The sequence below is a fragment of the Pelodiscus sinensis genome, chromosome 9 (assembly GCF_049634645.1).
Source record: "Pelodiscus sinensis isolate JC-2024 chromosome 9, ASM4963464v1, whole genome shotgun sequence".
NCBI classification, from domain to species: domain Eukaryota; kingdom Metazoa; phylum Chordata; order Testudines; family Trionychidae; genus Pelodiscus; species Pelodiscus sinensis.
Window position 1 is genome coordinate 18365038 of NC_134719.1, and position 514992 is coordinate 18880029.

The 514992-nt window shown below is 43.6% G+C and overlaps 1 protein-coding gene and 1 long non-coding RNA gene across 9 annotated transcripts; one reads left to right on the plus strand and one right to left on the minus strand.

Moving 5' to 3' along the window:
• Positions 1–29352: 29352 nt before the first annotated feature.
• On the plus strand, positions 29353–444892 carry PDE4B (phosphodiesterase 4B). Of its 5 annotated transcripts, XM_075936176.1 has the most exons (17): positions 29353–29648; positions 82651–82760; positions 86721–86956; positions 341050–341244; positions 344915–344951; positions 345113–345183; positions 354075–354124; positions 407626–407738; positions 430553–430646; positions 434741–434919; positions 435554–435652; positions 435792–435956; positions 436469–436568; positions 438079–438233; positions 438344–438466; positions 439482–439664; positions 442831–444892. In XM_075936176.1, the coding sequence occupies exons 2-17, from the start codon at positions 82719–82721 to the stop codon at positions 443194–443196; spliced, it is 2208 nt and encodes a 735-aa protein (XP_075792291.1). In that variant the 5' UTR covers positions 29353–29648; positions 82651–82718; the 3' UTR covers positions 443197–444892. The 5 variants fall into 5 exon arrangements, with proteins under 5 accessions (XP_075792291.1, XP_075792292.1, XP_075792293.1 ...); XM_075936177.1 differs by lacking the exons at positions 29353–29648; positions 82651–82760; positions 86721–86956 and adding an exon at positions 138017–138708; XM_075936178.1 differs by lacking the exons at positions 29353–29648; positions 82651–82760; positions 86721–86956 and adding an exon at positions 293695–294249.
• On the minus strand, positions 330614–375056 carry LOC142830560 (uncharacterized). 4 transcript variants are annotated; one of them, XR_012905910.1, is made up of 6 exons: positions 374811–375056; positions 365370–365600; positions 364457–364549; positions 337313–337457; positions 335880–336021; positions 330614–330745 (listed from the first exon to the last, which is right to left on the minus strand). It is a non-coding gene; the product is annotated as an uncharacterized LOC142830560 (long non-coding RNA). The 4 variants fall into 4 exon arrangements; XR_012905908.1 differs by lacking the exon at positions 374811–375056 and having other exon boundaries at positions 365370–366560; XR_012905907.1 differs by lacking the exons at positions 364457–364549; positions 365370–365600; positions 374811–375056 and adding an exon at positions 351545–352595.
• Positions 444893–514992: the final 70100 nt, after the last annotated feature.

The following is a 514992-nucleotide window of genomic DNA, read 5'->3' on the forward strand; positions in this document are numbered from 1 at the left end:
GCGCAGCCAAACCTGCTGCCGGGGAAGAGGGAGGGCGCCAGCCACTTGCTCACCATGAGAGCCTGCCCCACCCGGCTGGCCCCGCACAGCCCAACCTGCTGCCTGCCTCCATGGGAGTAATTGTGGGAAGTGCCATTGTTACCGTGGGCGAGGCAGTCGCCCAGCAGCAGGCAGGACTTTCCCATGGAGGAGGGCGGTGCTCCTCCATCCGTAGCTCCGGGTGGTGCATGTGGGCAGGGGCGGATATAGGGCAGGGCGAGCGGGGCGGCCACCCAGGGCCCCACGCTTCAAGAAGCCCCGCACATGCGCCGTGGCAAAGGGGGGCCCCGCGAAATTATGCTGCCCTGGGCCCCGCAAAATGGTCATCTGCCCCTGCGTGTGGGGGGTGAGTTTGTTTTCTTCACCTCTCCTCCCTACCCTCCACGCGCCCTCCAAGCTGGAAGCCAGAGCTGGTGCTGCAGCCTTGTGGCTGCGTACTGACTGCAAGGCTCCAGCAGCAGCACAGGCTCCCTCTGCATGAGGCAGGTGGGTGACTAAGCTCAAGCTGCCAGCCACCTGGGAGGCAGCGTGTATGACCACACTTAGAACCACTGATGTAGGTGCACGTTTCTACATAGCAAAGGTAGGCCAGGTCACATGATGAACTGCAACATCTTAGACACTCTGTTGTAAATACTAAGAGTGTTACCTTTAGCTCAAACAACAACCTTGAATCCTAGCACTCCTAAGTGTGAGCAATGTTTGAACATGAACATCACAGCTCAGACCCCCGCTGCTTAGTTATTACATCAACACACCACTGTTGTGGAAAACTCTGAGTGGGTGCAGCAAAGTACCGTTCTGACCTTTTAGAGGACATAAAGCATCTTGAGAGCATGTTCTGAGAACAACTTCAAAATCACCCATTCCCTTTGGTGAAAAAGCTGGACCAATTCTTGAGCACCCAGTCTCGTGCTGTATTAGTCATCCGTTTGTCATCCCTCATACGCAGCACAATGGAAAAAAGACTGAAATCTACAGCAGCCCAGCCTCCTCAGCATCAACTGCTGCTGTGTTCTCCCAGATCAGGGTATGTCCACACTACAGAGTTTTGTCAATAAAACATCTGTTTTTCTGACAAAACTTGAGTTACGTCCACAGTGCAATTGCGTTCTTTTGAAAGTAAATTGAAAGAACAGAGGGGTTTTCCCAAAAGCGGTACTCCTCTTCCTACGAGGTATAAGACTTTTTCCAGAAGAGCTTTTTCAGAAAAAGGCGTGTTTGGATGGGGAGGAGAGTTTTCTTTCAAAAGTAGAGGCCTCAAGGAAATAACACAGGTGCCCTGGTGGACACTCCATCCATACTAATCACAACTCTATAGTTCCTGTTTCCTGCCAGCTCTTAATACTGCAGGCACCCTGGACAAGCCTTGTGGCAAGAAGCTGGCCTGAGAGCAGCACCCCTGACTACGTGGCTCTCCCTGCCACAGGCCTTGCTACCTATGGCAGAGCCACAAGCCCCCTGCATCCTCCCTGGCCCTCGCAGGGAGCAGCCCCACGGGTCCCAGGACCAGAGGCGGATATAGGGCAGGGCGAACGGGGCAGCCGCCCCGGGCCCCGCGCTTCAGAAAGCCCCGTGCATGCGCCGTGGCGCCACCGCGCATGTGCATGGCGTCACTGCGCATGCGCCGTGGCAAAGGGGGGGACCCGTGGAATTATGCTGCCCGGGGCCCCGCAAAACAGTCATCTGCCCCTGTCCAGGACCCACCCAGGGAGACCAAGAGGCGGGAACCCTCCTGATCCAGAACAGAGATCCTGTCCCTCTTCAAGCTGTGGGGCAAGGAGGAAGCATTGCAGCATCTCCACTCCAAGCACCGCAACGCCGAGATCTTCAAGCGCATGGCCAAGTCCCTGGTGGAGTGCGGACACCACCCTGGACCTTGGAACAGGTCAGAGTAAGGTGAAAGAGCTCCGTCAGGGATATGGGAGGGTCAGAGAGCACAGCTCGCGCTCAGGGGTAGGCCCTCGCACCTGCCCCTATTATCAGGAGCTGCACCAACTCCTGGGGGGGGGGAGGAACATCTTCCCCGCCCGTCGTTGTGGACTCCGGCCTCGAGACCCTCGTCATCGCCCGGCTGGAGGTTACAGCAGAGGAGGATCAGGGCCAGCAGGAGGAGGAGGAAGAGACGGACACAGTCACTCTGTTTCTGGAGCCAGTGCCTGTCAGCCAGGACGTCTCCCAGGCCTCGTCTGACACCAGGGAGGGAACTTCAGGCGAGTGGTCTCAGTTGGTCACACACGCAGGGCGGAGCAGGTGGGCGCATGGGGCGGGGTGCGAGCATCGCTCGTGCTGCTTGGACTGGATATTGTGCTGCAGTCCATGCACGTGGCACACGGACTCAGCAGGCAGTCCCTGAACACGGGTGGGATCCTGCTGCCAGGCTCAGGAGAGGCCACTCACACGTCTGGCCCCGGGCGGGGGGCCTTCCCCCAGCACCTGCCATGGCTGGAAGCAGGCTAGCCACGAGGCCACAGGCACTATCTCAGACACCCTGTGGAGTGCCACACACAGCATGCCTGCATGTGTGAGGCACCACCTGCTGCCGTGGGCAGCGGTGCGAGCCGCAGGTGTGTGTGTGGGCCCGAGGGAGGCCAGGCTGCTCCCAGCTCTTCTGCTGCCCATGGGATCCTACTGTGGCTGGACGATTCCCTTGCCTGCCTGTCCGTGGGATGGGGGGAAGTGGGCATCATGGTTCCCTGGGCACCTCAGGGCCCCTGGGAGGCAGGGCCTGCTGTGCAGGCCACACATGGCCTTGCTCCCAGGACATCCCCCTCCTCTGACCTGAGGACTGTTGGTTGCTGCTCACAGAGGAAGGCCTGGCCTCAGGGACAGTGTCTGCATGGATGACTGACCGCCTCCTCCTCTTTGTGTTCTCCACAGCTGGACCAGTCAGGACTGAGGGGCAAGCCACGCCACCCGTGCCAGCTGCCACAGCCTGGGGGACCCGAAAGCGTGTGAGGGTCCAGGAAGACCTCATGTGCCAGCATGTCAGCATCCTGCGCAACATATAATAGACCCTGGCACAAAAGATCCGCAAGGACGCTGAGTGGTGGAACCGTGCATGGGACCAGATCATGCAGCGGTGTGATAGTGTGTGCGCCATCATGAGAGAAATGATGCCACGCCCACCTGCGGTCGCTCCTCCTGCCTGCCACCTTCCTGCCCACCTGTTATGCCTATTCCCCTTCCCTTTGCCCGCCATGCAATACCTCTGCTACTTCCCCAAGCAATGCCCATACTCCCTTCCCATGTGATGCCTATCCCCCCTCCTCCTGTCTCCCTTGCCATCCCTGACCCTGCTCCAGCCCCCCCATCTGCCTACCCCCTTGCGGTCCCTGGACCCATCCAACCCCAACTTCAACGAGGTCCCCGCACTCAAGGTAGCACATCCAGCTGCACTCCATGCCACTCTGAGCCTCCCTCCCCCACCAGGTTATGAGACCCACCTTTTCTTGTTGGGGAGGCCCTGGGGAGACTTACTGGGGTTCTTGAGAGACACTCTCCCTCAGGGCCTCCAGGATGCACACCCCGGCCTGATGGGCCTGGCGGAGGGCGGCTGTCTACGGCTGCTCAAAGGCTTGCCCTTCGTGGCTGGCATCTACCCCCCACCCCAGGAAGAAGGCCTCTCCCTTCCTCTCCACAATGTTGTGGAGGACAGAACATGCTGCAACCACCTCGGGGATATTGTGCTCCCCCTCATCCAGGTGGATCAGCAGGCACCTGAACTATGCCTTGAGGTGGCTGAAGGTGCACTCGACCTGGATCCTGGCCCAGTTCAGGTGGGCTTTAAATTGGTCCCTGAAGGGGTCCAGGTGTCCATTATAAGGTTCATAAGCCATGGCTTCAGGGGGTAAGCCATGTCCCCCACGATGCACAATGGCATCCACACGCCCCCAACTGCTAGTTCCCAGTGGGGTGGGAATGTGCCTGTCTCCAACGTCCCATACCGGCTAGAGTTGCAAAACATGCGGGCATTGTGTGCCCTGCCCAACACCCGACAAAAATATCCGTGAACTGTCCCCAGTGGTCCACCAGGGCCTGCAGCACCATGGAGAAGTAGCCTTTCCAATTAATATACTGGGCCTCTCGATGGTCCGGTGTGCAGATCGGTATATGGGTCCCATCTATGGCTCCAGTGCATTTTGGGAACCCCAGGGCAGCAAATCTGGCCACGATGGGGTCCGAGTCTCCCAGGTGGATGACCCTCCGCAGCAGGATGGAGTTGATGGCCCTCACAACCTGCAGACAGAGACAAACAAACACACAAAACAGAGAATGAGAGAGGGAGTGCCTGAGCACTTGGGAGGAGGCTGCCCGCTACTCCTCCCCTCCTGTCCCCCAAACACCCCAGGAGCCACCCCCCATGAGGCTGCCCCCTCCCCCAGCAATAGAGCTGTGTGAGGGCGGGACAGCACAACCCTCTGGGGATGGGGCTTCCCCCCACTCCACCCCCCCATAGCTGGGAAGGGGTAGGGTGGAGGAAACTTTGCATGCTCCTCCCGTCTCCAGGCCAATCAGGCACTTCAAAGTGCTACATGCTCCTGGCAGGGCAGAGAAAGTTTCATGCGCTTCCCCCACCTCCAGGCCCTAATTGGCCTGGGGGCAGGGGAAGTGGCAGGGCCTCCGTGGGCCGGATCAACCTGCTTGATGGGCCAGATCTGGCCTGCGGAGGCCTGTTTGCCCACCCCTGCTCTTATCTTTATCCAGAGAATTTCACCTGATCTGACGCTCTCTTCCTTCTGGATCCCAGAACAAAAATATTTTATATATTCCCGATATATAATGCTACACCTCCTTTTTTATCCTGCCTCTCCTTCCTAAAGAGGATTAATAAGCCAATCATGAGACTTACCCCATCAAGTCTCTGTGATGACAACTGAGTTATAATTCAGCTTATATACCCATACGTCCAGCTTTTTGTGTTTATTCACCACACTCCTTGCACATGTGCATAGACATTTAAGTTGTTGAGCAGATTCCTCCATTCATTTACCTCATTGCCCCTATTACCTTATCGTCAACATCTAGCCCTGTGTCACCTGCTCCTTTTGAATCTAGTTTAAAGTCTGCCTCAGTAGGTTGGCAATTCAATTCCCTTCTTGGTCAGGTGAACCCCACCTCTTGCTAGCAGATCTTCTTAGAACAGCATCCCACTGTGGTAAAGGAACCAGAAGCCCTCTTTTCTGACAAGGCTCTTTTTCTTCTTTCCAGATACAAGTACTGTACAGTATTTTCCCAGAATCAAAGTACCAGTTGGCCAGCAGGTGGCATGACGGAGTAGAACAGAAATAAAGAATGCTTCCATGTTAAACTTGCATACATTTTAGCTGATCTATCTGTCACTTAGAGAATCACACACCTCATTTATTTCATTTCCAGGATTTTAATGTTCTTAAGAATCAGACAAAAGGCACAAGCTTAAGATATGTTTGCTAGGTAATCACATCTCCTTCCCTGAGAAATGGACTCTGAATTTCTGTGGTAAATTATAGTAAGATCTATTTTACTTGATTAAACCCCACAGCCTGCTTAGTGATTAAATCAATGTTCCATGTACATCTGATATAAACAGGGCAGGTTTTAGGTCTGGGCAAGCAGAGTGGCCATCCTGGATGCCAAAGTCCAGAGACAGCCTGTGATGAAGCAGAAAAACTGCCATCTAGCACAGCAGGGGTTAAAGAAAGCCTTTGGTCCCAGCTAGCCCCACCCCTTTATACCTGTAGCCAATGCTGGGCTGCAGAGGGGATAAAAGAAGGGAGCCTGGCTCACTTCAGGGCTGATAGGTAGAGAAGCAAGAGCTACCTGTCTCCCTGCCTGAAGAGATGGAGTGCTGGCCTACCAGCAAGCACTGGTTTCCTAGCCAAGAGAGTCTCTGGAGGAACCCCCAGCATGGGAGGTAACTGACTGAACAAACCCGAGATACCTTGGGGCTTGTCCTCACCAGCTTGTAGCTGCCCTGCTTGTAGGAAGCCTGGGACTGCAGCAAGGTGCTGACAAGACACCGTAGGGAGTGGAGTGGGAAGCAATCTGCCTGGTAGGTTGGCCTAGAGGGGCCCAACTGAATGGATTGGTAGGAAGTAGACTCTACTGCCCTGTACTAACTCCTTACTAGGAGGATTACTCAGGGCAACTGTCAGAGAGGCCCAAGGAAGGAACTGCCCTGGGGCTTGGTGATTTAAAAGTGCCACTTGGCCAGAAGGATGCTGAGTACCTGTCAATCTAACCACTAGACTTCTTGATCACCCAAGCCCTATTACATTGTTGTGCTGCTCTGTTCTGCTGGGCCGCATGTTGTTGTTCCACCCATTGGCTGTGCATTCATTGGTGGCTTGACAGCTGTAGAATCTGGCAAAAATGTGTTCTGCCCTGGCTCAGAATATGGTCAGGGCTTTGCCTGTATCTTTTAAGAAAAGTACTGCTCTTTACAGGACTCACTGACGGTTTATGACCAACAGAGAAGCTACAAGACCCTTGCTTTCTGCATAAGCGCTTTAAAGAAAAAGCAGTTTAGCAAGAAAGATGACTAGACAGAAAGGGGAGAACAGGGCCAAGTGAGTGGAATTGGCTAACTTTAGAATTGTTAATAATGGGCATTATTAATATTTATTATTTGTAATGCTGCAGTGGTTAGAATTCCCAGGTATGGGCCAGGACCCCACGGTGCTAGGTGCTGTACAAACATGGAACAAAAAAGATGTTTGTGTGCTAAGTACATTATTTCCCGTTAGTTACAATTGCTTTAAAATGTTTTTTTCCCCCTGAACATTAAAAAAACACTCTTGATACTTTCCCTGTTTGTAGTAATAGGTGTCTGTGTAAATCTTAGGTCTAGGGCTGGAAGACCTAAAACTGGGTTTCGCTGTTTTGTTCCTGCACCCCAATCCCAGGACTCGTATGCATAAGGAGCACTTTGGAGCATGCTAAGGGCCTGATCTGAAAGACAATGGAAGGACTTCCAGGGACTTCAGTAGGCTCTAGCACAGGCTCTACATGCTTATTTTAAAAAATATAGAGCACAAGAATGTACTTGTCAAATATTAAAAATATAGTTAAGAAAGTGGAACATTAGGTACTGATGCTTCAGTTGAAATTGCTCCCATTACCGGAAACACTATTTATACTGAGGACACTATTACAATAAGATATGGGAAAGAGAAACCCTCCTTAAATGGGAATTTCAGAAAGTATCCTTTGAGGCTGAAAGGGAATCATAATTTTCCATTCCTCTTTCTTCTGGAGATGATAATGGAATTTCATTCCGTCTGTTTATATCAGTTGATCCATTTTCTGGAAGCTATAATTTTCAAAAATTCTGTTGCAGCATTGTTTCTCACACTAGAACTGCACATTAGTTTGGACACATTGCCAGGATGTCCAGAAGAATATGCAAAAATTATTTCCTTTCAAAGTGAGTAAAAGTGGAAATATGCAACATCCTGGATAGTGGGAAACTGCCTGGTTTGGCAGGTGTCATTCTATTAAGTTACTTTTTTTAATGATAATTCATTGTCTGTGAGAGACTCCAATTGATTGCAACCTATCAAGCTTCTCCTGCCAGAGCTGTCATCAGGAAAGCAGGGGAAAAGACTGAGAAACTCATTTGGATATCTGAAATTCAGTTCTGACAGTTCATGGAATAATTTTGTCCCCCTGCTGGAATGGGGTGAATAGAAAAAACAAGCAAGTAAGAGAAGAGACAAAGGCTTTTGTGGGTGACATTAGTGATGGCAAAAGATACAAAATGGCCAACTTTGGAGAATGGGGTCTCCTGGTTATCCATAGAACAGGTATTACTTAAACGCTAGCAAGTGCAAATGTGTCTGTCTTTTTTTCAGTGTGCTCATAGTTGTGTGTCTTTCCCCTCAACTCTTAATGATGATAATGCATACTATGGGCCCCTGCTTGATACTGAAGGTGCCATTTGTGAATGCAAATGAACAGTTTGTTCCCTTTTGGGTCCTATTTTTAATCTCTATTAGAATCTTTACCTGTGCACATTGAACAAATTTGAGCTTGAGTCAGTCATGGAACTTCTGATACTTCCAAGCTGCTTTCCGTGGAGAAACTCATTTAAATAATGCTACACCTTTGAAACTGCACTTTGTGTGAAGAATGGATGTGACCAGAGAACAAGTTCGGAGCTACTGTCACCGTTGCCAAATCAAATACGGTAAGCAAGCAGTGAGAGAGTTATATAGAAATGGGCAGGAAACATGGTGCAGTTTGGAAGTCCTATTTGAAGAAAGCATTTCAGATACTCTAAGCATTCCAAGATTGACATAGATATGGGCCAGAATACTAGCGATGAAGTGGGCCTCTGTCTGTATGATATGTCAGTAGAGTGTTCTAGATACATGATGTTGTTCTTTACAGAATAACTTCAATTACTTTCATGAAAATGCCTACGAAGAGGTCTAGTTTATAGGTGACAGTGACTTTCTAATGATCTGAGTATAGATTGTCCCCTCATGTGGAATGAATAGAATCGAGCTAGGTTGGCTCTCACCTGGGGATGTGGATTAGTGAGTAGGTTTCTCCTTCTCCTCCTTTATTGTGCCCATTCCCAGTTACCCAGTGAAAGTTCTTCTAGCTGGAGTGCCTGTGAGGAGAGAACTTTGTGGACTAAAGCTGAGATCTAGAGAAGAGAAGCCAGTCCCCATGGCATCTGCCCCTCCCTACACAATGGATAACATGACTAAGTAAATCTCTCTTTGGCACCAATCTACCTCTGGGTGGGGAAGGTCTGCCAGAACTCTGCCAGATGAGCTTGTTGCATTCCCCATGAAACAATAAGATTTCTCAGACGGGTCTTTGCATTTCCCTAGACAAATGACTTTATACAATCACAAGCCAGGGAAGGGGGGAGCAAGTGTTGGTTTGGGGGTGGGGTTTGCTTGCTTTCCTATTTTTCACATTGTTCAAAGGTTTGAAAAAGGTTATGATATAGTTACAAACTGCCTTTTGTTTGCATGTCACAGTAATGTTGGGCTGCTTTTGACCTTTTTCTTATTGTCTGGACAAAAAAATATGTTGAATTAGAGGCTATGCTGACTCTGGTAAGTGCTCTTAAAGCCACCTCGAGCTATCTTTCACAAGCAGCTGCTCTGACCGGGTTATAACTGCATTAGCCTTTATAGAGATCTAAATTTAGTACAACTAAAGAGAGATTTGAATGTAGATGTTTGAGACACTGCACATGGTGCTAGTCCTGAAGAGCATAATGATGAAAGTGATCAGAAATCCCAAACAGGATCCCTCTCCATGGTGGGTGGGATGCCTCAAGTGCTACAGAAACTGAAAGCATAATTTTTAATTTAGTAGTGCAAAATGTAATGCTTTCTCTGCAGTAAAGATGTGTGCCTGATTCTGTTTCATTGTTGTCAGTCATAAAATAGCTGGATATACAGACTGTTCTATCTGCTCTTCACTGCGCTAGTACTTAGTATAAGGAACAACACTAGTGTCTATGAGAGGAGAATGTGCAACAAAACAATCTATGTTGACAAAACAAATAATTTGGTTTGGGCCTCAGACCCAAAATTCAGATTGTAATTTGAATCTGATCTTCACAGGGTGTTTGCAGAGTCTATTGTGCTCATCTTCATAAATAATTTCTGTCTGAACACTTTTTGTAAACGCCTGTTTTTCTTCCTGAGTTACTTCTGTGAGCCACAACAAAGACAAGTGGCTACCTCCACAGCTAATATGGATACTGCCCCAAGCCTGTCCACTTCATGAGCCAATGCCTGGCAATATGACACTTCCTGAGAAGAAAGATGACCAGATTTCAGTATGGTTGGCTTGGGTGTGCAAGTTCCCATCTGACAATTTTACCATAATGCAATATTCTACAGTCAGTTTACCTATCCATCACACTCATTGTCTGTTACAAGGCAGCTGTCTGGACCACTGTAGGAAGAACAATTATATTCCCTCTTTCTGATGGGATCTATTATGATTCAGGCCAAGAACTGGCAGGGGTTTTTTGTTCTTTTCAAAATCTGTTTTACATTTTGTTGGCCAGTTATAGTGAGAGACAGACTTTTTTGCCAAATTAAGATGCTTTTTCACACCTCCACTAGGTTGAGTTTTAATAGGATACTTTCAGGGTATGTTTTATAGTGTTCTTTTTTTAAATGGTTGATTGTGCCAAATTCATCTTTGGTGTAACTTCACTGAATAAATTAATTAGACCCCCTGTCTGCTGTAATCCCTTAGAAGCTTAATAGTGAACTCCCTGTCCAAACAAATTTAAACCATAAGAATGCAAATTAAAGGCCTGATCCTGCCAACACTTATACATATGAGTAATTTTATTCACATAAGTATTTTACAGGCTTCAGGAGACCACTCATGAATAAAAGTGATCTACCAGATTGGGCCATTTAATATCTTAAAAAGATTAGCAGGTATTGTCTCACTAAAGTTAATGCACCAAAGCAATAAGTAAATATACCTCCCTTATGTACGTTACTAGTAACAGGCATCATCATTAAAAGAGAAAAAACAATTAAAACCCTGTTTTATTGTTCACCATGAGCTGATTGTTTATCACATGATGTAGGAAATGGAAATAGCACATACTGCAAGAGAATGTTCTTCCAATCATCTTTTTCTAGTGAAATTTAAAATACACAATGGGTTTAGAGTGCGGGCGATGGGCAATGCAGGTGGCCTTTGTTCTGCAGATGGTCAGACTAGGTGAGCTGGAGATCTCTTCTGGCCTTAAATTCTAGTCAACGAACTGACCTTCTATTAATATAAAACTTAATCCTACAGTATAACCCGAACACGCTTCCTAAATCCTCCCAAACAAGAATATATTCATAAAGGTATCACACCGCTTTCAGCTCACGCAGTGGCTATGCATTATGGACTTGGGGTTCTCTTTTGTTTGATCAATCTCCGCCACATAATGCTATGAAGTTTGTGCATTTTTACTCTCTTATTATGTGAGTGAAACCAGGTTGAAGTTGAGAGACATAACTGACATCCTTCATTTAGAACAAATGTTAAAAAATTAATCTCTTTTATGGAATTGGCGAGGTGAAACAAAAGGCGCCACCACTCAAAACAAGGCAGGTTTGAGTAGAGACATAATCATGTGGCCTAACAGGTTTCTTTGGAGACTAATATAGCAAATACAAGTGGCTGAGAATTTGACTGGTAAATCTAGGTGCCTTTGTGTGAGAAGCAGCAGAAATATAGAAGAACATTGAGGCCTCAGTTACAGCTAGAGAAATCCTGGTAGCATGATGCTGAACAAAGAAGCTAGCGGGGAGAGCTTTTGGGTTGAATACTGTGAGCAAACAAACTCTCTTCTGCTGTTGATTTGACCTGTGTCCAGCGAAATAACACTGTCATTTTTTGTAAATACGGTTATATCATCTCAGAAATACCTGACTCCAACAATTTCTCCTCCAAATGGAAACAACTTGCTAGACTTAGAAAATTGACTAATCTCAGGTCAAAAAAGGAGAACAATATTATCACTTAACACCTGGAGTATGTAATATTAACCAGGACTGTGGAATTCCCAGTGAAGGATCATGATACACAATATATAGCCTCAAAAGAACTCAATGTATTATTATTAAGGGCAAAAAAATAGCCTATTAGGACCAAATTCTGCCCTAAATGACATCTGTGCAAGCCCAGAGTCTTAAGGGGAGAATGTAAATGATGGATTTAGCATTTAATGTTGCTTCAAAATAAAGCTATTTGTCTGTTTAATATTAACAATAACAATCAATATACAACTATTCAATTAAATTAAGTGGCATTTGCTAGATAACTGATCTATATTAAAATAAAATATGGATAAAGATGCCTTGAATGTCAGGGCATTGTTCGTGCATGTACTTATTAATGAAGTCAGTTCATATAAATTAAGATTCATTTGATGTATTTTGATCCATTAGTAAAATATGGTAGCCATGGTTCTCTTATGAGAGATGTATTAGACATATTGTTAACACTTTTTCCCCCCACAAAACTCACCAACATCTAGCAAATAAACCAGCTTTTCCACCCATAGGTTTATAAACTAGGCTACAAGCTCACATACAGAAAACCTGCTCTTGGTTTTAGGCGACTAGCCAGCAGAGTGCTTCACCCCCTCCAAAAAAGGATTAGCATAATTCACCAGCATCTTTCTCAAACAGTATGTCAGCTGTGACCCTGCTTACCCGATTTACTATTTGTCCCTCTCAGGGATTTTTATATTCATATTAAGCATGGATGAGGCAGCTTTCTCAACCTGACAGTCTTGTCAGCTTAAGACACAAGGTAGCTGAGGGGCAGGCACCGAGCATGTCAGCAAGAATGCTCAGGAGGAAAAGTTATGCACACTTACTACACAATCTAAACAAATAATAAGGCTGGGGAAGAATTACCAAATAATCTGTCTAAATGACAAAAATCTGGTCCTTTGTAAGTAAGTTGCCTATGAGAAACAGATCTGAACCCTTGTTCCATTCTTCTCTGGCCTATATGTAGCCTCTATTTTGGGAGGAATGGTCAGGTGACCTGATGACAGAATAGAGACTATGGGGCAAAACTTGGGGGTACGTCTACACTACGGAGAAGATGGACCCTCCGGAGGTCAATCTTCTAGCGTTTGATTTAGCGGGTCTAGTGTAGACTGAGGACAGCCTCCCGCCAGCATTCTGTACTCCTCGTTCTGTGAGGAGTAAGGGAAGCCGGTGGGTGTATGTACTCCTGTTGGCCTCCCGCAGTGCAGATGCTGTGGCAGCTTGGCTTGCGGTAACTAGAATCCAGCTACGCATTTTGCGAAGCTGGATGGCGCACCTTAAGCCGACCTGCTTGGTCTAGTGTAGACCAGGCCCCACTGACTTCAGAGTATCATAGAATCATAGGACTGGAAGGGACCTCGAGAGGTCATCGAGTCCAGCCCCCCGCCCTCAAGGCAGGACCAAGCTCCGTCTACACCATCCCTGACAGATGTCTATCTAACCTGTTCTTAAATATCTCCAGAGAGGGAGATTCCACCACCTCCCTTGGCAATTTATTCCAATATTTGACCACCCTGACAGTTAGGAATTTTTTCCTAATGTCCAATCTAAACCTCCCTTGCTGCACTTTAAGCCCATTACTCCTTGTCCTGTCCTCAGAAACCAAGAGGAACAAATTTTCTCCTTCCTCCTTGTGACACCCTTTTAGATATTTGAAAACCGCTATCATGTCCCCCCTTAATCTTCTTTTTTCCAAACTAAACAAGCCCAGTTCATGAAGCCTGGCTTCATAGGTCATGTTCTCTAGACCTTTAATCATTCTTGTCGCTCTTCTCTGTACCCTTTCCAATTTCTCCACATCTTTCTTGAAATGTGGCGCCTAGAACTGGACACATTACTCCAGCTGAGGCCTAACTAGTGCAGAGTAGAGCGGCAGAATGACTTCACGAGTTTTGCTTACAACACACCTGTTGATACAACCTAGAATCATATTTGCTTTTTTTGCAACAGCATCACACTGTTGACTCATATTCAACTTGTGGTCCACTATGACCCCTAGATCCCTTTCCGCCATGCTTCTTCCTAGACAGTCGCTTCCCATCTTGTATGTATGGAACTGATTGTTCCTTCCTAAGTGGAGCACTTTGCATTTCTCTTTATTAAACTTCATCCTGTTTACCTCTGACCATTTCTCTAACTTGCTAAGGTCATTTTGAATTATGTCCCTATCCTCCAAAGAAGTTGCAACCCCACCCAGTTTGGTATCATCCGCAAACTTAATAAGCGTACTCTCTATCCCAATATCTACATCATTGATGAAGATATTGAACAGTACGGGTCCCAAAACAGACCCTTGCGGAACTCCACTTGTTATCCCTTTCCAGCAGGATTTAGCACCGTTTACAACAACTCTCTGACTACGGTTATCCAGCCAATTATGCACCCACCTTATCGTGGCCCTATCTAAGTTATATTTGCCTAGTTTATCAATAAGAATATCATGCGAGACCGTATCAAATGCCTTACTAAAGTCTAGGTATATGACATCCACCGCTTCTCCCTTATCCACAAGGCTCGTTATCCTATCAAAGAAAGCTATCAGATTAGTTTGGCATGACTTGTTCTTCACAAACCCATGCTGGCTATTCCCTATCACTTTATTACCTTCCAAGTGTTTGCATAGGATTTCCTTAATTACCTGCTCCATTATCTTCCCTGAGACAGACGTTAAACTGACCGGTCTGTAGTTTCCTGGGTTGTTCTTATTCCCCTTTTTATAGATAGGCACAATATTTACCCTTTTCCAGTCTTCTGGAATCTCCCCTGTCTGCCATGATTTTTCAAAGATCATAGCTAAAGGCTCAGATACCTCCTCTATCAGCTCCTTGAGTATCCTGGGATGCATTTCATCAGGACCTGGTGACTTGCTGACATCTAACTTTCCTAAGTGATTTTTAACTTGTTTTTTGTGTATCCTATCTTCTAAACTTACCCTCTCTCTGCTTGTATTCACTACGTTAGGCACACCTCCAGACTTCTCAGTGAAGACCGAAACAAAGAAGTCATTGAGCATCTCCGCCATTTCCAAGTTTCCTGTTACTGCTTCTCCCTCCTCACTAAGCAGTGGGCCTACTCTGTCCTTGGTCTTCCTCTTGCTTCTAATGTATTTATAAAAGGTCTTCTTGTTTCCCTTTATGACTGTAGCTAGTTTGATCTCATTTTGTGCCTTTGCCTTTCTAATCTTGCCCCTGCATTCCCGTGTTGCTTGCCTATATTCATCCTTTGTTATTTGTCCTAGTTTCCATTTTTTATATGACTCCTTTTTTATTTTGAGATCATGCAAGATCTCCTTGTTAAGCCAAGCTGGTCTTTTGCCATATTTTCTATCTTTCCTACACAGTGGAATTGTTTGCTTTTGGGCCCTTAACACTGTCCCTTTGAAATACTTCCAACTCTCCTCAGTTGTTTTTCCCTTCAGTCTTGCTACCCATGGGACCTTACCTACAAGTTCTCTGAGCTTATCAAAATCTGCCTTCCTGAAGTATGAAGGATCAACACCTGTTACAAGTTCAATATTCTATTCTTGCTGCTGGCCTACAGGCTCCTGTAGAAAGAAAAGATGGGTGATGAAGTAAGATATCATTTAAATCCTTAATAAAAAAATCTTGCAACAAAAACAAATAAGTGTTGACGCCTCTGAAAGAAGTGAACTTTTCTACTAATTACACTAATGAAAAGCACTCAAGTATTCCAAAACAGTGCATAAAACTAGGCAAAAATTGGTGCAACGCTCCTCTTGATGCCTGTTTGTACTTTGAACTGAGCTTTGAAGCTTCCCTAGTATGGAGAAAGCTGCGCATATATGCTGAAAAGTGTCTATTTATTTAATCACCCAGTTACGCTAAAAAATATCAAACGGTGCATAGAAAAGTAGTGCAAAAAATTCCATAGAAAAAACAATCCCCCCCCCCCCCAAGTAAAAACCCAAAACACTGGTACATTCAGATGCTGCTGCTTTGTTATTAATAATTATTTGTTTTATCATAGTGCCTGAGAGCCCTAGTCACAGACTAGGACTGTGAGAGGGGCAGCATAAGAGAGGCTACAAAGCGGCTTGTCTGACAATTTAACAAGTGATGGTGGCAATGGAATTAGGGCTCACCAGAGGCAGGAGCTGACCTTTTGACCCTGAATGAAGGATGATAGGCAGGATGGGGATAGACCACGAAAGGCTGCAATGATATGACAAGTAACTTACGTTTGATACAACAGAGAGGAAGCCAATGGAAGGATACAAAGAGATGAATGACGTGGTCAAACAATGGGATAGGACAGTGGCTCTCAATCAGCAGTACATATACCCTGAGGGCACATAGAAGTCAGCTGGGGGTACATCAACTCAGCTAGATATTTGCTTAGCTTTACAACAGGCTACATAACAATAGCAAAGTCAGGCCAAAGTAAAGTTTCATATAAATAATAACTTGTTTATACTGCTCTATATACTAGACACTGAAATGTAAATACCATATTGATAATTCCAAATGATTTATTTTATAATTATATGGTGAAAATGAGAAAGTAAGCCATTTCTTTCAGCAATAATGTGCTGTGACGCTTCAATGTTTTTGTGTCTGATTTTGTAAGCAAGTAGCTTTAAGTGACATGAAACTTAGGGTACAGAAGACACATTAGACTCCTAAAAGGTGTACAAGGTGTTCAGAGCCTGAATGAACTTTTCAGCCATGTGGATGGATAGGACAGGCTGTATTTAAGAGATGTCCTGCAGAATCAGCCAAGTTATGTCTAAAGATCAAGGGAAAGGTAAGAGTCTAAGATGACCCTCAAGCTACGAACCCAAGTAATAGGCAGGACTGTGGTACTGTGCATGTGAATGCTTTTTTTTCTTTCACACCACTTCTCCACTCCCTTTCAAGATCACATATAATCTCTGTGGCAAATACATTCATTTGTATTCTTCCTTTATTTGAGTTTCTATATAAATAGACCCACATTCTAGGTATCTATGCCACGAGCTCAAAATACGATCAGATAACCTGCCACCATAAATTTCAGTCACCAGCAAAACTCCGGTGGTGTCGTTCTTGCCCCATGACAGTCAGTACCAAAACTTCCTTTGATTTCAACAGGGACAGCATTTCATAACAGATGTTCTTTGTTGGTTTTTGTCCATGTTGCCAGGTTTCCCAGTTTAAGAGAATTTCATTGTAAGTTTTTGAGTTCTTGCAGCCCCCAAACTCTGAGGCTACATCTACACTGCAGGCTTCTTGCACAAGAACTGTTTTGCACAAGAGTTCTTGTGCAAAAGGTCTTCCACAAGAGCGTGTACACACTGCCATGTGCTTTTGCACAAGAGCATCCATGGCACTATGGATGCTCTCTTGCTCAAGAAAGCTCTGATGGCCATTTTAGCCATAGGGCTTTCTTGCACAAGAAATTCATGTTGTCTGTCCACGCTGCCTTCTTGTGGAAGAGCTTTTGTGCAAGAGGGATTATTCCTCGTGGGAAGAGGAATAACTCTTCCGGAAGAAGCCCTGTTTTCTGATGCTGTACTGTACTTGCGCAAGAACGCGTGTGGAGTGTAGATGCTCTGCAAGTTATTTGCGCAACAACAGTCGTTCTTGAGGGGGAAAAGCCTGCAGTGTAGACATAGCCTCATGAGTTTCTGAAACCATGCAGACCAAAACTAATGAATTCTGCATTGTTCTATACAGCAAGTGTAACCATATCAAACTACATTTCCTTTTTTAAAAATTAACATGTATTCATTTGTATTAAAATCCAAGACCTTCATATGGTGTTGACATTTTGGTGCAGCATGCAGCAGAGGCAAAAATATTATTCCTTGTTTGATGCTTGTTCCTGCTTGATCACAAACATCCTTATCTTCCTCTGACTCCTCAAGTTCTCTCTGGGGGGAAAAATAAATCTCAAAAGCTTTGCATAAATTAGAGGTGCCAGTCGCTGAAATCAAAAACTCAGTTTATTCACTGCACTAAACTGAGCTCCCAACAAAAGGAAAATGCTTGTGTACATTCAGCTCTTGTAAGGTGGGCAGGGTGTGTGTGTATATGTGCCTAGGGAAAGACCACTGCTTCTTTCCAAAGTGTGACCTATGTTGTTGTTTCTCCTTGAAGTATAGTGCTGAAAATATGATCTGTTTGCTTTCCATCCACTTACCCTACAAAAATGTGTAAGATGTTAGCAGTCTTGATTTTTCTAACTACTCCCACATATTTTATGTCATAGCTTTCCTCTCCCAGTCATCTCTAGATGTTCTCTCCATATCACATATCTCTTTGCTAACTTACCTCCATCTGTCTTTTATCGCTCCCATCTGCCTACACCTACGTTCATTGGTCTGGAAATTTTACCCAGTACCTATAAGCCAGAAGACTAAACCTATGAGGCCCAAATAGAGGTGAATGGTGGGGGAGGGAGGCTCTTTTCATAGGGAATGTCCAGATGAGAAAAGTTAACTCCACTCCTCCAAGACAGCAACAGGGAAAGGGACAAAATTCCTACCAGGGGCTTTCCCTACGTGCTGCCATATTTCACATCAGTTTCAGCTAGTAGGTGATTGATAAGTTTGAATTCATCTGCCTGACTGTCTCTGACCACTGGAATGGAGAAGGAACTGCTTTCTTTCTCCTCTCCTCTCCTCAGCCAGAGTCTCTTGGATGCTTTGGGAGTGATTGGGCTGTTGGACCATTTCCATCAAGCCAATTGATGGAAATTTGGGCTCTCAACTAAACTTTTCACACTAAAAAAATCTTCTCACAGAATTTTGATGTTTTTTGTCATTGAAAAACTGAACACGGAATCACTGAAATAGTTCAGCCAAAAGTGGTCATCAGAACACTGAAATATTTTAATTTGGAAATGCTGTCATGGTGCCATATAGGAGTTGTAGTTTGGTTGCCTCATGACCCTCTTCTCTCTGGACTGGGTTAATTGGCTGAACTGCATCTCCCAGTGGTGAACCATGGCTGTGACTCCCATGATGGATCATCTTCGCTATCCAAGAAGGAAGATAGCAAAGATGTCTTATCAGGAAGCCTGGCTGATAGAGGAGAATGGGAGCTTGAGCCATATGAACTACAACTCCCAAGAGGCACTGCAGTATCACTTCCAAATTAAAATATGTTGTTGTTTGGCCAAAATGTTTGTTTTCAAATTTCTGCCAAAAAATAAAATTTTCCACAACAGCATTTCACCTCCTCATTTTTGACTGAATTTAGAAAGTGGGGAATCTCCCATACATTACACATACACACACACACATACCCAGCCTCATAGCTGCTGCAAGACATATGTGCATGCTCTTTGGAGTATGTGGTTTCTCAGACACCAGAAGTAGTTTGTTGCTGTAGACTCACTCAGAAGAACTACACCAATGAGCATTTTTTAAATTGCAGTATATTTTTTTAAACTGTCACTTTTTACTAAAAATGTGAGTACATTTTATCACAAACAAAAATTAAATGGCACTAGTTCAAATAAATGACCTCACTTGGTGGTGGAACTGTCTTGAATGTTGTTGTTGTTATATTTATTTGCATATTCACTTATATGCATGATTTGGAAATCCACAGCAGGTCTCTTAATTCATTAGCGAAAATGAAAAGATTCTGAATTACTGCTTCTGATTGAACTTTTTGAGACAACGGGAGGCATATTCTGTACATTACTGAAATGGCTGTTGTAGTATGTTTTTCTGAAATTGATGCTTTGTAATAATACAGAGAATTAGATGAGTCTGGCAAGGATAGGTAGAAGATACCCCCATTCCCTTGTCCCTCTCACTTTTTTGCACAGCCCAATTTGTATCCTATCACAGCCCCCCAAATCAAAGACAGCAGTTGTACTACTTCCCGGACTAAAGTTGGACAGTAAATGTCATGCCCCTCTTATGGGGCTAAAGAGAACATTTGCTATATACCCCATTAACTGCACTGTTCTTATATATGTGGACTTCATCAACCTATTTCAGCTGCACTGTGATGGGTTGATATAGATGAGAGCCCACAGTCATACATGCACTCCATTGGCCTCTTTCCACTTCTTACTTTTTTCACCCCCTCTCCTTTCCGTCCTTCCCCATTTATACCATGTGGCTTTGATGCCTTTCATTAATCTCACCTTTATTAGCCAAAGTTCCAGTGGAGTGCCTGGAGGGGAAAGGAAGGGAGACCCTTTGTTTGCCATGAGCTTTTTCTCCATCTTGAATTGAAGGCGATCTTGTAGGAGACAGGATAGTCTCTGCATCTGTCTGTCTCTCCTCTTAACTGGTGGTCTGGGTTCTCCTCCTTCCTCTCTCCCCGGTGAAGGGAATTTTGTGAGCAGACAGAGTACAAGGCAGAAGAGCCCAAGGACATATCTTTTCCCATGAAGTTCAGCTCCTCCTCCACCTACTTGGAGGAAAGTTGGGAGCCCAAGAAACTCCACAGTCAGGAATCAGCATCTCCACTCATACCACTACCTCCAATTTTCCAATGCAATGCCAGCTCATTTCATTAGCCAGTAAAGAGAGGGAGAGGTGAGTTGTCCAAACTCAAAGAGAGAGGCTCTTCTGCTTTTTTACTAGAGAAGTGGGGGCTTCGCTTTTACTCATTTCCCTCTTGTTTTTCAAAACTACTAATAATAACCTCATTAAAAAAACAATTTTTAATTACTTTTCTGTTCTAACAGAAGACACATATAATCATCTCAGTGTTTTGACAGAGTGCTTTAATGTAGTCAGTTGTTCTGTTCCATTCTGCACAAGTTCTTACACCATGCTCATCACCAAAGTGTATCAGTTCCTTCCAGTCGTGCATTAAACAGCATGACTAATACTTGTCACGAGTGTGTTCTCTCATCATCTCCCCAGAGGAAGGAATGTATGCAGTAGAGTATCTTGGTTTGGTAGTGGGTTCTTACTATGCATGTTGCTCTATATTTATGGTTGCGAAAGCAAGATAAAAGCAATATTTCCTGTACTTGAAGTAGAAGGTGGCAAGGTTTGTGATAGCCCTTGGGGAGGAGGAGTTCATTGCATATTTTCAGATAATGCAGGGCACAGTATTTTCTCTGGGGCCTAACTTTAACCTTATTGTAGGGAATTCTATTGAGTCAGAGAAGCACAGTTGATCACAGTCTTCATCCTGGAACTTTAGGGAATCTTTTTTCCTGGGGCCAGACCCTAGAACACTTTGAAGAAAGGGACCAAGACCACAAACTCCATTTGATGGTATAAAAAAAGCCAATGTAAAGAGTAGAGGACATGTCTGATGCATTCACAGTAGCTATTGATGTGGAAGCAATGTATTGGTGCAGTGTTTAATTCTACAGTAGTTAGTTTCCCAAAGACTGAAGGGTTCGTGCCCAGGTATATCATATTGCCATAGTCCAGGCATGTCCAAAGTCCGGCCCGCGGGCCAATTGCGGCCCGTGGTCGGATTTAATACGGCCCCCGCTTCTCCCGGCTCCCCGGTGCTCTTTTTAACTGCCGCCGCAGTCCTAGACCCTGCCCTGTAGGGCACGTCCGCAGCCCCGCTCCCCCGCTTGGCTGCGAGTTCGCCCTGCCCCTGGGCCGCCGTGAGGCCAGCGTGCCCTGCGCTCTCCGACCCCGCGGGCCCTCCGCTTTGGGGCTGAGAGTGCGGGGACAGCCCCCGCTTCCTCCCCCTCTCCTGGCTCCCCGGTGCTCCTCCGAACTGGCGCGCGCAGCGCGCCGCTTCCAGCCAGGCTGCAGTCCTAAAGCCTGCCATGTAGGGCACGTCTACAGCCCCGCTCGGCTGCGGGTTCGCCCTGCCCCCGTGCCGCCGTGAGGCCAGCGTGCCCTGCGCTCTCCTGTGCTGCAGTCCAGATCTCAGTTTCACCCTTCACATTAGTGTAGGCAAGTTTTTTTTTTCAATTGAGATGAATACATTGTAAAATCTCAGTTAATGTCAGTTGGTCTAAATCAGTTATAAATATATTTGGACACAACATGTATAGTTGGTGTTATGTTCCTGTTCATATTTTTTTAACTTAAAAGTTGATAATATGTAATGTACTTTACAATGTTCCTGACATATATTTCAGCTTCCTGAATTTTTTTTTCATCTGGCCTTCAGATATGAAAGGCAGAGTGATTTAACACCTGTTTAGATTTGTCATCCATGTGACGAAATGAAAAGTATGCCGTTTGCAATAAACTTTGCATAAAATAGTTAATTTGCATTTAATTTTAATGGTTCAAAGAATGTCAGGCAAAATGGTCGGCCCTCACGCATGTTCACTTCTTCAAATCTGGCCCTCTTTGAAAAAAGTTTGGACACCCCTGCCATAGTCCATCTGAGAGTAGAAAACGGTGTGAATAACTGAGACTAGGTCATTCTCCACTAGGATGAAATGGAGATTCCTAGCAACTGGAGATGGTAGAAACAGTTACTCATAGATGGTGTGTGGGAGCTTAGCATTGGTCAGGACTCCAGGAGCATGCCTAAACTATGGACTGAATTGATTGATCACGGTGTATTTCATCAATGAAAGGAGACTGAACCATGCCTAAGAACTTGTCAAATGCTGTCCTCTACCCACCAACATCCCCTCTGTTTTCCTCAGGTCCAGCCTCAACCAGTTGTTCTTCATTCATGAGCCAATCTCATCCAAACACTGGGCTCTCTTGGTGGTAGTGGCATGTGGTGACAGATAGGTAGAATTGTGTGTCTTTGTTGCTGGCACTTGAGTCTATGTTGTCTGATCAGTTCATCAAGTGTCTGCATGTACAAGCTGGAAAGTACCAGAGAGAGAACTGATCTTTAGGAGACTTTACAAGTGAGGGGAGTCTAGTGATGGAAGTGCTCTTTCCCATAACTACTCATAGCGTGCATCTCTCCACGAATGATTCAAACTATGTTAGTACATTACGCTGGACTCCTGCAATTTCTGCAGATGAGAGAGCAGTATTTCATGGTTAACACTGTCAAATGCTTCAGAGAGGTACAGGAGGATGAAAATGGATGTTTACCTTCTATCCACTGACAAAAGGAAATCATCCAATAATGCAGCTTTGGTTCCAGGTTTTGGCCTGAATCCAAACTGTGCTAGGTCTGGAATGTTAGCTTCAATTAGATGAGCTTGTAGCGATCCTTTTACTAGTTTCTCTATATGTTAGGTGTAATGTATACTACATTAATAACATGCAAAGCATGTGACAAGTTATGCTCACAGAGTTGTTATGCTTTTCCTAAAGTTCTGTTCATTTATGCCAAAAAATATAAATATTACAGTATTTTGCATCAGTAAAATCTGCATCTTGCACTGGTGAATATGAAATCTGTCAGACCAGAAGCATTCATTCTTTGTCCTGGTGCAGGTTGGGGGCTATCTCATGGCCCAACTGGTGTAGAATGCGGAATCCAACCCAAAAGAAAAGAAAGGTATATCACGGTACAAGAAAAACAAGGTGGTAAACTGATGGGTGAATTTTAGTCTTGGGTGTTTCAGCATGTAAACAGTCATTTTGTGAAAGGCTAATTTGAATGCATACTTTGGAACTTCTATGTAAGAAGATCTGAATGCTGTGAGAACTGCTTCTCAGAAGGATTGATAAAGTATTTCCATTTCTTTCTGTATTGTACTGCTTTATCTTAGACTAAAACGTTTGGTTGTATTAGTTGGTGGGTGCCTCAAACATTCTTAATAACAAACCAAAGTGTAGTCAAGCAATTGACTATCGTTTAGCTTGTTCAGGAAGGGAAGGTTTGACATAGGCAGTAACCTGATGTAACCAAAATGGGTTTTCTTCAGTGTTGGTTTGACTCTTGCATGTTGGAAGGAGGAAGATAAAATTTGTTCCCTGAATGTTGTGTTGACTATTTTGGTGAGAGGTGTCACCACCTGCTCATGACTTGTGTGTCCAGCGCTTTGTTTACAAACCAGTGGTGTGTTTGGCTGGGGGAAGAGATCTATATGCCACCCCATCCGTACTTGAAGAAAGATGTTCTTGTGTGTGTTTTTGTTTTCATTTTCATCTGGACCAGGCTAAAGATTTCCCTCCATCCTTCCCACTTAGGTTAGGCTGCAGGAAGCTGGCATTAGAATGCTTTATTAGTACTAATAACGTCTTAACTTAAAGGAATAGTGACCCAATGTCTCAGAGGTAGGATGGCAGTATCATTACAGCTCCTGCTAGTAGGGAGTACTAATAGAGAAATCAGGACCATGGAGAATAGAATGTTGATGGGGATTTGTGGATTTGTCATTGCCTTATATACACACTAAGAGGAAGGTTTCTTTCCCATCTGAATCTCTGAAGGGGAGAGTATTTGTTACAACCCTATTGTGCAGTCTGGGGCATCCTGCAATTCTAGGCTTCAGCAGCAACAAGAAGATGGAGACGTTTAAGGTGTGTTTTGCTCCTGTCCTCACAACCTCTGGCCCAGACTAAAGATGGAATAGACTAATCAGAGACTGGAAATGAGGGGCTGCAGGCCACCAGACCCATATCCTGAAGCAACATATGGTAAAGATATAAGACCAGACTAGGGGGGTGAAAAGGGCATTAGGGAAGGAAAAGTTCCTGGTTCATTTCCTTCAGGTACAAACCATGTGAAATGTAGCAGTTTTGGATGGGTTTTTCAAAGAGAAGCAGTGAGTCCTTAGAACCTGAAACAATGAGACTGACAGATCACTGTGAGCATCATCCTGGTCACTGATGGTGCCACAGTATGAAGAAAACTGCAGGTTCAGTTATGAGCAATCAAACCTTTTATGTTGGGGGATTATGAGCATGTGGGTGGCAATCACTGTGATAACAAAGTAATTGGGGGGAGAGAGAAATGGGAGGAACATGATGTAAGCCTCAGGAAGTGAGCTTAGGTTGAAAAATGAAGGCTGTGGGGGATAGCATCTCTTGCTAATAGGTCTGTATTGCACCATAGTGTTTTATAATGAAAGAATAAATACACACTTGATTAAGGATAAGAATGTGGTATGTGTTAGTGACCATGAGGCCACATGAACTGACCAGGCAGGGAAGTACATTGGCTAGTGACAGAGGTTCCCTGTGACAGAAACCAAAATAAGACTTGCTGAACTCCCTGTGAACTGATCGCGGAGTTTTCTACAGCTATAATTCAGTGCATTTTAGTGTGTGGTCACACTAATGTGGTCATTAGCTGACAGACATCAAACCTTGTCTCGCAGATCAACCCCTTGATAAAAAGAGGAGTCAGGAGCTGCTTGCTACCTTTGCTTGCTATGGAACACAACTCAGTTACAGGTCTCTCACCTAAAAAATGATTGGGACATGGATGTGATGGGTTGAGTCTCCTCTTGCTTACACTAGTCTAAAAGGGTATGTCTACACTACAGCGCTAATTCGAACCACACTGGGCACATCACAGCACTCGGCCATCAGACCGGCTGCACTTGCCGCAGGCTGCCATCTGGGGAGAGGGGGCAATTGGGGGCTGCAGGAGAGCTTCTACCCCCAGAAGCCCGCAGAGCCAGACCAGTCCTCCCCATCGGGGGCTCGTACCCCATTCCTCCCTCACCTCCTTCCACTTACCCTTCCCTAGACCCCTTCCTGATGTACGAAATAAAGAAAACGTGTGGTCAAAAATAGAATCTCTCTTTATTGAACAAAACTCGGGGAGACTGGGAAAAGGAGGTGGGAGAGGGGAAGAGAGAGGGTGGGAGAGGAGAGGGCAACTAAAATGATCAGAGGTTTGGAACAGGTCCCATATGAAGAGAGGCTAAAGAGACTAGGACTTTTCAGTTTAGAAAAGAGGAGACTGGGGGGGGGATAGGATAGAGGTCTATAAAAGCATGAGTGGGGTGGAGAGGGTGCATAAAGAAAAGTTCTTCATTAGTTCCCATAATAGAAGGACTAGAGGACACCAAAGGAAAGGAATGGGTAGCAGGCTTCAAACTAGTAACAGAAAGTTGTTCTTCACAAAGCAAATAGTCAACCTGTGGAACTCCTTGCTGCAGGAGGCTGTGAAGGCTAGAACCAGAACAGAGTTTAAAGAGAAGTGATACACAGTGATGGAGGTTGGGTCCATGGAGTGGTATTAGCCAGGGGATAGGAGTGGTGTCCCTGCCCAAAGTTTGTGGAAGGCTGGAGAGGGATGGCATGAGACAAATGGCTTGGTCACTGTCTTCGGTCCATCCCCTCCAGGGCCCCTAGGGTTTGCTGCTGTCGGCAGACAGGCTACTGGGCTAGATGGACCTTTGGTCTGATCCAGTACGGCCATTGTAAGCTCAGGGCTCATGGTCGGGGGTCTCAGTGGACCACCTTGATTTTCATGCACACCTGTTCCTGGGTGGCCAGGCTGGCAGCTCTCCTGCCCTAGACGGCCGCTTTCCTGTGGTCCACGATGTCCGCACTAGACCAGGCGGGTGCCTGCCTCTTGCGGTCCTGGGCAAGCTCCTGGGAGCCGCCAGCCTGGTCCCGGGAAGAGGGGGAGGGCTGGGGGGCATCGGGTGGGTGGCTCAAGCCGTGCCAGGTGCAGGGTCTGCTAGCTGGGTGCTGGCAGGCTTGCACCTGGCACGGGCACCGTAGCCAGCCCGTGCCCCTTTAAGTGGTCCGGGGCCGGGAGGGGGGCATATGAGTTTCCCTGGTGTTGGCTAGAGTGGCCACCAGGGAAACCTGGGGAGGGCTAGCCTCCCACTAGTTCGAATTAAGGGGCTACACACCCCTTAATTCGAACTAGTAAGTTCGAACTAGACTTAGACCTCGTAGAATGAGGTTTACCTAGTTCGAACTAAGCGCTCCGCTAGTTCGAATTAAGTTCGAACTAGCGGAGTGCTAGTGTAGCACCTATCAAAGTTAATTTGAACTAACGTCCGTTAGTTTGAATTAACTTTGTAATGTAGACATACCCAAATTGGTGTAATTTCAATTAACTTCTGATTTACACCAGGGTATGTAAGAGAAAACTCAAGTTTGATACATGTGCAAATATTTTAAAGTGTCAAACACCTGAGAGAAAGAAGAGTTATTTAGATTGGCACAAAAGGATGTAATGAGGATCTATGGATGAAAATAAGAAAGGTAAAAATCAGGCTAAAAACATTGTCAGATATCAGGATTATTCTCCCAAGAGAAGTGTCTTGCTTGGACTTTTAAATAACATTATATAGAAATAGAAAATGTACTGTAAGAATCAGACCTTCACTGTCAGAAAACTGAATAACAACTTTTAGGGTAACAGTATAAAATGCTTTTAAGATGTTTTAAATGACATTATAGAATAATACTTTCCCATAGGTTGTCATTCTTCCTGACACCTGCATGAAAGATGTGCTAACAAAGATGATTATGTGTCTGAAATTATCATCTGAATCATAACTTAACAAAACGATGCCCTGTTATCTCATATGTGGAAACCGGTTTGACTTTTTCAAAAGGATCACGGGGATAAATGCAACTTTAATTGATCAGTGGCAAGCAGTGTATTTTTCTTCTCGTAAAAAGCACTTTAAAAAGTATTTTATGTAAATCTAGTTAACAATTATTACTTTTGAATTTTATAAACATGTAATTTACTTCCCAAATGTACTTTTTTCCCCTCTCTAGGGAAACATCACTTAGGAACCTTTTTATCAGTATTGTTCTTGCATGTAGATCTTTATATAGCACCACCTCATCAGGACATGGCTTAACTACAGTGTAAATCTGGAGAATGGGGCTTTATGAGATGGCGTTTAAGAAAGAATTAAAACTACCAGCCTCGTGTTTCCTTTCAGTGTACAAACATGGCATTATTGCTAATCAGAAGTGTAAAAAATAATCAATCCAACTCCCCCCCCACAAAAAAATCAATCAATCATCAATTGTGAGATTTAAGAACATTTTGAGTTCTTTTTATTTGCCTTCTAGTTTTTGACCCTTTCATAGAGAGCCTAGGTCATGTTTTCAAGCTTTTCTCCTCAATGATGAAGATTAAGAATATACTTTTCTTTTAAAATGAGAGCTCAGATTCTCATATAATTACATTACTCCAAGTGCTGGGATCTTCAGAAAAATATCAAACATATCAAGAGCTGGTAATATTATTTGGATGTGTCAGAAGATTCTACTATTGCCAGAAAGACGACATGAAATGAATCCTTAATTTCTCTGTGGATGGAATTAGGTGTGGTCAAGTAGCAAGGTGAGGGGATAAAAGCCAAACTTTTTGTCCAGGATTGGATGCGAGAAGGAAGACATCTATTAAATCATTTCAGAATAGCTGGGTTATCCCACAGCAGTTCAGCAACACTCCACCCACACAACTTCTTTGATTTGTATTCTATGCTGCCATGTACAACAGAAGTGCTGTTGCCAACTCCAAATGCTTTAAAAAAACACAGTCGACTCCACGACAATGAGCTTTTAAAAATAATTTTTGGGCCCTTTTTAGTTGCCATTTCTATTTTAACCACTTGGAGGTACACTGAAATCTGATTTTTATTATTTTCTTTGCAACTATAAGGCCTAAAAACTTTCTCTTAAAAATGAATGCCGAGATTTCACCGTAATGACTTGACCTCACTTTAAGAAAAACTCCAACTACTGTAGCTTTTTGAGGAACTCACAAGAATTGTGCAACACTTTATACTGCTGCTGTGCTTCACTGCAGAAGTGGCTACATTTCAAGGTGGAGGAAGCAAACCCTGTGTGTACTTTGTAGAGCTACTGGAACTCTTTGGGAAGCGGCAAGAGGAAAGTTACCACTTACAGAGGCTGACTTATTTTAATAGTCCCCCTCTTGGCCCAGTCCCAGCCTGGTGAAGTGGGGTTGGCAGATGAACATGACTCTTGGCACTGAAGGGCCAGAGGCTGAGGGGGAAGCATTGCAGTGATTGGGGTCAGGCTGTGAGCATAAGAACCATTATACTGGGTCATGCCAAAGGTCCATCTAGCCTAGTATCCTGTCTTCTGACAGTGGCCTGTGCCAGAGAAGGCATGAACATTAAAGGTAATCATTGAGCGAGTCATCCAGTTGCCCATTCCCAGCCCTGCTAAACAGAGGCTAAGGACACTATTCCTGCTCATCTTGCCTGATAGCCATTGATGGACCCATCCTCCATGAATGTATCTAGTTCTTTTTTGAACCCTGTCAAAGTCCTGGTCTTCCCAACATCTTCTGGCAAGGAGTTCCACAGGTTGACTGTGTGTTTTGCTTGTTGTAAACCTTACACCTATTAATTTCATTGAGGTGACCTTCCTAGTTCTTGTACCTCCACCCATGCCCAGGGGACTCCCTCCCCTGGGAGGTCACAACCTGGGCTGGGGGCTTTAAAGCAGCCAGGTGAAGGCCTCCAGAGACTCCTAGGCTATGTCTAGACTGCAGGCTTCTTTCGAAAGAGGCTCTTTCGAAAGATCGCGTCTAGACTGCAGGCGGATCTTTCGAAAGAGCAATCCGCTTTTTCGAAAGAGCACCCAGCGAGTCTGGATGCTCTCTTTCGAAGACGCCCTATTTACATTGAAGAACGCCTTCTTTCGAAAGAGGAACTTTCGAAAGAAGGCGTTCTTCCTCGTAAATTGAGGTTTACCGCCATCGAAAGAAAAGCCGCGTTCTTTCAAATTAATTTCGAAAGAACGCGGCTTGAGTCTGGACGCAGGGGAAGTTTTTTCGGGAAAAGGCTACTTTTCCCGGGAAAAGGCTACTTTTCCCGAAAACAACCCTGAGTCTGGACACAGCCTCTAGGGTGCAGGAGCGCCAATCCCAGCAAGTAGGGCGCCCCCTGCCAAGCCTGGGGATCCTGCCGCTTTCCAGCGCCCTCGCAGCAGGGCAGCGCCTTTTCCCTCCCCCCTGCCAGAGAAGGGGGGCTCCGAGGTGTGGCGGGAGGGCCCGGGGCGCTGGCTGCGCGCGGCAGGGTGGCGCGGCCTGGGCTGCCCGCGCTGCCAGGTGGCGGCCCAGAGCCTCCCTGCGCGCGGAGCCGCCGCTCCATGCAAATGCTCCATTGTCATCGCCGGGGCGCCAGCGGCTGGGCAGAGCTCCGCGCAGCGCCGGCGGCAGCGGCAGCAGCGAGGCGAGGGGCGGCTGCCTCGGCTCAGCCCCGGCGGGGGCCCGGAACGCGCCGTCCCTGCCGCCCCCCCCCCGCGAAGCACGAAAGAGCCCGGAGGAGGACGGGCACGCCGGGGTGCTGGCACAGGTAAGCGCTTCCCGCAGCCACCCACCGTGCCCCGCTGCCTCCCCCCCGCCTCGGGCAGCCGCGCCGCGGAGCGCCCTGCCCGGGGCGGGGGCGTTGGGCCACCCCGGGCAAAGCGGGGCTCAGGCGGGGAGAGGGGGGCAAAGCACGAGGCGCCGTGGCCCCACAGCAGGGAGCTCTAGAGCAGCACGAATGGCTTCAAAGGCAGGTGGTGACTGATTGGCATTGGGGAGGGAGCGGAGTCTAGCGCCCGCGGGGACACGCCGTGCTGCCTGGCTGAGAACCTCCATCCCGGCATGGTCCTGCCCAGGCTGACGGTGTGAACGCAGGCAGTCCGTGAGCCAACACACCAACCACAGGCACATGCAGGAACTTTCAGAAAGGAAAGGTGTCTCTGGCACTCTTCCTCCAGTTGAGATGCTAACGTTAGCCTCCCCCTTGCAATCGGTCTCAGAGCCAAAGTAGCCTCTGATTGCTTCATAAGCCCTCCTCCCCCAAGAAACGCTTTTCAATCCTTGCAGTTAAAATAAAAGAAATTAAAAAAAAAAAAAAGCTTTGAAGAACTCGTGGTAAGTGGAGATGCAGAGGTCGCGTAATTGAGGGAGTTATTTTTGAAGGTAAGATTAAGATCATGTAAAGGGTAGTGTTGCTTTTAGACTATACTTTAGAAAGAGGTGAAGTGGTTGAGAATTATGCTGCATGTTTGAGTTAGGTGGTAAAATTAAAAAAAAAACCCACTTACGTTTTCTGGATTCTGTGCTGTCGTATAGATCTTCAGCACATTCCTTGCCCTTTGGTTGACTTCCCAAGAAATCTTGGTTGTGATGATTTTCCCGTTTCTTTCATTGGGTTTCCATAACTTCTGTAATGTTGAACTGTGTAGCATTTAAGAATTATTTTGACAATATATATGATTACACTAGTAGTTTTTTCAGTGTAACTTGTTTTCCAGTTCTGTCTGGAATTAATTCATTTTAATTGTAATTATGATGGAAAAATATGCATTTTCAGTTTGTGGTGTTACTGCAATTGTTTTTGTTTATTTACTCAATTTATCATTCTTTCTAATTTGTTGTTAGTGTGGCTGTAGGAAAATAGGAATTGTTGTGCTAGAGCAGGCCATTGGCCCCTTTAGTCTAGTGTTCTGTTTCCTGCGGTAGACTATGCTTAATGTTTGAAAATAAGCTGAAGCCTACTCGCTCTGCGTCTTGTCAATAATGCAATCTGGAGCTGCAGTTCCCATAACTTCTTGATCAAGCTAAATTTGTTTATATAATTTTTTGTAATGCATTTTTTCATGTATTTTACTGCTCTTCATTAATGTGTGATTTGTGTCCATTTGTTTTACTGAAGCTAACTTTTCAGTTCAGTGCGAACTGGGAGATGTGAGTTGTGGAGGGATTTTGAGATTTAACGCTGCTGTGTTATATAGAAGATACTTTGGGGTGTATTTGTGTTCATAAGAGATGTAGTTAGTTTTATGTGCAACAGGTACTGTCAGGGCCATGAAGCATTAGTTACCATGATAGCAGAGATGGTTGCCTTCTTCTTGTGAAGGCTGAGGCATGATAAATCAACCTAGAAAGGCAATGAGACACTGCAATTAATTGCATCTACTGAAGGGAGAAGTGGCTTTGTGTGGTGTTCACCATCTGCTGCAATGTAAAATATTCCAAGAGGTCACCCACATTGAAGAGAAATCCCTTTGTTATATTCATGTTTTATCTTAACTAAAGATATAGAGCTGTCATATATTTTTGTTTAATTTCCCCAAATTGGAAGAAAAGCAGCAAAACAGAATTAAAGTGTGCATTTTAGAGAATGTTGTCACTTTACAGCTGTCATTCAGTCAAGGTTAGTGTACAGGGATTTGCATATCAAATTAAAATTACACTTTTATGGCATGCTTTATATTCATAATGCAATTATACATGTACTGTGCTGATTTAAGACATTCTGATTTCCTTTTTTCTCCATTCTCCTTTCCAAATGTGGTAGCTAGATTGTAAGTAAGTGACTATTTCATAATAAATCATCTTTTTAAACTCCATTGGATAGGGACCAAACCTTCCCTTTGGTTTCCTTTTTTTTTTTTCTAATTTCCCTTTTGTTTTCTTCTACAGACGAAGTTTTCTGCATCAAAGAAGTCACTCATCACTATTACTCGTCTTTCTCTTTTGTCGTCTTATCTATTTAAGGCTTTCTAATGTGCCTATTATAGGAATATCCAAGCACATCTATTTCTTGTATTTCCATTTATTTCTTTATATTCTGGGGAGCCATTCTAACATAATATCTTTTGTTTCTATCTTGCTTAGACTCAGGCCTGAATTTAATTAGTGAATCCGTTCTTCCTAGTCACTTTTGCCTAGAACACACTGGGAAAGTTTGAATCCACTCCAGGTATAGAAATTGTAGCTCAGACTTTTGTCTTCAATGAGCGTAACTAGCAGATTAAGTTCACCTTGAATTTTGGTGAAATTTGTGACTTAGGCCCAGCTCTGTCTTTCTGCACCTGATTAGCAGACCACAATCATCAATCTTTGACTTAAACATAAGAATGTCCATACTGGGTCAAACCAACCCAATATCTTGTCTTCCAACAGTGGCCAATGCCAGATGCCCCCAAGGGAGTGAACAGAACAGGTAAACCTCAAGTGACCTCTCTGTCATCCATTTCCAGCCTCTGACAAACAATGGTTAGGGACATCATTCCTTCCCATACTGAATAATAGCCATTGATGGACCTAACCTCCATGAATTTATCTAGTTCTCTTTTGAACCCCGATACAGTCCTGATCTTCACAACATCCTCTGGCAAGGAGTTCCACAGATTGACTGTGCTCTGCATGAAGAAAAGCTTCCTTTGGTTTGTGTTAAACCTGCTATCTATTAATTTCATTTGTGACCCCTAGTTCTTATGGGAACAAATAAATAACTTTTCCTTACTCACTTTTTCCACAACAGTCATAATAATATCGACCTCTATCATATCCCCCCCTTAGTCTCTTCTTTTCTAAGCTGAAAAGTCCAAGTCTTTTTAATCTCTCGACATATGGCACCTGTTTCAAATCCCTGATAATTGTTGTTGCCCTTTTCTGAACCTTTTCCAATACCAATATAACTTTTTTGAGAAAAGGCCACCATACCTGTACACAGTATTAAAGATGTGGATGCACCATGGATCTATATCGAGGCAATAAGATGTTCTCTGTCTTATTTTCTATCCTTTTAAAAATAATTCCTATTGTTTTGTTTGCTTTTTTGATTGCCGCTGCACATTTAGTGGAAGTTTTCAGAGAATTATCCACAGGGACTCCAAGATCTCCTTCTTGAGTAGTTATAAATTAGTCCTTATCATTTTATATGTATTGTTGGGGTTATTTTTTCCATGTGCATTACTTTACATTTATCAACATTACATTTCATTTGCCATTTTGTTGCCCAATCACTTAGTTTGGTGAGATCTTTTTGAAGCTCTTCACAATCTGCTTTGGTCTTAACTATCTTGAGTAGTTTAGTATCATCTGCAAATTTTGCCATCTCACAGTTTACTCCTTTCCAGATCATTTATAAATAGGTTGAATAGGACTAGTCCCAGAATGTACTCTTGGGGGACATACCTCTCTTCATTCTGAAAACTAACCATTTATTCCTACCCTTTGTTTCCTGTCTTTTAACCCATTATCAATCCATGAGAGAGCCTTCTCTCTTATCCCATGACAACTTTACTTAAGAGCCTTTGGTGAGGGACATCTGGAAATCTAAGTACACTATATCCTCCTTGTCCATATGCTTGTCAACCTCCGTCAAGAAATCTAGTAGATTAGTAAGGCATTACTAATTCACAGAAACTATGTTGACTTCCCCCCAACATATTATGTTAATCTATGTGTCTGACAATTTTATTCTTTACTATAGTTTCATCTAACTTGCCTAGTACTAACATTAGAGTTACTGGCCTATAATTGCCAGGATCACCTCTAAAGCCCCCCCCCCCCTTTTTTTTTGTGTGTGTGTGCAATTCCCCTTTCTGAAATTAAATGCCACAGTGTTTTCCCCTCCACAGGGATGTTAAATTTTTTTTACGTTGTGGCCACTATTTCCAAGTGGTCCAGTTATATTAACCTCTTGAACCAGATCCTGCGCTCTACTTAAAACTAAATCAAGAATTGCTTCTCCCCTTCTGGTTTCCAGAACCAAATGCTCCAAGAAGCAGTTATTTAAGGTATCAAGAAATTTTATCTTTGCATCTCATTCTGAGGTGATGTGTACCCAGTCAATATAGCGATAGTTGAAATCCCCCACTCCTATCAAGTTTTTTATTTTGATAGCCTCTCTAATCTCCCTTAGCATTTCATAGTCACTATCATTATCCTGGTCAAGTGGTTGATAATATATCCCTACTGCTATATTCTTATTATTGGAGCATGGAATTACTATCCATAGAGATTCTATTGAACGTTTTGGTTAACTTAAGCTTTTTACTTCATTTGATTCTACATTTTCTTTCATGTATAGTGCCACTCCCCCCACCAGCATAACCTGTTCTGTCCTTCCAATATATTTTGTACTTTGGTATGACTGTGTCCCATTGATTGTCCTTATTCCACCAAGTTTTTGTGATGCCTATTATATCAATATCCTACTTTTATACGAGACATTCTAGTTCATCCATTTTATTATTTAGAGTTCTAATGTTTGTGTATAAGCATTTTAAAAATGTGTCACTATTTATCTGCCATTTCCTGATGTAAGACTCTTTTTCATTTGATTTGTTTTTCATCTGATCTTACCCATATTTTATCATCTTCTATCCTTTCCTCTTTACTTGAACATAGAGAATCTGTATTAATAGACCCTCCCCTAAGAGATGTCTCTGTCTGATCCATGTGCTGTCCATAAGCTTTCCTCTGGCCCTTAACATTAAAAATGTCATAAAGCAGGTTTTAAACTAAGTGACAGCACTCTGGTTCCATTTTGGTTTAGGTGGCCCCATCCTTCCTGTATAGTTCTCCCTTTCCCAAAAGTTTCCCGAGTTCCTAATACATCTAAATCCCTCCTCCCTACACCATCACCTCATCTGTGCATTGAGACTCTGAAGTTCTGCCTGCCTACCTAGCCCTGCCCTGCGCATGGAACTGGAAGCATTTCAGTGAACGCTACCATAGAGGTCTCAGATTTAAATCTCTCTTTCCTAGCAGGTGAAATTTGACCTCCAGACCCTTTCTCCTACCCTTCCCTATGTCTTTGGTACCTACACGTACCACAGCCACTGGCTTCTCCCCAGCACTACACATAAATCTATCTAGATGTCTTGAGAGTTCTGCAACTTTCACACCAGACAGGCAAGTCACTATATGGTTTTCCCGATCATCATAAACACTGCTGTCAAGGCGCCATTTCGGGAGGCTAGGGAAGGCAGCAGCTGTGTGCTCTGGGACCTGGTTTGCTTTTCATCCCATTCCCCGGACTCTCCCTTCACCCGCCGAGTATGAGAGGCAAGCATGGAATGCAAGTACTTTCCCTTCACTCCCTTAGCATCTGGGGAGCAGGATGAAAAGCAAGCCACATCCCAGAGCGCACGGCTACTACCCCACCCCTAGCCTGCCAAAATGACATCCTTGACAGCTGTCTCTCTCTCTTTCTTGTCTATGACTTCTTATTTTTGTCTACACAGTAAAAACTCTCATCCAATCATTATATTTTCCTGAACTGATTACTGAAACCGTCTTGCTGGACTCTAACACCAGCATTCATGATTCCTTTCCTCTCTAATTTTCCTTAATCAACACACAACTCAGCTACTAAGATCATCTTCCTAAAGTTGATCTGATCACATCCAGGCCAACTTTGAAGCTTTCTGTTGCTTCCCTTTCCCCATGACCTCCAGTGCCTACAGAACTCTTCCCTTCCTTGCTTGTCTTATGGTTTCTTTTCATGTTGCTCCTCATCCCGGCCATATCTTTAATAATGCCAGTTTGTTCCCCAGTTTATTTTATTCTCTCTCAACCATCTTTAGCCATTTTTTTTCAGGCTGCCATCCATTAGACATGGAACACCCTTTCTTACACATTCAGCATTCAAATCCCTAAGCTACAGTCCTACTTCTTTAGTAGAAAACCTGTAATAAATTAGTCAAGTACTTGCTAAGTACTCTTAGAAATATGTAACACTTCAAGGTAAATGTTTGCAGGTTTAGTGTGTAAATTAGCAAAGAGATACTTAAGGGATAAGTGTGACAATGAAATTACATTGCATTTTGTTAAATCTACACAACATTTATTTACATAAATTATGAAACCTAAATTATTAAGTACCTTATATTACAAAACTTGTTGTTGTTCATACTGTTGCCTCTTTGTGTATGCTTTGGTTTAGACAAATATAATTTTAGTGAATTTCATAGTCAGTTTCTCCTTCAGGTTCTTGGAATTACAGTGTTTGAGGGTGAATAAATTATACACGTATAATGAATTATAATTTAATTTAATGTTATGAAAATATTTCTATTGATCTAGATTGATTTTTTTTACAAAAGAATAACCTTTTGATCAAATTTTAAATTGTTAGCAGCCCTTTAGTTCTGCTCCCTATGAACAGATGCAAAAATAGGATCCGATTCTCTGCTCTGTTACAGTCATTATATGGCAGTAAAACTCCCCTTTCATATACTTAAAACCTGTGAGTAAATGAAGTCTGTTTCTCAAATTATGCAATAATATAAAATATTTTGGTTACTGCTTTAGACTGAAGAATAAACAAGCAGGCACCTGTGGTAAAAGTGTACGTAATGAATGGTATGGAAAGGGAGATCAGAAACTTCTTATTCCTCTTATATCCTAATACAAGAACAAATGAACATTCAGTGATGTTGAATGGTGGCAAATTTAAAACTGATAAAAGGAAATAACTTTGCATTCAACATGTAATGAAGACTGTTATGACTATACCAGCAACTACTGGAGTCTATGGATCTGGTTATACCCTTTTGTTCTAAGACTCATGTTAGACTTTGGAATAGGGAAATAAAGATCTGTTCCTTTCCACTGCTTCTGTATGTCACATGTTTTATTTTTAGTAAAATGAGTCTCTTACAATGATAGAGCATTTGTCACCTGAATCCCTTAGTTTGCAAGAGAACTGGAGGAGGTGACAGAAGTGCTTTCAGTTTGCTAGAAGTAAGTGGTATGATATATATAGTAGCCCATTGTCTGTGAGTCTGTAACGCTGACGTACACGGCCAAATGGCCGCTTGCCGCCACTTGCTCCCCCGCCGGGGCCCAGCTGAGCACCGCTTGGCTAGGCCCAGAGGGAGCGCCGCTCAGCTGGGCCTGGGGCAGCAAGCGGCCGGTGCTCAGCTAGGCCCAGTGGGAGCGTGGCTCAGCTGGGCCCAGCTAGGCGGCGCCACGTGCCACGGAGGGAGGGGAAGGGGGCGGAGCTGGCCAGAAGGGGGGCGGGAAGCAGAGCTGGGGGGAGATCGGGGGCTGTGGGGCTGGAGGGGAGGAAGGGGGGGAGGGAAGCAGCGCTGGCTGGGGGGAGGAGGAGGAGGAGGGTGTCCGGGGGGTCCGTGGGGCTGGCCGGCAGGAAGAGGGGGTGGGAAGCAGAGCTGGGGAGTGATCGGGAGCCGTGAGGCTGGATGGGAGGAGGGGGGCAGGAAGCAGACCTGGGAGGGGGGGTTCAGCCACTGGCCACAGCTGGACCCCAAATGGCTGCTTGCTCCCCAGCTGCAGCCCAGCTGAGTGGTGCTGACACTGCGCCGCTCAGCTGAGCCCTGGTGGGACAGGAAGGGGGGCAGGGCGGTGATATACACAGCCGGGAGGCAGGGCCGTGTATGTCCCCGCAGCACTCAGCCGAGCCACCATGGAGGGAGGGAAAGGGGGCGGGGCAGTGATGTACACGGCCAGGGGGCAGGGCTGTGTATGTCACAGTCTCCCTTCCCCTCCTGCTGTGCCCCTCAGCTGGGCCGCCAGGGGAGCCAGAAGCGCAAGGGGTTGTTTGGGCTCCCCTGGGGTGGGAGGGGAACGGAGGGCGGTGACATACATGGCCCAGCCCCCTGGCCGTGTACGTCACTGCCCCGCCCCCCCCCCCCTCCCTAGCGGCAGCCTGGCTCAGCAGGCAGCACTCAACCAAGCGCCACAGTGGGAGGGAAGGGGAAGGGGAGCGGGGAGAGATGGAGGGGAGAGAAAGGCAGTAGGAGGAGGAGAAGAGAAAGGGAGAGTGAGAGGCAGGAGGGGAAGAAGAGAAAGAAAGAGATGGAGTGAGAGGCAGGAGTTGGAGGAGAGCTGAGAGAGAGCGGGGGAGGCAGTAGGAGGAGAGAGAGAGAGAGCGAGAGACAGACAGAGCGAGTGAGCTCAGGAGAGAAGACCTGAAAATCCCGTCTTATGACGGGCTAATTGGCTAGTTAAAGATAAATGGGAGAAGGCTAAATCCTCTCTCTACTGCATTTGGTGGGTTGCAAGGCATTGAATGATTTACAGTGCATTACAGTGGAAGAATGGGGACTGCAAATTGTTTGATGAAGCCATTCAAGAAATACTGGGATTCAAGGAAGAATGTTGCTTGGGAGAGACAGACTTTCTTTAGAAATAACGATTGTGCCAACGTAAAGGACCTTAGTTTAAACAGGAATAAATACCAGATGAACCTGAATGCAAATAGCTATGTAAAACTCCTATTCAGTGACTTTGGGAGTGAATAAGGTAGAGGCAATTGTACAAAAGGAAAATCCTGCAATCAGTGAGGCCTTATATAAATATATTGGCATGTTCAAATAGCTAAGCAAATTGATTCCTGATTTGTCACATTAAGTGGTCCCTCCCAGAATTCTTCTTGAAGAATATAGAATAGCCCAGACGTGGGCAATAATTTTTTGCTGGGGGACACTTCAAAAATTTCTGAAGTGGCCCTGGGCCACACCAGAAGGGGTGGGGCCTCAAGTGAAAGGGGTAGGTTCGGGATACTTGTGGGTTCCCCACCCCCAGACCATAATTGGAGGCCAGTTATGGTCTGGGGGTGGGGGAGTGCCTTTGCCCTCCTGCCACCCCCTTCTCCCTAGGTGCCCATGCCCCTGACTGGGAGGAGACTTCCCTCTCTCCCCTCCCCCCAGGCCAGTCAGGATCTAGAGGCAGGGGAGCGTGTGAAGTTTCCTCCGCTCTGTCCCCACCCTGCACAGTGCTTAAAAGCGCCATGTGCTCCTGGCAGGGTGGGAAGAGGCTTCATGTGCTCCCCAGGCCAATTAAGGCCTGGGAGCGTGTGAAGTCTTCTCCTGCCCTGCCAGGAGCGCATGGCACTTCTAAGTGCCGCGTGCTCCTCACAGGGCAGTGCCAGGGCGGAGGAAACTTTGCATGCTTCTCCACCCCCAGACCCTGATTGGCCTGGGGGCTGGGAAGTGGTAGGGCCTCCGTGAGCCAGATCCACCAGTTTGGCAGGCCAAATCCAGCCTGTGAAGGCCCTTTTGCCCACCCCTGGAATAGCCTGAGATGAGGCATGAGAAAAGTTTCTTGAATTTTTAAATCAAGAAACAAAATCATGGATGCACCAGCACATATATATTTTACGATGTAACAGTGACCCAAAAATCTAATTTGCATAAGCTTAAATGCACTGAAGGCTTTTGTTCTATTAGATAGTCAGCCAATGAAATATACTTCAAAAGCACTGATTAACCACAATCCACTAGAAAAAAATTCTGGCATTTGATTTTGGTTGAGTAGTTTCCTAAAGATGTTTCTAGTCAGAAATTGGATGAGAAAGAAATAGACCATATACCACTGGAATAAATATTAAAGAAAAGATTCTGATTATTGCTGAAGAACTGTAAGTACTTGTTAAATATGAAAGATAGGTTTTGTTAAGGAGCTTTTTGCAATAGGCATGCTCTCAAGAGTACCTATAAATAATGAAAGCAGGAGCTCCAGGAATAGAGGAATCTGAAGGAAATAACATTCAAGTGTTACCCATTGCTGAAACTAAATATTAGAAGCCCAAATGAGAAACAGAACGATTAAGAGCTCAAGAGAATAATCTTACATCGGTGTTGAAAAGAAAAAGCAAAAATGTGGGATTATGTACAAAGAAATTCATCTTATAATGACACATAGCTTGATTAGGAATACTAAGAATAATCCACAGTGCTCGTGTGTGTACTAAGTAATGTAAGAACAGAGCCCTATTTTGGCTGGGAACACGGCAGCCACTGGGGGAGGGGAAAGGCAATCAAGTGTGAAATCTTCAGTCAGTACAGAAATTAGACTGCAAAAAGACCACTGGAATACCATGACATTCATGGTTCATCTTTTTTGTCCAGTGTTTCCTGTTTTCATTTCCATTCTCATAAAAAAATTTTGCTAATATCAGGGAGTGCTTGTCTCCTTTGGAGGCCTAATGAAAAGAGCTTCAGGCTTATTTCATTGTCTTCACCCTTGGAATCCAGAAAGCTTCAGTTTTGAGCTCCTTGGGATTTTAGAGAAATGACTGAAAGCTGGGGAAAGGGTTAGAGCAAAAAACCAATTGCCTGTAGTATCATCCTACCTTGATAACTTTCATTAAGATCTATTAAGATCTCTTGCCAGGGATGTATATTACCCTGGAGTTGGAAACAGACAACAGGTAATCCTATAGAAAGCTATCCTCTGTAGGGACTTCTTTGCATTACAGTTCTCATCCTTTCCTTTTCCAGTTTTCTGGGGTCTGAAAAGGTAGGAAGACCTCTTCCTCTTTGAAGTCTTTAAACCTTTAACCATCTGGGGTGAAACTCTATAAAAGTGAATATAGCTGAGGTGATTTTGTTTTCCTATTCCCTTTGTCCTCCTCTAGTCCAGTTTTTAGGCTATTTTATTTATCTCCAATCTTAAATCAGAAGAAGCCTCTGAAATGAGAGTTCCTTCTTCCTGTTCCCTCCCAATTAATTCTAAGTACATGATAAGGAAAGGCAAGTAGGACCCAACCCCAGCTACAAATCATTAATGGAGGAGAAACATTTGAAAGAAACTGGATCACTGAACGTCTGATATTTTCCCAAAGTTATTTGAAGCTCCAGTAATCTTTTTTTCTTATTCATTGTTTTCAGTTTGCTGTTGGTGTAAGCAGAATGTTTGATGTCCCTGAAATCAGTCTGTAGAATCAATTCTTAAATTGCATATGTTACTGGCCTACTAAGATTTTTCCATCACTGTGACTGAAAGCAGTCAGTATGTTGGTTATATATTTAATTAATTAATTGGTTTATTGATGAAATATTAATATTTTAATTCATATATTTAAATAATTCCTTTGGGTCCAGGGGCAATTTTTTAAGATAGTGTGTAGATCACAACCAAATAAATGAGATATAGAAATCGAACATTCCTATAAACCTTTTTCTCACAAACAGGAAAATGAGACCTCCAATGAAATTTAAAGGAAATAACATTTAAATACTATTTAAAATATTTGTTTACACATTGCATAGTTTTCCACTGGAACTTATGGACACATACACAGGATAAACCATTTTATTTTATTTCGGTGACTATAAATCATCTTATTTTAGGCCATATGCAAACCACTACCTGACTGGGGGTAGGAAGACACTTCCTTTATGGACAAGTTCCCTAATAGTCCATTATGGGATTTCTTGTATCTTCTGAAGAAGCAATTTATACTAATTTACTGTCTGGTATTTTTCACTGCAGTTCCAGAGTTCAATTATGTGCAGCAAAAATTAGGAAGTCTTGGCTTGTTTAATTATCCATACTGTATATTTTAATTTAGACTAATGAACAGATTTGGGCAGAAAATAAAATCTTACTTGCTTATAAATACAGCTTGTGAAGTCTTTTTTTAAAATGTTTGCAATGAAAGGCACTGTATAACTATTGTTCCCTTTTGGTCGAGTGGTTGTTTATATTCAGACTTAGGCTCACAAGCCACAAGTGGCTTTTTAATGTGTCGCCTGCAGATCTTGGTAGCATGTGATATTAAAATACTGTGTGATTTAATTAACCATTTTCAGTTATTAACCAACCAGTGTGCTTTTACTACTTTTTTTTTTTTTTTTTTTTTTTTTTAAACCACTGTAGCTGATAAAAGTAGTAACACTTGGTCAGTCGTTTTGCTGTGAGAATAAATGGAATAATGAATGTATATTACTGTGTCTCTTGTGCGTAATGTTCATCGCTAATTTGGCGGCTCTGCTGAGATTTGCCTATATCCAGAGTACTGTAGGTCCTGCCTGTTAGCAGGAAACATTAATGATAGAATCAGATATTTCTTGGGTGTAGTCCTGCTTCTTTACCAAGAATGTACACAGTGTCCTGTTAGCCTGAATACAAGTAGGAATAGAAAACAGGAGATGCTTTCCATGTTCAAAATTCCATGCTTCATACTTGCTAGTACTCTGACCAAAAGAAGCTCTCTTGCTTGCTCCCATGGTTTGCTCTTGCTGAGTCCTGCTTTCAGGTTTCTCTCTTGGCTTTTGTACTTCTCTCTCACAGTCCCTGGGTGTGCCATCTGCCCCTCAGGGAAAACCCTTCTGCCTAAGGATGTTAAATTGCAGTTATTCGGCTAATTGTGTACTCGATACAATTGGATCAACTATATGATTAGTAGATAAGGACTGCTCTGCAGAACTGCAGTGGGGGCAGCTCCAGGAGCCGGCTTGGGCCAGGACTGAGCAGTCCTGGCTCATGCTGGCTCCGGGAGCCACCTGTGCTATGGCGCTGCATTTTAAATGTACTAAGAGCCACCTTTAAAATGCACAAGAGCAGTGTTCCAGACCAGCACAAGCCGGGACTGCTCAGTCCTGGCTTTGTGCTGAGTCCAGCAGCCCCTGTTCATGGTAGACAGTTCTGTTTTACATCCTCCCCCTGCTGTGTCCAGGCTAGGTGGCATCATGGAGATGGTGCTGGGGGGAACTCGCTTTTAAGCCAGCTCTCCCCAGCACTGGCTCCTGTTTCTTTCCCCCCTTTGCTGCCTCTTATGCTTACCAGGTAGTCGACTACTTGCTAACACCCCTACTTCTGCCCACATAAACCTATTTTTTTTATCAGCCTTACACATGGCTTAGTCCCTTTGGGTACGTCTACACTACAGCGCTAGTTCGAACTAACTTAGTTCGAATTAGTTAATTCGAACTAAGCTAGTTCGAACTAACGCATCTAGAACTAAAAACTAGTTCGAATTAGCGTTTTGCTAATTCGAACTAGCAAGTCCACATTGAGTGGACTCTGAACAGGGCTTAAGGATGGCCGGAAGCAGTGCCGGCAGGGCATCAGAGGAGGACTTAGAGCGTGGAGATGCTTTCTCAGGCTAGCCGAGGGCTGCGCTTAAAGGGTCCCGACCCCCACCCCGGACAGACAGTTCTCAGGGGTGCCCCGCTTACAAACCAGTCCTGGCTTGGAGTGCCCGAAGTACCCACACTGGGCATATCACACCACTCGGCCATCAGACCGGCTGCACATGCCGCATGCTGCCATCTGGGGAGAGGGGACAATCGGGGGGCTGCAGGAGAGCTTCCACCCCCAGAAGCCCGCAGAGCCAGCCCAGTCCTCCCCATCGGGGGCTCGTGCCCCATTCCTCCCTCACCTCCTTCCACTTACCCTTCCCTAGCCCCCCTTCTTATTGATGTACAAAATAAAGGACACATGTGTTCAAAAATAGAAACTCTGTTTATTTAACAAAACTCGGGGAAACTGGGAAAAGGAGGTGGGAGAGGGGAAGAGAGAGGCTGGGAGAGGGGAGGGGGAAAACTGGGAGGAGGGAGCTGAAAGGGGGAAGCAAGGGAAAGGAGGGGGTGGGGAAACTGAAGGATCAGGGGTGGGGGTCTCGCCGGGCCGACCGCCTCCCAGTACAGCGAGGGAGGGGGCCTCGGCGTCCCCGGGGGGATGGGGTGGAGGGTGCGGAGGTTGAGGTGGGGGGTGTGGACATTGAGGAAGAGGTTGTGGGGGTTGAGGAGGGAGAGGTGGGAGGGGGAGCAGGAGTGGGAGGAGGGACAGCATTTGGGGGGACAGCTGGTGCAGGATCAGCATGGGGCACCATGCTCTGCAGCAGGAGCTGCAGGTTGGTGCTCAGCCCTCGGAGCTCAGACAGCAGCTCGTGGCGGACCTGCAGGTCTTCCTGCATCCACGACCGTAGTGTGCGGTGCACGGCTTGCAGGGCCCCAAGGTGCTGGTCCCAGTATTCCTGCTCCGTGCTGGCAGTCCGGAGCAGGCTGCGGGTGCGGGAGCATGTCCCGGGCGGGGTGGTGCGCCCGGCACGAGCAGCTGGTGCAGCTGTAGAGAAAGAAGAGAAGTGGTCAGTTCTCCCTGGGGACGCAGAGGATGATGCCCAGCCCCCTCCCCAACTCCGCAACGTGAGGGTGACCATGTCCTGCACCGTCACAGCCGCTGTGCTTGTACAGAGGCCATGGTCAGGATGTCTGGCTCTCCCCGGGACTGGAAGCTGCCCCAAGACCGCACCCATGTCCCTGTGCCATGTATAGTGTGGCCGGGGCGGTGGGGGGAAAGGGGAGATGTCCCCTGCCTCCGTGTAGAGGGGACATGTGAAGGGAAATCATCCTGCTGGGTCCTGCCCCGGGGTCGGGAGCATGTCACGTCTCTTTGCACAAGCATGTGCCTATTGGGCAATGGCCCCTGGGTGTCACGCAGCTGGAGCCACCTGCCCAAGGGTGGCATGGCACGTGCTCGCACGTGCACAGGTGTCTGCGTGATCCGTGGAAGGCATGGCCCACGCGCGCAGTCCCTGGTCTCCCTGCCACCTCCCCCCCCGAACTACTTAATTCAAACTACTTACCTGGTACAGTCTCCCTGGACGACGCTGCTGGCGGTGACCCTTCTGGTGTGCCCAGGTCAGGGCCCTCTGGTCCCGGCTCGATGTCCCCCGGGCTGGCACGGACCGCCCTGCCCCCCAAGACTTGGTGGAGGGCAGTGAAGTAGGGGCAGGTGGCAGCCCCTGCAGTGGCGCCGCCTCTTGTGGCCCTGGTGTACGCCTGGCGCAGCTTTTTAATTTTAATGCGCACCTGCTCCTGGGTGCGCCTGTGTCCCCTGGTGGCCATGGCGGCTGCTATGCGCCCATAGACGACCGCGTTCCTCCTCTTAGTGCGGAGATCATGGACGTTGGGGGCCTGCCCCCAAACCTCAATGAGGTCCATGACCTCCGCACTAGTCCAGGAGGCCGCGCGCCGTCTACGGCCCCTGGCTGGCCCCTGGGTGCTGGGGGACTGGGCAGGGGACGTGTCACTCGCACTGGCTGCCTGGCTCATGGTGGGGCCACTGGTTCGGGGCAGAGACTCCTGGCAGGGCTGGCTGACTCCAGTGCCGTCTGGCCAGAGTCTGCCCCTTTAAGGGCCCGGGGCTGGGGGAGAGGAGAAGAGTTTTCCTGGTTGTGCCCAGAGAGGCCACCAGGGGGAACCTGGGAAGGGCTAGCCTCCCACTAGTTCGAACTAAAGGGCTACACAGCCCTTAGTTCGAACTAGCTAGTTCGAACTAGGCTTTAGTCCTCGTAAAATGAGGTTTACCTAGTTCGAACTAAGCGCTCCACTAGTTCGATTCAAATTCGAACTAGCGGAGCGCTAGTGTAGCACCTATTAAAGTTAGTTCGAACTAACGTCCGTTAGTTCGAACTAACTTTGTAGTGTAGACATACCCTAGGATATCTTTTATTTCTTCAGCTGTCTTCTGACATAAAGGAGTTAACTTCTTTATTTAGATGAAAGTCTTGCCCACTGATGGCCAAGACTAAAAAATCCACTGGAGCTCTATCCATCATCCTGATGTACTCCAAAATGATGACTCACTGTCTGACCCAGCCCAGATAAAATTTAACAAATTACAAATTGAATTGTACAGTCTTAACTATTTTTGTAGCATCTGTCTGTCAGGATATTTTTCATCATTAGCTAAATCTTATTTTCGTCCATCCAAATCAACTTGGAGCTTTTCTCTCCTTACCCGATTTCCTTTCAGCCAACTGGGAGAGACTGTTTTCAACAGGCCCCTGACAAGCATCTGTTTTTGTGAAGTTGCTGGCTGACAGAGCCTGTGCCCATTTTTGTTCTGATAATGAATTTGTTACCGTCACAACTCAGTCAGTTTGCACAGGCATAGCCTTTGCTTATGGGGGAAGCAATATTAGAGTCCTGTCCACTGTTACTTCCTGATGTCCTAATGGATAACTCTGGGTTTATTCATAGATCTGAACTATATTCTATATTGTTTAATTTGTCAGCACTCTATAAGGCTCCTACTCTTCTTTCTCATAAGATTGTAGAACCAGACCAGATCCATTATTTTAAGAGATACCCTTTTCTTATATACAAACTTATATGATAGCCTCTGGTAATATGAAAAGGCTTTATCTTCAGTTTTTCTCAAGCAAAGGCGTGAGATTTTTCAGTTTTGGATTGTAGGGCTTCCGCATGGTCCAAATCTCCTTGTTCTCTTCTGGAACTCCATACAAGAGATTTTGTGGCGTTCTTAGGCCTTATCTAAATGGGAGGAGTGATGAGTCACTGTTTGTACTTTGACAACTGTTTTATCAATTACTTGAACTCCTGGAGTCCCACTTGAACCTTCCTACCATTGCATTAGTTTTTGCGTCATCGGAGTTCTGTGTATTCCTAGAACCTCACAAACCTACTGAAATATTTTGGATTCAAAATTTCTCTCTCATTCTGTTTGTAACGCACGTAAGACCCAAAATCTGAGAGAGAACACATTTGCTGGGATGTCTGCTACTGTACTATCACTGCCTCTTGGTTCTACTGGCTATTTTGTGAAGTAGTCCTTTGCTAGCAACTTATTGATTGCCAAACGTTGTCTCTAGCAAAGGTCCAAACACAAGAACAGAAAAGCACTCCTATTGTTGCACTCATGAGGTACCGCATACAATAGTCCTGTGGCACCTTAGAGCAGTATTTCTCAAAGTGGTCCGCAGACCCGCTGCTAACTGGTCACTCCCATTTGTTTGCTTATTTACCGGCTCTGCAGCCACAGAGGTTGCAGCTCCCATTGGCTGCAGTTAGCCGTTTGCAGCTCCCATTGGCTGTGGTTCACAGGTTAGGCTGCTGCTTCCAGCGGCTCCCCTTGGCTGCAAATGGCGAACTGCAGGCAATGGGACCCAATGGTCATTTAGTAGCTTTCTCAGAGATGGTCCGCAGACCACTCTGAGAAACAGTACCTTAGAGACTAACACAAATATACAGAGCTTTCTAGGCAAAACTCACTTTGGCTACATCTAGATTACATTCCTCCTTTGACAGAGGAATGTAAATGAAGGACTTGGAAATCGCAAATGAAGAGCTGATTTACAAATATCATGCTTCATTTGCACAATCGCGTCTGAGCGCTTTTTCAGAAGAGAGATTTTCGAACCCCCTCCTCCCCGCAGTCTGGACTCTTTTTTGAAAGAACCTTTATTGTTGAAAAAATTAGGTTTACAGACTTCTTTTGGAAAAAAAAAATTCTCGAAAGAACCCCATCTAGACTGGGTGGTGGTGGTATTTTTGTTTTTGTTTGTTTGTTATCTCTTCTGAAAAAGTGCTCGGATGCGATTATGCAAATGAAGTGCAAAATTTGTAAATCAGTGCTTCATTTGCAATTTCGAAGTCCTTCATTTACATTCCTCTGTCAAAAGAGGAATGTAGTCTAGACGTAGTCTTAGTCAGATGATGAGCTGGAGTAGAAATAACACCAGAAACCAAGTTATTTATAGCAGTAAAAAAAGTACTCGTCAATTGTAGGACCGGTACTAATGAGGCTAATTAAGTGGGCTGGAAGTGTCCCATTCTTGGTTTTTGATGTACAAGTGCAGTGTTAAAGGCTTGAGAAACTGGCTTTATAATGCATCATCCAGTTAATGTCTTTGTTCAAGCAGAGGGATACAATGTCAGCGTTGCAGATGAATACTAATTCCACATTCTCTTTCTGTAAGTGGCTGGTGACATTCTTTTTGTAGAAGAATGGCAACTTTTAAATCCATGATTGAGTGCCCAGGCAAGTTAAAATGTTCCCCTAAAGCAGTGGTCTCCAACCTTTTTACACCCAAGATCACTTTTTAAATCTCAAAACAGGTGAAGATCTACCACCCCACCCCTTCCTTGAAGCCCCGCCCTCTCTATTCTCCTCCTGTCCATCACTTTCTATCCCCAGCCCTTACTTACACACTCTGATAAACCGTTTATTTTTAAATGATGCGATATATAAAATTAAAATTGTTTATAGTTATGAAATAAATGGTCTGTTTGTTATTCATGCTAAAATGAAGCATTTATAATTATACATTTTGTGGGGACAGAGTTTTGCAGCTGGGGGCAGGGGAGTGGGGACAGAATTCTGTAGCTGGGGACGGGAGTGGGGACAGCATTCTGTGGCTGGGGGGTGGGGTGTGGGGAGTGGGGTGCCAGTGGAGGCAGAGAGTCTCCTGCATCTGCCTCCTCCCAGGATTCCCCCCCCCAAGGGAAACCAGCATGTGCCGGCCCCCCCCCCCCCCGCAGCGCAGGGAAGCCCTGCATGCGCCTGTGCAGTGCAGGGAGCTGATGCTCCCTCCCGCAGTACTCCCAGCAGAGCAGCTAGCGCACTTCCGGAATTGCTGGAAGTGGCGCTAAGCTGCGGGACTTCTGTCCATCCCTGGGAAGCTGACACTGCCTCCATTTTCACTTGAGGTAGGTAGTGGGGCTTCTCGTGGGTGGGAGGGAACGGGGGGCGGGGTGGACAGGATGCCTCGTGATCAACTGGTCAAGGCCTCGTGATCAACCAGTCGATCGCGATCAACCTGTTGGTGATCACGGCCCTAAGGTTTTACCTGTCTTGAGGACATCCCTTCTTTGCTATACGAACATTGTATTTCCTTTTCCAATTTCCTACATGCTGCCTCACATAAATTCGTGTGTGTGTATGTGTTTCAATCCCCAAATGCCCCACAGTTTTAAAATAATAACCTCAGAATTTCCTTTTTCAGTGTACCTGGGATAGCCATCTGATATCTGTGCTTGTCACCCACTGGTTTGTTCCATCTCCTACAAAATATTTTACCTTTTAAATTCCAGTCATTAACATTGTGACCTGAAAGTTTTACTTTGATATTCTGAGGGAATATTACACTCCATGGTGGCTGTTTTCTGCCAATTTATTTTCCAATTGCACACCATTCTGATATTGGGATAATCTCTCTGCAGTCCATTCTTTCAACTCCACCTCCACTGGCTCAGTGGATGAATTAGGAGAATGTGTATTTTGGCAAATTATGAGAAGAGGAGATGGCACCTTCTTCCGAAGAATGCTCATTCCTTGTTCTCCTGCTTAGGGAAGTGATTGCAGGTAGAATCCCAACAAAGTCCACCTGGACAAGTCAGAAGCATTACCATGCCTGTGATAGTGCAGTTTTTCCAACCCATAAGAGCCTTTGAAGACATGCATAGACTGTTCTGACCACAAACGCTTTGCTGTACCATGGTTTCTGTAGATTGGAGTTCCTTTAGGGTGGTGCAGTAATCACTCTGAGGAGAGTTTATAAGCTTCCACCTCCTCAAGTTCTTGTGTCAGTATGCTCCCAATCTGTAAGTGCAAGTATGTGTCCACTATGGAAGGGGCTTTGAAGCACACGCAGATGGTATGTCTAGACTGCATCCCTCTGTCTGCAGAGGGAAGCAGATTAGGCAGGTCGACATTGCAAATGAGGCAGGGATTTAAATATCTTGCGCCTAATTTGCATAACAATGGCCGACGCTTTTTGCCGACTCAGCACTTTTTCGGCAAAAAGCAGCAGTCTAAAGGGGGATCTGTTGAGAAAGAAAGCCTTTTTCAACAGATCCCTTATGGAAGGAGGCATAAGAGTTCTGTCGAAAAAGGCAATGTCGACCTGCCTAATCTGCATCTTTCTGCCGACAGAGGGATGCAGTCTAGATATACCCCAAGTGTGATAAGTAGGGATCTCAACATGTACTTGACTACACGATTAACCAATATGCATGGGTTATCGGTTAATCCTGTTGACTATATGCACTCTCCTCTCCCTCCTCCCCTGAGGCAGCAAGGGGGGTTGGTAGGAGCTGAGCTCTGCAGAGCCACCTGTCCCCGTCTCCCCCACTCAGGCTGCTGCCTCTGTCCGAGGCAGCACTGTGGTGGGAGTGGGCAGGAGAGGCTGCCGCAAAGCAGCCTCTGTCTATGGTAGCTCGAGCTCACTGTGGATAGAGGCTGGTCCGCAGCAGCAGTCCAGATCTGTGGCAGGTCTGAGCTCCCCACAGACAGAGGCTACTCTGCATCCCACAGAGCATCCTTTTTCTGCAGCGAGCCTGGGCTTGCCACGGACAGAAGCTGGGGTGCAGCAGCAGCCTCAGTCTGTAGGGAGCTCAAACCCCCCCACGGACAGAGGCTGCTGCCTTCCTGTGCTGCTGCTTCTGTATTGGATGCAGCAGCTCAGGGCAGTAGGCAGTTGGGCTGTGCGGGGAGCTGATTTTTAAACTGGCTCCCCTTGTGGATTGGCTCCTGCCAGACACCCTGCGCTGCTGCCTCTATATCAGAAGCAGCAACGCGGGATGGCAGGGGACTCCCTGGGAATGGGGCCTGCCGGCCCTGCCCCCAGGGACTATCGAATAGTCTTGTAACCTCTAAGATTTCATGTGATTACATGACTATTCAATTACAAGATATCTAACATCCCTAGTGATCAGAATCCTTTTCAGTTGTGCAAATGCAAAATCACATTCTGCTGCCTGAAGTGATTTCCCTTTTTGACCCAGCCCATGCAGTGGTTTTGCAATATTTGTAAACCCATAAATAATCCTTTCATAATAGGAGCAGAGTCTGCAAAACTTTTCATGCCTGTGGAATTGGTCACTTCTACATAGTCTCTGGTTTCTTTTTGTTAGTGGAAATTTTCCCTTTGCTGATTTATAAAGGACCTGTTTTTATATTATCTTACAATTCTTTGCATTTATTCTCTGATTGGCAGGCTTCAGTTAATCACAGATTATTTGCATATGTATCAATTCCTGCTCAAAGGTTTTAGCCCACACAAGGATATAACCTATATATAACAAGCAGACGGAGAGTGGTAATACCTTCTTCTTTTTAGACCCAGAATTACGTATGAGGTAGCAGTGTGGCGGGGGAGGGAGCAGGCAGCTCTTGGGGAGCTGGCTTTTAAGTTGGCTCCCCACACGTACCGGGAACCAGAGTGTAACCATTAACCAAGTACAACTCTGATTCCAACCTGAAACCAGACATAGCACCTTTTCAGTCCTGGTGCCCAAGACCAGTGAACCGAAGTCAGACCCAGCTCGGCTGTGGGCTTTTTTAGTCTCATGTAATCATAACTACTGAGTCACAGCATAGAATATCACCCCTATTGTATATCCATTTACATGTATATATGTTTTGTGTCCTTTTGGTGACCATTTCCTGTTTTAGTCCTTAGCTTTGCAACACATGACACACTCTCTCTAAGAATTTTCTCTTTAAGGCACACCTCCCAATTTTACTCTGCCCCAGGGCGTAAGCTATTGGTGAAAGCTAACGAGACTGTGGAGACCAGCCACATTTTTCTCCACAGCAGCATGAATGGTATTTTGGGAGCAACCAAATAATCCCCAAATTAATGCTGCTGAGAAATGTGGTCTTTTTGCAAGACATTGTTTAGAATATTCCTGTGTGCTTGTAACCATATTTTGAAAATTAGTGGAAGTTTTTTAAGATTGTGTTGGTCAAACTTGTAGGAGCCCATGAAGAGTAGGGATGTTAAATACTGGTTAACTGAATAGTCGAGTAACCTCGAGCTCTTATTGGTTAGTTGAGTATTCTATAATCCCTGGGCACGGAGCCGGCAGCCAGTGTACTCTGGCTTCGCTTCTCAGGAACCCCCTGCCACTCCACCTTGCTGCCTCAGTATCAGAGGCAGTAGTGCAGGGTGCCAGGTGGGAGCTGGTCCGCCAGGGGAGCCAGTTTAAAAACTTCTCTTGTGGACTGGTTTCCTGTCTTCCTGTGCTGCTGCTGCCTCTCAGAAGAGGCAGCAGCATGGAGTGACAGCAGCCCCTATCTAGGGTGGGTCCGAGCTCCTGGACCTGGTGTGAGCTGGAACTGAGCTGGCCTGCCTGGCTCCTAATACACTTTAAATGCAGAGCCACAACAGGGGTAGGTCTGTTTCATGCCAAGACTGAGATGGACTGCTGGCCAGCCTGCTAAAAAATTTACCTGCAAGTGGGTGGGAGGGCAGAATGGGGGTAGTCTAGCATTAACCGATAAGCATTTACTAATCGGTTAATCGACTCTACTATTATATCCCTTATGGACTGTACTTCCTGCTGGAGCTTGCTTTTCATGATGTGGGCCAACAGCTCCAAGCTATCCCTTTTTAAAGCAAACTGCAGCGGGACAGACTTTTGAAAACAGTTGTCAAAATTTCATTGCGTTTTTTTTTATTATTATTTTTAGTAATAAGTTAGGGTATGTCTACACTACCCCGCTTCATTTGCAATTGCGGTATGCCTACATTACCCTTCTATTTCGAAACCCTTAGGTACTTAAAGATGTTTAATACCTCTGTTCCAAACAATTGAAACAAACAGCTTCTGCATTTGAGACTCCAAAGGCCAAAAAGCTCACTTGAGTGCCGGGAAATAGCTGTATGAGGATGGGATAAAGGAAGGAATCCTCCTCTTTCCTTCAAGGCCACACAATAGGAGGAGATATAGACGGGCAGAATTGTTCTGGTGGGCTCTTCAAAGGAGGAACGACTGGAGCATTCTTATTGGAAAAGACATTCCAGCCGTGTTAGCAGGCTCATCCAGAGAAACCTAGAGCCCTGGTGCATCATATTTGCTGCCCCCCTCTTTGTTATGATTTAGAAAAGTTTACCCCATTATATACTGAACTCTTGAAGAATAGGGATGTGTGTGTTAACTAAATGCCTGGGGATGGGTAACGTTTTTATGTTGACGGGAGATGTGAATGCATTTGTGGAAAAGAGTGTCTAGATTGGCATGGACACTTTTGCGCAAAAGTACTTTTTGTGGAAGAGCATCCGTGCCAATCTAGATGCGGTTTTGCACAAGAAAGACCCGATCGCCATTTTCGCAATACATTTGTGCAAGAGGGCTTTTTCCCGAATGGGAGCATCACAGTATTTGTGGAAGAACACTGACAATCTTACATCAGATCGTCAGTGTTCTTGCACAAATTCAAGCGGCCAGTATAGACAGCTGGCAAGTTTTTCCGCAAAAGCAGGCGCTTTTGCAGAAAAACTTGCCAGTCTAGACGCAGCCTCCAAGTGTGGCCAATGTAGAGCTAGCTGACGGGTCTTTGGCAAGATGTGCACACATCCCATATAGCCAGCCCTTGGGGTCTACACTGTTTGTAGTCCACATCCCTAGAATTGGCCTAAAGTATCTCATGAATGTTTTTGGAAGTAAAGGATTATGGGATTTGGATTGTAGGCTAATTATATGGGTTGCCTATCCAAACACGAGGGAGGTTGGTGCTGGGATGCAGAGCCTGTCTGAGAGTGGGCTTCCTGCATATTGGCTCTAGCCTGCCCTCTCTCACCCTCCATGTTACTGCCTCTCTGTCAGAGGCAGCAGCACGGGGATGAGTGGGCAGCCATGAGCACTGGCTCCTGCTCCCCCCTTTACAGCTTCAGATACAGAAGCAGCAAGGGAAGAGGGAAGTGCGTATAGTCAACAAGATTAACCAATAAGCCCAGGCTTATCAATTAATTGTGTAGTCAGCTACATGTTGACATCCTGAGTATTCATGTGCATTGAGGAGCTCTATCTCTATTTAAAATTTGTCTTCTAAATGCCTTGTTGTCCAGATTGCAGCTGAAAAGAAGGTGTATGCTTCATTGATTCAATTATAAACATCTTTGTTAGGATTTAGAAATGTTCACTGCTTATACTCTAAGCTCTGAAGGAATAGGAATGTGTGTGTTCTTATCTCAGTGCATGGGGATTTACGTGGGTAACGTTTTAGTTCCATGTCGGTGGGAGTTGAGTGCAGATGTTTTTGAAAAGAGATGAAAATGTATCCCATAGTCTCTCCTCAAGAACATGATGTGAATTGACTAAACCAAAGGTAATTAATCATACCAGGGATAAATCCATTAAGTTGTTATAGCAACTGAGATGCTTGCATTTAAAATGCACAGGCTGCAAGCTTCAGTCAGCTGTGCTGTGTGGAAAGGTACAAGTGAGCCTGAAGTAGGGGAGAGAATCTGAAAGCAGTGGAAAGAGGGGAGCAGTGACAACACTGCAAGCCATCAGTTTGCCACCCCATCACCTCCATATATGCTCAGGGAAGTTCTTCTTTATGAATATACCATGGTGAAATCTCTCTCCATGTTTAGGAAAGGATTGTCAGGCTGGTGTGGGTCACACCCATGCACCAGCAGTTCTTTGTACTGTTTGCTATATAATGAGTGGTTTTCCAAGTGGAAATCTGCAAAGAAATTAATGCTAATCATTGCAGCATGTATTCCCAGTCTGTCTTCTACCACTTTGGAGAGGGTGGGTAGAGTGTAGTCAAAACAAACAGCAGGGCAGCAGTTTCCAGAAAGAGTGTTGACATTCTGAAAGATGCCCCAGGATGTGCTGTGATCATGGAGCTATGGATTCTTGCACTCTAGAACAAGAGGACCATATCCCTGGGATTCCCCTCCAGGCGGGAAGGAGCTGTTGAGATTTCTGTAGCTTTCAAACCACAGAATATTCAGACTCTTCTTTTTCTCATCTTGTGTTTGCTTTCAGAGCCACGTGGTGGTTTGAGCTTTGTTTCCAGTTAAGGGGGGGGGGGGGAAGAGATGCCTGACTTTCCTCAATCATGTTTCTTTTTCAAAAGGGGCATGCATTAGGAAGGCTGGGGTTGGTTTTTATTTTTATTTTTTTAAAATTAATTGCACAGTGTATTTTTCAGTAAAACAAGGCTAGAACTAGCATTGATCACACAGAGTCCCTTTTGCCTATTGTATTTGTTGGATGTTGTTTAGCTTTGCCATCTGGTAATTTGTAATTCTGGGTGCAGAATTTAGTCATTACCCTTTTGAATGAGTGGTTTTATGTGGTAATTTTTTGTGATATAGCTCCCACATTTGGAACAACTAAGTTCCAATGAATCAGTACCACGGCAACCTTGAAGTAACAATTTACTGCCCTCTTAGAATATTTAGATGATGGCTAACTGTTACATGTTGCTTCGCTGAAAGTATGAATTTTGAAAAGGTTTGTAACTTAATTTTATGTAAGAATTTGCTGATTTTGTTTATTAAATTCTTACACAAGTGTAAGTCTAGTGGTGCTAAAATAGTGCATATAATAGACCATCATAGTGTAAACTCTTTGCAGTGCACTTTTAAACTCTGGCTTAATTATCAGCATCCTAATCTTGTGCCATTTATAGTGAAGATTGCCAGGACGGTGAAGTTTTCTCCTAATATAAACAAGTATTCATTGTGAACAAAATTGAGACTATCCAAATACTTCAATTTTGTTACCCAAATTTCACGTTTCTGCCACTAGCAATTAAAGTCTAAGATGATGACACATTACTCCAGCTAGCAAACAGAAACGCTCATTTACCATCAACGAAAATAAGTCCACATACACTAATCTGCACAGAAATTGAGGATGAGTATACAACTGTGTTAAAGGCCACAAGGAAATGTTTTAATATCTGTTACACATGCAAAATGGATTTGTTTCACTAATGTAGTGGTGGCGATACCCAACTTATTTCTGCATTAAATTTAAGATTGAAGTTACTGATATCTTCCTTTGAATGTCCAGAGAATAATTCTTTGTTGTAAAACCCAACTAGTTGTACCACTAAAACACAGTGCTGTTCCGCTATTCACCAAGGTAATAATGAAAGGCACGTTTTCCAAAACAGTTGTTTCTTGTGGAGTGTGATTATTTGTAGTTTCTGTAAAATAGTAAAATAACATTTTTAGAATACATGTATGATACAGTTCTCTTTTTTTAATTATTTTTTTTGGCCTAACCTTTATCTTTTGATTCATTTGACCTCTTTCTTGGATATGCTTACATGTGTTTATTAGTGATTAGTTACAAGAAGAATAAATGCAGTTGAATGTGGTAGTGTATTTTAACATGCCGTGGAATGATCAGATTCTTGTTACATTAATATTGCTAAATATTTTTTTTCTAAGACACATTCTTTCAAATATTTTTTTTTCCCTCTGCGGATGCTTGGGTCAGGCTTCCCTAGTGGTGATAAGTGCTTCAGTGTTTTTTGGGTGGGTGTGAAATTTGAAAACAATTTTTCAGAAAGTGCCAAGTATCTAACTGAGCATTGGATCCTTTGAAAGTGTCTCAAATTATGAAGCCTATAATTGAAGAACTGAACATTGCTATATTATGGAAAATGTAGACCTGATTTATGTGGTGATTTATAGTTTAAAGTTACACAAGTCAATGGCAGAAAGAGGTCTGCAGACATTCATTCCTGTTATTTTAACCACAAAACTATCCTTCCTAACAACAGTCAGTGGGGTATATTCTTCCTCTGCTGTGGGATTGAGGCTTTTTGGTCCTCTAATAAAATGTTCTTGGGCAATTCTCAGTTATTATACACCTCTTTCTGACTAAATTCTTCCTCCTACTTGATTTGGCTCATAATTTTTTCAACTTAATGAAAATGGCCCTTTAAAGCAATATATATATAATATATAAATGTTTGCACATTATAAATATGATTAAATCATGATCACTTGTACCTAAGTTACCATTAATTATTATTTAGTTTTATGGTGAATTGTACTTTATCTGTCAAAGTGAAGTATTAAAGGGTATGTCTACACTATATTCCTCTTTGGAGAGGAATGCAAATGCAGCTGAGCGAAATTGCAAATGTAGCACGGATTTGAATTTCCCATGCTTCATTTGCATAATCGCATCCGGGTGCTATTTTGAAATACCCTATTTTGAAAAAAGAAACGCTGTCTAGATGCGGTTATTTCAAAGGGTAATTTCAAAAAAAGTGTTTTCTTTCAAAATAACCACGTCTAAACAGCGTTTCTTTTTTCAAAATAGGGTATTTTGAAAGAAAACCCTTTTTTTGAAATTACCCTTTGAAATAACCGCATCTAGACAGCGTTTCTTTTTTTGAAGTAAGGTATTTCGAAATAGCGCCCGGATGCGATTATGCAAATGAAGCATGGGAAAGATGTGAGTGGTGTTTCACAACACCAAAACCCTCCATCTTGCACCAGTTACTTAGTAAGAAGTTCACTTCCTACCTGTCTGACCTTTGAGAATTTCTTTGAGATGGTCACATGGACATTTTTCTTCAGCACAGTGCTGAATTCCTTGAAAACATTGAGTATCTGTGGGTTATCCTGTGGCATAGTATCATTAATGCCAACATGAACCATCATCACTACACTGATTGTCTCTTACAAAATGTTCTTTGATTCCACTGAATACTGACTCCCCACAAGGTTAGTCCAAGGTTTAAATAGGCACATTGGGTAGTTCTTGCATTACAGCAGGTAATTTCCCAATCAGGTACTCTCACCTTTTCATCGCTGTAGGTGATGAGCCATATCCGCTCTGATTTAATTAGCACTAATACCATACTGCCTTCTCTGCATCCTTTCATCTGATGAAGTGAATTGTAGCTCACAAAAACTTACGTTCTAATATCCTAACAAATTAGTTAGTCTTGAAAGTGCCACTGGGCTTCTCCTTGTTTTTGCAGAAACAGACTAACATGGCTACCTGAAGGATAGCCTGTTTTCTTTGGATGGCTAGAGAACTTTTTCTAGATAAGTTTGATTTTCTTACAAGTAAGAATGAGCAGCCATGCACAAGTGTATCCCATTCATCTCTTCATTCCTTTGGCTGGATCTTGAGAGGTAGCTTCTACAATTTGCCTGGTATCTCTTGGATAGTTCTAGTTGTGTGAAATTCCACTCTTGTGCTCATCTTTGTCTTTCTCTAGCTGTATAGAATGCTACCTTGACTTCTTGCTGTTGGTCATTACGAACTGGCAGGCCTTCTCCCTGAGTGTTCTCTCTTGCTCTCTGACTCCTTTATGACCACCTTGCTTCCTTGAACTGATGTTTCCTGAACCTGGCTGTTCAGAAATGCCTCAGCCCCTCTGATTCTCAGTACCAGCTCTACTTGCCCCTCCAGCCCAAGAATGTTCTCTAGTACAGCCACCAATTTGCACTACATGCACAAGAAGTTCCCTTTCGTGTAAGGCATATTTGATTCCATTAGTTTCAATGAGGATTGTGTGATTAAGACCTCTGGTTGCTTTAAATTATTCTGAAAGTTAGTGGCTTTGAGGATTTTTCCATTCTACAAAGGGGTATCTGAGTGTATGTGCAGTAAGGAGAATGTTTCCATGGCAATTACTTCATTGTGTCTTGAACAATTACACTGTAATAGTCCCACACACAGATGACATAAAACTTGATGGTTTTTGGAGAAGCTTGAGTGTACCTTCTCTCCCCTTTCTAGGTCCCTATCAGTACACTTTTGGTGCAATGGACAGTGTTTCTATAATATGGTGTGTGCCTGGGCCTAATCTTGTTTCTGTTGAAAACAATGGGAGCATCCTCATCCTCCTACTATGTGTAAAGGGTTACTTTTTCTACTGCAAGCCTATGTGGAGAGCAGACCATGCAAAATTCTGTAATTCCTTTATTTTTTCCCCTCCTTTTTAAATCTGGCATTTCAGTTGCCCAGAAGACAATTCTACTTCCCTGGTCAGGCAAAAACACACTTTCCTGTTTCTGAACAGCTGTGCATCAGAGAAATAAATGGAGAAGCCTTACAGAAATATTGTGCCACCTTTGTAGTTCATAGAATTTTGAAGGCTGGTGTCTCTTGGGATAAAAAGATCACTTTATTTCTGTCTCATGCTGTTATTTTGACTTCTCTGTATTGGAACAAGCAGTGCCATATTTCCCCCTAAGGTAAGATTAGTATGAAGGATTACCATGGTGATAATTGCCTGAAAACAGAGTTTCTGTACAAAAGATACAGCTAATACAACTTCAGAAATTGAGGCCAATATTAATCTCTATAAAAATTTAATTTAAAATAATACATTTGCTTCAGCATGAAAAAGTTAAAGATATTGCTTTTTTGTACCATCTTTGAATTTTAATAAAAAGCAATATTACTTTATTTCTCTCTCACCTCAGAAATGCCCAAGATCTTATTTGTATTAATAATATTGGTATCTAATTATAGCTGGAGCAGGTAGCAATGCAGATAGTAAAGACTGCCTGACAAATCCCTTTATCAGGTCCTATTTTCAGTTGCTTTTATAACTTTGCCATACTTTGACCACTAACACTGACATTTCCATGCCAGGTGTGTCTTCCCAAAGATGGATTTAAAAATCAGCAAAATTGGTTCAGCTATTTCTAAGAATGAGGTTAAGGGAAAAATACCTTGTTTTGCTGATGTTCAAAGAAAAATATTATTAAATTAAAAGGTTTTATCTCCATGCTTCAGAGCAAGCAATTGAAAGTCAGCAGGGGGTTGCCTTGCTGTCAAAGATGTAGTTTTGCCATCCCTATAAAACTCTGTCCAAATGTGGCCATGTTATGAGGGCTTGGCACTGCTGTAAAAGTAGCATGGTGGGAAACCCCCATTCTCTTTCTTTCTTCATGGCAGGTGCTGTTTGTACCCATCATTTCTCCTTCCCCACTATTCCCTGCTTCTCTACCATGGCAGTGTCTCTTTATGTCCTCTCCATTCCCATACCCAAAGCTCTAAGTGCCTCTCATAGCCACCTTCCCCCATACCAGGAGGGCTTAGCCAATTTAAATAGTCTTTGCATACAGATGAGATCATAGAATCATAGAATCATAGAATAATAGGACTGGAAGGGACCTCGAGAGGTCATCGAGTCCAGCCCCCCGCCCTCAAGGCAGGATCAAGCTCCGTCTACACCATCCCTGACAGATGTCTATCTAACCTGTTCTTAAATATCTCCAGAGAGGGAGATTCCACCACCTCCCTTGGCAATTTATTCCAATATTTGACCACCCTGACAGTTAGGAATTTTTTCCTAATGTCCAATCTAAACCTCCCCTGCTGCACTTTAAGCCCATTACTCCTTGTCCTGTCCTCAGAAACCAAGAGGAACAAATTTTCGCCTTCCTCCTTGTGACACCCTTTTAGATATTTGAAAACCGCTATCATGTCCCCCCTTAATCTTCTTTTTTCCAAACTAAAATAGATAGGAAGTCCAAGTGGACAAAATTTACAATTTGTCAGTTTTATCAGTGTCCCTTTCAGGAATAAATGGGCTACTTCATAGTGAACTGGTGTTTAGTTTGGGATAGTTAAGATAACTCAGGTTTGTGATTTCAGCATTCTACATCTACACAACTTTAATCCTCCAAAACCCATGCTAATGATTGTATAGTTTAAATCTTCCTGAAGGAAAAGGGAAATTTCTGAAAGGCAGAATCTTCTAATGAATCACTTATTCTGCCAGTGGGAGTATTATGTGAAATGCTCTGAGTCACAAGTTTTGAAATGGAGTTGAAGCCTCCTGACAACCATCATCTCAGACAGCTTGTATCTCCTTCATTTCAAAAGGAGGACAGTTATATTTTTGAAACTTCAGAATGTGACTGCTTCTTCAAACAAACAAAACCAACTGATAGACTATGAAGACCGGTATGTTTTAAGAAGTTCTCTTTTTCTGTCTTTATGTATTCATCATACACCCGTGTCCTTTTCTCTTGGATACGCACACTGATGTTGTTTCAGGGTAGCTGGTTCCCTACTTTTTTATTCCTTGCTCTGTGTCTGTTAGACAAGCCACTTAATGTTTCTCTGCTTCAATATTCCCACTACACAATTGAGCTAATTTGTCAAGTGTGGTGAGTAGTGGGTGAAAAGTGTTCATAGATGTATGATACTATTCTGTGATCTAATAGAGACAGATCACATGTAAGCTCAGAGTCCAAAGTGAAATGGCCCAGGTAACAATTTGGACACTCCTGAACTGCAGTCACCTTTTGAATGAAAAAAACTTGTGTATATTTCCCAGTTTATACTGCGTAGTCTTTGAATGCATGATCGTGTAATGTGATAATACAGATGTAGGCATAATCCTTAATAGCAGCTACTTCTGTGCATTCATCTGTGACCCTGAACAACAATACCCTGAGTGTTTTATTGATAATAAGTGATGTCAGGCAGGGTGATTTGTAGGAAAATGATCTTGGTTGAGCATAGATACATGTATACAGCTTCTGTTCCATAGCTCATGCTTTGTCTGAGGTCATGGTGTACTTCATAGGACTCATTTTACAACTATCATAGAAATGTAGGACTAGAAGGGATCTCAAGAGTCATCAAATCCAGCCCTCTGCACTATGGCTATGTCCATACTAGAGAGCTTACAGCAGCACAGCTGTACCAGTGCACCTGCACAGTCATAAGATCTTTTGTGTAGCCCCTCTGTGAGGATAGGAGACAGCTCTCGTCAGTATAATCAATCCACCCACAATGAGTGGTGTTGGCAGGACGTAATGATGTGCACACTAGCGCTTATGCAGGTGTAACTTATGGTACTTGGGTGGATGGAATATTCACTCTCCTGAGTGACAGAAGATTTGTGGACATAAGTGGAAATGCAGATGAAGCTGAGACAGGACCAAGTAAACATTGACCATCACCAATAGCTATTTGTCCAACTTGAATTTAAAAAACTCTAGTCCTCCATTTGGAAGCTGGTTCCAGAACTTAACTACTCTCCTATTTAGAACATTTTTCCTAATATCAACCCTAAATCTTCCTTGCTGCTGATTAGGCCCATTGTTTCTTGTCCTGCCTTAAGTGGTCATGGAAGACAATTGATCCATGCTCTCTTTAGAACACTGCCATACCTCAATAGTCCTCAAATATGTAAGGAGTGTCCTTCCCTGAATTTTTCCCCAGTTTCTTGAACAGAGGATAAGAGTTGGTCCTAAAGACAATTGATAGTGCTCTACAAGTCTGAAAGCAGGAATGGTCAGCCATAGACCCCTTGTTCCTGGTGAAAAGAGGCAACTGGTGAGTGATGGGATGACGTGCAGGACTTGTTTGTCTTGAAAAGATCCTTGTCAGTTTATTTAATTAGGCAATGGAACTACTTCTATACCAGGAAGTAAAAGCTATTTATCAGATGACTTCTCCATGGTGTACACAGTTTTTGTAAGTGTAGCGCCCCCTCTCCACCTGGTTACCTTCTTTAATGCCAATCTCCTTACAGGTTTTGATGGACAGGTCTGGGTTCCTCTGGATCCCGCCACCCACTCAATTTTATTTTTTCTGATGGATTTATTTGGTGGTGCCTCTACCCCCCTCACTCCTTCCTGGCAAGGTCACCAGGGCAGCTTGGGAGGAAAATTCTAGCCCAGGGTAATCCCCATGTATTTGCCAGATAGTTGGAGACTCCCAGAAAATAGCACAAACACATACACTATAATAAACACAATTGTATTAAACAGGAAACAAATAGAACAGAGTAAAACACTATTTTTAGGGTCACAGGTGCCCAGCAATTGTAAGATCAGTGTCCCGTTGGTACGCGTACTTTGTTGGGACCCTTGATGACTTTTGACCACAAAATTCTTCTCTGCAGTGGTTTAGCAGTGGGGCTGACTAGGTCCAGTACAGCCCAAAGGACTCACACATGGGAGAAGGCAGTAAATCCCTCCACAGGTTTAATATGCAGCAGGTAATAAAATCCCCAAACAAATTCCCTGACTTACTAACTAAAAATTGGTGCACTCACACACTCCATGAATGAGCCTCAGGTTGAGAGATGACTCAGTCACTGCAGAGGGGCTGCTCTCTTCTGGCAGGGATCCTCCTTAGGCAGGAATCAGCCTGCTTTGGTCCCAGGATTTCCCCTCACTACAATGGGGTGCAAGGCTCAAGGTGCAGGCCACACAACTGCACTAAAATTCAAACTATAATCTCCTACCCCAGCATTCAGACACACACATAGCAGGCAGCAGCCCCGAACCAGCAGATAGAGCAGAGCTGATCATGCGGGTGACTGGTCTCACCCAGGGAGCAGGCGAGCCAACTCAGCCTGGCTGGGGAAGCCTCCCAGCAAACTCCACAACCAGGAATGAACAGTGGAGACATAAAACCCAGCTGAGGGATCCTGACTTCAGGTCCCTAGAGACCAGTTCTCAGGGGGAACCCTGCATGCAGGCCTTGGCTTACTAGCTACCACACAGTCAGTCCTCCCCTTGCCCTGGCTGGCTCCAGACTCCCCTCCACAATGGCCTCTCCTCCCCCCTCCTGAACTCCCTGGGAGGAGCCTCTCACTCCCTATGGGTTGCTGGGCAGACTCTGACCCTGGTAGGGAGGGGGAGCCAAGGCAAACTCAGAGTACCTCTCTGAGTCCAGGTGTTATGCCTCCTGGGATGAGGTTTACCTGGGTGGTTGACAAATACCTTTGATGTCGACACCCGTGCGTCCAGACTATCGCGCTGAGCCGACAAACAGCTGATGAGCTGTTTGTCGGCTCAGCGGGGCAGCCATGTAAATTTAAATGAAGCGGCGATTATTTAAATCGCCGCTTCATTTTACTATGTCTGGTAGCCTAATCTACATGCCTCTGGCGACAGAGGCATGTAGTCTAGACGTACCCTAAGGCTACGTCTAGATTACATGCCCCTGCCGACAGCCTCATCTACATGCCTCTAACAGGCATAGGAAAATGAAGCGGCGATTTAAATCGCCGCTTCATTTAAATTTACATGGCTGCCGTACTGAGCCGATCAGCTGTTTGTCGGCCCAGCGCGGTAGTCTGGACGCGCGGGTGTCGACATCCTGGGTGGTCGACAAATGCCTTTGATGTCGACACCCGCGTGTCCAGACTACTGTGCTGAGCTGACAAACAGCTGATCGGCTCAGCGCGGCAGCCATGTAAATTTAAATGAAGCGGCGATTATTTAAATCGCCGCTTCATTTTCCTATGCCTGTTAGCCTCATCTACATGCCTCTGTCGGCAGAGGCATGTAATCTAGACAACAGGCATAGGAAAATGAAGCGGCGATTTAAATCGCCGCTTCATTTAAATTTACATGGCTGCCGCACTGAGCCGATCAGCTGTTTGTCGGCCCAGCGCGGTAGTCTGGACATGCGGGTGTCGACATCAAAGGCATTTGTCGGTCGACACCCGCGTGTCCAGACTACCGTGCTGAGCCGACAAACAGCTGATCGGCTCAGCGCGGCAGCCATGTAAATTTAAATGAAGCGGCGATTATTTAAATCACCGCTTCATTTTCCTATGTCTGGTAGCCTCATCTACATGCCTCGGTTGCCAGAGGCATGTAGTCTAGACGTAGCCTAAGTAATCTCCTTGGGGGTTACATAAGGGTTGGCCATATACCCATAGAAATATAGGACTTGAAGGGACCTTAAGAGTCCAAACCAGAAGGGTCTGAGCATGAGCAAAGGCCACTCTCATATGGTATACCACTCTGCTGCTTCAATTAAAACTAAATTCAATTTTTCCATACATAAATTAATGCCTTTCCTTGCCTTCGTGTGCTTACTGATTTATTAGATACTAGCTGGAGTTACTCTGTGTTGCTTGGTCCTGCTCCCCACCGGCCGATTCGCTGCTCCCCTCCTCCCCACCAGCCCTGCTTCCTGCCAGCCAGTTCTCCTCCTCCCAATCTCCCCCAGCCAGCCCTGCTCCCACCGGCCACCCCCCTGATATCCTCCCGGCCACCACCGCTGCCCCTGACCCTGCCCACCCACCCTGGCTGCGACCAGCCTTGCTTCCCGGCCCCCCCTTCCTCCCGGCCAGCCCCACTTCCCTCCTGGCTAGTTCCTCTCCCCCCCCCCATCAACTGTGGCCATTTTTTTTTTTTTAGACTACCTGGTAATCGTAGCCGCGGGGGGGCAGGGTAGATGCCTGAGCCATTGTGCGTGTGGGGGTAGGGCGAGCGCAGCATGGTGGGTTATTTTTTATTTTTACAGGTTGAAATCAGGCCCAGTTGGGTCCAAAAGTACCTTAAAACCTTCTCCTGGGGGAAAGATTATCCCATGGAAAGTTTGGTTGCGGTAGGTCTTATAGTGTCCAAGTTATTAGAGCGCAAACATACAAACATTCTCCTTTATGTGTTAGATAGCCAAGAATCAGGGGCGGCCCATGACTATAGGCCCACTCGGCCGTCACGGGGTGCCCGATGATGATGTCACCCCATTGGCGGCCTTGCAGGTGGGGGTGCTGATCGCGCATTCCGCCTGGGGTGCCAGCTGCTGCAGCCCACCTTGGGCCACTCCTGCCAATAGTATCAAGGAAATGTCCTGGTGGTATAGCTTTCTCGAGCAAAACTTCATTCAGGCAAAACTCCCAATAGAAGAGAATGTAGGATTGGGTCAGAAACATTCGTACATCCTGCCTTAGACTGAAAGGTTAGCAATGCTAACTTTTCTAGCAGTGATGTTTTTGAGTGGTGCCCAAATTCTGAATGTTGTTTTACGGGAACGTCTTCAGTACTAGTCACTTATCAGTGCTCTTTCTAACTGCTTTGCATTTGCTCCATTAGCTTCTCATTCTGCAGCCCTGGTGCAGTAAAAATCCCATAGACTTCAGTGGGCATTTTTCAGGTTTAGATTCTCCAGGGATGTGCTCCACAAGTAGTTTACTTCAGACACAAATTCCTGTGAATCTCCTCCAATTCTCATGTCATATTTTTATTGTTTGTTTTTCCTAGTGTTCTTTGTAAGGAAAGGAATATACCTTGTTCAAAGGAAGAAAAGTTGAAAGATTAAAGAACTCGGTTGTTATTGAACATTTTAGAAGTGTAGTTATTTTAGGGGATGCTCTTTTTGGGTGTGGTGCCCTTCTACACAGGAATAGTACCTTGCTCTACAATTAATCCTATTGTTTTAAAAAAATACTACCTGAGAACAATGGGACTAAAGAGTGCAAATACAACACTTCCAAAGATTTTAACAATGTCACTTTTTTGTTAAAATAGTTTGAGCAAGATGCTCTGAGTGAAAAATTAATTCATTGGCTTGAGCCAAGAACTGAATGGGCTGGCAGGGAGTAAACTTGGCCAATGTATTTTAATCCTTTCTGATCTGGCACATTTCAGTTACTCGAGTCAATGGTGGTGTCCATAGAGACTAACCAGGCTTGCTGAATTTTCAATTACTTTTTTTTGTGGGGCTTACACACAGAGACGTCTAACAAACAAAGGCAGGATGTAAAATCAGTGTATTTCCCATCCCACTGTTTTGATGGGAAATTTTTAAATAAGCATGTTTTTTCCCTTTTAGACACATAATTGATAACAATGCTTTGCTCACTGTATGCTTTTTGGATCCACATTGGAGAGTGGGAGGCTTGTGCTAGTTAGTTGCACACAGAGGATGAAAGGTAGACATTACCTGTTTTAATAGTACGCTTCTCTATCACAAATAATTCTCTTGGAAATCATACACACAATAGTATGTAAGCCTATTAAAGAGCATCCTTTGTGTGTATCAGAACTGATTTTTTTTAAAGGCATGATTTGCTTTTGCATAATAGTATGCGATCTGTTCTACAAATATGATATTTAAAAATCATTAACATATTGAAGAAAATGGAAAGGGTTTTTTTTGTGTGAGTTTCCTTCACTGAAGTTACCTTGAATCTGTGCCTGAATGTCTTGTAGGTAAAACATAGTAATATATTCTTAGTGGTAATAATGAAAAAAATTGCTTGTGTTTCATTGTAGCTCTGCAGAGAAGATTAAGCCCACTGACAGAAAGCAATGTAATATTATGTTCAAATTAGTATTGATTTTTCCCATCATAATTGAAACAAATGAAGACCAATGACAGTATAATTGCACCCTCTGCTAGAGATCAAAGAGTTACGGGAATTCTTGGAAGAGACTAACTTTGTTATTCTCAGTTTTAATAATTAGGTTGCCAGAGAAAAGATGAGTCTCTGCAATCCTGTTAACTTTTGTGAGATCACAATAAGAAACCTCCTTTGTTAAGGCAGTGTGTTAACAAAGTATAATTTAAGTAGTAATAATGTAAGCTGAGATTTTCCCCCATAAGTTCTCAATTTGGCTCTGCACTGTGCCCTTTGACAGCTTTTTATGCACTGCTGTTTATTTAAAATTACATTTTGAAAGGAAGCATTGGGTCGATCTACCAGTAGATGAAAACTGCATACAACTTTATTCCTTTGCACCAATGCCTGACTGCTTGAAACATCTCTGGTGTAAAGATGCGTAAGCTGCCAATTATAATGTAAAAGCTTCAAAACAAGCTTGAAAAAAGGACACATCGAAACAGTCAGTTCTCGTTTGACCATTGTGAAGTATTAATACTCCTTATTACAGTAATATTAAAAAAATCAAGGCAACGAATGCCCAGAGCATCCTGCATTTTCTGTTTCTTCAGACTATTTGTACTGATGTTTTCAGTCATCAGTTTTGTTTAGTAAAAGTCCAAATGGAACAACTTTTTGGTGAACAAGATATGGATTTTGATAGAGCTGACTTTAACGCAGATAACAAAAGTAACTAGATTGCCATTTTCCTTTTTTGGCCAGTCAGTTTTTTCTGCCTTTCAAATATCCATAATATTAATCCCTATTTTAAATTAGGAAATCATTGCCCATAAATTTTCAAAGATTTGTGTGCATTATAGCTGGTCAAACTCCTACAGAAGTCACTGAGAGCTATACAAATAAAATACCATAGAATATCCCAGGATTCAGTCCAGAAAAACCTAGCAGTAAGATTTTATGCTCTTCCTTGGCCCAGCAATTGCTTTCTGTTTGGGTCAATGAGGAAAGGTGTTGTGTGTCTGAATGTATGCAGTATATGAGTATGCTGAATGTATGCAGTCTTATTTTTAACAATGTTGGAATGTTTGGCCAATTAATGAAATGGAGTTTTTTTTTCCAGTGGTTTGTAATCTGTGCAAAAATTTGTGTGTACACCTATTACAGCATTATTTTTCTGTGTACATAGGTTGTTAGCGTTATAGTATTTACAAAATGCATTGTCAGTTTAGAGCATAGCTATATTACATATACTGAAACTATGCAGTGAGTGATCCGTGACTTCCACCTCCTAAGCAATGTTTGTTTTAAAGGACTAAATATTTTCACCTTATTGATTTACTTTTAAAGTTTCTGCATTTTATCTTAAATAATTTATAAATAGCATAGCAATTGACATATCCACATTTAATCTTTGACCAATGTAAATATGAGGCCATATTTGCCTTGAATGGCCAATATATAATTCCCATTTTCTTCATTAGGGTTCACATCTTTGGGTCTGAGGGTAGAAATGAGTCCATAACTTCTATTTTTTAGACTGAAAATTACCCCCATACTGGTATATAGTTCACCATTTGAGGCCTGTTGATCATTAACAGAATTGCACAGCTTGAATGTGATCCCATCTGACAAATGATGTAATTACATCTATGTGATCAGATAATCTCCTTCATCCCAATCCTTTCCTTGGTAAAGCATCTCCATTAATTCACTCTTCAGGTTTCTGTTTTTATCTCTGATCATCTGCTCTTGTTCTTTGAGCCAGTAGGCATGAGCATTTTGTGCTATGATCAATATTGGTTCTTAACCACATGGCATGGTTCTTGGTTACTACTGTTAGGAGTTAGGAAAGATCAGGTGCTGCAGATTCTGCTGTGCTTTTCTAAATAGTTATTTCCTTCTTTCTGTTAAAGTTTCGGCAGGAAGTGATTTAGGATATGAAAGCAGCTGGATTAACAGCCCTGATCACCAAAATCCTTTGTTAATCCGCAGAACTAGTATAGCATAAGTAGCAAAAGGGTAATCTTCTCTACCCTGCTTCACTGGGGTGTTTCAAGTGCAGAGTCTCCCCGACATGGGTCACTAACGGGCTTTGGGCACTTAGTATGTGCTGAGGCTTGCAGTTAATATAAGCAGTCAGTAGAGGTGTGATTTGTAGTCCGTGTCCTGGCTTCCTGCTCAGTCCATTTTCCTTGTAAAGCATTGTCTTCACAGGATAGCAGATCAGGCTGCCTAACTCAGTTTTTTTTTTAAGGACATCTGCAAAATCTGGTACACTTGAGAGGACTGACTCACTTAAACTAAAGAGGGGCATGAGTCGCAAGTTCAGGGTACAGCTCCAAACTTCCCCAAAGTTTGGGAATAGCACCATCTGTTTCATGGTTCCAACTGATCTGATCTGTAAAATATGCTGTCGCAGTTCAGGGCTAACTACACCTCTCACTAGAGTTGCCAACTGTCTTATCACACAAACCCAATCAACCTTGCCCTGTCCCTTCTCTGAGGCCCCACCCTCCTTCATTCCACTTCTCCTCCATTTGCTCTCCACACCCTCCCTTTCACCAGAATGGGGCAAGCGGTTGGGATGTGGGCTGGGCCTGTGTGTATGTGGGGGTGGAGGGCAAGAGGAGATGTGGGGTGCTGGATCCAGGAGGTATCCAGGGGTGGGGCAGGAGTTGGTATGCGGGAGGGGATGAGGGTCTGGGCTCTGTCCTGGGGTATTTGCGTTGGTTGACTCTTGATCAGTAGTCCAGAAGGGCTAAGCTAGGCTTCCTGCCTGCCCTGGCTCTATGCTACTCCTGAAGGTGGCTGGCATGTCCCCGTGCCTCTTAGGAGTGGGGAGCCAAGTGAGTACACATGCTGCCCCTACTCACATATGCTGCCCCCACTGCTCCCATTGGACATGGTTCCCGGCCAATGGGAGCTACAGAATCTGGACTCTACGTGAGGGAAGCATAGGGAGGTACCGGCTCTTCTGAGAGCAGCCAGGGAAGACATGGAACCAGACTTAGCTCTGCTGTGCCACTGGACTGCTAACAGGCTAAAATGTAGGGTTCCCAAACCTTCCAGCATTGTCCTGGAGTTTCATGGAATTAAAGATGAATCCTTAATTAAAGATAATGTCATGAGATGAAACTTCTACGAATTAGTCCAGCCAAAGTTGCTAACTCTACTAAAATCTCCTGGATTTCCAGAAGTAGCTTCTCGGAGATAGTCACTCACCTGTGATCTCTCACCCATCTGTGATCTCCCTCTGAGTGCATTCTCTCCAAGATTTAGGATTCAATCCTTCATCTCTTTGGGAATGGAATCCCTCCATTCTCGGACTTCAAGTCCCTCTGTATACAAGTTAGGATCGCTCAGCAGACCTGACTGAACCTTGATACCTGCAGCTCTTCTCTTGAGGAGCACAGCAGTGAATTGTGGTCCAAACGGCTTTCTTAACAGGACAAAAGGATTAGAACATGAAAAGAAACGCACACGCACACACCCCTCTCTGTGTGAGAAATCTAACCGCGTGCATTTATACCAGTTAGCAGTTTAGAAAATCTTTGAGACAGGGGCAGATATAGGGCAGGGCGAGTGGGGCGGCCCTGTGCCCCGCACTTCAAGAAGCCCCGTGCATGCGCCGTGGCAAAGGGGGGCCCCACGAAATTGTGCTGCCCTGGGCCCCGCAAAATGGTCATCTGCCCCTGCTTTGAGATAATACGGTTGTCTTTAGTTTAGCCTGCTAGAACCTGTTAATGTGGGCAGCATTGTCCACCAGTATATATTCCTTTCTTCAGAAAATAGGGAGCTAAATAATTCACTAACCAACAGGACAGCATTCAAGTTTAATTAGCAAACTAGTTCAGGTCATAATTTTTTTTGTTTCCTGTTGAATTTCATCCGAATAAAAATTAATATAAGGTGTGATTAAGTTGTCAGAGATTAAGTAAAGCCTTTATAAGGTCCAGGTGTTCTGATAATTAGCGTAAAAGCACTGGAACATGATTCAGATTTGTACCCAGATTTTAATGTATTCATCTAAAATAAAATCCAATCAAACTTAAGCACAAAGTGTGTGTGTGTGTGTGTGTGTGTGTGTGTGTGTGTATTATATATATTATATATACACACACACACACACACACAGAGTATACTTCGTGTTTAAAAGTTGGTAAAAAATTAGCAAGGAAATCTGGTTTAGATTTAACTGTACTTTTAGAGGATCACTAAAGTAATCTGCTGGTGGAGTAGGACTCCACAGTATGTTTTTTAGCTTCATCCACTCTAATTTTAAAGGCTTATAGGAATCAGAGTTGCCGAAGGAAACCCTATCTTGGGCCTACAGATCTTGTAAAGAATCTTCCCTCTCCCCCGGTATTTATCCTAATGGTTCCTTTAAAAAAAAAAAAAGTCCTGCTTTTACTTCTTATGCTCCATTTATCACAATAGATAGTTCTTATTTTTTCATGTTGATCAGTATACATTTTCAGACTCTTAATGTGTCTACAATGTAGTTATCTTTTAGCAAATCCAGTTATACCCATTGCTATTTTAATATTTCCTAATAATTCAGTTCTTCTCTGCCTTTAATATTTGTTGTTTTCTGTAGTCTCATCAGCTGCTCTAAATCTAGAACTTTATGATAATGATCTTCCCAGAACTGAACATACAGGTGTAGTTGTACAGGATTCATACATACGGTTTGTCTTCGCTACCGCGCTAAATCGGTGTAGCTGCATTGATGCCCTGGTACTACAGTATGTATCTGCTGAAGATGCACTATCATCAAGTTAGTTACTCCACTTCAATGAGAGGTGGGAGCTATGTCATCAGGAGAGAATCTCCCACTTCTGTAGCATGGGACCGGCTCTGTTTTTGGGACCAGCTCTATTTTTGGGACCGGCTCTGTTCAATATGTTCATCAATGATGTAGATATTGGCATAGAAAGTACACTTATTAAGTTTGCAGATGATACCAAGCTGGGAGGGGTTGCAACTAATCCAGACAAAATGATCTGGACAAATTGGAGAAATGGTCTGAGGTAAACAGGATGAAGTTTAATAAAGACAAATGCAAAGTGCTCCACTTAGGAAGGAACAGTTAGTTTCATATACAGGCAGTCCCCGGGTTACGTACAAGATGAGACTGTAGGTTTGTTCTTAAGTTGAATTTGTACATAAGTCGGAACTGGCGTCCAGATTCAGCCGCTGATCAGTTTCAACAGCAGCTGAATCTGGATGCCTGGGACAGAGCAGCTGGGGCGCTGCCGGGTAGGTCCCCGGGGACCAACCGGCAGCGCCCCAGCTGCTCTGCCCCAGGCGTCTGGGAGAAAAGCCTGGTCTGCTGGGGGGCGGGGCGCACTAGCTGCATGCCCCTTTCCCTCCCCCCCCCCCCCCCAGCAGACCAGGGAGACGCGGAGCAAAGCCGCGGAGGACCCGGGCAGTGGGACCGTGGCGCCTCTTGACCCCCCCAGCAGACCAGAGAGATGCGGAGCAGCTTTTCTCGCCCTGGAGGATGCGGGTGGCGGGACCGCAGCGTGTCTGGGCGGTCCCGCCGCCCGCGTCCTCCGGGGCGAGAAAAGCCCCGTTCGTAAGTACGGATCCGACATAAGTCGGATCCGCGTAACCCGGGGACTGCCTGTATACAGAATGGGAAGAGACTGTCTAGGAAGGAGTATGGCAGAAGGGGATCTAGGGATTATAGTGGACCACAAGCTGAATATGAGTCAAAAGTGTGATGCTGTTACAAAAAAAGCAAACCTGATTCTGTGATGCATTTACAGGTGTGTTGTGAGCAAGACACAAGAAGTCATTCTTCTGCTGTAGTCTGCACTGGTTAGGCCTCAGTTGGAGCATTGTGTTCAGTTCTGGACATCGCATTTCAAGAAAGATGTGGAGAAATTGGAGAGGCTCCAGAGAAGAGCAACAAGAATGATTAAAGGTCTAGAGAACATGACCTATGAAGGAAGGCTGAAAGAATTAGGTTTGTTTAGTTTAGAAAATAGAAGACTGAGGGGGGACATGATAGCAGTTTTCAGGTATCTAATAGGGTGTTATAAGGAGGAAGAAGAAAACTTGTACATCTTGGCCTCTGAGGATCGAACAAGAAGCAATGGGCTTAAACTGAAGCAAGGGAGGTTTAGGTTGGACATTAGGGAAAAGTTCCTAACTATCAGGGTAGTCAAAAGCTGGAATAAATTGCCCAGGGAGGTTGTGGAAACCCCATCTCTGGAGATAATTTAAGAGTAGGTTAGATAAATGTCTATCAGGGATGGTCTAGACCGTATTTGGTCCTGCCATGAAGGTAGGGGACTGGACTCGATGACCTCTCGAGGTCCCTTCCGGTCTTAGAATTCTATGATTCTATGGTGTAGAAACCACTTTATGTTGCTGTAAGTTATGTCTCTCTGGGGAGTTTTTTTCACCTCTCTCAGTAATGTAAATTAAAATGATAGTGTAGTCCGTCTTTGAGAGAGACTCATTGCCTTTGTGGGTCTTGATACAGGCAACCATAATGGGATTTATCATCTTTGCTCCTATATTACACTCCAAAGTCACTTTTAATTTTTTATCAGATGTCACTTTAGTTCTCTCTGAGTATAACTATAAGTTTATCTCCCAATAATTGAATATCTTGGTTTCTGATTATTTTTTTCTTGTTATGTTTGCTTGAATTTTCCCAGTTCAAATGTTAGTTATTTCTGCCCTTAATTCCCCAGTTTATCCTTCTGGTGGAATCGGGACAACTCAGATTTATAGACCAGCCATCTTAACTTTAGTACCCAGAAGGATAATGGAGCAAATCATCAACAATCTATTTGCAAACACCTAGAAGATAATGTGATAAGTAACGACGAGCAAGGATTTTTCCAGAACAAACCATGTCAAACCAGACTAATAGATTTCTTTACCAGGATTACAAGCCTTTGGGATAGGGGAAGACAGTAGATGTGATCTTGACTTCAGTAATGCTTTGGATACCATCTTGCATAATATTTTCATAAACAAACTAGGAAAGGGTATGTCTACACTACAGTGCTAATTCGAACTAACGCATCTAGAACTAATAACTAGATCGAATTAGCGTTTTGCTAATTCGAACTAGCGCGTCCACATTAAGTGGACCCTGAACCGGGGTTAAGGATGGCCGGAAGGAGTGCCGGCAGGGCATCAGAGGAGGACTTAGAGCGTGGAGATGCTGTCTCAGGCTAGCTGAGGACTGTGCTTAAAAGGTCCTGACCCCCACCCCGGACAGACAGTTCTCAGGGGTGCCCCACTTGCAAAGCAGTCCTGGCTTGGATTGCCCGGAGTACCCACACTGGGCACATCACAACACTAGGCCATCAGACCGGCTGCACTTGCCGCAGGCTACCATCTGGGGGGAGAGGGCAATTGGGGGGCTGCAGGAGCGCTTCCACCCCCAGAAGCCCGCAGAGCCAGCCCAGTCCTCCCCATCGGGGGCGCGTACCCCATTCCTCCCTCACCTCCTTCCACTTACCCTTCCCTAGCCCCTCTTCTTGACGTACAAAATAAAGGACAATTGTGTTCAAAAATGGAATCTGTCTTTATTGAACAAAACTGGGGGAGACTGGGAAAAGGAGGTGGGAGAGGGGAAGAGAGAGGCTGGGAGAGGGGAGGGCAACTAAAATGATCAGGGGTTGGGAACAGGTCCCATATGAAGAGAGGCTAAAGAGACTGGGACTTTTCAGCTTAGAAAAGAGGAGACGGAAGGGGGACAGGATAGAGGTCTCTAAAAGCAGGAGTTGGGTGGAGAGGGTGCATACAGAAAAGTTCTTCATTAGTTCCCATAAAGAAGGACTAGAGGACACCAAAGGAAAGGAATGGGTAGCAGGCTTCAAACTAGTAACAGAAAGTTGTTCTTCACAAAGCAAAGAGTCAATCTGTGGAACTCCTTGCTGCAGGAGGCTGTGAAGGCTAGAACTAGAACAGAGTTTAAAGGGAAGTGAGATACAGTGATGGAGGTTGGGTCCATGGAGTGGTATTAGCCAGGGGGTAGGAGTGGTGTCCCTGCCCAAGGCTTGTGGAAGGCTGGAGAGGGATGGCACGAGACAAATGGCTTGGTCACTGTCTTCGGTCCATCCCCTCCAGGGTCCCTAGGGTTGGCTGCTGTCTACAGACAGGCTACTGGGCTAGATGGACCTTTGGTCTGACCCAGGACGGCCATTGTAAGCTCAGGGCTCAGGGTCGGGGGTCTCAGTGGACCACCTTGATTTTCATGCACACCTGCTCCTGGGTGGCCAGGCTGGCAGCTCTCCTGCCCTAGCCGGCCACTTTCCTGTGCCTAGTGCGGAGGTCGTGGACAAGGTCCACGATGTCCACACTAGCCCAGGCGGGTGCCCACCTCTTGCGGTCCCGGGCAAGCTCCCGGGAGCCGCCAGCCTGGTCCCGGGAAGAGGGGGAGAGCTGGGGGGCATCGGGTGGGTGGCTCGATCCATGCCAGGTGCAGGGTCTGCTGGCTGGGTGCTGGCAGGCTTGCACCTGGCACGGGCACCGTAGCCAACCCATGCCCCTTTAAGGGCTCCGGGGCCAGGAGGGGGGCAGACGAGTTTCCCTGGTGTTGGCCAGAGTGGCCACCAGGGAAACCTGGGGAGGGCTAGCCTCCCACTAGTTCGAATTAAGGGGCTACACACCCCTTAATTCGAACTGGCTAGTTCGAACTAGGCTTAATCCTCGTGGAATGAGGATTACCTAGTTCGAACTAAGCGCTCCGTTAGTTCGAATTAAATTCGAACTAACAGAGCGCTAGTGTAGCGCCTATGAAAGTTAGTTCGAACTAACTTTGTAGTGTAGACATACCCAAAGATAGCCTAGATCAGGGATCTCAAATTCCCAGACCGCGGGTCATCCCAGGCCAAAGCAATTCTGAAGTCTGGCCTAGAAGTTCCTGTGGGCCAAGGTGTGGGGGTATCTATTCCCATTCTCCAAGCTCCATCCTCTTCCTCCTTTGGTACCGTCGCCCCAAGGATGCAGCTTTGGGTATAACGGGGGAGTGGAGGTGGTGGCTCATGTTTCCTCAGAGATCTTGAGCCTACATGGAGGTCCTACAAGGTGGGTACATAACTAGTTGGAAAGTTGTTTCCAGATTGGTTCTCAATCCAGTTGGAAGACAATATTGAGTGGAGTCATGTAGGTGTCGGTCCTGGGTCTGCTTCTGTTCCATATCTTCATTAATGATTTAGATAATGGCACAGAGATCATGCTTATGAAGTTTGTGGACAATTCCATGTTGAGATAGTTCCTTCCTAAGTGGAATACTTTGTATTTACCCTTATTGAATTTCATCCTATTTACTTCACACCATTTCTCCAGTTTGTCCAGATCATTTTGAATTTTAATCTTGTCCTTCAAAGCATTTGCCAACTATCAGTTGCACACATATAACATGGGAAATGACTGCCTAGAAAGGAGTACTATTGAAAAGGGTTTGGGGGTTATAGTGGATCACAAGCTAAATGTGAGTCAATGGTATAACACAGTTGCAAAAGAAGAAAACATTATTCTAAGATTTATCAGGAAGAATTTTGTAAGCAAGACACGAGAAGTAATTCCTCCACTCTACTCTGCTCCGATCAGCCCTCACCTGAAGTACTATGTCTAGTTCTGGGTGCTACATTTCAGGAAAGATGCAGAGAAATTGCAGAAAGTCCAGAGAAGAACATTAAAAAATGACCTCTGAGAGAGAGATGGGTTTGTTTACTTTGGAAAAGATAAGATTTGGGGGTGGGTGGAAATAGATGTAAGTTTTCGAGCACACAAAAATTGCTATAATGAGTAGAAAAATTGTTCCTTTTAACCTCTAAGGTTAGGAAAGTAAGTAATGGGCTTAAATTGCACCAAGGGAAGTTTAGGTTGAACGTTAGGAAAAACTTCCTAACTGTCAGGGTACTTAAGTACTGTGGCAATTGTTGCCGGCACACAGTGCCCGAGGGGGGGCAACAGCTGGGTTCATTGCCCGGTGTGCGCGCTCCAATAAACACAACGGTGTGGAGAAGCAAAAAACGTTTATTTGAATGTTCAAATAGGTGCGAGGAGACCAGACATCTCAAATCAAGCACACCAACGTAAGCAGTTTTCCCTCCTTATATACCCAGGTTGTTTACTTGAAGGAAGATAGTGAACTGTAGCAAGTTTCCCACACTGGGACTTGTTCCTCCTCCTCCCCCTCTACAGAAACACATCTGAATTCTTCTTCTATACTACTGCTGATAGTAACTAGGCAACTTCAAGGTCTTGCTGTTCCCAGCTGTTAATGAGCTAGAGAAAAGTTATGTCTGGGGGGGGGGGAGGGCTTTTAGGGTGCTTGGGCCTAGAGCGGGGAGGCTTCATCGATCCTTGTGATCTTCCACTCCCCCGAGTTACCTAGGATCATGTCCAGTGACCCCAACACAATTATTGAGGGAGCTTGTGGAATCTCTCGTTAGAGCTTTTAAGATGACGTTAGGCAAGCACTTGTGAGGAATGATCTCATTTTTCAGTCTTGTCTTGTCTAGATGATCAGCTGTGCTACCTTCCAGGCCTGTGCTTCTATGATACAGAACCTCTCCACAGCCTTTGTCTTATTGCTTTGTATTTAGTGAGGTCTGGAACTTTCAATCTTCATTTAAAAAAAAAAAAACCTTTTATATATAAGTATTGTTTTAAAAATATATACAATTGACACAGCAAGATGGATTGCAACTCAAATTCTGAAAATTGAATTAGCCACTAGTTTAATAATTGTGCAAAGAACGAGATGGCTAAGGTCCTTCAGAAATAACTACACATGAGAGAATAAAAATCCTCACAAAATATTATTTTAAAAAAGTCAGCATTTGTGTTTAGAACATAAGAACATAAAAACAGCTATACTGTGTCAGACCAAAGGTCAGTCTAGCCCAGTAACCTGTCTGGCAACAGTGGCCAATACTAGATGCCCCAGAGGAAGGGATCACAACAGATAATCCTCACTTGACCCCTCCCGTGTCACCCATCTCCAGAGAAACAGAGGCTAGGAATACCATTCCTACCCATCTGGCTAATAGCCATTGATGGACCTAAACTCCATGAAGCTATCTAGCTCATTTTTGAGCCCTGTTAAAGTTCTAGCCTTCACTGCATCCTCTGGCAAGGAGTTCCACAGGTTGACTGTGCGCTGAGTGAAGAAAAGCTTCCTTTTGTTTGTTTTAAACCTGTTGCCTGTTAATTTCATTTGGTGACCCCCTGTTGCAGGGCCGAATGATGGATGAAGCCCTGCAGAGTGGTAAGAGGCAATTTATTTGGTTACAGCATCCAGACCGCTCGTTCCCCTCCGCCTCACGACCATCCAAGTGAGCCCTAAGTTATGGTTATAGCATCTTTTATCTCTACCCTTCTCTTGGTACCCGCCCTATCCCTTTCTTTCCGAACCATCCTTTTGTTTCCTAGTATAGTGAGGATTATCCCTTCCTGGACCCGACCTCTTTGTTTATTAATATGGAGAAGCTACTTTTGCCCAGACCCTACCTATTGATTCCTTACATGGTGCATTTTGAAGCCGTATTTTACTGGCAGCAGATTGGGTAACTGAATGGCCTAACTTACAATAAGGCCCCAAATTAGAGTACTTTGTGGCTTAATTTACGAGAGGACGCTACTCCTGAGGCAATCCTTGTATTGCCCTTTTTCCTGTTACACAGGGGGCCCCCCCATGCAGCTGAGGTTCGTCTTGCTTTCAAGCTGGGTTTCTGCGGAGAATTATGAAGGCAGGCTCTTATGCCTGGATCCTGCCTTCAGCTCCCTTTAGACCAGATCCAGCGCTGAGACCCCCTTTATTCCTGTAACCACAACCTGTAGTTCTTATATTGTGGGAATAGGTAAATAACTCTTCCTTAGTCACTTTTTCTGTACCAGTCATGATTTTATAGACCTCTATCATATCCTCCCTTAGGGTACGTCTAGACTACATGCCTCTGGCGACAGAGGCATGTAGATTAGGGTACCGGACATAGTAAAATGAAGCAGTGATTTAAATAATCGCCGCTTCATTTAAATTTCCATGGCTGCCGCGCTGAGCCGACAAACAGCTGGGATGAGGCATACCTGGGTGGTCGACAAATACCTTTGATGTCGGCAGGGGAGTGTCCAGACTATCGCGCAGAGCCGACAAACAGCTGATCAGCTGTTTGTTGGCTCAGCGCGGCAGCCATGTAAATTTAAATGAAGCGGCGATTATTTAAATCGCCGCTTCATTTTACTATGTCCGGTACCCTAATCTACATGCCTCTGTCGCCAGAGGCATGTAGTCTAGACGTACCCTAAGTCTCCTCTTTTCTAAGCTGAAAAGTCCAAGTCTTTTAAGATATTACCTGCTTACATTTCAGCTGCAGAGATTTTTTTTCATGATGTTGCAGTGATGGCTGTCTGATTCTCCACTTGTATAAAGGGTTTGCCTATTTAAATAAAGGTTGTGTGTTTTGGTTTAAGTATTTCAGTGGGCTGGGAGAAAGGGTTAGCTCTTCTCTCTTTTTTCCTCTCTCTTTTGCTTTTGTGATTTGATTATTTGTTAGCAAGCGTGTTAATCATCATATTGTTTTATGAAGAAATTCAAATAAAAATGTGACCTGTTTGGCTTTACTTAGGAGTGATTCCATCAATTGCACAGTTTGTTAGAGGTTCTTTTTCACCCACACCTTCCTTTCATTATCAACTGTTTCATTTCTCCTTTTGCTGACATTTCAATCACTTCTCATTTTATCAGCACGGCATTATATCACTAGCCCTGCAGATGAGACAGGAGAGAGTCTTCTTTTTTGACTATAATGCCTGCTGCTAGCTGGAAATGAATGTGTGATTGAGAGCTTTATATGACGTATCTTGCCTTTGTCACCCTGAGGTGTTAGCTACACGGTGTGGCTTTTAGCTATGGGGCACAATGTGCTTTAAAATGGGATGTGGTAATCACTTATACTGGCCTTTCTTTTAAATCACAATGTGCTGTGATATGTGGGCTTTACTGCAATTTAATTTCCATGGTAAAGACAGAGAGAGGTCGTGAGCAGATGGTTCAGCAATTGATTTACTTTCTCTTAGTGATGTACAGGACAGTTGGATAAGGTGTATGAATAGCTTGAGCTTTTTTATGAATGTAACACGGCTTGTAATAGAATTCAGGGTTCTCTGTAGTGCAAAAATTTATTTTTTATATCACTTTCAATCCAAATATGTGGGAAATAGAATCTATAGGTAGAGAGACTAATATTTTTCTGCAGAATAGAAGCCCTGATCTCTTACTCTCCAGAATCATGGGGGGCCAAAAAGGAACCTAGATGGATAATCCATGGAGATGTCACTCCCTTGCTGCTGCCTCCTCCCCTTCCCCTGCCTCATCCCCTTCCCCCATGAAGACTTTCATTCAGGCTGAGAAGCCTGTAGCTCATTTCACTAAAATACCCATTAAATCTATTTGTAGATGCAATTAACTTGGACAGAAATGTTCAGTGTTCCACTTGGCACTACTTGAAGATGCATGTATCAGAATAAAATTGTCCTTCCTTATTGTATTCTTCTATATAAAAATCATTGGAGAAAATTCCCTAACTGTGTACTTAGACAGATTTTGTGTAGCCCTAGGCAAGGTCATAGGTATCCGGGTTTAGGTTGTGATGCCACTACATAAATTGCAAGGATGGGCATAAAGAATGGATACAGGGCCAAAGCCAGAGAATGCTGGTAAGAAAGAATGCAAGTGTAGTGCAGGTGGAGGGTGTGTTGATTTAGTGGTTTTGTAGACTGTTACCAGAACAATTTGTATGGGGCGTAAGTGGAAATTAAAGCCATGTTCGCAGCAGAACTCCCATATGACAGTAACAGAAAGACTATCTGCCCTCCATGGAGATGAATTACCCTTGTGTTGCAAACAGCTTGTTTTGGCATAAGAGGATGTAATTTATACCCTCATCAATGCATTTGACTCACTATTTGTAGTGGCATCACAGGATGTTTTTAGGTTGTTAATGGGATATGAGCCTTTCATCTCCAGGCTGTTCTCTTAAACGCTGCCCATCTCATTGCCCCTCATGTGTGCTGCAATCAGCAGAATGCTCCAATTTGTGCCATTGGGTCAGTGGTCCTTCTGCAGCTCTAACCCTTACCTCAGCCTCATTTGCTTTGCTCAACATGTATCTTTTGGTCTTCTGCCACAGGATGGGTCTCGCTCTCTGTCTGTACAATACCTCTGCCCTCAGCTCTGAGTGTCTTTTTAAACAGTTTGTTTTGCTCTTCCCCTGTGCTGCTGCAGCAAAGAATATTCAACTATGTGTGATAGTGCTGGTGCTCTTATGGATGAGGATGTCTGGCACGGATCTGAGGACTTTGAAAGCTTTGGCTGATGATGAAAGCGTGTGTGTGTGTGAGAGAGATTTATGAGCCCTTATGGGAATTAAAGCAACTGGAAGCGTGAAGTGCTTGTGTAACAGCTGGGACTGGTATCAGACCCAGCTACATTGCTGGCACCACATGTTAATGTTCTTTGCAGGGTGATCTGCTGTAAGGAGAAAAAGGATATCTGCGTTTCTCATACCATGAGTAGCAGCTGCATGAACATTCAGTCAGTGTAGCATGATAGAATATCTCTCTAGATCTCTATGATGAAACACTTCTTGTTTGCTAACCTGAAACAATTTCCCTTAAACAACTTGGATTTTTTCCTATGTATTATTTCTGTAAATAGTGTGGTGGAGGTGGTGGAATCTGAATGGCATTTAATCTGAGCACAGTTGTTACACTGTCGGAATTTTTGTATCTGCCTTTGAATTGTGAAGTAATAGTACTTTGCATTTTGAAATAGCCTGGGGAGGCTGTCCCAACTGAGCATGTTAGAAATGCCTACCGTCTTTTAGCGAATGTACCCCGCACCCAAATGTACCCCGTACCCGAGTATACCCCATGGGGAGAAGCTGCAGGGTTTGAAAGAATGAATATAACCCGCGTGTTATATTAGCTAAAATACGGTAATTCTCAGTGGTTTAATCCTAATTTATGTGTTTGTGATTTTTGTGGACCCTGGCCCACAGTTATGGCTTCATTTCACATGTCTGAACTCCCCACAACTTCAGTATAAGATGAGAGTCTAAGGATCAGTAAATTAAAGGTGAGAAAAATGGGTAGTAGTTAAAAGCTTTCATCATCTTGAGGGATGTTAGCTCTCTAGAGGAATTTAACCAATAGCAGTCTCCACCATAAAAAAACACAACCACAACTTGAACTGCTTGGTCCCTTTTCTGGTTGTCTCAGCAGTGACCTCAGTTAGTGATTGTCCTTCAGCTCTCCTCTCCCCCCAGAGTTAGCCTTTCCAAGCCAGGGTAGAGACATATTGACAGTGTGCGGAAGCTTCCTCCATAGCTGTACTGTTCTGTGAAAAACACCAAGGACTTTCTTTTTCAGAGCTATCCTGAGCACTCAGTTCCTGATAAGAAAGAGTAGGGATTTTAATATCTGGTACTAGTGTTCCCTGGAAGCTGTGCACATGTTTGTCCACTCAGGAAAAATTCAAATGCTGCCCAGTAGAATAGTAGAGGGCCTGCAGTTAGGTTTTGTGTTTTTACTGGTGGTGCATGTTTGCACATGTCTGGGTGCACATAAAAATGTATTCCATACATGGATGGAAGAGATTAGAGAGAACGTTGCTGGTCACTCTGGCCAAATTCCTAGGTGAGTAAAGTATTAAGTCCTGTCTTCTTCTGCAATTTCATAAGGTTAGTTATTTTTCATTTTTTTTCTGAATACTTTTACCTTAGAGGGGGTTGCAGTATTGAAGTGATGCATGCATATATAATATTGAATAGAGACTTTATATTTGTGAGAGTTGCTATATGAATTAAAATATGAATACAGAGCTGTCTTCTTACTGTTTTATTTTTTTAATTGGGGCCAGTTTACTCAAACCTGAGTAAACTTCTGAGTAATGACTTGTTAAACTAAATATGAACTGCAAGGTCAATTTGGTCCTATTACTAAAATAGTTACAAAACTTATGTTCCCAAACTGCGAGAACACTGATTTTTTTTAAAATGATCTCATTGCTAATTAAATTATTATTTTACAAATGGAGTCTTATGCTTTTATGTAATTTTGCACTTAGCATCCTTATGCTTGGACTTCTGAAGAGCATTTTGTGAAAACACTGTTAGCTGTAAGCCTGCTAACTGTTACCAATCAGCAATCTAGCTTATTAACTCAAGAATACAAAGGCTTCCCACTTTTTCTTGTAGGTTGACTGGGGAAAAATTGGATTGAACAAGAGTGGTTGGCACAAACAAGTGCATTTTTCATCTCTATAATGAAGAAAAGCAGAAGTGTCATGACGGTTACAGCAGACGATGTAAGTTGTTGTCGGTTTAAGTCAAGGTTTATTCATTCGTGTGTGTGTGTGTGTGTGTGTGTGTGTGTGTGTGTGTGTGTGTGTTTGTGTTTTCAGAACAGAGCACACAGCCTTATCCTCGTTTCACATAGACTGGCTTTACACTGGAGCGACTTGTATTTCTTGGAATTACTCATACATTATAGTAGTGGAAGTGAGAAGAGAGTACGGTCAATTGATTTAAAAAAACACATGTATTTGTAGCATTTTTACAGCACTCACTACTGGGGTTTCGTAATATTCCATGTGCTGGTGTTTCTGTCCCCTCTACTCCCTTTGCCACAATAATCCTTTATTAATTAAATTACAGTTCCTAGTCTCACAAGAAATGCATCAGTTTGTAATTATGGCAATGAGAATCACAGCAGTAATTGCCTCGTTTGTTACAGCTTGGGATCTTTACGCATTAGGTGATTTTTCATTTTTATAGAAAGGTACAATGAAAGTATGAAACCTAGCACTTCATGTAGCTTGCTGCAATTTTTATATAATGTTACATGCTTGGTATCACTCCACTCTAATACCAGCAGCCGAGCCTGACTGCTTCTCTCTCCCCACCAGTGGAGCTGACAAACTCGCTGGGCCTCTGAGCAAGGTAGGGGGACGGTGGCTTATGAGTCGAAGGGGCTCGGCTGGAGTTAGCTTTGCATGGACGGCCCTCAAAGCCGCCTGGAGTACACCAAGTGGGGCTTCAGTAGCAATTTAAGTGGTTTTGAGGCTCCGGCTGGCACTGCTGTTACAGTAGTGGTGGTGGCTGGGAGCCCCAGGCCCTTCTGATTTACTGTGCCCCATGGCAGCTGCCCTGTTTCTGTCCTGTTGGCCTGCTCTCCCCACCATTAGCATTGTCCTCAATATAGCCAATTCCCCAATAAGTATAAATCTAAGAGGGCAATTTTAATGTATTTATTTTCTCTCTCTCTCTCTCTCTCTCTCTCTCTCTCTCTCTCTCATGCGCATGTATCTACATGTATTATGCATATATAGAGAGAATGTGTAAACGCATTAAAATGACCCGGACTTAAAATGGTATCTGTTGGGGAACTAGCTGCCATTAGGACAGCGCAAAAGAGATACAGAACTGCTCACCTGTAGGTCACCTGTTTGAATCTAAGGCTAAATGTTTCTGTCTGATGGAAATTTGGTAATCCCCTCCAGGGGCGAACTGGACCGGTGAGATACTGGGAATTTCCCGGTGGGCTGTCATATCTACCCATGATGGGCCTCCATTGCCCCGCGCTCCGAGTGGCTCTGCATCCATGCTTTATGCAGCGCACGGAGCCTGACCCGACTCTTGTGCTGCGTGCCGGACGTGATGCAGGGAAAGGGAGCGAGTTTTGAGGGGCATGCAAGGGTGACGTCATGGGGAGGGCTGTTCCCAGGCCTGTTTTGATTGCCAGTCCGCTCCTGATCCCTTCCATAAGATGAGTTTGATGGGGTTCGGTTCCTGCTCTCACATCATGAATTCTCCACCATGTTTTACAGCTCGGTACTACTTAGCAACTCATTAAGGAGGCCAAGAACTGGTCCTGGTGATTGAACTGCCTCTGCCAGCCACAGAAGACTCTCTCTTCCACTTTACACAGAGTGCAGTGGTTGACAAGTGTCTAGAGCTTGCCATTCAGTGGCTCTGTCACCTTCCGTCACCAGTACTGTCAAGCCAATGCCTTTTATCATAGAACTTCACCTGTGTTTCCCTCTCTGTGGTTCACACCAGGAGTTCCAATCAGGCCTCCAGTGATAACTTGCCTCTGGGCAGGTACCCTTGTCTCATTCTCCTCTGATCAGGAGTTGTAAGACCAGTTTTAAGAGAGATCAATTATCTGTCTTGCTTTCTCTCCGAGGACTAGGAACAGTGCATTGCCAGAAGTTACATGTTATCTCACACAGCACTTTCTTAGGAAGCACACTTATTCTTAATGTAAAAGCATTACTGAAAAAAACCTTATTAAAACAATAAACAGATGTAAACCCCCAGTAAACATACCTAGAGTCACCCATCAATCTTATGGGGCCACAGTAGACCAAATCTTTCCGACGCTTCTGCAAGAGTTGTGGGTTCCTCCTGTCCATTTTCCTGATCATCAAGAGGGACTTTGTTCCTGATGGTATTTGAATCAGATGCTGTACTATGCCCTCCTGCCCCACCTGGAGCAGCTCACATCCCATTTCAAAAGCATGTTCAAACACACAACACACCCCAGGTCATCTCCTCAAAGTGAGGAAATAGTATAGGCTGGGCCATCCAGTCGGTAGGTATATGGGGTCTGGCATCACTTACCAGATTATGTTCTGTTGGGGCCGTTTTTCCATAGCTAGCTGAAGTTGATCCTTTTCCAGGTCTGTATTCTCTTGCTTGGAGCTGCAAGCATCTGGGCTTACGGATGCAATCTTTCCCTCTTCAGCCACAAGTTCCCTTGCTGTAATGATCAATCTGTCCATGATCCAAGTGGCAGTGGTGCTTTTGATCTGGATGGAGTATGGTTGCTGCATATGCAATTGCCCACTAACATCCTTCTGAGAGCAAGAATTGAACAGTCAAGAAAGGCATATTAAGAGTACTCTGATTAGTATAAGCCAGACTACAGTTAGAAAGAGCATCGATCATGCACACTGCTTCATAGAATCTTAAGCTGATCATGCAGAAAATTAGATATTGAATGCTGTAAGTCAAAGAGGTGGCTGGAGATTTTAAGATAGTATCTCCTACCATTCACAAGACCCTATCAAAATGTCTTTGATAAAGGAATTCTTTCATTATACAACTCACACTTTGCTAAAAGCGTGAACTGTTTAATGAAAGAATTTCTTTACCAAAGACATTTTGATAGTATGTGATTGCCTTTCACTTTAGATGCAAAGAGTACACACAACTACCACAGAATTTGCTATAGAGCATGTATTTGCCATCTGAGCTGGTCATGGAAAATCTTAATGGAATCCACTGGCATGGTGAAAAGGTAGTGTCTTGCAACCCAAGTATGGTCAATTTCTGCATAGAGGGGAATAGCATCATGTGATTTTTTTTCCTTGAAGTTTCTAAGAATTAGAGATGGATGGTAATCAGTGTTACAGCTCTAAATATTATTAAATTTTTGAAAGGTTCAAAATTTGAACCTAGATTTCATGTTTTGCATGTGATTCAATTTATTATTTACAGTTCTGAATCAAAACCTCAGGTCAGAATGCCCTAGAACTTTCAAGGTGTTCCAGATTTGAGGCAGGTCTGATTTCTAACCCAGAAATACTTCTGGCTTAGCTATGAAAGGATGGAAACTAGCTTCTAGGACTTAGTGATACTTGGGAGTCAAACCAGTAGAAGTTTGAAAGCAAGACCATTGCTGATTAGAAATTTTCTCTTGAGAGTTGCCCACATCATTTTAAGGTTTCTCAGCTGGGAATCTGTCCCAAATAGTAGATCATGGGTGATTCCGGTCATAGCACAAACTTTGAGGTCTTTATCTTCCGTATTTGATATAAATAATGCAAAGCGTGGTGAGCTATGATGATTCTCAGAGAAGGGAGCTAACTGGCAATTCATGAATTTATGGTGTATAGAAAACGGTGGTATTTTGGATGAACATTGAATGGACCTTTTTATAGGAAAATTTAAATTTTGAAAGTTTGCCATGTGATGTGGCCTGTTCAGCTTTGGAACATTCCTGCTTAAGTTCAACTTACAGAATTGAAGAATTAATTCTAGTTTGTAGGTATTCTGTCAATTTCATATGTGAATTGCAAATGTTCACAAAAGGTTGTAATATGATAGTAGTTAAATTTTTCTGTAAGTGAAGAATAAACATCAATTTTGTGATTAGTTCTATTCTCCAAAATACCAAATATTTATGAAATTAAATTAATTTCTAGTATTCTTTCCTTGTGAAAAAATGTATTTGCATAATTTTGATGAATTTTCTCTTTCAGATTGCTAAAGATTACTTAGAATGTGGCCTGAGCAAGTCATACAGTACTTCTAGTAATACCCTCGGCATAGATCTCTGGAGAGGAAGAAGGTGTTGCTCATGTAATTTGCAGTTACCACCATTGTCTCAGAGACAAAGTGAGAGAGCTAAGACACCTGACGGAGACATCATCTCTAGACCAACAACTTTGCCTTTGCTGACACCACCAAGTATTGCCATCACCACTTACCAGGACTGGTAAATTGTTTCAGATTTTTAAAATACTGTTGTATGTGTTTGGCTTTTTTAAAACAAGCCCTCAAGTTTTTTGGGGGAGGGTGGGGAGGGAAGGAAGGGGATATAAAGGTTAAAATTCTAAAATCAGCATTTATCAACCAGTACCACATTATGATATCTGAGATATATTGCAGTTGTTTCCTATCTCTCTACTACAAGTGTTGTGAATTTTGATTTTGTGGTGGTAACTTAATATTCGGCTGATGAAATTACTAACTTTTATTACACTGTGTGGGTTGAACAACTGTAAAAAAAATTCTTTGGTTTAAATATAGCAGAGTAGTAAAAATGCTTATAAATACGTAACTGCAGGATTGCCTGTATGGGTATGTCTACACTACCCCGCTAGTTCGAACTAGCGGGGTAATGTATGCATACCGCACTTGCTAATGAAGCCCGGGATTTGAATTTCCCGGGCTTCATTAGCATAAGCGGGGAGCCGCCATTTTTAAATCCCCGCTGCTTCGAACCCCGTGTAGCGCGGCTACACGGGGCTCGAACTAGGTAGTTCGGACTAGGGTCCTATTCCGAACTACCGGTACTCGTGAAACGAGGTGTACCGGTAGTTCGGAATAGGCACCCTAGTCCGAACTACCTAGTTCGAGCCCCGTGTAGCCGCGCTACACGGGGTTCGAAGCAGCGGGGATTTAAAAATGGCGGCTCCCCGCTTATGCTAATGAAGCCCGGGAAATTCAAATCCCGGGCTTCATTAGCAAGTGCGGTATGCATACATTACCCCGCTAGTTCGAACTAGCGGGGTAGTGTAGACATACCCTATGTTAGAAATGACCGTCAGAAGTTATTTTATGTAAGCAGTAGGATCTTTCTGGTTTTGAGGTTTAAGAGACTTTGAAATCCAACATTAAGGGACTTGTTTTATGGAAAATAAAATTAGTCACCTCTAGTCAAGAGCTCTTATCTTTACAGCCTTCTGTTCATTAAAGTTTCCTTTCTGTTTCTTCCCCTGTGCTCACTGAGGTGTGATTTATAATCTAGTCTTGTGATGAGAAATTGAGGGGGGTGTTAGTATCATTCTGGAAACTAGGTATGCCAATTATAACTTAATGTTTTGTTACTTGTTTAACTGACAAAATCTTTGTTGGGAGTAAGGAATATTAAAACAGTTAACATCTGTGGGGTCCTACCACCTGGTCTGCCGGCTCCTCCACAGCTGCTCTGACCTGACGCTACTGGATACCGGCAGAATTTAATAGCAAGGGCTTGGTAACCAGGGAGCATACAAGTAAGCTGCATGCTTACTGATTAACTGTTTAACATTGTAGTGGGAGGCAGATATCAAATAGGTGTGTCTCTTAGCTAGAACCCAGCTTGATATTGAAAGGATGTGCTCTAATTCCTTGGTAAAGAAGAGGAACAATGTATGTGAACATCCCAGGACACCTGACAAAGCTTCACCTGGAGAATTGCGGCTTCCCATCTCATAGCTGCTCCCTAATGGTATTCATGAAAGAAAGACTGACCACTGGAAGTGTCCATAAAGAGCTGTCTAACCACACTAGTGATATGTGGGGAGTCTGAATTGGTCATGAAATCTATGTGTATGAATTAGTTTTGGCTCCAAAGAGCCAGCTGAGCTTCTTACATTCAGATTTATTTATCTCTGCCTTCTGTTTTTTTACTGTTTTTTGTTTTTTATATGGCTCATTTACCCACTGAGTTCCAGTCTAGTGGGTTACTGGACCGTGCGGTATTCACATCTATTTTAAAAATTAGTAACACTAATTTAAAACATAGATGGGTTAGAAATGTTGATGTCTGATAACTGTTGGCCTACTCTGGAATATATTGAGAGTCAAGAATTAGAGTTTAAACTTTCACATGCAGCTGCAAGGGATGTTCCTCTGCTGTACCTTGCAAATTAATGATCAATAAGTCATCTACCCATTGTTGCAACTCCACTTCCATTATAAAGCTCTCTTTTCATATGCTTGTACTTTCTCAAATTTTGGTCAATCTTTCTGTACTTGGTTTCAGCCAAAGGATGAAAGTTGGTTATTTTCCTGCCATCATGACATATTTTGTTTTCAAATGCAAAGTCTCTGGGTCTTGTGGAAGATCCTCAAACGCAACATTGAATATGTAAATATCTTTTAGGCTTTGATAAATCTTATGCTGGTAAACCAAAGATTTACTCTGGAGAAATGTAAAAGAATAAATCCCATTCTTTACAAATGTATTTGAAAGGCATTAAAACCACAGGCATAATTTTTCATGATTAATGTGCTCTGCTGTAGCACCTCATCTCTCCTTTATCCTACTTCTTTTCATCTGTACAACTTCTTATGACTCTAGGAAAGAAAATGTGTTTTCATTTCACTGCATTATGCAATTTATGTTGTCTAGTACTTGAAGCCTTTTCAATGTAGGGTCAGAGTAAGATGCATAAAACATACTGGATCAAACTCAGGCTCTGCCATTTGTTGATTGAACTTATAGAAGTCAATGGGGAGTACCTTGTTATGTCAGGACTGAATTTTGCCCGTTTAGTTCAAATAACAGTGGGCCCAAAAAGATTATTGCTACTATGACAGCCACAGTGATAAGTACCTGAAGCTAAATAATGGTGCCTGTCTGTCACATTCTTCTCAAATAAGCATTGTTGTCTTAACTGAGCTCACTCACATTAGCGTATGCCTTTGAATATAATCAATTTTAACACTCTCTATTTCTTATTAAAATTCAGAGCAACACGTCGTTTTCTGGAGTAGTGTAATGCAGCCTTTTGATATCGAAACTTAAAGAAAGTATGAACCAGCAAGGAACAACCTTTGTACCACCATCATCTGTGACTACTAATTAGGTTTAATAATTTGTCACCCAGCATAATGTGCTAAATTCTATATACATATAAAAAGAACAATCCCTACCCTCAAGAGCTTGTAATACACAAAAAACCAGAAAGAAAAATGAAGAATGGTGGAATAGGTACAATATATAAGCAAAATGGTCAAGCTCTTGGTTGGTCATGATTAAGGCTACAATTTTGGCATGGAAATTTTTAGTAGATTTCACAGGAGAGGTGCAGGGATGAAATTATAGGTTGTGGTCAGGTAGCAAATAAAATAGCTTTTGCTACATCAGCATACACATGTGTATAGCATGGGTTTTGAAAAGTGAGTTTGAGGGGCAGGAGTTGGAAAATTAACCCACCCGTGTTCCTGCTCTGGGCATTACAACATGAGGTCTTGGTGTTACTCAAATTCAGCCTATTCCTCTCTCTGCCTCTATCTGCAGAGGGGTAGATGGGCCAAACTCAAGAGGTACTGCAATATAGCACACAAGATTGAAGCTGTGATAGACATGCAGCCATGTTAGTCTGGTCTAACTGAAACAAAAGACAGAACTATGTAGCACTTTAAAGACTAACAAGATGGTTTATTAGGTGATGAGCTTTCATGGGCCAGACTCACTTCCTCAGATCAATTTGTGGAAGAAAATTGGCACGACCATATATACCAAAGTGATAAATCAAAAAAAGAACGCATGGGGGTGAGGGGGGGAAGGTTATAGTGTCTGTGAGGTAATGACATAGGGGTGATAATAGGGGAAGTTTCTGTGAGGTAATGACATTAGAGGAGATAATTGGGGAAGCTATCTTTGTAATGGGTGAGATCATTAGAGTTTTTGTTTAGATCCATACATAAAGTGTTAAATTTAACAACCTACACCCCACCGTCAATCTCATCTTGGACCATTCTACACGAGAGATCCATTTCCTGGACACCACAGTACAAATCACCAGTGGTAAATTAGACACCACTCTCTACAGAAAACCCACTGACTCCTCCAGTTACCTACATGCCTCCAGCTCCCATCCAGGACACACTATGCTAACCATCGTCTATAGCCAAGCCCTTAGATACAATCGCATTTGCTCTAATCCCTCTGACAGAGACCAGAAACTTCAGGATCTCTACCAAGCATTTTTAAACCTCAATTACCCACCTGGAGAAATAAAAAAACAAATCAAAAGAGCAAGACGAATACCCAGAAACCATCTACTTCAAGACAGACCCAGGAAAACCAGCAATAGAACACCACTTGTCATCACCTATAGCCCCCAACTTAAACCCATCCAACACATTATCAATAAACTACAACCTGTACTGGAACAGGATACTACCCTCCGAGAGGCTCTGGAAGACAGACCCATAGTCTCCTATAAACAACCACCTAACCACCTCAGGATGATTCTTTCTTACAACTACAGGACATACCACACTAATACCAACCCTGGAACTTTCCCTGGCAACAAACCCTGGTGCCAGCTTTGTCCACATATTTACTCTGCTGACACCATTATTGGACCTAACCATGCCTATTACAAGATCAAGAACACACATTCCTGTTCATCCAGAAATATAATTTATGCCATCATGTGCCTATAGTGTCCGTCTGCTATGTACATTGGACAAACTTCTCAGATACTTCGCCAAAGAATCAATGCACACAAAACAGACATAAGACTCTCTCACAGAGAGAAAGCTGTTGCTTGCCATTTCAGCCAGACTGACCATTCCCTCAATGACCTTAAAACATGCATATTGCTTCAAAGAGACTTTAACTCCAGACTTCTACGAGAAGCTTCAGAATTGTCATTCATGGTTACATTTGACACTTTATGTATGGGTCTAAACAAAGACTCTAATTATCTCACCCATTACAAAGACAGCTTCTCCAATTATCTCCCTTAATGTCATTACCTCACAGAAACTTCCCCTATTATCACCCCTATGTCACTACCTCATAGAAACTTATCTTCCCCCCTCACCTCCATTGTGTTCTAAAATTTGATTTGTCAGTTTTACATGCGTTCACTTTTTTTGATTGTATCACTTTGGTATATATGGTTGTGCCGATTTTCTTCCACATATTGATCTGAGGAAGTGGGTCTGGCCCATGAAAGCTCATCACCTAATAAACCATCTTGTTAGTATTTAAAGTGCTACATAGTTCTGTCTTTTGTTTAAGATTGAAGCTGTTAGTAGAGGAGAAATCTACCCTGCCTTTTATCCTAGAGATGGAATTGACCTCTGGATCATAATTTTTTTAAGAGTTCAGGTGTGTTTCAGATAAAGGATTTTGAGTGTCAGCTGCAGAGTTCACATGTGGATCTGAACTTTCTCAAAGTGTGGATCTGGGTTTAAAGTTCAGAGTTGTTCAGAACTGGTGTTTCAATTTGGATTCATCTCTAATCATCCTGTTTAGAGCACTCCATGAGCATGCTCAGTGCTGTACCCAACATCTTTCCTCAAAGCTGAGTTGCCATTCTGAACATGGTGTCACTCTCCAACCTGAAGAGTGGTGATTCAGGAGCAACACCGAATGGAAGTGGGTGTTATGAAGAATTTTTGCACAATAACTGCAAAAATTGGTTGAGTAACAACTTGGTAAAATTACTAGAAATTAGCTTTGATTTCAGATGGATTGAACCTGTTGAATGTGAAGGTGTTGACTTCCCCTTTCTGAGTATTCTTTAGATTGTCCCATATGATACATTTATAAACAGCTTTTAACTTGAAAGAGAAAATGGGGGATTATTCATATGTGGTGTTTTTAAGAATGAATTAACCTTGGGCTCAGAATGTTGTTTATAGATGGTTTAAACCAAAGACAAATAAAAAGAATTCTCATTAGTTTGTGATCGCTTTTCTTTACAACACAAGGGGGCATTGCTGCACCTTTCTTCCAATACAGTGAAATTGATGTATACACTTGATGTGTGTGGTATCAGAATATCTGCTTTTCTTCTAGAATGATAAGCCTATAGAAAAAGTTAGTAATTAGCATTGACATGCCAATTCTTTTAAAAAATCTCTTCTAACGGGTGACTGGAAAATTGCTAGCTTCTTATTTCCAACTTGTATTTTAAATACCCATGTAGAGACCCAAAAGAAATGTTGGTGCTGCTGCGTTGTATTAATAGTCATGATTCAAAACCCTAATTCAGAACACCTGGTGTTTCAGGGGAACCTTTCTTCCCCTCTCACCTTTTTAGAGTTGGGCCTACCTTTATTTATCACAATGGGTTTTATATGCACTTTTCTCGCATTTTCTGATAGGGTTCTATTAGTTGCTCTACAGCCTTGATTGCCTCACGTAGAGTTATACTGTAGAATCAAACTTAGTCCCTGTGTAAAACGTCTCAGGCTTCCATTATGTGCCCTAGCCTTAAAACCTACGTCTAGACAGAGGGGCTATTTTGGGATACTGGAAGTATCCCAAAATAGCAATTCTGTGTTTTTAAATGCATCCGGGTGCGCTGTTCCGGCATCCCTGTAACCCTCATTCCACAGGAGTTAAGGGATTTGAAATAAATAGCATAGCTTATTTCGAGATAAGGGTGATATGTAGATGCACCCTAAGAAAGCTTTAGTGAAAATTCTCAACCCAGAGGCAGAAATTCAAAATTCTGCCCTTCCTCTGTGCAAGTGTTTTCATCATGTCTGGAGATCTTGATAAGTTCTTGAGAGTCTAAGTTCTTTGAGGGTCTCAGTCCTGGATGGTAGGAAAGAAACAAGCTTTCTCTTTGAGCAGATTCTCAATCTTAAATTCTCAGTCTGGGTCACTGACTGGAAAAAGATAACTCAGTCTCTGGGAGACTGGATGTGTCTCTGCAGGAGTGTGTTATCACTCCTCAACTCCACACATTCTATTTGTCAGGGACCGCTAATCCATTTACATCCCAGGAAATATTGTGATCATGAACCTGTAGACTTCAGAAATTGTTTGCTTAGATTATTCCGTGAATTTAGCTTGAGCACTCAGGCATCTTTTGTGTCTTCACAGTCCTCAAAAGAATAAAGTAGGCATTTGTTGTGACTTACTCAATATGATTAGAGTTATCTTTACGCAGTAGTTAGTTGTTTGATGCTGTGGCAAAAGAGTTTAGGAAATGCAGTACTCAAAATGAAACTCTGCTTAGAAGCCCTGCATAGACATGTAAACATACAGGACTTTGTTCAGGATGTTGTTCAAAAGACTTCATAAGGGTTTGCTGGAGATAGCAGTTAAAGGCAATGGATGAATAGAGTACATGGTCTTTTGTCTGTCTGTATGAGGCCTAGTAGGAGAGTTGCTGGCTTCAAGGACACTGAGTATAATAAAGCCTATTTGAGGCTATGGTGTAAGTAGACGACAAAGAGGGCAAATGCTGAACTAACCAGTGGTTAGTTTTGAGAACCCTGAATTTTATGGGCTCCAGGACTAGTACTTTAAGAGTTTTTTCCAGATATAAGAATCGCCATACTGATCTACAGTCCATCTAGCCCAATAACCTGTCCACTGATAGTGGCCAATGCAAGATGCTTCAGAAGGAATGAACAGACTGGTGATAGTTGAATGATCCTTCCTCTATCATCTAGGGTTTCCAGATGGTTTCAACAAAAATACCGGACACACTTGACGTTACATCACAATCTACATTACAGCTTATTTAGAAAATACAGGACATTTACATTTTCTCATTTATATTTTCTCAATTTGTATCCCGAACAGAAAGCTCAAATAGTGGACCGTCCGGTTCAAAACCGGACTCCTGGCTTCTGGCAGTCAGAAGGTAAGGACACTCAGAACAAGGGGTTGTATGTTGCATCCCTGTCCATCTTGGCTAATAGCCATTGATGGATTTGTCCTCCATGAGCTTATCTAGTTATTTTTTTGAACCCTGTAATAGTTTTGGCCTTCACAATGTCTCCTGGATACAAGTTGCATAGTTTGACTGTGCATTGTGTGAAGAAGTACTTCCATCTATTTGTTTCAAATTTGCTGCCTATTAATTCCTGGTTCTTGTAATGTGATGGAATAAATAACACTTACTCACTTTCTCCTTTTCAACAAGGGACAAGAACAGATAACTACAGTGAAATATGTCCTAACTTGGGCTCTTCCTTTTGTGTTGCTTCTAAAACCTTGCCTATCTACACATGCAAAAATGTGGTTTTTGTGGTGCTTTGAACATGGGCTTATTGGCTCACTTGGGTTATTGGCTAAAGCCCAAATGAGGTTTTTATTCAGATTGGTAGCCTGCCTGCTTTGCAGTCAGGATGCTGGCTAAATTACTTGTATGCTGATAATCCTCCTGTGCCTTCCTACAATTTCCCCTGTGAGCTCAGAGGGACAGACAAGTCTCCTTTTTTTCACTACGGGTATATCTACACTGCATTCCTCTTTCAAGAGAGGAATGCAAATGCAGCTGAGCGAAATTGCAAATGAAGCACGGATTTGAATTTCCTGCACTTCATTTGCATAATCGCGTCCGGGCGCTTTTTCGAAATACTCTATTTTGAAAGAAAAAACGCAGTCTTAGACAGCTTATTTTGAAAAAAACCTTTCTTAAAAGGTTCCTAAAACCCTTAAAAGGGTTATTTCGAAAGAAGGGTTTTTTCGAAATAACCCCTGTCTAGACTGCGTTTTTTTCTTTCAAAATAGGGTATTTTGAAAAAAAACATTCTTTTGAAATAACCCTTTTAAGGGTTTTAGGAACCTTTTAAGAAGGGTTTTTTCCCGAAATAACCCATCTAGATTACGTTTTTTCTTTCGAAAAAGCGCCCGGACGTGATTATGCAAATGAAGTGCGGGAAATTCAAATCCGCGGTTCATTTGCAATTTCGCTCAGCTGCATTTACATTCCTCTCTTGAAAGAGGAATGCAGTGTAGACATAGCCTCGGAAAGAATCATACAGCCATCAGCATAACACAGACATAGATATGCCCCCAGAAGTCTTAATGCAGCACCAATGAAACCAGAGTGAGATGGGTAAAGCTTTACAGTGTGACTGTTTACACCAGAGCACCTATCACCCAAGTTAACCCTACAGTGAAGATAAGTGTTCAGCACACTGAAGGTATAATGCCAACAGACCCCGGTTATCTGCAGGTGGAAATGAACCTGGAACTTCTGGGGCTCAGTGTCTGAGCCAGCTGGCTCATAGCAAAGGCTGTAAAGAAGACTCTTCTCTCTGTAAGTGTTCTCAATGGCACTATATGAGAGAGTACAGCACATGATGGTTCCCTCTAGGTGTATGTTGGCACGGGTGTGCACCATGAATTTGAGGCCCGTCCATCTTCTCAGCAGGACCACGCAGTGGCTGCTCTGGGGAGGAGCTGTATGTGGGGCAGCTGCCCTGCCTTGTGAGCTGCTGAGCAGCCTCTACATGGCCCTGTCCCTAGTTTCGCAGCTACAGCCCTGCGTGCTCTATCCCAGGCTGTAGCCTGGCCCCGATGGGTTGTACAGCTAGAACCAGTTAAATAGACAGGCTCGCTGGCCCTTTAAAGCAGGGCTCACTGGCCCACTGGCTAGAGTCAATACACAAAGTCACAGTAAGGGGCTACATCCCTGGTTGGGGGACCCGGACCCACTCTACTCCACCGGGTCCTGGCCCAGGGCCCTATGAATGGCAGGAGGGCTCACCACTTGCTCGGTGGGGAATCCATCCGAAACGCGCCAAGGATTCCGGGGCAGGAGAGGCAGCTCCTGTCTGCTATCTAGGTCACTTCCTACCTGCTCCAGTGGTGCTCACCGGTCCCACTTCTTCCCTGGGGGCTGCTCTCCCTCGTCAACGGCTGGGAAGACGTCCCAATGGGCTCTTGGGTCTCTGCCGTCTTCCCTCCGATCAGCTGGCTGATGCGGATCTGGAGCCCCCCTCTGAGGTCCTTCCTTTCCGGCAGTCAGCCCAGACTGAGCCTCCCTCCAGGTTTTTATACCTGGGCTGCAGTCTGAGCACGAGCAGCAGAGTTGTGGGGGCAGGGCTTCTTCGGCTAGGTGGGCCTGATTAGGCTCAGCCTTCACAATGTGGGGCTGATACACCCTGTCACAGGCCAGGTGGCCCTGAATAGGCTCAGCCTTCATAGTGTGGGGCTGATACACCCCGTCACAGACCTGTTCAGAAACTGGTATTTCTGGATTTTCTATAGTCAGTATCTGTACTTGTAAAAACAACAGGAGAATTATGGGACAGCTCCGTATTAAGTGGTGGGCTTATGACATGAAAGTTCAGTCAGTCTTAGTAAAGATGTTTTCACTTCATTTGCTTCTTATTCATTGTAACTAGTCATATTTTTTGTAATGACTGTTAAGTTATGACAGTTATCTTCCTGGTGATCTCATAGGCATGATAGTTCATATTTGGTGCTAGCGCACGTACTTCATTGCTCTGATTATCTGCCATGTTATCTGTCTGCTTAAAAACACATTTATAAAGTGTCAGTCACTAGAGTATCTAGGCAACAGTTACACAGTCAGAAACTCTCACAAAATACCAGAAAGGACTTCTTCATTTTCTACATCTAGAGCAGCCTCTAATTTTAGTGGAGGTGTGACAGGATGAGGCAACAACTGTTCCTTAGTGACCCTAGTGTTAACTTTAGGTTTGTCCTCCTCTTCCACAGATGCTCAGATTAGCTGCTGGGAAGGCTGCATCCCACATCAGGGTCAAAAGACTGCATTGAAGAAAAGGTCTTTGGGTTGGTTGTCTGGTTGTCTGCTTTCTGTTTTGTTCTGTTTTTTCCCCTCCCTATTTTAATTTGATTAGAGGTCTCTATAATTTATCACTAGGGAAAAACCCTGTCTGACTCTATCTGTATTTTGTTTCTGCAGAGCCATTTCCATCAGTGTACTCATTTTAAGATTTGGTGTTTTTATTTGTTTGGTTTTTTTAAGTTACAGACTAAGATGGTTGCCTCTCTGAGACTTTTAGTTTACATATGGTACTTTTTTTCTTTCTGTTGTGTGTGTCTGGTGGGGGGGAGGGCTGGTTCTGCGAGAAGTGCTGAGTCTCATTTTTGCTTTGTCATTGCTCTCATTTGGTCTCATTCTGGTCTTCTTTTGCAAAGTATTTCATAGTTCAGGGTTCTGTGCTGAGTATCACACTGTTCACCAGAATAGTAAAAAGAGAACGAGATGACCAATATCACTGTCTAATTCACTGACTTTTAAATTGAAAGTGTTTTTAGGCAGTTTGCATTATAATGCATTCGTTAGTGTGCCAAGAAGAAATTAGTAGAAGTATTTGGATGTCACATCTATGAAATATAATTTTGTTCACTAGCTGGTAGTGGGTAGTTATCTGTGTGTGCTAATTTAAAGAAGAATAACAGATGGGCTGAAATGATTTGCAAGAACTTAAGTCTAGCAAGGGGTTCTGAAGACATCCAAAACCCATGAAAATAAATCAGTGAACAGAAGCAAATGAGTCTCCATGTGCTTTAAAACCTCAGCACAGTTCCAGCATTTCATGACTGAAATGATAGTTGATCTAAGCAACTGCAGTATCTGACAACCCCAACAGGATGCCAAAATACCAAGTAAAATTGAGCAAGGATTTGCTTTGCTACATGTGGTTAAGCTTTAGCAGGGATTGTAAAGTTCCAATGCATTTGCTAGGACACTATGCAGCACTGACGTCCTTATATGGTCTCACATGTTGACAGAGATTACAATAGCTTTAGTACTTTTACTTACTTATTGTTGGTTAGCTGAATTGTTTTTAAAATCTGCCTCTGTCATGACTGAAATGATACAATTGTTAATCTGCAATATCGAAATTGTGACATGGGATAACTCATGGTGGAAGACTATCTGTAGCTTTAATATCAATATATCTTTGTCAACACTAGTTTATAAAAAGAAAAGTTTGAAATATCAAAAATAGAATAAATTTTTATGGGAGGAAAGAATAAAAGATATTATTTTATAATTTAAAAAGCTTTTATGCTATATTCTTTCTTGGGTTACCCCAAATTTTGATTCTAGTATGTATACAAAGCCCAGAATAACTTCACAAAGTTGTTTTGTCATTACTTGTCCTATTATCACTAAATTATTGCACCAGGAATTATAATTAATTTATAGTCTCCAATATCATGTTTAACACTGATTAAAATATAAAGCTATCTAAAATCACATAGAATATGTATTTTATTAACATCCATGGGATTAAACAGACAGTATATGAGATGGCTGAAACGCAATGAAGTCAAGAAAAACTAAGCTATTTGCAAACAAAATAATATGCGTATGTAAACTCCAAGGTAATATACATATGAAAATGCACACATTATGGAAAGAAAGGAGTACTTAGGGATTAGATCTTCAAACTCCATTCTAAATTTAAAAGCCTTTTAGGTAATAAATGTATAAATTTTGTCCATATTTTCATAGGAGTTGTTAAATTATCTTCAGATGCCCTGGTCTATTTTTCATAACTGAAGCTTTGCTGTAATAAATCAAGGCAAGATGAAAGAGCAAGGAGGGAAATAATCTTTCCATCTTCAGTCAAAGCTGCCAAAATAGTTCTTTTATCCTGTAGTTTGAGACTATCTGCCTAGTTAGATTTAACATAGGGCCTCATTTTGATTTTACCTCAATTTTACAATGGTATAATTCAGTTTACTTTAGTAAAGTTATACCAGGGTAAATGAGCAGAGAAGCAGGCCCATATACATGGAGTCATGTTAGTTTTATCTAGCTGAATACTCATTTTGGACCAATAATATGTACATCAGGCTTATCCCAAACCACATACCTATGACATGAATGGCCCAATCCTGTGATGTTCTTAGATCCTTCATGGAAGCTGAAGAAAAAACACTTCGGTGGAAGTCAATGGCTTTCAGAAGTTCACAAGTTTGAATTCCTGCTTGAGCCAGTGATTCTTTCCATTACTAATCCATCAAAGAAAGCTGCAAATTTCTTATCAGGATTTAAAACTCTTTTCAATTTTCTTTTTGTATGTAGCAATGATGGGCATCCTAGGCTAGTGAGTGGGCCACATGAGTGGCCCTCCTCCATCTCTGTGGGCTGCAAGATTGTTGTAACCAAGACAGTCTCCTGGGAAAGAGTACTTTTGCTAATTGCACTTGCTGATCTAGAATTTGCAGGATGTACTGACTGAAGCATAGCAGCACTTGGAATGCACAGGGAGAGCACCGCTCTTGCCGTTAATGTTGTGTGCAGTCAGCATGCACTTCACTTCATGTGACCTTGTGTCACTTTAGAAATGCTAGTAGGAAAAAAACTATGTGGATGGTAACCAGAGGAATCATGGGCAACCGTAAACAAAATGTCTTGTGGGACAAACATAGAACCCTGATGGGCCACAGATTGCTCACAGGGTTGCCAGGTGTATTCATATGAATACAGTTGCCAGACTGTATTCTCCCAGTCAGTCCAGTTTTTGTGCCCTCTGTCCAGAATTTTTTTTAGAAAATGCCGGACATGTGCCATGTCCAGTATTTTCTGTTTTTCTGGCTGGGTGCTGGACAGAAGCCTGGCTGGGGCGGGGGAAGTGGCTGGGAGGCGGGGCTGCGATCAGTGCTGGGAACCTCTGATTGTGTGCAGAAGCCGGGCGGGGGAAGAGGCGGGGCGCAATCGGCGCTGGGAGCCCTCAGTGGATTGCGTCTGAGGAGGAGTGATGCCTTGGGGAGGAGGAGAAGCCCTGTCCCTGCTCCTGAGCGCTGTTCAAGCGCGTTGTGGTGCCGAAGTTCTGGAGAGAAGCCCGCAGGTACTTTGTAGTTGCGTTTAGGCGCCTTCCATTGGCTCTCAGCCAAAACTTACTGGGGTGGAATTTCTGCTTCTTCCCACTGGGACACCCAAAGACCTGGCTATGGGGGAGTCACCTTCCTACCCATGTTTCCTCCCCCCCTCCTCGCCCTGCCATTGTGTTGCTGCCTCTCTCTGCTTTGGGTAGCAGATCTCCAGATGATGACAGCAGACAGCAATTTATGTGCCTCAGTAAAATAAGCTAATAGGGGGTTGGCCAGCAAAGACCAGTAAGACCACACATTCAGAAGATTACCACAGCCAGTTCTAGACACTTCCATACCAGCAAGAAGCTGATAAATTAGAATTCATTTTTGGGTGAATGAGGAAAGCTAAAATGACAAAGAGGATGGAAGTATTGTTTTGTGCCGAGAGATTAAAAGGTCTAATTATGCATAGCCAGTTTGGAGAACAAAGCAGAAGCATGTGTGTCAATCACTATAGTGTTAAATAGTTGCAGTTGTAAACACCAAGGAAGGAGAATTGTTTATGAAGTATAGGAATAATGGGATCAAATAAAGATCTGATAAACGTATGCTGACTTTTTGGGGACAGTGTTTCTAACGGTTCTGTTTAAACTTGAATAATCTCCTGAAGAAGTGGTGGGTGTCCCTCTGTTTAGATTATTAGACCTGAACTGTATAAGAACTGGAGAATATATTACAGAGAGTAATCTTATAATGACTGGGGAAATAGGCTAGCTGATATAATGAGTGCTCTGATATAATGGTGATAAATGCCGCTCTATAAGAACAAAAAAGATTATTTTGAATGTCTGATTTTTATCTATATATTTATAGCATTTCAATTATTTAAATGTAAATACCTATAGATTTTATGTAAGCATCTATTTTTTTCTTGTAATTATGATATCATTAGCTGCTGTAGAGCTTTAATTTGTCTGTATATAAGATGACTGTAACACAAATTTAATCATTTTGATTAAACGCAGATCTTCTTGTGCTTCAAAAGCCTGTGCTGCAGTTCTTTGGGGGCATGCACTCATCTTAAAAAAGGAGGTCAAGTATACTCTTTATAACATCTAATGCACTCTATAGGGAAAATGGTTTTTAATTACAATGCACTGTTTCTGGACAATATAAATGATAGTTTAGCTTTGAAAAGAGAATTACTATGATTACCACAAGTCTCCTTGACAACAAGCTAGATGTAGAGAATATTGAATTGTTTTAGAGCTGGATACAGATTTAAATGGTTTCATCCATGCAGTGATTTCTTTGTGCTTTGTTCTTTTGGGGAAATCATTTTGAAATACTATCCAACACATTTAGGGACTGCTCTTTTATATTGAGCATTGAAGTTAATAGGAGTTACAATAGGTCAGATCCCCTCAGGATCAGGCCCTTTGGTTTTTCTTTTGTTAGAGCCTCCAGTAAAGATTACTAGATGTTTTTATTCCTTCCTACTAAATGGTAGATTTATCCAATGAACTATGAAAACTAAATTTTAAGGCTCTTTGCATCTATTTATTAAAAGGAACGTTTCAGGTGTTCCCGTAGGCTTATTTTCTGTTTCCAGTTAGCTTCCCATGGTGAACAGCAAGAGCAGATATGCTGTAGGAAGGCTGAAGTTGTGATAGTTATAACACGGTCCCTATATTGTCTGCTCTTCTACAAACCTTTCTGTGGGAGACAGGAACGGAGTTTTTGAGGTAGAGAACTATTTTAATTCAATATCTCCGGACATGAAATGAGCAACTAGTCATGATCAGAGGGGCTGTCTAGCTTGACAAGAGGGGGGGGAGGGAGTCTTCATTTTCTGTCATTTTCCAAGAGCTACATTTTTAACACTTCAAAAAGGTGTGAAGAGGTGGGTGGAGGAAATATGTATTATCAGCTAATTTGGAGATTTTTTTTCTTTGTTCCACTTTTTCTACCCTCTTGAAGGAAAAGTTGTCAAGTTTCCTAAAATGTTGTGCACAAAAGAATTCTAGGATGTGTTTAATTTAAATGAGAATGAATTCTACCCATTTCTCTCACCATTAAATGATTTTACTAACAAATTCTTCCTGTCTTCACTTGGGCAAAACTGCTATGAACTGCAGTGGAATTTGAATAAAGGTGAGATAAGGGATCAGTGGTAGAGGCATAATTAAAACTGAAGACCTCTTGACTCTCAATAGAGATGTGACCAAATAACGGTTAACTGATTACCTAGTAAGCATCACCCTTATCTAGTTATGTTTACTGGTAACTGGTGTCTGAGAGCAGCCTCCCGCCCACAGTGCATTATGGATGGAAGGCTGCTCCAGCTCAGCTGGTCCCAAGTGGGCTGGGGCCAGCAGCCAACAGGGCTGGCAGCCCTGCAGGGATGGCAGTGCCAAGTGCTAGGAGCTGCTCCAGCCCAGCCAGTCCCAAGTCCTATAGGAAGACTGCTGTGATCCAAGACCCCCTTAATGCCAACTGGCAGGGGAACTATAGGAAGTCTTGATCCTAAGATGCACATGTTTTGGTAGCCTTTAAGGTGTGCCGCTAGACTGTTAGTAGTTTAAGTTTACGTCCTGATTCATTTTTTAGGCACTGAATGAAGAAATCATTTACAGGTTTGATTCCTATTGCGAAGGTATGAATAAAGAGATTGGCCGGATGGCCCACTATATTCCACATCTTAATGACATAAAAAAACCAAACAATGGGTATTGAGAGAAGGTATAAATTGTTCTTATCAGCTTCATGTTGCATGGACACTCTAACTGACTCTTTCTTCCCCCCTTTTTTTTCTTCTCTTCCCTCTCCTCTCCCCTCCATTTATTTAGAAACTAGACCTTTAATAACTCCATTCATCTGAAGAAGTGGGTTGTACCCACGAAAGCTCATGATACCATCTACATGTTTTGTTAGTCTTTAAAGTGCTACCAGACTATTTGTTTTTTTTTTTAAAGTTTATCCTTTACAGACTAACTTGGCTACCCCCTGAAGCTTCTATTCTTTCTGTCTTTCTTGCTACCACTGTCAGCATGCTAACTCAACCCTTCCTATCAAGACAATCATCTTCAAGATGATTATACCTTTTGGTTCTAACTTTTGACCTAGAACAGTGGTCTCCAACCTTTTTAAGCATTAGATCACTTTTTAAATTTAAATGCAATACAGAATCTACCTTAAACTCAAACACTCTTGCCCTGCCTCCTTCCTGCTCTTTCTCCAAGGCCCTAACCCTGCTCACTTCATCCTCCTTCCTTCCCTCATCCTCACTCATTTTTATCAGACTAGGGGCAGAGGGCTGGGATGCGAGGGGTGCAGACTCTGATCTTGGGCTAAAAGATTTGGAGTGTGGGAGGGATTCTGAACTGACCCTGGGGCAAGGAGTTAAGGTGCAGGAGGCAGTTCAGGGTTCAGGTTCTGGGAGGGAGTTTGGGTGGAGGGGGGCTAGGGCAGAGGGTTGAGGTGTAGGAGGGGTTCAGGACTGGGGCCAGGGTTTGGAATGCAGGCTTCAGCTGGGCACCACTTACCACAGGTGGCTTCTGGGTGGTGGTGCAGGGGGCTAAGGTAGGCTCACCCCTACTCTGGCCCTGCACCACTCCCAAAAGCAGCCAGCAAACTCTTTCCATCCCTACATCCCTCTCCCCCCCGCCGCTCTGTGGAGATGGGGGTAGGGGCACCCTTACATCCGCAACCCTCTTCCTCTTCTTTCTGCGCCCTGCGCAGCAAGCAAAAGGCTCCCGGGGCTGTGGGGCAGCTCCAAGGCAGAGGGCAGGAGCAACACAGCAGTGCTTAGAGGGGCTGATGAAGTGCCAGCACTTGACAGCATCCTGGCCAAAGCTGTCAGGATCACCTGTCAAAGGCTCCAAGCTCTACCAATAGATCCTGATCTATTGGTTGGTGACCACTGATCTAGAAGAATATACTTGGTGTGACTAGCTGGACCAGGGCAGCACATATTCCTTAATTGGTTTTCCAGTGTTTTGAATCACCAATTTTCTTTGGGGGTCTGGCTGAGGGTACAAAAAGACACATAGGTGTAGAGCAGGGGTGTCAAATTCCATTTACCTTAAGACCAGTGCCAGTCCTCAAATCCTCCTTGTAGGTCAGTGGTCATCCCCCTCTCTGCCAGGGATCTGGGGAAACACATCCCTGTGGCCAGGGGGAGAGGTGTACAGAGCTGTCCCATCCACAGGTATAAGCTTTGAAATTATTAACCCATTTTGTGAAACTGACTAGATATCAGTAGTGCCAACTCGCCTGATTTGATGATCACAAGCCTCCTGGTAATTGCGGCTCTCCCCCCCCCCCCCCCCCCCCGGAAAGTCCCAGCCCTGTTGTTAGAATTAAGCCAAATCTGGGAACTTCACTACCTGATGCCTCAGGCACCGCATCAACTGTAATAATTCTGGCTTAGTAGATTATGCTTGTTTGTTGGTGCGTGACATTAGAAGAGAATCCCAGCTTTTTTTTTTTTTTAAAGGAAGACTTCAGGGTTTCATGATTTGTGGAGAAAATGTGCCCTGAGTTCAGCCAAAGACCTCAGACATCAGAAGCAAAATTAAAAGATCCCCATGTGTATTTTTCCTATGATTTCAAGAAGCCATTCTCTTTTTGGGGGGGCTGGTGGTCTGATTCCTGAGTTTTGAAGACTTTGGGTTGGCAATACAGTATATACAATTAGTGTTTTCCCCTGTGCCCAAGAGCCTGCACAGACCACGATCCTACAAAAGACCTGAAACTGAGTCCTCACCCTGACATACCCATGTTCTCAAGCTGGAATGCCTCCTCTCTCACTAACATCTGCATCTTTGTGCTGGGATTCTCTATCCCTGTCCAGAGTAACCAAAAGCTAAACCCACCAATTCCACACTGCCATATTGGCTGCAGAAGTGCATCAGTGCAGGCAGCTTCCTGGCCAATGGTGTTCACATCACAGTGGAGACAGCCAGCTTAGCTTCCTGGATTGAGCAGCTCTGTGGCTGGAACTGTGTGGATGATAGGGGTCTGGGTGCTCCTGGGAGTCATGGGGTGGTGAGTCACGCATGCTGCTCACCCCACATCCCCCACCCTCAGGCCGGCAGTTGCGCGGGCCTGATTAAATAACTTTTTCAAAAAACTTCATGGGCTGGAATGGGGAAGTGCTTGGCCCACAGAGGGTGAGAGTGTAAATTCATTCACATGTACATTATATGCTGCTCTGTGCCTGCAATCACACAGCTAGCCTGCTACACCAGTGAGGCGGTATCCCAGCCTTTCTCTGGTTAGGCTGTTAGAAAATTAATCTGCTGTTGCCCAGCACCAATTTTTGGACAGTTGTCCCCTGGCCGGTTTACTTAGGCGTGTCCTGGCCCTAGGCACAAATAACCCTTTAAATTCCTGACATCTTTCCTCCAAGGCCAGCATGGAGCAGTAGCTCCCGACCTCTTGGGTTTTCTCCCTTTTCTTCCTGGTGAGCCCCCTTCTGTCCTTCATCTGAATCTCCGGGTTAGGGGTTTGAACTTTTTATCAGAATCAGACTTGCTATTAACTGCCCTGTTAGACTCAGATCTTGGACTTTTGATCTCTTATCCTCATTCTTGGATAGAGGGACACCCTTCAAACAATTTTTTTGAGCCAATGAGTTCATATGAAACATGTAGGTTAGTGACTCCCAGACCTTTTCCCCACATCTGGTTGTCTTTGTGTTTTTGTTCCCCACCCCAAATCTGTTTGTGCAAGCCTAGGCATCAGTTCCAATTTAAAGATCAGATCTTTTTCACTGTCTTTGTCTGCCCTGTGTATCGGGCTGTATGTCTCTTTGGCTTTTTGACCTAGTAAGGGACTGAGAAAACAGAGAGCCTCTTTGCAAGGGGGAATCTGATTCAAACCACAACCCTTCTCAAAGTCAAGGGGATAGGCATCAATATTCTCTCCCACCTTAAACGGGGGCAAAAATCAAGCATCTGTCTACCCAGTGGAATTAGTGTTCAGTTTACTGGGTCATTAGGCCTCTTGTTCCTCAGTTTCTCAACCTCATGTTTGTCTTCATCTGTTGCGGTCAGCAAGCTTCCCTCAAACTGAAGTTTCAACTTTTCCAGCTGCAAAGTTTTTACCACTAAAACTCTTAACTCTAGTGATCCAGGCTGATTGCTGCTCCGGCTACTGACACTCTCCGGCTATGCTCTGCATCTGCCACTGGGAACTTCGCCTCTTCAGACTCCTCCAGACCTGCTGGGTCTTACTGGCCTCTGTCTCCACAATTTGGGGAACCCTAGCTTGGTGATTTGGTGGGCCCTCTCAAGCCCTTACTCTGTGCTCTGGGATATCATTCCTCCTCTGGCTGCCAGCAAACAGCACCTCAACCAGCTCTGACTTTTTCAGCTTTTTTGGCTGCAGAAGTGCATCAGTGCAGGCAGCTTCCTGGTCAATGGTGTTCACATCACAGTGGAAGCATATATTTTGGATATATGCTACGTACTCCACAAATCTCCTTCAATCTCTTTTTAGGAAGCTATATATATAAAAAGAGATCTCGCTCAAGCTATAGATAGAGCTAGCTATAGAGAGGGGAAGGGATAGCTGAGTAGTTTGAGCATTGGCCTGCTAAACCCAGAGTTGTGAGTTCAATCCTTGTTGGCAGCCATTTGGGGCAAAAATTTGTCAGGGATGGTACTTGGTCCTTCTGTAAAGGTAGAAGACTGGACTCAATGACCAAGGTCCCTTCCAGTTCTAGGAGATAGGCAATCTTTATTTATTTAAAACACATTTTCTTTACCTCTCCTTTCCTTCGCTCTTCCCAGAAAGGATATAAGCCATTCCCCTCTTGCTTTGCTTTTGGTAATACTTGTTTTTACTGCTGACACTTCCTGCAAACCACGCTGTCATGGTTCTAGGACAAGACGGGCTTTAGACTTTGGGTGTGTCTAGACTACTGAGTTTTGTCGACAAAAGTGGACTTTTGTCGACAAAACTATACCTGCGTCTACACTACCGCTGAGTTCTGTCGACATAACGTCCACAGAACTCAGCAGTTTTGTCGACGCTGGTAAATCTCATTTTACGAGGCATAACACCTTCTGCCGATAGAGTTCTGTCGACAGAAGGTGTTATTGCCTGTAGGGTTGCGTCTAGACTACAGGGTTTTGTTGACAAAGCAGCTTGCTTTGCCGACAGAAGAACTGAATGTGTCTAGACGCTCTGTCGACAGAAGTTTTGTCGACAGTATCTGTCGACAAAACTTCCGTCGACAAAACCCTGTAGTCTGGACGTACCCTTATTTAGTCCTTCTTGAGTACACCTATCAGGAGACAGTTAACATATCTGTGCAGTTGCAGACTAAGCCCTGGTCTATAACAAAGAGTTATTACAAATAACTCCCTTTATTTTGAAATAACAAGTGGAGCATCCACACTACAAAGCCTGTTATTTTGAAATAACGGGTTGGTTATTCTGAAATAATAACTCCTGCTTTACACAAGGAATAACACTAATTCCAAAATGATTATTTTGAAATAGCTGTAGTGTGGATGTTCTGCAGCTGCTATTTCGAAATAACTACTCCCCAGAATAATTCAAACTACTCCCCAGTGCTTCCTGGGGCTGTAAGTCGAGGTAGCACATCTACATTGAGAGAACCTTCCTTGAACTAATTTTGAGGCAACTCCGTAGTAGACACGCTATTTTTGGAGTTATTATTTTGAAATAAGTTCTCTTGAAATAAATTCCTAGGCTATGTCTACACTGACCCCTCTTGTGCAAAAAATATGCAAATGAGGCAAAGCGTGGAATATCACTGCACCTCATTTGCATAATTAATGAGGCTCCATTTTTGTGCAAGAGGCTTTTGTGCAAAAAGGAGCAGTTTATATGGCTTTTTTGTGCAAAATCCTCGTCTTGCACAAGAGCCATTCTTCCTCCTTTTTTCTGGAAGAACGGCTCTTGCGCAAAAGCCTCTTGAGCAAAAACGGAACCTCATTAACTATGCAAATGAGGCACGGCAATATTCCACGCTTCGCCTTATATGAATTATTTTGTGCAAGAGGGGAGAGTGTAGTAACAGCCCTAGAGTAGACATTCCCTAAGTGAGGTCCATCACTTGTGGGGTGCATTTTAGAGGAACTAAAAGGTTAAGAGCAGCTTGCTCTATGACTATAACATCCTGAAAAATTTCATAGGACAAACAAAAGGCAAAACTTTGACTGTTGGGCTTTTCCTCTGCTGCATTTCTATGGCATACTGCAGGGGTTCCCAAACTTTTTGACATGGGGACCAGTAAATCAATTCACGAGCTTTTGGAGGACTGGTAACATTCATTTGCATATTCATTAAGCAAATGAATATTCAAATAAGTTGTTTCTGGTCCTCCCAAAGTCCCCAGTGCCAGTGTTAGCAAAGCTTTTGATACAGTCACCCACAATATTCTTGCCAGCAAGTTAAGGGAATATGGATTGGATAAATGGACTGGAAGATGGTTAGAAAGCTGGCTAGATCAGGGTTTCCCAAACTTTTTACTTTAGTTGGAACCCGGTTTTTTTTCAGTACTGTTTCTTACAGCCCAAAAATATAAACGCATATTTAAAAAAAAGAATGAAAAATGAATACATTTTCAGTGTTTCACCCGGCTGCATCCTCCGCCTAGCTGGGCCAGGGCTTGGGGGACCCGGTGCCGCATGGACACTCCAAGAGTCGGGAGCAGGCGTAGATTGGGGGTAGGGTATCTGGCTAGGAGGGAGGGTGCAAGGAGGGGTAGGGTTGCCAGGTGTCCAGTTTTGTACCAGACAGTCCGGTATTTGAGGGTTTTGTCTGGGAAACAAATTGAGAAATTACCAGACATATAAAATGTCTGGTATTTTCTAATTAGGTAAGTTTTATTATAATTAAGAGTATCAGTCCTTAGCTGCGAACTGCCTGGCTGGTAGATGTGCTCACGCTGCGTGAGTCTACCTGCCAGGCAGTTCGTAACTACTCGAGGGAGGGTATGTGGGAGAGGGGGGACACAAAATGGAATCCCCGGGGCCGGACTCACTCGTGTGCCAGGGTCTGCATGTGCCTGGGTCAGTCCCGCTCCCCCCTCCCCCTTCTCCTGATCTCCTCAGTCCAGCCCTGCTGCCCCCGTCCAGCCCTGCTTCCGGCAGCCGGTTCCCCCGCTCCCCACCAATCTCCCCCAGTCAGCCCCGCTCCCCCGACGACCCCCCCCCAACCAACCCCGCTGCCCCCATCCAGCCTTGCTTCCGGCAGCTGTTTCTCCCATCCTCTTCCTCCTGATCTTCCCCATCCAGCCCTGGTTCCGTTGCCTGCTCTCCCCGATCTCTGCGGGACAGCCCCGCTGGCCCCAACCCTGCTTCCGCTGCCCGCCCGCCCGCCCACCCAGATCTCCGCAGGGCAGCCCCACTACCTCCAATACTGCTTCCGCCAGCTGCCCACCTCCCCCCATCTCTGTAGGACAGCCCTGCTGCCCCCAACCCTGCTTCCCGGGGGCTGGTTTCCCCCCCCCAACACACACACCTCCTCCCAGCCCGCTCTGCTCCCCTCCTGGCAGCCACGCTGAGGCCCAGTATTTTTTTCCCGGGCCGCGGCCCATAGTCTGGGAAACACTGGCATACTGCAAAGAAAGACAATATTTCAGCTTCTCATAAAAAGACCATTGATCATGAAAATTGTTAGACATCCTAAGTGAAGGGTTGACTTCCAGCACACCCTATAAATAGTAATTCTTTATCTACAGAGAAACTTCTAAGAGTTTACTTTATACTAGTGGTGAGTTGTTACTGAAGTAATTTAACTAAAAATATACCGAAGTGTTTTGATTTGTCTATATTTAGCCTTCATCTGTTGCAACCTCAATTTTTTAAGTTTTTAGATCTATCACTTGGATGGAATATTTTTTTGTTTTATGATGGCTATAAGCCTTTATAGAATAATTATGCTTTTAGAATGGTTGTATAGATTTTTGACTTACAATTATTCTAACAGTCTATTGGTTGCATTAACTATCATTTGTGGTTTGGGATTCTTATATTGCTGTTTTGAAATACAGTACATTTTACACTCACTCCTGGAATTTTATATGGTGGTCTTGGATTGTTTTTGTTTGAGTGCTTATAATTTACATCTGCTCATTTGTTCAATAGTAGTGAGATTTTTTTTCTTTTGTGTGTGTATGTTGCAAGCCGAGCCTATTACATTTATTGAAAATGATCCTGAAGTTTGGTATTGTAAGATTTGCCTGAAAACACGGAAGGTTGAACACCAAGGTGGCTGCAGGCACACACAGGAAAGAAGTTTTAATGATTCAATTAAAGCTGTATATCTCTAGCAAAATGGAAATAGGACAGCTTGGACTGTATCTAGGCCTGGAAGAGATGCGTCAGAACTTATTAGCAAACAGAAAATGAACTCCCTGACAAATCCTAATGTTCATATTTCATCCTCACAACATTCTAAAATAGAGAATATAGAAAATGTAGGTAGGCTGAATCCCACAAGGATATGCAACAACTAAAGTCTTTTACTAGTGATAACAGATATAATCAGGGCAGGCCCACTGACAGGGGGAGGTAAGGGGGCAGTTGCCCCGGGCTGGGACAATTCAAAGGGGCATGGGATTCCCAGCCATCTCTGTTCTAGCTGCAGCAGTAGTGGCAGGGGCTGGAGCCCCGGACCCTTTAAATCACCAATAGAGTGCCATGCTCAGTGTGCAGCTCTGACAGCTGGAGGGGGGTGTGCCGTGCTTTCTGCGGTGCTGAGGGCTGACGGCAGTTGTCCTGTCCCTTTCCCCGAGGACCTGCCTGTTCCGGGAACATGGAGTTGTCTTCCCCCTCCCCACTTGCCTAGGGGCTCATGGAGGCTGCCAGCTCTCCTGAATCTGAGCATTTTTATGGTTATATAATCACAAGAGGATTTTATTTTTTACATCGATCTCGAATCAAAGCAGCCTTCTAGTAGCTAAGCTGGGCTGACCATAGAGTATATTGTTATTCAGTATTTTATATATACAAGCACCAACCAACACATGTACAAAATGTTAACAGAACATTATTAAAGATGCAAATCAAGCACTCAAGTTAGGAAACAAAAGAATTGAAGTTGCTCGTGCAACATTTGGTCCCCTGGTGCAGATGCATATAATTCCATCTTTTGTTACGTGATCACTTATCTTTCCCACAGGCCCCCAGTCTCATTTTGTGCGCAGCTTGGAATTACTGTGGGGATAAGTCAGGGTTGTGTAAGGATGTAGACCAACTTCATTTGTTGTATAAGTTAGAAGGTGTTAGGAAGTGAAAGGAAGGTCAATGCTGTTGAATGCTGTCCTGGAGAAATTCTCAAAATGTTGTCCGGGAGATTCTATCCCAGCCTCTACCACCGAATTCCTATGCACAATAACCCCTCATCTCAAAGACGTATTGGGAAAATAAATTCATTAACCTTTGTGATAGGTTCATCACTAGCATGTTATAGCATATGAGGAAATTAATAACTCTGTTTTCAGAACAGGTGTTAATTGTGGACTATAAATAAGGCACAAGGCCACACACTGAACATTGAGGAGAAAACAGTATTATTATTATTTATATTATCATGGCACTAGAAGCCACAGCCACGAACCAAGGCTCCCATTACACTAGTTGCAACAAGCATCACCAAGATTTTTCCCTACCGAGAGAATTGAGACACTAACTACAAAACAAGAGATAACAGATGGATACTGATTGATGGGAAGAGACCAAGGTACCAGTGAGACTATGGTCAGCATGACAGGCAGTGGTCCCAAAATGCCAACACCCTAACCATTGTCAAATTTTTTGTAACTTCATGGTGAGATTTGAAGAAGGATAATGAATTATTTTTCTACATGTTGATGAGGAACATCTCCCATGTGTGAGGGGAAGCCTGAGAGGAGGAACAAAGGTGATTGATTGAAAATTTAACAAGTGGGCAATGGAGGCTGGCAACATGGGCTGTTCAGAATTGATAGGTAGGATGGGGATAGGTTATGAAGAGTCTGGCAGGTTAAGGCAGGGATGAAGACAGAGGGATGATATGGTCAAAGCAAGGGGCCAGGAAGATGACCTTTGCAGCTGTGTTGTGAATGTGATGAGTGGGCACGATAGCATTTGCCAAGGCCAATAAAAAGGATGCTGGAGTAATGAAGAGACAAAATGATGAGAACACAGCGGAGAGTTTTGAAAATATTTAATAGCTGCTTATTAAGTGAGCACAACCTATTCGGTGCATTAAATGAGGCGGGGATCCTCTGGGGAAAAAGAGGGTTCCATAATACACACACACACATCGGGGGTTGCATAAGCAGCCTTAATTCTGACATTCCCTGGATCAAACTGTGTCCTCCCCCACACTACCTGAGTCCCAAAAGGGAGGAGCGGGGAGTTATTGAGAACACATGACAGATAGAGAAAGAAGTGCAAAACCTCACCCTGATACACACCAGTTGAGAGCAGTCATTATTACAGGGACCTTGAGTCTTCACCTGGGCCAGAGAGAACAAGAACCATTCTATGGGGGAGCTGCATCTACAGTCTGGTCATACACAGGGCACTACAGCTGATCCCCAGCTCTGCTTGCGCTGCTCCTTTGAAGTGCCATTTTGGCGCTTTAAAGGGGCAGTGCAGTAGGAGCCTGGGATCAGCCAATCCTCAGCTTCACGTTTCTTTTTGAAGCAGCACTTCAAAGGGGCAGCATTAACGCCTGCGATTAACGAGTTAAAAATTTAATGTGTTAATCCTGTCCTGAGTGAATCGCAGGCATTAACACAGGTCAATTGACAGCCCTAATTCCAAAGCTTTGCAACAAAAAAGTCACCAGAATTTTTTAAAATTGAAAAACATTTTTCCCAGCCCTATTCCCAGAAATGGATGAACCATTTTCAGTGAAATTTACAAACACACACAGACAACAACCCAGCCTAAGGCAGATACATAGTATGGAGCGTTTCAGCCCAAATGTTTATAATTTAGTAAAGTTTAAGTAACTGAAAATAGGGCCATATAATGGGAAGTGTCAAGCAGCCTTATAATAGACTGACCAGCCCAACTTCAGTTTTGTATTAGATTATGAATTGTGGCCTAGCTTGTGCTGCTGTGCAAAGGGGGAAGTGGTTGTCAAGTACTCCTGTGGTGACATGTTTAGTAGAGAAAGAAGAGATAGGAAAACAATCGGAGCAGGTTCTATCACGTGTGTAGGCGGGAAGTGATAGAAAATGGTTAGAGTTTTGGTTCCACCCATTTAGCATGGTAGTCACTATTCTGGGACTAACCATATGCTCAGTCACGTGCAGGGTACTTTCTGCCTTGGAGAAAAGGGAAGCCTAAAAAGCGGATTCTGATACAAGTGCATTATCTGCCATCTACTGTTCTCCAGGGACAGCATATTAATGTTTAAACACTTATTAAGAATCAAAACAAAGCCATGATTTACCCCATATTGATAGATAAACAGTGTATAGAAGTAGTTGCCAACCTTTTTAAATACTAGATCACTTTCTGAATTTAAGTGCAATCCAGAATCTACCTCAAATCCAAATATCCTTGCCCGACCTCCTTTGTGCCTGTTCTTCAAGGTGTCTTCCTCCCTTTCATGAGGCAGGGGCAGAGGGTTGGGGCGCAGGCTCTGGTCTTGAGTTAAGGGATTGAGAGTGTGCAAGGGGCTCTGAGCTGTACTGGGGCAGGGAGTTGGAGTATAGGAGGGGGTTCAGGGTGCTGGCTCTATAAGGGAGTTTGGGTCTGGGGGGGGCTCAGGGCTAGGGCAGGGGCTTGGGATGTAGGAGGGGGTTTATGACTGGGGGAGGGGTTCAGGATGCAGGCTCCTGCTGGACACTGCTTATCACAGGTGGCTGCTGGGTGATGGTGCAGTGGGGCTAAGGCAGGCTCACCTTTTCCCTGGACCTGCACCACTCTCAAAAGCAGCCAGCAAACTCCCTCCATGCCAAGCCCTGTTGTGCCCCCTCTCCTTTCTGTGGAGACAGAATACAGGGTAGGAGAGGGGGCCCCCTGACATCAGTGCCCCGTCCTCTCCCTTCCCTGCCCTGCCTAGCAAGCCGGGGAGAGGGGGAGAGACAGCTCCATGGCAAAGGGCAGAAGATGCACAGTAGTAGGGGGAAGGGCAGCTGAAGCACTGTGTTTGATAGCCTTTTGGCCAAACCAGTCAGGATCACCTGTAGGGGCTCCAAAATCTGCCAGTAGATCCCAATTTTGAATTGCAAAGAGAATAATATAGTGAATTATACATGTGATTATATAGACATGGAGAACTTAAAAATTAGCCCAAACTGTGCATATTTGGTAAGAAGACATTTCTATAAAAATCCAATAAAAATATTACTATACATTAAAAATACATTGTTTATATTCAAATAACCATTTACCTACAGTGTTTGCTCCTAAAATCTTCTGAAGGATGAGAACCTCAGGCTACTCAGGTTACCTTTACTTTTATGCTGATTTTTTCCCCCACTCTTTGTTTGTCAAGGAGGATATTGCACAAGCACGAAAATACTGAGAGGCTACTCTTCTGCAGTGCCATACTGGAGTTTTCTAAGACCCAAGAGATGTGTCTCTGTCTCTGCCTCTTCTAACAAGATTTCAGAATATTTTGAAATTCATCATTGACTTATGTCAAGGCTGTTCCCCTCTCTGGCACTTTGAGTGCAGAAGGTGATGGCCTGCAAGAGACTTTAAAATACTCTGCCACTAAAGGTATCTGTTTAAAAACTCCCCAAGGTCACAGATTCCCTGACTGTGGATGGTACACTGCCATACCCAAATGCAAAAACTCCTTTGAGATCCCAGGAAGATGCATTTGGGAATTCTTCCTGTGGGGTACCCTTAAGCTCTTTAACCCTCCCTCTGGAGAGAGCTTGGGGAAAAATATCTTTGAATTTCTTAATAACTGATCTTTAGGCACATTCACTTACAACTTACGGCCTTCTAGAACACAGGAATCAGATCACGGTCTTAAAAAGATTATTTTTAACAACAAAGCAAGGAACGCTTACTTTACTTGGTTGGTAGGTGTTATAGAGCCACTGAAAAAAGAAAGATTAAAGCCAATTATGGCCTCTGGCTTGCCTGGCCCTGGCGGCTCTCACCCTCCCCCCAGCATTGGGAGCCTGTGCAGGCACTCCAGCTCCCCACTGTCCCACTGCAGGGCTGGACCATGCAAAATCTACTAGGCTGCACCTTCCCCCTAGGCCCGTGGTCACCAACCAGTAGATCGCGATCTACCAGTAGATCTCAGGGGCTCTAAGAGTAGCTCTTGAGCCCTCTCTGAACTGCGCACCTGCGCAGTACATTTACATTAGATTTCCTCATGTAATATAGGCGGGGCTTCAAGGAAGGGGCAGGGCAGTAGATCTTCACCTGTTCTGAGACTTAAAAAGTGATCTTGGGTGTAAAAAGGTTGGAGACCACTGCGGGCCTAGGCTCTGGTATGGAAGGGGAATGTGAGGAGTGTCTGTCTCCTTTTCAGTCAGGGGCCACATCAGTGAGGGTGGTTTTTGCTTCTCACTTGTGTGCAGCTCGCAACTGATTTTTCTGTGGGTCAACAGCCCCTAACCTAAAAATGGTTCCCCACCTCTGGATTAAAGGCACAGAGAATTTCTTCCCTGGGATTCAGTTTAAAAGTTACCATGTAAGAGGGAAAGTACATAGCCTCAGCACAGAAAAGTCCAACAAACACACAAATAAAGAAAATAACCTGATTGTGCCTGACTAAACATTCCCTGTTCTACTTGCATACCTGGAGTTTCAAGATTTAGTCCTTCCCCAGGCATGGGTGTCACTGAATATTCCATGCCTCTTTTGCTGGCGCTACTCACGTCTGTCCAGCTCTGCTCTGGTCACACATAGGCTGTAGCAGGAAAGTCCTGTTTCCAATTAAAACACCCAGTGTTTTCATTGGCTCTCCTGGCTTCCTGCCAACACTTCCTGCTTCTCTGGTATTCGTGGAGACTGTCTAGGAACTGTCTAGGAGACTGTCTGTGGGTTTAACCCTTACAGGCAATGTAGTTAACTGAAACCCTCGGATGTTCATAAAAGGGTAGTACCCCTTCCATTCATCTTAAATAAGAATTTTCTCTGTGCAAGTGATGCCCCATGGACTAATATCCATTCTAGTTGTAATTTATAATTACAAACACTAAGGATTGTAGAAGAATGTAGAATGATTTAAATAAGCGAAAGCTTGAATCAGTTGAATGTGATTATCCTCACTGATAAAAGGATTTTTTTAACCCTGTTTATACTTACTATTAGGTTTATACCATGCTATTTTCTTTCTATTTATAAAAAATTACAAATATTGAAATATATTTAAAATTCACATTTAAGCATTTAGTATTGCTATAATTATTATCAGAAGATTATCTATATGTACCACACTGCCTGTAGCCAGTGTGACTGGGTAGTAGTGGTTGCAATAACTGAAGCTTTTACCTGTAGTGTGCTGGTTCAAAACAATCTCTAATCCATAGTGACCAAATGTTCTATTGTATGGCTGCTTAGAGACAGCCAGAATTAGTGATGAATCAGTGGTCTCAGTTCATTTGAGCCTCTATTAGAGAAGTTACCATTGTAACTGGCGCTAATTATACACCTGGTTGAACATCTGTGCACAGATACACAAAACATTGGATAGGCCCATCCTGGGTTGCATGTGAGAGACAGAAAATCAGTCTTTTTAGGCAATAGCTTTCTGGGGTTTTGTTGGTCCGATCTCTCTGAAGTGTCTTCCCAAAATTCCATAGGAAACAGGTACTATTGCAAAACTCTCCTATATGTTGCATTGGACTCACCAGTCTCAGAAGTGATCACAGGTATTTTTATATGAGAAGAGTAAATTTGCGGATTGATCTCTATTAGAGAGCCCACAGAGGGCCAAGTGGTCTAGGAGGTAGCTGTTGCTTCTCAGTGGGAAGGCCTTTCAGTCATGTTCCTTACCCAGCATGAGTTTAGCTTCACTTTGGGATTGCAGAATCCTTGGTCTCTGTCAGAGGGAGAATGAGGTTGGAATGTGCCTTATGCCCATTTTGCAGCAGGGACAGTTTGTAGGGGAGCCTGGGCCCTTCCATTCCACTAGCTAGGCCCTCCCTGGATCACTTCCTACCATCCATCTCTTTCTATGGCTTCAGGGCCAATATAAGATAACAAAGAAAAAGTAAAGCTCCAGCTGGGCTCGGCACGCACTCCTGTTTCTCACAGAGAAATGTCTTGAGAGCCCTTGTCTAGAAGCTCCCAGGATAGGTCTGTCTTCCTGCTCCCTGACTGAGCTGTATTGCTCCCTTCTAATTTTCTTTTCTAATTGGCGCATGCTCTGCAGTTTGGGAGGGGAGGGACTGCCTGGGTCCAATATTGTCCTTTAACCCCTTTGGGCCATGTATGAAGTTTGTATGCCCCATCAGAATATGATTAATAAAATATACAGCTGTAGTTACGTCAATTGCGTAGTTTATTTCAAAATAGCTTATTTCGAAATTGGGAGTGTCTACACAGCACTGATTTCGAAATAGAGCACTCTTCCTCTGACTTCCCTTACTCATACAATGAGGGTTATAGGAGTTGGAGTAAGAAGTCCTCCAGCTTGACAGTATTTTGACATTATTTCAAAATAATTGCCTGTTGTGTAGATGCAGATTAAGTTATTTTGAAATAATGCTAATTATTTTGAAATAATGTTCCTGTGTAGAGGTACCGTAAGTGGCCCACATCACACCCTGACAAATGGGTTTACGCACATAACAGAGCAGGCTGTTTTAAAAGTCTTAAATATTCTAAACCAAATAGAATCAAACTTGCTGAGGCAATTCCCAGCATGAACAGAGTGAATACTTCATGCCTTATATACCAGTTTTTAAAAACCCACACACTTTTATTTCTGTATAAAGTAGTTACCTAAAGAAAACATCCTTTTAAAAAATGACAACTTAACACCTTTATAACACCATAACAATTAATTCTCTTTTGCAATTTGGGTACTAAACCCCTCAGAACAGAAAAATGTGGTTACCTGCCTATGGGACCTGTCCCCATGATATCAAAGTATATTGCATAATTTGTAACAGCTAATGGACCGTGATTACCATTATTTTTCTGTGACTTCACCTGTATTCTGAATGCTTTTACAGGAAAGAACTCCTACAACCAGTGCTCTTTTCAAGTAATCTAAACTTCAGACTTGCCACATTAAAGTGGTAACTTTTCTGAATACGTAGAGTGGCATCCATTCAGGTGAATGCTGTTGATGCATCTTTTGTTGAGGTGAAGTCATTTATCTGTGGTTAGTATGGATCAAGTCTTTTGTGTCCTTTTAGGAGTATGGGGCATTTCTTAAGAGACAAAACATGCAGAATACAAAATGCTGTTACATAAATAATACTTGCATCTTTAAAGGGAAGAAATAAAAAATATATACAAATTGAAACCAGGAAAACTGAATATCCAGTAAACTTTCGATAATCCGTCACCTTTAGGACCCAGGGCGTGCTGGATTATCAGATATGCCGGACTATCGGAAGGGGGGATTATGAGGGCCTAGGGTGGTGTGTGTGGGGGGGATGCCACCCCAGACCCCTCACAGCCCTCCCTTCCGATAGTCCGGCTCTGCCCCAGGCTTCCCGATTCAGGCACTGCTGGTCAGTTTCAGCAGCAGCTGAATCAGGACGCCTGCGGCAAAGCAGCTGGGGTGCTGCCGGGTTGGTCTGATAGTGCTGCTCCTTGGCGCTGCAAGACCAACCCGGCAGCACCCCAGTTGCTCTTGGGGACGCCTGGGGCAGAGCAGCTGGGGTGCTGCCGGGTTGGTCCCGCAGCGCCAAGGGGCGGCGCTACCCTACCAACCTGGCAGCACCCCAGCTGCTCTGCCCCGGGCTTCCCGGAATCAGCCGCTGATCAGTTTCAGCAGCGGCTGACTTGGGGACACCTGGGGCAGAGCAGCTGGGGTGCTGCCGGGTTGGTCCAGTAGTGCCGAGGGGTGGTGCTACGGGACCTAGCAGCAGCACTTCAGCTGCTCTGCCCCCAGCTGCCCCTGGCTTCCCCGATTCAGTCACTGGTCAGTTTCAGCAATGGCTGAATCGGGGAAGCCGGTGGCAGAGCAGCTCCAATGGTCCGGCTGCCCGGAGCACTTCCGGGTTCCTGATGGTGCCGGACCATTAGATTCCAGACCAATGGAGTTTTAGTGTACTGTGCATTAAATACCAAGAGTTCAGAACTACCACAGCAAAGAAGCTGAATAAATCCTGTTCAACTTGCAATAAACAATTACATTTGAATAACTTTACCAGATTAAGATAAATGCAAGGAAAGTCTTTTCCAATAGTATCTTACTTCTTTCTATTTTTTTCATTTGACCCCCAAATCTTTTTTTTTTTTTTATTTTGCAAACCAATTAGTTGCTATGTGTGTTGCTGTTTTTTCTATGACAATTTATATTACTCCACAGTGGTCCCTTTTGATAGCTTTTGCAAAAGCAGCTGTATTTGTCCAGTCATCAAATCTATTTCAGGGGCCCCTATTTCTGTAGGAGTAGAGAATATAGGCTGTATAATTTTAAACCATTACATTTAAAATCAAATTTTTATCTTTCATCTTGTGCTAGTGGAAATTGCAGAAAGTTGTAAACAGTATGAGGCATTCTAATACATTTTCTATCTGTACAGCTTGGGGAATCTGCCTTGCTAATGCTAAAGCACACTGCAGTGCACACATGCATTTAGTAACGAGTTTTACTGCAGCTTCTTTAACTACCACTGTCTAGGACATTTTCAGTAAAATGTAAGCAAAGCCCTCAGAGTTGTTGCATAATTTTTAATGGAACTGTTAGAGGCCACCTTCCAGAAGCTCTAGGCGGTGAAGCAGCAGATGTTGCAAACAAGCAGGAGGAGAGTATGAGAGAGAGAAAAAATCTAACAGAATGAAAAAAGAAAACTGAAACAGTCCGTTCAAAAATCATTTCTATTTCCTAGTCCAAAAAAATTGTTTCATGATTTGGACATTTCTCAGAGTTCCATAAAAGAGCACAGGATTGAGAGCTCTTTTTTTTTGTCTGCTGAGTCAGAGCTCTTCCTGGCTTACACCTGGCTGCTACCCTTGCAATTACAATTGAATTATTTTTATATACTAGGGTTATGCACGATTTAGGACTTTATTTACTAGGCTGCAGTCTTCCTTTTCCTTTACCACACTGTCGTAACGAATAGTTGAGCACCTATATCTTGAGTCCTATTGTTTGGGCCTAATATTAATGAAACATGCTTTTAAAGAAAAAATGGTTGTTAGAGTGAGGAAGATGGGAACAAATTAGTGTGTAAAAACGGGGAAGATTGGCGTAGGATGAACAAAAATAAAAACACCTGAATATTTTTTATTTTGGTTTTGAAAATAGGAGCTTATTTTACCAGATTTGCTGGTTTTTCAGACAGACCTAGAGGTGATGTCAAGAGTAGAAGTGAAAGGATTAACATAATTGAATTCAAATGGAAGACTGTGTACCTACTAAATATTTTGCCAACAGTAATCATCAGTGGAATGCATTCAGTATGCTGCTTGGGCCTTCTAGAAAGGGGATATTATTTTTAAATTTCTACAGGGAATTCATTATGTTGCTTAAATGACATTCATTTGTTGGTGTATATATATTTCATAGGAGCACTACAAAACGAGCATTGCTGGTATTTAAAGTACAATTCTCCCCTGAAAAGTGACTGTATATTTCAATGTGAAGCTTAAAATGTATTATGTCTTAGTGGTTTCTGCATCAGATGTCCACAGTGTACAAATTACAAAATTGTGGTCTTTCTTGCTGCCAGGTCGTGAGAGTCAAAGTAGATTTTTCCTTGTCCAAGTCACTATTTATTAATAAAGGTTCTGTGTATGGTGATCTCCTCTCTGTGAAATCTGTGCAATCCTGCTGCCATCCGTTTGAACATGTAAACAATTGGAACCAAGTGAACACTTTTGTTGATGTTGCATTAGAGGGACTAGAATCAAGTTTTCTCTCCCTCATAACCATAACCTTTCAAGAGCCAACGGGGTAAAAAGCAGTTGGGACTTACATTTAGAGCAAGCATATGTTACTCTGTACACAGATGGGGAGTTTATTTGTTGAGCAAAAATATGTCTTTTCAACAGCTCTTTTAGAACAGTATTTTAATATTCACTAATTACCTAAAATAAGATTTTAAAATTCTCAAGTTATTAAAGGGTATTGGAAAGGTTAATCATTTTTACCTTTCAAATAAATGTCAAAATCTGATATTTAAATGGACTGCTTTATTGTAAGATTAAGTTTTGTGTTTGTCTTTGTCTTTTTCTTTTTTAAAACACTAGTACCAGCAATCTGCAATTCCTTTGAAATAACCCTCTAGTGAATTTGTTGACAGGTTAGCATTATCTTTTGGGAGTATGTCGTGTGAAGAAAATATAGTTTTCCAACATCTGTTACATGAACAGTTTTTTCTTTTCTTTTTTTTTTTTTTCTGAGAGGTTGACTCATCCTTGCTAATGTCTCTGGGTGGAACAATGACCTGTGACAGAGTGAGGAGCTTCCTAATTATTTTGATCTAAATAATGTGTTTTCACAAAGTGTACTTTTTGGAAGAAATACCCAATTACTCTGACACTGGCAGAAAGCATTGTGAAGAGAGTCAACCTTTCCTCTCCCACTATGGCATGCAGAACTTTCCACTTTTTTGTGCACTGAATGGTATTTTATTTTATCCTGATTTGGGGACTGTAAATTGTATAAATAGTGGAAAAAAATGTTGCTGGAAATATAACCCATTCTTGCTTGCAGTTGTGGATAATCTTAATGTGTGGAGATTTAGTTTAGAAAAAGCTTGATCAATTTTTGAAAAAGTCACATGTACCTGAAATCTTTTTTTATTCCCCATGTTCTTCTGCATCAGCGGTTCTCAAACTGTGGGTCAGGAATCCAAAATAGGTTGTGACCCTATTTTAATGAGGTCACCAGGGCTGACTTTAGCTTTGCTAGGGCTCAATCTCTAGTACCCAGAGCCTAACCCAAAAGGCTTCTTTTCCGGGTGGCAGAGCTCAACTTACTGGTCCCCTGCCTGTGGCTGGATCCCTTGGTTAGACTCAGGGCTTCAGGGATCAGGCATTGTCTTTGCCCTCACCTCTCCAAGGTAGGTGGATCAGCCAAGCTCCGTCTATGGTCCCAAATCCTGGGATAGTGTAGTAATTTTTATTGTCAAAAGGTAGTCACAGTGCAATAAAGTTTAAGAACCTCTGTTTAAGATAATCCATCTCTGCTTCCAGTTTAACTAGATTTTTCTCCCCCAAATACCATAGAAACTCAGTTCTTGAGGTACTAATGTTGTTTTTGATATTCTGACATTCTCATCACCTCCTCTGCTATTGATCCTGTCACATGCATAGCAGCTTTCAAGCTCAAAGGATTAAACCAAATCTGGTAGGGAAGATTGGAATTGTAGATGAAACAGTCACCAAGTATTATACAAATGTATGGAAATAGAATGGTTCAAGAATATTACAGAAGGATGCATGCTTCCCAGAAATCTAGACTGGAATAGGGAGGAGCCTGTTCACCATCTTTTCTTTTTTTGTTTTTGTGTAGAATTCAAGCACAGATGGAAGTAAATACCATACAACAGGCAATTTAAAAGGAATTAAAAACATTATGCAGCAATGTAATTGTGGCTGACACTAAACTGGGAGAGGTAGATTTGCTGGGAGGGGATAGGGAGTGATTTAGAAAAATGGGAGGATTGGGCTAAAAGAAATCTAATGAGGTACAACAAGTTCAAAGTCGTACAGTTGGAAAGGAAAAATCCCTTGCACTGCTACAGGCTGGGGACTGACAGGCTAAGCGACAGTTCTGTGGTAAAGGACCTGCAGGTTACAGTAGACAAGGAGATGGATATGACTCAACAGTGTGTCCTTATTGCCAAGAAGACTAATGGCATATTGGGCTGCATTAGGAGGAGCATGGCCAGCAGCTTGAGGGAAGTGATTATTCCCCACTATTCGGTGCTGATGAAGCCACATCTGAAGTATTGTGTTCAGTTTTGGGCCCCCACTATAGAAAGGATGTAGACAAATTGGAGAGAGTACAGCAGAGGACAACAAAAATAATTAGGTCTCTGGGGCACATGACTTATGAGGTGAGATTGAGGGAACTGGCCTTATTCAGTCCACAGAAGAGAAGAGTGAGGATGGATTTGATAGCAGTCTTCAACTAGCTGAAGAGGGAGGTTCCAAAGAGGATAGAGAGAGACTGTTCTCAGTGGTGACAGATGACAGGAGGAGGAGCAAGGGTTTCAAGTTGCAGGGGGGAGAGGTCTAAATTGGATATTTTGAAAAGCTATTTCATTAGGAGGGTGGTGAAGCACTGGAATGGGTTACCTAGGAAGATGGTGGAATTTCCATCCTTAAAAGTTATTAAGTCTCGTCTTGACAAAGCCCTGGGGGTATGTCTACACTACAAAGTTAATTCGAACTAACGGGCGTTAGTTCGAATTAACTTTGATAGGTGCTACACTAGCGCTCCGCTAGTTCGAACTTAATTCGAACTAGCGGAGCGCTTAGTTCGAACTAGGAAAACCTCATTTTACGAGGATTAAGCCTAGTTCGAACTAGATAGTTCAAATTAAGGGGTGTGTAGCCCCTTAATTCAAACTAGTGGGAGGCTAGCCCTCCCCAGGTTTCCCTGGTGGCCACTCTGGCCAACACCAGGGAAACTCGTCTGCCCCCCTCCCGGCCCCAGACCCCTTAAATGGGCACGGGCTGGCTACGGTGCCCATGCCAGGTGCAAGCCTGCCAGCACCCAGCCAGCAGACCCTGCACCTGGCACGGATCGAGCCACCCACCCGATGCCCCCCAGCTCTCCCCCTCTTCCCGGGACCAGGCTGGCGGCTCCCGGGAGCTTGTCCGGGACCGCAACAAGCGGGCACCCGCCTGGGCTAGTGCTGACATCGTGGACCTTGTCCACGATCTCCGCACTAGGCACAGGAAAGTGGCCGTCTAGGGCAGGAGAGCTGCCAGCCTGGCCACCCAGGAGCAGGTGTGCAAGAGAATCAAGGGGGTCCACTGAGGCCTCCGAACCTGAGCCCTGAGCTTACAATGGCCGTCCTGGGTCAGACCAAAGGTCCATCTAGCCTAGTAGCCTGTCTGCCGACAGCGGCCAACCCTAGGGACCCTGGAGGGGATGGACCGAAAACAGTGACCAAGCCATTTGTCTCGTGCCATCCCTCTCCAGCCTTCCACAAACCTTGGCCAGGGACACCACTCCTACCCCCTGGCTAATAGTACTCCATGGACCCAACCTCCATCACTTTATCTCACTTCCCTTTAAATTCTGTTCTAGTTCTAGCCTTCACAGCCTCCTGCAGCAAGGAGTTCCACAGTTCTTCTGCTTTGTGAAGAAGAACTTTCTGTTACTAGTTTGAAGCCTGCTACCCATTCCTTTCCTTTCGTGTCCTCTAGTCCTTCTTTATGGGAACTAATGAAGAACTTTTCTGTATGCACCCTCTCCACCCAACTCCTGCTTTTAGAGACCTCTATCCTGTCCCCCCTCCATCTCCTCTTTTCTAAGCTGAAAAGTCCCAGTCTCTTTAGCCTCTCTTCATATGGGACCTGTTCCCAACCCCCCTGATCATTTTAGTTGCCCTCCCCTCTCCCACCCTCTCTCTTCCCCTCTCCCACCCTCTCTCTTCCCCTCTCCCACCTCCTTTTCCCAGTCTCCCCCAGTTTTGTTCAATAAAGACAGATTCCATTTTGGAAGACACGTTATCTTTATTTTGTACATCAAGAAGAGGGGCTAGGGAAGGGTAAGTGGAAGGAGGTGAGGGAGGAATGGGGCACGAGCCCCTGATGGGGAGGACTGGGCTGGCTCTGTGGGCTTCTGGGGGTGGAAGCTCTCCTGCAGCCCCCCAATTGCCTCCTCTCCCCAGATGGCAGCCTGAGGCAAGTGCAGCCGGGATGATGGCCGAGTGGTGTGATGTGCCCAGTGTGGGTAGTCCGGGCACTCCAAGCCAGGACTGCTTTGCAAGCAGGGCACCCCTGAGAACTGTCTGTCCAGGGTGGGGGTCGGGATCCTTTAAGCACAGCCCTCGGCTAGCCTGAGACAGCATCTCCAAGCTCTAAGTCCTCCTCTGATGCCCTGCCGGCACTGCTTCCGGCCATCCTTAACCCCGGTTCAGGGTCCACTTAATGTGGACATGCTAGTTCGAATTAGCAAAACGCTAATTCGAACTAGTTTTTTAGTCTGGATCCGTTAATTCGAACTAAGCTAATTCGAACTAACTAATTCGAACTAAGTTAGTTCGAATTAACGTTGTAGTGTCGACATACCCTGGGTGAGATGATTTAGTTGTAGTAGGTCCTGCTTTGAGCAGAGGGTTGGAATAGATTACAGGGTTCTCCAATTTTTTGGGCTCCGGAGCCCTTTACATGCATAAAACTTTATGCAGAGCCCCAGCAGTCCACTGATTGTATGTGTTGTACCTATCGATGTTTCCAGTTTGTCCACCTCGCGGAGACCCTGGAGATGTCTCGCGGAGCCCTGGAGCTCTGCGGAGCACAGTTTGAGAAACACTGGACTAGATGACTTCTTGAGATTCCCACCCTAATCTTCTATACATGTCTTCTCTCCTGACCACTGGGTTTGAATGCAATCCGTCATTTCCAGTTGATGCATTAGCAAGTCAGTATGTAATAGATGGCTCTTTCATACAGACTTTGTTTACAATTATTGGTTTGCCAAAGATTGTAAAATATCACCCTTTCCACCCACTGTTCTTCCTAAAACTGTTTTAATCTGGAGCAATGGAAATAAAATATCCTTCTAGTGTTTTTCCTTCTAATATATTATTTACTAATTTGCTAACAAAATCATAATTCCTACTAAAGTATTCATGTTACTAAACCTAGATAAATTTTAGTAGTTATGAGAAATAATGAGTTCTTATGATTATCTGTTAATATTATTGATTTTTATCAGATTTGCACCTTCAGACTTCCATTGGCTTGCGTCTCTGATTCAATGGGTATGATGTTGATCATTTTCTTAGTTTCTGCCTGTCTCACTTGAACTAATTCTGGGGCTCTTTAGCATGATTTCTTAGTTTTGTATGTAGATATCAGCAAGTTTGCTAATAGTTGCTCTTAAAGGTTTTATTCCAGGCTGTTGGTTGTATTTATATATTAACCAATTTCTGTGTTAATGAACGTTTTCAACCAGGGTTGATTTTTCTTTGTTCAATTGTCTGATTATCTCTTGTTGTAGTCTCAAAAGGCATTAACTTAGCATCTTGTACATGTTTATTTTCTTCAGCTCTAGGATTTCTTACTTTCTTTTATGTTTTAAAAGGAATTGTCCCCACCAAAAGCTCAAAGTAAAGAAAAATCTCCCTTTCTGTAAACTGAATTACACCTTGTCTGTTTCTTCGAGTTCATTCTTCATTCCTTTCCTGTTAATGTGTATGTGATTGAATTGTGCTTGCTTTGTAGCCCCCTCTTCACTTTTATCATCATACAAGGATGCAGAAGTTCTTCCAGCTGCCTCTTCCATAGGTCAATTAGCTATCAGTGTTTCACATCCTAAGTATTTTACTCCAAAAATATAAAAGTTACTTTGTTTTGAAGAGCATTACAGGACATTTTTATGTGCTATGACTCTGAGCAGTCTGTTGAATCTCCTTCACAGCCAATATAGATGAGTCTTATTAGTGCCAAATCAGGACTATTAAAGGCTTTGGAGAGTTTCTTAGTACACAGAACTAGAGAGACAGCCACGTTCAGGAGAAAACACAGACTGTTAGTTTTTTATTTAAATTAACATAGGAAATCTCAGGTTCTAGGTAAGTTTGGCCAATATGCTCTGTGTATGTCTGTACTGTGTTTGAAATAGGTTTCAAATGTTAATGGTTTGCAGTTCGTGAATTCTTTTTGTGTACAGGCAGTCCCTGAGGGTATGTCTACACTACCCCGCTAGTTCGAACTAGCAGGGTAATGTAGGCATACCGCACTTGCAAATGAAGCCTGGGATTTGAATTTCCCGGGCTTCATTTGCATAAGTGGGGAGCCACCATCTTTAAAACCCCGCTGGTTCGAACCCCGTGCAGCGAGGCTACACGGGGCACGAACTAGGTAGTTCGAACTAGGCTTCCTAGTTCGAACTACCGTTACTCCTCATTTGCACCCCCCCCCCCCAGCAGACCAGGCTTTTGTTGTGGACCCTGGGGTAGAGCAGCTGGGGTGCTGCTGGGTTGGTCCTGCAGGGACCTACCTGGCAGCCCAGCTGTTCTGTCCCAGGCTCGAGATTCAGCCGCTGTTGAAACTGATCAGTGGCTGATTCCAGGAAGCTGGGGGCAGAGCAATTCTGCCTCCAGCTTCCTGTAGTCAGCCCCTGGTCAGTTTCAGCAGCAGCGGCTGAATCTGGAGCCAGTTCCGACTTACATACAAATTCAACTTAAGAACAAACCGATAGTCCCTATCTTGTACGTAACCCGGGGACTGCCTGTATAGTATTGTAATACATATGTGGTGTTTTTTCTTTGAGAGATGGTCCCTCTTGTAGTCCAACAGTAAGTTGACAGTGTTTGTGGGCTCCCTGGCAAGGTAAAGGGTGTGGCAGCTCTGTGTTCCTGGAAGGGGCGAGGTTTAGGGCGGAAGAGGTGGGGCCAAGGGAAGCTGGGTGCCCCTTTGGACCTCCCCTCCATAGGTGGGCTTGTATTCCTCTAAGTGTTTACATATGTATGCCATACATCAGGAGCCAGAGAATTTGAAAGTAGTACCGTCTGTTGCTACATTCATGTGCCCTTGCTTCACCTCATGTTTTTGTTTGAGGTAATAAAGGGTAATAAAGCAGTCCATCTGCTTTCCAGTTACTTCTTACCATTGCATAGTCAGAGCTGCTAATGTCCTCTTGTCTCTGGCACATTTAAAAAAAAAATTACAGTTTCATATAATTAGTTTTCTTTTTTGTTTTACTGTTTTTGTGTAATTTCATTTTTAGTAACAGTTTTGGTAGGATTGGGACTTTTAGGGAATCTGTTTTCCAGTCCCCCACCTCCAGCACCCACACACAGGTACTGAGTTATGCCAAAGGTGCCAGAATTCAGGATCTGCTCCTCCTCCTGCACATAGTTTGTTCTTAGTCAGCGATGAGGACCAACGTTAACTCTGCTGCTTGGGAGAAGCCCACACTTCATCCAGGTGCAGTATCTGCCAGTCCTTTCCAACGTATGCCTGAGAGGGCCACACCTTCTCCACCTCAAGAAGCAGCTCGTGGAAGCTGCCATAAGGCCTCAGTCCAATTTAGGTCAAGGAGACCCCCCATATATTGGCTCGAGTGAGCTAGCAGTGCACCTCTGGCTGTGGAGATTGAGTCTATCTCTGGTGGTTCTGCCACTATGGATCTCATAATAGAGTCTAGTTGGGAGGCAAGGAAACATGCACATAAATATGCAGTTAAGGTTTCCTCCAACGAAAGAAGGATGATGTGCCTTCTATGAGTTCCAGCCACAGACAGACAGGGCATTCCAATTGCAACAAGAAATCTCACACACCAGTGGATCCCCTGGCATCAAGCACTGAGACCCATTTGCCAGGAATGTCTTCCTCTCTTAAGACAAAGGATCTGTTGGTTCTGGGACAATTGTTTGTTCTGGCATCAGCTCTAGCTATGGAACAAATATCATAACATTGGGGCGTTTGGAGAAATGACTGTAGCCACATGAGAGAGTTCATCCTAGAGGAACCAAGTTCTCTATGCTCTCTTCTGCAAACTGCACCTAGGGAGGTCCAGTCACCTATCTAGGACTTGGTGAAATCAGGTCACGTGTCGACTCATATTCCTGTGGTTTACGTGTTTCTGCCCGCTCTGAAGGTACCACTATTGGAACTGAAATCTGAGTTCTCGTTGGAGGAGTCCAAGGGAGCACAAAGATCCGTTCCTTACTGCCAGCACAAGTACCCTAAAGGATTGTGTCACGGGGCCGACTCACCAGCATGGCACCTTCAGCTGGTTGGCCTGGGGAATTAGCTTGTTGTTTTGTTGGGCACCTTCCTCCAGCTGGTATTTCCCCGTGTTCATCTTTAACCCTGGTGTCCTCTTCAGGACACTGCTCTCCGGCAGTGCCCACTCCAGTCTCTCTGTGCCCCCTTCCGGGGTGGGGGGAATGTTGTTTACTCCACTGCACACTCCACGGTTCTCCCTTCTCCCAGGGGCCCCCAGTTCTTCTCCCTGGGAACACCCACTTCCCCTGCACCCACCTTGCCTCAGTGACCCACTGCCAGTCTTCATCTAGTCCCTACCTTGGGGCAGACTGCAGTCTGTAATGGCCACTCATCACTGGCAAAGGGGTGTGGACCTGCTGCCCCTGCCTGCCATGCATGCTTCCTGCAGCCCCAGTAGCTTCAGGCCTTGCAGCCTGGGGGCTTACTTGGCCAGAGCCTCCCCAGCCCTGTCTTCTTTTCCCCCGCACTGCTCTACCTCCAGGAAGCCTCCCGCTTCCCTGGCAGTCAGGTCCCTACTGCTCTCCTGCCAGAGCAGCAGTCCGTTCTCTCCTCCCTCCAGGAGTCCTTCTTAATATAGCCCCCAGCTGGGCCCTCATTAGCAGAGGGCTTTACTCTCAGCCCCTAAAGGGCCAATGCAGGGCAAATGCCCTGTACAGACTGCCATCAGTTTGGCAATATGCTCCTTTTTAGCAGCAGGGAAGTCATTGATTGTCCTTTCCCTGCGACCTTCCACCTTTCTGCTGGATCCATCTTGCTGGCCCCAGTATCCACCCTGGGAACCCACTCATTCAGTGAGGAAGGCTTCATAACTATCATCTCTTAGGGCACTCTCAAGCAGGTGCTCTGAACTGGTTATGGAAGACAAACTGCTGAATCCAGCTATGACAGTATCACTAGAACAAGAGCATTTCCTGTCATCCTCTCCAGATGCTGCAGTAACTTTAGCTTCTCCATTGTTTCCAGATGACTTTTGGAAATTCCAACTCCCACCAAAGGTGGTGGATGAACTTCATATTCCACTGGAGGAAGTAAAAAAAACAAGTTAATGGATATCCTCTACTGATCAATGATGCCTTTCACCAACCAGCCCAAACAATTTGGAATACCCTGGCCTTTTCTGCAGAAAAGGACCTGAGGATTACAGTGGATGAGGAACTGGATATGAGTCAACGGTATCCTCTTGTAGTCAAGAAGGCTAACAGCAGATGAGGTACATTAGTAGGAACATTGCCAGAAGATGTAGTGAAGTGATTGTTCTCCTTTATTCAGCACTGGTGAGGCCACATCTGGAGTATTGTATCCAATTTTGGGCCCCCCATTACAGAAAGGATGTGGCCACATTGTAGAGGGATCAGTGGAGGGCAACAAAAATGATTAGGAGGCTGGGGCACATGACTTACGAGGAGAGGCTGGAGGATTTGGGTTTATTTAGTCTACAGAGGAGAAGAATGAGGGGAGATTAGATAGCAGCCTTCAACTTCCTGATGGGGGTTCCAAAGAGGATGGAGAGAGGCTGTTCTTAGTGATGACAGAACGAGGAGCAATGGTCTCAAGTTAAAGTGGGGGAGGTCTAGGTTGGAAATTAGGAAAAACTATTTCATTACGAGGGTGGTGAAGCACTGGAATGGGTTACTTAGGGAGGTGGTGGAATCTCCACCCCTAGAGGTTTTTAAGTCCTGGCTTGACAAAGCTCTGGCAGGGATGATTTAGTTGAGATTGGTTCTGCTTTTAGCAGGGGTTGGATGCAATGACCTCCTGAGGTCTCCTCCAACCCTATGATTCTATGACTTACCTTAAAAACTGCCGTACCAAATTGAATATTTTGGCTACGTCTACACTGGCCCCTTTTCCGAAAGGGGCATGCTAATTTTCAACTTCAGAATAGGGAAATCCGCGGGGGATTTAAATATCCCCCGCGGGATTTAAATAAAGATGTCCGCCGCTTTTTTCCGGCTTGGGGAAAAGCCAGAAAAAAGCGTCTAGACTGGCCCGATCCTCCAGAATAAAGCCTTATTCCTACTTCGAAGTAGGAATAAGAGATCCTCCGGAATAGGGCTTTATTCCGGAGGATCGGGCCAGTCTAGACGCTTTTTTCCGGCTTTTCCCCAAGCCGGAAAAAAGCGGAGGACATCTTTATTTAAATCCCGCGGGGGATATTTAAATCCCCCGCGGATTTCCCTATTCTGAAGTTGAAAATTAGCATGCCCCTTTCGGAAAAGGGGCCAGTGTAGACGTAGCCATTAAGTATATCTTGGAGGAAGAGAAGTTGGACGCTAGAATGGTGCTACATTTGACCATGGATGCTGTGGATACCACATCACACGCTTTGGCCACAGGCATTATCATTCAGTCAGAACAGTGGTTTGATTCATCTGGTTTCCCCAGAGAGGTGCAGAATACAACTGACTTTGTGTGAGTCGATCTGTTTAATCAGAAGATTAACAATTTCCAACTTCAATTTCTGGGTATCTATATACCTGCACCCAAGCAGAAATTGTTCCACCTACACAGAGATTCAGGACTACTCAGTTTTCCACCAGAGGCCATATGAAGCCTCTTGTAAGCGTCAGAAGACTGACCCAACAGTCTGCCCACCCCTGGGTCTGCCTTCACAATATTCATCATCTCACAATTTCTGAGAAATTTGAATGTATTGTTCTATCAGCTGTGGCAAGGTCCTTGCTCAGGCACCTTACCCTGGAACTCCTTCTTCGGTCACAGATCAACCAGAGACACTTTCTGGTGCAATCACCCATGCCTTTTATTGTCCGTGCCAATTTCCCACCATCTCTATTTACAGAGCGTTGCTTTGATTCCTGCAGCCTCTCCATCTGGATGGGGAGTACACTCAGCCACATTCTGGCTCCTCCCCCTCCACTTTCCCTCTGGCTTATCTTGACCTCTGGCTAATGAGGCCCATGGCTGTTTCCCATTAGCCCTTCAGGCATGGACCTACTCAGCTGGCCTTGCCCTTTTCAGCCAGGTTGTAGTGTCAGAGCTCTGGCTTAGCTAGCAGTCTGTCACGCAGCGTAAATGAAACTGGCCTTCAAACCACTGTCTTCACGCTCCTCCTTTCCATGATAGTCACCTTCCCAGTGGTTATTTTGGTGGGAAGGCTAAGTGAACATGGAGCCATGATGATGGTCCTCCTTTCACCACGTTCCATAAGGACATATTTGTCCTGTGCCTGCACCTCAAATTTCTAAGAAAAGGTTGTATCTTGGTGCCAGCCTATACGCTTATTTGGTTTCTTTCCAAGGATTCGCAACTCATTAAAGGAGCAGTGCTTTCACTCCCTTGATATCTTCAGGACTTTGGTCTCATCCTCTGCATGTAGAACATCAATCACTCTGTTTGTTGCTGTAGTTGAGGGGATTAAGTGGCAGGTGATCTCCACACAAAGGGTTTCCAAGTGAATTTTGGGGTACTTTGTGCTCTATCAGTTGTCAGGACTGCCTCCACTGCTTGGGGTGAGAGCCCATTACACAGGAGACTAGGCACCATTTACGGCCTCTGTCCATGATGTGCCATTTGCAGACACCTGAAGGGTGGCTGCATGGTGTTGAAAAGTGCATTCACTGAATGTTGTACCTTAGTGCAGGACTATGTGATGGATACCTCATTTGACACAACTGTCCTCAGTTCAAATGTCCTTTCCAGTGTGCTGTCTGTGAATCGCCCTCAATGGAACACAGAAGGGACTATTACTCTTAGAAGAGGAGGAGGTGATTTACCTGCAACTGGATCTTTTTCATGATGTATGGTCCCTATCTCTGATCCACTTCCCACCCTCCTTCCCCTCTGCTGTTGATCTGTTTGATTTGCGGTGAAGAAGAAGCTGGAGATGCAATCAGACTGTCCCACCTTTTATCACTTTGGACAAAACCAGGTGTCAGGACAAGAGTGCATATACAGGATAGCAGATGCTACAACTTTCAAATTGTCCAGCTCTGAAGGCATGGCAGTTGGTCTGAAGTCTCAGCGGAATACAGAGACACACACATCTTGAAGGACCTCCAGTTACAGATACGTAGCTTCCTCATATTTATCTATTCTGTGCTCATGGCTTTCTGTCTTGCAGCGTGTTTGGAGATGTTGTGTAAACCCCCCTTTCTTCCCCTCTGCTTTCAAAATATTCTTCTTAAAGGATTTTGCATTTGTTTGGAAATATTAATTCTTCAAACTGCCATATACATTCTCTGCATTGAATTGGTTTAGTGTTACTATCTCCATAGGTTGTTTTGCCTCCTGATGTGTTGGAATAGGGGTGGAAGATCTCTGGCACGCCGGCCACATGTAGTTCATCAGGGTTAGCTGCTGGCGGGCCACCAGAGCTGCTTACTTGAGCTGTTCCTGACCAATGGGAGATGCAGGAAGTGAATTTTGTTTTGAACTCCAGACTAAGCATTTACATGAATTTTAACAGTTTGGAATGATTTGCAAGTATTCTTTTGTGTTTTATTATCTATCAATATAGGCAAAGTGAAGAGTAATATAAGAGCTGATGTCACACATTATGTTTTCAAATGATTAAATGTTTCTCTTTGTTCTATTGGGGGGTTAGAGTTGAGATACACAGTATCTCATTATTCTCTCTTTTTAGAAAGGGAGCAGACAGATCTTTTCTACCTTTGTGCAAGTAGAAAGGGAAATAGCATAGCAGCAATTGAGGTAAGCTCTATACAGTATTACTACTTTCTGGACCTTTTCTGCTATGTGGAAGATGACAGCAGCTTTTAGGCCTGAAGGAGATCTGTACTGAAGAGACAGAGATTTAGTGATTTTTTTTTTTTTTTTAGTTTCCTCCTCCTTTTCTGAGCATGTAACTCTTCATGCTATTCATCTTCCCCCAACTTAAAAGGCCATGCGAATATCAGAAGAAAAGGTTTGTCTGTATGCATCCAGGGCATCTGACAGACTTTGCTGATCCCGGGACAAAGGGGGGCCTTTCCAGGCCTGTGGAAGGGGCAGGGCCTGAGGTAAAGGGATGGGGGCTGGAGACTTGTCTCCTCCAGCCAGCCTTCCCAGTCATCCCTTGAGTGTCCCCAGGTACATGATGCCTGATGGAGATTTAAAGGGTTCGGGGCTCTGGCTGCTGCTGTTGCCAATGTAACTGCTGTAGTAGCAGCTAGATGCTCTGGGCCCTTTTAAATTGTTGAGCCTCAGGGCAGCTGCCTCCTTTGCTCCTGCCCCTCGTCACCAGGCCTATATGCATTACATCAGCGTTAGCCAAGTGATGTTACTGATAATAGTGCCAGGAAATGGAAATGAAGATAAACAGGAAGCAGTGAGTTAGTGGATTGAGCATGACTGAAGGTTGGGGGAGACCTGGGTTCTTCTCTGAACTTGGTCATTGACTTGCTAAGTGACTTGCAGAGGTCTCATAACTTCTGTTTCAATTTCCCAATTGAAAAATGAAGCTAAACTGCTTTGAGATTTATGGATGAAAAGAGATATGTAAATCCCTGAGATTTGGGTGGCGTGTTATGTAATTGATATGTTAGCAGCAGCATTTAACTCTTGTTGAGATGTCAGAATATTTCCTCCTAGCTCCGGCATGATTGGGCATGGTTTTAGCTTTCATTCTTCACTTTTCACACTGTATTGGGTTGGAGTGGCCACCCACTGACCCTGAAGGGGAGGCGCCCCTCCCTGAGCCTTGGTGGGCTATGCCTGGCCCTAATGAGCCACCTGGCTGGAAGCCAAGGGGTGGGGCCAGAGAGGTAAAAAGCCTGCCAGCCAGGCCAGTGAGGCCCCGGCCACTGAAGAGGCCAGAGGACTCCCCTACACCTTGAGGAAGGGAGCTAAGGCATGGTGAGGTGGAGAGCTGGCGTGGGCCCTGCTGCACAGCGGCCTGGAGGCACAGCAGAGGCCAGAGGGCTCCCCTGCATGCCATGGAGTGGAGCAAACACCTGGGGAGGTGGTGAGCTGGCGTGGACCCCTGGGGCCTCTGCTGCACAGCGGCCCAGAGGAACAACAGACTCTCCCGGACTCACCAAACACCCTGCAAGCCGCTGAGGAGTGGCCAATGGACCTGGATCCCTGTGACTCTGCGGGAGTCCTACGCGACTGCCAGGTAGGCGCTGAGGGGGAGGAGGGAAGAGGCCCAGGGGACAGCATGGATGTAGACGTGCCCAGATCAGCGTATTTTGGGCTGGAGCCCCCGCTGATCCAGCAGCAGTAAACTGCTGCCTCTAGGGCCCTGGGCCAGGGCACAGTGGAGTGGGCGGGCCTGTGCCCCCGTCTTGCACCCACCGCTTGGGTGGTAGCCTCCCCCTCTCCACCATTGCCGGCGAGCTGCCTGCAACCCTCCTGAGTAAGGAGACCTCAATTGTATAGATTATGTTACAAACTGCTTTCCTGCGGCCCCACCCTGAACCCGGGCTGGGCCTTGATAAACTGTTGAGCCTTATAAACTATTTGTTTGCTGGCCCGCCCTGACCAAGGGCTGGGCTTGTAAATTGTTACATGCTGCCCCGCCCTGACTGAAGGCTGGGATCTCAACTGTTTACCTGCCCTGAACTAGGCCTGGGTCTTCCTAACCATAGACTTGGCGGCCCACCATGAACTAAAGACGGGCCTCTGACTATCATTTGCTGGCCTGCCCAAACCCAGGCCACCTTCGTTGTTGTTTTACTTTTGTCACCCTGCCCTGAGGTAAGAGCGGGGGACCCCGGACGGGTCATTTGATACGTTAATTCCCTGCAGAGACTGCTCCCGGCATAGTGGGTTGGAGTGGCCACCCACTGACCCCGAAAGGGAGGCGCCCCTCCCATAGCTGACCAGCTTACACACACAATCTAAGAAATAATTTACTTCTATTTAAAGGGCCATCTGCTCCGAATTAAATATGGAGGATGTTCTTACCTATTCCTCAGCCAGTAGCATCACATTCCAGCCACTAACAACTCTAATGTACAAGAAGACAAGATAATCTACCCTCTAAACTCCTTGCCTGGATTCTATTGCCTTTTATATGTAAAATTTGGTCCCATATGCATCTAATGACAAAACAAAGCAATGCAGTATGAATACACACAACATGCTCAGAAATCATTCTACTGTCCCATCCATTTTTTGCCTACCACCGTTTCCAGAGTAATAATTGATTACAAGAAATAATTTTTCCACCCCACATGGCACTGATAAAGACTCATCTGAGTACTGTGTCCAGCTGTGGGCACCGCACTTTGGGAAAGATGTGGACGAGTGGGAGAGAGTTCTGAGGAGAGCAACAAAAAGGAAAGATTGACAAAATTGTGTTTGTATAGTTTAGAGAAGAGGGGGTGAGAGGGACAGAACAATTTCCAAGCATTTAAAATGTTATAAAAGGAAGAATAAATAGAGAGAAGGTGGATAACTCCTATGGGGAGCAGGTCAAGAAGCAAGGGGTTTAAATTGCAGCAATGGAGATTTAGGTTAGACATTAGAAAAAACTTGCTAATGGCAAAGGTAATTAAGCATTTGAACAAATTGCCTAGGGAGGCTGAGGAATTTCCATCACTGTAGGTTTTTAAGACAAGGTTAGACAAACTTGTCAGGGATGGACAAAATAATACTTAGTCCTGCCTCAGAGTGGAGGACTAAATGACCTATCAAGGTACATTACAGTCTTACATTTCTGTGATTCTATTCTATAATTAAATTTCACAATACTGGGCTCATCTTTAAAATATTCCATAAATAACATTCTTCCTTTCAAATAAAAACAATGAGGAGTCTTGTTGCACCTTAAGGGCAAACAGATTTATTTGGGCATAAGCTTTGAAGCATCTGACAAAGTGTTTTTTTTACCCATGAAAGCTTATGCCCAAATAAATCTGTTAGTCTTTACGGTGCAACAGGACTCCTGCTTGTTTTTGAAGATACAGATTAACACGTCTGAGACTTTGAAATAAAAGTTCACATTTCAATTAATTTCCTCCTGCTCCAGTGGAATTGGCAGATTTCTCAATCGTCAGTGTTCGCCGTCATCCTTTCTGCTCTTGTTCTCCTTTAAGATCGGTGGGCTCACACTGCCATAAGGGTTTGTGTTTTTCTTTTGCTCAACCTTTGTAGACCTTCCATAAGAGCAATGAGAACTGTTCCATAGTATGCTACTCCAATTATAGGATGCATGTTCTTGAAGATATTACCAACGTTTCAGGTAATAATTAGTAGCTTCTGATTTTTTTTTTTCTGCTCAACTGCCACTTTGAATTTTTTCCCTTTCCCTCCTGCAAATCATGTGTTTATGCCAGCATTGGTTTGGTTCAGAAAAGTCAACATCAGAGACCCTTCGGATGTACACAGAGGTTGCTTGAGAGCAGAGAGATTAGCACCGTATACTATAACTGTGTTAAAACCCTCTTTAAAATTTCATGAAAATATGACACATACACAGCATAAGGAAGGACTGAATAGAGTCCAGTTGTCAAAACAATATTGAGCCAATAAGCATGGCATGGGTGGAGCTACTGCAGTGTGGATTACACAAACAATTCTGAATGAAGATCTTTCTATGTTGGGCCTGAATGAACCAGGTTACATCGTTTTGTAATTTGTTTATAAACAGCTTTATTTTCTTACTATATGCAGACAAATCCAGTATCTTTTTTCTTGATGAAGTATTTTATTAAAAGGATTGATTGGGAGGGAGTTCTCATGAATTTTTCATGAGCTGGTATGTTCAGCTGAATGAATTCAGTGAATGTCAGTGTGTAGCTTGCAGACAAGCCACATCCACAAGGAGGCTACTGACACAGAAAGCACTTTGGCGCATTTTCAGAGGGAAAGCTGGGCTGATAAAGGTCTATCTGACAGCACTGACTTATCATTCTTCGATTTAGGCTGCTGTTGTTTTAGGCAGCTTTTCCATTCGGGACTCAGCCTTGGGAATGACTGGGCTAAGCTTTGCCAAATCTATCTGCATTGGAATCTGAAGCAATGTCTCTGTGATGTTTTTTTGTTATGTTTTCTGAATGGTGAAAGCTAACACCACATTCAAGCTATGACAGCAAAAGATTCTTCCAGGGAACTTGCTGCTCCAGAATCAGATGTTTATATAAAGACTTTCAAAGAACAAATGCATTTAGAACTTGAGCTTCCCAAACTGCCAGGGAACAGACCCACATCTCCAAAAATTTCACCTCGCAGTTCTCCAAGGAACTCTCCGTGCTTTTTCAGAAAGTTGCTGGTGAATAAAAGCATCCGTCAACGTCGTCGCTTCACAGTGGCACATACATGGTAAGATCTACTTGATACCTATTTGTCTTTACAAAGCAGTGTATGTGTGGCTATGTTTTTAACACTGAAAAATAAGCTGAGATCCATTCATTATAATTACTGGAAGTGTGAAAAGAACAGAACAGAGGGCAGCTGAAATACGTACAATGCAGTGCCTGTTCAATTGTCATTCAGCTTCTGTTCATGAGAATATATTCAGCCTATAATGCATGCATCTGTAGTTAATCGTTATTGAATAAAGAAGGCACCCAGGAACTTTCATAAAGATATTGTAAGCGAAGCATGTGAATGTCTTTCAGAAGAATCTTTGAAATGCTTTTTCTGCATCAGCTCTGGTTGCAGGTAACAGGAGAACATAGACAGGGGCTGTTTTTGCTACAATACTGTCAGGCTTAAATGCTGGTAAAGGCTGTACCTCTGCTGTGAGTAGCTTTTGACTATTTTTGTTTGGTAAAAATGTTGTGCCATCTTTCAGCCTCATTTTTAAAAGAAACTTATAGCTTAGATTCTGATGTTTTAAATTGACCGTTTTGGAGCAGTCAGCATTTTGCATTCTGTTACAATTAATTCTGAGCTGTAGCTTATTACCACTTGGTAAAAATATATAGGGAATTTCTGGGTTAAGTGCGCTAAGTCAAATAATGAAGAATTAACAAAATAAAGAGTAGTTCATATTTCGAGTGGATCATATTTTCTCTTTGATTCATTGTGTATTGTTGATGGTTACAAAACTTTTTTTATATATAAACATACTGTAGTCAACCATCAGAGCCAGATCTCCAAACTTTTCATAACATTTACACGTAGCCACATTCATTAACTTCCTTTTCAGTAAACTGAATCAGAAAAGGAAAGAAAGAGCGAGGGGACCCCATTTATATCTTTAAGGACCAGACATTTTAATATACCTAAAATAATTTACCCTTCATATTTTCCTCCTGTCATAATGGAGAACGTTGTTCTTAAAATGGTACATTTGAGTTGTATTGGGAAAAGGACAAAGCTAGAATTAAGCAAGAACTTTCTGAAATGAAGCACTAAACCCTCCTTGGCCTTTGATATTTGTTTACAGCAAGTTAGCAGCTGTAACAGTTGTTCTGACTCTAGATCTGTAAGAAATTTTTAAGGAAAAACACTGACACCACTGGAGCATAGTACATATAGGAATACCAGAACTCCAATGTATTATGTAATTTGTTATGCACTTGTAACATACAGTACAAATTCATAGTTCTGGAATGGTGCATCTCTTTTAATAAAAAAAAAGTCATCCAACTGGTTTAATAACTTTAGTATGTCCTTGAGCTTCATTGAGCACTTAAGTTGGTTACTAGCCTGTATGTCCAGGTCTGTATACATGAATTTCCTTGAATGTCTGTTATATCTTCTCATCACTGGAACAATGGGGTGTTAATTTCTCAATACAAGTTGATACAAGGGGTGGGTGGGGCAGAGGACATATACTGTGAAGGGTGGTACTGCTGTGGGGGATCGGGTAGGTAATCAGATGAAACTCATGACTAGACATATGCAAGGTCTGATTAAAACTGGCATATTTAACCATAGTACACTTTTAAAATATGGACAGATGGAAATTGAATCTTCATTTTTATGTTCTGGGTTTTTTTTATTCCAGATTTTTTTTCAACACTTGTTGAAATGGTGGTGACAATGTACATTTGTTTAACTTTTTCTCATCTACTAAGGGTAATATTGGAAATACTGTGGGATGGATGGGTTCTTTATTTCATAAACAGATTTTAAAATTACACACCCATAAAATACACTGTACGCTCCCTTGCAAATAGTACGTACTCTCAGTTGTATTGAGCAGATTACAAAAGGAGATGAAACAACTGAAATTAAAGTGAACTTTTAGATAACTATTGAATTTTTAGATAACTTTTACTGAAATTATATTGGAGTTTCTATGCAACTGTATTAGATATATCTGCTAAATAGGATACTGCCAGTTTGGATATCTTGTTTGCTTTCTCTGCTTAGCACGAGTCTACTCTCTCTTCCCCTCCCGTTCTCCGCCCCAAAGAGCAATATACAGGGAAAATCAATATACAGCATTCAATGTCTTGTAGCCTATTTCTTTCATAGTAGAAGTGCTAAAAATAATTTTATTTTCTAAGTACCTGATTCTGCCATCCTTATTCATGCTGAGAGTATTGTTGATGTTGGTGTCACTGTTCTAGGAAGTAAAACCCTTTTCGGCATGGATGAGGGTAGCAGAATTTGGCCCTCCTTGCATGAAAATATTTTTTCCAAAAAATACTCTCTTTAGTACAAATTGTTGCTTCTGAAAGAGTGTTTAAAAATGTGTCCTCAGGACTTTAAGTAGTTCTTTAATAATATTTATATGACCTGGGTCACTTCCCCTATCTCTTAATGCATAATCCACAGCTGTGCTTTTAAATGAACTGATTTTTATAATGTGCCTTTGCAATTGTCTCTCTCATTTTGGCTAATACCTTTATTTCTCTGTTTACTTTACATTTTAATGTCATAGAGTCAGGGTAATGCTATCTGAAAGCACAGTGGAGATTTAGAAATTTTTTTATACGTCCATTTTTCTTTTCGTTCAAATATGGCCTAAATAAAGAAAATGCAGTGTGATAGAGAAATAAATGTATACTTAAATTTCTTCTGTCGTACTAAGGATACTTCGAGAGGTGAATATATCATAATTGAAATGAAAATATTTCTTTATATTTCAAAATGATTTTGTACTAAATTATAAATCATATGCTGTCTTTGATTTTTGAAAATACCCACACCTTGTTTTGATTACAAAATAATTTCCAGTTCTGAAATGTAACCAGTTAATTAATATAGTACAATAATGTGGATAGCATTTGAATCTGTTCCAAACCCAGTGAAACAATTTCTGAACTTTCTAATGACCTGAAGTTGTACAATCTACAGTAGGCATATCAAAGCTTGCAACATATGTCACATGTGGCCTTGCTAAATGGTGAACTCAAATAGCATAAATGGTGAACTCAAATAGCAAAGATTTTTCTAGTGGTAGCCTACTAGAGTTGGGTTGCTTAGCTCTGATGCACTGATTATGGCTGAGGATAATAGGCAATTCACATAAAATTGTTTCTACAGTCAACTAAAACACCCAGGTATATATAGTTGGAGGCTGACTTTCAGGCTGGCCATCTTAGAGCTCATCTAGACTATGGGGAAGATTTGAAAGAGGGTATACAAATTCAGCGGAAATTTACATATCCTCTTTCCAATCTTCCCCGTAGTCTAGATGAGCCCTTAGGTACTTATATGGATGGTCTCCATTACATAGAACTGAGGGGAGAGGCTGAACTGAAGTGTGGAGTGCAGGGACAGATATGATGCCAGGGATAGTGCGGCAGATTAAATTGCTAGGCAGGAGTATGGGAAGATTTTTGGGTAATATATTTGTGAGTCTTCACAAGAATTATATTGTCACATGCACACTAGTGGGTATGTGTATTCAAAACTCTGAAAACAGGCCAAATCACAATATATCTTCTTTTTTTTTTTAAATGTGCTGTGATTTTTTTTTTTTTTGAAGTTTGACTCATGATATCTGAACCTTTTGAGGCTGGCAATACTGTTATCCTATCAAAACTCCTCTGTGGTAGGGCAGTCCTGTTGTCTTCATTCTACAGATAGGGACCTGCAGCACATGGAAGCTATATGAGTTGCCCAGGACACACAGGAAATCTGTAGTGAAATGGCAATTGAGCCCAGGTCTCTTGAGTCCCAGGTCAGTGACCTAATAATCATGGGACCATCCTTCCTCCCAGCCTGATGTAAGGCCAAGAGAGAGAGACACCTAAAACCATAGGAAGTGGTACCTATTCTAGACTCAGGTGCAAGTTTCTTTGTGTTGCAATGAAAAGAAGGCAAGAAGTAAGCAAGATAAAACCTTGTTTTGATATGTGTTGCATGGACAGTGGTTGCGTTAGAACCTATGACCAATGTGCACTTACCTCTCATGAAGATGGTCTTTGCTTTTGCTGCAGTAACCTCTCTGAGGAGGCTGTGAGCACCAAGACTGAGTTAAAACAACTTTGTCTGGCCTATTCATTAGCTCCATGTAGTCAAGTCTATATGCCCGTTTGCATTCTTCAGGGAGAAGGTGACTGCTTCTGAGACTTTTTTTTCAATCAAATTGGGTTGAGGTGGGGTGAGCTGCTGTTGCTTCCTCATTTGAGTTTTCCCATTTCTCTTCCAAACTTTGGTTGATGTGCAAAGACACTGCAGCGTTAAGTAACATATTGTAAGAGGAAAAAACAGAGCGAAGGGGAGGAAAGATGACAGTTGTAAAAATTAAGAGGATGGGGGGGGAGGAAAGAAGAGAAAACTAAGTTACATACTATACATAATTCCTTCATGCCACAGAGATTCTAAAGCCAGAAGGGGCCATTGTGATCATTTAGTCTAACCTCCTGTATAACAAAACATAGGACTTCCTTATATTAATTCTTGTTTTAACTAGAACATATCTTTTAGAAAAATATTCAGTCTTGATTTAAAAATTGCTAGTGATAGAGAAACCACCCTAGCCCCTGTTAAATTGTTCTAGTAGTTGATTACCAATTTGTCTATCTTCAAATTCCAGCCATTGGATCATGTATTATCTTTCTCTGCTAGATTTAAGAGCCCGTTATCACATTTTTGTGCCCCATGTGGGTAGTTACAGACTGTCATCAAGTTATCTCTGAACTTCTTTCTTTGATAAGCTAACTAGATTGAACTCCTGGCGTTTTTCATTATAAGGCTTGTTTTCCAGTCCGTTAACATTCTTGTGGCTCTTCTGCGAGCCTGCTTCATTTTACCAGAATCCCTCCTGAACTGACAATACCATACACTATTCCTGCTGTGGTTACACAAGTGCCTAATACAGAAATAAGGTAACTTCTTTACTCCTACTTGATATTTCCCTGTTTATCCATCTGAGGATTCATGTTAGTCCTTTTGGTGTCACACTGGAAGCTCATGTGTAGCTGATTAGCCACCATGACCTCCAAGTCCTTTTCAGTCACTGCTTCCCAGGATAGAATCCTCCGTTTTGTAAATACGGCCTGCATTCTCTGTTCCTTGTTTTGTGAGTTCACATTTCCCCATGAAGAGACATATGGGCTACGTCTACACTGGCCCCTTTTCCGGAAGGGGCATGTAAATTTCAGCAGTCGTCGTAGGGAAATCCGCGGGGGATTTAAATATCCCCCGCAGCATATAAATAAAAATGTCCGCCGCTTTTTTCCGGCTTTTAAAAAAGCCGGAAAAGAGCATCTTGACTGGCCCCGATCCTCCGGAAAAAGTGCCCTTTTCTGGAGGCTCTTATCCCTACTTTGAAGTAGGAATAAGACCCTCCGGAAAAGGGCACTTTTTCCGGAGGATCGGGGCCAGTGTAGACGCTCTTTTCCGGCTTTTTTAAAAGCCGGAAAAAAGCGGCGGACATTTTTATTTAAATGCCGCGGGGGATATTTAAATCCCCCGCGGATTTCCCTACGACGACTAGTGAAATTTACATGCCCCTTCCGGAAAAGGGGCCAGTGTAGACGTAGCCATGTTGTTTCCTTGTGCCCAGCTTGCTAAGTTACCCATATCATTCTGTATCTGAGACTTGTCTCCTTCATTATCCATCAGTCCCCCAGTATCTATGTCATCTGCAAATCTTATTAGGGATGATTTTGTGTTTTCCTCCAGGTCACTGATAAAAATATTCAAGTGTCGGGAAAAGAACTGATGCCTGAGGGACCTTACTAGGAACACATTTTCAATGATGATTCCCTAGTTACATTTTGAGAGTCGTCAGTGAGCCATTTTTTAATTCATTTCATGTATGCCATGTTGATTTGGCATCATTCTAAGTTTTTGATTGTAATGTCATGGCATACTAAGAGAGTTGCCTTTCAGAGGTCTATACACCCTTACAGATCAGAAAGCATTTCTGGAGCAAAAACTACTTTCTGGAGCAAAAACTACTTAAATTGTAAGTTCCTAAAGGCATGAAAGTAGCAGATGATTTCCATTTCGTCTTTCTCTTCAGTAGCTCTGCTTTTAAGGGTCTAAAAACAGGATGACACAGGAATGGTTAACAAAAATTCCAAAATCCATTTGTTGTCTATAAGTTTCTTAAGAACCTTACCTATACTGGTGGAGGCCCCTCCTTCCAGCCACTTAGTGGTAAAATACCCTCTCAAAACTGAAGCAGAACATTTGCAAGTGTAAACAATTGGTAAAATATTCCATAGCTATTTAAAGAGACAATGTGCAAAGCACGGAGCTCTGGTGTTAGTGATTTGGATGGGCATAAATATTTCTCTGGAGTAACCGGGGAGGGATCTTGCTGAAATGTACAGGGATTTAAGTATGTATTTTCCATTACTTATGTATCTCCTCCTTCCCAAGCTAATGAGTGGAATTCACTGGAAGAACTCTAAATTTGAACACTAGATTGATAATAATACATGAGTCTAAAAGGGCCTTTCATTTGAGGTCCTCAGATGGATTTTAAAATAATTAAACCTCAACTCATTCCTGTGAGGCAAGTATGGTGGATGCATTTAAAACACTCCTTCAAGATGTAGGGATATTATTGGTTCCGGAGGCATTTAGAGATATTATGAATTCCGGCAATAATCTCTATACTTTTTAAAAATAGGACTATGTAGCACTATGAAGACTAACAAGATGGTTTATTAGGTACGGCTACATTTCTATCAATCACCTAATAAACCATTTAAGTTCTGTTTTTTGTTTCAGTTACACCAGAGTAACATGGCTACATTTCTATCACTATACTTTTTAAGTATGAGAATATTGCTGGAATTCATAGTATCTCTAAATCAGAACAAATCTTTTAAGTGTATCACTGTACAATAAGTATTACCAATTTTATAAAAGTCTAAACTGAGACACGAAGATGAAGTGATTTATTGTGGACATAGTTTATTTATGCTAAAATTTGACGCATTGCGAATGGGCCTTAATCGAGATGATAATTATCTTACATATTACAAAGACGGCCTCCTCACCTTTTGATATTCGTAGTGACCCCAGATTAGCCACTTAATTGACTCTTACAAAAGCAATTTCCTCCTTCCTTGTCGCTTTCCCTTCTTGCCCCCACCTTTTGTTCTATAGCTGAATTGTCAGTTTGTAATTTTTTTTTTTTACCTTCTTTCCCTCTGTTATAAAATGATCATGCCTGTTCACTTTCAGAATATGATCTGAAGTGGATCTGCCCCACAAAAGCTCATCACCTAATAAAACTATTTTGTTAGTCTTTAAAGTGCTACATGACTGCTTTTTTGTTTTACCATTGATGTAGTAGTTGAGCTGCTGAGAGAGCTTGTGAGTTCTGACTCCCAGATGTATATTTAACCATTTAGACTGAATGAAAAATGGTTTCCTAGTGAAGTTTTTGATTAAGCAGGGGCATGTTCAGGAATTTAAATGTGACTGCTATTGGAGGAACACGTTAAACACGTGACGTTATCAGGAAATACAGCACCCCCTTGCCAAACCCCAGGGGATCCAAGTTGTTTGGCCATAATATCCAGGGGGTTGTTATAGCAAAGGAGAGGTGTGGGAGAGGACAGCTTTTCCAGCCACCAGGCCGGAGGAGCTCAGATTCTCCAGCCCTGGGACTGTGATGGTGGCAGAGGGATTCTCCAGCTTGCGGCCCCGGCCAACGCTAATAGAGAGCAATCTCTTCTGGTTGTGTGGCCACAGTGGAGACAGACAGTGAGTGAGCTTCTCCAATCACAGAGCTGGAGGAACTTTGTCACCCTGCCATGGCCCCGAGACCAGAGGATCTCTGTGACCCTAATGATGATGGGGGAGGTGCTGTGCCCCTGCTTGTCCTCCAGTTGTGCACGCCTCTGTGACTAAGGAACTGTTGAGATTAAATAAAATGCTTACAGGTTGTCACCAACTATTCTGTATGCTAGCTACAGAATTATGGATGGTGCCTCTCTCCATTAAGTAGTTTTTTTTCTCATCCATTTGAGTTGGTTGCCGGTACAGACTGACAAAATGCAGTGAATCTGCTACCATAATGTATGCAGTGCAGATCAGTTTTCAATGCAAACCTGTAATTGTCAGTTCTATCCCTTTACTGTAGTTAATCTTGGTGCATTTTTCATTTTCTGTGTGCCTTGACTCACAGCAGTTAGCGCTGTAAGCCATTGTCTTTGCTATACCTATTTCTTTATCTTCCTGTAAAGACTGTTGTATGAAACTCAATCGTTTTGTATTGTCTGTAGAGACAGATGTAAATTTTTCCCTATTGGTATTCTCTGAAAATGTGTGCCATAGTTGCAGTTCATGCACCGATCCAGCACTATATAATTCTATAATTATTAGGATATGAAGGTGCTTGCTGCCGTTATCAAGATGAGAGATGTTAAGGACATGGATAGTGATTTCAGGTGGATTGAGGCGGTGTCATGCACAGACAATACTGTAGTGATGGTGATAGGCAGATTTGCAAACATGGAAGAATTGAAGAAGGAGGAGAGTTCAGTGTCAGATATAATAAAAGCAAGATTACAGTCAAACTGAAGTTCAGTGTGGAGGAGTATGTGAATGTTATTGGTTATGAAATGTGAATCAGTTCCTTGCACAGTTCAGTATGAGCCTGTTCTTAGTGTGTTATTATTTGAATAAATGTTGGGAATCTTTGTCCAGAGTGAAGACAGGTAGAGCCATAGCATGTATGACATGTTATAATACACTTCTTGCCCTTTTTCTGAATTGATATACAGTACTGTGAGAATATAGCCATTAATAAGTAATAGGAATCAATGTAAGGTATAGAATTAGCTGCAGATAATTGTGTACAGCACTACAGGAACCATTGCCCATACATATAGTAAAGTCTGCAAGGAGTCTGATGTGGCAGGAGGTGAAAATATCTTTTGGTAAAATGTAGTCTTTCATATCTGCCCACATTCAATTTGTTAATATGAAATATTATGCAGCAAACATACATATAGACTGAATTTCCTCTTTCACTCATCTGATCAGAAAAAATGTCCTGCCTCTTCCCAGTGGGGGGGAAAATGCATTTTTAACTTGCTCAAGCTGTTTTGATCTCTCAACATTAAAAATAGTTATTGCTATGGGGTGTGGGAGGTTTTCAATAATGATACATGAAAAATGCTGTGGGGGAAAACAGTGAATCTCTGTTGCTTGATTTATTATAGTAAAAGAATTAACCTCTTTCATGCTGAACAATGTATTAGCCTCTTATGGTAAGTGCACTTGTATACTGTGATGTGAATTATTTGAGACAATTATGTGTTTCATGCCAGAAGCTTTACAATTGTGGAGGATGAATATAAAGAAGAGACTTGGCCATGAGGCTGTAATTATTGGCTTTATCAGGGTTGGAAACATAGCTAATTACCAGGAATACAAGGGGGAATTGCAGGGGAAGATAAGGCAGCTGGATAGGTAAGTGCAGAGCTAAGTGTGGCATTGTGCACAGAAGGAGGGATGAGAGAGACGTGGGTGGGGATGGTATGAAGAAGACATATTGATGGATAAGAGATGGACAGCAGGAGCCATACTTTGGTCTATGATTTGAATGAAGCAGGAGCTAGGAAAGGCGACTGGAATTGAGAGGGAGAGCTGATCAAGGAGAGCTTGTGCTACATAGTATGTAGAAAAGTTCAATTTTGCCTTTTGGGTCAAATATCAGCGTTCATCCCGCTACTCTTTCTCTAAGGCAGTGGTCCCCAACCTTTCGGGGCTGCCGGGCGCCTGGGGGTGGGGCCACTCACGTGCTGGGCACCCGGGGGTGGGGCTGCCCATGCACCGCACTGCCGGGGCCGGCGCCGCTCCTGTGCCATGTGCCATGGGGCAGGGACACCCATACGCCACACGCCCAGGAGTCGGCAGCACCCATGCACTGCGCACCTGGGGCCGGCACCGCTATGGGACGCCCATATGCCGCGTGCCCGGGGCTGGCACAGCCTATGCACCGTGCGCCTGGGGATGGGGCCGCCCATGTGCTTCGCGCCCGGGGCTGGCACTGCCCCTTTGCCGTGCGTCCGGAGGCAGGGGCGGAGCCAGCCCCGGTCACTCAGCGGGCGCACAGAAATGGCCCAGTGAGTGCCATGGCGCCTGTGGGCACCGCGTTGGGGACCACTGCTCTAAGGCAGTGCATTCACGCTTAGCATGCCCACCGTAGAAGCCTCTCTGGAAAATTGTTAATAATATGAAAGCAAAACTTGTGTATAGCAGCTAATCAAGTTAAAATTGCGCTGACACAGTTATCAGTTTGCCCTGACTTAGAGGCACTCATGTGGAAAAGTAGAGCTCTGTGTGAACATCTAGTATGCCCAATGCACGTCAGACAGTTAGTTCTCACTTTGATGTGAATTTCTTATCATGATTGCATAACCTTTGTGGCACATCATGATGTGGTCCTTGCCAAGCAATGTTTTTATTCTTATGGAAACACACAGAGTATGTGCGTTCGTATACATATATACATAATCTTTATTTTATTCCATAACATATTTTGCCTTGGTTGTGAAACCAAACTGTATGGTAGCCTCTTGGGCCGCCGTATCATTTCTGTCCTAGCAAGAACACTATAGATACTGGAAGTCAGAAGTATGCATGCTATATTATTTGAAGTCATAGCTTCCAAGGGGGAGCCATGTGTGGAAAAATCAATATCTCCTTATTAGAAAAAAGGAATATAAAATCAATAGTATTCACCTCCCAATTTACAGATATTTCTCCACAAACACAGCCAAAATGGGCATAAGGGCAATATAAAACTTAGAATACATAGAAAGCTTTTATGATCTTGTCATTTTTACTGTTGTTTCCGTATACACTTTGAATGAACTGGATGTGGCTGCTTTTAATTTTTCTTCTCTGCCTTTCTATTGTGCAAAAAGAGCCATTTTGCAGCACTCTGTAGAACACAGAGCAACATGTTACACTGTTACTTCATTTCACAATCACTGAATGAGCCATGCTGACATTGTACTTACGGAGGCAATCATTATATAATGATGGGCAATTTCTCTAGTAGATTAGGTACAGACTTTTCTTCAGTAAAAATAATGCATAATTGCCTCTTTCGCTTTGTTAGATTTATCCTTACCAACATAGGTCTAGGACCCAAGTCTTTGGTAAGATCAGACCTTCAGGAGCATGTGGATCCCTTCAGCTGCCACGGATGTCAGAGTTCAGGTGCCTGACCTTGTTCAGGAAGCATTCAGCCCTGAAAGGCTCAACTTGATATCTTCAGTCTCTCTCTCTCTATACTTTCCATTGTATGCCAAGTCAGAGCTAGTGTGGAATTATTCCTTTATAGTCACACTGAAAGGTCACGATCTGGATCAGGAATCCATTATTCTGTAAAAACATGTAAGAGCAGATGATAAAATAGACGTAAAGAACTTACAATCTAAATGATAAGATACAAAAAACATGGGAAGAGAGGTATTAGAGTCATTAAAATGCCCTGGTTGCTGATAGGCAGGTGCTATATTAGTATCTTTCTTCTATGTTTTATTATCAAGAGTGGGATTAGAGTAATGGACATGGGAGGTTGCTCAACGGGAAGGACAGACGGCTTGAGAAAAATATGGAGACCAGGGGTTTTGAGGCTGGGAGTGGAGTAGAGGGAAAAATGCAATAAGTGCTGGGCCAAACTGCCAGTCATCAGATAGAAAGTAATGTTCAGAATCCATGCTGTAAAAAAAGCAGTCTGTGCACATTTCTCTCTGTGTATCCCACTGATAACTGATACAGCCACTGCCACTACCAAAATACCAGAATGCCTACAGAAATTTGTTCTTGGACAAAGAGCAGCTGAACTAAGCAATACTGAAGTGTGCTGGTCAGGAAGAGGAAACGTGTTGAAAAATTGGCTGAGACATGGGCTGTGGTGCAGCATTTGAAGTAGGGTGAGAGGCATAGATTTGCCTGCTCCTGCCTAAATTTCCACTTCCTCTCTTAGGTGCCCCCTTATCATCAGCCTAATTCTCCCTGCCCTGGACCATATGCCCCCTACACCTATTTCCTCTAAATTGTATAAGTAACCTAGTATGTGGGGTTGCTGTGCCACTCAGGTTTGTCCCAGCTGACCCTCCATCACGTCAGAGGGATGGTCAGGACAAATATGAATGTGTGGCATTGTAACTTGGTACACAGAGTTTCAGCTCCACTTAGGTTCAGCCTGGCTGAAAAATAGTTGAGACATGGCCGAGATGGGTCTTTCAGTTACACTGCTTATGGGCCAATATGTTGTGTCTACCTCCCACTGATTGTTCAAGTTTTGGATGACAAGATAGCATCACTTCTCAGAAATGACTTTTCATCTCCAATGTGCTAGGAAATTCAGCTCTTCTACCCAGGTGAGCACTGAGTACATTGCTGTGTGTTAGTCATCTTTAGGAAGTATTATTGTAACTCCTTGCATATGAAACTGAATGTGACGACAATGCACCTGGTTCAGAAGGTTTCTCCATGACTTAGGTTGCTGAGTCAGTCAACTTCTGATGGCAGTAAAAGGCTATAGACCTAATTTTTAAAAGCAATTAATGGAGTAAGCCCCTACATGAAAGACTGAATTTTGATTTATGAATCATTACTCCTCTAGGACAATACAGGTCACAAAGCTTGTGAGAGCTACAGCCGGAGTATTTTTGGTCAAGGGGATGTAGCTGTTGAACAATCTTCCAGAGGACATCAAGTGAATCCAGAACATGATTAGCTTTAGGAATGCTGTAGAACCTCTCTCTTTGGAAAAACCTCTCCACCATAAGTAGATGAAACCCACTTTTTTATTTCCCTCCCTTGGGAAAGTAAACAATAACAAAGTCTTAATCCTAAATTGGAGTGGCACCAGAGACTTCATGAACTCTGATAGGAACTTTGCTATTGGTTTTATGTGGAAGTTGTTTAGATACTACAGTGATGGGCTGGAGTATAAAATACTAAGGCTGTGTCTACACTGCAGAAGATTGATGCTGCCATGGTTGATCTTCCGCAGTTTGATTTAGTGCAGACCTGGGCTAAATATGGCCTCTGAGCCAGATCCAGCCTGCCAAGCCACCAGATCTGGCCTGCAGCTGTTGTGGGGAGCCCCAGGCAGGCTCCCCACTTGTCTTGCCCCACCTGCACACCACTCAGAAACATGGCTGCAGGGCGATTTCACGTTCAAAACTGTGAGCCTGGAGAGGAGGAGTATAAGCTTTAGGGGCTGCTCCTGCCTCCAGCACAATTCCATTGGCCAGCTTCTGGCAGGAAACTGGCCAGTGGGAGCTGCCTGTTTCAATAACAGGCAACCACGAAGCACAAGGGGCTTGTAGTTATTCACAAGCACATGTCTGCAGCTTGTGCAGGGGCAGGGCAGGCAGGGAGGCTGATTCAGGAATGGGTTGCTGGCTGGTAAGTCTCCTGGCCAGAGCCTGCCTCTGGCACTGAAGCCCCTCCCTTGCCTAACCCTCTGCCTCCTACTCCATATACCCAAATCCTCTGACCCCTCCTGTACGTCTATTCCCTCCCAGATCCGGCACCTTAATCCCCTGCCCCAGATCAGTCCTCTCCTGCCCTAGGAAACAATCTAAACCCCTGCATCCCCTCCTGTACCCCATTTCCCTGCCAAAGGTCACAGTTCAACACCCTGCACCCTAGTCTAGTGCCCTAGGTCACAACTACGTCCTTCACCCAAACACCCTCCCTTACCCAAGCTCCCTTCTGCACCTAACCTCCATCCCAGACTCTGCACCACCTCCATCAATATCATGAAAGAGTGTGGCCCTCGACCACTTTCCAATTTTTTGGAGTGCCCCCTCATCAAAAATTATTGCTCACCCCTTGTTTAGCAGATCTAGTGAAGACCCACGAATTCGAACCTTAGATGGCACTCTGTCAGTGCCAGTACTCCTGTTCGTCATGAGGCATAAAGGATGCTGACAGGAGTGTTTGCTCCCGTCAACCTCCCATTGTGTGGATGGCTATTTAAGATGCGTCAACTCCAACTATGTATTTTAAGTCGACCTTCCTCTTCAGTGTAGACATGCCCTTGGACCAGTTTTTCTCAAAGTGGTCTGTGGATCCACTCTGAGAAACCTGCTAACTGGCTGCTCTGGTTCGTTTATTTACCGGCTCCGCAGACACGGACCCTCGCAGCTCCCATTGGCTGGGGTTCGCTGTTTGCAGCCAAAGATAGTGACAGCCCGGCCCACGTCACTTCCCATGGCTCCGATTGGCTGCAGACGGTGAACCAAAACCAATAGAAGCCGCAAGGCTGTATGACTGCAGAGGCAGTAAATAAGCAAACTGGAGCAGCCAGTTAGCAGGTTTCTCAGAGTGGATCTGCGGACCACATTGAGAATAACTGTCTGATAGAAGTTGGTATCTAGGACTTGTGAAGCCCTTCTGGGCAGAAGGCCCTGACTAGGCCCTCTCCTTGTGTCCTTGCTGTTCCCATACTCTTGCTCCAGTGACTGGAGGTTCTACTTTGCTTCCACCAGAACAGATTGTGTTCAGAACCTTCTAATATTCTAAAAGGCATGGAGTGGATATCACTTTTCCAAATGTTTTGTTGTTTCAGCTGTAAATAACTATGATGTAGTGAATTTTACTCATCTTGGCATATGCTGTTCTGTGGTATTCCCTCTATACCAAACATCCAATGGCTCCGCTATCAGAGGATGTACTAACTGTAGCTTTCAGGGGAACAGAAACACAAGCGTGACCCACCAGCATGAGTAGACTAAAGCTGAAGCTGTGCTTCCATAGTGTGTATCATAAAATCAAGCTGTTCTCATGTACTACAGATGGAGGCAACCTCTTTGTTGCTGAATACCATGTCCGTTGTTTATCTGGCATTAAGATTTAAACAGTTTTCATAAATGCCTGAATAATTGGGAATCCCTAAGCCCATATTTGAAATTCATATTCAAGTACATGATCTGCCAAGACCTTCCTACACATTGATACGTGGGTGGTGATTCAAAGAGATTTCGAGTCTTATTGTATCCTATCACAAAACAGATACATCGGGGCTGGGAAATCTGTCTTAATATGTACAAAATTTTTAAAAAATGTTATAACAGTCTATGCGAAGTGAACAAAAATGACAATATTTTCAAAGGTTTGCAGGAATTCATATACTTTTTAGCTGCTCATCTTTCAATAGCTATATTCTCTTGGCCTACATTTTAAGCAGTGCTAGAGGGCTAGCCTATTCTTCCTCTTGTCTCTGAGTATATCCCTCAAGTGTCATGAATTAATTGGGTAAAACATAGCTGGATGCATTACACCTGACTGAGGTCAGCTTATCAGAAACTGTCTCTCTTCAGCCTGGGACAAAATGCTTTGTGAATATCCACTCTGCATCTGTAATCACCACTTTAATCCCTGGTGCCCCTCTGGCTGGACTGCCAGTATAGCTGGCTGTGGTGTACTGACAGCCCGCTTCTGCATGTACCCTGCAAGGTTTGACCACTTGTGCTGGTCCCCTGGCAGGTAAAACACTTTTTCTGAATTGTCTCTTGTTCCAGTGGTTAATTACTCTCATTATTTAAAATATACACCTTATTTCCAGACTGAATTTTTCTAGCTTCGGCTTCCAGCCACTGGACCATGTTGTACCTTTCTCTGCTACACTGAAGAGCCCATTTTTCAATATTTGTTCCCTGTATAGCTATTTATAGACTGCAATCAAGTCACCCTTTAACTTTCTCTTTGGTAAGCCAAGGAGCTTGAGCTGTTTGACTCACTAAAGGTGCTGAACGCTGATGAATGTTAGGCAATAATATGTCATTTCTTTCTGCTTGAAAAAATAAAAATAACAAGCGATGGACAATGTCCTTCTGAAAAGGAAGCCAGTCAGTATGTCAAGACAAAGTTACCACACATCCATATATATGTAAAGAAGAATATTTTGAATAGTGTATAAATACATATATCTTATTGTTTGCCAGGAGAATGAGTAAATAGCAAGAAGGCTAGCACAAGATGGTAAGTGAATGAGTACTGAAAATAGGAATGTTAAAATGCATTTAGTTAAGTAACCGTGTAACCTCTGAAAATTTTAGCACTTACATGTGGGGCCGGCTCCCCGCGCATACCAGCTCCCACTTCCTCTCCCACCCCAGCTGCCTCTGGTACAGAGGCAGCAGTGTAGGGATGTGGGGGATTGAAGGCAGATGGCTCCCTGGGAGCCTGCCCTGTGTGTACTGGGAGCCTGCATATAACTGTGAAGGTTAACCAATGAGCCCAGGATCATTGGTTAACCATATACACTGTTACAATTTCACATCCCTAACTGAAAAGTTGAATAATTCAGTGTGCTGCACTGGAGTACTACATTGCCTCGTCACACAGCATGAATAGTTTGATACCTCAAAATGTGTTCTCTCCCCCACAACTTCATACAAATTTTTTAGGAAGACCCTAGCCCTCCTTCCACATGCAAAGTAGAAAACTAAAGTGCCATGTTATTTTAGTACAGTAGACTTCTGATAATGTGGAACCTTTGGGACCTAGGTGGTGCTGGATTATCAGATATGGTGGACTATCAGGAGGTACTATAAATTGGTTATATATATATATATAAAATGCACTGTATATAAAGTTTTTAACCCTTTTTATTGTACATACTGTAATGCATAAATTGTCATAGAATGAAAGAATAAATGTACAATACAGTACTCACCATTATTGTTGTGAAGCCTTTGAATACAGAAAGCAGAGGATACCGTGTACAATAGTGTGCAGCACTGGCTAATCACTTGAACTATTAATCACTTGAACTATTAATACAGTAACTTAAAACACTTAAAACACCACTTTATTCACTTAAACATAACAATTATACACTTCAACACTAATACAGTCTGTAAATTATTCACTTTGAGGATGTTAGGGAGATTCCCAAATCTGCACCGTCCTTTGTGGGTGATGAATCTGAGGAACTGTCCTGGATTGAAGTGTCATTAGAGGAGGTTTTGGAACAAATAGAAAAACTTAACAAATCACTGGGACCGGATGGCATTCACCCAAGGGTTCTAAAATAACTCAAATGGGAAATTGCAGAACTATTAACTGTGGTTTGTAACCTATCCTTTAAATTGGCTTTCACACCTAATGACTGGAAGATAGCTAACATGACGCCAAAGGGCTCTAGAGGTGATTCTGGCAATTACAGAATCTGGTGATTCTGGTAAGTCTAACTTCAGTACCGGGCAAATTAGTTGAAACAATAGTAAAGAATAAAATTTTCAGGCATGTAGAAGAACATAATTTATTGGACAAAAGTCAACATGGTTTATGTAAAGGGAAATCATGTCTTACTAATCTATTAGAGTTCTTTGAAGGGGTTAACAAACATGCAGACAAGGGGAATCCTGTAGATATAGCATATATAGATTTTCAGAAAGCCTTTGACAAGTTCCCTCACCAAAGGCTCTTGTGTAAATTACATTGTCATGGGATAAGAGGGAAGGTCCTTTCATCGATTGAGAACTGGTTAAAAGACAGGAAACAAAGGGTAGGAATGAATGGTAAATTTTCAGAATGGAGAGGGGTACCTAATGGTGTCCCCCAAGGGTCAGTCCTGGGACCAATCCTTTTCAGCTTATTCATAAATGATCTGGAGAAAGAGGTAAGCAGTGAGGTGGTAAAGTTTGCAGATGATACTAAACTGTTTAGGATAGTCAAGACAAAAGCAGACTGTGAAGAACTTCAAAAAGATCTCACCAAACTGAGTGATTGGGCAACAAAATGACAAATTAAATGTAATGTGGATAAGTGTAAAGTAATGCACATTGGAAAAAATAACCCCAACTATATGTACAGTATGATGGGGGGCTAATTTGGCTACGACAAATCACGAAAGAGATCCTGGAGTTATCGTGGATAGTCCTCTGAAAACTTCCACGTAGTGTGCAGCGGCAGTCAAAAAGGCAAATAGGATGTTAGGAATTATTAAGAAAGGGATAGAAAATAAGACCCAGAATATCTTACTGCCCCAGTATAAAACTATGGTACGCCCACATCTTGAATTCTGTGTACAGATGTGGTCTCCTTACCTCAAAAAGATATTTTGGTCTTGGAAAGGTTTCAGAAAAGGGCAACTAAAATGATTAGGGGTTTGGAATGGGTCCCATATGAAGAGAGGCTAAAGCGACTGGGACTTTTCAGTTTAGAAAAGAGGAGACTGAGAGGGAATATGACAGAGGTATATACAATTATGAGTGAATAAAGGGTGAATAAAGAAAAGTTATTTATTAGTTCCCATAATAGAAGAACTAGAGGACACCAAATGAAATTAATAGGTAGCAGATTTAAAACTAATAAGCAAAAGTTCTTCTTCACACAGCGCATAGTCAACCTGTGGAACTCCTTGCCAGAGGAGGCTGTGAAGGCTAGGACTATAACAGAGTTTAAAGAGAAGCTAGATAATTTCATGGAGGTTAGGTCCATAACAGGCTATTAGCCAGGGGATAGAAATGGTATCCCTGGCCTCTGTTTGTCAGAGGCTGGAGATGGATGGCACGAGACAACTCACTTGATCACTGTCTTTGGTCCACCCTCTCTGGGGCAGCTGGTGCTGGCCACTGTCGGCAGACAGGCTACTGGGCTAGATGGACCCTTGGTCTGACCCAGTACGGCCATTCTTATAACACTAAAAACTGAAACACTAAAAAAACCCTCTAGACTCTTGCTATTTTGATTCCGGACTATTGGGAGTGCTGTACAATTGGATGCCAGACTATTGGAGTTTTACTGTAGTAAAGTGTACTCAAGAAAGTAACGCATTGTATTTTTTTCTATGCATTCATAATAAACTGAGTTTATAGTATGCTGGATGTGGCACTATGTAGCTATTTCATTTAAAATGTTGTTTAATTTTTACTTTGCAGTAAAATAAATGTTGTTGATGCATTTTCACTAAATTACTGAAATATAGGTTAAACAACATAAATGTTTATTTTCTATCTTTCACATAAATCTAGTTTGATGGTACCTAGAAACTATTAAAAAGTTTGTATGAAGCTGGGGGGTTTTGGTTTATACGTTTATGGCTGATTCAATTTTTACTTAGGTCAAACTCTAAGGCCATTATTCAATCTCTTATGGAAAACAAGGACTGAATAAAAATGGTGAAAGAATTCCAGTATTTTACCCTCCAGAACAGAACTATTTACAGTAATATATTTTACTGCTATTTAACTGTATTTGTATTGTTTAGGTTTTACAGAATATTAATTACTAACAATATTCCACAATGTCTGTGTAAGAGTCATTTGTAGTGCATTGACTCAAAAAGGCCTCAAGGTGAGTTTGTGAAATGGATTTGTATTTTATGGTTGGGTAAGATCATTTAGAATGCATTCAAAGGGCTTAAATTAATTCATGGTAAGACACAAAGTGCAGCTTGAAAACATGATGAATTAAGGTCCTGGCTCTATTTATCTCAGTTAATAACAGATGTGAGAGACGAATGAGGAATATGAAGTATGTTTATAAAAAGAATTTGGATTAGCACACTCCTTTTTCAGGATATTCATAGTCTAGCAATGCAGTTTTGCACTAAAATGCATAAACTAACCTCCTCCCATTAAATAGTCCAAAATGTTATATTTTTTGTTATATTATAAAAGATATATGTTTAATCTAATTCTCAAGTTTTCCAGTTTGGATTACTAAAAGGCAAAAGTCTTTATTTCACTGCTTTCTTACTGCTTGGATAAGTATCTGCTTTAAAGTTAACCAGAATGGCACTTCTATATACATATAATCCCAGACCACTAATATTTGTAAATGTGAATCATTTGGTACTGTGATCCATTGTTCATATAGGAAATAGTGGTTCTTGCAGCAATTTCACTTCTGAACATGGCCTTTCACTTCTGAACTATGTTACTACATACAGAAGTCAAATATTGGTGCATGTGGAGATTAATGGGTAACACACTAAGGATGTTAAATATTGGTTAATTGAATAGTCGAGTAACCTCATGAATTTTTATCTGTTAGTTGACTATTCTATAGATCTCAGGAGCAAGGCTGGTAGCCAGTTCACTGCAACCTCACTCCCAGAGAGCCCCCTGCCACTCTATGCTGCTGCCTCTAATAAAGAGGCAGCAGTGCAGGTGGTAGCAGCCCCTGTTTGGGGCGGGGGTCTGAGCTCCCAGACCCAGCGCGGTCTGGAACTGAGCTGGGCTGCCTGCTCACCCGGTTCCTAATACACTTTGAATGCAGAACCACAGCAGAGGTAGGTCATGGACCAATTGCAAGCCAGGACTGAGACAGGTTGCTTGCCAGCCTGCTAAAAAATTTACTGGCAAGGTGGGGAGGGAAATGTGTGTAGTCTATAGCATTAACCTATAAGGTTTTTCTAATCGGTTAATTGATTATACTATTACATCCCTATAACATTTATCTCTCTTTTTTCTTCAACTGAGAGCAACTTTGTCTCCAAGCTGACTGACTGTAAACAAGATTCCACTTATCATTACCTACAGTCCATAACTTAAACTCCTCCAACGCATTATTCACAATCTACAACCTATCTTGGAAAATGATCCCTCACTCTGAGGCCTTGAGGGAAAGACCTATTCTCACTTGCAGACAACCCCCTTAACTGAAACAAATTTTTTCCAGTAACCATACTACACAGCTATATCATAAGCATCCAGGAACCCTGCCCTGCAATCAACCCTGGTGTCAACTCTGCCCTCATATCTATAGAAACAAATTCAGCACTGGAGCCAACCACATAAGTCACCAAATCAGAGGCTCATTTAACTGCATATCCAGTAATGTGATCTATGCTAGCAATGCCCCACTGCAATATATTTTGGACAAACTGGACAGTCTCTACGGGAAATAATCAATGGACACAAATCAGATATCCATTAAGGGAACATACAGAAACCTGTTGGTGAACACTTTAATCTACCTGGTCACTCATTAAGAGATCTTCAAGTTGAAGTTTTGTTACAGACCAATTCCACAAGCCAAATACACAGGGAAGGGTTGGAAGGATTTATTCACAAATTTAATTCTCATGCCAATGGTTTGAATCAAGATACCAGATGGCTGGGACATTATCAACCAATCAAACAATGAGGGTGCCAGTGGTTCTTTGTGTAGATTCTGGTGTTAGTACTCTTCCTCTCTAAATGCCAACTAATGGTTCTTATCTGCTTTTTTAACTATCCAGTCTTTAGGTGCTTATAGACTATCCGTTTTGCCTGTTACATACTAGCCTGGCTTTCCCTTTTGATATTTCTATACCCACTGCCTCGTTTAATTTTTCCCCCTCCCTCTCATTTTTTTCCTCCCCCTCCCCCCCCCCCCCATCCCTATTTTATTTTGGTTCTGGACATCTAACACTCCGGTCATCTGAAGAAGTGGGCTGTGCCCACGAAAGCTCATGATACTATCTACACATTTTGTTAGTCTTTCAAGTGTTACCAGACTTTCTGTTGTTTTTTAAGTTTGGTCTGAAAATGTAATTGTAAACAGAATAATCAGTGAGTAAGGGGGTTACTAGTGGAGGTCCTGCAGGGGACAGTTCTTGGGCCTACGTGGCTATTTAACATTTTTATTACTGACCCAGAAGAAAACATAAAATCACTGCTGAAAGAGTTGGCAGGTACACCGAGCGAGCTGCATCTCTTGGTAACCTAGGTAAAGCAAACAATATGTGCTTTAATATGACCAAAGATAAATCAAAATGTTGTGAACAGGAAGGGGATCTCTTTTCTGGGAAGAAGTGATTCTGAAAAAGACTTGGGTCACACTGGGTTATCATCTGACCACGAGCTACTAGTGTGATGCTGTAGCTAAGTCCTGATGTGATCCTTCTCTGCATAACCAGGAGAATATCAAATAGAAGTAAATAATTTCTGTTACCTCTGTATTTGGTAACTGTATTTTAACTACCACTACTTGAATATTGTGTCCAGTTCTGCTGTCCTTAATTCAAGAAGGATGCTGTTAGACTGGTGAGAGCTCAGAAAAGACCCACGAAAATGATTAAAGGATTAGAAAATGTGCCTTATTGTGATGGGCTCAAGGAGCTCAGTGTATGTAGCTTAAAAAAAACAAAGTGACTTGGTCACAGGCTAGAAGTATCTTACCTGGGGAATAAAAGTTTGATATTGGGCACTTGAGTCTAGCAGACAAAACTATAACAAGAACAATGGCTGTGGAAGTTGAAGCTAGACAAATTCATACTGGAAATAAGAGAGATTATTACAATCCTTTTTCATCTAGAAAGGAAACCCATGTCCCTAGAGAAGCTTCTCCTTGTTCAGAATATAGGTAGGCCACTAGAAAATTATCAGTCCAATATATCACACTGTAGATTGGCTCTCCATTGAATGGCGGTTCCAGTTCAAGGCCACTGTTCAGATGGAATTGGTCCTGGCTGCCTGAGAAACCATCACTCACTCTGTTATTAAAACTTCCCGTGACAGCTCCATTGCACTACAATCTTATTTTCAACCAGTGGTGGGTAGGTTGTTGCCTTCAAAAAGAGACTCTTACAGGAGGTAGCCCAAGAATGTGCAAATTGCTGCCAGAAAAAATGAGTGACTGCTAATCTTACATTCAGAGTCAAATGTAAAATCTAGCTCCTCTCCCAAGCTCTCTCACAATAGTGCTCTCATTCTCACAGACTACTCTATTTAAATAATAATGTTTTAAAACTCATTTGATATTTTATGCATGACAACATAGTGAGCTTTCGTAAAATGTGGATACATTTTTACCAAATATGTCATAACCCATTTAAACGTTAATACATTAAGCTTTGAAATAAACAAATCATGTGGGCCAAGATTTTCAAAAGCGGGAACCTTGTGTAAATCCATATTTAGGTTCCTAAAAGTGATGGGACTTTAAAAAAGTATTAACTACTCAATGGCTCCTATTGAAATAAATACACACTAGGGCACTCGGCACTTTTCAGATCCTGCTATCTAAATATTTAGGTTTTTCTATAGCACTTGTGACAACAGTAAGAAATTGCTGGAACAGTGTATTTATTAGTTGAAGAAGAATATTTAAAAATTTAAAAGTAAATGCTCCCTTAGGAAGAACAATGGTTAATTTGAAATTTATCTTGATAAATAAATGTATAGATTTAGTATTTCATGAAGGCAAAAGAAAAGTATATGCCAATTCTTTTAATACAAGAAAAGCATTTTCTATAGACTAAATACTACAGTTTTTTGTTCTGTCTTATATACTAAAGGAAACTGATTTCCTGGTGAATGAGTAATTGCCCATCATAAATGAGTGACAGAAATAACTGTTAAATCCAAATTTGTCCTTTTTTAAACTGGATGATTTTGACTAGTAGTGATACAAACTTTAAATGGCATTGCCCAAGGCAGATAAAATACTGTATAATTTATTTTGATTTTGAAAAGATAACAAGGTAAGTTATACTATTGGTTTCAGTAATGTTATCAGTTTGAGAAACTAGAACATAAGAAATAGAAATCCAAGTTATTAAAATAATATATTAATATAGTATATCTTCAGGTCAAAGATATATAATGATCTACTGGAACTTTATGGAAACCATGGAAGACTTTTTATATTTACTTTTAATGTATACTTTTATATTCCTAAAATGTAATATTTGTATTAGATTTACAAATGTTGTGGATTTTAGTTCAGTATCTAATTTCATCATTTGTCAGTTTCTAATGCATAAGTCAGATTGATGAATTCATGAGAACTGTGGCATAGACTGAAAGCTGGCTGAAGTTCTTAAACAAAGAGTTATGATAATCAGAAAAGGCTAAAAACATACAGGTTAGCTGTGCAACAGCTAACGCGGGTGGGACTACATTAAGAATAAATTTGAGAAGGATGTTTATAAATTGGATGGTGTTCAGAGGTGCATGAAGGATTAAAAAACATGCCTTACATCAGAGGTGGGCAAATAACGGCCCATAGACTAGATCTGGTCTGCCAGGATTAGCTATTGGCAGGCCCACACACCATTGTATTTACCTGTGCCTCTGCAGGTCCAGGGGGTTTGCAGCTCCTGTTGGCTGCGAATAGCTGTTCCTGGCCAGCGGGAGCTGTGATCACCTGTACTTGTGAAGGTACGGGTAAATATAGCAGTAGCGGCCCTTCAGGGGCTAATACTGGTGAACCGTCGCTGTTTTATTACCCTCCCCTGCCTTACGGTGACAGATTCATGGAAATCAATCTATTTAGTGTTGCTAAAAGAAGGCGAAGGGATGACTTGATTACTGTTGGGCAGAACTCCAATTTTGCCTCGGGGACCTGTGCTTCTAGGCAGTTGGCACTTGCCTCAGAGGCTCGCTGTGACCCTCAAGGTAGCTGCTTCTCTCTTTACTGGTGTGGCGGGGTGGCCCCGCCCCTCCCGGAAACCGCCGGGACGCCGCAACCGCGGGGGAAGGACTCCCCCCCCGGAGGGGAGCGGAGCACCGCCCGCCGTCCCCGAACGGGGGGGCCGGCACACCGGCCGGGTAACGAGCCGGGGCCGGCAGGCAGGGTAAGACCGGGGGCGCCGGCACACCGGCCGGGTAACGAGCCGGAGCCGGCAGGCAGTGCAGGGACGGGGGCGCCGGCATACCGGCCGGGTGACGAGCCGGGGCCGACCGGCAGCGCCGAAAGGGGGCGGAGCCGAGCAGGCGCGGCGGAGCCGTCAGGGGGAGGACGGCCCTGGGAGGGGCCGGAGTCCAACGAGGGGGGTGACGTCATCTGCCTGCGTCCGGCGGGCAGCTTAAAAAGTCGCAGTGTAGCAGCCATAGGGGGGGACGCCGAGGAGACACAACCCCCCCCCCCCGTGAGCCGGCGAGTGGTCGGCAGTATTGGAGACCCTGGGCAGGGTCAGAGGAAGGGCCGAGGTGAGCCTATGAGACCTGGGGGGAAGAAGCAGCCCAGGGCGGGGACGCGGACCCTGAGAGCAGGGGAGTTTAGGGGTCTCGACCCCCCCTGCTAGGTGGGGGAGTCTTTTTCCCCGACCTTAGGGCCCTGGGCTGGGGTCCGGAGAGAGGGCGGGCCCGGACCCCCTTCCCCCAACCGCCTAACCAAACCAAGCGGAGTCGGGCGCGTTAAGGCGTCGATATTCAGAGAACCGAGGGGGGCGGACGTAAGCCCCTCCGCACAGGGGGAGAACCCCTACAACTGGATAAAGGCGTCATAGAGTGTTCAGCCAACTTCATCATAGGCCAATCAAATGGTTTTGGGGTGAATCCATCTTTTGTCTTAACCTCCCCCTTCAGGGATAGTCTATAATGGTGCAGGGAGTGTTGTGGGGAACACGGACCCGCCTCTCTGCTCTGGATTTTGTCCTAGGGACCCTATTGGCAGCAGCAGCAGGTAGTGTTTCCTCCACCATCGTAGCTGCAGCCTTTCCCTGAGCCCCTTCCCCATCCAGTACCTTTCGCCTGGTACCAGACCACAACTTTCTGGTCTTTCCCAGTGCAGCTCTTGACTCCCAGTCCTTGGCCTCCCAGAAGTGAAGCTTAGTTGTCTGCAGATGTTCTGATTAGCTTGTCTCTCTCTTGCTTCTGGCAGGCTTTTAATTGGCTCTGGGATTTGCCTTCTTGCTTTGCAGCAGCCCTCCTTGCCCTGGTCACTTAGAGTATGTCTAAGAAGCAGGGCTAAACTCAAAATACGCTATGCAACTTGAGCTATGCTAATTGTGTAGCTTAAGTTGAAAGAGCTTATTTCAGCTTTGGGTGCTGTCTACAGAGCAGTTATTTTGAAATAGAGCACTCTTCCTCTGACTTTCCTTCTCATACAATGAGATTTACAGAAGTTGGAGTAAGAAGTCTGTTGTTTTGAATTTATTTCAAAATAATAGGCTTGCTGTGTAGATGTGCACTATAATGCAGCTGTGTATACATAGCCTATGGGAACAGAAAACTATTTGTCCTATGGCCTATATGTCTTTTCTATCAAACTACCACAGCCCATTGGTCTAGGTCTGTCACACTGTCTCTAAGTAGCTACATGGGAAAGAAATATTTAGTAACGGGATCTTTCATCCAGCATAAAAAGGTACAATTCTGTCCAATGGCTGAAAGAAGCAGATAGACAAATGTTTAACAATGAGGGTAATTAACCATTGGGACAGTTTACTAGAGGTCATGGGCTAAGGGATTCTCTATCACCGGCAATTTTAAAATCAAGATGTTTTTCTAGGAATTATTTTGGAATAGTTCACTGCCCTATTTTGTGGAGAAGGCCAAAGTAGATGATATGTTGGTCTCTTCTGGCCTCACCATCTGTGAATCTAATGTAACCCAGCCCTGAAGAATGGTGTAAGCATTTTCCCTGTTAACTTCTGGCAGAAGAAGCTGCTTCCCTCTCATCTCAGGAGTATGAATCCAGAATTGTGCATCTTTGTACCTGGCACCTCCATATAAAGGCCTCATTCTTCTGCCTGAAACATCAGGGATTCAGTACCTTGGGAAAATGTTCACTACCAAATAATATATTAGGAATACAATAATTATTATAATCTCCAAAGTAATAGTACAACATGGGAAACTATATTAGGCACATTACGTTCAGGAAACAAAGGACGAGGAATTAGGAAAGAGAATAGGAGTAACTAGATTAATAAAATAGCAACGATAACTATCTTCCTCCCAACATTTACAACAGGGCCAACCCACCAAACTTCCTGTCAGCACTTGCCTAGGCAGCTAGTGAATTGAGACTCAGTTCTTGACTGAGTGGTGCCACACTGTAAACATTGGTTGTCTTAAAAGTTCCAAGCATAAGAAACAGACATTGGATTTTTTACGTCTTAATCCCCTAACAGGCTAGTCATGTTCTGAGCAGGGAAACTGACAGCCCTGTGGGCCCCTAGGCAAGGTGGAAGGAGGCCAGTACAGTGCTCTCAGAAGGGGAGGAGCCTTGGGTGGAAGAGGCAGGTGCAGCCAGCCCTCAGAGCCACATCGAGTACGTGGTGTAGCACTCCGGCAGTGATTTAAAGGATCTGGTTGAAACAGGGATGCCTGGGAGCCCAGGCACCTTTGAATCGCTGGACTCCAGGGCATCTACCCAATTTGTACCTTCTGTCAGCAGGCCTGGTCCTGAGACTCCCTTGTCAGGAGTCCAATGGAAAATTAGACTGTTTCTTTCTAATATGACCTGGAATTGCTCCTTCAGCCTTCTGGGTTGCTGTCGTCAGTTGGGCAGACACCATTCAATGGCGGCATGACCACTGACAGAGAACAAAATTTTCTCGTGGATAGGAATGGAAAGTTTAATGAGGCTCTCTCTGGTTTTGATGCTAATCTCTGCTATTCCTATAACAGCCCAAAACAAAATCCTTTTCTCTGAGTTCTAGCTTGTGTTTGGTTCTGTAGTGGCTATTTCTGTCTCTGCCCTGGACTCTAGGCAATTTGGGAAACTTAGTTCTAAGACTTTGTAGCTGTTTTTTGATGTAGTTCAAGGATGTCTCCCCTGGAGACTTAGAGCAGTATGTCAAGAGCAACCAACTCTATAGGGGTATGTCTACACTACCTCCCTAGTTCGAACTAGGGTGGTTAATGTGGGCAACCGAAGTTGCAAATAGAGCCCGGGATTTAAATATCCCGGGTTTCATTTGCATCTTGCCGGGCGCTGCCATTTTTAAAGCCCCAGTAGTTCGGATTCTGTGCCTGCGGCTACACGCGGCACGGAGTAGGTAGTTTGGATTAGGCTCTCTAATCCAAACTACAGTTACTCCTCGTGGAACGAGGTGTACCGGTAGTTCGGATTAGAGAGCCTAATCCGAACTACCTACTCCGTGCCGCGTGTAGCCGCGGGCACGGAGTCCGAACTACCGGGGCTTTAAAAATGGTGGCGCCCGGCAAGATGCAAATGAAGCCCGGGATATTTAAATCCCGGGCTTCATTTGCAACTTTGGTTGCCTACATTAACCACCCTAGTTCGAACGAGGGTGGTAGTGTAGACGTACCCTCGGGTACTACCCTATGAAAGAGCATCAACTCCCACTTGAAAAAGGGAAGGATTTAGCATGATCTGACTGATCTCTGCCAATCAATATAATCTCTCAACAGATGTGGGAGAAGCTTATTTGCCTGGTGCATTCATAATTAGACTGAACAAAGCACTTTTGTGAGTACAGGGAAACCCTGCTGCACCAACATGGAGATGGCCAATGAGATTTTCATTTCTAGATTCTGTTCTTCAAGTGATTGCTCATGTCCATTCCACGGTAAGTGTGCACGCTGTGTGCACAGATTGTTGGAAGATTTTTCCCTCAGCGGTACCCATTGGGCTACCAGGGGAACCACGTGGAATGGCACCTCCATATGCACACCTGCCAGCCCACCACCCCCTCAGTTCTTTCTCACCACCCATGACGGTCATTGGAATGTTTCTCGCTTGCTCTGTAGTGCACCTTAGCGGTTCTCATTTTAAATATTGGTAGTTGCAGTTCTAGTTGTTTTAGTGTTAGTTGTTGTTTTAGTAGTAAGTTAGTGTTTGCAGTGTAAATAATTATGGGTTCGCTTTTGTGTCCCCATGCTCCTCGTGAGGGGCATGCCTGAGCCTCAAAGCATTAAGCCCTGAGCAAAGTGCTTCAAGTTGATGCCCTGTGGCGACTCGTATCAGGGTTTTTTAAATATAAGTAATTACAAGCTTTCTAAAAATGTAGCAGTTAAGCCTTAACTCTTTTGGGAAAAAATATTGGTATTCTTGTAAATGTGGTGGTGGTGGTGGTGGTGGTGAGATTTCGCTTTTCCAGTTAACGTTAAAGCCACATCAAACATTAGTTAAGTTTTTTTAACATGAGATAAAAATATTATCCTCTACTCAGCTTTTATTTTAGCTGTTTTTGAAGTGTTGGAACCAGTGTTCTTATCGGGGAGAGACTGACTTGGCAGTGCAAAGATTGAAAACACACAGTATTTCTGTGTTGGCATATTGTAATGTGAACATATTCAAATAAATTCCTTTCTAATATTAGATGTGGCACATCTTTATGCTGGGTCTGCTGTTCAACATTTTCAGAAGCAATCTATGCCATGTTTAAGAATCAAAAATTCAGTTTACAAAGATTTATCCAGTAGCTCAAAATAATGTATTATACTTTGCTTTTCCCAGTGGAAATTTGCTAGATTAACTTTTGATTTAAAGCAACAGGCTCTAAATTAAAATAATGTATTCTAAATGAGAGTAAATTAAAAATAAACTTTTTGTCCTCCTTTCAACATAAACCAGTTTAAATAATTTGTTGATATATACTGATACTCTGTGTATGATATCATGGCATTGTGATGAGAAATTTTGCAGATTCCAGCATGCCAATAGACATGTTTACTAGGAGGTAGAATAGAGCAGAAAAATTTATACAAATTGTAGCCTGGACAACAGAACTAGGAATGTTCAGCAAATTCTGAGGTTATAATGAGATAACTTTATTTTTTTCAGACAAATCTGTTTCAGATAATTTTGTGCAGTTGCATGGAAGCACAATTAATTTTGTGGTACCGTTTTCTTCCATAATACATGCTTCTATAAGGGAACAGATATATTTTTATGATTCTCATCTTTCATATTGTCTATTGAATTTATTAGGACCTAGAAGGCTAAAAACTATAATTTTGAGGCTAACTTAGAAACATTGACCTTTGCATTCTGGTTCAGTTGAGATAAATTTGATCTAGTGTATATTCATCTAATAAAAATGAAATGGTTGTGATATCCTTTGTTCCAGTATTTCCTCTATAGCACAATTTACCCAAAAGGGCAAATAAATTAAAAATAAAAATGCTACTGAATGTACATTTTTGGTAAATTTTGTAAATGTTGAATTAATTGCTGTGATTATACAGTTACATCAGGATTGTATCATCGTTTACGTCAAACCATTCTTAAATTACTTTGCATACACAGGAGACACTTCCAAATTCTGTAAAGGTCACTACTGTTCATCATTTCAGGAAAACAATAAGATATGCTAGTAATGGCTCAGCTGAAAGGAATAACCAAGATTAAGAGCTTATTAATGCGTAATGAGTATAGTCATCAGATAACAGAGAGCACATTGAAGTGAAGCTTGTGCTGCACAATTAAAGCGAAAGACTTGGCTAGGAGAATGTTTGTTTTTAAAGCTATTTTTCTGTTTTAATTAATGTTTTCAAGAATTGAGACTACATATGCTGTTCTGCTAAACCTGTTGTGGGACATTTTTTGTTTATTTTTAGTGTTTGCTTATAGCCAAAATTTCAAAATTCGTGACAACTTTTTGTACCTCAATTTTTGTTTTCTTTGAGACATGTTGCATCTGATTTGAAATGCTTTGCATTTGCAGTTCCCATTGTCTTCAGTTTGAATTACCGGTGTTCCATACTTCTGAGACTTAGGCCATCTCAAGTTTGGCACTCCAAATCAGTATCCACTTATGAAAATTTTGGCCTTAATAGACTATGACATCAATTTGTTTGAGAAATTTGATTCTCTCTGTTTGTCTGTCCATTAGTCTCTTTGTTCAAGAAGTCCTCCTAAAGAGTAAGAGCTAGGGCCACCAAATTTGGTATGTGGCTTGTTGTTTTTTTTTCCCTAACGTAAAGCAAGGTCAAGGTTTGGTTGTGCCAGGAAAATGGGAAGTGCTGGGAATGAGACAGTTTTCCATAACATGGAAAGTGATGGGGCACAGAGAGGAGGGACATGATATCGAGAGTGGCCACTGGGGGCAGTGTATACAGGGAGAGCTACTGCATAGTGACCACTTGGGATACCATAACAACTAAGAGAGTGCCCAGCTGGGGCTCGCCATCTTGCTTGCCACCAGACTGGTAAGTAGCCTCCCTGCCCCAAATTCTTCCTTCCTGGCCCTTGGCCCCAGTGCTGGGTAGGAGACAGAGGACTCCAGCCAGCCAGGGTTGTTGGGGGGCTGAGAATAAGCCTCTGCCAGCTGGAGTACCTGGGGGGAAACAGAGGGTCCCTGTCGACTCAGAGGAGACAGAGGGCTCCACCGGCTGGGGGGAGACAGAAGCCATTGCCCTCACCAGCTGGCTGCAGGGAGAAAGTCCCATCCTCAGCCACTCCTAATCCTCACTCTCTCATACCCTCACATCCCCAGCCTCCTGTCCCAAGCCCCTCCTCAATCCGCCCCATAGCCCCGGCCTCCTGACCTGCCCCAGACATTTCCAAGGCCCTGACTTGGCTTGTGAACCTCCACACCACTAGCTCTCTGTCCTGAAGGACCCAGGAAATCCTGGGTAAGTCTTCTAGTCAGCTATATTTGTAATTTTACCTGTGCATTATCCGATAAAATTCATCTTGGCAATACTTCATCAAAAGCAAAGAGATCTAATAAAGATATAAAAAAGCATTAGTTGATCTATTTATAATTAGTTGGAATCTACCAAACATTCTATTGTGATAGGTTGGGTCACTTGATGGGTTGATCATACCAGTGAATCCATCTGTCTGTCTACTGGGGTTCCCCACCATCCTGTCCTGCTGAGTTAGAAGCTCTGGGCTCCCCCAGTAAAGGCAAAGAGTTGGGGTAAAAGCCCCCCAACAGAGTAACACAGGCACTGAGAATAGTTCAGCTCTGGGAGGGCTTAGTTACAGGGACCTGACAGTTGTTAGGTACACAGCCCCAATGGGACCAAACCCCCAAATAAATCCATCTTATTCTCTATACAAGTTTTGCACAGAGAAAGCTCATAAAGTTTACTCCTTTTATCAATGAAAGAGAGAGAAGTACAGGTAACAATTATTTACACTGGGTTTGATAATAAACAAAAGTGATTTTATTAAGTATAAAAAGTAGGTTTTAAGGGGTTCTGAGTAATGACAGACAGATCAAAAGTAAGTTATCAAGCAAAAATAAAACAAAATCTGCCAGCTAAGCCTAATGCAGTAAGAAAGATTGTTATAAATCATAATTTATCATCCTTGTTCTTATTTCAGGTAAAATTATTTTCAGGCCAGAGCTGATGATTTTTGACTAGCAGCTTCTCTGCTCATTAGAGTTCTTTTCTTTCCAGGTCCTTTTATGTGTCCTCTTTTGCGCTATGTCTAGACTGCAAGCCTCTTTCGAAAGAGGCTTTTTTGAAAGATACTTTCGAAAAAGCCTCTTTTGAAAAAGAGCGTCTAGACTGCAAACGGAACTTTCGAAAAAGCAAGCCGCTTTTTCGAAAGATAGCAGCGAGTGTGTGTGGATGCTCTCTTTCTAAAAAGCCCTGTTGGCATTCAAGAAAGCCTTTTTTCGAAACAGCACTTTCGAAAAAAGGCGTTCTTCCTCGTGAAATGAGGTTTACCGCCGTCGAAAGAAAAGCCGCGTTCTTTTGATTTAATTTCAAAAGAACGCGGCTGTAGTCTAGACGCAGGTGAAGTTTTTTCGAAAAACGCTACTTTTTTCGAAAAAACCCCTGAGTCTGGACACAGCCATGGTGGGAGCATTCTGTGGAGCCAGCTGAAGACAATAATTGTTTGCTTTCCATTCCTTAAATAGAATTTCCCCAGGGTGGGAAGTTTTTGTTCCATTCCCCCATCCCAGTGGAAATAATATTCAAAATGGATTTTAGCACCAGATGGCTTGGTCACGTGTCTTTGTAGGACCAACCATAGTTTAGGTTTACAGGAAAAACAAGACTATTTACACCATTGTCTTCAGCACTGAGCTTTTAAGTTCCTAAAGTACCATTAATGGCTTTCACTAGAAGACCTAGATTAATAAATAGGTTGATACTTCATATTTCTAACTTCACATAGAGGAATGATACATTTACAGAAATATATAATATACATATTCAATTAATTATAAGCTATTGAATGATAGGTCACATGCCCCAATTTGCATAAAGCATATTTGAGTTATTCATACTCCTATTCAGAAACACATTTCCATAAAAATATGGAGGCGCAGCATCACATCCATAACAACCTTTCCTACACAAAGATTATTGTAAGATGCTTTATATTATGAAACAGACTTGTTGCAAATTGCTAACATTTATTAATGCATTGGCAGGACTCACAGCAACAAGATTTATTTTTAGATTCAATTATCTTTATGATTGCTTATTTTGTAGCATTTTTATTGCTGAAGTCTCTTTAGGGGCACTGGAAAACAACAAATTGTTGTTAATCCTCTGACCCTCTGTACATATACAGAATAAGTGATCACTAATCTAATTAATCTAATCTAATTAAATATACAGAGGAAAAAAAGTTGCTTGGTCAGCCCATACCACTAATTACCGCTGTATGTGAACCTACAGATCCTTACTCAGGCATAGTGTCTTTGACTTCACTTGTTGTTTTGGCTGATTAAAGACGGAAGGATTTGACTTACTTGTATTTAAACACACACAATCACCTCCTTGAGTCTGAGTTTATAACTGTATTTTGTGTGTGCACATTGGGCTGTACACTCACAGTGTTTTGAAGGGATTTATTCAGTGTGGTAGGTACACAGTATTTTTACAGGGTAAGAGAACTTCACAAAGTTACAGATGTTGGATATGGAGGAAACCTATTACCTCATCTTGTCCACTATCCTGCCAATGCAAGATTATTTCATGCAGTATAATTGTGAGTGCTGTGTCTATCTGGTTTTAAATGTTGTAACTGGTGATGCTTGTATCACTTGAAAAATTATAGCAGTCTAGTAGAAATTGTTACTGTTGAGAAGCTTTTCCTAATATTTAGCCCAGGTTTTTTCTCCTTAATTTAATCTCATTATTCTTAATTATGCAGTCTTCCCTCCAGTACTTTCCTATGGAGGGGGAGATACCGGGAGTGGCATTTTGCCTCCTGCTCTCCAACTCCCTCTCTCCCCCCCCCCCATTTACTGCTTGGCTTGTACTGAGCATGCTCAGTAACACTACTGAAGCCGCCTGTCCTAATTCCACTCCTCATCCTGCCCATTATCATCAGGCACAGTCACCACTTCCTTCCCTGTTGTTTATACCTTAAAATAATTTTTGACAGTTATATCTGTGTTAGTCATCCTTGAATCATGTTATAGCTATCTCATTATTTTAATCTTTCTTGATAAATTAATCCCTATGGACCTGTAATCATTGCTGTTAACTTCCTTTGAAATCACTCCTGTTTATGTACAATATATAACTCTCAATGTATCAGGACTTAGTTTGTCTTTCTAGATCTGGGATGTCTATAGTGCACTAATTTTTATTGATTGGGGAAATTCTAACACTGTAAACACATGGTCTCAAAAAATCTAATTTTGGATGAATATCCTACTGTTCTTTCATCTTTGTGCCTAATGCTTTTTCCTGTAGACAGTTCATTTACTTAGAGCTTTAATCTGATGCAGCATCTGTTTTTCATTCTTGCTTTTACCAATTATATGGCTTAGTTGAAATTGCTCAAGTGACTTGGCCATATGTTTAGATCTCAGTATCACAGTTTTGCTCAGGCAAATCATTGTCTTCATAGTCCTCATCTTGATTTTATTTCTTTTTTGATTATTGTATCTTCTAGAGCATTTTGGGGCATCTCAGATATTCTTTGTCTTGCTGGCTCACTTGTTCATTGCTTGTTTTGTTCTGTTTTTTTCTTTAAACGCATTTTCTTATTTTTTGAGATAATCCCTCTTTTGAACCGGTGGGGTTGAGTTGCAGTGATTGGACTGGAATGGTTGGACGTCCTGCTGCTATGCTAAAATTGACTTTATATGCCTAAGGAAGTAATCTCTAGATAATTGAGGTTGGATCTTTTGAGGTAGGCTAACAGTTTTCCTTGCTGAATATATTTATAACTTGTAAGGTAATTGCTGGTCACGTTATAGGTGGCATTGGGTATCTGGGTAGAGATTCTACTTGGACTTCCTTCTTGTGTTGATTTAGAGCAACAAAAGTTATTCGGTGCAGGAAACAATATAAGTAAGCAAAGAATGTGTTACCTCGCTTGACATTTTCTCATGTAAACCAATCGGCTTTTCTCCTTGTGGTCTAGGCTGCTGCCACGGTATAAGTCATGCTTGTGCCAGCCTTTTGCTGTGAAAAGAAACCATACCTAAGGAAATATGTACTGGATTACTTCCATAATAGAAGACATCTTTCATATCATGATCTCAGATTTGGTGTACATTACCCAGAATCTGAGTTAAATTTACTGCTAATCTTAGGACATGACTTCATAGCACTGTGTGTTAACCAGCAATGAAAAAGATCATTCCTGTCATGCATCCGTAGTTTAGTCCAGAGTTTGTCAAAGTGAGGGTGGCTGTTGTAGTTTCTACCTTTCTAATCTGGTACATATTTTTGAGATAAAGGAATGATAGCATTCACAGAATTCTCTGGTGACAATGGTATAGTGTTGCAAAGCATTGCATACCAGAATAGTTAACATCTGATTTGTATTGGTTAGCTTTGAGTGGACACGAATGTTAGATGATATTATTTCTGTCCAGTGGTGGGATGAGAGTAACTCTTAAATAAGTTTTCCAATGTGAATGCTCATGTTAAAAATTCTAAAATCTGTTTTCAGGAATATTTTTAACCATTTGCTTAAAGCTAGCTGTTTCTATGCTCATTCCTTTTACAGCTCATTCCTGTCATCAAACTTCTTATATGGAGTATACGTGGAAAGCAAATACAAAAATGGGGTGAATACACCCAAAGATAATGAATTATTTTGTATTCAGAGCATAAATTTGAGGGCTTTTAAAAAATAATAATCTGAATTATTTTAATTTGTTTAACAAGAAGTAATTTCCTAAATTTTCAACTATGTTCTAGTTTGTGAGGGTCTCACATCCCTATGTCTTGGAGACAGTCTTCTGAAATTGGCACACAAACACACACTATTTTAAAAATTACTCTATGCACAATAATATCTGAAATAAAACTTGTATGTTTCAATGTTAAAATGTTTTTATTTACCTAACTGTAAAAGAGGTAAAACATGTTTGTTTTGATGTGTGAGTGAGCTGTTGAGCAGCATAAAATGTGAATGAAGAAAACATACTTCTGCTCTAGCCTTTATACACAGATATATGTGCATTCCTAAATTCATTCAAAACCTCGTCTACATTGGTTGGAGTACACTCATATCAGATATACCTTTTAAAAGGCACATACACTTCTGCCTATACTCTTTTAGCTATTCCCTGAGATTATATTGGGAATTCATAGGCAGAGGGATTCTGACCTCTGAGAAAGATGATGATGATGATGAGGTGAGTTAGATGGGAAAGGACTCCATAAATGTTTCTCATTAAACATGGCAGGGCATATGGTATCCTCCTGTTATTTGCAGAGGGAGCAATGTGGGGTGGACAGACTTCAAAATATAAAGGTCCAAACTGGTGGAGAAAAACGATGAATTGTGTAGCTGGAGTTGACGTACCTTGCATTGATTTTCTAGGGCGTCCTCACAGCGGGAGGTCGACAGGACACTTCCTCCTGTCAACTTCTCTTACTCCTCGCAACAGCGAGGAATACTGCAGTGGATAGGTGCTCTCAACATTTGATTTAGTGGGTCTTTACAAGACCTGCTACAGTGAACCCCAGAAGATCAATCGCTGGAACCTCGATCCTCTGGTAAGCGGAGACATTGATTGAGCAACATATTGGTGGCATGCTTGTTCTGCATCCATGACGAATGTCTCGTTACGTTGTTCATGGTTTTATGGGTTAAAGTAAGGGGAGCAGCTGCTGTCCAAGGCATGCTCTTCTGTGTAACTGACATCTTCAACAGAAATAGAAATCTGGTTTGTGTCACACTTGTGAGATTGTTGTCTTTATTTGAAGGCAACATGATTTACTGCTTTTGTGGCCAATCAGATCCATCCTTTTTTAGAAGAGACTTAGGCTGTTGTTAATGTAATTTTTTTTCTGAGTTTTTGCCTGCTGGTGGGATTTGGCCAAGGAATCAAAGTAATTTCACATCTACACTGAAATCAAAATTAACATCAAATGGCATCAGCACCTTCTAGACTTACACTTTAAATGAAGTGAGAGTGCAATTTTCATCATAATGCATTGGATAGTTTACCCTAATACTTTTCTCACTGTAGCTCTCACTTGCTAGGTGAGGGCCCTAATTATGAGGCTGTTTACTATTCTGGGTGGGTCTTGCTGTCTCTGTAGTTGGAGCTGTTTCACTTTGTATAAAAAAGTTAAATATTCATTGAGTGACAGAGGAAAATTGTGATTGGTTCTATGGCCTGATTAAGGTACTCAGCTGGGATGTGGAATACCCAGATTCAAGTTCTTGCTCTGATCCATGATTAGAGTTCCTCGGGGCTAATAATAACTATGAATCAAGCACAATATTAACTTGAACCTGTGTCTTTGGTTATCAGTGGGGCTTTACTCTCTTTCAGGTTTTGTTCAGAAATTCTATCCTGGGTCTGAGAAATCTTTTCCAGCACACATTTCACTGAACTTGATCTATTCCCCCCAAAAGTATCAGTTTCAACAAGTCATCATTTTCTGTCTCTTCCTCCCCCCCCCCCCCCCCCCCCAAAGCCTGGGTCACTAGCCATTAGAATTATTCTGAGAGGCCTTTTGGTTTGTTTTGAATCCAAATGTAATTTCAAAATAATTAATAAAATTTCACAACATATTTATATGCTACTTTATGCATAATTTATGAAAAGTAATTTATGTAAATGTGTTGATACAATTTGCATTGTGTTATTTAAATACTACCCACTATGCATGTTGGTCTTGGTTTATTAAATAAAAAGTTGAGGTTTCATGCAAAGTAAATGTAGTTGGTGGGTTGGCTTACTTCTGAAACTTCATCAGAAAACAAAACAAAAAACCCCCACAGTTAGCATGCCCCACAAACCTCCTCCAAAAATTAAGTGGCTATAAATTGCAGGGAATGCTGCAGGGAGCATGGATATAGTCTTTTGGACTTTCTGTACTTGGTATCTGGTATGCCTTTATCAATTTAAAAAATCTTTGTGTGTCGGTCCGTCTACTGATTGAAGATATTTCTCCTGACAATCAGGAAAAGTTGCTTATAAAATATTTGACCTTCACATCTTACTGGTATGCTAAGTATCCCCCATACTCATTGGGCCTTGAAGGCTTCAACTGGTGTTCAATAGGATTACGTTTATCAATCAGCTGAGGAATAGCTTCTCTCTTCCTATTATGTAGAATGTTGGCAGTATTGCCTGAATGCACAGAGCAGAACTGACCTTTAATTTCACTGTATGCTGGTTGGATTCTATTCTGATGAAGTGGACATACAGGGTGCCTGATCAGAGAAATACAATCATTTGAAGGAGAAATACAATCATTGCATACGACAAATAAGAATCATTGTCACAGAGGGAGAGTCTGTAAGCAAAGATTCACAAGGGATTTATTATTAAATTAAATTCTTGGCAATTTGTTTTTAAACTACATTGCTACTGAACAGGCAATCATAATACTTTGTGTTCATTCTGGAGCATGCTTACATGAGAAAATGGTTCATAACACAAATTGTAATTTATAATCAATAGATATTAATTTTCTTTTCAAGGAAAATTCAATACATTAAATGTAAAATACTTTAATGGATTTCATGGATATGATCTCCTCTCAGTTCTGTATATTGACATGAATATTTGAAGATTGCTTTTATTGAAAAACACATACTTTTGTTGAAAATCCTAGTTGCTTTAATATAGAACTATTGATATTAGTACAACAGAATAGGTATATGATCTTGCCTATATTGCTAGAAGCATATTGTTTTGTGCACTGTAATCTATGAAAGTTGTTGTTTTCTTGCTCTGTGCAACATATCCCCTGTCTGTCTAGGAGAACAATATTTCTGCTAGTAATCCCTGCGTCAAGGAAGGTAAGTATAGCACTGGAGAGAACTGGGCAGGCAACTAGGGAGGCTAACAAATTGCCTATATTTTTCATAGATTCATTGTTTACAAGGCCAAAAGAGACAATTGTGATCATATTGACTTATTTCCTATATTACACATTAGGGAAGTTAACTATTCAATTACATGTTATCTATGTACCCGCATGAAATGTTAGTGGTTATACAACTATTCGATAGTCCTGCCATCTCATGCTGCTGCCTCTGACAGTGAGTTTAAAAGCCATCTCCCTGAACAGATGGGCTCCCACCTCCTGTCCTGTTCTTCTGCTGTCCCTATGGACAGAGCCTGTTCTGTGGCAGCAGCCCCTTGTCTGTGGATGGTCTGAGTTTCCCACAGACAGAAGCTGCCCTGTGGCATTCTCCCCTGTCCATCCCATGTTGCTGCCTCTGATAGAGACAGCAACGTGGGGTTGGGGAGCAGGTGGCATTGTGGGGCTGGTGCTGGGGGAGCCACTTTTAAAACGTAAGGAGGGGAGTTGGGTCCACAGAGCCAGCACAACTGGGGAGCCTGCTTAAAAGCCAACTCCTTGTGCATATTGGCTCCCACCTGCTCCCCTCACCCTCCATGCTGCTGCCTTTCTCTCAGAGGCAGCAGTGCAGGAATGGGGAGGGATAGGCAGATCCAGTGCTTATGGGGAGCCAATTTTTAAGCCAGCTCCTCTTGGGCACTGGTTCCTACCCTCCTCCCCTCCACTCCCCTCCCCCCTTGCTGCCTCTGATACAGAGGCAGCAGAAGGGAGTGGAGAGGTGTGTAGTTGACAGGATTAACCAATAAGCCCAAGCTTATTGGTTAACCATGTAGTCATCTACATTTTGACATCCCTATTACACATACTATAAAACTTTCCCAAAATAATTCTTAGAACAGATCTGTTAGAAAATGATCCAATCCTGATTTTAAAATTGCCAGTGATGGGAGAATCCACCCTGATTCTTGTTTAAATGGTTAATTACTGCCATTGTTAAAAATTTCCATCTTATTTCTAGTCTGAATTTGTCAAGCTTCTACTTTTAGCCCTTGGATAGTGTTATATCGGTCCCAGTGTTCTGTCCTGTTCTATTTTATAAGAGCTACTGTTTTCCTTTTTGGTCTGTTTTTTTAGCTTTGGATTTTTCCTTGTTGGCATATCTTGTTTATGGGGCCACAGGAAATTTGGTCACATCCATGATAAGAGGACATCCAGGGAACTAAAATTATGCTAGCCCACGGATGTTGCTAGACTAGAGAGTTTCAACCTATAGAATGTTAGCAACATTGCCTGAATGCACAGAGCATGGTTTGGGTGCTTCTAGAGCCCTCTTGGCATTCTGCTTCACAGTGCTATTAACACAACAAAAATTTTACAAATGAGACATACAAACCAGGTTTTATGATTTACACAGCCCTGAGGCTGTTTTGACTTAAGTTCTTCAGTTTTGTGCCAACAAAGAGACATACTAATAGCCCAAAAAAACCCAACAACAAACATCATCCTTTAATCTTTCCTATATAAAATATTCATTTCTTTAACATGATTTGATGTTCCATCATTAAGATGTGGCAATATGCATATTAAAATCAACACAAAGATGGTTTATATATATATATATATATATATATATATATATATATATATATATATATATTATATAAAATAAATAAAACAGCTGAATATAAAACTTGTTTAGCTACATAAAAACAAAAAATAAGAAACAGAGGCATGTTACCAGAGGTGTGTCTGGTAATTTCCACTGTGGGTAGTAAATACGTCTTTTTCCCACAATTCCTGTTCCTCACTCTCTCTTCCCTCATAACTTAAAGTGTAGTGAATCATATGGCTGCAGGACACACAAATGCATGTTCCTTGTCAAAAGAAGTTGTCTGGTATACAACACTGTAACAATGGGAAAATGTTTCATCCTTCTTATTCCTTTTCTCCCTGTCCTCCTTCCTAAGAATGTCTAAGCTATTGATCCCACTACTATTCTTGCAGTGACCTATGTTCAGTGCTTCCATTGCAGCAAGTTCTTGTTTGTTTCAATTAAACTAAATCTCTCAGTGTAAGGGCAAGAGTTCTTGCAATCACAGTTGCATCTAGTGCACTAAACGCAAGCTAAGTGGAGACATTATTTTTGGACAGATTGTTGTACAGTTACATATATAATAGTACAGGCCATAAATCCCACCTTAGTTGCCAGTTCAGTAGCACTCTGGTTAGCTTGTGCAGGCTGCAGGTGAGGTGCTGCTCCATCTCCACTGGTTAACCAGTCACATCCCTAATCATGAATATGTATGCATGAGGTTGAACACCCAACTGAGCAACATAGTCACTTCAATATTATTATAGTACTAGCCAATTAGCCCATCATAAGATGGGATTTTCAGGTCTTCTCTCCTGAGCACTCTCGCTCCGTCTCTCTCCTCCTACTGCCTACCCCGCTCTCTCTCAGCTCTCCTCCGCCTCTTGCCTCTCTCTCGGTCTCTTTCTTTCTCTTCTCCCTGTCCTGCCTCTCACTCTCCCTTTCTCTTCTCTTCCTCCTCCTGCCTCTCTCCCCCCTCCGTCTCTCCCTGCCCCCCTTCCCTCCCGCTGTGACGCTTGGCTGAGTGCTGCCTGCTCAGCTGGGCTGCCGCAAGGGAGGGGGGCAGGGGAGCGTGATGTACAAGGCTAGGGGGTGGGGCCTTGTATGTCACCGCCCTCTCTTCCCCTCCCACTGCGGGGGAGCCCAAATGGCCCCTTGCGCTGCTGGCTCCTCCAGCGGCCCGGCTGAGGGGTGCAGCACTCAGCTGAGTGCCACAGCGGGAGGGGAAGGGGGATGTGACGTACACGGCCCCGCCCCATGGCCGCGTATGTCACCACCCTGTCCCTTTCCCTTCCTCCGTGGAGGCTTGGCTGAGTGTTGTGTGCTCAGCCAGGCCGCCACGGGGGAGGAGGGGCAGGGCGGTGACATACACGGCCAGGGGCCCCCCCATTCCCCTCTCTCGCGGTGGCCCAGCTGAGGGGCGCACCACTCAGCGCCCTGGCGGGAGGTGGAGGGGGGGGCGGTGACGTAGACAGCCCCGCCCCCTGGCCGTGTACGTCAGCACCCCACTCTCCTTCCCGTCCCACTGGGGCTTAGCTGAGCGGCGCAGCGCCAGCGCCACTCAGCTGGGCTGCGGCGGGGGAGCAAGCAGTGGCAAGCGGCCATTTGGGGTCTGCGCTCCCCCTGCTTGCTTCCCCACCGGGGCCCAGTTGAGCGGCACAGCGCATGGCTGAGCCGCCACGGAGGGAGGGGAAGGGGGGTGGAGCGCTGACATACATGGCCAGGGGGCGTGGCCGTGTACGTCAGCGTTACAGACGCACAAACGATGGGCTACTGTATATATGATTACGCAATTATCCGGTCGTGAAATTTTGTGTAAGAAAAATGAACTACAGTAGAAAGCAAAAGTATATATTTGGATCTTAACATGAGTTTGCAAAAGGAAACGAAATTGGTAAATGAGTGTTTAATTCCTTACATTACATATAGGTTGTTGATATAATAAGCCTTAATTCTGGACTAAATACATTTTAATGCTGCCCCGTCTAGTGTTCTTGTGAAGAGGTTTGTTTGCATATTATGTCTCACATAAAGTGGACAGGCAAAGTGCATTGCAGAACCCTGATGTTAACTGTTTAATGAGATTGACTGTTATATATTGGACAGGTCTAAATTGACAAAATGAAACAACATTCTATTTTCCCACAGCATTTTTTCACCTAGTGTATGTGCTTTGCTATTCCTATCTCCACTCCAGTGGATAATTCCAGTTAGTTGCATCTCTCTCTAAAGCTTATTACGATTCACCTCTGACCACTGAGATACAATATTGTTTTGATTACGGTGAACATACAGTCAGAGAGTTTATTGAAATGCATTCATATTGTTTGTTTTCCACACACACACACAAATAAAGCCCCTCATACCTTTTGATAGTGGTTTCATGAGTTTATGTGAAATATTGTAAAACCTTGGCTCCTTTGAAGTCAATGGCAAAATGGCATTGACGTCAGTGGAGCCAGGATATCACCGAAAGTATATATTTTCATTATTATAATTCTTTCATTGTGTTTCTTTCTCTTTTTGAGTTAATGAAATTGACTAAAGGGTGACTCTGTAAGGCACTTTTTACGGAAGGTTAATTATACTGATATGGAAGCACCTTATTCCAAATGTTCTGGACACTATTATATATAATCTAGGTTTTTAAATAATATAACATTGCAGATCCTAATAATCTTCTCATTTGTTTATACTGCACTGCGCCAACTCTACTGAAGACCTATATAAATGTGTTCCCTTAGGCATCAGATGCATTAATAGATTTCTTGTCTGTTTATTCTTCCTCTTGCACAGCACAGTGTGCCAGTTCAACCCCTCTTTTTATAATTTTCATTATATTTTACATATTTTATAATGAACACATTTGTTTCATTTACTTTGATATTAATGGTTATTTTGTCATCTGATTCATTGTAAGTTTGTTCTGTAAAAATAACATGATTGCTTACTATCAGTGGTTTTTCTAGTGAAAGGGTAGTATAATTATATCCATTGCAATGCTTTGCTGGAACTGGGTGATCCTGGTATTGTGCTCTGCCATTAACTATTTGCTGACTTATCAACAGAGACTCCTACTTTGATACAAATAATAAGGTATGGAGGTTGGTAAGGTTCTACTGTCTTTTTATTTAATAGAATATGTACAGTAAACTTCCGATAATCCGGCACCTTTAGGACCCAGGGGGTGCCGGATTATCAGATATGCCGGACTATCGGAAGGGGGGGCTATGAGGGGTCTGGAGTGGGGTGGGAGGGGATGCCACCCCAGACTCCTCAGAGCCCCCCCTTACGGTAGTCCAGCTCTACCCCAGGCGTCCCTGATTCAGCCGCTGCTGGTCAGTTTCAGCAGCAGCTGAATCGGGGATGCCTGCAATAGAGCAGCTAGGGTGCTGCCGGGTTGGTCCCGCAGCGCCGAGCGGCAGCGCTACGGCACCAACCCAGCAGCACTCCAGCTGCTCTTGGGGACGCCTGGGACAGAGCAGCTGGGGTACTGCCCGGTTGGTCCCGTAGCGCTGCCCCTCGGGGCTGCGGGACCAACCCGGTAGCACCCCAGCTGCTCTTGGGGATGCCTGGGGCAGAGCAGCTGGAGTGCTGCCGGGTTGGTCCCGCAGCGCCAAAGGACGGCGCTGCGGGACCAACCCGGCAGGACCCCAGCTGCTCTGCCCCAGGGGTCCTCGATTCAGCCACTGCTGAAACAGATCAGCGGCTGATTCCAGGAAGTCCGGGGCAGAGCTGCTCTGCCTGGGGCTTCCTGGAATCAGCTGCTGATCTGTTTCAGCAGCGGCTGACTTGGGGACCCCTGGGGCAGAGCAGCTGGGGTCCTGCTGGGTTGGTCCCGCAGCGCCGAGGGGCGGCGCTACGAGACCAACCCTGCAGCACTCCAGCTGCTCTGCCCCAGGCATCCGGATTCAGCCTGCTGGTGAAACTGATGCTGCTGGTCAGTTTCAGCAGCGGCTGAATCCCGACACCTGGGGCAAAGCAGCTGGGGTGCTGCCGGGTTGGTCCTGTAGCGCCGTCCCTCGGCGCTGTGGGACCAATCCGGCAGCACCCTAGCTGCTCTGCCCCAGGGGTCCCCAAGTCAGCCGCTGCTGAAGCAGATCAGCGGCTGAATCGGGGACCCCTGGGGCAGAGCAGCTGGGGTCCTGCCGGGTTGGTCCCGCAGCGCCGTCCTTTGGCGCTGCGGGACCAACCCGGCAGCACTCCAGCTGCTCTGCCCCAGGCATCCCCAAGAGCAGCTGGGGTGCTGCCAGGTTGGTCCCGCAGCCCAGAGGGGCAGCACTACGAGACCAACCCCGCAGCACCCCAGCTGCTCTGCTCCTGGCTTCCCCGATTCAGTTGCTGGTCAGTTTCAGCAGCAGCTGAATGGGGGAAGCCTGTCTGGCTGCCCCAGCACTTCCGGGTTCCTGATGGTTCCCGGACCATCAGGAGTCCCGGAGCATTGGATGCCGGACTAATGGAGTTTTACTGTATATTGCATAGTACAAACCAATCAAGAATTATAGAAAATGACTGAATACTCCTTTGTGGCATTGGCAATGAAAAATAATTCTAGGTATTAATATATATTTTTGAAGACTGAATTATGATTTGATCCTTTTCATGTGATTAAATTCACTGCTGGGAGCAGCTTCTGAATGACTCTCATTGTTGCTATGAACCTTCCTTTCCTCATTCAGAGAAATGTTTAGGTGACCAAAAGCTATTTGGAGGAAGGCTTTTCCGTTTATTACTGGAAATACAACACGGGAGACTTAAGTTGATTTAAAACTATATTTTCTTTTCTTCTTAGAGTAGGGTTTTATATTATTGAACAGAAAAGAGAATTTGGAATCAGTTCATAGGCCTTACTATATATTAATCACAAAGAAGAAGTAAAAGGCACTAATCACTACCAAGAAGCCGTTGCACAGGTGAAGAAAGGGTAATGGTAACAGAAGCCTGAGAGCTTAATAAGCCCACCTTGTTGCACCTGGAGGGTATGACAGGCTTGGTTTGTTATCAAATAAGTGGTGGAGCATCTGACCCTTCTTCACAAAGAAAGGAAGGAAGTGAGAGCTACTGTGGAGGTCCTAGAAAGGGATCCAGGGAAGAGATGCCCAGGAGAAAAAGGTTTGGTGTTCCCTTGCTCCAGGACGGGCTGAAGCTATATGTTAATAATTAGAACAGTGAGAGACCCTGTTTGTATAGGACATGACACCTTGGATGCTGTGAAACTTTAAAATGGCTTGAATGGAGGGCTAAGTCATGAGAGGAAACAAACCACTGCAGAGCCAAAGCCGCTGGCAGCAGGCGGTTCTAGATTAGGAGAGTCTCCTACGTCAGTCCATCGTGTGGCGTGCCAGAATTGCGTTCATTCTTTTACTGGAGCATATTATGGAGAGGCCATGAGAAGTAGAAAGCAGGAAAGACTTCAGTTGCATTGAGACAGGGAAAGAAGAGCATGAGGCTGGACTGAAAGCTGTGAGAGAGGCTAGAAGGTTGCAGAGGACTCTGGCTAGAGCAAGAAATTAGCTGAAGAGTGATCAGGTTAGATAAAATGTGGATGCAAAAAATGGGTTTTGGTAAGCTTTCCCTGGTCTTTGCCTGCATGTGCCAAAGCAAATGCCAATACACAGACAGACAGAGGCTATATCTATACCGCAGGGGTTTTTTGGAAAAAGATACACAAATTGCGAACCACAATTTGCGTATCTTTTCCCACTTTTTTTCCGGAAGAGGCTTTTGTGACATTTGGCCCGTCTATACAGGGCCAAATGTCAGAAAAACCTCCTCTTATGGACCATCCCTTATTTTTCATAAAATGAGGAATATGGGGATGCTGAAAGAACGCGTCTGCTTTTTCAGAAACTGTTCAGAAAAAGCGAAAGCGTTCTTTGGACACGGCAGAGCTTTTCCGGAATACCACCAGTATCCTGAAAACGCTCCACAGTGTAGACATAGCCTCAAGCCATTTATATATGATCCACTCCAGGAAAATTCCGTGCTTAAATGGGAGAGTACACTTTAAAAAACACTAAACAGCAAAGGCTGGTCAGGGGAAAAAGTGCACACTAATAAAAAATGTTGCAGCTGCTTCTTCAGTATGATCTGACAGTTTCACACTTACTAAATAAAATGTCCAAATTTATTCTTACACAAATTTCAGCAGTAGAAGATTGTAACCTGTAATGAGACTGTTTAAGTAATCTCTAATGGCCTCAGTTCCATGTGGAGTTTTCCCATAGAGTGGCAACTTACTCTTAGTAAAGGTGGCAAAATATAGCCCTGAGATGTGTATTGTAAATGATAATATTGTAAATGTCTTGAGAAACATCTAAATGATGTGGCTAGAAAATCTTTCTCTCTTCAATGGAATGTGTCTTTGCTTATTTATTTTTGTTTTGTTTCAAAAGGAAGTGATAGATCTTGCTTTAAAAGCAATTAATTGTATGATTCTGAAAAGTATTTTCCAAATGTTACATATGTACTAAAAATGCTCATTTGCATATCACAGTATTTAAGAAGAGGCTGTGTCTACATTGGTGCAATCTTGCGCCGAAGAGGCCACTTTTGCGCAAAAACATGCTGCCTAGCTACACTGGCAGGGAGTTCTTGTGCAAGAACATTGACGTTCTAATGTGTGAAATCAGTGCTTCTTGTGCAGGAACTATGATGCTCCTGCTCAGGAATAAGCCCTCTTGCGCAACTGTTCTTGTGCAAGAGGCCAGTGTAGACAGGCAACATGAATTTCTTGCGCAAGAAAGCCCGATGGCTAAAACGGCCATCGGAGCTTTCTTGCGCAAGAGAGCATCTACACTGGCATGCTCTTGCACGAAAGCACATCTCTTGTGCAAAGGCACATGCCAGTATAGACACTCTCTTGCGCAAATACTTTAATGTAAGAACTCTTGCATTAAAGAGTATTTGCTCAAGATCATGCCAATGTAGACGTAGCCTGAGAATAAAACAGCTAAACAAAATCCTTTAGGGAAGCAATCAAGGTATAAGAAATCTTGGAATCTTTATCCAATATTCAGATACCCCATGTGATGAATATTTAATACAGCTGATAATCAGAAGGCCAGAAATGCACAGGAACGAGAACTTGCATGAATAAATTCTGTTGTCCAAATTTTTTTGTTAATGCTGGAACCCATTATTTTAGTAGGGTTACATCAGCAGATGTTTTGGCTGTATAAATTAACAGCCTTGTTCAGAAGAACCTCAGTGTTAGGATTGGACTTGAAAACAGTTTTGAAATTTAAAAACTAGATAATTACCCACAAGAGAGAGAGAAAGTCCCTCTGCATAGGAATGTGTCTCCTCCCTGCAATTCTAAGTGTCTGTCCCTGTTCCTTCTGTCTTTTACTCCTCTAGGATAGTCAAAGGGGATTGGGTGTGCACACTTTCCCGCTGTGGTTATCACGTTAAGAATTTTAGACACAGATATAGGTCGGCCAGTGGGGGAGGGGAGGCACAAAGGGAACAGTTGTTCCGGGGCCCAGCAATTGAAATGAACTGAGTCCTTGGCCCTTTAAATTACTACTAGAGCACATGCTGCATGTTCCAGACAGCACTGAGGTCTGGGGGGAGGTGCAGCATGGTATGGGTGGCACTGAGGGCTGGCTGTTGCCAGCTCTGCCCCCTTTGGGAGTTCACAGCCGGGCACCCCCGCACCTTCACCTTGCCGGAGAGACTGTTGGCTCTCCTGCACAGATATACCATTTATAACCAAAATGGCTGCTGGAAAACCATTCCGGGTTTCCAGTTTCAAGTAATAATTTTTTTGCCTCCCACTTCTAGATTTTTCTGGATTTCAAGGAAGCACTAACAAGGTTTATAATCATTGGGAAATTGTCGCAACATTTTAAAAATAAGCTGAATTGGGTAAAAGTGCAGAAAAATGTAATTTGGTACATTATTCTGTTTGACTTGAGGACCTCACGTTCTTTTAGCTGCTACCGTTGCCTAAAATGCAAAAAGTAGTAGTACAGAAACAGTGGAGGAAAAAAGATAAGCAAATTAAAGCAATAGCAAGACATCTACTATTAACCTGACATGCCAAAGAATTAATAAGGATATCTTTTAGGTCAGTGTTTGAAATGTTTTCCACTGATCAAAAAAGAATATCTACCCTAACTTAGCCCTTTGTAATAATATATGAAAAATAATTAGTTCTCAAGCATGTTGGTATTATATCAAATGTGATTAACTAGATTGACTGATGTATATATTCAGCCATTGATCCAACCAATAAATGCAACATTTGATTTTCATGGTTGTCAGTTGCTCATTATTCTAAGAATAATGGTAAAGAAAAATAGTCAGATAATGGGAGGCGACTATTGTGTCAAGAAAATGTCTGAAATTCCACAGTTTAATTAATGTCTTCTCCTGCAAAAGACATGAGGTAGGAGTGTTCAACTACAGAAAGATCTCTCCTCTGAAAACAGATAACAGGGTAATAGTGTTTGGAATTGATAGCATAGGAAGAGCAAGATTTTAGGAGATAATTAAATGTTAAGAGAAAAAGTTGGAATCTCAACAAAATCAGTGAAAGACTGACCATAAAAATTCTCAGATTAAGGGTGACCTATGGATAACACACCCAGGAAAATTTTTGAAAGTTTAAAAAAACATAAAAAGAATACAAACATAAGCAGATACTTCATTTGAGAGTATTTTTTTCAGTAAGTAGGAGGATTACCATCTGAGTAAGGTCTGTCTAACCATGCTCTAAATCTTGTACCTAAATATCAAGTTAGGTAATGAATTGGTAAGATGACAAATTATTTCACAATTGTAATGGGGAAAAGAGCCAACTCACAATGGCTACGTCTACATTGGCATCCCTTTCCGGAAAAGGGATGATAATGAGATGAGTCAGAATTGCAAATCCACGGGGGATTTAAATATCTCCCACGGCATTTGCATTTACATGGCTGCCGCTTTTTTCCGGCTTGGGGATAAGCCGGAGAAAAGCGCCAGTCTAGACGCGATTCTCCAGAAAATAAGCCCTTTTCCAGAGGATTTCTTTCAAGTAGGAATAAGAAATCCTCTGGAAAAGGGCTTATTTTCTGGAGAATCGCGTCTAGACTGGTGCTTTTCTCCGGCTTATCCCCAAGCCGGAAAAAAGCGGCAGCCATGTAAATGCAAATGCCGCGGGGGATATTTAAATCCCCCGCGGATTTGCAATTCCGACTCGTCTCATTAGCATCCCTTTTCCGGAAAGGGATGCCAATGGAGATGTAGCCATTATGTTTGAATGATACCTTTCACAGTATATCTTAAAGTGTTCTCCAAAAGTTTACCAAGAAGAACAAGTTCTCCGTCCCTTGCAAGTTTCTTTGTGCATGAAGTGAGGACATCAATGAATTACTAAATAACTTGATGACCTCTTTGATGTCTTTTCCAGTCCTAAGAGTCTGTGATTCTATGAGTCTGTGATTCTATGAAAACAGTTATTAGAAATTAGAAAATGTACTGAGCTAGGATATCCTTCATAAATGCTGTACAGCTTTTTTCATAGACATACAGGAAGGACCATAATCAACCAACTTATGATTTGATGTAAGAGAACTTCGTTTTAAAAAGCATCTTAAAATAATGAATCAGCATGGGTATAATTCATTTATAATGATAATTATGCATATAATTCTAAGAGATTCTAGTCAAATTATTTAGTACATGTATACAGGCAGTCCCCGGGTTACATACAAGATAGGGACTGTAGGTTTGTTCTTAAGTTGAATTTGTATGTAAGTCGGAACTTGTACATATTGTAGGGGAAACTCTAGCCAAACATTTCTCCAGAGCTCAGTTTTATCTCCCACACCTCACTTCCCTCAGTCCTTTATTCTCAAGCTGAGGTGTCTGCTGAGAAAAGCCGCTCTGCGTCTCCCTGGTCTGCTGGGGGGGGCGCAGCTAATACGGGGTTGCCTCACCCCGTTTGTAAGTAGGGATCCGATGTAAGTCGGATCCATGTAACCTGGGGACTGCCTGTATTGGAGATAAAGAATACTTCCAAAAAAAAAAGTCTTCTCCATTAATAAACAGGAATAGGAAGTTAGTGAAGAGACTGATGTAATTGAGATGATAAATAAGTTCCATGCCTCCTTAGTTACCAAAAAATTTCAAGGATGTACTCTGAGGACTGAAGATAAACTAGACTGTCGAGGCAAGGTGGGTCTCAAGTGTAAAAGTTTCTGAGCTGAATTGTTCCCTCAGTTATGCATCCTCAACTCCTGTTGTCCTCAGTGGGAACTGTGTGTTCATATCTAAGGCAGAATTGGTGCCTGACTTTTGTCACTATGCCTTAGGACCAGATGCATTGTATTCTAGAATTCTATAAGAAATAAGCAATCCTGTTAAGATTCTTGTTTTGCTTTATGTATAGAGGCTGAGAATTACCAGGAGGCTCATAAATAGCAATTCTGGTTTCTGGGCCCAATCCCATAGACCCCAGCTATTCCAATTTTATATAAAAGCACCTTTTTACCACTGTCCTCTAGACCCAGTCTTCTAGAGACCTTACATGAGATAAGAGGCCTGAGTGTAGACTATTTATAGCTCTATTTTATTAGGTAACAAATTTAAGGTATAGGTGAGGTTATACCATGCTTTTTATTTAATTTTGTCAATCTTACCAGCTTTAGATTTTGAGTAGTTCCACCTTCCAAACAATTCAGACATTAAGCAAACTTTGGTTAGAACATTTTGGGAGGCACGGAAGGAGGGAATCATCAACAAAGGCAGAGAGGTATGTGCATATGAATCCTTTTTCAGCTCTATATTCTCATCAATAAACCCTGCTGTTCTCACTAATTAATCCTGGCTCTTTCAAATGTCTAAAATACCAATTAAATGTCTTCGTTATCAAATGTACCGTTCAAGAACTAGAAATAAATACAAGAGACATGCTCACAGACACACCTGTACAAGTGTTACCTGTAAGCTGAGCACTTGGGTGACCACCCATGAGAGAGATTCAGATGCTACCAAGAGATATTCAGATGATTAGTCAGTAGCATGTGTTTCTACTGATGGTGCACATAACAAAATTGATTCTGCACACAAATGGAAAAAATTAGATGGAACTCTGACCAGGACATGATTCTCTTGTCATCCCAGTGTCACACAGGTATTTTGGCATAGATTTCAGTGGGGGTTGCCTCTAGTGTATGCTGGTGTACGTGAGAGGAGTCTAAATTTTACCTAATACAGATTCAGTTCCTTTAACATGGAGACCACATCAGGAGTGAGTGGGAGAAGGAAGCTACAGCTATACCAGAGAATGGAACCATTCTCTTTTAGGAATAACACAGCATGTTTGCTCATAAAAATAAACTCCTATAAAGTAAAGGTTATAGCATGAAAATAAGTGTTCTGTAAATCATTTTTAGTGATTTTTATCTATATTCCTATGCCCTGCTTCCCCCCCTTATCAAGTGAAATTGCAAGTTATATTTGTAATTGCCAAGCATCATCATTCAATTTAAACAATCTAACAAGAATGGAAAATAAATGTTCTTTTGTGTTATACTTGGGAAATTTTGTTTCTTAGAGTGGCCAGTGCACTTTTAGGTTATTAAATATTATTGAATGGTGTAGAGTTACTTTACATTTTGGGTCTCCATTTCCCTTTCTGGCTCGGTACATTATTTAATAATCATTTCCACCTCTCTAGTGCCTTGCATTTGAGGCGAAGTGCTTTACAAGCATTAGTTAGTTAAGCTTCCCAACTTTCCTGTGAGGTAGGAATTGTCCTCTTTTTTTTACAGTGGGGGTGGGGAAATTATAATGGCTCAGCTGTTCAAAGTGATCTATTATATCAGTGGCGAGAGACACGATGCTTTATGCAGCATTGTTGTAACCATGACACTAATGACGTCATTCAGTGAAAATAGCACTTGGAACATTTGTGAGACAAAACTAAAGCAGCTCTGCTTCTCTGTGTAAGGGTCCTTTGCAAAATACTGAGGGAAGGAAATACATAACATTAATTTACATATATGTTAACAATCCATTCTAAAATGCTTACTGTTTGCCATCTAAAACCCCGATTATATTTTAATGACAAACCAGCCCATAGCCTCCAGATGTAATTTTCATTTTTCCAAAAAGGAGTCTTTTTGTGACATAGAAATATTTTGCATTGCAGGCATACATAGACTTTTCAATTTGCTGACTTCTGCTTGTATATAATTCAAATGGGGGTAGAGATGTCAGGTGTGAGGCGGTGGGAAATATGCAGGTTTCTTTTCAGCATTTCTTGTGAGTGGCAAGTCTGCTGATTCAACAGTCTTTGGTTTTATTTGTTTCCAGCTTCAACTGAATAAAACTGATGAAAAACAAAATTGACCGTGTTGTAATATAGAGACATTTATGCAATAGAAATATCATTAAAATGACTTTCACTGTCACCATAAAAGAGAGCGAGCGAGCTTGTAAATAAACAAAGAAACAGATGCAGTAGAACTAAAGAAGCTAAAGTAAGGAAAGGGGTGAAATAATGTCAGAAATGAGCAAGACAGATGAGAGAAAAGAAGAAAAAGAAGGGAGAACTGGAATGGGAGGGACAGGTTGAAAGGTGACAAACAAGGAGGAACAGAAGTAAAGTCAGAGGTTGGGCATATGCTGCAATGCTCTTTGACTGATTTGATGAGCATCTATGGTTCCCTCTTTCTTTGCTGCTTGTTTGAACTTTTTATATTTAAGCCAAGCTTTAATTAAGGCACTGTCCTGAGAAAGCAATGTTCCCTCTAATTTTTTCCATCCATGTGTGGAATAAAGTTTACTGTATGCACTGAGACATGTACAGATATGCACCACCAATAAAACACACGCTTGCAGCTGTAGGCACTCTTCCAATCACTTGGGCAGCCCCTGAATCTCTCCTAGGTGGCCACCCAAGTGTTCAGCTTACAGGGAATACTGGATAGAGGCACACTATTGCAAAAAGAACTTCAGCAGGCACAGTGCCTCTGTGGCTTCCCCTGCCAGGCTAGGGAAGCACACCTGTAGAAGAATAAGTGGAAACCAAACCCTGTATTTCCTTTTATGGACAACTCCTTTTGTCAGTCAAGGCAGAAGAGGGGATGGGACCATGACCCTGCTTCCTTTATCTTGCCAATTTTGAGATGGCTTACACTGCCTCAAAAGAGGTACAGAATTTGCAATTGTTGCTGGCATCTGAGCCAAAGGCTCACACACAACACTTTTGCACCAGTATGAGATCCTATCATAACATGATGCTAAGGATCAGATTTGTTGTTTCACTTTTGCTTTTAATGTGACTAGTGTCATTTCTGTTGAAAATTTGCCCTTGAATAGTATGAACAATGAAGGAATATAGGGGAATCCCAATTATATTTGTTATGCAAACAAAATAAACTGATTTGTTCTGAAGTTTGTGATAGGAAGTTGCATGCACCAAAGCATGAGAGAGGATTGTAAACGGTATGTTTATAAAGAGGGTTTTTGTATACATATGCCTGACATTAGTTCTCTAAAGATTTGCAAAAGGCTGTAACTCTTTTGCACGGCACATTTTTTTCCCATGAAATGCAACATTCATTGATGGTTTAGAAAATGAATAGAAAGATTAATGACCAGTTTGGACTTTTGACCTCCTGTTTGAAAAGAATGACTTATTTGAATTCATAGATAAATTGTAGTCCTAGAACTCTTTCCTGCATATAATAAACTAGCAGATGTACTCAGCACTGCTTGGGTCTTTCACAGTAATAATTTTTTTAATTAAATGAAAATGTACATGCTTTATTTAAATGATTAGGGAAAAGGGGTGGGGGTGGGGGCTCAGGGCAGAGGGGGTTTAGGCCAGGGGGAGGTGGGTGACCCAGGCCAAGGGGCTCAGGACAGTGGAGGAGGGGCTCACTGGGGCTAATGTGGCAGCAAGGGTGGTGCTGCTTCTGCCACTGCAGCTCCCTGAGGTGTCTGAGGCCACTTTGCCCACTGAGTAGGTATGGGGGCTTTGCTTGGGCCTGGCAGGCAGCTTCTCCTGGGTGAGGGAGGACAGCCAGCCCCATTGTTTTTTGTTTTTTGGCTGTGATGAAGGTTAACAATTAGATACAAGTTGTGGACAGGTTACAGAATTATCTGTGACTTTTGGGGGAAAAAGCCACTCCTGCAGAATTTGAAGAGTTTGCTTGCTCTTTGGGAACAGAACCAATAACGTACTATAGAAGAAGCTAAAATATTTTTGTGGTTGTGTGTGGGCTTTTGGATCACAGAATCTGGACATAGTTTACATTAAATGAAGTTCTAAGTAGTGATTCATATTGCTGGTTAAAAGTTAAAAGAGCAATATGGATTTTCTTCCATTAGCTATTCAATAAGAAAACAACACATCAAGATAATGCTGTATATTGCTGTGCAGTAGTTTTGACTTGGAGGATGTGTCTACACAGCAACCGAAACTTGAAATAAGATACGCAATTTGCGATACACAAATAGCTTATTTAAAAATAATGTGCTATTTCAAGCCATCCCTTAACCCTCATGCAACAAGGTTTACAGGGATGACAAAATAGTGCACCCATTATTTCGAAATAACGGGTGCATTTCTAAGATGCAGGGTAGTTATTTTGAGATACCTTGGTATGCTGACCTCCGCTGTGTAGACACCCTAAGGATGTGTCTAGACTACAGGGTTTTGTCGACAGAAGTTTTGTCGACAGATACTGTCGACAAAGCTTCTGTCGACAAAGAGCGTCTAGACTACATCCAGTTCTGTCGACAAATCAAGCTGCTTTGTCGACATAACAGTGTGGACGCAAAGGACAGTGTAGATGCAATAATGCCTTCTATCGACAGAACTCTGTTGATAAAAGGCATTATTCCTCGTAGAATGAGGTTTACATACGTCGACAAAACTGCTAAGTTTTGTCGATGTTATGTCGACATAACTCAAAGGCAGTGTGGATGCAGGTATAGTTTTGTCGACAAAAGTCCACTTTTGTCAACAAAACCGTGTAGTCTAGACACACCCTTAGAGTTGTCCCAGTAAAATGTTGCTTGGCACAAGGCTCTCCCCATTCATTCAAGGATCCTAGAGCCATCAAAGCCACTTCCAGGATCTCAAAGTATTTTCATTGAATTGTATGTGTGACTCATCTTCATCATTAGCTTATTCATTCTTAATAAAGAAACCACTCTCCATAATGAGAGATGGATGGAATTTCCTGGAGGCTGGCAATATCACTACAAGGACCTGTGTCAAAAGAGCCTGAGTCAATATCCAGCACAAAATCATGGACACACAATTGAAGTGCTGTGTTGAAAGCAACTTAATGCAAGTCTGAATTTAAGGCACTACTGAGTCTGAGCCATTACTGGAAGAACCAGAGGCATTAACAATGCCCCTATACTGTTTTTGGATCAGACACTTTTGTCCATAAATTAGGTTTACCTGGTAACCACTAATTCCGTCCATCACCTTCTGTGCTGCTAAATCCTCAAGCTTTGGTTCAGTGAAAGCCATAACTGTCAGACGTTTCTACCCTCAAAAACTGTAAGGAAAGGATAAGAGAAGACTGGAAGAATGAACTTGGAAGACAACTATTGAGAGAGGCAAAAAATAAAACTGCTTATCAGTTCCAGCACATAGGTTGATTTACTGTACACTGAGAGCTGCATCTCACGTACCTTTCCACTGAATTTGGGCAGAGAGATTTTTGTTTTAGGCGGCATTAGTGTTTTCTGCAGTGCTAGCTTATATTTTCTATATGCTGTATCTATTCAGGTACATGAATCAGAAATATAAACCTCAGCACCTGCAATAGCAAATTGAAATAGGAAGTTAGCAGCCTGTGTACTCCAGAGACCGAGGAAAAGAAAGAAAATGAGACATAGCTAGTGGCTCACAAGTTCAGTGACATTAGGAGATTGCAAAGGAAAATGATGCAGATACCTCATTGAGATTCTCATAAGACCCTGAAAGAGAATGGACACGATCACATCACCCTAGCTAAAACACTTAGAGCAGCAAAGCACAATCCCACCTTTGTTAGATCTGCTGTTCAAGGACTATACAACTTGAGTGTGCAGTCTATGGTGATGTCTACACAGCAAAGTTATTTCGAAACAACAGCTGTTATTTTGAAATAACTTTCCTAGTGTCTACACAGCCAAACCGCTATTTCGAAATTAATTTGAAATAGCAGAATGCTTATTTTGAATTTGATAAACCTCATTCTAGGAGGAATAATGCCAAATTTGAAATAGCTAATTCGGAATAAGCGCACAACCAGGAAAACTTCCTCTCCTCTCCCACAGCCCCAGAGCCCTTAAAGGGGTAGACTCTGGCCACAGTGCCTGTGCCAGCTCCAGGCCTGCCAGCACAGAGCCAGCAGTCACTGACCCTGACCCAGTGGCCCCACCATGAGCCAGGCAGCCAGTGCCAGCCAGCCTTTCACTGCTCCCCGGGCCCAGTCCCACAGCTCCCAGGAGCCTGCCAGGGGCCAGAGAAGGCGAGCGCCTTCCTGGTCCAGTGCAGAAATCATTAACCTGATTGAGGTTTGGGGGGATGCCTCCAATGTCCATGATCTCCACACTAGATGGAGGAACGTGGCTGTCTACAGACAGATGGCTGACAGCCTGGCCACCAAAGGCCACATGCGCACCCAGAGCAGGTACACATGAAAATTAAGGAGCTGCAGCAGGCATATGCCAGGGCCACAGAGGGAGCTCCCAACCAGGGGCAGACACCTGCCCCTATTTTGATGCTCTGGACCGCATCCTGGGGGGCAGGACGGTCCATGCCATTCCGGGGGTCATCGGTCCTGGAGCAGAGGGCCCTGACCAGGGCATGGAGGAGGAGCACTAGGAGTTGCAGGAGGCCAGAGGGAGCGTGCCAAGCAGCCGGGACCCCCGAGCTGTCCCAGCAGACCCGTCACCAGTGTCATCCGGGGAGGCAACAACATGTGAGTGCCATCACTGTCCCCTTATTAGGGGGCGGGGAGGGAGACCAGGGACCGCACGCATAGGCCTTGCTTACCATGGATCACGCAGCAACCTGTGCACGTGTGAGCATGTGCCATGCTACCCCTGGGCACGTGGCCCCAGCTGGCTGCCACACAAGGGTCTTGGCCTGTTACCCACATGCGTGTGTGAAGAGACATGATATGCTCCTGACCCCGGGGTGGGACACAGCAGGATGTCCTCCCTCCACAAACCCCTTCTACACAGAGGCAGGGGACATCTCCCCCCCCACCACCCACCCACCCACCTCCCCCACACTATACACAGCACAGGGGCATGGGTGGGGTCTCAGGGCAGCTCCCACTCCCGGGGATAGCAGGACATCCCGAACATGGCCTGTGTGCAAGCACATCGGCTCTGATGGTGCAGGGAACAGTCACCCTCACCTTGCAGACGGGGACTGGGCTTCACCTACTGTGTCTCCAGGGATAACTGACCACTTCTCTTGTTTCTCCACAGCCGCACCAGCTGCGTGTGCAGGGCGCACCACCCCGCCCAGGTCATGCTTCCGCACCCGAGGGCTCTGCAGGACCACCTGTGCAGTGGAGGGGTACCGACAGCAGCACCTGGGGGCAATGCGAACCCTGCACTGCACCCTCCAGAACTGAGTGCAAGAAGACCTGGAGCTCCAGTGGGAGCAGCTTGCCTAGGGCCGTGCCATCTGCCAACACCTGCAGACCCTGGTCCAGAGCTTGCTGCCTCCTGCTGCCCCAACCCCTGCTGCCTCCCCAGATACTGCTCCTCCTCCCACTCCTTCTCCCCCTCTCACTTCTCCCTCCACACCCTCCTCACCCTCCATCCCCTCCCCATTCCCCCAGAGACGCCGAGGCCCCCGCATCCATGGTGCGGGGAGACAGTTGGCCCGGCGAGACCTCCACCCCTGAGCTTCCCCTCCCCCTTCTTCTCCTTGCTTCCCCCTTCCAGATCCCTCCTCCCAGGTTTCCCCCTCCCCTCTTCCACATTCTTTTCTTCCTTCTCCTGCCTCCTTTTCCCAGTCTCACCAGAGTTTCATTCCCCCAACCCCAGTTTTGTTAAATAGACAGTTCATGTTTATGAAAAAACGTGCATTTTATTTTACATCAGGAAGAGGGGTGGTGGGGGGGGGGTAAGTGGAAGGACATGAGGGAGGAATGAGGCACAAGCCCCCAGTGGGGCAGACCAGGGAGACTGTTAGTACTCCTCAGGGTGGAAGCTTTCCCGCAGGGCCTCCTGGATACTGACAGCCCCCTGATGGACCTCTCGGATGGCAGCCTGCAGAAAGTGCAGCCAGGCTCGCAGCAACGCGTCCAAGAGAAGCACCAGAGTGCCATGGGGCAGGTCTGGCTCCATATTGCAGACTTCTGTGGCAAGCAAAGCACGCGGAGACAAAATGCTTTGCTTGTCCCTCATCGAGGTAGGCAAGCAAGCAGGGAAACCTGAGGACCAGCTGCCCTGGAGGGAAGGGGAGGGTGTCCTTTTAAGCACAAGCCTCATAGCCTCAGGCAGCAGCTGCACAAAGATACTCCTGACCGGATGCCCTGCTGGACCTGGTTCCGGCTCGCCTTAAATGCGATTCAGCGTCCATTCAATGTGGATGCGCTATTTCGAAATAGCAAAATGCTATTTTGAAATGCATTTTGTGTGTAGCTGCGTTATTTTGAAATAATCTATTTCGAAATAATGCTCTAGTGTAGACCTACCCTATGGGAAAAACTCTTAGAAAGTGAGAGTCACAATTCTGAATATAACGAAAAAAATATTTTAATACTAGAAGACTTACCTGGCATTGCTTGCGTCCTTAACTTAAATTAGTTTTGTTTTTCTTCATTTAAATCATTCTGGCATGGGGCTGGGGAAGAGGGAATCCATATGCAGGCTGACCCGGGGAGGGAGGACTACCCCAGCCCTTTTTCACCACAGCACTTTGGGGCCAGGTGAGAGGTGCTTCCCCATGGCCACTGCAACTCCAGGGGGGCACATCTTGGGGAGCGGTACATGCTCCCCTGCTGGGGACAGACCAACACACAGATAAACAGATACACAAACAGACAAATTGTCTGAAAAATATAGTATATAGCTGTTTCTCTCTACCCTTACCCCCTGCTGGACCAGTGGGGTTATAGTTGTCTCAGTTCCCATATCTGGCCTCTTGCTGCCCTTCTGTGGCCATTCTGTAATATAACTCCTTCCTGCCAGACCCCTTCCTTTCCATTTTATGAAAAACAATCACATTTCAGGCACATCCCATTTTCCTGGCAAAACCAAACCCTGACCTTGCTTTAAATTAAGATAAGAGGAAGTTGCATTCCAAATTTAGTGGTCTTAACTCTTACCCTTTAGGAGGAGTTCTTGATCAAATGGACTCAGGGACAGACAGATGGATAGACACAGACACACATTTCTAAAATATATAGTAATATTGACTGGCAGGCATCATTGAAGACTGCAAGATGAGCTAGGAAAGAATAGACTCTTCTACGTACAATATAGTTCATCTTATAGTGATAGAAATGTAGCCGTGTTAGTCTGGTGTAGATGAAACAAAATACAGGACTATGTAGCACTTTAAAGACTAACAAGATGGTTTATTAGATGATGAACTTTCGTGGGCCAGACCCACTTCCTCAGATCACATAGTGGAAGAAAATAGTCACAACCATATATACCAAAGGATACAATTTAAAAAAAATGAACACATATGAAAAGGACAAATCACATTGCAGAACAGAAGGGGAATGCAGTGGGGGGGGAGGGTGGAGAAGGAAGGTAAATGTCTGTGAGTTAATGATATTAGAGGTGGGGAAAGGTAGATGTCTGAGAGCTAATGGTATTAGAGGTGATAATTGGGGAAGCAATCTTTGTAATGGGTAAGGTAGTTGGGGTCTTTGTTCAGCCCCCCGCGGAGAGTGTCGAATTTTAGCATGAATGCCAGTTCAGAGGATTCCCTTTCAAGTGCAGATTTGAAAGTCTTCTGGAGTAGGATGCATGTGATTAGGTCATTGAGACAGTGTCCTTTCTGGTTGAAATGGCAAGAAACTGTTTTTTCTTTGTGATCCTGTCTAATTAGAGACACTTATTAAAGCAATTAGAAACACTATCCCAGAGGACACCACTGCCAACCTGATAGCAGACCTATGTAACTTTGTTCTCACCCACTATTATTTCCAGTTTGAGAACAACTTATACCTCTAGATCAGCGGCACAGCCATGGGTACACGCATGGCCCCACAGTATGCTAATATCTTTAAGGCTGACCTAGAACAACGTTTCCTCAACTCCCGTCCCCTTTTACCCCTTCTCTACTTACGCTACATCGATGATATCTTTATGATCTGGACGCATGGCCAAGAAACACTGGAGACATTCCACAGAGATTTCAACAACCTACACCCCACCATTAACCTCAGCCTGGACCATTCCACACGAGAGATCCATTTCCTGGACACAGCAGTACAAATCAACAATGGAAAATTAGACACCACCCTCTACAGAAAACCCACTGACTCATACAGTTACCTACATGCTTCCAGCTCCCATCCAGCACACACCATACGATCCATCATCTATAGCCAAGCCCTTGGATACAACCGCATCTGCTCTAATCCCACTGACAGAGACCAGAAACTTCAGGATCTCTACCAAGCATTTATAAACCTCAACTACCCACCTGGAGAAATAAAAAAGCAAATTGAAAGAGCCAAACGAATACCTAGAAACCATCTACTACAAGACAGACCCAAGAAAACCAACAATAGAACACCACTTGTCATCACCTACAACCCCCTAACTTAAACCTGTCCAACACATTATCAATAAATTACAGCCTATACTGGAACAGGATACTCAACTCCAAGAAGCTCTGGGAGACAGACCCATAGTCTCCTATAGACAACCACCTAACCTCAAGATGATTCTTACCAACAGCCACAGGACATACCACACTAATACCAACCCTGGTACTTTCCCTTGCAACAAACCCCGTTGCCAGCTTTGTCTACATATTCACTCTGCTGACACCATTATTGGGCCTAACCAAGTGAGTTATAAGATCAAGAATACATATTCCTGCGCATCCAGAACTATAATTTATGCTATCATGTGCCGAAAGTGTCCGTCTGCTATGTACATTGGACAAACGTCTCAGACACTTCGCCAAAGAATCAATGCCCACAAAACAGACATTAGACAGGATCACAAAGAAAAAACAGTTTTTTTGCCATATCAACCAAAAAGGACACTGTCTCAATGACCTAATCACATGCATCCTACTCCAGAAGACTTTCAAATCTGCACTTGAAAGGGAATCCTCTGAACTGGCATTCATGCTAAAATTCGACACTCTCTGCGGGGGGCTGAACAAAGACCCCAACTACCTTACCCATTACAAAGATAGCTTCCCCAATTATCACCTCTAATATCATTAATTCACAGACATTTACCTTCCTTCCCCCCCCCCTCCGCATTTCCCTTCTGTTCTGAAATGTGATTTGTCCTTTTCATATGTGTTCATTTTTTTAAATTGTATCCTTTGGTATATGTGGTTGTGACTATTTTCTTCCACTATGTGATCTGAGGAAGTGAGTTTAGCCCACGAAAGCTCATCATCTAATAAACCATCTTGTTAGTCTTTAAAGTGCTACATAGTCCTGTATTTTGGTTCATCTTATAGTGAGGGCACTTCTGTTTGTCCTTGCAGGGCCCTGTCATTTGCAAAGAGGCCCATATTAATAACGTTTACAGTGAAATGGCAGAATTTTCCCCATAGTAGAATTGATGTGGAACTATGAATATATATGCATTCACCTTTTTGTTAATTCTTAAAAATCTCATCTTCATTTAACATATCTATATCTATATCATGTATGTCCTTGTTGTATGTTGTGGTGTTCAGGTTTTGAAAAAGACATATAGTTTAACTAAAGCTAAATAAATAGAAAAAATTAAATGTATCACATCCTGAATACTAGGGATATGCAGTAAGTGTGCTTTTCCCCACTCCATCTGCCATCTAGAAGAAGGAAAAGAAAAGTAGTTCTGTACCCTATTAATGAGTATTTTGAGTAGGCAAAGTTCAGATACTTCAAATTAGATATTATGAATATCATGTGGGGCTACAAAGGGATGGTTAGTTTTTATACTATGTATCTGGGCTCCTTAGTAAGACTGCAAAGAGTCGATCTCCCATTGAACCTAAAACAACACTGTAATACCTAGTATAGAATGTAGCGTATTCACATAGGTGGCATCAAGTACTATGTATGTCTGGAGATTTTCAGCCTCACAAATGGAGTTTTGTAGGGAGTCTTCATTATAAAGTCAACAAACAGCTTAAGTAAAATGTATAAAAATATGGGATTTCTTAAATGACTTTTAAATGGTAATCAGTTGCATCAATATAAAGAAATACCTCAAAAATGGAACAGTGAGATGGTTTGAAACACATTCCTTAGTAGAATGAGGTGCAGTTATATTATAATGAAACAGACCCAGTACATATGCTTATCCAGTGTTGTAGTTGTGCCTTAGTCCAGTGGTTCTCAACCACTGATCTGTGGACCGGTGCTGGGCCGTGGCACCATGCCTGCTGGGCCGTGGCACTCTGCCAGGGCATGGCCCCCGCTGCCAATGAGCCCTGCCTGCTGGGGAGCTCCATTCCCTAAAAGGTGCACTCCTAAATGCACCCTAAAAATTCTCCTCCCAGCTTCCCACAGTTAGTGGTGCTGTGGGCTGCCCCGTGTGCCACGGCTGGAGAAGGGCTGAGGTGAGCTTGTCTGTGCTGAGGCAGCCCTGTTTCCAGTTCCGGCGTCAGCCATGTGATCTGGCTGGTGGGGCTGCATGGCGGGTGGCTGCCCGGTATCCTTTCTGTTGCAGGGCACGTGTTCGGGATGAGGGAGCGGAGCCTTCACAGCCATGAGCGTTCTGGCCTTTATTGATATTACTGAGGAAGATCAGGTTAGAGGTGCTGGGGAGCTGTGTTGGGTGTCTGCAATTTCCGCCCCTCCTCTGGCAGGGCCCAGATTCCCCTTCAGGGTCTCCCTTACTGGTTCTGGCTCTAAGGGGTGAGGGCCTGGTACAGGGGTGAGCATTGGGTGCAGGGGACTCTGGCACTAGCAGTAATGGAGTGGTGAGGGGACTCTGAGGGCTGGCTCTGAGGGACTCTGGAGAGAGGAGTTTTTGCAGACCAGTAACCTTTTATTTGCATATTTGCATAATGATATACAAATATACAAATAAAAGGTTACTGCTCCACCACAAGTTTGTGAATGGGTTTGCTGGGCCCTGGTATCAAGTTTGTGAATGTGTTTGCTGGGCCCTGGGAACGGCTGCCTTAGTCCACCAAATCAGTGTCAGACAATAGCTCAGCAAGTCCATTACCTCTTACAATGCCAGATCAGATACATTGGAGTTATTCCTCTCCATGTTCATCTCCTCCCCTAACACTGCCATGCTATTGATAGCTGCTTGGCTAACACTGATAGTATTGTATTAAGATACAGCTTGCTTTTGGATTTAGGGCCTCAGCTTGCGTAAATCATTGTAGCCCATGGACTTTAATGGAGCTATTTTAATTTGCATTAGCTCAGGAGATCATCTCGAATCTACTCACCTTTCAGTGGCAGCATCTTAGTCTAGGACCATCCTTCATATGTACAGATCATCTTAAAATAGAGCAAAACGTATGTTGCCATAGTGCAAAAAAGTCTAATTCTAAAAAATGCATCTCTAAGTATACCAGCTTACAGTTCTCTGACTCCCTCTCTCCTTTATTTAACACAGTCACAATATTAAGCTTTAAGTGCAATCTTTTGGGGTTTAATGCTTTTTTTAATGTATTTGTCATTTTGAAAATAGATTAATCAGAAATATATACGTCTTCTAAGTTTTCTTACTGTGAAATTATACCAGTGAAAGACACATGTGTTTATCTAACCCTGTGCTACAGAGGAGACTGTTAAAAATAAACATTTAGGACCTAATTCTTCTGTCACTGAAGTCAATGACACAGCTCCCTTCAACTTCAATGGGTGTAGGATTAAGCCTTTAAGAGGGCACAGTATAAATACCCTAGTGCATTATACATTCTAAGAAAGGAAATGCCACGGTGAAGTCAATGCTGTGATATGGTGTTTCTTTTCTTGTTAATGGTGCTCTCTGTAACCTTTTGTAACGGTCAGTGTTTTGTTAGTTGAGTACTCCTACAGTATGATAAACAGGAAATTCTGCTTAACTATTTTGTTAAAATTTCTAAACAATTTAAATGACATTTTAGAAAGAGCTTTACCAAGTTCTAAAATGTTGTATTAAATAAATACTGATTTAGTAAGATCAAACCGATTGATTGCTTCAAACATGCTGCTACTTATGATATTGTATGTATTTTCTTTTTCTATTTTCCTATTTTGTTTCTTCTTCTTAAAAAAGATTGTGCCAAGTGTCAGATATGCAGCTTTGGACCTAATTTTTTCCTTACTTACACCTGCATAAATCAGGATCAACTCCCACTGAAGTCAGTGGAGTTAGACTGGTGTCAAACTGGGGCCTATTTAGTGAGAAGTATAAAGGTACAATACGGGCATTAGTGGCGCAAGTTTTTCCGTGCTGTTTTGCCAAAGCGCCTCAACTTTGAGTTGAAAAGGACCCCGTGTCTCACAGGAGATAAGCCACTCTCCAAAGTCCTTCGGTTCTTTAGTCCTGCTGAAAATTCCAACCAGTCCAGTGAAAGCCTGTTGTGGTTTGCAGTATTTCGTGTGATGTGGACTGTGGCCCACTAAGTACTTGATTTCTAAACAACCAAATTCACTTTATGTAAGTTGTCTTAAAGAAGCTAGACATTAGATAATGCCATGATGAATTATTTCAATAAATGGTGAATCATCATGATGGACAAACTCCGGACTAAGTCTGCAACATGTTCTCTGAGCTAGTGCTGCCTGGAGGACAACAGTTCTATTTTGCAGCAACTTCTGTGGGTTTAAAATGTATTTTAGTTCTGCATGTTCCGCATTTCAACAAGTTCTAACCAGTTCTACTCTAAACCTTATTTGTATTGGCAACAGATTAGTACATTATGGAAGGGGAAAACCCTCCAGGCCTCGTGTTTTCTATAGATCCAATCTGGCAAATACTTATGTATTTGGGCAACTTTACTCACCTGAGTAGTCCTTTTGAAACTTGCATATTTAATGTTTGCAGGACCAGGCCCTACAACAGAAACCTTTGTCTGTCTCTCTCCCAGCTAGCTTGTTAATCTATATTTTAAACTCATCAGGGTAAGGATGTAGATTTTTCTGCCTCTTGTACAATGTCATATCCATTATAAGCTTATAATACAACACAGGCTTTCAGTTAGAATCAGGTATGGCATGGTTTTGAATACACCTCATGTTTTGAATATCCTTTTCCATCAAATGTTTTGCTTCCTTTAAGATGCACAGTATTCATTTTAGCTTAACATTAAAGAAGAAAGCTTCTGAGTCTGATTAATTTCTAGACCATGTCTACACCACGAGCCAGGAGTAATATACATCCTTGCTCAAGTATGCATATTCGTGATAGCTTGATGAGAGCTAATAGTGTATAAATAGCTATGCAACCCTGGTGATACAGGCAATGGCAACTGAGACACTGCTGAGGTGTGCAGAAGAGTACAAACCTGCCTGAAAATGGTGGGTATGTACTTGACACACCACAGCAGTGCTTTCTGCTACTGACACTGCCTATGCTACTGTGCAGATACTCTACTATTTATGCACATGCATGTTCTCAGCAAGTTACTCCTAGTATGTGTACCTCACATGCAGGGAAGACTTAGCCTGAAACAATGGCATTGCATTTTTAGAAGATGGTGTCTGGAAAAATAGTCCATACAAATGTTCAGTATCTTAGTCACTGAAACAATTTATGTCCCTGCCTTCTGCCTCCTATTTTGCTGGCATGAATGTTGCATTCCACACATTGCAATAAGAGTTTGAAAGGGGCAGCATTTGCAGCAGCCTGTATAGCAAATAAAAGTTGACTGATGGATTAGACTTGACAGTATCTTGCCGTCAGGAGTTATGTGGTAACTTTATTGTTAAAATAGGTGAAGTGTTATTAAAGCAACATTAGCCTTTTCTACACCCTCAGGTTTTTCACCCTTTAATTTTTCCTTGGCTTTACTTCCTTACACATTAATGTTCACCAGCATCAACATTAGTTAAAGGACAAGTGAGCAGACCTTCACAGATGCTGTCAGTGCAGATTAAAGTAAATGGGCTGGAAGGGTCATTACAGAATGGGTACAGAAGAGTCTTGATTTTTATGAACACCAATATTACGAATGACCATTAATATTCTTCCCCCACGTAAAAAAAGGTTATGTTGCTGAGGAATAAGTTGACAACCTTTCACATTCTGATGTCTTCGATGCATTAGAAATTGCTTTGCAGTTGTGCTAAGGACAGGAAGAAAGTGATGCAGTGCACCACACTACAATATTACATTGTACCTTCTGTTATTTTGAGAACATTTATGAACATTTTGATTTTTATGCGCTCCTGAATCACTATTATTAATTATTTCTTAAAATAGGGGATTGACTGCAGTGGTAACTCCCTCTGAAGACTAGACACATTATGGATAAAGTTTTTTAATTTTGACTACATTTCTATTTGACACATCCAGCTCAAGGGTTGGAAATGTTGGTCATAATGCATCTTTGTTCGACATCGCCATACACCAGCATACAAAATGAACCTATTCTCATTGTCCTGAAGACATAAGTACGTCCATACTTGGTCAGACAAAAGGTCCATCTAGTGCAGTACCCTGTTTGCCGTCAGTGGCCAATACAGATGCCTCAGAGGAAGGGATCACAACAGGTAATCCTCACCTGCTCTCTCCCTTGTCACCCATTTCCAGAGAAACAGAGGCTAGGGACACCATTTCTACCCATCCTGGCTAATAGCCATTGATGGACCTAACCTCCATGAATCTGTCTTTTTTGAACCCTGTTAAAGTTCTAGCCTTCACTGCATCCTCTGGCAAGGAGTTCCACAGGTTGACTGCGCTGAGTGAAGAAAAACTTCTTCGGGTAGTGTGCCCATAGGTGCTCCACTGTGGGTGTCAGGCTCGTCCCGGAGCTGCAGATAGGAGATCTTTTAGCTGTTGTCTGCTGGACTGTGCATGCTCGGCGGCCATCTTGCGGCTTTTCACGCCGTTTCTGGTTACGCGGTCCTGCTCCCACCAGTACCTCCTAACCGTCTTCAGGCACAGACAGAGAAACAGCTCCCTCTCGCATTTATCCTGTCAGGAGTTGAGAGAGGAGAAAATTGTATATAGTTAGTTGTTATAGTAGTTTAGTACTTTAGGGTATGTCTACATTAGCCCCCTAGTTCGATCTAGGGAGGCTAATGCAGGCATTCGAAGTTGCAAATGAAGCCCGGGATTTAAATATCCCGGGCTTCATTTGCATCTTCCCGGGCGCCGCCATTTTTAAATCCCGCTTAGTGCGGACTCCGTGCCCATGGCTACACGCGGCACGGAGTAGGTAGTTCGAATTAGGATCTCTAATTCGAACTACCGTTACTCCTCGTGGAACGAGGGGGCTAGTGTAGACATACCCTTATAGTTTACAGTTTAGTTAGCACATTTAAAAAAAATGTTTTTTCTACATGCCGGGATCACCAGGTTTTAAAAAATGCCTTACATGCCGAGAATCAATGCCTGCATTGGACGGATGCCTCGGGGAGGGACAAATTCCCCAAAAGTGCCCACATTGCTCAAAGCTGACAGCCAGGGCATGGCGCGATCGGGAAATGTGGCTCAAGATGCTTCTATTCGATATAGCTCTTCAGCCGTAGGCGGAATCTTCAACCTAACTGCCATCTCTCCCCACAATGGCTCGTCGACCTTCTCCGAACGCAAGCATACTGAGAAAAGCTGGTCACTGTCTTGCTCCTTACCAGCGCTTAGAGTGAGCACGGGAGACAAGCCGGACATCTCCGGAATGACGGTAGCCTGCAAGCCGCATAAGGAAAAACCAGTGTGCAGTACATCGGCACCGAGCCCACTGGTGTGTTCCAAACCGAGACCAAAGTTGGCACCGATGCCAGCTCCCGCCATGGCACCAGCACCATCGGCGCCTGCTCCCTCATCAGCCTCTGGCCTACCAGCACCGAGCATGCCAACCACGCTGGCACCGGGCACCACATTGGAGCAGCCCGCACCACATACCTCAGCACCAACCCCACCAGCACCGATGTACACGGCACCAGCCCCATTGGCACCAGCCCCATCAGCACCAACGCACACGGCACTGGGACCATCTACACTGGCGTATCATTATCTGACACCTCCATAATCATGTTGAATAACAATCCCTAGCACGACACCACCCATGCCTTCCATGCACCATTCTCCCCCTTTTACTGGCAGAAGAGGGACACCAAGCCTGGAACAGGAGACGTTTTCCCCCGGACTCCTTTCTCTACCTCATCACGCATCCAGGCAATTTCCACCCAGTATCTCTCCTCGACCGAGATACCATCACCGTCCCTATTATCACTCACCTTCTCCAACCTGCTCATGAGGCAGATCTAGATCTCCAAGGTCTCCCTCATACTCCAGGAGCTCTAGATACAGGGATGACCATAGACGTAGACACCATCAACTTTACTACGATGACCATTGGCATAGACATCATAGTTACTGAGAGCAAGACTCCTGTTCAACGCTCATGGTCCGTGACAGGAGCAGATCCACCACCTTAGCTATAGCCAGACCACCTACCCCAACAGGTGATCAGCCAATCACAGTCCAGCAATCTACTGAGGAGATAGCGAATACTTCAGGCACAGAGGGATCGCACCACAGATCCCCTACGGACATAGCGTCTTCTTCACCTGACTATGCCATTTTCACTGGAGAGGCTTAACCTTCAGATGATCTGAAGGATTTTCAAGAGCTATTCAAGTGTGTTGCCGACAGCCTAAATGTACAGTTGGCGGAGGTTCAGCAGAAACAACATCATCTGCTGAGAAATTTACATCCCTCCAATTCATCCATGGTCGCTCTCCCACTGGACGAGGCAATACTTGAGAGAGCCAATGATATATGGCAAACTCCTGACACGCCGCCTCCGTCCAATAAAAGGGCCAACAAAAAGTATTTTGTGTCGGCCAAAGGGATGGAATTTTTATTCAACCATCCTCAGCCTAACTCCCTGGTCATCGACGCAGCACAACAGAGGGCCAAAGCTCCCCGATATAAAACCACCACTGGAGATAAGGACAGTAAATGCCTAGATCTCTTAGGCAGAAAGGTGTATTTTTCTGCCACGCTAACCCTCCGAATGGCCAACTACGTGGCACTATTAGCAAATCATAATTTTGACAACTATGCGAAATTAGTTCCTCTACTCAAACACCTCCCAGAGACTAAGCATCAGGTGCTCAAAGCAATCATCCAGGAGGGATACACTGCCTCCTGTTTGGCACTTCACATTGCACTGGACACAGCAGACACAGCAGCCTGAATGACAGCTACATCCGTCATAATGCGCAGGGCCTCATGGCTCCATATGGCGGCGGTGCTGAAGGAACTCCAATCAAAAGTCGAGGACTTGCCCTTTGACAGGCAAGCACTCTTTAAAGACAAAACAGATCAGGTGCTTCACTCTGGCAAAGATTCACGCATGACACTCAGGACCTTAGGCATGTATATGCCCCCATACCAACGAAGAAACTACACACCTTATCAGAGACAAAGAACCTTCTCACAACCACGACAATATGAACATCAATGATCCAGACAATTTGCTTCAGAGACGACGGCCACAAACTACCAGACCAACAAACCAACAGGCAGCTAAGCAGCAAGTTTGATGCATGAATCGAGGGATTGCAAACCATTCAAATATCACCTGCTCCAAATGCCAATACTGCGCTTTTCCACCACCGCTTAAGGCCCTTTCAACACCGTTGGGCTGCAATAACAACAGACTGATGGGTCATGCAGCTAATAACATCAGGCGACGTAATCCCCTTTACGTCTCTCCCCCCAACCACCCCTCCCCTCCCGTCCCTCTTCAGGGACCCATCTCACGAACTCCTCCTCAACACTGGCGGTGGTAGTGGCCTTCCTATGTTGACTAGGGATCATCATTTTTCCCTATCTGGATGACTGCCTCCTCAGAGCTCAATTGTTTGATGAAGCGTTAAGTGCTGACAACACAACAAGAACTCCCTTGGACACTTTGGGCCTTATAATCAATGCCCCGAAGTCGTCCCTCATACCACATCAATCCATATAGTTTATAGGTGCTCGCCTCAACTCTGTTATGGCACGCTTCTACCTACCCAGCTCCAGACTTCACGCTATCCAGGATCTTGTACAGATTCTTACTACCAGTCCCACAGTTTCCATACTTACCTGCCTACAGCTTATGGGACACATGGCAACGACGACATACATCATAGCAAATGCACGACTACATTTCCGAAGCCTTCAACACTGGATATCTACAATATACGCACCTTACAGACACGAGATACACAGAATGGTTACCGTACCAAGCACGATCAAGCAATCCCTGAAGTGGTAGACCATTCCCCACATGTTGGCAGGTATACCGTTCTACTGACCCCAGCCAACCATCCAGATTACAACGGATGCATCCCTACTCGGCTGGGGGGCCCATATACAGGACAAACAAGTTCAAGGTCATTGGTCAGCCCAAGCATCTGTCTACCACATAAACCTACTCGAATTATGAGCTGTATACAAAGCCTGCAACCACTTTCTTCCCAGGATCCATGGCCAGGGAGTGCGAATACTCACTGACAACAGTCTATTATATAAACAGGCAGGGAGGAGCCCATTCCCGTTCCCGTTCCCTGTGCAAGGAAGCTGTACGCTTGTGGAACTGGTGCAACCAACACAATGTGATACTTACGGCAGCATACCTCCCTGGAGAAGACAACACAACAGCAGACACACTTACCAGTCCCTTTGCCCAACAGCACGAATGAGAACTACACCCTGAGGTTCTACAGAATATATTCTCCCGCTGGGGTCACCCAGCGGTAGACCTCTTTGCCACACAATACAACGCAAAGTGCGTTCATTATTGCTCCAGAGCGGGCATCGGCCACGCAGCAAAGGGGGATGCTTTGTACAACAGGAGTCAACAGCTTATATACGCATTCCCTCCCATTCCCCTAATCCCCAAGGTCCTAGAGAAGGTGGCTGGGGACAGAGCAAGACTAATTCTAGTACCACCATTCTGGCCGTGCCAGACTTGGTTCCCTTACCTGTTCCGCCCCATCCTCCGTACCATCTTCCCAGTTGCCTTGATCTACTGACACAGGATCATGGGCAACTACTTCATCTGCAACTGGATTGCTTTGCTCTGTCCACGTGGCTCCTAACTGGTTCCAACAAAAAGAAATGAGCTGTTCCAAAGCTGTTAAGCACGTTCTCTTACATAGTAGAAAAGCTTTGACTCATAATACTTACCTTCATAACTAGAGAAGGTTCTGTGAATGGTGCTCACACATGGACTTGGACCCTGACAAAACGCTCTTACATTCCATCTTGGAATATATTTTGCACATCAAAAACCTTGGAGACTCTTTGTCATCTCTCAAAGTACATTTGGCGGCTATCATAGCTTTCCGCCAACCAATCAATGGCTATACCGTCTTCTCATATCCCACTATGAGAAGATTTATCAAAGGGCTGACCAACCTTTTTCCTGAGTACAAGCAACCTCCGGACCCGTGGAACCTAGAATTAGTCCTAGACACTCTGATGCGACCACCATTTGAACCTTTGGCCACATGTGACTTCAATGCTCTCACTATGAAGGTGGTGTTCCTCTTAGCAATCACCTCAGCATGCAGGGTAGGAGAACTGGCAGCCCTTTTGGCTTCACCTCCCTATACCATTTTCACAGCACAAGGAGTCATTCTACGCCCCCAGCCATTATTTTTACCCAAGGTTAATTCCAGTTTGCATATAAACGAATCCATTATCCTGCCTGTGTTTTATCCAAAACCACACTCCTGCGAACATCACGCAAGACTTTACTCCCTCGACGTCCGCAGGGCTTTGGCATTTTATATCGAGAGAACTTGCAATCTACGGAAGTCCCAACTCCTACTGATCTCTCTAGCTGACTGCTTCAAAGGTCTCCCACTTTCAGCACAGTGAATATTGAAAATAATAGTATCCTGTATTGCAAGATGCTATGAATTAAGAAACATCATGTTGCCACATACCATTAGAGCCCACTCTACCAGAGCAGTAGAGTCCTCAACAGCCTTTCTCAAAGGAGTTTCCATCAAGGACATTTGCTGAGCGGCGACTTGGTCCTCCAATCTCACCTTTGCGAACCATTACGTGCTACCAAAGATCATCATGTCTGACATGGTAGTAGCCACTGCAGTCCTTTCCTCAGCGGCAATGCACTTAACTCCGCACCCACCGCCTTATTCTGGCTACTGCTGTGTAATCACCCACAGTGGAGCACCCACTGGGACACTACCCAAAGAAGAAGAAGAAGTTACTCACCTTGTGCAGTAACAATGGTTCTTCGAGGTGTGTGTCCCCGTGGGTGCTCCACACCCACCCTCCTCCCCTCTTTGGAGTCTGTGATTGTGTCTTTCAGGCCTCGATGATCAGGAGGAACTGGTGGAAGCTGGACCGCACGTCCAGAAATGGCGTGAAAAGCTGCAAGATGGCCACCGTGCATGCGCAGTCCAGCAAACAATGGCTAAATGATCTCCAATTGCGGCACTGGGACGAGCCCGACACCCACAGTGGGGCACCCACGGGGGGGGGGACGACACCTCGAAGAACCATCGTTACTGCACAAGGTGAGTAACTTCTTCCTTTTGTTTGACCTGCTGCCTATTAATTTCATTTGGTGACCCCTAGTTCTTATATTGTGGGAATAAGTAAATAGCTTTTCCTTATTCACTTTTTCCATACCAGTCATGATTATAGACCTCTATCATATCTCCCTTTAGTCTTCTCTTTTCTAAGCTGAAAAGTCCAAGTCTTTTTAATCTCTTGTTTTCCCTACCTCTAAACCTAAGCATTGTAAGTAGCTTCCTAAAAGGAGATGAACAGAAGAACTCAACCTGCCAGCTTGATTTGCACAGAAGCCAGCAAAGAGCTATGAGATAGGGATATAAAAATGTGTTTAAAAATGTAACTGTGTAACCCTAAAAATCCTAGGGATTACTCTCACTACAGGGCCCCACAGCAACGCCGCCACCCTGGGAGGGCTGCAGGCTCTACAGTTGGCTCCCCAACAGCGAGGCCAGCATCCCCTGCTAGCCCTGCTCCCATGAGAGACAGAGTATAACCTAGGAGAGCCCAGCTGGGCCCACCACAGACAGGGACTGCTTTGGCTGCTCCAGCCCCTACCGGTTAACCAGAATCAGTAAGTCTTACCGTCTGGTTAACCAGTTAACCTTTTACAACCTTTTACATCCCTAATATGTAAAATGGGTTCCTAGTGAACGTGTTGAGAGACTCCACACTGTTAAGGAAACAAGACTTATATCACAGTACAAATCACCAATGGTAAATTAGACACCACTCTCTACAGAAAACCCACTGACTCCTACAGTTACCTACATGCCTCCAGCTCCCGTCCAGGACACATCATACAATCCATTGTCTATAGCTAAGCCCTTAGATACAATCACATCTGCTCTAATTCCACTGACAGAGACCAGAAACTTCAGGATCTCTACCAAGCATTTTTAAACCTCAATTACCCACCCGGAGAAATAAAAAAAACAAATCGAAAGAGCCAGACGAATACCCAGAAACCATCTACTTCAAGACAGACCCAGGAAAACCAACAATAGAACACCACTTGTCATCACCTATAGCCCCCAACTTAAACCCGTCCAGTGCATTATCAATAAACTACAACCTATACTGGAACTAGGTACTATTGTCCGAGAGGTTCTGGGAGACAGACTCATAGTCTCCTATAGACAGCCACCTAACCTCAGGATGATTCTTACCAACAACCACAGGACATATCACACTAATACGAACCCTGGAACTTTCCCTTGCAACAGCTTTGTCCACATATTTACTCTGCTGACACCATTATTGGACCTAACCATGCCTATTACAAGATCAAGAACACACATTCCTGTTCATCCAGAAATATAATTTATGCCATCATGTGCCTAAAGTGTCCGTCTGCTATGTACAGATCTCAGATACTTCACCAAAGAATCAATGCACACAAAACAGACATAAGACTCTCTCACAGAAAGCTGTTGCGTGCCATTTCAGCCAGACTGATCATTCCCTCAATGACCTTAAAACATGCATATCGCTTCAAAGAGACTTTAACTCCAGACTTCAACGAGAAGCTTCAGAATTGTCATTCATGCTTAAATTTGATACTTTATGTATGGGTTTAAACAAAGACTCTAATTATCTCACCCATTACAAAGATAGCTTCTCCAATTATCCTCCCTAATGTCATTACCTCACAGAAACTTCCCCTATTACCACCGTATGTCATTACCTCACAGACACTAACCTTCCTCCTTCACCCCCACTCTGTTCTAAACTTTGATTTGTCAGTTTCACATGCGTTCATTTTTTTGATTGTATCACTTTGGTATATATGGTTGTGCCGATTTTCTTCCACATATTGATCTGAGGAAGTGGGTCTGGCCCACGAAAGCTCATCACCTAATAAACCATATTGTTAGTATTTAAAGTGCTACATAGTTCTGTCTTTTGTTTCAGCTACACCAGACTAACACGACTGCACCTCTATCACAAGACTTATATAAGTCTCTTTTTACTTCACTATAATCAACTACATAATAAACATTAATTTTCATAGTGTTGCTGTTCCTGGTTAAAAGGAAAAGCCACCATAAACTGTTAAAATCTTTCTAATTGTGAAGATGCTCTTTCCTCAAATATTCTAAGCCTTTTTAAAATCATCTCCATTACCACTAGTTAGCTAATTGCTAATCTTTTTATTGATCAAACTTATTTTTTCTGTTAGCTGAACCATCCCACTCTGAAATTTAGCTTTGTGGATATGTCTTTTTGAAAGGGTTGATTATGTCTTGACAAACCGATCACAAAAGTACAATAGTTCAGTCTTGAATTTTTAAAAAAATGAGTATCAAAACTTTAATAAGAGAAAAGAATAGAACAGAATCTTAAGGGAAAATGTTCGGTAGCCACTGGTCTACAATTTTTTAGAACTCTTCTGCTTCAGAGATAAAATGTGCTATTTATTATGTATTTTGATGTGCTGAGTTCAAATATGACAATTAAAACAACTGATTGGCCACTGTTTCCAAGATATTTAAGTTTTTACATTTTACGTCTATGTATATTGTGTATATAGTAGAGTTTTAATCATAAATTGTAAACCTAGGTCTTTTCATGTGTTTATGGTTGCTTTACATGATAATATTTCACCTGTCCTGTTTATGTAACACTTTAAAAATCAGCAAAAGGGTTATATAAATAACATTTATCATGAAACAAAAGGCAAAAAACTATTATGTACATAGTTTAGTCCTATTCAGTGTCTACTCGGCATTTCTTGGCTTGTCTCTTGTATTCATTAAATGGAGCATCTCCTGTCACTGTCCAGCAATAGACTGCAAGCATTGATGGGCTCCATTTGCCCTGATAGTGTTTCTCCATTGTTGCAATGTCCTGGTGAAATCGCTCGCCGTGCTTGTCGCTCACTGCTCCGCAGTTCGGTGGAAAAAAATCTAGATGAGAGTGCAAAAAATGTATCTTTAGTGACATGTTGCAACCAAGGCTTTTGTATGCCTTGAGGAGGTTTTCCACCAACAACCTGTAGTTGTCTGCCTTGTTGTTTCCGAGGAAAATTTATTGCCATTAACTGGAAGTCTTTCTATGCCGTCTTTTCCTTGCCTCACAGTGCATGGTCAAATGCATCATCTCGCAGAAGTTCACGAATCTGAGGACCAACAAAGACACCTTCCTTTATCTTAGCTTCACTTAACCTTGGAAATTTTCCACGGAGGTACTTGAAGGCTGCTTGTGTTTTGTCCATGGCCTTGACAAAGTTCTTCATTAGACCTAGCTTGATGTGTAAGGGTGGTAACAAAATCTTCCTTGATTCAACAAGTGGTGGATGCTGAACACTTTTCCTCCCGGGCTCCAATGACTGTCGGAGTGGCCAATCTATCTTGATGTAGTGGGAGTCTCTTGCACGACTATCCCATTCGCAGTGAAAACAGCAGTACTTTGTGTATCCAGTCTGCAGACCAAGCAAGAGAGCAGCAACCTTCAAATCACCACAAAGTTGCCACTGATGTTGGTCATAGTTTATGCACCTCAAAAGTTGTTTCATGTTGTCATAGGTTTCCTTCATATGGACTGCATGACCAACTGGAATTGATGGCAAAACATTGCCATTATGCAGCAAAACATCCATGACTTCTAGGAATAACATGATGCAATTTGTATCATGTATGATGCAATACCAGCTTCAGATTGCATCATTCATTATTTTGCCTAAAAAGCAAGTACTGTCCAAACCCAGTCATAGATTTATTCATAGATCTGGTCAAAGATGTATTTTAGTCATTTCTGGTTTAAATTGAGATCCCTTCCCTTTATAACTCACTTATCCTCCGCCATTCGCAAGTCAAGGGTCGTATATACTGACCCAATAGCATATCTTGAAAACTAGAGCCAATCAACAATTTTAAGCATCATTTTCATTCTCAGTGATCCAGAATTAGTAAAGTTTGACTACATTTATTTCAGAAGCATTTTGGCTGTAGAGCAGTGAGCCCTTATTGCCATGATACTCAGACTGAACCCATCACAGCGAGCTCTGTATTGTCATTTACTGTTAATCTTCTGTTATTAAAATATCTGAATTTTCCTTTATTTCTAGAATGGCAAAGGTAATGGATTTAGTCCTGATTTTTTTAAAAATATATCTCACAGGGCGAAATCCAATCTGTCTTCATAAAGCCTAAATAATCAGGGTGCATGTGGTTAGAGTACCGAGTGGTTCAAGATGTAAAAACCTTCCTTCTCCTCCCTCCCAGCTCCTACCTGTGGTTAGTAAATGGTGCAGTTGTATAGCTCCTTCCCCTTCCCATTCCTTCAACCAGCTGCTGTTTCAGCCTTTGAAATGGAATAGTAGTTGCTGTACTTTCATGCCATGGGCTACTAAGCACCCCACCGAAGGCTTTCCCCCTTCTGGGCCAATGTGGGGCTAGTGTAGAGAGCTCTTCTGCAGTGTATAAAAGGTGGAAGCAGTCCTGCACTGCAGCACTGCCTGTGGTGCATCTATGCCTGGAGTAACTATTCCAAAGAGCTTTGTGCTGTTATTCCATATCACAGGAAAGCCATTAGTGAAAGTGCCATCGTTGATTTTGCACAGATTGCTCAGTATTAATGCATAGGATTGAACCAAGCACTAGGAAGAATTTACTTTGCAGCTTTCACCTCGAATTCTATTTTAAAGTTCACCTCTATGCTAGCAGCTAGGCTGATGCAACACAAAGTGCTGAATTTGTATTGTTAGGGAAATATTGTTCTGTTTTTATATATGCTCACAATTTCTGTGGGTTTTCTGGTTCTTACTATTTTTTGTATACATTCTATATTTAAAGGGGGGCATTAATTTAGCTGAAGTTTCCATGGAAACAATTACCATAAAGTATTGATCAACCAAGATAGATTAGTAAGCATAAGACGATAGACGTTGTCACTATGGAAACACGGACTTTTAGAGAAATTCAATTTAAGAAAATACCTATTGTTTCTTTTGTCTCATTAAAACTTCAGAGCTAATTTAAAAGTATTTTGTACTCTACATTTTTTGAGATACTATTGTTGCTAATGCCATTCTTTTCATTTTCTTCCTATGGTTAGAAAATATTCTAAATATAAATGAAAGAGAAGGAATTACTAGAAAATTACCTCATGTGAGCAATTCTTTTTCTTCGGTTTCAAATGAAAGTACCTGCAATTATGTAGATTATGCTTAATTTAAAAATAGGACAAAACAATTGCAGTTTTTACATTTAACAATTAATATGGAATATAGGTTAAACAAGTCGTAACTTGCTGTCATTTGCACTGAATTGTACCTACGGTAAAACATTCATTAATGTTTCTTAATGTTATCTATTGATCATCCTAGATCTTGCAGTCAAACTTAAATGAACATTTTGTATGCAGCTCTGTACATCTGCATTAGTTTATATTTAAAATATCTTTTGCCACACAAAAATATAACCTCCCTTATTTAATAATGTAAGCTGTTCTGTTTTCTCTGTAATTGCTTGCAGTGGTTTAGGAATACTTATATTTTAGTTTTGGTAGTAAAATACATTAGAATTTTTGTAGCATGGTCTTTAGCATGAAGAACTTGTCTGGTGTTTATTAAAAACTGAATATGGGAGGGTTTTTTTCTAATATAAAGATGGATGGTTGCATATCTTCAAGTTATATATCAAGCTTTTTAACAAGCTGAAGATTTCTTAGCAATGTTATAAATATCCTGTACTAGGAGAAGTTGTGAATATTGTCATTATTTTAAATGTTCCTCAGATATTGTAATGTCCAATAGATTTTGGTATATCTAAATGAACAGACATTTCATTAAGCTGCATTCTGTAATTTAAAAAAAATACTTGTCTGTGAAGTAATTTTAACTGATTTTTAGTGCCCTGTTGATCTCCATTGATCATATACCGTGAATAGAATTTTTGCTGATAATAGCCTCTGCTGCGTGGGTTTTCACAGCGATCCTGGGGCTATTACTGTAACCATGAATTCCATAGAAATCCCTCAAGATGTACAATGCGTTTTCTGAAATTTTCATAATGCTGCTTGCCTTGGGTGGCAGCATAGAGATCCCACCCTGAGATGGCAGTGAGTATTCTGTTCTCTTCCTATAGGAAAAAGCCAGAGAGACCTGGCTTTTATTGCAGTAATGCTCAGGTTGTTAGGATGGTATCCTTCCTAGAAAAACAGGGAAAGGCGAGATCTGAGCCATGATTTAGCAAGATACTTAGGCATGTGCATGTGTAGTTTTGTTGACTTCAATAGGACTGCTGGTGCTTAAAGGTGAACTTGTTTTTAAGTGCTACTGAATCAGAACCAGAATGAGTTGGGAAACGAGAGAAAATTATTCTCCAGGGACCTATAGTTGGGGACAGGGTGTTCCATTGTTCCTACTGCACTTGGGTGTCCTAAATTGTGTTGTGTGTTCCTTGAAATCTAGCTGAAATAAGCTGAACTTTTAAAAAATACATTTTTTTTCAATAAGCTTTACAATAAAATGCCTTTGGAAATGTTTTAACTTTAAGACTAACTTGTTGCATGCCCAAAGACCACATGTATCTCTAATTTTCCTGCAGTTTGAAAACAGAAAAGTGGTGCTTCTAGCTCATCAAATTCAATTTAGGTGCCAAATTTCTGTTCTAATTTGGAGTACGTCCTGCGGAAACATGTCATAATAGCAGACGGATGTGTTTAAAAGGGGTGGTGAGGGAAGATAAAGGGGAGAAAAAACCAAACAATTAATTGATTCAAACAAGCAAATGGCATGTGTTCTATTATGTTCATTATTGCAAACGGCAAGAAAATTAGGAGCTGAAGTTAATACCTGTCCCCACTGGGTTAAAATAACACTGATCTCATGGATGAGTATTGCTTTTACTAATTTTCCCAGCACAGTGGTCTGAAACAGTTACATTTTTAGGGGGTAGGAGGTAAAATATTTGTTTGACTAAGTTACTTTTCGGTTTATAGTTCCATGCCACTTACAGAAATGAATACACTTGTCCTTCAAACACTATAACTGTCTCTTTTAGTAAGCACTAGGGGATGGCACCTGCTGCTAGCGAACCCCCCTATCTCTGGGGGTAGGCAACCCCGGCTTCCCCCTGCCATGCAAGCCCTGGCTCTTCCCTTGCCTCCCCCCCCCCCCCCCCCCCCGGGCCCAGGCTATGCCGGTCCAGGCTCCCCCTCTCCCCCCACGCCATCCTTCACTCTTTCCCCGGCCCAGGCCCCAGCCAGCCCCAGCTCTCCCCCTAAGCTATCCCTGGTGCACTCCCCACCCCACTCCTTCCATCCCTACCCCCAACTCTATCGCTACACTGCTATCCCCCTGCCTCCTTTCCTACAGCCACCCATCCTCCCTAACCCCTCTCCACAGTGCCTATTCCTACTTCCACCTCCTTCCTCCATTTCTAAAACCGCATCCTTCCCTAACCCCTCCCACCTCCACACTCCCATACTGCCCATCCCATCTGCCTCCATTCTTATACCCCTTTCACTCCCACCCTCCCCCTTTACCGCACCACCCATCCCCACATACATCATATCTCCCTTTCTCTCTCTCTATTCACATCCTGTCCTCCCCTCTACGAACAGGCAACCTAACCAGCAAGGAAGCAGCACCAGTGGGTTGGCAGCTGCTCTGAACGTCGCTAAGTGACCCTTTGTGACGCCTCAAGGACTGCGGTGGTGGGTTCCACCTAGGCGGCTCAGCACTGAGCTCAGGACGCAGCCAGTCAGGGCATGGCAGAGAATCGGGTGGTGGGCGGCCAGGGATGCAGGGCACCTCGCTCTGCACCTGGTGCTTGCCAGGTTGAGAAGGGGGGATGGGAGTTTGTGAGGGGGCAGGGGACATGGAGGATGGAAAGAGGACTGGGGGGCCATGCAGTGAGGGGGGGGTCTCCATCATGTAGAGGCAGATGCCCTTCCCCCACTATCCCACCCCTACTCAGCTGGGTTGGCAGCTGCTCCAGATGCTGATGGGTCACTGGTTGCTGGGCTGTGGTGGTGGCTTCCATTGGGGCAGCTCAGTGGTGGGCTTAGGATGCGGTGGAGGATGGAGTGTCGGGTAGCTGGGGACGCGGGGTGACTTGCCCTGCACCTGGTGCTGCTCCTGAGCCTGCTGGCCCAGCAGCCTGTGAGGGCCGAGAACAACAGCAGCTTTGCCTTGCAGCAAGTCGTGGGCCCCCCAGGTGCCAGGTAAAGGGGACCTGGGCTGCTGAAGTCAGTGCTGCTGGGTGGCTCCTTGCCTGCCTTTCAGGCACGTGGCTGGGCAGGAGGGAACCAGTGTGGGCTTGGGAGATGGGCTGGGCTTGAGTCTCCTCTGAGGGTACGTCTACACTACAGCGCTAATTCGAACTAACACATCTAGAACTAAAAAGTAGTTCGAATTAGCGTTTTGCTAATTCGAACTAGCGCGTCCACACTGATTGGACGCAAGGGCGCATTTAAGGGCGGCTGAAACCAGTTCTGGCAGGGCATCAGGTCAGTAGTTGTGTTGTGTGGCTGCTGTCTGAGGCTATCTGAGGCTCGTGCTTAAAGGGACCCCCCCGGACAGCCGGTTCTCCGCTTTTCCTGCTTGCTTGCCAACCTCGCCGAGGGACAGCAAAGCATTGATCTCTGCGCCCGTCTGTGTCGATGCTTCCCTTCGGGGACGCCGCTGCAGGTGGCAACATGGAGCCAGAGCTCGCCCTGCACCTTCTGGTGCACTTTCTGGACTTGCTGCTGCAAGCCTGCCAGTAATGACTCAAGGCTGCCTGGCACCTCCTGGTGCACGTCAGCCCCCTGCCTCTCCACCTGGCCGCCCTGGGGGCCGTGGAGGAGCCGCGGCGGCGCCCCGGCACCGGCATGCCCCGCCGCATCTGGCGTCTGGACACCAGCAGCAACTGGTGGGACCGCATCGTCCTGGAGCACTGGGACGACCGACAGTGGACCCAGAACTTCAGGATGAGGAGGGACACCTTCCTGGAGCTCTGCGAGTGGCTCGCCCCTGCCCTGCAAAGAAGGGACACTCGCATGAGGCCCGCCATCCTCCTCCAGAAGCGGGTGGCCATCGCCCTCTGGAAGCTCTCCACGCCGGACAGCTACCGATCCATCGGGAAGCAGTTCGGCGTGGGGAGATCCACCGTCGGAGTGGTGCTCATGCAGGTATGGCACTTTTCGGCCACTGTGCCAGAGAGGGAGGGGGGCTGTAAGGAGGGGATGGGCTGCCCCAGGGACAAAGGGGGGGAGGGAGGACGCAAAAGCACCCCGCACCGGAGGGGTTGGTCTGTCCCGGCCGTACTACACACCGCCAGGGGGGTTGCTTCCGGGAGTGGGGCGCGGGGCACTGCCAGGGCACGAATGCTCCCAGCCACCCAGGTGCCCCACTGATTGGCGCTTTGCTGTGTCTCTCTCCGCAGGTGGTCAAGGCCATCAACCAGGTGCTGCTCCGCAGGGTGGTCTGCCTCGCCGACCCGGACGCCGTCATCCGGGGATTCGGCGCCCTCGGCTTCCCCAACTGCGGGGGGGCCATGGACAGGATGCACATCCCCATCCATGCCCTGGAACACCAGGCGTCCCGTTACGTGAAGCGCAAGGGGTACTTCTCCATCCTCCTGCAGGCCGTGTGTGACCACCAGGGGCCAGTTCACGGACATTAATGTGGGCTGGTCCGGCAAAGCACACGACGCCCGGGTGTACCGCAACTCCTCCGTGTGCCAGCGGCTGCAAGACGGGACCTTCTTTCCTGACCGCCACATCAGGGTCGGGGACGTGGACATGCCCGTGTGCCTGGTCGGGGATGCCGCCTACCCACTGCAGCCGTGGCTGATGAAGCCCTACACGGGGCACCTCAATCCCTCCTGCCAGGCCTTCAATGCCAGGCTGACCAGGGCCCGCATCGTGGTGGAGGGGGCCTTCGGGTGACTGAAAACCCGCTATCGATGCCTCCTCACCCGTCTGGACCTGGCCGAGCACAACATCCCTCCCGTGGTGGCAGCATGTTGTGTGCTCCACAATTTATGTGAGAGAAAGGGGGAGGCTTTCCTGCCAGCCTGGATGGCTCAGGCTGACCACATGGCTGGCCACTATGGTCAGCCCTGCACCGCCGCTGTCCGGGAAGCCCAGCGGGGGGCCGTCCGGATCCGGGAAGCCCTGCGGGAGAGCTTCCTGGTGGAGGAGGAGGACTGACCTCTCCCTGCATGCCTCCCTGGGGCCTTCTTCCACCCTACCCCCTTCCGCTTTCCCCTCCCTACCTACTGTCAAATAAAGACACCTGTTTTTCAAACAAAAACGTCTTTTTATTTAACATACCTGGGGTGGGGGGAGGGAGGAAGGAGGGTGGGAGAGGGGAGGGGGAAACCTGGGACAAGGGAGCTGGAAGGGGAGGGAAGGGAGGAAGGGAAAGGAAAGCTCAGGGGTGGAGGTCCAGCTGCCTCTCCTGTCTCGCAACACTGCGGGTCCGGGGGCGTTGGTAGGGAATGGTTGTGGAGGGTGGGGCAGGAGGGATGGGGTGTGTGGAGGAAGCAGGAGCGGGAGCAGGGGGATCAGGAGGGGCAGCAGGAGGGGGAGCAGGAGCAGGGGGAGCAGGAGGAATTGGGAAGCGGTCGAGCAGGCTCTGGAGGTGGCCTCGCAGGGCACGGCCCTGCTCCTCCAGTGCCTCCAAGTTCCTCCGGTGCAGCCTCAGGTCCTCCTGGACCCAGTGGTCCTGGAGACGGAGCTGTTGCTTCAGGAACCGGAGTTGCCACCTCTGGTACTCCTCCTGGTTCCTGGCTCTCCTGCTGGCCCAGGCGCGGACGGCTGCTGCAGGCGGGGTGGTGCGCCCTGCAGGCCCAGGTGCTGCGGCTGTGGTGAAACAAGAACAGCGGTCAATTACCCCAGGGTCCCAGGTGTGTGAAACCCAGCTCCCCTCTGCAAGGCCAGGGCCCCTGCAGGATCCCCAGCTGCTGCTCCGTGGTGGGCAAGGCCCAATCGCACGGTCCCCGGGCTCCCTCTCGCCCCAGCCCCCCGTACACATAAGGGGAGCACGATGGTACTCACATGTGGATGCCTCCCCGGCCTCGGATGACACAGGCGAGCGGCTCTGTGGGGTGCCTCGGGGGTCCCGGGTCCTGGGCAGGCTGCCGGCAGGCTCCTGGCTCTCAGAGCCCTCCTCCTCCTCCTCCTCCGTCTCTGGGAGCGGTCCCTCTGCCCCGGGGTCTATCACGTCCCGGGGGACAGGGTTGGCATGAGCCCCCAGAAGGCGGTCCAGAGCCTGGAAGTGGGAGCACACCTCTGGGTCGGCCCCTGGCTGGCAGGCCTGGGAGTAGGACTGCCGCAGGTCCTTGATTTTCCAGCGCACCTGCTCCCGGCTGCACTGGTGGCCCCTGGCGGCCAGGCTGGCAGCCATGCGGCCATAGACTGCCACGTTCCTGTGGCTAGTGCTGAGATCGTGGACATTGGAGGCTTCCCCCCAAACCTCGATGAGGTCCACGATCTCCGCACAAGACCACGCGGGCGTCCGCCTCTTGCGGCCCCATGGCAGGCTCCTGGGAGCCGCCAGGCTGGTCCCGGGAAGAGGGGGAGGGCTGGGTGTCATCGGGTGGCTGGCTCATGGGGTGTCAGCTGCTGGGTGTGCTGGCACGGGTGCTGGCAGCCTTGCAACTGGCACAAACTGTGTAGCCAGCCCGTGGCCCTTTAAGGGCTCCGGGGCCGGGAGGGGGGCAGTAGAGTTTCCCTGGTGTTGGCCAGAGTGGCCACCAGGGCAAGCGGGGAAGGGCTAGCCTCCCACTAGTTCGAATTAAGGGTCTAAACAGCCCTTAATTCGAACTAGTAAGTTCGAACTAGGCTTAATCCTCGTGGAATGAGGATTACCTAGTTCGAACTAAGCGCTCCGTTAGTTCGAATTAAATTCGAACTAATGGAGCGCTAGTGTAGCGCCTATGACAGTTAGTTCGAACTAACGTCCGTTAGTTTGAACTAACTTTGTAGTGTAGACATACCCTGAGACACCCTTGGTGGGGGTTTGAGTGAGGGGGCTGGTGTGTACGAGTGAGGGGGTTGGAGGTGGCATGCGGAGGGGCTGCTGCTGGTAGCATGGCGAGAGGCTGTTCTGGACTTGGAGCTGGGGGTGGGGGTGACATGCTGACATCGCTCTGTTGTCCCGCAGGAAACGTTTTTTAATATTAAGAGAGATTTTGGTTTGGTCGTAAAAATATATTCATGTAATATATCTATTGTAATATAAAGTCAGTTGCTTTCTTTTCTGTTGGGCTTCATGGAAAAAAGGAACTTAATTTTTAAAATAAATGTTTTCCTCTTTAGGTATTTTTTAAAAGTCTGTGTTGTCAGGTGTTTTAGACTTGATAAAAGGAAAACATATTTTGTAAAGTATGACCTGAGCACAGGAATGGGACTCAGGAACACCTTGAGATCTAATCTTGGCCTTGACAATGACTCCTATGCAACTTTGGGGAAAACAATTAACAGTCTAATTTCCCCCTCACTGTAAAAGCGAGAGAGGCTAATATCTCATAAGGATACTAATTTGTTCATGTTGTGAAAACACTTGAAGATTAAATATAAAGTAAGTTTTCACATTATAAATAACTCTGCTTTAGTTGAGACTTAGTGTAACTAATACATTAGGGCCGAAATATTTAGATGTGTTCATTAATTTAATCTGCCTTAATCTGAGGGTGACCAACTGGACAGACTTTGTACTTGATGTTCAGGAGAGTAAAGTACTTAGAAAAAGATAGTAAAGAAATAGATATGGATACAGATCTAGCTGTGTGTTTATGCATAATGTGTGCATGCACTTTTAAAAATGGGTTTCATGATTTTTTAAATTTCTTTGTGTGTTCAATTTGTAGTCTTTGTGTTTAATTAAAAGCTCTTTGAAGAGCAGACTTTTTTCTGTAGCTTTGTACAACATCATGCACACTGACAGCTTCCAGTAAAATGTTGACAAAACAGTAACAGTATTGCAGGTCAGGCTCATTCTGCTAAGCTTGCAGGACATCTGTTTTCATTAATGAATGCCATTAAAGTCTTTCTTTCATCTTCTTTTTACTATTTATTTTAGTAATATCTGTCTGTCTGTCCATCCCTCTGGGAGTCCGTTTGTTTAAAAATTCCTCCTAAAAGGTAAGAGCTAGGACTACCAAATTTGATATTCAATTTGTTCTTATCATAACTTAAAGGGAGATAAGGGTTTGGTTGTGCCCTGACATTGGGATATGCCTGGAATGTGATTGTTTCTCATTAAGTGGAAAGGGAGGGCTCTGGTAAGAAGGACAGTTATACTGCGGAATGACCACGGGGGGGGAGCAAGGGGCCAGAGATGGTATGTGGGACAGTTATAACCCCATTGGTCCAGCAGGCGCTAGGGGTGGAGATAGGGACATCTATGCACTATACATTTCAGACAGTTTGTCTGTCTGTCTGTCTGTCTGTTCCCTAATCAGGGGACATGCACCCTTCTCCCAGTTGGTCCACTGTAGCTGCAGTGGCCATGAAGAGGCACTTCTCACCGGGCTCCAAGTTGCTGTGGTGAGAGAGGACTGTGGTTATCTTCTCTCCCTGGGACAGCCTGCATACTAAACCTCTCATCCCCAATCCCACCCTGGAAGAAAAGCAAAACTTACTTGAGTTAAGGATCCAAGCAACACTGGGTAAATCTAGTAAGCACTATATTCATGCATAGAATATAAGAAAAGGATTTGCAACACTGTCCCTTTTGTGAAAACAGTGGTCCAACCCAGAATTTTTTCTCTGCACAATAATAGCTGTAATTTTTTTTTGTAAAAGCTCATGTTTATATATAATTGTGTAGTTAAATATATCAGGTATTTAGCTTCCTGTCAGGTTATAAATTCTAGTAATAATTGGACACAGTGGCACAAGTGGTGTGTATATTTTTGCTACTGTAAAATGTAGCTCCAGTTTATTTTTCATTACATTTGCTTCTAATAATGAATTCAATTGAAAGTCTGCATCATTCTGTTTTGTAATGCAAATGCATCTTTTAAGTTTTGTGGTATATAACCCCTCTCGTGCCACTCGTTTCTCTTGTGAAAGGCCATGATTTATTGCAATCCTGTGGCACTTTGCATAATCACAAAGGGGAGGGGGCACCACCAAATGCAAGAATAATTCATACAAAGGAAAATGGAAGGACTAATGTTAAGTAACGAGTCTCAGTCATAGAAAAATGTCCAGTATGCAAAATTTGCCATGGCAAGGAAGATTATCATTCAAAGATTAAAATTAGTAGTGGTAAATTTGGTTTATGATGTTGAAATGGGAAACTCTTTCTAGCTGTGCATTCATTGTTCAGTAAACTTCTGATCATCCAGCATCTTTAGGACCCAGGGGGTGCCGGATTATCAGATATGCCGGACTATCTTAAGGGGGGGCTATGAGGGGTCTTGGGTGGGGGGAGGGAATGCCACCCCAGACTGCTCATAGCCCCCCCCTTCCGATAGTCTGGCTCTGCCCCAGGCATCCCTGTTTCGGCCACTGCTGGTCAGTTTCAGCAGCGCCTGAATCGGGGACGCCTGCGACAGAGCAGCTGGGGTGCTGCCGGGTTGGTCCCGCAGCGTGGAGGGGCGACGCTACAGGACCAACCCGGCAGCACCCCAGCTGCTCTTGGGGACACCTAGGACAGAGCAGCTGGGGTGTTGCCGGGTTGGTCCCGTAGCGACGCCCCTCGGTGCTGCGGGACCAACCCGGCAGCACCCCAGCTGCTCTGCCCCAGGCGGCCCCAAGAGCAGCTGGGGTGCTGCCGGGTTGGTCCCACATCCCCGAGGGGCAGCGCTACCGGACCAACCTGGCAGCAACCCAGGTGCTCTGCCCCCGGCTTCCCCGATTCAGCTGCTGGTCCGTTTTAGCAGCAGCTGAATTGGGGAAGCTGGGCGCAGAGCCACTCCAATAGTCCAGCTGCCCGGAGCACTTCCGGGTTCCCGATGGTGCCGGACCATCAGGAGTGCCAGAGCATTGGATGCTGGACCAATGGAGTTTTACTGTATTTGACTTTTCTGTACACCAGGCTCAAAGTCATATTAAAATATTTTTTCTGCCATCCAACTAGCTGCTCTGTTCTAAAAAAGTGTAGAGGTTTATTGCGGTAACTGTATTAGTTATTAGTATTTGATTGTAGATGCTTCATTGGTGTTTTTATAAATGAAGAATGGCTGTTGATTATTATACGCGAGCCCATAACATTTAACGTTTACCCCTACTCTTTAAACTATGTATTGCAACCTTAAGGATTTGCAAGTGTTTATACGTTGCTGCCAGTTGCTTGTGATTAAAAGTTAAGCACAAACATTTTTACTGTTTATAAATGCAGGCTGCATCCATCAAGGTCTCTGTTATGTCAGATCCACTGTACTTTAGATACTGGGATTTTGAAAACACAATGTTTTATGAAATCAAAAATACAGCTTTTTCTAGACAAAATAATCCAGATATTTTAAAAGTTCTTGTTCATGGAAATGTACCTCAATTTACGGAATGAATTTGACAACTATTATATATACTATTGCATAAAACATTATGGTGTGAATAGATTAAAGTTTTCGGGGAAATTTTTTTTTTACCTACTGAATGCAAATTAGATATTGATGAAATGCATTCTTTTGACGAGGAATCATGTGCTTACTGAGAGGAATGTATTTATTGATATTGGAACAGCTTGATGTTTTAGGCAAGCCTTTTGTCTTAATATTTCGTTTATTCAGATAGTGATCTGTATTCTGTCAGGCTTTGTCTATGCTACACATATCTTCTATAGAAATTCCTGTTTGCAGTGTTGCAGCATGTTGGTCCCAGGATAAGAGACACACAAACTACAGTAAAACTCCATTAGTCCGGCATCCAATGCTCCGGGACTCCTGATGGTCCGGCTTCCCCCATTCAGGCTTCCCCCATTCAGCTGCTGCTAAAACTGACCAGCAGCTGAATCGGGGAAGCCGGGAGCAGAGCAGCTGGGGTGCTGCTGGGTTGGTCTCGTAGCGCTGCCCCTCGGGGACGCCTGGGGCAGAGCAGCTGGAGTGCTGCCGGGTTGGTCCCGCAGCGCCAAAGGACGGCGCTGTGGGACCAACCCAGCAGGACCCCAGCTGCTCTACCCCAGGGGTCCCCGATTCAGCTGCTGTTGAAACAGAATAGCGGCTGATTCCAGGAAGCCCGGGACAGAGCTGCTCTGCCCCGGGCTTCCTGGAATCAGCCGCTGATCTGTTTCAGCAGTGGCTGACTTGGGGACCCGTGGGGCAGAGCAGCTGGGGTGCTGCCGGGTTGGTCCTGCAGCGCCGAGGGGCGGCGCTACGGGACCAACCCGGCAGCACCTCAGCTGCTTTGCCCCAGGGGTCCCCAAGTCAGCCGCTGCTGAAACTGACCAGCAGCGTCAGTTTCACAAGCAGGCTGAATCCAGACGCCTGGGGCAGAGCAGGTGGGGTGCTGCCGGATTGGTCTTGAAACAGATCAGCGGCTGATTCGAGGGACCCCCCCTGGGGCAGAGCAGCTGGGGTCCTGCCAGGTTGGTCCCGCAGCGCCGTCCTTTGGCGCTGCGGGACCAACCTGGCAGCACTCCAGCTGCTCTGCCCCAGGCGTCCCCAAGAGCAGCTGGGGTGCTGCCAGGTTGGAAAAACTACATTGAAGAGCTGGGATGAATGAGCAGATTTTACTTCGTCTGGCAGCACATTCCATAACCTTGTTCTGATTCATTTTGAAGATCCATTTCCTGCCAATACAAGTCTTGTCGTTTGTCATAAGCTTTACTTGTGCAAACGAGCCAAAGTTGTTGGGTGAGGACATGGAATCAGATAAGATCTCACATGTAGCTAGAGCTGACATCATGCAGGGCTTTTGGAAATTGGTACAGCAAAAATTAATGGATTTTACTACGTGTATTTTACTACATTGAAACTGTGCAGTATTTCAATACTTAGAATGATCATACTGCCTCTGTTGTTTCCCTGTGTTCTATAGCTGCTGCACATTGATTGACAATGCGTGAACTTTGGAGATGCAAAGGTTTCTTAATCCTTCATTTGTATAAAACATTTAAAAATTAAATATGGTATAATTAAAAAGTGGGTTGGTTCAGTTTTATCACAGAACAAGGAAGAAGGCTTTTCAGTTTTTGGGATGCTATCCTTTTATCCCAGTGTCAGGACTTTTCAAGCAGTGTGTTATTCCAGTGAGGAAAAAATTATTGTTGTTTAGGATCTCCTGTTTGATCCAGAAGGTCTTCAGGAAAATAGAATTTGGTGTTGTGGTTGCTCACGCACCAAAATACAGGGTGTGTGCAATCTGTACTTCAGTGGCCACTGCTCATCAGTACTTTTGTTGCTGCCTGTTGAGTTGTCCAAAGCTACTTTCAGATTAATTCTGGGATACGTATATCTCTGCAGTGCCTCTTGTAAGGGAAGTGGCTGTGGATTCTGTCTGTCTCATTCTAGAGGGCAGTTTTCACACCCTGAGATTTGCATCATAGAATTTTTCCAATATCTCTATTTCCTCAGTCGCTTCTCCTGTGCCTTTCCCCCACTTTGTAGAAGTCCTACTAGAGTAGGAAATGACCCATTCTGAGCCTGGGGTTCTAGTGGGGAAGGATGATCATCACCCACTGAGAACGGGGCGGGAGGAGAAGGAGCCATTTCCCTTAGCTCAGAGGATGTTGGCAAGAGGAGCAAAGAAGCAGCTTCTCCCTGACATTTGGAAAGAAGATGCTTCTCGACGTCCCGTGTGCAGTGACAGCTGTGCACAATGGTGCAAAGCAGGGAAAAGGCAGAAGGAAAGGGTGCTGATTTGTTTGTGTCCAATGAGATGTTCAGTCCCTCTCCAGCGGCTTCCATTTTGGCCCTGATCTGGTGTGGTGTTAGCTAGGTTGCTTAAGCCTATGGCTGGGCACTCTAGTTGATATTCTATAGAGTCTAAACCAAAGGGGGCAGAGAATAGAATAGCTCACCCTACTTCCTATTGAGGTTCCCTATTTCCTTAGGAGATTAAGGCACCTCCTTAGTTGTCCATGGGAGGTAGGGTTACCAGCCTTTCAAATGCTATTAGCCAGGATGGGGGATAGCTATGAATCTATCTAGCTCTTTTTTGAACCCTATTAAAGATTCATGGGGGTTAGCCAGGATGGGTTGGAATGGTGTCCCTTGCCTGTTTGTCTAGAAATGGATGACGGGAGAGGGACCATGTGATGGTTACCTGTTGTGTTCCCTCCCTCTGGGGCATCTGGTATTGGCCACTGTCGGCAGACAGGATACTGGGCTAGATGGACCTTTTGATCTGACCCAGTATGTCTGTTTCTGTAATATCAAGGTCCTTTGAAGCCAGCTTCAGGTTGAGCTCAGATTTACCATTTTAAATCTCCATTGTACATTTTAATATGATGTCTGGCTTGAGATACATACAAAACTAGTTCAGGTCATAGCTAATAAGATAAATGTCCCTTTAATTACAACATCAAAAATTCAGCTTGAAAGAGATTCTTTCAAGGTAGATTTTTATACTTAAATAAAATATGTGTTTAAAGCACCTTTCTCTTATGTGCAACTGTACAGGCAGTCCCCGGGTTACGTACAAGATAGGGACTGTAGGTTTGTACTTAAGTTGAATTTGTACTTAAGTCGGAACTGGCATCCAGATTCAGCTGCTGCTGAAACTGACCAGCGGCTGACTACAGGAAGCCCGAGGCAGAGTTTCTCTGCCCCAGGCTTCCTGGAATCAGCCACTGGTCAGTTTAAGCAACGGGTGATGTGGGGACGCCTGGGGCAGAGCAGCCGAGGAGCGGTGCTATTGGACCAACCCAGCAGCACCCCAGCTGCTCTGCCCCAGGCGTCCTGATTCAGCCGCTGCTGAAACTGATCAGCAGTGGCTGAATCAGGACTCCTGGGGCAGAGCAGCTGGGGTGCTGCCAGGTTGGTCCAGTAGCGCCGAGGAGCGGCGCTGCGGGACCAACCGGCAGCGCCCCAGCTGCTCTACCACAGGCGTTGGCGAGAAAAGCCTGGTCTGCTCGGGGGGAGGGGGGGCGCACTAGTTGCGCCCCCCCTCCCCCAGCAGACCATGGAGACGCGGGTGGTGGGACCGTGACGCGTCGCGGTCCCGCCCGGGTCCTCCGCGGCTTTGCTCCGCATCTCCCTGGTTTGCTGGGGGGGCCCCCAGCAGACCAAGGAGACGCGGAGCAGCTTTTCTCGCCCCGGAGGATGCGGGCGGCGGGACCTCGGCGCATCTGGGCGGTCCTGCCGCCCGCGTCCTCCGGGGCGAGAAAAGCCCCATTCATAAGTACGGATCCGACATAAGTCAGATCTGCGTAACTCGGGGACTGCCTGTACTCTATTTCCTGCATTTCATCTAGATGGTGATTTCCTCACTCTTTCCTACCCCAATTCCCAGTACCGCTTTTTAATTAAATGTAGGTTTCAGTCAAGAGCTGGCTTTACTGGCAGGTGCTTTGTTTCACTTTGTTTACCTCCCAATTACTTCTAGTAACTTGTACACACAAGTACAACATTAAATCTATTTGCACAATCATAACATTCACTTTCAGCAATTTATCTTTTAGCAGTCTGATTCCCTTTTATTAACATAAGGCATTGAACACAGAGAACTACATTAAGCAGTTTCCAATGTAAGTTTCACTGCTCCCAGTCTTCAGGACTGAAAAATAAATCTGATATGGTGAAGCAAGAGGGAAACAGAAAAAATAGGAAAAATGGCATTTAAGTGAAAGGGTACTGTCTTTATCAACTGTAAATTAATTGCAAGCATTCAGATTTTAGATAGCATTGTATTCTACTCCTTTCAAGCTTACGTTCATGCAAGCTCTGTACTGTGTTTTAGTTTATGAATGCAGTGTCTTGGCCAAACACAGCGACTTAATCTACAATTACTGGCATTGCAATATCTCTCCCAGAAAATGTTTTATAGCTCTTTTTTGTCAGAAGAACCCTAATCAGGCTAGGAATAGCATTTCACATTGCTGTTTTGGTCACAGTTTTTCCAGCAGTAGTGGACTGAAAAATTTAGTTTAAAGTCAGTAGGGTTACCAACCCTCCTGGTTTTGCTGGGAGTCTCCCAGAATCAGGCTGAACCTCCCAAAGGCTCTTGAAGCTACATAGGTAGATTAGCCACTAAAAGTCTGGCAGTGCAACAATGCTTTCTGTCTGCCCCATCCCTAGGCTGCTCCCAGAAGCAGGAGGTCTCTGCATGTGGCCTCTGCTCCAAGTGATGACTCCACAGTGCCCATTGGCTGGGAACCATGGCCAATGGGAGCTGAGGGGTGGTGCCTGCAGGCAGATTCAGTGCACAGACCCGTCAGGGCCTCCCACATTGGGGCCACAGGGAGGGATTTGCATGGGGCCAGGGCAAGCAGGGAGCCTTAGCCCTGCTGCACTGCTGCCCAGGACTCAAAGCCTCCCAAGGCACACACCGCCCCACTGGAGCCCACGACCCAACCCTCTGCACCAGTCCTAAGTCCCCTCTTGCACCCAAACTCCCTCCTGGAGCCTGAATTCCCTCCTGCACTCTAGCCCCCTGCCTCAGGCTCAGCCCAGAGCCTGTTGTCACACTCCATACCCGTCAATCCCAGCCTAGAACCTGCCCTCTTTCCACACCTCAATTTCCCGCCCCATACCAGTGAAAGTGAGTGAGGGTAGGGGAGCGCAAATGAGGAAAGGAAAGGGGAAGGAATGAGCAGGACAGGGCTTCAGAGAAGAGGCAGGGAAGGGGGTGGGGCCAGGGTGTTTGGGTTTGTGTGATTGGACAGCTAGCAATCCTAAAGTCAGTGAAATCTTCCCGTGTCCTGGAAAGCTTTGCCATTTTTAGTGGCAGGGTAGCTGCAGGCTACCACTAGAATGTCAATGATTTTTGTAATATTGAATGTCTGATTATGTATGGAGGGATCTGTATGTCATGGGCTATCTCTGAAAAATTTCCAGTTTCCCAGCTTTGAAGTTTATGGTCATCTGGTTGGGTCTTTTATGACCCTGATATATGATACACATTCACTTCAGTTTCTGGATATAACTTCATTATTTCTTGCATCCAGAGAATCGATTCACAGCAACAATTATCATTAAATGTCTAGTTTCCAAAATTAAAATCTTTCACTCATTCTTGGTTTTTCTCTCACCAAAGTGGCTGAGTAACACATCTCAGGAGTGAATTCAGACATGTTATGTAGTTTATTTTGTTTTGTGTTCCTCAAATGCATGACTTGGAGCCTTTCTCGCCTTCTTCCAGGGGGTTTTCTTTCCTTCGGTTTCTAGTCTTAAGGAATCTCGGTGTTGCAAGGTTGTTTGTGGCAATGATGTTAGACTGCAGCTTGCAGTGTTGCAAGTAGGCACTTGTGGGGAGAGGGGCAGTCTCCAGCTGCTTCTGGAGAGTAGCTTAATTTCCATCTCTTTCCCTCTTCCTTGATCATTGCTGGTGCAGATTCAGTGGGTAAGGAATGGTTTGCAAGGGCTATGTGGTGTATCTCCTCCCCCCTACAATAAAAGGAACTTCTGGGGTCACACAAGCAGGTCATCTGCTGCAGTTTTATCAATACTGAGGATGTTCAAAAAGCTTAATGTGCTAACAAGTAATTTCAAGTTTAGTTTTAAACAGTTTTTTGGTGCCTTCCCCCTCAAGTGTAGCCAATTTCTCTCCAGTTAACACAATACTCGGGAGATGACTGGCCTAGATTTTTTGGCGTAGTTTGCGAGATGACTGTTTGGGGACACATCCAAACTTTACTGACCTTTTTACACTAAAGTGTGTGTGTGATGGGAACTTAAGCTGCCCCAGCCTTCTGCTGCAGAAATGCCATTCAGCAGTATGTTCCTTTCGCATCTTGAATCAGACATGGTGCATGGTTTCTCCAGCAGACCTACGTACTGGACAAACACACAGGTTAGGGTTCACCAATCCAGCTTACATAGCGCCTGAACAGTAAAAATGTATGCAATCTCGTCAGGGGCTAAATGTTCATTGAAAGCTTTTTGGCCTTTGAATCACACCTAGGGCGTTTTAGTGCTGCTCTTCCTGACTCTCAAGAGTTCTTCAGAGCTCTAAATTCTCTGTCACACCCTCACAGTATGAGTCTGTTATTTATTAATAGAGCCACAAAATCTGCTGAGTCTTCCTTCATATGGTAAGTATTCTGTAAATAGAACACTTATTGAAACTTATTAAAGTATTTTAAATTCATTTTGATACTTCAGCGTACAATCTGAAGTACTTTCTGTAGAAGTATAACGAAGTAGCTAGACTAGGAAGCCAAAACCCAAGCAGTTCATCCTGATGAGAGATTCATATTATTAGCTCATAAAACGGTATGGCACTCGTACTTATGCGATGAGTCTTTTACAATGTGTGTTTAAATACATTTTGATATGTGGAATGAAGTATTGCAGGAAGTAGAATAGGAAAGTGAGTTTGAAGTGGTCCTCAAATAAAGTGGGATGAAAATATAAGGCTCCTTTCTACTCTTAATTGTATACGAGATAAGAATTTGTACGTGCTTTTGTCCGAGGATACAACTTGTGCCAGTTTTTTTTTAATGGCTGCAGAATGGACTGAGATTCAATTCTGAGTAATAGTATCTCTAATAATTGGAGTTACATCCACCTTTTCAAGGAGCTAGTCACAATTTCAGAGATGCGCAACTACAATTCATTTGTAGCAACAAAATATTGGGGGCAGAATGCTGCCGTTTTATGAACTTGCTTCTTCTCAGTCCCATCCATGTCAGTCATCACAGTGGCATGCTCCCCTTCTCTGTGGCAGCTGAAGGCACACTAGTTGAGCATGGGCTCAGGACTGCCCCTGAGGAAAACCTCTCCAGAATTCCCTGCCTCCCAGCAGCACACACAGCAGATTCCACTTGTTCCTTTGTGGCAGAGCTTCAGGGCTGGCCTTACCATGAGGCAAACTGAGGTGGCTGCCTCAGGTGCCAGACTGGGGGGGAGGGGAAGCGCCACTAGGACCCAGAATGTAGAAAATTGTCTGCTGCTGGTGCTCCCCCCCAGCAGACCAGGGAGACCCGAGCAAAACCGCACAGGCGGCGGGACCTCTGCGCCTCCGCGGCTTTGCTCGGGTCTCCCTGGTCTGCTGGGGGGGGAGAGGGCGCAGCTAGTGGGCCCCCTCCCCCCAGCAGACCAGGCTTTTGTTGCGGGACGCCTGGGGTAGAGCAGCTGGGGTGCTGCCCGGTTGGTCGTGCGGGAACCTACCCGGCAGTGCTCCAGCTGTTCTGTCCCAGGAGTCCAGATTCAGCCCCTGTTGAAACTGATCAGCGGCTGATTCCAGGAAGCCGGGGGCTGAGCAACTCTGCCTCGGGCTTCCTGTAGTCAGCCGCTGATCAGTTTCAGCAGCTGCTGAATCTGGAGCCAGTTCCGACTTACATACAAATTCAACTTAAGAACAAACCTACAGTCCCTATCTTGTACGTAATCCGGGGACTGCCTGTACTGTTTTCCTTAGACATGAAAGAAAGAAATCTACAGACTGCCCTTTCAGTATCCCCAGTAATACACTCTTCCCCTCACAGCACTTCCCCTCCATTTTCTTATGGGTTGGGCCCAGGGAATGGTGAGAGATACTGCTTATGATCAAAGGAACAGCTCAAAGTCTTAAAAACTCTCATGAGAATTGACCCTCTGTCAGGGCTGGCCAGCGTGCTCTTCTCCCCTTCAAGTGCAGCTCACAAAGCCTCCCCCGTGGCTTGTGAAGCTGCCCCTGCATCCCTAAAAATGGCCCGCGGCCCCAGTTTCCCTATGCTCACCGTCCGGCATGGCAAAGCAAGATGGTGCTGGCCGATAAGAGCCTGATGTGGCCAAAAAGGCACTCGGAGTTGTGTTTAAAGGCGCATCATCCTTTTTTTGTTTGTTTGTTCGACCAAACGCAGCTGGGGCTTGCTTTTTTGTTTTGTTTTGTTTTGCTTGACAACTTTCCTTCACTCGTCTCTTTGTGCTATATCCCCAATTATTGTGGCTCTTTGCCTTTAACAGGTTGGCCATCCCTGCTCTATGTCAAGAAGAGAAATTCCTAAAGTGGGAACTTAGACTGTCAACTGAGCTTCCCGGTTTTAAGCATGAATGAGAGTTTGCTATCACAGATGTTTGTTTTTAGAAAATGAAATGCAAATAAATAAACAAATAAACACCACAAGATTGCAAGCTGAAGAAGAGCTACGTAATTCCTTCTCACAAGGGTTATGATAGTATGATTAAAGTCAAGTGTGAATTCCCTACAAACACCTACTTATAAAGCAGTAAAAGATCTTCACTACTCTGAATGAAGTTGAGCCTCTTGCAGCATCCTTCGTAAAGAGGCATAGTCATATCAGACCACCGACAGGAGAATAAGAGAATCACTAGGGCTAAGCTTGGCTACAGTTCTTAAAGTCTGAGGGTACTTGCTGACGTTTCTTATTGTAAAAGCATCTGCTCAACTGTGAAGCCAGGCTAAGAAAATTAAAGCTACATCCAATCCTCTGCTCACCCCCAAACCTCTCACCAAAACAAAGCACCACAACCTAAAATCTGCTTTGAACATTAGATTTTCCAAGTAGCTTTTTCAGAACTGATGCTTCACCTGACTCTGATTTGCTGATTCAAACTCTCCAGAGACGTGTCCCAGGGGCAAGAGCAGCTCCACTTGAAAAAACTAGAATTGCAAGCTAACATCTGTTCTCCTTCCAAATATTTTGTTGATGAGATCTTTAAAGAGCATTAAGGCAAATTAGTCACTGAGCCTTTAGACAAGGAAATAAGTCCCTCTTACCTTCCAGTAAGAGAATCTTCAGACTATTTTATCTGGGCAGGTGTTTCCTTTGAAGCCTCTGGAAAGTTTCCAGACTAGAGAATACTTACTGAGATGAGGCAGTTCTTATCTTTCCTGTGAGTTGCAAGATCAAGGCTGGGATTGCTGGAAAACCATCCAACCTCAAAAGCCTTTCTTGGTTTTGGGGTTTCCAAAGTCTGGGCACATCCATATCAGAAGGGAAGCTTCCCAGTGGACCCTCATCATAGTAAACTGAAATAAACAGGAACTGCCCACAAAACCCTTTATAATATCAGTAACTGAAGGATACAACAGCCTGTCTTCTGTACATTGGAACAATGGAATCAGTTCTGTGGAGAGAGATAGTCAGGAAAAAAATAAAAGAAACAATATTATAGATCTTAGGTGTTTCAACAAATCCATAATGGGATCAATATTCCCAGTGGAAACATGGAATTTTATCATGATAGCATTTTTTACCCAAAATTTCAGAGTATAAAAATAAATCCTCAGGAGGTTTACTGAAGATATGATACAGGAGAGTCAGGCAGATATTCTTTAACTTTTGCTATCACACACAGTATTTTCTGTAGAGTACTTCTTTTTTGAACACACAGCTTCTACATTGGTAGTCACAAATGCCGTCTCATCCCTCCCTGCAGATATGAATTGTTCTTCATACCTACTGAGGGCAGGAGAAGTATATTAGGCTTAATCAGTGAGGCAGGTTTAGGTTAGATATTGAAAAAGCTTTTTTACTATACTATACGGATAGTTAAGCAATGGAATAGGCTACTGAGGGATGTTTGGAATCCCCATTGTGGGCGTCTTATGAGAACAAGTTGGACAAAGTCCTATCGGGAATTGATGAGGAATTCTTGAGTCCTATCTCATCTCAAGGAGCTGGACTATTTGATCCTTTGAGGTCCTTTCCAGCATTATGTTTCTTTCATTCTATGACTGTATTCCATGGTATTTAATGCCAACACTTCTTGGAAAGATAAGTCAGCAACAGTAGACATATTAGACTCTCAGAAACACATGATTCTCTGTTGTCACTGGTGCATAATAGAACCCGTGGAACTTTTTGCCAGACGGTGTTGTGAAGGCCAGGAGTTTAACAGGGTTCAAAAAAGAACTAGATAAATTCGTGGAGGATAGGTCCATCAATGGCTATTAGCCAGGATGAACAAGAATGGTATGCCTACCCTTTGTTAAAAGCTGGGAATGAGTGGCAGGAGATGGATCACTTGATGGTTACCTGTTCTTTTCATTACCTCCTGGGCTCCTGGCATTGGCCACTGTCCGAAGATGAACCTTTGGTCTGGGGCTAGATGGACCTTTCGTCTGACCCAGTATAGATCTTATATTCGTGTGTTCCTATTTTCTTATTAGCAAGACCTGCTGCTTATATGAGACCTCTGCTATTATGGAGATCTTGGTCTATGTACTAAAACCACCTTTCAGTTCCACAGTAGGTAGGCCTCTTCATGTTTTCCCTTGTTTTCTTGCCACCTCCTTATCCAAGCCAGTGCTGCAGCTTGGCTTGCTTGTGAAATGTGTTCGTAGTGTGACCTAACCAGGTCACTGCATTCTTTTTCCTACCACAGGAAGTGATATTATTGCCATTCTGGCTGAATCAGAGATCATCTTAAGGGTATAGAAATGCATAAGTTCCTTATTAACAGAGCCTATGGAGGAATAAAGGAGTATATAGAAGAGGTATTCAAAGCTTTGAGAGCAATTCCTCTAATTACTATGTACTCTGCAAGAAAGGTCAGTGATGTTGTGGCTAGAAAGATTACCCCTATGCTATAAGGAGCTATGTAAGGCTCCAACTGGGTCTTCCAGCGACTCTTTATCAAACAAGAAAGAGTTAATACCCTCCTGCTGGCTGAGGTAACATTTGGCAGAAGAATATTAAAGAACAGGGTGCCTCAGTAAATCTTGAGTTCCTTTTGAATTCTACATGCATCAATAGAATTCTCTCTCTCTCTCTCTCTCTCTCTCTCTGTCTCTGTCTCTGTCTCTGTCTCTGTCTCTGTCTCTGTCTCTATGTCTGTCTCTCTCTCTCTAATTTACTGCTTGCTATATCCAACTGTGAAGATTGTCTGACCTGGAGGGAACTGAGAAAATCCTGGCTGACCTGTGAATTTTCATTCTGGAACTTTTTGTGTCAGAGAACGTGGCCCATCCTTAGAGGACTGCATTCTGTTAGGGCTTTTTCTGGTTCTTTCTCACTTGTTAGTAGTTTGAAAGAGCAGAAGGTGCTTCCCCGTATTCAGAGAGGAAAGAGCTGGTTATGAATCAGAGGTGAAATTAATATCTCAGGAGCTGGTAAATTTTATATTAGGAAGAGGTAGAATAATGTAGTTTGGAGGAAAGGGGACAGAATGACATCAGTTTAAAGCAGAATGATGTAATGGAAATAGAGTATGTTAGAACCAGACTCTCTTTTCAGATACTTGTACAATACTACAGTTGACTTCAAGACAGTTGTTGTATTTGCATATAGGAAGACAGCATTTGTCCTTAAAACACAGATACTAACTACAGCAGTGTAGTTCTGAAGGAGAATATCAGATAATGTTTTACTTGAAGAAAGAATTAGGAATGCTTTGAGAAGAGAAAGTGCTAGTACAGTGCAGCATAAAATAAGAAAAATAAAATAAAGTTTTTATAACAGTGCCTGAGAATGTGAAATATAATACTTAGAGAGATCAGCTGATAAAATAAGGGGAGCAACTCAAGCAATATGACATGGTCTATCCAGAAGAAAGAATAAATAGTGTTTATATGAATGACACAGAAGATTTTCCATAGTGGGATACATGATTACATTGGGCTGACAGGTTAGCTAATATTAAAAGTCATGTTTCAGCATCTGGCTCAAAAAGGAACATGTTCTGACTGTTAGTTTGTGCAGCTGTCAATATGGATAATGAGCTTAGCCCACACTGCTTTATTGTTTTATCTGTTCATTCACCGCATAGAACGGATGGGAAGTATGGCAAGAGATCACCCTGACTTAACCAGGAGATCTTAAATGATCTAAAAATCAAAAAGGAGTCCTACAGAAAGTGGAAGAGGAAGATCAAGGACAGGTTAGGCCTGCAATTTAATGAAGAAGGGAAAACATAATAGAATGTGGAAATGGCAGAGGTGCTTAATGACTTCTTTGTTTTGGGTTCTACCAAAGAAGGTTGGTGGTGATTTAATGCCTAACTTAGTAAATGCCAGTGAAAATGAGGTAGGTTCAGAAACTAAAGTAGGAAAAGAACAAGTTAAAAATGACTTAGATGAGTTAGATGACTTAAAGTCACCAGGGTCTGATGAAATGCATCCTAGAATATTCAAGGAGCTGATTGAGTTGAGCCATTACCTATTATATTTTCAAAGTCATGGGACATGGGAGAGATCTCAGAATACCAGAAAAGGGCAAATATCGTGTGCATCTATAAAAAGGAAAATAAGGACAACTCAGGGAATTACAGATTAACCCAAGGAATTAATTTCTGTACTAGGAAAGATAATGGATCAAATAATTAAGGAATCCATTTGCAAAATCTAGAAGATAATAGGCAGGGGTGGGCAATAATTTTAGACAGGGGCCGCCCTAGAAGGGGTGAGGCCTGAGGCGGAACGGGCGAGGTCAGAACATTTCCTGCTTCCCCTCCCACAGACCCTAATTGCCTCGGGGTGGGGGAGCACATGAAGTCTTTGCCTCTGCCCTTCTCCCACCTAGAGAGAACTGCCAGCTGTTCTGAACATCTGGTGGTTCCCTCTTGGCATCTGCCCCCTTGCAGGGCAGGAGGAAACTTTGCGAGATCCCCTCAACCCCAGGCCAATCAGGGTCTGGGGGCGGGAGGAGCACGTGAAGTCTCTCGCTCCCTGCCCCCACCCTTCAAGGGGCGCATGATGGTTAAAATGAAAGTGCTGTGTTCCCCTTGCAGGGCGGGAGGAGACCTCACGCACTTCCTGCCCCAGCCCTGCAAGGAGCATGCGGCGCTTTCCCTCTAAGCACCGTGTGCCCCTTGCAGAGCAGGAGGAGACTTCATGTGCTCCCCCACCCTCAGGCCAATCAGGTCCTGAGAGTGGGAGGAGTGAATGAAGTTACTTGCTCCCTGCCCCCGCCTGCAAGGGGCACGAGGGCCTTGCAGGGTGGGAGGAGAGAGCGAGAGACTTTGTGCACTTCTCCTGCCCTCAGGCCCTGTTTGGCCTGGGGTCAGGGGAGTGGCAGGGCATTCGCAGGCTGGATTTACCCACTTGGTGGGCCAGATCCTGCCCGTGAAGGACCCTTTGCCCACCCCTGTAATAAGGTGATAAGAAGCAGTCAGCAGAGATTTATAAACAGCAAATCATGTCAAACCAACCTGGTAGCTTTCTTTGACAGGATAGCAAGCCTTTTGGATAAGGGGGAAGTGGTAAATGTGGTATATCTAGGTTTTATAAAGAATCACATGATCTTCTCATTAACAAACTAGGGGAATACAACCTAGATGGAGATAGTCATGCCGGAAGGGCACATTGAGTGGGGTTTTGCAGGGATACGTTTTGGGACCAGTTTTGTTAACTATAGATTGTACCTCTATTAACCCAAACTCTCCAGATGTCCAGGGTCAGAGTCCTAGTGCATTGTGTGGGATGGGAGTCCGGCACAATATGGAGGGAGGCAGGACCCAGGAAGCCTGGTGCGTGGCCCAGATGGCCTGGGAGGATGGTCAGAGGGGGGTATAGGAAGCCCAGCACGTAACCCAGCTAGGCTGCCGGGGGAGCCAGGAAGCCCAGTGGGAAGGCAAGGCAGGGGGTGGGGCTGTTAGCAGGGGGCCAGAAATGACCTCCCCTGGTCTGAAAAAAATCCCTCATCTGGGACCAGACAGGTCCAAAGGGTGCCAGACCAGGGTGGTCCAACCTGTATTTTCATCAATGATTTAGATGATGACATAGAGTACACTTATAAAGTCTGCAGATGATACCAAGATGGAGGATAGGATTATAGTTCAAAATTATCTGGACAAACTAGAGAAATGGTCTGAGGTAAATAGGATGAAATTCATTAAGGGCAAATGCAACGTACTCCAGTTACGGAGGAATACTAAATGTAATGTGTCACCTGATGTTTGTCCCATGTAGACCCCGCTGATGTGCTGAAAAACATATCTAAGTGTGCAAATTCTCTCTTAAAGCACATCAGCAGAGTTTATATGGGGAAGTTAGATTTCAGCACATTAGAACACTTTACAGATCACGTCCCCCTGGAGTGCTTTGCCATACCATGTAAACAAGCGTAGATATAGTTGTACGTGTATGTTGATGTGCTAATATATCATATTGCCTTAGCAGTTGATTTGCATGTGGTATTTGTCAGTGAAGCAAACAGATGTAAGTTTGGTGTGTCTGTCAGTGAGCTTAGATCCTCCCAGAAGGTAGTTTTAGCATGGTAAAAATATCAGCTGTGTGGCTTGAGACAGATAAGAGTCAGTTGTGGTGGTCCTCCCACTTCACTGATAGGAACGTCATGTTTGTCACAAGTGTAAAAGGAGACTTTCATCCTGAGGATGGAATTTGGAATGCTGTGGTGTCACCTTACATACACTAATAACAATGGCTAAGATTTTTCTCCTCAATGGCTCTTTCCCAAGGTCTTCAAAGCAGCAGCCATCTTGGCCAATATTCAAGGGATCTCCAGAGCTAAAAGTGTGAGCTGTTATACCTTGATCTAGGGGGAGATATAGCACACTAACATTCTCTATGGATTAAACACAGTAGAGAACCTGTAACATACCCTCATGTTGGTAGTAGTTGTACCAACAATGCATAGTTGTACACGAGGGGAGCAGCATTACAAATCAGTTTTATCCCCGTGTCTGTCATTGCCTTCTTTTTTTGAATCTGATGATAGGTTGCCATCTCTCTTTCGCCCACCCTCAGGTAAAGCACAGTTTTTAATCATCATTTTTTCAGGCAAAGATTTTTTTATGATCCCTGATAACCTCAAGAGATATCTTTATTGCATTTGCATGTATTTTATTCACCGACTTAGAAGAGAATACCAACCTCTGTTTCCTACCCATTCCACAGTACTTTAAGTTTACAAAGTACTTCACAGATATTGGTGTGTGTCAATCTCTTCTCGGTGATATTGGCTGCCAGATACTCTTCTCTGTGTATAAACTGCTTTGTGCCATCAATTTCCATCTCTAGTTATGATCTTTGATTCTATACTTAGTGAGAGCCTGGCCTTAATGTTCCATGTTCTTTGTTGGTGATGAGAGGGTCTGCTAGAGTTATCATTTGTGCAGAATCTGTAATTGTTTAACTAGATGATCTTCCTAGTAACTTTTGTTTGTGGTGTAGGTGCTGGACTCACATTATGACTATTTTGGGGTTTGAAGATGTATTGTTTGATCCACTGGTCAGGAAGTTAGAATTTTGTAGCTCAGAGAGTGCTAACGTATATGAATGTATATTGCTTTTATTTGGATTTTATTTTTGATCCTCTGCTGCTTTGCAGTGGAGGGAGCATTTGCTACGTTGGGTGCTGTAAGATGAATACTTTTTTTTTTTTTTTGGTATGTAAGGGGAATCAGTGACTTCTGCTCTGCATCTTTGGTTTCTGGACTTGTGGGGCACAGGAGTATTGGCTTGCAAAGCTTCACATGCATAGTTTCTAGCGGGGTTTGATCCCAATCAGTGTAACAAGTTGTTAAAGTTGTACCCAAGACTTCACCCATATGTGTTAGAATGAATTGGAATTAATCATCAGTCACATTTTCCATAATTTGTCAGCAGTAGTTCATGAGAGAATATCTGCAATCAGAGTGATATTAGTAGGCCAGTTAGGTAGACGTATGCCTTACAGAGATTCAGAGAGGTCAAAACATCTAAGTCATTTTGGTGCTTCTGATTCACCATTTGTTTAAAGAAAGAGTTTGATTTATAGTACTGATGCTACTTATCTTAGGTTATAGCAGAGGTAGCAATAATAAGGGTCTGTCTGCATTCCCATTATAAGCCAGTTGTAATTCCCATTACAGCACCTGCAGTTAGCAGCTTTTTATGTGACATCTGTAATCGGCTCTGCCAATCAAGGATTGGTTTAGTTGCTCACCAAAGGCATCATAGAAGATGAGATCTGTCGATCAACAGCTCAGTCCAAGAAGATGAGCCAGTTTTTCAAAGCTAGTAAATTTAAATATTGTATATTTAAAAATTAACTCTGATTTGAAACTCAGCATACAGAACTGTAACCTATTATCAACTCTTTGACTATTTGAAATTTTAGGCTATGAAAAAGTTGTCATGTTTGAGCAATTCAGTGGACTTTTTTACTTTCTCAGAAATTCTCTGTGAATATGTAGTTAGAATACTACTCCACTCTTCTAGGTCATTAAGCCATCATTTTAATCCCCCAAGAATTAAAAAGCCTCCCAAAGTCTTTATTTGTGGTAAAATCCCTTAAGGATGATTACTTGAATTACAATTTCTATTTAAATAAAATGTCTTTTCTTGGAATTTTTGTTTAAAAAACCCCCACAAAAATAACGTGTTAATATCCATTTTGTAACACCAAACTGACAAAACCCAGGAAATTAATATGATACTGCACAGCATATAGAAATGTTTATAAAATCTTCCTGCACCTACTCACTTTATATCTACCTGCAAGAGTTGGTTGTCATTTTAAAATCTACAATGAAAACATTTCTTTTCTGACAGTCTGTAGATCTTTTAAACGTTTTAATGTAATGCTGTCATGATTGGTGAATGGTATACACAAAGTCTTGATGTGTATTAGATAGCTCAGGTAAAATAAATTATGTAAAAGCAAACAGCAATTTAAAAGTAAATAATGAGATGAAATTCCTGTAGGATATGGAGTATGATGCATGTGACTGTAAAACTTGATTATACTGTTTGGGTGGTTTGTTTCAATTTTTTATAAATATTTAAATCATTCCTTTTATTAATTGGACTACTCAATGAATTGATGAAAAATACGTTTCTGCACTGATTCCATTTTCATTTATTTTATTTTGTAGACGGTGTCAAAAGTAGAGTCAAAATTTTGCTGATTTTCAGAAAGAAAATAGAAGGAGCAATGAATAAGAATGATCAAGCTATGATATTTGGGGATGAAGTCCACTTGACAGTCACTTGTATGTTAATTATACCCTGTTGTGATAGGTCTTGAGTTCTAAGGAAATAGAATGCTTTTCAATTATACCTCACATAAACTCAGAATAAACAGGTATGATGCATAGTGACCACTTGAGTCATAAGGTAGTAAAGTTTGCATACTCTTGGTCTATTTTACCACTCCTACATAATTTAATGATAAAAAGTATTACGTATACAAATGCAAAAAACCCCACCTTGCCACCTCTTTAGTACTGAAACCGATTTGTATTTCTTACAAAAATGCATCAGCCTTTATTTATTTAAATTAGTGTGTGGACATACTCTATGGTATTTTAGAGTATGTCTACACTGCATTCCTCTTTCGTGAGAGGAATGAAAATGCAGAGGAACGAAATTGCAAGTGAAGCACGGATTTGAATTTCCCACGCTTCATTTGCATAATTGTGTCCGGGCACTATTTTGAAATACTCTATTTCGAAAAAAGAAACGCTGTCTAGACACGGTTATTTTGAAAGAAAACCTTTCTTTTGAAATTACCCTTACTCCTTATAACATGAGGTTTTTTCATTTTTATATGGCTTTAGAATAAAATAAAACATGGAAAATCTTAAAATACATTATTTTATTCCTGAAAAATATATTCTCATGCTTCTCTTATAGCATAAGTTATTCCTGTGTTTTTGTTTGAACTAAGCCTCATGATACAATGAACACTGTGAAATAATAAACAGTTTGATATTATAGAAATTTATATGAATTTGTGTAATCTTTTTTTTTTAAATATATACAAATTTCTAAAATGAAAACAAAATTTCCTGAAAGGACAATGTGGAGTCCTGTGGCACCTAATGTATGTACGCATCTGATTAAGTGTTTTTTACCCATGAAAGCTTATGCCCAAATAAATCTGTTAGTCTTTAAGGTGCCACCGACTCCTTTGTTTGTTTGTTTGTTTGTTTGTTTGTTTGTGCAGATACAGACTAACATGGCTACCCCTCTGAAACTTGTCAGAAAGGACAAACCAATAGAGAATTAATTGGAAGTTGGAAAAGTAATGAAAATAACTTAGTGTCCAGACCAACTAACCTGGGAACATAGAAATTGCCATACTGGACCTATCGTCCATCTAGATCAGTATTGTAGTCAGTACTGGATTTGTCAGAGGAAGGTGCACACAATAGTTGGCAGGAGGGGTAAAATCTGCTTCCTTCATAAGTATTAATATCTGCAGTTGCAAGTCAGCCCTGAATGTCAACACTCGAAATTTTTTTTACAAACTTACTACCTGAGGAGGAGGAGGAAGAGAAGTGAGAGTGGAAGGAAAAAGGAATATAAAGTGTAGGAAATACAGGATGGAAGACGTAGAAATAGGTTCTTACTATAATATTCTGCTTCCTATCTGTATCTGACTTTATTCCTGCAGTGGTTTGCTAAGCATTTAATTGATTGGCCTGAGGGCAGTTGGAAAGTACATGAAGTCCCTTACCCTCTCCCTCCGCCCTGCGAGTGGGGCACAGTGCTTAGAGTGCACCGCCAGCGGTTCTGAACAGCTGGCAGTGCACTCTAAGCGCCGCGCGCCCCTTTCAGGGCAGGAGGAGACTTTGCACTCTCCCTCTGCTCAGGAGCTGGTTGCAGGGGTGCATGTGAAGTCTCTCTTCCCCTGCGCCCACCCTGCAAGGGGCACATGGAGCCTAGAGTAAACCGGCAGCTGTTTTGAGCAGCTGGTGGTTCACTCTAGGCACCATGTGCCACTGGCAGGAGAAGGAGACTTTGCACACTCCCCCATCCCCAGGTCTCGATTGGCCTGGGGGTGGGGGAGTAGCAGGGCAGCCGTGGGCCAGATCAACCCGCTTGGCAGGCTGGATTCAGCCCACAGATGCTCTCTTGCCCACCCCTGGGCTATGGACACCATGTCTGCCTGTCCAGGATTATAGCCATTAATGGATCTATCTCCCTTGAACTTACCTAGTTCTTTTTTTTTCTTTTTCTTTTTCCAGTTGTAAAATCTTGAGCTGGCAATTAAATAATCAATCAAGGTTAAAAACTGTAGCCAAAAATTTCATTAACTAATCTTTCATATCTAATCCATTCAGTCAGTTTAGTGGGGCTTCCTTTATCCAAGGCAATTCCATGGTTTCCTAGCAACCTAGTTTCTTGGGAATTCTTGTATATGTACTAATGGATTTTCATTTGTACATGCAAGTTAAAATCCAGGAAGCAAAAGTACAGTAAAGGATAACTCTTCTATAAAGAACCGAGGTGAAAATGTCTTAAATAAATAGAGATTAAATGACTATTTTAAAATCATCTTTCAGATTCAAAACCTCATAAAAGCAAATATTTTATGTATATTGCTATCATCTACTTTGATAATTAATATAGAAATAACTTTAAAAATTACCGTAATTTAGTTTCACCATTCTTTTTATTTTCTAGCTATTCTCATTTGACTCATTTTGCACAGTAAGGGAAGGCTGTTTCCGAAGAAGGTTTACAGTGTAATTTTCTGACACTTTCAGTTTCACTATACAGTTGCTTTGCAAATGCAACAGGGTTGGTGACGCTTAATGAAGAGCAGAACTATTTTGATTGGAGTCTAAAAAACAACAGGTGGAACCATGTTGATTGATCTCAAGTTTTCAAATCTTGTTTGGAGTTTTCCTGTTGGTAAACAGTAAAGGTATCACTTATGGTATCTTTGATACTTTCATCAAGTTATCTCCCATTAAGAGAATGCAGGAATATTTGATGTCTTGGTTCCCAGTAATATAAGACTTTTAAGAACCTTCTTTTTAATATTATCCAGCTTAAAAAACACCTTTTGTGACTTATGGCATTTTTATGGCAGCATGATCTGTTTCACCAGAAACCACATCTAATTCAGATAAGACAGATAAGCCTTCAGCTGATGATCCCAATTAACATATATAGCAATCGGACTCCTGACAATGAGTTAGTATTCTTCTTTGCATCCCTTCTGTCCTAATACAGGAGTTTGTGTGTGCCCTGTTTACTAAGAAAGTATAGACATTTAGTTCAAAAAGCAGACTTTCCCTCGCTTACAAGAATGTGTCAAATTCAAGCAGCACAATGAATTTGTGCTCCAGACCTGAAATATTTGTTTCTCTTTCGTTAAACACAGTGGATTCTGCTCAAAGGCAACCAAGAGGATAACAATTTCTGGTTATTTACAACATTTTGCAAAAAGCAATCTTGTCACATTGACTTTAATGTTAATGGGATTCAGTTCTTTCTAATGGTGTACCATTTATACAGTTGTTTGGGGAAAAGGCCCAATTTTAGCCTAGTTTGTGGGCTGCAGCCCAAGAAGAACGTGCTGAGTTGATTAGACTCTATATTTGAGTGTGAGTACAGGATACACTACACATCCAAAGCTACATGTAAACCTTTGCTTTTTTATACACTTACACATGATATTGTGTAACCACCACGGCAGATTTGAACCTGGGACGCTGACTCTAGGAGCCTCTACCTTCTAAGCTAAAGCCAGCCCGTGCTGTAGAGGTCTCTTGATCTTAACTGTTGCAGTGGTCTAGGTGCCACTTGCAGTACTCAGTAACCACACTTGGTGTGTGGGTTACAATTGCACTTATTATATATCACATTATATGTTTTGGGACTGGTATGGTCACTTTATAGTCCAAGCACGATCCACATACAACTTATTCCTTATCTTAGGCTTATCTCATTCATTGTTGTTAGGGTTACCAGATGATTTCAAAAAAATACTGGACACACTTGATCTCAAATGGGGGGGGGGGGGAGCGGCTGGGAGGGGAGTGGGGCTGGCTGGGAGGAGATTGGGGGGAAGGTGAACGGCTGGCGGGAAGCAGGGCTGGCCGGGGGGGGGGCCAGGCGGCGGGGATCGGGGCTGGCCGGGAAGTGGTCGGGAGGTGCAGGACTGTCTGGGGGAGATTGGGGGAAGGAACCCACCGGCGAGAAGCAGGGCTGTTCAGAAGGAGGTTGGGGGGAGCGGGGCTGGCCAGGGGAGATGGGGGGGGGCAGGGAACCAGTCGGCGGGAAGCAGGGCTGGCTGGGAGGGGGTTGGGAGAAGTGGGGCTGGCTGGGGGAGATCAGGGAGGGGGAACCGGCTGGTGGGAAGTAGGGCTGGCTGAGAGGGGGAAAGCGGGGGGGTGGGGGGAACCAGCCAGCGGGGAGTGGGGCTGGCCCGGGCACACACAGATCCTGGGGTGCTGCCCATCCCTCGCACAGTCCCGGCGGGGCTCACGGGCGAGTCTGGCCCCGGGGATTCCATCCCGGCCCCACCTCCACTCCGCTCCTCTCTACTATGTAGTTGCATACTGCCTGGCTGGTAGACATACTCATGCCGTGGGAGGGTGTCTACCAGGCAGGCAGTACGCAGTTACATACTGATACTCATGATAATAATAAAACTTACTTAATTAGTATTTTCTCAATTTTTTCCCGGACAGAAAGCTCAAATACCGGATTGTCTAGTTCAAAACTGGACACCTGGCAACCCTAATTGTTATCTTGTCCATTGGAAACAGTTCCCTGAGTGTTCCCCCTTATCTTAGCTAGCACAGGTTGTGCCTCTAAAATCCAGCACTCTCTGGTCTGGCAACATGATCATGGTTGCTCCTGGACCAGAGAACCTGAAAGCCTAATGGCAGGAGGGCCAGCAGCCCAGCCAGGGCTGGGGGCAGCAGGACTGGAGGAGACCCACGGCAGTGCTTGGGCTGGGGACGTAGAACCCTGGTGGCCCGTGACAGTGTGGGGCTGGGGAACCTTGACCACTCGCAGCAGTGTGGAGCTGGGGGCTGGAGAACCCCATCTACCCATCACAGCATGGGGCCGGGGCTGGAGAAGCCTGGCAGCAGATGGCAGCATGGAACCAGGAAGCCTGGCCATCCATGGCAGTGCAGGGCAGGTGGGGCTGGAAAAGCCTGGCAGTGCAGGGCCAGGGAACCGTAGCCACCTGTGCAGAGTGGGGTTGGGAGCGAAGAAGCATGGCCACCTGCAGCAACATGGAGCCGGGGGGGGCTGGAGAAACCCAGCCTCCCATGACAGCGCGGAGCCGGGCAAACCGCAGCAGCACGAGGCTGTCCAGGGCCCAGAGAACTCCCGCCACCTATGGCAGCCTGGAGTGGGGGGGTGGCGGGAACAGAGGTAGCACAAGGGACAGCCTGGCTAGGGGAGGAGTAGAGGGGCCCAGAGGCAGGAGGCTAGCTGGCTCGGGGCAGGTGGCAGGGGACACTTCCCCTGGTCTGGCAAATTCTCTCATCCGGGACCAGTGAGGTACTGACAGTGCCAGATCAGGGAGGTCCAACCTGTACAAACATTCTGTTTCTAGCTGCTGATGCCTTTACTGATCTTAGCACAAATTCTGAGTTTTTAGCATGAGGCCTCCCCTTTGTTTAATTACTTATGTCAAGTCAGGCTTACATTTCATTGTTTTATATATACAAATTTGTTTTATTTTTAAACTGTATTATTTAGTAATATATTGTAAGATTACAATGGTTGTAAGTATTCCAATTCCTAAATATACACTATACTTAAAGTATAAACTGGGGGGGTACAAGCTTACTTTTTTCATAAATCCCACCAGGGTATAATTTTATGTTATAAGCTTGCTTTTAAAGCATTTTTGTAAATTTTCACTTTGTTTTATTATGTTATAAAATATATATATATATAAATGAAATTTAGATGTGAAAAAGAATGTAGGTGAATAAAAATAACATTTCCTGACCCACACCAAATGTAGGTTTTTAGCTACCACACAATATTTACTGTTACTAGCATATACATTGTTGTTGCCATGAGCAACACTGCAAATTACCGGCATTGGCGGTTTGTACTTTACCAAACTTCTAGCATTTCAACCATACTGTGCAATTTAGAGATTGTTCTTCTAGACTGAACTTATGTGCCCACAGCTTTGTCTGTAAGACATTATATTTGCATATGTAAGTGTCCTATGGCTGCAAACAGCAGTACAAATCTGGGGATCTCAGACCTTGCATTGTTTTGCAAGGGCACTTGAAGAGGAAAAATAATTTTTTTATACCATGCAGATTGCAGTGGTTTTATGTTTAATTTTGTTATTAGACCCGCGTTAATTTTCAGTGAAGACCAGCTGACTGGGCCACAGATCCTATTTGCAACAGAGGAGGAAAGGGGAAGTTGTGGGTATATTGGGTTGCCAGATACTTTCACAAAAAATACCGAACATGGCAGGAAAAAAATTCATTGAGCAAAAAAAAAAAAAAAAAAAAGTCATGGCCCCTTTAAGTACCCATTCTCAGGCCAATACCAGACACCTGGCAAACCAAGCTTGACTCTGCCCTGGACCGCTGGTCTGATTTACCTGTTCCTACCTTCTAACCCTCGCTCATCCTGACTCTGGGTAATTACCTTCAGATTCTTGTCCTCTGGTTTCCTTGCCTGAACCTGACTTCCTGCTGTCCTGAGCTGTCCTGACTTTTGATCCAAGCCTTCTAGTTTATCTCCCAATTCTGATCTCCTGGTGTTCCAACTCAGTTTTATTCCTGCTAATTGACCCCTGGCTTCTGGGACTTGTGGCCAACCCTTGGCCACAACCCTTGGCCAAGCCAACCACACACTGGCCCTGACAAAAATACATTGGTGACAAAATGTTAAATATTAAAAAATCCTGATTAATTTTAAAGTTACTTCTTTTGTATAGCTTAGAAACAGTACTGTTAGATGTCCAAGTTGATGTTGGCAATCTAGCTTATTACTCCAGGTGACACAGAGCAGATACCAGCAGGGTATGGTCATTTGGAACATGGGTGGATAAGACGTTCCACAGTTTGAAGTCCGTTTATGCACTTAGAAATAGATATGTGGATGCAATTCAAACTGCGCCATATTTGTAATGGGAGTGAAAAGTCACAGGGTTCTTTACTTGGGTCCTTGATGCAAATGACATCCTTTGATTTTGCTCACTGTTCATCTTTGTGGAAGAAACCCAAGTCTTCGAGCTCTTGCGCTGCAAGCCAACAAGGTGGTGTGTCAGAATCTCAGTATGTTAATTAGATCTCCATGTGCTAAAAGGTCATCCCAAAGGCATTTCCTGACAGTGAGTTTGGGGTGGGGAAATGTGTGCCAATATAGGAAACCATGGTTGTAGTATTGATTTTGTTGTGTTTGTAATGATCTGTGTGACAATGTTGTGGGTTGACAAATGATTTGTGGGAAACTGTTTCTAGATATAGTAGCAATATTTTGTGGTAGAGCAAATAGTGTCCAGTGAAGAGGTTTATAGAGTTTTTGAATTGGCTGCCTAGGTCATTCCTGCGAGTTTCTGCAGGAGATGTACACACATCTGTATTATGTTATGGATATTTTTCAGGTGTTGGTGGAATGTGAGGCTTCAGTCAAATGTCACACAAAGATATTTTGGAGTGCTGTTGTGTCATATCTGCTAGTGACAGAAATCCATTTGCTATTGTGCCCTAGCCTTTTGCTTGAGGTTCAGTGCTGACATGACAGTCTCAATGAGGTTGTGTTCTAACAACCAATATAAGAAAAAAATGTCCATAGTTTTAAGATCTTTGGTTAGGGCTTGTTCTGTGGTAGGTAAATCCCATGCCTATGTAGTCGCAGTGTCATCAGCATAGACAAATTTCCATGGTGATGTTCGGGAAAAATTACTGGTGTAAATATTAAACAGGACCAGTACTAGAACCAATCCTTTTAGTATGCTATATGTATAAAAATTGATATTTTTATCTGTTAATTAAATAGCATACATGGGGAGTTAATATTTGTAAGAACCTTGTTTACTTAGGGTCCTTTGTGGTCATGTGAGGCAAAAATTTTAGAAGAGCCCAAGTCTCATTTTAAAAAGGGACTTAGGCTAAATGTACTTAAGTCTTATTGACATGCTTAACTGTTCATTTTGCCTTTCTTCTGTTCTGTTCTTGTCTTGATATATTTTAATATTAAGCTTCTTTAAATGATATTCATTTATTTTTTTTCTTTCCAGTTCTTTTTCTATACCTTTTTTCCTTTAAATGTGCATCCTCATCTTTGATCTAGCAATGTGAATCATGAATATTAAGATTAGATACAGATTATTTATCAGCATTCTATTATGTAACAAAATATACTCAGTGCAGGGATTTATTTTAAATAATCTATTAATTCACAAATTTAATTGTATATCCTGACAGTTTTCTTTCCTTGGGCCTGCCTTAAAGTTCACTTATGTGCATGGAGGTCAGTTGTAGTTAAGCAGATTTTTCCTGCTTTAGGTCATTTACAATTATTTCAATGTGTATTTAGTGTATGTTTGTTTTTCCTTGGCCTTTTTTGAATGAGGGGGGGAAAAGACAACATCTCTGAAGGAAGATTACAAAATGCACATTATAACCTGAAAGGCTGTTTGATAAACCCTGTAGCAGCAACAAAGCAGTGTATTTTTATCTGTGAGTTCCATCTCTGCAGGAAACTGCAGGAGGCAATACATTGTTGTACAGATTTCTTTGTTTCCAGGCGGAATCCCACAGAATGTCATAAGACCCTTCCTGCCAGCAAATTCACAGTTCAGTGGTCTCCATTGTATGCACTTAGGTAGATCTTTGGAACACGTTTTATTTACCTAATATACCAAGAACACCCACGCAGAAGTCATTTTGGGTTACTTGGTAAACACTGAATATATTTAAAATGTTTAGACTACATGTTATTAGCCTGATAGGTTGCAGTGACTCATTTTCAAGCATTCTGCTATGTTTAATAAATATAAAATTAATTTTAAATCATTACAAGTGGTAAATAAAGAAGAAATTTTATGGAGTGCATCAGTATTTGATCTCACATCAGCTTTTAGTAAGATTGATTTAGCCAATGGCAATATTTAAAAAAAATGTGCCTAGTGTTCAGTTCATTTCTTGATTTAATGAAATACCTTTTTATGCGTTTATATAAATAGCCACATTGGGCATGGAAACCGCTATTGCTTCCATTAATGCCAGTGGGAGTTTTGCCATGGAATTTGATGGGAGCAGTATTAGTTCCTAACTGTAAATTACATTTATTTTAAAATAATCTCAAGTAACCCCACAAAATTTCATTTCTAAAACATAGTTGAAGTCCTGTGTATGTCTGAAGTGCAGATAGATGGGCTATTGATTGACAGCTCTTTGTCTACATAGAGTAGATAAGTGTCCACATTGCAAAACCCATCACTACAGTCACACTGTTTGGTGGTGGTTTCAGCACAGACGCCAAAGACTGAATGACCCTCTCAATCCTACATGTTGTCTTTATGAGGCAGATTTGAGGCATTAGAGGTAAGGTACTGTGGGTGCATTGCCATTGGCTTGACTACAAAAGAGAGAACTTGAGTAGGAAAAGTAGGGAACATTAGTAAAAAGTCTCAGATGGGTTGCTGTGTAGTTTGTAACTTTACAAACAATGGTCAGTCCTGTGGCTATATATTTTTCGTCCTTAGAGACTAACAAATATATACAGTCATGAGCTTTTGTGGATAAAACCCCTTCATCAGATGAGTTGGAGCGGACTCCAAGGTATACATAACAGCAAAAGCAGTTACCTGTCAATTGTAGGACCTGTGTTAATGAAGCTAATTAAATCAAGCTGGATGTATCCCATTCATAGCATTCAATGTGGAAATGTGAGTATCAAAAGCAGGGGAGATTGCCTTTGTGGAGCATCAGCCAGTTAATATCTTTATTCAAGCCCAAATTGAGAATGTTGAAGTTTAAATGAACTCTAGCTCAGCTGTCTCCCTCTCTAAGTGGGTGATGAAATTCCTTTGTAGAAGGATGCAGAAGTAAAAGGTTTGTCAAGGCCTTGTTCACTAGCATTAAAAACATTAAAGCACTAAGGGCCTGAAAGCTAGCTAGATAAGTGTGATGGCTCAAGAGTGAGCGCGCCTCTGGTCACTGCCCCAGGCTCTGATGTGGGCTCTGCCTACAAGTGATATGCCTCTACCTGCACCTTCCTAAACCCAGTTATTCACACGGCTTCAGACCAGACCACAAAGCTACAACACTGCCTATTCCCATCATCCTGCCACTGTTATAGGTTGAGCGTTGCCTCATATCTCTTGCAGTCCCTCATGAGTGTATCCTAGGGGGAGTGATTCTGCCACCTTCACCTCTCTCTGGCTAGAACCCGGCAGTCCTGTTGGTTCTTAGAGTGGACCCTGGCATGGCAGCCACTCTGTTTCCAACTGTGTTGTCATGGCAGGCCAAATGGCAATTGGCACATGCGAGATGCTCCTTTTCAGGTCCCTGTGACCGGCAGCTGATTAAAGTGTCTTTAAACAGCTTCTTTGAAACAGATGATATTGTCTGTTTGCCCAAAGGTACACAGGAAACGGGGAGAAAGGGTTAACCCCACAAAGGGCTCACATCCCTGAGTTTGCCTGCAGGTCATCGCCTCTCTCAAAGCACCTTTAGGTGAGCCTAGATGTCTCAGGAACATTCTGCCTAGCCATTGCCTTAATCCCGCGGCCCTGCTGCATGCTCTACCTAGATATCAGTATCTCTCTGAAGAAGCTGTCCCAGTTCTTTCTCCATTTCCTTTAGACAGGGTTTTTAACTGGTTAATGTTCTTGTAAAACTAGGCATATCATCCTTCTGATGACAGGAAAGGGTTTTCCGAGGAGTAGCTTACCCATTTTTTTCTTGAGTCCTTGAAGTCTTTGAAGACACCTTCTGTCTGTCATTCTTCTGTTTCCTGCTTGCTCCTCTTTTGAGCTAACTCAGTGCAAATTAGAATAGTATCAAGCAGATAAACTGAGGCACATTATGGTGAGACAAAATAATACCAATTTCTCCCTAGTTCCTTACAACAAGTTAAAGTTGTTATTTTCATGGGTAAACTACTGGTATAAATTCCTGAATAGATTAGACAATGGAATTAGCAGTTCAAGTTTTCCTAGAATAGCATGAATGAATAAACCATAGCAATATCGCATTTGTATTTTAATAATATATTTGAGATTAAAACTGACAAGGGCACTGATTCTTGGCTTTGTTTGAAGAATGGACAGGTGTGCAAAGGTGTGTCCTCTTCCAGATTCTGTGCCAATCTGGTTATATGGCATAAGTTAGAGCATCTAGAGCAGTGGTTCTTAACCTGGGGTGCATGCACCCCCTGGAGGTGCGAGATGCCCTTTCTGAGGGTGCGAGACATGCCAGATTTTTATGATATATCTTAGGTTTAAAACTGACCTACTTCAACTATTTTTAATAAGGGGTGCAAGAACATATTTTGAGAACCAAAAGGGTGCAGGCTGCAGTAAGGTTAAGAACCACTGATCTAGAGGCTTCATACCATCTTTGCTCTCTAAGTGCTTCATTTAGTGAGACGTGATAGGTGTGAAAAGTTTGTATGACCCATGGCAGTTTGCACAGATCTACTTCTTTCTATAAAATTATGTGGCCTAACTATTTACTGATTTGGCAGCAAGAAAGTATGTCACAGTCAAGAGAAATGACATTCCAGAGGCTTGTCAACTGTACCCTGACACTTTTTTTGTGTTACTCCAGTGTACTGTACACTTGCTTAGACTAAACCAACTGTTCATGCTTATGTTAGTAGCACACTCATGAAAAAATAAATATGATAGACAGCAAACCAGCACTCAGTTTTAATGAGTTTCTTGTTTAGAATGGCATTACAGTGTCATGGTTTGGAAAAGCAGAGCTCACAGGAAACTTTAAGGATGTTGTTGAGAAGTCATGAATATTTCATTCATTTTCAATAAGAGTTACTTAGTGGCTTGAGTAGTCCCACATATTTCTCGGTGAGTTACTGTTACTTTTCAATGCATAAAGATGTGTTTGGGGGGGTTCCCAAAGTATGAGTGATCTGCCTGCTTTCATTCTCCATTGATCCTGGTGAATGTATTCTGGTGATATATTCTATGTCTTCACAAAATGAGAATCACACAGTTAATGATTGAAGATATGATGGCAGATCTAATTACCCCAGGAACATATTTGCCCAATACAATTTATAATATTTTCAGGGTTTCTTTTTCCCACATGTATCTTTTGTGTTTCAGTTACGTCTGAGTCTGCTCATTCTCTAGTGATGATAATTTATTAATGTCTGACAGATGTGGATGAGTCATATACAGCGTGGCTTCATGACAGTGGTCAGATCATCAAAGATGTCTTAAAACACAGTCACATGTGTCCAGCTTGTTAGTACCATAATACCTTAGGGAATTATGCCATTGGGTCCTTGCATGATTCATGTTTGCAAGGCAAGGTGGCACCAGCATTTAGTCTGTGGGGAGAGGAAAATATAAGCATCCCTTGTTTACTGCATTATTTTTGCACTTTTATTGAGCATGATGACTCAGAACTCAAAGAACAGCTGTGCTGGCCTCCCAAGCCATGGATTGGTCTCATTTGTAAACCAAAGAGACAGGTGAACAATGTTGAATTGGCTTTGTGCCCTGTCAATTTAAAGAGATCCCTTTGTGGCAAATACATATGTAACCTTTCTGCCAGGACAAGTTAATTGCAGCAAGGGCCGGGTTCAATATCTAGGGGTCTCCTCCCAACAACATAATACAACGCCGGCTTGAGCCCCCACCCAGTGACCTGGGAAATCTTACACATACCCCTGGGTGCCTCAAAGAGGCAATTCTTCCCCTCTCGCAAGCACAGAGCCTTGGTATAGCAGCAAATCTTTAATAACACAAGGTAACCAACATCAGCATTGAAGTAGGAAAACACCACAACTCAGATTCATAAACCAGACATGAGCGAAGACCCACCCCCCAGCCACAAATCACCCAAGGTCCCCAAAAGTCCAACCCCCCAAAAGTCTCTGCCCCGGGTCAGTGCTGCCCCAGTGTTCAAAAGTTCACCTGGCAGGGTTTCACCATCCCAACCTGAGTGCAATGGAGGGGGCAGGGGTTGATACACCTTATGCGGTCCACCATTTAAATACCCAGAGGTGTCATATATATGATACTGGAAGATTTACCTGGTGTTGCTTGGGTCCTTAACTCAGTTAAGTTTTGTTTTTCTGGGGTGGGGCTGGGCGTGAGGGGTTCAGTATGCAGGCTGTCCTGGGGAGAGAGAGGACAACTCCAGCCCTCACTCACAGTAGCAGCTTAGGGCCACATTAGAAGTGCTTGTCCCTGGCTGCTGCAGCAGGCACAGCGTGGGGAGGGGTGCATGTCTCTGAGCTGGGGGACAGACTCACAAACAGACAAAATGTCTGAAATATATAGCAGATAGCTGTCCCTCTCTCTTGCCTCTGCTGACTCGGTTATAGCTGTCCCAGTCCCCATTTCTAGCCCCTTGGTATCTCCTGTGGTCATTCTGCTGTCCCTCCTGGCAGAGTCCTCCATTTTCATTTTATGAGAAACAATCAAATTCCAGGAATAACCCATTATCTTGGCACAACCCAACACTTACGTTCTTTACATTAGGATAAGAGGAAGCTGCAAAGCAATTTTGGTAGTCCTAGTTCTTACAGTTTAGGAGTTCTTGAACAAATGGACTGACAGACTGACGCATGTTTCTAAAATATAAAGTAAGAAGATGACAACATGATTTTGTATAGTTTCTTCTTTACCTCACCACTATCACCAATACCTTCCTTTATGAAAGACATTGTTTTGCTCATCTGAGATTTAATAGGATTGCCTAAGGTTTTCATTGATTTCTCCCCCATAGATATTTATTATACGTTTCACAGACATCTAGAAGAGTAATTTTTATCCGAATAGAACATTTTGCAGCATGCACAAACCTTTAAAACTGCATCAATGCACAACTCCAGTGGTCCTGTTTTTAACTATTTGTGTTTAATATTTTAAAACTGATTAAAAATGTGCAGTTGTAATTGTTTAGCTCTTATTTTCTCTCATAACCTGCAACGTACATTGAACTATAAGTTTATATTACTTTGCGGCAATGAAAAATCATTTAAATTAATTATGACAAGTAGATTCTAATTAAAGCAAGAGCAATATATCTGCTACTATTGCTTTAAGCTGTAATTCTCTACTATTCTATGACTTGTGTCCTTTTGATAATGAAAGAAATCAGTCTGAGTGCTAAACTACAGAAAATGAATGTCACAGATGTAAAATAATAACATGAAAGTTATATTTTATTATAGGCTTCTAAGTTTGTTTATTAAATTTAAATTAAAATAATCTGTGTTTTTCAATGCTACTGAAGTGTGACTGTGCCCAATTACCTTTTAGTGTTTATGGTCTATGTTCATCCCACACTTGGCCTGAAAGGGTTACGGTAGTTTCAGGGAAGGAGGCTAATTAACCCAATAGGCTACAGCTAGGGTTGCCAGGTGTCCAATATTGACCCGGTAATAAAAATTCAGAAAATACCGGACACCTGATTTTTTTTCTCTGTCAGGAGGCGAAAATACTGGACACCTGTACACAAACCCTACACAAACTCAGCAACTGGGCCCGGCCCCCTGACTTTCCCCCCTCCCCCCCCGGCTTACCTGGTTCTGCAGGGAAGCTGACTTCTGGCTCTGACTTTTCTTAAAGGGGCCATGCTGTTTTAATGTGTTCTAATGCCTTAACTCTTGGGGTCTGTTTTGGGGTTTTTTTTTTTTTTTTTTTTTGCTCAAAAACTTTGGTCTCCCCCTTTTTTTCCTCAACAGAAATTTTTCCCTGGTAGTTTTTTTTGGGGGGTGGGCTGTTCGGTATTTTTGGTTAAACCATCAGGCAACCCTAGCTACAGCTAAGAGGAATGAGGTGGCTACGCAGTCTTCTGGCTGAGGGAGGGAGCACAGCTGGGGAAGAAGGAGCTGTGCTGGAATTATAAAGACAGGAAATAGGCAGCGAGGGGGTTTTTGGGAAAATTTGCAGTCAAAGGGAGGGTGTTTGGAGGCTGCAAATATATGTAGCCTGCAGTTGTTCCCTGGGAGTAGGGAGTGGTGAAGCTGGCAAACCCAGAAAGGGGTGAATGCTAGTTGTTAGGAGAGGGCTTCAGGAAAAGGCAATAAGGTCTAAAAGGGAACAAACTTGGATGGCTGAGTAGTGGGTCTCTGAGCTGGAATCTGGTGTAGAGGGAAGTCCCAGTTTCCCCTGCCAGCCATTGAAGAAGTGGCTCTAAGGCAGTGGATGGGAAGACTGCTAGGACTGCCGAAGGAAGGGTTTGGAACCCCGGAAGGGAAAAACATATAGGATGACCTGGCCGAAGTAGAAAGTCACAAAAAGGAGGCTGCAGCGCCGTATGTAAGAGAGGGACTGCAGAATAGGAGAGGGAGAGCTAGAGTTCAACCACAGGAAGGGATGTTGACTTGATGATCTAGTCCTAAAAAGATCAGGAAGAGGTGCCATCCTAGTGGTGAGGAGAGTACACTCCATTACAGTCCATTTCCCAGCTTGTCACACTGAGTGTCAGTGACCTGGATTCTCTTTCCAGCTCTGCCATTATTGTCTATGTGATTTTTTTAGGCAAAAACTTTTTCATGCCTCAGTTTCCTCACATCTAAATGGAGTTACAGTGGCTCTCCACCATTGAGTGCATTGAATCTTTAGATTGACGTGCTCCAAAAGTGATAGGTGAGACTTTCAAAAATGCCTAATACACTCCATTTACATGAACTTCCCATTGAAGTTGGGCACCTTTTTTTCTCATAGATGCTTTTAAAATCCCACCCACTATGTAAGGCTTAATGGTGGAATTTTCAAGTGACTTACTGCGCTGATGTGAGTCACATGTCCACCACTGGAGAGATCAGGTAGGTGAGGTAATATCTTTTATTGCACCATCTTTGTTGGTGAAAGACGCACTTTTGGGCTGCATTGCTCCTCTTCAGCTCTGTGTAAGATCAAAAGTGCATCTCTTTCACCACCAATAGTTGCTCCGGTAAAAGATATAACCTCCCCCCACCTTGTGTCTCTAATAGCTACGACCAACACATCTACAACAACTTTGAAAACCCTAAGACACTGTCATTTGGCAGCATTACACACAGACACTTAAAAACATGATTCTGTCTGTTAAACTACAAGAATAGTAAAAAAAAAAGTGAACAGGGATTAAAAATTAATACATACAGGCTGTGTTTAGACTGGCCACTTTTTCCGGCAAAGCAGTTGCTTTTCCGGAAAAACTTGCCAGCTGTCTACACTGGCCGCTTGAATTTCCGCAAAAGCACTGACGATCTCATGTAAGATTGTCAGTGCTTTTGCGGACATACTATGCTGCTCCCGTTTGGGCAAAAGTCTTTTTCCGAAAAACTTTTGCGCAAAAGGGCCAGTGTAGACAGCAGAGATTTGTTTTCTGCAAAAAAGCCCCAATCGCGAAAATGGCGATTGGGGCTTTTTTGCGGAAAAGCGTGTCTAGATTGGCCACGGACGCTTTTCTGCAAAAAGTGCTTTTGCGGAAAAGCGTCCTGCCAATCTAGACGCGCTTTTCCGAAAATGCTTTTAACGGAAAACTTTTAAGTTAAAAGCATTTCCGGAAAATCATGCCAGTGTAGACGTAGCCACAGAGAAGAGAGAGATTCCATCTGCAGGGGCTTAAACAAATGAAACACAGGCTTTGAGGGGTAAGGTTTTTAAAAGCAGCTATAGAGTTAGGAGCCAAAGGTCCAATCAAATTCAGTAGGACTGGTGAGTAGGATGCTTTGGAAAATCCCACCTTACCTCAACATATTCAAATAGCAATTTAAAACCAAACACATAAATGGTATATAAAGTACCATAATATTTGCTTACACTTAGACTGGGGGCAGGGATGAACAATAACACTGCAGTGGCTAGCCACTGGCGGGTCGCTGCTGCTATATTTTCCTGCACAGCCACAGGTACTGCTGATTCCGCAGCTTCTATTGGCTGGGAATGGCAATCCACAGTCAACAGGAGTTGTGATTGCTAGTACCTGTGGACGAGCAGATAAATACAGAGGTGAGGCCCACCAGGAGCTAATCCTAGACTAGTGTTTGCCATGCCTGGACTAGGAGATACAGACCAGTACTACAAATAGTGTCCTGTTGGTTTATGAACGTTTTAAATGGTGAGCATAACAGCTGATGAATGCAAGACATAATGTATGTTCTTTGATTGACAGAATCTGGGAGTGGACAATAACCTTCCCTTCATAACCAAGTCAATTTTTGTGAACTGGTGTAAACGCTATTTGAATCATCACTCTTCTGTTAAAGAAATCTGCTAAAGAGTCCAGTCCAATTAGTGTACTTTGTGTGCTTTCTGTTTTCAAATAGGAGTTCCCATTAGCCAGAAACCAGCCAATGGGATTGTGCTGGGGGTGGGAGAGCTCATGAAACCTTTCTCCCCTTCCCTCCAGGCTCACAGCTGTGAAAGAGAAATGGCCTGGCAACCACTTTTCTGAGCTGCGTGTGGATGGGGCAAGGCAAGCAGGGAGCCTGCCTGGGGCTCCCCACTGCGTCTGTGCACTGGATCTGGTGGCTTGGTGGGCCGAATGCGGCCCATGGGCCATATTTTGCCCAGGCCTCTATTAGTCATTTATGGGATCATGCTTATAGGCACCGAGCAATCCCAGCTCTTACTGAAATCAATAGAAGCTCCACATACACAGCTTCTTTTGAAAATTAGGCCATTAATCTTTAACTGAAAATGAAAAGTTGGTAGAAGTACAAGACAGTACCACTGAACACCACGGCAAGTCATTTGTTTCCGTTTTGAAGTCTGTGCATGGGGGAAAAGGCAGAATAAATAAACGCTTGAAAATGTATTTTAAATAATTTTTATTACAAAAATTAGCTGAATTATTCATGTATGGCTGAAATTCCACTGAGGGGCAACTGTGAGATTAATAAAGCAGCCAAGCTTTCTAATGTCATTAGAAACCCCCTGTCTGGAATTACCATCACGTACAATTAGATAAACATTAATCTATATGTTGCTATTTTCATTAGCAGAAATTATAATCAGCTTATTTGTTTCTGTGGTATTAGAGTTTCTGTTAACTGGCCTGAATTTCCAGATAACGTTGAACAAGAAAAATTTCTCTCTGACTACAAATAAAAATATGTTCTATTTAGTTGCGAAAGCTTTTAGCTCATTTTTAGTTAAAGAACCACACAGAGTAGTTTCACAACACCCAAGAACCCTTTCTACACAATGACATTAAAGATAGAGCCAAAAAATCAGTTTCTGGAATAATTTGGTCTATTATAAATATTACACTGTTAACATAGGTTCCTTTCCTCTGAATTTTTCATTTGAACCAAGCCTTTTCCTATCTATAAGCAGGGGAATGGTCCCACTATTGTGGGGAACTTTCCTGGCTTCTATACCACCCGGGTGAAATGGACCAGCGAAAGGATCTGAGTCCCCGCTCCCACTTCCTTTATCCCACGGCCTCCCTGATCCTGAGGGCCCCCCCTCCACTCTCCTGAGTAGCAGAGCCCTCGAAACCCCAACAAGGCTGGGCCCAGGTTTCCTGGGGCTTAATCCCCAACCTTGTAGTCAGTAGGGGCAGGAGTTAGGGTGTCCCCACTCCGAGGTGCTCTCTTTACACTGCAGGTCTTCTTGGCCCAGCGATCACTTCATAAGGTTCAAAGCAAATACAATTTATTAAACATCAACTGATTAATGAGAAAAGAATAAGAAAAAAATGAGAATGGTTAAATGAGAACACACAGCCCTGCTCTGTAGCACAGGGACATCAAAACAGCAGCCTGCAGAGTGTAAGGACAGTCCACAGTCTCTTCCTTAGGCTATGTCTAGACTGCAAGCCTCTTTCGAAAGAGAGCGTCTAAACTGCACGTTGAACTTTCGAAAAAGCGGCTTGCTTTTTCGAAAGAAAGCACCCAGTGAGTCTGGATGCTCTCTTTCGAAGAAGCCCTATTTACATTGAAGAACGCCTTCTTTCAAAAGAGGAACTTTCAAAAGAAGGCGTTCTTCCTCGTGAAATGAGGTTTACCGCCGTTGAAAGAAAAGCCGCGTTCTTTCGATTTAATTTCGAAAGAACGCGGCTTGAGTCTGGACGCAGGTGAGGTTTTTTCGAAAAAAGGCTACTTTTTTCGAAAAAACCCCTGAGTCTGGACACAGCCCTAGAGGCCCCTTAGAGGCCTTGGATGTGCTGCAGGGGGCGGGGGCTGCAGGCTGGACACACTTGCTCTGGCAGTGACCACACAGCCTCAAGCTCTAAGTGGCCAGACCCCTCTCCCAGTCCAGAGCCTCTCCCCACACTTTGCAGTTCCCAGCTGCTCACCACATCCAGCTGCAGGGTGCTGCTTGGTCAGTCTCTAGCTTCTTGTGTTGCTTCTCTGTTCCTTTTGGCTCTCTGAGCACTGCCAGTCTGCTGCTCAACACAGGGTCTGCGCTCCTTGAGCCGTGTGTGTCAGGCTCAGCTGCTGCAAAAACTGCCCCTCAGCACACAGCTTGCACTCTTTGGGCTGTCTCTCAGCTCTCTGTTCCTTTTGCAGGACTTCTGCACACAGCTTGCACTCCTTAGGCTGTCTCTCAGCTCTCTGTTTACTCAGAGAGAGCCAGAACAATCCCAGCTCACAGGGAGGACGGGGCCTGGCCTCTCCCCTTCCTCACTGGCCTGTCCAACCTGTCAATCAGGGTGAGCTGGAGTGTTGGCTGCTTTCCATTGTCTCTGGGGTCTGTCAGTCTCATGAAGCCTTCCCCTTCTGAAACTGGGAGCTGGCAAAACAAAAAACTCCCACAGAGTTTTAGTAAGGGGTAACAGTTCCCTTACATATCTGTTCCTGCTCTTCCTTTCTCTTTTTCACAGTGACACTTCTGTGTATATAAAAACTATCTAGTGCTATAAATCAGGTTTTGTGCCTCTGGCTTCCATTTGTGTGTTGTTCAGTAAAGTTGTCATGCAAATTGACTGGTTTATTCTGGCATCAGTGAATATCTGAAACACCCATTTATGTTAATAGTAATTCTTGCATGTCTACAGGACCACTAAACTCTATACACTATTGGTTAGAGTAGAAAACAAATTATAAAGTTGAGCTTTCCATTGCTCAAAGCAAAATGGTTTTCACATCAACTCTATCTTCATATGCAACCTCTCTGATAACTAATGCAGGTTTCCATTGCCGCAATTAGTGTGCCTCCTTGCAGGTTATAGAACCACATATAGTTATTATTCTAAGAATTTCTAAGAAACTCTTTTATGGTTGAATGGATATGGAAGTTGGTTCTAGGGCCTAATCCAATTCCAGCTGAACTCAAGGGAGTGTTTTCATTGATATCAGTGAGGGTTGGGATGGGTCTTTAACAAGGCATTCCTTTTAGGTGTGAAAAAAGAGGGCTATTTACCATCATGTTCAGGAGACTGGATCCATAGCATGCATTTTGTTATTACCTTCATGTTTGGATAGAGAGAAATTAGAATGTAGTGTTGAATCCTCTCTCTTGGGAAAAGTAGTGGCATGTGGTGTCATTAATTTGTATTTCAGCTGGTTGGTCATTTTGCTTTCTCCTCTGAGATTGCACATGGGGACAGGAGGACATGTAATGGACAAACAATCATACTTTGACATTTGGAAAGATCACCATTTTTCAGTAAGCTACTATATTTATTAGATTCACAAGAGGTATTAAAATTCTGGTATCTCATTCACATAACATAGATTGTAACAACAGAAAATGGCATTTTATGAATTCCTTTTGTAAATGGTATTAACACAATCAATCCTTGTTGCCATTTAAGGGGTTTGTTCCCTGCTGATATTCATGCCCTCACTCTTAACCATTCCTCAGTGATACTAAATTTTTCAGGTGTCATTTCGGTGATAAGCAGAACCACCCAAAGCATGGAAGATGTTAGATTGTACAGTCTCTCCCCAAGTTTTCCATCCTTGCTTCAGGACAGGTCATAAAGCAACCTCCTCCTCTTTCATGACTGAAAGGGAGACAAGATTTATTCTACTTGAATCAGAAAATGAATGGCCTAAAAAAAGAGCAGCAAGAAGTGTTTATTTTGCAGACAGCCATTTCACAGATACTGAGTCTGATTGCCTCTCATACCCTGAAGATATCAAATTACCAACCAAAACCATCTTAGAAAACTTTGTCATACTTGGGCCTTTTGCCTGCAGTAGTGCTGACAAACAAGCTTTGTTCAAACAGTAATCTGGGGAAGAGGTAGGAACCCTTCCTTAGTCTGTTTCTCTAATGGTAAGTGTTTTCATGTAAACCGTCCTTCATTTTTTCTTAACTGGGCCTTTACTAGTAAAGCCTCCATTAAGTTAAGAGGACAAATTGACCATTCAATTTTCCCTCTTTCTACGACAAGATAACCAGTTTCAATAGCTTCTCTAGTCAACTGTTGCACAAGGCAAGGCAGTCTTTACCAGTTTTGGATAGCTTTGCATAGAGAAGTTGGGATTAAAATTAAGACGAGTTATTCATCTATTCTGTAGCAAGAGACTGTTGTAGCCTGACCCTGTCTGTGGCAGTAGCAGCCCTCCATAACCAAGTCAATTTTTGTGAACTGGTGTAAACCCTAATTGAATCACCACACTTCTGTTAAAGAGTTCTGCTTCAGAGTCCAGTCTATTTTATGCACCTATTTCCAATGGATTTAGAGTTAAGTTGAACTCTGACCATTACCTCCAGGGAACTTCCATTATCTCAAAGGAAAAAAACAGCTGAGGATGTTCTCTCCTGTACATTTGTGAATGCACTAATTATAAATAATGGGATACTGGTGAGCTCTGCAAGCCAGTGGCTGCTAAGGCAAAACTATGGTCTTCAGCGCTCAAAGTAGAGTCATAAGGGGGATGATCCTCTGAGATCTAGTTTTCTGTTAATTCACCGGTGAAGCCCAATGGTATCTTTATAGCTTGTCCTGCTTTCTGGCTGACTGTATATTAGTGAGAAGGGCCTGGGGCTGCAAGAAGAGTCAAGCCTGGTAAAAAAGTCATGCTTCTTCCATAGAATGAGGGCGAGGGTCACTCAATCGTATAATTCATAGAACTGTTAGACCAATCTCTCAAACATCTAGTTGAGAACAAGAGGACTATGTTCTCCGGAGAGTGAGGTGAGGGGGTACTCTGGGCACCACTCTAAAGGTTGCCTAGGGGATGCGTGGGGCTCTCCAGGTAGTGCTTAGGGCTGCCTAGGCCCATCCCCACCCCTTTGGGGCCCACCTCTTTCGGGGTCACGGAGCAGGGCCCCTCCACCTTGCCCAGGGTCCAGCAAGATTACTGGTCCCACTAATATTCTCTGATCAGAAGACTGCAGCTCTGATTCAGCAAAACACTTAAGTTCATGGTTAAAAGCATGTGTTATTTAATCCTTATTCAGCAAAACACTTAACATGTGCATTTCCCATTTGGAAAAAATTTCCTTTGTGGTAGTATATCTCATTTGTATTTTACTTAAATCAGAAATGAACAATTAACCACCAATGTGTATACTTCTTATTGAGCAGCCCAACAGAATGTAATAGTAAATGATAATCCTTTTTTGTAGATTTGACTGTTCTATAGAATTATCAAACAATGATTCACAATCCGGCACGATAGAATTAACCATGTTCAACAAGCCTCATCCAAACCCTCCTTATTAAGCATATTGTCATATTTAGTAGGTTTATGTGCATTTTTAAATGATTGATCTAGGTTTCTCTTCTTGATTTCACCTTTAGTTCCATTTCATTCTCTTGATTGTGTCCTGTATTGTGATTTCTGATTCCTTTGGTTTCTGTGATCCTCGTGCTGGGTCAAAATCTGTTTTTACAATTTTGTAGCTTTACTGTATATCCAACACAAGGGTTTTGCAGCCTCCTGACAGTTTTTTCTTAATTGGTACATGACTAACGGAAAAGGTGATCCTCAAGAAAACCTATACCACTTCAAATCTGTGGCAAAAATCCTTTAGGCCAGATTAAGCTACTTGACTGATGTAAATTAAAAATAACTCCACTCGACTCTGGAGTAGCTTTGGTACAAAACTGGTGAAAGTGAGAAGAAACAGACCCTTTTGGAAGGAGGTCTTGGGGTGAAATCCTGGCTCCACTGATGCCAATGGGAGTTTTGTCATTGATTTCAGCGGGAACAGAATTTAACCCCTGGTTTCTATGAGTATGTCTACACTACAGTTGGACATCCACAGTAGGCTGATGCAAGTGGGACTTGGTATAAGGGTCTGTTTAATTATAGTGTAGACATTTGACCTCCGGCTGGAGTTTAGGTTCCGGGATCCTTGCATGGTGGTATGGGCCAGCCATGTGGGGTTAATCGCCATGTACACAAAACCTGAACTGCTAAATTATCAATTAATTTAGCAATGTTTTGCAGTGAACATTTGAATTATGTGAAAGAAAAATCTGTTTCAAAGGTGACTCAGTTTAAAACAAAATAAATATCAAAGGTGTATGAATATTTATGTGACTGCAATTGTATGCTTATGTTTTGATCTCTTAGCCTGATGCAACCAGATCACATTACCTTGCCATTTACATTACCTAATCACAGATGGGCAAACCCAAAACAAGTTTGGATTTGACAATGGATGAAACTAAGGTTCTTATTCAACAATTTGAGCTTGATTAGTAAATATGCATTGTTATATTGTTCAGTTTAGCAAAACAAGTGGCTTACTTTTCTGTTAACAGTATTTGGTTAAATGTACGTACTGATATACTTACTCTGATTTTACAATAAATAAATATTAGAACCTTAGATTTCTGTTGTAAAGGTAAGGAAAATGAGATTTGGTGGTAACAGAATATATTCTTCTCTTTGCTTTCCATATTGCAGAATGTTAGTTTTTTTTGAGGCTATTAACAGGAGATCATAGATGGCATGCTTCAGTTCTGAAGTCTTCTAAATTAATAAATATTGCTTCATACGTCTCTTATTCCTTTACCATTTTGCCTTTATTTTTCATTCAAAGATTTATTTTTCCTGATTTATCAGCATAGTCAAATCTAACCATATTATTGCAATGGGTCAGGTAATGATATTTCTGTGGTTGATAGATTTATTATTTTAATTCATCTAAAGGTTTGTTACTGCAATAATTAAGCTAAGTGCATTTTCAATGTGTGCAATTGCTAATAAAATTGTTGTGGTTTAACATCATGGTGGCTTAAAATAACTAAACCTTGGGCCTAATTACAGAGTTTTCTTTTGCTTAAGATTCTGTGCAAGGGAGGTTGAAAGGGTTTGTTTCCTAGGAAACAAATGTACTGCACTTTCATTGCATAAAAGGTTTCCTGTAAGAAAATTCCATAACCAGGCTCCAGGGAGAGAGAGTGTCATAACTAAACTGTGGTTAGTTTGGATTATTTTCTAAAAACATTTGGTTTTGGGTTTCCCTCTAGCTATGGTAGAATACTTGCATAACAGGAATTTGTTATGCTATAGTTAGATTACTAACCATGGGATCATGAAACTTGTCACCCAGCCTGAAAGATGCATCTTTTGATCATTATATTAAAATACAATGTTTCCTGGCCTGTTTGTGAATATGTACATACATCTGATGTAAAGATGTTTGCAGGGATGTGCAGTGTTATGTGTGCTTGTGTATTGTAAGTGTTCTCAGAGTACCTTGGACTGAGGGTGACTATGTTACCCCCGGCCTTTACCAAGAGAATGTCCTTTTTTTTTTTTTTTTTTTTTTTTTTTTTTTGGCAGGGGTGCAAACTAGGTTTCAGCTGGCTGACACTGCCAGGTCTTCTGTGACTCAAGCACTTTCCTTTGGGCTGGTGCCAACCTTAATCACCTTGAAGGTTAACTCTAGGCGCACCCTAGTCTTTCCCCTAAGGCATCTCCCTGTCAGTGATCTGGTTCCTGTTGGTGATCTTTCATAGTAATTAACAGTGTATGTCCAGCTTCATTTGTACAAATCATGATGAAGTCCATTAAAGCAACCCAGTACTGTTTCACAGTACCGATATGGATAACAAATAAAAGCTTATTAATAAAGATTGATTTGAGAGGACGAGAACCAGGAGAACGATAGGTTACCTGTTAAACAAAAGATACAACACACTTCATAGGGTCTTTTAAACTCTTAATCGGCTATAATTCTTGCCTAACTAAATGCTCGCCTAACACAGTCTCCCAGCATCAATAGTCCCCATAGTCAGGATCCAGTGTTCATGAATGCACAAAGGTCAGTGAAGGATAAACAAGGTGTTCTATAAAAGGCTGGTAGTAGGCAGCTGGGGAGAAAGGATTAAGACAGGCTTGAGTGCAGGGGAGCAGCTAGCTCCTGTGGTGTGACCCTGGGGCAGGCGGCCAGAGCCTCAGGAATGCTGCTCTCTAGGGGTATATCTACACTAACTCGTTAATTTGAGCTAGGTAGGCAAATCAGGGAACCGGGGTTGCAAATGAAGCCTGGGATTTAAATATCCCAGGCTTTATTTGCATGTTCCCATCCGGCCGCCATTTTTAAATCCCCCTTAGTCCGAACGAACTGCCCGCGGCTACACGCGGCAGTTTAAAGTTAATCCGAACTAAGTCCTTAGTTTGGATTAACTGTTACTGACGAGTAACAGTTAATCCGAACTAAGGACTTAGTTCGGATTAACTTTAAACTGCCGCGTGTAGCCGCGGGCAGTTCGTTCGGACTAAGGGGGATTTTAAAATGGCGGCCGGATGGGAACATGCAAATAAAGCCTGGGATATTTAAATCCCGAGCTTCATTTGCAACCTCGGTTCCCTGATTTGCCTACCTAGCTCGAATTAACAAGATAGTGTAGACAGGGCCGGATTAAAACTTTTAGAGGCCCTAAACACTGAAAAGATTATGGTGCCCCCCAAATGTAATTCAAAATAAAAACAATACTATACCATAAAATAAAATTGTATTTTTTGAAATGACACAAAACTGACATGTCTTCTGAAATTAAAATAGCTTCTTTCTAGATTTTCTGATTGCAAAATTCTGGATACGTTCATCGAAGCTGACTTGACGAAGCACGTCCGCTTCCATACACAATAGGGAAAGTGAATCGAGTCTGTCCTGACACTTTGTTGTTCTCTGACGGTTTTATATTCTTTTCAGCTGAGAAAAAGAGTGTTCTGTGGAGTTCTGACTTTTCCCACGATGACAACTTCAATGCTTTTTTTGAAATATCAAATTTTTTCAAAAAAATCTTTTTTGGTGCCCCTGCTTTGCTGGTGCCCTAAGCACGTGCTTAGTCTGCTTATTGAATAATCCAGTGCTGAGTAGACATACCCCAAGAGGGGAGCCGAACTGGCTGAGACTAGGAACCTCCCAGGAGCTGGAGAGCCAGAGTCCTATAGGAGTAGCCCTGAAACCTGTCACCAAGGCCTGGATTTAGACTGTGTTCTGTTCCTTAACTTCTGTTATGGAAATAAACCTCCTTGACTGAGTTTGGGTGTGGCAGTGCATACTTTGGAGCTGGGGAGAAGCAACTTCCCTAGTAACGTGGTGTTTTAGGTTTATTGAGTTGCTTACATAGACTAGTGGATCCTTTGCCAGATGGCACCAAAGTGGCCTCTGTGTCACAATGTTTATCCACCTAAAAGTCCATTGCACTCATCTATCATTTTTATTATGCTCCCAGTGTCTACATTTTGCCTTATTATCCACAACAGAGTGTTAGGTGTGGTAACTTTTCCAGCATTGGAAGGTGTATTGGAAGCAATGTTTTTGAGCATTTCTTGAAATTACTACTGATCTCTCTAATAGTGTGCTCTTTGCTCACATGGTGTGCTCTGGTGTGAAATTGATGAGAAGTGTGAAGTGAGTAACGAGTGCTAACAACATGGACAGGGATATTTTTGGTGTGTTGTTTTTTCTTTGGAAACCCTGAATTATGAGATTAGGCTACAGTTTTATTTTGGCAGGAGAGAGAAATGAAGATAAAATCAGGAAATTATAGTGAACTGGACAAATCTAACAGATAGATAAACTAAAGGTAATGCACCTAAAAAAAGTAGCAATTACTGGCAAAAGGTTTTGTAAGGGGGGGGGCAATACTTCTTATTTGCCTGTATATTTCAGAAACTATGTTGCTTAGAGATAGGGTCTGTATGTGATTGTAGGTAGGAAGTTAAATGTGTGCATTCAATGAGGTGCTGCAACAAAAGACTATTCTGGGATGTATTTGCAGACCATTTGTGAATAGATCTGGGAAAGGAATAAAACATCCCCCCAAAAATCAATATACAGCTACGAAAATGATGAAAGGCTTAGCGGTTAGACTAGATAATCTTACATTTGTACGCTATATATAGCTACTTACAGCCCAAAGGAGGATCCCACATTGCTTCACAAGCTACTGTACTTGCAACACAACTCAGATGAATTGACCTGAGACAGAAGACACTATAATACAGCCTATGCATGTGGGAGGATGATCTTTTGGCCCAAAATTATAGGGACAAAATGCCGACCATATGAAACGTGCCATCAAATCTTTAGTGTCCACACAGAGCAAACAGCACGTTCGTTTTTAAGGTCTCATCTAAAGACCCACATGCCCAGAGTGAAATTAACAGTTTCTCTCAGGAGGTAAAGGGAATTCCTAGTTTAGACTAGGTAACATGCTGAAGGAATGATACAGCACATGCAGGTAATTGAAAGGAGAGGCATATTCACAGTGGACAGTAATTGTAAAAGGAGTAGTAATTGCCTGAAAAGAAAAATATAGGTTACACATTTAATACATGTTTTTAACAGTGAGGGTAATTAGGCAATAGACCAAATTACCGTGTAATGGGGGTGAAGCACCGGAGAGCAGCTAGTCAATAGAATAAGAGATGATGGATTGTGCGCAGGATCACCTTTCGAGAGGAGTTCAAGAATAGATGAACACTGGAGCGAGAGGGGAGACTTGTACAGGAAAATCCTTCATCCTCATTAGGTCCTGCAGTAGGTATGATCCAATGTGCCTTTTTCAGTCCTATTGTCTGAGTCTAGAGCACCCCTTTATTTGTCTCTTTCAAATTATACTGTTGAATAGTCAGTGACAAGAGCTTTGGTCTTTTCTGTAACAAATAGATGGTGAAATCAGTGGATACTGATCCATCCTCCTCACCCTGACCCATAACATTAGACTGGGGCTAGGAAATACAGCACAGTCTCTTGACAACATTTCTATGTGTCACATCTTTATTATACTACACTCTTGCTGTAGATTAATAAGCATATATCATTAAATACATTTTAACAGTGTTGACATTTTACATAAAATTAATAAGAATGTGCAATACCAAAATGCACCTAACAGAAATGTTCTTTCAGAATATGGCTAGGCCAAACTTTAAAGCAGATATCTTATTTTTTTACATTGGGTAAAGTTTGCAACATTTCCAAAATATTTCCCAGTTTTTTCTGCAAAGTATTTGCCAAGCAAAACTCAGAAGTTTCACCCAGTTGAGACAGTGAAACTTTGCCTTGTGGAGTTTAGGGTTTGTTTTTTTTTACTTTGTTTTGTTTATTAGTCTAATGCAATTGGGGATTACAGGATTGGCTGGAAGATCAGGGATTAATGTGACTGGGGTTTGGCACCTGCGGTGAGAAGTGCTAGCAGGTGAAAGTCTGACTGCCTCTACAATGAGAATTATACACAGCTGCACTGGTACTAGCAGGGACAGGAGGACTAGAGTTATCTGGATACAGATTTTTGGTACCATTGCATTGTCAAAACCTTTTCAGCGTACATCTAAATAGCAAAATGGTAAAAATGCCAGGAGCCTGTTTCTGCTGGTGAGCATACATTTCTCAGTAGAGGTGCTCCAGTGCTAATGCAGCACTGGAAAACATTCACAACCTGCTAGTGGAGACAAGCCCTTAAGTGTTCTTAGATTTAGAAGCAGCCCACCACCTCAGTCTTGCAGTCTGATCCCTAGGATAGACCTGTGGACCCATGGACAGTGTATAAGTGTTTTTAGTAAGCCATTTTAAAAATGTCTGGATATTCTTTAATTGGTTTTATTTTAATAAAATATTTTGCAATAGACAAAGTTAGTTTAATTTAAACATTAATTTTAAGGTTTTTTAGAATACCTTTAAAGGCTCATATGTTCTATAGAAGTACATTAGTAAAATATTGTTACTTTAAACATCTCACTGGAACTATGAAACCTTTAATTACAATTATGCAGAAAGTTATTTTCTTCGTAATTAATTAATTGGCAGCATCTTCTTCTATTATATGGATGTGATTCTTAATACCTATTAATCAGTGTTCCTGCAGTACACAGTATTTAAAGAAAGTTTCAACAGCAGAACTGTAAAACTTCCAGAGATCAAAATACAATATGAGGGAAAATAAACATTGCATTAAAATACAAAGTAATGACTGAGATGACAAAACATTTTTTTAACAAGACTTTATCTACTGAGTCATATCAGAGAATGGATTAAATAGTGAGAGAATGAAAATGAAATGTGAAGAATACATTTGAAAATGGAAAGAATGGCACCATGACCAAGGACAAATTCGTCACTATTTTGTCTATATATTTATATTCAGAGTTCAGTTTTACGATGCAATTTTTAAAAAATTGTCTTCATTCTGCACCATTAGGGTGTTCATTCGCAAATATTTTTAAAGATGAAACAGGCAAATAGAAAGTTGGTTAAGATGAAGAAAATTTGATCAGTAATATTATAAGATTCGGTGAGAAATGTGTGTCGTATGTTTGTTGCTACATTCACTGCAGAAAAGGAGCTCTATGAAAAAATACCCGGTAGTTTTGTACATGGGTTCATGTACGCACCTGCTCTTAAAGTATAGGTTGGCTCTGAAAAGTGACTGTAAAAATGTTAAAGTGGATTTCTTTGCTTATTGTGTTTCAATCATTCTCACAGCCAGGGATTCATTCAGCATATGGGCATCCTGGCTTACCTGCTTTGTTGTGAGTACATCCCAGGCACCTGCATCAGGAGAATGGTGAAGGAGCCTCTTCACCAACAGCGCATCATCCTGGCTTTGTGGGATAACTGATTGAAACTTAGAAAACAATTCTGTTAATAATGTATAAGAATAAGTAAAATCTAGCCTAAAGGTTTAAGTGAAAAGTGTTCTTCAGTGCTAACAGGAGTAAAAAGTAGTAGTAACATTCGGCACTGAACTCAGTAAATGTGATCTAAATACACACAAGCAGATCAGTGATGTAAGAACGTGATTTTTTACAGTGTCACTTTTCAGAGTATTTTTGGATAATACTCTGTGTTCATTACAGCTGATTGCCCTGCTTTGCTGCTCAGTTATATATGAGATCTCTGTTTGGAAGAAAAGCATTTTTGAAAATATTCATACAGCCTTTTAAAATATGTCTGCCTAGTTGCAGAATGGTTCTTTTGCTGGTACAGGACAGTACAAGAGCCTACTTGTAAAAGATGAAGAATAGATACAGCTAGCACGCTATGTGGTTTTGAAATTTGATATCCATTTGCTGTAGCTTACAGGTACTTTTATCTTGATTACTCTATCCTTTCATAATCACATACAAATCTTCTGTAGAGACTAATTTTGTTTTCCTTATTTTCATAGTTTTTTCAGTTTATTAGAATAATATTAATGAATTTATATATTACTAAATACAGCCAATGTGGTTAGTTCGAAGACATAGAAGAAGGCCTACAAACTAAATTAAAGAGATAGTACTGTTTAAATCTAATATACCAAGAGAGGAGAAAATGGTCCAGTGTCAAAGTGCTGCAAAATAAGTTCATATGTTCCATCCCAAAAATTTTTGTACAGATTTGGGACCAGACCCACCACTGTGCCTGGTGCAACTGAGATAAAATAGAGTGTGTAATGGGACATTAAGCCATCTGTGAGCTCCTCAATATACCTGGAGTTGGTCAGCTGTGTAATTTACTCATTTACTATACCTTGGTAAACTGACTATACAAATTAGGGGCATTCAGATGATTTTACTATTGGAAATTATGATGAAAGTAATTTTACTAGGAAAGTACTCTGAAAAATAAATACATACAATAGAATTAAGTTATAGGAATAGCTGTGAAAGTAATACATTTATCCTGTTGAAGAGAGGTTTCAGTGCATCAGAGTACCTTATGTAAAATGAATGCCCCTTTATACTTCAGCTTTAACAGAACACAGGGATTTTGGAATTGCCATGCCAATCGGCAAAATGGTGTGTATGAGTAATATTGTTTGTGTTGCAGTAGTGCCTGAAAGCATAAATCATGATCAAGGCCCCATTGTGCAGACATTGTACACACAGTTGATAGTCCTGCCACCAACACTATTGACTCCACTCCAAGGATTAATGTGAAGTGGGCAAAAACTTCTCTGTCTCTGCAAGTAAACAGCCTGTTGTGTAAAGCAGAGGTGAGGAACCTAAGACCTGGGGGTCAAATGCAGCCCCCAGCTTGCATGGATCCAGCCTCTAAGATTCGGGATTCCCCTCCCCCCAGCATTGGGGAGCTCATGCTGGTGAGGGGTGATATTTGTCTTTTGTTTTTTGTTTGTTTCTCACTTGTGTGCAGCCTCCAACTGATTTTTGTGTGGGTCAATGGCCCCGACCCAGAAAGGTTCCCCATCCCCGGTGTAAAGCCTACTGTTGAATCACCTTTGCAGTATTATCCTAGCTTTTCTAGATGCAATTTTGTTAATATTCATAAAGGACCCAAGAAGGGGGGCAATTGCTTTAAAATCTCTGAAGGATTCTGTGAGCTGAATATGCTAAAGTGTGTTCAATTACCCTCCTAAAGATGATATTGCAGAGGAATCAAGGGCTTCAGTGAAATGATAGGTGAAAAGTCTGTGAGAAACCTTGGCCCAAAACCTGCACATATAGCATTCTCAACTTTCTGTTCTGCATGGCTGTATTATGTTGCTGAAAGCTATTGAGTAGCTGTTGCCGCCTATCCCTGAAGTGACCCCTCAGGCTATGATACTTAAAGAAGGACTGTACAATTAAGATATATTGCAATGCAGACAATTATTTTATGTTTGTGGCATTTTGGGCTACAATATAATGAAACAATATATGTTGGATTTTGTTTTAATGAGTTTCCATGACTGTGCGTGTCTACTTTTAAATGTTTTTTCCATGACTAACTGTGCCCACTTTTAATAAAGTGAGATAAACAAGTTACTGTTCCATACTCATTGTTTCCTTTGTTTCCCAATGCAATCTCTGCATTTTTTTTTAGGGGGGAGAGGGAAGGGCTAAGTTAAAGTCCATGATTTGATATGTAGTATTGATATCTCCTCCCCACTTAGGAATATGTCTTAGTCATTTATTTCTTGTAAGATAAGCTTCTGGTAATGAATCCATAAATGTGTCCCTTTTTCTAAGCCCCCACTATGTGGAACTCCATTTCACAGATTCTCAGGCCAAAAGAGATCACTGTGATCCTCTAGTCTGACCTCCACAGGCCATAGAACACCTCCAAAATAATTCCTAGATCATATAATTTAGAAAAAGAAGTATTGATATTAAAATACTCAATCAGGAATCTTCCATAATTTCTGGACCTTGTCCCTGGTTCCCAATCTAACATTGGTAAATTGTGCCAATGGTTAAGTATTCTGATTGTCAAAAACGTATGCTTTGTTTCCAGCCAAAGTTTATCTAGCTTCAGCTTCCAGTCATTAGATTGTTATATCTTCCTCCTCTAAACTGAAGAGCCTATTACTGTACTAAATATTTGTTCCCCATGTAGATATTTGCAGACTGTAAGAGTCTGGAATCAGGACTTGCAGGTAGGCTCATCAATTCTGGCTGGATAAATTCCTGGAGGTTTCATCTCCTGACATAATATTTAATTACTGGAGATGCTGGGAACATTCTGGAGGGTTGGCAACCCTCCCAGCTGAGCTAGTCTCTACGCATCCTGCAGCAGTGTGCCTGGTTGGCCAAGCTGTCTGATTGGCTGTAGAGGCTAGCAGGCCAGCTCTTAGCCAGCAACTGCTCACTGGTTGCTCAATGCTCATGGCCTCGAAAGTGACTACTTACATGTTCCCATGTTCCTGCCAGGTGCCCAGCCTGTCTTCTGACTAGCCCTTGCATGAGTCCCTCTTAACCTGATGTTCTGCTTGTGTCAGTTCCTGAGCTCTGGCTAGACAATTGGCTCCAGATTCTGACTACTGACTTCAGCTCTGGATCTAGTTCCTGGTTCCAATGTTTGAGTTCTGATGCCTGCTCTGACCACTATGTTAAACTGACTTGGTCTTGGTTGCCTGAAAGTCACCCCTTAACTTTCTCTTTGTTAAGCTCTTGGGGTATTAGGTAAATTCTGACCCTTTAATTGTTCTTGTGGCTCTTCTCTGACCAATCTCCAGTTTATCAACATCTTTCTTGAATTCTGGACACTGGAGCTGGACACAGGGCCAAGAACCAATCCCAGGAATCGTCCTTTGGTGACGATTTACATTTTGAGACCTGTCACTTAGCCAGTTATTAATCCATTTAAGGTGTGTCATGTTAATTTTATATCTTTCTAGTTTTTAATCAGAATGTCACCCAGCAGCAAGTTGAATATCCTAGTGATGTCTAAGGGTGCATCTACACTGCACCGTTTTACTGGAATAACAAAATAAAAGTCAAAATAACGGATGGCTGTTTCCAACTCTGGTAAACCTCATTCCACGAGGGATAAGGCTTCTTCCGAGTTTTGTCAAAGAAAGAAGCCTTCAGGAAATCCCACAGGTGCCCTGCTGGCCACTCTGTTCACTCTCAGTGGAGCTCTATAGTTCCTTTTCCTCTGCAGCTCTTAATGCTGCATTCACAAGGGACAGGGCTTGTGGCAGGAAACCGGCCCTCAGAGCCTCCAGCTACAGTGCAGTGTTAGTGCCACCGTGTTAGAGCCCCCAAGAGTCCCCTGTCCATCCTAAGGAGCACACACAGGGCTCCCAGGAGCCTGTCAGGGGCCACAAGAGACATGTGCCATCTTGGACTGGGGCGGAGAGCCTGGCCCTCCTCGAGGTGTGAGGCAACAAGGAGAACCACCAGGATCTCTGCACCAGAGGGCGCAATGCCGACATCTATAGCCAGATGGCCAAGCCTGGCCACAAAGGACCATACCAGGACCCTGAAGCAGGTCTGGAGCAAACTGAAACAGTCGAGACGCCCATCGTCACTCACGTAGGTCTCCCAAGCCCCCAAGGAGGAAGAGGAGAATATGGTGAGCACAGTGACCACCATCACCCTGGAGCTGGTACCCCTGGCCTGGATGTGTTCCAGGCATCCTCCAAGGCTGGGGAGGAATCATCAGGTGAGTGGTCTTAATTTTTTACACACATAGGGTGGGGTTGGTAGCGCTGAGGGGCTGTGTTGCAATTGTTGCTCGGCCTTCTCAGCCTGGCTATTGCACTGTAGTTCGTGCACATGGATGTACAAGCAGCACCAATCTGTGCCATACAGCCCCAAGAGGCAGCCCCTGGACTCCTGTTCACGTGTTCTGGGGAGGCCAGCCACACTTCTAACCCCCCGGGGTTGGGAGACGCCCTCTTACCACAGGCCACTGCTGGAAGGAGGCTGGGGACAAGGATGCACATGCACACCCACACAGACTCTGGAGTGCTGCACATGGGCATGCCTGCACACTCGAGGCAGCACCCGCTCCCGGGGACAGCGCTGCCAGGTGCAGCTCTGTGTGTGTGGCACTGATGGAAGCCTAGGCAGCTCGAGCCCCTCTCCCGACCATTGGATCCCAGTGTGACCAGCCATTTTCCTTGCCTGCTTGTTCATAGGATTGGGGAGAGGGGGAGTGGGAAGCATGGTCCCCTGGGCACCTCTGGGCCCCTGTGAGGCAGGGCCTGCTGTCCAGGACACACATGGGCCTTGCTCCTGGGACAGCACCGTCTTCTGACCCAAGAACTGTTGCTCTCAGCTCACACATAAGGGTAAGGCTTCAGGGACAGTATCTCCAGGGATGACTGAGCACTTCTCTTTATTCTCCCCAGCCAGACCAGCCGTGACTGTGGGGCGATCGACACCACCCAAGCCAGCCGCCTGACCCCAGAGGAGCTGCAGGTGCCAGAGGTCCAGGAGGACCTCATGAGGGAGCAAGTCTCCATTCTCTAGGGCATGCAGCTGATGTAAGGGGACTGTTACCCCTTACTAAAACTCTGTGGGAGTTTTTGGTTTGCCAGCTCGCAGTATCTGAAGGGGAAGAGTTCATTAGACTGACTGACCCCAGAGACAATGGAAAGCAGCCAACACTCCAACTCAGCCTGATTGACAGGTTGGACAGGCCAGTGAGGAAGGGGAGAGGCCAGGCCCCGTCCTCCCTGTGAGCTGGAATTGTTCTGGCTCTGTCTCTGAACAAACAAGGTGTGTGCAGAAGAGGTCCTGCAAAGACAGAGAGCTGAAAAGAGCAGTGCAAGCTGTATGAAGAAGTCCTGCAAAAGGAGCAGAGAGCTGAGACACTGCTAAGAGGAATGCAAGCTGTGTGCTGAGGGGCAGTTTTTGCAGCAGCAGAGCCAGGCATACACAACTCAAGGAGAGCAGACCCTGTGTTGAGCAGCAGACTGGCTGGGCTCAGAGAGCAAAAAGGAACAGAGAAGTAACACAAGGAGCTGGAACTGGCCAAGCAGCACAGCCTGCAGCTGGATGTGGTGAGCACCTGGGACCAGCAAAGTGTGGGGAAAGGCTCTGGACTGGGAGAGGGGTCTGGCCACTTCGAGCTTGAGACTGTGTGGTCACTACCAGAGCTAGCGTGTCCAGCCTGTAGCCCCCCCTGCAGCGTATCCAGGGCCTCTAAGAAAGAGACTGTGGACTGTCCTTATACTCTGCAGGCTGCTGTTTTGATGTCCCTGTGCTACAGAGCAGAGCTGTGTGTTCTCCTTTAACCATTCTCATTTTTTTCTTATTCTTTTCTCTTTAATCCGTTGTTGTTTAATAAATTGTATTTGCTTTGAACTTTGAGAAGTGGTCACTGGGCCAAGAAGGCCTGCAGTATAAAGAGAGCACCTCGGAGTGGGGACACCCTAACTCCTGCCCCTAGTGACTACAAGGTCAGGGATTAAGCCCCAGGAAACCTGGGCCCAGCCTTGTTGGGGTTTCAAGGGCTCTGCTACTCAGGAGAGTGGAGGGGGAACCCTCAGGATCAGGGAGCCGTGGGGTAAAGGAAGTGGGAGCGGGGACTCAGATCCTTTCGCTGGTTCATTTCACCGGGGTGTATAGAAGCCAGGAAAGTTCCCCACAATAGCGGGACCATTCCCCCGCTTACACTGACACTGGCCTAGAAGGTCCAGGATGATGCACAGTAGAGGGTGCAGATGTGGACTGAGCTGCTGCAGCAGGGACGCAACGTGTGTGACTGTCCGGGAGCTCCTGACCTACCCAGCACCAGTCCCTGCTCCCCCTGCCTGATCCCGCTGCCCCTCCCATACCAGACCCTGCTCCAGCCCCCTCTTCTGCTTATCTCCCTATCCTCCCTGTACCCCCCCCTCCCACCCCGGAGGTTGCTGAGGTCCCTGCACACGAGGCGGAGGAAGCACCCGAGCCACATGCCACTCTCAGCCCCAGCCCTGAGCTTCCCCTCCCTACCCTCCAAGGTTCTCGGTTCCCTCCCCATTTCCAGGTTCTCCTCCCCAGTTACTTCTGTCCCAAATAAATAACCAAACAGATCTTTTTTTTTTCCCCAAAACAAAACAGTGTTTTTATTGTGCCTGAAGGGAAAAAGGGTAGAGGGGGAAGGGAGGGATTGTTGTGGGAAAATCAGGGTACATCTAGACTACATGCCTCTGTCGCCAGAGGTATGTAGATGAGGCTACCAGGCATAGGAAAATGAAGCAGCGATTTAAATAATTGCCGCTTCATTTAAATTTACATGGCTGCTACGCTGAGCCGATCAGCTGTTTGTCGGCTCAGTGCGGTAGTCTCGACGCGCGGGTGTCGACATCAAAGGCATTTGTTGACCTTCCAGGTAAACCTCATCCCAGGAGGCATACCTGGGTGGTCGACAAACGCCTTTGATGTCGACACCCGCGCGTCCAGACTACTGCGCTGAGCCGACAAACAGCTGATCGGCTCAGCGCGGCAGCCATGTAAATTTAAATGAAGCGGCGATTATTTAAATCACCGCTTCATTTTCCTATGCTTGGTAGCCTCATCTATATGCCTCTGGCGACAGAAGCATGTAGTCTAGACGTACCCTCAGAGAGGGGCAAGGCACAGGCCCCCAGCAGGAAGGCCCTCTTTCGAGAGAGGAATGCAAATACAGGTGAACGAAATTGCAAATGAAGCACGGATTTGAATTTCCCGCGCTTCATTTGCATAATCGCGTCCGGCTGCTATTTCAAAATGACCTATTTCAAAAAAAGAAACATCTTGACGCGGTTATTTCGAAAGAAAACCCTTCTTTCGAAATAACCCTTACTCCTTATAAAATGAGGGGAAATTGAGTCTTTCACTGGCTACTCCACTTTGTTGAGCAGGGTCAGTGTCAGAGTACCTGGGTCATTTTGTTTACCCTTTTTAAAAAATGGCACTAAAGTAACTTTCTTCCAGACTTCTGGAACTTTCCTGGTGTTCCAAGACTTACTGAAAATTTTATAATGGTCCAGTGAGCTCTTCAGCCAGCTCTTTTAAAACTCTTGGATTCAGATTACCCAGACCTGCTGATTTTAAAAATATCTAAGTTCTGTCGCTTCTGTTTAACATTCTCCAAAGATAACAGTGGAATGAAAAGAGTATTATCACCATATGATGAGACTATATAATCTTTTTCTTCTGTTACAGAACAGAAATATTTATTGAACACTTCTGCCTTTCTTCCATTATTACTGATAATTCTATCATTTCCATCTAGTAATGGACCAATACCATTATCAGGATTCTTTTTTAACTCAATGGGACTAACATGCATGAAAGCCTGGTAAAATGACGAATCCTATTGTTTGTAATTGAACTAATATATAGCATCCAGAGTGAATAAATCTCTAGGAAATGCTTTGGCAGAGTCTGAGCGAAGAAACCTAGACACAAAAATATGTTCAGGGTAGATAATAATGCTGAGACAATGCTGCTAACACTGAGCTCGGAACATTTGGAAATTCCCTTTGAAATTTGGGGCTCAGATTGAAAGAATGCAGTTCATTCCTTGCCTTCTTTTTTTAAGTCATTGCACCAGATTTAATAAATTTAGAAAAAAATAAGAATGATTTAAATGCAGCGATACTTGTATTCAGAGGAAATTTACAGTCAGATGTGGGAAAAATTGAGGAAGAGAAAGTTAAAGGGACAATTTGATCCTCTTGCATGTTGGCTACTCTCCTTTACTCTCTTCTCAGGAAATAGCTCCATAAGTACTGCATTCACAAATTGTCATCTGCTTGTGTTAGTACAAACAGCTATCCTGTAAAAATGTCAGTTCTTGAGTCAAGTAGATATAAAAGCCAATGCTCTTGAGGATGGCAGCTTAAAGATGTAGGGGGGAAAAGAAAGTGTTGTAGGTTATGCTTTGTTTCTGTGGACTGTGTTAAAGTGGCAGTTGCTTTCCCCTCCCTCTCCTCCCCCCTTCTATAAGTTTGTGCTCTGAGTTCAAGTAATTGAAAGCTATATAGAAGTACATTATTCCAGGCTACCTTGCTGTTTCTAGTTCTGGCCGTCATGTCTATTGGTGCACAAGAATGCAAGGGGAATTGTGAAGCCTACAAAATCAGAAAGCCAACATTTGCAAAATTGATTGCCTAAAATTATGCTACGGAGAGGCATCTAAATAAGTGGTTTGATTGAAGTTGATGGGACCTTGTGAATCTTCAGCATCCCAAGAAATCAGATTGGTTATGTAGGTACCTAAATATAAAACAAACTTAAGGCACCGTGATTTGAAAACTTTAGCTGAAATTTTAGGGCCAAATCTGGTACTACCATCTTGAGCACCACCTTGCTGGTGGGGGGTAGTTTAAATGGACACCACATGTAACTGTGTGTAGGGATTAGGAAGCATCACAATGGACAGTTGTAGTTTAACTGCTTTTACCTAACTACCCTCGCTTTCCTCCTCTACCTGCATATCCTTTTTATGGAAAACCTCAAGATATATAAGGAATTATAGGTTAAAAAGAATCACTAGTACTGGATTCTTTTTGTAAGTTGTTGGACTCAACCTCATCCAGAAAGCAGCAATCAGTGTTTCTTTAATAGTTCAATAGCTGCATCTCAAAACTCTGAAGGGTAGAGAGCTAATAAATATAATTTCATGGTGAAATATTCATGGTGGTTTCCCCTTCGATCAGATGAATGATTGTTATGATTGGTTTAGTCACTTAGAATACTGCAATGGAAACTACACACCCCCTGCAGCATCTCTTTCAAAATTGCTTTGTAAAAGCTTTGAGATTTTTGAAGTATCCAAAGGGAAACATGCAGTTAAATCTCCCTAGAGTGGCAATAAAAATGTGGAACAAAACATAATCCAGATGGAAACCTGCTCAGTGCATGCATAGTTTTCACATACGGTACATTCATCATTTTAATATTTGGGTTTTCTGTTGTCAAGAATGTACATGAAAGAGATTTCATCATATGTACTGTTGACATAAAATAGATGAAAACTCTCACTAATTAGCTTTTTATTAAGTCAACATTAAGATATGTAGAAGATGGTAACAAAGAGCATAGCTCTCTCTTCTGAAATATCCATAAACCAGCTGTTATCATTGATTCATTATGTTACTTCCTGTTGAAAGCCTCTCAACAGTGTCCTTTGCAGGATTGAAGAGCAGGTATCATTTTGGTTACTTTGTTTTCTTTGTTTTGGACAGTTTCATATGCTTCTTGTACATCATACTTTTTGACTATATGCCAGCTATTCATAACAATCTTAATTAAATCACAGGGGTTTCACCTGCTCTGACATGTACCGCCAACGTTTCCTGTTTGTTTTTTGAATTAACATTTCACCTTTATTGGGTCATCTTAAATCTGCACTAAAGTCAAGAGAGAGAGTTGACTCTCGTACTCCATGATGGCTTGGTGAGCAATGGTTTCTGTAAGACATTAACCCAAATGTTTCAGTACCATGACAAAAAACTGAATAATCCATCATGTAGGAGAGAGTCCTTTATGTAAGACTGGCGATGCTGCATATACTCCCATCTTTTTCTCTACATTGTTTTCGAACAACTGTTGTTCATCCCTGTCTCATCTTTTTTGGAACCTATACAATCAAAACATGTACTGTAATATGCTTCTTTCTGCGACGTGGCAGTAGCTGCTAGCCCAGCTCTACTTAAAAGTATATCAGACATTTCTAATTTAAATGCTGTTACTGGGATTCAATACAATAAGAGCTGAATCCTGCTGTTTGATCCATGCAGGATTTCTTTCGACTCCACTAATCATGTGCATACGTCCTAAGAATGTGCCTCTACATTTATAATATAAGTCAATGTATAATGCATGTTAATAAGCAAAAACCCTCTTTAAATGACTCTGCATTTTCTTTGTAAAATGCCTGGTACTTAATGATATTTTTTAAATTGGCATACTAATTGGATTCAGTGGAATATGAGCACACAACTGAGTGTCATTGCAATCTTTCACATGGAAGTTACTCCTCATGTCATCCAGCTTCTTTTCCTGCTTTTTGTGTTAAAGGAATTCTGACTTAATACAGGAAAAGGAGATGGTACTTTTAATTGATATGACACTATTTGTTTTGTTATAGCACTATTCTAGTCTAATCCTAATCATTTATTTTAATGATCAATATAAAAGTGTATGATAACACACACAAAAATACATATAAGCAATAATTTATATACTATTACAAAAACCAGTTTTCGCCACAAATATGTTCTGTAATGGAATTTTGGCTTTAGGTCAAACGTGAATTTGATTAAGGATGCAAATAAGGCTAGAGGAGTCGATCTCTTGAAGATAATGTTAACAGTATTATGGGTTCCTGTTGTAGCTTGATAGGCAAGTTTCAGTTGAGTTTTGCACTTAAAGGGTTTGATCTCTTGGGCTGTGTCTTCATTGGCACCCTTTTCCGGAAAAGGGATGCTAATGAGACAAGTCGGAATTGCAAATGCCGCGGGGGATTTAAATATCCCCTGCGGTATTTGCATGAACACGGCAGCCGCTTTTTTCCGGCTCGGGGTTTTGTCGGAGAAAAGCGCCAGTCTAGACGGGATCTTTTGGAAAATAAAACCTTTTCCGGAAGATCCCTTATTCCCCCTAGGAATATTTGCTATTCCGACTGGTCTCATCCCTTTTCCGGAAAAGGGTGCCAATGTAGATATAGCCTTTGTGTATGAAAAATCCATCACAACGTTTTGAATTGGGGTGTCATATTTGTTTTGTTTCAGCACACTATCCCCTTGTGGTGGTAAAAACCTGTATCCCTTCGATTTTGTCCCCTTTGCAAGTTTTTTTGTGGCTTGAGCAACAGGATGGTTTTGAATGTTGTTTCTATTGAGAAGGCTGCATGCAGGAGCAAAATTAATGTAAATCCTTAATGAAAAACTATTGTGTGCAGTATGTTTGGTTCTGTTACAGGCAGTCCCCGGGTTACGTATGTATGTAAGTTGTATGTAAGTTGGAACTGGTGTCCAGATTCAGCCGCTGCTGAAACTGACCAGCGGCTGACTACAGGAAGCCCTAGGCAGAGTTGCTCTGCCCTGGGCTTCCTGGAATCAGCCGCTGATCAGTTTCAACAGCGGCTGAATTTGGACTCCTGGGACAGAGCAGCTGGGGCGCTGCCAGATAGGTCCCCGCAGCGCTGCACCTCAGCACTGCGGGGACCATCCCGGCAGCACCCCAGCTGCTCTACCTCAGGTGTCCCCAAGTCAGCCTCTGCTGAAACTGATCAGCGGCTGATTCCAGGAAGCCCGGGGCAGAGCAACTCTACCTCGGGCTTCCTGTAGTCAGCGCTGGTCAGTTTCAGCAGCGGCTGACTTGGGGACGCCTGGGGCAGAGCAGCTGGGGTGCTGCCGGGTTGGTCCAGTAGCGCCGAGGAACGGCGCTGCGGGACCAACCCGGCAGCGCCCCAGCTGCTCTACCCCAGGTGTCGTCGGCAAGAAAAGCCTGGTCTGCTGGGGGAGGAGGGGGGTCCCGCCGCCCGCGTCCTCCTGGGGCAAGAAAAGCTGCTCCGCGTCTCCCTGGTCTGCTGGGGGGGGCTCCCCCCAGCAGACCAGGGAGAGGCGGAGCAAAGCCGTGGAGCACGCGGGCAGAGGGACAGCCCAGACGCGCCGCGGCTGTCCTGCTGTCGGTGTCCTCCAAGGCTTTGCTCCCCGTCTCCCTGGTCTGCTGGAGCCCCCCCCAGCAGACCAGGGAGACGCGGAGCAGCTTTTCTCGCCCTGGAGGACGCGGGCGGCGGGACCGCGGCGCATCTGGGCGTCCCGCCGCTGGCGTCCTCCGGGGCGAGAGAGCCCCGTTTGTAACTGCGGATCCGACATAAGTCGGATCCGCGTAACTCAGGGACTGCCTGTATAGTGCTGCCAGTTTGCACATTGTTTTATTTAGGGAACATAAACTCACTTTGCTCAGGTAGAAATGACTACGCCAGGTTCATGGAAATGGAAAAGCAAACTGAATATTCTACCTGGCAGTTCAATGAAGAACCATCTGCACTGGCAAGAAACAGTTTTGCAACCTATCCCTAATGAATACATACCTGTAATTATGCTTGCTGGCTGCTACAGGCACTTTTTTTATCCTGGACAAGATCCTCCTGTATAACCTACACAGTTTATTCTGTACTAAATCCAATTCCTTTTTTGTAGTAGATAGGTTCAGGGCACACTAATTACTTGCAGGTTTCAAGCATGTGAAGTATATTTTATTTGTGGGAAAACAATTTCAATTTTTTTAAAGAAATGACTCATCATGGAATTTATATTTGACTCAAATGCAGATTTTTATATATTCTAGTAATTAAAACATTTTTTAGAATTCAATTATATTTTAGGTACAGACTTTTTAATTTTAATGGAACATTTTAGTGCTATAATGTGTGAACCTGTAATGTAATGCACTGTTTGGTTGGTCTTATGTGCACACTGTTTGTGTGGGAGGAAACCATTTGAATTGCAAATTAGTATTTTTACATTATTAATCAGTGTGACCGGCCATAATGAATGAATAAAAGGAGCCTGCTTGGGTGAGTAGTTCATTTGGTCCACGGGCAATCTCATCCTTTTCCAAATCAATACATGCTATTGTCCTCCACAAACCAGCCTCTGTTAGTTGCATATAACAAAGAACCATGTAAACACTTGCAAAGAGGACAATAACGTTTTGCAGAATAGACACTGAAATATCCAGGGGAAGCATTATGTTGCTTATGAATGATCTGATATAGCATTTAGAATCTAAATGATCCACCATCTCCGGTGTGCTCTAGGCGGGGGCATGTCTGAAGTCTGTAGCTTGCATAATAAGCTGGGCACTTGCTAGGTGGGCTCAAGAGTTCTTCACACTGAGCAAACAGGAAATGGAATTTCAAAACGTGTGGAGCTTTGGAGGGGAAGGGTGTATACTTGGCTGCCAGCAGAGGCGACTGTTGAGGAAGGATGCAGTGGTGGCACTGGCCACGTGACTGCCCCCTACATGATTCCTCCCCACACATCTAGCCCAGGGGTGGGTGAGACAATCCCTCCTCCTCTCCCTGTCCCTGCCTCTATCTCTTCCCTGTCCTTACCCAAACCCTTCCCCGCCCTTACTCCACCTTTGATTCTTCCCCCAAACCCCTTTCCAATGACACCACTTGGGTCTTACATTGCCATTGAGTGCTGGGTGGGGGCTGACCCTTGCTGCTGGTGCCAGGCCCTTCTGCTATTCCCCAGGGCTGCCCAGAGGCTCTGGCCCCTTGCTCTTCCTGTCCATGGCGTTTGGGGAGGTCACAAGTCCCCTCACACCCTCCCTCCCCACATGTTGCCACTGGTTGCCTGCCAGCAAACTTCAAAATGGTGACCATGGGGCTCATTGTGGGACACCTCCAGAAGACTACCACTGTCAGCATAAGTAACACAGTGTCTGCACTGGCACTAAGCGCTACACCTCCTTCAGTGGATTTATTAAATCGGCAGGTGAGTTAAAAGGTAGGCAGCTGTCTAAAACATTTTAGTGTAGGCCTAGTCTACACTAGGACTTCACATTGAATTTAGTCATATATGGTTGATTTTCTAAATGATGCATCCATGCTACCGGGCTGCCATGTCGACTTCAATGGCTGCTGAAGTTGATTTCAGTACGCCTGCTTTTCATGAGGAGTAACACAATGCCCAACCTTGCATGCTCGAATTTACGGTAGTGTAAATGCAGACTTGCCAAAAGTCGAGATTATTGGCCTCTGGGAGGCCTCCTGCATTTCCCCTCTTTGGCCAGAACTTGTGTCTCTGCTGCTCTGAGCAGAAAAAGCTGTGGAAAAAATTGAATTCCATTTCCCTGCTGGCTATCGTTGAAAGCACATTGAGAACGAGCAGCACACTGTGCCACAAGCTCTGCTCCCATCTTCCTTAAAAGGTGTCTAGGGTGTGGGAGGCTTGGAGCTGGGACAGTTCCAGGGGGTGCCCTGAGCCACCTCCTATCACCTGCTTGGTCATTCTGTCTCTTTTCTATATGGTTATGAGCAGGGCTCAATGAACTGCGGCCCGAACCCAGCTTTTCCGGGTTGTATATTTGTCGAGCCCTGGTTATGAGAAGCAATCCCATTCCAGGCACATCCCATTTTCCCGGCACAACCAAACCCTTGCTTGGGTTTAAGTTATGATAAGAAGCTGTATACCAAATTTGGTGGTCCTAGTACTTACCATTTAGGAAGAGTTCTTGAACAGATAGGCAGACAGACAGACTCTCAAATATATAGTAGATAAAGTTGTCTTGTGCCCGGGTATCTTACTCTCCTTTCTTTACAGAAACAGTTACACTGGTGTCAATCACTTTTTTTACCAGTATAACTATATACTGTGTCTACATTGGCTGTGTCTACATTGGCACCCTTTTCCGGAAAAGGGATGCTAATGAGACAAGTCGGAATTGCAAATGCCGCGGGGGATTTAAATATCCCCCGCCGCATTTGCATGAACATGGCTGCTGCTTTTTTCCGGCTCGGGGCTTTGCCGGAGAAAAGCGCCAGTCTAGACGGGATCTTTTGGAAAATAAAGCCTTTTCCAGAAGATCCCTTGTTCCTGATTTTAAGAGGAATAAGGGATCTTTCGGAAAAGGCTTTATTTTCCGAAAGATCCCGTCTAGGCTAGCGCTTTTCTCCGGCAAAGCCCCGAGCCGGACAAAAGCAGCAGCCATGTTCATGCAAATGCCGCGGGGGATATTTAAATCCCCCGCGGCATTTGCAATTCCGACTTGTCTCATTAGCATCCCTTTTCCGGAAAAGGGTGCCAATGTAGACACAGCCACTAGGTATTTGTATCACTTTAACTGTATCACTATTATATTTTTATAAATTGTAAAAAAATAGCTGAAAATAACTTTGTGACACAATGCTGCTTTTGCTTATTAGGCTTGATGTATTTCACTGAAAGATAAAGGTAAAATGAAGGAAATAGGATGGCACAACTAGACTCTTTGAGTAGCAATAAAAGGAATTTTTGAGCAAAGACATTTCAGCAATCTTAAAAAAGCTGAAATAGTTTGAGATAAGCTTTTAGCCCTAAGGCTGCTTACATTTCTACTAGTGTGTATCCCCATTTTGAAAATGCAAAACCATCTACGATAGCTAGATGTGCAGCTGTATTGGCTACATGCAGAAATGGTTATTAATTGTTCACACAATGTAAGCTTGCAAAATTGGAGGCTAGAGTGCACACACACATGGTTCATTTTTGTAGCTATTAAGCTTCTACCTCAGGATGAGTAGTTCTTTAAGGGATGGTCCAGCCTCCTCTGTAACTCATCTGTAACTTTACATACGGAGGAACTAGTCAGAGTACCATGATGGGCAAGTCATGTGGCTGAAATCAGGCTTTCTGGAGCAGAGATAAAAACAAAAGCATCTGGAGAACCAAAGAGGAAGAGAGAGAGAGCGGACTGCGGAGAGAGGAGCCTAGCAAGGAGAAACCTTCCCGCAGGCCAGTCCGTGAAGGACAGCTGTAGCCTCCCTTAACCAAAGAAACTGAGTGTCCTACAAGGATGAATTGGAAACCTGGACATGGCCTTAGGCCTGAAGACCAAATGAGATGGTATTGTATACAAAAAAAAGGAGATGTTACTTTAAGCACTCTAGATTGTGAATAAGCACTTGGAAGAACCAGGAGGGGACTTAGTGGATGGCACTTACAGAAGCATATTGTGGCAGAAAGGGGCATGCTTTGAGACGACACCTTCTCATATCATTAAAATCTGTCTAAGCTGGTAACCATCATCTTTTCTTTTCTTAATTCACAATTGCACATAAAACACTTTACCTTCTTTCTTGTAGTCTAAATGGAAGTATTTTAGAAGTAACAAGCTCCTTCCTAATAAAATTATAATAATACTGGTGCACAAAATCTGCAGGTTTAGTGGCAGTGTTTTCAGTATTGATTACCTCTCCACCTCTATATGCCAACCAAGTTCCTTATGGAATTTATTGCTTGATCACTAATTATGGAACTACAAAAATATTCAATACCTACACTTATATAAAGTGACTTACTGATTTTAAGTGTCACACAGTGCAAACAGATATAGATTAATGTGTCAACCTAATACTTAACTAGGTCTTTAAATCAGCATTTTCTTTTCTCAGAGTTGTGTCTTTGGTTGCAAAATATTTTAGTCCAAGTCATGACTTAGACTGGAAATATTATTACATGCTAACTCTTAAAGTGTTTGAAATTTTATTTAAAATCCAGATTAATAAAATGTGATAAAAAGCACCATTCCATTACAGTTCAGTACTTAAATGTATTGGCATGACTGGCCATCACCAGTTTCTTGTCAGTTTATGAAGATATTTCTCCAGCCACAGTATGTGACTCATTATTAAATGCCCCTAGCTGTTCAGTTGATGACTGAAGATGTTTCAGTTGCTTTCATGCTGTTAGCCTGTTGATGGACTGCCCACATTCTTTTGTATAGTTCGAGAACATTTCCTGTTGAATCACCTTTGATTCTGATGAATTGTAAGACCATTTGTAAATCACTAGCTCCCTGCAAATGATGATTCCCTATAATCCAACCCTGCTTGAGTTGAGCTGACCCTGAAATCCCTTCTTTTTGAAATTGGAAGTAAAAAGTGTTTCAATAAACAAACAAAAAACCAACAACCCCTAATGTCTTATCTTATTAAACAGAAGAAAGGTGGTGCAGTACACTCCAACCTAATTAAAGAAAGCTCACATGTAAGAACTTGTACATTCTGAATGTTTGGGGTCGTGAGGAAGGAAGCAGACTCCTTTTGAAGATTTTAGTGCTACAAAATTGGTGGCATTTAAGACTCTTCCAGAAGTAATTCTGTTCATTCTAATCAGTTCCCCCTTTCTTAGTATGTGAACATCCACCTTGGGATCTTTATACCGGTTTCAAATGGTAAGCATTAAAACTAATGAAGAAGAAACTGTTTGCCATCATCTCTGTCACAATTCCGGGTCACTGCAACTTTATTTCCCTTTTATAGTCCACTAAGGGCTCCCACTCCCCAGCAATCATTTGTCTTGGTCAGAGACATGTCTCACTTCCTCCTCAGATGGGTATTTCCAGACTCCATAGTCCCATGCCCACATTGTAAATTCCCCAGCAAGTCAGTCTGTCTAAGCAGGCCTGTGTTACTTTTCTTCCCAAAGGGCTATAAACTGTGTACTTGACCATAGTTATAAGGTACCACACAGATTTTCCTAAGCAAACACATTCATTCTTAAGGTGAAAGACATTGCAGAGAAAACACTAAAACAAACCCTACAGCCATGCTAATAAGCTTGCCAGAGATCACCCCAACTCTAGCAAGTGCTCTGGAGTCAGTCCTTCAAACACTACATGAGATTTTTTTTTGTGTGGTGACTGGTGTATAACCAAATAGTTTGGGACACAAAAAGCTACTTTCTTGCATAACCAACAGGCGTACATTTGCATACACCCTCCCTAGAGATTTCCTGGGAAGCCCTCCTAACTTTAAAAGTTAATTCTTTCCTGCCATGTTGTTTCAAATAGACCTCAGAGGTTCCTAGCACTTCCAGGTTTGCATTAGTTGTGTTTCCACCCAAGGATGTTACATACAGTTCTGCAATAATACATATAATTTGCATTTTTAACACACAGGATGCCTAGAATACAGACCCTAATTCAATAAGATGTAACTTAGTTACAGTAAGGTCTGTCCATGATATTGCCATATCTGCCACAATCCATTTCAGAAACATTATCGTCAGTGTGGCATTTTCAGTAGTATTAGATACTCTTCATGGACCACTATGCTTCTGCCGTACATGGCAAGTGAATGGGCAAGTGTACAAATCTTCTGGCCTGGCCCACCCTCTCTGCTGCTACCGTGAGTATTGATGTAGAGCTGCACTCCATTTGTGCACAAGGAACGCTGAGTCTGCCTACGCAGTTTCTTTGTGCCAGTCCTCTTCCCCCCTCCTTCCCCCAACACACACAGGGGAATTATGTTGTTTCTGATGTTTTTAGCATCAGAAATTAGCTGTAAGGCTGGTAATGTCCCATTTTACATTCAAAAATGAGAATCACCAGGACCCACACTTTTCACACTGAATTTCATCAGTGGCCAAATTTGCTCAAGGGCTAGTGTATTATGGATATTCTTGTATGTAAGACACCTGATCAACCAAAGCTAAAGATCAGCAGAAAAGGGCACTGAAGATCCCCATTCCCAAATGCAGCGACACTCTGGGATAACAGGGATAAAATAAAGGTAGTATCTGTGATTGTAGTTTTGCAACAGAGCCCTTTCTTTGTGCCTTTCCAGTAACCCCTGGTGATGCAAATACCTTTATTATCTAACCTGGGCTTTCCTCTTTGTTGGGGTTTGTGTGTGTCATTCAAGAAATTTGATCCCATGCGTTAGGTGTCCTTTCAACATGCGCTGAAAGGCTAAACAATGTAAAACTGGTCAGACAGGAGGTACTGCAGCTACAAACAAATGTGAAATATAGCGAGATTCTGAGCAGCGTGGAGCTTGGTTTTTAAATCATTCATCAGAGAAATTTTGGTTTGGATTGTGAATCTGGTGCATGGACAACGAATAGAAAATGAGGATAAATAGGATTCTAAAACAGAGATGTTTCTTGTGTTTGAAAAATGGTTTCCTTTTTAGGCCTCATGGAAAGGGAATATACAAATGAAACCAGGAAATTGCAGTCAAGATTTTTGTCAGGCATATATACACATTTGTTTCTGGTATAAACGAGGAAATATGGGAATCGGTAGAGGATGTTCCAAATGCACCCTTACATTTTGATTGCCAAGTCATTTGCATTCATATATAAAGTGACATCCACCTTGAAATGGGAGTTGACACATAATCACAAAGAATAAAAACTCCTTGAAATAACTAAGTGCTGGTGATGAAAGTAAAAGAAGAAAGAAATGTGGAATATATGAAAAATGTACTGATTAAATTATGAGACGTGGACAAGAAATATCTTGGAAGATGTTAAATATAAAAGATTTTCCTAATCGGCGTCATTCCTGGATATGGTAGGTATTTATTTGTCTTTGTTCAAAACAATGCACTGCACCGTCTGCTGGGGAAAAGAGTTGGAAGGATATTTAGTTTATGTAGAGCAGAACTTAAACAAAGAATACTGATAAAGAAATATGTTCCTAAAGTTGCAGTATTTTAACTGATCTGTTTTTAATATTTACTTTTTCTCCGCAGGTTCTTACTCTTTATGATTCTAGCACTGCTGGCACCCCTAAACCTTTTATGAGTTTTGATAGGAATTGGGGGGGTGAGGTGCAAGTAATGCAAAATTTTACCTCTTGTGCTTTGTTCATTTTTATACTATGTTGTCATATTCTGAATAAATCACAGACTATGCGTTGAAGTCTAAATGTATAAGAGTATGCGATCTTTTTCTTATATTGCTAAGGCTTACTCACAATCAAGAAAATGTTTTTGCTTAAAAAAATTAATTTGTATGAAATTAATTCTTGAATTTAAAATTGTACTAAGTTATTAAAGTCAATATTTATTACTTCAGTATAATTCTTTGGTTTTATCTCTGTGACTTCCCAAGCCACCTCTGTGCTGTCAACTAATGTTATATTTTAACAGATATGCAGCTCTTACTGTTGTTCTTCTAAAACAGATCATGTTATGTTCTATAGCATATAATACATCTTTATATTGGTTTCTGTTGTGTTATAACATGCTGTTTAATTTTAGACAAAAACACAATTTTGCTCTTAATGTATGAAGTACCTGTGTACTTTAAATATGTAAGTATTTCTACTTTTTATTGATAACACTTAACTGTGGGTTTCATTGCTCTAAGTTATTACTGAGCAGACTAAATAATTGATATTTCTTTTGCTCGGAATAAAAGTCAGGATTATAGTTCCAGAAGTGTACTCAACATTTTACAGACTTAAAGTTTTATTTCCTGTTCCAGAGCCAAGATAGTCAAAGTACATGGTGTGCAATATTTCAGGGAAGGGAGAATGAGGAGAGTTATTGGTGAGGAGGGCAAAGAAAAAATGTATCACTGAAAAGAGGTAACCTTGTGAAAGAGAGAATGCTTAGTGTAAAGAATTAGGACACAATTGTAGGGCTGTAGGTAGCATTATAGTGAAGAATAACTTAGACATATATAGAAAGGAATAGCGGAAAGGAGGGTCTGATCCTGCAAAGTACTGAGAGCTTTCTTTGAAGTGCTGAGTGACCTCAACCCACTAACATTGCAGGAGATCAGGCCCCAAAGTCTTAAACAGGATGTTCTTATTTAGGTATCATTTAGATATGATCATATCTAAATAAGAAATTATAAGATGTTCTTATTTAGATATCATCATTATCATCATCATCATCATCTCGTTATTAACTAGAATAAACATAAGGACTACCAATTGTCCAGCCTCATGCAAGAGTTGATAAATTGATCATTAACAGAAATTAAAAAGAATATTCTTTCATGGTGTATCCTTATACAGTCAGAAACACTGTGAAGCTTCTGTGTCTTGCACTAAAGCATTTGGAATGGGCCCTTTCTGAGACTAGGTGTATGAACGATCCATTCTGATATGACACTAATGGTTTGACTAAGTCCCTTGTTTTGGCAAAATATTACATGCCCATCATGCATGAGAATAGCTACAGGACATGACTCCTTATATTGCTAATCAATAGGACTACTTAAAGTTCCAAATTAGAGAAAGAGATGAAGATGGAACTTTATTTGACTATAGGTCTTTAGAAAATTGAACGGTGCCACATTTTTTCCCTTTAAGGTCATGTAAGCAGGTTTTAATGCTGAGAAAACTTTAGTCCAGATTTGGTTCGCTGAAACTGTATACACTTACTGCACTATTTGGATGTTTTAACCTGAAAATACCACTTTTAGCCTCTGCATTTTGTGTTGTCTGTCTAAAGACAAACTCAACAATTTAAATGTTCTTTTGCTCACTAACAGGTTGGCCAGATGCTTTCAGTGACACACGAACCATATAATTTTGGCTTTAGATGTACCACTGGCATAACTATCTGTTGTGTGTGAGGTCCTTTACCTTTTAACAGATACAGTAGTAGCAAAGCTCTCTGTATTAAGTTACTTTAAATTTCTACACACATGCAGTCATGGCAGAAAGGGATTCAAATGGGTAGATTTGTATGGTTTCCAGATCTATGTTCTTTAATATCCCAGCTGGAGCTTGGCAAGCACAATGAGACCACCTGGAGCATCAGAATGTATGCAATGCAAGCATACAGCCTGCAGACTGTCTGTGCAAAGACAAGTTCATGCTGCTCAGGAACACCAGGGGACACGGTCAGTCACAGGGAAGTGAATGTGACAGATCTCATGGAAGAAGCTGTGACAAGCCAAAGGATTGTAAATCTGAACAATCACAAGGGAAAGAGAGCTGAGAAATCCTGTGGCTCTTACCTGTCAAGTGACAGGCATTGGTGACCATGTTAACAGAACACATGTAGACCTAAGTCAGAATTATTTGAGTGATTCCCTTGTAGATTTATTGGGGGAGGGAGGAGAGGAGGGGAGTTGTTAGTTTAATTTAGAGAAATTCCCATTATATGAAAATCACAGCTCTTGTAGGATATTAAAACTTCAGCCAAAATGGAAATATTCAGTACGATTTTTATTAAGATCTGACACCCTTTATGCCATTCATGCAGCATGAAAGGGTCAGAAAAGTATTTCAGATTACGAGCAAAATATTCCCCAGTGTAGGACAGCTCTTTGTTGCCAGAGATGTGTTACAGATGGGTTTGGGTGTTTGGGGGAGGAATGGGGCGGGGAGGTTTTTGGCGGAACAAAACACTGCTTTAACAATTTTCAATTAGCCTAAGGTTAAGTAAAAACTTTATACTAGCCGCAAATCTTAGAGCAGGCCAATAGTTGCTCTAAGAATTGTAGGGACAGGAGCTGGTATAGGTAAGCCTTTAGGATCAGGGAGTCACAATGGCTTCTCAAACATTCCCCACCTATTATCCTACAACTAATAGAGCATGAAAGATTCTGTTCCATTGTCATCAGTACCTATTCATACATCATTACACACTGATATTTGGGAAGGGGACATCTTTCATGATTGATCCTGGCAGCCAAAGATGTAACTGTATTCCGTGCTAGTGTAGAGGTGCTTTCCAACCTCTACTCTGACATCTCTGGAAATGATGCAGAGACTTTTAGCTCCTGAATAGTGTAACATACACACCTATTGGATGTGGTTCACTGTCCCATATAGTGGTGCTTAGACCACTTATGGAGAGGAAGAATGAGTTTCTTCTCTATGGCCTTAGCTGAGAGCTGGCTGGCTTTTAGATCATGTGGCTGAGGTTCATGCACTAAGCTCCAAAGATCCCAGGTTTGGTTCCGCCTGTCAGCATTACAAATGCCTTGTGCGACAGTTGAGCAACAGAGATTCCATGACGAAACTCTGAAAAGCCGCATAAGCTTGTTTAATATTTGCTTGTGACTGTGGAGAACAGGGAGGAGCTGAGCACCTGCATCTCTCATCTATTTCTGTGGGAGTTGCAGGTGCTCGGTGCAGTTTTGTAAATCAGTCTCCAAGGATTGTTTATCCCAAAAATGTTAAACACGGGGGCTACGTCTACACCGGCCCCAAATTCCGGAAAAGTCATGCAAAGCAGGTAAGTCAGAATAGGGAAATCCGCGGGGGATTTAAATATCCCCCGCGGATTTAAATAAACATGTCCGCCGCTTTTTTCCCAGCTTGGGGAAAAGCCGGAAAAAAGCATCTAGACTGGCGCGATTCTCCGGAATAAAGCCCTTTTCCGGAGGATCTCTTATTCCTACTTTCCGGAGGATCTCTTATTCCTACTTTTTTTAGAGCCACATGATCTAAAAGCCAGCCAGCTCTCAGCTAAGGCCATAGAGAAGAAACTCATCCTTTCAAGTAGGAATAAGAGATCCTCCGGAAAAGGGCTTTATTCCGGAGGATCGCGCCAGTCTAGACGCTTTTTTCCGGCTTTTCCCCAAGACGGAAAAAAAGCGGCAGACATGTTTATTTAAATCTGCTGGGGATATTTAAATCCCCCGCGGATTTCCCTATTCTGACTTACCTGCTTTGCATGATTTTTCCGGAATTTGGGGCCAGTGTAGACGTAGCCGGGACGTAAAAGGAAAAAAAAAAAAGCCTAGTCATTAAATCTTTTTACAACTAAAGCTATTGTTGACTATGCAGGTGGATTTTTTTTTTTTTTTGCCTAAAATAGCACTGTAAATACAATCTTTTTGTTGTTTTCAATATATTATTTAACATTGAAAATTGTAAAGTATCTTTTTGATGCTTATAATTAGTCTTTTTACCAAATGGTCTCTCTGGAAGCACCCAATGAATATTTTGCAGTTAGGAGCAGGCAGCGTGCTTTAGTTAATAGCTTTTCATTAACATCACTTACTCTGTTTTTGATGAAATATACTAACTCAGCCATAAAAAATGACCTTTTTTGACGTTTGCATTGCAAGGTCTCAACCAGGATGCTATTTTTAACCATATTTGGTTTATGTTTTAGTTCATGGGACAGCAAAAATAATTGAAGCTTTGTGGTTTGTCATCTTTTGTGCTCCTGCTGAGTAACTCAAAAAGAAAAAAGTGAAATTGTGCAGCTCATTCCTCCATAACGGAGTCTGATTTTGCTATTTTTAGTTTATAAAAAGCCCTATGCATTTAGGCTCTGCTCCTGCAAGGATTTAGAGATTACTTGAGTAATTTTACTTGAATACCTAAATCTTTGTAGGGTCAAGTGCTTAAAATGATTTGGCAATAGAAGCCTGGAAAGAACACATTAATTGCCTTCTATAACCTTTCACTGTTTATTTAGGCTTATGATTCTGTGCTGTGAATCTATTGTGACAATGTATTTGATTATTACTTAATTATATAGTGGACATAATTTGTTTGTGGAGCTAGTCTCTCAGGCTATCCATAACAGAAATCACTGAGGACAGTCTAGGAAGGCACCTATGAGTCAGATATATTAGTATGAAACTTCATTAATATGCAACCTCATTCCCTGGCCCAGACATGGAAACTGAGTACGCTCACCTGTGCAGATTATTCATGTCCATAAAAGTGTGTCGCTGTTAGCAGTTGTCCAAAGGATGGCCATCCAAAACAGCAATGTTCTTTTTCACTTTGCCGTTAGGGGCAATTATAAGGTGTGTCAAAGTTTGGCTTCATATATACAGGCAGTCCCTGACTTACGCGGATCCGCACTTAGGCTTTTCTCGCCCCGGAGCTCGCGGGTGGCGGGACCGCCCAGAGCACAGCGGTCCTGCCACCGTGTCCTCCGAGGCGAGAAAAGCTGCTCCGGGTCTCCCTGGTGTGCTGGGGGGGACTCCCCAGCACAGCAGGGAGACCCGAGCAAAGCCGCACAGGCGGCAGGACCCCGCTGCCCATGCGGCTTTGCTCCTTTGCCCCGCCTCTGCGGCTCCTTTGCCCCGCCTTTTGCTCCTTTGCCCCGCCTCTGCGGCTTTGCTCCTGTCTCCCTGCTGTGCTGTGGGAGTCCCCCCCCAGCACAGCAGGGAGACAGGAGCAAAGCTGCAGAGGCGGGGGACCCTGCCGCCTATGCGGCTTTGCTCGGGGCAAAGGAGCAAAGCCGCATGGGCAGCGGGGTCCCGCCGCCTGTGCGGTGTTGCTTGGGTCTCCCTGGTCTGCTGGAGGGAGAGGGGGCGCAGCTAGTGCGTCCCCCCCCCCCCCCCCCGAAGACCAGGCTTTTGGTAGAGCAGCGGCTGAATCTGGAGCCAGTTCCGACTTACATACAAATTCAACTTAAGAACAAACCTATAGTCCCTATCTTGTACGTAACCCGGGGACTGCCTGTATTTTACTTTCCACTTGCTTTGCATCATTCAGGTAAGGATAGGAAAGTATTTCATACTCCCCAGTCACTTCGTGTTATTCCTATAGATAAATACTGTATTATTGGTTCCATTATTCAGACTAAGAAAATGCAGTACAGGTTGCTTAGGACTTGCCTGTGGCCATACAGGGAATTTTGTGGCAGGGCCCCCACATGGAAGGGAAGGATATATTTACCAGGGCCCAGAAGCTCTGGGGGCTCCAACTCAGGCTGTAAATTGTGATATGCATGTGGGAGGGGACCCGAGTTACAAGTTTGTAGTGCTTTACTCAGAAATCTATCTTTCCTCACATTAATTAGATATAGCAGTGAGAGTTAATTATAAAGTCTCATAGCTCTATATTTTCTTGCTTTTGTGGATTTGAGACAGAGTAACATTTAAATAATCCTAATGCCTTGTTTGATTTCTTGTATAAAGGTGTCCTGTTTCTGCTATAAATAGTTGATAATTTCAGCTAAGAAATCATTTTTATGCATAGAGAATGCTTGAGAGACATAATGGAGGAGTCTGTAGGCACAGTTTAGAAATGAAACGCCAAATATCTTTCATATGCTCATATATGGCTTTAAAAAAAGGACAAGGAATGCATTGTTGAAATATGTCTTCACTGAAGATACTGCCATGAGTTAAAATATGGTTCTTTAGCAGTGAAATATTTGTGAGTTAGCTGGGGCTTACCATTGTTTTTAAAAGAAAAGTATGTATTTCCTTTTGCTGTTTGAAAAGCTTATTATTGTGTTGTGGGGATAGATTATATTTGGTTACATTTCCTTTCTGATTGGATGGTATTTGAAAAGTTTTTCTTTCAAAGAAGTGGAAAATAGTTACAGCATTTGAGGTTTTATCAAGTATGGCATAGCAATTTATGTAATTCTGTCAATTTGTTTAATTATATTAATTTTGATAACTTGGAAACACTGTTTCACATTTAACTTGTATTAGGCAAGAGCTTTCAGATCTGAGGGGACATTTTTGCTGCTTAGAAAGAACATGTTTTCTAATCAAAAAGTATGTTGTGTGTAGCTGATATCAAATTTCTGTTTGTGCAATGGTAGGGTAGATGTTCTTAAAAAGGCTTTTCCTTTTCATATTTACTTCCATTTATGTTCTCTTTCCCTTTGTTCAGTTAGCGTGCCTTATTGTGTTACAAAGATGCCTTTTCATGGGTGGAAGGTTGATTAAAATCTAATAGATTTTCAGCCCTTCAGTTTATGCCTACTGTGGTAACTTCTGTAATGTGGTAGCCTTCATAACCACTGTTTTCAGTGCCACCATTCCATGAATGCCCATGCACAGGTCTGGCCATTGGATCCATGCATGTGCAAACTACATCCCACTGAATCCTAAGCCTGCACCATAAATCACCCTTCTCACTACTGTAGATGGAGTATGTCCATGCATTAGACCACATGGGCTCTGTTACTATTTGACTGGTATTTCCCTGTGAGAGAAAGGGACAGGATTTGCTCCATAAGCTACAACTATGTCCCAAGATCTGCCCTGAAGGCTTCTATATTCTGGAGAGTTTATGCCGGGAGCCTTGACTCTAAATGGGAGATCTGCTCCAGAGTCTTCTCTCCTATGGAAAAAGTATCACCAAATCCATACCGCTTTTCCTTTGTGTTTTGATGATGGAGCTTCAAAATTGCTTATGGTTTGCACCAAGATAGTATTCAGTCAAATATATAGGTGGTTTGTATGTTTAGATCCGAAAGGGATGAACTTAAAGTTTTAACTACAATCAGTTTGGTGTAGAATAGCTTATTCTTTAGAAACTATAGATTCTGTACATATCCAAGGGGAGATGCCTGCATAAAATTATTTATCAACTCTTTAGCTTCTTATTAATTCAATAATTGCTAACCTGTTCTTGCATTCCTTACTCCCTGGACTAATTTAGGCAAAACTCCAATTGGCTTTATTTGCTTCCCAACGGCTGAGTTTGTATACTTATGATTCCAAATTTCACAACCAGCTCTTCTCTCTTTTAGGGATGCTAAAAGGCGGGCAGTCAGGTAAACGTCTAACTGCTGAAATGTGGGGTGGCAGCTGGCTGCCCAAGAGCAGGCTGGGAGCTTACATGTAACTAATAACGTTAACCAATAAGTCTAGACATATCGGAAAACCATTTACATGGCTAAACTTTCACATCCCTAGTCTTTTTTCTGTGACAATGCTGGGAATCACATGAGTTCATCGAGGCTTATTTCTGTTATGAAATACAGTGTGACCTTCTGTTGTTTTTCCCTTTGGCCATCAGTCATTCATACACAGTTAAATTTTGTGGCCTTTAGGAACAGGTTGCAGCTGAGTATGTGGGACAAGTGCATTCCACAATGAACAGAGCAAATACGGGTTAACTTCAGATAATTTTTCTGTAAAGATCTGTTACAAGTCCCCCATCTGGCACTTAGAAACTAGAAAAATTACTGACACACCTAGTGAGAACTTCAGTTTATGTACAGGTTAAACATTGGACTTGTTTGACAGACTGCAGTTCAGATTTTCCTCAGAATGTTGCCAGTGAGGTCCAGAAAGCCTCCGGTCTGTGAGCTAACAGCAGGCTGCATGACTAGTGTGGAGCATGCTGTTAGTTTCTTTTTTTATAATCCTGTCATCGCAACACTACATGAGCACCTTATAGGACTGAGGGATAATATTTAATTGGACCACAGAGGACAGGAGGGGCCATTATGTTTTTCTATGTGTGTTCTTTCCCCACATGGTTTTCCTCCTGCAGCTTGTTGCCATGTCACAGTTTTCTGACCCTTCCACCAGATTTCCATTTTGACAAAGGAATGTAGCTGATAAACCTCCCATGGAAAGATCCCCAAACCGAAAAGGTGTCTGTTTGAAATGCCATGAATGCCACTGCCCTGAAAATGTGCAGAGATCTACTGATCCTTTCGGACTCTATCTGTGAATCCTCATACAGGTGGACTGGGATTCTTAGATTCCCAAGCAAAAAGCCTCCCCACCCCCAGCAGTCACTGCAGTCTTGGAAACAGGGTGCTGACAGGGTTCAGGAAAGGGGCAAGGTCCGAGCCCCCCTCTTCTTCCACACTGGCCCACAGAGCAGAACTAATTAAACTGCTCTTTCCTAATTGATCAGAGCAGATTGTGCCACCCCCAGGTGCAAGGAGTAGCTCACAATTAAATCTCTCAGAAACACCCTCCCTGGTTGCCACTGCTGTCTCACGCATAGGGCTGTGGAATTGAAGCCACAATTTAGCCTTTAAGTTTAAATTACCTTACATAATCTTTCCTAACCTTAATATCCATTATCATAAAAGCAAGTTTAGTGTGTAATACCACAAAGCATTTGTTAGAATTCTCTCAGTCTGTGCTAAACCGAAGTATTAGAAAATCAGTATATACCCTGTAAGGGTTCAGAACAAATAACAGGACAAGAAAGCCTTTTTTCTTTAAGAACTAATAGTCTCATAATTTGATTTCTTCTTGATTTTTGTTTTATGTTTGACAAGCAAAATATTATAGAATGGCATCATTTTTCTGTGAATTCACATGTGTCCATTATTTTGGAAAACAGAAATATTAAAGCTAAGGAAAGATGGTTATAAAAGCCTAATGAACCTTTTGCTTTCCTGGGTTTATATTGAGAGCTATAGAAAAATGTATAGCGGTGTATCTTTTCTGGGGAGCACTGTCAAAACATCTCGTAAATTTTAGCCCTTTGGAATTGTATTTCTGACTCCAAGACGATGAAGCTTCAAGATTGTAGTAAACAGCTTTTATACTTAAATACTTTAATAAATTAACCTCTGCAGTTTTCATACTTTAGTTTTTATAATTGATTGTACTGAACAAAATATTCCTAAAATATGCTGAACAGGGCTTTTTAATTGCAGCTTTTCCCATTGTGAATGATAAAACACCACTATTCCTGTGCACTGCCAGGAGCGCTTGATTGATAATATCTGTCTCGGATGTCACCCTGAGAGAAAAGAATAAAACCTCAGTAGATTCGGTGCAATGCAGCTGTCTAGCTTAGCTCTAATTTCTCTGGCCCATTGACGTCATTGGGAGATTTCAAACCAGTCCAGTGTGTCTAGTAAACTTGCACATAAATGAAATAGAGAAAAAGAAGATACGGCTTCCTAATCTAATTTTTCACTGCAAGCTGAGGATCTTTTTCTGTGGACAATGTTTGCATCCTTCTCCTCATGTTCTGTTCTTATTAAAAATATTAAAATCACTTTTTTTATGCCCAAGAAGTGGGGAAATGCTTTTAACAAAATGCAAGTGTTAGAAAACAATTCTAAATCTGTCCAGCCGCAGCTTTATTATGAAAGATCCAAAGTCCTGGGAATTTCTCGGAACTGTCCCCAGTTCTGTGCAGAAGCTGGAGTTTGTCTGTGTTTTAGCTGTCATATCCTTAATGGCAGCCACTTGTAGAGATGAATTACCTGTAGCTAGTCCACAACAAGAGAGATTGCATCCGTTTCTCCTGGAAGACTTTTTGTGTTTAGTTCAATTTTAATGTCCTTCATACAATAATTACTTTGAAAAATAGAAACATGGTACTTCTCAAGGATTATCTGTTAATTCTTTTCATAATGACTGTAGAAAGAGCCAACGCGGGCAAGAGACAGCTGCAAAAACAGAACCGGATTTTGCCTTCTCTAGTGTATATACGTACCAAATGACTCGCTCTGTTCAAAATGCTCGTAATGAACATTGTCAAGGTGCCATAATGCAACATTTTAATAACATTACTGGATGTTAACACAAACCAGCTATGGCCTTTTTAAGATCTTATGATACTGTAATGATTTATATTAATTAGTACAGCTAGAAGAGCACCAGCTCATTATAAACTTGCAGTACTGAGACATAGCTGAAAATTACGTAAATTCAGATAAACTATCTGAATGCCCATGGAGTTAACTGCTTTTGTGGTTGGGCTTTTTTTCCTGTTTGTTTTGTTTGTTGTACCAAAACTTTAGAACATGGTGTTCTGACAATGAAATGTGATAATTTGGATGCATAATACAACATATAAACAAATATAGCAATCTGTATTCTTACAATAGATGTTGGTGTACTTGGTTCTGTATGTATTATGAGCCTCAAGACACATGAACATAATATAACAGAACTAAAGACGACCCACTACAAATTGGAGGATGATCAGGAAGTTAGGACATGGCTCCCCTCTTTCTCCCATCAGTCCTAGGCTATACCTACACTACACGTGCTGTAGCAGTATAGCTACTGTGCCGCAGCTATGCTGTGATGAGCCCATATTGTAGACCCAGACTACAATGACAGAAGGGGTTTTTGATTGCTGTAGGAACTCCTCCTGCCCCCACCATGGTAGCTATCTGTGCCTATGTAACCCATACACCTAGTGTGGTTACTGAGCAATGCAAGTGGTACCTAGACCACAGCAACAGTTAAGATCAAGAGACCTCTACAGCATGGGCTGGGAGCCAGCTGGCTTTTAGCTCAGAGGGTAGAGGCTCCTATACTCCGCTTCAGAGGTCCCAGATTCAAATCCTCCTGGTGGTGGTTATACCTAAACAGGGAGTGCTGGATTTGATTGATAATATCTGTCTTGGATGTCACCCTGAGGGAGAAGAATAAAACCTCCACAGACTCCATGCAATGTGGCTGTCTAGCTTAGCCTTAATTTCTCTTACCTATCTGGATTTTTCACGTTCCTGAGCGCTGTAGCTGTATCGACCTACTTTCTAAGTGTACATCAGGCCTTTATCTGAAATAATTCCATTGTAGGCCAAGTCTCGCTGGAGCAAATCTGATGGAAGTAGTGGTTAAATCATGTCCAGTATATCATGTCAGTCCTTAATGTGTGTAGGGTTGTCAGTTCATAGTCCTGGCACCTCTAGGTGTGCTGCATCAGATATGAAAAAGAAAAATCTCTATATTTTGCTCTGAAATGTGCTTTTCTTAAAATGCTCAAGCCAATACTATGCATCAGGGTCGTTACTGGGGTGGAGTTTGTGGGGGCAGCAGCCTAGGCTGGAAAGCCAGGAGATGGAAAAATGGGATGGATGAAAAAAGTGGAAGGGGGTAGAGCCCTGCAGTGGGACTGGGGTCGATCCTGCAGGGTTTGTTACTGAACCAGATGCCACTCTTGTTTCTGCACTGTTAGTGGCAACAGTTCTGCCTTCAGAGCTGAGCTTCTGGCACCCAGAGCTGGCCAGCTGCAACCACTATCCAGCCACCCAGGTCCAAAGGCAATGTTGCACCAGCAGCAGCACAGAAGTAAAGGAGGCAATACCATGTTGTGCCACCCTTAATTCTGTGCTGCGACTGGGGGAGGCTCTGTCTTCAGAGCTTGGCTCCCGGATGACACAGAGGAGCCAATGACACAAGAAGCTATAAGAGAAAACAGGAAGGTAGCCTTTAACTATGGCTATTGGATGAACTTTTTCTGGAGAAGTAAAGCACAAGGCTGTGGCCAGCACCACAGTATATAGCAGCAGGATTAGGGTAAGGAAATATCTTGATTTTTTTTTTTTTAAGTATGGTCAGGTTTGTTCAGTATAATTTGTTGATTTCTATGATTGCTTTTTAATAATATAGAAAGCAAAGTAGATGGAGTTAACCACTTTTATTGATCGTTGATTTATTTAAAAGTTGGTACTGCCATGTATCATAGCCCTGACTGTTAAATATTAGTACAATGTAATACTGTAGTACAGATTGAACCTGTCTGGTTCAGCACTGGTCCAGCAACATCTGTGGTCTGGCATGATTTTAGTGAGCTGGATGTCCAGTTATCATGGGTGTGTCAAGTTTCCACAGTCCCATAAAGTTTGTTTACAGCCACCAGTGACGACTCTCATGCTATGTCTACACTCGCGGCTCCTTGTGCGAGTAATATGCAAATGAGGCTAAGCGTGGAATATCGCCGTGCCTCATTTGCATGCCTAATGAGCCACCATTTTTTCAGAAGAGGCTCTTGCGCAAGAAGGAGCGTCTACACGGCCCCGTCTTGCGGAAGAAAAACCCTCTTGCGCAATGCCGTTCTTCCTGAAAAGTAATAGGTGTAACGGCATTGCGCAAGAGGGTTTTTCTTTTTTCTATTACTTTTCAGAAAGAACGGCATTGCGCAAGAAGGGGCAGTGTAGACACTGCTCCTTCTTGTGCAAGAGCCTCTTCTGGAAAAAAATGGTGGCTCATTAGGTATGCAAATGAGGCTCGGTGATATTCCACGCTTAGCCTCATTTGCATATTAGTCGCGCAAGAAGCCGCGAGTGTAGACATAGCCTCAGTGTTCTGTTTTGCTATTTAGCTCTAATTTATTTAATGTCTTCTAAGAACCCCAGAAGTAGTAGAAGTTTTTGTAATGCTGCTAGACAATATTGACCTCCCGTGGTCTGGCAAATTCTCTGGTTTAGCATCAGTCAGGTCTTGAGGGTGCTGGACTAGGAAGGTTCAACCTGTAATGGTTATTTCAGCTGAATGGTTGTGTGCTTCGGGGGAGGCTTGTTACAAGTTAGGGAATGAGGGAAGTGGGAGAATAATATTCTGTAGTAACACTGGGGAGAAAGAGGGAACGTGGACAAGTCTGTAGCTAGAGAATATATTGACATTTTTATTCAGTTTTTCTGCCGTTGCTTTTAATTTATTTTTTTGTAGAAACTACTACTTTGCATGCAATATAGAATATGTGATTGTAAATATATAACACTAGTACATGCAAGTGGTATTATTGTAATTGATAGTTGGTATTGACAATAACTGCTAATGGCAATAATACTGACCTCAAGTGCTGGCTTCTTCCGAGCCCAACAGGTGCCCAACCCCTCCTCCCCACTCCACCCCAGAGCCTGCCTCCACCCAACCCCTTCCCTCAAGCACCCTCTGTGACGGACCCGGCGGGGTTCACACTGGCGGCGGGGAAGGGATCCCCCCCCACGCGGGAAAACGGCCGCTACAAGCGGCACGCGGACCGACGCCGCGAGCCCAAAGCCAGGGCACAGGGGAGCCCAGACCGGGGCACCCCGCCGGAAGCGGGGGACAGCGCGGACCGGGCCGAAGCGGCCGGCCCGGCCACCCCGGCTTACGCGTCCGAGCGAGGCGCGGGCACACGCCGGGGAGAGCACGGGGGCAGCGGCGCCGCACGGGCGGGGCTTACCACCCGGACGTCACTCCCCAGCGCTGATAAAGGTGGCGGCCGAGCAACTGGGGGGAGGAACGAGGAGGTGGTAGCCCTGGCTTCCAGGGGAGCCAAGTTCCCAGCCCCCCGGGCAACCAGGAAGGACGGCTCCGGCAGTTGGTGACTCACGCTGGGACGGACCCGGAGACTTCGGCGCGGTGAGTGACACCCGCCCCGGCACTGGGGCATGTCAGCGGGGAGTGGAAGGAGCCCGATGCGGGCCCCTTTTGGTGCCCGTGGGCGGATGAGTTGAGGGCTGCTGCCCCGTCCGCCGTGGAGGGCGACGTCTGGGTGCCAAGCTCCACTTAGGGCCTCGGGCTGGGACCCAGTGGTGGGGGAGGGCCCGGGTCCCCCACTCCCCATCCTCCCCGCAACACCCGAGAACTGGGACCAGTGTGGACAGGACCGCAGGAGGAACTCCCCTCCCCCCCGGCCTAATCCCACGGCCATGCTGCGGCCCCCACCCCTCTCTGGCGGGAGGAGGGGGCCCGGACTAAGGGTACGCCGAACCTCCTCAGCTGTCGGAGGCCGAGAGGTGATCGCACCCTAATCAGACTCTGCAAACGAACCCCGGGTACGGGACGAGGAAAGTGATCTAAGGCGGTGGGTTCGCGGAGCCCCACCCCCCCCAGCCAGGTGGGAAGCCGAAAGGGGGGGGGGGCGCAAGGAGCTTGCACCCGTAAATCCGCCACACCCTCCTTGCCTCTTCCTGCCACTCTGCCCTTTCTCTTCCCACTCCTGCTCCACTCCTTCCCCCAGAACCTCACCTCCACCCTTTCTCTTCCTATTCCTGCTCCACTTCCCTGCCTCTTTCTCCCTAGTTCCCCTCTTCTCCTGAGAATGCCCCATTGACGCTCTTTCCCTTCTCCCCCAGTGCTTCCTGTATGCCACAAAACAGTTGGTTGTGGTGTGCAGGAGACACTGGGAGGGAGGGGGACGAGTTTATCAGAGGAGCTGCTGGGAGGAGCCGGGAAGAGGGGAGAGCTGGTTGCTACCACCATTCATTTTTTCCCCATGAGTGCTCCAGCCGTGAAGCCCCCACAGAGTTGGTGTCTGTGATCCAGACACACATTGAAAGTCATGCATTTAAAATTAAATCATTGGTTGAGCCTCAGCACCTCCTTCATTACACATTTAGCACTGAATATTGAATGTGCAAACTGTGGAGGAGAAGTGTTAACAATATTGTGTTTGATTTAAAAGACCTTATTGGAAAGTGTATTCAAGACTTGAAATATATACATTTTAAACAAGGAGAATAGTGTTAAACCCTCTTACATCCTAGTGTATGTACTGTGTTCCCCAATACGGACTAAGACAACGTTCCTGACAACTTCATATGACAGAGTATTTTGTTTAAAAGGGCCAAGTTCCAGCCTGGCCATTGACTTCCACTGGGGTCATTTTGCTGCAGGAACAACAGAGTGGGTGGCAAAATGCCACACCGAATGGGTGTGAATTACACCCGCATGAAATGCAGAATTCCCACTAATTGGTTTAGAGAGTTGGACACACTGCATTACCACTGTACATTGACTTTAAAGGGCACCTGCATGCTTTTATTAGGACTGAATTTGTTTTTATATTCAGACCTGGAATAAGCAGGCATCTTTTAAAGTCAATTGCTACATGCTTCAGTGTGCTGTGAAAGAATCTAGTGGTGTATAGGAGTGGCCCCTCATGCTTTCTTTATCACTTGGCCCATAAGCAGACAGGATGATCCCTAACACAACTATGTCATCTTATTGTATGTTTTAGAAATGTGTGTCTGTCTGTCCACCCATGAGTCCATTTCTTCAAGAATTCCTCATAAATGTAAGAGCTAGAACCACCAAATTTGGTAGGCAGCTTCCTCTTATCATAACTTAAAGCAAGGTCTGAGTTTGGTTGTGCCAGGGCAATGGGATATGCCTGGAATTTGATTGTTTCTCATAAAATGGAAAGGGAAGGGTCTGGTACAAGAAACAGTTATACTGTAGAATAACCAGAGGGAGGCAGCAAGGGGCCAGAGATGTGAACCGGGACAGGTATAACCCCATTGGGCCAGCATGGGAGAGGGGTAGGAGAACGGGATAGCTATCTACCACATATTTCAGAAACTTCAGGGGGAAGCCAAGTTAGTCTGTACAGGAAAAAACAACAAATGGTCAGGTAGCACTTTATAGACTAACAGAACATGTAGATGGTATCATGAGCTTTTGTGGGCACAGCCCACTTCTTCAGATGACTGGAGTTTTCATTTGTTGGTCTGTTGTCTGTCCCCAATTTGGAGAATGCGTGCCTCTCCCTCCGCTGTGTCCACTGCAGGAGAAGCAGCCATAGACAGGTGCTTCTCACTTGACTGCAAGTTGCTATGGTGAGAGATAGCTGAGGTGTCCTTTCTCCACTGGGCAGCTTGCATACTGAACCCTACATCCCCAACCCAACTCCAGACAAACTATTTAAATGAAGAAAACCAAAACTTATTTCAGCTAAGGACCCAGGCAGGTAAATCTTCTAGTTAGCTATATTTAAATAATGCAAGGTATTCCAGAATTGTAAAGCAAAAACTAGAATAGGAAGTCTTCAGTAACTCACTACATTTGCTCTAAAATTCTTAATATGTTAGGAAGAATAATTCTGCAAGCATCAGGAGGTTTTTTGTTTTTTACTAACAGCTTAAGTTAAGCAAAGTTTCATTAGGAATTGAACACAGGATCTTATAATGGAAAGTGTTGAGCAACCTTATTAATAGGTGTCCCACCTATTAATTATTTTTTCTACTAACAAGGTTTTAAAACAGTACTAGTGCATTGTTATATTCACTGTAAGCTGAAGAGATTCCCGTATGAACCGGGACTGCAAATTTAAGTTTTTTTGGTAAAACCTTCTAGTTAACAACGTGTGAAAAAAGAGATGTATAAAGCAAATCCTGATAGAGCTTTAAGAAACATAAACAAGGCTAGAATACATAGGTATACAGAAGCCATCAGTTTGCAAGAAAGTCCTTCTTATAGTTCCCCAGATTTTGTTTGTCAGCAGAGTCCAGCAGCCTTCCTTGTAGTGCATTTCCTTGACTTCTTCATACTTTGCAGAAACTTCATCATTGTTCTGCAAGATATTTATTGTATATATTACATTACGTAAAAATGTGTTTAAATCATTAAGGTTGCAAAGTCAAGCGCCTAATAATTCAGAAATGCCAGACTTAAGGTTGCCTATACAGTTTTAATTTTGTCCTTGAAGTCGTATGTATTATGATTAAGGTCCTACCAAATTTGTGGCCATGAAAAATGCATCATGGACCATAAAATCTGGTCTCACACCATCAAATATGGGTTTGTGTGTGCTTTTACCTTATGCCATACAGATTTCATTGGTGATATAAGCATTTCTCAGATTGAGGGTCCTGACCCAAATGGGAGTTGCAGAGAGATCAAGTTTATTTTCAGGGGGTTGTAGTATTGACTAAGGATGTTAAATATCGGTTAATTGAATCATCAGTTAACCTCATGAATTCTTACTGATGACTTGACTATTCTATAGTACCATGGGTTGGGACCGGCAGCCAGTGCACTCTGGCCCCACTTCTGAGGGCCCCCCTGCTACTCTGTGCTGTTACCTCTGTATCAGAGGCAGCAGGGCGGGCTGCCAGGCGGGAGCTAGTCCATGAGGGGATCCAGTTAAAAACCAGCTCCCCCTGTGGACTGGCTGCCTGTTGAGGCAGCAGCGAGGGGTAGCACCTGTCTGGGGGGAGTGGTCTGAGCTCCTGGACCCAGCACGAGCCAGAACTAAGCTGGGCTGCCTGCTTGCCTGGCTCCTAATACACTTTAAATGTAGAGCCGCAGCGGGGGTAGGTCCCAGACCTGACACAAGCTGGGACTAAGCCAGGCTGCAGGCCAGCCTGCTAAAAAATTTACTGGGGGGGGGGGGGGGGGAATCCGTGTAGTCTGTAGCATTAACTGATAAACCTTTGCAATCCCACACCAGGCCATCCTTATTTCTGTGCTGATGCTGGCAGCTACACTGCCTTCAGAGCTAAGCTCTGAGGGCAGCACTGCCACCAGCAGCAGTGCAGAAGTAAGTAAAGCAGTAAAACAACCCTCCCCCCATAAGCTTTGTGACCCCCCCCCCCAACACACACACAATTCCTTTTTGAGTCAGGACCCCTACAATTACAACAGATGTAAATAAGTGAAATCATGAAACTTACGATTTTTAAAATCCCATGACACTAAAACTGACCAAAATGGACTGCGAATTTTTAAGGACCGTAATTATGATTAGTCTTTATGAACACATACTGTTTTTACACAGAACCACTTCCTCTTTCAGTGCACAAGATGGCTCTTTGAATCCCTTTTCGCATGTCTCCTCACACTTCTCTGCATTCTACATCAGGTGACTTCCTTCTCCTCGGGGCCAGCATTGGAAGTACTTGGAAAACAAGAGAGATGGGCTTCCAGCTATTCATTCTGGACCCTAGCTAAGAGCAGAAATTACAGCGACAGTCCTGAGCAGTCCATGTAGCCCTGGATTGGATCTTGCTCTGTCAGGTGGACAGTGTTCATAGAGTTCAGTCAGATATAGGAACTCTGATGGAATGGAGCATGCCCAGAATAAAAACGGCCATATTGGGTCAGACCAAAGATCGATCTTGCCCAGTATCCTGTCTTCCAACAGTAGCCAATGCCAGATGCCCCAGAGGGAATGAACAAAACAGGCAGTCATCAAGGATGTGTCCAGACTCAAGGGTTTTTTCGAAAAAAGTAGCCTTTTTTCGAAAAAACTTCACCTGCGTCTAGACTACAGCCATGTTCTTTCGAAATTAAATCGAAAGAACGCGGCTTTTCTTTCGATGGCGGAAAACCTCATTTCACAAGGAAGAACGCCTTTTTTTGAAAGTGCTCTTTCGAAAAAAGGAGTTCTTGAATGCAAACAGGGCTTTTTCGAAAGAGAGCATCCAGACTGCCTGGGTGCTTTCTTTCGAAAAAGCGGCTTGCTTTTTCGAAAGTACTGCTTGCAGTCTAGACGGTCTTTTTCGAAAGAGGCTTGCAGTCTAGACGTAGCCCAAGTGATCCATCCCCTGTCACTCATTCCTAGTCCTAACAATCCAAGAGGGTCATCATCCTTGCCCATACTGGCTAATAGCCATTGATGGACCTATCCTTCATGAATTTATGTAGCTCTTTTTTGAACCCTGTTTAAAGTCCTGGTCTTCCCAACATCCTCTGGCAGGGAGTTCTACTGGTTGACTGTGCAAAATAACAAGCTATTTCCAGACATCCCTTAACCCCTGTGGAACACAGGTTACCGGGATGCCAAAATAGTGTGCCTGTTATTTCAAAAAATATTTTCAAATAATGGGAGGCTTGTGAAGATGCAGAATAGCTATTTTAGGATATCCCAAAATAGCCATGCAGTATAGACGTACCCTTAGAGAATTTAGCAGCCAAAACCTGCAACTCTGTAATAAGCATGTGCAAATTATTGTTTTTATTAAGGGACAGTGTTCTTTTCCCCATCACATACTGCAAAAAGCTGATCCCTAACCCCATGATGACCTCCCGCTAAATTTCAAGCCCCAACCCCAAAGACAGAGGTTCAAAAAATTGTGACCCACACATTCATTAATATAGGGAAAGTAGCTTGCTTTTCCCATTCTTGTTCTCAGAATGGATAACAGTGTTTGAAGAAGCCTCTCCAAGGAAATTCAGCCTGAGGCAGACATGCTGTCTTGGAAAATTTCAGTTCAGCAGTTAAAGTTTGCAGAGTTTATTTGGAACTGACCTCAAGGTCTTATAACTGGTAGTGTTGGGTAACCTTATCTAGAATCATCACACCTGCACTGCCTTTAATTTTAAAAAATTGTCAATGCAGAGTTAAGGTGGTACAATTAAAGTAACCAAAAGTAATTATCCCAAAAACAAAACAATGAAATCTGTTTTTGTTAACATTTAGACATCCTTCTCCTTTATATTTTGTTATCTTAGTGGTCTTTTGCCTTCATTTCCTTTCTGCCTACCTGGATTATGTAGCAGCATGGAACTGGTATTTATAATACAAATGTCAGATGTGGACTTAAATACTGAAAAGATTCTGTTAAACCTCCTATGCGTAACATACTGTTTCGCAGAGTTATTGGTATACTTTTAATCTCTACTGTGGAGAAAAATGCATCTAGATTAAATACCATGTGCCATGCCCCAGAATTTACTGTAAAATTGTGGATAAAATTTTAACACTTTCTGCAGGTATTGATCCTGAAAATCTAGGGAACAATAGGATCCTCTGCTCATAGACATGCCAAGGGAAAAGAAAGATTAGGTACATTAACTAGATGAAAAAGGGAATTAAATGCATTATTAAAAATGGCAAGTCCTTTTTATAATATATATTTTACAAGAGATAGAACAATGAAAAAGTAAATAAAAATCTGAGTATGCAAGAGAATAATTAGATAATATGAAGATATGTAAGTCGACTAGATATATTCTAAGATATTTGAGAATTAGCTAAAAAGCCTAGTTTACAACAAGCTTCTAATTTATATTTGTATTATTAACTTCATTTTTTTCTATTTATTATATATTTCAACTTGAAAGACGGTGGTTTTCTAAATTGTGGGATTTTGGCTTTTGGGGCATCTAGCAAATTGTTCTTAAATAACTCTCAACTATCATTAATTCTTTTCTGATTAAATTCTTTCTCCCAGCTTAGTTAGTTCATAATTGTTTTCAGCGTTATTGGACCTTTTAAAGCACCAAGTATATATGGTCCTGGTCTGAATTTTATTCTGTTTGCACATTATAAGTGTGATCAAGGTGTAATCACTAGCACCTAAGTTTCTGTTAATTTTTAGTTTTCTGATCAGTTTTTCTTTATCTGTTAAGACAAATTCTAATATGGAATTTTCCTGTGTTGGAGGCAACTCTTTTTTAGGAAATTGTCATCTATAATATCTAGAAATTCCAATTTTGTCATGTCACTCGAACTGAAGTTCCTCATGATCTCATAGCATTTTTTCCTGACATGTTTTAGATAAGTGCCTGAGGAACAGACGTTCCCAAATCATTTACAGCTTCCTAAGTTAAAACGAATTGATGAAATTCAATCAAGAAACTAGCAGGAAGCAAGTGCAAATCATGGAACACTTAACCTAGCAACTAACGCATTTAAAGCCATCTAGAAACTTGGTGCCAAAGCCTATATACAAGACTGCAATTCCATTGCCCAAAGGATATAAGCAGATGATATCTAGAAAAAGGTTTTGGCTTCAGAGCTAGCAAATGGTACCATCACAGCTGCTCATATTGCACAGAGGATTCTTGTTACTAGCTAAAATATCCTCATGAGCCCAGTAAGCAGTTTTTGTCCATCAGGGACTGAATTACTGGCAGACAAGATAATGAAACAAAGCCAGTTGCCTGATAGCATGAGAACATAGAAGAGAATTTCTGCGTAAAAGTAGAGGGTGCCTAGCTGGATACACCTTAGGCTGACTCACTAGTCTATGTTTTTTATGAAGTTGCTCCCTATAATGAAGAAAACTTTCAGTCTACCAAGAGATAATATAATGAGGAATTTTTTTTAACAGCTTACGCAATATAACAGAAAATGGAAATATTATACAGCTGACAATACCTCTAAAGGTGATTAAAATGAGAAATGTAAAAGACACATTTCCTGAGGCTGAAAAATGCAGTGATGCATTTTATGTGCATTTAGTACTGACATTTTGCACAGAAATTCACATGAACACAACTTTCATAACTACTGTTTAAGTCAGTATATGGTTGATGTCCTTCACACAGGTAAGTGTTTGGAAGAAGGTAGAAGAACCAGTGAGAAATGCATGTGCCTGCTATCTCAGTCTGAATAGTGGTGTTTGTTGGTGCATTCATTTTTGGTCTGTGGCAGGGATGGGGAACCTTTTTTGGGCTGGGGCCGACAGACCCACAGAAAAATCATTTGGGGGTTGCACACAAATAAGCAACAACAAAAAATTAAAACCCGAAAAAAACCCAAAGACAATCGCCCGCCCCCATTGATATGGTCCCTTATTGAGAAGGAGAAAGATACTCCCCACATGCCCCTCATACACCAGAACTTGGAGGGGCCCCACCCTAGTAGATTTGGTGCACTCCAGAAATGGGGTGGGTAGTGTGCCAGCATGAACTCCCCAATGCTGGGGAGCCCCTGAACCTTGGGGGCCAGATCCAGGCAGGCTGGGGGCCGCCCTTGGACCTTAGGTTTCCCACCCCAGTCCATGGTAAGTAGCAATGGGAGAGACTGGATCTTAGCTTTTCAGCAACATCAAGGAGCTCAAAGGCAGTTTGCATTGCCAGAAAGTCAAGCAACTGTTTAATTTTTGAATAAACCCCTGTTTTCTTGTCACACAACTAAATTGGATCCTTAGCCACCCATGGACAAGCAATCAGAAACATTGGAGTTTTTTTTAATAACCTAACTGCCTGCCGTAAGTTTTGGCAGGTGTCTAAGCTAAGGACTGGATATTTTGAACAGATAATTAGACAGAAATGTCTCTCTTCTGAGTGCTTTCTGTACAAAGAGCTAGTCTGAAATGTTTCCATTTGTATTGCTACCTCATGAAAGCAAAACACAGAGATTGGGGGGGAGGGATCAAAAGAACTGTGCTATATTAATAATTAACATTTAAACCTCTATGTCTTCACTGCCCCCATTTTGCACAAAAAATATGCAAATGAGGCAGTGTGGAATATAGCCGTCCCTCATTTGCATAGTTAATTAGGCTCCGTTTTTGCGTAAATGCTTTGTCCCCATTCAAACTGGCTGCTCTCTCCCAGGGATCTTTCTCACATTTCTGCTTTATAACTGAGATTTCCACACACACACACCCAACACACACACACGTACTGAGATAAACAGACTAAAGAAAACATGTATGGTAATCTGTTATTTTTATGTGAACCAGAGTCGACAGTACACATCTGTTGCAATACTCCATGGACTTTATCGAATGGTCAATCCTGCACTTTTAAAGTCAAAGGGGATGTTTACATCAACTTGAATGGCAGCAGGATTGTGCTCTTAATATTCATCAATACCCAAAAACATTTCATTCAACTACTTGTGATGCTTTCTTGGGCTGTAGGACTATATTTCTACGTATGCCATTCAAAACTGGACTAGGATGCCTCCATTTATTACCCACATTTCTATCAACTTGTTATATGAATGATATTTGAACTCTAGATTTCCCATCCTACATATACACATATACCACACTTGACTTGAAATCCATCAAAACTCAGACAATTGGGATGTCCAGGAAAAAGAGCACAAATACCACTTGCTGCTATTTCATAGCAAGACTTACTTGAAGAAAACAGCTCACAGATCTCACAGCTCGCTGTCCATCCGAGGCATGATCTGTTAACTTTAGAGGCATACTTCAAAGTTTGAGTTTTTTCTCAGGTATTTGGGGAGGGGAAGGAACTTAATGGGATTGCTGATTAATATTGTTATTAACTGAGGCAAGTTTTTTGTGGTGTTGAACAATTCATCAAAAATATTGTGAGGTTTTTTAATTTTTATATTAAATATTGCTTGTTTTTAAATTTTTTAAAGTATGCAAATCTTAAAAGATAATCAAACAAAAATTTAAAAAATCAGCCTTAGTTATTTAAAGATCAATGGCAAGTTGTGAGGAGGTGTTTAGTGAGTAGCTGATAATTTCATTGTTTGTTTTTACTTAATCTCTTTATTAATGATTTGCAGCATATGATTAAATTAAGAGGTTATACTAAATTGGGAAATGTTGCAAAAGCCACTGAGAGGGAAATAGAGGCAGGAAATAAAATGAGATTTAAATTGGAAAAACTCAACTAGGTTAGCATGGGGAGAAAATCTAAACAGACACAGATCTTTTCAGTGGAAGGGAACTGTTTAAAATCCATAAATGTGAAAAGCAACTGGTGGAGCAAGAGAGTGTAGAATGAGAGTAGGTTTGTATTTGCAAAGGTTTTTTTTGGTTTGGTTTGGAATTTTTTTCTAAGGGGGGGGAGAAAGGAGATGGGGCTTCAAGCCGACACAACTGTGGTCTGCAGAAGAATGAAAAGGATAGAATAAGGAGAGTATATTCCTTCACATAAAATAGGTGGAATGCATCTACTGTTAGAGTACTGCCATAGCGGACATCACTGTATCAGAAGGTACATACAAACTAGATGGACTTCAGAAGTGAGGAAACGAGTAAAGGACTTGTGGGACTGACTTGTGAAGAAAGATGAAAAATACAATGGTTTAATAAGGGCAGGTCTACACTGTAAGGTACAATTAACTTCAGTTATGCAACTGCACTTACATGAATAACGTAGCTGGAATCAACCTGCTTTGGGTTGACTAGTTGACTTAATGTTGACTTAATGTTATGTGTCTTAATGTTATGCGTCTTGCTCCAGTGGTGACCGGAGTTGTTGGGAGTTTGTTTGGCAGTTGATATAGTGGATTGCCCTGCTAAAACAACCCCTAGTCGATCGAGTGCCGCAGCTTCGATGGTGGATAGCACAACAGATAGTTGAGACCGGGTATGATGATTGATTCACCAGGGGTCACTGTAGCAGTTCTAGTGAAGATCCACTAAATCAACTGCTGAACACACTCCCATCGACCCTGGTACTCACCAGAATGAGATGCATAAGAGATGGGAGAGTTTTTCCTGTCAACTGTCCTAACTTATCCCTTCCCTGCTAATTCACTCTGTTTTCTGGCCATCTGTTATAGTAAGACTGTAAGTGTTGTTGCTTGTTTGTATATTTTCCTGTATAAAGCACTACCTATAGATCACACTAGTATGGTCACTAGATACAGATGTCCATTTTTGTATGACAGAAAGGAGATTCTTTCTTTTTTGGAATCTAGATTTCACTATTTTTCAGTCAAATGTTTAATTGATATATTTTTAAGTAGTTACACATATGACTCATATGAGCCCTGAGAACCAAAACCTGTTTCATAGAAAGGTAAGTCCAGCATGGTTAATTTCTAATGCAGTGCATAAAGTAGCATGACTGTTCTGGGATATAGTCCCAGTAACAGTGGTGAGTCATCGACTGCAGCAGTAATGATATGAGAATCTATTTATTACTGCTCTTCTAAGCATCTCGCAGTGAGTTCATCTAGAAATTATATAATTATTCCTTCTGGATGATTTTTCTTATTGGTTTGTAATTACTAAATATTCTCAGAACACTTTTGTATCTTGAAATTAAGTCTTCAGAGTTGCATGAAAAACTGTGAAATTAAATCTTGTCTTGTTTATATTCCATTGTACTTCATTTTACCAATTAATAATATAGGTTTCTAGATGTTGAAACTTGACCTCCAATTTTTGTGGAGAACCATTACTGCATCATCCACTAGTTAAATTCATTTGTAAAGGAATTTTTGGGCTGTATCATTCCTTCCTATGGAAAAATATAAAGGAAAGGACACATTCCTTGGGAAACTCTATACAGGAGTCCTGGCTTCTTGTCCCTAACAGGGAAGACTGTGTAAAGCAGTGGTCACCAACCAGCAGATCGGGATCTACCAGTAGATCTTGGAGGCTCTGACAGGTGATCCTGACTGGTTTGGCCAAGAGGCTATCAAGTGCTGGCACTTCAGCTGCCCCTCTCCCTACTGCTGCGCATCTTCTGCCCTTTACCTTGGAGATGTCCCCTCAGGAGCCTCCTGCTTGCTGTGCAGGGGAGGGGACAGAGAAGAGGGGTGCTGATGTCAAGATGCCTTCTCTCCCAATCTGTATCCCTTCTCCACAAAGCAGAGAGGGGGCACAACAGTACTTGGGGTAGAGTTTTTTGGCTGCTTTAGGGAGTGGTCTAGGGCAAGGGAGATCCTGCCTTAGCCCCACTGCACCACCAACCAGGAACCACCTGAGGTAAGCAGTGCCCAGCTGGAGCCCACATTCCGAATTCCTATCCTAGTCATGAACCCCCTCCTGCATCTCAAGCCTAGCCCCGAACACCCCTGCATCCAAATGCCATCCCAGAGCCTGAACCTACAACCCCTCCTACATCCCAACGGCCTGCCACAAGAGCAGCTCAGAGCCCCCCTCACACTCCAGATCCCTTAATCCAAAACCAGAGCCTGCTGCACTCTAAACCTCTGCCCTAGCCTGATTAAAGTGAGTGAGGAAGGATGGAGTGAGCAGGGGCAGGGCCTTGGAGAAGGTGTGTGAAGGAGGCATCTTGGCCTTCTGAATGCCTGGCTGCCCCAGCATTGATGAGGAAATCTATCAGCTTTCATGGAGTGAATGTTGCTTCCTGAGATTTTCCCCCATCCTTCTTGTATGTATTTTCATAAACATGCATGACTTTGCTAGCAACTCTTTGGCTTTAGTGATACAAGCAGAAGCATAATAATAGCACAAGACCGGGTCATTGGCTGGATGACTTAACTGTTTTCAATAACTTTTATTTAAAGTGAAATTTTGGTCATTGTTTCCAGTCTCATTTCAAAGGTAGCAGATGGAAAACTTGCAAAGACTTGTGACAGCTGTAATGACAGCTTAAGAACATTCGGCTGCCAGATCTGCTGAGTCCTTACATGGGATGGTGTTCGCAGGACTTGTGGAGTTTATCCTGCAAATACCCCTCTACCTTTCTGTGGAGAGAACCATGACCGAGCTTACAAGCAGTTCTTGTATATTCAGCCATTTTCTAGTATGTGTCTATAAATGATTGTGTCATTGCCAGATGTTTGGATTCACTGAATCTTATAATAAAGTATATTGAAAACTATAGAAGTCAATTCACAAGAGACTGTGGTGCAGTGGTTCCCAAACTCTTTGTCTGCATGACCTCATTTTCCAATTTACTGCTTTGCTTTTTGCAGTTCCAGTCAGCATGGAGGACACCGCTCTGTAAAGCAAACTGGCATCTTGTGCTCGCAGGACCATGTCCCCATCCACTGATGGCGCAACCCCAGTTGGGGGTTTCAACCCACAGTTTGAGAGTAGCTGCTGTAAATTCTCTCTGCGTGGTCTTTCCACTTCAAACTTGCCTGTACAGTAGAAACCGTAGTTTTCCTATGTCTTGAGTTTACTGTTCTCACACTGGGTCACTGGAATTGCCTTGTATTAACCTGTAGAATGTATGGATTTGCACAGGAAATTCAGGTTGGCTGTGTAAATCTGCCCAGACAGTTGCATGGCAGATACCAAGAAACTCCTCTTTAATTTACAATGAAAATGTGTATATGTTCGTTAACTGTCTGTAGATTTAGGGGGGGAAATGAAAAATGGCCTACTAAATTTTAGCTTGTATGTCCAGAGTACTGAACTCTTCAGGCTTGTAGAGAAACTCCTCTTTTAGCTCTTTTTAGGAAATTAAATTTTTACTACTATGGCACCTTCCCATATTCAAGGGGGAAACAATTTAATTATATCCTCATATCTATAACTCCATATAGTATATGTATATCCTCATATCTATATCTAAATTGCTGACTTTGAGAATTTTAAATGTCCAGGAAATGGGACTCAGCAGGCATTGTTTAGCAAGAGCTACATTCAGTATTTATTATTGGGTTAGATAGTGTAATTATACTATTGTTATTTATATTCTGCTTCTTATACACAATTTTTCTCTAAGATTTACTATATACAACATTTTTTTCAGTTCTGTTTTGTTTTTATCATTACACTACTGCAGAAACCAGGGACCGGAGATGAGTAAGGAAATCTTGAGTTACAATTGTACAGCATTACAGGAGCTTGTTTTCCTAAGATCTGTAGCGCTAGTCCTGTTTAAGAATAAAAATGATTGTGATTAAGAAATTCTTTTGCAAAGCCTGCTTTTCCTTGTTTTACTTCCACATTTCCCCTGAAAAGTGTAACTACAATACTAGAGCTCCCACACTTAGGTGGACTCTGCAAGGAATACATGTTTAGGGACCTTGGAGGGAGGGAGTGGGTTGTAATGAAGAAAGGTATGACTGTGAAGGGCTAAAAGACAATTCCAGTATAATACAGGTTGAACCTCTAAAATCCGGGACTCTCTGATCTGGCAACATACGTGGTCTTGGCAGGACCACATATATTGCTGGACCAGAGAGTCCCGGCTGGCCAGGTTCAGGATCATAGCCAGGCTGAGTTGATAATGGGGAGCCCAGCCCCAGTGGGCCAGCGCAGGGGAGAGCACAGCCCTGGCCAGGGCTGAAGGCAAGGAGTGCAGCCCCAGCCAGAGCTGGAGGTAGCGGGGCTGGCGAGCAGGAGTGCAGCCTCAGTCGGGTCTGGTGCCGTGACAAGCACAGCCTCAGTCGAGGCTGCTGCAGTGCAGGAGCGCAGTCCCGGCAGGGGCTAGCAGTGGGGAGTTCAGCCCCAGTCAGAACTGGACTCAGCTGGGCGCCCTGTCCAGACTAGCACTGTGGCAAAGGGGGAGGGCACAACCACTGCTGGGGGTGGAGACAGTGGGGTCGGCCCCTCTCTGGGGCTGGCGCGGTGGGGGGAAGCAGCCCAGCCAGGCCTGGCACAGTGTAGGGCTGGAGGCAGCAGCAGGTGGCAGGGAGCATAGCCCCACCCAGCAACATAATAGCCTACACCCAGGTAGGGAGCCTTGACCTCCCCTTGTCCAGCAAACTCCATTGTTCAGGACCACTCAGGGTGCCGGACAAGGGAGGTCCAAGCTGTAGTGTGTCACAACTGGATCCAGTCCTGCTCTCTGGAGAGGACACTGATCTGTTGAATGTGGATCCAGTTGTTGAAACCCCCTGGCTGTAAGCCCCCTGTGACTTGCCAGGGACTTGTCACTGTTCTCACCTCTGGCAGTGTAGCACACTCCCAGATACAGACCCAGTCTGATACTCTCTTGGTCAACAGGACCAGTTGGCCTCCAGGACCCTGGAACTAGTTTCTGAGCCATCTCGAATACCCCAGTAATGAGTATCAATTCAAGCTGAATTTTACCTTATTTAAAGACTTCACTGTTTAGCCCACTGAAAGCACAGTAATTAGTTATTCTAATATGGATCTGATATTTATATTTTGTCTTGTACTATATGAGAAATAACTGAAGCAGTACTATATAATGTCATTAATTCTCACTGACTTGGAAACCCTTTGTAAGTAAATGTGATTTTCAAATTATTGAGCAAAGGAGCAAACACTACTGAGCTAGTCAGCCTTGCTATGACTTGGGATGGTCATATGAAAAGTTCTGTGAGATCTGCCTATTGTTTGCTGTTCTGTTTGATCAGATGTTGTGTTGGATGACTCCAACTTATTAACGTAGCATGTCACATTTGACCTTGACTGACCAGCGTAAAGGGTATACCCATTATTTTTCTTCCGTCCTTTCTCTGTGATCTTGATCTTTACCAGACACTCCCTGAGGCAGGGAGATAGATAACACATAGTTCTTCTCTCCCCATGACTGATTGGTTTCTTGGACATCATCCAATCTCCAGCACATAAACACATTTTCAGAAAGGTTTACTGACCTGGAAGACCAAAGTCTGTAGTTTACTTATTTACAAGAGGAAGAGAAAGAGAGAGTAAGCCTCATCTGCTTTCAGGTAGAGTTCAACAGAAGTATAGAAATTCGGTAGGAAAGTTGGGAAAACTAAATTTAGAATCAGCTGTTCTGTTCTTTGCTGCCCCAGCGCTCAATATAGCAGACCTGGCATTGGATGTATCAACCCTGCCTTATGGGTCTGTAAAGCAGGAAGTGGCACCTCATGCCCTGCAGCTCCTCTGAACATACTGTGGGTTGGAGAAGCAGAGAATCAGCCTATATTTGGCTGGTTTAATGCTGTAATTGGGTGTGACTTTAAAATGAGTTAATCTTAGCGAATTATTTTATAGGAAATTTTCATTAACAGTAGCTTGGCACTTGAGGATTTTCTGATGTTGTCTAAAGGCTTGAACTCCCACGTTTTTAGTTGAACTACTGGAATAAGGTAAATGGCTTCTTCTATAATTACCAGTTTGGAAATTTCTGCCTGAAGAATGTATTTCTTTTCAAATCATACATTTGTTGTATTTGCTTGTGCCACTGGAACAAATAAAGTGTGTATTACTTAGGACACTAGATCTTGCTTGGTGTCACTCAAGATATGTTTTTGTAAATGAATACAGTAGTACAATGCAGTACTATTTATTTCTTCAGCGCCTCCCACTTAGTCACTTCTCAGTGTGTGCTGGCGACTAGAGCTGCAGAGCCACCTACTGGCCTAACTTTGAATAAGACTTTGTGTCCTGTTAGTTGAATGTTCCCAAGTTTCTCTGTCTGTGAAAACACGGATCCCTTCTTCCCTTTAAATAGTTAATAAATTTGTGTTACTTTTTTTGGCAATATTTAATGTACATCCACATTTTTCAATGTGTTCTTCGTTGGCTCAGATATGGACTAAACAGACCAGTTACTTTTACCAGTTCCTGTACTCAATATTACAAATAGAAACAGTTTTAAAAGAATATACCAAGCATACAAGTTTTCTTTTGGATTTGAACGGCAGCTTTTGCTATGGCAACTGTATTTCTTAGATTGCATTGGGTGTTTGGGTTCTGTATAATGACTATGTATTGATGAGACCTTCACTCTGAAACTTCGGCTACTTTGTTGTTCCTAAACAAAAAAAATGTGTGTGCTGTGTTTTTCTAACACAGTGGTTCTCAAGCTCTGGCCCACAGACTGAACATCTTCCTGGTGGACTGTGGGCTTGGAGTTCACCCTCCCCTGCAGTGGAGAACCTGCACTGACACTCCAGCACCCTATCCTCCCTTCTCCCCCTCCCCACGAGATTGGAGTGCCAATACTGGCATCCTGCTATAAGGGCAGGAGTGAGCCTTTCAGGCCAGATTGGCTTGTGGGGGCAGGAAGCGGCTCCCCGCTTCTCCACTCCCCAACTAGGGGAATAGCAGCACAGGAAACCACTCCCCTGGCGGCTTTCCCTGCTGCTTCCATTGGCTAGAATCATGGCCAATGGGAGTGGCGGGAGGCACAGAGCCAGGTAAGCACTCCCCATATCCCTCATGCCCAGACATGATCTCCTCCCCCCACTCCATAACCTCCCTCCTGCTGGTAGCCCACTCCTGCATCCTTCCTTTCCAGTCAGACCCCACATCCTCACCTCCTCTTGCACTCATTTTGTCATTATGGGTGTCTAGCTGGTGGTCCATGGAAATGTCTGCATTGAGTGGAATGGGCCTCGGGCCAAAAAGTTTGAGAACCATTGGTCTATCATGTGCTATTTATAATCTGAGCCTGCCTTCTGGATTGATTACTGTTTTAGCGAATCATTAGTTTTGGTCTATAAAGTATTTTGTTCTGTTATCCCATGTCTTTATTTCTTGCCTGACTGATTGTGAGTGATTTTAAGTCTCAGTGATTTAGTAGGTTATCGTAGACATGAAACAGCTGGTCACAAATTGCTAATTAAATAATATTGCTCTTGAAATAAGCCTGGAAACAAGTTTCTGAGGGGACATCTACACAGCAAAGCTAAAGTTGAATTAATCTAAGCAGCTTGAGCTACGTCAATTGTGTAGCTTAAGTTGAAACCGCTTAATTCAGCTTTTGGTGCTGTCTACACAGCAGGAAGTTGAAGAACACTCTTTTTAGAGGTCGATAAAATCATGACTGGTGTGGAAAAAGTAAATAGGGAAAAGTTATTTACCTGTTCTCATAATATAAGAACTAGGAGTCACCAAATGAAATTAATAGGTAGAAGGTTTAAAACAAGCAAAAGGAAGGGTTTTTTTTCCCACTCAGCTCACTGTTAACCTGTAGAACTCCTTGCCAGAGGAGGCTGTTAAGACCAGGACTTTAACAGGGTTCAAAAAAGAACTAGATAAATTTGTGGAGGCTAGGTCCATCAATGGCTATTAGCCAGGATGGGTAGGAATGGTGTCCCAAGCCTCTGTTTGTCTGGAAATGGATGACAGGAGAGGGATCATGTGAAGATTACCTGTTGTGTGTTTACTCCTTCTGGGGCATCTGGCATTGGCCACTGTCAGAAGACAGGATACTGGGCTAGATGGACCTTTTGTCTGACCCAGTATGGCCGTTCTTCTGTTCTAATTACATCATGTACTTAAACTCTTATTTATGTAAAGTGCCTTTCCATACTGTTTGAAATTATATTAATAGGGACATGTGGGAGAGGAGTAGATTTGGTGTGTGTTCAAAAACAAAAATACCCAGTGAAATCAGCAATCTAAACATAGGTTCAAGACATTCTATAGTCCATTTGCTGAGAAAGTGTCATAAGGGAACAGAGAAGTATATATTAAGTCCAGTAACTGGGTCAAATACTTACTTTATGAATAAGCAAAATGGCTTAATGACATAGTTAGTCCAATAACATTCCCACAGTCGTGTTTGGGCCTAATACCAGTTTTTAGAGCAAGCCATGCCAGAAACTTATGGAAGTACTGTCAGGAGGATGGGCAAATATATGACAAGCCTGTGCTTTTTTTTAATACCCTGAATAACATGATGGGTCCCAGAATGACGTTACAGGCCCACTGAATTGCTAATTTTGAGCATTTTAGATAGAAAGACACTATTTAAATTGGCTCATCCAGGCGAACGAACTGCTTCCTTTAAAGGAGCAGTTCATGATGTTGAAAGCAACAGCATGTTTAAGAACAGATTTGGTTTTGATTAGCTGTAAATCAAAAGAACAGGTTGAGAAAATAGCATAGCTGGAGAACACTGTGCAGATAATGATAGCAAATACAAGAAAAGCTGTGTGAACCTGAGGTGAAATGAGTGAATGTTAGGACTGGCGAGATTTTTTTTTGTTGCGATTAATCTTATTTTTTCCTTTTGGCTCAGCATCCTGGCACCCAGCACCCTTCAAGATTTCTCCACAAGATAATTTGATTCAACAACTGAGCCCAGTAGTCAGGGTATTCTTCCTTTTCTTTGTGCTGCCATGTAATGCTGATATCAAAGAGGTAGGCGTAGACATGAAAGTATTTTAGCATGAAACATCATACTTTTATAGTTTATTGGGGGTAGAGTATTATAGGAAATTGGATTTTGTGCAGCAATAGGTGAGAGAGGAGAGAACATTTTTTAAAAAATTTAATACAACCCTTCAAATAGTTCACTTGTATTACTGCATTTGCTAAGAAAGAGGACTGATTTGCTGTCACATGCATCTGCATTTAAAAACTTGTAGTAAGAATGAAGAAGGTATTTGGGATCTCCAACTGTGCTTCCTTTTCCTTGGAGACTAGTGGAAATAAACCATTGTGAGGTGACAAAACAGCCAGATCACATGAGATGCACAGTTTAGGAAGATTTCAGCTGATCAATATAATTGAGTATGACATAGGGAAGCAGAAACTCAGTATTTATTGTTAGCATATTTTCATGTTTTCAAGGTATTTTTCTATCTAAAGTTCATACAGTATAGATTAAAAGATTTTAAAAGATTACATTAAAATGGTTAGTGTTTTTTTAGGCCTTATCTTCACTGGGAGAATCACAAATCCATCTTTCTAATTTAGACTTGGGCAAGTACTTTCACAGCCATGTCATCTACTTGACAGTGAAAACTCTTACGCACTGTCTACACCAAAGAGTACGCTCTTGGTATCACTAATGCAGTTACATCACAGCTTCACATGGCTACACATTTCTGAGGGTATGTCTACACTACCCCGCTAGTTCGAACTAGGGTGGTAATGTAGGCATACCGCACTTGCAAATGAAGCCCGGGATTTGAATTTCCCGGGCTTCATTTGCATAAGCCGGCCGGCGCCATTTTTAAATGCCGGCTCGTTCGAACCTCGTGCCGCGCGGCTACACGCGGCACGGGCTAGATAGTTCGAACTAGCAAGCCATTCCGCACTGTCTGTACGCCTCGTTCCACGTGGAACGAGGCGTACAGACAGTGCGGAATGGCTTGCTAGTTCGAACTATCTAGCCCGTGCCGCGTGTAGCCGCGCGGCACGAGGTTCGAACGAGCCGGCATTTAAAAATGGCGCCGGCCGGCTTATGCAAATGAAGCCCGGGAAATTCAAATCCCGGGCTTCATTTGCAAGTGCGATATGCCTACATTACCACCCTAGTTCGAACTAGGGTGGTAGTGTAGACATACCCTGAGGGTTTGTCTACACTACAGAGAAGATTGAAGCTGCTGCAGTCAATCTTCCAGGGTTTGAATTAGTATGTCTAATGAAGACCCAGTAATTCAAACTGAGAGGTTGCTCCCGTTGGCAGTGGTAATCCTGCTCCTCATGAGGAGTGAGGGAAGTTGAGAGGAGCGTATGCTCCTCTCAACCTCCCGCTATGTGAATGGCACCAAAACACAATTTAAGATACTTAGACTGCAGCTACGCAGTTACCATAGCTGGAGTTGTATATCTTAAGTAGACTTTCCCCTTTTGTGTAGATCAGGCCTTAGTGTAAATAAACTGTCCTCAAGGTAAAAAATTTTAAATGCAAATCTTGCAAAAATAACTGCTCTCTGATTTAATACATCAACCTACTATTGTGTGGGAACAACATGAATCTACTGTTGAATTGCTGAATGTGTTCACAGCTGAGATTTAAGAAAGTAACTACATCTGATGTTGAACAAGCAAGTAGCATGGTGTCTTCTAAGTTCATAATAAACAATTATGGTGAGAGAGACTATCTTGATTGTAACAAGAGACAATTGAAAAGGAAAAAAACAGTGGTTCAAAACGAAGACTATGTCCACACTGAAAACTAACAATGAATGAAGCCAGTTAAACTATTATTTTAAAGTGATATGTGAACAGAGCAATGAGATCTCACTTAGCTTCTTGTAGGTCTCTCACACACAGTTACTACAGTGATGATCACACATCGATATGTAGGTCTACAGTTGAGAAGCCACAGCAGGAGTCTCACAAGCCAAATGCTACAGTGGGAGTTCTATGATGTGAAGTGGAGTTGGGCAGGTTGTGCCAGGAGAACATCTTAGGCTACGTCTAGACTGCAAGCCTCTTTCGAAAGAGGCTTTTTCGAAAGATACTTTCGAAAAAGCTTCTTTCGAAAAAGAGCGTCTAGACTGCAATCTCAGTCTGGATGCTCTCTTTCGAAAAAGCCCTGTTTGCATTCAAGAATGCCTTTTTTCGAAAGCGCACTTTCGAAAAAAGGCGTTCTTCCTCATGAAATGAGGAGTACTACCATCGAAAGAAAAGCCGCATTCTTTCGATTTAAGGCTACTTTTTTTCGAAAAAACCCTGCGGTCTAGACACAGCCTTAGTGGCGGAAGGGGGGAAAGGAGGGGAGAGAAGGAACTCATTTGCCAGTTAATATTATTTTTGCCTTTGAAATATGTTAGGGGTGGCCTGAGTTCCAAAGGTTAGTTCCGTTAGGTCTCAACTTTCCCATAGTTCAAAGGTGTTTCGGATCTGGATTCAAGTCAATTTCCAGTCATTGCAGCCCTGGAATCATTTGATATGATCATAGAATCATAGAATACTAGGACTGGAAGAGACCTCGAGGTCATCGAGTCCAGTCCCCTGCCCTCATGGGAGGACCAAATACTGTCTAGACCATCCCTGACAGACATTTATCTAACCTACTCTTAAATATCTCCAGAGATTGAGATTCCACAACCTCCCTGGGCAATTTATTCCAGTGTTTGACTACCCTGACAATCAGTGATAGACTGGTCTCGTTCTATCTCCCTGCTGTCCCCTATCCCCTGCCACCAGCTCCATGGAAGTGGGGAACTCAGAGTTAAGAACACTGAACACTGCTGTATTCAGAGAGAATTAATCCAGGTAAACATTCGTTTATCTTGATACTTCATGCTGAGGTTTAATAACATGTTTCACAGCAGATGACAGTTTACATTTACAAATACTAGTAAATAAGGGAGGATATATTCTATGTCATACAGTCATGAAATGGAATCTAGCATAGCACTAATGAAGATTGAAAGAGGTAAGCATGGGATTCTGATGGATTAGTTCTGTTGATTACTGTATGCTGTATACAGGGAGAAGAAATGAGTCTTTGGATGGGTCTTGAACTGGTCAGAGAAGCAACTAAATACAAGGAGGCTTTTTCTGTGAGAACAGAGTGGAGAATAAACAAGTAGAGGTATGGAGAGAACATGAAAGAAGAAGCAAATCCAGGGAGCATCTTGAAGATGAGGAGGGAGGTTATTCTGCTGGAAGCTAAATGCAGGTTCTCGGACTCCATGGTGATGAAGGCAGTATACAATCCTAGCTAGCTGGATATCATAATCAGCTTTGTGGAAGATGATGTAACATCTAAATTCTCATTGCAGATAAAAGGAGGAATTCTCCCAGAATTCCCATTGACAATGCTCAGCATCTTTCATGAACTGTACTTTAGTGATCAACACTGATTTGTCTTATAAAATAGCATGTGACCAGGATGCTCCATGTCTGTGTTCTCTGTCCTGCTTTTTGTAGTGATATTGCAAACACTATATTGGACCTTAGTGATAGTGAAAGAATGTCTGGTTTAAATGCAGTTGTTTTCTGAACAGTCTTTTTTATCTGTAAAAAATAACAAGCTGTTCAGATAATGTGAAACAGGTGCACAAAATTAGATAGCGTCTAGAAGAGGCTGTTGATGTAAAGTGCTGAAGATGTAAGTAGCTGCATTTGCCAAGGACCCTTTAGGAAACCATGCTTAATGAATCTGAAAATCTAACCAAAATATTAGTTGCTGTTGGGGTGCCAGGCGTCTGGTTTGTGACCATTAAAAATCTGGTTGGCAGTGCAACGGCAAGCTCCCTGCGGCTTCCAGAAGTGACCAGCATGTCCCTGTGGCTGCTAAGTGCAGAAACAATCAGGGAAGCTCCACACGCTGCCCCCACCCCAAGTGCCAGCTCTACAGTTCCCATTGGCCAGGAACCAAGGCTAATGGGAGCTGTGGGGGCAACATCTGCAGTCATGAGCACCATGCAGAGCTGCCTAGCCTCTCCTGCTCCTTCTGGAAATGCTGGCCACTTTTGGGAACAAACGGAACTAGGTAGGTTTGACAACTGTCCACACAAACCCAAACATCCTTCCCATTGCCCCAACCCTTTCCTGAGGCCCCTCCCTGGCTCGCTCTCTCACACCCTCACTCATTTCACTAGGATGGGCAGGAAGCTGGGGATGGGAAGGTGTGCAGGCTGGGGCTGAGGGGTTTGAAGTGTGGAAGTGGTCTTTGGGCTGGGGCTGTGTATTGAGGTTCAGGCTCTGGGAGGGAGCTTGGGGTAAGGTGGAGCTCAGGGCTAGGGCTGGAAATCAGAGTGTGGGAGGGGGTTGCAGGGCTGGCTCCAGCTGGGTGCTGTTTACCTCCAGTGACTCTGAGTCCTGCCCAGTGGCACAGTGGGGCTAAGAGGTCAGGATGTTCTGTATGCTACCCCTGCTCACAAGTACTGCCCCCGCAGCTCCCAGTAGCTGTAGTTCCTAGCCAATGGGAGCTGTGGAGTTGGCAGTCAGGGCTGGGACAGTGTGCGAAGAACTCCTCCTCCCCCCAAGGCCTCAGGGATTTGCTGTCTGCTTCTGGGAGTAGCATGGGGTGAGTAGACAGGGAGCCCACCTTAACCCCGCTGAGCCACTGGACTTTAGTGGCCAAACTCCTGATTTGGCTTCAGGAGCCTCCAGGAAATCAAGCCTGATTCCAGGAGACTCCCGGCAATGCCGAGAAGATTTGCAACTTTAGAACTAGAGCAGGCAGGGAAACCTGCATTAGCCACCGACTGCGAGCCACCTGAGGTAAGTGCCACCCAGCTCGAGCCCGCTCCATGAACCCTCTTTTATACCCCAATCTCTTGCCTCAGCCCTGAGCCCACACCCCTCACCCTCAGCCCTACCCTAGAACCCACACTCCTATCTGGAGCCCAAACCCCACCCCCTGCCACAGCCCTGAGCCAGCTCCCAAAAGCTGAACTTCTTGGCTTCAATCTGAAGCCTTCTCCACACCTGGAACCCCTTATTTCTGGCCCCACCCCAGACACTGTATCCCTGCCCACACCCTAAACCTACTGGCCCAGTCCAGAGCGCTCTCCCACATCCTGAACCACTCATAACTAGACCCACTCCAGAGCCTGAACCCCAACCCCTTGCTCCACCCAAGTGAAAATGTGTGAGGGTGGCAGAGAGCAAATGATAGAGGGTGAGGGATCAAGTGAATGGGGTCAGGGCTTCCGAGAAGGGGCAGGGCAAGGAACAGGGCAAGGGTGTTCAGTTCTATGCAATTGGCAACCCTCAATTGCTCTCTTGTTGGGCAGAGATTTTGGCCACTGTAAAATGACCTTTATCATTTTCAATGTCTGAGAGAATCACATGAAATTCCACTGCAGGAAGCAGTGATGGCACCATATGGTTGTGGGGTGTTAAATGACCAAAAAAGGATCCTTGGATGTATGTGCAGTACTCAGAGGAGAATGCAGTCTATACATGTAGGATTCATTCGTCGGATACATAGTTTTGTCACATTAGCAAACAATGTATAAATCCTGGCTTGCTGATGGCCTTAATTTTATATATTTTTATTCTGCATGTTTAGACAGGATGAAGAATGGAATGAGACCAGAAAGTGACACGGCAACTACAAGATGTGCCATCAGAATTCAAATGAAATTCAGAATGTTAGACCCCATCTCTCCTTTTTCCTGTCATTAAAGCACAACCCTATCATGGTCTTCAATGAAACCAGGAAGTAAAAATATCATTAGCATGTTGGTAGGAGACACCCACAACTTGGTGAAGGAACTGGATCAGGAACCCTGTTTGTGCATTCCAGATCCAGTCTCTGCCTCAGGCCATGCTTTTTTGCTGTTCCCTTAGAAAGTTTTGTGCCAGATCTTGTTCTTAGGAGACATTGTAGGATCTCGTACTTAGCATTCTGTTTGGGTTGAGTATTGCAACTCCACAGGGATCCCATGAGAGAGGCTGTGGAGTGACTCTGCAGCCACTGAGTCAGTTACTTCCTCCCAATGGCTCTTTGCTGCCCCAAAGTGACATTGAGGAAGGGCAGGAGACTCTGCTCAGCAGTGGATCCTCTGACCCTTCCTGCCTAATAGAGCAGCCCCTGTTCATCCCAAATCCTTTGCAGTGGGAATGCACCAGTTCTCCCCAGGGAAGCTCTGGCTACGAATGTATTAAAATGGATTTGCACTCTAACTTAGGTCAGTGAAATCATTTTGAATTCAGTGGGGTTGCACCACATAAAAGAGCGGAACATGGGCAAATTGTGGGTTTGCTTGTTGTTAATTCTGTGTGTTTTCCAACATGGTGCATTGGACTTAGTTGTATTTTACATCCAAGCAGAATTTTTCCTGTCATTTCATTGGGTTAGTCCTCTGTTTATTGATTTGCTGCATTTATAGTTCTTTGCATCTGTGACTAGAGCAAGTGCCTCAATCAGCTTGTGTCTAAGCAGGCTACTGCTAACTTGTGCCATCTACTGGCTATCGCTGTTCCTACTGTTCACTAGGTTTTATTAGGGTTTAAAATCCAGAAGGACTCAGGGAACATGCAGTTCTTCTTCCTCATTAGAATAAATTATTATACTAAATACAAACAGAAAGCAAAAGGCTTCCTTAATTATTGTTGTTACTATTTATTTTATTTTAGTCTAGATATTTTTCTAATATAAAAATGAGACTATTTTGTAGTAATAACAATACCTAGCTTTTTATATGGCGTTTTTGATCAACAGAAGAATACAATGTCCTTTTTTTAATTCTGGTTTCCCTCCATTCCTAATGTTTGCAAGGACACCTGCACATTTCCTTAATAAGACCCATTAAATATGAAGGGCTTGAATGTACCTAATGGCACCGCCATATTTCCCTAGAGGGAGCACAAGTGTCCCGAGACTCCATGGCATTGCACAAGTGCAACACACACTGCTGTGGGGGTTTCTACTTATAGGGGTAGCAGGGCTGTGTCACCGCCTCCATTATATTCTATAGTGATAGAGATGCAGCCGTGTTAGTTTGGTCTAGCTGAAACAAAAGACAGAACTATGTAGCACTTTAAAGACTAACAAGACGGTTTATTAGGTGATGAGCTTTTGTGGGCCAGACCCACTTCCTCAGATCAATATGTGGAAGAAAATTGGCATGACCATATATACCGAAGTGATACAATCAAAAAAATGAACGCATGTGAAATTGACAAATCAAATTTTAGAACAGAGTGGGGGTGAGGGGGGAAGGTTAGTGTCTGTGAGGTAATGACATGGGGTGATAATAGGTGACACCACTATGACATTACCTCACAGACACTAACCTTCCCCCCTCACCCCCACTCTGTTCTAAAATTTGATTTGTCAATTTCACATGCGTTCATTTTTTTTGATTGTATCACTTAGGTATATATGGTTGTGCCAATTTTCTTCCACATATTGATCTGAGGAAATGGGTCTGGCCCACAAAAGCTCATCACCTAATAAACCGTCTTGTTAGTCTTTAAAGTGCTACATAGTTCTGTCTTTTGTTTCCATTATATTCTGTCTTACTCTTTTGGTAAGTGACATGCCCTCCGAGGACAATAGGCACGGACATGCAGAGTAGCTCCTGAGCTCCCTCAGGGTATGTCTACACTACCCCCCTAGTTCGAACTAGGGGGGTAATGTATGCATACCGAACTTGCTAATGAAGCCCGGGATTTGAATTTCCCGGGCTTCATTAGCATAAAGCCGGCGCTGCCATTTTTAAAAGCCGGCTAGTGCGAACCCCGTGCCGCGCGGCTACACGCGGCATGGACTAGATAGTTCGGATTAGGCTTCCTAATTCGGATAGGCTTCCTAATCCGAACTATCTAGTCCGTGCCGCGTGTAGCCGCGCGGCACGGGGTTCGCACTAGCCGGCTTTTAAAAATGGCGGCGCCGGCTTTATGCTAATGAAGCCCGGGAAATTCAAATCCCGGGCTTCATTAGCAAGTTCGGTATGCATACATTACCCCCCTAGTTCGAACTAGGGGGGTAGTGTAGACATACCCTCAGATGCAGAGGCTCCAGTTCTGCTTGGCCCTTACGCAGGGGGGAGTGGGACGAGGTCTCTTCTTCCCTGCTGTAGACGTATGTCATGGCCAGGATTTGACCCTGACTGAAAAGCAGTTCACGAGTTGTGGTAAAACACTTCTCTTTTTCTTGTTTCTAGTCTGAATATGTTCTTCGTTTCGCTTTCGTGTCAGTCATAGTCTATGATGATGACTAACTATGTCGAGGGAGTTTCCCGTTTGATCCGTTTCTTGTTGTTTTGTTTCTGTTGTTGCTCAATGATTTTTAGAATTTACTCAGCCCAGCTAATGTCTGGCTGGTGATTCATGCTTCTTTCTGAATTGCACAGTTGTGTCTGTTACTTTAAAAAATAAAAAGGCCTCAGGGATTCTGTAAAAGACTATTTGTCTCCGTATGTCTTTCTACAGGAGGAATCAATCCTAGCCTTTTAAAAATGCTAGGAGTCCAATCTTTGCTGTTCAGTTACTTTCTTGCATGTAGAGTTTGTATTTTACACAAGCTAGTATTTAACAAACACCTTTTATACCATAGATCATAAAGCCAGAAGGGTTCTGATGATCATCAAAAGTGACCACTTGTATAACACTAAAAGCCACGAGGATTTTCTGAATTAGTTCTTCTTTGAACTAAAGCATATCTTTTAGAAAATGTTCATTTCAAAATTACCTGTGATGGAGAAATCACCATAATTCTTGGTAAATTGTTCCATGGTTTAATTGCTCCTGATTTCTAGTGTGAATTTGTCTGGCTTCAGTTTCCAGCTATTTTGGATTTTGTTTTATCTTTGTCTGTTAGATTGAAGAGCCCTCTGTGAAGAAATTTTACAATTAGAGTTTGCATGTCTTTTCGCTAGATGTCTATAAATACCATGTTATTGAGCTGAGCTTTTTCCATCAATTTTCTGAGCACAAATAAGGATATGTACTGAGTCATTCATAAAAGAAATTTGATATCCAATATTTATTCAGTTATATGTCACTTTGTAGCTACACTTAAGCAATTATATTCTTAAGTGTCATAATACAGCATGGTGTATAAAAGAATCTCAATTTCATACTGTAGAAACTAGTGCTGTGAATTTGGGTTTCACAGGAACCTTAACCATGTTACATATCTTAATACTGGTTTTTGTGTTTATCCTTTTCATGGGGTTTTATAATGCCTTAAGTAATTTACCTACCAAAATAAATCTTGAGCTAAATAACTTATTATATATCCGGCACCTAGGAATTGAAAGGCCAAAAGAAGATCTGATCTTGGTTGTTTTTTTCCCAGCCCAATATGTGATTTCTGGAAGGATTAAAATGGTGAAAAATCTGAACACGAATACAAATGTACATATTGGAACATTTGTGTTTCAGCTGTCCAGTTCTCCATGCAAAATGTATTGCTATTGGTACTTTTATGAATATATACATGGTATTTGGTATATTAAATAAACAGTTCTCCAAAAACATTTCTGGAACGAATTACCACACTAGAATATGCAGCATATACTTCTAATGCTCTGGCTGTTACTGCAGTTTCAAGGCACTGTATCTACCAGCTATTCCATTAAATAACAGCTCAGGGGTAACATTGTGACTCATGGCTTCTCAAGAAAAAGAATTCTAATTTTAATCTGTGAGAGGCTGAAGTGTTTGTGCAAAAAGGAACACTAAGTAGATGCTTGGCGCCTGGTGTTTGGAAAGGGACAGTGGTATGTGCCACCACTGTACCTCTCTATGCTGTTGCTCAGCTTTTGGAATGTGAATAGCATAACAATTAGAAAAGGGCCCAAGCCAGAACATTCTGATGTGAAGCAGACTTCCAGATCCGAGTCTGGCTTGTCTAAAAGGCTGGGGATGCTTGGATCTATAGTTTTTGTTCAGCCTGTATTGGAAATCAGGCAGGAGCAAGATTGGGGGGAGGATGTTGAAATGAGAATGTTTTGATTGACCCTGATCTAATAACAGAGCCGCACTGTGCAGGTCTACTCTGTCAAGTAGCCTAGTTTGCACTGGGTTTTCTTTGCATATCTATCTGCTCAAATGATGCTCCCAAATGCATAATGTAGCTCACAAAGAGAAAAAATTAAAACCATAGTAATTTTCTTCTACCCTTCCCCCTTTTTTTAAACTCTCAGGTCCTGTAGGCATCTTTAGCTTTGCTGTCTTTGTTTCATATTTCACCAGCCTTCTTCTGTGGTACCTCAGCAATGCTTCTCCTCATTTGCTGGAAGTTGCTTTCAGGCATAACTCAAACCTTTCAGACAAAAGGAAATAAGACGTTTAATAAAACCTTAAGAAGTGAAGGGAAAAGTCACCTGTGTTCCTTGCCACCTTCACATTGCCTGCAGTGCAGTCAGTGTTGCACTGGCACGGCCTATAAGAGTTTCACATCCAACTTCAACCAACGCAAAAAGCAATACACACCCTAATTGCATCTAACTCACACTCTAATGCACAACCTTAATAGTGAGCTTGCACCCTGTTGCATAACAGATTGGCACAGCTGATCAGCCTTCCTGTTGAGTAGCTCAGCAAAGCCTCACCTACTATTTTTTAATTTTTATAGATGTCAGGAGCACATTGTGCATTTTACAAGACAAATGAGCTTCCCACCCAAAATAATCCATCATTAGCTAGGACTAGTATAGGTAGCAGCAAGATGGAAGGGGAAGACCAGGATTAAAGTAAGGAGATCATCCAGGTACTCAGGTTAGGCAAATCCATGTCTTGGTGGTTAAAATACACATTTTAGATTTTTAAACATAATTATTATTTACTCACTTCTTGCATGAGTGGTTTGGTGGACCAGATTGACCTACAGTTGGTCTGTCTAAAATATTGTCACTTACAATTGGAGATTTCACTTTTTTAGTTCAAATTGAACATCAGTTATAAAACACGGATCAAACTTTTATGAAATAAATACTGAAAAACTGGAAAGGGAAAAGGTTCTTTTTATAGAGTCTGTGCCCCTATGGGATCCGTACCCATTATTGCTTCCTATCCATGAGTTCTGTTTCAGTTGTACATAGCAGCCATGTGGAGAGCACTTGAGCTTTCTTGGCTTACAAACAAGAAATTAGATAGTGCCACAAAGGTTTTATAAATATTTATTTTAAAGTTTGTGTTTATTTCATTGCACATGGGACAACTGGTGTCTACTCTGATTTCTGTAATCATGATGTAAGTAAACCTTTAGAAAAGAATGATGTAAAAAGTTGCAGGACACTAAAATAGCCAAAAGAAACACTGAAAATAAATAAAAATATAGACCTAAAACTGACATCTCCATTAACAAATCAGTAAAGTTACTCTATCTCAAGTCATAGTTACAGCCATTGATTTCAATGGAACAATTTGCATGGAGAGGGAATGCAATTTAACCCTGTCATGTATAATAACAGTCAGAGTTTAATATAAACCTAAAAAAACCCCAAGAAAATACAGACTGAATTTATCCTTAATTAATTCTGGTTTTGCTTGGATATTACAGCACATATGGTATTTCAGACAGGTTCCTAAAACCCAAACAAAACAGGCCAACCTGCTTATTTTGGGAGTTGATGAGGGGTGTCTCTTACTAAAATTCCCAAAATGACTTCAACCACATGCTGCAACAGCCAAGTTCTAAACCGTTCAAAAATGGGTGTATAATGGAAATGGTGATGGAAGGTTGTTTTTTTAAAAACTCCCTTTTGCTCCACCTAGCATTTTGAAAATGGGTGAGCTAAAGATGCATTTCTCACAATGAATGGTTCAGCTGTGAAATGTATTTGAAAGTATAGGCTAAAATCTTCAAACTTGGTTGCCTGAAATGAGGCACCTAAATAAGTGTCCTGACTTCTGGAATTGTTGAGAATGTACAGGGAGGCCGATAGACTCACCAGGTCCCAGGGACAAGGTGCAGGGGAGCCAGCTCCGCAGTCCCAGAAGGTTCAGGGTCTCTGGTAGAAGGACAGAGCTGGGGCCAGCCAGCCCTCAGCACTGCTCAGAATATGCCACACACACTCGCGCCTCCCCGGGGAGCCACCCAAAGCACTGAAGTATGTCACGCAGGGCTCCAGTGGTGTTTAAAGGTCTGGGGCTCTGGTGGCGGGTGAGAGTCCCATGCTCTTTTGAATCGTCGCACCCCCGAGGCAACTGCTCCCTTTGCCCCACTTCCCCGAAGATGGGCCCAAGGATGTAACTTTGATTGATGTCAATGGTTGGCTGCGGTGTGAGCTGCTGGATTCTAAAGGGAATTATTATATTTCGTATGGATAGTGTAGTTCTTCAAGTCCTTCACTGTATTTGTACCCTTCAGATGACTAGGATAGGATTAGTATTTAGCTACTTCATGCTTTGGTACATATTTCCTAACAGTAAACTTTGATCATTTTGAAGTCAAGTATTTTATGTGCATCTGTGTTAAGCCTTAAAAGCTGTTGGCTCATATCTCATGCTAGACACAGCTATTAAATGTGCGTCTGGGCTGGCTTGTTTAGTAATGCTATTCAAGCATGCCGACTGGGTCGAGGGCATTTCATCTACATTAGTCCATGTTAACACTGTGAGGCTCATCACTGCGGCTCATCGGAGTGAGGTTAGGAAAAGGGAGGTGATCTGTATCACAAGTATAATCCTGGAGAGAGGGTTAAGGAAAACCATGGAGAACCTTGCAGGAATGTGTGTGTGCTGAGTGGATTACATGGTATGCTGAGCTCAGCAAAGTTCAGACCAGAGGAAGAGAAAATATGTATCGTGTGGGAAGGAACTTTTAAGATAAATATTGAGGAATTCTGTGGCACCTTAAAAGCTAACATTTATTTGGGAATGAGCTTTCGTGGGAAAAGACCCACTTCAAAGTGGGCATTACCCAGCTGCAGCTACATTTTGAGCACAGATACAAGGCCAATATTGATAACTTCAGATACAAAAATGATACTTCTCCTATTTGTGGGTATGTATCAGAGGAATAGCCATGTTAGTCAGTATCTCCAAAAACGAGAAGTCCTGAGGCACATTAAAGACTAGCAGATTTGGGCATGAGCTTTCATAGGCAAAGAATATTTCACTAGATGACACTGACAAAGTAGGTCTTTGCCCACAAAAGCTTATGCCCAAATAAATCTGTTAAGGGGCGTCTATACTGCAGGGCTTAACTTGAAATAAGCTATGCAAATTGAGCTACATCAATTGTATATCTTATTTTGAAATAGCTTATTTTGAAATAGGGAGCGTCTTCACAGCACTTATTTTGAAACAGAGCACTCATCCTCTGACTTCCCTTATTCCTCGTACAATGAGGGTTACAGGAGTCGGAATAAGAAGTCCTCTAGCTTGTCAGTATTTTGACACTATTTTGAAATAACTGCCTGCTGCGTAGACGCAGACTAAGTTATTTCAGAATAGAGCAAGTTATTTCGGAATCATGTTGCAGACGTATCCTTAGTGTTTAAAGTGCCTGAGGACTCCTCGTTGATTGTGCAGCCATAGACTAACATGGCTACCCCTATAAGACTTACAATAAATATGCTAACTTAAGGCAAAATCCTGTCCTTTATCACCAAAAGTGTATTTGTGCATGAAACTGGTGGGGCTGGACCAGTAGCAGTCATTCAGAGAGTCCAAGAGGCATTTGCCTAATGCAGGCAGAGTCTATTCCTGTGCCTCTGCCGTTCTTTAATACATCTGTTCAGGAGAAGGCAGACCTTGCCCCTAGTGAAAACCCCAAAATAAATTCAAACCTCTGCCTCCACTATTTGAACACATTGCATCATAAAAGGGTAATTTAAAGAGTTTTATGCTAGATTCTGAAAATACATATCAGCAACTGTGCATGAAACAATATGGTTTTTTGTTCATAGCTTTGATGTGGAAAATGGCCCATCACCAGGTCGCAGCCCGTTGGACCCCCAGGCCAGCTCTTCTTCAGGACTTGTATTGCATACCACGTTTCCAGGCCACAGTCAGCGTCGGGAGTCCTTTCTCTACAGATCAGACAGTGACTATGACTTATCACCAAAGACTATGTCTAGGAACTCCTCCCTTCCAAGTGAGCAGTGAGTATGACTCTTATTTACATCATTCATCATAATATCGTGACCAGGTGCTTTACAAACATTATGTAATCCTACTAATACCCTGAAACGTAGCAATGTACTTTATAGAGGGTGAATCTGAGGTAAAGTGGTTTTTATTTCACAACCCAGGCCAAATCAGGATTTCATAATGCTCAGTTATGTACTCTCAAGGCTCAGTGTTTTTGTTTATTAAACGTATGCTTCTCACCAGAGTAGCTGACTGCCTTGATGGGGCCCCTGGGTGAAGTGGGGGGAGCAGCTTTGTGCTCCCAGAAGAGACAGGCCCTCGGGCAGAAGGGACGGGGTGGGGCAAGCAGCTCTCAGCTGCCCTGCCCCAAGCCTTCAGAGCTGCCTGGAATGCATTGCGGCTCCCCAGCAGCGATTAAAAGGGCCTGGGGTTTTGGCCTCCATCACTGCCACAGTAATGGCAGTGGCCAGGAGCCCCAGGTCCTTTTTAATTGCTGGGCCCCGGGGCAGTTGCCTCTTTTGTCCTTCCCCTGTCGACAGGCCTGCTTCTCACCCAGTAGGAGAACAGCGTAAATCAGTGTTCTGAAATAGCATTGTCATTGTAGAGTCCTTACATATTATTTGTATGAACATTGGTTCTTTTTTTAATAGTTGAGATTCATTGTTATTGTCAGCCAAATTGCCTAAATCGTGTACCTTATAGTTCAAATATATTGTGTTTTTATGTGATATTTTGGTTATTCACTGTATTATATTCACAGCATATAACGAAGACCAGGTTAGACAATGCGTATAGATGGATGGACAGACAGGACTGGAACAAAATATGGCATGTAGATTAAGCAGGTTTTTTGATTTGCAGTCCTTTAGTTAACATTTTTCTACTGCCTTTTTCTTAGTGGCTTTGTAAGAGACCACATCTGAGTGGTGAAACTGGCCTCATTAAACACACCTTTCCATGCTTTTAAATGGAGGCATAAAACGAACCCTCTGTGCCAATATTTATATTCCAGCAACTGAATGCCTCTTATTGAGCAAAAGCACCGCAGTTTATAGTGTTACACAAAGGAGAGGAAAAGTTGAGGTAATTTTTAAAGTGAATTTCATTCTGGGGAAAGGGGCCAGAAACTGAAGATTCTTTCTATAGATCAGATAGAGCAAGAGACTGCTGCAGTCCCAGTTTCCCCATACAGTTCTGGTCATGTTCCCAAGACATGTTCATTCTTCATGTCTCATAACAGACTATCAAAGCTATACCAATTAGTGCCAACTGTGAGGACAGGTTTTATGATCAGAACTCTTGTTTAAGACCATGAACTTATTTCATGGATCACTTACACATGCACCCAATGGTGGTTATTGACGTCCACGTTGGATCTGCTGACCGTGGCATTAATTTGGCATTAGTTTATAATGTTAGGTAGTGGTTTCAAAAGAAATGGACTCATAATTAGAAATGGAGGTAGTAAATATAATGCCTTAAAGTGTTTTTGAGTTTTCGTGGCCATAGCCCACTTCTTCAGATAACTGGAGTTATGAGTAGGGTATATGAGTAGGGCATATGAAAATTTGGCTTATGGAGCTGGCCTGTGACGAAGCCAAATTCACAGGGAAAGCCTGGAATTACATTACATACACAAATTCAATTCACACGCTAATGGACTCAATCATGATTTAAATTGGTAGGGACTCTATCACTGAAGGTGCTAACAACTTTCTGAGTGGTATCCTTCCTGTCTTAGTAATCTGTCTATTGACTTTGATCTTTATCTGCTTAGGTTTAGCACCCATTCTCCAGATACTTATATTAAAAACAGGAAGGGGGGTGGAAGACAGAGCATCATTCTCTTCTCCCTCTCCCCCTTTTCCTTCTATTTATTTAGAGTTTTCATATCCCCTACTCATAACTCCAGTCATCTGAAGAAGTGGGCTGTGCTCACGAAAGCTCATGATACCATCTACATGTTTTGTTAGTAAATAAAGTGCTACCAGACCATTTGTTGTTTTTTTCTGGAACAGACTAACTCGGCTACCCTCTGAAGCTATAGTGTTTTTGTTTGTTTTTCATGAGTGTGAAGGATTTTTCTGATTTCTATAGAATATAATGGAAGCTTTATAGGATTTTTGTATTTCTTAATGGCGTCATGGAATACCACAGTAATTACTAGTAGAGGGACTGTATCAACTTTAGACACAAAGGTTTACAAATTAAAGGGATTAGGTCTGTATTTAATTTCTAAAAATTAAAACGATTACCTGTTTTAGAGCAGAATTAAACCCTATACAGTCCTAAAAAATGGTATTAATGTACACAGGAAGTTATGTATAAATGACCTCAGAAAATAAGAACATTGGATATATGTGATGTTATCAGGGACATGTATAAATCCAGAATGTCAGGGTAGGGCTCTTACTGTGAGTGCAAATAAATTTACAAATTAAGAACAGCACTTATTCTCCTTTAAGTTTAAAATCTTCTTTCTCTAAAAAAAAAGTTAAATAGAATATATGAATTATAAATATTGCATAGTGAAATACAACTCTGAGAGTTAACAAGATGGTCCAGCTATTCTAAGAAAAAAAGTCTGTAACAATAATTAGCATTTAGCAAATATTTACATAAGAGACTGTAACAAAGTTCTAAATTATATAAATAATATATTGTAAGCTAATAATATGTTTCAACATTTGATAAAAATATAATTATCTGCTGAAGCAAATGAATTTGTTGTTGTAGCTAAGGTCAATCAGTACATATCTGCATACTAAAATATTAGTACTATAAAAAGCTTGGTATGATATGTACTCAACTGGATAAAATGCTCACTACATGTTTAGTTGATTATAAACACAAATATATAATATTTACCAGCCCCTCCTCCAAAAGTAGTAAAACGTTTTGCACAGAACATAGTCTCTAATCTTCCATGATGAAAATCCACCGACAAGAGACAATGTTTAAATAACATTAACGGCTGTTACACAAATCAACAAAAGCCAGGAAATTCAAAGTTGACCTTTACTCAGACTGTTGTGCTTTTTTTTCCATCACAGTATGAGTGAGCCACCTTAACCTTGAATTTCCTGGCATTTATTGCCTTGTGTTACCAAAACTAAGCAGTTGTTCCAGCTTTGGTTGTTTTTTGTCTATGAACATGCATTGTGACTAGGAGACCTTTCCATTAGGAGCAACCTTTTATGTAATTTAAAGAAACAGTATGTGCAATAAAGATTTATTTTTGAATAGTGGGGCTCTGTGGAAAAACATTCCATTGCAAAATGTTCTTTTTTTCAATTTGAAATTAAACTGATTTTTATATAAATATTTATAATTGCTCATAAATATTAAGATGCCAATTTTTAGTTCCAGCCTTGTGTTTTGCTTATACAAGTCATGTAGCTGAGCACCTAGCTTTTCAATTTGAATATGCACATACTGTGTTTGTGTGCACTAACTGGGTACTCACCCATTTAAGCAGATACATCCATTTGCTAGCAAGCAAAAGTTGAAGCACAAAATAAAAAGCTACCATAGTACTTGGTGTGGCTGTACATTAACGATTACATTCTGTGCAGAATGTTTACACCAGACAATTTGATGAATTATGTGTCTACTGTATTAAAAAACTGATGATTATTCTCTGATCATGTGCAATTCACATATTTTTTTCATTTATTGCAGACATGGAGATGACTTGATTGTTACACCTTTTGCACAGGTTAGTTTCAAATAGTCTGTTTATATTGTTATATCGTAGATAAATTGAATGGAATAGAAAGTTATCCTTCAGCATATATGCTCCTATGTTAACATAATATATTGAAATATGTATGTTTGTAAAAAATAATTTAAAATATTATATGGTTTTGTTTATTTTAGGTCTTGGCAAGTTTACGGAGTGTGAGGAATAACTTTACGTTATTGACAAATTTGCATGGAACATCAAACAAGTAAGCTTTCTGCTTTTCATTAAATTGCTATTAAAGTAGATTTTCATTCTGAATTCAATCCACCTTTGATTTTTTCAGGCACAATCTTCCACCTGCTAAGAAATACACCTGTAGTTTTGTCCATAGGATGAACTTCAAGAAATGTATTCATATTTAGACCATAAGCTTTTTGGTTTGGGACTGTCTACTACTCTGTGTTTGCCTGCTGCAGGGGACCCAAATTCGTGGTTGGGCCCCAAGCATTACTGTAATAAACATAATTACTGCTATTAATGTTGTGAGAGTATCTAATGCAGAGGCATGAGTATGTTCTAACATTTAGAAAATTACCCGTTAGCTCATTGTATGATAATTCAAAACTTACCAACTAGATGACAAAATTGTCTGTAATTTATTTCAAAAAAAGTTGGACAATATAAATCTCAGGATAAGAAAATTACTAGCAATACATTTGGGCATATATTTTATTCTGGCATTTACATTTCCTAGTATTGAATGTATATGAATATTGGTATGTGAAAACCAGAAAATGTGATTATAATTAATGGAAAACAAAAAGAGATTTCCTATCTGGTCAGCAGAAGTCTCTGAAGTTGGAATGCAAATAGAAAACTAATCAGCACCTTTGGAAACTTTGGAAACCTTGTGTCCCATCCTTGGCCATTCCTTCTTCATGAGTTCTGCAGATTGCATGGCTCCTTCTCTTTTATTTTCATTTCTTCTCATTTCTCCAACTTGCCCTCTGCCATCACTGCCTCTCCTCATCTGAAAACAATGCCCTGGCTCTCAGGGAGAGAAGGAATTAGAACCCGGTGAGTGAGCTGAAGGGGGCCAGGGAATGGAGCAGCTAAAATTGATGGTCCTTTTGTGAGTGTGAAGGGAACAGCCTTGGAACAAAGCAGCCCAGGACCCACTGCTATTTGAAGAGGGAGAAGAAGGGATTCAGGGGCAGAGCAGCCCAAACCATACTGACTTCCAGTAGGGTAGTAGGGGGAAGGTAGAAAACTCAGGTACTGCTGCTCTTTAGTCAGGATGGAGTGAGGGTACAGAGTGGCTGAAGACAGAGTAGTTCCCAGGAAGGAGACAGGAGAGACCATAATCCTGTGCTGAACCTAGACAGGTATCAGAGCCTTTTTTTTTTAAGCTGCAGCCTGCAGTTTCCAGAAGCAGCAGCAGAGAGCACCAGCGTACAGTGCTGGCCCCCACTCTGGCTCCTTCCCCACTCTGGCATGATAAATGCAGAAGTGGGGGCTAGCACTGTACCCCAAAGCCTTATCTACCAGGCTTTGGTATAAAACTTCCCCCAAAATCTTAAAAATCTAGATCTTGGGAATAAAACTTCCGCTGCCACCACCCAAATATTGATAAAGAAATCAGGGGAAGGATCATTTGGGAAATCTCACCCCTAAAATAAAAATCAGGACACACAAGTAACCAATGCCAGGTTAATAAAAAGAAAAGAAAGAACTTTTATTATTACAACAATATTCCTGTGCAGGCATAATGACTAGATAGGAAGGTAACAAAATATACTCATGGAGAAACTCCATGGGCCTAGAACTTAGTTACAAAGAAAAGCCAAAACATCTTTTAAACAGTGCCAGATATCAGATCACATACCCAACCCTGAAAACAATAAAGCCTAACGAAACTACCTAAACTTTACCCTACTTACAGAAAATGAGGACTGGTGTCTTGGAGAGAGACATGCTTGTCCCTCTCTGTAGCTGCAGAGAACACTCCCAGAGAGACAAAAGGAGAAAGGAAAAAACCCAAATTCCTTTGTTTGAAAGTCCCACCTACATTCCTACTGGCCACTCCACCTGGCTAGGTGTAGTTAACCCCTTAATCCTCAGGCTGCTGGCTAACCCTCATAATCAAGACAATGATAAACAGAAACAAATGTTTAACTTGGAGGGGAGGAAGAAATAAACATCCTATTAACTATCATTTTAAAAAGATGAGTTATCTTATCACCCTGTTTGACACACTGGATTTCACAGCCGTTTATTGGAAGTGCAGTATGTTGTTTCAAACCAGACCCATTAGTCACATTTGACTAATCTATTGTACCAACCAGTGTCATTTTCAGTTATTTATTAAAGAAACTGCGTGTGCGCATGCACACACACACCCAGAGAGGCAATTTTAATAGTGTCTGACTGAAAATGATATATAATATCAGATAAAATATATATTTACAAGTAAATCAAAAGCACGTATGTTAACTTTTGTGGTAAGATTTGTTTTTCTGATGTGGCGTAGAAAGCATTGGAATCAAGCAAAATGTTCTTTAACCACCTTGTCCCCGTTTTCCATCTTGCTTAGTGCTCTCTCTCTACCGCTCTCTCTCTCTCTACCTCTCTCTACCTCTCTCTCTCTTTCTGTGTATTTATTATATATAGTGATCATTTGTTCTTGTATTCTGCTTTGAAAGAGACACTTAATATGAAGTCACCATTAATATCACTTCTGGGTTAGCCAGGGGTATAGTTGAAAGGTACTGTCTGGTAGGTCCTGGGAAGTTTGACCCAGAAATTGACTGTTTTAGGTAACATCTATTTAGGTTTCCTGATGTTTTCTGACACAAGTATCCTGCTTTCAGTTGCATGGACTGTAACTCCTCACTTGACATGATAGCATGTTCCTGAAAAATGTGACTTTAAGTGAAATGATATTAAGCAAATCCAATTTCCCCATAAGAATTGGTTTAAATGGGCAGGTAGGTTTAGGTCCCGAGGAAATTTTTTCACCAAACAAAAGACATTATATGTGGTTTGACTCCCAGCTGCGACTGGCCCCAGGCTCTGGTGAATGTATGGGCCAGCAGCCAGCCTCCCAGCTACCCACACTCCTAGGCCTGCAGAGTCCTCCACATGCAAGCTGTTCAGGTTTGGGCTCCACACAGGAGCCAGGCAGGCAGCAGCAGAGAGGAAGGGACACCGTGCTGCCTCTTTCCCCAACACCCATAGGGATGTCTCTGCTGGCCTCTGAGCAGCAGAACACAGTTAGTCACCGAACACGATCCTAAGGGAGAACAGTTGTATCCTGAAGGAACCAGTCTGCCAGGTTTTACAATACTTTGGGGGTACACCTACACTGACTAGATGCCTGGGACAGTCCCAATTTTAAATCTCCTTCCCTGGTGTACCCATAAAGTAGTGAAATGTCCAAGAAATTCCAATATTTCGGTGGGGAAGAGGGGGCGGGAGAAAGCCCCAAGGCTTTCCTTTGTGGGGAAGAAGCGAGCCAGAAATGGCACCATGTACTGCCCTTTTCCTTCCCCCCGCTGGGACAGAATCTGACCAATGGGAGCAAAGGGGAAGCCTCCAGGAAGTCCCAGCGGGCGGAAGGGAAAGGGCAATGTGCAGAATCTAGCTAATGGGAGCATCCTCAGCCCAGCCCTTCCCCCCGCCCCAGGCTCAGAGCAGCAGACAATGGCCACCTGCCCAGTTCAGCATCCTGTGTGGGATGCTGAGGCTGGCATGGGGGGGAGAAGACTGCTTCCACCAAGCCCAGTGGCACCGATTGCTGCTCTCCAGCTGATGAATGGTTAATAGGCAGCGGCGCGTCAGCAGTGATGAAAAGGAGGAGGGGAAAGGCCTGCCACAAGGCGACGTAGGTTGGTAGCCTTCCTGCCCAGCCCCGAGTGTTCCAGAGCATTAGAAGCTCAGCCCCCACCCCAGTTCCACATTGCTCAGCTCCTGCCTGTGACCACGTGCTGGGAGCCACCGCCAGGAGAGGTGGGGGAGCTAGGCCTTCCACTTCAAGCTACTGGCACCAGCCTGGCTCATAGGGCACAGAGACCCCCGTAGCCAGGAGCCAGCTCCAGCTCCCCATGATGGCCCTTGTCCCCACATGCCCCCTGCTCCTACGTGCAGCACCATCAGTGCTAGCACACATTCTGCCCCGGCACACAGCGCCACCACACACACCCACTGCCCCTGCGTACAGCGCCACCACACACACCCTACCCGTGCCTACAGCACAACCACACACACCCTGCCCATGCACACAGCCTCACCACGCACACCGTGCGCACAACCCCACCCTGCACACTCTGCGCACACCCTGCTCCTTTAATTTTTTAAAAAGTTTTTCTCTAAAAACAATTCAGCCATTTTCAAGATGGAGAATAGTTAAAAATTCATAGTTCTAGTTAGGTTTTAAAAAAAGGCTTCAGACCAGCTACTCAAGTTTGGAGTAGCAATCTATAGTTTTGGCAGAAGTGGCAGCCTTGAAATCAGAGAGGCATCTTTCCTTGTTCTTGTGAAGATAATTCCAGATTGGACTGAGGTATAAATGATGCAAAATTATCATTTGCACAGCTAAAATAGAGCTCATTAGCTTAAAACAGTTGTTCTTGTGCTTTGGTGTTAGTGAACCCTTGCACACAGCCAGGGGAGCTGCCATCCTCCACAGGTCCCTGGGCAAAGTGTGTGGGGGGACTCACTCCATGCTCCTAGAAGAGGTGGGGCCCCAGGTGGAAAGAGGGGGGCTGGCGCAGCCAGCTCTCAATACCACCCAGCTGGCTGCATCCCCTCCCAAACCTATGAGTTGTCTGGAGCACACAATGTGGTACTCTGTCAGCAATTTAAAGGGCCTGTCGCTGCTGCTGCCCTCCCCACATCAATGGGCCTGCTCACAACAAGCATGAGTGCAAGCCCCTTTATAAATTAAAACTTTTAAAAATATTTAACGCTATTATAAATGCTGGAGATGAATCGGAGTTTGGGGATGGAGGCTGACAGCTCACAACCCCCCATGTAATAACCTCATGACACCAAGACATGTCACAACTCCCAGTTTGAGAATTACTGGCTTAAAACCTTGGACATCAAGCATTCCAAATTGATAGCTATGTGTGTTCACGTCCCAGGACCTGGGATTCCAAACAACTGCACAGAATGGGGCATAGACAGAATGCATCCAGACCCTGCTCCTCCCCTTCGAAATATCCTTTGGCTAAGAGGAAAAAGCACCAGGCTTGTGCAATTTTGGGGATAACCTTGCATTTTGTATCTGTAATGAGTTGTTGTTATAGAGCTGTGAGTCTCTTTTTTCATCAGTCTGAGGTGGTTTGCCTTTCTACCACCTGGCTGAGACAGAGGCCAAGGGGAAAATAACATGGAGTTGCACTGGTTGCTTGGGGAAGCAGAATTATGAGGGTTTTGCAGGGATGATGCCTGTCCCCTGAACTAACAAGAATTGACCTCTTTTCAAACAGAGTTATGATTTGGGGCCAGATTTTCAAGTGAATCTCATATATCCCCCCCCCCCCCCCCGCCCAAATGCTGAACTCTTCTGAGAATCTAGTTGCAGAATAAATTTGACTCTGTTTATGGATGCTGATCCCTTCCAGAAATTCTAAAGGGACTACTTTGGCCTTTCCGTGCCTCTGGTATAGTAGATACATCTAAAGGTCTCTTCCCCCCCCCCCCACTGTGACACCTAGAACTGGGATAACACTGAGCCTTCTGACCCACCAACAGGGGCTCCCTTTCATACTGTACTGCTGTGCCATGCTGCATATCTGCACTTTCACCAGCGTTCAGACACTCCCAGCTGTATCTACACACAGAGGCTGTGTCTACACTGGCACCTTTTTCCGGAAATGCTTAAAACGGAACAGTTTTCCGTTATAAGTATTTCCGGAAAAAAAGCATCTACATTGGCAGGATGCTTTTCCGGAAAAGCCCTTTTTCCGGAAAAACGTCCGTGGCCAATGTAGACGCGCTTTTCCGGAAAAAAGTCCCGATCGTCATTTTCGAGATCGGGGCTTTTTTGCGGAAAAGACTACTGTGCTGTCTACACTGGCCCTTTTCCGGAACAGTTTTCCGGAAAAGCAGCTGATTTCTTACAGTAAATCGTCACTGCTTTTCCGGAAATTCAAGGGGCCAGTAGACAGCTCGCAGCTTATTCCGGAAAAGCAGCTGCTTTTCCGGTATAAGTGGCCCAGTGTAGACACAGCCAGATTCTCTATCTACCATCTTCCCAGCCTAGCACCCCAGACCAGTACTATTCTGCCCTGGCCAGATCTGGCCAGGATATGGTTTTAATTCCTGGTCTCCCTTAGTGTGAAGAGAATAATGTGCACTTGTGGTAACCACACAGAGATTCCACCCTTACCCCACCCCTGCCCCCCAAGCACTCCAGTCAATGATCACTGATGTATATTAAAACAAAAACAAGTGTATTAACCACAAAAGATAGACTTTAAGTGATTATAAGGGACAGTAAACAGATCAAAGGAAATTACTTAGCAAATAAACAAAACCACAAACTAATCTTGGTATACTAGATAGATTGGATACAAACTAGCTGATTTTAAGGCACAAACTGCATTAGCTTTAGAGCTTACGTTTCTCAGGTCTTCATGCACAGGTTAGAAATCCCATTAATTCAGTCTTTGTCCCTCAGTTGTTTCCAGGAGTGTTCTTGTGTGGGAAGTGAAGAACAGCAGATGATGTCACTGCTTGTTTTATATAGCTTTAGCATATGGCAGGAACCCTTTGTTTTCAAAACTAGGTTCCCAGACCAGTTTGTGGAAAAACACTGACATCCCAAGGTGGAGTCAAACATGTGGTCTGCTCATACATCCTTGTGGAGTCATAGTGGTCACAGCTTATAGCAGTGGTCACCAACCAGTAGATCAGGATCTACTGGTAGATCTTGGAGCCTCTAACAGAGGATCCTGAGTGGTTTGGCTGGGAGGGTATCAAGTACTAGTGTAACCCACACACCTAGTGTGGTTCACTGTTCTATGTAGTGGCACTTAGACCACTTATAGCAACAGAAAAGAACAAGAGACCTCCATAGCCCAGGTTGAGAGCTTTTAGCTCAAGTGGTAGAGGCTCCTATGCTAAGTCCCCAGTGGCGGTTACACCAGCACTTTAGCTGTTCCTCTCCCCTGCCCCCCCCCCCCCCACACACACACACTGCCGTGCTGCTCCTGCCCTCTGCCTTGGAGCCTCCTGCTTGCTGTGCAGGGTGGGGAGGCAGAAAAAGGGGGCCATTAATGTCAGGGTGGCCCCCTCTTCTTACCCCTGTACCCCATCTGCACCAGAGTGAGCAGGACAGAGCCTTGAAGAAGGGGAAAGGTGGGTCCTGGCCTTGAAGAAAGGGTGGCAAAGGAGATGGGATGAGGGTATTTGGGTCTGAGGTAGATCCCAGATTGACTTAAATTCAAATAGGCTGTGTCTACACTGGGCCACTTATTTCGGAAAATCAGCCGCTTTTCCGGAATAAGCTGCAAGCTGTCTACACTGGCCCTTGAATTTCCGGAAAAGCATAGATGTTGAACTGTACAAAATCAGCCGCTATTCTGGAAAAACTATTCTGCTCCTGCTCGGGCATAAGTCCTTATTCCGGAACACTGTTCCGGAAAAGGGCCAGTGTAGACAGCCCAGTAGTCTTTTCCGGAAAAAAACCCCGATCGCAGAAATGGCAATCGGGGCTCTTTTCCGGAAAAGCGCGTCTACATTGGCCACGGACGCTTTTCCGGAAAAGGGGCTTTTCCGGAAAAGCAGCCTGCCAGTGTAGACGCTCTTTTTCCGGAAATACTTATAACGAAAACTATTCTGTTTTAAGCATTTCCAGAAATTCATGCCAGTGTAGACACAGCCATAGTGATCTCATGCTTAAAAAGGTTGGAGACCACTGGCTTACAGGCTCTCTGGAGTGACCTCAGGAAAGCTCACTGAACTTGGGATAGGCTAAGGCCTATTGTTTTTCCTAATGGCCCATTGCCCTGAATAGGCTCTTCCCCACCCACTGTCTGGCCTGAAAACATCTTGTCTAGTGGGCGTTACCCAGGTGCAGATACAGAGCCAGTATTGATTACCTCAGATACAAAAATGATACATGCCTCTAAATAGGGTAAGTCTCAGAGGGTTAGCCATGTTAGTCTGTATCTGCAACTGACAAAGTGGGCCTTTGCCCTCCAAACCTCATGCCCAAATAAATCTGTTAGTCTTTAAGGCACCACAGGACAAATAATGACTGAACAGTCATGTTCAGTAAATTGGCACTTTTCTACTGGCACTGCACGTGCCTGTTTTGTACAAAATGCATCATAATTGTGCCATAATCATATCATCACATATAATATCCTTGTGAAGAATATGGGCTGCAGCATCACAGTGACATTGGCTAAAACTGGCTTTTTCCACATATGCTTTGGAAAAAGATTACACCATTTTGCTCTAATGTAAACCTTGCCAGGTCATCTAGCTTTTCATGACCTCCAGAGATGCCTAGATCATTGTGACCTGCAGATTGGCTTACAGTAAAGTGTCCTAGTACTTGGGGAGTGTGAAGCTTACAACTGTAGCTGAATGAACTAGTTCACTTCTGTTTTTAGCTTCAGGGCGTGCATTCTGCTAGGAGCACTGTCTCCTTATTTGCGTCCAGGTGAAGTTTCAGGTGTGGAAAGTGATCTTTAAAACCATATAATGCTTGCATTTCCAGGGAGACAACCCTTTATTCAGGAGTTCGATAACCCTCATTTGGTTGAGAGACTCCCCCCAATTTGCTAACATTCAGGACATTTCTTAGTTAACAGGATGATGGTACTGATCTTTTTGTAGCTGACTGGTGTATGTTCTTTTCATATGTTATGTATGTGCAGCCAAAAGGCATGAGATGCGTGGATGTTTTGTTAGTCTTTAAGGTGCTACTAGACTATTTGTTGTTTTTTAAGTTTTTCCTGTTACAAACTAACTCCACTACCCCTCTGAAGATTTCAAATTGTTCATCAACCACTAATTTCACTTTGCAGTGGTTTGGGATTTTTGTGAACATGAAAGGTATTTTGCATTAAAAGAGTAGGCAAACTGCATTGTTTTTAATGATGATACTGTATAAATGTTTTATTCTTCATTCCTCCACAGGAGGTCTCCAGCAACAAGTCAGCCACCAGTCTCCAAAGTTAGCCTGCAAGGTATGAGTTTGATTTTTAGTCACTTGAAAGCATCCTTTGTTATCTATCATACTGTTAAAAAACTGTTATCTCTTATATGAACCTGCCCAGGGATTGAGGTCAGCTGGGGAGGCTTTGCTTCGTGTTCCCCCACTTGTGGAGATAAAATTAACATTTATGCGGAACAGGGCATTCTTAGCTTTTGCTCCCAGGCTGTCGAATTCTCTTCCTTGGGATAGTCGCATGGCGACAACGCTAGCGTTGTTTTGGCGTCAGGCTAAAGCCACCCTTTTTATTCGTGCTTTTATTAATATTTGAGTTTGTATATGTGTGTTCCTCCTCTCTCTATATTTTTAGCTGGTTATGTCTCTCTGGGGTCTCATATTTTAAATTTTTATATATATTTGTATTATTTTTTTTGTAAGCCGCTTTGAATATTTTAAATAGAAAGGCGGGGTAAAAATATTTAAATAAATAATCAATATTTTATCAGTTATCTTGCCTGATTTTCCTCTCTCGTTGTAAACTAGGTATATGTAAACAGGCTCGTTTTAAATATATATTCTTGTTTTTATTTTTGCCATTTATATGCAAGAAGAACATTACAATTTTGGGTCAGCCATGGCTACAGAAAGTAATTAATTTGTTATCCTTAGGAATTCCTATGCTGGACAGGCCCTATATGACTAATCTTAAACAGGTTCAGACATAGTTGCTTTTTTTTTTTTTAGCATTTCTTTTAATTTCAGTTTGTTTCTATTGGAAGTGCTTAAGAGCTAAAATGAAAAGATAAATTCTGAAGACCTTTTTCAGGCAAACTTCCTATTGTCTTCAGTAGGATGTTCTGGAATGTTTTAAAAAAAATCTTTGTTCACTGACGAGAGACAGCACATGGCAGGGGATGCAATTAATTCTTATTCAAATATATGTAGTTTATTGTCCTAATTACCTTAAAACACTGTTCAGACTTAGAGAATAGTATAGAAGTTTCATGGGCACAATGATTCATGACTTTTGGAAGATGGATGCCCCATTTGCTGGTGTCAGTAATTGTTATTGAGCACTGCAGCACGACACCTTCTTACTGTAGAGTAACGGTCTATATTAGCAAAAAGTTTCAGTTAGCAGTTACTGTCAAGCTGACCTGAGGCATTTTGTGTTCACACTTCTCCCCCCCCCCCCCCCCACTAATCCATCTCTTGAATCCCCCCCCCAAGTTTTATAGGTTTATTTAACATTTTCCCATTAATATTTCTCTGATCATGTTTTTAAATTCACTTGCTCCCCTTTATGTATGTATGTTCTGCCTCTTTCCCTTTCCCTCTACCTTTTTCTTGGTGAATCTTCCTTTTTTTGTCTTCCTATTTTCCTCTGGGAAAAATTTCCTTTATATATTTCCATCTTTCCCAGGTTTTGTTTCTTTCCCAATCTCTCTGCCTTTCTTGTTCTCTTTCCCTATCAGTGCCTCCTTTGCTTTTTCTTTCACGGGCATTCCTGTCATATACTATACCCTATCTGCTCCCTTCAAGTGTACCACATCATTCAGACTTGCTCACCACTCCCCCCTGCACAGGTGGAAATTTCCTCCCACCTCCCCACCCCCCCAGAGACCAAGGCAGAGAGATTTGGGGTTCTCTTTGATCATGGAGGGGAGTAATATTGAGACAAGTTTCCAAGAGGAGCATACCAGTCAGAGCTCACACAGAGCAAAGTGATATCCAAGCAATAGTTCAGCGCCTGTTCTACCAGAGTCTCTGCTGGGACCAGATAGGAGAGGAGTGTATGGTGGCTGCTTTAGGGGAAAAGAAAAACTGCAAAGGGAGGCTGATGGCGGGAGCAGTCATTGTGGGTGGTGACCAGAGAGCAATGGAACATAGGTAAAGGAGGGCTTTGTTTATATTTCCCATCCCCTCCCACTCCATCTTTTCAACCTAAGCAGTGGCATGGAGGTGCACCTACAGAGCAGGGACATCCCTTGCAGCATAAGATGCTTAATTTCCTACCTGTAAACAGATGTGAATGTGAAAAAATATCAATTCATAAAATTGTGTCTTCTCATTTTCATGAATTATGTGCAAGCAGTGACTGCAAAAGGGTGATTTTCATATTGGGTATAATTAACTGGCAGCTGGATTAATAGCTACTGTAAATATTTGCTTTTTCTTACTATGACCTATATTTTGATATAGAAGTACTTATAGGGTTACCAGATGATTTCAAAAAAGTACCGGACACACTTGATCTCAGATGGGGAGCGGGACTAGCCAGGGGAGATTGGGCGGGGGGGACGGCTGGTGGGAAGCAGGGCTGGCCGGGATTGGGTTGGGTGGGAGCGGGGCTGGCCAAGAGCGGGCGGGAACAGGCCAGTGGGGAGTAGGGCTGTCTGAGAGGTAGTTGAGGGGAGCAGGGCTGGGAGGGGGAGATCAGAGGAAGGAACCAGCTGGCAGGAAGCAGGGCTGGTTGGGAGGGGGTTGGAGGGAGCGGGGCTGGCCAGGAGGGGGTTGGGGGGAGCAGAGATGGCTGGGAGGGGAATGGGGGCGAACCGTCTGGTGGGAAGCAGGGCTGGCCCAGGCTCACGCAGTTCCTGGGGTACGCACAGTTCCAGCAGAGTGCATGGGCGAGTCTGGCCCCGGGGATTCCATTCCGCCTCGCCCCCTCCTCCCCACCCACTGCATAGTTGCGGACTGCCTGGCTCATGCAACTCATGATAATAATACTCATGATAATAATAAAACTTACTTACCTAGAAGTTTCTCAGACCGAAAGCTCAAATACCGGACTGTCTGGTTCAAAACCGGATGCCTGGCAGCCCTAAATACTTATTATATTGGAGATTTTTCTGGCAGATTAGTAAAAAAATTGAATGTGAATGTGAAAGCCTCTAATGCAATATGAACATTGCCTAATATGTTCTTAAATTCCTCATTACTCACTGTCATATTCACAACATTCAGATAGAATTAAGAGGAACTAAATCTGGGATTTTTGTCTCCTATTCCTTACGGGAAAGTCCTCTGTAATTTAACAGAGAATGATAACCTTGTCATAGATTTTTTTGTATGCCACCCATAGAATCTTACAGTAAAGATATCATTCTCTGTTCAGTTCTGCATATATTAAGAGTAATTTTCTATAGAACCCTATTTCTGTATTTACACAGAATTTATAAATGTGTAAATTACATTGTCATGAGATAAGAGGGAAGGTCCTTTCATGGATTGAGAACTGGTTAAAAGACAGGAAACCAAGGGATAGGAATAAATGGTAAATTTTCAGAATGGAGTAACCAGTGGTGTCCCCAAAGAGTCAGTCCTAGGACCAATCCTATTCAACTTATTCATAAATTATCTAGAAAAAGGGGTAAGCAGTGAGGTAGTAAAGTTTGCGGATGATACTAAACTGTTTAAGATAGTCAAGGCAGAAGCAGACTGTGAAGAACTTCCTATTCCGAACTACCGGTACACCGAACTACCTAGTTCGAGCCCCGTGTAGCCGCGCTACACGGGGTTCGAACCAGCGGGGTTTTAAAAATGGCGGCTCCCCGCTTATGCAAATGAAGCCCGGGAAATTCAAATCCCGGGCTTCATTTGCAAGTGCGGTATGCCTACATTACCCTCCTACTTCGAACTAGGAGGGTAGTGTAGACATACCCCCAGTGATTGGGCAACAAAATGGCAAATGAAGTTTAATGTGGATAAGTGTAAAGTAATGCACATTGGAAAAAATAACCAAAACTAATTTGGCTACGACAAATCAGGAAAGAGATCTTGGAGATATCGTGAATAGTTCTCTGAAAACGTCCACAATGTGTGCTGCGGCAGTCAAAAAGGCAAATAGAATATTAGGAGTTATTAAGAAAGGGATAGAAAATAAGACACAGAATATCTTTCTGCCCCTGTATAAAACTATGGTACGCCCACATCTTGAGTACTGTGTACAGATGTGGTCTCCTCACCTCAAAAAAGATATTTTGGCTTTGGAAAAGGTTCAGAAGAGGGCAACTAAAATGATCAGGGGTTTGGAACAGGTCCCATATGAGGAGAGGCTAAAGCAACTGGGACTTTTGAGTTTAGAAGAGAGGAGACTGAGGGGGAATATGATAGAGGTATATACAATTATGAGTGAATAAAGGGTGAATAAAGAAAAGTTATTAGTTCCCATAATAGAAGAACTAGAGGACACCAAATGAAATTAATGGGTAGCAGGTTTAAAACTAATAAGCGAAAGTTCTTCTTCACACAGCGCATAGTCAGCCTGCGGAACTCCTTGCCAGAGGAGGCTGTGAAGGCTAGAACTATAACAGAGTTTAAAGCTAGATAAATTCATGGAGGTTAGGTCCATAAAAGGCTATTAGCCATTGGTAGGAATGGTGTCCCTGGCCTCTGTTTGTCAGAGGCTGAAGACGGATGGCACGAGACAAATCGCTTGATCATTGTCTTCGGTCCACCCTCTCTGGGGCACCTGGCGCTGGCCACTGTCAACAGACAGGATACTGGGCTAGATGGACCTTTGGTCTGACCCAGTACGGCCATTCTTATGTTTTTATAGGAATTTTCACTGTTGCCAGCTCTTGAGCTTTTATCATGAGCCTCATGATTAGGCATTTTTCCAAAAACTCAGCTCTTTGACTCATGTGATTTTTATGAGTCTCTGCTTTAAAAAAAAAAAAAAAAAAAAAAACATTTCTGGTTCTGGAGAAAACCCAGAAGACAAATGAAAAGAGCTCCAACATTTATTATTTTTAATCCTCTCATGATTTTTGAATGCTTGGAGTGGGTAATACTGATACAGTAAAACTCCGATGGTCCGGCATCTGGTGGTCCGGCACTCCTGATGGTCCAGTACCATCAGGAACCCAGAAGTGCTCCGGGCAGCTGGACCATTGGAGCTGCTCTGCCCCCAGCTTCCCTGATTCAGCCGCTGCTAAAACTGACCAGCGGCTGAATCGGGAAAGCTGGGGGCAGAGCAGCTGGAGTGCTGCCGGGTAGGTCCCGTAGCGTCGCCCCTCAGGGCTGAGGGACTGACCCGGCAGCACCCCAGCTGTCCCCGATTCAGCCGCTGCTGATACTGATCAGCGGCTAACTCCAGGAAGCCTGAGGAAGAGCTGCTCTGCCCCGGCTTCCTGGAATCAGCCCCTGATCAGTTTCAGCAGCGGCTGACTTGGGTACACCTGGGATAGAGCAGCTGGGGGGCTGCCGGGTTGGTCCCCGTAGCACCGAGGTGCGGTGCTGCACGGACCAACGCGGCAGTGCCCCAGCTGCTTTGTCCCAGGCATCCCGATTCAGCCGCTGCTGAAACTGATCAGCGGCTGACTCCATGAAGCCCAGGGCAGAGCAGCTCTGCCTCGGGCTTCCTGGAGGCAGCTCCTGATCAGTTTCAGCAGCGGCTGACTTGGGGACACCTGGGGCAGAGCAGCTGGGGTGCTGCCGGGTTGGTCTCGCGGCGCCAAGGGTCGGCGCTACCGGACCAACCCGGCAGCGCCCCAGCTGCTCTGCTGCAGGTGTCCCCGATTCGGCCGCTGCTGAAACTGACCAGCAGCGGATGAATCAGGGACGCCTGGGGCAGAGCTGGACTATCGGAAGGGGGGGCTATGAGGGCTCTGGGGTGGCATCCCCCCCTCCTCACCCTCATAGCCCCCCCCTTCCGATAGTCCGGTATATCTGATAATCCGGCACCCCCTGGGTCCTAAAGATGCCAGATTATCAGAAGTTTACTGTACTACTACATTTGTCTTACATTCAGATAGTTTATACTAGACATAAAAGCATATTGTGGTACTTTATCCATGTGATGAAAGTGACATGTATTTTATCATCAGTTTATGGAATTTAATTTTATAACAATAGGGCAGTGAAGGCAAATTATGCCTCTCTTTAGTGTTTAATTAAATTTGAAGCAGATGAGCATGTAGGGCCCAATCCCCTGATCACTTGAACTCAGTGAAAGTCTTACCACAAGTTCCAGGCTAAGATGGCATGAGACCCTCAAAGAAAATATAGGACATACTCTTGTATAGTTTACATAAAATATTATGATGAGCAATATTCCCTCTAATTATTTTCCATCCATGTACAGAATAAATTTTATGATGTGCACCACCAATAGAAACACATGGGAAACATGGACTTGGACACTTAGCACCTCTGAGAGACCAACTTGCAGAGGTCTTAGTGGCAGGTGGGAGCAGAAGCTGGTGGCGCAGGGCCATTGGTTATAGGGTAGTGGAGTGAACAATGGCACAACAACCAACAGTGGCCAGAAGTCTGAGCCTCTGTGAACCAAGGGCAACAGTAAGAGGGATGTGCTGGAGGGAAAAATGAGGGGCATATGACAGGGAACTCATGCTGCTAACTGGGCAGCTGTGGGTGCTCTGCTAATCAGCTGGCTGGCATTTGAATCCCTCCTGGGTGGCCACCCAAGAGCATAGCTTACAGAGAACACTGATTGTGGGTACGTTTAGGAAATATTTTTGAGCTGCAGATGGGAAATGATGTGGTTATCCACAGGTAAGAAATCCACAGTGCCACCCATGGTGTAACAGAATTCTTAGGGCTCTTTGCTAAATTCAGTTTTAGATTAAGTTTGGCAAAGAACTTAGTGACGTACTGTAGCTTTGTTCAAATACCACTCTGGGCCTTAAGCAATCCCTCTGTGAACTGAATAGAATATCAGGCCCTATAGACCCAATGGCTATATATTGAAGATGTCCACACTGATATGCTACGTCTACACTGGCCACAATTTCCGGAAAAGGGATGCAAATCAGGTAAGTCAGGATAGGGAAATCCGCGGGGGATTTAAATATCCCCTGCGGATTTAAATAAACGTGTTCGCCACTTTTTTTCCGGCTTGGGGAAAAGCCGGAAAAAAAGCGTCTAGACTGGCGCGATCCTCCGGAATAAAGCCCTTTTCCGGAGGATCTCTTATTCCTACTTCAAAGTAGTTATTGAAGTAGGAATAAGAGATCCTCCGGAAAAGGGCTTTATTCTGGAGGATCGCGCCAGTCTAGACGCTTTTTTTCCGGCTTTTTTCCAAGCCGGAAATAAAGCGGCGGACATGTTTATTTCCCTATCCTGACTTACCTGATTTGCATCCCTTTTCCGGAAATTGTGGCCAGTGTAGACGTAGCCGTACTGTCAGGAGGTCCCAGCATCAACCTGACAAGAAGGAACAACAGCATTGACACCCAGAAGGAAGGTCTCAGACGCTGACAGATAAAAGTGCAATTTAAAGTACCAGGTTTAGAGAGAGGAGGATTAATTCTCCTCTCAGATGGCTCATAGACTAGGATGGTATCCAGCTGATTTATTCACTATGTTTCCCATGTTATCTCTGTGGGTGAAATCCTGGCCCTGCTGAAGTCAAGTGGAGCTTTGCCATTGATTTCAGTGTGGGGCCAGGCATTCATCCCATGTTGCTTAGTGCTTATGCGAGAGGTTTTACCAATTTAACCCTCACTGTCAATCTCTAATCAAGCAAGTGAAGTAAAGATAGGCTAGACATTAGGTAAGTAAATTAAATAGTATATTTAGGGCGGCATTTTTGAGTTGGGAGTCTTCACTAGATTGTAGTTGGTTTCCATGCCAGAACTTTGTACCTCATACAAAGATTTGCAGATATACATTCTGGCTTTAAGCCACAAGAGACAGAAAGAGTAGAGTGGGGGGAAAATTTACACTAGCATTATGTTAGTTCCCAAAGACATCTGTGTGGAACTGTCTACATGAAGTCATCCAAGTCAAACAGGTTGACCAGGTCCAGAAACTGATTCTGTAATCTTTCATTAACTTTTATGTATGCAAGGACACAGAATGGTTGGCAAGACTTCACCCACATTTATACTCTTCCCCTTATTTTAATACTACTCCAGTGTTATCCAAGCTAAATTAAGTTTCAGTCTGTCTCTTCCCTCCCTTTTATCATTTCCTCTGACCATCTGATAATCCCCTCTCTTTCTTAACTGCTCTACCATCCTCCAGAGCCATTCTTCCTTCCCATCCTGTGACACTCCAGTAGGACAGCAATCCCTCATTGCCTTAGGTAGGTTCAAACCTCTGATAGATGTGTCCCACCTCCCAGTCTGGTGCAACTCTTAACTTTGATGCTCCAGCTACTCTTATGTCTACACTTGCACCCTCTTTCGAGAGAGGGATGCCCAATGAAGACATTCAAAATTGCAAATGAAGCCGGGATTTAAATATCCCGTGCTTCATTTGCATATTTGCATTATGGCGCTATTTCAAAATAGTGCTGTTTCGAAATAACAGACGTTGTTAAGACACGGTTATTTTGAGAGAAAACCCTTCTCTTGAAATAACTGGTAAACCTCATTGTGGGTGTGTCTAGACTACAGGGTTTTTTCGAAAAAAGTGGCCTTTTTACGAAAAAACTTCCCGTGTCTAGACTGCTGCCGCATTCTTGTCAACAGTAAATTGAAAGAATGTGGCAGTTTTGTCAACTGCAGAAAACCTCGTTTTATGAGGAATAACGCCTTTTTTCGAAAGTGCTCTTTTGAAAAAAAGTGCTATGTAATGCAAACTGTGTTTTATCGAAAGAGAGCATCCAGACTGCCTGCTTGCTTTTTCAAAAGTACTGATTGTAGTCTAGACGCTTTTTCAAAAGTATCTTTTGAAAAAGCCTCTTTTGAAAAAGGCGTGTAGTCTAGACGTAGCCTGTATGAGGAATAAGGGTTATTTCAAGAGAAGGGTTTTCTCTCGAAATAACCGTGTCTTAACAGTGCCTGATATTTTGAAATAACGCTATTTTGAAATAGCGTCATAATGCTAATATGCAAATAAAGCACGGGATATTTAAATCCCGGCTTCATTTGCAATTTCAAATGTCTTCATTTGCATCCCTCTCTCAAAAGAGGGTGCAAGTATAGACATACCCTTAGTGTTAATTGCACTCACTAATTAACATGGTCCAGTGTTGATGGCCACAATATATAATTCAGCACCATCTAATCTTTGACTAAGTGGCTCATCTTTATCATCCTAGGATCGGGCATCTAGGAGGCTACACTTGTACTTTAGCCACATTTTGATTTTTGAGTTAAATTGTTCCCTGGACTTGTAGCCTCTCCATACTTCATGTGGAAGTAAGTATAAAGGCATGGCACTGGAATGGAGAGTGTTGACTAATTTAGAAGTGCTACTCACATGTTTTAGTCAGAGAGATGCCTAACTAAAAGGAGCAGAATAGGGCCTGGAGTGTCCTTTATTCCTCACAGGCACGTTGCATACCCCCAAAACCAGCCTAAATTGTGATCTCATTTAATTGCTGCACTAAAAGTGAACAGCAATTAGTGTTCCCACTTTGCTGCCCATGCTGTCTGCTTGTCTTTCATCATACCATTGATGGCTACTACATAGCCAGAGATTTCCTACACTGCACCTAAGAGAATGTACACTCCACCCCTAATTTCCCCAGTACCCCTCATTGTTAACTAATTACATCAGTGTGTTGCCCAAGTGATTCATTTTGGCTGGTGTTGGATTACAAGTCATTGGATTGCCCAGTAGTGTATTGTTATCCTTATTGTGTGATAAAAGGCAGCAGAGCTGTGGTTAGGGTGTCCTGATTGAGGGTGTCTCCCTCAATTGAAATATCAGGGTGGAAAGAGAAGGTGGGGTAGGTGTTTTGCTTGATGATCTGTCGAAGAATCACAAATACTATTTGACCTGCCCCTCTCCAGTGTTTAAAGACAGAGCTGATTAGGACCCATAGAGAATCTTTTGTGTTTTTAAGTGACTACCTCAGAACTTAGATGCTTATGCCTGCTCTGGGATAGTGTTTTCCTGGAAGACAGAGCTCAGCCTGCACTAACAGTGAGGTTCCCTCTGAGACTTGGAACCTCATGAGTCCAACTTAAAGAGGTCACAGTGACAGGTGGCTGCAGAAGCTGATACTGCAGGACCTTAGTTTAAAATTTGCTCGAAATATTGTATTAGTGTGTTGCTGAAGATTATAAAATCACATCTCTACAAAATTATCACCCACCCCCACCCCAGGGCTTCCTTTGGACATGAGGCACCAGTTTAATAGTACCACACAGAGCCCCATAAGTCCTAAGGATAGCCCTGCAAAGTGGTCACGTTTTTTGCCTGAATAGGCATATAATTTGAAAGCTATGAAATGGGGAAGAGAGTTCCCTATCTGAATGCTTCAGATGAAGTGTTAGCTGCATTTCCTATATCTCCTGAATGTTTCACAGAAGGAAGCTGTTAAGAATTCTGCCTGCATTTAGCCTGTGCCTCATCATCCTTATAGATGAAAAATGTAATTTTATATCAAAATGTGCATGTAAGTTTTTAAGCTTAGGTGTTTCTTATAGATCTGCCATTGTCATACCTTGATTCATGGATTCAGCACAATCAATTGACGTCAGTATGAACAGCTCACACTCATTTCCTTTCATTTGTCATTACCAGCGTGATTTGTATCCTGTTATGAAAGTTCAAAATGCATGGGTTAAAGCAAACTAGTATAAATTCATGGAGTTATCCTGGAGGTACATGGTGGGAGAGAGATTACATTTAGCATTTACACTGGACATAATGGGCCAGTTGTTTGCTAAAACTGGAAGTTTGCAAGATTTGGCAACTGTTTAAAATAAAGGTCCAAACTCATCGTCCCAGTTGTGTTCCTGTGTGTAAGCGGGGGAATGATCCCGCTATGGTGGGGAACTTTCCTGGCTTCTATACCACCCTGGTGAAATGAACCAGCGAAAGGATCTGAGTCCCCGCTCCCACTTCCTTTACCCCACGGCTCCCTGATCCTGAGGGCTCCCCCTTCACTCTCCTGAGTAGCAGAGCCCTTGAAACCCCAACAAGGCTGGGCCCAGGTTTCCTGGGGCTTAATGCCCGACCTTGTAGTCGCTAGGGGCAGGAGTTAGGGTGTCCCCACTCCGAGGTGCTCTCTTTACACTGCAGGCCTTCTTGGCCCAGTGATCACTTCATAAGGTTCAAAGCAAATACAATTTATTAAACAGCAACTGATTAAAGAGAATAGAATAAGAAACAATGAGAATGGTTAAATGAGAACACACAGCCCTGCTCTGTAGCACAGGGACATCAACACAGCAGTCTGCAGAGTGTAAGGACAGTCCACAGTCTCTTCCTTAGAAGCCCTGGATGTGCTGCAAGGGGCTGCAGGCTGGACACGCTTGCACTGGCAGTGACCACACAGCCTCAATCTCAAAGTGGCCAGACCCCTCTCCCAGTCCAGAGCCTTTCCCCACACTTTGCAGGTCCCAGTAGCTCACCACATCCAGCTGCAGGCTGTGCTGCTTGGCCAGTTCCAGCTCCTTGTGTTGCTTCTCTGTTCCTTTTGGCTCTCTGAGCACTGCCAGTCTGCTGCTCAACACAGGGTCTGCACTGCTTGGCCTGTCTGTGTCTGGTTCTGTCGCTGCAGGACTTCTTCTTGTACTCCTCTTTCAGCTCTCTGTCTTTGCAGGACCTCTTCTGCACACAGCTCGCTCTGCTCTTTCAGCTCCCTGTTTGCTCAGAGAGAGCCAGAACAATCCCCACTTACAACCTGTCAGTCAGGCTGAGCTGGAGTGTTGACTGCTTTCCATTGTCTCTGGGGTCTGTCAGTCTCATGAACCCTTCCCCTTCTGAAGCTGGTAAACCAAAAAACTCCCACAGAGTTTTAGTAAGGGGTAACAGTCCCCTTACATGTGGAATGCACCAAGGATGATTTTGGGCTAGTGTGGAATGAATAAACTATAACCTAAATTACACAGTTTATTTTTTTCTGTAGACCATGAAAAGCCCAGCCACAGCTTTTATAAAGACAAACCACTGAAACGCTAATAAGTGATGTCACTGTCAATTTCACACTTTTCTTAACGTTATAACCACAATCATAAAACGAAAAGCAGTACATGGTGAACATCCTGTGTTTTGTCCTTGATATCAGCTTAAGCAAATCTCTCAGATTTTTCCTGTTATTTTGTTCAGACCATGGAAAAACAGAATTTTTTATACATTAAATAAAAAGTGTAACGATTAAATATGTGACTGTAGTAAAAATAGCTTCATGTGATCTCCTGGCCTGCAGGCCAATCCTCGGCTGGTTGTTTCATCCTCAGGAAGCAACCAGCCAATAGGAGCTGAGAGATTGGCCTGGGGGATGGCGGCAGCACAAGCCTCTTTTCCTTCCCGGACGTAAGGGCCACATGGAGGTAACAAGCCTGCAGTTTAAAGTGTTCTGGGGCTGCCACAGGCAGGGAGCCCAGCCTGCCTTGGGGGTGCTGCAGGGCTGCTGGCTTAGGTAAGCGCCTCCCAGTCAGAGCCTGCCTCTGGCACCCCTGCCTCTCCTGCACCCCAACTCCCACCTCCAGATCACCATCCAAAATCTCTGCACCCCCCTGCCCCAGGTCACAACTCCCTCCCAGAACCTATACCCCCTCCTATACTCCTCCCCCAGGCCAGAATCCTCTCCTGCACTCATAGTCCCTCCCTGATCCCACCGCCCAATCCCCCCTGACCCAGGTCACAAGCCCCTCCTTCACCCAAACTCCCTCTCAGATCTCACACCATCTCCTGCACCCCAGTCCCTTACCCCATGTGCCCTTCTGCACCCAACCTCCACCCTAGACCCCACCTCTCCTTCACCGAAAAGTGTGGCCCTTGAGCACTTTCCAAAATCTTGTAGTGCCCCCCCCCCCCCCAACCAAAAATTATTGCCCGCCCCTGGTTTAAAACAACAAACCTTCTGTGCAATACTGGTTAATACAAGCAGTACCCGATTGTATTTGTTAATGATGTAGAAGTATGTCATCTGTATTCTATACATTGGCATTTTTGGCAATTATCTTGTTTTCAATGTTACAAATACCTAATTTGGTGCTGCGAGTTTATTACCAAGGTGTGTCTCTCCCCTCTCACCCCATCACCATCAGATGTCTGTATGTGGCATACAATAGCTCTGCCCCAGTTTTCCCATGTGGCTTTTGCCTATTTCAGCCATTGGTATGACCTGGCCCCCTGGACAAATCAGGTAATGGAGTCCAGCATTATTCAAGGTTTCAAAGTCCTTCACTTAAAGTCAAGCAGAAAAAGCAAAACAACTGAATCTGCAGCCCACCTGAATTCAGCTGGTAGCCTTCTTGTTTGCTGTCTGCCTCCATCTTCAAATCATCCTAACACTGACCCAGGTTTGTTAGTTTCACTCCCTTGGCTTGGGAGTATCATGCTCTTCATCTAGCCAGGTCTTCAGGTAGGCCACAGTGTCTTGACTGACTCCTAACCCCAGCTCTGAGTTTCGCAGGTTTCTCTCAGCCCTAAGGGAAAGCTCCCCGGTGCCTCTCACCTAGGTCTGTTCCTGGTCTCTCCTCTAGCCCCTCTGCCAGTGTTTGCTCACCTATTTTTCTGATGCCATCCAGATGCAGCCCTGCAATTTAAGTGGCTTCTCAGGCCACAGGAACTTGTTCATCACACTGTGTGGTTATTCATTCCATCACACCAGGTTATTGTGTCTATTTTGGGCTCAGTGTTGTTTCCTTCATACACAAAACGTCGCCTTCAAAAGTCCAAATGCTGTGCTTTGTTTCCCTTGTGGTTTGCACCAGGGTAACTGAGAAGAAAATCGTCACCAGTGGATTAAGTAAGGGGCTTCATACTTTATCACATTCATTCAGTCTACAGTGGTGTGGGTCTTAAAAATCAGTGGGGATAACGAATCGTTGCCGACTTTTCTAAATACAGAAGGGTATGGGGAAGGAGACAAAACTTTACCTGGAATTTAAATGTAAGAAATATATCTCTGCACCTAAAAATAAACTGATAAGTGATTTTGGATATTTCCTTGAGGTAGCCAGTAAAGACTAAATTGTGCCTCACTCCTGCATGGCTGAACTGGGGGAAGATACAAGGACTTCGCCTCTTAGACACCTTGTGTTTGGATCAGATGCAGCCTCGTTCCTCACGCTCAGGGGAATAGAAGTTGTGAATTTTAACGTATGTGCTACAGTGGTTCCAGAGATTCTGCTCCTTGCTAGTCCCAAAGGGGTGCAAGCCATCACACAGAGCAGGGAGAAGGCAGGGCCATGGCTAAATGCCCAGGGAGAGCACCACTCGAACCTCAGGGTATTATTGCTGTCCCTCCTCCTATTTTCTTTTATCATCATCCATTAGCATGTTTCCCTCAAACTTTGAGCATTCTCTTGTTTCCTTTATATTCCAGCCTCTCAAAGCAACCACTCCATCTCATTCAGCAACTTCCATGTGCTGTGTGCGCTCAATTTACTTCCTGTCCTCCAACTTTGTCCTTCAGCATTTCCTCCCTCCCTCCCTAATAAAGGACACTTAACTCACCAAGGCCCTCTCTATTGAACACTCCTTGAATGCGTTTCCACTGTGCTAACTTCTAGGCTCCTTTCTAGGCTGCCATGGCTGTGTTCTGGTTCTTCTCCAACCCTGTTGGACTCGAGTTTATTAAATCTTGACCGCTGTCTGGTAATCAAGACACCTCCTTCTTTTCAGCCTCCCAGTCTCACACCTCTTCCATCTCCATCTACAAGAGGCATGGGGAAGCAATGTCTTCCGCCAGTCTTAGTGCTCAGCCTCTTCACTCTATACCCCTATACTGCCCATTCCAGCAGACTCCCACAGAAACCCGGTGGCTGTTGCAGCTTGGTGAGTTTTCCTCCAGAGTGGATCTAGTAACTTACAAGTGAAAAGCCTTCCAGCTTGCCTGACCTATATCATAACACTAAGTCAGTGAAAAGAGCCATTAAGCAGTGATGAAGCCAGTATGTGCTGATCCAGAGGTATATACTGTCAGTCTCTGAATTTACTGACAAAAACAGTTGTGCATTACTGTAATTAGGGATGTCACTAGTTACCCAGGTGATGCTTACCAGTTACCAGTTAACTGGCAGCCCAGCCAGCTGGAGCATTCCCCTGTGCACAGTGGGCCTAGCCTGTCTGGACTAGCCCATGGCGCAGCAGGCTTAGCTGAGCTGGAACAGTCTCCCACCTGTGCTGTGCTGTAGGCAGGGGCCTCTCCAGCCCAGCCAGGCCTACCGTGCTGCAGGAGGGGCTACTCTGGCTCTGCGGAAGCAGCCGCCATCTGTGGCGGGCCAAGCTTGGCTGGAGCATCCCATGGCATGATGCAACATGGGCAGGGGACTGCTCCAGCCTGCATAGGCCTGTCACTCCACATGGTGAGCGGGGGCCACTCCAGCCCAGCCTGCCTGGAGCACCCCCCTTCTCCGTGCCTGAAGGATCCCATTTAAGCAGTTAACTGGCTAAATGTAACGTTTAACTGGTTAACCAATTCAAAGGATTTTATTTCTCTAACTGTAATATGTTTACAGAATCTTAGTTTAAAATTTGCTTTAAATATTTCATTAATTTGTTGCTGAAGATTATGAAATCGCACGTCTAAAAAATCAACGATTTTTAGATGCACAATCAGTAAAAAGCTTTAGCCTTAAAAGTTTGGATCTTCAGACAGATAGGTTTTTAAAATAAATTCTTCAAAAAAACTACCCTTATCTGAAATACACATTTAATTTTAATTAATATAAAACTTCCTTCCAAAGTCTTCCTGTTCTGTCTGTCCATCCTGCTATAACCTTTGTCCTTTCACCACCTTAAGAGAGCCCTTAAAGGGATGACATTCCTTTTCTTCCAGATAGCTGTACAAATGAGTTTTCCTTTCTTTACGTCTGACTATTCGATGAACTACAGGTTGAACTACTCTAGTTCGGGATTCTCTGGTTCAGCAATATCCATTGTCCCAGAGGACCATGGTTGTTGCTGGACCAGAGAGCCCAGTGGCTGGTAGTTTAGCAGTAGAGGGGCCGGCACCAGGAGCAGAGGTGGCCAGGAGGAGAGCCAGGCTGGGGGGGCAGAGACATGAGGGCTAGCAATTGGGGAGCCAGTGGCCAGGAGCCCAGTGGCTGGGGCCAACAGCATAGTCTGCAGCTGTGAGGGGAGCATGGGAGCTGTGGTCGGTGGCTGGGAAACTGGAAACCCTCCTACCCCCCAGAACCCAATGGCCAGCAACAGAGGGATCAAAGACTCTCCCATTCAGGACTGGTCAGGTCCCGAGGGTGCTGAACTAGGGAGGTCAAACCTGTAGTTTTAAGAGAACTCTCCATCAAAATCAATACTTTAATAAGAATATAAAATCCTTTGTTATGCCTAAAATATTTGGAAACATATGTTTAACATAAACATATGATGAAATTTCATAAACATGTCTATTGTTATAGAGATCACACAAAATAAATTGGTTTTCCTTCTAAAAGCAATGAACTTTGTTATAAACACACTAAACTACTTTGACTGATTTTTTTTGTTTCAATGCATTAAATATGTAGTAAACTGAAATGGTTACTTTATGAAGGCTTAAGAGTACATTAAAATATAAAATCAGCTTAGAAATAGTGATTACTATAAAATAGAGAAGAGCTGCAGTATGTATTCCATAATATTTAATGTATTCAGCTGGATAGCTGACTTGCTTTTACTATAAGGTTTTTGCTAATAAATCTCTGACAAACTTCAGGGTATATTAAAAAACCCTGTTACTGAAATTTTTTATTCCCAAATTTAGTGCTTTTAATTAGGTGCACTCTCCACGTCCAGTCTTCACTATCTGGCTTGCAGTGGGACACATGCTTCATTTTCTTTAGAAGAAATTTTAGAAGGGATTTTTTTTCCAAGTGTCAATTGCTAGATTTGAGTTCAGGGATTTGGCTAAAAAGGGTGAGCAGTGAGGGGGGAGGGAAGAGAAGAGGGAGACGGAGCAGAGGTGGAGTAGGGGTGGGGCCACAGTCTGGAGAACTTCTGCCACCACCTATTTCCATCTATCTTTTTTTCCCACCGCTGTTTCCCCACTGTTCATATCACTTTCGTTGGTTTTTACATTAAACGTAAGCTCCTTGTTCTCTCCTCACAGCTTGGCACTGCTCCACCTTCACCTACATATTTATTCTTGTTTCCATCTCAGATCCTCTGTTCCTCCCAATACTTTCTGGTAATTACTCCCTTTGTGTGGGCCCATTCCCACTCTCTGCTTTGTGCTCTTTTCCATACCACACCTACACTTGGAACAGCCTTCCTCGGAACAACCTCCCTCTTCTTCCTTCAAGGTTCTGCATAACATCTGTGTTTTTCACTCAGCTTTCCACTATCTAGTGTTCCTCTCCAAAACTGCCTGACCTGAATTTTCTGCCAGATTTTTGTATCGTTCATGTTCTATTTGTCTGAAGTAGTGTAGGAGCCCACATCTTATATGTGCGTGAGGGATTGTGTATATCTGTGGAACACTATAAATAATAAAAAGCTTCAGAGTGGTAGCCGAGTTAGTCTATAATAGGAAAACCTTAAAAAACAACAAATAATCTGGTAGCACCTTAAAGACTAACAAAACATGTAGATGGTATCATGAGTTTTTGTGGGCACAAAAGTGGGTTGTGCCCACGAAAGCTCATAATACCACCTACATGTTTGTCTTTAAGGTGCTACTAAACTTTTTTATATATATAAATAATATGTAAGGAGCCAGTTGTCTCTGATGGAAGGTGCAGCAAAGGAGAAGACTCTTCCGTCAGGAACAACAACACTGTAAAAGAGAAAGCCATTCCTAGATAAGCAGTTGAGAAGGGGTGTAATGTTTGAGGTGTAAGATCAATGTTCCAGCAAGTAATCTGAGCAGCTTTTGCAGGATGGATGACTCTATAGAATATTGCTTTAAAATTGTCCAACATGGCTAATAGGAACACAGCATAATACTAAGGGTCATACAGTGTTGTGTATCTCCTGGGGCTATAAGAGGTTTGCACAAACTTTTCCTGACAGCAAGCAACCTAGTACGCCCTAGGTGGTTACAACTCTGAATAATTATGGTGTTTCCAAACAATTAATTATATACTGAGCAATAGAATACACCTGACTGTTATGCTTTGCAACATTAGCCTTCAGGGGCTCTAGCATTTTGTGATATGTCACACACAGGCTTTTCAAGTCTCATAGGATTAAAGTGGTGTTAAAATTCCACTTTTGGGGGTAGGAGTGAGAGATTGGTATTTTGCCTGTTCCCTGGACTGTTCTCCTGCACATCTGCACATTTGTCTGCACTTCTCACGTGCCTTTACCTCAGTAGTTTCCAACCTTTCTAACCACAAGATCATTTTTTCAATATAAGTGCAATGTAAGATCTATGTCAAACCCAAATACCTTTGCCCGGCTTCCTTCCCGCCCCTTCTTTGAGGCCCTGCACCTTCTTCCTCCACCCCTTCTCTGAGGCCTCACCCTGCTCACTCCTTCCCCTGTCCTCCCCCATCATTCACTTTTACCAGGCTGGGGTAGGAGATTAGGGTGCAGGCTCTGGTCTTGGAGTGTGGGAGGGGCTCTGGACTTAGCCACGGTGGGAGATTGGGGTCCATGTACAGTTTACATGTAAAGTTTATATGAACATAAACAGGGCTCACCGAACCGCCGCAAGCTCCGCTCGCCAGCCATGCTGTCTGGTGATCTGTGCATGCCCAGATCGCCCGAACCCGGCTCTTCCGGGTTGCAGTCTACTCGCCACGGGCAAGTAGATTGCATTATTTGTCGAGCCCTGAACATAAAGCTTGTAATATTTCATTTTGATGTGAGTGTAAAATGTACCTTGATGCATGACTGAGCATTTAAATAGAAAGTAATTGAATGGTGAGGTATTTCTCAAACTTGCACTGGACAGAGTCCATCTATCTGTAGGAGTCATTCGTAAATATGGATCAGAGTAATAACTAATCTATATCTGTATAATTTAAAGATTTTGTGTGTCTTTCTGTGAGTCTATGTGTCCTAACAGTGAGTCAAGAACTCCTCCTATACTATAAGAGCTAGAACTACCAAATTTGATATGCAGCTTTCTCTTATCCTAACTTAAAGCAAGGTGAGGGTTTCGTTGTACCAGGAAAATGGGATGTGCGAATGGGATTGTTTTCCATAGCATGGAAAGGGAGAGGGATGATCGGAGGTACAGCTATACTTTAGAGTGACCACAGCAGAGGGGAGGAGTACCAGCCAGAGAGTGGCCAGCTGGGCTGCAGCTTCACATTGCCAGCCACTGAATTGGGAAAGTGCCCCCCCGCCCCAAACATTGCTGGATGGGGAGGAGCACCCCTCCCCCACCTGGCCCTGCTACCGCGATCCTCCCAAGACCACTCCTAGGACTAAGCAGTGTAGGCCAGCCCCCCCCCATAAAGGAGATCCCCCCCTTCCTCAAGAGAGGCCAGGAACTGCAGCCCAGCCCCTCAACATCCCTTCCAGATGAGATGCCCCTCTGAGGAGAAGCTGGAAACCACAGCCCTGTCTCCTCCCCTCTCCTCCCCCCCCCCCCCCCCCCGGAGGAGATACCTCACAGGAGCCACAGCTCAACCACTAACCACTTGCAGACCAGGGTGTCCATGGAATCCCACCCCCCCTCGACCAGCTAGAGAGGTTAGCTGGAGGCCACACCCTTGCAGGCTAGGGTGGTCCATGGAACCCTTTCTTCCCCCCACCTGCCTCAACCAGCTAGAGGGGTTAGCTGGCGGCCACAGCTGGCCCATGCAGTACCATCCTCCTCCCCTGGATGGAGCCACCATCTGGGGAGTACAGATTCTGCATCCCAGGAGGAGCCGCTGGCCGGGGAGTGCAGCCGCCAAAGCAGTGCCACCCTCACCACCACAGGAGGCCCTGGTAAGCTCAGCCCCCTGCCCTGAGTCCTGCACCTCCTGCACCCTCACCCTCTGAGCCCCATCTTTTAAATAAAACATGTACATTTTACTTTTTTTTTTTTTTAATTACTACAGTTAAGGATCCAAGCAATGCCCGGTACATTTGTGAGTTATGAATACTGAAATCAGCCTTGCTAGATTTTGTGGCTCACTAGAGGTCCCTTCAACCCAGAATAATTCTTTCAAAATAATACAATGGTTGTTTTTAAATAAAATTCTGTTAAAAGACACGAGGTAAACATTTTAAAGGTTAGTAGAAAACAGGGGCTATTTATAGGCAATTGTTCAATTTTGTATCCGAAATTCAATAGAGATAATTGTGCAGGCCTGAAGTTGGATGAAGTGTAAACTGTGAAAAGAGTAAACTAGTTCTGATATTGCCAGAAATTAAATATTAAACTTTAAAAGTTATCTTCATCATAAAAAATTAACAATCAAAAGATACTGCTAACATTTTAGTCTTCATTTCCTGGTCTTCAAGTGTAGTTCATTCCCGGAAAGAATCCATTTCACATGTTAATACACCCTAGAAACACACCTCCCCCTGAAAGTTGGAATCATGCATCTTAGTAAGTATTTCAGTTATGCTATTGACGTCAATGCAGTCATTAAATAGATTGCTGGCCCTCCCATGGTAAACCTGTGCCAAGAACCTAGAGGCAGACGCGTTTTAAAAGAAGAACATCAGGTTTTCTTTTAGCAGTTAGGGGCAATAAGAGAAAAGTTTCTTTTCAAGGTTTCCATGCTTCACAATACTTTCTTTCTCTTGTTACAATTTCAGTTACATATTTTCTGCTAAAATAAGCTGCTGCATTTCCTCCGATATGATCGTTCTGTTACTATGTACACAAAACAAACTCAAAATGAGACCAAACTCTAAATGAGTTGTGATGAACTCCAGTTGAAAAATGACTCCCGTGTTACGTTGCACGGTTAGATTTATTTTTATATTGAGTAACATAAGATATTCAGGCAAACCTTTTTAGCCTTTGACTCCTGAAGTTCTTCAAGGATTGATTTCATGACATCTATTTCAAAAAATAGCCTTCATTTCTCTTCTCACTGGCTCTGTAGATATACAAACTGATCATGATTCCATAGCAACTGATAAAAACTGTTTTCCCCTCAGCCACACCTGTGGAGTGTTATATTAGACCGTTGACACGTGTTCCTCCCATCATGCAGTCTGTCATTCCATCAAGTCAACTGCCATCTATGGCAACTGGGAGCTATGTGATGTCAGGGGGACTTCCTGAGCGTAGCCATGGAGCCATTCTGCAATTCTAATGCAGGGCGGACTCTTCCCTGTCTGACTGACAGATTCATTCATTATCAGAACCAGGGAGATACGTACATCCTAGAGTTGACCCCTACCTACACTAAAGGCACAGTTCCAGGATCTACTGCTCTCCTCAACTTGTATCAGGAATGGATCTTACAGTCAGACAAAGACAGTAAAGGGGCTATGAGCTGAAAAACTAGTTCTAGATGGCACCCTCAAACACATGGAGGCAGTAATCTTCCCTTGGGCAGGATAACCAGGTATGTCTTACAAACAAAGACGCATTTGACAAACAAAGGCAGGCATTTTGAAGAGCATCTCTGGAACTGAAACTGGTTTCTTTGGTCTCGCACTTCATGATCAGCTCCACACTACTACTTAGCTTAATGCTGCTGCATCAAAGCAGTCTTCAGTTCTAAAAAAGGGCTTCCCTCCTCTTGCTGATTTCTCACTGAATCATCCAGCTGGGCAAAAGCCTGCATTTGCAGCTTGTACGGCCTTCTATAGTGTGGGCAGGTGTGGGGTTGTGAGAGATTCATAGTGATTTACTTTCATTACATCATCTTTTTAAACTCTGTATTCTTTAAAAAAAAAACAAAAAAAAAACAGGGCCATCCCAGAGGTTCTTACACTTTTTTATATCCCTTACTCAAGAAACACTTATTCTGAACTATGTAAAAGCTGTATAAGGACCTCAGGATTTGGACGATAGTAAGAATCTGAGTAATAAAATATGTGTCTTGTGCTGTGCAAGAGAATGGTAACTGATTTATGGGAGGGAGGGACTCGTATGGTAGAGCCATTAAATGTACTTTTTTGCAGAATTGGATCCTTAGTGTTCTGACAAATATACCTGAACAACAGAAAAAAACTCTTCTAACTAATAGCATGACTGACTTTTTAAGATGAGGGGTGTGTCTTATGCATGCCACATGAGGAATGTTGGATCCATCCTTGTCCTATGGGCTTGACCTCCTGCATACTTCATGTTGTGATGATTTTTTAGCTGATGAGAGCTGAAATGGACTCCTAACAGAGCCTATCAGTTCATTCCTATATCAGGTCCTGTAGTCAGTGCCAAGTGATACAAATTTCTGCTACCCCCACTGGATTGAGCGCACTGCTATAGAAACATGGCCCAGCCACAGCTGGCACAGAGGCTACGTCTAGACTGGCATGATTTTCCGCAAATGCTTTTAATGGAAAAGTTTTCCATTAAAAGCATTTGCGGAAAAGAACGTCTAGATTGGCACGGACGCTTTTCCGCAAAAAGCACTTTTGCGGAAAAGCGTCCATTCCAATGTAGACGCGCTTTTGCGCAAAAAAGCCCTGATTGCCATTTTCGCGATCGGGGCTTTTTTGCGCAAAACAAATCTGAGCTGTCTACACTGGCCCTTTTGCACAAAATTTTTGCGCAAAAGGACTTTTGCCCGAATGGGAGCAGCATAGTTTTTCCTCAAGAAGCACTGATTTCAGACAGCAGGAAGTCAGTGTTCTTGCGGAAATTCAAGCGGCCAGTGTAGACAGCTGGCAAGTTTTTCCGCAAAAGCAGTTGCTTTTGTGGAAAAACTTGCCAGTCTAGACACAGCCAGAGAGTAGAAGACTGCCTGTGAGTATCAGCAGTGAATCTTTCACGGGGACATATGAAGCACTAATCCCAGAACCAGAAGCCTGTCCTTGGATAGTCCTAATGTTAACAGTTTTGTCCTTGTGCGTTGATTCCATATTTAAGCTGAGTTAATGAAACTTTAAAAAAATGTAATTATATCTTACATGCAGCGCTCCCTATAAGCTGAGCACTTGTGCGGCCGCTCAGGAGAAATTCAAATGCCACGTAGCTGATTAGCAGAGTTCCCACAACTAGGTTATGTGTTTCCATTGGTGGTACACATTCACACATGCCTCACTGAACCTATGGATGGAAAAAATCCACACGCAAATGGAAAAGATTAGAGGGAATGTTGCTTACATGATAGTTTGATTTCCACTTATGAGGCAAATCGTGCAGTCCTTATTCAGGCAACTTTATTCAAGTTTATCAGGGTCCATGGAGGTGTCGTCTGAGTACAGACTACGGGGTTAAACCCAGATGATAAAATCTTGCCCTGCTGAAGTGAGTAGCGGTTTTGCTGTTGCCTTCAGTGGGGTCTAGATTTCATCCAGTGTATTTAATTCTTCAAATTCAAATTTTTATTGTTTCATAATAACTATTACAAAGATTAAAACAATATTTTATGAGTGCTGAACAGTTAATAGAGCAAATGACTGGTGGTTTGCTTTTGTTCCTCCTTTTATTTGCTGCAATTCCAGCCATTGTAACTGACCTGAAGAAGAGCTTGGGGAAGTGCAAAATCTTGTCTGTTTTACCAACAGAAGTTGGGTCCAATAAAAAATATTACCTCACTTGCCTAATCTCAGCTGCTGTAGTCTCCCTGTCCAACCCTTAAAATAATTAAAAGGGGAATCACACGTAAACTGCCTTCATTATTCCAGTCACTCGGGAATAATCTTACTATACCTATAAAAAAGTTTTTCCTGCAGAACAACAGAGTGATGTCATCTCTACGTCCTGCAGCCCCTTCCCTCTCAGCCACCTGGCCTCCTCCCCCTTTCCTTCCTGCTGCTAACCCCATAATGGGGTTGGCAATCTATGGCTCACAAGAGATCTAAATATGGCTCTTTGACTTCACAAAAACAGCACTCACCTTCCTTGCATCTTAAAGGTAAACTGCTGCTGGGCTTGTGTGGAAGGAACCTAGAAGGGAAGGGCCATGTGGCAGGACCATGTGGCAAGTGGACGGTTGGCAGTGAGGCCCATGGGGCAGTTGGGACTGGCTGAAGCACAGTGGCTGGCTGAAGCTCCGGCGATCACCACGTGGTGTAGACAGCTGCCAGTGTTTTCAAAACAGATGTTCCATTGCACCAGCGGTGGGACCTGCACAGTGGAGGTTGGGGAGGGAGAGAAAGTACTGGGCTGGTGGGGGGGAGGGGGAGGGAAGGAAAAGGAGCCCTGGCTGATAGAGGGAGGGAGAGAAGGGGCCCTGACTGGCAGAGCAGGGGAGGGAGAAGGAGCACTTGCTGGTGGAGGGGGAGAGAGGGAGAAGGGGCCTGAGCTGGTAGAGGTGAGGATGGAGAAAGGGCATGGGCTGTCGGAGAGGGGGAGGGGCTTGGGCTGGCAGAGGAGGGGACGGGAGAGGGAGAAGAGGCCCTGGCTGCTGGAGAGGGGAGGGGGCAGGGACCCTGGTTGGCGTGGCTTTAGCCAGGTCCTCCCTGATGGCTGGGGTTGCCTACCCCCTGCAATGGGAGGTTGGCGAGCACAGCAAGCCCTCTAGTAAGATTTAATTGCCCGTATCCTCATCTGATGAGATAAAAAGAACTTCAATGATAGTTAGCAATTCATTTTAGCTTAACATTGCAAGTTTCATTTGCAAATGACAATTTATCCCTAAGATCTTTACAGTTAGGATCCTCTTTTAGTTCAGCTATTATAGAAATTACTGATAGTTATATTTATAAGTAACTGTAAAATTCTTAAATTTGTTTCATTGGAAAAAAATACATTTATAAAAATCTAAATGTATTAAATAATGTAGCTAGTACATTTAGACAATATACTACAGGTTGAACCTCTTTAGTCTGGCACCCTCAGAACCTCCTCAGTGCCAAACCAGAGAATTTGGCAAACCACGGGAGGTTAATATTGTCTAGCTCTAGCAGCATTATCAACACTTCCACTACTATTGACCTCTTATAGGACATGTAGGGGTAAATAAGAGCTAAATAACAGCACAGAACACTGAGGGTATGTCTAGACTACATGCCTCTGCCAGCAGAGGCATGTAAATTAGACTACCCGACATAGTCAATGAAGCGGGGATTTAAATATCCCCGCTTCATTAAAATAAAAATGGCTGCCATGTTGTGCCGGCTCAGCTGATCATCAGCACAACGCGGCAATCAAGACGTGGATCGGTTGGCAAAGAAAGCCTTTGCCAACCAATCCTGTAAACCTCATTTCAGGAGGCATAAGGGATAAAATAATACAGTATCAATACAATACAATAAAATTGCCACACCAAAAATAATCATTTCAAACAGGATGTCATCCAGCTACTTACAAACTTTCCTCTACCTCACCTTCAACCCTCTCCAAGCCCTCTATCAAATAAATGTCTTTTACAGGTAGGAGGACACCAAATTCAGGCTGTTTCAGACCAAGAGAAAACCAGCTCCAGATTCCCAAAGATCCCACAGATCACTCCCTTGCCAAACACCCCCTCTCTTGTAGTAGTGAATTGTGCCCAGGTCAAGCGTCCATGCTGCCCACCGCTGTGGCAGCAGGTGACTGTTTTTCAAACAATGTTTAGGCAGCTTTTAACTGTCTTGCAACTGATATAAAAATGCTTTTTAAAAGTCTGTTGTGGTGCCAACTAGTGCACAATTATGCATGAGGCCAGGACACTGAGGCTACGTCTCCACTGCAGGTATTTGTCGGCTGAGAGTACGCCAATGAAGCACTCATTAGCATTTGTCACGCTGTCATTTGCATATCTCTGTCTTTGCATATTTCGCACAAGAGGTTTTTGCACAAAAACAAGCAGTGTAGACGGGTCCGTTTTGCGCAAAAAAAGACTCCTTTTTTGAGGCATAAGGGATCTTGTGCAAAAGAGTTTTTTTGCACAAAATGGACCCATCTACACTGCTTGTTTTTGCGCAAAAACCTCTTGTGAGAAAAGCATCAGCAGAGATATGCAAATGACAGCATGACAAATGCTAATGAATGTTTCATTAGCATACTCTCTGCTAACAAATACCTGCAGTTTAAACGTAGCCTGAGAGTTGTTCTCCTGGCTGATCTTCTGCAAAACTAGTGTAGAACTTTGTATTTAAAAGCCTTTCAGTGCACTGCTCCTCCTCCCCCACTCCTCCTATCTCCTCCTTTTCAAAGAAGTTTCTTGTGAAGTGAACTGAAATTGTGATAAAGTAGGGTGTATCCAAAAAGCAGGACACTTAAATTAAAGTAACACTGTTCATATTACACTGAAACATCTGGGAAGAACAAACCATTTACCATTCTGGGGTTCTCCCAAACCCGAGCCGAGTATATCGTGATGCTGAGTCAGTGAGGGGAAATTTCAAATAAATATTTGAACTTGATGAATTAGCTGACAGAGTGCTGCAGAGGCTATCAATAATAAAGCATGCTGGCATTTGACAGTTGTGAAATAATTTTCCCCTTGTCATCTCAAAACCAGAATTTACAGAGAGAAATTCAGAGAAAAATGTCCTGGTCTAATAGGAGCATTTTTTGTTTCAGCATTACTACTTAATAAGATATGATCTATATCCAAATCTTAGTGAAATGTATATGATCATGAGTCAGGGCGCCACCCTTATTCAAGCTTCTTGGACCGATTTCCATAAGCTCATATTATTTAAATTCAATAAACTTTTAGCACTCCCTGGAACTTCTGTACACGAGCAGCTAGTTAGACTTAGAACATACCAGCTAAAGAACTAGCAGTCATGCCTTACAGGAGTGGAACAAAAATCAAAATGGAGAGAATATCATTACATCATGACTTAGCAGTAATTGCTCATTCTGCGACAGGAGCAGAGACTTGCTGCGGACCAGATAAAATGAAGCAGTGGTCGGGGTCTGGCCCACAGGCTGGAGGTTCCCCACACCTTAGGTAATCCATCCAGTGTGGTCATCTTTAGTGTGTTGGCAAAAAAGTTCATTATCACATACTAGTTTAAAAGGAAAATTCTATTTGGCTCAGAGGTTTCCCAGCTCTGAAATAAATAAAGGGCGGAGACCAGGGGAGTTGCTAGAAACAGATGTTTTTATTCTCTTAAATGTAAAGAAATGTGAAAGGTGCCAGGTTGACAGCATTTGGGATTGAAGCAGTGCTTCATTTCAACCTGGGTTTGCCAGGGCTGAGCCCCAGCTCATGGAGGCATGGTGGCTCAGAGCCCCATCACCTCTGGGCTTGCTGCACCAGGTATGAAAGTAAAAAATTGCTTGAGTCACCACACCGAATAGTTCGAGTCCCAACACCTCTTTCATTTCAAATTAAACACTGGACTCAGCCTGCATTAGCCACTGGCACCAAAAGCAAGTGTGCAGTCATCCTACAGTAGGACTTAATCTCATCAATAGGGACCATTTGAGAGTCCATTTAAGCTCTGACCTTTCTTATCCGATTGCCAGCGAAGATGCTAGTTATAATGCTGGGGTGTAGAATTGGAAAAATTAGATAAAAAATGGGGATTTTTTTCTCCTAAAAGTGATTTCCTTTATCAGACAAGTATTCGTATTTTTTTCTGATAGGGACGTCTCTGTAGTGAGAATAGGACAGATGATCAACTCGTTTCACATAGCCACAGAGAAGCAACACTGGGCAATGGACATAATAGACAGGGGTAGGTAATGCCTTCCCAGACTGCCAGCCAGCCCCATCCACCTTACACCCCCAGCCTTTGCTCCACTTGAGTGCGTTTCCTCCGGGCTACCTGGGAGTCAGCCCCGCTGAGACTGGGGCTGTGCTGCCAGTGCTCTGGAGGCTGGAGACTCATGTTTGCAGGCCACCCCATGCTTTGGCTGGGGGCGGGGAAATCTGGGGCTCCATGCTTACCCACCCTCCCCTTGTGTTCTTGGGCTGGGGTGGGGGAGGTCTCTGGAATGCACTGCTAGTACCCTGGGTGGTAGGGGCAGAGTGGGGGCTTGCCTCCCCCAAATGTAGGTTTACCTGCAGCCCATGGAAGCAACTATATGGTCACAACTTTCAATCACCAGCAACTCGGGCTGGATCCATGTAGTTTTCTCCTTCTCCAAAAAGGGGTTAAATCCTACATGTGGTCAATCAGATGAGCAGTCTGCTATCATATTAGTAGGGCGCTTGGCCAGTGGGACTCCTCAGAAGAGTTAAAGGCTTGCAGGGTTGAGCCTTCAGATGTGAAAGGTGGCTATCAGGCACCGGTCCAATTCTCCCTTGCTGGGTCATCCTAGGGACTGACATGGCTCTCAGTAACTTAAAAGCTTATCAACTTAGAGTGTAAAGCTGCTGTAAGTTATGCCAGCCACAGCAGGCCTACTGAGCTGTGTGCTACCCTGTGTGTGAGGGATAATCCTCAGCTGCCCTTTAGGGATGCTTCCTGGCTGCTTTGCACAAACTCAGCAACACACAGAGGCCAAATCCAGACCAGGGACTCAGCTCATAGTCATTGGCACAGAACTCAAACCTTTAGGGTTAGTACCCCCTGTTTATTTAAAACTATTAACATTGCAGAAAAATAACCTGGAATCAGAAGAAATAGGGTTTTGTCTGGGGTTTCTGAACCTTTTCAATTTCCCTTCCGCCCTAGCTGTGTATGGTAAGAAAGCTCCTGGTTAAGGCTACAATTTATTCATGAGCACTTTTAGTAAAAGTCATCCTACAGTAGGATTCAATCTCTTCAATAGGGACCATTTGAGAGTCCATTTAATTTCTTATCCGATTGCCAACAAAGATGCTAGTTATAATGCTGGGGTGTAGAATTGGAAAATTTAGATAAAAAATAGGGATTTTTTTCTCCGAAACGTGCTTTCCTTTCTCAGACAAGTATTAGTATTTTTTTCTGATAAGGATGTCTCTGTAGTGAGAATAGGACAGATGATCAACTCGTTTCACATAGCCACAGAGAAGCAATGTTGGGCGGTGGGCATAATAGACAGGGATGGGCTTATCCCTGGGCAATAAACAAAACTAATAATTCATTAACTGTCTGTGACTTATACTAAAAATACCTGTGATTAAATCTCCAGGGGATAGGGGCTGAATGGCTAGGGGTACTGCTGCTGAGTGGGGACTGTGGGGGGACCAGAAACAACTGCTGGGAGAGGCTACCCTGGGACCAGTGGCACCAGCTGCTAAGGGATAGCAAATATCAGATGCTCCGATTGGCCAGCCAGGGATTGCTGCCCAGGGCTATGGACAGTGGCTGCTCTGCAATGGCCAGCCCCCTAGGGACTGATTCTAGGGGCCACCAGAGCAGTGGCTAGAGTGGCTTTCTTGGAGGGCCACCTAAACCCCTGGTCCTGGAGCTAGCTACTTGGCTGGCTTTGGGGTCGGCCAACTTGACCCCTACAGAAGTTACAGAGGTGACAGAAAGTCACTTCTGTGACCTCCATGAGTGACACAAAGCTCTGTGTATGGTAAACTACTCCCCAGTGACAGTGAGTAACAGTTTACTTCATTCATTGGTACTGAATATACCTGATAGTTGCATGTGGGGCCAAATGTGTTCCAGTGATCACCTGTATTCCAAGTACATCACTTCCAAAATGTGTGGTCACATTGTTTATGGAGTGCCACCCATTGGCTGCTGCACATAAGTGGGCAGTAGAGATCAGCATGTGAAGGAGCTCACATGGAATATTCCAAGCTTTGAAAACAATGTTGGATTTTAAATTAACTGTCATCAGCCTCTTCCGCCCCACCTTTTCTCTGTGATTTGCTCTGTGATTTTAAACAGGTTGTTTTACAAAGCTCTTGTGAACACATGAGTAAACACAACTCATGAGTCACAGCCAGAACCATTAATAACCCAGAATCACTGGCCAGGACAGATTAATGAAGATAATTAATGCAATGAAAATGTCAGTGCTGTTTTCAGTTGTGGATTGGAGGGTTTTTTTTAAAGTCACTGCCTTGTGGTGAGGGGCAGTTGTCATCTGTAATTATTTGCAATGTTGCAGTATAGTGATATGCAATGAAAACGAATACAGGCAGTCCCCGGGTTACGTACAAGATAGGGACTGTAGGTTTGTTCTTAAGTTGAATCTGTATGTAAGTCAGAACTGGCGTCCAGATTCAGCCGCTGCTGAAACTGATCAGTTTCAACAGCGGCTGAATCTGGACGCCAGTTCTGACTTACATACAGATTCAACTTAAGAACCCCAGGCTCCGTGGCTTTGCTCTGCTTTGCTCCCCGTCCCCCTGGTCTGCAGACCAGGGGGACGGGGAGCAAAGCGGCGGAACACGTGGGCAGCGGACAGCCCAGACGCGTCTGGGCTGTCCGCTGCCCGCGTGTTCCGCCGCTTTGCTTCCTCTCCCTGGTCTGCTGGAGACCAGGGAGAGGGAGGGCCCCGTTCGTAACTGCGGATCCGACGTAAGTCAGATCTGTGTAACTCGGGGACTGCCTGTATATGGAAAGCTCTCAAATGCCACCATAAAGCTGTCTTAGCGATGTCAAAATTATAGCTTTTCAAATAAGTCATAGAATCATAGAATTATAGGACTGGAAGGGACCTCGAGAGGTCATCGAGTACAGCCCCCCGCCCTCAAGGCAGGACCAAGCTCTGTCTACACCATCCCTGACAGATGTCTATCTAACCTGTTCTTAAATATCTCCAGAGAGGGAGATTCCACCACCTCCCTTGGCAATTTATTCCAATATTTGACCACCCTGACAGTTAGGAATTTTTTCCTAATGTCCAATCTAAACCTCCCTTGCTGCACTTTAAGCCCATTACTCCTTGTCCTGTCCTCAGAAACCAAGAGGAACAAATTTTCTCCTTCCTCCTTGTGACACCCTTTTAGATATTTGAAAACCGCTATCATGTCCCCTCTTAATCTTCTTTTTTCCAAACTAAACAAGCCCAGTTCATGAAGCCTGGCTTCATAGGTCATGTTCTCTAGACCTTTAATCATTCTTGTCGCTCTTCTCTGTACCCTTTCCAATTTCTCCACATCTTTCTTGAAATGTGGCGCCCAGAACTGGACACAGTACTCCAGCTGAGGCCTAACTAGTGCAGAGTAGAGCGGCAGAATGACTTCACGAGTTTTGCTTACAACACACCTGTTGATACAACCTAGAATCATATTTGCTTTTTTTGCAACAGCATCACACTGTTGACTCATATTCAACTTGTGGTCCACTATGACCCCTAGATCCCTTTCCGCCATGCTCCTTCCTAGACAGTCGCTTCCCATCTTGTATGTATGGAACTGATTATTCCTTCCTAAGTGGAGCAGTTTGCATTCTCTTTATTAAACTTCATCCTGTTTACCTCTGACCATTTCTCTAACTTGCTAAGGTCATTTTGAATTATGTCCCTATCCTCCAAAGAAGTCGCAACCCCACCCAGTTTGGTATCATCTGCAAACTTAATAAGCGTACTCTCTATCCCAAGATCTACGTCCTTGATGAAGATATTGAACAGTACGGGTCCCAAAACAGACCATTTGTTATCCCTTTCCAGCAGGATTTAGCACCGTTAACAATAACTCTCTGACTAGGGTTATCTAGCCAATTATGCACCCACCTTATCATGGCCCTATCTAAGTTATATTTGCCTAGTTTATCAATAAGAATATCATGCAAGACCATATCAAATGCCTTACTAAAGTCTAGGTATATGACATCCACCGCTTCTCCCTTATCCACAAGGCTTGTTATCCTATCAAAGAAAGCTATCAGATTAGTTTGGCATGACTTGTTCTTCACAAACCCATGCTGGCTATTCCCTATCACTTTATTACCTTCCAAGTGTTTGCATATGATTTCCTTAATTACCTGCTCCATTATCTTCCCTGGGTCAGACGTTAAACTGACCGGTCTGTAGTTTCCTGGGTTGTTCTTATTCCCCTCTTTATAGATGGGCACAATATTTACCCTTTTCCAGTCTTCTGGAATCTCCCCTGTCTTCCATGATTTTTCAAAGATCATAGCTAAAGGCTCAGATACCTCCTCTATCAGCTCCTTGAGTATCCTGGGATGCATTTCATCAGGACCTGGTGACTTGCTGACATCTAACTTTCCTAAGTGATTTTTAACTTGTTCTTTGTGTTCTTGTCACCTCTCAAATATGCTGGATACCTGATAGCCTGTGTTATGATCCTAAGTGACCACTTCTCTGGAGTTTCATTCATGAGATAATATTCATATTCGTTCATTTTTAAAGGCTATGCAAGAACAAGAAGTTCAAATGAGGTGAACCAGTAAAGTAGCTTTTATTACCATTTGAGTACATGGAGTCCTCTATTCTAAGAAAACAGATTAAAATTCCAAACTAAATCTTTTTAAAAAACTTCTGTATTTAAATGTAGTGCTTTTAAGGAATTGTATTTAGCCATGAAAACAGCTATGATATTTTGTAATTAAATATAATTTAAACAGACAGGCATGATGGCTCATAAGGCAAGATATATAGGCCCAATCTTGCCAACACTTGCTACTGGGTCATGCTTACTAATAGGAAAGTTGACCTTAAGAAGGACCGCAAATTTAAGGCCTACTTTGGGGATTGCTTACTTGGTGTTTCTCAACGACTGGTCGTGGACCAGCATTAGTCCCCAAGATCTCCCTGACATAGTCCGGGCAGGCAACAAGCCAATTTCTGGTATCAAGAACATTGAGAAATACTGGCTGAAGTTGGGAGCCATGTGAAACTGATGCTGTTCACTTCCATAATAAAGATGAGCATCCTGTCATGTTCAAGAATTTTGTAGAAAAAGTAGATATCCTGATTAAGAGTTAGTAGAAGAATCATACTTATTCAGTGCACTTAAAATATCTGTTTTATTATCCATGGCTCATAGATGTTCATGTTGTACCCAGATCAGGTCTTTGGCAGAAAACTCAGCCAGGATAATGAGTTACCTCCACTCAGTTCCCTCTTGCATCCCTTCATGATCTATTTTGTTACTTTTCATATTCAAAGACTTAAGGTAAAATAGGCTAAGATGAAATGTTGGTTAGATTTTTCAAGAGCACTTAAAAGTATTAGGAGTCTAAGTCCCATTTTCAAAATGAGGCATTTTATTCTTACATACTTCTGAAAATGCAACCCATAATCTATATAGTTCTGGTGGCTCTGGTCAATTGGACTGGTCTCCAAAATCTCATTTGACACATCCACTTACTTCATTGTGAAATGTCCTGAGAGTAAAAACTTAGTTTTACAGGAGGACTCTTCCTAAAAGACTGTATTGTCAGAGCAGCATTCGGGACTTTTATTAGAATGCTTATCGAGACATTTTCAGGAGTCTGCCTGGGTATGTCTACACTACCCCGCTAGTGCGAACTAGCGGGGTAATGTATGCATACCGAACGTGCAAATGAAGCCCGGGATTTGAATTTCCCGGGCTTTATTTGCATAAGCCGGCCGGCGCCATTTTTAAATGCCGGCTTGTTCGAACCCCGTGCCGCGTGTAGCCGCGCGGCACGGGGTTCGAACAAGCCGGCATTTAAAAATGGCGCCGGCCGGCTTATGCAAATAAAGCCCGGGAAATTCAAATCCCGGGCTTCGTTTGCACGTTCGGTATGCATACATTACCCCGCTAGTTCGCACTAGCGGGGTAATGTAGACATACCCCCTCTGATTAAAGCTGGAATCTTTGTGGACAATGAACAACCAAGCTGGATCAGTGAAATGATAACATGCTGAATCATCTATTTGTTCCTTGAGATAAAGTTAGATCTGAGCAATCTTTCCTTTTCATTTACCGGGCCAAGATTAGGTTCTATCCTCTCTTGCTATTTCTGCTTCTCCCTGTCTACTTCCTAAGGTATTTCTAGTATGCAGGCAAATCCCACTCCCTGATTCCTCCATGATCTGACTGCTAAGTGACATCTGACAAAATGTCTCCTGCATTTTGTTACATCCATTTAGCACCATCCAAGTACTGTCACTTTCCCATCTGATGTACATTGGTAATACTATATTTGCTGTATTTGGTTGCAGTAACCATAGCCGATAAAAATTAAATTGTGTTTCTGTTCTAAAACTCTTCTTTTCAGTACTTTATAACTTTCTTATACAATTATCGTTTGAGATTCAAATGTTGCATATTTGGCCTCAGGCCAAAAATGACTTCCTCTGGGAAGTTTCATAAACACTTATTCAGCTGCTTGATTTAATCCATTCTCAGAGCATGGATTAAAATAAAAAAGAACAAAAGACTCACTGGTAAGAAATTCTTTATATCAAAAAGGAGGGGTTAAAGAGTACTACTTTTTATTGTATACGTTAAAAATAGTACAACACGCTTATGGTGGAAAGAAACCTGTATATGTCATTGTGAAAGAGACAATGCTAACTTTGCTTTGGGAAGGTCTGAACTCTTTCAATATAGAATATTTAAAATCTCACTGTTTTATTACTTAGCTCTTTGCCTTTTACTTCTGTGCATTTGTATGGGTGTCTGAAACATACACACACATACTGGCATATGCTTAATAATAAACGTAATTAGATTAAAAATAACAAATGGTCTGGTAGAACTTTATAGATTAACAAAACATGTAAATGGTATCATGAGCTTTCGTGGGTACAGCCCACTTCTTCAGATGACCAGAGTTATGAGTTTGGGATGTGTACACCTGAAATAAACAGGAGAGGAGAAGGGGAGGGAAGAAAAAAGGAGGGTGGGTGGGAGACAGCATCAGTAAGTATCTGAAGATTGGCTAGTTAAACTGAAGCAGATAAAAAATCAAAGTCGATAGATAGACTCCCATGTCAGGAAGGATACAACACAGAGAGCTGTTTGCACCTTCAATGGTTGTTAAATTAGTAGCGTCCCAACCAACTTTCATCATGATTGAGTCCATTAGCATGCTACCAGACCATTTGTTGGTTTTTTTCTGTAACCGACTAACGTGACTACCCCCTGAAGCTTCAGATAATTAGATTAGTTTGCATTTCATTTTGGACCTTATGGTTTTGCTAGCTATTTCTTTCCAAAATTGATCCCACGCTTTCTCAACTGAGAGGCAATTTTAATATTATTTATTTTAATTTGCAAAGTTATAAATGTTTTGAGAGTTACAAAAATACATGAGGCTAAAACCCACTTTCCTTGTTTAAAAAATGTAAGGGTTTTGGTATAATGTTTGATACTTGGTATGCAAATAGAGCTCCTATTGGGGACCATGTGTGACCAAATTAGCTGCAGTATAATGACGTTCTAGATCAGTGGTCTCCAACCTTTTGGGGCTGCCGGGCATCCGGGGGCAAGGCCACTCACGCGCCGGGCGTCCGGGGGCGGAGACGCCCATGGGGCAGGGGCCACCCATGCGCCACGTGCCGGAGGCAGGGCCTGCCCAGATGATTTGGCAGGTGCACATAAATGCCCCTGCAGGCACCATGGCGCCCGCGGGCATCGTGTTGGGGATCTCTATTCTAGATGAAAGAAAATTCACTATGAAACATGCTCTGTCTGCCTATTAAAACCTATAACCTGCCTAATGGAGCTGCACCTGCTCTGGGTATATTCTTGTCCAAGCTCCTCAGGAATGGTACAATGATCTTAGTGTAAATGGGGGACAATATGTACGAATGAAATTGTAAGTGTCTCATTGAAACATGCAGAAAAAATCTTCCAGAAACAAGGTCAAAGAGGGCACAGAGAGGTCTTCCTTCCCGCTCCTTCATACATCACTTGCACAGGGGGAACTATAATGTAGCTTCAGGCCTGGAGAGCACAATGGATTAGAAGGGAACACCTAATGCAACTTGTAGCATTATTTGTCTCGAACAAAAAGTGATTGGGAAGGGTTGAGAACAGGGTCAGCTCAGCATGCCCAGGGTTGCTCAAGCACTGGTTACACCTGTTCTACAGGTGGTTAGGTTTGGGCCTCCTCCCCTTCCCTAGCACATACTAGTTCATCTTTGTAAAAGGTATAATTGTTACATTGCATTAAACTAAAATATACAGAAAATTTTGTGCATGAAAATCATGTGGCTCCTGTGATTATAGGGTATCTCCATAGTATTGATTACATTCCACCACACTGTTGTTAAAAATGTCAATGAAATGTATGCTTTTTAAGCTGCCACTGCAGTGTAAACAGGTGAGCTGCTAACCTGACTATACAGCTTCTTGGGAAACTGTCTCTAATTAAAGAAAAGCAGACAAATTATGAACTTTAGTTTTTGTCCTCTCCTCCCCCAGTTTGCCTTAATCGGTTAATTCAGCAGATGCAAAACCTTGAACATCTCTTTGGAACTCTTAATACTACCATTATTAAAACAGGGACAGTCACTAACTATATCTACTTGACACCGAAAAATGTAAATTAAATGTAAAATCTTTTACATCGCTCATTTTTTTCGAAGCAAGAAAAAGCAAGATCATTGCAACAGCATTGACTTGACCATAGTATTTTAATATTTTTGAGGTTACTGTTTGACCACACATCCAGTGAGCTATTCTGTGCAACATACCCATGGGAACATGCTGCAAGATTACAAAGTTTTGAATGTATTGACTAAAGATAGTTTTAACTCTGCTCTCATCTACACACTGCCCTCTGCCCTTATTTTGAAATAACAAGCGGAGCTTCCACACTACCAACCCTATTATTTCAAAATAAGGGGTTGGTTATTTCAAAATAATAACTCTTGCTTTCCATGAGGAATAGCGCCTTTTTTTGAAATAGTTATTTCAAAATAGTAGTAGTGTGGATGCTCCCCAGAGTCAGTCAAAGTAATTACTCTCCAGTGCTCCCTGGGGCTCTAAGTCGAGGTAGCAATCCACATTAAGGGAGTCTGTCTTGAACTAATGTCAAGACTCCCCTGTAATGTGGACAGACACGCTATTTTGAAATAGCTATTTTGGAAATTATTATTTTGAAATAAGTTATTTCAAAATAATTTTCTAGTGTAGTCTGTGTTAACTTAGTGCTTTGCATTTTGGTATAGGTAGATAGTATCACTGAATGAACATGCACACACATACTTTTCATGTGTCCACTTGTGCATACATATATATACAAGGAAAAGTGCACCCACTGGCAGTGTTGCCAACTTTCATGGTATTCGGTAGTTCACTTAGACCTCCAGCTCCTAAAGGCATTTGATTCTGTGAGAATATGTTATTATTTTTTAAGTATGTTTCTAGCTCATATACTCCAGGAGAACAGCTTAGGAATGACCCATTTGTACCCTAAAGCCTGAAAATAGAAAAAAACAAACATATTATTTTTATAAAATGTCTTGTGAGTTTTTTGGAGCCTGAATTTGGAAGGTTTGGAGTTGGCCATGATGCCAGGAGATCCATGTAAAACTCTTTCATTTGATCTCTTCAGTGACTCCAATCGTGCCCATGCCCCTTTTATTTTGTATTTACTGAACATTCAAGCCAATCTATAGAGTTAATGTGTTTTTAAAAAAGCATTTGCCAGCTCAGTTAGAATGACTGCATTCAAGGTTCTGTGGTGGGAGAGTCCATAAAACACAATCAGAGGCTAAATTCATCAAATTCATTATTCACTGTGAATTATTCACTCAGCATTGTCTAGTATGAATATATAAACACAGACAAACTCTGAACACACACCCATATCCACTGGGGAAAGCAAAGAGTAAAGGATTGGTATCCCACATAAATAAATCCCTGTTCTGTTCTATCAAGTTTTGTCATGTCATTTGTTGCTAAACCTGTTTCATGCTATTCACTCACTAACAAAGACAAGTTAACCTTTTGAGGATGATGCTAGACATTGAGTGGTAATTCTTACTGAACAAAGTAATGGGTTGGTTTTTTTTTTAAGAGAGGGTAAATAAAAAACTGTGATTCAGTTTCCTTTGTTGAAAGTGAAAGAAGGGTGTTCACATTTGGATTTGAGTTTAATTAACTGGTAAACTAGACCCTGCCCTCATGATAGGTAGTTTAAGCCACCTGGTTCATTTCCAAATCACCTGTTTATAAGATGCATCCTGACTTGAATGTAAATAGTGCTTAGCTGAATCATAGTGTTGTCAGCAAATGACATCTGGGTGGATCCAGGTGGTGGATTAGGTTCCTGTAATTCAGATTCAACATGAAAGCCTTTTTTTTTTTTTTTTTTTTTGGATATCCTGTCAAAAAGAGGGAATGTACAACCTACAGCTGCTACACATGGTTTAGCATAATTTTTTTAACCGTGGTGTAGTTAAGGAACAAATGTTAATTCCTAGGTTGTTTAATCCTAGGGACATGGTGCATGTTTTTAAAAGATGCTTAGGAATTATAATGTAGTGTAGCCGAAAGTTAATTCATGAAATTCAATACTCCACTTAAGGATTTTACAATCATTAGTGTGAATTAGCACACATTCTGCTGGGGGTATTGTTCATTCTTTAAATAATTTCTTACCATATATAATATGTTTAATTCGGAGGGTCAGGTAAACTTCATGTTTGATGATGATGCTTGATGAGAGAAGTACATTTTGCTTTTTTTCTGAGTGTGTTGGATTTTTTTTAGAAGTTTAATAAAGTTCTGTGCTTTAAAAGAACATTTTAATAGTTAGTTAGTGTCGGGCTCTGCACCTGTCTCAGGTTTGAAATGAGACTCTTGCCTCCATCTGGGTGAAGGCATATTGAGAAAGTGACCTAGGAAAAGTGCAGCTTTCAATTTTGAGAATAGCTCATTCTGCACAGTTTGTGGAATCAACTACCCTCCCATTTGCAGTTTTGAAGATGGCAGGTACGGGCATCTACTGTAGGAGGTGGTTTCAGGTAGGTACACAGTTACATACATGATAGTCATACCAGAATAAAAACTGGAGGAACCTTAGCAGCAGAAGTTAGTGTTAGTTCTGGATTAGGAAAAGCCTGTGGAAGAGGGAATCCCCACAGCAAAAAGCAAGAATTTTTTTGTTGTATGTGTGCTGCTTTGTGTATATCTTCAGATAATCACAGCATATGGGATTAGAAGACGCTTCCTCGATCAGAGGTGGGCAAAAGGGGCTCCATGGGCCAGAGGTCCAGCTCACCAAGCTCACCGAGTTGATTTGGCCTGCAGAGACCCTGCCACTGCACCGCCCCCAAGCCAATCAGGGCCTGGGGGTGGGAGAAGCTCATGAAGTTCCCTGCAATCCAATCAGTACCTGGGGATAGAAGGAGGAACACACGAAATCTTCCACCGCCAGGGGCAAGGGTGCCTAGGGAGAGCCTCTGGGGGGCAAAGGCACTCCCCACCTCCAGACCAATCATGGTCTGTGGGTGGGAAAGCAAGGAAGTGTCCTGGCCCCGCCCCTTCTTCTTGAGGCCCTGCCCCTTCCAGTGCAGCCTGGGGCCACTGTTACCAGATTTGCCCAATACTATGGGGTATGCTCATTTATTAGGGTTACTCTGATGGGACTGGGGAAGGTTATCAATTCTATCAGGCTGTGTCTAGACTACATGGCTCCATCGACGGAGCCATGTAGATGAGGGTTATAGGCAAAGGGAAATGAAGCGGCGATTTAAATAATCGCCGCTTCATTTAAATTTACATGGCTGCCGCACTGAGCCGACAAACAGCTGATCAGCTGTTTGTTGGCTCAGCGCGCTAGTCTGGACGCTCCCCTGCCGACATCAAAGCCCTTTGTCGGCAGCCCCGTTATTCCTTGTGGGATGAGGTTTACTGGGGCTGCCGACAAAGGGCTTTGATGTTGGCAGGGGAGCGTCCAGACTAGCGCGCTGAGCGGACAAACAGCTAATCAGCTGTTTGTCGGCTCAGCGCGGCAGCCATGTAAATTTAAATGAAGCGGCGATTATTTAAATCGCCGCTTCATTTCCCTTTGCCCAATAAACAAATCTACATGGCTCTGTCGACGGAGCCATGTAGTGTAGACGTACCCTCAGTGTGCTGCTTGTGCTTGCTTGTGCTCTCATATGGAGCTGAATTCTCCCCTGCTGTCAACTCCCCCTCCACTGGAGCTCTCTTGCAGGAACTACCGTATTTTGGCAAATATACCCCACTTGTTGCTCCTGGGCCTGGGCATGGTTCAGGGCTGCAGAGCAGGGAGCAACAAGCGAGCGCACAGCGGGTCTGGCATGCGGCGGTGACAGCTGCAGGCAGAGAAAGGCACCCAGCTGGATTGCACAGGAGCAACAAGCAACAAGCACCATGCCCCAGCCCTGCTCCTGTGAGCCGTGGCCACCTGCAGACTCCCGCTGCTGCTGCTGGCCGTCGAGCAACTTGCTCCGGGCTCCTTCCCTTTGTCAGCCTGGGCTGGGAGCCTCCCGCCTTGCGCATCTGCTAGGGATGCCTCTGCCCCGGCTCCAGAGCGTTCCTGGCTGCTGCTCCCCTTGTAAGTTTCCCCGCATTGTTCAGTCGCAGGCTGGGAGCCTAACCCCAGCCTGGCAAAGGTAGTGAAAGGGTGGGGGGGAGGGGATCCTCTTCCATCGCGTAAAAAAACCCCTATATACTGCACGCACAAGTATAGCCCATGGGGGGGGGGGAGAGTGCGGGGTTTGTAAAAACGAATATAACCCGCGGGTTATATTCACTAAAAGACGGAAGGTTCCTCAGGATGGTGGTCTTCCCACCTTAGCAACACACACAGACACTCACACCCACTAACAAAGCACGCCTGAAAGGACTGGGTAATCAGCACTCACAAGCTGACCCCTCATATGTCCCTGGATTCAGCAGGCTAGGTTAACAGCAATGCCACACTGCACCCTCATGAGCCTTTGGACTCAGTGGGCTGGATTAAACAGCACTTTAAGCTGCCATCCTCATAAGCCCCCAGGTTCAGCACCCCCTATCCACACTTTCACACCACAGTCATTCACTGGTAAACCACACGATGAGCAAACCCCACAGGATTTTGGGCAATACAGGGATCTTTAGCTTGGATACAAGAAGCGTTGTTGCAGAGCGAATGGGAAAGCCAAAACAACACCCCTTGAGGAAGAGTGAGCGAAAGAGAAAGAAAGAGAGAGAAGCAACCAGCTTAACAATGAAAGTTATTTATTATATATATAGGGAGCCAAACACACAAAACAGTTACAATATGAAATCTAACAGTTACAATCTAAATAGGAACTGATTACAAATGTTAGGGCTAGCTAACCCTATAACAGTTTACATAGGGAAGGGTCAGGAGGCTAGGCTTAGAGAGAGTTGGTCGGAGAGAGAGAGAGACACCTCACCACTTGGTGGAGCTTGCACTGATCGGGGTTCCTAGATGATGATGGTAACCGGGGGTCCAGAGGGCAGGATACAAGCAGAGCAGAGCCCTCAGCACGATCAGACAGGAGATGAAGAAGTCTCCGTGGAACTGATGCAGTTTAAATCCAGGTATCAGAACAGTTTTTCTTGGGGCAAGGATAGGAGTTTTTATAGGGATAGGACAATAGTTCAAAGAGAAAGAGGCGAGACAATAGAGACTGATCACCCCTGGTTATGGGTGATGTTCCTTGAAGGAGCTCACAATGCAACTAGGCAGTTTCAGTATTTTGGATGTCAATAGGATCCTTACTAGAATTGATCTGATAATGACTAATTTGGGTGTGAGCAGGCCTCGGTTCATTAGCATCTGGAATAGAGATTTCCCATCAGGCAGCGCTTCTCTGTTTTCGGTATCCCATAGTTCACTGCGTTTCCTGCCTTGGAATTGCTGGTCTCTGTTCTGTATGCTAATGAGTTCTGTCTTCAATGCAGATGAGGCTGGGGTGTTTCCTTAATTAGTTTAGGTGTGTGTGTCTTCCCTGGCCTTTTCCTTGCTTTGTCTGATTCTAGCAGAGGCGTAGGGGAAGAGGGGGATGGTTTTCCATGAATGTCACTCCCAGGCTCCCCAAGAGCACAGGGCTGGTAGGTAACACCACTTAAAAAATTTCTGAAGTGGCTCCTGGCAAAAAATTATTGCCCACCCCTGTCCTAGATCATGAATGGTCTGATGCCACGTACAATGATGTAAAGATTATTGTTGGCTTCAGTGGGTTTGAGCCTAATGATTAGGTTGTATTCTGGTCAGGGTAGGATTGTACAAACTATACCAACAACAGAAGGGTTTATCCAAAAACTTTAAAAATGTAAATAGTTGAAAAGTCTCAAGAACACTTTCACAACCAGGTCTCATGCTGAGAAACCTGCGATTGGGCCAAATCACTAGGCTAGATGTAAAGACAGACGTTGCAGAGGTAGGGAGAAGGGGCAGCCTAAGGGGTGCTCTCACTGTGCCAGGTCCCAAAGCCACTCACACAAATTTGACCTGGCTGCTTCTTCACTATGGCAGGTAGGCTAGAGCAGTGTTTCTGAAAGTGTTCCACGGAATCACTTTGAGAAACATATTAAGTGGCCATTCTGGTTTGTTTATGTGCTGGCGCCCTGGCCACGGAGCCTCACAGCTCCCATTGGCTCCTTTTCGCTTTTTGCAACCAAGCAGAGCAGCAGGAAGTGGGGAAGCGGGAAGTGGTGGTCCGGCCCACACCACTTCCCGCAGCTCCGCTTGGCTGCAAAGAGCGAAATGGAGCCAATGGGAGCCGCAAGGCTCCGTGGCTGTGGCGCCGGTAAGTAAACAAACCAGAGTGGCCCGTTAATGTGTTTCTCAAAGTGATTCCGTGGAACACTTTCAGAAACATTGGGCTACAGTGATGCTGAGTGATGCTGAAACCCTGCATCTCTGCTTGCAAAGCCACTCAGTTTAGAGGGGATAGATGTACAACAGTGGTCTCCAACCTTTTTACACCCAAGATCACTTTTTAAATGACAGACCAAGCCAAGATCTACCGCCCCACCCCTTCCTTGAAGCTCTGCCCCTTCCTTGAAGCTCCGCCCTCTCTATTCTCCTCCTCTCCATCACTTGCTATCCCCAATCCTTATACTGCTGCTTTTTTAAAAAGGTTTTTCCACATTTGGAAGTGGTGCTCAGCCAGGGTGCACCACGCTCCACGTGGGCTGGTGCAGAGAAGAAGCTGCCTGACCAGCTGGCTGTGGCCTTCAGCCCGGAGGAGGCTGAACATTGCTCCAGCTGATCGAGCGGCTTCCCCTCTGCACCTGCCCACGCAGAGCTTGGTGCACCCTGGCTGAGAGCCATGGCCAGCTGGCCAGGAAGCCACTTCTCTTCACTCCCGCCTGGCTGCCCTGCGCTCAGCCGGGGAAGCTTGCTCCAGCACAGCTGGAGCTAGACGCAGCCTCCCTGGGCTGAGTGCAGGGCAGCCGGGCTGGAGGGAAGAGAAGTGGCTGCCCGGCCAGCTGGCCATGGCACTCAGCCAGGGTGCACCAAGCTCCGCGTTTCAGCCAGGGTGCACCAAGCTCCGCGCTATTTCAGCCCTCCCAGCCACCCAGCTCCCATCATTCCTCGCAGCTACTCACCTGTGTTGTTGCTCGGTGAGTAGCTGCTCCGCAGTTCAGAGAGGGCTCAAGAGCTACTCTTAGAGCCCCTGAGATCTACTGGTAGATCGCGATCTACTGGTTGGTGACCACGGATGTACAAGGTCATAGTCCCAGGGAATCAGCCTGCTGTGGAGTGGGGGCAGCATCTGAGAGGGGAAGAGAAGGGGCAGGTTGTGGATGAGAGGAGGTCAAATCACTAGCTCCCTTACAATAAGTGGTGTTCCACAGCCTCTGGATGAAGGTATTTGTCTATAAATGAGTTTTTAGGTCGCCTTTTAGAACTCAGAGACATTGTACATTTTATTCTTACTGTATGTTTAGCTGGAAGAGAAAGATCTGATGGTTCTCAGCAAAGAATGTATTAGTTTCAAAACATATTTGTCAAATTGATTTTGTTGCAAATAGTTTTGAAAAGTGGCATCTAAAGAAATGTCCCTATTTCACCTGTAACCAGGTCTGCAAACAGTGCTTGCAGATACTGAATGAACAAATGCAGTTTTTTCCTGTTTAAACAGGGTTTTTTTTTTCATAGTCATAAACAAGAAGGGAGGCAGCACAGAGTGAACAAACTGACATTACTGGCACGTAGGGGAAATATTTGGACTGTTTCCCTGAAAACCTGCTGAGTGTACTGGTAGGATAGTTCTGATTTCAGCTTGTAGAATGAGATGGATAGCGGGATGAAGACTTTTTTTAAGGCGTCTGGGGGATATCCTTTCCTCGGGAACATTTATTGTTAAGGTGCTCCCGACACATGGAGCAATCTGGTCTATTTCAAAGCCAGCAAATTGCTCATTTGGCATCATTTTATGAGCAACTGGCAGGGATTGCTACCAGTACTAAGAGGAGGAGTGAATTATATGAGAAATTGAGGCCCCGTTAATGTGTTTCTCAAAGTGATTCTGTGCTGGAGATCGATCTTCTGGCATTCAATTTAGCAGGTTTAGTAAAGACCTACTAAATCAGACGCTCAGGGCACCCCTGGTCGGTGCCAGTACTCCTCAATTTGCCAGGAGTAAAGGAAGCCAATGGGAGTTTTTGTTCCTGTCAACCTCCCACTGTGGGGATAGCACCAAGCTTGGCTTAAGATACATCGACTCCAGGTACATTATTTACATAGCTGGAGTTGTGTACCTTAAGCCGACTTCTCGGACTTAGTACATACGTGGCCTGAGGAATCACCGCCACCTTTCCTTTAAATGTGGTGATAGAATTTTAACAAAGAGCTCCCAAGAACTCCTACCAGCATATCACTGAGTTTCAGTAGGAAGTGACTTCTTATTCACAGCTGTGCTGTACCAAACTAAAAATAGTGGAGAAAGCAGTGACACAACTTTTTATTCCATTAAAACACATTAGAGTGGAAGAATTTTTTTAAAGGCTGAATGGGAAAAAAATGAGAAATTTTGCTTTTTTAAACAAATAGGTACCCGATGTTGATCTGCAGTCTGCTAGGACTGACAGGAAAGCCACGTTTGTAAAGAAAATGTCACCATATGTTAGTACAGTGCTTGAGAAGGTGGAAAATGTTATATACATGTGAAGTAATCTTAGAAAAAGCATTGAAAAGGATTCCTTTTTAGATATTGGTATTAATTTGCTTTTAATATATTTGGGAAATGATTTAATGTACAGCACTGGAAAAAATTATGGAAATATCAGCTGGAGTATGAAAATAATCTTACTGACGAGAACTTGATTATGCAACACAATGATCCAAATATAAACTGAAATGTGATACAGCTTAAGACACGTGGTACAATATTCTACAATATTATACCAAATTGTGCAACTGCCTCAATAAGTGAATTAGAACACCATGCTGTTCCGGAGGGGCATCAAAATCATTTGGAGTAGAAGACCGTTTTCAAGATGATTCATGATTGGTGGGGCATGATATGAAGACAGCTTCATACTCACCTCAGTCTAAGCAAAACTCTCCCTCATGTTTGTGGAAGGTTTGCAGAGAGATCAAGGGGAGAACACAGCCTTCATGTAATATCTAAACATCTGTATTTAGATCCTTTTTGTCACATTCAGTCAGGATCACTCAGTGCAAATATTTACTCCCCCTTATTTCACTGCGGTTTTAGTCTTTTGTTTGTCCTCCTTCCCCCCACTTCCTCTCTCTATGTTGCTGTCCTTTGTTTTCTTGTGTGTCTTTTCCCTTTCTCCCTCTGGATTTTTATCCCTGCAGCAATTCCCAGTTCCCATTCCTCAGTGATTTCATTCTTGTTCTCTTCCCTGTTTCGTTGCCGAAATGATCAGCAGCAGAATAGTTAATGTTGCCACGTTATCAACCCTGGATTTTAGCATTGACACGCAAATGAGATCAATAAGGTACCTGTAGGAGATATAGTAGTTATTGTTTCACCTTGTCTGCAGATTCATAACATTAGCTTACACTTGGTTTACATTTGGAAGATTATACCTAAGCCCAGACATATCAAAACTTACTTTTTATTTTTAAACGAAAATTCTGCAAAAGCGTATAAGACTCATAAATACATTTATTAATTTGTGTGCCCCATATTCAGATCCACTCCATAGGCCATGTTTGACACCACTGCTCCTCTTTCCATTTCTCATACAAAATTATGATAGTCCTTTTTTTTATGTATACTCAATTAGTATTAATTATTTATCTGGTGTGTGGCCAGTTGTGTCCTTGAGCTCTGTGCAACATTAACAATATGGGAAAACCACATTCATACAGTTGGATTCCAAATCTCTAAATAGTAACTTTATTAGCTTTGTGCAAATATACAAGCCCAGTTTATGTACATTGCTGTTTTGACAGGGTCTGATGTCTTCTGCAGCAGATAACAGGGAGGCTCTCAAACTATTTAATGGGATACAACCCAATTCCTATACACTATATATTGACAAGTGTCATTTTGTCACAAGTACCATTTGGTGTGTGAGGTGAAGATGCTTCATAGTTTGGTTTCAGTACAAAGTGTTTAAAACTTTGGCATCAGATTGCATCTGTGGAGTCAGCTATTTAAAATGTTTCTGTCAGACTGTCCAGAAGTGTCCTTCCTAAAAGTGTGGGCAATCATTTTAATCTATCTCTAACTCTTGTTTATTATTCAGCACCAAGAGTGTACTTAGAGCAGAGTCCCTCCACTAAGTCTCAAAGTACACAGATAATATAGTCCAAACCTCAGCAGAAAAAAGGAGGGAAATGAAAATATCTAATCTGGCTTTAAAAATTGGTTTAATCTATAAATGCTACTGTGCATTAATTGTATTGTGTGGATATTGTCTAGTGTCCCTACAGAGCAGAGTTAAGGTTTGGGTACCCTACCTTACCGTGCTTTAACATGTTTTCATTGCCTTTCCATTGGCTCTGAATTTCCTACATGTATTACACTTTTTTAAAATAATAGTAACATCCCTGTAACGTTTTACCTTTAAGTGACTGGTATTTACTCAACATTAACTCCAGTGTACCAAAGCCTTTATTTTGGAATTTCATTTGTTAAATGAAAAATATCATACATCACAAGAAACAACAAACTCACACGAATGTCACCACAAGATATCTCTAACTATTTAAATATATGTAATAACCTGGATTATTTTTCTATTTAGCTTTTAGGTCCAGCTGATTTGGCTTAGTCTGGAGCAATGCAGAGCTGTTAGAGCTACACTCAGGTGGCTTCCTGGGTATATTCCCCGATGAATTCTTATTGGGAGCAATAGGACTAAGGCACTGGCCATTTGGAAGGAGGCATTGTGACTGTTTCCTCAGTCCCACTGAGCACATTAGAACATAGCAATCATTGTCAAAGAAGACAGAGGGACTTTTTAAAATTTTCTATAGATCATGAGCCATTGGCCTCTGCTATAGAAGACAATTTCACTTATGAAGACAGATAGCAAAAATCCTTAAAAAAAAAATCTTTCAAATGTAGCCAATACATTTCATTAAGTTATAACTGTATGGGAAGTTAGAAGAGTCCATATTCTTAAGATCATCTGGGACAAAAATGGTACAGTGCAAGGTGCTAAATATCTAAGAACCTGTTTTTACATTAATTTTAACTCTTTAAGGAATGGAGATGTAAATTCTCAGAAATCCACTCTGCTGTGTCCAAATGCTACAAGATGTATTGTTGTCTTCATACCTATTAAAGCTGTTAAATCTCTTCTCTAAATAGTAAACTCAGCCTTAACTATTCAACCACAATTAATGTTTCCCTAATGCATTTGGCAGTGATCTGCATTAAGTAGTGAATAGAGAGGTACCTTCTCTGTCAGCTTCATGTAGCATGGACACTCTAACTATTCCTTTTCCCCCTTTTTTTTCTTTTTTCCCCTTGTTTTTCTTCCCCTCCCCCTCATCCCCTAATTATTTAGAAACCGGATCCTCTCATCCCCTAATTATTTAGAAACATAACTCCTTTCATCTGAAGAAGTGGGCTTTGCCCATGAAAGCTCATGATACCTTCTACATGTTTTGTTAGTCTATAAGGTGCTGCAAGACTATTTGTTGTTTTTTAAAACTTTTCCAGTTACAGACTAACTCAGCTACCCCTCTGAAGCTTTTGAACAGAGAGGTGGTAGACTTGTAGATAACACACATTAATTTAAATGAGTCAAGACTAGCCTGAGTAGGGGACCGTGAGGAACTTAAAGAAACACATAGAAAGGCTAACCAGTAGAATAATACAATATCAGCTCAAATTTCATGTAGTATATTTATCTCGTGAAGTTGCACTTTCTGAGACAAAACATCTGGATGTAATTAATGATGGGCAAAGCAGTGAAATTATCTTCACAATCTGCAGCTGTATGAAGAAAATGAGTAAGATAAGAGCACTATTTTCTGCTGGATTTACTAAATAGTGTGTAGAAAAAGAAGAATGTTTTTATATACTATGGTTCTTAATAAGACTTCTCTGTGTATTTATTGACAAATACTGTATGTTTGTTCATCTAAATGTCCATTGTTTTTAGTCAGACTTTTTTTTGTGGCAAACTTTAAAACATAAATTTGGGATTAAGGTCCTGCTGTAAATGTTGTCTTTGCAAGTATCGTTAGTAGAAAGATGATAGTCATATTTTACATTTGCATAGCACCCTTCATCCTGAAGAATCCCAGAAAGCTTCACAGACATTTCAGCACAGCTTGAAATGCAGCCACTCCTTGAGGGTGAAGGACAGCAGCCAATAATCAGCATATACCACACTGCACAACATTGAGCAAAAAGGATAATTTTGCTCAACAATGCTATTATGAACAGTGCATGAGATCTTCAATGTTCTGACAGAGTTTCAGTTTTCTGGCTTATGCAACTACATGAAACTCAGTTTGCCTTAAAAAGATGATGCACCTGGACGGATCCTTCTGTGGTCCCTGGGAGAATGCAGTTCTGAAATTTAGAGTTCTGCTCTGCATAGTTTCTTACATTGTCCTGGGGTTCTTACAAAACTTTCTTGGGGATGAAGTCTTAAAAGGAAATAGAAATTAAATTACAAAGGCAGATTAGAAGCAGACAGACTGGATCCAAACACCCATGAACTTTGACAAGGCTGGATCGGAACTTGAAGGCTGCCTATATTTAAATGGACCAAACTAAAACTCTGTGCAGAAACTTCTCCCCTATTATCCTGCGGCAATAGAACCTGGTGGGCGCCATAAGTGTCACATGATTATCCCACAGTTTGCTAGGCCATTGCAATCAGCTTCCAACGTGCCCACATTGTGTTAAGTTTGACTTGGATTCGAATGATATGAGTTGAGAACATGTCTCGGGCCATTTGAAAGTTACATGAGCAATGATACAACGTAAACCAAAAGCAGATTTAGGTTTTGGTTCAATTATTGCATAAGAATGTTCCAAACTTTGTTTTTGACAATTTTTTTTTATTTAATTTTTGTTAGAAAGGTGTAAGATATTCTAAGTAGGTGTAAGATATTCTAAGATATAGAAGGATACTGACGTCATATCTCTGAGTAGGCCATGATTCCACCTACTGCTCAGAAAGCTGAAGTTATACTGTAAATTATAGTGATATTTATAGATAATTACCCTTAATATATATTGAATTCTTGTTAAGCTTCTCTGACTGGGCTTTTTGTGCATCTGTTCCTACAATCACTTTATTCTCTATGTTGAGTTTATTAGGCGAAATAAACTTCATTCAGAGGAAAGATGAAACCTTTCACTAAAAGTGGGGTGTTTTTTTTACCTGCTCATTGACAGGGAGTTTGCAAGTAGGGGAGGAAAGTGCATTAAAGTTCTTGTAACTAATCTTGTAAAATACAACTCCTTTTTCAACTTGTATGTGTGCAAGAAGAGGTTACATCCAGGAGATTTGTGGCCCCATGAGTGTAAAAAAGAAATTGCGCATTGGCTCTTCTTTACTCGAAAATTTAATTTAAATTTGTTCAATTGGAATGTAGGACTAGAAGAGACCTCCTGGCAACCCTGTCATAGAATTGTTGCTTTAAAGCAGTGGTCTCCAACATTTTTACGCCCAAGATCACTTTATAAATGTCAGAACAAGCCAAGATCTATCACCCCATCCTTCCCCCAAGATCACACCCCTTCCTTGAAGCCCCGCCCTCTCTTTTCCTCTCCATTATTTGCTATCCCCAGCCCTTATACACTCTCAGAGTATGACTACACTGCCGCTTTTTTTTATTCTTCTGTAGGAAGAGGTTTTTCCAACATTTGGTCTGTCTAGACTGGACCAAATGTCAGAAAAAAACCCTTCTTTTGGAAGCCCCCTTATTCCTCGTGGAACGAGGAATACAGGGGTTACCGAAAGAGCATGTTTGCTCTCCTGCTAAAAAAAGTGGAAGAACAAATGCATCGCTGGATGCGGAACAGTTTTTCCGGGATACCTCTGGAATCCCGGAAAAACTCCTGTAGTCTAGCCATACCCTCACTGGGTTGAAACAGAATGAGGGATTTGGGTGTGGGAAGGGGTGAGAAGTGCAAGCTCTGGGAGGGAATTTGGATGCAGGAAGAGGTGGCGAAGGGGATGCTGGCTCGGGGAGAGGGCTCCAGGCTGGGGAATGTTGGGGTCAGGTGGAGGGTTGGGATACTGAGCAAGCCACAGGCTTATGGATGTGAGGGTGCAGGAGTTTAGGTAGGGGTATGTGAGGGACTCAGGGCAGGGAGGTTGGGAGTATGATGGGCTCAGGACACAGATTTGTGATGTGTGGATGGTGCAGGAGTGTTGTGGCAGAAGACTGAGGATGTGGGGTGCAGGAGTTTGGGGAGGCGAGAGGCTCAGGACAGGAGCTTCCAGTATATGATAGGCTCAGATCGAGGGTCTGGGTGTGTGTGTGTGCAGGAGTATCGTGAAGCTGCAGCCAGTTGGGGCGTTGGCCCCAATCAGGGGTTTGTTGGCCAGGCTTCATTTTTAAATAAAATATTATGTCAAACACAAAAGGGAACCTGTTTTGAGTCAGGGGTCACTGACCCACAGAAAAGTCAGTTGGGGCCACACAAGTGAGATGCAAAAAAATAACTCCTCCAACCCCTCCCCCAGCCTCACTAATGTTGTCCCAACTGTGCTGGTGAGAGCAGGGGACATGGTACTGGGGAAGGGTGCTAGTGAGTTCTGGGATAGGGAACAGGGTGCCAGTGGGGGCAGGATGCTGGGGCAGGGGACAGGGTGCCAGTGGGTGCTGGGGACTGGGTTCTGCGGCAAAGGACAGGGTGCCAGTGGGGGCAGGGGAAATGGTGTTGGTGGGGTCAGGGAGTTCCTAGCACATGCCTCCTCCCGGTACTCCTACCCCCTCCCCCTCCACAGAGGAAGGAAGCCCCGGCACATGCCTCCTTCTGGGATTCCTACTCCCCCCGCCCCCGCAGAGGAGGGAAGCACCTCCTCCTGGGACTCCTCCCCTCCCACTCCCACAGAGGAGGGAAGCTCCAGTGTGTACCTCCTCCGGGGACTCCTCCCTGCTCCATCCCCCCCAGTGGAGGGAAGCCCCGGCGCGTGCCTCCTCTGGGGACTCCTACCCCCCTTCTCCCCGCGCAGCAAGTCCCTGGCATGCCACAAACTGGGGTTGTGATACTGCACCAGCTGTTTGGGGGAGGGGAAGCAGCCAGCGCACTTCCTGAAACCCCGGAAGTGGCACGCAGTTGTCAGACTTCCTTCCACTCCACAGGAAGCCGGCGCTACCTCCATTGTCGCTGGAGGTAGGTAGTGGGGCTTCTTGGGGGAAAATGGAGGGGGGAGCCCGAACGCCTCGCGATCGACTGGTCGGGCCCTCCCAATTGACCAGTCGATTACGATCGACAGGTTGGTGACCACGGTTTTAAAGCATGTCCATAGCAAGCATTTTTCACTCAATGAGAAATTATTCTACTCTGTTTTCTGCTGTAGAGCTTTGCGTGGTTGAACATATACAATATGTGCATTTATTAATTTCAAATGCATAGTGGACAATAGTTGATAAGGAAGAGGATGTACCCATGTGGAGAGGCAGACAGACATGCATATACACAAGAAACTGCAGAATTTAGAATTGATGTTTGCTGATAAGAGGACAATAAATGAAGTCAGTGGGCAAAATTCTGATGTCTTGGCCAGAACTTTGAGCTGTACAATAGCTTCCCTATTCAGCCTCGTGATCATTAATTACCTTTTCCATCTAGCCAGGGGGCAGAGGTGGAAAAAGGGACAGAACAATGATTTAAATGAAAAATAAAACTTATTTGTTGACTTCAGAGGAGTAGCCGAGTTAGTGTGTAACGGGAAAAACTTAAAAAACAACTAATTGTCTTGCAGCACCTTAGAGACTACCAAAACATGTAGATGGTGTCACGAGCTTTCGTGGTGATTTGTGCCCACGAAAGCTCATGACACCATCTACATGTTTTGGTAGTCTCTAAGGCTACATCCAGACTGCAAGCCTCTTTCGAAAAAGAGCATCTAGACTACAACAAGTACTTTTGAAAAAACAAGCCACTTTTTAGAAAGAGAGCACCCAGGCAGTCTGGATGCTCTCTCTCGAAAAAGCAGAGTTTGCATTACATAGCACATTTTTTCGAAAGAGCACTTTCAAAAAAAGGCGTTCTTCCTCATAAAATGAGGTTTTCCACGGTTCAAAAAAACTGCTGCGTTCTTTCAATTTACTTTTGAAAGAACGCAGCAGCAGTCTAGATGCAGAGGAAGTGTTTTCGAAAAAAGGTTACTTTTTTTGAAAAAACCCGGTAGTCTAGACACACTGTAAGGTGCTGCAAGACTATCCATTGTTTTTTAAAATGTATTTGAGGTAAGCACCTCAGCAATGCAGGATAAATCTTCTACTAAGTTTCTAAAGACACCAGCAGTCCAGAGCTCTATTAACTCTAGTGTGATTGCAGTTTGCTCTCATCCCTACCATTTAAAATCCTGACTCCTTGAACTGAGCAAGCTCTATATTGGTATGTGTCCTTTCAGTCAAGAGGTATCCTACGTTGTAATATTTAAAGAGAGTGAAGTTACATTTATGAGTCATGATGAAATGGTCCTACATGTAAAGCTTTATTTTTCTCTTGAGAGCTGCTTAGCAATTCTTCCAGGAGGTTTATGCTTCTCTAGTTGAAACACAAATCCAGAGAAACAGAATATTAAGCAAAACCAGAGACAGCTCATTTCTGGTTCCCATCTGAGAATCCAGTTCGTAATTTCCCTTTGGTCTTGTCTCAGACCAAAGAGAAGTTTTAACTTTGTTAAGTAAAACGAGAGAAAAGCATCGTTCCCTTTAGCTGCTAACTAAAGTCAATCACTCGTCCAGTCCTCCCAAAAAGTTTCTGTCTGTATCCGAAGCACCTTATACCCTTGCTTGGGGCAGTGCTACCTCGTGGAAAAGCTGCTCCGAGATCTCACTCCTTCTATGCCATGCCCCAGTGTATTGCCTAAAGGTTTACTTCCAACGATTCGCTTCTTTTTCATTTTCTTGAAAAGGATGCAATTGTTTCTTCCTTCTGAGAAAAAGTAACTTGAAGCAACGCGCTTGCTTAAATCTCAGTTAATGACATTTAAAAAAAAAGGCATTTAAAATGTCATCACTTGAGACGAGAAACGCTGTGATGAGTAATGCTTAGGAGGAAGGGGGGGGACCCTTGCTCACAAGGAACTGCTTTTATTAGCGGGCAGCCCGAATGCACATGCCTGCAGATGAGTCTGTGAGAGCATTCCTCCCACACCCCCTTTGTGGAGGAAGTTTGTTGATGTATTACCGACATCTCCTCTTCAAAGCCAAAAAAAAAAAAAGAGAGAGAGAGAGATCAGCCATTCAGAGGAAGGACGTACGTTGATTTGTTCTCCTCCCGGAGCTTGGAGCCGAAGTAGCCAGACCGCATGATGAAGGAGCATTGTACCACATACAGTACTTCTGCCTCCAGCCGTGTCAGTGACTCTACCATGGAAAGTCTGCAGCCGCTCAAGCCTAACTACATGTCTATGTGTTTGTTTGCAGAAGAATCTTATCAAAAATTAGCAATGGAAACTCTGGAAGAGTTAGATTGGTGTTTAGATCAACTTGAAACCATTCAGACTTACCGATCCGTCAGTGAGATGGCATCTAACAAGGTAAGCCATGGGAGAACTACTTCCTGAAATGTCCAAGCCTGAAAATGAAAAGAATAAGGGCTGGAAAGTAAGACATGCTTGTGCCCACCAGCATGCACGGTGCAATATCTGACCAGGGTCATTTAAACACTGTTGGTACTTTTCTCTACTGCATTATGTTAAGGATGTGAACTTTCAATGCTTTGAATCATTTGTCTCATTATGGTATTGTAAAAATTAAACAGTGCAAGTGGTAAAAGATAGTTTAGGTTCCCAAACAGAATATAACTTAGAGTGAAATTAATCCTTGCATTTGGTGATATGGTCTAGTGGACCTAAGGTACATTTTTACACAGCTAGAAGTAGGATGGTAACTAAAAAATACTATTTATAAAGTAACTTAGAAATCGGAGAAAAATTGTCATAGAAAATCAGAACCAGGAAAACATTTAGCATTCTGTAGATTCAGGACTATAATATGGCACAATGTAGTAAAACCACAACATTACATTGATATGTAATTATCAGAAATGTAAAAAGTGTCAAATACAGCTGTTCCCTATGGGGGAAAAAATACCACAGGCACCCATTGAAAAGTGTAACTTTAACCAATGATCAGGTTGGGGAAATTAACTTGGCTTTTCAGTAATAATGGCTAACTCTAAACCTGGTAGGATAGTGTTTTACTGCAACTATCTCTTTCTCTGCTTTGTGGGTTTTTTACTATTATGGCATGAGTTGACAGCATTGTTTATTCGGTCCATGTGCAGTGCCATAAGGCTGGGACATGTGCAAGAGCGCTTTTATTAAAGGGCTGCTTTGGGAGTGAGGGGATATGCAGGAGAATCTGAGTTTTCATAGAAAGAGTAAAAACATGCTGAAATAATTTGGGGGGGGAATCCCAAATTAAATTTATGTAGGGAAAGGGCAGAGGGGAGGGCGGTTCATCAAAATACAAAGTATAAAGGGGGGAAAGTACAGCAGATGCTCTGAATACCCAGCCTTCGGCCTTTCAACCAGAGAACTGCTGATGGGATTGATATAAGGCACCCCCTGGGGCTATAGGCACCTCCTCTGCAGTGCTCCTCCCAGCCATTGCCCAAAGGAGCACTTGACTGGTAGCTGAAGCTTCAGCTCTTCTGCTCAGGACGGTGAAGAATGCTTTTGCACCTAGTGTCACAGTCAGACTCTTATCTTAAGTGCACAAGATTTCAAAGTCACAAGTGGTGCTGCTCCAAATGCAATATTTATGCCCATGCTTTTATGCAATATTTACATCCATCTGTTACCTGACAAAGGAATTCCGTATAGTTCGTGAAATGTGTGTACTGTGCTCTAGCTCCTTACAATAATTAGACTTCATGTATGACCTTCATATTTTTGCCTTAGCCCTTCTGATTAGATCCAGTTTTAATTCTGTGCCACACAAATCCAGGTTTTTTTCCCTAACTGGAAATAAATTGCAGTACACCAGAAATGATAAATTGTAAACTGGGATTCTGTAATCCCAGGTCATTTTAAACTTTCTCCTGTTCTACTAGTTATTACTACAGATGCTGGGGCATAGAAAGTAATTCAAATTTTATAGGGCTAGCTTGCAAGAAAAGAATATATTTTTTATCAGTTTGCATGAGAAACATCTAACTATTAGTAATGCTTTAGCCTGCTAAGCAAATAGGACCTCACATATGGGCAGAACTATCCTGTATTTTGAGATTTTTTTTTTTTTTTTTTGCCATATTTGGACTCTTACAGGTGAAAAGCTCTGATTAATAATTCAGTCATTGTATAATTGATAAAAAATATTGTTTTATCATGTGCCGTGTTAATGTTAGTTGGTTAGATTCAACTTCACTCATTCATATGCCTGAACTAAAATGTGTTTGTAGTGTTCTGGTCAGGTTCCAAGTGTCATTTCCAGCTGTGAAAGAATAACATTAAATGGTTTGCAGCTTATTCTTTTTTTCTTTGCCAGTAACGAACATCTAAATGCCCTTGTGAGGAATCATAGCAAGCATTTTTATATAGCATACAGTAAAATTATTTCAAGTGAACTGCGCAGTCTAAGAACAATTCACCTGAAAGTAAATTTTGTTGAGGTTTTTAAAAGACTGTTCAGAAACCATCTAAAATGTTCACTAATCTGTTGTCTAATTTTCCATCTTCTGAAGTATCTGAATAGATTGTCTTACTTGACTCTTACTTACTTTTGAATCAAAAGCTTTTAAGTGGGGCGTTGGTAAACAACAAAACAGTCAGATGTTTGAAAACAGGATGCTTAGTCTCCACATTATTAAGGAAGAACGGAAAGAGAAACAGTATAGAAAGGAAGAAAGCAAATAGACTCAGCGTGATCCTAAGTGCACGAACAGTATAAACAGTGACCTATCTTCCTGACCTCTGTTATTGCCGAGTTCCTGGCCCTGAGCCACTAAAGCCAAACTACGTCATTTGAGAATGATAGTAGGCATGGCACAGCTGTTGCAAGTGTGACTCGAATTTCCTGTCTCCTTCCTGACCAACGTAGTTTTAAAAGTACAGAGTTGCAGCAATAGCAGACAGAGAGGGAGGATCTCTGAATACGTGTTTGCAGCATGAGTCTCAGAACTCTTGTAAAATAAAAGCATTTTCTGGGATGGGTGGATAGAAAAGCCATGTGTGACAGCATCCTGGTCATAAAGAGTTGGCACATGGGTCTGTCAATGAGGGAAATTTTAATTACTTAAGAGAAGTGAAAAACCAAGGGCCTGATACAGCTAGGGGTTAACCACCTGCAGCCTGCATTGAGGCTGATGGGAACAGAGGTGGGACAGTCTTGAGCCCAGCATAGAAGTATTCAATAAAGGCAAGCTCTGTCATCTGAGTATTCCCTTACTAGGTCAACTCTTTACTACTCATCTTTACCAGTGTACTTAACTGTGATCTCCAAATATCCCAAACCCCTTGCTATTCCAGTTCAGAGTCTCTGGGAAGCAGACTGCTGATCATGCCAAATATGCACGATGGTTGGTTTGGTAAGGTGGACAAATGGGGAAATGGATTTTTTTTTAGAACTGATTAAGGTTCCAAAATTAGAAAGAGAGCAGTGCTGAAGGGAACTACCATACATCTCAACATGAGTCTCTCTTCCACGTTGCCTTAGTCATAGCCCCTTGGCACTGGCCTCATTCCCTGTGGATTCTCTAACCTAAGTATGTGGGAATGAACGGAATACTGTGAAGATGGAGTTAATTATTTATGTAAAATGCTAACAAGTTTTTACCTGTAACCAAAGTCCTATAGTTTCAGCTTTGAAATGAGGCTAAATGATCCATAGTACTCTGTGACTACGTCTACACTGGCATGATTTTCCGGAAATACTTCTATCGGAATAGTTTTCTGTTAAAAGCATTTTCGGAAAAGAGCATCTAGATTGGCACGAACGCTTTTCCGCAAAAGCACTTTTTGCAGAAAAGTGTCCGTGCCAATCTAATGCGCTTTTGCGCAAAAAAGCCCCGATCGCCATTTTAGCCATCAGGGCTTTTTTGCACAAAACAGTACTGTGCTGTCTACACTGGCTCTCTTGCGCAAATGATTTGCGCAAGAGGGCTTTTGCCCGAACGGGAGCAGCATAGTATTTCCGCAAGAACACTGACGATCTTACATGAGATCGTCAGTGTTCTTGCGGAAATTCAAGTGGCCAGTGTAGACAGCTGACAAGTTTTTCTGCAAAAGCAGATGATTTTGCGGAAAAACTTGCCAGTCTAGACACAGCCTGTAGGTATTACATGTTAATATGTATTGTACATTTTTACATTGTAAGATATGGCTGTCCTTCTGCATTTAGTAGCCTATGCAGTTCACTGCCTATGCGGATACTGACTCCTCGGAGGTTTGTGAGTCATGTGGGCCTCCTGATATAGCAGCCCCCTAATGTTGCGTTTGGCATTATGCAGCTGTCTACAGCCTCATCTTTCACAGAGGCAATATCACAGGTCCCTAGAGTATTTGGGCTCTGTGGAGCAACATTGGTAGACACATGCTTGGTGCTTCTCCAAATTACAAAGCAGGGGTCAATAATTCTCCAACGGACCTCGAACCAGTCCTCTAGTTCTCCAACTGCCGTCTTGATGGTTTTCTAAGGACTTAGGGTCATGCAAGCTAGGGGCAGGAAAGACTTTTTATATTACTCATAAGTGCAGGATGTAGTCCTGCAATAGAAGACATATTGGATATTAGCTCTTCGCTGTATCTGAGTAGTGGGCTGGCACATCTACCAAGTAGCTCAACTATTTATGAAGCCTGTATTCAGAGCCTCTGCACCTAGACTGTGCAACTTTGCAGTCGAAAGATAATAAGGGCTGGCTGGAAAGTAAAATCTTTGTTTCACCAGAAAAGGTTTTGACAGCTGATTCTGTTTCTCCCAGTTTTTTTCACAAAAAAGTGAGAATGCCCGGGAGTACCCCAGAGTAGCTAACTTATCCTCCAGGAATCAGAGCAGAGAGACTTGAAGTCTCCCACTCTCTGGGCAGGAATCCAAACCATCATACTTTAGAGTCAGTCACTGTCTCAATCTATCTTATTGGAGCTTCATTTTGAATAAATAAATAGTCCCTGGGCCAGAAAAAGACTCACTGCAGGTTTATAGTACGGGGCAATGTCGACTTATGGTACGCAACTCCAGGTATGTGATTAGCATAGCTAGATTGAATTGCCCTGGAGTCTCCACTGTGTGTGTGGGGGGGGGGGGGGGGAATGGAGGGGAGTCATTTTAGCAGGTCTTTACTAGACCTATTAAGTGAACCCCCAGGCCTGGAGGATCCATAACTACAGCACAGATCTCCTGTTAAATGTACACCTGCCCTCAGACTTGCTCTAGTTCGCCTGGCTGTGGGCGACCCATGTTCAAATCCTGGCTCAGAATCAAGCTGAGCATCTTCCTTCTTGGTTCTAGGAAGGTTCTTCAGGTCCAGGATGAAATTTCTGGTCAGAATAGCCATTGGCCTGGTGGTTAAGGGATTCACATCGTAGTTTGAATCAGGCAAAGCCTGAGTCTGTCACATCCAGGTGAGTGAATTGCCCTACCACTTGGATATTGGCTATTCTCACCCTGTTTCCATCCTGAACCCGAGAAACTTGCCCAATCAATGTGTTGCTGGAATCAATATGTTTCCATGAAAACTATCCTTTTTGACAGCTTGGCATTAAAAAAAAAATCATCCGAAAGTTCCCACCAGCTCTACAAATAACATAATTCATTATTTGCAGAAACATGTTCAGTTTTGTGTATACATACTTTGGTAACATCACTGAGTCTTCTTTGTTGACATACAGGCTTTAAAACTATTTTATGCCTGTAACTTAAAGGGAAGTAAGGGAGCTTTGACAATACTGTTCAGTGCTGCTAGAGGTTCTGTACTATAACACCCTAGCATGGGTGCCCAAACTGGGGAGCGTGCCCCCCTGGGGGGGCTGAAGAAATTCCAGGGGGTGTGTGAGGTGACCCAGCCACATACAGCCCCGTCAATCCCACCCCAAGTTTTGCTGCTATTTTTTGGGGAGAGGGGGCCTGAGGGCTTCTCAAAAATCAAACGGGCCATGATGCCAAAAAGTTTGGGAACCACAGTATAGTTTGTCTCATCTGGATTTAGAAATCTCAATTGATAAAGAAATCTTGAGTAGAAGTGTGGGAGAGAAAGAGCAGAATAAAATCCTTCAGGCAGATAATATTTTTGACCATTGCTTTATACACTTATACATAAGTATTTGCTAGTGAGACAGCTCACCAGACCATTGTCTTTGTTATTTTGCAAGAAAGCCCCTGACATAAACATAACTTTTCCACTTAACCGCTATTTCAAAGGATGTTCCAATTTTTTTTAAAAGGGAGAGACCAGCAAGCCCACACCTAAATGTCAGTGACTAAATACATCTGAGGACACTAATGTAAACTTTGGCAGTCCACATCAAGCAGTTTAACATAGCTCAGGGCAGTATGCCAAGGGTCTATGTGCCTTGCTGCACAGCTTCCACATTAGCATTTATTTTGTGAGCCTGCTAGCACTCAATCTTGCCCACTTTGTACGTGATGTTTCTCTTAACTGGTGCCAAACTGTTTAGTCTTTTGGTTACTTTACTGTAACTTCCTTTGTTTAAGATGCTTTAAAATAGCCAAATGGCTTACAAAGAAAGGCTTGTTAAGGTAACCCACAGTTAGCAAGACAAAGAGACTTCCATGCATTTTGTTTTTATAGGCAGAGTGAAGTAGGTATGATTCATGGAATTCCACACATCAGTTCTTGATGGGTTATTGGTATTCCCCTCTACTGGCTGCAGCTGTTCAGCAACCCGACAGTCATTATGGAAACAAAAGACTGTAAACTAGGATTTGTGAGAAGTGCACATTAGCTGATCTTCAACAGGTCTTAGAAGTGTATTATCATTACTGATCTTAAATGCCTTCTGAAATGCATGGCGCCCTTGTAAAGTATGATGCAAACAAACTGTTGCTGTTAGCTGATTCTTGCACTTACAGCTTTTGGAACTAGCCTTAGTTGCTTGATGGGAAATGTGATTGAGGCTGTTTACACCTGAGGGTGGGGGCTATTCATTTGAGTATGTTTGAACTTCAGTCATTTTATTCAGGTTTCAAAAGAGTGGCTTGATCTAGTACAGAGAAAATAAGGTGTTTTCTGAAGATAATAGTGCAAATTGCAAACATTACATCTGAAATCCAGCTTTTGAACAGTCCCAAGATTTGGAAGTGTCAGATCCAGGGTTTTGCTGCAGCCAGAAGGAAGCAGGGACTAGAGCTGGTTGGGAATTTTTTAATACAACTACTTTTTGTTAGAAAATGCTGATATGTCAACATGGATTTTTTTCCATGGGAAAGGATAATTTTCAATTAACATTTTCAGCTGAAAAAGGTTTTGACATTGTAAAAACAATAGTTTGAAATTTCAAAACAATTCTGGATTTCTGGTTCATGGCAAGTTTTCAAATATAAAACTACTTATAGTTAAACTATATAAAATGTGAAAAACAAAACATTTGAACATTATTGAAACCAAACTGCAGTTGACCCAAACTCTTTGTTTGTTTGTTTTTTAACATTTTTGAGACTTTGATTTTTCATTCCAATTCAGAACAAAATAGTATTTCAGGATAAAAAATTTCCCACATTATGCGAAAAACATTACTCCCACCTAATAGGAGTCTGACCGGTCTTGTATATTCCAGATTTCACCTCACTTAAAAACTACTTGCTAGCAAAATCAGACATAAAAATCAAAAGTGTCAGAACACTATATTTCTGAATAATTGGTTACTTTCTGATTTGTTTCATGTAATGATCAAATAAATTAACTGGAATATAAATATTGCCCTTACATTTCAGTATACAGTATATAGAGCAATATAAACAAGTCATTGTGCAGATAAAATTTTAATTTGCACTGACCTCACTAGTGCTTTTTATGTAGCCTTGTTATAAAACTAGGTAAATATCTAAATGGAAGACTTCTGTATACTGGTTGAGAACCATTGGTCTAACCCTGTGGTGTCCAACACCTCGCCACAAGCTACATGTGGCTATTTGGCCCATTGTGTGTGGCTGGTTCACAGTAACAGTAGCCACTATAGGGGCTGCAGCTTCAGAACTGGTTGGACACCATGGGTCTAACCCTTCTCAAAGTACAAGGATGTTCAAATTCAGGGATTGGGTCTGCCCTACTCTTCCCTGTAAGCTGAGTTCTTGAGTGGCCACCCAGGAAAGATTGAAATGCGGCCAGGTTGATTAGCAGAGTGCCCACCACACCTGCAGCCAGCAGCATGTGTTTCTACTGGTGGTGCACATAAATGGTGCACATAACAAAATTTATTGTACACATGAATGGAAAAAAACAGAGGGAACATTGTTGGGTCCAGCTCTTGTTTACACTACATAGATGGAGAAGAATTAGTCACAGAATTCAGATAACTATCATATGTGTGCCATGGAAGGTTGCTATCAGTTTTAATGACTTCAGCACTCCATACCCTAAAATCCTCTTTCCTCTCTCCTTTGTTCTCTGAAATGAATAATTAAGATCAAAGTTGATTATTCTGCCTCACAAATATATTGTAATTGTTGAGGAACTTATTTAATACTCAGTACGCAAATTTGACAGCGTTGCCAGCACTGGTCAGTTTCCAAATAACATCCTCAGACCCCTCAGGATGCTTCCTTTGTTAGTGTGACTCCACGCTGCCTCCAGGGCAAGTCAGTGCCCATTAAGCATCATCTTTTAAAGAATCTGGGCCATGTGCTTTGACGGTTGGAACGTCTTCATTCTCAAACATTTCAGTCATGCTATTTAGGATGGCTTAAGTGAAGGGCATTGCTCAAGGGCAGATTCAAAAAGTGAATAATGATTTGAGGGCAGGGCTAAAAAGTGAATAAATATTAACAGGAGAGGCCTTGAAAAAATGAAGTAACTGGACATGGACAGTGTGAACATGGGTTTGTGTAATTTCTGAGAGCAGAGTCATGGGATAAGAGGGAAGGTCCTCTCGTGGATTGATAACAGGTTAAAAGACAGGAAACAAAGGGTAGGAATAAATGATCAGTGATCAGAATAGAGAGAGATAACTAGTGATGTGCTGCAGGGGTCTGTACTGGGACCTGTCCTATTCAGCATATTCACAAATGATTTGGAGAATGGGGCAAAACAGAGAGGAGGCAAAATTTGCAAATGATACTAAACTGCTCAAGATAGTTAAGCCCAAGGCAGACTGTGAAGAACTTCGAAATGGTCTCCCAAAACTAGGTGACTGGGCACCAAAATGGCAAATGAATTTTAATGTTGATAAATGCAAAGAAATACAATTTGGAAAACATAATGCCACAATGATGAGGACTAAATTAGCTATTATCATTCAAGAGAGAGAACTTGGAGTCATTGTGGATAGTTCTCTGAAAACATCCACTCTGTGCAGCTCAAGAAAACAAACAGAATGTTAGGAATAATTAAAAAGGGATAAAGAATAAGATGGAGAATATTTTATTGCCTTTATATAAATCCATGGCACGTCCATATCTTGAATACTGCATGCAGATGTGATCGCCTCCCCTAAAAAATGGTATCTTGAAATTAGAAAAATTCAGAAAAGTACAACAAAAATGATCAGGGGTTTGGAACAGCTGCCATATTAAGAGAGATTAATAAAACTGTGATTTTCATCTTAGAAAAGAGGAGACTAGAGGGAGATATAATTAAGGTCTATAAAAGCATGACTGGTGTGAGAGAGGGTAAATAAGGAAAAGTTATTTACTTGTTCCCTTAACACAAGAGTTAGAGGTCACCAAATGAAATTAATAGGTAGAAGATTTAAAACAGAAAAAAGAAGTATTTCTTCACATAACATACAGTCAACCTGTGGAACTCCTTGCCAGAGGATGTTGTAAAGATCAGGACTTCAACATGGTTCAGAAAAGAACTAGATAAATTCATGTAGAGTAAGTCCATCAATGGCTATTAGCTAGGATGGGTAAGAATAGTGTCCCTAGCCTTTGTTTGTCTGGAAAAGGATGACAGGAAAGAGATCACTTGATGATTACCCTTCTGTTCATTCCCTCTGGGGCACCTGGCATTGGTCACTGTTGGAAGACACCATACTGGGCTGAATGGACCTTTGGTCTAACCCAGTGGGTACGGCTATAGTGCTGCTTTTTTCGATTCTTTTGTTGGAAGAGGCTTTTCCAATATTTGGTCTGTCTAGACTGGGCCAAATGTTGGGGGAAAAAACCCTCTTTCAAAAGCCCCCTTATTCCTCGGGGAACAAGGAATACAGGGGCTTCCAAAAGAGCACGTTTGCTCTTCTTCAAAAAAAGCAGAGGAGCAAAGGCGTTCCCTGGATGCGGAACAGTTCTTCGGTATCCCGGAAAACTTGTGTAGTGTAGCCGTACCCAGTATGGCTGTTCTTTCGTTATGTTCCTTAAAATTGTTAAAAATATTTTTGCAGAGGGGGCGGGCTGTGATTGGTAGTGCCCTTGCCTTTAGAAAAGGTGGGATTTGATCTTTGGAGAAGTTCTGTTCCAGGTCCCACTTGGAGTATCCTGATTCTGGTCTCATGAAATTTTATCCTGGTGTAAGTCAGTTAGCTTCAGTAGATGTACTCCTGACTTGCCCAATGTGTGTGAGAGAGAGGCATCCCTCTAAACGCATCAAACTTGCTATTTCAGTTTGGTCATGTAAAATCAACAAGACAGGGATGATGATCAGAAAAATGAGAGGAAAAAGAAGCAACATGAGAATAACATTCAGGAAACTTAAATGGATTTAAGAATTTGTTCTTTGTTTCAAGTAGGAATCTTGAACAATATTCTTCCTGTCCGTCTGCCTGCCTCTCCATTTGGTGATGATATTCCCTTTAGTATTGTGTACTTTTTGTGACTCTTTGTTTAAGCTCATTGTACTGCCAAATATGGAATTTAGCCATCTTAGAAGAAGTTTCATTTCGCATCACATTCACAAATATACCACTAATCAATGCCAGCTTTTCACAGATGTTCTGCCGTTTGGGTTTCCTTCTCATGTGGAAGTCCCAAGCTAGCTCCCATTAGGGCATACATGAAATATGTCAGTGTTGGGTTATCAAAAGGAAAATGAGATGGTTTTTTGGGGGCATATACTTAAATTGAATATCTTAGAGAGAGATTGTTCTGCCTAGCCTCTGTTCTATGTGGTTTTACTTATTGCCGTTGTAGCACAGCTAAGTAAATAGTGCACACAAAAATATTCTGCAAATTATTTGCCTAGCTCTGTGTTAGAATGATTTTTCATTACAATGTATTTACATTCATTAGTACATTCCATATGTTTTAGATGGCTGTATTAGATGCATTTTCATTTGGGTACCAGCTGCCACTGTTTTTCATGTGGTATTTTAAGAGATACAAAGCCACATCTTACTGGGCTTTATTTACACTTTATGCCTTATCTTATAAAGCAAACAGACTTGTTTGCTGCTTAAGAGTTCCCAGTGTTTCTCATTATGCACATTATGAAAAGTCATTTCAGCGCTCAGAATTATTTTAATTTCCCACAGCTAGTTTTCCTACCGTGTGAAAGTCCTGTGGTATTGCTTAAATAAAGACTGCAGGATATGAATCACAGGTTTCAATTTTATTTCAATTCTAGGTAGATACCTCTCTCAACAGTAGCTTTCTCATTCTCACACTCTTTGTTAAATGATAAAAATGCTTGTCTCTTGGTCTTCTTTCTAAACACATAGAAACCAAGTGAGTAACATTCACTTAAAAGATAAGCATCCTGTGCCAGCTCTCGCCAGTCTGGCTCTTCCGAATAACTTTGGAGAAAAGTTTTAAGTCCATTCCTGTCTAAAGGCATTGTTCAATGAAAGAACAAAAAGAGCTATAAAGCCTGAATACTTCTGTTAATTGGAGACTGGAAGAGGTCGAGTACACTCTGACAAACAAGCATTAAAACCCCTACAAAATTCCGTTTTCACCACTGCAGGTATAGGGATTAAAGGTCCCGAGTTTTGAGAATAGTGCAGTGTGGGAGGTGGGGAATTCACTAATACGCACCATCCTCTGCATGGGCAGTTTCATAAATAGTTAAGGAAGAGTGGGGGTGGTATTTGGTTTGTGGTTTCGATCATAAGTTCTTTCTACTAAATTGGTCAGCTCAGCTCCCTCTAGCACCAGTGGCTTTGAAAGTGTGGCTCGCATAGGTTATGACTGATCAAAGATTTTGCTAGAAGACCTTCCACATCCTCGAGCATTGGCTTCTCTCAAGGCCATAGATATTGTCAGTTGTATCAGGCCTTTCTTTAATTAAGACATTATATGCCCATAATCTACTTGCTTTAGTCATCTAATTACATTTTGCTGTTGCTTCCTGTCATTCAGTTCGGACTAGTACTGCTCTTTTGTTTCTTGATCTTTGTTTTTCATTTTCTGAGCCAAGCTGAGAAAATACCTTTTGAAAGCAAGATGTGTCTTTGGTAGTAGAAAAAATGCACTTCCCATTCAAAATTTTAATCTAGATGTTTCATATTGGAGCAAAGCCATAATTCATTGCCCACAAATTATGGCCAATCAACCTTCCTTGGAAAAGTGCTGTTAATTTTTTGGCTTAGTTATTTTGCCATTGAAATCAGGGAGAATTTTGCTTTTAACTTAAATGGGTGCAGGATCATGGTTTTGATTAGAACACATGACCATGTCAAATAAGCTCTTTTAATATACCCATTCTACTGAGAAGTGCTGTTGTGTTTTGTTTTTCCTTTTACATCATCGTGAGAAGCACTTAGAGCAGGGTGGTTGCTATAGATAAGACAGTAGATACTAATCTTCCTTTGAACTATCGTGAGGGTCTTGTTGGACTCTTGTCTTGCTGAGAAATCAGACCTTAGCTGATTTTGCCAGATAAATATTTTTGTCGTCAGACATCCCGTCAAGGGTTTGTGGTAAGTTAGTGAGTCAGGTAACCAATGCAAAGCACTGAGCTAACATGCAGAAACAAGCTGTGGTTGTTTTTATTCATCATCCTTCAACAAGAGCTTTTACAGATAGGAGGGCAAAATGATTCACATGAAACAGAAACTGGCCTGAACATCCACCCAAATAAAACTGAAGTTTATAATCAAACAACTAGCATTTGTGTTGTGCAATATTAACTCTGTGTTCTATCTGTACAAATATTCAGTGTCTTTTTTCTGATAACACGGTATGAAATTATAAATCTTATCAATGCTTTTGCTTTTACGCTCATAAAAAAATATTAATATTCCAACAGAAATCCAATGTGATACCAATCAGCTGTGAAAGCACTTAACAAAATTCATCTGCAGTAGATGGTCTTCAATGAGAAGCCATTAAGCAAATTTAGCTCTGCAACAGTGGCATGTACTTTCTTAATGTGCCAGCAGAATTTCATGCATGTGCAGCTTATTCAACATTCATTTTCAGGGAGGTCAAAATAGTGGTTTCACCATGACCTTACTTTTTCTTCAATATCAGTTGAAGGTTTTTTGTTGTTGTTGTGAGATTGATTTTTTTTTTATTAGATCCATTCAGTTCTCAGGAGGTGAGTAACATGAGTCCAAGCCTACTGCGTGAACATGAAAATTCAGACTCTCTTCTAAGCTATGATAATCAGGCCTGCCAAGAAGTAATAGAGGTGGCGGCCAGGACTCCGGTCCCCTCTAAATTGCCACCAGAGCACCGAGCCATGTGCTCCAACCAATGCTAAGGAGATGCTGAGCTCTGGACAGCACTGGCGGTTGGCTGCCCTCATCCCTTCCCCTTCTAGGAGCGCTGAGCCTCCTCCTCTCATTGCCCAGGAGCCCGAGGAAATTGTCAGCTGTGCTGCTGCTGCTAATTCTCAGTACTGTACAATCACTGTGCAGGCTCTTGTTCTAGCCTTGTTATTATTATGTTTGCATTTTTCAGCTTCAATTATCTGGAAACAAACTAAAAATTCTCACACACACACACACACACACACACACACACACACACACACACACACACACACACACACAGTGTCTAGACTACATCCCTCTTTCGACAGAAGGATGTAAATTAGACACTTTGAAATTGCAAATGAAGCAGGGATTTAAATATCCTACGCTTCATTTGCATAATTGCATCATGGCGCTCTTTCGAAAAAACGCTATTTCGAAAGTGAAACTGTGGTATAGACGCAGTTCTTTTGAAAAACAGCAGGCTTTTTCGAAAGATCCTGTACTCCTCAAAAAAGCCTGCCATTTTTTGAAAGAATCATGTCTAGACTGCGGTTTCACTTTCAGAATAGCACTTTTTTGAAAGAGCGCCGTGACGTGATTATGCAAATGAAGCGTGGGATATTTAAATCCCCGCTTCATTTGCAATTTTGAAGTGTCTAATTTACATCCCTTTGTAGAAAGAGGGTTGTAGTCTAGACACAGTCACACAGAAAATCTTCAGTGCAGGTTCTGATTCTTTTATTATGTGTTCGCAGATTTTCATTTTCAGTTATCTGGAAATGAGCTTAAAAAAAACCCAAACAAATCTAGGTTCTGACTCTTCAAAAGGAAAAGCAGATTTTACCAGTAAAATGAATATTAGTCTGTCTAGAGCAGAGTGATGTTATTATTTTAAGGCAGGAGTCACTGAATTGATTCATGACAACTTTTTATTTGGGAATTATGCTTTGAATTTATTATGGATTTTTAAATCGCCATAATAAATTTATGTAAAGAAGTCTGCCACAAAATTATTCTTTTTAAGCATTTGCTTGAATTTATCTAAGATGAACCAAATTTCTCTTGACAAACTGAAGAGAAAACAAAAACCCTAAGTATTATGCATATTGTTAAATTAGCTTTTAGCACTTCATGGAGTGGAAGAGAAAGAGGAAGGAAAGAAAGAATTGCAAAAGCACTGAAGTGAAAAAACATTGATGGCAGAATACAACATGTTTACTGACTCGAGCCACTAAAATAATGGAAATTACCTATCCAAAACTCTCTTCTTTTGAACTGATTTACCAAATTAAGTGAAAATGTTTTGTTACTTTTACTGTTTAATTAATATTTAAAACCAGCTTCTCATGATCATTTAGGAGAGTGCTGAAGAAAACACACAAACTGACATTGTGAAGTAACAGGAAGAATTGCAAACTCATCTTTTCTAATTAAATCTATTCTGTAAACGATGAAATATGAGAAACATTGGAGATAAAATTTTGTTATTTTTCACACTGAAGAAAGAATTTCTTTGAAGGAGTACTGGCTACGAATAGACCAAAATAGGTCCAGAGAACACGGCTTCAAAGTTCACATAAGTTGTGGTGAGCCAGAATAATAGTAAATTAGTTTTTATATCACAATTTTAAAAAAAAGAAAAGAAAGAAGAACATGCACTAGCAGAATTTACATTGGCTCCCTGCTTTTCTGCCCATTGTCAAAATGATCAACTCACATTTTGTTTCATATGCTTCTCTTGGGAGTTTAGTATTAGTGTTGAAACTGGGACCACATGCTGAAATTCTCATTTAGTTTTCATTCATGCAAAAATACTGAAATACTGGCTTTGCTGAGCATGTTGGCTCTTTAAGGATTAAACAAGTAGAAGATTTAAATATCCAACTCTGGAAGAGGGAAACAAGTGATGTTTGTTCATATCTGTCCTTTTTTTAAAAATACTGGTGTATCTAACTTTTAAAAACTCTGCTACAGCACATGTCTGACACAAACCTGATCCTGCATAGACCTACACGTCATTTTCCTTGTGCGTGTATAGATGTTTTCAGACTTGGGCCTTAATTGTCATTTCACAGGTAAATTTCTGTGTAACCTGCTAGGTATTAAATAGTGAGGGTAAAATTCTTCCCAGGTACAATTGAAATGAATGGAATTATACCAGGAATGAATTATGTCGTGACCAGAAGTGATTAGAAGCATGATTAAGTTGATCAGGACTTGGCCCTGTTGTATTTAGTGGGGGGAGAGTGAATAAAGAAGGGGCAGCAAACAAACACTGATGGGATCCTTGTAGATACAAATTCTTTCCTACCTTTTGTTCTGAGGACTTCTAAGAAACAGTGGTAGAGTGAAGAATTAAGATGGTATTTGGGTCACAAGGGCAATGCAATTTTTACCTACTAGAGGTTTACAACTGAAATGTTGCATTTACGTCAAAGGGTGGGAAGCACCCACTTTTGGCATACAAATTCCCAGGAAAGGCTAATGCAATGTGGGAGCAGTTCCTTGCCTTAAACTTCTGTAAATCTCTTCAGTTTTTCAGACAATGGGCCAGATAGTAGTTTGGTGTAACTTCATTGACTAAAAAAAGGAGCTACACCAGCAGAGAATCTGGCCCTGTGTCTTCATTGTCTCTGAAATGCATTGTGCACACCTCAGATGTGGTTGTCTGGAGAACAGTAATCATTACCTTGAAAAGGGAGCACTGAGTTGGAAAATCAAAACCGTGTGTATTTAGGGATAGCTCCTGGTTTAATCTTCAGGTGGGAGAAGGAAATTTACTACTTTTGTAAAAAGCCAGAGCATTAGATTTTGTTGAGCTGACTACCAGCAGGAAGATGTTAGGGAGGTGCATTCAACACCCCTAGCCTGAGGCTGTGCTCTACCTTTCCCCCCTTCCCAGCCTCGTCATACGCACCAGGCTCGCTACTGTAATTTGTGAGCTATCACAAGCCCTCTGTGGTGCTTGTGTGAGTTGTTTCTGGCCCTAAATCTGACATTCTTTCCCACTCCACAAAGCTAAAGTAAACTGGCTTTGCCTGGGGAACTTCTGCAGTAGCTAGAGGAGAGGAAAAGGTACCCTCAGCTCAGAGCCAAAGGATGGAGAAGCCATAATTCGCTCTATGCCTGTACATACAATTCTTCTGGCTCCATCCCTTCTGCTCCCCATCTCACAGACTTCTCATCCATCCCCATGTGAAGAGAGCCACCACCATGGAAAGGTGAGGAGATTTCCCTACACCCCGAGGGGTTTTGGCTTGGCACAGTCCCATAAAGATTTTTCCAGGGCAGTTTTTAATGTGTCCTCAAAGGAAAAGAACCACACACCTATCATTGTAGAAGCAATATGTCAACATTAACAGGGCCAGGAATGAAACAAACATTTGCATTTTAGATAAAATAAAATTAAAGATGTTTCACTGTGAATATAGCCTCTGGGAGCATTACATGAATTACAATGAAGGAACTTACTTAAAAAGAAAAGACTGTTAAGAAACTAGGCCCCCGAATGCGCCAGTGAATACTTCATAAGTGGTTCCAGTATCAATCAAGGAACAATTCAAATCTCTAGCCGAGCTAATGTGGTTGAAATTACTTTTCAAGACATTACAGAAAAACTCCACACAATCTGATTGCTTTTTCTCACCATTGCCCAAATGTTTTCAGAACACTGTAGTTCAGACGAAAAGGCATTTCTCATGTTTGTTTGGGCTCTGTAGGCTTTTCTTCATTATTTTATTCTTATTTAAATAATAATAATAATTTTTTAAACTCTGCATTTTAATTGCACCGTCTGCTAATCAGAGAATGGGATATGGAAAAGGGGAGCAAGTTCTGTTCCTCACTCTGCCACTGAATCCCTGTTGCCCCATGCCATGTCACTCCTCTGGCTCAGTTCCTATCTTTAAAATGAGGATAATAATGCCTTCCTATGTAAAATATATTGAGGTGATCAGATGAAAAGCACTGGATAAGTGCAGAGTATTATTAATTACAGGAATGCAGTGTTAAATCAAAATTAATTCACGATTTCTTTAAAAAGTTTAACATGCTGTATAAAACATGCCATACACAAAATGATTGGTATTTTCTTGTGTACATTCTGTTGGTTTTTACCCATATTGGGATAGCTAAGAAACCATTGCAGAGACACTATCATGCATTCGTCTCTGCAGCGAGAGCAGCCTGTATGCTCCCTGCTGGCACTGCACACACCTGGCATAGAATCTCCCTGGAGCATTTGACATCAAATGAAGTTCAAGAAAAATCCAGAGTCCCATAAAACACCAAGTTGTTAATATGCATCGTAATTGCTTCTAACTATTATTGAGTGCCCTCATTGTGCCTCATGGGCTGTCATTTTTTAGCTGTGTCACAGTATTGAGGAAATTCCATTAATAAATTCATATTCCAGTCCTATTCAAACAGTACATTTCAATGATACCATTAAAAATGCAGGAGGATGTAACGAGGATGATAATTGCCATGGCTGGAGTTTGGGCATGGTAATATTTTTAGCGGTGCTACCGTACTGTCCTCTGGCCAGTTATGTAATTCAGTTGCTGAATATAACACCGAAGAAGATGGCGGAATTTGTTTACTTAAAGCTGAGTGACCAAGGGAAGGGTGTAGCTGAATTGTTATAGTTCAAATGGGAAAGTCAAAAGATCTGAGTTCTATTCCCTCCCTACTGCAGACATCCTTGGCAAGTCATTTAATCATTTTGTGCCTCAATTCCCTTCTGTAAAATGGGAATAATAATACCTGGTACTTTTCTAGATAGTAGTAACACTGCTGTGATGCTGCATATTTTAAAGCCTGCAGAGTGCTTTTAGCTCCTCAGATGAAAAGCATGGTTCTATGTATGTACAAAATACTATAAAATCCTGTTGACACAACTTTGAAAATAATTTTTACAACCACTTTTTGTATAGATAAAGGCCCTGTGTCAGTAAAGCCTTTGAAAACTTGTTTCATTTGATGCTTGATGTCTGAGACTACTTACATGCTTAAAGTTAAGCATGTGCTGAAATGCTTTGCTGGGTTATAGCCAATGTGAATCTGTAACTTTCAAGCACTGAGTCAGAATTCATCTCCTCTTTTATGAGAGCTTTCCTTTCCTTTGTGATCACACAGATGGTCAGCATTAACTCCTCACTTGTTTGTTTATAATGATCAAAAAACCGAGTTTTGGCTTTGGGTAGTTTCTTGGTTTTGGATCAAGAGACTTTAACCTCTCTCAACTGACATGAATCTTAAATGAGATTTAGTAATGGAAAGCAATTCCCCAGCATGGCCAGAGCTCTGGGATTCCTGACCTTCACATCAAGCATCTGACACACCTCCCTCCTCCTTGTGAGATCTTAGGATACATTCCTAAGGGAACGGATCATGTGCCAGAGACCTGTGACATTGACACACCACATCTAGTTGCCTAAAGCCATGTGACAGTATTTCTGTCTCTGGCCATTTTTACAATGAAAAATACACATTTCTTGTTAACAGGCATTTTCAGACATTGTGCTCTGCTTGTGTTGATCTGTTTCTCTTTACATGCTAGCTGTGGGTGTTAGCCAGCCAGTTAGCTGATCAATCTTTAGTGCTTTTAATTTTACTTCTAGTGCACCCAGTTGTTGAGGGTTCTTGCTGTACTGTGATTAGTGGGTTCCTCAGTGCTATTAATTTGCCACGGGGAATAGGATTTGGACATTTGCAGGAAAGCTCTTGTTTGCAGGCATCACAGATGGAGCAGGCAAGGTGTCAAACCAAATCATGTCCAAACTCCTGCCATGCTGGCATTATATGGCAAAAGGAAAGTGATGGCTTGAGTAACTGAAAAATAATAAAAACAGATTTCACACTTTCATATGCTCTAGTCTTAGTTATTTGGCATAGGAGTTATTTGTGTGCAAGAAATGGAGAGAAGCTTTCTGAGCAAGTTCTGACCTATGGGCGCAAAGACCAAGCGCTGGTGTGCAAGATTGTATGTGTGTGTGTGTGAGAGAGAGAGCAGGAAATATAGGGAGTTAAGTGGAAATTTCCTGTATTAAAAGAGAAAGAGGGAAACCTGTAAGATGTGCCAGAAAGAGTTGCAATAAATATGGGAGACATCCTGATTCCACAGCTTGCCCTAGAGAGATCTCTGTCAGCAGCCCAAAGCAATTCATTCTCCCTTCCATTATTGACATTTCAGCTTGGGTGAGGCTCCCTGAATAAAAGGGAGTTTCCACTATGTGGACTTTCCACAAGAGCCTTTGCATAACTGCTCAAAAAAAAATGTTTTTTACCTGATCCACTTCTGTTGGTGAGGGATACAAGCATTACACAGAGCTCTTCTTCAGCAATAGAAGTTGGTTCAATAAACGATATTACCTCACCCACCTTAGCTTTCTAATATCCTAGGACTGGCATGGCTACAACATTGCATACAAAAATTATTACCAGGTTTTAAGGGAGGATAGGCCAGCAGGGCACCAGAACCCATTGCAAGACTTCCCTATATGTAGAGTAGGTGGTACTTGACAGTTCTGCTGGGTAGCGCCCTGAAAAAGGTTTATTATGATAAAGTAATTCCATTTATGTAAGTATGTTTCTGTGGACTACATGAATGATACTTTATATTTCACTAAATCCATCAGGGACTTAAATATAGCCATTGTAGGCAGCTGGAAATTCTTATTTAATGTTGTTGTTCACCAAACACAGTCTAACAGTCAAGAGATGGATGTTTGAAAACAGATACAGGTTGGATCTCCCTGATCAGGCACCTGAGCAGTCCTGAACAAGGGAGTTTGGCAGACCAGGGGAGGTCAGGCCTCTGAGCTCTCCTGGGGGCTTCTCTCCTGGCTAGCACGCTGGCCCTGCTACAATAAGCTGCCAGGGACTCTACCGCCGGCCCTGCTACAGCTGCCTTGGCCGCCAGCCCCCTCTGGCTGCTGGCAGGGCTCCAGTGCCCCTGACACCAACCTCAGTCTGGTCAGCAGGGCTCCACTGTACCTAGCCGCTGGCCCATTCGCCAGCCCTCCTCGGGGTGCCAACAGGGCTCTGCTATTCCCTGCTGCTAGCCTTGCTTGGGCTGGCGGTCCACTGGTGGGGTCTGCTCCCAGCCTGCTGATCCCGTGGGCTGCCAGCCAGGCTCTCTACCGCCAGGCCACTGGCCCTGAGCTGGCTTGACACAGCAACCTCCCTCATCCTCCCATGGCTGGGGCTCTCTGGTTCAGGGGTTCTACCTGCACCTGGAAAATCAGTTATTGAGAGTCTTTGGACTTCAAATGTCACACAAGATAGTGTGATTGCTCATGATTCTCCTTCTAAAGCAGGTGTTTTAAAATCCTTTAGAAATGAGTTTTCTTTGTCCTTAGAGCAGTGTTAGAATTCTGGCAATAGGATGCTGGATTACAATCTGAAGGGAACCCTCACAGTAAAGGAAGGAGATTATCATGTGGTATTGTTGCCATGTTACAGTGATCGTCTTTTTGCCTCGCTATACTTGAGTGCTTGTCTATTGCTGGGGGCGGAGGGTTACATTACAGCAGTAGGTTTCCCTTATATGCATGTCCTCTATCACACATGGAGAAAGTCATATGACATCATCCCACTCAGCACTGATAACGCGTATTCAAAGCAGTGAGAGAACAGCAATAATTTCAAACTTAAAATTTCTCTTTTATTTTAGGAATCCTGATTGGATGATATATGACATCATACACACAATAGCATTAAAATCCTATAGCAGTATGAATATTTATAGTCACTAGTGATTTCTTACTCTGATTTGCATCATATAACAGTACACAGTGGTTTGTCTATGTTTTCTCGCTGCCACAACAGATTTGTTTTCTAATACATTAATTGCAGCCTTAAATGTAAATGAAAATTCTGATTAAGTCTGTAAAATGGGATGGTGAATGCATTCATGTAGTAATTCAAAGCAATTTATTGACATTTTAAATCATGCTTTGCAGACACCCATCATAGGGTTAGTTCATTAATGTGCTTATGGTTGCAATGGGTAAAATGGAGAGATGATTGTAAAAACTGAAAACATTCCAAGTTCCCTATGCAGTATCTTGCCAGAGCTCTGAAATATGAATCAAAATGAGGGTTACTATGGAAAGAGTTAGCAATCCTGTTTTAAATATCTCCGTGTGAACATTTGCATTGCAAATCCTCTTCCTGTGAAATGATGAGCATTTAAAAAAAATATGCAAAGCTTGAGATGAGTAGGTTGCTGCCTACTTTTGACTTATTTAAATATGCACAGGGCTTCCTCCATTTTAATCTTCCTTTTGAAAAACATGGCTGTATTGCTATAGCTGGCAAACCCCTCAAAAAACAGCCCATCATTTCTTCACTGCATAGCACAGCTGAGCCAGATTAATCTGGAGTGGGAACCCCCTTCAGCCAGCTAAGCAGCCAGGACTATCCATAATTCATAAGTGCTTCAAGCCATCAAGCTGAATGCATTTGGATTAGTTCTTGCTTCTTCGTGCAATCCCTGATTTCATTATTTGTTCTGCCAGCAAATAAACCCACATACAGCTCTTCTGCAAAGATCGAATGCAAAGCTTAGCTTTGTCTTGGACTAGCAAATACCATGTTTTTTCAAATCTTTTCACTTTTATGAACATTAAGCTTTTTTATTAACTGGAAAACTGGGATATCCTCGTGCTTGTGGAATTCCTCTACCTAACCTGTGAATTCTTCATAAGAGATTTGTTGTTTGTGCTGTGGAGTTTTCCAAAATGCCTGAAGCAAACTATTTGTTATCTGTATCTTGGGGTTACATCAAGGTGGGTTAAGAATTTTGGAAGACAATTTATAAATGGCTGTGTTATGTGTTACAAATCTAGGACATAAAATTCATAAAGCATAAGCTATTTAAGGTGTGTGTGTGTGTGTATATATATATATATATAGAGAGAGAGAGAGAGAGAGAGAGAGAACATCCTTTTGGAGGACAGAATAATATTGTTATAAAAACAGTTGAACTTGAAAATTAAGAATACAATTTTGTACATATTAGGATAAAAACATGGTTTATGTCCTACATTGTAATATATTAAATCCAACCATATATATATATATATATATATATATATATATATATATATATATATATATATATATATATATATATTTAGTTTTGTACTATATTTTCCTCTGTCATGCATTCCAAATGGATGCAGTTACCTTTATTTTGCAAAAATAGAGCAAATTTATATATAAAATGCATGCAGGATATGGAATTGAAAACCAGTGGAGGACATTTATCTTGTATAAAACATCATCTTCTCTTTCATTTGATGCAGTAATAACTGATGTGCACATTCTGTTAAAAATTCATTATTGTCAATTTACTATAACAGTAAGAAACTGCTGCTTTATGATGGTGATGAATATTATCTAAATGCATATATTATTACAATATTATCTAAACAGTGTAGATATTTAGAGTATAGCAGTTGGTGCTAGATTCTAAATATCTACACAATTTATTTTTCAATATCTTGTTTGTGGATTTGCATGTAATAAATTTACAGCTCAATCAATGTAGAGCGACATTCAGAAAAATGTCAGGCTTTTATTTTTTTTTTCAACAGTTCAAGAGAATGCTGAACCGGGAGCTGACACACCTCTCAGAGATGAGCCGGTCGGGGAACCAGGTGTCTGAATACATTTCAAACACTTTCCTGGGTAAGACATTTCACACCAAGCTTTCATATCCCACAGGAAGAGGATTTTGTGGACAACAGATTAGCCAATAGCCTATACAGGCAGTCCCCGGGTTACATGGATCCGACTTACATCGGATCCCTACTTACAAACGGGGTGAGGCAACCCCGCATTAACTGCTTCCCCCCAGCAGACCAGGGAGACGCGGAGCGGCTTTTCTCAGCAGACACCTCAGCTTGAGAATAAAGGACTGAGGGAAGTGAGGTGTGGGAGAATAAAACTGAGCTCTGGAGAAATGTTTGGCTAGAGTTTCCCCTACAATATGTACCGGTTCCGACTTACATACAAATTCAACTTAAGAACAAACCTACAGTCCCTATCTTGTACGTAATCCGGGGACTGCCTGTACTTGTGTCCATTCTTTAAAATAGTTATTCTGTACAAAACGTTGCTGAACTGTTTTCTTTTGGGGCAAGTGGCCTAGATTTCAGATATATAATGGGGGAAAATAGAACAATGTTTGGATAAGTATTTCCTCAAAGTAAATAAATTCCTCTAAATGTAACAAAATGTTTCTGTTTTCAATAAGAGTTTGTGAACCTGCTGTTAGCTGCATTATGCATAGTTTTCTTTTGACCTTATAAAGGACAAAGTCACACACACAGTTGAATACTTCCCTTCTTTGCACATCTTTTGCAATAAAATTGCATTATTCCCCTATCTCACAGTAAGCAGCCTTGTTGTTTACTATGCCACTTTGAATGTATATGTGAATTTACCACTCCTAATCCTGGGTGTGAGCCTGAAAATATTTATATGCAAGAATAACCTGTCTCACTTTTGTAGTTGTGTTAATACTGACAAGAATCAGGTGTTTAAATTTTAAAGAGTTGGACCCTATGTGATTGCATTATTTCACAACATGTAATTTTCTGTAAATACTTCACATTCAGTTTTAGAATTTGTAAGTATTCTTAATGAGCAGAGATTCAGCAAAATACAAATGCAACATTTAAGTCTCATGTAAGCCTTTACCACTAAAAGGCACATCAGACCTTATACGTATTGGGAACCTCAGTATTGGGATGAACTTAAAAAGGGAAGAAATGATTTTTCATCAGTGGTATACAGCGGGGCCAGCCACTGCAGACCCAGAGGCATGGAATGTGGGGCCTGGCTCTGTGCCCTGGAAGGGGCGGAGCCTTGGGTGGAAGGGGCGGAAGTCAGAGCAATCAGACCTTAGCACCACCTGGAGCATGGCGCTGGGCCCTTCTCCACTCTCCCAGCTATCAGAGCCATGCAGAGCGGTAGAGCAGTGCACCTGGTGGTATTTACAGATTTTTCCTGCTAGATTTTTTGAGGAACTTACTGCTCATCATGGTTTGCCAATAAGAGAGAACACAAATATGCCCATAGAACTCGACTTTAGAATTTGTCTTGATTGTGGTCTTGATTGTTCATTTTTAAAGTAAATAAATAAACACAGCTTCTTAATTGTTAAATTAGCCAAAAAGGGACCTGTGCGTGCACTTAAATTTCTAGATGAATTGTATTTCAAGGATGGGGCTTGCTTCTTAATGCCTGTCCCAAAAATAAAACACTGCATCTTCACTTGCCTAAATTAAACAGAAGGAAAGGTTTTGTAATGCTCAGGATCTGCAAAGGAACAAGTAGGGCTATGAACAGCTCATAGCATGAATAAGGTGCGTGATATATCATAGCCTTGATTAGTCAGAGTGCCAAATTCAGTATTGACTTCATCAGGCGCAACTTCAGTAGGTGCTATAAAGTAAGTCATCTGGGGAATGTAGAGATGCCATACTGGCTGTGCCTTCCTTTAGGTTTGCCAGAAATGTCCCAATTTGCTACTAACCGTCCCAATCCTAATGTCCATATTTAGTCAGTGGGCATTTGGCCGGAGTAAAGGCAGCATGTTTGGGCAGCATATCAGTGACCAATCTAGGGAAGAAAAGGTATTCTTACCACTGCCTCGAATCTGTCTAGATGAATTTACAGCAACCCCAAACAGTTTTTTCATTGTATGCCACCCTCTGCTCCCTTTCTTTCTCATCTCCTCAGAGAATTTGTAGCCTTGTGTGTGGAACTGCAGCATCTGTTTCTGCGCCATTCTGTGTGCTGCAGAAGCACTAAATTTAAACCTACTCTATTGAGTGTGATTTTTTTTAATGTAATTTATTTTCAACTTCAGTAAGAATCCAAATCCTAAATGAGTGTTTCTTTTTTGTGAGTAGTAATTATGGGATTAATGATAACAGTTAATGGCAGGCTTTCGTACAATAAACGTTAAGGCCCCAACAAGAGAGCTGCATGACCATACTCTGATTTTGTATTTCCTTTCTGGAGATGTGATTAGCATCTCAGTTATTTAGACTTCTGCTGCAGCATACTATATAGCTTTTGTTCAGTAACTAATTGTCCTTGTGACATACTCATAGACTGTATTTAAGAACACATGGAACAGATGCTCTGGAGCAAATTGCTTAACCTTTGGTGGCTGACCATAGAGTCATAAAGGAGATGACAGTCACATGTTTGGGAAGGTTTTACAGGGGACCACAAGTAGGTCTGACAGAAAGCAATACAAACTCATTGAGAGTGGGAATTATAACAGTTGTTAGAAACCATACAATGTGATGTACAAGGTACACAAAATTAGTCTGCACCCTTTTTATATTTTAATGAACTACTTTCAATATCTGCCTATTAAGTGGACAGAAGCATTTTTCTCAAAATTCACATTATTCATGAGTTTAATTAGTTTATCGACAAACAGGGTTTAGATTTAGGATCTTCAGTTTGCCCTGCCTTGACACTACACGTTGCTAAGGGGATTGTATATCAGAAAGTCCTTCTGTTGATCCATTGCCTACTCAAAAAGCAAACACCTGTTGATGCCAAATCAACAGTTGTCATGAATAATGGCTTTCTTCTTAATTGCAATGTTGCAGACACAGTAGTAGTTCTTATTGCACAGATCTTTAATTAAGCAAAGGAAAACACAGCAAATGCCTTAATTCCTTTAGAGATGATCGGATCTGCAAAAGCACAAGGGGAGTATAGTCTATTTCACAAGTGCACGAAAGGTGCGCCTGCAAAAGTAATTTGCCATTGTTTTTCCATTTTAATCCAATAAATAAAATTATTTGTGTTCCATTAAACTAATTATGTAAATAGATTTATTTATTAAAGCAAATTACAGCAGCAGCAGGCCAAATTCTCCCCTACCTCTGTATGCTCAACTCCTATTGAAGTAAAATAATAGTTCTACACATCTGAGGATTTAAGTTGGTCCTGTATTCTGTATGACACTTTGTTATTTTTAATCTAAATTAATCAAAAGGGTGGGCGTTATATTATAAAATCATTAATAAACTATTGCTGGTGTCATCTGGCATAAAGGATAACTGCATAGTGGATCATGCCCCAGCAAAGCCCAAAGGGAAGATTCATCACTGTGAAGGGCAGACAGTGATTATGTTGCTGTCCTGCACTAGGGTTAAGATCAGGAGAGGTCATCTTATTAATACACTTGGCCTCCAGGGTGAAATCTGTGCATGGAATCATTAAATCAGCTTAAATTTTGATTATCCTGGACACATCCTTCTTTCACATTCAATGGCAGCTCCACTCACAACAGAAGAGAGTCAGCTGTTTCTGACAGCCTGCAATACTCATCATCACCCTGACATTAGTATAGTTACATCAACAGTGAATTTGACCTCTTCTTCCTAGGACCATTGCCATTCATTTCGTCACCATAGGATCTTATACCAGCATTTGTGTTATTAGTGGATTTAGACCTGAGTGCTTCAGCCTTTCACGATTAATGATTACTATTTTAAAGGCACTAGTAGTGAGTAATAATGTCTTAATTTACAATAATCATTACTTGCTTGAATGTAGTATTTCAAATTCAGTGTGACTTGTGATGATTTATAAATAATTAGGAGTCAGTAGATTACACGGTTCTAAAATTATCTTGTATATAAAATTAAAACTTAAATGAAGTGCCTCCAAATGGTTGATTTTAAAGTGAGAGTTTGCTGTGTCTTGACTCCGTGTCGTTGAATCATTTCACCTTTTTTCTTTAACAGACAAACAAAATGATGTGGAGATTCCCTCTCCCACACAGAAAGACAGAGAGAAGAAGAAGAAACAGCAGCTTATGACACAGATCAGTGGAGTGAAAAAATTAATGCATAGTTCAAGCTTAAACAACACCAGTATTTCACGGTTTGGGGTGAAAACAGAAAAGGAAGACCATCTGGCCAAGGTGTTTATGACTCCTATACATAAACATCATTATAATTATATCATTCTAGAACTTCATTGAGGCTGGAAAGGCAGAAAAGATGACATTGCCCACTAGCTTTAGCATTAAAATGGGAGCCAAGCCTTCTGGGTTCTGTTCTCATCTGTTTGAACTACTAGAGCAAGTCCCTTCGCCTAGCCTGATGGCCTCTTTTATAACATGGGAATAAATATTACCTACCTGGCAAGAGTATTGTGAGAATTAATGTTTTCAATGAGACTTGAATCAGGCCCCTAAAGTATATTTTTAGGTGGGAATAGACCTTTCAAGTTTAATCAGAATAGTTTAAAAGACCAGAAGGACTGAACTACGAAGTCTTAGGCATTGGTGAACACAGCGCAGCCATGTCTGCCATTGGCCTATGGGGTTTCCTATGGCTACATGAGACAGCACTGAAAACAATTCTCAATGTGCTCCCCACTTAAGTGGTTTGACATAGACTCGTCATTGTTACGGTACATTGCATGTACCTTGATAGTGACCAGTTAATATTAATTATCATCTTGATTAAATGGATAAATATGATAGTGTGTAGTGCATGCTCCCACATTCATTTTTAACGTATTGTAACTATTCTTTTATTATTTTTCTTTAGGAGTTGGAGGATCTGAATAAATGGGGTCTTAACATATTTAATGTTGCAAGATATTCACACAGCCGGCCCCTCACCTGTATTATGTACGCCATTTTTCAGGTTAGAGATTCAACATTCATTTGCTATTTTTTTACAACACTTTTATGGTTTCTCATTGTTTCTTAACTCTTAAAATTTGCTGATGAGGGCACCTTTGCTTGCATGATTAATATGTATTCTCTTCACATTTATTAAACAGGAGCGAGATCTATTAAAAACATTCAAAATCTCATCTGACACCTTTATAACTTACATGATGACGTTGGAAGACCACTATCATTCTGATGTCGCCTACCATAACAGCCTTCATGCTGCTGATGTTGCCCAGTCGACACATGTTCTTCTTTCTACCCCTGCACTAGATGTGAGTTGTTCTGTATTGGGTCATTGATGTAATTTTACTGGGATTCTAAAGCATTAAAGCAGGATATCTGAATGGATATTTCAGTACATAGCTCCTCTGTGTGAATTAATTAGCTATATGCAGTATTTGGTGGCCCTGAAAACAAACTACTGGAAGACAACAGGGGGCGTGAATGTCGCAAATGGGGAATTTTGAGCAAACCATGTTAAAATACATAGTAGAACACTTAAATGGATGCATTCTGCTTCAGCACCTATCTAGATTGCAACAGTACTGTACTGCTTTTCTGAGGGTTTAGTTTACTCTCGGGCAAAGATACCTTAAGTAATTTTCAGTAACAGGTACACGTACTGTTTGAAGGGCTTTCTTCTAACTAGAAGCCTTTTGCCCATGGAAGGCAAAATCTTAATAACACTGACAATTTGTCTTGACAATTTTTCATGCAAACCATTTGTAGCTTTTAGTTTAAAGTCTGCGGTCATGTGCTCATTTTGTTTATTTCTTTTCCCTAGGCTGTCTTCACAGATTTGGAAATCCTTGCAGCAATTTTTGCAGCTGCAATTCATGATGTAGATCACCCTGGTGTCTCCAACCAATTTCTTATTAATACGAGTAAGTCTTGTTTTCAACACAGTAGTAGCTTACTAATTTGCAAATCTAGCAGATCCTCTCCCTTGATTAGCTAAGATTTCATGGTACAGTATAGTCTCAAATTACTACTTTAAAACTAAATTACCATTGTGCAATAACCATGCAGTAAACTGCTAGCACTCCACGAGGCCAGGCAATAGTTAAACAGTTGTCAAAATAAAAATATTAGGGAATTTTGTGCTGTTGTCTCTTTGGGAGCATACATCATGTTTATTTTCTTAGCACTAATTCACAGTGAGTTTTCTGGTCATTGATGGGAACTTGGACAGTTCATTTATAACTAATATGAAACAACTAAATAATGCGTAATATATTTTATATTTTTATTATCATTGTAGATGATGATTAGGGCCCTACCAAATTCACATCCATGCAAAACAAGTCATGGACTGTGAAATCTGGTGTCCTGTGAAATCTGGCCTTTTGTGTGCTTTTATCCAATACCTGTAGTATACTGATTACACAAGTAGACCAGTGTTTCTGAAATTGGGGAGCCTGACCCAAAATTGCAGGGGGGTCATCAGGTTGTTTTAGGAGTGTCACAGTATTGCCACCCTCGTTTCTGCACTGTCTTCAGGGCTGGGCAACTGGAGAGCGATTGTTGTAAAACTGGTCGGCTGCCCAGTTCTGAAGGCAGCACCCTGCCAGCAGCAGTGAAGAAGTAAGGGTGGTAATATCATACCATGTCGCCCTTACTGCTGTGCTGCTGCTTTCAGAGCTGGGTGGCCAAAGAGTGGCAGCTGTTGACTAAGGTTCCAGTTCTGCAGGCAGCAGTGCAGAATTACGGGTGTCAATACCTTACCATGTCATTCTTACTTCTGCACTGATGCTGAGGGCGGCTCTGCCATCAGAGCTCCATTCCTGGCTAGCAGCAGCTGTCACGCTCAAGCTGTCCAGCTCTGAAGGAATGCTGTTGCCAGCCACTGTGCAGAATAAGTGTAACAGCACTGCAACCTCATACAATATCCTTGTGATCTCCTTTTTGAGTCAGAACCATTACAATTACAACTCCATGATATTTCAGATTTAAATAGCTGAAATCATGACATTTACCACTTTTAAAATCCTATGACTGTGAAATTGGGGCCCTAATGATGACAAAACCAAAGGTTAATGTTTGGGTTCACAGTCTGGTTTTTAACATGCTAAATACATGCGTTGATTCCAAGGCTACTGCATGGTTCCTTTTTGGAAAGTTTCTTTGTATGTTTCATGCTTTCTATTGTTAGTGACGAAATATCTATTTTTTTTCTCTCATTTAAAACTAGTTGCCAGTTAAGCTGAATAATAATGGGTATATTAGAGTTCTTGTATACAAGTGTTAATATTACTATTTGGCTCTGATAAAACAAAAAATTGGTAGGATATAACATGCCTAATTGTTAATATTTTAATGATTATAAACATTTTAATGCACAAGAAAAATATGCCTACATGATGCTTACTGATCTCTTTCACACTTTTTTGCTAGATTCTGAACTAGCTCTGATGTACAATGATGAATCTGTCTTGGAAAACCACCATCTTGCTGTGGGTTTCAAGCTGCTCCAGGAAGAGCACTGTGATATCTTCCAGAACCTTTCAAAGAAACAGCGTCAGACTCTCAGGAAAATGGTGATAGACATGGTAAGAATTCCACCTTCCCATACTCTGGTTATCCCTACTATTCTTAAAGAGAAAAATTGCCTTTTTGCACTGCTGCATTTCACTTCAGAAGGTTTTCTTCTTTTGTAAAGGTGTTGGCAACAGATATGTCCAAACATATGAGTCTTTTGGCAGACCTAAAGACTATGGTGGAAACTAAGAAAGTGACAAGTTCAGGAGTTCTCCTTTTGGATAACTACACAGATCGTATACAGGTATATATTGGAATTTTCCTTACCTTTTTGCAGTTTTGCACAGTTTATTTCTTAGTGGAAGAAATCATGCTGCATAGTTTTACTCTGGTTAATAGTCTTGGCTTTTGTTGCAAAAAGCAGTGCTAACTTTTTTTTTTAGAAATCATTGAAAGCTTGTAGGATCCATATAACTGCTGTTCTATACCAGGGAGAGCAGCGAAGTAGTACAGGAAGGCCCTAAAGATGGATTTAGATGCTGCAGTGTTCTCTCATTCTCTCTCTTCTTGAAGTTGTTCCATTCTATATAAACAATTCAATTTTCAATGGGCTAGATGGGCGGAAAGGGGTCGAAGAGGGCAATTGCCCCAGAGCCCAGCAAAACAAGGTACCGTGGGGCTTCTGAAAGAGGGTTTTTTCCCCGACATTTGGCCCCGTATAGACGGGCCAAATATTGAAAAATCCTCTTCCAGAAAAAAAATGGAAGATAGGCAAATGTGAGAAAGGAGTGTACTGTCTCAGAGGCAGCACCCCATTCCTTCCTCCATGTTGGTGGCAGGCTTACAAAAAAGCTTCCAAAAGCTGCTTATATGGAGATAAGTTGCTGGAGTATATAGAACACTCTTTCTCTGTAAATCCCTTTGTCCACAGTTAATCAAATCCATTTTGTTTGTGTACAGGGATGTTATTCAGTTAATAGAGCAGGGATATTTAGCTAGAAAGGGCTTAGTTTAGAAAAAATGATGAATGGTGGGAAGCACCTGCATTCAAGAACAGACCTACGTGATGGCATACTGCAGCCGCACCCTGCGTAGTCACAGAGTTAGCTGCTTTGGCACACAGTACCCTTTTTGCTTCCACAAAAGACCCTGGCAATTATTTTCTAATGTAACTTGGAAGGAGGAAATTTTTCAGAAGTTACTTTTTATAATCAAAGACTTTTATGATTCAAATGTTCCTGATAAAACAAACAGGCATGGTCCGAAATCTTCTTTTATTCCTTTTTATTTTCTGAGCTTTCTTATTAATATAATTTCAGGTTCTCCGAAATATGGTGCATTGTGCAGACCTGAGTAATCCCACAAAATCCCTGGAATTATATCGACAGTGGACAGACAGAATCATGGAGGAATTTTTCCAGCAGGGAGATAAAGAACGAGAGAGGGGAATGGAAATTAGTCCAATGTGTGACAAACACACAGCATCAGTGGAAAAATCACAGGTAATTTACATCAGGGTACATTTTATTTGTTTCAGGGTGTAATTTTAAAATTGACTAAGACAAGGTCATCCCTGAAATAACTCTGGTCTCATCAGGGGAGTTACACCAGGAATGAGTTTGGTCCAAATGTTTTTAGTTAATTTGGATATTTTTATTAAAGGAGTGGCATTCTCTTGCTGCATTTCATATTCTCAAGAGTCATATGCCTTTTCAATTTATACTGAAAGGTGTTTTTTTTCAGCAGCATAGGTAAATAGGCAAAGGTTAAGAAGTTTGATCCTGGTAGACACCAACTACCTGAATGTCTCTGAAGTTTTTATGAATTTACATGACCATTTTAAGTGATCTCTTTCCAGCTTCACTTAGCCTCATGTTCAAGTGCAGACTCATCCTTTTCCTTTTATGCTCCTATTTCCAGAAGCAATCAATATTTATCTGATCCCCTGGATGAGAAGGTGCATTTCAGATTTCTCCACCTACCTTTCTTCTCTGATCCTTTACAAAATCCTTCTCCTCGGTCCTTGGACAGTCCTTCCTAAATTGGGCAATGTCCTGCCAGATCACTGAAATTTTGAAAATCTTTATTTAGTAGCTAGTCTCTTTACATTTTGCAAAATCGAGGGACTTCTGAATCAGGATCCATTCTGGAATGCTTTGGGAAAGACCTATCGACAACAGGTAACCCCAGTGTGGACTGTCAGACCTCTGGAAATGCAGGGTATGTCTACATTGCCCAGTCTTGCGCAAGAACATATGCAAATGAGCCTCAAGAGGGGGGTTTTGCTCAAGAAGGAGCAGTGTAGACTGCTCCTTCTTGCGCAAAAGCCCCTTGTGCAAAAATGATGGCTCATTAAGTATGCAAATGAGCAGCGATATACATTGCTCTGCCTCATTTGCATATGTTCTTGTGCAAGACTGGGCAATGTAGACATAGTCTTTGTGTGTTTTCAGGTTATAATGTTAAGGATCTGTTGGAAGTCATAGGGGGAGGAGATCAGGAAGACAGGGCAGTATTTATCTAAATCAACACAAAAGTGTTAATAAAGAGTTGGCTCCTTTTAAGACCGGAATATTTCTTATTTTGTGAGACCTAATCAGCACATCCCTCATTTTCACTCATAGATTTTAAGGCCAGAAGGATCCCTTAGCTCATGTAGTATGTTCTGTATAACACGCGCCATAGAATTTAACTTGGTCAGTGTTAAGCCCAACAACCTGCATTTAACTAAAATACATTCTGCTCTTCAGATAGCAGTGCCTCAGTTGCTTGTTTCATTAGTTTGGACAAGACATTGTCAGGGATTTATGGGCCCAAATAATTAACAAAGTTGGTCATTATTATTTCTAACTGTCTTCCTGTGCTAAACCAAGTAGTTTCAAAATTTTTCATGTAGCCATTGAAAAAAATCTGCTTATATGTTAGCCCAACAACAATCTACAACCCAACTGTAGCAAGAAAATGTCCATATGCCTGAGGCAGTGTTGAAGCATTTTTCTGTTCCATCTTCTTACTCCAGAGAGATTTTAAAAATGGACTGTGGTTGTGCAGGGAGATAAGGGATTGAACAAAATGGTGACTGTTTGAGCAAGAAAAATGCGTAAACAGAGAGAAAGAGGCATTTACATTTTGAGGTTAAAAGGATCTGAAATAGAATGGTAAATACAGACACGTTTAAAATTCTCAGCTAGACTCAATAATGTCCTTTTATATTTAGTAAATACTCTTTTTTAGGTATTAGAAACTGACAAAACAAAATGTGATCATTTCCTTGGTTGTTTGAGATATTTGTTTAGATAAACAATTAACTTTGCTTCATTAACCAGTTGCAACATTTTTGAGGCTTAGTCCTATATGAATATTGGCAGCTTTTATAATATCAACGAACCCCACTATCCAATAATCAAACACAGGAGGTTTTTTTTAATCCACTCTAACAGTGCTTCCAAACATGTGCTGCAGGAAGTTTTCATCACCTTTTTGTTTAAGTTGCCTTGACGGTATGTTACAATTGAATTATAATGGTTCTATTGACATCCTGTTGTGTCTGAAGGAGGCATATGTGATTTCCAAAGCAAACATCCACATGTTGACTCTGGCCCCTTCGAGAGCTGTTTTCCTGCTGCATAGAAATGTTGTTCAGCAGTGCACAGAGTCAAGTGACGCATTCTGCCAATATGGAAGGATTTCAGACCTCTTTATGGCCATTCAGTTTTCTCCATCCTGTACGTCCTGTTTGTCAGACAATTGAAAAGTGATCCAATTCAGAGCTTGCTTGCCAATAGTCTAAAAGACTCCCATTATTTCCACCAATGACACATCCATCCACTCCACAGGAGACCTGCCTACCTATTATACCAACATTGAGGACAAGGGATTATTTTTTGCAGTGGGTCCTTCCTTTAGTTTTGTACACTCTTAACAAATTAAAAAAGAAAGCAACTTTGAAAAATTGCAGTAGGCTGCCTCCAGACAGAAACTGCCATTAGCTCTGCAGCAGAAAAGAGAGAGACGTCTCTCCATTTAAAGGCGCAGAGCACAGAAAACAAGTTTACCTCAAACACAAGCTACATGTGATAATAAGATAGCATTAAAGGGGAAACATAAGTCCATAAAAGCAGCAACATTCAGAATGTAGACAATCTAAGCATGCTGGCTTTTTCACAGCTGCCAGCCAAATGAATGCTCAAGGGAGGAATTGCACAGCAATTGCCTTGAAAAAACCCAGTCGTTTCAGGAACTGAAAGCTGACGTTATATAGCAACCACTGTGAAGCTTTCAATCTCCCAGACTAACTCAGCTTGAGGTTTGCCTTAGTATTGCACCAGAACGACATTTTTTTGGAGTCAGCCAAGATAACAGCAAGTCTATTTATAATGACATATTCCATACAGGGTGGCACTGGTAGCCTAATCCCTGAATGTCCATGTGACCGTTGCTTTTTATGAAACCTCAACTCAGGGCCCTGTTTTGTAGGTGCAGTTTTACATACGCATGATGTATGCAAATAGTGCCATATCAACACTGGGTTTGAGGGCCCAGTCTGATGCAGTTATTTGCAGGCAAAAATAAAGGCTGCTTCTCAGACTCAGGTCCTCAGTGATACTGAATATTTTCTGTAAAATTCATCAGTCATTTGTAATGTGTATGTAATATTTTGTTTCTCAGGTTGGGTTCATTGATTACATTGTCCATCCACTTTGGGAGACCTGGGCAGACCTAGTGCAGCCTGATGCACAAGACATCCTGGATACGTTAGAAGACAATAGAAACTGGTACCAGAGTATGATACCTCAAAGTCCCTCCCCTCCCCTTGATGAACGGAATAGAGACTGTCAGGGTCTAATGGAGAAGTTCCAATTTGAACTGACTCTTGAAGAAGAGGATTCAGACGGACCTGAAAAGGAGGGCGAGAATATCAGCTATTTCAGCAATACAAAGACACTGTGTGTGATTGACCCAGGCAAAAGGGAATCACAAGAAGAGTCTAATATAGAAATTGTGACAGAAGATATGTCACCTGTTGATACATAATGTACTGTATGTAGCTGAACTTTAAACACTTAATGAGCATGCAAGCTGTCTTGTAGGACTAGCCTGCAATCTAGGTCTTAAGCCCGTGTCTAACATTGGCTAAAAGATCTTCCCAGCTACTTGAGATTGGAGTCCAGGTTAAAGATTGTGTATGGAATGATTGCTCAGGAAATTAACAGATGATTTACATTGTCGTTTAAGCCTTGTCATCTAAAACATTGTGTTGTTCCAGAGCCAGCTTGAATTGTTACTGAACTGGTTGAAAGTGAATGACACAGAACTGAGAGATTTTATACTGTTAGGGTTTGGGAATTTATACCAGTTAGACAGATAGAAACTACTGACTAGTAACTCTACATATAAAACCTGTCCACCTAACCACCTGTCTGCAGACCTGTGTGCCTTTTTTGTAAACACTTTCATGTCTTTTCAAGAGCCTATTAAATACACAAAGTTTAGTATAAAACTCTACACAATGTGTTTCAAAATTGGTGGATACTTTTTTGATTCTTCCTGTTAAAAGAAATAGTCTTCCTTCTCTCATGGGCAATATCTGTCACTTTATTGCAGTTCATCATTTTTACAGGCTACATAGAAGGGGTACCCCCAATTTTGCATCGCTACACCTTTAACAGTCACGTTAAATCTCCAGATGACCATTTAAAGTCATTTCATGACTTGCACGTCTTTTCTGTTTGCTTGCTACATGCAACAGTATTTTTTTCCTCAGTGGGGTTCACTTTTGTTGTGCACAGGATAAAGGGTAGTTCTGTTTTTCTAGCACAATGCAGTACATATACAATTAAGTGTAATAAGGCAGTGTGTGATGTGCGTTCTCCCTCTTGGCGGCTCCTTTGCTCAGTGGAAATTGCACGTTCCAATCTTTGTGTTTCTCTCACTTGTAGTTCATATTTCCTAGGTTTAGTTCCATTATTTTTCTCCTGCACTGCCTTGAGCTCTAACACATCCATTACTGTTTATAACAGTGTATTTATTACTTACTGTATATAATGTAATGTTTTGTAAGTTATTAATTTATATAAATTAACATTACCTGTCAATGGTGGTGTTAATTGTGTAGAAAACTCTGGATAAGAGTTGCCTTTTTTTTCCTTGTAGCCTTTTGTATTGCATAAAATAGAAGAACCTGAACATAGCGTAAGAGACATACGGAACCCATAAAGGGCATTCAGGTGGCATTAGCTCACAGGAGTTTTATCTTCATGATGAGATAAGAAAAGTTGTGTCGTATGACGGGGTGAGGGAGAATAGCATGAGCTGTTTAAACTACTAAACCTCTGAAAAAGAAACCCCCTGTGAATGCTGCCAACTATTAAATGTCATGTTCTGATATATGAACAACCCAATGTGAATTTCTATGACAAAATGTGAACTGATGTAATAATTGTGCTGTGAAGCTTCTTCTGACAAAGCTTGTTAGGCATCATTGATGGTGTCAGTTTGTAAAATATATTTCAAGCTTTTGGTCCAACTTGTGACTAAATAGTTGATGAGACTAGCACAGTTGTGCATGATCAATGGGTTTGTATGTCTGTTGAACACTGCATTGTTCCAGGTGGTTATTTTATTGTTTTCAAAAGTTTCACACAATGTATGTTATAGTATTATATATTGTGTTCAGATGCATTCTTAAGAGATTTTTATATGAAGTGAATAAATGAAAGCATGACCTACATAGGGCTCTTTTGGCTGTTTATTTTTATCAACAACTTTGTATGTGGAATTACTAAGCACTATCAAAATATAAACAAGGTTGCTGTAGTCTACTCTGGGAGTAAGCTGACATATGATCACAAACCAGCTTCCATATAAAAACCAGCACTCCACAGATAATAGCTTTCTGCAGCTAGAAGCAAAGCAAGACTCTTACAAAATCTGTAAGCACAAGGAGAATGAAATCCTCTGGCCAGCTGCCTTCTACTTTCTTATTCAAAGACTCACAACAAGTGTTCAGCACTCACACAGTCTCTCATTCCTTATTCATCTTTAACCTTCTTGATGGTGTAGGTCAGCCCACTTAGCCCCTTTCAGACACCCAACATCTTAGGAAATTAGCTTAAAATAATGAGATTTAAACAAAAAAATGAGGTTCCTTTTCTGTCTTCTGGTTTTTAAGTTGTTAAGTTTCACTCTGGTCACATTTTTCTCTGCTGTCAGGATGTCTAGAAACTTACTTTTAAAAAAATTAAAAGCTGAAAATCTCTCAACCAATTAATTAAAGGTACCAAGGTTTTAAGGACACCACCAGATAATGCAAGACTTTCAATACAACCATGAGAATTGACAATATAGTGATCAACCAAATTAAAACTTATGATCCAATTCTTCCAGACAATGATAACACACTTCTCACTACAATTCTCTAATTGGACAGTAGACTAGGGACATAAGCTAAATACCAACTTACAGTGAATACCAATATTCTCCCTTTGTCTTCCAAACATCTGTCCCTCCCCCCCTCCCCCCTCCCCATTCATGTATTGGACTGTAAAGCATTTTGCTTTTTGTGATTAGTCACTAGACATACATCAAGTACAGCCATTATAAACTGAATAGGAACTACTGTAATGGACCATAATGTTGTGTTCTGCCCTTTGACCTGTTCTTTCCAACTAAAACGGCTTCAACCAGGCCTCACTAGGACTTCCGATCATGTCAAGTTTGACTATGTGTATCTTTGTGAGTTCTTTAAATACAAGACAGCATCTGAAAACTTTCTTAACTAGTTGAAAAAACTGTAACTCAGGAGGCCAGAAAACAAAGGAAATTTTCTTTTAAAAAACCATCAACTTTCTGGTGAGAATATGCATAGAGAAACAAACAACTAAAGCCACCGTTCCTTTGACTGCAATGTCCAGGTTGGGGGTGGAAATATTGGGATGGGAGGCCTCTGTTTTTCCTCCCCTACATTCTCTCGCCCAGGTGGATGCTGAGTAGTTCCCAGCCACATTCCTGCCTTACAGCAGTGGTGGGTAACCTGCGGCCTGAGAGCCACAAAGAGCCCACCGAGGTTCTAGGAATGATCCGTGAGACGTTTTGTTACTGTTGCCCATGTGCAGGGTTGCCAGATTCTGCTAGTTTCTGTCCATATAGTTTTTTTTCCTACCAGTTTTTTTCCTACTTAAGTGTGTAAAGCAAGTGAGGCATTGGCATGTGCTCCCTCTGCATCCTGTTGATTCAGTTAACACCCCCTACAGATTCTAGGTATGCAAGCATAGTTAGCAAAACTACCCTGTCACAGGAGCCTGTCTTGGTTACCCCAGCTTTGCACAGAGGTGAAAGTAAGTAGGAACACCCTGGTGTGCTGCTCTGGCAAAAAGCTGGCTGAGCTGCAGCAAAAGCCATCAGAGGGCTATTTAAAGAGCTGACAGGAACTCAGGACAGTGCCTGTAAGACATTTTAAATTACTTTTACTGCAAAAGGCCCACCGAGAAGAAGGAGGGCTGCTCATGCAGCCCACTCACCAGCCTAGGCTGCCAATGGCTGCCCTACGTGCATGTGAAGGGCTGCCAAGCAGACTGGAGGAGAGGTTGTAGTCATGGAGTGTGCAGGATCATGCCAGTCGCCGAGGAGCAGGTAGGAGGCCCGGTCCAGCCTGGTCCTGCTGTCCAGCCACCAGATATCTGACAGGAACACCCAGCCCAGGGCAGGATAGGAGCAGTGCAACAGGAGCCAGGATCATGGAGGGGAGGGGACAGAGTCCCAGTGCAAACTGTTGGCACAGAGGGCGCCCGGTGGGAGACAGGATAATGTGCGACAGTCTCCAAAGAATTGCCATGGGAACTATGGGGATGTACCTTTCCAGCCTGGAGCTGCCTCTCACACCACCTCCTTCCCAGTGTCAGTAGCTCCCCTCACTCACCTGCTTAGCCCTCGACAGACACCCCTTTGGACGGAGCTCCCCTTTGCACCCACCCCTCCCCACTCACACTTCACCTAACACAGCTGCTTTGCCTTGCCATGTGGTGCTGGTTCTCTGTCTGCACTAAACCAATGTCCCAGGTTGGGTTAAGCACTCTGTGCTGCTAGGGGCACCATTTCATGAGGCCATTGCCCATGTTATTTTTGTTTCCTCCCCCCATTAGTCCCAACTCCAGCAATTACATTCACCCTAAATTTCTCCTGCAGTTTTATCAGAAGAAGTTCTTTGTATGCTGAACAAAATTGCTGAGCAGTGGTCCTGGGTGCGGTTAAACAGCTGTGTGTTGTGTGGCTGGCGCAATGTCGATCCTGGGGCCTTAGCGAGACAAGGTGGGTGAAGCGCTATCTTTTCTTGAACCAACTTCTGTTGGGGAGCGGGACAAGCTCTTGAGCCGCACTGGCTATGTCTACACCAGTGGTCACCAACCAGTAGATCAGGATCTACCGGTAGATCTTGGAGCCTCTGACAGGTGATTTTCACTGGTTTGGCCAGGAAGCCATCAAGTGCGGACACTTCAGTTGCCTCCCCATCCACTGTCATCCTGCTCCTGCTCCTGCTCCTGCTCCTGCTCCTGCCTTGGAGCTTCCCCCCTGGGAGCCTCCTGCTTGCTGTGCAGGGTGTGGGAGGGAGAAGAGGGGAGCCTCCTCCCCCCACTCCTGTACCCCATCTCCACACAGAGAGAAGGGGATGGAGGGAGCTTGGCAATGCAAATCTCTATTGTGTGTCTGTGTCATTCTCACAAACACCAACTGTCTTGCATTCTCATTTCCTGACCCAACATATACATGGGGGCTGTTGTTACTTCTTGTGCTGCTAGCAAAGTGGGTTGTTTTTGGTTTGGGACTGGTCTGTGCATTTCATCATTTTCATTTCTCTCTTAGGCTTACATTTAATTCTTTGAGTAGTAAGTTCTAAAATGCCTAACCTGTCTCGGTTGGAGTAATTATCCCTGTGGTAAGTGCTGCTCCTGGAAGTGGCTGGCATGTCCCCGCAGCCCCTGAGAGAGGCAGAGCAGGGGGTCTCCACACACTGTCCTTACCTACAGGACACCACTCCTGCAGCTCCCATTGATCAGTAATGGGGAAACTGTGGCCAGTAGAAGCTGTGGGCTCAGTGCCTGTAGATGAGGGGCAGCACATGGCCCCATGGAGCCATTGCTGTACATGCCTGCTGCTTTCAGGAGTGGTGCAGGGCCAGGGTATAAACCTGTCTTAATTCCACTGCTCCACCATCCGGAAGCTGTCTCAGTTAAACAGTTATTCCTAATTCAAAGTAGGAATAAGAGATCCTCCGGAAAAGGGCTTTTTTCCGGAGGATCGGGCCAGTCTAGACGCTCTTTTCTGGCTTTTCTACGAGCCGGAAAAAAGCGGCGGACATCTTTATTTAAATCCCGCGGGGGATATTTAAATCCCCCGCGGATTTCCCTATTACGAAGTATAAAATTAGCATGCCCCTTTCGGAAAAGGGGCCAATGTAGACGTAGCCATACAGAATGAGAAGTGACTGTCTAGAAAGGAGTACGGCAGAAAAGGATCAAGGGTCACAAGCTAAATATGAGTCAATCGTGTGACACTGTTGCAAAAAAAGCAAATGTGATTCTGGGATGCATTAACGGGAGTGTTGTGAGCAAGACATGAGAAGTCATTCTTCTGCTGATTAGGCCTCAGTTGGAGTATTGTGTCCAGTTCTGGACACCACTTTTCAAGAAAGATGAGGTGAAATTGAAGAAGGTCCACACAAGAACAACAAAAATGAAGGTCTAGAAAACATGACCTATGAAGGAAGACTGAAAGAATTGGGTTTGTTTAGTTTAGAAAAGAGACGACTAAGAGGGGACATGATAGCAGTTTTCAGATATCTAAAAGGGTGTCATAAGGAGGAGGGAGAACACTTGTTCATCTTAGCCTCTGAGGATAGAACAAGAAGCAATGGGCTTAAACTGCAGCAAGGGAGGTTTAGGTTGGACATTAGGAAAAACTTTCTAACTGTCATGGGGATTAAACATGGAAATAAATTGCCTAGGGAGGTTGTGGAATATCCATCACTGGAAATATTTAAGAGCAGTTTAAGACCTCTGCCAGGGATGATTTAGATGGTGCTTGGTCCTGCCATGAGGACAGGGGACTGGACTGGATGCCTTTCGAGGTCCCTTTCAGTATTTTATGATTCTATGATTTTACAACTATGGCTACACTGGCACCTTCATCGCTAAACTTTGTCATTTAGGGGTGTAAAAAACACACCCCGACTGATAAAAGTTTTAGCAATGAAAGCACCTCTGTGGACAGTGCTTCATTGGAGGGAGCCACGCTCTCATGGACAAATCACCATTGGGGATGGTTTTATTTTGTGGCTGCAGCAGTGCCAGTTTAAGGTATGTGTTATATAGACGTAGCCCTAACATCTAGCAGAGTTATACATTTAAGCTCCGATGCAATCTGGGAGATCAGACAGAGAGGGATGGGCTTTGGGTGGTGTTAATCCTTTTGTCTGTAAGAATGCATTTTTTGAGCGTATAGTGATTGGCTAGTTTCACCTACATAGGTGTTGTTGGGATATTTACTGCACTGGAAAAGAATTATAATATGTCATGAGCAGCACATGTAAGGTCTTTGAAAGGTTTGTTATGGAAGGGCAGGGGATGTGACATTGTAGTACTGGAGATCTAGTAGCAGCTTTTGTGTCTGATGTTTTGGCGGAGCGTAATGCTATTTTGAGTTGGCATGCCCTTGTGTGCAGGTTGGGATATGTCTCCCAGCTTCCCCCCTCCACTCCCTGTCCTCTGGGTGGAGCTAGGCTAGGCCATGGCTCCCAGCCCCCCCTCCCACTCCTCCGAGAGGGGCTGTGCCGGTCCATGGCTCACAGGGCTCCCCCACCATCCTCTGGGTGCGGCAAAGCTGGGCCCTGGTATGAGGTCCAGCTCTTACAGTTTAGGAGGAGTTCTAGAACAAATGGACATTCATACAGACAGACACACTCTAAAATATAAATATAGAGAGGATAGTTATATAATAATATTTAAGTGTTCAGTCCAAGCTATTGTGCCTTCATAAAACCACCACCACAGGGAGAATGGAGATGGGTGGAGAAAAGCTGAGGAGGGGAAGGATGGCGAGTGGGGTGTCAGCAAAAAAACACAGGGGAGAGAATAGCCAGAGCAAAAACTGTTGTCAGCATTCTGACCCATATGCACATCTGCTGTCCCCTGCTTGTGTATCTGCACCTGCCAGAGGGAGCCGTTTCTCTGGCGATGACTGTAATTTCTTTTTTCTCCAAGCCCACAAGGCTCAGAGGAGTGAACTTTGTCCCTTCCCTGAAGATTCCAGACATCTTCTCTGAATTATAGCCCAGTGGTCCCAATTTGGCAGACCCCTGAGGATGAGGAGGTAGATGCCCATGCCCTGAAGCCAGCAGGAGGGAGAGGAGTGGCCATTGCAGGCTCTACAGAAGACTCGTGTGGGTAAGTTAGAACCTGGTTCAGGGGGACAGAGGCACGGGGGGTGGGGAGTAAGTGGGTGGAGAGCAGCATATGGAGGGTGAGGAAGCATCAGTCACCTTAGGGAAGATGAGGGGAGCAGCTACAGATCAAGTGTGGGGAGGAGGAACCAGCCACCTCAGAAGAGGAGACACAGGAGCCTTCACCCCACTCCTTAGATGCACAGGAATGAGGGCAGAAGGTGATGCAAAGTTGCCTGCGCGTCACTGTTCCCAAGCTAGCTCCAAGATCAAGAGCTTGAGCACTGCCAGGCCCAAAGCAGGTTCTGAAATGCCATAGGCTATGAAAAAAGCCTGTGGGATTGGGAGGTCTGCAATAGTCACTGTGATTATCAAGGACCTAAAACAGTCAGGCTGTGTCTAGGCTGGCAAGTTTTTCCGCAAAATCATCTGCTTTTGCGGAAAAACTTGCCAGCTGTCTACACTGGCAGCTTGAATTTCCGCAAGATCACTGACGATCTCATGTAAGATTGTCAGTATTCTTGCGGAAATACTATGCTGCTCCCGTTCGGGCAAAAGCCCTCTTGCGCAAATCATTTGCGCAAGAAGGCCAGTGTAGACAGCACAGTACTGTTTTGCGCAAAAAAGCCCCGATGGCTAAAATGGCGATTGGGGCTTTTTTGCGCAAAAGCGCGTCTAGATTGGCACGGACGCTTTTCTGCAAAAAGTGCTTTTGCGGAAAAGTGTCCATGCCAATCTAGACATTCTTTTCCGAAAATGCTTTTAACGGAAAACTTTTCCGTTAAAAGCATTTCCGGAAAATCATGCCAGTGTAGACGTAGCCACTGTGTTTTGCTAGGCAGAAAACCTGCCCTTTCTTTTGTAGCCTTACTGGCAAGAAACCACTGTTGGGCCACTGCATAGAGAGGACACTGTGATCCTGGGTTCACCTAAGAGGTGTCCATCCACAGTTCTATTAAAAGCTCAACCATAGATTCTGGTAGGGCCCTACCATATGTTAGTATTCAGGACGTGGATGGGGTCAGATCAGAGGATTCATTGTTAGGCATTGTCCTCCACCACAGTGGTGTGTGGCCCCACAGCCTGGGAGATACCCCCTCCCTGCATCCCCTGCATCATACAATGCAGCAATTTGTACAGTGCTGACTGGGTGCATTTGACCCTGTCAACTCACAGGGGCCTGGCCACACAGGATTATGGATTCACTTCACAACAGAGTTGATTAGGGATAGTTGCTTTTATTAATCTCACTACATCACTACTATTACAGAGTTAATACTGCCAAATGGTTACACAGCTACTGCAAAGTGACACATCAATAAGCACAGGCAGAACAATGCATAAGATAGTAACAGGCACTTAGAAATGCTTACACCCCTTCAGTCTGCGGGAAGTCCCATTCCTGCCACCTCACACCAGGCCACAGTGGACGTGGCTCCTGCTGGGGGAATCCAGGGCACCCTCCAAGATCTAGGTCCCTGGTGAGAATCACTGGGCACGGGACTCCCTATACTAATTATACTACAGTTGTTTACTGGGTGTGCGCATACTGGCCCAACGCCATTCTTATCACGCTTATAAGCTGAGACCGAGGTCAAACTTGTTAACTGCTTAGTAGTTTCCCAGCTCAAGTGCATGGGTTAGAGTTGATAAAGCCTAGCTGCTGTTTGCGTTTGCAAGGTACAAGGTTTTACCAGGCTGTGTACAGCTAGGATGGAAACTTCCATCCAGGGCCTGCTAAGCTGCAGGACCCACATATGATTTTTTATGTGACAGACCCCTGGTTCATCTAGTTTAAAGCAGCTGCACAAGCTAATAACCAAACCCTATTCTCAGAGTTGCCCTGATGTCACAGATGCCAATACACAAAGAAGGAGGCCAGTAAAGTCAAGCCTGTAGATTTGTTTCCAATAAACATCCTAGTGCAGAGAGCAGTTGCTGGGACCAACCAATTGCTTAGTAGGCTCCAAGGAAGAGGAGGAGAGGTGAGAAACAAGGTAAACAGACTGACAGGATCAAAAAAGCAATTAAAAAATAATTGAGATAACTCAGCAGGGGTTCCTTTAAACTTCCACCTGGGATGAGGAAGGCAATGAAAGTATAAATCTCTCTTAGATATGAGTTTTGGAATTGATTTATGTTAGGCAGCCTCGTCCCTTCACAGTTATAGCTCTAGTAGTTAAAAATGCCTTCTTTTAGATTTTAATTAAAAGACAATCTATTCCAGCATTTTTTGCATGTTCTTTGCTGTGGTAAAGCCTAATTTACTCTATTTTAAGTATTATTCCTGGCTGAAGAAATACTGTTAAATCAGCATGAGGCTAGTGAAAGGATTTCTTGCTGTGTATTAGTTTTTTATAGCCCAACCTGTGGCGAAAGCATGCAGGAATGGGCTATGTAACTGGAACACAAGGCTGAGTTGCCTAACCTCACCGGACAGCTTTCCACACTATCATTTCAATTAGTCAACAGAAGTGCTTGCATCTGTGATCTTTGCACACTGGATAAACCCATGTGAGATAGCTGAAATGTTTGTGGTGTGCCAAGGGAAAGGAAGTGCTGGAATAGTCACCCATGCAGCATGCAAAGTTGCTAAAGACAACCGGATGACAGGGAGGCTCGCAGCCACGCTTTGAACAGGAGACTTGCTGAGACATCCAGAGGGTTCAAAACACACATGCTTGTTAAGCACACAATTATGGATGGTGTCTGTTTAGAGCTGTGAATGTGGCAGGTTCATCTTCTCTCACAGGAAGAGAAACTACTTTGGAGTCCTTTACAAGGCCTGAAAGTCTATCATTAGCTGAAAATGATGGCTTTTAGGTTGGGCTCAGTTCAAGGCAATTTTCTTTTGTTACATAGAAAACTCCCCTGTCAGGACATTAAACTGCACCCTTAGCTCCATAAACTTCACTAAGCAATATACTCTTAGAGCTGGCCTTCACTTCTGTCTCTCTGGAATGGTATTTAACTTCTTAACTCTAACTTTTCTTTTGAGTGATTGTGCACTTACAAGCCTCAAAGGGTTAGCCGTGTTAATCTGTAACTTTAAAAATAACGAGCAATCCTGTGGCAACATAGAGACTAACAAATATATTGTATCATGAGCTTCCATAGGCAAAGCCCATTTTCTCAGAAGAGTTGACATTCCACTACAGGTCTATGTGCCCTCAAGGCAGTGGTGTAGCCAGAAGTGCCCGTTTGGGTGAGCCCCGACTTCGGTGGTTGGACATTAAGCTCCATTCCCACTCTCCGGCTGCAGTGTCTGATGGAGCAGGATAAGCCCCAACATCCCAGCCCCAATCCCCACATGGAGTGTGTTAGCCCTGCTCCCTGGCCCTGCCACCTGGCTGGAGCCTCAGGGTACGTCTGGACTACATGCCTCTGTCGCCAGAGGCATGTAGATTAGGCTACCAGACATAGTAAAATGAAGTGGCGATTTAAATAATCGCCGCTTCATTTAAATTTGCATGGCTGCCACACTGAGCCGACAAACAGCTGATCAGCTGTTTGTCGGCTCAGCGTGATAGTCTGGACGCGCGGGTGGCGACATCAAAGGTATTTGTCGACCACCCAGATAAACCTCATCCCAGGAGGCATACCTGGGTGGTTGACAAATACCTTTGATGTCGACACCCACGCGTCCAGACTATCGCGCTGAGCCAACAAACAGCTGATCAGCTGTTTGTCGGCTCAGCGCGGCAGCCATGTAAATTTAAATGAAGCGGCGATTTCATTTTACTATGTCTGGTAGCCTAATCTACATGTCTCTGGTGAAAGAGGCATGTAGTCTAGACGTACCCTCAGTGTCCCAGCTCTGCTCCCAGACAGCTTGCCTGGCATTTTATACACCACTCCCCAGGAAGGGTTGCCCTTCCAATTAAATAGTAGTGATTTTCTGTACGTGTCAGTAATTTCCACTTTAGTGCTGGGGCAAGATTCTCTAGATAGTCACTGATAGCATCACAGTGGTATGTTATGTCAATGAGCAAAGAGATACCAGGTCAAGCAGGCTGTGCCAGGAGAGGGTCCAGTTATGGAATTTCTGTATTCAGAACTCCACAGCCCTCTGCATGTCACACTTACAGGGCGTTCAGAATGCCGTGATAGATAATCTGATCAGCTCTTTTACTTCAAACCATGACTGCACTCAGCTCAGACATCCTGGCAATGGTGTTTTGTATAGTTCTATTTCCAAAGTCATACCTAATTTGCCTCCTGACAGAACAGGAAATGTCCCCAGTTTTGCTCAAAGGCAGGCCACAACCCTATGTCAATTTTAGACACATTCTCCCTTTCTGGGCAAGATCTTACTGTATGCTCACCTGCCAGTGCTCTTAATCCTGATCATCCCCAAACCGAAGCAAGATCAGGGTGGAATGATCCTAATAGCTCCAGCCTGGCCAAGACAGCTGTGGTATTGTGATCTCCTCCAGCTATTCTTCAGGGAGCCACCTCTTCTGCCATTAATCAAGGACGTGAACATACAAATGCACGGGAATGTGCTGCACTCAGATCTTTAGATGCAGTACCTCACATGTGGTTCATCGGTGATTAGAGGCGAAAGAAGTGCATTGCTCAGTGCAAGTCCAGGATACCCTCATTAACAGCCGTCAGCCTTCTCTCAGGGCTACTCACCTGAGTGAATGGAAGCATTTTTCTATCTGTGCAAGTTTCCAGAATCTGTCACACGTTGATTCAAGAGCATTTAGCCTATTGCTTGCACCTCAAGCAATCCATTCTATCCCTTAGCTCAGTGATGCGCAACCATGATTAGTCAGTGGATAATCTTCATCTCAGTGGGCTGAATCCTTTTCTTTGTCCCCTTCCCCTATGACACTGGGGCACCAGAGTCCCACACTTATCTGCTCCTCCCCTGTCCTCCCAGCACTTTTGGAGCACCATGAATCTGCTGATTCATGCTCTGTCCCCGCTCCTCCCTCTCCCTCATAGAGCTGGAATGCCATGAATAGCTGATTTGCAGATTCTCAAGCTCTGGGAGGGAGGGGGAGAAGTATGAATCATCAGATTCATGGTGCTCTGAAAGCGCTGAGAGGGAGGGGAGGAGTAGGAAGTGCAGGGATCTTGGTGCCCCAGTGAGTAAAAGGGGCATGGAGGAGGGGGACAGAGAGGAGTCCACAAGCCACAGGCAGAACTCCAGTGGGCCGCATGCAGCCCACAGCTGTAGGTTGCCCACCACTGCTTTCACTCCTTAGGGTTCATTTCACCACAATTTCAGCATTTGATCCTAAAATCAAATTGTATTTGCTAATCCCATCGGGTATGTCTACACTACCCTCCTATTTCGAAATTGGAGGGTAATGTAGGCATACTGCAATTGCAAATGAAGCCCGGGATTAGAATTTCCCGGGTTTCATTTGCATAAGCCGGGCGCCGCCATTTTTAAATCCCAGCTGGTTCGAACCCCGTGCCGCGCAGCTACACGCGGCACGAACTAGGTAGTTCGAACTAGGCTTCCTACTTCGAACTACCGTTACTCCTCGTGGAATGAGGAGTAACGGTAGTTCGAACTAGGAAGGCTAGTTCGAACTACCTAGTTCGTGCTGCGTGTAGCCGCGCGGCACGGGGTTCGAACCAGCCGGGATTTAAAAATGACGGCGCCCGGCTTATGCAAATGAAGCCCGGGAAATTCAAATCCTGGGCTTCATTTGCAATTGCGGTATGCCTACATTACCCTGTTAGTTCGAACTAGCGGGGTAGTATAGACATACCCATCATGACCAGAATCCTCAAATGTGTAGAGAATGTTCAAGATCCAGTGCCTACTTAGGACTTAAACTTTGGTTATTGTCTGCTAGAGAAGTTAGTTTGATTCCCAAAGTGTTAGAATGGCTGATACATCTGCCTATAGGTTGATCGTTCAGGACATAACTTCTGTGTAGGCTCCTGGCAGGCTTTGCTTCTGTGTCATTAAGAAGTTCAACCCCGGAAGCAGTTCATGAAGCAATATTCACTGTTCCTTGTTTTGAGATTATCTGGAAGAAAGGTATATAAGAGACTGCACAAAACATTCTGACTATCAGCCTAAAGTTTGAAAAGATCTACCTAAAAAAAAAAAAAAAAGTCCTATGAAGCTCTCCAGAGCAGATGTTTTACTGAAAGGACAGGCATCAAAAAAAGCATCACAATGGCTTGAATGAACACACACTTGTGTCAGGTACAGCCAAACAGTTCCGTGACCTAACTTTCAGCACAGAGAAATCAGAAAGTCATGTCCATCTGTTACCACCACTGCAAGGACTCAGTAAACAAAACTTCAAGGGAAACGTCTGCTTATTTCTGTCAGGATGTTTCCTTGAAGACAGAACCACATAGACTCGTTTTTCAGCAAGGTACCTTAGAAGCACAGTCACTCTATTGTTGAAAAGAAAATTGCTTTAAGCCAATGTCAGCCCATCAAATCTCTCCTTCAGAAAGTAATGCTAGAAAGTCTTTGTGTGTGTGCATGTGTATGTGAAACATAGTGATCACTTTTTCCCAACACACAAGTTACATTTTTTTCACTTTTTCTCCCAAACAACATTCAGCTTGACCACCATTTTTTCTATGCCTACAACTGACAATAATAGAAAAGAATAGAGACGGGTTTTGTGATTATGCATCTGATCAAACACTGCTCTAGTGCAGTGGTTCTCAAATTTTTTGGCCTGTGGCCCACCGTGCTCAACATAGACCTTTCCACAGACCATCGGCCAACTACCCATGATGACAAAATGGGTGAAGAAGGGGTGGCGGGTGTGGGGTGCAGGAGTGGGCTGAGGGTGTGGGTGTGGGAGGGAAGTAGGGTGCAGGAGCAGACTGAGAGTGGGAGATTTGGGGGCAAGGTAAGGTGTGTGATGGGGCTGGGGCTGTGAGATCTGGGCATTAAGGGATGGGGGATGCTTACCTAGCTCTGTGCCTTCTGCCACTCCCAGTGCTCTCATGGGCTGTGATTCCAGTTTCCTGCACTGCTGTTCCCCCAGCCAGGGGGAGGAGGAGGGAGAGTGGCAGTGTGCAGATCCACTTCTTTCTTCTGCAAGCCGGATCCAGCCCACAGGGCTTCCCCCACCTCTCCTTGCAGTGGAAGCTGTTGTTGGTGCTACAACCTCGTTGGGGGGGAGGGTACAAGGCTGAAGTGACAGCACAGGCTCCCTGCTATGGGCGACGGGCGGTGAGCCCACACCCCACCTACAAAATGGTCACAGACCACTAGTGGCCCATGGACCACACTTTGAGAACCACTGCTCTAATCCCAAAGTTTGTGAAAAGACTACCTTCTCGCCATTGCCATAACAATATCAGAATTTTCATTTTTTCAAAACTGGATCCATTTTTCACTCAGAAACTGGCTTGTTCATCTCTTAATCACCTTTAAGGCCTTGATGCGGCAAACACATACACCTATGTTTAACTTCAAGCATGTGCGTTGTCATATTGATGGCAATAAGGGATAGGTTTCTCATGTGCTTAAAATAAGAACGTGTGTTTGCAGAATCAGGGCGTACATTATAAATGGGCATGAAAACTACCCGACTCTCCAACAGTGTGTGATTCATAAGTTTTAGTCTTTTGAAACAAGACAATGGCAATTTATACAACCATAAATCGGAAGAGCAGAATGATACAAATTCAACATGGCACACATTAAATGGATTAAAATCTGGTTCAAAATGTAATTTTCAATGAGGAATTGTCATGTAGCAAGTGTGTTTCCTGTGGGGTCCCACAGGGCTTGATTCTTGGCCCTATGCTATTGTCAATGATCTGGAAGAAAACATAAAATCCTCACTGATTAAGTCTGCAGATGGCCCAAAGATTGGGGAAGTGATAAATAATAAAGAAAACTAATCACTGAGACAGAGTGACCTAGACCAGTGTTTCTCAACCTTTTTTTTTTATAAAGTACCCCTTTTTCAGAAAAAAATTTATAAGTATCCCCAGTACCTACAGTTTTCAGACACAAAATTTGTTTCTACTGTTGAAACATTTGTTTAAACAACTTAATCGTAGCTGGGCAGGTGATGACATTTTTGGGTGTAAAAAGTACAAAAATAATAAAGCGCTGTAAAACGTAAAACAAAAATTCAGTTTTCTCCAAATTTCAGTTGTGTTGACGTACCTCCCAGACTTCTCTGGAGTATCCTTAAAGGTACTCATACCACAGGTTGAGACACACTGACTTAGACCCTTTGGGGAACTGAGTGCAAGCCAACAACACACATTTCAATACCACCAAATGTATGGTCATACCGCTGGGAACAAAGAATGCAGGCCATACTTTCAGGATTTGAAGACTCTATCCCAGGAAACAGTGACTCTGAAAAGGCTGCAGGATCATAGTGGACAATCAGCTGAACATGAGCACCCAGTGCGCTGCTGTGGTCAAAAGGACTGCTACGATCCTTGAATCGCTATGGATGGGAGTATCTAGGAGTAGGGAGGTTATATTACTTCTGTATTTGGCACCTGTATGACTAATACTGGAATACTAAGGTCAGGTCTGGTATCCACAATTTGAGAATGATGTTGAAAAATCGAAGAGGGTTCCAATAAGAGTGATGATAATGATTAAAGGATTAGAAAATATCCCTTTTATTTAGGCATGGAAAGATTACGTTATTGGTAAACATTGATTTTACCATACACACAAACCAAGAAATATATTTCCTTTCTTAATAATTGAAATGTACAGATAGATAAATTAGGAAACTTGCTGTTTTGTAATTTATTATAGGCCCACCTTAATGTGCATAAAACATGTTGTAAAGCCAGCATTAGCAGAACTAAAGCAGAGGTGTCATTTAAATAACCTTAATTTTTTAAATCTGTGTCTACTATCATTAAATAATTACTGTCTGACACAAACCTTCCCCAGAATGTCTATCATCTACATTTAAATCAATAAAAATGGGGGGAAATGCTTAAAACCCATAATTTTATGCAGGTGTGAAAACTTCCATTGATGGAACCAAAAAAATACTGAAGAAAAACCATGGACATTGAAAGTATTAAATAAATAAATAACTTGAATTCCATAAGGCCTGCCTATAGCGATAGACTCAAGGAGTACAATCTGTTTAATCTATCAAAGAGAAGGTTCAGAGTTGAGTAAATCACAGTCTATAAGGACTTACGTACAGAACAGAGATTTGATAATGGAGCAAAGGAATAACAAGGTCCAATGGCTTAAGTTTGGAGCTAGACAAATGCAGACAACAGGTTGAACCTCTCTGGTCCAGGACTCGCTGGTCCAACAACATTCATGGCCTTGCCAGACCAGAGAACCCCAGCAGCTGGGAGACTGGTGGCCAGGGACAGGGATCAGGGAGTCAAGTGGAGCAAAGCCTGGAGTCTGTCAGCAGAGGGGCCAGAACTGACCTCTTGTGGACAAACTCCCTCCTTCAGGACTAGTTAAGTCCTGAGGGTGTGAGACCAGGGAGGTCCAACCTGTACCAATAAGACAAAACATTTTAACGGTGAAGGTAGTTAACCATTGGAACAATATTCTAAATCAGGGCTACTCAACATGCGGCCCATGGGCTGCATGCAGCCTGTGCCCGTTTGGGTGCAGCCCACGGTGCGGTTTGGGTTTACACGGGGCTCAACATGTGGTTCTCAGATGGGATCCTTTGAACGTGGCCTCCACTGGGAACATGCTCCACAACGGTGAGTCAATATAATGGTCTTCTGTTGATATATGGTTTAGTTGTTAAATTCCTGGACTGTCATAGCTCATTAAAAGTGGTGTCATACGGGTGGAAATCGGGTAAATATTGCATTTTATTAATATCGACTGAACTGACTTAAATGGGGCCTGCGTGTTTTGTAAGTCGTGCCTTAATCTTTGTATACATGCTCATCAGCGTGAAAGAAGCTATTTGCATATATTTGCATATATTTTTGCATGCACATGCAACCACACTTAAGTTGCAGCCCTCAGCATGTGCTGTAAGTATCATTGTGACCCCTGGGGCTTCCGAAGTTGAGTAGCCCTGTTTTAAAAGTTGTGGTAGATTCTCCATCACGGGCAATTTTAAAATCAGATTAGATTTTTTTTCTAAAAGATGTGCTCTAGTTCAACCAGGACTTAATTCAGGGAAGTCCTATGTCCTGCCAGTCACACTAGATTATCACAGCAGTCCATTCTGGTTGTATAACATAGGGATCTATAAAACTAGTTTATATAGTTAGAAAATTATATAGCTTTTTAGAATATTGTAGCTTTAAAATGATTCCAAAGTGTAGTTGTGTGTAAAGCAGGGCCGGCCCGAGCCATTCGTGTGCCCCAGGCCCCGGGAGCGTGGCGCCGCCCCCGGAAGAGCGGCACATGCGCGGCCCCGCCCCCGGGCGTGCAGCGCCCTGGGCCCCCAGCGTATGCGCAGCCCCACCCCTGGGGCACCGGTGCATGTGCGGCCCCGCTCCTACCCGGTCCAGCAGCCCCGCGTGGTGCCTCCTGCAATGGGGCGCCCCGGGCGGTAGCCCAGTCAGCCCGTAGCTTGGGCTGGCTTTGGTGTAAGGTCCATGGTGTGGGTCCTTGCCCATATCTATGAAAAAGGCATCAAATTGTTGGTGCATCATTGATTGTTGATTCACAGAAAGCTGATGCTTGACTCGTTTGTAGAATGTTTGTTCCTGCACAGAATAACTTCAGGAATTATATACATGCGGTGAAATCAATTTTGTGAAGTAGTATGTGAAGTGTTGCCTAATAACAGCCATCAGAGTGTGTATTGTCTGTAACCTGGAGGAAGGAAGAGGCAGAAATCTATTGTAAGAAATGGTAGAGTTATATATCAGTTCCATATACTGAGTGTCTTTGCACAAAACAAAGAATCCACTTTGAAATATATGGTTACGTTCTATAGTGCACTATCCTCAATAATGGGGATATAAGAAAATATAAGAACTGCTGAGGGAAAGGCTCATACACTCTATATTTGTGCATGCATCTGTCTGATTGTGTGTGTGAGTGAGAGAGAGAGAGTGAAAGTTCCTAGTTTTGTGGCCACGGAAACGTTAATAGATTCCAAAAAAATGAGCATCAGAATTACCTCTTCTAACTTTATCCAAATTTCATTTAATAATGTATTTTATGACAAACTATAAGACTAAAGGAGAACTATAAGATTAAACCTCTAAGGAAACCACTAATTCTGTGATCTGTGGTTTCAAACAACAGCACTGTTTGCTTTATTTTATTTATATTTGATCCCTTGGTACACTGATTTTCTATCAATCAAGCGTTCCTTTAGTTCCAATTGAAGTAAGTTCCCGTGTAATTTAACCACTTGACTAAGTTTTATTGGCACAAAGGTATCCTTTCCTCTGTGCACAATCTCCTCCAGCCTCTCTAGATTTTCTTTCCATCTTTTCCCATTTAAATGACCCATTTCTGTCAGACAACAGCTTTATCATGAATGTATGCAAACAAGGTGGTGTTGCTACACGCCTAAAATAACAGCCTGACTTCACTTCTCATTTTAGCTGCAGCAAGAGAAAAAGTGCACAGATGGCTCCCAGATAATAGCGCTATGTCAAAAGTGAACAATAAAAAAATTCAGTTTTCCCTTATGAGGAAAAAATTCCAGATTTTCTTGAGCTGTAATCTGATTTACATGTTCATCGCTCTTCACTTATCCTGGTAGCAATCTGGGTGCATCGGTGGTACATTATTTTATCTAAATAAGTTCCGTTGACCTGACTGCGTAGGTAGGCACTGAACAATCAGCCTGGTTATTCTTGTTTGAAGTCTTTGAACATAAGAAGTGAGGTAGTTTGTGCTATTTGTGGGCATTTTGGGTGCCCATTTTAGACACGGCCCTGGAATACACTGCTCAGCCTGGCCTTTCCCACATTCTCTTGACATTTATCTGCATGTTCCGTGTCTGCTGCAATTTTCTAACCAGAACAGACCACACAGGCACTTTAAATTGATTTCTTCTAAGTCCACTTTGGTCTAGCAGCAAAGTTTAGCTAATAAACAAATCTTGCAACAAAACTGAACCTTGCCAAAATGTCCCTTACCTGACATTGCTTCCTCTCCAGGCTTCCTCTTCACCCTTCTGGGGTGGGGTTTTTCCACTCTTTCTCTGCAGCCTGGGAGTCAAATCTTGTTCTCCCTTAGGAGAGGCTAGCAACTAGTTCTGTTCCATCCTGCACCTTCTTACTGTGAGGGTAGAGTCAGATTATATGTTTCCTTCTTTTCATTAAGTTCCTTTTCAGAACTGGAAGCCTTGTTGGCTTCTTGGCACATTTTATTGCCAGAAACTGCCTTTTGTTGACACAACAGTGAGAGACCACACATTACAATGCAACTTTTGTCAGGAAAAACAGTTTTGGCAACAAAAAACTTCCACCTCTGCAAGAGACTTTTGTCTTTCCCCCTCTCTTTATTTTTGACAAAGAGCCAGGGTGGATTCTGCTGTTTGTTTTGTTGGAAGAACTGGCTTCCACCAGTATCCTACAATGCCTGCCCTGATGGCTGTGCTCAGTGTTTTGTGATCTCTGCTGCCCTGCAGGTATGCTCCCTTCCCCTTTCAAAGCTCCAGGAAGTATCTGACAGCTGAGTGAGCAACTCCATTTGGGGAGCAAAGGACAATTCATTGGAATGCTCCCATTTGTCGTGAGAACCACAGGTCCAATGATGCATACTCAAGGGGGGAAGGACAGAACCAGGTGAACCATTTTAGTAAATAAAAGATATTTATTTATGACAGTGATGAATGTATAGTATTTATTCTAAGATTTTTAATTGACCATGTCAGTAATTAATTTACAATATTTATTATATTTATTCTACGATTTCTAGTTGATTGTATCAGAAATATAAGGATGGGAATGGCAAAGGGAATAGTCTCTGCTCTAAAGATATCAAGCTATACTAATTAATAACAGTGATAACTACAAACTCTATGTACTACCAAAACAACTATAACACTAAGCTATACAACAAGAAAAATCAAATCATACATACCAACTTACACAGCACATGGAACATTTCAAAGATATCGGTTCGGTTGAGAAGGCCTTGGTTACGCCCGAGAGTGGGGGGAGGTGGTTGGTCGGTTGATCAGGCTGGCAGCGCTTTGAAGTATACGGGAAGGCACACACATGGTGGTGTGTGTGTTGTGAAGACCTCCCCGAGCGAACTGAGCGATGGGTTTTTATCTCCAAGTCTGCACATCGCTTTCCCATGCTTGCATATTACCATATACAGCCCAACGGTCACCAAGTGGGGGTATGTGTCCCAGGGGTTGGGCCGAAACTGTGCAGGTTTCATGCGACCAGGTAAGTCCCGCAGTTCTCACGCCAAGGTGAAGGGTGGGAGAGTCCAAGGCTATTTTCCCCTTTTCACACCTTCCCTTTTTCTAAAGACAATGGTATGCAGGAAGGGTGCGGCCGGTTTCTCCCAAGGAGTACTGCAGCCCACTATAGCAAGAGCGGCCTGTCAAACTTTTTACTGGGGGGCAGTTTTTTTTCTAACACCATTCTATCTTGCACTAGAAAAACAGCATCAGGCAGACTGCTACTACGGGGGAGGGCTGGAGAGATTGCTGTGCTGCTTTGACGTTCCTCAGAACAGAGTGCTCACAGAGCTAGGAAGAAATCCCAAGAAGTGCAGGGATCAGCTCTGCCTTCCAACAACATTGTACTGAGGGCTACTTACCCAAAAGTAGGGTGCTCTATCTGTTGACAAGGTGCTAGCAATTTGGCCATGAAATTTTGACAATGGGAGGCAAAAAACCTGGTTTAATTGGTTTTCATGTTTGGCGACTTTTGCATGTCAACAGTACTTTCGTCACCAAACTTTTCTAGTGAAGACATAGCCTTAGCCCACATCTAGACTACATTCCTCTTTTGAAAGAGGAATGTAAACGAGGCAAATCAAAAGTGCAAACGAAGCGCGGATTTAAATATCCCACGCTTCATTTGCATATTCGCATCAGAGCACTTTTTCGAAAAAGGGTTTTTTGAAAGTGAAAGCACAGTCTAGATGGGGTTCTTTGGAAAAAACCCACCTTTTTTCAAAAGAACTTGTACTCCTGAAAAAATGATTTTTGCTAAAATATGGGTCTACTGCGTTCAATGAAAACATTACCCTTTTTTAGTTCTGAATGTTGCAATTCAAAATATTCAGCCAACACAGATTTTTTTGTTTATGGACTCAATACTATGGATGTTAAATATCGGTTAATTGAATAGTCAAGTAACCTCATGAATTCTTATTGGTTAGTTGACTATTCTATAGTTGCTGGGAGATGGGGCCAACAGCCAGTGCACTCCAGCCCCACTCCCGAGGAATCCCCTGCCACTCCATGCGGCTGCCTCTTTATCAGAGGCAGCCACGCAGGATACCATGTGGGAGCTGGTCTGCGAGGGGAGCCAATTAAAAAACCAGCTCCCCTCATGGACTGGCTGCCTGCCACCTTGTGTTGCTGCCTCTGATAAAAAGTGTGGCAGCAGCTCCTGTCTGGGGGAGTGTGGGGGTCTGAGCTCCCAGACTGGCATGAGCCGAAACAGAGTCATTCCACGAGGAGTAACGGTAGTTCGAACTAGGAAGCCTAGTTCGAACTACCTAGTTTGTGCCGCGTGTAGCCGCGCGGCATGGGGTTCGAACCAGCCGGGACTTAAAAAATGGCGGCGCCCGGCTTATGCAAATGAAGCCCAGGAAATTCAAATCCCGTGCTTCATTTGCAAGTGCGGTATGCCTACATTACCCTCCTAGTTCGAACTAGGAGGGTAGTGTAGACATACCCTCAGACTTCTTGCTCAAACTCCCAATGCTTCAAGGAGAAACACCGATCATAACAAGGAATGCAGACTCCTGAAATAAAAATGCATTGGATGGGTATCCATTTGTCCCTCCAATGACCCGTTTTCTCCATCATTGTTCACTCTCCTTTCCTTGTCTGTCTCCTCACATGTCTAGCAGTAGTGGACTTCAGGCTCCATGATGGCAGTGTAGGAACACAACTGTGACAGCTAGTAATATAGTTGAGGGTAAATGGGTCTATGGACTTTAATTTAGGTTAGTTTGTCCAATTATTTTTCACCATTATTCCACTGGTGACAGTACTAGCCACTTAAAGCATATTGGTCTTTAGGCACTGAGGGAAGTTTACACATTTGGTCCTGCAAGTTCAAATATGCAAACAGAGGGCAAGACAGGAGCGGGGAATTCTGGTGGCATGATGCGCAAGTGATATACCTGGTAGTGAGAATTCCAGGAGACTCCATTAGAATTTTTCAGGTCATCTCTACTAGCTTCTACTGATCTCTAATGGTTCTAATGGATGATTGGTAGCCCAAAAGACATGTTGCTGTGTTCCAAAATCTAGTTTTCAGCTGAGACCATTAGGAGCCAGCTGTATTTCTAACTGGAATTTCTGCCAGGCATGGACCCAATAATTTGCCTAAAAGCACGGGAAAATCTTATCTTGACTAAGGTTTTTGTTTTTCTTTTAAATCAGCTCCTCTGATGCAGCATGAGATTAGTTTCTTGACATTAGCAACCACGACCTCTGAGACAGCCATTTCCTGGCAGCTGGCTAGTGGCTGACAGAACTTGAGGGTCTGAGGTGAAACCAAAGGCCTTTGCTCCAGCCAGCATTTAACTGCCAGGAAATGTCTGACCTGTGGGTCATTACTGCTATTAGAAACCATGATGTAAAGAAAAAAAAAAACTTTTTCACATGCTGCATAACTGACTTGCTCATTGCCCTAGGTATAGAATTATGCTGACAATATTATCCTTTTCTGGCATGTAGCAGTGAAAGGCTAGTATAGTAACCATCTCAATATCTTATCAACACAGCCAGCCACTTAAATGGAAAAACAGTGTTTGCAAACATTCCTGTGACTTCCGAGCAGGTAAGTTTGCTGCAGTCGTTATTCACTCTTGGTGGACAGTCACTCACATGGGTTTTTGTCTAAGCAAGTATTTGGGGAATAGAGATTTCTTTGTTTGAATAATTGTGTTCAGATGCAATATGGACTTGATCAAGCACATTTGTTGTTCACTGTTCTCCTTTTCCAAAGCATCATTAATCCAATGATAGAGTAGAAACTAAATTGTGTGACTTATGCGACCAGTCACACACAATATAGTGAAAACACAAAGTGAAATGTTTATCCAGTGAACACTATAAAGAATAAAAACATTTGCAGAACTTGGCTTTGGGTCACAATAAAAAACAATGATTAAATGATTTATTTCCAGTGATTAAATAGACCAGTTCTACTCACAAGGGCCTTAACCCTGTCACAAGTTTCATACAATGTCCCACAAGATCTAGAACCTAGAGCTGTTAAATAGCTAGTATTTTTGTGATACCATTTAGCAGCAGCTATAACCAATTTGCACTGCACTGTCCATGACCCACTAAGGACATAGACCATGGAATGTGCCACCTCAATGGGTCAGACAGACAGCAGCCCCAGGGCTCCTAATTGGATTCCTAGCCCTATGAAAAACCAAAGGGGCATTCTGAAAAGCATCCAGGCAACAGTGTGGATTCCTTGTAGCTGCCATGACTATTTCTTGTCCCTGAACTTCTGGCTTTAATCCTGGCTTAATTTGGATTTTGCTGTCTGTCTCAGACTCTGAGACCAGACTTTTACTCTAATGCTTGGTATTGACTGTGGCCTAGAGCCTAACTATGCACTACTCCCTGCCTCAGGTTTGCCACGGCTCTGACTTTGGGCCTGACTGTGTGGGAACCTGATACCCCACTTAATTCAACAGAAATAATCATGAGAGCCTGCATGAAGCTCATTATGGGGTCTGGTCCTAGATTTCAAAGTGAAGTGGGTTTGCAAAGGAGGCTATCTTTTAACTCTATATAATCTAGAACATAAAACGGCCATACTCAGTCAGACCATCCAGCCCAGTGTTCTGTCTGCCGATAGTGGCCAAAACCAGATGCCCCAGAGGGAGGGAACACAACAGGTCATCCTCACATGATCCCTCTCCTGTCACCCACCTAACAGAGGTTAGGGACATCATTCCTACCCATCATGGCTAATAGCCATTGATGGACCATGAATCTATCTAGCCCTTTTTAAAAACCCTGTTAGGGTGTGTCTAGACCACTGAGTTTTGTCGACAAAAGTGGACTTTTGTCGACAAAACTATACCTGCGTCTACACTACCGCTGAGTTCTGTCAACATAACGTCGACAGAACTCAGCAGTTTTGTCGACGCTGGTAAACCTCATTTTACGAGGCATAACGCCTTCTGTCGACAGAGTTCTGTCGACAGAAGGTGTTATTGCCTGTACGGTTGCGTCTAGACTACAGGGTTTTGTCGACAAAGCAGTTTGCTTTGTCGACAGAACTGAATGTGTCTAGACGCTCTATGTCGACAGAAGTTTTGTCGACAGTATCTGTCGACAAAACTTCCGTCGACAAAACCCTGTAGTCTAGACATACCCTTAAAGTCCTAGCCTTTACCACATTCTCTGGCAAGGAGTTCCAGAAGTTGGCTGTGTGTTGAGTGAGGAAAATTTCCTTTTGTTTAAACCTGCTGCCTATTAATTAATCTGATGCATTCTTTTAAAATAAAAAGAATGGCACCAGAGATGTAATTAATTTTTTAACCAAGTGAAGGCAAGTGAAATCCTCAGGATAACAAGTCTGATATTTTTCAAAGCTATTTCTGAACAGGATCAATTTAGTTCTGAATTTGATTTTAGTAAATTAATAATACTCTAAAGAGGAAATGAATTGTCTGTGTGTGCTTTCATAGATTTATTCAGGAAGTAACATTTTATTTTCAACCAAAAAATAAAAATCAACTTTCAACTATTCTTGCACACCCAAAATAATATTCTTATTGCTTTAGATACAATTCCACCATCCTTGTTTGCATCCTTTCTCCCCTGCCCTTTGTCTCATGTTTGGTTGGGTTTTTTTTTTTTTTTTGTCTTTTTATTCTCTCAGGAATGGTGCTTGTCCCAATGAACTTAGATAACTGTACAGATTGGGGTTGGGCAGAGGGCTAACTACCCTGTCACATAAAAAACAAAATATGTTACGGAGACAGTGGTGCAGAAATTGACCATTACTGTGCATGATGGCCCTCAGGAGTTAATTAACTGTGTGACTGTCCATGTAGAAAGTCAACAGAAAGGCACTGGCATGAAGATTGACATGCTCAATCCCAAGACCAAACTTGGCTTTTGGTACATATAGACAATGTACAAAACAGGGAAGCTAGCTCTGATCACAGCAGATATGAGATGCTACAGCTTACACAATTCTAGATGTCAGCAAAAACAGATGCATGGTATCAGGAAGACCAAAAACATCATTGGGAGAAATCTTGTAGGACACCCAAAGGCAAGTGAAAATGAGGTCACCCAAAAATAACATGACGAAGAATGGTGGAATCTGAGCTGAAAAAATCTGTATCATGGCTGGGGAATCGCTGAAAGATTTGCCAGAAACAGGTGGGAATGGACAAGCTTCATTGCTGCCCTAAATGCTAGCAGCATAATGGGTACTAACTAAGGGTATATCTACACTACAGTGTTATTTGGAAATATCTAATTTTGAAATAGTTAATTTGAAATAACGCGTCTAGACACAAAATGCATTTCGAAATAGCGTTTCGCTCTTTCAAAATAGTGGATCCACACTGATTGGATGCTGAATTGCATTTAAGGCTGGCTGGAACTGGTTCTGGCAAGGCATCAGGTCAGGAGTTACTTTGTGAGGCTATGTGAGGCCTGTGCTTAAAGGGACCCCCCTGGACAGCCAATTGTCAGGTTTCCCTGCTTGCTTTCCTACCTCGCTGAGGGACAGCAAAGCATTTTTTCCTCTGCGTGCTCTGATTGCCCTCACTCAGGACACCACAGCACTCTGCAGCATGGAGCCGGAGCTGCCCCTGGGCACTCTGGTGCTTCTCTTGGACTTGTTGCTGCAAGCCTGGCAGCATTTTCTGCAGGCTGCCTCACAGGATCTGCAACAACCCAACCCTCAGGCCTTCTTCCAGACCCTCCTGGGGTATGTGGAGGAGCAGCTGCAGCTCCTGGACGCCAGCGTGCCCCGTCGCATCTAGCATCTGGACACTAGCAGCGACTGGTGGGACCACGTCGTTCTGGAGCGCTGGGGAGACCAACAATGGACCTAGAACTTCAGGATGAAGAAGGACACCTTCCTCGAGCTCTGTGAGTGGCTCACCCCTGTTCTGCGGCGACAGGACATGCACATGAGGCCCGCCATTCCCCTCTGCAAGCGTGTGGCCATCACCCCATGGAAGCTCTCCACTTCGGATAGCTACCAATCCGTGATGAACCTGTTCAGCGTGGGGAGATCCACCATCAGAGCAGTGCTCATGCAGGTATGGCAATCTCCGGCCATGAGCGGGGGTGCAAGGAGGGAATGGGCTGCCCTAGGGAAAAGGAGGGGAGGTGGCGAAAGTCCCCTCCCCCAGGGGGTTTGTTCTGTCCCACCCGCACTAAGGACTGCCTGCGGTGGCCAGGACTGCGGGGGGGGGGGGGGGGGAGAGGAGGTGCTCCTGGAGAGTGGGAGCGTGGGGCAGTGGCAGGGAGGGAGCACTCTCAGCCACCCTAGCACCCCAGTGACTCTCGGTTTTATGTGTCCCTCTTCAGGTGGTCAAGGCCATCAACAAAGTGCTGCTCCAGAGTCATCCACTTCACCGATGTCATCAAGGGGTTTGGCACCCTGGGCTTCCCCAACTGCGGGGGGGCTATCGATGGGGGACACATCCTCATCCATGCCCTGGACCACCGGGCCTCCCTGTACATCAACCAGATGGGATATTTTCCATCATCCTGCAGGCTGTGTCTGACCACTGGGGCCACTTTGTGGACATCAATGTGGGCTGGTTCAGCAAAGCACACGGCGCCCAGGTGTGCCGGTGTGCCGCAACTCCTCCGCATGCCAGAGGCTGAATGCCAGGACTTTCTTCCCGACCACTACATCAGCTGCAGCCTGTGTGCCTGGTGGGGGATATGAACATGCCTGTGTGCCTGGTGGGGGATGTGGCCTATCCCCTACAACCCTGGCTCATGAAGCCCTATGAGGGACACCTCAACCCTTCCCGACAAACATTTAATGCCAGGCTGAGCAGAGTCTGCATCATGGTAGAGGGTGCCTTCAGCTGAGTGAAGGCCCATTTTAGATGCCTCCTCACCTGCCTGGACCTCTCAGAGTGGAATATTCCGCATGTGGTGGCAGTGTGCTGCACAATTTGTGTGAGTGGGAGGGGGAGGCTTTCCTGCCAGGCTGGATGGCAGAGGCTGACCACTTGGCTGGCCTGTATATGCATTCCTGCACGGCTGCCATCCGGGAGGTCCATCGGGGGGCTGTCCGTATCCAAGAGACCCTACTTCAGAGTTTCCACCCGGAGGAGCAGTAACAGTCTCCCTGGTGTGCCCCACTGGGGCTTGTGCCTCATTCCTCCCTCACGTACTTCCACTTACCACTCCTCAACCCCCCTTCCTGATGTAAAATAAAAGACACATGTGTTCATGACAACAAAGTTTCTTTACTGAACAAAACTGGAGTGAGGGGGGAATGAAACTCAGGTGACACTGGGGAAAGAAGGTGGGAGAGGGGAGGGGGAAACCTGGGAGGAGGGAGTTAGAAGGGGGAGGCAAGGGGAAGAAGAGGAAGGAGAAGCTCAGGATTGGGGGTCTCGCCCACGCAACTGTCTCCCAGCACCGTGGGTGCGGGTGCCTCAGTGTCCCCGTGGGGGTGGGGAGGCTGTGGAGGGAGAAGCAGGAGGGGGAGAAGGAGTGGGAGGAGGCAGCAAGCTCTGCACCAGGGTCTGCAGGTGTTGGCAGATGGCACGGCCTTGGGCAAGCTGATCCCGCCAGCTCTCCCGCTGGAGCTGCAGGTCTTCTTGTACCCAGTTCTGGAAGGTGCGGTGCAAGGCTTGCAGTGCACCCAGATGCTGCTGCTGGTACTCCTCCACTGCACGGGTGGGCCTGTGGAGTCCTTGGGTGCGGGAGGATGTCCAGGGCGGTGTGGTGAGCCCTTCACTCGCAGCTGGTGCAGCTGTAGAGAAACAAGAGAAGTGGTCAGTTATCCCCGGGGACACAGTAGGTGAAGCCCAGCCCCCCTCTGCAAGGCGAGGACGACAGTTCTCTGCACCATCAGAGCCGATGTGCTTGCACACAGGCCATGTTTTCGGGATGTCCTGCTATCCCCAGGAGTGGGAGCTGCCCCGAGACCAAACCCATGCCCTGTGCTGTATACCAGTGTGTGTGTGGGGGGGAGGGGTGGAAGGGAGCTATCCCCTGCCTCTGTGTAGAGGGGGCTTGTGGAGGGAGGGCATCCTGCTGTGTCCCACCCTGGGGGTCAGGAGCAAGTCATATGTCTTCACACATGCATGTGAGTAACAGGCCAAGGTCCCTGTGTGGCAGCCAGATGGGGCCACGTGCCCAGGGGTGGCAAAGCACGTGCACAGGTTGCTGTGTGATGCATGGTCAGCAAGGTCCACAAGGGAGACCCTGGTATCCCTCCACTCCCTCCCCTGCATAGGGGACAATGATGGCACTCAGGGTATGTCTACACTAGAAAGTTAGTTCGAACTAACGGACGTTAGTTCGAACTAACTTTCCTATGCGCTACACTAGCGCTCCGTTAGTTCGAACTTAATTCGAACTAACGGAGCGCTTAGTTCGAACTAGGTAAACCTCATTTTACGAGGACTAACGCCTAGTTCGAACTAGCTAGTTCGAACTAAGGGCTGTGTAGCCCTTTAGTTCGAACTAGTGGGAGGCTAAGGCTTCCCAGGTTTCCCTGGTGGCCACTCTGGCCAACACCAGGGAAACTCTATTGCCCCCCTCCCGGCCCCGGAGCCCTTAAAGGGCCACGGGCTGGCTACTCACTTTGTGCCAGTTGCAAGGCTGCAAGCACCCGTGCCTGCACAGCCTGCACCTGCCACACAATGAGCCAGCCATCCGAGGGCTCCCAGCCCTCCACTGCTCCCCACGACCAGCCTGGCGGCTCCCGGGAGCCTGCCCGGGGGCGCAAAAGGCGGGCGCCCGCCTGGTCAAGTGCGGAGATCGTGGACCTCATCGAGGTTTGGGGGGAAGCCTCAAATGTCCACGATCTCCGCACTAGCCACCGGAACGCGGCCGTCTATGGCCGCATGGCTGCCAGCCTGGCCGCCAGGGGCCACCAGCGCAGCCGGGAGCAGGTGCGCTGCAAGATTAAAGACTTGCGGCAGTCCTACTCCCGGGCCTGCCTGCCAGGGGCTGACCCGGAGGCCTGCCCCCACTTCCATGCCCTGGACCGCATCCTGGGGCCTCATGCCGTCCCTGCCCCCCGGGACGTGATTGACCCCGGGGCAGAGGGACCGCTCCTGGACACCGAGGAGGAGGAAGAGGGCTCTGAGAGCCAGGAGCCTGCCGCCAGCCTTCCCAGGACCCGGGACCCCCGAGGCACCCCACAGAGCCGCTCGCCTGCATCATCAGAGGCCGGGGAGGCGTCCACCTGTGAGTACCCTCGTGTTCCCCTTATGTGTACGGGGGGCTGGGGCGAGAGGGAGCCCCGGGACCGTGCGCCTGGGCCTTGCCCACCACGGAGCAGCAGCTGGGGATCCTGCAGGGGCCCTGGCCTTGCAGAGGGGAGCTGGGTTTCACACATCTGGGCCCCTGGGGTAATTGACCGCTGGTCTTCTTGCACCACAGCTGCAGCACCGGGGCCTGCAGGGCGCACCACCCCGCCTGCAGCAGCCGCCCGCGCCCGGGCAAGCAGGACAGCCAGGAACCAGGAGGACTACCAGAGGCGGCATCTCCGGTTCCTGGACCGACAGCTCCGTCTCCAGGACCACTGGGTCCAGGAGGACCTCAGGCTGCGCCAGAGGAGTCTGGAGGCCCTGGAGGAGCAGGGACGTGCCCTGCGAGGCCACCTCCAGAGCCTGCTGGACCGCTTTCCATTTCCTCCTCCCCCTGATCCCCCTCTTGCTCCCCCTCTTGCTCCCCCTGCTCCCCCTCTTGCTCCCCCTCTTGCTCCCCCTCTTGCTCCCCCTGCTCCTCCTGCTCCTCCTGCTTCCGCTCCTGCTTCCGCTCCTGCTTCCTCCACACCCCCTGTCCTCTCTGCCCCCCCCTCCACAACCATTCCCCACCGACGCCCCCGGACCCGCAGTGTGGCGAGACGGGAGAGGCACCCAGACTCCCACCCCTGAGCTTTCCTTTCCCTTCCTCCCTTCCCTCCCCTCCCCTTCCAGCTCCCTCGTCCCAGGTTTCCCCCTCCCTTCTCCCACCTTCATTCCTCCCTCCCCCACCCCAGTTCTCTGAAATAAACAGACGTTTTTGTTTGAAAAACAGGTGTCTTTATTGTACAGTAGATAGGGAGGGGAAAGGGGAAGGGGGGGGGTAGGGTGGAAGAAGGCCCCGGTGGGGCATGCAGGGAGAGGTCAGTCCTCCTCCTCCACCTGGAAGCTCTCCCGCAGGGCTTCCCGGATCCGGATGGCCCCCCGCTGGGCTTCCCGGACGGCGGCGGTGCGGGGCTGACCGTAGTGTCCAGCCATGCGGTCAGCCTCAGCCATCCAGGCTGGCAGGAAAGCCTCCCCCTTCCGCTCACACAAATTGTGGAGCACACAACATGCCGCCACCACGGGAGGGATGTTGTGCTCGGCCAGGTCCAGACGGGTGAGGAGGCATCGAAAGCGGGCTTTCAGTCGCCCGAAGGCCCCCTCCACCACGATGCGGGCCCTGCTCAGCCTGTTATTGAAGGCCTGGCGGGAGGGATTGAGGTGCCCCGTGTAGGGCTTCATGAGCCAGGGCTGCAGTGGGTAGGCGGCATCCCCCACCAGGCAGACGGGCATGTCCACGTCCCCGACCCTGATGTGGCGGTCGGGGAAGAAGGTCCCGTCCTGCAGCCGCTGGCACACGGAGGAGTTCCGGTACACCCGTGCGTCGTGTGCTTTGCCGGACCAGCCCACATTTATGTCCGTGAACTGTCCCCGGTGGTCACACACGGCCTGCAGGATGACGGAGAAGTACCCCTTGCGGTTCACGTACCGGGACGCCTGGTGTTCCGGGGCACGGATGGGGATGTGCGTCCCGTCGATGGCCCCCCCGCAGTTGGGGAAGCCGAGGGCGCCGAATCCCCGGATGACGGCGTCCGGGTCGGCGAGGCGGACCACCCTGCGGAGCAGCACCCGGTTGATGGCCTTGACCACCTGCGGAGAGAGACACAGCAAAGCGTCAATCAGTGGGGCGCCCGGGTGGCTGGGAGCATTCATGCCCTGGCAGTGCCCCGCGCCCCACTCCCGGAAGCAACCCCCCTGGCGGCGTGTAGTACGGCCGGGACAGCCCGACCCCTCCGGTGCGGGGCGCCTTCGCCTCCTCCCGCCCCCCCCCTTTGTCCCTGGGGCGGCCCATCCCCTCCTCGCAGCCCCCTCCCCCCCGGCTCGGTGGCTGACGAGTGCCGTACCTGCATGAGCACTGCTCCGACAGTGGATCTCCCCACGCCGAACTGGTTCCCGACGGATCGGTAGCTGTCCGGCGTGGAGAGCTTCCAGAGGGCGATGGCCACCCGCTTCTGGAGGGGGATGGCGGGCCTCATGCGAGTGTCCCTTCTTTGCAGGGCAGGGGCGAGCCACTCGCAGAGCTCCAGGAAGGTGTCCCTCCTCATCCTAAAGTTCTGGGTCCACTGTCGGTCGTCCCAGTGCTCCAGGACGATGCGGTCCCACCAGTCGCTGCTGGTGTCCAGACGCCAGATGCGGCGGGGCACGCCGGTGCCGGGGCGCCGCCGCGGCTCCTCCACGGCCCCCAGGGCAGCCAGGCGGAGAGGCAGGGGGCTGACGTTCCCCAGGTGGTGCCAGGCAGCCTCGAGCCATTGCTGGCAGGCTTGCAGCAGCAAGTCCAGAACGTGCACCAGAAGGTGCAGGGCGAGCCGTGGCTCCATGTTGCCACCTGCGGCGGCCCCCCCGAAGGGAAGCACCGACACAGACGGGCACAGAGACTGACGCTTTGCTGTCCCTCGGCGAGGTTGGCAAGCAAGCAGGAAAAGCTGAGAACCGGCTGTCCAGGGGGGGTCCCTTTAAGCACGAGTCTCAGATAGCCTCAGACAGCAGCCACACAAAGCAACTGCTGACCTGATGCCCTGCCAGAACCGGTTTCAGCTGCCCTTAAATGCCCCCCTGCGTCCAATCAGTGTGGACGCGCTAGTTCGAACTAGCAAAACGCTAGTTCGAACTAGTTTTTAGTTCTAGATGCGCTGTTCGAACTAGCTTAGTTCGAATTAACTAATTCGAACTAAGTTAGTTCGAACTAGCGCTGTAGTGTAGACGTACCCTCACATAGTGTTGCCTCACTGGCCTCAGATGACACCGGCGACAGGTCCGTTGGGATGGCAAGGGGGTCCTGGCTGCGCAGCATACTCCCTCCAGCCTCCGCAGCTCCTGGCCCTCCTCCGCCTCCTCCCTCATGTCCTGGTCAGAGCCCTCTGCCCCAGGGTCGATGATCACCTGGAGGGCACGGACTGTCCTGCCCTCCCAGGATGCGGTCCAGGGCGTCCAAATAGGGGCAGCTCTCTGGGTCTGCCCCTGATTGGGAGCTGCCCCGTGGCCCTGGCATATGCCTGCCGCAGCTCCTTAATTTTCATCCAAACCTGCTCCTGGGTTTGGATGTGGCCAGGCTGGCAGCCATCCAGCTGTAGACGGCCGCGTTCCTCCAACTAGTGCGGAGATCATGGACATTGGCAGCATCCCCCCAAACCTCAATCAGGTCCATCATCTCCATACTGGACCAGGAAGGCACCTGGCTCCTCTGGCTCCTGGCAGGCTCCTGGGAGCTGGCAAGCTGGTCCAGGGGAACAGTGGAGGGCTGGCTGCCAGTGGCTTTCTGGCTCATGCTGTGGCCTGGGTCAGGGGCAGCAGCAGAGTGGCTCTGGGCTGGCAGGCCTGGTAATAGCCACAAAAGACTGTGGCCAGACTCTACCCCTTTAAGGGCTCCGGAAGGGAAGGGAAAGGGAGGAGAGGAGTTTTCCTGTTTGTGCCCAGAGTGGCCACTAGGGCTCTCTGGGAAGGGCTGGAGGCCCCCTATTTGAAAATAGCCCCTATTCCCTGTCTACACAGCGCCTATTTTGAAATCGCTATTTCGAAATAGGTGCTATTCCTCCTAGAATGAGGTTTACCAATTTCGAAATAGCGGTCGGCTTGTGTAGACGTTAGGAAAGTTATTAAGAAATGACAGCTGTTATTTCGAAATAACTTTGCTGTGTAGACATAGCCTAGTATTATCAAGTGAGGGCAGTTTTTTCCTCCTGCTATCAGCAGGACATTTCATGTCTTTGTGCAAGATATCCAACAGAGTTTATAAAGCAAATACGGTTTATGTAACTGCCCTAAAGTAACTCGGTGGCTTTGGGACCATAAACTTTACCATAGCAGCCAGATGGTTATCTGCAGTTTCTTCGATGAGTAACCATTCCAGCCTTCGTCCTCTTATCAGGAATTGGTGCTGTTTACCGTAATTGCTCTGTGGAGATTGATGCACACAGATTCCAGCACAAGCAGCTGGACTTCTTCCTGTATGAAAATGAAACTGCTTTTCAGCCCAGCTGAAAGAGAAGTTGAATAAAATTTCCCAATCCTGATGTTCAACTCTGGAAAGTCACTGAGAAGCCATAGGGGGAAAATATAGCAAGGGAATAACCAGGATATTGGTACTCTTAATAGGAATTCCACGTATGGAAACAAATAATGCAGCTGTCTATATTTATTAAAGAGATTATTGTCTGTGGGTTTGTAATGATGCCTGAATTTCTGAAATACTGTTCTCCTCTGACTCACTAATTTCTATGAAGGAAATTTGCACATCAAAAAATAAACTATTTTCTTCTCTTCTAGCAGAGTCTGGCCAGACAAAAAACTAGATAAATTATAATCTTTGAAAAGAAAAATTATTCAAAAGGCTTCATATAACTGTCTGATGAGCTACTAAAACAGTACAAAAGCATGAAAAGACTTTGTTAAATTCCCCACCCTGTATACAATGGACACTTTACAGACACTGAAGTTCTCACGTGGAAACTGTAACCTGGGAAAGAATACAAAGCTCTGGTACATTGGCCAATAAGTGGTTCCCAAACTTTTCGGCATCACGCCCTTTTTGATTTTTGAACGACCCTCACTCCCTCCTCCCCAAAATTGCAGCAAAACTTGTTGAGAGAAAAAAAAAAAGGAATTGACTGGGGCAGCAAAACTTGATGGGGTGGGGGGAAGAGGGGAGACTGGGTCTTCACACACCCCAGGTTGGGAACCCATGGACTAGAGAGAGGATGTTGGGAAGTGGTCTGCAGAAGAAGGTTGCTGACCAGAGCGCTAAGCCGGCAGGCATTCAACAGTTGCCATGCTACAGTGTCTTTGGAAAAGTTAATGTCCCAGGTTGTTTTGCACAAACTGGTATGGCAGAAATGTTTTCCTTGGAGACTGTAGAAAATTCGTGGCTCAAATTGAGGAGATGTCTCATTTTTCGGATTAGATGGTCAGAAAGAATACACATCCTATGTTGGTTGGAAATTTCAATGTTAGCTCAAAGCACAGGTCACTTTCTGATCAGCTTTGTCAAGTTAAGAAACCAACCACAGAAACTATGTAAAACAACTGTTTTGTTCAATTTTCTCACTCTGAAACATCTGGAGGAGAGAGATTGATAGCAGGTTCTTCTTCAGTTGGCCTGTCTTGTAATACACTATAACCTTATCCTAAGACAAGCAATTTTATTAGCTGTTTCATGTAATTATTATGGAGATTGCTATGTACTCCTGAAAGAGAGCAAGAATAAAGATGTCATAACTTCTTAAATGCTTGAATGAACATTTTTTAAATCTATCCATTAAATCTGTGAAGCTGAGCTGAGGAACACCTATCCATTTGCAACTGGTAAAAGTAGCAATTTTATTTACCCATCTGATGATGTGTCTACTTCAAGCTTAACGCTTCTCACTAAAGCACACATCTGAGTTAAAATCCTTCCAATAGCTAGAATGTTCAATGTATTCTTGTATTTCTTAACAAACTAAATTGTAGTTGTCTAGAAATTGCACTACATCAATAAATGAGTGAGGCTGAAGAAGCTCTTGACACCAAATAATCATAGTACGTATTCCTTGTCACTGGAAACACCATTTATTTACAGCAAAATACAGTTTAGAGAGACCTTGAAACCAGACCCTTTTGTGGTTAAAAGAATTGACAGCTTCTTAGAGGAACACAGGAGGGAACTGGGATTGTATCCTTATTGAACCATAAGAGTCTACACTACTGATGTAAATTCAAACCATTACCTACAGTTGGGATTTAATATGTGATAAACATGTATTTGTGTAAGGGGGAAAGTTTGGCCATGAGTGTCACTTGGGCAAAGTAATTCTGAAAATTCCTAATTTAAATATTTAGACACATACATTTAAATATTTATTAACATCACAATTATTTGGTTGAACTACCATAGGCAGTATGTAGTGGAGCGAAGTGGCCACCCACTGACCCGAAGAGGAAGAGCCCCTCCCTGAGCCCTCTTGAGCAGAGCCTGACCCTGCCTTCTCATCTGACTGGAAGCCAGGAGGCGTGGCCAGGACTATAAAAGGCCAGCCCTGGAGCTCAGTCGAGACCCAGCCAGCAGAGGAACCAGACACCTGCCCTGTGCTCCCAAGCTGGGAGGCCGAGGACTAGTCAGGACCACCGTACCTGCAGGAGCCTGAGGACTGGTCTGGACCACCAGGACCTCTGCCAGAGCTGTCAAATCCCAGCTTCCCAGTAGACCTGCCAGGAGACCAGATATGCATGGAGGGGGAGAATGGAAGTGGCCTAGCCGACCACAGTTTGGTTGAGCCAGAGTCTGCTGGATCCCCTCTCACCCAGCAGCAGGCTGCTTTGCTGCTGTTAGAGGCCTGGGCTGGGACGCAGTGGAGTGGACGGCCCTGCATCCACCCTGCCACCAACCCTTGGGTGGCAGTCTCCCCCTATGCCACTTCAGGCTAACGGCCTGGGTATCCTGGATTTCCACTCAAGTGAGGAGACCTGGCTGTTTGCTTTTCCACCCCGCTCTGAGCCAGGGCCTGGGCCATTGAGCTCCATGTAATTGTTTGCTGCCCCACCCTGAACCAGGGCCTGGGTCTTTCTAATTGACTGCTTGTTTTTCTGCCCCACTCTGACCACAAGCCAGAGCCTTATAGAGCCAGACTATTGCCTTGACCCGAGCATCGGCCTGAGCGTGGGTACTAGAGACTGCCAACCCAGAAGAGGGCAACTGATTTACCAACCCCTGTCCCATTCTGAGTACTGACTGAGACCCAGGAATATGGGGACTTGCATGTACCTAGGCGGCGTGGCCTCCCACTGACCCAGAGGGGGAAGAGCCCCTCTGTGAGCCTTGACGGTCTACACAGTGTCATGACATAATTAGCCAATACGCTTAATTGGCAAATTCAACGAGGATGTGTAATATGGATCCATGGTTGCATGCTAGTATTACAATCACCTGCCCAGAATAGCACAGGACTAAGATAAAGTTTGCATATGTAACAACATTGTGATAATCTTGAATTAATTGGTTTGAAGTAATTATGTCAGGAAAAAGTATAACATTCCATGTTTAGTTTATTCTTTAACGTTTTGTAAACACCAACTTCTAACCATCTTTATTTTGCTGTCTGGAGCTTCTTAATGACTTTTTTTTGGCTATTACAACTTACACATTTACAATAATTCTCCAGTCTGTATTTTAGCCAAGAAATAGAGGGACAAAAAGCCATGAGATTCTTCAAATAGGTCCATGTGTGCTATATTCCTTGGGCTTTCTAGACCAGCGTTGGGTTAATTAGCTAATGTTTGTAACAGGCATTGACTATTAAAAGATATAGAAATTAATGGATGCTGGACCAATGAAGCACCACTCTAATCACAGACCTATGAAAGTAAATGTATTTAATTTGTTTTTATGCCAGTTCTAAGCACCTCTCACAGAGGTAATTCAATGGAAAGGCTCTTTTAGATGCAAGATCTATGTGCAGCAGCTGCTCCAGTGCCCTAGATTTTATAAAATGTATGTCACTAGGGGTATGTCTACACTACAAAGTTAATTCAAACTAACAGCCGTTAGTTCGAATTAACTTTAATAGGCGCTACACATGCAAACTGCTAGTTCGAACTTAATTCGAACTAGCGGAGCGCTTAATTCGAACTAGGTAAACCTCATTCTACTAGGACTAACGCCTAGTTCGAATTAAGTAGTTCGAATTAAGGGCTGTGTGGCCACTTAATTCGAACTAGTGGGAGGCTAGCCCTCCCCAGCTTTCCCTGCTGGCCATGCTGGGCACCACCAGGGAAACTCGTCTGCCCCCCTCCCGGCCCCGGACCCATTAAAGGGGCACGGGCTGGCTACGGTGCCCGTGCCAGGTGCAAGCCTGCCAGCACCCAGCCAGCAGACCCTGCACCTGGCACGGCACGAACCAGCCACCCGCTGCCACCCAGCCCCTCCGCCTCTTCCCGGGACCAGGCTGGCGGCTCCCGGGAGCCTGCCCGGGTCCACAAGAGGTGGGCGCCCACCTGGTCTAGTGCGGAGATCGTGGACCTCATCCACGACATCCGCACTAGGCACAGGAAAGTGGCCGTCTAGGGCAGGATAGCTGCCAGCCTGGCCACCCAGGAGCAGGTTTGCATGAAAATCAGGGTGGTCCAGTGAGACCCCCGACCCTGAGCCCTGAGCTTAGAATGGCCGTACTGGGGTCAGACCAAAGGTTCATCTAGCCCAGTAGCCTGTCTGCCGACAGCGGCCAACACTAGGGACCCTGGAGGGGATGGACCGAAACAATGACCAAGCCATTTGTCTCGTGCCATCCATCTCCAGCCTTCCACAAACAGAGGCCAGGAACACCATTTCTACCCCCTGGCTAATACCACTCCATGGACCCAACCTCCATGACTTTATCTAACTTCTCTTTAAACTCTGTTATAGCTCTAGCCTTCACAGCCTCCTGCAGCAAGGAGTTCCACAGGTTGATTATTTGGTTTGTGAAGAAGAACTTTCTGTTATTAGTTTGAAACCTGCTACCCATTCATTTCATTTGGTGTCCTCTAGTCCTTCTATTATGGGAACTAATGAAGAACTTTTCTTTATGCACCCTCTCCACACCACTCATGCTTTTATAGACCTCTATCATATCCCCCCTCAGTCTCCTCTTTTCTAAGCTGAGAAGTCCCAGTCTCTTTAGCCTCTCTTCATATGGGACCTGTTCCAAACCCCTGATCATTTTAGTTGCCCTCCCCTCTCCCACCTCCTTTTCCCAGTCTCCCCAAGTTTTGTTCAATAAAGAGAGTTTCTATTTTTGAACATATGTGTCCTTTATTTTGTACGTCAGGAAGGGGGCTAAGGAGGGGTAAGTGGAAGGAGGTGAGGGAGGAATGGGGTACGAGCCCCCGATGGGGAGGACTGGGGTGGCTCTGCGGGCTCCTCGGAGTGGAAGCTCTCCTGCAGCCCCCCCGATTGACCCCCCCCCCCGGATGGCAGCCTGCGGCAAGTGCAGCCGGGCAGATGGCCGAGTGCTGTGATGTGCTGAGTGTGGGCACTCAGGGCACCCTAAGACAGGACCGCTTTGCAGGCGGGGAACCTGTGAGAACTGTCTGTCCGGGGTGGGGGTCAGGACCCTTTAAGCACAGCCCTCGGCTAGCCTGAGACAGCAGCTCCACGCTCTAAGTCCTAATCTGATCCCTGCCGGCACTGCTTCCGGCCATCCTTAACCTCGGTTCAGGGTCCACTCAATGTGGACATGCTAGTTCGAATTAGCAAAACTAGTTCGAATTAGCATTTTAGGTCTAGATGCACTAATTCGAATTAGCTTAGTTCGAATTAGTGCTGTAGTGTAGACATACCCCTAGGAGATTCCAAAGCGACAGAACTATATTGCCCTGCTGGTACCAGACACTACACAGGACTTTTAGTAGTGTACTTAACTGATCCAGACAAGTGCTAAACACCTGCACTTTCATTAACTTCATTGGAGAGACTAGGTAGGTGAGTAATATCTATTATCAGACCAACTTCTGCTGGTGAAAGAGACAAATTCACACAGAGCGGTTTGGATCTGAGAAAAGTACTCAGCTAACCGCAAAGTGGAACAGATTGTTTAGCATAAGTAACTAACAAGTCTTTTAAGAGACCATTCAAGGCAGAGGGGCCAAACACCTCTCCATCGGGTGGGGTAGGGGCAAGAAGAAGTTTATGGGTACAGATTGTTTTACTGAGATAATAAATCCAGTATCTTAATTGAATCCACGAGTTTTAGTTTCTTGCAAAGTTATGAATTGAAGCTCCCAGGCTCACCATTTCAAGGTATCGTTTCAAGGTATTGTTCTGCACTTTTCCTTTGAGGATGAAGTCTGAGAAGGGGTGAACGTATTTAAATCTTACAGGTACTATTGTATTGCATCCCTCCCTCCCCTAATGCCCCCGGGAAGCCTTGGGGCAAAAGACTGGAGGGTGGGGTGGGGAGAAGGAGAGTTGCATTAGGATAATACCCGTGAGAAATGTAATTGTGGGATGGAATCTGGTGGTGGGGGACACAACAGGGGGTTGGTATAGATGTGGGTGTGAGGGAGCTCACAGCAGGGGGCTGGGAGATGGGGGGGGTCTCACTTTTGGGTCATATATGGATTGGTCATTTTGTGAAAAGTTATGGTATTTTTGTCTTTTATCTTTTACTGTGTGGGCTCATCGAAGAGCACAATGGTTGGCTTGCTTCACATGTATACTTACTGAGGCATTTAGTACACTGGGGGTATGTCCACACAACAATTAGCCCCCACAGCTGGCCTGTGCCAGCTGCAGGTTTTTTCTTTGTTGTATAGATGTGGATGATAGGTATGTGTAGGGCCCATGGATCTTGAATTGGTTCATTGTGTGGGGTGTTGATCATTAGCTGCTATGTCTGCAGGTTTTGCACATGTTGTTCCAGTAAGATCTGTGCCATTTTGAGTTGGTCGGTGGAAAGCTTGCTTCTGATGATGAGCTTGGTGAGGCTGTGGGATTATATAAAGCCCAGAAGAAGGGATTTGGGAAAGATTTCTTTCAGGAATTGATCCACATTGAGAATGGGGTAAGGTGTGCAGTAAGAGGATTTTTTATTTTCTATGTGTTGTTAAACCATATTCTCTCAGAGTATTTGGATGATCTGTTCCATGATGCAATGTGATCTACTTCTCTGGAGTATCCTTGGTTTTTTTGAAGGGCATAAAGCATTTAAGACAAATGGAAACAGTCCTCATTCTCAGTGCCTCATTAAGGCTTGGTCTAAAGGGGACAGTCGACTTAAGATATGCAACAATGTATCTTAAATCATGTGTTGGTGCCGTCCACACAGCAGGAGGTCTACGGGAGCATATGTTCCCATCGACTTCCCTTACTTCTCATGAGGAGCAGGACTATCGGTACTGACAGGAGCGCCCTCTCAGTTTGAATTAGTGAGTCTTCACTAGATCCGCGAATTCAAACCTTAAAAAAAAGATCGACCATAGCAGAGTCAATCTTCTCTGTAGTGTAGACAAGCCCTAACAGAGCTAACTGCATACATGCAAAAATAGTGTTCACGAGTCATTGTTCTCCTGTTTAAAAATGTCATTCACCCACATAGAAGTGGGGTCATGTGATTTAGGCGTTGAGTCCCACACAATGTAGTCTAGACTCTAGTCAATAGTCTATCAGTCAGTGGATAGTATGTCAATAGTATGTCAATTTGCAGAACTTGGGATAAATAGGCTGGATAATTTATCCCCATAAATAGACTCACTACATTGAGCTCCATGCAGCTGGATCCCTGGGCCATTATGGAGCCTCAATGAAGACGAGTGCTGCCTGCATGGAGCTCATTGTGTATGGGCCTGTTTCAGATTTACTATGACTAATATTGCAGGATATAATTTAAGTGGATGAGATCTGATGAACTCTGTGTGTGTGTGTGTGCATGTGCGCGCGCTCTAGTGAAAGTCTTTTTTTTCTTCTGGGACATCTCCATATCTCCCTTCATAGATCTTGCACTACTGAGACTTGCTTCTGAATAGGAGAATGAATGAGTTGCTTGTAAACTTCAGTTAATTCAGCTTCTACTCTGCCAGTTGACATTATTATGGAGTGAGGAAGCCCTAGTCTTTCCTGTCCTGTGTGGTATGTTAAATGAACAGGAATAATTTCATCTCCTGGTTGTTAGGCTCAAACCTGACCAATCTGTACTGACCAAAAGTCATTACTATCTAAATATGGTTTGTAGTCACAGTGAACTTGGTAAAATCAGTCCAGATGCTGATAGACACATCACAAAACCTATCACCTGATGGTGTGAGGTTGAGGAGGGCAGCCTGGTCAAAGCAAGAGATACACGCTGATGAATTGTGATGAAAGTTTGCATTGCTGCTGCCTATTCCTTTCTAGTGCAGTTAATCCAGCATCATCTTACAAGCATTAAACTGCACTTAAAAAAATAGAATCTAAAAGTAGAGCAAAAGGTGGCTCAGAAGAAAGAGATACATTAGACTTAGTTAAATCTCAGTGCTCCAGCCAATGCTAGTTACAGCTTAATGGAATTAATTTCCAGTCTGGAAGTGTGACTCCTCTAATTATCAATTTATTCACATCTATGCTGCATCAAACAATGAAACGTGTAATTTTTCCTACACATAAGTCAAGATCAGCTTTTCTTAGAATGTCAAGTATGGAAGATGTTCTATTACATTAGGTTTGCATACCACATCCATGTTATTTGAGTGCCTGACGCTATTACATTGGTTTCACTCTAAAATTGGAAAATTGAACATGTAGTGATTTCTTCTAGGCAAGATCCATGGTACAGAACTGTTTTTTTTTAAACACCAACTTAAAAAAAACAAGTAGCTAGTTATGTATAATAACCAGTTTCAGGTACATTTTTGCACTCCATTAGGGTATGTCTACACTAGCCCCCTAGTTCGATCTAAGGAGGCTAATGAGGGCGACCGAAATTGCAAATGAAGTGCAGGATTTAAATATCCCACACTTCATTAGCATGTTCCCGGCCAGTCGCCATTTTAGAAATTGACTAGCCCGAAGTAACTGCCCGCCTCTACACGCGGCAGTGAAATGGGATTCCGAATTAAAGCCCTAAATCGAATTAGCTGGTATTCCTCCTGCAATGAGGTTTACCAGCTACTTGGATTTAGGGCTTTAAATTGGAATCCCATTTCACTGCCGCGTGTAGACGCGGGCAGTTACTTCGGGCTAGTCAATTTCTAAAATGGTGACCGGCCGAGAACATGCTAATGAAGCGCAGGATTAAAATATCCCGCGCTTCATTTGCAATTTCGGTCGCCCTCATTAGCCTTCCTAGATCGAACTAGGGGGCTAGTGTAGACATACCTTTAGTAGCTGAAGTTCATCTTTGTTTAACTATTTTTGCATATTTTAGCCCACTTTGGATTGCATTGTCAAAAGCATTCAGAGCAAGCATTTCAGATCACTGTAATTGGAACTGGATTTAAACAAGCAAGCAAGCAAACAAACAAACAAAACAAACAGAGAGCTCTCATTAGACTTCTAAACAAAGGCTAGCTTTTCAAAAGTACTTGATACTCAGCAGCTCCCCTGTGCCACTCACAGATAGATTTCTTAAAAGAGCTCATCACCCAACCTCTTTTGAAAAACTGGCAACTTAATTTGGTGCCTAAGGGTCTGAGTCTGCTTCCACAGAAGTCAAAGGAAGATTCCATTAGGACTTCAACAGGTGTTGCATCAGGCTCTCAATAGGAAATGAGCCCTCTTGAAAATTATGGCCTATGTGTAGATTAGATCTTTTGGTATATCCCCTGGCCACTAAAAGACAGGGTATGCACTGATAAGCTAATGTTTCTGGTATGTCAACCTTTGTGGGCCTCATTTGTTACATTCCTTCAAAATTATGTGGGTTGAATTTCAGCTTTCAAAATAGACAACACAACTACCCAATTTAAAGTTCTGGGGTGGTGGAGTGTATGAATCACTACACACATTACATCTAATGTAGAAGATTTACAAGTGTCTCCGGGGCTCTATGTTATAAACTGTTGTGAATTTTAGAATGTTTTCTTGGTTTCATAAGCTTCCTTGCTTCCAAGCTAATATTTCCCTATGATTATTGTCTTGTGATGATCCTGAGTCTTGGTTCTGACCTTTCCTGAAATCTGAATCTGGGTTTGAATATATCAGTCCATTTCTATCAACTGGAGCTTCAGATATGGATGCACTTGGCTTTGGAGAAAATATAAGATCTGAGCCAGATCCAAATTTGGGTCTCTTTTTAATTATCATGGTATATCGCACAAAGGAGGAGATATCTTTTTAACACCAAATCATTTAATCTGAAATAGAAATTGAAGTCAGCCAGGAAATGAGTGAGACTCTACCTGCCCCTTACTTGGGCTAGTCAAAGAGCTTGATTCTTCACTGTTTTACTTTGCAGACACTTAATACATTTGTGCAAAATTCACATTAACCTCTCCCAAATCAGAACACTAGTATTTAAATATGGACATTTTGTACAGGTGTAAATGACTATACAATAGGGACAAGGCAGTAGAGAATCAAGTCCAACATGTATCAATACATTCTTCTATGGGAAATGACTCTGTTTATGGAATAAATGAAATCAGAGCACAATTCAAGAGCTGGAAATGTTCACAGTTAAAAACAATGCTGCAAATAGTCTTCTATAACAAAAGTATCCAAACTATATATTTTTATCTTGACATGTCATGTGGCATTAATAAATAGGCATTATTTATTGAAACTTATTTATTGTGACACTTGATTAGTTTCTTACATCATTGTCTTTTATTTGTCCTTTAAAGTCTTGGAAGGGATCATATCTTTCTTTGTGCATATACGAAACACCAAACATAAGGGGTACCTGATCCTGACTGGCCTCCTTTAGTGCTTATGCAATTTAAGTGCAAAATAATAATTTTGAAAATTACATACATTTCTACACACTGTTCATTTGTAATTACTAAACATTTACCACAAGAATGGTTCCTCTATACTCTCTGAACTAGGATACAGTGATGCAATATTTCCAAGCCATACTGTAGGGTTAGAGTTTTCTTCTGCAGCTCACATTTATCTTTCCAAAGCAGTCACTTCCAGGAAACTACTTTCAGTTATGGGAGTTATTTATCCAATTACTTATCAGTGGAAACAGGCAAATTCAGATGCTGTTTTTTGCACTGGACACAGCTTGCACTGAAAAATATATTTATTCACAGGAGATCAAATGTTGCTCTTCTTTCTACTGGTTTGGTTCCACTGAAGCCAACTGAGGTGGTGAAATGGGGAGCAGAATCTGCCCCTGTGTATTTAATGAAAAAATTGTAGATATGTGAAATAAGCATACACTCTTTTCTGTCAATGTTGCCCAATTCCCCAAACATCCTTCCTTCTCTGACTCACTGCTACCTCATTCACCTTACACGAGGTAAGGACTAGGAGGCTTGCCTCGTGAAAGGTGACCAAGTCCTTTGAGTGAATGTGGACTCTATAAAGAGACACTTTCCCACAACTTGATTTACTCTCCCTAATTCTGGCTTACTCCTATGCAGACCAGTTGGCTCTTAGGTGCTTCCATCAGTGTTTAGGTGTTTCAGCCATTTGTAGCAGCTCTCTTAAAGTGTGTCCACACAGCAGCATTATTTCGGAATAATGGCCGAAAATAACAATGCGAGCATCTACACAGCAATTCCATTATTTTGAAATAAATTTGAAATAACGGATGGCTTATTCCGACTTCTGTAAACCTAATTCCACGAGGAATAATGCCTATTACAAAATAGCTATTTCGGAATAGCAGTAGTGTGGATGCTCCACTGCTGCTATTTCGAAATAACTCTTCTTCAGGGCCATTCAAAGTAATTACTCCCCAGCAGCGGCGGATATAGGGCAGAGCGAGTGGGGCGGCTACCCCAGGCTCCGCGCTTCAATAGGCCTCGTGTACACACTACTACCTGTTGGCTGTGGCACATATGTGAAATTGTGCTGCCCAGGGCCCCGCACTTTAATAGGCCCTGGGCCCCGCAAAACGCTCATCTGCCCCTGCTCCCCAGTGCCTCCTGGGGCTCTAAATTGAGGTAGCGCATCCACATTAGGGAAGCCTGCCTCAGATTAATGTCAAGGCTTCCCTATAGTGTAGACATGCTATTTCGAAATAAGCTATTTCGGAGTATTTCTTCCAGAAAAGCTCATTTCGAAATAAGTGTCCAGTGTAGAGGTACCCTTACTAATTCAGACATAGTCTGTGTATGTCAAAGCAAGAAATGGTATTATCTTCAAGTGTGAAATGGAGAGAGGTTAACTTCTTCTTCAGCAAATTGGCTCTGGCTGTAAATCATCTGACCTGAACCTTTCCAGAGATGAGAAATCAGCCAGCTGCACAAAGGTAGCTAATGGGACACCAGCAGGAGATATATATCACCTTTCCTTCTGGGGCTGGACTTGAGGATTCCTTCTGGTCCTGAACTGGGAGAGTTGTACAGGCACTGGAATTTGCCTCCTACAGAAAATTTCACATTTCTGAAAAATTTCATTTCAAACTGGGATGAAGAGTTGGATTTGCAATATTTCCCATGGCACAGACACTTTTGAAATAGTCTATTTCGGAAGAACAAAAATGGAATTTTACAAACATTTCCCAGCCCATCGCTCTGGGCTCCTGGGCAGGCTGCCTGAAAGGGGAAACTGAGGCAGGTTGCTGTGCCATGACCTGCCGTAGGAGGGCACACCAAGTTGGATGGCCTGATAACATGCACCTGTTGGGGTTACTGTGAGTTTTTGGTATCGGCTATAATGAGAAAAGGAGAGCACGCATTTAGCTATGGTTCACCTGAGTTAGCTTCTCTTTGTGTTTCAGGATGAAACAGCCCCCAGAACTCTAAGAAGGACTTGGATGAAACTTTTGCATTTGGCCTCATTTTTTATTTCAGTTACATAAAGCTAATACATTTCACACAGCCTCCTTCTAGAAATTAGATTGCAGACCAAGGCAAGCAAATCTTTTCAATGAACACAGTTACAATTTCAGGGGTGTGGGTGTGTGTGTTTTAAACTAGATGATTTTACCTTCTTTTTTGAGTTTCATATTATTTTTGCAATGTGCAGCCAGTGCTAATATGCTGTATTATAGCATCACTATTGACAACATAGCCACATACAGCCAGCCACACAACCATCTATTGGCAACAAAGGGCATCTGCTTGAATTTCTGCTTCATCTTCCAGAAGAAAATATGACAGGTCAGTTCCTCAGCCCTACGAAGTCTCCTCTCCTTCACTCTGAAGGCACAAAGCAGCAGGGCCACCAATAACGTCCATGGAGACAAAGGGGGCAGTTTTTCTAGGGCCCAGTGATTTAAAAGGGCCAAGGGCTCCTGATCACTGTTCGTGTTAATACGGCAGCAGCAGCTTCTGGAGCCTCAGGCCCTTTAACCGCTGCTGGATCCCTGGGTGGTACAGTCCAGGCAGCACTGACTGTCTGGCTGAGGGAGGCTCTCACCTCTCAGCTTCTTCCCTTCTTCTCAAGACTCCGCACTTACGGGACCTGGAACAGTGGCCCCTGCCACCTTGCCCAGGGCCCCAGGAAGTCTGTCACCTGCCCTGCAAAGGTAAGGATTAGTCATGGGCATTTTTAGTAAAAGTTAGAGCTGTTAAGAAGCATGTAAATCATTAATCGTGTAGTCGACAAAAAATTTTGTCGACTAAACGATTAATCGATATGGGTTAGCACTGCAAGCACTCAGCCCCAGCTCGTGCTAGGTCCCGGAACTACCCCGGAGGCAGGGCTGAGCCAGGCTATGTGCCTACTCAGCTCTAAAATACTTGTAATGCTCCAAAGAACCTGTGTCACCTGGGACTGATCCAGGCTGCTGCCAGCCCTCTAACAAATGTACTGGCAGAGGAGGGAGGGGGAACGCGTGGAGTCGATAGCATTAACGGATAAGCTTTTGCTTATCAGTTAATCGTTTAATTGACTATACTATTACATTCCTATAAAAGTATGGTAAGGTCACAGGCAGTAAACAAAAATTCATGGCCTATGACCTGTCCATGTCCCTGACTTGTACTACGTGCCCCTGACTAAGTCTTGAGTGCTCTGGGCGGGGCGGGGGGGAGGGGAACAGAGGCTTTGGGAGCCTCTGGGGCAGGGTTGCCCGGGGGGACTGGTGTTTCTGGGAGGATTAGGGACCAAAAGCCACCACTGGGGCTGGCCCTGGATCTTATGCCTCAGGCAAAAGAAGTGAGGTCAGGGGGCAGCCTTCTCTCTTAGTCTAGTGACCACAGTGTTGCTGGCAGTCTGCAGGATCAGGGAGCTGAAAAAATACTTAGTGATTTCCTTGCCCTATTGCCAGGGATGACAGAATTACCAGGTGAATGGCAAGATTTGGGGGTGGGGGAGAGGAGCACAGCCCTGTGCTCCTGGAGGGGGCAGAAAGAATGGAGCTGGGGCAGGCAGCACGCCACACCATGTAGCCTCACCCAGCCAGCCCTCAGGGTCACTCGAAGCACACCATGTGGCACTCCAGCAGCAATTTAAAGAGCCTGGGTGGGTGCCTTTTAATCACCAGGCCCCAGGGCAGTTGCTTCCTTTGCCCACCTGCCCCCACACTCCCTCCCATCAGTGGGCCTGCCCATCACTTCTGGATTTCACCTGGATTTCATAGCTCAGCTCATGCCTAGAATTTGGGCTAATGAGCATCTGGAAGTCAGAAGATCCTCAGTTCCGTGCTCTTTGCTTGTGGTCTGGAAATAGGCTTCAGTTACCCGTCTCTAACAATGGGCTTAAGTTACCCAGCTTGCAAGTGTGTTGAGAGGGTGAGTTAATGTTAAGTGCTATTGTGGGGTTACCACGTGTCTGGTTTTTCCCAGACATGGCCTCATTTTCGCTTGTTAAATCTCCGTCTGGCCGGCTTTTTTACGTGGCAAAAAAAAGTCTGGATTTTGCCCTGCAAAGGGGATCGGGGAGGAGGTGGGACACGTGATTGTCAAATGGAACATTTGGAGCCGCGTGCCTGGACATTAACAGCCTCTCCGCGCACATGCCCAAGCACCTGGAGGAAAAAGCAAGAGGCTGCAGTGTTAGCAGCAGCTCCAGTTGAGACCCCGGGCAGGTCCAGTGCGTGTGTGTGTGGGGGGGAGGGTGGTTCCTCCCACAGAGTCACCACATTGCCCTCCATCCAGGGGCGGCCCTAGACTAGCTGCCAGCAACTGGCACCGTAGGCGAACCATGCAATCGGCGCCCCCACCTCCAACCCCCCCAATGATATTGCGCCACCATTTGGGGTCCCATTTAACTTGGAGCCCTAGACGACCGCCTAAGTTCACCTATATGGACCCTAAGTTCACCTATATGGACGAGCCACTCCTGCCTCCATCCACTAGATTACGTCCCCAGCTCTGGGGGAGAGAAAGGGCATTGGGTTACGGTGGGCTGTTGGAGCTGGAGGGTGCCTGGCTCTGAGGGAGAGGAGAAGTGGGGAGGGATGGGATAGAGCAGGGAGGCTGCGGGTGCCTGGCTCTGCTGGAGGGGAGGGCATTGGATTGGAGTAGCGGGGATGGGGATGCCTGGCTCTGGGGTAGGGGTGGGTTCACTGGGTTGGAGTTAGGGGAGGACAGGGGCACTGGGTTAGAGCAGGGAATTGGGCATTAGAACTTCTGGCTTCTTTCCTTGCCTGTAGGTGGGCAGTGGGGTCTGTTGGTTGGATTTGGGGGTTCCAGTCTCAGCTCTCAGAGGACTGTGGGAGGTGGTGCTTGGTGGGTTGGTCAGGAAATTCTGGGAAGCAGGATTCCTGAGTTCCTTTTCTAGCCATGCACTTCTCCCCTCAGTGCCTTTAACTTCATGCCTCAGCCAGCAGCCTCCCAGCTTCCCCCCCCCAACTCTCTCCTCCTGGCCCCACAGCCGCTGGAGTCCGCACTGCCACGTGTCTCAGGGCAGTGCGGGAGCCTGGTACGCAGCATCCCCTTGCACCATGGGAGCCAGCAGCGACAGTGGCAGCCCTGGCAGCAGCAAGGTGGCGGCCAGAGCCCTGAGCCCGGACTCCTGTGCGAGTGGAGCCGCCATCACTGCAGTGGCACCAGCAGGCACCAGGTGTCCTCTTTTTTTGAAAGCTCAAATATGGTAACCCCAGCTATTGTAACAGTATTTTTCTGTTTTACCACTTCAGCCTGGCCATGGCTTTTTTTCATTCTCTGTGCTATCTAATAACTCTGATACCTAGGCACAGGGGAATGAGTCAATCAAGTGTCACCTAGAACAGTTAACTCACCAACATCCCACTCTCCCTACCTTTAATATCAGCAATTCACAGACACTTACCTTCCTTCCTCCCCCTTCCCACCCCCCCGCATCCCCCTTCTGTTCTGCAATGTGATTTGTCCTTTTCATATTTGTTCATTTTTTTAAATTGTATCCTTTGGTATATATGGTTGTGACTACTTTCTTCCACTATTTGATCTGAGGAAGTGGGTCTGGCCCACGAAAGCTCATCATCTAATAAACCATCTTGTTAGTCTTTAAAGTGCTACATTGTCCTGCATTTACCTAGAACAGTGTTTCTCAACCTTTTTTTTAAATAAAGTACCCCTTTAAAAATATATATAAGTTCATTATATTATATTATATTATATTATATTATATTATATTATATTATATTATATTATATTATATTATATTATATTATATTATATTATATTATATTATATTATATTATATTCCCAGTACCTACAGTTTTCAGACACACAAAAATTGTTTCTACCATTACAACACATTTGTTTAAACAACTTAATCGTAGCCAGGTGGGAGATGACATTTTTGGGTGTAAAAAGTACAAAAATAATAATATGCTGTAAAACTTAAAACAAAAAATCAGTTTTCTCCAAATTTCAGTTGTGTTGACATATCCCCCCAGACTTCTCTGGAGTACCCCTAAGGGTACTTGTACCACTGGTTGAGAAACACTGACCTAGAACTACCCTTGTCCCAATTTGTCAAAGTATTGCTCTAACTTCCCTTATATTAATGGTATGACAGCACCATCTGGTGACAGAAGGAGACTATTACACTATATTTAAAGATCTACAGGCAGTCCCCTGGTTACATACAAGATAGGGACTGTAGGTTTGTTCTTAAGTTGAATTTGTATGTAAGTCGGAACTGGTACATATTGTAGGGGAAACTCTAGCCAAACGTTTCTCCAGAGCTCAGTTTTATTCTTCCACACCTCACTTCCGTCAATCCTTTATTCTCAAGCTGAGGTGTCTGCTGAGAAAAGCCGCTCCGCGTCTCCCTGGTCTGCTGTGGGGGAGCGCTAGCTTCGCGTCTCCCTGGTCTGCTGGGGGGGCGCAGCTAGTGAGGGGTTGCCTCACCCCGTTTGTAAGTAGGGATCTGATGTAAGTCGGATCCGTGTAACCTGGGGACTGCCTGTATTTGAAACTTTAAGACCAGTAATAGAAATGTAGCCGCGTTAGTTTGGTGTAGCTGAAGCAAAATGCAGGATTTTCTGAGTCCTGGATTGTGGCAGAAGAATGATACAGAGAAAAGAGTTTGCCTTGTTAACAGCATTGCAGATTAGACTTTTCATACTGTCTGGTCTAGGCCAGACTTCTTGTAAGCCAGGATAGCTTTTTGGAAAGCAGCTAGTGGTTACATTAGGATATCCAAGGGACATGAAACAGAGCTGTTAAAATTGGTTTGGAAAATTCCTATCAGAATTTATACCCCAGAAGTTTTACTGGCAGCTTGCAAAATCTTTCAGTATATTCCTTACCGTCTTGGGAATTGCTGAAGTTTGGGCAAAACCTGAAAAGGAAGGACAGTCAACTGATATCTCTTTGGTCACACTATTTAATCTCCTCCTCCCAGCCTGTGACCGCATCTTTCCTTTCTGAGCATTTGCCTTTAATGAGCTCATATTTGGAGCATATTTCAGACCTGAATCCCCTCCTGCACCCTAACTCCTGCCCAGACCTTGTACCTCACCCCACCTCCTGCCCTGAGCCTGCTCCAAACTCCTTGACCTCAGCCCAAAGCCCACTCCTGTATCCCCAGTTGGAGTCTTCACCCTCCCCTGCATTTGGACCCTTTGCCTCAACCTGCAGCCCCCTGCTACAACCTGATCCCCTCATTTTTGGCCCCACTCTGGAGTACAGGGGCCCCCACAAAATCTAATAGCATCAGAAGAGGCCCCCAGAAGAGTTAATCTGGCCCTGCAGGCAAGGAACCAATGAAAAAGAATTATGTAGCCCTTTATCCACACATTGTCATCTCACAATTAGACTGCTTGTAATGGGATGTACATACCCTGCACTGGGACAGAAGGAGTTAAAATCCTATGGCCAGAGGAAGTCCCACCCCTCCAGCCAATCTGGGCGTGCGCCAAGTGCTGAGGCAATATAAAAGGGAGCAGCTCAGCTGAGTCTGGGCTGGATGCTGGAGAGGAAGGACCTATACTCCATGCTATAGGAGTGCCAGAGGCAAGCCAGCCAGAGAACTGGATGATGGGATCTGGAGACTGCATTGAGCCTCCAGAGCTGGTAAAGCCTCTGGAAGAAACTGGTACTGTGGAGCCTGAGGACCCTGATCCCATGTGGATCACCCCAATACCAGAACTGGTAGGAAGTGACTCAGGGAGGGTGCATGAGCGATATCTCCCACCTGAGTAAGCTCAGTATGTTGTGGTGGGATTCTTTGCTGAGCGAATGGTGGATCACTTCCCCACTGAGAGGGCCCTGGGTAGGGGCCTGGTAGAATAGGGTGGGTCTGGGCTCCCTGGGGTTGCTTCTCCAGACCCTTGGACTTTGGCCACTAGCCTGTGCTGCCCTGAACCCAAGTGCTTTGCTACTGATCTGGGCCATTAAGGCCACACTGCCTCAGGGTGAGAGGCTGATTCAAGTCACCAGTGGACTGACAGCAGAGTAAGCCATGTCTAAACACCTCCAGGCTTTTGCCTGCATGGACCTGGGTGTGCATACTCTGTGACATGGTTGTAACAGGTGATATATCAGCTACACCTTGAGAGCATTTGGAAATTGGTTAGTACAGGCTGCTTGCCCTTTAGTTGACTGGAATTTCATGCTGGTGACATGTGGTGCTAGAGCAATACTGGTCATTGATACAGCTCTGGGAGTCACTCAAGGAGTTTGATTATTCATTCTCTTGTAGCTCCATTAAGTATTGCAATGGATGTGTCACTGCAGCTTGCATGGGCATAGCCTTGCTAGCTTTCATCTAGTGACTACAGCTAAATATAGCTGTGTAGATGCGGTGCCACAGGCTTTAGCTCAGGTTCTGCAAGCACATATCTCTATTGCTAGCAAGTGAATCAAGCCCAGAATGAGGGGTGGGAGAGACCTGGGAAACTGACTGCAGGTCCCGAATCTAGAGCTGCCTGACCTGGTGCTAGTTTGGGCACCACTGGCAAAGGTCCCTCCGTGAATTATGCCAGTGTCTGCCTTTCTCTCAGGCAGTCAGAGGTGTGGAAAAGCTTCTTGGATAATAAGCTTCTAAATCCTGTGCTCTGTTTTTTCATTGATTTACCACTTATTTCAAGTTATTCTCTATTCTGGAACTTTTGACTGTCTTCTGTTTAAGAATCATAGCTCTAGCTGGACATTAGTAGATGATCACTATTAGCTACTTGCCAACAGTGCCATGAGCAAATTGTTAAAAGTTGAGCACAAGCAGGGTCATTGTGGTAAGCACCAGGATGTATGAAAATAGTCTACTAGGTTCTGTGACAGGGTGTGCTGGCCCTAAACTGGCTCCCCAGAGATTAATCCCACTCTGTGGGTTGAGGCAGCCATGCCTCATCGGCCCTGCTGGGCATGCTCCAGCTGGAACCCAGGTATAAGAGGGAGCAGTTCGGCTCAATTAGGTCTGACTACTGTGGAGGGAGGATTAATGTTTCAGGGTCCTGCTCAGAAGCTGCTGAAGCCTCCAACCAGAAGAGCCAGAGGTAGGAGACACTGGCAGGTATCCAGGTACCTACGGATGCCTAAGAAAGGTTAGAGTCGCTAGGGAGAGCATAGACTGAAGAACCCAGAGGTGCCTGGACCACTGCATTGGAAGATACAGTAGGAAGTGGCCCAGAGGAACTAGACTGTGTTCTTATGTACTTCTAAACCAAAGCAACTGCAGCCAATAACATTAAGTTAATTAAACTTTTTACTAGCCAACCTCAGCAGGGGCTCAATTCTGCTCCCAAGGAAATGGCCCCATTGACTACAAAGGGAGCTCAGTTTGAGGCTCAGTTTTCTGTGGGTCCTAAAACTGCAGGATTTGAGTCTGCAACTTTTATTGGCTATAATAAATCAGGATGTCTTATCACAATACTGAGACTTTTTTCAAGATGAAGACCAACTGCTCTACTTAATATCTCCTGCACAGCATTTTTATGCCAGGTGCCTCTCCATTGATCCAACAAGCAGAGTCTGAGTGTAGAAAAAACTTTTGATAAGGGAAGGAAGTAACTTGGCATTAATTTGGGAAAGCATCACAAACAGGGTGGATAAATATAAGCCATTAGCAAAAGTTCCACCCCAGGTAGACTGGGCAGTGTTTACTTAATTCCAGCAACCTCAAGGTCCCCACCACAAGCCCAACCTTTCTCTGCACAGTTGCTGTCCTGGGTCAGTGCAGTACAGACCCAGAATTCAGAAGGACATCTGCAGAGTTCACCTGCTACCCTGGATGGAGGGAGGTAAAGAGGGTTCTTACCCACTCTACTGGCTGCTCACCATCTGCCTCTCTGCTGCCACCCTTCTGGCTGCTCATTGTGTCTCTCTGCTGCTACTCTGCTGGCCTCTCCTGCCAGCTGCCTACTCAGTGCTACCATCGCCTGCCCCCACTGGGCTGCTTTTTGGTGGCTTTTTTTTTTTTTTAGTTCTGTGGAGCCTGTGCAGAAACCCAGTCCTGCCACCAGTGACTTCAGCTGCTGGCCAGCAGCACAATCCCACCACCGGTGATTTCAGCTCTAATGGAGCAATTGAAAAATAAAAAAGAGGCTCCTAATGAATATTCTTGGAACACTGGGGATCAACAGGTTGAACCAGTCTTACAGCCAGACACCTGAGCCTGCTGGTTGGGAGTCCTGCCCTCCACCTCTAAGGCTTTGTCTACACTGGAACAGAAGCCTACAAGATCCTTATCGGGCATAATTAAAACTTAAATACCCCTCTGGGGAAGTGAAGAAACAGATTGACAGAGCCGGCTGAGTACCTAGAAGTCACCTACTTCTGGACACGCCCAACAGGGAAAATAAGAGAACACCACTGGTCATGACCTACAGCCCCCAGCTTAAACCCCTCAAGCACATCACTGACAATCTACACCCTATTTTGGAAAACTATCGCTCACGCTCTCAAACTGTCTTGCCTACAGATCACTCCCCCCAACCTGAAGCAAATACTGCAGAAACTTACCCAGGAATCTATCCCTGCAACAAACCGGCCTTGGTGGCTGTACTCATTGTTTTGAACTCGCTGCCCTATAAACATTCACGCTTTCCCTTTTCATAGCATGAATGTGCTGCTACATTTGAGGAACAAAGAGCAAATCATTGGAAAACTTCTGATCTACCCTGCACTAGGAACACGGCGTCAGGCTGGCTGCTGCTGCAGGGGGAGGGGGACTGAGGCTGTGCTGCTTTGACATCCCTCAGCACAGGGAGCTCACAGAGCTACTCAGATGCCGCTCCCAGCAACTGAGGAGGCTGTAGGAGAGCGGGGAGGGAATCCCAAGATGTATTCTGCCTTCCCCCAGCACTGCGGGTCCTGCCCCACAGCACGTGGCTCACACTGTCAATGTCGGTGCCTCCAATGATCCCACTACAGAGGGAGGAAGTGTGAACCTCAAAGCTGTCCCGAGAGGGGGCACAGGACCTGGGACAACTCCACTCCCATCCCCCCAGCCTGCTGCACCCACTTCTCCATGGCGCTGGGAAGCAGAGCACCCTGGGGCTGGCGCACTAGGCTTCTGGTTGCCGCTGGGAAGCTGCATACAACAGGCTGGGAGGTGGCATGGTGGGGTGTAGTGGAGCTGAGCAGGCTGCTGTGCCACTCTGGATTCAGTTGCCCATGTGGTGAATATGGGGAGGAATCCTCCCTGTGCCAGGCCCCAAAATCCCCTGGGTCCCTCCCATTCGTAGGATGGTTGAGGTGGCTGCCACAGGGCCCCCATAAGCGTAGGCCTGAGACGGCCTCTCAGATATGCCTGCGGGGGCCCTCTGGTGAACAACCTCTAGGGATTTTTGGTTTTTGTATTGCTGACTTTTGGGTGTCAACATAAGTTTTGAAGACACAACTTGGTAGTGTAGACATACCCGTATGCTCACAAGGCTGACATGCCAACCCGTGTCCGTCCAAGGTTCTTTAAACTCAATGTTCCTTTCTTTGGTACAATCTGTCTCTTCTGTATTCCCACAATAATTACAAGCACTGGTGACCATATCTTGACCATGCCTGGATTTAGCACTAATACTATTTGTGACCCAACACTATCCAAATTAATTACAGTGAGCAAATTACCACTCCATCAGCTGAATAGCTAGCAAATCTAAGCAAACCAGAGTACCCCTAGTCTCTTCCCCTCTTCCCAGCTAGCTCCTGGGGGAAGCATTCATTCAGATCCTGCTTACCTCTACATTGTATTATCTGTAAACGTTTTCATAATCTGCTTTATTAGTTGATTACACAGGAAATCTATGCAGCATCTCACCTTTTATTAGATGACAAATATAATTTCACCTCCATCTGCACTTGCAACCTGAATGGAGGGTAAGCTCTACTCAGAGTGACAATTATAATTCTCATCTTCAACCATTGGACTTTCACTCAAAGTCATAATCACCTTAGATTGCAACCCTGTTAGATATAATTGCTAGGTCTATCCTGGTGGTCTTCAGCCTGTGGAGAGATCCACTGGCAGAGGGAGCAAAGAGGGCAACTGCCCTGGGACAATTCAAAAGGCCCATGGCTCATGATTGCTGCTGCCACTGTCTGTTGACAGGGGTGCAGTGTGGGGTGGCCTGGTGGTGCTGAGGGCTGGCTGCTCCACCCCTGCCCATTCCACCAGAGGCTCTGTTTCTTCCAGGACCACAGAGCCAGCCCCTCCACCTTGCCCAGAGGGCTGGCAAATATCTGCCCCCTGTTCCCGAATCTTTGAGGACTGTAGATTGGTAACCCCTTTTGGGAGTCATTTCTGGAAACTTTTTAGGGGTCCGCAAATGTCACATGATGGTTAGACCCAAGGTTTTTAACTACTTGGATTAAAACTGGGACTCTGCAGAAAGCAAAGCTGGTTGTGCAATATAGGTGGCACTCTTCCCCCTGAGTCTGGAATAACTCAAGGCCAGATGATGGAACTGAGCTGCAGGAGATGTAAAATCAAGGTCCCGGCCATTTGTAGCCTTTAAAGATTGCGTGAAACTTTTTTCAGGTGAACAATTCCTGGTCCAATTTCAACCTGGGTAATTGCAATCTGCTTACCTTATTTCTGAGTGCATTTTTAATAATGAGAAGTTTCTTATTTCCACGCTTAAACTATTGGGTCTGAGTCTAGTATTATATAGTGTCTGCCAGCTTTACACCAACATAACTTCACCACCTTCGGTGACGTTACTCCTAATGAGGGAGCAACTTGAGAGGAAGAACAGAAAGAGGCCCATTGTGTTTCTTTTTTCCTTTGTAAAGCATGTTGCTAGTACAGAACGCTTGTTGCGTTCTACCTCTTGGCTATCTGCATGTCAATGAGTAAGTTCACCCACAATCTGTCAAGATCTTTGGGATTTGTGTGGCTGAAAGGCACTATGTTTAAATATTTCATATGTTGAAACAACATTATTCAGGTTGTAAAGCACTCAGAATAAAAAAATGCCAGAACTAAGGTTGTGCCAATGCATTTTAATTGCATGATCACCTACTCATTTTTTCCACAAGTCCCTTCCTCATTTAGTGCAAAGATGGATGGTATTTGCTGAATGGCTAGCTATTCAGCACTTCTTTTTATCCTCTTCATTCAGTGTTTGGCCCCAGGTCACTTTTACTGCCCACCATTCAAACCCTGCACTGAATACAGAATCATTAATTTCCTCATGAGTTATTCTAACTATGGTATTGGCCTACTTCACAAACATTAATGAACTGGTCTTCACAATACCCCATGAGGTAAATTCATACGATTGTGCCTCTGCTCCTCACTTGTACAATAGGAACCTTAACCAAGAGATCTTTTTTCCTCCTATCCTGTCTCCATCTGCTCCTATGCTCAACCCCAAGAGCAACCCCTGCAAATCAACTGTAAATTACAAAAACAAATAAACCAGTGAGGAAAGGAAAGTGATTTTAAATCTCACTGGACTTGGACATAGGTGCAGAAATGACATTTTAATTTCCATTAACTGCTTCCAGTCTGATCATGCACTCCATAACGATTTCTACTAAAGCACTTGTGAATCTGTATCTTTGAGCATCTCCAACCTGTAAAAATCATAAAATATTGTCAGCCATTGCTGCAGCTAAGCTTCTCATGATGCGATCACAGCCATAGCTCTATTACCTGGCTATTTCCTCAAGGGCAGTTGGAGGAAAGGTTGCTTTCAGAGACTGTGCTCAAAGGTTGCATTTTCCCAGAAACTGTATTCTTGCCAATGTAACTCCAGCTTCTCTGACTTTTGTGTTATGCTTCCGATCAAAAATACCTTGGAATTTTTTCTTTGGCACAGACTTAATATGATTCTGATTTATCCTTAAACTGTGGTGAACAATACTGATTATTCCTCTTTCTTGGCTCTATCTATTCTATGTCCTTTCTTTGCTTCAGCTGGCTCCAGACTAGTTGGTAAGCTTGTCATTTCAGCAAGGAAATGTCACATTTCCCTATCTAGAAACACTGATTTAAAAAAAATGCTAATTATACAATGGTCACTTTTTCAGCCCATTGTCTCTAGTTTTAGTTTCATCATTTGTAAAGTAATGGTGTTGGAGCTGAATATAAAATCATCCAGAGGAGAGAGATTCTTTGTTTTAGGCTAGTTCTGACTCTTCCCTAAGTCATTTCCAACAGGCAACAAATCCCTTGTGGTTTGAACTGCTTTGTAACTTGCAAATAGGTGTTAGCAGTGGATGCCCCCTTTAAAAGAAATAAGCAGAATTTTTGTTACATGAAGATCGCTGTTTAATGAATTATTATTTCATGGACATACATGGGAACCCTGAAAACAAGACCATGTCCAACAGGTAGTGTACTGACCAGAAGGTAGCTCACCTGGGGCACCTGGCACTGGCCACTGCTGGAGGACAGAATACTGGGCTAGATGAACCTTTGGTGTGTGACCCAGTATGGCCATTCTTATAGTCTCTGCTATTGCCCTGCTGTGTGGTCACATCACCTCTCTGCACCTCTATTTCTTCTGACAGAATGCCACCTCTATTTAGACAGTGAGCTCCTCTGGCCAGAGGCTGTCTCTCTGTGTTTATAGCACACCCATTTCTGGTGTCCCTTATTGACTCTCACTCTGTGCCTCTCTCGGGCACTTTCTTGTTTTGCTAAGGTTCTCTCACCATATATTTTATTACCACCTTTTTCTGATTGCTTTGAATGCTAATGATTTTATAAGCCTTTTTTTCTTCAGCTGTCCTTATCTGTTGCTTGGAATTCCTTGGAAGACGTGAGTCCTCTATCTTATCTTATTGCGTCCCATCAAAATGTTCCTTTTTTTTGTACAGAATTGCTTTTTCACTTGCCCTTCGCATACGTTATTTTTGTACTTTGGAAATTCTCTTGTCACGCTCTTAATCCTGCTCCCTTCTCTCCCCTATTCATGGAAATGGGGTCATGCAGACTCAGAAGATCCAGACTTTTGCCTCAGTTCTGCCTTACATTTGCTGTGAGTGGGGCCTTAAGCAAGTCTTGTAATATCTCCTTGCCTCAGTTTTCCTGGCTATAAAATACTCCCTCTCTCACAGGAGGGCTGAGTCTTAATTTCCCAATGTATGTCAAATACATTTGGAAGAAGGTCTCTGTGGAGGTGTCAATTCTTATTAGTCCTGTTCTCTCTTTAGTTCTTCCCAGACTATCATTCTATTTGTATTTCCCCTCCTTTCCCTTTGGTGAAGTCTTTCCTTGTTAGCCAGATGTGTGCTGTGCTTTGAGAAGTGGTAGCATGGCTTGTCAATGCATTTCTTCTTCCTGCATTGCGAATCCAGTGGTCTGTCTTCAGTGCTATTCATAGGGAGAAAAGATTGTATAGGACATCTGTCCAGATATGGAATGCTTTGGCCTACAGTGCAATATGTTATCAGCATTGACAGCAAGAGATTCCATTGAAGGCTGGCTTTTTCCAACAGTAGCCCTGACAGTGACAGAGCTGTCAAACATCTTTCAGTCAGAATACACTGGCTCTGATAACTAGGTAGGGGAGATGCATCAAGAACAAGGTTGTAGTTTAGAATGCTACTGTACACTGGAATAAAGATTTCTATGGGACAACTTGGACAACAGAGTAACCATGTACACACTGCGTTAAAGGCCGAGAGTCAGCTAAAAACAAAGTTTTGAGTAGTAAAGCATTATCTCCACTTGGGTGCATTATAAATATGGGACCACTTGCCAAATCAGATCTAGCTTAACCATGTGTAGGCCTCCGATTTTGCTATGAACTCATCTCTGTTTTAAAAAAGGAAAAAGTTAGTGGCCAGATTCATCCTAGGCCTGGTACCCAGGGGAAACTGCTTATATTTGACTTCTCTGGTTTGATCTGGCCCCAAGTTGTGCCTTTGTTTAAAGGGTCTGTTTTAACAATTATTGTTCTCTTGATAATTTTCAGCAGTGGATTCCCCACTATGGGTCTGATTCTCCTCTAGCTTGTCCTCTTGCATAGCCTGTTAGCCCAGTGCAAAGAGAATATAAAGTGATATCCTGGCTGCAGCATAAATAACTACACAAGGTGCAAGATGATGAAGAATCAGACCCAAGGGCTGTAGCAGTTTGACTTGTCCAGCTCCTCCTCAGGTATCCCAGCAAGTTCTTTGATAAGGGCATTGAGAACAGATATACCATTCCCTGGGATTTTGCAGCTTTACTACTACTACCCTGATTAAAAGGAAGTACTTACAGATCTGTGTTGGGGAGAGGGAGACTAGAAAAAATGTGTACACAGATGCCAGGGTAGCACTATGAACTGGGCAGTGGAATAAAACCCCCTGAATAATATAAAGTGGCAATTAACTTTAACGGCTGCCAGAGTTTCCATGAATTTTCCTATGGCGAAAGCACAGGGCAGCTTGTGCTGCATGGCTGACAGCCATGTCGTCCCTTTGACAGGCATAGGGCAAGGGGTATGTGTGTGGGGAAGATGTCAATTGCCCTGGGGCCTGGTGATTGAAAAGGGCCCAGGACTCCCAGCTGCTAGCACAGCAGTGGTGGCACTTGGCGCTCCTGGCTCTTTAAATCACTGCCAGAGCACTGTACTCCAGGGCTGTGTCTAGACTGGCCAGTTTTTCCGGAAAATCAGCCGCTTTTCCGGAAAAACTTGCCAGCTGTCTACACTGGCCACTTGAATTTCCGGAAAAGCACTGACTTCCTACTGTAAGAAATCAGTGCTTCTTGCGGAAATACCATGCTGCTCCCGTTCAGGCAAAAGTCCTTTTGCGCAAAACTTTTGCGCAAAGGGGCCAGTGTAGACAGCTCAGATTTGTTTTGCGCAAAAAAGCCCCGATTGCGAAAATGGCGATCGGGGCTTTTTTGCAGAAAAGCGCGTCTAGATTGGCACGGATGCTTTTCCGCAAAAAGTGCTTTTGCGGAAAAGCGTCCATGCCAATCTAGATGCTCTTTTCCGCAAATGCTTTTAAAGGAAAACTTTTCCGTTAAAAGCATTTGCGGAAAATCATGCAAGTCTAGACATAGCCCAGAGGACTGTGGGCTGGGAGGGTGGGGCACTGTGGTCTAGGTGGTGCTGCTCCTTCTGGGAGAGTGGAGCCAGCCCCCTTCATCTGGCCTAGGGGCCTGGTGGAGCTGTTAGCTCCCCTGCAGCCATATGGCCCATGAGACATTGCCAAGCACTCCAATGAGCAGCTGCTTTCACAGTGGCCAGGTACTTGTTGCTCTTCAAGCTGTGATTTGTTCAGTGCAGCCCAGCTCAGGATTCACTTTCAGAGTTCCAAGTCGCAGAGCCAGGCAGCTCCCCTGCATTTCTTTTTCAGCCACTGACAACTCATCCATGCCAAACCTGAAGATGGCACGAACAGGAGACCAGCACCAAACCTGGACAGCTCTAATCCACCGGTGACCACTGAGCAGTCCCTCCGAGGGGGGTTTCTGAGCTAGCACTCAGTACTTTCCTGCACTGTAGGGACGGGACGTCCTGTCTCCTCCTGCAAAGTTCATGGTATTGTCACCTCTGCAGATCCAAAGAGGATGAGCTGAACAATAACAGAAGGTAGAAATTACATGACCTATTGTTTTAAAAATCCCACTTCTTTTAGTCCTGTTTTCTGAGTTCTGAGGTCCCACAGGGTATTGCCCCTCATGTGCCCAGCTTTCCCGAAACTCCACCTGGAACGGACACACCTACACAGACCTCCTCCTGTTTTTCTTCTCTCACTTCCTTAACATCTCCCACTTTCCCCTGGCTCTCTACCTTCTGCACCTCACGCATTGTCCCTAACGCCCTACTCGCTTTCTCCCAAACACAGATGTTCCAGTCCAATCACCACCCCCCACTAGCTGTGTCTTCTTCCAGTTCTTGCTATTGCCCCCTACCCTATGCAAGCTGGCTCCAGCATGCTGTGTTGCTCAGCTCTTGCACCCTCCCACTGTGTCTAGCTTTTGGATGCTACCAGCACTAGAGAAATGGGGGAAGAATGCAATAGGGCAGGCTAGGGTCATATGGTCCCTTCTCACCCCTCACATTGTTCCTCTCCTGTGCAGCACTTTCTGAGGAACAAATAAGGTATTTGGACCTGTTCCTGATGCTGGCTCTAGGCAGTTTCTCCTGCTCCTCCTCCCCACCTCCCTCCAGGCTGCTGCCTCCCGGCTTCTAGACAGAGGCTTAGCCTAGAGAAAACATAGGTTGACTTATTCATAGGCCAAAACACTGGAGCTAATTTCACATACTCGGTCACATACTTAGGTCAACCTAACCTATATATTCGATACCACTAGCTCTATGGAAGAATTGTTTTGTTGACCTAGTTGCTGTGTCTGAGGGCGGGAGGATTTACTACAGCACCAGAAAAATCCCTTCAGTTGTTGAAGTGTTTGCTGCAACACTACAGCAGAGTAGTTGCAGATGCTGTGCCATCGAGTAGACCTACTCTTTAAGGTAGGACACAGCAGACTCTGGAAGAACTACAGGTGCTGCCTCTGGCTGCATGTCAGACTGCCACCAGCAGATTCCAGCATCTTATGGGTGAGAGAGTCTCAATTAAAACTCAACCTGCAATCCTGAACTGCAAGGAACTTCTTAGGAAACAGAAGTGGAAAACACTTCGAAATCATGAGAGATACGAAAATATCAAAGTTGGCAACACTGATTCAATTCATTCTGGGTTTTTCCCCAATACTATTTTTATGTATCTAAGCTCTATTGTTGCTGTAGGGTTTACAGAAGAGCTATGGGGTCAAGGTTGGAGCAGAAGTATTCATGGCATATTTCAATAAAAGATACAGGTTACAAAAAAGTCTGAAAACTACATAAAAGGGAATCAGAGTTAATGTTCTATGTGTCACAGATGACTTGCTGCATCTCCTTCCTGCTCTTCTCCTCCAGCAAGACCTGAGCTGTTACTGATAATAGAGAGACAGTTTTGTGCTGTAGATAATCCTGTGAATACATATTTTTTTCCCCCTGGATTGTCTATATTTAGCACAGCATTAACATATCTGTTATCTCCCCTTTAATTAGGTTTATAACTTGGCCTGTTTCAAGCCAACAAATTTTTGTTCATTTAAAATGTTTTGTTAAGAATACTAGAGAATAGATGATGCTCTACAACAGATATGAGAATATCCAGGGATGGTGTAAATTGACATAGCTCCATGTGCGAATCTAGCCTCTAGTTTGATATAACATTTCTTAACTGTGCAACATTATTAGAAAAAGTTGGCTAGATCCTGGGCAGGTGTAGAACAGCCTGAAGTTAATGCTATGCCAATTTACAGCTGATTTGTGGGTCTTATTAAATGGAATATATTCAACCTTGAATGAGGAGATTACAAGTACTTACTCCGGCTATATTGTATAAATACCACAGGGACTCAAAGGGTGTGTCTACACTGCAAAGTTCTTTCGGAATAATGGCTGCTATTCCAAAATAATGACGCGAGCATATATGCTGCAATTTCAAAATTTTGAAATAATGGAAGGCTTATTCTAACTTCTGTAAACCTTGTTCTACAAAGAATAACGCCTATTCCGAAATAGCTATTTTGAAATAAGGCATGTGCAGATGCTCCACTTCTGCCATTTCGAAATAGCCTCTCACCAGGGCCATTCTAAGTTATTCCTCCTGGGGCTCTAAATTGAGATAGCACATCTACCTTAGGGAAGCCTGCCTTGGACTAATTTTGAGACTTCCCTGCAGTGTAGTCTTACTATTTCAAAATTAGCTATTTTGGAATAACTATTCCGGAATAGCTTATTCCGAAGTAACTGTGCTGTGCAGACATAGCCAAAGGGACTCAAGATATACAATAATTATTTGCCAGCTGGGAGGAGGGCATGGATTTGAAATGTCAAAGGAAGAGATTATGGCTAAGCATACAAATGGAATTGCTCACTCCAAGAAGGCAGTCATGACCAATAGACTCTGTTATACAAATCCAGAATGGATTTAACAATATTATCAGGGGAGCCAATAGCCTGCACATAGGGCCGACTTATCCAGTAGGCACAGTGCCTAGGGCCCACGATACTTTTAGGGGCCCATGAAAATGTTTTAACTTCTTTTAAAATCAGAAGAAAAAAATGAACTTTTTAGGGTCGAAGAAAATGTTTTAATTTTTTTTCTCACATCAGAAAAAAATGAAACTTTTAGGGCCCACAAAAATCTATTACATTTTGCCTAAAACAGAAAAAAAAGGAAGTATTTAAAGTTATATAAAAATAATTTTTAATATTGATATTATGGTGGGAGGGGCCCACGAAGGCAAAAGTGCCTCGGGCCCACAAAAGTCATAATGCGGCCTTCCCTGCACAGACTCCTGGGCAAGAGGGAAGGGGCTGGCTTTGCGTCCATGAAAGGCATAGGGCCTCGGGCAGAAGGGGTGGGGCCAGGTGAGGCCAGCCCCACTCCCCCAGAGATGTGCAGAGTGTATGGCGCTCTGGTAGAGATTTAAAGCAGCGCTGCTGCTGTAGGCCCCAAGGCAACTGGCCTCTTTGCCCCCATCAGCAGGCCTGAATCTTATAGGCTATACTGAATGAGCAGGAAAAAGGTTATTCCCTGAAAGATGGAGCAGTCTTTGCATGCTAATTTTTGCCCTGTTTCTAATAAACTACTAATATTCTAAGATCTGGCCAGCAAAACCACCCCAACCCTAATGCTGTGGCACAGGTTGATAATTCTTCTTCCCTCTGTCCTAAGCAATTTCACTGTTTGTCTCTTTGCGTTAAAAATAAATGATGGAGCCACACAGAAATTTAACTAGATGACAGTTTTCTGATATTCATAGGCAAAAAGCACACTGGCTCTCAGCCTTGTTTGTCTATTTATTTGCCATATACCATTGCTTAAATCTCTGTATTCCACAAGGCACCATAAGCTTTTAGTTTGGTTTTAAATCTATGATTTAACTCCCCTAAAATCCAACACATGGCTATTTTTATTGGATTGTAACAGAAGCTACTCAGTCAATTGAAGTATAATTTATAGTTAATTTTCATACTGAAGCTACAGTGATGAGGAACTCATATTTCACATTAATCACATTAAAACAGCAAATGACATTGTGATATGGTTAGAGCTGATAGCTATAATAAGTCTTTTTTAGCAGTTAGCTCTTTCTTAAGAAATATTTTATAATCCTTCACAACAGCCCTGGGATTTTCCCCATTTCATGGACAGGGGAACAGGTACAAAAAAGGGTAATAAAATCCACTGATTTCCTGACTCCCAGATCTGTACTCTACCAACTATACCATATTTATTGTTATTTCTAGTAGCGGGTAGAGTTTTGACCATATCCACTAAAACCAGATGCACTAATCTCTGCTAGCTACAGCAGGTGTTGGCAACCTTTTCAAACCAAAGAGCCAAACTACATCAAAATTCAGAACAAGTGGTCAACAAAAAGCAGTACAAAAATGCCCATTTGCATGACTGAAATTATTCAACTTAATATTATAGATGATAATTGACCTAATGTTTAATAATAGCGGAAATGAAACAATGTACTTGTGAGGGGGTATGGTCATAGAAGACTCCTTGGGGGTGCTAACAAGGCCACTGCCACTTGCCTTCCTGCTCTCTGGGGCTTCTCACACTTCTGTCCTGCTGGGCCTGGTCTCCCCAAGCCAGGACACAGAGCTGAGTTTGCTGCACCCCTGAGAAGCAGTGCAGACACTGAAACTCTTCAGGTCCAAGAAAAACACAGTTTTGGGCCCAGCTTCCTGGGATACCACTCCCCAGATGGGATCAGAACCCCAAATGAATTATTTAGGTAACAATGAAAGGGGGAATGTACACATGGGTTGCTCCTCCAGTTACCAATTATTTACATGAGGCTTGATAGTAAATAAAAATGATTTTATTAAGTACAAGATGTAGGATTTAAGTGGTTGTAAGGGAGAACAGGCAGAACAAAGTAGATTACAAATTAAAAACAGAAAACACTTAGCTAATTCTAACACTAAAACCTCAGTACCAACTTGTTACAAAATCATTACAAATTTACCCTAAAACTGTTCCTTTTCCTGCTAAGCCTTCAAACCAGGGAAGTTCCTCTTTCTTGGGGGTCTCTGGAAGTGCCCCAGCCAAAGACAAAGAAACTCCTAAACTTCCTATTGTTTTATAAATTCTACTTTGGGCAGGAATTCTGTTTCTACATTCCACCTTTCCATTAGTTGGTCAGCCCCTACCAGTCGGGGTGGATATGTGACTTCCTCAGACCAACCACTGGTAAGACTTAGAGGACAAAGGAGATTGTCTACAGTTGGTCATCTAGACATTGAAGATAACACCCTTGATGGCTTTCATTTGCTCATTTAAAACCATAAAGCATTCCATACTCCATATATCCAAGGTTACACATAAGAATGATACATACTCCAAAATAAGATATACAGACCCAGTGGATTAAGACATTGAGAGTGAGGGTCTACAGGAACCAATTTGTCCAAAGTATCTTTGAATTATGCATATTTGTGTCCATAAGTCCATTTCATAAAGCATGGGAGAAGGGTGTCTGTTACAGTACTCACAAACTTTATTGAATGGAACTTCGGGGGCTGTATCTTTTCGCATATTTCTTTGAAGTTTACATCATAACTGGTCAAACTCAGCTTCATGCACGCATTCAGGCGCTCTTCTGTCAATCTTACGGCAGGAGGCTGGGGATGTGGGGTTCCAGGAATCACGGTTGGAATGTATGAGGGGCTCAGGGCAGGGGGTTGGGGCGCAAGGGAGGTGCAGGAGGCAGGGCAGGGTTCTGGAGGTATATGGGGGGGGGGGGGGGGGGGAGCCTGCAACCAGATTACATTATCTGGCCAAGGCTGGGTTACTGCAATCAGGCAGAAATGGCTGGATGAGGGGGTTGGGCCAGGATCACTGCAGCCAGATGGTGGCCTCCCTTTCTACCTGTACTGCAGCAGGAGGAAGGGGCTGCTGCTAGCCTTTCCTACAGCCAGCCAGACTGCGAAGGCTGTCCCATGATCATGGCCAGGACAGGATTCTGCGGCCAGATAGGGGCTGGGCCCTGATTGGGGCCTTTTTGGCCAGGCTGCCCCACCGGAGCCCTGGATCTAGCTCTAGCACATGGAGCAAGCCACCTGCCATGTGGCCCACTCCAGGAACTGGGCAGCCACCTCGTAGCCCCCCCTGGCCTCAGCTCCAGCCCTGTGGTGGCCTGGCTCCAGCTCCAGCAGACGGGGCAGCAGCCTGCCATGCAGGTCTTTTGGGCCACACCTCTGTAGCCATTTACACAAGTGCAGAGCACACAGTGGCTGTGTCTACATTGGCACCCCCTTTCCAGAAAAGGGATGCTAATGTAGACTTTGGAATAGGCAAATCTGCGGGGGATTTAAATATCCCCCGCGGCATTTGCATTAACATGGCTGCCGCTTTTTTCCGGCTTGGAGATAAGCCGGAGAAAAGCGCCAGTCTAGACGTGATTCTCTGGAAAATAAAGCCTTTTCGGGAGGATCTCTTATTCCTACTTTCAAGATCCTCCGGAAGAGGCCTAATTTTCCAGAGAATCACGTCTAGACTGGCGCTTTTCTCCGGCTTATCGCCAAGCCAGAAAAAAGCGGCAGCCATGTTAATGCAAATGCCGCGGGGGATATTTAAATCCCCCGCGGATTTGCCTATTCCAAAGTGCTACATTAGCATCCCTTTTCCGAAAGGGAGGCCAGTGTAGACACAGCCAGTGGGTATAAAATGCTACCTACTGGTTTGCTAGCATTTTAAGACTAACTTTATTCTAGTGTAAAAACCCTTAGAAAGTGCAGTGAATGGTGATCTTACCATAGCACCAGAGAATGTAGCTATAGGATCTAGCTTTTTCAGTACCAAATTCAGAAAGATGCAAATTCACTTTTAAGAACTTCTAAACAGCAGTATAGATAACAAAGAAGCAGATGTCTATGACTAATTTACTTATAACAAAAATCAAGTCATTAGAGAAATTTACTGCTAAGCCTTTTAGATGCAGATAGTAAAGAACTTCCTTCTAACGCACACAGAGGTGTCAGCATGGTGATATGATGGAATCTTCTGTAATGAAGGGCAGTTTTTGTATCACTTTAATTGCACTGGTTTGAAACTCTTACAATCAAAGCACTACAACCCTCTAGTGCTGATGCAGCTATGGCTGTTTTTGGCAGCTTTATATTGATAGAACCTTTCACACTGTAGGCTGCACTGAATTAACCATTTTGGTTTAAAAAACAAAGCACATGCCCAAGCAAAATAAAAAATCAGCACAAAAACTGCATGTGGGCTAGTCCTTAGGAGCATCAAGCTTTAAAAAAAATCTGATAAAAAGAAGCCAGTAGTAAGGATAAGACCCCCCCTCACACACACCCCCACACAACCCCAGCTCCTCTTTGCTTCAGGTAAATGCCTGGAGTGGTATAAAGAGATCCTGAAAACTCTGAATCCAGCCAGGAACACAGGTGATGCAGAGCACAGGGGAGCTCTGGTCTAGAACATGGGGGGTTGAGCTACTTATCACAGCTCCCAGGAAGTACCTGGTAGGCCCTCACCGCTGGGCTCATGGTCAGGGCCAAGGAGACTCTGCAGGTTACCCTCATGCTTGCACGTGCTTTCCCCACAGCTCCCTTTGATTATGTTTCCTGGCTAATGGATGCTGTGGAGCTGGCATTCGGGGTGGGACCAGCGTGCAGAGCCTCAAAATCTCTAGCCACCCCAACACATAGAAGCTGTGGGGACCTGGTGGCTACTTCTAGAAGCAATGCAGAGCCTGGGCAGGCAGGGAACCTTTCTTAGCACGAGTTGTGCTGTCCAGAGCCACTAAGGTCCCTTTTCAACTGGGTAGAGAACAGGAAGCCTGGCAATCCTAATGGCATAGCATGATGGAATCATGCCCTGGTGCCCTAAGTTCTTTGTACCTACCCAGAGCCCCATTTCTTTCGTAAGAAAGGGCTCCAAGACTGTGTCTACATTGGCGCGATCTTGCACAAAAGCACCCGGTTTTGTGCCAAAACTTGCTTCCTGTCTACACTGGCTGCGAGTTCTTGCGCAAGTACACTGACGTTCTAATGTATGAAATCAGTTCTTCTTGCACAAGAACTATGATGCTCCCGCTCAGGAATAAGCCCTCTTGTGCAACTGTTCTTGCGCAAGAGGCCAGTGTAGACAGGCAACATGAATTACTTGAGCAAGAAAGCCCTATGGCCATCAGAGCTTTCTTGCGCAAGAGAACGTCTACACGGTCAAGGATGCTCTTGCGCAAAAGCACATCTCTTGCGCAAAGGCACAGGCCAGTGTAGATGCTCTCTTGTGAAAGAGTTTTTGCATAAGTAGTCTTCCGCAAAAAAGTTCTTGCGCAAAATCATGCCAGTGTAGACGTAGCCCACGGGTATGTCTACGCAGCAGGGCAAAAGTTGAATTAAGCTACATAACTTCAACTATGTCAGTTGAGCAGCTGAAGCTGAAATAGCTTAATTCGGCTTTTGGCACTGTCTACACCGCAGGAAGTCAAAGGAAAAACACTCTTCTGTCAACTTCTCTTACTCCTTATGAAATGAGGGTTACCAGGAGTCAGAGTAAGAAGTCCTCCAGCTTGCCATTATTTCAAAGTAATGGTTTACTGTGTAGTCATGCTCTTTGTTATTTCAGAATAATGCTGCTGGGTAGACAAATGGGCCCACAGGAGCTCATTGTAGGGAAGAGGCCCTGGAAATGGAAAAAGTCTCCTTTCTGATTGATTGTCTTTGAATTCAGGCACATGCCAGCAGCTGATGTAGACTGAGGACCCGATCCTGCAAGTTACAACCTTGCATTCAGTGGGATTGCACACAGATGTATGAGTTTACAACATGAAGCCCCATTGACATTAGTGTTATAATTTGATGGATTCAGACCAGCGAGTCTTTAGGGAAAATAACTCAAGTATACATATTAATAAAACCAGAAGCAAGCAGGTACATATATAGAAATTCATGCACTTTGAAAGAGAATGAGCAAAGGGAAGTAAATCCTGGTCAGTTTGGGACTGAATTACCTAGACACTGTCAATTTAAAACAATTACCCTTTTCAGCTGAAGCATGGGCTTCCCAATTAAGTTAATTTCTAGTCAGTCTTTTTACTAAGAACCAGAGACCATTTTAGATACCCACTCCTCTGGAAGCTAGCTGGACTTCTCTGTCAGCAGTATACATCATTATTTGCAATTCCCTTGAAACATGCTTGTGAACTGGTTTCCCATTTCACAAAGTCAAAAGATGCTATGATATCCCCAGTAAAGTTTTGATTCAGAGGCAAGGCCGGACTGAGCCATTCCGGCGCCCTGGGCAGACAATTTAATTGTGCCCCGGGTTGGGGGAGGGTGCATGCACGGCCCTGCCCCCGCGCCAGCGCGTGGGGGAAGTCACGTGGAGCTGGCAGCGGCAGGACGCAGTGCCTGGCCCGGCCCAACTCGGCTACTGGCTGCGCAGGGCCCCGTGGCCGTGGGGGGAAGGGCACTGCTGGCTGGCGCTGCGGGGGTTAACGCGGTCCCCGCTCCGGGTGGCCACTGCAGGGTGGCCACTGGGAGCTGCTGCATCCCAGGAGCCGGGCACGTGGCGCCTGATGGCAGCTATAAGGGGCGCAGTGCGTCCTTTACAGCTGCCATCAGGCGCCCCCCATAGGTTGGCACCCCGGGCAGCTGCTCGGCTAGCCCATGCCTTAATCCAGCCCTGTTCAGAGGCAAAATTAATCTGCTGTGTTGAGGGCTGTTTTGTAGGTGCTTGTCTTCCCATTCAATAGGAGAAAATAGCTCTATATAAGCAAACTGGATTCCAAAGAGCTAATACACCCAGGCTGTGTCTAGACTGGCAAGTTTTTCCACAAAAGCAGCTGATTTTGTGGAAAAACTTGCCAGCTGTCTACACTGGCCGCTTGAATTTCCACAAGAACACTGACGATCTCATGTAAGATCGTCAGTGTTCTTGCGGAAATACTATGCTGCTCCCGTTCAGGCAAAAGACAGCCGCTTTTCCGGAAAAACTTGCCAGCTGTCTAAGCTTTTGCGCAAAAGGGCCAGTGTAGACAGGTCACATTTGTTTTGTGCAAAAAAGCCCTGATGGCGAAAATGGCGATCGGGGCTTTTTTGTGCAAAAGTGCATCTAGATTGCCACGGATGCTTTTGTGCAAAAGTGCTTTTGTGGAAAAGCATCCATGCCAATCTAGACGCTCTTTTCCGCAAATGCTTTTAAAGGAAAACTTTTCCGTTAAAAGCATTTGCGGAAAATCATGCCAGTCTAGACGTAGCCCCATGGTAAATAACAGGAACTACCTAATTGCAATGGAGATGCCCTCTGCTACTGTTAAATTTCAGGTTTTTGAGTCCTTATGAATCAAGATAGATTATGCTTATGGATCTCAGCTGTGCACACAGTAGATTTCTCCCTCCTGCACTGAAAGACCTCATCTGAGGCCTTTGGGGTCATACAGCTAAAGACACACTATCCAATAAACCCAGCACTGCAAATTTGAAGG

Coding starts and splice junctions, on each gene's coding strand:
- PDE4B (XM_075936176.1), top strand. CDS start 82,719: ATGAAGAAAAGCAGAAGTGTCATGACGGTTACAGCAGACGAT. Junction 438,234..438,343: donor GGAAAATGGTGATAGACATG/GTAAGAATTCCA, acceptor TCTTTTGTAAAG/GTGTTGGCAACAGATATGTC. Junction 439,665..442,830: donor CATCAGTGGAAAAATCACAG/GTAATTTACATC, acceptor TTTGTTTCTCAG/GTTGGGTTCATTGATTACAT.